The sequence below is a fragment of the Anomaloglossus baeobatrachus genome, chromosome 6 (assembly GCF_048569485.1).
Source record: "Anomaloglossus baeobatrachus isolate aAnoBae1 chromosome 6, aAnoBae1.hap1, whole genome shotgun sequence".
Lineage (NCBI taxonomy): Eukaryota > Metazoa > Chordata > Amphibia > Anura > Aromobatidae > Anomaloglossus > Anomaloglossus baeobatrachus.
In genome coordinates, this window is record NC_134358.1 from 156,442,620 (window position 1) to 157,019,335 (window position 576,716).

Genomic DNA, 576,716 nt, shown 5'->3' on the forward strand with positions numbered 1-576,716 from the left:
AACCAATGATACATCATCTTCTGGAAAGAGAAAGTCTACAAATGTCTTCAAAATCATTGCGGAGATAACTCCCTACTAAAAATCAATACATTCATATGAAAACTGCAGTCACTCATCACTGATGTCTTTAAATGATGCCTATTATATGTGTATTGAGAACAACGCTAATTAAAGGGAATATGTCATCAGCAGGAAATACCAGCAAAGGGGAAGTATTTAGAGCTGCACCAAAAAGGTGATTGGGCAGAAAACCAGTAAATGAAAACACCTGTTACCCAACTCGAACTAAAGCAAGAATAACAGAAACTAAACACCCGAAGAAAAGTGTATCCACTGTGGCTCGGTGGACAGAGAAGCTGACCACAAGCTCAAGGATTGGAATCCAGATGCATGACATTTGCACACTGGTCCCTGGGTTTTTTTTAGATTCTAACTTGCTTTTGATTTAGAAACACCTACACATGTACATCAACTGCAATGAACAGACTTGGAATCTAGCTTTTGTATTGCGTTATCTAATGAGTTCAAAAGTGATTATGAAAAGAGGGGAATCAAGGTCAGCTGTATCATCACCTATTGTGAATGGTGGACCCTGTGTTATCAGCTTTGTATAGAGGTAAAATCAGTCATTGTAATCCTGCCTCTACTGAATAGGAAACTTTTGTAAATTTTTCATGACTAGACAGGAATTTGGGGTCTAAAATACTCCCAGTGATCAGTGTGAATATTGCAAGATTACTAATTTTATTTTTCAGCAAAGATCAGGATATCAAAAAAAAAATAGACAATTTGTTTTTTTAAATAATACATGTAACACAAAAACCTGATTTAAATAATATTGAAATGAGTGTTTTCAAGTTTGAATGTTTTCTCCTTTCCAAAGAATATACGATATCTTTCCGTTTGTTTGGAGAACTATTCGCCATGGACCTCACTGATCCCGAGGCTTTGAAGAACCCTGGCTGAATGGAGCATAAGTTGATCATGTGAAACGCCTCCCAATTCATTCTAATAGGAGGACTGAAGATCAGCCTAGCACTGCACTCAGCAGTCTCTGGAACTGTCATTATGAATTAATGGATTAGTGTGCTCTCCATTCAGACGGGGCTCTTCAGTGCTTACAAGCTCTTTTCAATATAGTTTGTAAACACTGCAGTGAAGCTAGCCAAGTCTCTGATGCACATTGTAAGCTCATGTACTCACCAGCTTCATAAATAGCATCATCAGAGATTGGTTTGAATTGTTACTCCTCCTTGGGTTGTCTCATCTCAGGCATGTGGGTGACTCAGAACCGGGCCGGACTAGTCCAGGGACGTCAGCGGTGGTGGAATTCCGGCTCCATGACCCTGGCGGTGTCTTTTTAATAAAGGGGATGATGATTATTTACAGTGGAATAAAGTTCATGACGCCACCTGTGGTTTTTGCAGCTATGTGGGCCTCTGCTGTGTTGTGGGTTCACGGGGCTGGTGATGATGTCGCAGCTGACGTGTTCTTGCTCCCCACGGGTGGAGCGGGACCCCGGGGCGACTGTTGGGATTTGAAAAGTCTGTCAGGGCAGGCTGTGATGCAGGAGAAATGGACACCGGGGCTTTGCAATACAGTCTTTTACTCACTGAACCAGTTCTTCAGGTTGATAGCCAATTTATTCCATCACGGTATGCTGGGATCACTGGTGATCCCGAGTAAGTCTGGGGACCGGTACCGGTTCTCCCTTTTGTTTGCCTTTCATGGCTGTCTCTCTGTGCTGACTTTGTCCCTTCCTGTCCTGCGCCTCCACACACAGTGCCCTGAGCCAGGGTCCGCGGACCAGAAATGGGACTTCTACCTGCCTGGCTGCCTCTGGGGACCTTCAAAGGGATTTCTGCCTGCCTGGCTCCCTGGTCTTCTGTAGTCCCCTTCCAGTGGATTTGTGTGCTGCTTGTGGCCCAAAGGTGCATACAGCCACCCTGGCCTCCGGTGTTACTAGGAAGTCCTGAAGTATCGTCCTAGCCTAATGTGATGCCCTGGACTAGTCAGGTCATCCCAGGTAGTCACACACAACACCACACCCCCTCCCGGTTAGGTGACATCAGTCAAACTAAAAACCTTGTCACCACCCTCCAGGTTTGATGTCCACATCAGGGGGGCGGAGCCAGGCAGTTGGCTCCGCACACCGACGAGTTCACAGGTCTGGAGGCGGGAAAACACAGAGTCAGGTTCAAGTTGAGTAAGAGAGTAGTCTAGAGGAGGTGGAGTGCAGTCAAGTTCACGGGCAGTCCTGTGTCCAGGCCTGGCAAGAGACTACCAGGTGGCTGGGTCGGAGCCCAGTCACCATTGACAAGGAGGCAGACGGTGGTGGCCGCCTGCAGGAGCTGGGATTACAGCCGGTGGAACCGTAGGGACCGGGGTCGGGCGGTGGCCCGCTGGTACCGAACCGGGGAACCGATTGGAAACCAGAGCACCAGGAGGGGTACTCAGACCCAGTACAAAGCCCTGAACCGACAGGGCCGAGTCAAATCAACTGATTGCAGACTGGACTTAATGACCTATCCCACACAAGCCCCGTTAGAAGACAACAGCCCAACCAACAGGGTGAAGCCACTGCCAAGGCATAGAGACCCAAAGGGCCAGCGTCTGTGGGCAAACGGGATCCTACGGCATATGCAAGTCGGGGAGCGTACTACCGGTGTCTAGGCATAGGAGTCAAACATTTACACACAGAGGTGCAGGAGAAAGGCGGAAACCACCAACCTATTCTGGGAAAAGCTGCAGCTGGCTGCGGGCCCCGTTCATCACTCCGTTTGGTTTACCATAGACTCCGGTGTCTTGTATCATAGTGAGTACACCAGTGCCTTCGGGCCTCACACCGCACCGCACCGCAACAGTTCACCCTGCACCCCGGCCCTCGCCAACCGGGGGCCCTGGGACCCACACCCCCTACCCACGAGGGGTCAACACCTAGCTGCGCCATTACACCGCTCCCGGGAGCCCCCATACCTTCACCGCAGCAGTGGTGTCTACAATCACCATAACCCGTGGGTGACGTCACGAACTTACATCTCAAGCCAAACCACCGCAGCCCCGGCCGTGGAACTCCTCACCCAAGTCCCCGCGTGTAGCGCCAACTCCCTTGTAGAGCGACGTGACCCCCGGGTCCATGAGAGGCTCGAGCCACCACCCGCATTACGAGCACGGACCCAAGCGGCTCGGTGGTCACAGCTGAGCCCCGGGGCGGTACACTAGGGACCGGGACCCCGTTTGCAACCAATCCCTTCACTTTGCACTACTGTCTGTGAAACGTGACTATAGGGGTATGTGACACATTTCCCCTAAGTCACTGGGATGCTTTCTTCTTTCTCCTCAGAGTTGAACAGAACCCCTGGGGTCTTCACCCCTATTTGGTCTCCTCCCTCATCCTGACTGACTGACACTGTCAACGGTCAACTGTCCACTTTCAAACTTAGCTCTGCCCATTTTACCTCAGACAGCTCACCCACGAAGCTCCACCCCCTGGATGGTTCTAGAGACAGTGCACGGGGCTTAAGTGCCATAACCAGACTACTGGTCACTTAGCATTAATGGGACCTGCCCAGGCCATGATCTAATGTGTGAGCTAATAATTGGGTGTCTGCAGATTTTTGGTGCGTGAACTGGTAAATGGCCTCTTTCTTACCCAGGATGAGGCACCACACCTCTCACTGAAGTGCAGTAACTCTGTAGTGCTGGTAGCCAAAGGGGCACCACACAGGAATCCCAGGTGGCTGGGGAGAGCTGTGCTACTGCAGAAAAAAAAGCCCCTGAAGGTGAGTTGCCATATTATCTCTATGAATATCACACTGTGCCCTATAAGCCTCTCTTGCTGATTAGCCTCATATTGGCATTGCTATTGTGTTCTTGGGAAATTTGCACTGTTTTTGTTTTCCTATTGTGTTGTCCACATGCCCTATTATTGGCATCTCTAATACTTCAATTTCCTTATTGGTGTAATCAGCTAAAGATGTTTAGTTTTGTCAGCAAACAATCATTCATCAAGAAAATGTTCATTCAACCACCTTCTCTCTAATGTGTATGGCATCTTATAGCCTAGCTTTAGATGCAATACAAGAGGCTAGAGCCAGTGTTACACATTAAAGGGAAATATATGTACATAGGTTCTGGTCAACCATGGTGGGGTCCGAGTCTTGTGACCACAATGTGAAGGCTTAAAAGTGGAAAGTTGCCTTGCTATAGAGTGAGTGGGCTAGTGTCACGACTTATGATTTTAGGTCTTCACTCTTCTCCAGTAAAACAGAAAATATTGGTGGGTTATCTTCACAAAGTGATGAGACTGGAACAGTGGGAAATCACGTTACATTTGAGGCAATTTATTACTGGGTTAAAAAGGGGCTTCTGATAAGTCATTGGCTTTACCCAGAAAAAAATGAGATCGGATAATAAAACTTTACATTTATTCCACATACTCTCCACTCATGTCAACACACTTCTTTCATCGGGATTTCAAGTTCTGTAAGCCTAGCAAAAAGAAGGATTTTGGTTGTGCCTCGACCAGGCATCAGTAGCAGCCATGGTATCAGAAATGGTGTGAAATTTGGTACCCTTGAGATATTTCATCAGGTTTGTAAACAGATGATAGTTGGAGGGAGCTAGATCTGGTGAATAAGGTGGGTGGTCAACCACCTTCCAGCTTTTCCAGTTTTGCCATAGTCGCTTGTGCAGTGTGAAAGGAGGCATTGTCTTGCAGGAACAAGATTCTTTTGGACAGCTTGCCGCGCCTTTTGACCTTCAGAGCTGTCTTTATTTGGTCCATAAGTTCATTGTAATACCTTGCATTGATGGTGGAACACGTTTGAAGGTAGTCCACTAGCAGCACGCCCTCCTTATTCCAGAAAACAGATGCCATCACCTTAGTGGCTGATTTTTCCTTAACCAAAGAAGGTCAGGGTTATGAACTTCTTTGTTTGAGGAGAACCACTGTGCCTCCACTCTTTTGACTGCTCCTTATTTTCAGGGTCATACAATTAAATCCAGGTCTCATCCATAGTGACCTGTCAGTTGTTATCAATCCAGAAACGCTGACAAATAGACTGAGAAGTTTTCACTTGCATGCTTCTCTGATTTGTTGTCAAACATTTGGGGACCCACTTTGCAGATAGCTTCCTCATGTCGAAATCTTTATGGATAATGACACAAACAGATTCACAGGAAATCCCGATGATGTCTGCTATTGCTTTAGCTGAAATTTGCCGATTCTCTGTTATGAGGTTGTGCACAGCATTGACGACCTCTGGCACAACAACCACTCTTGCTCATCCAGGACGTTCCTCATCATTGGTGCTGAAGTGGCCCGTTTTAAGTTTGGCAACCCAGTTCTTATCTGTGGAATATGAAGGGCATTTAGCCCCCAATGTTTGTAACATATCACCATGAATATCTTTCACAGACTTTCCTTGCAGAAACAAGAATTTTATCACTCCTTTGCTTTCAGTTGCTGTGAATATCGCATTAGACTTCGCCATTTTGTTTTCCCGCATGCGTAGAACACAGTTGCCATAAGCACTAAACACAATTTTGAAATTTTATATTAGACACATAAGGCTTTCATGTGATGTAACATTTGTTACCATAGAAACAAATAAAATCACAAAGCCAAAGACTTATCAGCTTCCCCATGTAACATCCCCTTTTTGTTGTAGCACCAGTTGTCATTTGCATCAGTCGTCGGAGGAATGTTCTTTAGATGAAGTTCCCTGTAAATTTTGACTGCAGTGCTCGTGGGTTTAATTCTGGTGGTTAAATCTGTCCCATAATAATTAAACAATGCAGAATAAAGGCCCATTTGGAATAAAAAAGACAACTGTAGTGAGGGCGACATTGCATGGACAGCTTTGAATTTGTAAGAAAAAAACATAAAATGCAAGAATCATCGCTTTGGGACACAACCGTTTCTTTATTTTATATGATAAGTATCGATATTGGGATTTTTTTATCAGGTATGTTTTTTATCAGGGATGTTTATCAGAGGAAAAATATATGCCCAGACCGTCCTCCTCTAAACGGTCTGGGGAGTCAGTAACCGTACACCCAGGTAGCACCAGGAGAGAGGGAAAGGAATCCCCTCTAGATCCCAGAGAATCCTGGGCTAGTGGAGAGGGGATAATAGAGTAAAAATTCATGCTCTGGTTGCCTACCTCTATATGAACAGGGGTGTGTGGCTTAAGGGCAGATGACGTACCATTGGAGCCAGATGAAAATGCCCCCACCTAATAGCCCTTATGACCACAGAAAAAGACCAAGGCCGAAAAAAACCTCATCTACTGACCGAAAGAAAACAGGATTGGCCGGCAGTGAAAAGGCCCAGGCCAGGAGATCTCCCAGCAGCTGGGAGACCACCAACCCCACCTGCTGTTCCTCACTACTGAAAGAAAAAGGGCAGAGCTCATAATACTGCCTGCATGCGCCTTCAAAGATATCAAACCCATCGCGCTCACCAGAAAACCTATCTGGAAGGGCAATTCTAGATTGAGGCAGCGTCTGACTCACCACCAACTGACTTACCACTTACTGCAGATGCTGCACCCCCTGTGCACGCATCTCTGCCCCTTCTAGTGACCAAGTCAGCAAAGCAGTTGCCTGAGCCATGAGGGCGCTACAGGAAAAGTTTTGGTCGGTAATTATGTCACGGGTATCTTAAGTGAACCCAGGGAAGCCTATACTGGCCCTAAGGCTGGGACCCCTGCACTCACCCTAACATCCAGAAGAGAAGCCCGGACCTCCCTACCCTTAATAGTAGGGAGGTCCGGGCCTCCAACCTAGGCCTTATTTCCTGTCCTTATCTCTGATGTTATGACCCCCCTCCACAACCCACCACCTAGGGGGAATGGGCACGAACAGGAGACTACACCCCACCAACAAAAAAAGACAAACCATGGTAACAACTACAATAACTTGTATACATGGCAACCACACACAAAGGAGACCCTAAAAGTGCACAAGGGAAAACAACATAAAAAGGGGGGGGATAACATTCTACTGGGTAGCTTCCAAACCTAAACAAACATACCTGAAAATGCTGCAGCAAAAACCAATGCTGCAGCCAAAACCACAACTGACAGAGAGTAACAACAGCTCATTCCACCTCCTGGCTCAGCTTCCAAATGATAGGAAATAACAAGCGCCCTCTAGTGGACGTTGAGGGTATATATATATGACCTGGGCATGGTCCGAACTGAAAATACCTGACCAGGAGTCGGGAGCTATTGGAAGGAAACCTGGCATTAACCTTTTCCTCCCTAAAGGAAAGGGAAACCATTTAATAAGCTGAGTCCCACAAAAGAAAGTAAGTCTCAGACTCAGAAACAATCACCAAAACCTGCAATCGAGGAAAGTCTGTGACAGTGTCATGACATACTGCACCAGACTGCCACAGTCGCTGCAACATGTGCAGAGTGGAATTTCACCATGTCGGCACATCCCATATCAGCCCCTTAACCGGTAGGCTGAAAGACCTCTGTAGCAATGCAAGTCGATGAGCTGCCGGGTGCGAATGATGGAAGTGAGCACATAGCGATTGTGCCTTTTGCAGCAGTGCATTCAGTCTGGGGATAATAGCCATGAAATTGTTGTACAACCAAGTTGAGGACATGTGTAGCGCCCCTGAAGCCATCAGGAGCTACAGGGAACTGCATCCTGTCAAAGATGCAGGGCCTACCTCCAGGGACCCAGAAGACCAGTGCCGATAACACACAAAACATTTATTACAATCCTTGTTTATCCTGTTTCCAAGGACTGGTGACAGGCTAGGTTTGGACCCAATGGATGGCCACCTAGGGGTGGAACCGATCCAGTCCACTAGACGACAACCAGGGGGGAGGGGTCGGGCAGTCAGTAAGTGGAAGTGAAAGGAGACGGATGACACGGTACGGACGGGAGAGTGTAGCAGTGACCTATCAGGCTCAGGCGTGTGGTTGCAGAAGGAGTACGGTGGAGTACTTTCAGAGCCACATCACCGACGGGGTGCAGAGCCCTAGGTCAGGAAAACTCTCCAGGCAGACCTGATAAAATCTGCACGTCGAGGACCATCCAGGACCTCACCGACCTAAAAGTTCGGGGCACAGTAATGATGGGAGAACCTGGGAATGAGACAGACATCTGGTCCAACAGGGTGCAAGTTGCCAGCCGTACGGACTAAGACTGAAAGACAACCAGAAGGGAACCCCCAGACGCTCCAAGCCACAGGGACCCACCAACCAGAGACAGGTGCAGAGGAAGACAGCCACCAGGTCACGACACCGGCACTGGAACTAAGGGGACCAGTGGTGAGAACCAGTCGTCATCGGGTTGCCAGCTTATCAACGCTGTGAGTAAAGAAACCAGTTACACTGCAATCCCTTGTGTGGCCTACCTTCTTTCCGCGTCCAACGCCATCATCTATCCCCTGGGGCCTGGCCCTACTTGCGGAGGGCCCAACATCCAGGCAGCCATTAACATCAGCCCCAGTAGTGAGAAACTGTTCAGCGGCGGCTCCATCTATATAGCCGCAACCCGCAAGTGACGTCACGACAAAAACTTTATTATTATTTTCATATACATAACCCCTTTTAAACGACCCCCAGGGTCACAGAACCGGGAAAAGGCCACCCAGTGAACTGTCCCAGTAAATATACTGCCCGGGACCGAGTACCCCAAATCCCTGGGGTGCGTCACATGATCCATGTAAGGCACCTGTGTGGACCGCTACCAGGTTTGCACTGTTAACACACACAGCCTTCCCTGGCTCTAGGTTCAGTAGAGACAGTCATTTCTGAAACTCAGCTTGGATAGCGCTCCACAACTCTGCAGCTGTGTGACTGCGTTCTCCAATGCATATTAATTTCAGCACTGCCTGATTGCAGTGAGCACTGGCTGTGCAGTACAGAGATGTGGGGGGATTCTCTCTGCATTGTTGGAATGCATGTCATATTAAGGGAGAAGTTGAGGGCACAGGTGGAGGTCCTAGTTGAGGTGGAGGAGGCAGAAGCAGTGCTAGATACAGAGGTTTGTCCCACAAACCTTGGGGATTTCAAGACTTATTGAGCAGCCCCTTCCTTACCTGCCTCCGCAGCCACCAGAGTCACCCAGTGCCCAGTCAGCGATATGTAATGCCCTTGGCCATGCTTGCTCGTCCAGGTGTCAGTGGTGAAATGTACCCTGTCAGGCCTCCAACACACATCCGAGCCGCCGGTGTGTTTTTGCTCCTTTTTTCCATGTACCGGTGGCACGGAGACACGTACACCAATGTTACCCTATGGCAGTGATGGCGAACCTATGGCACGCGTGCCACCAGGGGCACGTTGAGCCCATTCTGGTGGCACGCGTACTGTCGCCCGATTCTGCAGTTTTGATCTGCTAGTGCAGTGGCGCCGGCAGATCAAATCTGTGTTGGAGCGGAGGAACCATTTCTCCTCCGCTCTGACACTCCTCCTCTCCCAGGCTGCAGGTGTGTTGCCTAGGAGACGGAGGAGCGGCGCCGTCTGCTGGCCGCGTGGGAACTGAGGACCCAGCAGCGCGCAGCGGGGGAGCGTGTGCAGGTAAGTTGTGTGTTGCGCTTTTTTTTTTTTTTTTTTTTTATAACTCGTGTGCGGCTGTGCCAAAGTGGGGATGGGGGGGCAGCGCCAGCATGGGGTGGGGGAACACACATGGCAGCGTGGGGTGGGGGGGAACGCACTTGGCAGTGTGGGGTGGCGGTGGGGGAACGCACATGCCAGCTTGGGGTGGGGGAGAGGGGAACGCACATGCCAGCATGGGGTGGGGGAGGGGGAACGCACATGCCAGCATGGGGTGGGGGAACGCACATGCCAGCATAGGGTGGGGGTGGGGGAACGCACATGCCAGCATGGGGTGGGGGAGGGGGAATGAACGTGCCCACATGGGGTGGGGGTGGGGGAACGTGTTACGAGGGGGACCCGGGGAAGCGTGCCAAGATGGGGAATGGACAGCTTCCGCCGGTCAAGGTCCACTGTGCGGTGTAAGGGACCGCTGCTATGGTTGGTGAAGAGTGAGCGGGTTGCTGCTAGCGATCGTCTGGAATGTCACAGACGATCTATGTACACCGGTCTGCTCTAACCCGTGTGGGTTGTATGGCAGGGATCACACGGCTCGGTGTACCTGTTGCACGGGGAAGCACAGAGGTGCCCACGCACGTGTGCCAGTGGAAGTCACGAGAATATGGCACGAGGGTAGCACAGAGGTGCCCACGCACGTGTGCTTTCAATAACCAGGTGAGTCCAGTGGAGACTCGAGGAACTCACCTGGGACAGGAATACGGCCTGTAGAAGGAGCTACTGCCGGAGCAGCAAGGCAGGGACACGGCCTGCAAACCAGGGGCTGCCTAAGCAGCAAGGGCCAAGCCCACAGAGGAAGATAATGCCTGAGCAGTGGCGTGGCAGCACGCTGCCAGACATCCAAACATAGAAGGACGGTCGCGCGCCGCCATGATGGCAGGAGGAGCTTTTAAGGAGGTGTAGCTCCAGCCAAGGGCGGGCGCGAGGCGGAGATGACGGACTTGACCCAATCAGGATCCACGACATCCCAGCCTGGCCAGTCAGGATTCACCACGTCACCAGCCTTGTCATCAAGCCGTGTGACGTCAGTGGGCGAATCAGGATCCACCAAGCATAGCACATGCTCACCCTCCTGCCTCTGGGAAATAGAGGCGGGATCCTCGGTCTCACAATGTGTAGAGATAACGGGAGTCTCACTGCTTCCCTGAGCAGCAAACCTCTGCACATTGCGCAACCTCACAGACCTTCGAGGCTGCTGAGCAGGAGGAGCTGCGGCAGGAAAGGAATGGGAGACCGTCTCATTTCTTGCAACAGGAGTACCACTAGGTGTCACCCTTGTGCTGCCTCTCTGAGGAGGTTTCTCCTGCACTCTGCGCAGTCTGGCAGACCTTCGGCGCTGCTGAGGAGGAGCACTTGTGGCAGGCAAGGAGACTGTCTCATTCCTTGCCACAGGAGAGCCACGAGGTGTAACAGGAACGCACATGCCAGCTTGGGGTGGGGGAGGGGGAACGCACATGCCAGCATGGGGTGGGGGATCGCACATGCCAGCATGGGGTGGGGGAACGCACATGCCAGCATGGGGAGGGGGAACGCACATGCCAGCATGGGGTGGGGACATGCATGCCAGGATGGGGGGGAAACATGCTTGCCAGCATGGGGGGGGGACATGCATGCCAGGTTGGGGAACAATGCATGCCAGGATGGCGGAAACATGTATGTGAGGATGGAGGAAACATGCATGTGAGGATGGAGGAAACATGCATGTGAGGATGGAGGAAACATGCATACCAGGATGGAGGAAACATGCATGCCAGGATGGGGAAAACATGCATGCCAGGATGGAGGAAACATGCATGTGAGGATGGAGGAAACATGCGTGCCAGGATGGAGGAAACATGCCTGTCAGGATGGAGGAAACATGCGTGCTAGGATGGAGGAAACATGCGTGCCAGGATGGAGGAAACATGCATGCCAGGATGGAGGAAACATGCCTGTCAGGATGGAGGAAACATACATGCCAGGATGGAGGAAACATGCATGCCAGGATGGAGGAAACATGCATGCCAGGATGGAGGAAACATGCCTGTCAGGATGGAGGAAACATGCCTGTCAGGATGGAGGAAACATGCATGTCAGGATGGAGGAAACATGCTACGATAGGGTACATTTACCAGGAAGGGGTACATTTACCTGGATGGGGGTAAATTAACCAGGATTGGGAACATTTACCAGGATGGAGGACATTTACCAGGAATGGGGTACATGCCATGATGGGGGAACATTTACAAGGATGGGCAATATGTCAGGATGGGGAGGGGAGCCACTCGTACGTCTGTATGGGATTTCAAGATGTTCAGACTTTGAAATGTAGATGTGGATTACAGGGTGACATCTGATTGCATTCCAGGCTAAAATCTCTGTCTAATATGCTGCAATTTTTTCCAGAAAGATCAATCCAACTGCTGTGTCTGGAAAGGGCAGGGGCTCAGCTTCAATGTGTGGTAAGCATGAGCGTGATGCCCCTGCTGAAGAGAAGAGAAGATGGCAAAGGTAAGGTTACAATTAATTATTTACATACTAGGATTGGTTGGCACTTCGGAAAAAAAATTTTGCTTAGGGCTACAGTTTGGGCACTCGGCCTGTAAAAGGTTCGCCATGACTGCCCTATGGTAACAGGCACACACACGTAAAACCACACGGAACGTGTGTCTGTGTCGTTTGTAAGTGTGTGCATTTTTCCTCACCTATAACATGTCCGTGTTTCTCCGGCATCACGCAGGCACGGACCCGCTAAAGTCAATGGTCTGGGACACGTGCAATGCGTGTCCCTGATGGCTGTGTCAGCCAACCTGGTGCCACTCGACCTCCTGTGCACTCTGGTGTATGTGGGTCCTCCCTGGTGTGGAGCACTTGGAGGTCCTCCTGGTGTCTGGGTCCTGCCGCAAGCAGCTTGGACTATTTAAGGGAATATGTCCCAGTCCTCTCTTTGCTGCTGATGCCTCGGACGTTAGTGGTGGCAGATGAGTCCTGACAACCCACCCGCCTGGTAGCGTTAACAGATGGCTTGAAGTCCTGGTCTGTTCTAGGATCTACAACCCATGCGTGCAAAGTACTGTGAGCCCTGGATGTCCTCCCCACAGGATCCCTCTGTACTTGGAGCTTGCTCTCTCGCTCTGCAGCTACTTTCCTCCTCTGAGTGGCTGATCTTTACTACCACTCCGCCGACTTTCTTACTCCTCACTTTCCTTTCTGGTTCCTTCCACTTTCTCTGTGTCTCAAGAGTCTCTGGTCTATCTTGACAACTTTCCTGTTACTCCTCTTCTCAACTCACAACTCCTTCCTCTTTCACTTCCTTTCTCCTCAACTCAACTGACTGTCTCACTGTCTACCCACACTCCCCAGGTCACTTTCTCATCCCCCAGGTCTGGTCTCTTCCTCCCAGTTGGCTGCCTGTTATCTAATAGTGCCCAGCCCTGTCATCTGGCTAGGTGAGTCTCCCAGTCAGGTACAGTGAGTGTAAATGTCCTGGTGTGCTAGTGTGTGTGTAGTGACTGGCACAGTCATGTTGGACCCGAGATGTTACCTTGTTGTTACCTAGTTTTTGTGACACCTGGTTACCGCAGGAGCATCACACATACACTCACACATCCGATCGCATACACTTACACACACTCACGATATCGCACATACCAGTACAATCACGCGCACACACTCACAACATTCGGAGATACCATGTGCTTCAGGCCATGTGATCCTCTCGCAGGTCCTGTAAGATCCACTGCACAGCGTCGCAAGTCCTAAAGCACGCCGAGAAGAAAGCGATATTGCTGGATGTGGTGAGTTTGTGGATGCGATATGTAGTGTGTGTGTGTGCGTTCTCACGTGTGTGTGTGTGTATATACAGTACAGACCAAAAGTTGGGTCACAGCTTCTCATTCAAAGAGTTTTCTTTATTTTCAGGACTCTCAAAATTGTAGATTCCCATTGAAGGCATCAAAACTATGAATTAAAACATGTGGAATGAAATACTTAAAAAAAAGTGAAACAACTGAAAATATGTCTTATATTCTTGGTTCTTCAAAGTAGCCACCTTTTGCTTTGATTACTGCTTTGCACACTCTTCGCATTCTCTTGATGAGCTTCAAGAGGTATACACCGGAAATGGTTTTCCAACAGTCTTGAAGGAGTTCCCAGAGATGCTTAGCACTTGTTGGCCCTTTTGCCTTCACTCTGCGGTCCAGCTCACCCCAAGCCATCTCGATTGGGTTCAGGTCTGGTGACTGTGGAGACCAGGTCATCTGGCATAGCACCCCATCACTCTCCTTTTTAGTCAAATAGCCCTTACACAGCTTGGAGGTGTGTTTGGGGGTCATTGTCCTGTTGAAAAATAAATGATGGTCCAACTAAACACAAACCGGGTGGAATAGCATGCCGCTGCCAGATGCTGTGGTAGCCATGCTGGTTCTGTGTGCCTTCAATTTTGAATAAATCCCCAACAGTGTCACCAGCAAACATCCATGCTTGACGGTGGGAACCAGCCATGTAGAGTCCATCCGTTCACCTCTTCTACAATGACATGGTGGTTGGATCCAAGGATCTCAAATTTGGACTCATCAGACCACAGCACAGATTTCCACTGGTCTAATGTCCATTCCTTGTGTTCTTTAGCCCAAACAAGTCTCTTCTGCTTGTTGCCTGTCCTTAGCAGTGGTTTCCTAGCAGCTATTTTACCAAAAAAGCCTACTGCACAAAGTCTCCTCTTATCAGTTGTTCTAGAGATGAGAAGGTGTGTCCAAACTTTTGGTCTGGACTGTATGTGATCTAATTTGTGTGTATGTATTTCGCCGCAGGACCTTGCTGCGCTCCCCTGCTCCCGGTCGGCGTCTGGTGAGTATGATCGGGGGTCTTCTCTCTTCTGAGGGGTGCCCGCTGTCTATATTGAAGTGTCCTGCAGTGTCTTTAACTGTTTTACCGCTGCACGTACACTTCATTATTGACCACAGCTAGATCTTATTTTCGGGGGATGTCTTATTTTCGGGGAAACACGGTAACAAGTGCAAAGGCAGCATTTCCATCAACAGTTTAGATATGGTGAACTTCAATCTCTTAGCTCTGGCATGTATAGGAGGAAATAATCTTTTACATAGCCAAAACTGTGGGACTGAGGGCTGGCTGGTGTGCTGAGAGAGGGTGGGGTGTACACGACAAACTGGTGGACTGTGGGGGAGATGCAGGCAGAGATGTTATTGTGGATTGAGAAAGATGTGGTGTGCTCATTGTCTGAGATCGGTCAAAAATAGCAGGCATGTCCACTTCCGTAACAGTCTATCATTCACCCCGACTACAGCAGGTAAACAAGTGGAGGTCCTGCGGCTGGAGACCTGTGTGAGAATACTTGCCACTATGACAGAAGAGGAAAAAGCAGCAGATGAGGTTGATGGGGTGGCCGGTGGTCGACGAGGCCCGCTAGGCAGCGTTTTAGCTCAGTAAAATTCCCAGACTTTCTGCCACATGTTGCATGCGTATGTGCTGGTTCATGCATGTAGTAGCCAAATTATTTGAATTTCTGCCTCAACTGAGTTGTTGTTGTTGTTTACAAAGTTGGCAGATAACATGAGTTGGGTCATCTTTTGTGGTCTCAAAAAATGCCCAGGCTAGGCAACCCTTGCAACAAATGCAAACTAAAGCCCGCAAAAACTGCTGGCCACAGCCCAGAGTTGGGACTGAGGATGCAGTGCTTGTTGTGGTTGCATCACTCCGTGTCTCTGCGTGAAGCTGCAATTTTACCTCCTCCTCTTCTGCTGAACTAGTCAGATGCGTGCCTCTGGGTTCTCACCAAGTTTGATCTAGAATGTCATCCTCTCTGTTGTCCCACTCCTCACCCTGAGAGACACCCTTTTCCTCTTCCTGCTCTGACAGTACAGTACACAAGCACCTCAGGTATCTGAGTCATAACACGATCACCTCCATCTCCGTCTAGTGACGAAGGTCTGGATTATGCTCGTACCCTACTTCGTTCGTCCCGGATCCAACTGACAAAGATTTTGGGCATTGGTGCAGATGCTTATCTCCTCTTGAGTCTGTGAATCTTTTGAGCAGACCTCTAATGCCCATAGAATAGAATGTGTGATAAGCTCTGCAGATTCGCCCATGTGTGGTTTCTCACAGTCAGTTCGGTGGTTGGAGAGTTGTGATGTGGGGAGAAACAGGAAATTGGGATGCTGTGGAGACACGGGGGTCAGTAGGTGCTCTCGTCCACTGATCCGGCCGCCTTTAGAAAGACAGCATGGCCCAGGGCTCATCTCAACTGAACGCCCGACCTCCTTAATCGTGGGCGGAACACTACTCAGACAACACAGGGGGAGGGAATCACAATATTAAGACTTTATTGGATCCCCAAACAATTACCGGCACATAACACATAACCAGCAAAACACACAAATGTAACAGGCAACAGAGTCTCACCCTTCTGCTGGCTCACCAGGGATTTAGAATGTCCGTGCCTCAGAGCTTCCAGGGCTACTTACTTCAATCCAGCAGCACCCCGCTTTCGGCGGGCACCCACCGAGAATGGAATAACGCCAGATTTAGGAAGCTGACTGAGGACTGCAAAGTCTGTAGTCCGGTGACTGTATTGTCTTAAGCTGGATTCCTTCCTTACGTAGTCCTTGGTATCACAGCCGAATCTTTGCATTCTATGCTAAAGTCCATGTTTTGTTATAATCCAGGTTCAGCTATGGCTTGCCAATCGGATTCGCAGGTCCTAGATTGGTATCATGTAGCAAGAGTCTTCTTGGGCAATGGACAGTCCTCCTTCTTATACCCCTGAGCTCTTCATTCAGACCATTGGGGTCTTCACGATTGGTGGAAAAGACTGGGCTCTTATTGGCTAGATTTCAAGCCATATTCAAATATCCAGAGACAAGGGTGAGACAGGTAAGTTACATCACATCTATCAATTCACTTAGTAATACAATGGGAAGTTCGCATAATTGATTTATCTGTGTGTCTGGCCTTCATTAGCCAAGGCAATTACATGAGTCAACAAGAGACTTGTAAAAATAATGAGGGCTTATCCCCAATCTATAAACAAACTATCTTCATGTCTGGCTGAATTTTAAGAAATGTAACAAATGCTAAGCACTGACAGAGTCCAGATCGTCACATTCCTCCCCTTTCTTAATATTAGCTAGACAGGATAGGCTTCCGATCATCCTTCTCCACCTGTCGGGAAAGCCCATCCGCATTTCCATGGTTCTTGCCTTGTTTATGGGAGATGGAAAAATTGTAAGATTGTAAGGCCAGACTCCACCTGAGCAAGCGTCCGTTGTCCCCGGCAGTGCGATTTAGCCAACTCAATGGATTGTGGTCAGTGAGGAATTTGAACTCATTGACATAGAGGTAGGGCTGCAATTCTTTCAGGGCCCAAACTATGGCCAGGCATTTTTTTCTATGGTGGCGTAAGCCCTCTCTTGGTCCAACAGTTTCCGGGAATGGTAAGCTATCAGATGTTCCTCACCGTTGCCCCCCACTTGGCTAAGTACAGCTCCTAGTCCTGTGTCCGATGCGTCTGTTTGGACGATGAACCTGTGACGGAAGTCAGGAGCAGTCAGGACTGGGTTCTGGGCCAGCCGGTCTTTCAATTGGAGGAACGCAGTTTCACATTCTGGGGTCCAGATAAGGTTACGAGCATATCGTTTGGTTGTGAGGTCAGTGAGCGGTTTTGCTACGGTACTGTAATTGGGGATAAACTTTCAATAATAGTTTGCGGTTCCTATGAACGCGCGGACCTGTTTTTGGTTGACCGGGCGTGGCCACTGGGTAACGGCTTCTACCTTTGCAGGTTCGGGACGAATGCACCCACTTCCCACTCGATGTCCCAGGTATAGCACTTCGGCCATCCCCATTTGGCATTTGTCAGGTCGGATGGTGAGCTGGGCTTTGGCTACCCTGTGCAGCACCTGGGACACGTGCTGAAGATGCTCTTCCCAAGTATCGCTGGAGATAGCGATGTCATCCAAATAGGCCTGGGCATACCCCTGACATCTGACATCACTCTAGTAAATGGTCTACCATCCTGTGGAAGGTGGCCGGGGCATTTTTCATACCAAAAGGCATGCTGGTAAACTCAAATAGGCCAAAGGGGGTTATGAAGGCCGATTTCTCTGGAGCGTCTTTTGTGAGTGGGATCTGCCATTATCCCTTGCTCAAATCGAGGGTAGATATAAACCGAGATCCCCCTAACCTATCTAGTAGTTCATCCACCCGGGGCATGGGGTAGGCATCTGTAACCGTGACCTCATTGAGCTGTCTATAGTCCACACAGAAACGAGTACTCTTGTCCTTTTTTGGCACCAACACAATACTGGCAGCCCATGGGCTATGGGAGGGAACTATGACTCCCATATTTAACATGTCATCCACTTCGGCCTTCATCATTGCCAACACAGGAGGTGTCACCTGGTAGGCGGGTTGTCTTAGTGGGGTGGCTGCCCCTGTATTGACATGTTGCTGGACCAGGGGGGTTCTTCCAGGCTGACTTGTGAACAGGGATTCATACGTTCCGAGTATGTCTGATATCTGTCGCTTCTGTGATGGACAAAGCTGTTCCCCCAGTGATACATCTTTTACCCCCATTTCCCTTTTGGAGTCCACTAATAGGTCTGGGATCTGGTCCAACTCTGGGTCATCTAACTCTGGACAACAAACTGCTAAATTGGTGACCTCTCGTTCCTCATAAGCTTTTAGCCTGTTGATGTGGTAGGTACGCTCACGAACACCTGCTCGACCCAGGGCCACGGTGTAGTCAGTATTGCCACATTTCTTGGTAATGGTGAATGGACCCACCCACATGGCTTGCAGCTTGTTTTTCCATACCGGTACTAGTACTAGGACCTTCTGTCCACAGGCAAATTCTTGGGGTCAGGCAGTGCGGTCGTAACATCGTTTTTGCCTTTCCTGAGCCACTTCTAAATTCCCGTGGGCTAACGGCATGAGGTGCCTCATCCTTTCCCTAAACTTTTGAACATAGTCCAGTATGGGAACCTCTTCTGTGGGGAAGGTGCCCTCCCAACTCTCTAATACCAGCTCTAGGGGCCCTTGTACCTTTCGGCCGTACAGCAATTTGAAGGGGGAGAGCCCAGTGGAGTCTTGCGGCACCTCCCGGTAAGCAAAAAGGAGATGCTGCAGGTTTTTCTCCCAGTCTCCCCCTCAGACTCCACATAACGGCTAATGAGCTGCTTGAGTGTTCTGTTGAAGCGCTCACACAATCCATTTGTTTCAGGATGGTATGGGGTGGTACGCATGGGGAGGACTCCATGTTTCTCCTACAGGGTCTGAATCAGTTCACTCTGGAACTGTGCTCCCTGGTCATTCAATACTTCCTGTGGGAACCCTACCTGGCTAAAGATGTCCAGTAGAGCTTGAGCCACGTGCTCTGCATCTATGGAGGATAAGGCAACGGCTTCTGGGTAGCAGGAGGCAAAGTCTACTAGGGTGAGGATGAATCTTTTTCCACTGCGGCTGGGGATGGCTAAGGAGCCTACTACATCAATGGCAACTCTCTGGAACGGTTCTCCTATCAAGGGCATGGGTTGGAGTGGGGCACGACATGGGGCTCCCCCCATACGTTGACACACTGGGCAAGAGGCTCTGTATTTTTGCACTTCTTGAGTGACCTTTGGCCAGAAAAAACTGCGCAACAGGCGGACCCGGGTCATTTTGGCCCCCATGTGACCAACTGCAGGAACATCATGAGCTAATCGCAATAGTTGGGGTCGGTATTGCTGGGGTACCACAAGCTGATGTACACGGGTCCAGGGTTTTTCTGGGCAGGATGCAGGCTTTTCCCGATATAAGAGGCCCATTTCCCATCTTTATACCTCCCCCTGATTTCCTCCCCCAGGTTGTACGGCCGCACTACAGATAAGCTCCTGGGTGAGGTCTGTCAGTTGGGCTTCCCTGAATTCCTTACGATCTATCTCCCCCCAGTCAATGGCCACAGTTGGGTCTGAGGTACTTACATTCGTTGGCTCTGAGGAGGAGGCTGAAGATTGAGGAGGAGAGTTCCCCTCGGATGGGTTGGTAGAAACACCTGCACCAGGATGGTGTTTAGCTTGGCTGCGGTGATGGCGGTAACAAACTGGCTGGATAGTCCTTGTCCTAGGTCATTTCCCAAAATAACAGGGGTGGGGAGGCCGTCCATGAGCCCACTTCAACCTCTCCTTGGTCAGTTCCCCAGTCCAACTGCTCTCGTGCCAGAGGGATGTTCGAGCGCTGGCCCCCAGCAAGGGAGATGGTCACTTGGTGGCCAGGTAAATGATGTTCTGTGGGAACGATATCTGGGCTGACCAGGGTGATGGAAGATCCAGTGTCTCGAAGTCCCTGAGCCTGTATATTACCGACCTTGACTGTCTGGATGTGGCGATGGAGGTTGGCTGGTGTACGGTGTCCGGCTTGCCGTAGGGTGTGAACTGGGTAAACCACTTCCTCAGCTATTGGTGTTTCTCGGGAGTAGCATTCCTCAGGTCTCATTGGTTCATCTCGGCATATGTTGACTGCTTGGACTGGCAGACGGGCTCCAGGCATAGGGCCCCGACTTTGAGGACACTCTTTGGCCATGTGTCAAAGGCGCCCACACGTATAACAGCGCCGCAGGTTAGACAAGTCACCGGCCCTGTTGGTAAACCTTTGTCTGGTTGGGGCTTCTGTGGTGTAATGAGGTAGTCCAGCACGGGAGTCTGGAGGTCGCTGGGATCCATGGGTGAGGAACCTCCTGGGATCGGTGGACCTAGCGGGCCTCCAGCTGGGTCGGTTGGCTGTAAATTCGTCAGCCAATCGCGCTGCTTGCACTGGGGTATCAGACTTCCTGTCTGCTACCCATTCTCAAATTTCCGGGTCCATCTTCTCCAGTAGCTGTTTGAGAACCATCACATCCCGGAGGGCAGCAGTGGAGTGGGCAGCCTGACCATGGAGCCAGCAGTTACAGAGTCGTCGGAGTTGACTGCCAAATTCAACGTACGAGACACCCTGGGCAGACATAGTCCGAAACTTAGTGCAATGTCTCTCGGGGGTTATGGTAAAAAGGGCCAACAAAGTATCTTTAATAATTCCGTAGTCCAGGCAGTCCTGAGACCCAAGTGATCGTACAACCTCCTGGGCCCAGACAGGCCAGCTTGTCCACAGGTATTTGGACCACTCAGCTGTGGACACCTGGTGCATACGCATTAGCACCTCAAAGGTTTGCAAGCGTTCATCTATCTCAGTGCTGGAATCATTAAACACTGGCACGTCCCTGTAACGAAGATGACTTCCTGGTGGTGGTCTATCCTGGAGGTAGGTGCTGGTGGTAAGGAAATTGGAAATCCCAACACGAATTGCAGAACACCAGTCCTCTCTTCCCTTGAAGCTTCAGGCCCCAATGCAGTCAACAATTCCTTGACTCGGTCTGCTTGGGCTTTGTTTATTTCCAGACTGTCACTGGATCTAGGATGAGATACAGGGTTTACCTCCTCTGATACCACATCGGCGGTGTCCTCATCATCCTCTGTATCATTCTGGGCATCCCAATGGACCAATTTCCAGATCAAGTCTGACCGAGTGTCAGTGTTCCTGTATTCAATCTTTTGCACCTGGCACAGATCCTGTAGCATCCATTAACTGCTGCGGTCGTAACTCCTCTCCGGTCATTGTCCCATGGCTGAGCTGGTGGGGTTGGACATGGCAGCGTCCAAAACCTGAATGCCTCCCCTTTGGCCTGCTGGGTATGCTTATGTGCCTCCCAGGTTGTTGATCCCTGGACGGTGTCCGCGAACACCAGTCCTCTGCAGCTCTCCTGGATACACCAGGCTGAGTAGTATCCCACCGCTGCCACCAATTGTGGAGACACAGGAGTCAGTGGGTGCTCTCGTCCGCTGATCCGGCCGCCTTTAGAAAGACAGCATGGCCCAGGGCTCATCCCAACTGAACACCTGACCTCCTTAACCGTGGGCGGAACACTAGTCAGACAACACAGGGGGTGGGAATCACAATATTAAGACTTTATTGGATCCCCAAACAATTAATGGCACATAACACATAACCAGCAAAACACACAAATGTAACAGCAACAGAGTCTCACCCTTCCGCTGGCTCACCAGGGATTTAGAATGTCCGTGTCTCAGAGCTTCCAGGGCTATTTACTCCAATCCAGCAGCACCCCGCTTTCGGCAGGCACCCACCAAGAATGGAATAATGCCAGATTTAGGAAGCTGACTGAGGACTGCAAAGTCTGTATTCCGGTGACTGTATTGTCCCAAGCTGGATTCCTTCCTTACGTAGTAATTATAATAATAATAATCTTTATTTCTATAGCGCCAACATATTCCGCAGCGCTTTACAATTCAGGAGGATAATATACAAACAAGCAACAGCTACAGAAAATACAATATTTAGAGGGGGAAAAAAAAGAAAAGAAAAACAACCCTGCTCATGAGAGCTTACAATCTACAATGAGATATGGGGGGGGGGGGGTAAGGTACAAGTGCTTATTTACAATGACAATCCATCCATCTCACGGAAATGTAGTCCTTGGTATCACAGCCGAATCCTTGCATTCTATGCTGAAGTCCATGTAGCATTATAATCCAGGTTCAGCTATGGCTTGCCAATCGGATCCGCAGGTCCTAGATTGGTATCATGTAGCAAGAGTCTTCCTGGGCAATGGACAGTCCTCCTTCTTATACCCCTGAGCTCTTCATTCAGACCATTGGGGTCTTCATGATTGGTGGAAAAGACTGGGCTCTTATTGGCTAGATTTCAAGCCATATTCAAATATCCAGAGACAAGGGTGAGACAGGTAAGTTGCATCACATCTAGCAATTCACTTAGTAATACAATGGGAAGTTCCCATAATTGATTTATCTGTGTGTCTGGCCTTCATTAGCCAAGGCAATTACATGAGTCAACAAGAGTCTTGTAAAAACAATGAGGGCTTATCCCCAGTCTATAAACAAACTATCTTCATGTCTGGCTGAATTTTAAGAAATGTAACCCATGCTAAGCACTGACAGAGTCCAGATTGTCACAGATGCCACCTCTGAGAACTGTGCTGTGTGTGCTATTGAGGTGGAGGACAAGAAGGAGAGGCCACTTGATGCAGCGCTTGCCATCCACAAGAGAACATGCGCTTTCTTGGCTTCAACTAAAAGTCGTACCGCTGTGTGGCTGCTAAAGAAAAAGAGTTGAGTAGCCCATCCAGTAACAGAAGTTGTCAGTTGTCTTTGGATAGGACGAGTGTGTGTTTGTTCAGTAGAGCTTTCTGTAACATTAGCACCTACCCCACGTACACATTGAACACTACACCTATTCCCACTTCTACCACAACCTATTTCCCACTCATGTTTGATGTGCCCTTCTCCTCTTTTAACCAGCTGATTCACAATCCTAGGCCCACACCTGTCAGTCACCAATCACTAAATTATCAATATTTATATGCTGAAATGTTTATTTGTGCCATGAGCACAGACTTATCAATTAGTATTTATCTCCAGTGATACATATGTGTTGGAGGCCCACACAAGTATCAAAATCTTTTAATCTCTGCTGAGATAATGTGGCAGGAGCACAAATTGATCAATCAGTATTCATATGCTGAAATTTCTACACCATGTTCCAAATTATTATGCAAATGATATTTTTCTCTGATTTTCCTAAATGGTCGGTGCAAATGACAGTCAGTGTAATAAAAGTTATCACCCGTTTGAGTATACATCGAATTTTATTGAAGAAACCTCCCAATGATAACAGTATAATCTTCAAAATGTAAAAAAACTCAAAATGCCCTGTTCCAAATTATTAGGCACAGTAGAGTTTCTAAACATTTTATATGTTTTAAAGAACTGAAAATGCTCATTTGTGCAATTTGCAGCATTAGGAGGTCACATTCACTGAAATAAAAAGCTATTTAAATCCAAAACATCCTAACAGGCCAAGTTTCATGTTAACATAGGAACCCTTCTTTGATATCACCTTCACAATTCTTGCATCTATTGAACTTGTGAGTTTTTGGAGAGTTTCTCCTTGAATTTCTTTGCATGATGTCAGAATAGCCTACCAGTGCTGTTTTGATGTAAACTGCCTCCCAAGCTCATAGATCATTTGCTTGATGATACTCCAAGGTTTTCTATGGGGTTGAGGTCAGGGGAAGATGGTGGCCACACCATGAGTTTATCTCCTTTTATGCCCATAGCAGCCAATGACACAGAGGAATTCTTTGCAGCATGAGATGGTGCATTGTCATGCATGAAGATGATTTTGCTTTTTCTGCTTTTTGTACCATGGAAGAAAGTTGTCAGTCAGAAACTGTATATACTTTGCAGAGGTCATTTTCACACCTTCAGGAACCCTAAAGGGGCCTACCAGATGTCTCCCCATGATTCCGGCCCAAAACTTGACTCCTCCACCTCCTTGCTGATGTTGCAGCCTTGTTGAGATATGGTGGCCATTCACCAACCATCCACTACTCCATCCATCTGGACCATCCAGGGTTGCTCGACACTCATCAGTAAACAAGACTGTTTGAAAATTAGTCTTCATGTATGTCTGGGGCCACTGCGACTATTTCTGCTTGTGAGCACTGGTTATGGGTGGCCGAACAGTAGGTTTATACACCACAGCAAGCCTTTGAAGGATCCTACACCTTGAGGTTTGAGGGACTCCAAAGGCACCAACAGCTTCAAGTATCTGTTTGCTGGTTTGTAATGGCTTCTTAGCAGCTGCTCTCATAATCCAATGGACTAGCTTAGCAGACACCTTCCTCATTCTGCCTTTATCAGCATGAATGTAGAGCGCTGCCACACCCCAGGCCCTTGGGATACTCAGTTCCGGGTGGTGGATAATGGGGATCACTGTCACAGGTGGCCGTGCACGGTTCCGTTACCTGGGGGCGCTTGGTAACAGGGTTATTTTGTATGTCACTTGTGATGCCACTGGCGGGTTGCGGTAATAAGATGTCCCGCCACTGCTGTGGTTTTAGGGACAGATGGTATAGCAGCAAGTGTGTTTGCACCCTCCGCCAGTAGGGGCTTAAGTCCCATGTAGGTGTGCTGCGCCTTGTGGTGCACCATTAATAGACACAACACAGTTCTTGCAGATTAACTGGTAATTTACTCACTAGATGTTGCAAGTGCAGTTTGGCACGGCTGGTCAACCAACTTTCCTTTGTCCCAGTGCTGACGTGAATCCCAGTTGAGCCCTCCGTGCACATGCAGAGCTGATGGTCCCCTTGCCTGAAGCTGTTGGTGACCTGCGGCGCTCCGCCCCTTTGTCTTTCCGGGCCCAGTATGACAGGCCTCGCGGTCCCTTGTGGGGTAGGCTACTTCTCTGTGCCCTCTCCCGGGTCCTATATATGAGGCTGTGTCCCTGAGCCTATGGGTGGTGTGGTACCCTGGAAGTCACCACACATGGCTGGATCAGCAGACCGCCTGCAGCTGCGTCTACTCTGGGGTCCAGTATCCCCTCGTGTGTAGTGCCTGGGATCTGTCTACCCTCAGGCTACTACCTCCTAGTCGCCTTTTGGGGGTCTCCTCACAATCCTCACACCCCTCTCACTCTCTGCCTCCTTTCAACTGTCGTTTTTCCTCTCTGCCAACTCTGCCTAGCAACACCTGTTGCTTCCCACAAGCCACACCCCTTTCCCAGGCTAACAGCTAAGGGATTGGTTCTCACATCTGATCACTGTTAACCCTCTACATGCTGCGCCCAGGTCTCAGGGAATGTGCCCCTACCTGTGTGTGAGGTGTGGGTTGTCAGCATAGGGTGTTCCAGAAAGCCTTAGGATCCTGCAGATCACTGGGGAAGCATATCCCAGGGTGCTGCATTCCCCCTTGGTTAAGACCAGCACGTCCGCGGGCTGCAAAACAAGAAAATCTGCAAAATATATATTATTTTTAAAACAGCAATAAATAACAAATATACATTTGTAACAGGTTAGTACTCCGTACACTTTTCTTCCCACCACCCACAGTCTCTGAGGTGGACCTCTCCTAACGTCCTGGTGACTGTTCCCTGTGGAGACTGTCCTAGGGAGCACATCACCGGTTATGATGGTGATGGGGGTCTCAGCCTGCTCCGCTGCAGACCCTCCCTGCGACTTTCAGCTCTCCTTTTAGGGTGTTGGGAACAAAAGTTCAGTTCCTGGGTAATCCCAATGAAAAGCACCAAGTGTGCAAGTATATACAAATGTTTTTGTGCCACGCCAGTCCTGTGGCTTAGGTCCATAAAAACAAAGGATGGGGAAAAACCTGGATTCTTCCCAAAGGGAGGCACAGTTCTTAAACAAACATTACGAACAGTTGTTAGTGACCCATAAGTCGATACAGGTCAGTCTCTGTAGGGTCAACATTCTTAATATACATTATTTACATATTACATACAGTTAATATGTATTTAATGACCATCTTTAGTAGTATTCCCACTCACGTAGTCTGGATGCCGGATGACCAATGTTGCTTCTGTTTGACCTACGCAACTCTGGTGTGTCAATGTTGTCTGTGTTTTGTACTACACTTGGTACAGTAGGTTGACTTGGTAAGTATCTACGTGTTCTTACCCTTACTGTAGGATTGACAAGGTCAATGTTTGCAGAACGTTCTGGTTCAACTTCCCCTGAGATTTCTTCTGGTTCTTGTACTGGTACAAGTTCTTCTTGTCTTGGTACAGGTTCTTCTGGTACTTGTGGAAAGGTGATACAAGGTATGACTATGGCTCCATTGTATTGCGGCCAATCTTCTGGGAAATCTCCTAATACAGTATGGATCATTTTCTTCTTTGGCTCAGGTTGAGGTAGATTTACAATTCTTTCTGTATTTTCTTTTGGTGCTAACTGTTCTGGGCATTTCTTTAAATGGTCTCTAGAAACAGCTGTTGATGTTTTTCCTTCATCTTTGCTAATAATACAGACTTTTTTGTTGTCAAAGTTAGATGTTTGGACAATGTAAGGTTCTTCTTCCCATTGATCATCAAGTTTGTGAAGTCTTCTTTTTCTTTTTAGTACCCTTTCTCCAGGTATCAATGGTACAGCTTTTGCGTTTTTGTTGTAATCTCTTTCTTGTTTTTCCCTACTTTGGTCTAAATTCCTTTCAACACATTCTTGAACCTTCTTGTATTGAGCTTGATGAGCTGTATTCCAATCACTTTGTGGATGGTCTTCAGGGTTTAGGACTCCCAGGTCTAAGTCAACGGGTAATCTTCCTGGTCTTGCTCGCATAAGATAAGCTGGGGTGAAGTTTGTAGACCCTACGGGGATGTTGTTATACATATCCACTAGGTCAGGCAATTTTTCTGGCCATTTGTTCCTATCTTCCAGTGGTAGGGTCTTTAGCATATCAATGGCGATCTGATTCATTTTCTCACACATTCCATTTCCTTGAGGGTGATAGGATGTTGTACAAATCTTTTTACAACCATACATATTACAGAACTCTTGAAAAACTTCATCTTCAAACGCTGGTCCTTGATCTGCAATTACTTGCTCTGGATAACCATGAGGTCTGCAAAAGTAGGCTTGAAACGCTTTTGCTGCTGTTTGTGCTGTTAGGTCCTTGACTGGTACTACTACAAGGAATCTTGAATAGTGGTCTACAATAGTAAGGGCATAAGTATAACCTTTGGTACTCGGAGTTAACTTCACATGGTCTAAGGCGACTAGTTCTAGAGGTTGTTTGGTAACAATAGGTTGCAGTGGTGCTCTTTGACTATCTCTGTATTTTCTTCTTAAAGCACATGGACCACAATTTCTACACCAGTTTTCGATAGAAGATCTCATTCCAACCCAGTAGAATCTTTCACGGAGTAATATCTCAAGTTTCTTCCAACCGAAGTGTCCGGCGTCATTGTGGTACGCTTCTAACACTATTGGGATGTCTCTTTTTGGTATTATCACTTGCCACCTCATCTCGTGAGTTTTTGGATTGATCAATCGTCTACAGAGTGTTCCGCGGTGGATAAACAACTTATTTCTGTTCTTCCACAGATGTTGGGCTTCTTGTGGAGCCTCTGGTGCAAGACGAGAATCGGTTTGGCTTACCAGTCTCTTGATTAAGCTGACAGCAGGATCACTGTCCTGTGTCTCTTTCCAACTAAACTGTGATAAGGGTTTCAAGTTTGCCTCTTTTGGTCTAGAACCAGTTTGTTGACATTGGCATGTTCTCTTGCGATGGAAGGCAGGTAACTCTATCTCTTCTAGCTCATCTATGTCTTCTCCCTCTTCTTGCAAATGGGGCATTCTTGACAGCGCATCTGCATTTGCGTTTTTACGTCCAGCGCTGTACTTGATGGTAAAGTCATAGTTGGATAACCGAGCTGCCCAGCGTTGTTCTAATGCACCAAACTTTGCTGTGTCTAGATGGGTAAGAGGATTGTTGTCAGTGAAGACTGTGAACTTAGTGGCTGCTAGATAGTGCTTGAACCTCTCAGTGATAGCCCAGACCATGGCCAGCAACTCCAACTTGAAAGAGCTGTAATTTTCTGGATTTCTCTCAGTAGGCCGAAGCTTCCTGCTAGTGTAGGAAATTACTCGCTCTCTCCCATTCTGGGCCTGTGACAACACTGCTCCCAATCCCACGTTGCTGGCGTCTGTGTACAGCACAAAGGGTAAGTTGTAGTCTGGATAAGCAAGAATTTCTTCCCCCGTCAGAGCCCACTTCATTTGTTTGAAGGAACTTTCTTCTTTTTCGCCCCATTCGAATGGAGGATCAGACTTCTTGCCTTTCTTGGGTTGACCAACCAGGAAGTCTTGCAAAGGGGCAGCCATCTTGGTGTAACCTATGATGAATCTTCGGTAGCATCCTACCAGGCCCAGGAACTGACGTACCTCTTTGATAGTAGCTGGTCTTGGCCAGCTCTTGATGACTGTTATCTTGTCTGGATATGGCGCGACTCCCTCAGCACTGACTACGTGTCCCAGATTCTGAACCTTGGGTTTAAGGAGATGGCACTTGGATGGTTTCAGCTTCATGCCGTACTTGGATAGTGCTTCAAACACCGCTGCCAGATGTTCCAGATGGTCTTCATAGGACTTGGAGAACACAATGACATCATCTAAATAGAGTAGTACAGTTTCAAAGTTCAGATGCCCCAGACAACAGTCCATCAGGCGCTGGAAGGTTCCAGGTGCGTTACAGAGTCCAAACGGCATTCTATTGAACTCGCACAGGCCCATCGGGGTGGCAAACGCAGTCTTCTCCCGATCTTCCTCTGCTACAGAGACCTGCCAATACCCACTAGTAAGGTCTAAGGTGGAAAAGTAGTTGGCAGTCTTGAGTGTAGCTAATGACTCTTCTATGCGGGGTAATGGGTAAGCATCCTTATGTGTAATGCGATTTATCTGCCTGTAATCTACACACATCCGCATGGTGCCATCTTTTTTTCTCACTAAGACTAGTGGAGCTGCCCAAGGGCTACAACTATCTCGGATAACCCCAGCCTCCTTCATGTCATGTAGCATTTCTTTGGCCCTCTGATAGTGTTTTGGTGGTACAGGTCTGTATCGCTCTCTGATGGGAGGATGGTTCCCAGTGTTGTACCCCTTTAATTCTCCCAAAATCCAATGGATGCTTACTGAAGACTGGTTCATATTCCTGCACAACCCGGTATACTCCTTGCTTCTGGTAAGAAGGCGTGGAGTCGGTACCAACATGGAGTTCCTGGCACCAGTTTGCTAATTACTCATCTGCCAGGTCTGTTGGGGCAAGTGGTTCTGCTGCTTGAATGGCATTTTCAGTGAGGGTAAACAATTTACCAATGGTAGCGTACCTGGGTAATTTGGCTTCCTTGTCCCCACAATTTAATATACGTACAGGAACTCTCCCTTTGTGTACATTGACTACCCCCCTGGCTGTCAGGATTGTGGACCAGTCCCCTGAGTACACGGGTTCTACCACTGCCTGGTAATCTCCCCTTCTAGGACCTATGGATGCCCGACACCACACCATCATTTCACTTCTTGGAGGTAACACAATGGGGTTAGAATCCATTACCCGCACACTACCCAGTTCTCCACCAGACTGGTTTACCTGTTGTTTTAGCAAGAGGACTTTAATCTCCTTCTGCAGGATCCTCTGCTGCCTGGCATCAGCAGTCTTGGCGATCTGTTGGAGCAAGAACAATACTTCTCCCAAACAATTTTCAATGACATTGGTACCTAGGATCACATGGGGATTTCTATCATTTGCATCAGTTTTAAAAACAATCAATCCCTGACCCCTAAGCTCCACCCTCCCCACCTTTATGGTTACTTCTTTAAATCCTATCTGCTCTAACGGTAACCCGTTTACAGCATATATGGTGAGGCTTGGATCAGGTCGGGTGAGTTCTTCATCACACCAGAATCGGCAGTACAGCTCATAGGGAATGGTGGTTACCTGTGAACCGGTGTCCAACAATGCAGAAGTGGGGATCCCGTCCAAGGTAATGGACAGAATCGGACGTCCTCCCACATACCGGTCACGCCATTCCATTGGGCCTTGTCGACTTACACCTGGGGATTGGCCCTTCGCCCCAGGGGTTGCATATTTAAAGGACACCTTCTTGCAAGATGGCCTGTTTTACCGCAATGCCGGCAGATGGGTTGTCCTGAAGAACAATAGCGATCGGTAGGTCTTCCTCGCAGTGGGGGACTCCTCCGGTTCCTCATCCACGGGACGTCCTCAGGGCAGTCAGCAAGCAGGATACGGTCTGGTGGCTTGGGCTCTGGACCAAGCTGCATGGCTTTGAGGATCTTTGCTACGTCCTCGCTGAGTCGCTGCACTTGGTAACGCAGGTCCTCTGGTGCACTAGGGGTCGCAACCTGCCCATTGGCCTTTGCTAGAATAGAGGAGGCAGGTTCCCATTCCAAGGAAGGGACACTGACAGGTAGCACCGTCAGGATAGAGTCTGAGGTTGCCGGGGGTTGCAACGCCTTGATAGCCCGATCTTTTAGAGTTGCAAAGTCCGCATCAGCATGTTCAAGGGACCACAGGCGCAGTTGCTTGCGGTCCTCTGATGACAACAGGCCCTGTATGAACTGCTCCGTTAGCATCCGGTTTTCCTCTCTGGCACTGAGAGGATCGACATGTTTTAATGTCCTTATTGCTGCTTGGAGTCTCAGGGCATAGTCCCTGATGTTATCCTGCGGTTTCTGCCTGCAGTTGTAGAACTCCATCCGCAGTTCCGCCTCAGTGCGGGTCTCAAATGCAAGTTTCAATTTGTCAAAGATGGTGGTTACTGACTCGCGTTCAGCGTCTGACCAAGTTTCTGCTTCTAGCTCCGCTGCCCCTTTAAGCTGACCCAGTATAATGGACGCCCTTTGCTTGCCGGTTAAGGGATACATGTCCATTGAAGTAGTTATTTTCTTTTTGAACCCGGCTAAGGTATCCGATTTGCCATTGTACTGGGGCATCCAGGTCGCGCCTGGGAGGTAGGGTAGCATGAGCGGCAGGATCGGTGCCACCGCCGCAGCGTTTGCGCTCCGACTCGGTCCGGCAGCGTCACCATTCTCTTGCGCTTCCATTTTACTCCCCCTTGGTTAATTTCAGCAACCTTCTCTATGGGGATCCCGAGCGGCTCAGGAGCTCCTGAAGTCAGGCTACTGTTCGGTGTTTGGCTTCTCTGCAGATTCCCTGTGGGGGGGGCGGAGCCAGGTTTCCTGCACACTTTTTCAAACTTTGCTGGTGCAGTAGTTTTTACTGAGGCAAAATGGCGACAAAAGTCTATATACAATTTTAAAGGGTTTAAGGCACACTGCACCCAAGGTTGCTGGGCCTAGTTTGCATCCTGTTCGTGACGCCACTTTGTAGAGCGCTGCCACACCCCAGGCCCTTGGGATACTCGGTTCCGGGTGGTGGATAATGGGGATCACTGTCACAGGTGGCCGTGCCTGGTTCCGTTACCTGGGGGCGCTCGGTAACAGGGTTATTTTGTATGTCACTTGTGACGCCACTGGCGGGTTGCGGTTGCGGTAATAAGATGTCCTGCCGCTGCTGTGGTTTTAGGGACAGATGGTATAGCAGCAAGTGTGTTTGCACCCTCCGCCAGTAGGGGCGTAAGTCCCATGTAGGTGTGCTGCGCCTTGTGGTGCACCAGTAATAGACACAACACAGTTCTTGCAGATTAACTGGTAATTTACTCACTAGATGTTGCAAGTGCAGCTTGGTACGGCTGGTCAACCGACTTTCCTTTGTCCCAGTGCTGACGTGAATCCCAGTTGAGCCCTCCGTGCACATGCAGAGCTGATGGTCCCCTTGCCTGAAGCTGTTGGTGACCTGCAGCGCTCCCGCTCCTTTGTTTTCCGGGCCCAGTATGACAGGCCTCGCGGTCCCTTGTGGGGTAGGCTACTTCTCTGTGCCCTCTCCCGGGTCCTATATATGAGGCTGTGTCCCTGAGCCTATGGGTGGTGTGGTACCCTGGAAGTCACCACACATGGCTGGATCAGCAGACCGCCTGCAGCTGTCGTCTACTCTGGGGTCCAGTACCACCTCGTGCGTAGTGCCTGGGATCCGTCTACCCTCAGGCTACTACCTCCTAGTCGCCTTTTGGGGGTCTCCTCACAATCCTCACACCCGTCTCACTCTCTGCCTCCTTTCAACTGTGGTTTTTCCTCTCTGCCAACTCTGCCTAGCAACACCTGTTGCTTCCCACAAGCCACACGCCTTTCCCAGGCTAACAGCTAAGGGATTGGTTCTCACATCTGATCACTGTTAACCCTCTACATGCTGCGCCCAGGTCTCAGGGAATGTGCCCCTACCTGTGTGTGAGGTGTGGGTTGTCAGCAGAGGGTGTTCCAGAAAGCCTTAGGATCCTGCAGATCACTGGGGAAGCATATCCCAGGGTGCTGCATGAACACGTATGTGCTTTGAATCAGCCACAAATCTCTTCACAATACGATGATTACACTTAAGTTTTCGTGAAATATCTAATGTTTTCATCCCTTGTCCAAGGTATTGCACTCTTTGATGGTTTTCAGCAGCAGAGAGATCCTTTTTTTCCCAATGTTACTTGAAAACTGTGGCCTGCTTAATATTGTGGAAAATCCAGTTTTCCATTTATTGGGCTCACCTGGCAAACTAATCATCACAGGAATCTGAGAATGATTTCAGTGATCCAAAGAACCCTGAGAGACACAATACCATCAATGAGTTTCATTGAAAAAAAATAAATAAATAATCGCTAAGACACTTAAATCCAATTTGCATAATAATTTGGAACATGGTGTATTTGTCGCAGGAGCAATTATCAATCAGTATTTATATGCTGATATTTCTATCTATGCCATGAGCACAGAGTTATCAATTAGTATTTATCTCTAGGTATATAGTGATATATAGGCAGCAGCACTGTCTCTAAGCTGTAGCACTCTCAAAACGGCCTTGTTATATGCAGGGAGTCATGTGTCTGAGGCTAGTTTCACACTTGCGTTGGACGGGATCCGTAGCATTGCGTTGTGTGACGGATGCAACAGATGCATTGCATATAGTGGCACAACGGATACTACGGATCGTACAAAATAACGCAATCCGTTATAGGTTTTTTTTCCTTGACTTTACACATCTGAGCATGCGCAGTTGGGTAAAGACTGATGATTTAACGAAATCCGTCAAATGACGGATTCTAACGGAATCCGCCACCATAGGCGTCCATTATAAAAACAACGGACGCCGACGGAATCCTGCAGGTTGCGTTTTTTTGAAGTGCAGAAAAATGCTACATGCAGCGTTCCATCCGCCTGACGGTCACTGACGGTCAGCGTCAAAACAACTGATGCGCCGCGGGGCGGATGCAATGCAAGACCATCCGTTGCTATCCGTAGCTAATAGAAGTCTATGAGGCATATAACGGTTTCCTGCAACGGTTACCGTAATTCATCAAGGCTGCGCATAGCAACGGAAGCCGTCCAACGCAAGTGTGAAAGTAGCCTTAGGCAGCCAGTGACACAAGCCGTTGTGTCTGAGCGTTGTGGATGGCTTCTATGCCGTTGTTGGCTGCTGAAATCCACATATTAAGTTAAGAAACAAAAAAGCAGTCTACCGCTCCTCTAACCTCTCCTCATCTCCTCCCCTCATCAAGGGCCCCCCACTCATCATACAGCACCACTATCCTCCCCAAAGTCATAATAAGGTAGAAGGAGAGCAGAGTTACCAAACAAAGGCCAAATTTTGCCGATTTTGAGAAAAGTGTTTGGTAATCCGAATATGAATGGGTAAGGCTCATGCTAAATTTGAGATTTGTGAACTTTTTGAAGTTTGCTCATCTGTAGTGAAGAGGACAATTACTATGTGAGGAGGACAAATAGACAAATATCATGTGAGGAGGGCCAATATCATGTGAGGACCAATATCATGTGAGGAGGGCCAATATCATGTGAGGAGGGCCAATATCATGTGAGGAGGGCCAATATCATGTGAGGACCAATATCATGTGAGGAGGGCCAATATCATGTGAGGAGGGCCAATATCATGTGAGGAGGACAAATATCATGTGAGGACCAATATCATGTGAGGAGGGCCAATATCATGTGAGGAGGACAAATATCATGTGAGGAGGGCCAATATCATGTGAGGAGGACAAATATCATGTGAGGACCAATATCATGTGAGGAGGGCCAATATCATGTGAGGAGGACAAATATCATGTGAGGAGGGCCAATATCATGTGAAAAGGACCAATATCGTGAGGAGGACCAATATCGTGTGAGGAGGACAAATATCATGTGAGGAGGACCAATATCATGTGAAGAGGACCAATATCATGTGAAGAGGACCAATATCATGTGACTATTAATTTCATATGAATAGAATATCATGTGAGAACAATTTTTTTGTGAGAAGGACCAATATCATGTTAGTAGGACAAATATCATGTGAGGAGGACCAATATCATGTGAGGAGGACAAATATCATGTGAGGAGGACTAATATCATGTGAGGAGGACCAATATCATGTGAGGAGGACCATTACTATGTGAGGAGGACCAATATCATGTGTGGAGGATGAATATCATGTGAGGACTGGAGGACCATAACTATGTGATGACCAATATCATGTGAGGAGGACCAATATCATTTGAGGAGAACCATTACTATGTGAGGAGGGCCAATATCATTTGAGGAGGACCATTACTATATGAGGAGGACCAATATCATGTGAGGAGGACCATTACTATGTGAGGAGGACCATTACTATGTGAGGAGGACCAATATCATTTGAGGAGAACCATTACTATGTGAGGAGGACCAATATCACGTGAGGAGGACCATTACTATGTGAGGAGGACCATTACTATGTGAGGAGGACCATTACTATGTGAGGAGGACCATTACTATGTGAGGAGGACCGTACTTGTGTGAGGAGACGGTGACAGGGAGGAGGAGCCGCCAGCAGCAGCAGCAGCAGCCGCCCGGGACTCCTGCAGCCAGCGCCTTGTATTGTTATCAGTGTGTGAGGAGCAGGAGGCGGAGGAGACTGAGGGGAGCTGCTCCGTGTGATGCTCTAGCGGGAGAGCCACCTCGGCCGTGCACTGAGGACTGAGCCCGGGCTGCCATCACAGCACAAGTGCAGCCTCTGCCGGATCCTGCCGCCCTGCTGTCCGTTATCTGCCGTGGACAATCGGAGGAGCATCTCCAGTGTAGAGCGGACGGCGGCTGCTATCACCGTAGTGCAGCCCGGGGACTCCTCCCGGGGGGAGGGTGGCAACTGCAGGATTCTCTGGAAATCACCCAGTGTGTGTGCTGGGCACGGGGTGCACGGATCAGCCCCGCCGCCATCGCTTCCCTGTGCCAGGCATAGATCTGGGACACTTGTATTATTGTGCATCTGTAGCCATCATCACCCCTGTGCTCACTACACCATGTGCCGGAGACAGCCCGGAGTGCGCGTCCTGCTGCCGACCCTGCGCATCCTGGCGGCCCTGCTGCTGCACCAGGTAAGGCGGGCTGCCCATCCTCAGCACTGGTGGACTGGGGCATACTGTACATGCTGTCTGTATACTGTGTGTATACTCTGTGTATACTGGGTGTATACTGTATAAACTGTATACTTTGTGTATATTGGGTGTATTCTGAATATACTGGGTGTATACTCTGTGTATAGTGGGTGTATACTGTGCATACTGGGTGTATACTGTCTTTATACTGTGTGAATACTGGCTGTATACTGAGTGTATACTGTGTGTAGATTGTATATACTGCATGTATACTGTGTGTACGCTGTATACTGTGTGTATACTGTTTATACTGTCTGTATACTGTGTATACTATATATACTGTATGCAGATTGTGTGTAAAATGTGTGTATACTGTATGTATACTGTGTGTATACTGTATGTATACTGTATGTATACTGTGTGTATACTGTATGTATAGTGTGTGTATACTGTATGTATACTGTGTATACTGTACATACTGTCGGTATACTGTGTGTATACTGGCTGTATACTCTGTATACTATCTGTATATTGTCTGTATACAGTATGTATACTTTCTATACTGTGTGTATACTGTGTGTATATGGGGTGTATACCATGTACTGCGGATGCATACATCACTACATAAAAATGATATACACTATATACAGGTTACTGCTACATGATATACACTGTGTGCTATATACAGATCACTAAATGCCACTATTACTTGCTGTATACATGTCACTTGGACTTGCTGTATATATGTCACTATTACATGCTGTATACACGTCCCTCGGAGTTGCTGTATACATGTTCTTCGGACTAGTTGTATACATGTCCCTGTGTACTCCATACCCACCAGCACATCTCCCCATACATTCTCTATTGCTCCCCCTGGCTCTGTGCATTGCTGTGAAGGGCACTGTGGTCCCAGCCTGTTTCTGGGTGATGCCCCTGCCCTGGTTGGTGCTTCCATTACTGCTCGGTCCTGTAGGCCTCTTGGGGTCTGTGTCCCCTTGCTGCTGGCTTGCGCCCCCCATGCACCTGCCTGCAGTCAGTGGTTGGGTCGTGGTGCAGGGCCAGCACTTGTCACCCTATTATCTGGTGAATGGCTGTGGATCAGCCGGGGCTGTCCATTCTTATTTCCCATGTGGAGGGCGCTGGATAATAGGACATGTACTATATACAGCACAGAGGAAGTCTGGGGTGAATATGACACCGGGTATTATGTTTCCTGCCAGTCTCAGCCTGCTTTACTTATTCCACACAAGATTTACATCCATCCCTGTACTGCCCTCACAATTTACATGACACTTGTACACTTCACTGTGCCCACCACATGTGTGCCCCCCATGTATAAGGCTACCACCTGTAAACCCATGGGGTAACCAAACACCAGAAGTGTCTGTGTGTCACCATGGCGATTGAAAGGATTACAACACAATCTGTTTTAGCTGCCCCCCGGGGATACATGTGCCTGCAGCTACTTTATTAGCATCCTTGATGGGCACCTACCGAGTGTAGAAAAGAAGGTCAAGCTGGTACCTTTCCTTAAACGCATGAAAAAAGGGGTTAAAACGAGGGCTGTTGGCAACTGCAGCACAGATGGTGCAGATCATCATTGCTTAATACTATTTACAATGAGCAGGAGACAGCCCCAGTCCCTATGTGACTCCTCGCCGCCTTCCTTGCCTATGTTCCTCTGTACATAAGGTGTATTATGCAGAGAAGTTCCCATGATGGAGGTGGCCTTTCCCATTTCTCTGGGGCGGAGGTCTTGGGGCTAAGTGACTGGCTCTTTGTGTGGCGGGCATGTTTAGCATTTCTTTGTGTGATTTTACATGGTGACAATAAGATGGTGGGAGTGGTGTCTACGTCCCCCCCCCTCCCATCTCCGGCTCGATTATTTAGTAATGCCTATAATAAGCCTTATTTATGTTAGCGCCATATATCTGCCGCAGACATTTTCCCGTCTTCTGGTTTTATTCTGTAGTCATTCCTTTCCATCTGTCCTGCCTTCATCTTCCCTTCTGCTCCTGTCACTCCTCTGCCTCATTTTGCTTTTGTTTTCAGCGCTCAGTTGAGCTCTGGCTTCTGTGCTGAGTACTGTCCATGGTGTTTAAACTGGAGCCAACCGAGCCGTGGGGATTACTTACAGTCTGCCTCCAGGTTTTACAGTCTATAAGCCATAATGTGCTGACTGGCTTCCTGCTTTTATGCTCTCTCCTCGCTGGGTTTCTGCAAAATGAGAATGATAGGAAAAGTCACTAAAGTCGCCGCCGTCTCTCCAAGGAGAAGACCATAATTCAGCGGCCAGCCCTGTTCTTCTCATTGGAGGTGCACACTGGTCCCCAAACGAGAAGTGAATTAAACCAGCCACTCCAACCACATATTCCTCACCGAGAAGTCATTCTGCAAACCCACTAACCCCAGCGATTCCCACATGAGAAGGAAAGAAACTTCTTTACTCCTGACTGCAGCAGCAGCATGATGAATGTGTTCAGCGTCCTGTGCTCTACAATCTGCTCCATGAATTGTTCCTTGGTTTATGGAACATTACATCCCCAAAAGCCACATTAGCCCCATCCATATTCTCAGTAATTATCCGAAATCACTCGGGAGCTATCGTCCAGGTCCCCAAAGACTAGACAAGTGTTGATTTTTCACCCCACACCCTGCCCCCTGGTCTGAGGCTGGCCACGTTCCTAGGCCTCAGGCCTCACTGTGGCTAAATGTGGACATCTGGCTAATTCAATCCTTCTTAGTTGGGTTTTTTCTTTCTCGTACACTCCAAATAATTGTCCTTTCCCCTATCGAGTGACATATTCAGCAGAGACGTAAAAAGGCTTAGACTTCAATAACCAACATTCACCATTTTTTACTTTAATTACATTTTCCTGCCCAAGAATTAGTTTGTGTCCGATAAGGAATACTGTCTGTTTGTCTTCAATAAGAAAGGACGTGCACTCCTGAGCATGTGACATTTTATTTCTGGGGATTTAATGTGAGAAGGTGACAGCTTGTGGGGAGATTTTAGATAAGCTCTTATGCTGGGAAGTTTAACATTTGTAGACGGCAAACAGGAAATAGACTTGTGTTTCATCAGTATCGGGGGCATCAGTAATGTTACAGCCCTGGAATCTCATTTCCCCTTAGTGGTTTTGCTCCAGTTCATATTGGCATGTGTCATGTAACTCTTTGCTTTCAGGTATATACTATACATTTTTATTAAGGTTTTTTATTACAGCGCATTTCCTAAATAAATGCTGTAAATCTCGTTTTATCGTCAGGGACCCAATAAATCATACAGCGTTTGCTCTTAAAGTTATATATTTTACTATTTGACTTGGATCAGTCTCTATATTAGCCTGAGGTTAATGAAAATATATTGTGGACTTTTTTTTTGTGTTCAAATTTTATTATTATGTCTAATTTCTCTTTTTGTGATGAATAAATAAAAAATAAATGTACAGTAAATAAATAAATATATAAAAAGAAAATAAATAACAAATATAAAAAGTATATAAGTACACTCGGTATGAGGCAGTAAAGCATAATGCAGCAGTGGCAAACAAATATATATATGTATTTATCTATCGATCCATCTATCATTGGATGTACATACACACATATACTGTATATTTTTTTTTATATATATATATATATATATATGTATATATATATATATATATATATACGTATATATTTGTGTGTGTGTGCAGAATAGAATATGTATACATGTATATATATATATATATATATATATATATATATATATATATAGGTGAGTGTAGAATAGAATATGTATATATGAATAGAATATGAATGTGTGTATATATATATATATATATATATATATATATGTATATGTACACATATATATATATAATATATATTATATATATATGTTTGTGTAGAATATGTATATATATATATATACATATATATATATATATATATATATGTGTGTGTGTGTAGCATATGTAAATACACACAAACACACACACACACATTATATATATATATATATATATATATGTGTGTGTGTGTAGTATAGAAGTGAAGCAGTACCTTATTATGAAGAATAAACAGGGCAAGCAGTGCAGAATGAGTCCTATTTAGGAGTCAATATGACTCCCCTGATATGAACAGACTTGGTTCCTGGCTCAGATAAGCTACGAGCCATCAGGCATCTCTCTGCCTGATCTGGAGGGAGAGAATATAATGGATAATACTTATATTATGTGCTCATTTTTTGACCAAATCATAAGGGCAGTATTATACTGCTACTTCAGACCATAGGCCATATTGATTAAACCACTGCAGTAAAACGGAGACCTAACCCTCCAGTGCCATAAGTATCAGGTAAATCATCATCTTTTCCAATTTGCCGGTTGTACTTTTGTAAAGGAAGGAGGTATCTTACTTTGCTTAACGGAGAAGATAGGATTTGGGGAGACAAGCATTTCTTTCCTCAGTAGCAGATGGCAGAGACGAAAGCGGCAGCACAGAATGGGATTATTGATCCATATGGAGTATTGGTCATTCTGTGCACAGAGGTTTCTTGGCAGTTATCATTACTAACAAAAACACACACAAAAAATAAAACCTATAATTTCTTGTATTGAGGTCTTTACAGTGAAGTTTATTAGGGATAATTTTTCTATATAAATCAGTGGTTTCTCCTGTACCTGCCAAAGGGACACAATGCATGTTGGATACTCCAGCGCTCAGAGCCCAATCATTTTAAGTAAAGCCTCGTTGTGCCATATTTCATGCATCTGTCAGGGGTAACAACTTCTGCCTTATAGATGTCGGCGTACCCCGCCAGCACTGGTGCTGATCCGCAGACAACACTGCAGGATCTTTCGGTACCCACATACCATGTGCTAACATCATACGTAATTGGTTTATAGCATCCGTCTTTTGATACTCCATTTCCAGGCAGGACAGAGCAATATTTAAAGAGAAGTTGCTCTCCCCGGACAGATTCTCTTCTCATCGCCTTAGGCTTTGTTCACTTGTTATTTTTTTGCAAAACATCTGAGTGCATTTGAAGATGGATGCAGCAATGTATCTCTTTTTGTTGTCTAAATTCATTTTATTAAATATGTATACTGTCTTGTAACATTTAGAAATGTTCTAAATACTTTTGTAATCTCCTTTTCCACTTTCGAGATTGTCCAACTTTGTAGTCTATCCGCTGATCAATGCGGATACGTCAGCAATCAACCATTATTCCCTCCTAGGAGGAAGGTATTATATGCCGACCATTCATGACTGGATATGTGACAGATCAAATCAACTAAATTGAGAGCTGTGTTAGCTGTCTATCCATCTAGATGGCTAACACATAGAGATAAGGGAAATAAGTCTATAATATTGAGTACATCAGTGAGCAGAGCTGACTGGCTGCTAATGGCTTGTGTGCTTGTGGGTAGTATAGGAAAACCGCCTCTAAAACCTTATTTTTCTCTGTTGGGTTGCAATAATAAGTCACTTTTAACCAAAACCTGCGTGCACCCTTTCCTTTCAATCCAATTAAGGGCCTTGTTCACACGGTCAGGATTTGGTCAGTATTTGTAAGCCGGAGTGGAACAGAGGAATAGTATAATAGAAATGTGACGCCCTGGCCTATCAGGTCGTCACAGGGTATTGTGTAATCTGCCCTTCTGTGCAATACCCACCTCCTCCTTGGTTAGGGGTCCCCAACCAATGGTGTTGCCAAAACCAGCTAATCAAAATCCTAGGAAAATTCTACACCACACCCACCAGACACACCAGTGGACGGCCTGAGTGGAATAGGGTCGCCCACTTGGGGGGTTGGTAAAGGGGAGGTCAGGAGTGTCAGGAGTAGGCCAGTGTAGTGTTGGAAGTGAAGGAGAGAGGAGGTCAGGAGCTGGGTTCATTGGAAGTACTAGGTAGCAGATGATGGTCTGGGCCTAGTAGGAGCAGGACCCCCGGTCGCATGGGATCATGACAAGGGGCACGGTATTGTTGTGGAGGACAGCCGGCGGTTTGTACCATCACCGAGCTGGGACCAAGGCACAACGGGGTACGTGGATCCTAGGTCAGGGAGTAGCTTCAGGCAACCTGACAATTCACCCGATGAGAACGGAGCCTTCAAGATCCGCTCTCCACCCGCTCCAAAATCGGGGTACTAGCGCAACGAGAGGGATAGGACTTTCCACTAAAACGGTCAAGGAAATCCCAAGCGTGAACCCTGAGAGCAAGCTCCCTCAGTTAGCCACACTGGGGAGCGGGACCCGACTAGTTTCAAGCTATAGGGGACAACTAAGAAGAGAACAAGGTGCCAAGGGAAAGGTCACAGATCATCAGGCAACACCAGCAGGAGCAGGACCCAAACGTGTTCCCCTCAGCGGCAGCGGTGTCCAGAACTTTGGTTTACTAAGTTGTCGGTGTCAGCTTTATGGACTGTGAGTACGCAAGTGACCCTTACGGCACATCCCTGTCACTATCACCGAGTCCCGGGGCATTCCGCCCTACCCATGGAGGGGTTAAACACCTAGCTGCTCACTCCATCGCCTCCGGGTACTCCCAACTGCAGCGGTAGTACTCCACCTTACCACACACCACGGGTGGCGTCACGAACTGTAGAAACATCATCCCCTGTAAATATCCCCTTCATTTGAGTGGCCGCACGATCCTTGGGTCCGGACGCCCCTCGAGTCACTGCTGCTGACGTGGGGGCGGCACAGAAACATGGAACCACTTCTGCATTTTTCACTCACTCCTGGCTTTGGCTTATAAGTACTGATGTAAAATACTGACCAAATACTGAACATGTGAATGTGGCCTAAAAATGAGAAGTGATTAGATGTGACATTATTAGTGGCACAGAAGCCCAGCCTTGTTCTTGTGGTCAGATCACACAAAAGTTGGTCACCTGCAGCTACATCTGGCTAACTTATTGACATAAGAACTAGAAGATCAAGAATTAGTGAATGCCTTAAGCCAATCCTTATTAGAGAGGGAAAAAAGTGCACGGAAATTCACAATATCTTTCGAAACAGAACGATATTTGCAGTGTGTGATATTGTTTAATTCCCAAGAAACCAGATCTTCCAACTTGCTTAAAAGTATCACTAGAGATGAGTGAACCTGAAGTTCGGTGTTCGGTACGAACCCAGATTTTTTCAAGAAAACAAAGATCGGGTGCCTTATGAATGCAAACCGCTCCTGCGAGCATCGCTGTGCTCGGGTAAGCTTGGAGCTCGGCCCAGTGTGAGCTGCTTGTAGTGGTTGATCGGCTCATACTAGGTGTAACAACAGCAACATCGGATGTAGTGTGCACCCCAAAAATGGAAAAAAATCCGTCCTCCCATCCCTGGAAGTGATCTATTTATGGCTGGCTGTATGTGGGCGGAGACCCGAACTGCCCAATTAGTGGCTTCAAATGAAGATCAGCTCAAGTCCAGGTCCAAAACCGAACTTTCAAAAAGTTCATCTGGACTAGCAGAACCCGAACTTCCACAGGTCTGCTCATCTCCAGTTATATGTCAGCATAACATTTCACTGGGTAATAAGTTGCTACCACCATTACAATACACTTACCCACAATTCACATAAAAACCACCCAAAGGGCTAAGATTTTGATCCGATCTTCAATGTGTAACACATGCTTTTATGAATGACTAGTGACTTTCCACCGACCGGAACAACAATCTTTCGAGTGAACATTTGCTTGTGTAATAATGAGGTTGTATGCACAATAACAACTCATCGTCATTCGACATCGTTAAGATTTTTCCTGTCTAATAGGGCCTTCAGCCGCCCCTACTCCAAGCTGGTTTTTGGAGGCAGGAATGGAATTAGGTGTTTTCCAAAAGCAGGAACATCTTCTAGACTTCAACAATAAGCTTGGGTATCACTCCGTCTCAGGCAGGACAATGTGTAGCTACATTTATGCCTGAGATTTTACTAGAGTATAAAGAGCTTTTTTCAGGTGGGTGGTTCCCTTTTTCCATCAGTGTAAAATATTTTGTCATTTCGTGAAATATTATATTAAGCTTTCAACTATATTTCATTTTTTAACATTTGTAAGAGAAAAGACTTTCACCGTTTTTTCTACTGAAAGGATTCGAGGCATGGAGGGTGAAATGCAAGAATTCCTTTGTCATCCTAAATACTTGGGGGAAAGTAAATGTAAGTGAAAGGGCATTGTAAGGTTGCCTGCTTTCTGGATTAAGGTCTTGCTCTGGAGATTTCCATGGTGATGTTAGCCGGGGAGGAGAATTGCACCTTTTACTTTCTGTGGCATAAAGAACAATGCATTCCAGCAGCTAAGCTGTATGACTCCTTTATACTTTGTGCCATCATCTACATTGCTTTGTATTTGCTTTCACTGGAAACTGAGGCTGGGACAACTTTTTCTGTACATTGGTGCAGACAGGTTTTCATTTCTGTCTGCAATGTCTTGGCTCTTATTATACCAGTGACCATGGAATGATACAACTATGATTTGCTGTATTATAAGCTTTGGTTACTTCTCATACTGTTTATACGCTTTTGTTATAACCTTTTACATAAAAATGCCTAAAATAGCAAATATCACTTCTCTTTTTGTCCAGGGCTAATATTTAGCTTGAGTAGCTTTTTACCCACAGCCCGTGGTCAAAAATAGTACTGTCATTAGTTATTCCATCTTTTATGAATGTTGATAACAGCTTTTTATTGGGCAAAGTTTAACTTAGGCAGCTTTCACACATCAGTTTTTTGCCATCATGCATGATCCGGCGAAAAAAGTGATGCGACGGATCCGTCAAAAAAACAGATCAGTCGCATCAGTTTTTTCATCTGTTTCTTCCGTTTTTTGAAGGATCCCTTTTGATACTGAGCATGATCAGTTAAAATAAACGGATCCGGCAGCTGTAATACGGTTTTTGCCGTGTTACGCCAGATCCGGCGTCCATAGGCTTCCATTATAAAACATGTCGTATGGCGCCGGATCAGGCGCGATACGGTTTTTCGCCGGAGACAAAAAACGTTCACCTCAACGTTCAATTCGGCCGCCGGACAAGCAAATTTTGACGGATCCGGCGAAAGGCGGATGGAACGCAAGACAATCCGGTGCTAATAGAAGTCTATGGGGGAAAAAACACATCCGGCGTCAACAGATGCCGGATGCATTTTTTCATGTTTCTGCCGGATTGTGTCTGATGGCAAAAAACTGATGTGTGAAAGCAGCCTTAATGCTTAAAGAGAAAACACTAGATTTGGATATCACCTTTACAGCCAAATTCCTGTAATTCAGCACATATTTATCCACAAATTCTTAATCTCTGACACTTGTTTCTGTAATAACCTAAATTGAGTTTAACCCTTTATATTAACACAAAATTTATAGCAGATTTTTTTCTGGGTTATTTTCATGGAGGTCTTCTATCTATAAACGTAAGCTTCATAAAATCCATTTTGACCGTCTCATGGTACAGATAGTCCTTTTTTATATGCATTTATTATTTTCTATGTAAAATTTTAAAGGGATTTTCTACTTACGGCAAACTTTCTACAAAGAGTGCATCTTGCTGAATATTAAAGAGTGTGTGCTACACTGTGTGCAGAATTATTAGGCAAATGAATATTTTGATCACATGATAATTTTTATACATGTTGTCCTACTCCAAGCTGTATAGGCTTGAGAGACAACTACCAATTAAGTAAATCAGCTGATGTGAATCTCTGTAACGAGGAGGGGTGCGGTGTAATGACATCAACAACCTACATAAGGTGTGCTTAATTATTAGGCAACTTCCTTTCCTTTGGCAAAATGGGTTTGAAGAAAGATTTGACGGGCTCTGAAAAGTCCAAAATTGTGAAATGTCTTGCAGAGGGATGCAGCAGTCTTGAAATTGTCAAACCTTTGAAGCGTGATCACCGAACAATCAAGCGTTTCATGGCAAATAGCCAACAGGGTCACCAGAAGCGTGTTGGGCAGAAAACTGATGGACTGATGAAATGAGAGTGACTCTTGATGGGCCAGATAGATGGACCAGAGGCTGGATCAGTAAAGGGCAGAGAGCTCCACTCCGACTCAGACGCCAGCAAGGTGGAGGTGGGGTACTGGTATGGGCTGGTATCATCAAAGATGAACTTGTGGGACCTTTGCGGGTTGAGGATGGAGTGAAGCTCAACTCCCAGACCTACTGCCAGTTTCTGGAAGACAACGTCTTCAAGCAGTGGTACAGGAAGAAGTTGGTATCGTTCAAGAAAAACATGATTTTCATGCAGGACAATGCTCCATCACATGCATCCAATTACTCCACAGCTTGGCTGGCCAGTAAGTCTAAAAGATGAAAAAGTCTAAAAGATGAAAAAATAATGACATGACCCCGTGTTCACCCGATCTGAACCCTATAGAGAACCTGTGGTCCCTCATAAAATGTGAGATCTGCAGGGAGGGAAAACAGTACACCTCTCGGAGCAGTGTCTGGGAGGCTGTGGTGGCTGCTGCACGCAATGTTGATCGTAAACAGATCATGGTAGGCTGTTGAGTGTCATCATAAAGAAAGGTGGCTATATTGGTCATTTTTTTGGGTTTTGTTTTTGCATGTCAGAAATGTTTATTTCTAAATTTTGTGCAGTTATATTGGATTACCTGGTGAAAATAAACAAGTGAGATGGAAATATATTTGGTTTTTATTAAGTTGCCTAATAATTCTGCACAGTAATAGTTACCTGCACAAACAGATATCCTCCTAAGATAGCCAAATGTAAAAAAAAACCCCACTCCAACTTCCAAAAATATTAAGCTTTGATATTTATGAGTCTTTTGGGTTGATTGAGAACATAGTTGTTGGTCAATAAAAAAAATCCTCTAAAATACAACTTGCCTAATAATTCCGCACACAGTGTATACACAATGTTAGGATTTGGATTCTCTAGACGTTTTATTCAGTGGACACTGGACACCTGCCCGCCAGTATGCAATTTGTATACTTGCAGTCATGTGCCAGTTAGATTCTCATTCACTTCTTTCAATATTTTATAAAGAAAAGTGGCTGAGAAATTAGTCGGTATGAGACTACAAGTATGCAAATCGCATTCTAGCAATCACGTGTCCACCACTCGCAATGTCTAGCAGACCCAAATCTTAACACTGTGTACATTACATAATGTTAGAATGAATTTGCTTGTAGAAAGGTGGAAACCCCTTAAAACAATGTTTAAATGTTGTGATGTCAAACACTGAGACATCTTTTTGGGCATTTCAGCAAATTTATTGAATTTAATTCTTGCTTAAAAGAAAGAATCGGATTTTCAAGCAAAAAGTCGGCTCTGCGGAGCAGGATCCCACAACTCTGTGGCGCTCCTCGCCATGAAAGAGTAAGTTTTTACTCTTTGCAGAAACCCAGTGCTGCCATATACTATATTACAGTGTTATCCAATGGTAACCTTATTATAATGGGTTAGGGCTTGGTTTTTGGCTGTTAGTTGATGGTTTTACTAATACTATTGCTGGCTATGAATGACATTTTGATCTGTTTTTATCTTTTTCTATTGATAGATCTTTTATGAATGAGGTGATACCAAATATGTTTAGTTTTTTTACTATTTTAATTTCTTTATTTTGAATGGGTGAAAAAAGTGGTGATGGAAACTTTTGGATTTTTTATTATTTTTATATTAGGGTATTTGAACCTATGATTGTTTAATTGCTTAAACTATATGCTGAGTTAGCATGATATTGTAATATATAGTGTAAATCTCGGTCTCCTTTGTATGTTAGCATATAGCTGAGCTTCATAGGTGGATCAAGATGCCATAACGGGGGCCTTCAGCAGGCCAATGGCTGCCATAGAGACCCATTTAGTTTTTCACCTGGTGTAACTTCTGTTGTGTAAATTCTGGCATTTTTCTTTAGTCTCTGCATCTCTCTATTTTTGACTCATCACCTTCTCTTCCCTTTATGTAAATCTTGTTTTGTCAGCCAAAGGGGCTGGGTCCTCAACTTTTCCCTATGGGAGTCCTCCAGAGAATGTTGTCCAGTTTGCTAAATAGAATAGATTTACGTAGAGGAAAGAGGGGGCCATATGTCAAGAATAGAGAGATGCAGGAACGAAAGAAAAACAACACCAGCTTCAGAACAGTATCAGTTACACCAGGTAAAAAAATGACATTTATGGCACACACAAAGTTCTCTTTAACACAAGTCAAATCTTAACAATTCTATAAAAACTTCAGTCTAACTCTGTCCTAATATAGCATTCAAGGCCTGGATGTGAGCACGACCAAGGAGAATATCTGAAGTGTTGAATATTCTCCTTTGGCTCCAGTGGTAGGTTAGCACTACACTATTAGTTTGCGATAGGTAGGGAAATAGGCATGTGTTCTCCTCCTGGGATAGAGCTGTTGTGAACTATAATATGATATCCACAGAGCCATGAAATGTGGGCACCATAGAAGACATCAGATGAAAACACTATAAAATATATGCACCAGAAGTAATGAGTGAGCACTACCATGTTCAGATGCTCGGTACTTGAAATGACTAGTGATGAGCGAGCACTACCATGCTCGTGTGCTCGGTACTCATAATGACCAATGATGAGTGAGCACTACCATGCTCGGGTGCTCGTTACTTGTACTGGCTAGTGATGAGCGAGCACTACCATGCTTGGATGCTCAGTACTTGTAACGACTAATATGTTATCCACAGAGCCATGAAATGTGGGCACCATAAAAGACATCAGATGAAAACACTATAAAATATATGCACCAGAAGTAGTGATGAGTGAGCACTACCATGCTCAGATGCTCGGAACTTGTAACAACTAGTGATGAGCGAGCACTGCCATGCTCAGATGCTCGGTACTCGTAATTAATGGTGATGAGCGAGCACTACCATGCCCGTATGCTCGGTACTCGTAACGTTTAGTGATGAGCGAGTACTACCATGGTTGAGTGCTCGGCACTCATAACAAGCAGTTGGACGCTTGGACAGGCTTCACTAAGTATAATGGAAATCAATGGGAAACAAGCATTGTTCAAGCTTTTTCGGAAAAATACTCAAGTTCCCCATAGACCCATTTTACTCTGTAAACGAGTCGAGTCCATCTAAGTATCAAACTGCTCGTTACAAGTACCGAGCACCTGAGCATGGTAGTGCTCGCTCATTACTAGTCATTACGAGTACTGAGCATACGAGCATGGTAGTTAACCTTTACTCTCCTTGTCTCTTTGCTGCCTGAGATTTTAAATGAATTATGTTCAATAATAATAGGAAGAAGAAAATGATAATCATTTTATACTTTACAGTTTCTCTCCCGTTACTCCTTGAACACTTGAATTATAAATGAGGAATTGAATTTACTTTAGGGATTCCTAGGAACCAAATTGGTGTAAACCATATGTATTAATTGTAGGTAGAGCACCGAGTGAATCAATCCCAAGTGATCAATGCTTTCCTTACTTTGCATTCATTCTGTGCCGGAGCGAGATGGTAGGGTAAAGGCTGGCTCGTATTTCTCACACTATCTGCGCAGGACCATCTTTCATCCACACATGAATTTAATAAGTGATTGCTTTTGCAGTTTTCACAAGATTATATGACAGAAGGGAAAAGCAGAGGCAACCTTAGTGCGAGAACGCGGCTTATACTATTCAGCAACAGTTGTCAGCATTTCATAGAGAAGTCTCAGGAACCCTTTCTTATTTTTAGGTCCTTTAGGCTTTTTCTACACGGCGACATTTGTCGAGCGACACTGAAGTCACAGTGTGGCGTTGCCACATTTCATCTAATGATTTCCTAAGGTGTTACATAGTGTTGAGCGAGTAGTTAACTATTCATACTCGCTATGCTCTTAGCGAGTACTGTCCGCTACTGGCATATTAGTTCTGAGTAGCGGGCCCAATGTAAGTCAATGGGAAATACTCGCTAAGTAGCAAGTAACCTGATAGCCGTACTATTCGCTACTCGCATGAAAAGTACGGCTCTCGGGTTACTCGCTACTTAGCGAGTATTTCCCATTGACTTACACTGCGCCCACTACTGGTAACGAATATGCGAGTAGCGGACAGTTCTCGCTAAGAGCATAGCGAGTACAAATAGTCAACTACTCGCTCAACAGTACTCTAACATTGTGACCTCCAGCATCCTGCATCTACGACGCAGAGTTGAAGTGGCTTCTAAATGAGTTGGATTTTCTGTCATGAGTTGCAAGCGAATCACTTGCCATAGACTTCAATGCAAGTTACAACTTGCCTGTTTTATTCTACAGCAAAAACTCGAATAATCTGAGATTTGCTATCAACCAACAAATATCGATGTGCTACCCAAGCCTCATACAACGTTGCAGTAATCTTCTAGAAATATAGCTTAATTTCTTCAAATTTCAAGCCTGTAATCATATTTCTACCTCTGAACACTATTATCCAGTATGCATATGTAATAAATCTGCGTAAAAAATTAATTACATTGCATTACTTATCTCGTACTGGTTGTGAGACAGGCAATAAGATAAGTCCGGAGCTGTACGTTTTATTCACTGTTCTGCAGGTTTCCTTGGTAGCTCCAAGGCTGCACAGAGCTTGCTGTGATAATTTGCATTGTGAAAAGTATAGTATATACACTATATAGTAATTTGTGGGTAAACCGGTCACCCTGCATTATAGAAGCTAAGCTGAAAGTAGTGTGTCTGTCAGCTAGCTGCAAGTCTCTGTTACACATGTAAAGTATATAGTCTTCACCAACAAACAGCGAGTGAAATAAGTATCGAACACGTCACCAATTTTCAAAGTAAATATATTTTTAAAGACATCTATTGACATGAATTTCTCACGAGATGTCCATAACAACCCATTCAATCCAGCAACACAGGTAAATAAATCAAGCCATAAATCTAGAAATTTATTGATGTGGAATAGAGAAATTACACAGGAAAAACGTATTGAACACGCTTACTGATATTTATTTTATACTTTGTTCAAAATCCTTTTTGGTGATGACAGCTTCAAGGTGAATCCTGCATCGAGAACCTACTTGCATGCATTGCTCAGGTGTGATTTTGGGCCATTCTTCCACATAAACACTCTTTTGGCCTCCAAACATGGTATGTTTGATGGCATCAAAAGAGTTCAATTTTTATCTCATCTAAACAATCTTTATTCTCCCTCTTTTTCAAAGGCTTGTCTAAATGTTCGTGAGCAAACTTTAATCACCCTTGAACATGCCTTTTGTTCAGCAAAGGAGGCTTGCATGGTGAGCGTGCATACAGATAATGGAGGTTGAGTGCATTGCTTATTTTCTTCTTTGTTAAATTTGTACCTGCTGATTTTAGGTCTTTCTGTAGCTCTCCACATGTTGAGGCCCAGTCACACACAACGACTTACCAGCGATCCCGACAATGATATGTCCTGATAAGGATCGCTGGTAAGTCGCTGGGAGGTCGCTGGTGAGATGTCACACAGTCAGGCCTTACCAACGACACGGTAACAATACAGGTCGCAGTAGCAACCTGTTTAACGATCTCAGCGGTCACTGGGACCCTGTCACACAGTGTCAAACACAGCGATGCGTCCTGCCCAACAGGACATCGCCTTTGAAGAAAATGATCCGGACCATTCTGCAACGACTAATGATCTCACAGCAGGGGCCTGATCGCTGGTAGGTGTCACACATAACGAGATCGATGGCGAGATCGTTGCTGCGTCACAGAAACGGTGACTCAGCAACGATCTCGTTAGCGATCTCGTTGTGTGTGACGGGGCCTTTGTTCTTGGATCTTGAACAACTCTTCTAATAATTCTTTTAACTCCTTTGTCTAAAATCTTCTGGGGATCACCATATCATGGCTGGTTAATTGTGAAATTATGTCCACTGCCAGATCATGGCCCCAACAATGCTCACTGGAATCTTCTATAATTTAAAAATTCTTTACCAATGCCATCAGTATGTTTTGCAACAATAAGGTGGGAATGTCTTTAGAAGGCTCACTGGTTATACCAATTATAGATGTTTCTTGTGTGGCACCTTGGTAATGAGACACCATTTTTTAGGCCATCAGTTGAACCAACTGATAATATTTTTCACTTGCGTGGCAGGATTGCTTTCTATTTACTGATAGATTTCAGCTGGTGTCATGACTTTCCATGGCTTTTTTCACCTCTCTTTCTGCATGCATTCCGTACTTTTTCCCTGTGTCATTTCTCATTACGACACATTATTGAATGTATGGCCATCTATGGTTTGATTTCTTTGCCTGTGTGGATTGGATGGGTTCTTGTCAACATCTGATGAGAATTTCATGTCAATAGCACCTTTAGAAATATATTTACTTAGAAAATTGGTGACTTGTTCGATACTTATTTCACCCGCTGTATATCTCTGACGTGTTCATAGGCTTCCATGAAACTTAGTATTTTTTTTGCTGTAATGCAAAGCATTGTCTGCTATGTAGCCCTCTACACAATAAAGTAAGTAATTTATTTTTTTACAATGTCATCCTAGTGTGTATTATATGACTATACAATGGAGTACTTAGCAGCAACTTTTCGAGGTATGTACTGTATGTATGTACATCGGTCAAGGATGGCTTCACAGTGATAAAGGAGACTTTTTACTAGATTTCTTTCACTTAAAGTGAATTCTTTCCCCAATTACCGCTGCTGCACTAATTCTAAAACAGATATTTTTTTTTTCTGTGCCGTCCGTCCATTTCAAAGTTATGCCTTCCCAGTAATAAAGATGCAAATTTTCACTCCATCCTATGGGCATATACCACAGAGCTTTTGTTAAAGGAGGAAAATCAAACGCCCTCTTAGAAGTTCTGTAGTTTACACCAAGTTGGTTAGAGGGAAAAATATGAAAATACTCAGTCTAAATGAAAAAAATCCAATGAGAGGTCATCTTTAAGTCCAAGTAGAAAGAAGGTTCCCTTTACACACATAATGTACATGACCATTCAGTTTGTTGTGGGAGTGTAAGTTGGAGATTATATATGTTAATAGTCTGTACTATTCTGTCCGTGGTAAAATTTGACATTTTGCACATAATTCTGTAGAGACTTCCAAGGCTTTGTGAAATGGCCGAGTTTCTGAATTATCTATTTATACACAACAGTTCAAAAGTTTAGGGTCACTTAGATATTTTCTTATTTTTGAAAGAAAAGCACTTTTTTTTCAATGAAGCTAACATTAAATTAAACAGAAATCCCCTCTATACATTGTTAATGTGGTAAATGACTATTGTAGCTGCATGTGGATGGATGTTTAGAAATCCCTTGAAAACCCTTGTTCAAGTATGTTAGCACAGCTGAAAACAGGTTTGCTGATTAGAGAAGCTATAAAACTGACCTTCCTTTGAGCTAGTTGAGAATCTGGAGCATTACATTTGTTTGTTCCATTAAACTCTCAAAATGACCAGAAAAAGAGAACTTTCATGTGAAACTCGACAGTCTATTCTTGTTCTTAGAAATGAAGGACATTCCATGCGAGAAATTGTCAAGAAACTGAATATTTCCTACGATGGTGTGTACTACTCCCTTCAGAGGAGAGCACAAACAGGCGCTAACCAAAGTAGGAAGAGAAGTGGGATGCAAATGAGCAACAAGAGAAGTACATTAGAGTCTCTAGTTTGAGAAATTAACGCCTGATAGGTCCTCAACTGGCAGCTTCATTATATAGTACCCGCAAAACGCCAGTGTCAATGTCTACAGTGAAGAGGCGACTCTGGGATGCTGGCCTTCAGGGCAGAGTGGCAAAGAAAAATCCATATTTGAGACTGGCTGATAAAAGGAAAAGATTATTATGGGCAGAAGAACACTGACATTGGACAGAGGAAGATTGGAAAAAAGTGTTATGGACAGACGAATCAAAGTTTGAGGTGTTTGGATCACACAAAAGAACATTTGTGAGCCGCAGAACAACTGAAAATATGCTAAAGAGTGCTTGACGCCATATGTCAAGCATGGTGGAGGTAATGTGATGGTCTGGGGTTGCTTTGGTGCTGGTAAAGTGGGAGATTTGTACAAGGTAAGAGTGATTTTGAATAAGGAAAGCTATCACACAATTTTGCAACGCCATACCATACCCTGTGGACAGCGCTTGATTGCAGCCAATTTCATCCTACAACAGGACAATGACCCAAAGCACACCTCAAAATTATGCATTAACTATTTAGGGAAGAAGCATGCAGCGGGTATTCTATCTATAATGAAGTGGCCAGCCCAGTCACCAGATCTCAACCCTACTGAGCTGTTGTGGGAGCAGCTTGACCGTATGGTATGCAAAAACTGCCCATCAAGCCAATCCAACTTGTGGGAGGGGCTTCTGGAAGCATGGGGTGAAATATCTCCAGATTATCTCATCAAATTAACAGCTAGAATGCCAAAGGTCTGCAAAGCTGTAATTGCTGCAAAGGAGCATTCTGTGACGAAAGCAAAGTGTGAAGGAGAAAATTAGTATTTCAAGTAAAAAAATCATTATTCCTAACCTCGTCAATGTCTGGACTATATTTACTATCCATTATGCAACTCATTTGATAAATAAAAGTAAAATTTTTCATGGAAAAGACAAAATTGTCTGGGTGACCCCAAACTTTTGAACTGTAGTGTGTACAGTGGTCGAATTTTGAATCTGGGATTTTCATAGTTTGTTTTTTTTTAAAAAAAACTCCACTGCAGCCACTTTTTTAATGTTGGAGTGGATCTCTCATAACAAGTCTATGAGACCCAGAACAAGGCTCTCATAGAGTCATATTGAAGAATGGCCTCTGGTGATCTATGAAACAGTGGAGCAGCTGGCTGGTCACAATTACTTCAGAAGCAGAGGATATAAACAATGTAGTAGTGCCGAATACTGTGGTTTACCTCCCTTCCAAGTGAATGGGAGAAAGAATTCAGTACTTAACAAATGCCACTAAGCAATAGAGGGGGCTGCTGGGTTCTGCCCACATGTCACTTATATATGGTTTCTACTGTAGCACATATCATCTGATTGATGGGGATACATGGTGTTGGTGTTGGACCCCACCGGTCTGATAATGACCAATTCCTAGGAGGAGTCATCAATTACTGTGTCTCGGATAGCCGCTTTATAAAACTGCCTTTAGCATAAATGCAGATGCCCCATAGCATTCATATTTAGCAGTGCAAACTTTAATTGGATTTTTGGGCTTTTTAAGTAGATTGGTTTTAAAATGTGAGAATCTGAAGTTAATGTGCTAAGAAGTAGTATGTGTGTGCCTGAAAATCTTTCACAGCTCTGACATTGTTCCCTCTATTACTAGGGCAGGGGCTGAAGTTGTCACAAGATTAGAACTTGCTATTAATTACATAGTTCCTAACGTTTCTATGGATGTTCTCTAGTATAGAAAGTTCTGTATCTTCCTATCACTATTTTGTGTTAATTGGATCCGTAGGGAGGTTTGGCTTCCTATTCCATATGCTGGCTATTTTGGATTTCACGTGAAAATTTCCATAGAAAACTGTTATTTGCTTTATTTAAAATCTGTATCTTATTTTATTCGTTATATTTTTTAAACTACTTCCATAGATTTATATAAAATATATGTTAACGTATTTTATGAACTTTGGGAGAAAAGTAGGGTGTGCTTAATAGTCTGAATGTAACTGATCCCCTTTGGTGGAGGTGCAGCGGGTCACAGGAGGTAGGAGCAAGGTTTCGCTGCAGGAAGTTGGCGGCTGGGGCAAATTCGTGTGTTTGCTATTAGGGAAAATGAATAACCATTGCTCCCCACACCTACATTCCCACCCATTTCATGGCACCGAAGCCAGCGCTTAGACGTGAGCGGAATTATGAACATGGGGAGCAGTGAATATTAATTTTGGATTAGCAGGATTAGCTGACATTGGTGTGTGACTGGGAGCACATGGCAGAGATTTCATGCCTTGCCTATCGCTTACACATCAAAGTCAGTTTTCGGCATCAAAAGAGGATGGTGTGCATCGGGGGAGCGGAGGGAAGGTGAGTACAATTGTTTATTTCTTTTTGTGTGTGTTAAAAAAGTGGCATAACAGGAGGTGTATATACCAGGAGCGGCCCATGATGGGGCACATATATACCATTATCAGGGACATATATACCAGGATGTGGGACATATATGGAGGATATATATACCAGAATGGGGGACATTAGTACAGAATTGGGGGACATTACCTCCATAACAGTGTCATCAGCAGATGCCTCCCATAACAGTATGTCATGACCACATTGTCTTATGGTCTGATACGTCTTATAGTCCAAAAAATACAGTATGTCCTTAACAGAATAAAAGGTTGACAGTTTAGGCAAAAATGGAAAAATGTAATTTTGTCTGAAGTTTAGGATCTAAAGCCAACCCCTGCTTAGTCGTTCTTATGTGGTCAGTGTCCCTGCACTTTCACATTTTTACTGTGACTTCTTAAAAAAAAGATGTAAGTGATTAGTTGGACTAAGGGGATATTTACGCTGCAAGATATCAGTGATAGAGCATGTTTCAGAATTATCTTGCAGGATAAACAGGCTGCCGATCAAACAATTAACGTGCAAAATGCTCGTTCATCAGGTGAAATGATCTTTTGTATAGCGTAAAATTGTTCTCTACGCTTCATCATACTGTGTAAACAGAAGTGCACTGCCAAGAACAGTGACAGCCTAGGCGCACTGGGCCATTTACTATAAAGCGTATATAGATTGTACATATACTTTGTGTATACAGGCATTTAAAAAGTTTACTGAACGACGTTCATATCCCGCTGACAATCAGTCTATGTACAAAGACCACAATACTTTATCATTAGGTGTTCACAAGTTGCTGTTGTATAGACAATTTCCTGTAAATTTTCCATGTCTCCTAAATTCATTTTTTGAGGCCCTATTAAAATGAATTTGTCAGCCGGGTTTGCCACTGTAATCTGAAGACTGCAGGAGATAGGAGCTGAAACACAGATTTCAGTGATGTGTCATTTATTAAGCTTTGTGCTGTTGTTTACGTACAATTTTATCATTAGGACATTATCATTGCTGTGACTAACTGCCCTTGCCAAATTCATCCTATCACACCCCTTCCTTTTATAAGCGGCTCACTGTGGATATACAATGTAGACAGAGAGGTGCGGGCGGGGTTAGCTTTCTGAGCTCTACTCCATGCTACCTTTAAGAACTCTGATTGTGTCACAGCTACTGTACCCAGTAAACTATGTGATACATTGTTGGAATCGGGGTCTCTTTTCCTACATCATGTTGATCTTAGATGAGAGAGCAAATCCCGAGGACAGATTCCCTTTAAGACATGACAGATAAGACTCCAAAAAAGTTACTGCTAGTAGTACATCTTATGTAAAGGAGTCTTCTAAGAAGTAATTCTCACTCCACTTTAGGTGGCCATAATATATTAGACGTTCATTATATCTTTCATCTTCATAAATGGGTGATATATCCATTCTGATATCTCAGCAGTTCCACTCTCATTTTGTATGTAGGACTATAGGTGGTACAGTAGTGTTACTTGCCTGTAGCTGTTGGTTCCTTGTCTATCTCTTGTGGATTATTCATGTATTTATTTATGTCTTTGCAGTGGCATTGCAGTGACCCACTGGTGTGTATTACATCTGTCTGTGTAATATGTTTTCCTTCTACTCACCATCCTTATAAATAATACATTATAGAGAGCACTAGTGGTGTCCACCGCTAGTTCTAATGAGGTCTCTCTGGCTCCTTGAAAGATCCTAGTGGCGCAGTTTCTTGACTGTCTCCTTAATTTACCATGGCCTTTTCTCCATGTGCACTGGGGCATGCAAGAAGGCGAACACAAAGTTGTCACTGGTTTGTAATAAATTCATTACTTTAGTAATGGTTCAGCCCACCTAATGGCTTCTGCTCAGTAATGAAGACCCTTAACTTGCATCTGAATGAGCCTTGGATATTGAAAACCAAGAAAAGACTAAAATAACATTATCCAGAATTCTAACTTTTCACCGGTCTTGTTTATGTGAAGGAAAACAGACGTTTGTTCTTTATTTCGCTGGGCACTTTCACATAAAGCATTGTTACTATCGGTGGGACCTGTTCTAAAAATTCCTTATGAGACGCGTTATGATCACTCGGAGAAGATGTTTTTTCACGTGATGTAACGAACAGGGCAATAGACCGACATCTCCGAGATCTGCCATCACAAGTTTCTGGAAGGCTGTTATCAACAAGCATGACCGGATTATAGTCTACAACCTTTGATGCTTGAAAACTTGAACATAGTCATCTGGTCATTGTGTAACATTGTTATTTAGATGGTTTACATTGTCAGGCCTTATAATTTAGGCTTTGCATAGCTTTCGTATATGGCCATTGAGGTGGCATTACTATTTATATAGCTAGTCATTTGCTGCGCAGTATAGGCTGCTGTTATTTATGTACTTTTTGGTAGTTTTGTTGTAATTGCGCTGCTGTTAGTAACCTTCTAATACATTTTCATCTTTCACTTTTTAATACCGTAGTAATTACTTTTAGGCTACGTGCGCACGTTGCTTTTTTCCCGCGTTAACGCTGCGTTTTGAACTGCAGCGTTTCTGTGCCAAATTGCATGCGTTCTGCTTCCCAAGCAAAGTCTATGGGAAGTCCAAAAATTCAAAGCGAAAAATAAAAGTGGCCTGCACATCTTTTGTTTTAAATCAATATACAGGTGAAAATATTCTGAGACCAATGTCCAACCATATATACACCGTGTGCAGAATTATTAGGCAAGTTGTATTTTAGAGGGTTTTTTTATTATTGATCAACAACTATGTTCTCAATCAACCCAAAAGCTTAATATTTTTGGAAGTTGGAGTGTTTTTTTTTTAGATTTGGCTATCTTAGGAGGATATCTGTTTGTGCAGGTAACTATTACTGTGCAGAATTATTAGGCAACTTAATAAAAACCAAATATATTCCCATCTCACTTATTTATTTTCACCAGGTAAACCAATATAAGTGCACAAAATTTAGAAATAAACATTTCTGACATGCAAAAACAAAACCCCAAAAAATTAGTGACCAATATAGCCACCTTTCTTTATGATGACCCTTAACAACAGCCTACCATCCATAGATTCTGTCAGTTGCTTGATCTATTTACGATCAACATTGCATGCAGCAGCCACCACAGCCTCCCAGACACTGTTCCGAGAGGTGTACTGTTTTCCCTCCCTGTAGATCTTACATTTTATGGGGACCACAGTTTCTCTATGGGGTTCAGATCAGGTGAACAAGGGCCATGTCATTATTTTTTTCATCTTTTAAACCTTTACTGGCCAGCCACACTGTGGAGTAGTTGGATGCATGTGATGGAGCATTGCCCTGCATGAAAATTATGTTTTCTTGAATGATACCGACTTGTTCCTGCACCACTGCCTGGCAGTAGGTCTGGGAGTTGAGCTTCACTCCATCCTCAACCCGAAAAGGTCCCACAAGTTCATCTTTGATGATACCAGCCCATACCAGTACCACAACTCCACCTTGCTGGCGTCTGAGTCGGAGTGGAGCTCTCTGCCCTTTACTGATGCAGCCTCTAGCCCATCCATCTGGCCCATGAAGAGTCACTCTCATTTCATCAGTCCATAAAACCTTTCAAAAATCAGTCTTAAGATATTTCTTGGCCCAGTCTTGAGATTTTATCTTATGTTTCTTGTTCAAAGGTGGTCATTTTCAGCCTTCCTTACCTTGGCCATGTCCTTGAGTATAGCACACCTTGTGCTTTTTGATACTCCACTAACGTTGTAGTTCTGAAATATGGCCAAACTGGTGGCAAATGGCATCTTGGCAGCTTCCCGCTTGATTTTCCTCAATTCGTGGGCAGTTATTTTGCGCCTCTTTTGCCCAACACGCTTCTGGCGACCCTGTTGACTATTTGCCATGAGACGCTTGATTGTTCAGTGATCACGATTCAAAAGTTTGGCAATTTCAAGACTACTGCATCCCTCTGCAAGACATCTCACAATTTGACTTTTCAGAGCCCGTCAAATCTCTCTTCTGACCCGTTTTGCCAAAGGAAAGGAAGTTGCCTAATAATTAAGCACACCTTATATAGGGTGTTGATGTCATTACACCACACCCCTCCTCATTACAGAGGCACATCACCTGATTTACTTAATTGGTAGTTGGCTCTCAAGCCTATACAGCTTGGAGTAGGACAACATGTATATAAATTGTCATGTGATCAAAATACTCATTTGCCTAATAATTCTGCACACAGTGTACACACAATGTGCGTCAGCACACTCTCATGGATGGATTCCACTAATCGTAACAAAACCATTCTGGAAATGATGCACAATTTTTCACCAATCGTTTTCCAAAAGGTTTCATTACAAGATAACCCGAGTTTGTAACTCGTCTCTATTTATTAGAGGCCTACCTGGTCACATGGAGGAGCGAGGCATTACATTTAGGGACCATCCACATCAGATCACCTTAAATTGGCTAGATGACTTCTACACATTTAAAAAATAAAATAAAAAAACATACAGTATATAGCAGTAGTGGAGTTCATATGTTCATTAGTCGCAGTGTGGAGACTCACGGTGTATCTGTGTATTTGTATATTGATCACAGTATATTGTGCACCTGCATACTCATGTATTATTATAGGTGTATAAGTTCCCCTTTTTTCTGTACCTAGACATGTTAGATGGGTCGGTGAACCAAAGCTTGTGAGGTATTAAGACAGCAAGATGACTATTTTTTTTTTCATGGGTGTATAAAAGTATTGATATCCTTTAATCCAATTTTCCTAATGAAAAGTAACCCACGATATTATATACAATATTTTCCACTGAACTTGATTTGAACCTTGTCATTGACCATTTTTTAGTGACATACAAAAATATGTTAACGGTTTGGTTAACCCCTTCATGATATATGATGTACCCATATGTCTTGATTGGGAAGGGGTTCCGACCTATGACGTATGGGTTCATCATGCGACTATGCAGGGTACTTTGGCTGTTCCCACACAATCGCCGCCAAGAGCTCGGCTTGTGCCTCAGGCTGTTTAACCCCGAAATGCCGCAGTTGATACAGTTAGTCTACAGTTAGGAGGCTTGGAAAGGGAGGTTTCCCCCTTTCCCTTCCAATTGGCACCACCACAACATGATTACAAGCGCCCGATCGTTACCATGGCAACCCAAATTCGTCACGACAAATGCCAGGTGAGCCAGCTATAGCAGGCCTGGTAGACCATGCCAGGAGCCTGATCTAAAAGGCTTCTGTCACAGCATAACTGACTGGTGCAATGCATTATAACAGCTATCAAAGTAATGAAAGTTTAAGTAAAAAGTAAAAAAAAGTTATAAAAAAAAAAATCACAAACCTAATTAAAAAAAACCAAAAACATATCAATAAATTTGTATATTTATGTAAATACACAATTAAATAAAAAAATAAACATTTTTGGTATCGCCTCGTCCGGAACAAGCCAATTTATAAAACTGTCTCACTATTTAACCCGTTCAGTGAACACCGTAAAAAATGTGGTATAAAACTTTGCTTTTTCATAAAACCACTGAACAAAAAGTGGAATAAAACATGATCAAAGAGACGAATGTAAATAAATATAATATCGCTGGAAACGTCATCTTGTCTCCCAAAAAACAAGCCACCAAACAGCTCCATCAGCAGAAAAATAAAAAGTTAGAGCTCTCAGAATACAGCAATGCAAAAGCAATTATTTTTTCTATAAAATAGTTTTTATTGTGCAAAAACAGAAAAAAAAACAATATAAATATGGTATCCTGGTAATCATACTGACCCGAAAAATAAAGCTCTCATTACTTTTACCACATGTGGAACGGCATAACAAAAACAATTCCTGAGTTGCTGTTTTTTGTTCATTCTTCCTATGCCTACTAAAAATCGAAATAGAAATTGATATAAAAATGATGTGTGCCTTAAAATGTTACCAATAAAAACGTCAACTCGTCCGGACAAGAAAACGAGCTCTCAGAAGACTCTTTCTGCAGAAATACTGAAAAATTATAGTTCTCAAAATATGTCCATGCAAAAACATTTTTTTAAGTATTTCTAAAGCGGGATTTACACGCTACGAGATCGCTACAGCGATCTCATTGGGGTCACGGATTTTGTGACGCACATCCGGCCGCTGTAGCGATCTCGTTGTGTGTGACTCCTAGGAGCGATTTTGGATCGTTGCAAAAACGTCCAAAATCGCTCCTCGTTGACATGGGGGTCCATTCTCAAATATCGCAGCTGTCGCATGGGCGAAGTTGATCCTCGTCCCTGCGGCAGTACACATCGCTACGTGTGACGCCGCATGAACGAGGAATCTCTCCTTACCTGCCACACGCCAGCAATGAGGAAGGAAGGAGGTGGGCGGGATGTTCGTCCTGCTCATCTCTGCCCCTCCGCTTTGATTGGCCGGCCGCTTAGTGACGTCGCGGTGACGTCGCTGTGATACCGAACGTCCCTCCCCCTTGAGGGAGCAATTGTTCGGCAGTCACAGCGACGCCGCCGACCAGGTATGTGCGTGTGACGCTGCCGTAGCGATAATGTTCGCTGCGGCAGTGATCACCAAATATCGCCATAACGATAGGGGCGGGTGCTATCATGCACGCCAGCGCTAGCATCGGCTAGCGATGTCGCAGCGTGTAAAGCCCGCTTTAGTGTGTGATAGCAGCCGAACTAAAAAAGTATATAAATTTTGTATCATTGTAATTGCACCAACCTGAAGGCTAAAGCTGTTTAATCACTTATACCGCAGGGTGAACTGCGTAAAAAATAAATAAAACCAATTCTTGACCTGCTATTCAGTTGTTTGTCCTTCCTCCCACAGATCGCAGTGAGGCTCGGCTCACATTTATCCTGCACTCTACGCTGAGCGCCTATGTCAGGTATTCCATTTAAATCCTTGAAATTGAAGCCCCGACGGAAGATTCCCTATAATGAGCCAGAAGGAGTCACTCTGGACTGGTCTGGTGTATGATCCAGCGGTATCCCTCTTTGTCTTGTTAGGTGTGCACAAAAGCGCGGTTGGCCACAGATTTGTGCACCTCTGAAAAGCTGGACACTCCTAAACAGAGCCCAAACGGAGTCTTTTGGAACTAACCCTGCTTCATTAGTGAATTAATCCATTTAGGGCTTCATCTGAATCACGTGTTTCAGATATTTGGATGGAAATCCCAATGTAAGGCGGGCTTTGCATGTTGCGACATCGCAAGCCGATGATGTGATGTCGCACGCGATAGCCCCCGCCCCTGTCGCAGCTGCGATATCCTCGTGATAGCTGCCGTAGCGAACATTATCGCTATGGCAGCTTCACATGGACTCACCTGCCCTGCGATCGTCGCTCTGGCCGGCGACCCGCCTCCTTATTAAGGGGGCGGGTCGTGCGGCGTCACAGCGACATCACACGGCAGGCGGCCAATAGGAGCGGAGGGGTGGAGATGAGCGGGATGTAAACATCCCGCCCACCTCCTTCCTTCCGCATATCCTACGGAAGCCGCGGTGACGCCGGTAGGAGATGTTCCTCGCTCCTGCGACTTCACACACAGCGATGTGTGCTGCCGCAGGAGCGAGGAACAACATCGGACCGTCGCGTCAGCGTAATTATGGATTACGCCGACGCTGCACCGATGATACGATTACGACGCTTTTGCGCTCGTTAATCGTATCATCGAACCTTTACACACTACGATGTCGCATGCGATGCCGGAAGTACGTCATTTTCAATTTGACCCCACCGACATCGCACCTGCGATGTCGTAGTGTGCAAAGCCCGCCTGAGTGCTCAGCATAGAGCACTGGATACTTATGAACTGATCCAAAATGTTCTGCACTTCAAAATGCCACCAATAAAAGTTTGAACTCAACCCATAAAAAAACAAGTCCCCACTCAGGTCTGTCATCTGTTAACAAAAATATAGGGGGTATCCATGTTACAGGAAGCACAAAGTCCCTGAAATCTGCGCTCCTTAATCCAAATCTTCCCCTCGCTTCTGAGCCCAACAATGTGCAGCAGTTAGCATCCAAATGTTTGACATTAACGTAGTCATGAGCGCACACTTATTTTATGGGTAGGTGGCTCCAAAAACACAATATGGGTATAATGTATTGGGCACTACAGTGTATTGAGCACTACAATGACAGATTTGCAATTTTCACTCTGAAATTTCCATTTTGTATTTGTTTCTGGAAAATGCCCATAGTGTAAAAATAGTCATTGCACCCATAGATGAATTCCCAGAGGAGTGTACATTTTGAAAAGCAGTTACTTGAGGGGGGTATCCACTGTTTAGTCACGTCGGGGCTTTGCAAATGGAGTCCGCAAATTATTCTAGAATATTCTTCTCCATAAAAGTCATATAAAGCTCCTTCCCTCTCAAGCCTTGTCATATAGCCAAAATGTATGCTACAGTCATATATAGGGTATTGCCACATTCAGCAGAAATTGTATAGTGAATTATGAGTCAATTTTTAGCCATATTTCCCTTGTGAAAATAAAAAAACTGGGCTAAAACAGGATATTAGTGATAAAAATGAAATTATTAGCTCTTCACCACTGAATGATATAAAATGATTTGACACATCTGTGGTGTCAATATCCTCAGCATCTTTAGATGTATTCACTGAGGGGTGCAGTTTGTTAAATGTAGTCACTTATAAAGGGTTCTGATGTTCTGGCTCCTCAGGAGCTCTGCCAATGTGACATGACCATTTCAGCATTATCTGTGTTTTAATATGATGCTCCTTCCCTTCTGAACTTTGCACTGTAGCTGAAAGGTAGTATCTAACCACATACAGGATATTGGCGAACCCGGAAGAAATTGCATAACAAATTATGCGGTCCATTTCCTCCTAACAGCCCTTTTGAAAATTAAAAACTTGGGGCTGAAACAACATTTTAGTGGGAAAAATTTAATTTTTAATTTCCGCTGCCCAATGTTACACAATTCATGTGAATCATCTGTGGGTTTAAAATGCTCACTAGACGAATTTCACAACAGGTATACTTTCCAAAAAAGAGTCACATGTGGGTGCCTTATGCGCTTTTGGCTCTATAGCGGCTCTTCAATTTTGACATGATGCCTGCAGAAGTTTATTGCTGCCAAATCTGCACTTAAATAGTGCTCCTTCCCATCCAAGTCTTGCCATGCGCCCAAACAATAGTTTTCCACCACATATGGGGTATTGTTGTACTCAGGAGAAATTGCACAACAAATTGTATGATCAATTTTCTCTTGTTAATCTTTGGAAAATGGAAAATTTGGGGCAAAATCAACACGTTTGAGGAAAATGTAGTTTTTAATTCTCATGGCTCAAGGTTCTAAAATTCTGAAGCACCTGCGGGCTTAAGGTGCTCCACACATCTCGATATATTCCTTCATGGTTCTATTTTCAAAATGGGGTCACTTGTGGGGGGTTTCCACTATTTAAGCACATCAGGGGCCCTGCAAATGCAACATGGTGTTTGTTATGTATTTCAACCAATTTTGCACAAGTCAAAAAGCATTTTTTCCCTTTTAAGCCCTCTCGTGCACCCAAACAGTAGTTTTCCTCCACATATGAAGGAACAGAGTAAATTGCACAACAAATTATATTGTGCATTTTTTCCTGTTACCCTTGTAAAAATGCAAAATTTGGGACTAAAACACCATTTTTGTTTGAAAAAGTAATATTTTTATTTTTGCCTTCCACATTGCATTAATTCTTGTGAAGTATCGAAAGGGTTAATACACTTCTTGGATGTGGTTTTGAGTAGTTTGCGAGTGGCAGTTTTTAAAATGGTGTCCCTTTTACTTATTGAAACTTTTAACCCTTCTAACTTCCTAAAAAAAATGTTGTAAAGAAGACATGGAAAATGATATTTATTAATAATGATTTTGTGGGACACAACTCTCTGGATTAAGATCATAAACCTGAAAAGTTTGAAAATTCCAAAATTTTCAACATTTTAGCCAAAATGGTGATATTTTCACAAATAAATGCAAGAAATATCTACCTAGATCTACTATAGGTAAAATATATCTTTGTACCGTGTTAGCCAGTAGAGATAAAAAATTGTTTAAAAGAACTGAAGTCCTAAAGGTCCTACCAAAAGGTATCAACCACTGAGGACCTCAGTTCTTTTAAACAATTTTAGATCTACTATCTCAGATTCACTTGATATGTTGAAGCATTCCAGCATTATTACCACATAACGTGACACTGGTCAGAATTGTAAAATTTGGCCTGGTCAGGAAGGTGAAAACAGGCGTGTGGTTGAAGGGGTTAAGCTTGGACACAAATTCCCAAAAATATCATTAATATTCCTTTTGATACATAAAGGGGTTGTCCACTACTTTTATATTGATGCCTATCCTTAGTATAGGACATCATGTCGGATCACCCAGGATTTGATACCCAACCCCCTGCCATCCAACTAGCTGTTTGCAGTACCGGTGGCAGCAGGCAGACGGAAATGCTCAGTTCTGGAGCTGCCCCGTCATCGGATCGTGGCCGGGTACTACACATCCGCTTCCTATTGATTTGAATGGGATGCAGATGTGCAGTACCCGGCCGCGGCCACTATCAGTTGACGGGGCAGCTCTGGAACTGAGAATTTTCAGCTGCCTGCTGCCGCCAACGCTGTAAGCAGCTAATGGGTGCGGGTGTCGGACCCCTGACTATCAGATAATGATAACCTATCCCAAGGATAGGCAATCAATGTAGCAGTAGTGGACAACCTCTTTGAAGTGTTGTGATCACGCTGTCCGGGGCAGTTATGGGCTTTCGTAAAGCCCTGTATTGCCTGGTCCTACAGCGACACGACTGCTAAGAGGACAGATACATCTTATTACCTGTAATTACATGTTACTCTGGGCACTTTATTATTACATATTTTGGTGAAATAATTTTGATTTAGAGAAAAATATGGAAATAAAGGCTGAGACCTTTTGGAGCCTGGTACTAAGGTATAACAGGATTTATCCATAAATTAGTGTTAAATAGCACAGTAGGATTTGCTGCTGGATAAAATGAAAAGCAGCCTTACACCTACATATTAGTTTCTACAAAACGCTCTTAATGAACGTACTGCACAAATTATTAAAGATAAGGGGCATTTGCTGCTCTGATTTAAAACCCCTTTGATTTATTTTAAATCTGTTTTCATTTCACTTATTTAGATAATGAATGAACAGCGGGAGCGGAGGTCTACAGCCAGCGACTTTAATTATATCAAATCCTACTGCTGCCTCAGCCTCATGAATGGTACAAACACATCCCTTTATATATTTATTTCACATGGATGTGTTTTCTTTTGGGTGCATAGATTTCTTTTTCGTAGTGCTGCTAAATCAGACAGAAAATATAACTGAACTCTGAATCTCCAGTGTCTCTGGCAGAGCCCGGTGCGGTAATTGTAAAGATTCTGATGGCCACCACTAGATGTGTCCACACCGATTCCATTGGGTTTGATACATGGCACAACATTTAGCTCCAAGGAAAGAAGATGAATGCTTAAAATGGAAGGTGGAAATTCCAGAAGAGTTTATATTGATTCCATGGAGTTTAATATAAGCAAGAAAATCTGTGTTTAACATGTGGCCTTTAATGATTGCCCACGGCCACTGCAATTAAATATAGCATGGCTCTGCCCTTTGTAGCTCCAAATCACCTGTGTCCCTGGAGCCTCGTCCACTTATACTAAATAAAGGATTTATTGATTTAATATGTATTATCTCATATTATAAGGGTATGATAATGAATAATTTCTATGGGACTGGTAAGGTTCTTCTTGTTACATGGTTAAAGCGTAACCGTTGTTTTAATTTTTATTTCATTAATCAATAGTACACATGAAAATAAGCAATTTTGTAATATATCTTATCAGACAAATCTACTTCTCTCTGCCAGAATTGATCAGTCATTATTACTTTCCCATTACTGAGAAAGGAGATAGCAGTTGCAACTGATGATATTCTTTGTAGATTGAAGGGGGAGGGAGCAGAGCTCTGCTTCTAGCTCCTCACTTTGTATCTGGCTCCTCCCTCTGCATCTGCTTCTCCCTCTGCATATAGCTCCTCCGTCTACATCTAGCTCCTCCCTCTTCCTCTAGCTTCTTCCTTTACCTTTAGCTCATTCGTCTGCGCGTAGCTCCTCCTTCTGCCTCTAGCTCCTCCATGTACATCTAGCTCTTCCTTTTGTATCTAGCTCCTACATCTGCTTTTAGCGCCTTCATCTGCTTCTAGCTCCTCTCTCTAACTCTAGCTTCTCCATTGCATCTAGCTCTTCCATGTGCATCTAGCTCCTGTCTCTGATTAGAAATCCTTCCTCTAACTCTAGCTCCTCCCTCTAGCGCCTCCCTTTTGTCTCTAGCTCCTCCCTTTGCCTCTAGTTTCTCTCTCTGCCTCCAGCGCCTCCTTTTTCATGTAGCTCCTCCCTCTGCATCTAGCTTTTCCCTTTGCATCTATCTCCTCCATCTGCTTCTAGCTCCTCCCTTTGCCTCTAGCTTCTCCATTTACATCTAGCTCTTCCGTTTGTATCTAGCTCCTTCATCTGCTTCTAGCGCCTTCATCTGCTTCTAGCTCCTGCCTCTAACTCTAGCTCCTCCATTGCATCTAGCTCTTCCATGTGCATCTAGCTCTTCCCTCTGATTCTAAATCCTTCCTCTAACTAGCTCCTCCCTCTGCATATAGCTCCTCCCTTTTTCTTTGGCCCCTCCCTTTGCCTCTAGTTTCTCCCTTTGCCTCAAGCGCCACCTTTTTCATGTAGCTCCTCCCTATGCATCTAGCTCCTCCCTTTGCATCTATCTCCTTTCTCTGCTTCTAGCTCTTCCCTTTGCCTATAGCTCCTCCCTCTGCCTCTAGTTTCTCCATTTGCATCCAGCTCCTCCCTCTGACTCTAGCTCCTCTGTTGTGATCCAGTGATCGAGGAGGATCAGAAAAAGAGCAATAACTCAGAAAACCAGAAAATAACTAGAGTGGCTGGATCCTTAACGAACTGCAGACCTAATACTGACACACAACTAGAAGTAACCGTGGGACGAGCCTACGATGACCTAGTCGTCTCGACACAGCCGGAGAACTAAATACTCAAATAGAGAGAACTTTAGAAAAGCTAATCTGCCTCGGAGTAGTCTCCAAAGATATAGATAGTCCCCCACATGTAAAGATTACAGTGATATAGGAAAACACAATACGTAGCTAGAGAACAGAGTCAGCAAAGATGATGCCCAAAACTATCTGCATAGGAAAGAATAGGAAAGAGCACTGACTGCAGCTGTAAAAACCCTAATAAGTACCAGCATGCGTGACATGGAAAAATACTGAGCCTGAACAGGCTCTCCCCCGCTATATCAGTACTCTGGTGTTACTGGGATCCAAGAAAAACATTGATATAGAGAGGGGACTGAATATTGTACCAAGCATGACAAAACACAATACATGACAGAACATGAAGCAAGGTACAGTAGGGAATAATCCAATTCCACCAGAAACTCCACACAGGCAAAATCACAAGAAAGTGAAAAACCATAAGCAAAGGTACAAGACCAACTTATCTGAGAGGAGTTCTGGTAGACACAGAGAACAGGGCTGGTTTAAGGAAGTCCTTAGAACACAGGAAATACAATTGAGCACCGTCAAGGAACAAAAGGAAGCTACATAGTTATATAGGCCAAAACTAAATGGCCTGATTGCAAATCCTACTCAGCTGTCCAGTTCCCACTCAGCAAATCAGCTGCATTACTAGCACTGACCACAAGAGGAAGCCCCAAATTGGAATCTAATTCAAATGTATTCACAACACTCCTCCCTCTGCCTCTATCTCCTCCCTCTCCTGCTAGCTCCTTCCTCTCCTGCTAGCGCCTCCTTCTTCTCATCTTCATAGAATCTCATCAGTAACAACTGCCACTTTATAGTAAAGAAATGTAATCCCATATTGACTTGTGTGTGAGTTTCTTAGAAAGTTAGAAAGGAGAACAAAAAAATTATGTTCAAACCATTTTTCCCGTCTTTATCTTTTTCTGAACTTTTAAAACTAGCCAAAGACTTGTAAGTCATGGTCGTGTGGTGCTTAGTCCACTTATCTCCACAGTGCTGCTTCCATCCATTCCACAAAGTGCACTTCTAGCTCTGTATGTTCCTGCCCACTAATGCAAAGATGCTGTAGTTGCGGTGATTTCTGTACACTTCTCCCAGATGTCTTGCAGAGTCTTACAATGCTATCATCTATTCATAAAATTTCAAGTACAAAAGAAAAGAAAAGAAAACAAGGAAGGAAGATGGTTACATTGATTTATGTGTGGTCACACTCTATGTTGGACTCAACTGGGGCACAATGTAAGAGCAGCTGCCGGTGGAGATTATTGGACACTTCTTTACATGCAGATTATTCTGTATCCAGACTTTCTCATTTTCACTATAACCTTCTTTATCACATGGGGTGAATGCCAAAAGCAACCTGAAAAACATTCAAGGAATTGGGAGTTTTCAGTTTTTTTGCCTTCCAAAAAGTAAGAGGAATCAAAAAGTGATGTGAACCTCAATATGTTTAAAGATTTAGCAGAAAATTGCAGCATGCGAAATCTGGATGCGAGAAAAGCTGACCAACTGCTCTCCCTCATTGACTAACATTAGTCAGAGTGCAATGCGAGATTTTCTCGCATTGCACTCGTCCGATTTTCACGCTCGTGTGAGCGTACCCTTAGGCAGGAAATTTAGGTTAGTGCCATACAGAGATCTATCTGCGCAAAAATAAAGGGAATAATGCATGAACGACCATATGGTTCCTAGCACTCGAGGACGTCAGCTTCCATGTAGAGCATAGACCTGGGACTAAATGGGCACGACCTTGCTCAATACGCTTGCATTGAGCGAGGCCGCATATATCCAGTCTGAATCTTGCCGGGAGTACGCTAATCTCATATTCGCGGCCATGTGACCTCCGTTCCCGGCTCTGACCCCAGAGAATAATCACAGCACAGTGCGTACGTTATGAGGATTCACAAGTCTGTAGTGATATAGACAGACTGCAGACTTGGTAGTTTAGAAAGGACATCCCCTTTAATTCATAACCTTGTGTTGTTTGATTTGATTGTTCAGTTTTCCATTTTTTTCTAGAACTTTACAATATGTCTGTAGTGTGTTAATGAAGCGTAATAACACTTTACATTCCTGGAAGGTATTGGACTGTTCTGAGTAGGGTGGACACTTCATTTTGTTCTGATTCCAAATTTTTAGAGCGCACTCTAAAAAGGATTTGGGACAAATATAGTGATTTCAGGCTTTTTTTGCGCATTATATTCATATATAAATGTACATGAAGGGACAATTTCTGTGGCTTTGACATTTGGAGCTGAGTTTGCCCTGTGCACACTTCTCTTAGGCCCCTTTCACACTGCGTTTTTACTTACGTTCAGTAGTCACGTCGGGGCATCCGTCCGAACTGCCTGTCCCCCACCCCGCAAAATGTTTTTCAGGCGCATGCGCTGACAGGGCCATTGACTATAACGGAGCAGGCTCCGTTAGCGTGTGCTCTGTCTTGCACCATTTTTGCACATATACGTTTTCTGCAGACAGACACCCGAATGTAGTCGACTACGTTCGGGTTTCCGTCTGCAGAAAACGTATATGGCCCTGTCGGCGCATGCGACTGAAACACGTTTTGTGGGGTGAGGGAGAGCCGGTTCGGACGGATGCCCCGACGGGACCACTGAACATAAGTAAAAATGCACTGTGGAATTAATAGCGCTATATAAGAGAGTAAAATAAAAATAAATAAATCCTCACACCGTGAGTGCTCATCACTTACCTTGGAATGACACGCTTAGTAATTGTATACATTAATGCTATGTTTATTTCATATTTACATGGAATTTTGAAGAGTACTGTCCTTGCATTATAGTCAGTATTGCAGATGTAACTTCTTCAAAAAGAAAAATTCTTCCATTTAAAGAGCTTTTTTATATTGAATTCTTTTTATTGTTGACCCTTCTTGAACAACAGAAGAACCAGGACACTTAATATTCATTATCTGAAGAAAATCGAAAACACATTTTTTTTTAAACCTACTTGTTTGAATGAATAGACACAATTTGTATTGTTGTTCTGTCTTTGGCAGTCCTGGTATCTGTCAATTTCCTTTTAGCCTCTGACTGTATGGGTAAATGTCAAATCTATTTTCCCTTTATTTGTGTTTATTAAATTTGCTTTGCTGTTTTGTAACCTTCAAATAAAGCCTGTCTTATTGCACTTGTTTACCTTAATTTCCTCTCGTTTTCTAAGACTCTCAGCCAGGAAATGGGAAATTCTTTCAGGACTCTTGTCTTATCTTTTGAAAGTTTTTTTTTCTTCCCCCTCTGTGGAGTCTTAAGATTGTTTGAGGACATAGTGAAGTCTTTTGTTTTCTGAAAACTGGAAGCAGAACTAGTGAATGGAATTGAGTGAGATTTTTATTTATGCCCATGAGCCTTTGTTTTCTGACCATTGTGTGAATTCATAATGGTATTGGTTAGTCATTTGCAAATTCTGTAATAAAAAAAACTGAATAAAGAAAATGGCTGTACACCAAAAATTGCCTACCGTATATATGAGCCAGAAATGTGTCTATTATGTAACAAAAAGTGGTCCCTATTCAGGAAATATGTTTTAGAGAACATCTAAAAGAACAACTGTTCACTTTCAGTATAAAGCCCCATTCAGAAATGGAAGAGTTTTTTCAAAAGTTTTTTCAAGCTAAATTTGTCCCCCCACAACAACTACAGCCCCCCAACGTTACTAGTTAGGCATCTGTCGTGGGCGGAGGTGGGGACGCTGCGCTCTCCCACTGCTCGGGACCGGCTGCCGCTGCTGCTGCGGCCTGCTGCTGCTGCTCGGTGGCTCGAGCGATGGGCCGGATCCCGGGGACTCGAGCGGCGCTCCTCGCCCGTGAGTGAAAGGGGTTTGGTTTTTGGGATAGTTTATTGTCCGTGACGCCACCCACCGTTGTGGTGATTGTATGGACACCACCGCTGCTCTGTATGGGGATCCCGGGAGCGGTGACAGGGAGCAGCAAAGTTGTTAGTTCTCCCCTCCGTGGTAGGGGGTGGTTGTCCCGGGGCCCAGTGATGAGGTGGGGGATGCTGGATGGCAGGGCCGGTACAGGGCTTGGTGGGGTGCAGGGACTGAGGGGCAGCGCTGTGCCTCACAGCACTGTGGTACTCACTCAGCCTGAGACGGTGACACAGTTCTCGGTAAAACACACGGCTGGAAAGACGGTTCCCACGGACGGCAGCAGTTGCTTTTCCCCAGTAGTTGACGGTGACGGTCCCTTTTCCTGCACCTGAGATGATGATGGTAGTGATGGGTTCCCACCGGTAACCCGCTCCCCGACTTGGTTATGGGCCGGAGGAGCCCTACTTTGCCCGCAGGCGCTGGCCCTGAGAAACTGGTGCCCTGGCGGTGGCGGTGTCTCTCTCTAACGGTCGGACTGTTGCCTTCAATCGGGACTTGGTTGTTGGGAGACCCAGAGGTCCCCTTCACTGACGGATTTGGTAAATTCACGGCGACTCCTAGCCTTGCCGGGATCCGAAAGGCCCCTGCCAATGGTGCTGACTGCTCTTCGTATACCGCTCCGGTACCGCCGGGCCACCACCTGTCCACGGTCCTTCCGGCAACCTCCAAGCAGCCTCTCCTGCAGACAGTCACCGCCGTCTGCTAACCTTGCTGTTCTCAGTCCGGGGCACACACCCGGACCAACTTCAGGCTTTCTTAACTGTTACTTTTTCTGTCACTACTCTCACTGTCCTCCTCTACCACTTCCTTCTACTTCACTCCCTAGACTGAATTGCCTGGTTTTCCCGCCTCCAGGGCTGTGAACTCCTCGGTGGTCGGAGCCAACCGCCTGGCCCACCCCCTGGTGTGGACATCAGCCCCTGGAGGAAGGCAACAAGGATTTTTAGTGTAGCTTTGGTGTACCTATCTGGGGTGTAGGGTGTGGTGGTGTCATGACCTGTGACTCCTGGCTTGCCCAGGGCGTCACATTCCCCCTTAGCAAAATGCAGACCGTCCGCGGGCTGCCCGTCCAACACCGGTTTTATTTTCTGAAAAGATATAAAAGGTAAACATACACATAAAATAACTTCATCCCACATCGGGAGGTTCATTTCCTAAACGTTACTAACATGTTAAACGGTTGCGGCTGCCGCTCTCTCCCACCCAAGTAACCTGGTCCTGATGCTGCCCCTAAAACCCAGGCAGCACCCCTTGACCCTAGTCCTGAACCAGTTACCCGAGCGGGATCTGTCCTTCCCCTCCAGAGGGTAGCCACCGGTTCCTGTGGTGGCTGGGCCCCAGCCTGCTCCACTGCGGGCCCTCCCTCCAACCTGCCTCACCGGAGGCGGTAACGGTTAGCTGCAACAACAGATTTTATTTACAAGCCACTAATGTTTGTGGTTGCCCTGCAAGTTCTCGGGCTTGTCCATAGAGAGTTCCCTATGCAGCTAGATGGTCCCCACGGGGACAACAATGCCGGCAACGGCCGGTTCCAAATCACGGTTAATCAGGTTACTGTTCGGTAATCATTTACTTTTATTTTTCAAAACTTGTCAAACTCAAAACACATACTTTGGTGGTCCCAACGGGGACGGTGCAACGGTGCTCCGCTGCCATTACTGTGCACTTTCGTCCTCCTCACCCGGCTCTGGGTGGAAGAACACGGGCACCAGCCCCTCCAGCGCATAGCAAGCACGGCGAGGAAGGGCCGCCCGATACCCGTGGTTCCCACTCCGGGGGATGCAAGTAGCCTCCGTGCCCTGCAGAGTGACGACTCCTTCATCTTCCTCCGAAACGGGCTCGGTGTCAGGCCCGGAATCACTATCGTCCGTCTCTGCGCCAGGCGGGTTGCCGCCAGCTGCCACAGCTTCCAGGCCTGCCACTCTCTCCGCCCCCGTCACGGGGGAATATACGCCCGACGGGCCAGGCGCAGTGCGGTGCACGGGCAAGGAGGACAGAGGTGGCATGGGGGCCAGGGGTAGACCGGGTCCCTCAGCCACAGCGGCCGGTCCCTCGGGGACATAGGGGCGTGGGTCACTCTCCAGCTCCTCCATCATGGCCTCCATTCCATACACTCGTGCAACTGCAGCTGCATCCTCCACCTCCGCGGTCCACTGTTCCATCAGCCAGCAGATCTGGCTCCTGTAGTGTCGGCAGATCCCTGCCGTCCGGGCCCTCAGCCATGCTGCTGTCTCGGGCACCGGTTCGGTAGCTTCCGCATAGCTAGGGGAGCGGACATTCTTTGCAGGGGTCAGCGGATCGTGGGGTCCCAGCGTCCTTATCTGTATAGCCGCGGCTACATGCAACCAGTCGCCATTTCGTCCCCCTTAGCCTCTTTCCGGCCCCTCTTCTATCGGGGCGGGGTTTTGGCCTTCGCGCCTCCGATACTCGAGAAGACGCTCGAGCGGGAACTCTTCGCGCCAAAGATGGCGACTTCTGAAATTTTCTGTCCGGACACCTCCGGCGGTCGCAAGGCACACCTCTATTCAACGGCAGAGCGGTAAGATCCTGTTCGTGACGCCAAGTTGTCGCGGGCGGAGGAGGGGACGCTGCGCTCTCCCACTGCTCGGGACCGGCTGCCGCTGCTGCGGCCTGCTGCTCCTCGGTGGCTCGAGCGATGGGCCGGATCCCGGGGACTCGAGCGGCGCTCCTCGAGCGTGAGTGAAAGGGGTTTGGTTTTTGGGTTAGTTTATTGTCCGTGACGCCATCCACGGTTGTGGTGATTGTATGGACACCACCGCTGCTCTGTATGGGGATCCCGGGAGCGGTGACAGGGAGCAGCAAAGTTGTTAGTTCTCCCCTCCGTGGGTAGGGGGTGGTTGTCCCGGGGCCCAGTGATGAGGTGGGGGATGCTGGATGGCAGGGCCGGTGCAGGTCTTGGTGGGGTGCAGGGACGCGGGGGCAGCGCTGTGCCTCACGGCACTGTGGTACTCACTCAGCCTGAGACGGTGACACAGTTCTCGGTAAAACACACGGCTGGAAAGACGGTTCCCACGGACGGCTGCAGTTGCTTTTCCCCAGTAGTTGACGGTGACGGTCCCTTTTCCTGCACCTGAGATGATGATGGTAGCGATGGGTTCCCACCGGTAACCCGCTCCCCGACTTGGTTATGGGCCGGAGGAGCCCTACTTTGCCCGCAGGCGCTGGCCCTGAGAAACTGGTGCCCTGGCGGTGGCGGTGTCTCTCTCTAACGGTCGGACTGTTGCCTTCAATCGGGACTTGGTTGTTGGGAGACCCAGAGGTCCCCTTCACTGACGGATTTGGCAAATTCACGGCGACTCCTAGCCTTGCCGGGATCCGAAAGGCCCCTGCCAATGGTGCTGACTGCTCTTCGTATACCGCTCCGGTACCACCGGGCCACCACCCGTCCACGGTCCTTCCGGCAACCTCCAAGCAGCCTCTCCTGCAGACAGTCACCGCCGTGTGCTAACCTTGCTGTTCTCAGTCCGGGGCACACACCCGGACCAACTTCAGGCTTTCTTAACTGTTACTTTTTCTGTCACTACTCTCACTGTCCTCCTCTACCACTTCCTTCTACTTCACTCCCTAGACTGAACTGCCTGGTTTTCCCGCCTCCAGGGCTGTGAACTCCTCGGTGGTCGGAGCCAACCGCCTGGCCCACCCCCTGGTGTGGACATCAGCCCCTGGAGGAAGGCAACAAGGATTTTTAGTGTAGCTTTGGTGTACCTATCTGGGGTGTAGGGTGTGGTGGTGTCATGACCTGTGACCCCTGGCTTGCCCAGGGCGTCACACATCTCTTAGGCTATGTGCCCACAGAACAATGTACCCGCGGACTTTGCCGCAGGTTTGTCTGCAACTTTCCCGCAGCTGCTCCCCGGAATCCGCACCTATTGATTGCTGCAGGATTCGAGCATTTTTTTTGCGGTAAACCTGCAGAACAAGTGCAGAAATACCTGCGGACGTCCCGGCCTTTATCTCCATAGTGGAAAGGCTTGACATCCACAGATATTTCCGCAGGATTAATTGACATGCAGTTACGCGCGGCTGCGGGACATCCACAGCTTATACCACAGCCATTCATACCGCAGCATTGATACAGTACTCCCCAAATACCATAGGATAACATGGGGAGTGTCTGTACTTGCGAAAACCCGCGGATTTATCTGGAAAATCCAGATAACTCCGCTGGTTTTCCGCGGGTACATTGTCCAGTGGGCACATAGCCTAAGGCGGGCTTTACACGTTGCGACATCGGTAACAATATATCATCGAGGTCACGTCGTTAGTGACGCACATCGGCGCCGTTACCGACATCGCAGCGTGTAAACCCTAGGAGCGACGATCACCGATCACAAAAACGTCAAAAATCGTTGATCGGTGACACGTCGCTCCTTTTCATAATATCGCTGCTGGTGCTGGTACGATGTTGTTTGTCGTTCCTGCAGCACCACACATCGCTGTGTGTGACACCGCAGGAACGACAAACATCTCCTTACCTTCAGTCACCGACAATGCGGAAGGAAGGAGGTGGGCGGGATGTTATGTCCCGCTCATCTTCGCCCCTCCGCTTCTATTGGCCGGCCGCTTAGTCACGTCGCGGTGACGTTGCTGTGACACCGAACGCACCTCCCCCTTGAGGGGGATATTGTTCGGCGGTCACAGCTACGTCACCGACTAGGTATGTGCGTGTGAAGCTGCCGTAGCGATAATGTTCGCTACAACAGCAATCACCACATATCGCATGTGCAACGGGGGCGGGTGCTATCGTGCTCGACATCGCTAGCAATTGCTAGCGATGTCGCAGCGTGTAAAGCCCGCCTTACTGTGAAAATGAAGGCCTGACATCAGACAACCCCCTTACTTGTTTCTTCTAATCATTCAGTAAGGATAGCGACCTGAGGGACACTTTGTGGAGAAGTTATGCATAGTTACACATGGACGCCTAAAAAAAATGCATATGAAACTTTCTACACAAGCTGAAAAGGCCTTGTCAGATCAATAGTTTCAAATTGTTACGTGTTCTTGTATATTGCCGAAAAAAGGGTAATGCAAAAAGGATTGGGAATTTTCTATATTTCTTTTCTAACAATTTCCCTTTAATGAGTCACTAGGGCATTTTGCTCTTTATAGCTATATAAAAAAGAATCATCCAAAGTAAAGAAAAGAAGAAAAAAGTAATAAAATGTCTTTCCATTTATCTTGTTCTCAATTCCTGATTCAGTTTTATTAATGGTCTAAACACGTCCTGGTGAGAATGCAACCTAAATCTAGCCAAAGACATATTATTTTGGTTGGTGGATGTCTGTTGGCCGTTTTATGACTATGGCAACTGCCTGAATGTTCCCCTGTGTTTCATGGCAGATGAAGCAAGAAAGGGTAGATACAAGGGTGGACAGTAGAGATTCGGTGTTTGGATTTTTATAAACAGAGTTCGGGTTCGGAGTTCGGGTGCTTTATGTACGAACACTACTCTCGCGAGCGTGCTCGGGTACACCTGGTACTCAGCCCAGTGTGAGCTGCTTGCAGTGTTTGATTGGCTCGCACTGGGGGTAACAACAGCGTGATCAGATATACTCTGCACCAAAAAATGGAAAAACCTCTTCCACTCGCCCCAAGAAGTGATCTGTTTATGCCTGACTGCATGTGGGTGGAGATACGAACTGCCCAATTAGTGATTTCCATTGAGGTTCAGGTCAAGCTTAGGTCCCAAACCATACTCAATGTAAAGTTCGGCAGACCCCGCCTAGTCAATTTTACACAGGTCTGCTCATCTCTAATGGACATATCATTGGTACAGCCTCTAGAGCCGCAAAGGGGCCCAAGTGGTCAGGGGGCCACTACCACCTCCAAAGCATGAGGAATTGTGCATTATGATGGCTATTAGACTGCCAAGGGCCCATATATTGTTCTTGCACAGAGGCCCTTTTCTGTCTATGGCCGTCAGTGAGTGGATATCTGTCTGTCCAGCCCTTACGTATTCTGACAGGTAATATTTTTGGATAACAATGTAATAGGAAACTTTGGGTTCAAGTGATTTCACATTGTATTGTCTATATTTTTTTTAAGCCCCAGAACATCTCCCAGTTTATATGTCAGATGTACAGTGCCTACAAGTAGTATTCAACCCCCTGCAGATTTAGCAGGTTCACACATTCGGAATTAACTTGGCATTGTGACATTTGGACTGTAGATCAGCCTGGAAGTGTGAAATGCAATGCAGCAAAAAAGAATGTTATTTCTTTTTTTATTTTTTTTTTAAAATTGTGAAAAGTTTATTCAGAGGGTCATTTATTATTCAACCCCTCAAACCACAAGAATTCTGTTTGGTTCCCCTAAAGTATTAAGAAGTATTTCAGGCACAAAGAACAATGAGCTTCACATGTTTGGATTAATTATCTCTTTTTCCAGCCTTTTCTGACTAATTAAGACCCTCCCCAAACTTGTGAACAGCACTCATACTTGGTCAACATGGGAAAGACAAAGGAGCATTCCAAGGCCATCAGAGACAAGATCGTGGAGGGTCACAAGGCTGGCAAGGGGTACAAAACCCTTTCCAAGGAGTTGGGCCTAACTGTCTCCACTGTTGGGAGCATCATCCGGAAGTGGAAGGCTTATGGAACTACTGTTAGCCTTCCACGGCCTGGACAGCCTTTGAAAGTTTCCACCCGTGCCAAGGCCAGGCTTGTCCGAAGAGTCAAGGCTAACCCAAGGACAACAAGGAAGGAGCTCCGGGAAGATCTCATGGCAGTGGGGACATTGGTTTCAGTCAATACCATAAGTAACGTACTCCACCGCAATGGTCTCCGTTCCAGACGAGCCCGTAAGGTACCTTTACTTTCAAAGCGTCATGTCAAGGCTCATCTACAGTTTGCTCATGATCACTTGGAGGACTCTGAGACAGACTGGTTCAAGGTTCTCTGGTCTGATGAGACCAAGATCGAGATCTTTGGTGCCAACCACACACGTGACGTTTGGAGACTGGATGGCACTGCATACGACCCCAAGAATACCATCCCTACAGTCAAGCATAGTGGTGGCAGCATCATGCTGTGGGGCTGTTTCTCAGCCAAGGGGCCTGGCCATCTGGTCCGCATCCATGGGAAGATGGATAGCACGGCCTACCTGGAGATTTTGGCCAAGAACCTCCACTCCTCCATCAAGGATCTTAAGATGGGTCGTCATTTCATCTTCCAACAAGACAATGACCCAAAGCACACAGCCAAGAAAACCAAGGCCTGGTTCAAGAGGGAAAAAATCAAGGTGTTGCAGTGGCCTAGTCAGTCTCCTGACCTTAACCCAATTGAAAACTTGTGGAAGGAGCTCAAGATTAAAGTCCACATGAGACACCCAAAGAACCTAGATAACTTGGAGAAAATCTGCATGGAGGAGTGGGCCAAGATAACTGCAGAGACCTGTGCCGGCCTGATCAGGTCTTATAAAAGACGATTATTAGCTGTAATTGCAAACAAGGGTTATTCCACAAAATATTAAACCTAGGGGTTGAATAATAATTGACCCACACTTTTATGTTGAAAATTTATTAAAATTTAACTGAGCAACATAACTTGTTGGTTTGTAAGATTTAGGCATCTGTTAATAAATCCTGCTCTTGTTTGAAATTTGCAGGCTCTAACTTATTTGCATCTTATCAAACCTGCTAAATCTGCAGGGGGTTGAAGACTACTTGTAGCCACTGTATCTATAGGTTCATATTCATCTTTTGGAGGCCAAAATGAGGACCTCTTGGTCCACATTGGGTTGGTGTCCACGAGACTACAAGTGCATCTCGATAAATTAGAATATTATCAAAAAGTTCATTTATTTCAGTAATTCAGTACAAAAAGGGAAACACGTATATTATCTAGAGTCATTACACAGAGTGATCTATTTAAATTGTTTATTTCTGTTCATGATTATGGCTTACAGCCAATGAAAACTCAAAAGTCAATATCTCATTGTTGGGTCTGGTGTCTCTCATTTTCCTTTTGACAATACCCCATAGATTCTCTATGGGATTTAGATCAGGCGAGTTTGCTGGCCAATCAAGCACAGTGATACTGTGGTTTTTAAACCGGGTATTGGTACTTTTGGCAGTGTGGACAGGTGCCAAGTTCTGCTGGAAAATTAAACTTCCATCTCCAAAAATCTTGTTAGCAGGGGGAAGCATGAAGTGCTTTAAAATCTCCTGGTAGACGGCTGCGCTGACTCTGGTCTTGATAACACACAGTGGTCCTACACCAGCAGATGATATGGCTCCCCAAATCATCACTGATTGTGGAAACTTCACACGAGACCTTAAGCAGCTTGGATTAGGTGCCTCTCCACTTTTTCTCCAGACCCAACAATGCAGACGAGCTGAAGCTGCTATCAAAGCAACCCGGGCTTCCATAACTCTTCAGCAGTGCCACAGGCTGATCGCTTCCATGTCATACCGCATTAATGCAGTAATTCATGCAAAAGGAGCCCCGACCAAGTATTGAGGCATTTACTGTACAGACTTTTCAGTAGGCGCCAACATTTCTGAATTTAAAATAATTTTTCAGTTGGTCTTATATAATATTCTAATTTTCTGAGATAATGACTTTTTGTTTTTTATTGGTTGTAAGCCATAATCATCAACATTAAATGCATACAGTTGCACACTGAAAAAGCCAAAAATGTGCAAGGGAAAATATGGCACTGCATTACTGAAAAAGAGAGATATTTAGTTTATGTATTGGCCAATGCATGTAAGCCCGGAAACCAACGGCAAGGTATAATAATCAACATCAACAGAAGTAAACACTTGAAATAGATCACTATATTTGACTCTATATAGTGGCATGATGGCTCAGTGGTTAGCACTGCAGTCTTGCAGCGCTGGGGTCCTGGGTTCAAATCCCACCAAGGTCAACATCTGCAAGCAGTCTGTATGTTCTCCCCGTATTTGCGTGGATTTCCTCAGGTTTCCTCCCACACTCCAAAAACATGCAAGTAGGACCTTAGATTGTGAGCCCGAATGGGGACAGTGTTGCCAATGTATGTAAAGGCTGTATGTAGAGGCTCATGTACAAAAACTACAACACTTGGTATATGTTATCCTTACTATAGCAACTTGCATGCGACAGTGACATAATATAAGGCTTATTTGGGATAATCCTGATTATACATATCTCGAAGGACCCTACAAAATGCAATATGAACCCCCTAATGCTCCATAGTTTTATTTTCTTTCTGTTACGCCTAAAGTCAGCAATAACATGAGTCTTGGAAATTGTTACAATGTTCCATATATATCCTAAAGTAGTGAATTAGGTCCTAAAGTATACGTTCCCTCTATATTCGTTTTTTATAATGCATTATTGTTTTCCGCGGAGCCTGACATAGCCTTCTGTACATAATATAACTGGTGGGGAAGATCTTAACATCAGAAATATAAACCCGCTGTAGATGTTGCTGACAAAATGTATTAGAAAAGTAATTACTTTTTAGAAGTATTTACTTATTGGAGAATGTATTTTTTAATCATCCTGATCGGGCTCGTCTGTGCTTTTCCAAGCTATTCTTATTGTTCATGAAAATTGCTTTCACATTAATTTAATATCATCATTGGCCCGGCCAGCTCCTGTCTAGATGTGGACATCTCGCAATCTTTTGTCCTGTTGTTAGCATTTGCTCTCTGTAGTAGAAGGGCCTCAAATTCCTCTCAGGTGGAATTTAATCACCATGATCCCAGTTCTTTGATGCATTCCCAGTGGGGAAGCTAACCACTAGAGCTTCTCAAATCCACTTTGGCAGTGAGACGGCAAAGCCAGTCTGCATTAAGCTCAGCTTGCTCCCACTAACTAATTCTTTGGCTTTTTTTTATACTTTAACCTGTTATATGAGGAGCAAATACAGGTTTGTTTTTTTCCTCCAAACTTCTTTTGTAAAGAGCCTTCTTTCTGTGTTGTGAAGCCACGAGTATCTAGTAACGAGCACTATGTCTCCTGCTTTCCAGCTTTATAAGAAACTAGCTGTAGTACCCGGCGTTGCCCGGGATAGTAACTGTCTCTCTGTCTCTCTCCCAGTCTCTGTCTGTGTGTCGCTGTATGTCTGTCTCTCTGTCTGTGTCTATGTCTCTGTCTGACTATTTCTATCTCTGTCTGTATTTGTATCAGTCTATCGGTCTCCATCTCTGTGTCTGTCTGTCTCTATCTCTGTGTCTGTCTCTATGTGTGTGTCTGTCTGTCTTGGTCTGTCTCTTTCCAGGTCTGTCTCTTTCCAGGTCTGTCTCTTTCCCCGTCTGTCTCTTTCCCCGTCTGTCTCTTTCCCTGTCTGTCTCTTTCCCCGTCTGTCTCTTTCCTTGGCTGACTCTTTCCAGGACTGTCTCTTTTCAGGGCTGTCTCTTTCCCCGTCTGTCTCTGTCTCCCTCTGTCTCTTTCCAGGTCTGTCTCTTTCCCCGTCTGTCTCTTTCCAGGTCTGTCTCTTTCCAGGTCTGTCTCTTTCTCGGTCTGTCTCTTTCCAGGTCTGTTTCTTTCCAGGTCTGTCTCTTTCCCCATCTGTCTCTTTCCCCGGCTGTCTCTTTCCCTGGCTATTTCTTTCCCAGGCTGTCTCTTTACAGGGCTGTCTCTTTGCCCGTCTGTGTCTTTGCCCGTCTGTCTCTTTGCCCGTCTGTCTTTTTCCAGAGCTGTCTCTTTCCCCATCGGTCTGTTTTTTTCTGTCTCTCTCTGTCCATCTCTCCACCGACATCATATAACCTCCTCACACATAAGCTTCAACTAACAGTTTATTTTGTTCCTATAGCAACCACTGACAGTTGTTATTAATAACCTATAGCTCCCACCTCCATTCAGTTTAATGGCGGCAGGATTTTAAAGACTAACTGTAAAGCACAGGGTTAAATTTTTCTGTCAAAACATAGTCTACAACGCTCCCTGGGTCACATGAGGTGTCTGCAAAATTTCGTGATTGTAAATGCGAAGGTGCGGATTCTTTTAGCGGACATACACACCTACACACACACACACACACACTCGGCTTTATATATTAGATGTACTCTTCATTATGATTTTGATGCCTTAGCCATATTCCTTGGTTTGTAGAAAGGGAAGAAACTTTATTAATAACCCTATTATGAAGTTGTTGGCTCCGAGTAGCTGTAGTAAAGTGATTTGTGTTGCAGAGAGAAGAGTAGTTGCTGGAGGCTCATGAGTGTGCTCTATTATGTTGCTTTGTACTAAATGAAGGAATACACAAGGCTTTAGAAGCATCAATGTTCGCTCCTCTAATAGTGGCCCCGGGGCATTAGTTTACAGAATAGGTATAATGGTGGTTTCTTTGGTGATTCTAATGCACAGTGAGATGCATGGGAGTCTGTCATGTATTAGCTAAAGTCACTTTCCCCATTAAAGGCAACAAAAAATAATATAACTGGGTTATGTTGGGATTAAAATGGTTCTTCTGCCATTAGTCTTTTTTTTCTTCCCATCAAAGTGACAAATACCTGATTTCCTTTCCTTACCCAACATGTCTTTTCAAGTGCTTCATTTTGTTATTGGGAGTTGTGCTGATTTCTGCAGATGTATCTAGCTGTTGCCCTTCCAGGCCTTCCTTCTCATTTTCTGCAGTTCTGCTGTAGCCATTACTTGTAGGTTCTCCTTGTCACTTTTTTTCCGAACAAGCGTCAACTGTCTTGATGGATTTAATAGGAAGCAGTAGAGATGAGAGGAGAGAGACCAGAGCATTGATGTAACTGCATTCTTGTAGCCTGAGAATAGAGTCCGGTCTCCAGCCCTAAATTAGTCTTCAATCATTATGCAATTTTAATTGGGGTATATGCTATAAGGTCAGATTAGCTGAATTAACTATATATTTTCACCTCATACTATATAATGGAGGGATATCACGGAATCAGAACTTCACTGTATCACATTACTTTCACCTTAAAGTAGTTGTCAAAAATAATCTCTAGAGTTCGATCTTTTCTTACCTTTGACGCTTTAAAAACTCTTATTGTTCATTCTTGCCTGGACTCCTGCAATTCTCTACTAATCTGTCTCCCTCATACTATACCCTCCCCTCTCCATTCTCCCCTGAATGCAGCAGCCAAGATCCTTTCTTAGTCCAACCACTACACTGATGCCGCCACACTGTGCCAGCCTTTGCACTTGTTGCCCATCTGCTTCAGAGTACAATATAAGTTTATCACTTTTACCCACAAAACTCTCCACAGTACTGCAACGCCTTACATCTCCTCCCTCATCTCTGTCTACCACCCTAATGTCCTCTCCTCTAATGACCTAAGACTAACATCCTCTATAATAGAAATCTCACACTCCCGTCTCCAGGACTTCTCTCATGCTGAACCAGTTTTCTGGAATGCATAACCCTTGACAATCAAGTTAATTCCAGTATCCACAGTTTTAAGGGTACCCTAAAAACAATTTTTTTTAGACTGACCTATTCATTTGACTAATCTAATTAACAATTCCCTGTTCTCCCTTCCATGCACTCAGTAGCATTATGTATCTGTACCTGTATGAATGCTGGCTGATGACCACTGATGACCCTACTTATTATATTGATAGCTGAACCTCACACAACATTAACTATTATTTTTATGTTTCATGTCACCCTATTTCCCCATGTATTGTAAGCTTATGATCAGTGCCTTCACTCCTCTTGCTATCTGTTGAACTATGTGTTACTCTGTAATGTCTTTATTGTCTGGTCAAGAACCCTTTGAATTGCTGTGGAATATGTTGGTGCTATAGAAATAAAAAATATTAAGAAAATTATTATATTAATGTTCTCCACTACTTTGATATTCATGAATTTTCCTTAGAATATGTCATCAGTATGAGATCAATAGGGATCTGACACCCAGCACCTCCACCTATTAGTTTTACCTGCTTTGGTGAAAGCATTGCTAGATACATTGGTTTATGGCCACTCCCATATACTGCAGGTTAGCTCCTAGTGAAGTGAATGTATTACCCATGAAGTCCAAAAAGAAGAAAATAAAAATTCAGCTCACCATCTTGCCGCAATCCCTCTCCAATTCCAGGATACGGTGCATGGAAAGGTTGAGGTAGCCCGTAACATCAAGTCCAAGTCCAAAAAAGATAATCCAGCATGCTCTGCGGGGAGTAGTTAATAAAATTGTTTATTCACAAAATTTAAAAATTAGAGATAAGCAGCAGAAAGTTATTTATATAAAACTCAGAACAACGCGTTTCTACGGATCGTCTTAATCATGATTAAGACCATCCATCGAAACTACTCCCCGTGAACCATGCTGGATTATCATTTTTGGACTTGGACTTGATATTACGGGCTACCTCAACCTTTCCGTGCACCGTACCCTGGAATTGGAAAGCGACTGCGGCAAGTCGGTGAGCTGATTTTTTCTTTTCTTCTTTTTGGACTTCATGGGTAATACATTCATAGCAACTGATCGTGATGTTGGACTCCTTCGGACTGGTGGTGATGACCTGTTCATCACTATCGTAGTGGACAACCACTGCTGTAGGAAAATGTTGCATTTTTTGAAGTCTATTTGAGTGAATCAAACGATCATGTAGCGTTTTGCTCTCAGCTCTGACAAATAATAATAATACGTTTTATTTCTATAGTGTCAACATATTCCGCAGCGCTTTACAATTCAGAGGGGACATGTACAGACAATATGAGACAATACAAAATAACAAAATTAAGATACCAGGAGGATACCAAGCTCGTAAGCTTACAGTCTATGAGGGAATAGGGGAGGCACAAAAGGTGAATGGGGGGAGAAAAGCTTGTCATATATGGCACAGCCATTGATTTAATAGGGGATTCAAAAACAGCTGCGTGGACCGGTCACCAGCCAGACTTTATACAGGTACAGACAGAGTGTAAAAAAAGTACATGAAGATAAAGGAACCAGAAGATACAGGGGACAAGAATTGGAAGTAAATTTTATGAAGGGCAGAAAGGGACTAGATTAGATCAGGGCGGTGAGGTGATAGGCTAGTCTAAAGAAATGCGTTTTTAGTGCCTGCTTAAAGGTGTGGATGTTGGGAATTAATCTGATTGTTCTTGGTAGTGTGTTCCAGAGCATAGGCACAGCTCGTGAGGAATTTTGAAGACGGGAGTGGGAGGTTCGAATTGTTGAGCATGTCAGTCTTAGGTCATTAGCAGAGCGGAGGCACGGGTGGGGTGATAGAGGCTCACCATAATAAATAGGCGCCATATTACGGTACACGGAAAGCAGTTATTGTGTGTGTTTTAGCAGTGTTCATGTATTATATTATTTGTGGCAAGGAAGAAAATGGATCATTATTAATTTTAACATTTCATGTTCAATGTCTGCAGCAAGATGCAGGGAATCTACACCGGTTCACATCCGCCCCAACATAGAGATCTCTCCAGAGCGCAGGAACTCAGTATGGGTTATTGACACCTGAATATATTCCGTTGGTTCATTCAGGTTCCCTGCAGCTTTAGGCCCCCTTCACACGCCCGTGAAAAACACGCACGTGTGTTACGGGCCGTTATTCGGGTCCGTGTCCCGTTTTTGTGTCCGTTTTTATGGTCCGTGTGGCACCTGTGTGAATTGCGTATGCTAGCCGTGTTTGTGTGCAGAACGTCCGTGTGTGCGTGTGGAATTAACGTGTATGTGTACGTGGAATGTCCGTGTGGAATGTCCGTGTGTGTGATGCACAATGTCGTTTATAAATGTCGGCTGACAGCAGACAGAGTTGCGCGATGAGAATGAACTCGGGTGAACTTCACCCGACTTCATCCTCATACCGCGGCTCTGTCTGTGTCGAGTACTGATTAGCGGTCACCTGTGAAGGATTCACCGGTGACCACTAATCCCCCGAGTGACTGAAGTGTCCCCCCCTCTCTCATATACTCACCGATCCCCGATCCCCGGCGCTGCACGGCATTCACACTGCTGCGGCGGCTTTTACTATTTTGAAAAAGCCGGCCGCTCATTAAACAATCTCCTATTCCCTGCTTTCCCCGCCCACCGGCGCCTATGATTGGTTGCAGTGAGACACGCCCCCACGCTGAGTGACAGGTGTCACACTGCACCCAATCACAGCAGCCGGTGGGCGTGTCTATACTGTGCAGTAAAATAAATAAATAAATAATTAAAAAAAAACGGCGTGCGGTCCCCCCCAATTTTAATGCCAGCCAGATAAAGCCATACGGCTGAAGGCTGGTATTCTCAGGATGGGGAGCTCCACGTTATGGGGAGCCCCCCACCCTAACAATATCAGTCAGCAGCCGCCCAGAATTGCCGCATACATTAGATGCGACAGTTCTGGGGCTGTACCCGGCTCTTCCCGATTTGCCCTGGTGCGTTGGCAAATCGGGGTAATAAGGAATTATTGGCAGCCCATAGCTGCCAATAAGTCCTAGATTAATCATGTCAGGCGTCTATGAGACACCCTCCATGATTAATCTGTAAATTACAGTAAATAAACACACACACCAGAAAAAATCCTTTATTAGAAATAAAACACACACATATACCCTGGTTCACCACTTTAATCAGCCCCAAAAAGCCCTCCATGTCCGGCGTACTCCACAGTCCTCCAGCGTCGCATCCAGCGCTGCTGCATGGAGGTGACAGGAGCTGCAGCAGACACAGCCGCTCCGGTCACCTCCCCGCAGCTAATGAAGACAGCCGGCGATCAGCTGAGCTGTCACTGAGGTTACCCGCTGTCACTGCGGTGGCCGCGGGTAACCTCAGTGACAGCTCAGCTGATCGCCGGCTGTCTTCATTAGCTGCGTGGAGGTGACCGGAGCGGCGGTGTCTTCTGCAGCTCCTGTCACCTCCATGCAGCAGCGCTGGATGCGACGCTGGAGCATCCTGGAGTACGCCGGACATGGAGGGCTTTTTCGGGCTGATTAAAGTGGTGAACCAGGGTATATGTGTGTGTTTTTTATTTCTAATAAAGGATTTTTTTCTGGTGTGTGTGTTTATTTACTGTAATTTACAGATTAATCATGGAGGGTGTCTCATAGACGCCTGACATGATTAATCTAGGACTTATTGGCAGCTATGGGCTGCCAATAATTCCTTATTACCCCGATTTGCCAACGCACCAGGGCAAATCGGGAAGAGCCGGGTACAGCCCCAGAACTGTCGCATCTAATGTATGCGGCAATTCTGGGCGGCTGCTGACTGATATTGTTAGGGTGGGGGGCTCCCCATAACGTGGAGCTCCCCATCCTGAGAATACCAGCCTTCAGCCGTATGGCTTTATCTGGCTGGCATTAAAATTGGGGGGGACCGCACGCCGTTTTTTTATAATTATTTATTTATTTATTTTACTGCACAGTATAGACACGCCCACCGGCTGCTGTGATTGGGTGCAGTGTGACACCTGTCACTCAGCGTGGGGGCGTGTCTCACTGCAACCAATCATAGGCGCCGGTGGGCGGGGAAAGCAGGGAATAGGAGATTGTTTAATGAGCGGCCGGCTTTTTCAAAATAGTAAAAGCCGCCGCAGCAGTGTGAATGCCGTGCAGCGCTGCGCCGGAGATCGGGGAACGGTAAGTATGAGAGAGGGGGGGAAACTGACCGACAGACTGTGAGAGAGGGACAGACAGACAGAGAGACCGACAGAGAGACAGAGAGACCGACCGACGGACTCAGGGAGATTGACCGACATACACAGAAATAGAAAGAATAGCCGACATCACTAGAAATAAAAACACCAAACGGACACGGACTATAGGTAGATGCATACGTGTTTACTAACGTGTGTGCACATACCCATAGACTTTCATTGTGTCCACGTGTGCGTGCTCCGTGCAGATAACGGACATGCATCCGTGCCAAACGCACACACATACGGATCACGGACACGCACACACGGACATAATGAAATAACGGACGTGTGACCACAATCATAGATTAACATTGGTGCACGTTTGGCCGTGTCTCCGGCATATACGGAAACGGACCAAACACGCACGTGTTTCACGGACGTGTGAAGGGGGCCTTAGGGAAATTCTTAAGTGCTCGCTTTACACATTTTTTCTTCTTTTTATTGCGTTTTTCCTTTTGTTAAGTTTTATTCATTCGTGTTTCATATATCATTGATTTTAGCTCTCACCTCACTTTTTCTCTGCCATGTGTTAATACTATCTGTCTAAGCCTACTGATAAAAAATGTCATTTGATGTAAAAGCCAGAGCTCTGGCATATAAATACTGACTGGAAGTAATAAGGGCGTTGCGCTGTTCTCTACATTCTAAAGGTTGGTCACCGTCATCTCCGCCAGTTCTAGAATAATGGTGCCCTTCCACGTAAATAGAAAAAATGCTTACGGGGTAGAAAGAGAGTAGTCTGTGATATGACAACAAAATCTTGCTTTTTATGCTTCGCCATTATGGAATATTCTTAAAATGTAGCATTATTTGCCTAAAAAAGAATTTGTTCTTAGCATTATTTAGGCTTTTATTGTAGCTTAACCCCTTCCTGACTGGGCAAGATATTGTTTTTAACTTTCATTTTTTCCTCTTCTTCTTCTAAGAGCCATAGCTTTTTTTTTGTATGAGTGCATGTTTTTTTGCGGGACTAGTTGTACTTTTCAATTGCACCATATATATATTAAACTGGAAAGATGTAAAGAAAAATTGAAGTGCGTTGCAATTGTGATAAAAGGATGAGTACACCATTGTTATAAGCGTTTTGTTTTTACAACCTTCATTATATGTAAAAATGACCCAGCATTAATATTCTCCGTTTCAGTATAATTACACTTATACCATATGTATAGTTGTATACATTTACAGTAGTGACATTTTATTGGGGAAAATCAAAAAATTTGCTTGTGTCGATATTTTATGAGATCCGTTACTTTTTATATTTTTGGTGAATGGGGCTGTGTGAACGCTTGTTTTTCGCGCCTTGATCTAATGTTTTCAATAGATAGATACAATGGTTTGAGCACTTTTTATTTCATTGTTGTTCTGGTGTTTCCAGTAACCGAAACCCACAAGTTTTATCTTTTAGATTTTTTTCATATCTCGTCGTTTACTTTTTACTGTATTTTGTAGTCCCCTAAGGGAACTTGAACCTGTGATTGTCTAACCTCTTGTTCAATATACAGCAATACCTTAGTATTGCTGTATATAACAAAAGTCATGGTTGGCTTTAATAGGAGCACCATAATGACAAGGATGGGGGACTTCAGTCGTAATGGCAACGCATTGCGTCGTTGGGGCTCTGATGGTTAGAACAGACCCTCGAGCTGTAAATGTCACTGTCATAAATTTCTAGCGGCATTTAACAGGCTTAAGGGTGCTTTACATGCTGCGACATCGCTAGCGATAGCACCCGCCCCCGTCGTTCGTGCGACATTTGTTGATTGCTGCCGCAGCGAACATTATCGCTACAGCTGCATCACACGCACATACCTTTTCAGCGACGTCGCTGTGACCGCCGAGCAATCTTTCCTTCAAGGGGGAGGTGCGTTCGGAGTCACAGCGACGTCACTGCGACGTCACTAAGCGGCCGCCCAATAGCAGAGGAGGGGCGGAGATGAGCGGCCGGAACATGCCGCCCACCTCCTTCCTTGCTCATTGCCGGTGGACGCAGGTAAGGAAATGTTCGTTGTTCCTGTGGCATCACACATTGCGATATGTGACGCCGCAGGAACGACGAACAATCAGCGGCATGCATCACCAACGATATTATGAAAAGTCATATACGTGTCAACGATCAACGGTTTTTGACGTTTTTGCGATCGTTGATTGTCGCTCCTTGGTGTCACACGCTGCGATGTCGCTAACGGCGCCGGATGTGCGTCACTAACGACGTGACCCTGACGATATATTGTTAGCGATGTCGCAGCGTGTAAAGCACACTTAACTTGTCATCAGAGCTCTGCTCCACTCATAGCTGTTAGAGGCAGGTAATAGCTGAATAACACAGCTTTCATCTATTGGCAAAGATGTGGGCTCAGCTCCTGAGCCTGCATCAAAGACAGTGAGTCATATAACGTACCATTACATCATATCTCCGTAAGGTGTGAAGGGAATCTGGTGCCAAGTTTTATTTAATGTTTTCCAAGAGCAGCATGATGTAGGGGAAGAGACCCTAATTCGAGAAATGTATCAATTGCTGGGCTGCTTTATGGAGTTTTGATAAAATCAGTGTTTTATCTGTTACAGATCTATAAGTACTCTGAAAGCTCAGCCCTATATAACCCAACCCACACCACTGATTGGCTGCTTTCGGTGTACATTGTGCATGGGCATAATGCTGTCAATCAGTGGTGGGGGCAGATTTATACAGAGCTCATGAATATGGACACCAGATGAAAACAGTATTTTTTTTAATCAAAACTACAACAAGCAGCCCAGAAAGTGACAAATCTCTGGAATCAGGATCTCTGCCCCTGCTGTCTGATTAGGTAGCAAAAACCCAGTGACCGATTTGATATAGAGCTTCTGGAACTTAGCTATTCTTGGGCCAATTAAAAAGTTGTCCAGTCGTATGACATTTTTTACAATAGCTTACAAGGGTGTATAATGACCAAAGGATTAATACTCATCTTCCCAATTCCCTGCTGGTCCATGATATATGTCCAGCCTCATGACATTTTTTACAATAGGTTACAAGGGTGTAAAATGACCAAAGAAGTAATATTCATCTTACCAATTCCCTGCTGGCCCATAATATAGTCACTCAGTGCTAGTGATGACCTGTTGACGGGACTTGTCACCACCGGAGCCTCTTACGCACTGTCTGTAGAGAGAACCTCAGTGATGTCAACATGCCATAACATTACCAGGGCTGGGTACACAGCTCAGGGAGGGACCTGGGGGGGTGGCATGAGATTGGCATGAGATTGGAAAGGTGGGTGTTTCTTCTATGGTTATTTTAGACCAATATTAGCTGTGTCTAAATATAACCCTCCAACATGTTAGCGTGATAACTTATCGCCATTCTGTACTATTCACTAATGTTTTATTATGAGTTAAAGGGTTTGTGATATCTAAATTCATAAAAATTGTCTCTCCAGGAAAGGAGACAAACTCTAGCGCCACCTATTGGAAGTAGCGATCCTAAAAGTCAAAATTGGCCTTTTAACAAGCCTTTTCATATATTCCAGATCAGAATCCCAATTTGCAGACACGGTGTTTCGGGGTGATTGCCCCTCGTCAGTGCAAAGTGTGGGTATCTGATCTGGCTTAAGAGAAGCTATGTGGGGGGACCACAGGGGAAGACTATTCTCCTTACGGAGACCTGACAAACCAGTCTGGCTGTCAGAGGTAAGGGGATTTATAGCTGCAATGCCCCTCTGGGAATTATTCAAATTGTCTCTCCAGGAAAGGAGACAAACTCCAGCGCCACCTATTGGAAGTAGCAATCCTAAAAGTCAAAATTGGCCTTTTAACAAGCCTTTTTGCAAAGCCCCTCTCAATTCATAGGGATTCATAAAATTCAGATGCAGAAAGTCTAAAGCCCCAAAAAAAAAAATCTAAAGTCATGAATAGTTCGAAAGTTGATATGTTTTTTTTTTAAAAAAAGAAGCTAATCGCGTGTGCAGGAAACTCATAGGAAGTTTTTCTTTAGGGTCGTTGGGCAGGTTCCAGTTCTTTGTTTGTCATGGTGGAAATTAGCTGACAGTGTGCAGTGATTAGAGTCACTGTCAAAACAGACTTATCCATGCGAGCTTCCTGCCGCTCCGTCCCTGGACAGTCTCAGGCCCATCACCTGCATTCCTCCAGTGAGAAACCGCAGGAGGACTCTTTGGTCTCCTCCAGATTTAGAGACAGAAAGTGGAGCTGTCACTTCTCCATCTCTTCTCCCTGACAAATTGCACGGGATTCCTTAAATATTCAGCATTTTGTTCCTCAATAAGCGGAGAACATACTGATTTATTTTTTTCTATACATCAAATCTTCTCCAGTAAATTGCCGCTGTGGTGCTGTATGGGTGTCATCTACTGAATTACATTTTTATTGACAAAGCCTGAAGCTCGGTTTTGTATAGATTTTAAGCTCTTTTCGTGCCACACGTAACCTTTTTCTGCTTTATTGTTTATCCAATGACAAAATAACCATTAAAAGCTTTTTGCTTTCTTAGCTGTTTTCAAAACCCCTATTCCAAGGCCAATCTTCTTTCTGATGTTTTCTTGTGTATTCGCGCTTTTGAAAGGTATGAGTGACAAAGGCAAAGATTTCTGATTATTAACAACACAAAAGCACCCAAATTACTCTTTTTTTCACTGTGTGGGAAAAACATTGTTGGAGATGCCCTCAAAAGAGTTAAATGCCATTTTGCCTTGAAATTCAATTGAAATGAACTAAAGTGGTCAAATGTTAGACGTCGTCTACAACCGGCTTCCAGATGATATTGGCTGCGGTAACAGGTTTCAGACAATTATCAGTTTTCCTTCTGTCTCTAGTTCATTGCCTCTTCTCGAGAACGTTTTAGGATGCTTGTCCAGATTCTCTGGCTCAGGTTTGACATTTTGAGCATCATTGTCTGAAAATAAGTTTGCAGCGGTGAAATGGTTTCTGCCAGCGATATCTCTTCTGGAAGAATGTTTTTGCTCTCCCCTATGATTCCACTTAAGGCTCAACGACTGCTAAGTTCAATTGTTAAAAGAAGCAAGATTGTTTAGAGTTTAGATCTTACCAGACAAGTGGGATTTGTTTCTTCCATTTCAGTTATCAAAAAAGTTTAACCCTTTGCCCCTACATTTCTAATTGTAAACCTTTTAAAACCTAAACGAGCCGTTTAGATGGAGCCAGAGCGAAAAAAGGTTTTATGTCGAGCGAAATGTCTGCTGATAATGGTGCGAGTGTGTATAACAGACATATTCTGTTACATTTCAGGGACCAGCAGAAGCACTCGGGGGATCCAGATTATGCAAGACAGGATTTCTTGAGGATGTTTATCACGCTAGTGTGTACAGAAGCGTACGTGAAGGGCAGCCTCTCCTAAATGGTAAGGTCACCAATAAGAATTCATTTTTTCCCTAGCTCTACATCTTGTTACATTACTGATTTGTCTTTGATGAAAGGTTAAAGTAATTCACAAACACGAATTACTATTAGAAATGAGCGGATCCAAGGTTCAGTGTTCATAGCAAACACAGACTTTACAAAAAACCCCAGAGTTTGGTGCTTTAGGTATGCGAACCACTCACGCAAGTATTGTTGTGCTCGGGTATGCTCGGTGCTCGGCCCAGTGTGAGCCGCTTGTGGTGTTTGAGCTGCTCACACTGGGGGTAACAACAGCCTGATCGGATGTAGTGTGTACCAAACAAAAAAAAATGGAAAACGCTGCCCACCCCTGGACATGATCTGCTTATGGCTGGATGCATCTGGGCGCAGACCCCCGAACTGCCCAATTAGCGACTTCCATTAGGATTCAGGTCAAGTCCAGGTCCCAAACTGAACTTTATCTAAAGTCTGGCTGAGCCCACCAAACCGATCTTCAACGGGTCCGCTCATCTCTAATTACTATATATTCAGTGGATATACATTGTGGGTAAATTGAAGGGATGGAGTGACAAGCATATTGCTTATAACATAAAAACTATGTATTCATCTTTAACTGTTCTATTAATTTGCACTTTATGTAATCATTCATTTGTTAATTATTAGGGATGATCGAATACAACAAATATTCAGCTTCGCGAATATTCGCCGAATAGATCGCCGCTATTCGACTATTTGCGAATATTTGATGCGCAATGTAAGTGTATGGAAACCCGAATAACAACTATTCGGGCTTCCCATAGACTTACTTTGCGCATCAAATATTCGCATAGCGGTGACCTATTCGTCGGATATTCGCGAAGCCAAATATTTGTGGTATTTGATCATCCCTATTAATTATCATTAGGTTTCCAAACAAAAGAAAGGCAAGAGCGGTCTTTTCACTGGGTGGCTATTGATCACTGATCCATCCATATATTCAAATAAATGTGGCTTATTAGTGCCATCGTACAACCCTAAAGGCCGCTTTACATGCTGTGATATCGTTACCGATATTGCTAGCGTGCGTACCCACCCCCATCGGTTGTGCGACACTGGCAAATCGCTGCCTGTGGCGCACAACATCGCTCAGACTTGTCACACATACTCACCTGCCTAGCGATCTCGCTGTGACCGTTGAACTGCCTCCTTTCTAAGGGGGCAGTTCGTTCGGCGTCACAGCGACGTCACTAAGTGGCCGCCCAATAGAAACGGAGGGGCGGAGATGAGCAGGACGAACATCCCACCCACCTTCTTCCTTCCTCATTGCCGGCGGCCGCAGGTAAGGTGAGGTTCCTCGTTCCTGCGGTGTCACACATAGCGATGTGTGCTGCCGCAGGAACGACGAACTACATCGTACACGCAGCAGCAACGATAATTGGGAAGAGGGGGTGATGTCACCGATTAGCGATTTTGAACGTTTTTGCAACGATTCAAAATTGCTCATAGGTGTCACACGCAATGACATCGCTAAAGCGGCCAGATGTGCGTCACAAATTCCGTGACCCCAACGAGATCGCTTGAGCGATGTTGTAGCGTGAAAAGCGGCCTTAAGGCACATACTCCGCTACTTCTCCTCAGCCCTATCCTATGACTAGCGCTCAGCTGCCATGATGTTCATTTTCTAAGCTTACTTTAAACCTCTGGATTAGGAAGGTTCTCCACTTTGCAGAAATCTTACTTATTAGAAAGGGCCAATAAACTAATCACAGAGTATTCCCATTCTAGAACGCCCTCCAATTGCAAAATAATCTGTAAGAAAATCTGTTGATAAGTGTTCAGCTTTTCTGCAGCACCCCCACTGGAGAAGTGAGGTATTACCCCATTCTTATTCACATGGATAGGTAATGGAGGTAAGGACAGGTCCTCCACAGCAAGAGATGCTCTCTGTAACTTAACTTGTGCAAAGAGGTTACTAATTTCCTAAATGCTTATATAAAATGTGAGATTTTTTTTTAAATCCAACAAGGAACAGCCACCGTATTCCCAATGGTTGGCTGCAAGCAGTACACATGAAGCGTAAGCTAACATGACCAATCATCATGTCGCTAACTAAGAGTTGTTGGACATCTCAAAAAACCTTAACACTTCTAAAGCTAATTTGTCTACAGATTTTTGCTATGTAATCTGACAGCAACATGGTGTAGGGATAGAGACCCTGATTCCAGGGATGTATCGCTTAGCTTGCTGGGTGCAGTGGTTGTGATAGAGTCACAGTTTTATCTGCTTCAGATCTAGCAGATCTCAAACACTGAGCTCTTTATAACTCCACCCACACCACTGATTGACAGCTTTCTTTGTACATTATATATTGACAGTGGTAAGAGTGCAGTTGACTAGGAGGCCCAAGACACTTAGCCCTCTAGTGATAATCTCCTGATGATAAAACGCTGATTTTATTGGAACAGCAAAACACAGGCCAATAAGTGACATATTGCTTGAATGATGTAGAGGTCTTTGCCTCCCCATCATTCTGTTCTTACGTAGAAAAAACCTGATGACAGATTCCCTTTAAAATGATTGGTTGAAATGGTCTAAAATAGGCAGTTTTGGATACCTTTCATCTTCAGTGTTTACTGGTTTAAAACCGCCAGTGGGCAGAGCTATGGTATGCGGCTCCAGCTCTTCTGTGCATCTATTGGACCTGAAGCTGTCATAGATGAACCTTCTTTGTTGCTTATGATTATTTCAGATCATTCTGCTTGTAACCATTCCACGTGCTTTACACCACAGGTCTCCTTGCTCAGGCTGATTACATTGAACTACACTCTCCCCCCCAAACCCAGGGGTTTATATAGAGCGGACATATACCGCAAAATGGTTATAAACTAAAAAACGGCTGCACTGCCAACGTGAAAAAGATTATCAGGCAGTTGCTACACGCCTGCTCTTTAATAAGGCTGGAGATCCTTGGACAAGTGGAAAATAAATATTTCAATAGTTTAAAACAAAAATGAATAATGAAATAACCAAGGGAAGTGCACTGATTGTTCCATCTCCTCAAGTGCACCCTTAATTGAATCTACTGAGTATTTCAGAATTACAGATACACAATTATATGCGGTGCCGTAAATATGAGCACCTCTAAATGCATCCAGGGCCCCTCTTGTTTGTGGAGTTCTCTGTGACAGAGGTACATTGACCTTTGGTAGCTTTGCATATTATTTTCTTGTCATTACCATTTACTCTCTTATTCTGTACGTCTACTTTGTCAGCGCAGATTAGTTAGTCATTTTCTATTATCATTTACTTAGAAAAATAAAATTAGGTTGGATGTGAGCATGAAAAAAAGTCTGTAGCATGGAAATAAGACTTGTAACATCTGCTGCTACTGTGCTATGGTGATCCGGAGTGTATTATAGTTACACAAATCAACAGTTAATATCCACAACATCCCCTGTTTGTATAGACCCTCCACCTATGGCAAACTCTGGCCCGCAGGCTGATTATATTTGGCCCACGATGCCAAGCACCCATTATTTTGTATGGGGGACTATGTGGGGCCATTACTCTGTATGGAGGACTATTTGAGGCCCATTACTCTGTATGGAGGACTATGTGGGTTCATTATTCTGCATGGAGGGCTATGTGGGGCCCATTTTACTGTATGGGGGATATGTGGGGCCCGTTATTCTGTATGGAGAGCTAAGTGGGGACCATTATTCTGTTTGGAGGGCTATGTGGAGCCCATTATTCTGTTTGGAGGGCTATGTGGGGACCATTATTCTGTTTGGAGGGCTATGTGGGGCCCATTATACTGCATAGAGGGCTATGTGGGGACCATTATTCTGTTTGGAGGGCTATGTGGGGCCCATTATACTGCATAGAGGGCTATGTGCTTCTTTTCAACATATTTATAAATGACCTTGTTGGGGGCATGTGGAGTAGAATTTCAATATTTGCAGATGATACTAAACTCTGCAGGGTAATCAATACAGAGGAGGATAATTTTATATTACAGGGAGATTTATGTAAATTGGAGGATTGGGCTGAGAAGTGGCAATTGAAGTTTAATGTAGATAAATGTAAGGTCATGCACTTGGGTAGAGGAAATAACATTTATGATTACGTACTTAATTGTAGAACACTGGGTAAAACAGACACAGAAAAAGACTTGGGTGTATGGGTGGATGGTAAACTTCACTTTAGTGGACAGTGTCAGGCAGCTGCTGCCAGGGCTAATAAAATAATGGGATGTATTAAAAGAGGTATAAGTGTTCATGAAAAAAATATCGTTCTACCTCTGTACAAGTCACTAGTGCGACCGCACTTAGAATACTGTGTACAATTCTGGTCACCGATATATAAGAAGGACATAGCTGAACTGGAGAGGGTGCAGAGAAGAGCGACCAAGATTATTAGAGGAATGGGTGGGCTGCAATACCAAGACAGGTTATTAAACTTGGGGTTATTTAGTTTGGAAAAACGAAAGCTTAGGGGGGATCTAATCACAATGTATAAATATATGAGGGGACAGTACAGAGACCTTTCCAAAGATCTTTTTACACCTAGGCCTGCGACTGGAACACGGGGGCATCCGCTACGTCTTGAGGAAAGAAGGTTTAATCATAATCACAGACGAGGATTCTTTACTGTACGAGCAGTGAGACTATGGAACTCTCTGCCGCATGATGTTGTAATGAGTGATTCACTACTAACATTTAAGCAGAGCCTGGACGCCTTTCTTGAAAAATTTAATATTACCAGTTATGTATATTAGATTTTATGACAGGGTATTGATCCAGGGAACTAGTCTGATTGCCGGATGTGGAGTCAGGAAGGAAATTTTTTCCCCATTGGAACTTGTTTGCCACATTGGGTTTTTTTTGCCTTCCTCTGGATCAACATGTTAGGCTACGGGTTGAACTAGATGGACTTAGAGTCTCCCTTCAACCTTAAAAACTATGATACTATGATACTATGATACTATGTGGGGCCCATTTTACTGTATGTCGGCTATGTGGGGCACATTATTCTGTATGGAGGACTATGTGGTGCACATTTTTCTGTTTGGAGGGCTAAGTGGGGTCCATTATTATGTACGGAGGGCTATGTGTGGTCCATTATTCTGTACGGAGGGCTAAGTGGGGCCCATTATTCTGTATGGAGGGCTATGTGGGGCCCATTATGCTGTATGGGGGCTAAGTGGGGCCCATTATTCTGTATGGAGGGCTATGTGGGGCCCATTTTACTGTATGGGGGCTATGTGGGGCACATTATTCTGTATGGAGGGCTATGTGGAGTCCATTATTTTGTACGGAGGGCTATGTGGGGCCCATTATTCTGTATGTAGGGTTATGTGGGGCCCATTATTCTGTATGTAGGGTTATGTGGGGTCCATTATTCTGTACGGAGGTTTATGTGGGGTCCATTATTCTGTACGGAGGGCTATGTGGGGCCCATTATTCTGTATGTAGGGTTATGTGGGGTCCATTATTCTGTACGGAGGGCTATGTGGGGTTCATTATTCTGTACGGAGGGCTATGTGGGGTCCATTATTCTGTACGGAGGGTTAAGTGGGGCCCATTATTCTGTATGGAGGGCTATGTGGGGTCCATTATTCTGTACGGAGGGCTATGTGGGGCCCATTATTCTGTATGTAGGGTTATGTGGGGTCCATTATTCTGTACGGAGGGCTATATGGGGTCTATTATTCTGTATGAAGGGCTATGTGGGGTCCATTATTCTGTACGGAGGGTTAAGTGGGGCCCATTATTCTGTATGGAGGGCTATTTGTAGCTCATTATTCTGTATGGAGGAATATGTGATGCACATTATTCTGTATGGAGGGCTATGTGGCGCCAATTATTCTCTATGGAGGACTATTTGTGGTTCATTAATTTGTATGGCGGACTATGTGGGGGCCATTATTGTATTAAGGACTATATGGTGCACATTATTCTTTGTGGAGGAATATATGGGGCCCATTATTCTGTATGAATCACTATGTGGGGCCCATCAGTCTGTATGGAGGGCTATGTGGCACATCATTGTTCTGCATGGAGGGCTATGTGAGGCCCATTATTCTGTATGGAGGACTATGTGGGGCCAGTGACTAGGTTGGCCCGCTACTTTGTTTTTAACTTTGGCCTTCTGTGTATTTTAGAAGGACAGGCAGGCAGACAGGGGCGGGAATATCTAGCAAAATCCAACCCACCTATTAGATATTCCGTTGCACCTGTCAATTTAATAACAGTGTATTTCACAAGCTTTACTTGCCTATATTTCAGAAAGTATATATCCGCTCTCACAACTAAAGGAATGTTTAGAAACAGCATGATAGTGCCAGTATAGCACTGGCTTTAGTTTATATAGGGAAATCCTGGTGGTTGGTCCTCTTTAAGCATGAGTGGTGCTCGTTCGTTGGGTCATTGGCAGCCTGTTAAAGGGAACCTGTCATCAGAAATTTTGCACTAAACCTAAAAGATTCCCCCTCTGCAGCTCCTGGGCTGCATTCTAGCAATGTTCCTGTTGTTTATGTGCCCCCTTTCTGACCAAAATAAAGACTTTGTAAAGTGGTACCTTTTTGTATTCAGATCTTGATAATGGTACACGGGGACGGGCTCTCTGGTGTCCGTTAGTCTGCCTCCTGCCACTTTAGGCCGTCCCCTATCGTGCAGTTTCAAAGAGGTGACGTGAGGTAAGCTGGCCAGCGCTTGTGCAGAACGGTGGAGGCGGCGGTGAAAGTGTGACCACGAGATTATGGGCGGGTACTTGCTGATGAAAGTCACAGCGCCGCCCATAATCTCGCGCATGCGCCGTGCCACTCTCGCGGCACTGCAATGTGCAGTGTGACCGCTGGTGACGTGTTGCGCATGCGCGAGATTATGGGCGGCGCTGTGATTTTCATCAGCAAGTACCCGCCCATAATCTCGTGCTCGCGCCTCCACCTCCACCGTTCTGCGCAAACGCTGGCCAGCTTACCCACGTCACCTCTTTGAAATTGGGCGATGGGGGACGGCCTAAAGCGACAGGGAGGCCAACTAACGGACACCAGAGAGCCCGTCCCCGTGTACCATTATCAAGATCTGAATACAAAAAGGTACCACTTTACAAAGTCTTTATTTTGGTCAGAAAGGGGGCACAAGAACAACAGGAACATTGCTAGAATGCAGCCCAGGAGCTGCAGAGGGGGAATCTTTTAGGTTTAGTGCAAAATTTCTGATGACAGGTTCCCTTTAAGGCCAACTGGTAATGGAAAAGGGCGTTCATAGGAACAGCCAGTGTATACGCACCATTAGTTTCATCTTTCGATTTTTGAAACAACAGTCATTTTTGGCGGTCCAGTCCCCGGTTTGATTATGCACACACATATTACGGTTATTGTGTCTGTGAGATTGTTGCTGCTTAGTTAATTTAGATGTGGTCGAGCTGATAAAAAGGTTCAATTTCCAGTGCTTTGAAGTAGATTATAAGGACCAATCTCTCTTCCTTTAGTTTCCTATCTCGCCTATAAATCTTGCTAGATGGATTGAGAAGGTGCCAGAGGAATGGATTCTTGAAACAAAAAGCTATAGACTTGATTTACCTTGACTGTGTATAGCTATAGCTCACAGTAATGATATTTTCACATAGCATTTTGCATTTTTCAACTGTAATTGAAACTTAAATGTAGGAGGAAATGATGAACGGAGATGTTTTCTGAATTAAGGTACTCAGTTCCTCTACTGCTTTAATCGCTTAATGCATGCATTTATAAAGGTGATCTGTTTAGGAAAAGAAGCGAATTTCAAATTAGACCGGATGTGTCAGGTTTTTAGAGAATTAAGGATAGATAATTCTATCCTAATGCAACAGTCTATCCTAATTTGGTTTTTACTTTGTCCATATTAGTAGATGGAGCTCAGGTCTTTTTTGTCAATTACCAATTCTTTTTAATTAGGCAATAGCATGCAAGTGCACTTCTTTGTAATAAGCTCTATTAATGGCCCAGAAAAGCATTTTGTTTCATGACCACAAGTGACATAGTGCTCGATTAGAAGACTTGCATTAATGAAACTTAACTTTCATTTAAAGCAGAAGAATCTCACCACCACGCTAAAGAGATATGCTGTGAGAATTGGCTTGTACTTTGCCTTTAAGAGAACTTACCGTATTTTTCGGACTATAAGACATACCAGACCGTAAGACGCACCCTGGTTTTAGAGGATGAAAATAGGAAAATAAAATTTTAAGCAAAAAATGTGGTCATGACATACTGTTATGGGGCGAAGATCTACTGCTGACACTGTTATCGGGGTAATGTCCCCAAATTCTCTACTAAGGTACCCCATCCTGGTAATGATCCTCCTGCCTTGTATATTATCCCCATCCTTGTATATATGTCTCTAATTTTGGTATAGCTCTCGTCCTGGTATATGGCCTGCATCCTGTGGCACACAAAAACATAAAGTTTATACTCACCTTTCCTTACTCCATGCAGCATCATTCATCTTCCTGTCTGTGCCAGCAGCAGCGCCGCTGACCTGTGTGGAGCCGTGCGCACAGTGATGACATCATCGCTGTGCGCACCACTCTCCACACACATCAGCAGTCCGGCAGACAGTAGGACATTGCGTTGCTGCAGGGAACGGTGACCGGTGAGTATACCGTACTTATTCACTGCTCCCCGCACTGATGATGCGCGTGGGGCAGTGAATACAGCCACACATGATCACTCCAGGCTCTAGTTGCCACAGATGGATGTTAATTATGCGCGCATCCCCCGCTCATCATCCCACCCACCTGTCAGCACCGGCTTCAGCGCTGAGAGATAATAGAAGGGAGGATGCAGTGCATATGAAAAGAGGCTAATGAGCGGGCCCACGTGGTCACGGTAGGCACTGCTACAGCCTGCTCATGCCGCTGAGGACCCGCTCCACCGCAGCACCCTCAATCCCGTAGCATACATTCGGACTATAAGAAGCAGCCCCCACTTTCCCTCAACATTTGGGGGAAAAATAGTGCCTTATCGTACGAAAAATACGATAACAATGGAAACAGTTTTGGGGTCCGGGCCAATAGTGATAATATCGCAAAAATGAAACAAAATTGAGGGAATAATTAAAGATAAAAGTATTGTGTTTGTATTCTTGGGGAATAACATAATTTAAGTTTTTAATAGGAAAGTTCTAAATACATTAGACATAGTGGTGGGTCTCCCGTGTTTGATAAAGTCTCAGGTGCTGAGCCTACAACATCTCTGGCAGATTAGGGCTGTGACACACAGCCAGCATCTTCCTTTTATAGCAGCAATTTTCAACAAAAAAAATAATCCTCACCTTTTCTGGTGTAAATAAAAAGGGAATAAACATAGACAGAGGCATTGTGTTTTCTAGTATGAAATAAAATAATTTAAGTGTTTTATTGGAAGACAACTGAATAGTTCTAAGCACATTAGACTTAGTGGTGCGTCCCCATGTTTGATGCAGTCTCAGGAGCTAAGCCTACGTCAACCGCGGCACATGCTGGCTGTGACTCACAGCCAACATCTGCCTTTTATAGCAGCAATTAAAAAAAAATGAATTCTCACCTTATTTGGTGTAAATAAAGAGGGAATAAATATAGATAGAGGCATTGTGTTTCTATTATAGGGTATAAAGTAATATAAGTATTCAATTGGAGCACAAACAGTTTTATATGTATTAGTTATAGGGGTGGGTCCCCGTGTTTGATGCAGTCTCAGGAGCTGAGCCTACGCCATACCCGGCAGATGCTGGCTGTGACACACAGCCAGCGGCTGCTTATAGCAGCAATTTAAAAGAAATGAATCCGCACCTTATTTGTTGTAAATAAAAAGAGAGGTATTGTGTTTCTAGTATGAAATAAAATAATTTAAGTATTTCATTGGCGTACAATTTAAGTATTTCTTTGGCGTACAACTGAATCTAAATAGTTTTACATACCGTAGACATATTGATATTGTGGTGTCTGTAAAAGTCCAATCTATTAAAATGAAAAACCTGATTACCTGTATGGTACAGGGTGTGAAGAGAAGAAAAACATTTTGGTTGCCATAATTCTATGAAAAAAAATACATTAACAAGCAATTAAAATGTTATACGGTATCTACCCCAAAATGTGGTCAATAAAAATGGCATCTCGCCATGCAAAAAAACAGTCATCAATGTAAAAATGGAAATGTTACCAGTCTCGGAAAGTGGTGACATAAACCACTTTTTTTTAACAATTTTCCAATATTATAAGTTTAGTATCACCGCAATCGCACTGACCCATAGAATCATATTGCTAAGTAATTTTTATCTCACAATAAATGCCATAAAAACTACCCACAAAAAAACAATGACGAACTACAGTTGAGGGAAGGGTGTGCGCAATTGGATCTTTTTCCTGCAATAAAGTCATGGTCCTGGGAAAAGGAGGAGGAAATGATGAAAATCTTCCTGGTAAAGGGGTTGTTTCATGAGACCAGCTTTTTTTTCGCATAGTAGCGGACAACACCCGGTGATCAGCTGGTCATAGGGAGCACAGCTTGGCCATACCTTTCTCCTGCCATGGTTGCTGTATGGAAAATGTAACACCTACTAGGCATTTAAATGACTGGCCTCGTCTGTAAGACTTGAACTGTCGGGGTGTAAGGAACCGCAGCTCCTCCAAGAGAGGGGATCTCAATTCTAAATCAGAAGGGCAGAGGAGGTTCCCCATTCTCTGACATCAGACAGGTGAGACAACTTCTTTAAATGTCTAATTTTTGGAAGATACGTATAATAAAAAGGTGCCATTGCATTGGAGAATGTGTGGTCTGTACTAACGTCACATAATTATGTCTGATAGTTTCATTATACACTGGAGGTGGTAAATCAGCCGAAATTATAGCAAAGTAGCCCTTCTGCAAGAACGGTCAGACAAGTCCAGGAACACAAATATTCTGCTCATTTGTTGGAGCGGCAAGTCGACTTTAATCCCATCCTGCCTCACTGAATTGTCAGTAATCTTCATTGGTGCTTGGAAACAGCGCCGGGCAGCAGATAACCAACTAATTAATTCATATTTAAAATAGAATTGCCATCAGCAACTGAATTTAAATGACGAAAGAACGGCTTTAAGTTTTTTACCGGCAAAACATACCTTATATAAGTGTGTCGGCATTATATATATATATATGCACGGAAGAACATCACTTCCATTTAAAGAAAGAAAATGGCTTTTTTAACACAATGTCTTAGACTAGCAGAATATTGAAAGAACTCATCAGTTTCCACCTTAAGGGATATTTGATAGTTTAGCTCTTTATGAAAATTATTACTCAGTATTTATGCTGAGAATATCAAAGAAACTCACCTGTTGAGTTCTTTTTAAAAGATAATCATCTACAAGTCTTTTATCACAAAACTTGCTTTAGATTTTCACCACTGGGAAGCTTCCATAACGGTACATTATTAAGGGTCTATGGAGATTCTGGGGAAATTCAGAGCGGATCTGTGAGTAACAAGTCATCTAATCACTAGACCGTCCTCCTCCTCCTCACCAATTTTGCCTCTTCACCGTTATTTTATGAAGTATTCAAGTCTTCATTGGTCTTTGTTTAGCCACAGCCATGGATTGTATCGGACAGGGCTAGATCTCATGTTTGTGTAGAAGCCATTATCACATAAAAAGCTCCAGAAATAAAGAAGGACCAGTATTGTTGACCCTCCATCAAGAATTCATCATTCCATTAACAATATTGGCTACCTGTTCACTGGACATTACTTACAGCAAAGATGGAACTGCAGCTGTACATTACCTAGGCCAAAAACTACTACTTTTATATATTAAAAAACAGGAGAACAAAAGTGGCTAATATGCAAAGAATTACAAGTATTTATTCAAAAGTATACAATACATTACAAAAATAACGTGGAGAAGAGATAGAAGACATGACAGAAAACTGGCATAATAGGTGGTAGAACAATTAGTACAAAAAGCTGCACTGAAGGCTGAAAAGGTACAATACTATGCATACACAATGTAAGTATATAATCAATCACAAAGACATACCCAGAGCAGCCAAAATGAAAAGGTATTAAAGTGCCAGTTGTGCAGAGGATGGAGGTCTGGATACCCCCCTAGGAAGGGTAACGCGCGTTTCGCGTGAGCAGAGTAGCACGCTTCATCAGACCGTGAGGGATACAATTTTCTCCGTTACCGGAAGTACTAAATGGGCCAGGTGACCCGTCACATGACCGTCGTTAACCAATGAATGGTGAGAAAGTCGGCGCATGCGCGGTCGGCGCAGGCGGCCGGGGATGCGCGCACAGCGTCAGGCAGGGCGTGCACGAGAGGGGGCGTAGCCCCCAGTCCTGCACGCCGCTGCCAAGGAGACGCCGTCGGGCAAGCCGGGACGCCAAGCGCGGGCCACGCATGCGCACAGATACACCATCCACCTTGGGAAGACAACAACTAAAGATAATTCTTACTCAGTACGTAAACATAGATAGGGTCCGCCGGATGCCCAAAAGTAGGTCATATCGAAACATATAAAAGTAAGTCCAGAGAATAAGATAGAATAATTGGCAGATGTTAGATATCCATGGCGAGCACACATGCAGACGTAAAAACTCCGAAGTGGATTCTTCAAAACGACAGTGGTGGTTAAATGCTGGTCACATGAAACGGAGAAAAGGAACTATGAAAAAAATGTGAAAATAAGAAAAAAATATATTAAGAACAATATAAAAACATATAAAAATCTGGGACAAATGCCGAGGAATGAAAAGCAGGCAAATGCTCCAGAACTGAAGGGGGGGAGGAGGGAGGGACTACAAGAAAGGGGCAAAGCTAAGGGACTCATTCAGGCCAGCTGGGGTCATAGAGCCCAAGATGGTAATCCACTTAGTTTCCTTTTGGGCAAGGATTTTCCTAACATTCCCACCCCTGCTGCCGACATGAATTACATCTATACCCTTAATCCTAAGGGACTTGCTATTACAGTCATGATGACTCCGGAAATGTCGGGGCAGGGTTTTAAGGGTGGAAATATCCACCACCGTCTTGGCCGCACCAATGTCCCTCACATGTTCACGGACCCTGATTCGGAGTTCCCGTGAAGTCAGACCAATGTAGACCTTCGGACAGCCGCAAGTGGCATAATAAACCACATTCGAGGTTGCACAGGAAACGTAACACCTGATGTCAAAGGTGCGGCTGCCATCTACAGTTGTAAAGGTCTTGCTGCGGGGGACATTGGTGCAGGCAAGACAGTGGCCACACGGAAAACAACCGTGTATAGGGGCAATATGGCCAAAAGGATGGGACACCGCTGGAACGTAATGGCTACGCACAAGATAGTCCTTAAGGTTCTTAGAGCGTCGTGCCGTCATAAGTGGGTGGTCAGGCAGATGGGAACTCAGACTCGGGTCGCTCTTCAGGATTGGCCAGTGTTTATTAAGAATACCGCGCATAGTTTGCCACTCATGATTAAATGTCGAGATGAAACGAACCTCTCCGAACCCCCTACTCCCTCGACCAGAAGACTGTAGGAGCTCCTGCCTCTGGGTATTCCGAGCCCGATTGTAACCCTTCTTGATGGAGCGATGACTATATCCCCTAGCAACTAATCTAGACTTAAGATCTTCAGCCTGGGTCTTAAAATTATCAGAGGTAGAGCAGATCCGCTTCATTCTGAGAAACTGACCAACCGGGATGGCTTGAATGGTACTAAAAGTGTGGGAGGATGAAGCGTGTAAAAGGGAGTTGACCGATGTCGGTTTCCTAAAGACATCGGTCTGTAGTTGCCGACACGGGTCAACTCCAATAGAAATATCTAAGAAATCAATCTGCTGTAAATCAAATTTGTATGTGAGTTTGAGATTAATGGAATTATGATTCAATGTATCCATAAATAAAGTAAGCTGCTCCGCTGTGCCCTGCCAAAGAATAAACACATCATCGATGTATCTAATCCAGCACTGCGCATGGGCCGCCGCCTGGACGCCCTCGTCGCCAAAAATGCCCCTCTCCCAATAGCCGAGGAACAGATTGGCGTACGAAGGCGCACAGGCCGCGCCCATCGCAGTGCCGCGTGTCTGTAAATAAAAACGATCTTTGAATAAGAAAAAATTATGTGTAAGAATGAAACGGAGCAGCTCAAGTATAAGTTCACAAAAATGGCCATCCCGGTTGGTGTTGCCCAGAAAGAAGCGGACCGCCTCCAAACCATCCTCATGATTGATGCTCGTATATAAGGCCTCAATGTCTGCTGTCACCAAGAGGGTATCAGTATCCACAAAAATCCCATCAACCCGATTCAGGACGTCCGTCGTGTCTTTGGCGTACGATGGTAAGGTCTCAACGAGTGGCTTAAGATAGTAATCTATAAATCGGCACACTGGATCGCAAAGACTATCAATGCCAGACACGATCGGACGCCCCGGCGGGTTTTCGGGATTTTTGTGGATTTTGGGCAGAAGGTAAAATGTCGGAATCTTAGGAAAAGTTACAACTAAGCCATCAAAGACTTTTTTCGTAATGATGCCATCCTCAAAAGCTCCAAACAGTATCCGGTGGAGTAGGTCGGAATAGGGGACCAGAGGGCTCGAATCCAATCTTGAGTAGGTTTGTCTGTCGCGTAACTGGCGATATGCCTCTTTTTCATATAAACTATTGGGCCAGACCACAATGTTGCCTCCCTTGTCCGCCGGTTTTATCTGGACATCATCAAGATTTTGTAAATCACGAAGTGCCCTCCTCTGTGCATGGTTAAGATTATCAAATCTACGTCTTGTAGATAAAAGTTTAAATTCGTCAGAGACAAGTCTAGTGAAAATCTCTACAGAGGAGCAGAGGGACAAGGGAGGGAACCGTGTGGAACGTGGTAAGATGGAAGGTGGAAAGACGCCTTGTTGATCTACCTGTTGTTCACTCAGTAGGTCTTCCAAAGCCTGAAGAGCTTCTTGTTCTGCCCGGTCGGTAGAGTTAAAAGACAGAGGATTTTTGGAATGTAACTTTTTCAACAGGACCTTGCGAGAGAAAATATGGAGGTCCTTCAAGGCTGTAAAAAAATTAAATGAATTAGTGGGAGAAAAACTAAGACCTTTAGATAATAAATCAATCTGGGTTTGAGAAAGTGCATGTGAAGACAGGTTAATTACCTGTAGAGCATTTTTGTGTTGTTGTCTAGTCATGGGGGGATCAGTTAGAGGTCTAGGCGTATCCACCTGTTTCTTCTTATATTTCCTTTGGGGTATAAGCATCCTATTACCGGATGTGGAAGGATCGTACGCCTCTATGGAAGATTCCTCACCTGAGGTATAGGACCGTGTTGAGGTAGATCTGGAGCGTGATCGATTCTGATGAAATCGTCTAAATGGTCTAGATCGGTCAGATGACATTCTCCATTTATAAACCCTATTGGATTGCAGATCCAATTCATCTCGGTGGAATTTTTTGATTTTGCTGTCCTTAACTTCCTTCTCCCATCTGGACATATCATTCTCAATATCAGTCTCAAAAATTTTGAAGGCCTCCGTACTGAGTCCCGCAATGATCCTGTTTTGTAAATCAGCTGTCTCTGTTTCAATTGCCCGAAGTTGTGAGCTGTTAAGGTCACATAGTAGTTGAATGAAACCCTTCGAACAATTATTAGCAAAATCTTCCCATTTGTCTTTAAAGGTATTATCATCTATATCGAATGATGGGAACACCTGGACCCTCAGTCCTCGTGGTATGAGTCCCTGTTGTAGATACCGTTCCAAAAAGGCACGGTTCCACCATATTTTGGTGCGTTTATGAATGAGCCCCTTATACTTGGCCACCTCATCCCGCAGGCTCACCTCACCCGACCTGGCATCTGCACCACTGTCATGTCTGAAAAAATCATTGAGCTGAGACCGCCATGTCTCTTCTCGCACATGGAAATCCATAGCCATCAATGGAGACACTGTGCAAAACACAGAAAGCAGAGTTAGAATACCATAAAAATCCATTAGGCATCACACATGATCTCAAAATGTGAGAAAACCACGGGAAAAACAACAACGGGGTTTAAAACCGTGGAGAAAGGTGCACACCACAGGCAGCAATCAAAAAACAGGAGAACAAAAGTGGCTAATATGCAAAGAATTACAAGTATTTATTCAAAAGTATACAATACATTACAAAAATAACGTGGAGAAGAGATAGAAGACATGACAGAAAACTGGCATAATAGGTGGTAGAACAATTAGTACAAAAAGCTGCACTGAAGGCTGAAAAGGTACAATACTATGCATACACAATGTAAGTATATAATCAATCACAAAGACATACCCAGAGCAGCCAAAATGAAAAGGTATTAAAGTGCCAGTTGTGCAGAGGATGGAGGTCTGGATACCCCCCTAGGAAGGGTAACGCGCGTTTCGCGTGAGCAGAGTAGCACGCTTCATCAGACCGTGCTACTCTGCACAACTGGCACTTTAATACCTTTTCATTTTCATTTTGGCTGCTCTGGGTATGTCTTTGTGATTGATTATATACTTACATTGTGTATGCATAGTATTGTACCTTTTCAGCCTTCAGTGCAGCTTTTTGTACTAATTGTTCTACCACCTATTATGCCAGTTTTCTGTCATGTCTTCTATCTCTTCTCCACGTTATTTTTGTAATGTATTGTATACTTTTGAATAAATACTTGTAATTCTTTGCATATTAGCCACTTTTGTTCTCCTGTTTTTTGATTGCTGCCTGTGGTGTGCACCTTTCTCCACGGTTTTAAACCCCGTTGTTGTTTTTCCCGTGGTTTTCTCACATTTTGAGATCATGTGTGATGCCTAATGGATTTTTATGGTATTCTAACTCTGCTTTCTGTGTTTTGCACAGTGTCTCCATTGATGGCTATGGATTTCCATGTGCGAGAAGAGACATGGCGGTCTCAGCTCAATGATTTTTTCAGACATGACAGTGGTGCAGATGCCAGGTCGGGTGAGGTGAGCCTGCGGGATGAGGTGGCCAAGTATAAGGGGCTCATTCATAAACGCACCAAAATATGGTGGAACCGTGCCTTTTTGGAACGGTATCTACAACAGGGACTCATACCACGAGGACTGAGGGTCCAGGTGTTCCCATCATTCGATATAGATGATAATACCTTTAAAGACAAATGGGAAGATTTTGCTAATAATTGTTCGAAGGGTTTCATTCAACTACTATGTGACCTTAACAGCTCACAACTTCGGGCAATTGAAACAGAGACAGCTGATTTACAAAACAGGATCATTGCGGGACTCAGTACGGAGGCCTTCAAAATTTTTGAGACTGATATTGAGAATGATATGTCCAGATGGGAGAAGGAAGTTAAGGACAGCAAAATCAAAAAATTCCACCGAGATGAATTGGATCTGCAATCCAATAGGGTTTATAAATGGAGAATGTCATCTGACCGATCTAGACCATTTAGACGATTTCATCAGAATCGATCACGCTCCAGATCTACCTCAACACGGTCCTATACCTCAGGTGAGGAATCTTCCATAGAGGCGTACGATCCTTCCACATCCGGTAATAGGATGCTTATACCCCAAAGGAAATATAAGAAGAAACAGGTGGATACGCCTAGACCTCTAACTGATCCCCCCATGACTAGACAACAACACAAAAATGCTCTACAGGTAATTAACCTGTCTTCACATGCACTTTCTCAAACCCAGATTGATTTATTATCTAAAGGTCTTAGTTTTTCTCCCACTAATTCATTTAATTTTTTTACAGCCTTGAAGGACCTCCATATTTTCTCTCGCAAGGTCCTGTTGAAAAAGTTACATTCCAAAAATCCTCTGTCTTTTAACTCTACCGACCGGGCAGAACAAGAAGCTCTTCAGGCTTTGGAAGACCTACTGAGTGAACAACAGGTAGATCAACAAGGCGTCTTTCCACCTTCCATCTTACCACGTTCCACACGGTTCCCTCCCTTGTCCCTCTGCTCCTCTGTAGAGATTTTCACTAGACTTGTCTCTGACGAATTTAAACTTTTATCTACAAGACGTAGATTTGATAATCTTAACCATGCACAGAGGAGGGCACTTCGTGATTTACAAAATCTTGATGATGTCCAGATAAAACCGGCGGACAAGGGAGGCAACATTGTGGTCTGGCCCAATAGTTTATATGAAAAAGAGGCATATCGCCAGTTACGCGACAGACAAACCTACTCAAGATTGGATTCGAGCCCTCTGGTCCCCTATTCCGACCTACTCCACCGGATACTGTTTGGAGCTTTTGAGGATGGCATCATTACGAAAAAAGTCTTTGATGGCTTAGTTGTAACTTTTCCTAAGATTCCGACATTTTACCTTCTGCCCAAAATCCACAAAAATCCCGAAAACCCGCCGGGGCGTCCGATCGTGTCTGGCATTGATAGTCTTTGCGATCCAGTGTGCCGATTTATAGATTACTATCTTAAGCCACTCGTTGAGACCTTACCATCGTACGCCAAAGACACGACGGACGTCCTGAATCGGGTTGATGGGATTTTTGTGGATGCTGATACCCTCTTGGTGACAGCAGACATTGAGGCCTTATATACGAGCATCAATCATGAGGATGGTTTGGAGGCGGTCCGCTTCTTTCTGGGCAACACCAACCGGGATGGCCATTTTTGTGAACTTATACTTGAGCTGCTCCGTTTCATTCTTACACATAATTTTTTCTTATTCAAAGATCGTTTTTATTTACAGACACGCGGCACTGCGATGGGCGCGGCCTGTGCGCCTTCGTACGCCAATCTGTTCCTCGGCTATTGGGAGAGGGGCATTTTTGGCGACGAGGGCGTCCAGGCGGCGGCCCATGCGCAGTGCTGGATTAGATACATCGATGATGTGTTTATTCTTTGGCAGGGCACAGCGGAGCAGCTTACTTTATTTATGGATACATTGAATCATAATTCCATTAATCTCAAACTCACATACAAATTTGATTTACAGCAGATTGATTTCTTAGATATTTCTATTGGAGTTGACCCGTGTCGGCAACTACAGACCGATGTCTTTAGGAAACCGACATCGGTCAACTCCCTTTTACACGCTTCATCCTCCCACACTTTTAGTACCATTCAAGCCATCCCGGTTGGTCAGTTTCTCAGAATGAAGCGGATCTGCTCTACCTCTGATAATTTTAAGACCCAGGCTGAAGATCTTAAGTCTAGATTAGTTGCTAGGGGATATAGTCATCGCTCCATCAAGAAGGGTTACAATCGGGCTCGGAATACCCAGAGGCAGGAGCTCCTACAGTCTTCTGGTCGAGGGAGTAGGGGGTTCGGAGAGGTTCGTTTCATCTCGACATTTAATCATGAGTGGCAAACTATGCGCGGTATTCTTAATAAACACTGGCCAATCCTGAAGAGCGACCCGAGTCTGAGTTCCCATCTGCCTGACCACCCACTTATGACGGCACGACGCTCTAAGAACCTTAAGGACTATCTTGTGCGTAGCCATTACGTTCCAGCGGTGTCCCATCCTTTTGGCCATATTGCCCCTATACACGGTTGTTTTCCGTGTGGCCACTGTCTTGCCTGCACCAATGTCCCCCGCAGCAAGACCTTTACAACTGTAGATGGCAGCCGCACCTTTGACATCAGGTGTTACGTTTCCTGTGCAACCTCGAATGTGGTTTATTATGCCACTTGCGGCTGTCCGAAGGTCTACATTGGTCTGACTTCACGGGAACTCCGAATCAGGGTCCGTGAACATGTGAGGGACATTGGTGCGGCCAAGACGGTGGTGGATATTTCCACCCTTAAAACCCTGCCCCGACATTTCCGGAGTCATCATGACTGTAATAGCAAGTCCCTTAGGATTAAGGGTATAGATGTAATTCATGTCGGCAGCAGGGGTGGCAATGTTAGGAAAATCCTTGCCCAAAAGGAAACTAAGTGGATTACCATCTTGGGCTCTATGACCCCAGCTGGCCTGAATGAGTCCCTTAGCTTTGCCCCTTTCTTGTAGTCCCTCCCTCCTCCCCCCCTTCAGTTCTGGAGCATTTGCCTGCTTTTCATTCCTCGGCATTTGTCCCAGATTTTTATATGTTTTTATATTGTTCTTAATATATTTTTTTCTTATTTTCACATTTTTTTCATAGTTCCTTTTCTCCGTTTCATGTGACCAGCATTTAACCACCACTGTCGTTTTGAAGAATCCACTTCGGAGTTTTTACGTCTGCATGTGTGCTCGCCATGGATATCTAACATCTGCCAATTATTCTATCTTATTCTCTGGACTTACTTTTATATGTTTCGATATGACCTACTTTTGGGCATCCGGCGGACCCTATCTATGTTTACGTACTGAGTAAGAATTATCTTTAGTTGTTGTCTTCCCAAGGTGGATGGTGTATCTGTGCGCATGCGTGGCCCGCGCTTGGCGTCCCGGCTTGCCCGACGGCGTCTCCTTGGCAGCGGCGTGCAGGACTGGGGGCTACGCCCCCTCTCGTGCACGCCCTGCCTGACGCTGTGCGCGCATCCCCGGCCGCCTGCGCCGACCGCGCATGCGCCGACTTTCTCACCATTCATTGGTTAACGACGGTCATGTGACGGGTCACCTGGCCCATTTAGTACTTCCGGTAACGGAGAAAATTGTATCCCTCACGGTCTGATGAAGCGTGCTACTCTGCTCACGCGAAACGCGCGTTACCCTTCCTAGGGGGGTATCCAGACCTCCATCCTCTGCACAACTGGCACTTTAATACCTTTTCATTTTGGCTGCTCTGGGTATGTCTTTGTGATTGATTATATACTTACATTGTGTATGCATAGTATTGTACCTTTTCAGCCTTCAGTGCAGCTTTTTGTACTAATTGTTCTACCACCTATTATGCCAGTTTTCTGTCATGTCTTCTATCTCTTCTCCACGTTATTTTTGTAATGTATTGTATACTTTTGAATAAATACTTGTAATTCTTTGCATATTAGCCACTTTTGTTCTCCTGTTTTTTGATTGCTGCCTGTGGTGTGCACCTTTCTCCACGGTTTTAAACCCCGTTGTTGTTTTTCCCGTGGTTTTCTCACATTTTGAGATCATGTGTGATGCCTAATGGATTTTTATGGTATCCTACTTTTATATATTATATATAGTTTAGCGACCTACAAACATGAGGCTCCCATGACAAGGGTTGTAGGCTATCGTCTTATGGCCATAACACCAACTAAAAACCTCATATTTTTTTGTACAGGATGAAGCCTGGCCCCTTTCTGTTAGGCCTTGCATATTAGAGTTCCTGTCCCTGTATGATGCACAGTTGGGGTACGGCTTGGCAGCCTGCCTGATCTAATAGTATGGGCGTCACCTAATAGGCTGCAGGATTGTGACTGTGCTTCTGCAAGTGTGAACAGCGCTCTATGCAAGCCATCAGTGTGCAGTTTTACCATCCAGCAATCGCCCCCTCCATGTTTTAGAAGCGTGTGTGTGATTTGCTCCTCCTTCACCTGTGATGCCTCCACCTCATGGGGGCTTAGCTGTATCCTACTGGAGTAGTTGTTTTTGGCCTAGGTAATGTACAGCTGCAGTTCCAACTTAGGTGTAAGTAATGATATTTATTCCTCCTTTTGTTGCTTTTTATACCTGTTCACTGGACAGAAGAAAACAAATCACAAGTAACTTTTGCTGCCAGTGGGTTCCATTCTTTGAAGTGGATTTAAGCAATCAGTTAATAGGAATCTGTCAGCAGGTTTTTGCTATGTAATCTAAGAGCAGCATGATGTAGGGCTTGAGACCCTGATTCCACTGATGTATCACTTACTATGCTGTAAAATCAGTGTTTTATTACCTGGATATTGTCACTACAAGGCTTGGTGTCTCTTGCATCCTAGTGCAACCCTGCCTCCACCACTGATTAGCAGGCTTCGATTAGTGTACCTACAGAAAGCTGACATTCAGTGGTGTGGATTATATACAGCTCAGCATTATGAGATCTACTGCAGAGAAAGCAGTGATTGTATCAAAATGACTGCAAGTGACACATTGCTGGAATCAATCTCTCAGCTCCTACATTCCTCTCTCAGATTACATATCAAAAACCTGGTGACAGATTCCCTTTAAGCAAACTAGGGTGATTTTCAAATTGCTCATTTAACTCATGCTGCTTTCATACCCAGACGTGAATTCATGGGGTCTTAGACTAATTAGAATATATGAGGTAACTAACTAGGAACCGAGTAATTACCTTCCTAAAGACATAGTGCTTAGTTAGGCATGAGGAATCATTCAGGGGTTTCATTCTTTATAGAATAGAATGGAGAGCCTCTCTGTCAAAGCAGACACTTTCTTGTGGAGAATTTTACCTCTCCATAAATTGCAAGGCTAGACAGGCATTTGAAAGACCCCCATTTGATGCCACATTTTGCATACTGCAGAGTTGTTTTGGAAAAATATCTGGCAAATTGCTACTTCCTGTGATGCTAGTCACTACTTTTGGATAGTATAGATGGAAGGGTAGTCAGACAAGTCGGGGTCAGGAAACAGGAAGACACGACAGGACACAGGGAGTAAGCAGAAATGCAGTCAAGTCATAGGCCGAGGGTCAGAATTCCAGGAGAGTACGTATTAAATTCAGGGAGCAGGCAGAGAAGTGGTCAGATTACTGTCCGAGGTCAGAAGCCAAGAGGTAACAACAAGAGCAGGGAGCGGACAGAGAGGAGTCAAACAACGGTTCGGGGTCAAGAAACTTTGATCAGAACACAAGCACAAACCCGAGCCAAGAGCACAACTGCAGAACCAGAGAGTACGACTGACGAGGTTCTGGGAGAGCATGCTCAGTAATGAAATAGAACAATTACCAGAAAGGTGGAACACCTGAGTAAAAGCACGTCCCAGAACCTTCATGGAATCTTGTGCTGTCAAACAACCTGTCAGCCAGTGTTAGGCTATGTGCGCACTAGAAAGTTCCTTTTTCTCAAGAAAAAAACGGACCCTCTGAAAGAATCCCGCACCCGCGTTTTTGCCTCGAATTTGCCACGGATTTACCGCGGATTTACCGTGAATTTACCGCGGATTTTCCGCATGTTGGTCCCCGCGGTTTTTACCATTATCTATGACAAAAACCGCAGGTACCTGCAGAAAAGAAGTGACATGCACATTTTCTCAAGAAATTTTCAGCGTGCGCACAGCTATTTTTTGTTTTCCCATAGGTTTTGCTGGGAAATGTGTGCAGAAAGGTTACAAACATTTCTCAAGAAATTTCTGCAGCAAAACCGCGGGTAAAAACGCAGTGTGCGCACAAGGCCTTAAAAGAAAAACAGCAGAACGTGTCTAAATGCAAAATTCTCTGCACAAAGGAAACATGTCACTGCTGGCTTCAAGAAGACATGGCAGAGCATCACCTGTGTGCAAGATACTCTGCACAGAGGAATCGCGACACTTCCCCCATTGATAAAAGCTGATTGCTATGGACCAAGAAAGCTCAGTAAAAGATGTCTAAGAACATTTATGGCATACACACAAGATGCGTCATAAATATTTGATAGATATGGAAGACAAAATTCATACCTGAATTTATCAACATTAATAGAGAGGTGGCCATGTATGTGCTGCTGTCCACTCACTTATTGGAGCGCCAACACTTTTCAGGACGCCCCTACAAAGAAATATGGTTGCGCTGTCACCTCTTCTCTCACAGTGATACGCAACCGGGTTCTGTTCTCGCATTGCCCCACATGGGACACCCCATTTATGTTGTTATGAGGCTGAAATCCTGCCATATTAGCTGGTATTGTATATTCACGAGCCTATAATCTGACATCCCTGCGGCTGTAACTAGGAATAACACTGCTACTAGTAAGTCTGAAGGAGATCTGAAGTAGTTACAAAGATAATTATTATGTATGGTGTATGCAGATGAGCAATCCATCACTGAGCAGTTCTTCCAACATATATTTAATTAAACCATCATTATGGAAGATTATCTTTGCCAGCAAAATATTTTCTGCTTATTCATCATGAGAATACCAATGACACACGACAATGGCAGATTCTTTCTTGGCACTTGCGTCTCTGGCATGGAAAAAAATGAAGGGCAAAGCTTTCCCTTGAACTTCCTGTAGTAAAGATGTATGATTTCTGTGTGAGGAAATTCTTGTGAGAACGTAGTGTGCTGTGCACTGCTGCCGGACTAATTGCTTAGTAGCCTTTCCTTTACAAAGCGCTCTTCAGTCCTGATTTGCATTCCTTAGGCTAAAAGTGAAATGAATGAGCTTTATGTGAAACGTGCAGGTCAGAATTCAGTGACCTCCGAATATTATGGCTCAATATGTATGTTTCAGTTATCTGCAGGAGCATCAGGCCTCAGGGGTGCAACTATAGTGGGTGTAGGGGCTGCAGTCGCCCCTGGGCCCTATTATACCACTATCAGGGCTCTATTCATAACACATCCATGTCAGATCTACTCTCAAATAGTTCCCGACAAATGTAGATGGTTCCAGTTGAGGTCATATATGGTCCTTCAGGTATTTTTAAATGGACACTATCCTTACCATCAAAAACACCATACACTCTATTGAAAAGCATGAACCACAAGTATACATCCCTCCATTTTGCATTGATGGCGTCTTCCCAACTTGTATGCTAAGATATGCCATTGTATTATGGGGATCCTAAATATAATGGGTTGTCTCATCATATAAAAACGTGCAACTTTGCAATTTACTTGTTGCTAAAGATCAACATTTTGAAAAATGGAGGGATTTTTAAGTATATTGTTGCTTTGGGTACCACTGATAGACAGCAGTGTTAGCTGATCTACAAGGCAAGGGGTGCAACGGTTACAATATTTTTTTCTCTAGAGCCTGCAAGTACTGTTCTGAAGTCAGCCAAATGCAGCTACATTTCTCCAATGCTATGGAGGTAAAGTCTCTCCATTTCCAGTAATGATGACCTCTGAGTCCCCCATGTACAGATCCTCTATACACAAGATAATGGGCAAAAAGCTCCTCTACAGACAGTATAAAGGCTCCCATCTCCTCTACACACAGTATGATGGGCTCACAGCTCTTCTATACAGAGTATGATGGCTCTACAGCACCCCTATACACAGTGTGATGGGCTTACATTTCCCCTATACATAGTATGATAGATCCACAGCTCCCCTATACACATTATGATGGGTCCACAGCTCCCTTATATGCAGTTTGATGGGTCTACAGTTCCCCTATACACAGTATAATGGACTCACAGCTCCCGTATACACAGTATGGTGGGCCCACAGCTTACCTATTCACAGTATGGTGGGCCCACAGCTCCCTTATACACAGTATGGGGTGCTCAAAGCTCCCTTAAACACAGTATGGTGGACCGCCAGCTCACCTATACACAGTATGGTGGGCCCACAGCTCCCATATACACAGTATAGTGGTCCCAGAGCTTGCCTATTCACAGTATGGTGGGCCCACAGCTCCCTTTTACACAGTATTTGGTGCCCACAGCTCCCTTAAACACAGCATGGTGGACCCACAGCTCACCTATACACAGTACGGTGGGCCCACAGCTCCCGTATACACAGTATGGTGGTCCCACAGCTTACCTATTCACAGTATGGTAGGCCCACAGCTCCCTTATACACAGTATGGGATACCCACAGCTCCCTTAAACACAGTATGGTGGACCCACAGCTCACCTATACACAGTATGGTGGGCCCATAGCTCCCATATACACAGTATGGTGGTCCCACAGCTTACCTATTCACAGTATGGTGGGCCCACAGCTCTCTTATACACAGTATGGTGGGCCCACAGCTCACTTATACACAGTATTGTGTTGTCTACAGCTCACTTATAAACAGTATGGTGGGCCCACAGCTCACTTATACACAATAAGGTAAGCCCACAACTCTCTTGTACACAGTATGGTTGACTCTGTAGCTCTCTTATGCACAGTATGGTGGATTAACAGCTCCCCTATAAAAGAAAATGATCCCCACAATATTCTTCACACTGTATAATGGCCTTCACATTAACTGCAACACTATGAAATGGCTCCCATAGTAGCACGTATAATGTACGATGTACCCCTCAGTAGCCCCCAAACTGTATAACAATCCCCACATTAGCTGCCACAATATTGCCCGAACAGTATAATAACCCCACACTTTGAGGGCCATCCACTGTAACCTGTGCAATGTTTGAGGGGGCCCCTCCCCCATTGTCCATAATAACCCCACCTCACATCACAAGTTTTAGTAAAGATAAGAATAAAAATCATATACTCACCTAAACCAGGATCCTGTCGAGTCTTCCTGCAAAGCAACGATATACACATAGGATGTCACAGGCCCAACATGGCATCATGATGTCTGTGTTCTTGGATTCAGACGACCTACATGTCCGCCGTTTCTCCCGGCACTGCATCATCCTACCGTTCTGTAGACTGGAGGCTTAAAGTGACCTGCGGTCCTCGGAACGGAGAGCGGTCCTGCAGTGAGACCGTGTCCTCCTGCTCTACTGCAGGTCTTATATATTGAGGGCAGCAAAGCTCCTTATGGGGCCCTCTGACCTTGGGGCCCGGCGCGACCACACCCTCTGTCCCCCGGTAGCTGCTAGTAGCAGTGGGGTTACGACCAACCAGAGCTGGGCCCGTCCACATGGACCCATTGAAGGTGCATGATGTGTTCTAAGTGATTGTTACCTGTAAACACATAGTTAATGCAGCATATCCCTAAATATTCAGTAAAACCGTTCTCTAATATCTGACATTTCCTTAGCCACATATTTTGAGCACAGATATCTCCCATAAATAAAACATTTTTGAGCTATTTTACCTCTACCCTCTGCAGCCTGCAGGCTCTGTCTGACTTTTAAAGTGCTACAGGAGTGAAGATAGAATTCAGTGGAATTGATTTGTTTCCCCATTTTGTTTATTATCACTAATTAATATATCATATTTATTAATTACAGAACTCCCAGTCATGGCTTCCAGTCGTTTCCTAACCTTTTGTTATAGTGACTTGACTTTTCTGTAGAAAGTAAAACCCGTGGGATTTATTCCTTTACTTCTGGCTTGCACTATAGTTGCATCAATTCACACAAAAAACTGCTCCATCATTACATTTCAGACAATATCCTTCTTGTGAAATCTGTTGATTGTCCAAAATGATTAGTCATTTCCTGTATCTTTACCCCACAGCCGTGATTTGTCTATTTTAACTACAGAACTAGAAGTTCCAGAAATAGACGCTTCCTTTTTTTTTCGATGACTAATATTTACCCAGTGAATATGCTGACTTATGATACGTACATATGATGCTGACATATGATGCTTATTCAGTTAAAACCAGAAGTTTACATACACTATCTAAAAAAGACACATCTGCATGTTTTTCTCACTATCTGACAGGAAATCAGACTAACCCTTTTCCGTTTAGCTCAATTAGGATTACTGAAATTATTTATATTTCCCAAATGCCAGAATAATGACAGAGAATGTTTTAAGGAATTTTTATTAATTTCTGCAAAGTCAAAAGTTTACATACATTTCATTAGTATTTGGTACCATTGCTCTTAAACTGTAGGATTTGGGTGAAATGTTTTGGATATACTTCCACAAGCTTCTCACAATAGTTGGTATGAATTTGGACCCATTTCTATTGACAGAACTGGTGTAACTGAGCCATGTATGTAGGTTGCCTTGCTCGCACCTGCCTTTTCAGCCTTACCCATACATTTTCAATAGGACTGAGAGCAGGGTTTTGTGATGGCCACTCCAAAACATTAACTTTGTTATGCTTAACCCACTTTGTAACCAGTTTGTCAGTATGTTTGGAGTCATTGTCTATTTGGAAGACCCATTTCCGCCCAAGCTTTAAGTTCCTGGCTGATATCTTGAGATGTTGCTTCAATATTGCCACATAATCTTCTTTCCTTATGATGCCATCTATTTTGTGAAGTCCACCAATCCCTCCTGCAGCAAAACAACCCCACATCATGATGCTGCCACCCCTGTGTTTCACAGTTGGGATTGTGTTTTTAGGTTTCAAAACTTCTCCCTTTTTCCTCCAAATGTAACGATAGTCATTATGGCCAAACAGTTAGATTTTAGTTTCGTAGCCATAGGATATGTCTCCAAAAATGAAGGTGTCTATTCCTGTGTGCATTGGCCAACATTTATCTGGCTTTTTTATGTTTCCTTTGGAGTAATGGCTTCTTCCTGGCAGAGTGGCTATTCAGTCCATGTTGATACAGTACTTGTTTCACTATGGATAATGATACAATCTTACCAGCTTCCACCAGCATCTTCACAGGGTCTTTTGCTTTTGTTCTTGGGTTGATATGCACATATCTGACCAAAGCACATTCATCTCTGGTACACAGAATCTGTCTCCTTCCTGAGTGGTATTATGGCTGGACATTCCCATCTTATTTTTATTTGCTTTCAATTGTTTGTACAGATGAACCAGGCATATTCAGGTATCTGGAAATTACACCCAAGGATGAACCAGACTTGTGCAAGTCCACAATTTTCTTCCTGAGATCTTGGCTGTTTTCTATTGACTTTCCCATGATGCTGCACAAAGAAGTAGTGTGTTTCAGGTGTGCAGTAAAATACATCCACAGGTGTGTCTATAATTAAATCAGATGTTACCAATAAACCTATCAGAAGCTTCCAAAGACATGACATCATCATATGGGCTGTCCCATATTGTTTAAAATCATAGTACTCTTAGTTTATGTAAACTTTTGACTTTGCAGTAAGTAATACAAATGCTTTAAAACATTATCTCTCTCATTATTCTGACATTTGGCAACTATAAATAATTTTGGTTGCTAATTGACCTAAAATAGGAAAGGTTTATTCTGATTTCATGTCAGATAGTGAGAAAAACATGCATCTGTGTCTTTTTAGTTAGTGTATGTAAACTTCTGATTTCAACTGTGTATGATCCTTACTTATGATGCTTATATATGATGGTTGCACTTTATTAATACTTCTCTATGCCATACTTTTTCAGAAAAGTGTTTGGAACACATTTTCTCATGAAACCGATATAGTTTGTGAATAAGTGCCGCTGAATGGCAGCACACCCACTTCCCTACAGTATATTCACATTAACCAAAGTATATTCACATAGCGTAAAGAGAGGCAACAACAGAGTATTCACTGGGAATATTGTGACAAGACAACAATTACAGCCAATTATCATACTTAATTGCTGTAATTAAAAAATCATTATATTTTATAATAAATTGTGCTTACAGATACAAATAACTATAGCGAGTGCTACCTGACAGATTTTGTAGAAAAACACTATAAAGTCATGTAGCTACTTGTAAAAACACAGCACAGCAGTATATTTGATTTCATCCCTTCCTTGGCTATAAGTTGACTGCTAAAATGTATATATTTTTTCCAGTGTTAGGTTATTTCAAGATTATGTGCACATCACCTTTAAATTGTCATTGTTGTTCTACAAATTTTGCGTTAATCAGTAGTACAAGAGAAAATAAGAAACTTTGTAATATATTTTATCAGATGAATTTGCTTCTTTCTCCACTTATGAGCCTCTTCTCCTCAGGAGGAATGAGCATACCCGAGGTTTGGTGTTGAGCATACCCGAGGTTTAGTGTTGAGCGTAGCTGAGGTTTGGTGTTGAGTATACCCGAGGTTTGGTGTTCAGACCGAAAACAGACTTTACAAAGAAAACAGAATTTGCATTCGGAGTTCGGGTGCTTTATGTATGCAAATCACTTGTACGGGAATCGCTGTGCCCGGGTACATTCAGCCCAGTGCGAACTGCTCGCAGTTTCTGAATGGCTCGCACCGGGAGTAACAGCAGTGTGATCGGATGTAGTGTTTACCCCCCCAAAAATTGGAAAAACGCCATCCCGGGAAGTGATCTGTTTATAGCTGGCACAGACCCGAACTGCCCAATTAGTGACTTCCATTGGGGTTCAGGTCAAGTCCGGGTCCCAAAGCAAACTTTTTCAAAAGTCCCGCACCTGACGAACTTCCATGGGTCTGCTCATCTCCACTGCTTGGTTCTGCCTTCTGACCTAATCACTCAGTTTAAATACATCTTACTCAAGATTAGATCACAAAAGGTATCAGAATGCAGCTACTGGAGTCTATGGAGAATGGAGGAGGAGGGAACAGCAGAGTTGGAGTCACTGCTATCTTGTTAGTGTTTTCTCTCACCCCAGTGCTGGATTCACAGCTATGCTGCTCAGTATTGGAGTATGTGCTCTTACATGCTGCTGCTTTGAGAGGTGTGGTACAGAAAGAAAGAAGAGCAAGGTTACCACATGCTGTCATAGGGGGACATCTTAGCAGTTAGGCCTAAGACACACAGTGTGAAAATCCGAGTGAGTGGAATGTGATAAAACATCGCATTCTACTTAGACCAATTTTACTCTGTGCCAGCACCCATGAGCGATTATTTTCTTAGCCCTAATCGGACCAAGAAAACAGTCACAGCATGCTGTGGATGCAATGTGATCCTTGTTTCTCTTGCACCCATTCAAGTCTATGGGGCGAGAAAAAAATCGCACTGCACTCGCAGTACACCGTGTAATGCGAGTGCAGAGCAAGAATGGCAATAGCTGGCAACGGAGGAGAGCGGGAGATTAATCCCTCCCTCTCCTCCTCAGTGCTGGCCGGCCCCTCCTCAGCAATGGTTCTCCCCTCCTCAGTGCCGACCCGCCCCCTACAGCTGTGGTCCGATCGCCCGATCAGACCTCAGTCGCAATGACACTTGGATGACACTCGGCTCCCGCTGTGCTGCCAGTGTGAGCCGAGTCTCATGTGAGGATCGCAGTGGTCCCCAATTAGTCACCAACTGACTCGGAGACAACTGAAAATTGGTGATAGAGCCTGCAGGGAGAAAACTGGTAAAACACGGAGCATGCAAGGCATATATTGTCTGGAGTCGGCACATGAAACAATGTAATGTGGGCCATTTTGGTACATTGTACTCTACATTCTGTTCTTTAGCTCCAGAGATTGAATAGTTATGTTTGCGAGCAGACAATGCACAAGGCAATCTTTAGGCCAACCAGAATGGCCGTACACTTAGCATTGCCTTGTACATTGGGTTCTATATACTCGGCGTGTAGACACAGCCTATATAAAGCCTCTTTAAAACCTATCAGCTGTGATTTTGTAAACTGTACAGTCGGATCCCAGATTTCTCTCACCAGAATGGATATTTGCAGAGCTAAATGCAAATCCTGCATCATTGAAATGTTAATTTCAGCCAGGTCTTTCCCAATCCTTAGAAGACTCCGGCGTAATTCGAGTGCTTTCATTTCTTCTCCAATCTGTCAGTGCGGTATTTGCATACAGCCTGTCAGGTGAATTTTGTTTGCATGTATAATCAATAGACATTGAAAATCTGGTGTCAAGGAATGTTAGGAAAGAGACGCAAATCAAATGAAGTGCTAGGGCTAAATATAGAGCTGCTATCTAGTCATAATGGTAGGAAATCCATGTTCAGCCATTGTTGTGAACACATCGTAGAAAATAGGACATACTTTTAGCTACTGGTACATTTGTATGGAGCAGAAAGGAATAAATCTATGCTTAAAGCGTAAAAGGAGAATTTAGCTGTAACCACGTATAACAAGAGATGTCTGCCGGTGGGGAGCCCTGCCACCCGCCTTTACCTGACTCTTCTTTTGACTAGCCAGTCTGGCGCCATGTCACATGTGTCCGGGTAATCAAAACAGGAGTCAGCGATGCCACCCAGCAGCCACAGATTACTGTCATAGCCACTGGCCCCCGTCCTGCACATCGATTCGCACCATCTCTACTTAGAATGAATGGGGTGCTGCGAGATTGGGATCAAGCAGCTCGTGTCCCGCTAACAGCTTTATATCTTCTCTTAAAAATATAAAAAGCTTATTCTTCCATAAGATTTGGGGTGTTCCCAACACAGATTTATCCCTTCATTAATAAGTGCTCGGAAATAAAACCAAAAATGTACCCCGTTGTTCTTAAAGGGAATCTGTCAGCAGGTTTTTGCTATGTAAGTTGAAGCCAGCATGCTGCAAGGGTAACACAGAAAGTTCAGGCCTGTTTTGTCATAGTCCGATCTTTTGTTTATTTGCTATGTTTGTTTAAGCAGCAGGAGCCTTATCATTGCAGGACTAGAAAATCATATGCAGAGATGTCCGACACGCTCCCTCCTGTGACTGACACATCACAGTCAATACACAGTCTCTATTGAGAGCCAGGTGTTGGGTGGGGTGGGGAAAGATCGCTGGGCTGAGTTACATGACTGAACCTAAAAATTTAAATTGTGTCAGAATGGCTGCACCCAGTAATCTAAGTGATACACGTTTGGATTCAGGATCTCTTTGTCTACATCATGCTGCTCTCAGATGAGGTAGCAAAAATCTGCAAACAGATTCCCTTTAGCAAAGGATCCAGCTTAAAGGGGTTAGCTACTTCATCTTTTTTTTTACCAGATGTGTTGGCGACATGATTTTGTGGCCCTCCCTCCTATATAAGTGTTACAGATATCCCTTCTTTGTGACCCACCACCCTATAGTGCCGCCTTCCTCCAGACTGCGCAGGGCTCTTGTTCTCAAAATGACAGTTGATAGAGGGACATGTGCAGCCAATCAGTGTCCACATATGGAAAAGCTGTTTTTCAATTGGAAGAGACTAATGTAAATCTCTGGTCACATGTTCCTCTATCAGCTGCTATTTGAGAATAGAGGTCCTGCGCAGTCGGGGATGAAGGCGGCACTATCGGGTGTTGTCTCACAAACAAGGAATATCTATAACATTTATATATGAGTGAGGGCCACAAAATCATGTTACCAACACATCTGGTAAAAAAAGATGAAGTAGCTAACCCTTTTAAAGGGAACCTGTCACCACTTTGTTGGCGTATAAGCTGCGGTCACCACCACCGGGCTCTTATATACAACATTCTAACATGCTGTATATAAGAGCCCAGGCCGCTGTGAGAACATAAAAACACTTTACAATACTTAATGGCCGAAAGAGGCTGCGTCGGCATCAAAGAACGGAGACGCCCATATGGCCCACCGCACGACCGTTAGGTAAGTATTATAAAGTGATTTTTATGTTCTCTCAGCGGCCTGGGCTCTTATATACAGCATTTTAGAATGTTGTATATAAGAGCCCGGTGGTGGTGGCCGCAGCTTATACGCCAAAAAAGTGGTGACAGTTTCCCTTTAAGCTGGGTCCTTTTTTAAGAACAATGGGTACATTTCTGGTTTTTTTCCAGAGCACTTATTAATGAAAGGAGAAATCTGTATCGGGAAAACCCCAAAATGTATGGAAGATTAAGCTTTTTTATTTTTAAGAGAAGATATAAAGCTGTTAGGAGAACATGAGCTGCTGAATCCCAATCATCCAGCATCCCATTCACTCTTATCCCCCAAAATCAGGTCACAAACAAGGAATAACATAACCTACATATTAGTAAGTGCCACAAAAGCATGTTAAAATAAAGATGAAGTGAACCCCTTTAAAAGTGCATTTCCTGATTAGATGTGGGACACGGGTTTGCTCGTGGTGCTTTATAAGGCTTGCACATTAGGGAAATGTGCTGTGCGTATATCAGGACGAGTACCTCTGTGATGAAAGGCTGCTGGAGGTAAACAGGTTGTGTGTGCACCTTGAGTATTTGGTGCAGAAATTTTCCGCACCAAATCTGCATCTTCTGGTAGAAAAACGCGTTGCGTTTTTGGTGAATTTGTTCCATGCATCTTTCATAAGGAAGTCAATGGGTGGATGGGTTAAAAAACACAGGCAAAAACGCAACAAGAATTGGCATGCTGCAGACTATTTTCTGCACCAAATCTGCAAGAAAAAAAATAAGCAACATGTGAACTACACTTCAGAATTCTCATTGTCTTTGCCGGTATAAGGATAGGCATGCAGATGGGACAAATCTACACAAAAAACAGATACGCATCAAGAATGCACCAAGAACGCAGTGTGTGCACATGGCTTTACAAGGACAATATCATGCCATGAGAATTGGCTTTTGCTGAGTGTGAGGATGTCTTTGAAGCAGAAAGTTTATGGCAGGTGATCGGCTTTTAAGACTCCAATAAAATTCATCTGTCACAGGCATCTCCCGCAACAGAGACCGGCAGAGGTGAACATGATGCATTGCCGGCTCCGGCACACTGATCCATAGGTGGTGATCAGCTGTGGTCTCTGGTGGCAGGAGATGGCAGATGCCACAGAAATCAGTGATCCTTGTAAAATTGACATTATTTTCATGTGACTCAGAGGAGAGCACAGGACTAAGCTGTACGAGAAGCTGTGGATTTCTGTACATAGAGCTTGTGACGTGCTCGACCAACACTGTCCTAAGCATTCTCCAGTCTGAAGCTACTTCTATTAGTGAACTAGTAAATCCCTGATATAGCGTTATCCTCAGAGTCTGTGCCGGGTGTATGTGCTGTTTATAGCAGTCCACCGGTGGACAGATACAGACAAGGACCCCTGTGTAAGAACAGTATATGGGCCCTTTGTAACCAAATAGCTCATCATAATGCACTGTTCCTACTGCTTTGGAGGTGTTAGTGGCCCCCATACCATTTGGACCCTGTGTGGCTGCCCCAGTTGCACAGATGATATGTCCACCCGTGTAGCAGTCTGCATTCTTCATATAGGCTGGTTTCACGTTTGAAGATCAGTCTAACATTGCAAATCAGCATTTCCCAACTCCAGTCATCACATTCCCCCAACATATCGAGTTTTTGGGACTTCCTTATCATTGCATGGGTGAGGGAATTATTATCAAGACCTCAGAACCTGCAGCAAGCTCTCTCACCTGTGCAATACTGAGATCCTGAGAGCTGGATTTGGAAAACACAGCTGTAAACTTTGACTATATTGAAGGACTTGTCCGGCCAGTAAATATTTAAAAAAAAACCTCTCAGAATGCTGTAGAACAATGGAATAGGTCATCGTCACCTCACCGACCCTCCACAACTCCATTATCAGGAATCCTGTGGTCGCCGCCAATCACATGCCGAGGTGCAGACATGTCACCACTGCGGCCCATGATTGGCTGCAGAGGTCACATGTCTAGTGGGGGGTCCTGGGGAGGATTGGAGCAGAGTAGTGTAGATGAATATGAATAGAAGGTATATTTTGATTATTGCACTATTTAACAGCATTCCCAGAGAAATGGCAATGGTAGGACAATTATTGTAGGACTTAGATAAAGGCCGGGTCATTCTTCTGTGTAAAGATATTGACAGTATTTCATGAAGAGATAGGTAAGAAGGCTTTATTCAATGGCTGAGCTCATACCGACCCGCAATAAAGCTCAGTCTTGGAAGTGAGAAATAAGACGACCTGAAGTAACACTACCTTTTTAAGGACTGAGCTCTTATTGTATTTTGCCATTAATGTAATTGTGTCAGCTGGAGGTGAACACAAGCATGTGAAAATCCAGACAGACGAGGCATCCATTTACAGGCGCTGTATACGGGAGTCACGGCCTCTGAAGGAACACTTAGCTTTCCGCGTATGTTTAGCTGCACTATAAGCCAAATCATAGCCTCCATTTAGGTGGTTATTAGGCCCAGAACTGCTGTGGTGTGCGGATGAACACAGCCCTCTTTGGTGTAAAATCCTGTTGAAGTTTGCATTTTATAGCGGCTCAAAGTGTTATTTCAACCTCTTTATTTTGTTTCTGTGCAGCTGACTCCGCTATAAAAGCAATTTACAAGGTAAACAGGTCAGAAGGGGAACACGTCTCACATTAGTTATCTGATAGGGAAGGATGCAGACGACTCAAGATGTTACTTGTGTTGGCTGATATTTTTAGTACTCAAAAACGCAAATGTGTCCAGTCAGTTACCCAGATTTATCAATAGTGTTAGTATGGAAAAATGCAGTAGCTTCCAATGATTTCAGCAACATATTTCTTATACTGCTGCACACGCTATACTGTGGGCACAAACATCAGGCCAACCTATGGAGCTACTGCGTGTACAGTCCGATAAAGGGGTCTCCTACCCAATGCTTATGTGGATGTTCAGCCTCCAAAAAACTACTGTTTGGAATGAAATATTACAAGCCCCAATGGTGACAGGGTCGTAAGCGTGAAGAGACTCTCTGCATAGTGCCTCAGCCTATGCGGGTGCTATGTAACTGAATAAATTCAATAATATCTAAAGATACGAGCCTTAGGTGATCTTTACATCTCTTACTTGTTTCTTAACATGGTGTATAAGACACCAGAAAATAAGGGAATACAGATTGCAGGAATCAAAATAGGACAGCCATTCCTTTTCTCACTCTTAATGCCACATATCATGAAAGGGTTAACACTTGTTTTCTCCCAGTAGTTTCCTATCCCATTGAAAGGATAGGAGTCAGCCTTGGGTGGGGATCCCCTTCCCCCTGGACTACAGCACCATCCTACCATGTGATAGGTATGGGGGGGCCTCTTGACTCTCCCCCGGGTTGATCTTTCTCAGGGAAGATGAGCAGAGCAGTGTCCAGATGTGGGTTTCTCTCCTCTGCTCATTGATAAGCAATGAATCTAGAGATAACTGTCTACCGAACACAACTTTGTGCAATTCTCTGGGATTTATGGAATTGTCTGGTTAAGACACGTTTTCAGTTCCTGGCCGGTGGGTGCATGGCTGTATGGTGGGGATAGGGAGCAGCGGTCAAGCATGTGCACTGATGCAACATTTTAATGGGGATAAAAGTCCCAGTTCTGTGTATTGGTGCAGGTCTTCGCCTTCAGACCCCCATCTACCAACAATTTATCACTGATCCTACAATAGGTAATGTACATTTTTCGATATTTTGCAAGACATTTCACTTTCTGCATAGCGGTACTTGTATGAAGAGTGAGTTTCTGCTGAACATCAGAGGTTCTGGATAATCCATGGCGGTTCCTCTAACATCTCACTGTAGGAAGATTAATTGGTATATGACCCCTATAGGGGGATGCTGATGGCCAGGTGGTCATTCTTTGTCTTTTTGTCTTTCAAATTCCAAAAAGTTAAACTGTACAGAAAGTCTTGGTCTCGGATATCACGATCCCGCCTGCATTGTACGTTCCCTAGGAGTTGTTCAGTGCTATAATAAAGGCTTCTCTTCTGCTATTATGAAGCAGACGCCCGCTGACTAGGAAATGAGTGTCTTCAGTCTTTCAAAACAATAGCATCGAAAGGGGATAGATCACAAAAAAGAGGTGGGGAGCAGAAGCCATAGGGGGTGCATAATGCCTGCATATACTTCCCATTAGCCGGTTTACATGGAAACCAGCTCTGCAGTGTCCTTGCCCTGCGGATTTGGTACTTTATTTTACCTGGTGCTAGGACATTCCTGATTATTTCTGTATAAACAAACACTAATCTGCTCACGTCAAGATCGTCTTGCACAAAGTACACAGTTTTTGGGCTTTTGTTTAATGAAACATTTTATTTCCAGATTTGTGCTCATAGATACTTTAATAATGCCTGACAGTATAAAAGTTCACATGTCAAAATAGTATAACTCCGTGCAAAATGATACTGCCATAGACTCAATGAACTTTCTTTTCAGGGTTCTCACACGTACACATGCCATCTTGTAAGGGTCTATAAAGACCTTATCTCAAGACATAATACGTTTCCTATCAGATGTGCCGTTCTATAGCTCGGCTGCCAATTATCAGTCTGCCTACTAATATTATTTATACCAAAGTTCCCTGAGTTTTAGGTCTCTACACATATGAGAATGGTGAAAACTGATTTTCAGTAGATAACATATGTATAACATAATACGTAACATAACATTCAGTAAAAACTAGTAGGAAAAACATTAAGTGACAACTAATGCCAGAGAGGCTTGCAACCTGCAAGGGCTCACTCACATGAGCTTATAACTCGGAGGATATTTTGCCGGATAGTGCTCAGTCTAATGTTATACTATGGCAGTGCCAGACAGCATTTTTTTTTTCTCCTTCCGATTCAGTATGAGAAAAAAAATGCAGCGTGCTGCAAGTGGCAGTGCAAATCAGACAGCACGCACCCATTCAAGTCTATAGGTGCATGGAAATCATCGGACTGAACTCGAATTTCCATGGACTGGAGTGACTGGAGAAGATGGAGAAACCTTGTTCTGCATCTTCTGATAGTGTGCTCCAATTCTATCAGGTAGGAGAATCAGATCACACTAAGCTGACACTCAGATCAGAGTTCGATCAGATTGTCATTTGTATAATTGATCTGATTCTCTTGCCTGAGAGAATCTACAATCATGTGACCACAACCTTAAAGAGATTGTCCACTCCTTTTACATTGATGGTCTTTCCTTAGGGGCACTTTGCACACAACGACATCGCAAGCCGATGCTTGCGATGCCGAGCACGATAGTCCCTGCCCCCGTCGCAGCAGGGATATCTTGTGATAGCAGCCGTAGAGAACATTATCGCTACGGAAGCTTCACATGGACTCACCTGCCCTGCGACGTCGATCTGGCCGGCGACCCGCCTCCTTATTAAGGGGGCGGGTCATGCGGCGTCATAGCGACATCACACGGCAGGCGGCCAATAGAAGCGGAGGGGCGGAGATGAGCGAGACGTAAACATCCCGCCCACCTCTGTTCTTCCGCATAGCCGGCGTGAGCCGCAGGACGCAGGTAGGAGATGTTCCTCGCTCCTGCGGCTTCACACACAGCGATGTGTGCTGCCGCAGGAACAAGGAACAACATCGTACCTGTCGCAGTCGCGTAATTATGGAATTCCCAGACACTACACCGATGATACGATTACGACGATTTTGCACTCGTTAATCGTATCGTCTAGGATTTACACACTACGATGTCGAGTGCGATGCCAGAAGTGCGTCACTTTCGACATGACCCCTCCGATATCGCACCTGCGATGTCGTAGTGTGCAAAGTGCCCCTTAGGCTAGGTCATCAATGTCTAATCGCCCGGGGTCAGACACCCGACAGCTCCTCTGATCAGCTGTTCTTGGTGCTGATGGCAGTAGGTGGCCAGAAATGCTCAGTTCTGGGGCTGCCCCATCTTCTGATAGCGGCTGTGAGCGGGTACTGCATATCCACCCCCTATTAACTTGAATAGGAGGCAGATGTGCAGTATCCGGCCACGGCTGCTGTCAGATGATGAGGCAGCTGCAGAACTGAGCATTTCTGACCACCTGCTGCCGTCGCCGGCCCTGTGAGCAGCCGATAAGCAGGGATGCCTGGTGTGGACCCAGGCCGAACAGACATTGATGACCTATCCTAAGGCGGGCTTTGCACACTGCGACATCACAAGCCGATGCTGCAATGCCGAGCGCGACGGCAGCTTCACATGGACTCACCTGTCCTGCGACCGTCGCTCTGGCCGGCGACCCGCCTTCTTATTAAGGGGACGGGTCGTGCGGCGTCACAGCGACATCACACGGCAGGCGGCCAATAGGAGCGGAGGGGCAGAGATAAGCGGGATGTAAACATCCCGCCCACCTCCTTCCTTCCGCATATCCTACGGAAGCCGCGGTGACGCCGGTAGGAGATGTTCCTCGCTCCTGCGACTTCACACACAGCGATGTGTGCTGCCGCAGGAGCGAGGAACAACATCGGACCGTCGCGTCAGCGTAATTATGGATTACGCCGACGCTGCACCGATGATACCATTACGACGCTTTTGCACTCGTTAATCGTATCATCGAACCTTTACACACTACGATGTCACATGCGATGCCGGAAGTGCGTCATTTTCAATTTGACCCCACCGACATCGCACCTGCGATGTCGTAGTGGGCAAAGCACCCCTAAGGAAAGACCATCAATGTAAAAGGAGTGGACAACCTCTTTAAGATGAGGACCTCAGGGAATGATCTTTCAGCTGTGTTCACACATTGCTAACGTTTTTTGCGATATGACCACAATGTGTAAACCAGTCTCAGTCGCTCTGTGTTCATGTGTTTAGGTAGACTGGGAAATGTGCTTTCTTACCAGTTTTCCTTCAGCTGGTAACCGATTGAACCTGTTTTCACAGCAAATAAGGGGATGTTATATATGAAAATACCTTTCGGGCAATATGTCTTGTAATATGTTCTCACTGCAGTTGAAATGCCTTCACATATACAGCGTGTTGTCAGGAATCCTGTTTGCATGTCTTTTAATATTATTTTTGACTTAAAAATATAAAGCAGGAAAATATGTTACACTTTAAATCCTCCGGGGAGAATCGTTTTCTCGCCCTTTCTGACTGTTGGCATCGTATCCCTTCTATGGCTGTTTTATCTGTTGTGTAATATGATCGTTCCTGCAACGAATTACAATGGAAGTGGCTTTTATACGCTGTTACCTAATAGCTGCCCATCACAGACAGTGTTTTACTCAGTGAATAGTACGGGCTTTTAGCCATTGTTTTAATTTGAGACATTGAGAATTGAGGTAGAATATCTGAGATAGCCGTAGATGGACGACAGTCGTAGATGGACTGGAAGAGATATGAAGTGGCGCTTACATTGTGGAAGTTCACAAATCATCCAAACAAGCCCAAATATCCATGATTCAGGGGTTCATTCCCCCATATTATTACCCAGCTATACACTTACCCTGAAGCAGAAATGTCCAGTCTATCAGAGCTTGTTAGCAGCCCTCTGCTGTGGCTCATGGGGGGGCCCATGTGGTGACCCCCTCTGTGATGCCATACGTTCTATTAGGACAGCGCCTTATATTTGTAATTCTCAATAGTGAACAAATCTTATGTAAAGTGCCAGCTTTAAACTTTTTTTGTTAACTTTACCTATATTATTAAAGAACAGATTATTATATAAACTCCTACCTAGTAAACTAATAAGCCAGAGATTAAAAAAAAGGATAAATATAATCAATGGTGTTGCCCACTAATGGACAACTCCTTATCAATGGCATTAGGATGCCAAGTGGAAGTACAAAGCAGTGGCACAGAGGTGAGTGTACATTGTTTTTAAGCGAGCTTTACACGCTACGAGATCACTACAGCGATCTCGTTGGGGGTCACGGATTTTGTGACGCACATCCGGCCGCTGTAGCGATCTCGTTGTGTGTGACTCCTAGGAGCAATTTTGGATCGTTGCAAAAACGTCCAAAATCGCTCCTCGTTGACATGGGGGTCTGCTCCCAATTATCACTGCTGTCGCAAAGTTGTTCCTCGTCCCTGCGGCAGCACACATCGCTACATGTGACGCCGCAGGAACGAGGAACCTCTCCTTAACTGCCACACGCCAGCAATGAGGAAGGAAGGAGGTGGGCGGGATGTTCGTCCCACTCATCTCTGCCCCTCCGCTTTGATTGGGCGGCCGCTTAGTGACGTCGCTGTGACGCCAAGCGAACCGCCCCTTAGAAAGGAGGTGGTTCGCCGGTCACAGCGACATCGCCGAGCAGGTAAGTACGTGTGACGCTGCCGTAGCGATAATGTTCGCTACGGCAGCGATCACCAAATATCGCCATAACGATAGGGGCGGGTGCTATCACGCTCCACATCGCTAGCATCGACTAGCGATGTCGCAGCGTGTAAAGCCACCCTTACTTTATGCAGCTCCTTTGGCCAGTACTGGAAACCCCTTTAAATTGAAGTAAACTAGGGTCTTTAGAAACAATAAATTTGTAGTAACAGTTAAATGTGCTTTAAATGGGTTGTTCAGCTTTGAGATACAAGTCTGTAGTCTCTCTATGTGAATTTGACAGATCGCAGTGCGCTGGCAGGATTCAATGGTGTCAGCACCAGGAGCCAGCGAGTGACTGCATGTATGTACTATAATTTACAGTCATATGCCCACTAGACATGTCCAGACCCCTCTGGTCACTTATATTGATACATCTAGTCAGAATGTGGCCAGAAGTATGCAAATCCAATGCTCAAGGTCATATGAACGCCTGACCCCAGCACCAGAGAATCCTGCGATCTGAGCGGATTCACATACGGTGACTGCAGACTTGTACCCCATGGCTGGATAACCCCTTTAATGTAGACTGTGAGCCCCTCAGTGGTGATGATGATGATAGCATCTGTGAAGTGCTATGGAATATGATGGCGCTATATAAGTGAGCCAATAATAATCTAAGGTGAGGGTCACATGTGCGTTTGTTTGCATTTCCAGTTTTTTATTCCATAAGACGCTAACTTTTCCCGGCAAACCCCATTGACTGTCCTTGCTTCCATCGCGGTGTCTGTCCATTTACCAGCAAAGTAAGAGTTGACAGTTTTCTTCAGTGTCTGACACGGATGGTAACTTAGTCTTCACATGGGGTTTTCATGCTCGGAACATTTTTCCTTTGTCTTCTCTCCTGATGGGTGAAGCTAAGCAGGATGGCATCAAACATGACTGCTTTCTGTAATGCACTCCTTATCAGCACATATGTTTCTTTGTAGTCCATTACCTCCTCTGGACAATTTCGTGTGATAGCAGAGCTCATTTTCCAGGCACCACTGTTTTCACTCATCCACGTCATTTTTTTTCTCTTTTTACAAATTGGAGCTCATTGACCCAGCCTTGGGGGCCTCGTGGAGATCAGCGCTTGTTGTATCAGTCTCGGCCTTGTTCCGGCTTTAGCTCCTTACTATACTTGCTTTATTTTTTAGAGGTCACTATGTTCATGTAAATCATGAGAAATGCCTCCTACCCAAAACCCTTGCTCGGTGAAATCTGAAATTGCTGCATTTTTTTTTTTCAACCGCACAGTCTCACATGGGAATTACTTGTTCCACTGAGGAATGTTTATTCTCTATTGATATGAAGGATACAATATGTTTTCCTAACCCTTTGCGTTTCATAGACTGCTTGAAAGCGAAGCCGTGGAGGCAACCATTGTACGCGCCGAGCTGTAATTACAGGAATGTAGACAAGGTGGACGAGAGCTCCGGTGTAATGTGTGACACGGACCGATATATAAATTACTTCAACGGTCATTTCCCATTGACACGTATATGGGCAGCACGGTGGCTCAGTGGTTAGCACTACAGTCTTGCAGCGCTGGGGTCATGGGTTCAAATCCCACCAAGGACACCATCTGCAACGAGTTTGTATGTTCTCCCCGTGTTTGCGTGGGTTTCCTCCCATACTCCCAAAACATACAGTTAGGGACCTTAGATTGTGAGCCCCAATGGGGACAGTGCTGCCAATGTATGTAAAGTGCTATGGAATTCATAGCACTATATAAATGATTAAATTATTATTATTATTATATGATAAATATCAGAATGTGGAGCGGCTTCTCATGTCAGCAATAGTGAACCCTCAACTTCAGGGCCAATAGTGATCTTATATATAGTGTCAATAATTACCCTATACAACGTGGACCCTGCCCATATGGCTCCAGTAGACACCACTGCAGCCTCCCTCCTCCTTAGCGCCTATCTTCTCCCTATATGCTGAGTCAGCTTTCTTCTGCAAAGTATTTCTCTTCTCTGATCACTTTTTTCTCTGATAAAACTTCTTGACATCCAATAGTAATTGTAACGAAGCTCTTCTCCTTCCTTCCTAGTGCTTTAGAAACTAGATACCATATGCTGCAGAACCTCTTATTGAGCACTAGCTTTAATAGCTAAAGTGCTATGAGTACAGTTGCTCCAGAATTTATTTTAGCAGACTAAAATGAAAGATAATTGTTTTTTAATCCCAAGTCTAAATCAAACATCAGAGATGTAGGGGCAAAGACCCTGATTCCAGCGATGTGTCACTTGACGGGCTACTTGTTGCAATTTTGATAAAATCACAGTTTTATCTTAAGTAGATCTATGAGTTCTCTAAATGCTGAGCACATTATAACCCCGCCCACACCACTGATTGGTAGCTTTTTGTGTGCACTGAGGATAGGCAGAAATCTGTCAATGGTGGAGGTGGAGTTATATAGGGCTTATGAATATGGAGTACTACATAGCAGAAGGTTTACTGGCCTTCTACTGATAATCTTCAAATAAAACAGTGATTTTATCAAAACTACATCAAGTAAGTGACACATCGCTAGAATCAGTCTTTGTCTTTTGTTGCTCTCAGATTAGGTGGCAAATACAAATTCCCTTTAAAGGGGTATTTTCATCTCATAATATTATGCCCCATCACTAGGATATGCCATTACTCTTTGATTTTTTGGGGCTTTGACCATTGGGACTCTTTATGCACAGGATATCTATATCCTGTTCTAATTATTTCTTGAACAGTTGTGCTTCCTTGAATGGGGTTGCACTAGTTGTTTGGGGGCTTCCATTACTTGAAAAATAGTCAATGGAAATGGAGAGCTAAATCACTATGGCAGCCCCTTTCCTTGTCAAAATCAGAGGAGGTTTGAAGGTCAAACTACCACATATGGAAAAAGAGCCAGAAAAATCCTTAAACAGATTGCACAATAGCACACAATTTCTGTAAACAGTGCAGCTTGCCAAATGCTAATATCATGTAATATGCACACTGTTGGGATTCAGCTCTGCTATCCAGGGTTCAAACAATTGTCACGTGACCACAAGGATGTAATCTGCATATTTGAGGTCACATGCCAACTATATTCTCATCCTCTTCTTGCAGGTTTCCCTGCTAGTACTGCCTATCAGTGTTAAATTCTAACAGTGTGTATATTACACATTGTTATACTTCAGTAAGCTGCATTGCTTGGCTGTAGTTTGCACTGGTGTAGAAAATGTCAACAGGATTTCACTCCCCTATTAATATGCGTATACAATATAGCTCTTCCAGAGACAAGTCCAGCAATGCAACTATCTAGCAAATCTATTCCTCCCTTTCTGAGAAGGCATAGTTTGATTGATGTGTAAATGATGTGTGACCTGAAACCTCTGTCACTCCAGCTCTATTCCTCACCCAGTGATGCCTCCTCTTGCATGACCGGCAGCCTCTATGCCCTGTGACTTGAGGCAAAGGAGCTGTCAGTCAGGCACGAGGAGGCTGAACTCATTGGGGAATAGAGCTGGAGTGACAAAGGCTTCTTTAGGCTAATTTGCATATCAATTCATATGTTGATTTCTTAGTAACATAGAAGTGGACTGGCCATGTAAAGATATTGCTGGAATATTCTTTGAAAAGCTACATTATATAAGTAGTTCTGGGAAGGAGGGGTGAAGTCCTGGCAACAGATTCCCATTTATAAAAATCATGTACAGCACTACTGAATTTGTTGGTGCTATATATGTAATTGGAAATGTATATGTTCTCCATTTGTGCCTAAAGAGCTGGATACACGTGCAGTCACTCCAGGCAGATACGCACGCTGGCTCAGGTCCCGATCGTATGACTTCCCATATCCATGTTGTGCTCTAGAAATAGAACAGATCCGTCAGCATTCCTGTAAATTAAGTTACAATTGAAAATTACACTCCAAACGACTGCAGATATTGTTTTAATTGTTTGTGTGGTGCAATAATAATATCTGTAAATTTGATGCAAATACCTAATTATCTATCTAAAATAAGGATGCAAGCCATTAGCATCGCGCTACGTTTACAAAGCATTATCATACTTTGATTTCCCACCGGCAAACGTTCAGAGGACGGGCGCATTACCTAGAAACACAAAGATAATTATTTAAGAGATTGAGAGATGTCCAAGCTAAGTGCTATAATCTAGGTATTTTGATAAGGGTTTAACATAGTTGTCATGATTACAAGGTCTGTTGTATTAATATTGTGTCGCTTTAAGTTCTCGCTCAACCTCCCCAGCCAGCTGCTGTACTCCCCCTCACTACGGATCGCTCTCCAATGACAGGATGTGGAAATGTGGTTTGGTCACACACTGTACACACTGGCATTTGCACTCATGTTATCTTGCTGACTTTCTTCCAGAATGTGTTTATCACACTGACTAGAAGCAGCACTCACAGCACTGAATCAGTCACATTCCAAGGCTTCTGAGAAGGAGTCTTTGGACTTCCATTTCTCATTCCTTGTTCATGATGGTATATAAACATGGGATGAGCAATAAGAGGTGATGATAGATAGATAGACGAATTTAGATAGCTACATATTTAAAGGAGTTGTGTCACAGGGAATGTACGGACGGCCAGGGGTTCCTAAACTGGCCCTTAGACTTGAGACCCTACACTGTCCCTCTACTCGGAGGTAAGCTTGATGGTAGCCATTTCCGAGCCTCCAACGTGACCCAATCTCCTGTCCAAGCACTGATCTTACTTCCTCCACCCTGGGAGCGGGCCTGAGACCCAGAAACAAATCCCCACAGAAAAGACACAGACAAGGGAGAACGAAACCTTGTACACTGTGCACTCAAACACAAAGGAGAGACAATATGTGTACAGGGGAATAAAGAAAGTAGTGAGGAATAAACCACAAGAGAGGAACATTCACACCATACAGAAAAGCAACTGTTGTTCATTATGAACCAACAACCACTGAGACCAGGATTGCTGATGCTATCTTCAGCAGTCTCCTACCACACTCCCCAGCCTTAAATAGGAAGAGACCAGCTGCGGATGGCAATCAGCAACCTGGCTCTCAGAAGAGTTGCACACTGCTCCAAAAAGGATTAACTCCTCTATGGCTGGGAGCAGTGAAACAACTCAGCCAACGCCCAGCCGACCTGAGCACTTAAGAGTGACCAGGTTGCCTGTTGGACTCTGCAATGTGAATAGAGTCCAACACCGTAGTAGTAATCCGCGAATGTGGCTCCGGACAACGCATGACAAGTTGTCCAGGTTTGGGATAAAAGTCTGCAGTCACTGTTTGTGATGTAAGACCTATGAATCTTCCCAGCGGGTGCACCATACGCTGGCAGGACATTTTGGTTCTGGTGGTGAGAGCAAGTAATAATGTGACTGCAAACATGCGATTTACATACTTTTGCCACTTTCCAACTAGACATCCGCATCCTTGCTCTATACAAATGACTTGAGTGAGGCTAAAGCAGGACTAGTCAGCATGTGACTTCAAGTATGCAAATCACATACTTGCGGTCATGTGACCACTTGCTCTCACCGCCGGCACTGGAGGATCTTGACAGCATGCGGTGTGCATGCTGTGAGGATCCAGAAATCTGAAGTCACACAGAGTGGCTGTAGACTGTCATCTCAAACCTGTACAACCCACTAGAGATGCAAATTACATAGAAACATAAATTTAGATACAAGTGTAGATAAAAAGAAATGTAGCAAGCCCAGAATGAATTTTTAGCATGTTACATTAGTTGCATAGCGCACAACTAGGCCCGTATATTATTTTGAAGCCATCTGACAAAGGGGGAATTACTCTTAAGGCCCTGTCACACACACAGATAAATCTGCGGCAGATCTGTGGTTGCAGTAAAATTGTGGACAATCAGTGCCAGGTTTGTGGCTGTGTACAAATGGAACAATATGTCCATGATTTCACTGCAACCACAGATCTGCCAAAGATTTATCTCTGTGTGTGATGGGGCCTTTATCCTCAGTCTCGAAAAATGTCACAATAATGTGTATGTCCATTCCTTACAGACATGGACATACTGTATATGGATTTTTACACTCAGATCCCAACAAGCGTTATTCTGAAACCTTAACAGAAATTCTCGTGGTGGGGCTGGACAATAGATAGCTCTAATTATGAATTAAAATTATGCTGCCACGATCTCCTATGATCCCAGTGTTTTATGCGCTGTCAAAGATTCACTTGGGGATGGACAATGTTGGCATGACCACTTGTACCTGGTACAAATGCTATAATTCAAAATGTAGGAATATATATTGATAATATCTTGCGTTCCTTCATTCTAGCACTACCCTTGTACATCAGGGATACCTCAGATTTAGTTTCCAAGTTGGATGGGATTATGGTGGATGAAAACACTTTCCAGGCTTCAATAGATGTATAAGCTATTTATAGCAGCATCCCGCACAATGGAGGTCTGGAGACCATGAAATATTTTTTGAGTACTGGAGCTAATCGTTACAGAAGACATAATTTCTTTGTTATGGAGCTCAAGAGTGTTATGCTACCCCACAACTGCTTTATCTTTAACAATAAATACTTCCACCAGCGCAGAGGGACCGCAATGGGTAATCCCTGTGCACCATCTCCTGGGCTGATCTCCTGGGCATATACACCTTTATGGAATGCAGCAATGGCGCTGCTGAAAGTGCCAGTATTAGTTCACACATGAAAAATCTGCTGACATGTTCCCTTTAATGCAATTGGCCTGTGTATGGCTAACCATCAGCAGCACATCTCATGTTTACACAAGATGATGTGCTGACGATAATGATGACTTTGATGCCGGAGTGAACAATCTAGTCACTCAATGAACATTGTTTTGCTTACTCGTCAGTTGATTGCTGGATACCATAATCGGCAAACAAGCGTTCTAATGAGTGTTTTATCCTGATTATCGTTTTCTGGTTGACCGCGCTGCTGCTGGAAAAAGTAGTCGTTCTTCCAACAGCTGTGTGGTCAACCAGAAAATGTTCATCACCTTTAACTCCTCAATATTTTTGGAGATGAAGATTTTCTTCTATCTGTGGGCGTGACTGCAGCAGCTATATTCTCTATGAGCATACATGCACAACCTGGTCAGGTGAGCACTTCCTTCACCTCCCCGTAAATTCCTCTACCCTATACTGTATCACCCTATGTGCCATGTCTCTCTTTTTTCTTTTTCTGATCCTGATTATCGACACATCTAAATGGGCCTTTACGTCTGCTCTTAGCACAATAAATCTTGAGAAATGTGGCAAGAGAAACAAGATTCTTTAGATTAAACGTGATTTAGTGATGGCAAGAGTGAATAACATTCTTTAAAATAAATGTGATTTTGTAATACTCTTTCAGATGTCTCCGCTTTATGTATGTGTGTGACAATCAAATGGTTGTGATGGGGATTCCAGCTTGTCATGGGTTTTCCTAGCATGAAACAAAAAATAGTCCACAGAACTCTTTATGAAATAGGAGCGACAAAGTTAAAGGGGTGGTTCACCCATATTTTTTATTGTCTAGATCGATATTATATTGAGAAACAATGTTTCTCTCAAATACCTTGTGTTGTCAATAGTGCCTGTGAGAGGCGCTATTGCAGACCGCTGCTCCCCGTCCAGTGACGTACCCGTCCAATGCTGCCTCGTCACATCCGTGCAGCCGGCTACAGTCTTCCAGACTCTGAGCTGTGAGCGGTGTTTCACTGCTGTCACAGCCCATTTGCTCCCCCCTCCTCCTCCCTCCTAGCACGGCACGTCTCCTGCTCCCCCCTCCCTCCTCCCTCCTCGCAGAACGCTGCAAGCAAGAGACATGCTGTGAGGGAGGAGGGAGGGGGAAGCAGGGAGCAGATGGGCTCAGAATGTAGCCGACTGCACGGATGTGACGAGGCAGCATTGGACGGGTACGTCACTGGACGGGGAGCAGCGGTCTGCAATAGCGCCTCTCACAGGCACTATTGACAACACAAGGTATTTGAGAGAAACATTGTTTCTCAATATAATATCGATCTAGACAATAAAAAATATGGGTGAACCACCCCTTTAATACATTACTAAGGATTTTATATTGTGCAAATATCCTACGTCCATGCCAAGTAATGACACTGATCACCAGGGGCTTACAGAAAGTATCAAGATGCTTTATTCCTCTGTGCACATAAAAAGACAGTAACGTTTCAACTGTTATGGTCTCTGTCACCTTGATAAAAACCATGGTGACCAAAACGTTGATGTCTTTGACAAATACCAGACTGATCGGAACATTGCTGTCTTTGACCACGATCACACTGGTCGAAACGTTGCTGTCTTTGACCATGATCACACTGATCGAAATGTTGCTGTCTTTGACAAATACCACACTGACTGAAATGGTGCTGCCTTTGAAAATGACCATACTGATCGATACATTACTGTCTTTGACAATGACTACACTGATCAAAACGTTTCTGCCTTTGACAATGACCATCTGATCAAAACATTGCTGTCTTTGACAATGATCACACTGATCAAAACGTTGCTGTCTTCAATAATGACCACACCCATCGAAACATTGGTGTCTTTGACAATGATCACACTGATCGAAACGTTGCTGTCTTTGACAATAACCACACTGATCAAATTGAAACGTTGCTGTCTTTGACAATGATCACACTGATCAAATTGAAACGTTGCTGTCTTTGACAATGACCACACTGATCAAATTGAAACGTTGCTGTCTTTGACAATGACCACACTGATCAAAATGTTGCTGTCTTCAACAATGACCACACTGATCGAAACGTTGCTGTCTTTGAAAAACACCACACTGAGTGAAACATTGCTGTCTTTTACAATGACCACACTGGTCGAAAAGTTGGTGTCTTTGACAATGGCCACACTGATTGAAACGTTGCTGACTTTTTATGTGCAATGTCTTTTTACAACCCCTCGTGAGCAGTCGGTGCTTGGAATGGACGCAAGCATGTTGCAAAATTATATTGAATTTGGCATGAGATTTTAGAAATTGGACAGCTTACCTGAATTCAAGCCAAGTAAAGGGTCCACAAATTTGTAGATAGATAGCTGCTATTATCCAACAGTTGCTTGATGTGTATTGCCAACTTCGACCGTCCCATAGCTAACATCACAATTGCATCTGTAGTGGATTGGGCTACAACAGATGTCGGTCAAGAGATCTTTCCACCAGTAAGCGCCACTCCGGAAAGAACGCCACTACATGAAGGTCATGTCACAACACACCAGGGGTCTGTTAATGGGGTATGAATTTACCTGTTTAGCTGTTTTAGGACACATTATACAAGCCGCTGCTTTGACACTTTCCGTACACACAGTAGTGACAGTGCAGAGATGTTTTTGTAATAGTTAAAGGAGTATTTATGGATCCTGATATTGCTTATAGCTGATGACATAAGTGTCTAACTCTTCAAATGTGAAGAGAACATAAAAAAAACCTGTTATCACATGTAACACTTATCAGCATATCTGAAAGTCTAAAGTTAAACCTCAAAACACTGTGTGAGGTGATAATTGGCTGAGTTAGTACACTGAATACTGTGACATCTCCTATAAGAGAAACGTGTATTAATTTGCTGTGCCAAGTGTCATGAACCCTCTCTTCAGGGAAAGCATTGAGGTGAGCACAACAGTTGGTCTCGTCTTCAAGAAAATCTAACTGTGTACAGAAAAATAGTCTATAATTTGCAGTTTCCGTCTCAGAATTTCTAAGTAATGATATAATGTTCTGTCAAAGACGAGCACTGTCCCCAAAGAGACAGTGATCTTCATTAGGGAGGGTCAGTGAGGGGGAATCACGCCTAGTTTTCTCTGTCTTGACAGCTAAATTAAGAGAATAAAACATTTTTGGACAATGTTGTAAAGTAGTCTTTGTATTCTGGATTCCTTAGAGGGGTTCTGTCACCAGGTCTGTACTGCCCCTTCCCTGAGGAGCATAATGGAGGGGCACACACCGTGATTCCAGCGGTGGGTCACTTACGGGTACAGGATTTCTAGCTGCAATTTTCCTAAAATGATTTATCTGCTACAGCTCTGCTAGTCCTCTCAATGATGAGCTGTGTATAACCCTGCCCACATCATTGACAACTTTCTGTCTACACTGTACATAGGAACAAATCTGCCAATGATGGTCGGGAGACGGAGATGACCAGAGCTCATGAGCATTGAGGACTACTTTGCTGCAGCTCTGCTAGTCCTCTTAACAATGAGCTGTGTAATACCCCGCCTACAGCATTGATTGTCATATTTCTCTCTACACTGTACAATAGGAAGAAATATGCCCATGAGTGTAGAGATCTTGAGATGACCAAAGCTCATGAGCATTGAGGACTACTTTGCTGCAGCTCTGCTAGTCTTCTCAATAATGAGCTGTGTATAACCTCGCCTACAGCATTGATTGACATCTTTCTGTCTACACTGTACATAGGAACAAAACCAATCTGCCCATGATTGTCAGGAGCTGGAGCTGGCCAGACCTAATGAGCATTGATGACTACATTGCTGCAGCTCTGCTAGTCCTCTCAATAATGAGCTGTGTATAACTCCACCCACAGCATTGAGTGATATCTTTCTGTCTACACTCTACATGGGAAGAAATCTGCCCCTGAGTGTCGGGGCCTGGAGATGACCAGATCTCATGAGTATTGAGGACTACATTGCTGCAGGTTTGCTAGTCTTCTCAGTGATCCTTTCCAGCTCACAAACACTGTTGTATCAAAACTGAATAAAGCACCTCAGTAAGTGACCTCAGTGCTGGAATCAGGGTCTCTGCACATACATTATGTTGCTCTCAGATAGGGCAGAAAAAACTTGGTGATAGAATTTTTTAAAGAGGTTGTTCAGCTGCTAGCCACATCAGCAGTGGTCTGATGTAAAGTGTGACGATGCCGAACACCACTGCCCTATAAATTATTTTTGGTCTCTCTTGGGTACTGCAGATCAGCTCCTGTTAAAATGAATAGAGCTGTTGTATAGTACCCAGAAGTGGACTAAATAGTGTGATGGAGAGGTGGTGTTCCACTGTCACACTGTACATACCTGCCCATTGCTGGAGGGGCTAGGAGCTGACCCGTAGGGGGGAACCCTTAACCTCTTCTGACGTAGAATCAGAGGAGCCTCCTTATTGGTATTGCATGATTACTTAATAGGGTACATCGTCTTACCTGTTTTCAGTTGTACTTTGCCAATCCTTTATGGAAAATGGATCTACATAGATGTTACTGCTCTCTATCTCTATGGTAGATGCAATAAAAGCCCTTCTGAAATACTGAGACTAAATGGATGGGAGCTGCAGTTAGTGAATATTCACTTGTGCCCTGCTTGTTGTAGGAGTGTTCATCTGGATGGGGCTGGCAGATATCTGAGTGCTCGCCATCAGAACAATCCGCGGACATGAAACTGATTCTCAAGCACAGCAGATCTGCAGTGTATGAATATGCCCCTAGGCGTTCAGTCAGTTCTGTAGATTAGCAGATCCAATACTTTAGCTTTATTAGGATATCTCATGGCTGCTGTAGACAGACTCTGTTATTACTCTGTACATACAGCTCTGGATTCCTTATCTAATTTCTCCTGTGACATGTTTGTGTATGAAGAAACATACAAACACTACGTGTTCCCCCGCTGTACATATCAACTAGAGAACATCATGATCACGTACATACTAACTGCTTTTACTTATTGGTATATTGATAACGAATGTATTATATTGGTCAGCAGGAATTGTTACTCCATCTTCCGTATACAGACCCCAGCCCGACTATATCTGCCGCCATTCTTCATTATTTAGTGACTATATTGTGTTTGTGAAATTCCCCCGCGGACATTGTCCTTGATAAACTGTTATGTGATATAATCGGGATTTTTGTAATATACTGCTTTCTTCAGCTGTTGACATTTCTGTTCTGTCCCTGCAAATACTAACAAATACTGCTACTAATACTAGTAATGACCTATAGCACAGTAAGTTACCATCTGACATTTATCTGCGGCGCATCCACAATCACAGAGAATTATGCCTGACCTGGCAAAAAGGGCATTTGTGTGAAGTGATCAATAAAATGGAAGCCCTTTGTTTGTGAGATCAATACTTTGTAATGAAGTATGCGCTCTATTTCTCTGGTGTGGATCACTGTAAGAGACAATTGTATATCCACTGTCCCTTGGATCATATAAGCAATGGATATTTGCTGTATCCCCCTGTAATCTTGTAATCTTTCACTTTACAGATGTGAGCTTATAAGGTCACTACTGTATATATATATATATATATATATATATATATATATATATATATACTGTATATACATGTGTATATATATACATATATATATAATTAATATCTTTTTTCATTTATATAGCGCTATTAATTCCACAGCGCTTTACATACATTGGCAACACTGTCCCCATTGGGGCTCACAATCTAAAGTCCCTATCTGTATGTCTTTCGAGTGTGGGATATGTATATATATATATATATATATTTTGTATCAACGTCTCATATTTGCAGTGCTGTCCCATGAAAAGATATAATAAAATATTTATAAAAATGCTAGGAGTGTGTTCAGTTTTGTGATATATATATATATATATATATATATATATATATATATATATATATATATATATATATATATATATATATATATATTTATTTATTTACATATTCCTAACATTTTTGTAAATAGTTTATTATATCTTTTCATGGGACAACACTACAAATATGAGACTTTGATACAACATAAAGCAGTCCCTGTACAGCTTGCATAACAATGTAAATTTGGTGCCCTCTAAATAACTCAACACACAGTCATTAATGTCTAAAAGCTGGCAACAAAGGTGAGTACACTCATAAATGAAAATGGCTAAATTGTCCTCAAAGTGTCAATATTTTGTGCAGACACCAATATTTTCAAGCATTGCCTTAACTCTCTTGGGCATAGTGTTTACTAGAGCTTCACAGGAGCCGCTGGATCCTCTTCCCTCCTCCATGATGACATCACGGAGCTGGAGGATATTAGAGACATTGTGTTCCTCACCTCCCACTTGAGGATGTCCCACAGATGCTCAATAGGGTTAGGTTCAGAGACATGTTTGATGCAGTGTACGGCGTATGGTCTGATCACTGACAGGCTGCCCCCCACCCCTTTTATCTCTGCAGCAATGCTGACAGCACTTATACGTCTATTTTGAAAAGACAACCTCTGGACATGACACTGAGCATGTGCGCTCAACTTCTTTGGTCAACCATGAAATGGCCTGTTCTGAGTGTAACCTGTCTTGTAAAACCGCTGTATGGTCTTGGCCACCATGCTGCAGCTCAGTGTCAGGGTGTTGGCAATCTTCTTAAAGCCTAGGACATCTTTATGTAGAGCAGCAATTCTTTTTTTCAGATCCTCAGAGAATCCTTTGCCATGAAAAGCTATGTTGAACTTCCAGTGACCAGTATGAGAGTGTGTGAGCGATAACACCAAATGTAAAGCTGGGTTCACACATAGCGACAGCGACAACGACATCGCTGTTACGTCACCATTTTCTGTGACATAACAGCGACCTTGTAAGTCGCTGTTATGATCGCTGCTTAGCTGTCAAACAGCAGACGCGGCAGCGATCATAACGTCGCTACATGTGCAGAGAGCAGGGAGCCGCGCACACTGCTTAGCGCTGGCTCCTTGCTCTCCTAGCTACAGTACACATCGGGTTAATTAACCCGATGTGTACTGCAGCTACATGTCACAGTGCAGAGAGCAGTAAAAAACGGGGATGAAAGAAGACGGGTTTTTCAGCCGCGCTATGAACCACACCGTTGAAGATTCCTTAGGATATTTTTATTGAGCCATTCCAACGCGTTTCAAAGGCATGACCGCCTTCTTCCTCAGGGAATAGAAATATACCAATACAGAAAAAAACAGGGTTTAAATAGAAATTTCACAGAGAGGCCATATTGCTGAAAATGACCTCATTGCCCCATGACTCATAGACACGAGGAGTGAATCTACGTCATGATCAGAAAAAAAGGGGGGGAGGAGAAGGGGAGGAGAAGGGGAGGAGGGATGAAAGAAAAATAGAGAAAATTTTTTTTTTTATTTAATGCATACAAGTCTTGCATGCTTTAATGAATTGAATAAAAGAAGATTCATGTCAAGCATGGTGATACAATAAGATAATTATATGGTGTATGGGAAAATATATATATATGGTGGAAACTATAATAGAAAAGATGAAATGAAAAATAAAATTTGTTCTATCAAAAATTGTGTGTTCATTTATGTGTGCTTTATAATTGTATTTCTTTGGAAAATAAAAATGAAAAATAAATGAGGGGGAGGGGGTTTTTTGGGGGAGAGAAAAAGGAGGACTTGAACCTACAGGAGAGGCAGCGGAACGAACAGAGAGAGGCTGCCTCATTCACCATTACTCTGCCCTAGGAGTATACTAAAAAACAGAGGCTCAAATGGGATGTCATCAGAAAATCCTCATCTACCTGGTTTTACAGTAATATATATATATGTATGTATGTGAACGTTCTAAAATTTTATCCCCATTTTATTTGGGGATAATGTGAGGAACGTGAATAAACTGGTTGAATCTCTACAAGGGCAGTGCACCCGCAGTGTAGGCAAAAACAACAGGGAGCGCTTACACAGAGAGCGGATTCTTTGTAGTGAAAGGTGAAATGGGTTCAGACCGTGGGAAAAAAATATAAAGCGCATGCGCGGTGTGAGAGGAGTCAGCGATTTCTCATAATGGAAGGTGATGTGAGCTCAAAAGGGATGTGAAATACGAAAAAAAGGCATGCTTAAGTGGAACAGTAATGTGAAAACCCCGATATTTCACAGGAGTGAAGTGTAGAGAGGGCATCCCTGCTTTGTTATAGAGAGGAATTTCTTATACTGGAGTCAAACATGCTACGATCTGTGGCTCATGAGCCACAGATCGTAGCATGTTTGACTCCAGTATAAGAAATTCCTCTCTATAACAAAGCAGGGATGCCCTCTCTACACTTCACTCCTGTGAAATATCGGGGTTTTCACATTACTGTTCCACTTAAGCATGCCTTTTTTTCGTATTTCACATCCCTTTTGAGCTCACATCACCTTCCATTATGAGAAATCGCTGACTCCTCTCACACCGCGCATGCGCTTTATATTTTTTTCCCACGGTCTGAACCCATTTCACCTTTCACTACAAAGAATCCGCTCTCTGTGTAAGCGCTCCCTGTTGTTTTTGCCTACACTGCGGGTGCACTGCCCTTGTAGAGATTCAACCAGTTTATTCACGTTCCTCACATTATCCCCAAATAAAATGGGGATAAAATTTTAGAACGTTCACATACATACATATATATATATTACTGTAAAACCAGGTAGATGAGGATTTTCTGATGACATCCCATTTGAGCCTCTGTTTTTCAGTATACTCCTAGGGCAGAGTAATGGTGAATGAGGCAGCCTCTCTCTGTTCGTTCCGCTGCCTCTCCTGTAGGTTCAAGTCCTCCTTTTTCTCTCCCCCAAAAAACCCCCTCCCCCTCATTTATTTTTCATTTTTATTTTCCAAAGAAATACAATTATAAAGCACACATAAATGAACACACAATTTTTGATAGAACAAATTTTATTTTTCATTTCATCTTTTCTATTATAGTTTCCACCATATATATATATTTTCCCATACACCATATAATTATCTTATTGTATCACCATGCTTGACATGAATCTTCTTTTATTCAATTCATTAAAGCATGCAAGACTTGTATGCATTAAATAAAAAAAAAAAATTTCTCTTTTTTTCTTTCATCCCTCCTCCCCTTCTCCTCCCCTTCTCCTCCCCCCCTTTTTTTCTGATCATGACGTAGATTCACTCCTCGTGTCTATGAGTCATGGGGCAATGAGGTCATTTTCAGCAATATGGCCTCTCTGTGAAATTTCTATTTAAACCCTGTTTTTTTCTGTATTGGTATATTTCTATTCCCTGAGGAAGAAGGCGGTCATGCCTTTGAAACGCGTTGGAATGGCTCAATAAAAATATCCTAAGGAATCTTCAACGGTGTGGTTCATAGCGCGGCTGAAAAACCCGTCTTCTTTCATCCCCGTTTTTTACAGTAACCACTTCTGACGGGGCCGCTGCTGAACCAGCTCAGCACTCCCATACGCTGTTATAGGGGTTGTGACTATCACAACCAGACCAGGTGAGTGCATCTCTTCACTTTCTTATACCCAAATATCGGGTAAGACCCTATTGCGCCCTTGTTTTTCCCTACCACAGATTCAGTGCAGAGAGCAGGGAGCCGCGCACACTGCTTAGCGCTGGCTCCTGGCTCTCCTAGCTACAGTACACATAGGGTTAATTACCCGATGTGTACTGCAGCTACATGTGCACAGAGCAGGAGCCGGCGCTGGCAGCGTGAGAGCGGCGGAGGCTGGTAACGAAGGTAAATATCGGGTAACCAGGGAAAGGTCTTCCCTTGGTTACCCGATGTTTACAGTGGTTACAGCTTTCCGCAGCTGCCAGACGCCGGCTCCTGCTCCCTGCTCGCTTCATTTCGTCGCTCTCTCGCTGTCACACACAGCGATGTGTGCTTCACAGCGGGAGAGCGACGACGAAAAAATGAAGCAGGACATTCAGCAACGAGCGGCGACCTCACAGCAGGGGCCAGCTCGTTGCTGGATGTCACACACAGCGACAACGACGGGACGTCGCTGCAACGTCACAGAAAATGGTGACATAGCAGCGACGTCGTTGTCGTCGTCGCTGTGTGTGACACCACCTTAACACACATTCACACCTAAGACCTTGTAACACTAATTAGTCATATGACACCGGGGGAGGGAAGATGGCTAATTGGACACAATTTGGCCCTTTTCTCTTATGGGTGTACTCACTTTTGTTGCCAGCGGTTTTGACATTAATGACTTGTGCGTTGAGTAATTTACAAGCTGTAAACTGATATCTTCAGTCTTTTCCCAAGAAAAGATATTCATAATATGTTTATAAAAATGTGCGGGGTGTATTCACTGTTGTGATATACTGTACACACACACACACACATATATATATATATATATATATATATATATATATATATATTCGTGTGCAGCTTCATTACTAGCATGTCACCAATAAGTATAATGAGTAATTCACACATTGCCTGCTAGATGTCTCTTGGCTTCTGCCATCCCTAGCTACCTTATTTTAATTGTGGCAGGTCATTCATCTTAAATCAAGTTAATTGCATAAATTCTCCAGTTTAGTCTTAAAGCAGGTCCTAATCTGTGAGACGTCTATGAATATAGCAGTTGTGAAGCATAATGAATCCTGATGCAGATATATAGCATACTTCATTTTCAGACACAGCGATAAAGCATTCTGCTTCTATGGTCATGTCAGCCTGAAGAAATTCCCATCACAGGTGACTATTAAACGAACAATTGTTATTTTTATATATATATATATATATATATATATATATATATATATATATAATTGCCTTATTCTGTCTGTCTGTCTATCTATCTGTCTGTCTGTCATGCTCCAAAATTGTGTCCTTACGGTGACACAAAGCTGATTGGCCGCTGGGCTCGCCATGGCCCCGCCCCCCCACACCGATTGGCCGCTCGCCCAGGCTGCGCCCCGACACGGATTGGCCAGCTGCTCGCCCAGGCTCCGCCCCCCCACAGATTGGCCTCTCGCCCCGGCACCCTGCAGGCATTGGCAATTCGGCCCCGCCACGCCCCGCCCCCCTCACGCAATGCACGCTAGCTCTGGCCCCGCCCCTTCCCTCCCCCCGCGCATTCCCCGAACTGACACGGATGTCACCGAGGTGAGTACTGTACTTCCCCCCCCCTCCCCCCCCCGCGCATTCCCCGAACTGACACGGCTGTCACGGAGGTGAGTACTGTACTGATCATCAGGCTGATGCTGAGGGAGGCTGGGAGGGGGAGGCTGGGAGGAAGGAGGCTGGGAGGAGAGAGGCTGATCCTGGGGAAGGCTGGGAAGGGGAGGCTGATGCTGAGGGAGGCTGGAAGGAGAGAGGCTGATGCTGGGGGAGGCTGGAAGGAGAGAGGCTGAGGCTGGGAGGAGAGAGGCTGATGCTGGGGAAGGCTGATGCTGAGGGAGGCTGGGAGGGGAAAGCTGATGCTGGGGAAGGCTGGGAGGACGGAGGCTGGGAGGAGAGAGGCTGATCCTGGGGAAGGCTGGGAGAAGGAGGCTGATGCTGGAGGAGGCTGGAAGGAGAGAGGATGATGCTGGCGGAGGCTGATGCTGGGGGAGGCTGGAAGGAGAGAGGCTGATGCTGGTGGAGGCTGATGCTTGGGGAGGCTGGGAGAGGGAGGCTGATGCTGAGGGAGGCTGGGAGGAGGGAGGCTGGGAGAGGTAGGCTGAGAGAAGAGAGGCTGATGCACACACACACACACACACACACACACACGCGCGCGCACTGCACAACACACCACACACACACACACACTGGGAACCACAAACAACTGCCCTACACAGACACCCACACACACAGACAACGCTGCACACACACAACACCCAACACACAAACACCGTGGCACACACAAATATACGCACATACCGCACAACACACACATTGCACAAAACATACCTCCCCCCAAAACACACCACACACACACAAACCGCGCAACACACACACAACGCTACAGACACACAGCGCTCCACAAACAACGCAACACACGCAACACACATACAACACCGCTCTCACCCCCCGCCACACCCAGACAACACCCAGAACATGTACAGCGCCTACACAAACACTTGGTAACTACACACAACAACATCTATATATATATATATATATATATATATATATATATAACAAAAATCATACATGAACTACACAATACGTAAATTCTAGAATACCCGATGCGTAGAATCGGGCCACCTTCTAGTATATATATATATATATATACATTATATTTCACAGGTGCCATAAACGCATTCTCACTTATTTTACAGTTTCCATAGCAGCGATGTTTTGCTCCGTTAGGCTATTTTCACATTAAGATTTTCACCTCCTTTTGATGTCTGCATTGGGAAAAACTCCAAAAGTTTCAATGAAATACATGCCTGTGATGGCAGCCATGCAGTGCATATCCATTCAGACATTGATCTTTCAGTTTCGTTGGAACGGACCGACCATCTAAAGGTATTGCTGGACTGGTCTTTGAAAGAGCTATATGCTGTTTCAAAGATTCCCTTTCACATAAACTTTTTAGTTTATAGCATCCTGTCTATGGATATAGTCCACTATACTATTGCTTACGTCTTCTATAGTGGTGTACTGATATCCTGTCCACCGCCATTAACTTGAGAACGGCGGCAGTTATAGTATAGGCATAGAAATGGTGTCTAGGTATAGTAAAGTAGCCATGCGCTACGCAATGAAACCACCTATAGCGTCACCTGGTGGAAAACAACGGAGTTAGCATTCTTATCTCGAAAACGGAACGAGATAGAGAAAAAAAGTGAATTAAGCCTGCTTTACACCTTACAATTAGGTGTGCGATCTCGTATGCGATGTGCCACGCCCAGGTCGCATATATGATCTGCCGAGATCGTACATAGGTCATATATTTGCTGTCACACGTGAGTTATGAAATCTATGCAAAATTGATGAATATGTTGTACGATCTTTTAGATCATGTGTGCTATGACATCAGCATAGCCCACCCCTTTTTTCCAGAATGGACGAGGCATATTTTTTTTCCTCTTTTTTAAACCTTTTTTTTTTTTTCTCTTTATCACGCAAATACAATATGAAAAAGAAGTGAAGCAAACTTAGCCCAAAAAAACAGAATCAAAAAGAAAAATATTAAAGAATTTAATACCTACCGTCAAAAACAAAACAAAATCAAATCACAATGTGTGACACACCAAAAAAATGCACAAAGGACACAGAAGCGCACGCAAAAGAGTCTACCACAGGACCAGATACATACATAAATGCAGTATTTTACCGCAGTAGTGAAAGCCTATTAAAGACAGAACAAGCCGTAACGCAGGTGCGAACAATTAGCTTAGGGGGAGCCTGAGTCATGTCGTGTCACGACACACCCCCATAGCATATGACGTTGATAATTTCAATTAGACAGATCTTTAGTAGGGTGCCACACGTTACAATATACTCGTTTCGTACAACAAAACGTACAATATTTAGGAACTGAGCGACGTGTATGCGATCAACGTTTTTGCGTTTAATCTTGATCGCACGTAGGTGTCACACACAACTACGTCACTAACAATGCCTGATGCGCGTCATTTACGACGTGACCCCGCCGACACATTGTAAGATCTATTGATGCGTGTAAATCCTGCTTTACAAAGTTGTAGGGATCATCAATTCAATAGGAATCGACACCTTGCATACAGAAATGCTATGATATGAAACCCATGACCCCCCAAAACATTGAATGCTGGTCACGCATATGGCGCTCATTTAAGTTTGATGCTCAAAGTGGCCACCGTCAGCTGCAGTGCACATCTGGACTCTGGACAGCATATTGTATCTTGCTGCACGTTGTGCAATATGGTAGGGGACACGTTTGCACAAGCATTTGTGATACGTCGTCGTAGGTCCTGCAATGTTGGTGGAGGGGTTGCATACACCTGCTGTTTGATGTGACCTCACAGAAAGAAGTCCAATGGGGTCAGGTCAGGTGAGCGTGGAGGCCACTCCACACAGCCACCATACCCAATGACTTGTAGGAAGGTCTCCATGAGGTATCGCTTCACGTCCGCAGCCTTGTGAGTTTTACACGTTCTAATCATAGCATTTCTGTATGCAAGGTGTCGATTCGTATTATCTCGTTCCGTTTTCAAGATAAAAAAGCTAACTCCATTGTTTTCCAACAGGTGGCGCTATAGGTGGTTTCATTGCGTAGAGCATGGCTACTTTACTATACCTAGACACCATTTCTATGCCTATAGCTGCCGCCATTCTCAGGTTAATGGCGGTGGACAGGATATTGGTGGACACACTGTATTCCAGTCCAACAAAGCTCAGAAGGACTCTTTTGGCTTCAATGAAGCCTTGCAGATGTGTGTAGTGTGTTTAGCTGGAGCTTTCCAGGCATACACACCAGCTATATGGAAAATCAGACATCAGTAGATAGCCCCAGACTGAAGACGATGCGGTAAAATGGCTTTTGGAATTAAGTTGTTGGGGATTGGGTTATTATTGTTCTATTGCAGAATTATACTGAAATGATACACTGCTCAATGGACCAAAATCTATAGATTGCTAGCCAAGTACTAGAGACCTTGAACAGATGACGAGACCCCCTTTAGACCACTTTTTACTGAACCAAGCACCTGTTTGTCACAAATGGCCAAAATCTTTAGAAAATTTAGATTTTTTTTTTTGGTCATTGTGAAATTCTGTAGATAGAAGCCTGGCAAAATGTCAACTTTTACAGAACAAATATGAACAAAGCCATTAAGAAAAAGGTTGCATGAAATCCATAGTGTATGACCAGGTCCAGCCTCGATGAGCTGCTGTAAATAAAGCTGCTTTGTATTCTCTAGTTGATTTTTGAACGCTTTTTTTATAATTCAAAGTTTTTATTGAAACATTATGGAAAAGTAGATTAAAAAAATGGAGAAAGGACAAAAATCCTCAAGTTGCAGCAAACAATACTGTAAGAAAATAAGAAAAAATAAATTACAATATATAACAGCGTTATGTAACAAGAACTCTGATCTCTGTATGTAAATTGTTTTGTTACCCACCGATTAACGTCAACCCTTTTTTTTTCCCTACTGTTACCCTGTGTAATGTTACCATGCTATCCCAACTGAGACCTCCCCATTTTAACTTGCAAAATCAATAAAAACAATTGAATCACAAAGTGATAGGAGAGGCATGATGCCTTACCCCCTTATTGTACCTTTGACCACCTGGGTAACATGCAAGTTTGAGCTCTCTAGTCGGATGGGCGTCTCCGTTCTCTGGGTCCCGCGCCTCCTCTTTCGGCCATGTTTGTCCTCCTTCCAAAGCTAGCGTGGATGACGCGTTCTACGTCATCTACACTAGCCAACAGTGAGGTCCTGCGCAGGCACACTTTGATCTGCCCTGCTTAGGGTAAAGATGGCCGAAAGAGGAGGCACGGGACCCGGAGAACGGAGACACCCATCCGACTAGAAAGGTCCGCACCGATCATTAGGTAAGTATTATAAGCTTCCGGTGACAGGTTCCCTTTAAAGAAGCCCATGAAATTCGCCCTCTTAGCACCAGTCCCCTTCTCGTGCAGCTCCTCTACTTCTATTAGCTAGAGAACAAAAACAAACAAAAGAAATTAAGGGTGGAAAAGGGAGATCAGGAAGACAAAGAAGTGAAAGAGAAGGAAATGGGGAGATGCAGCATGGTGGCTCAGTGGTTAGCACTGCAGTCCTGTAGCGCTACCAGCGCTACAGTCCTGGGTTCAAATCCCACCAAGGACAATGGCAAAGAGTTTGACTGTTCTCCCTGTGTTTACATGAGCTTCCTCCAGGTAGTCCAGTTTTCTCCTACACACTAAAGACTAAGGGGTACTTTGCATGTTACGACATCGCTACCGAAATATCGTCGGGGTCACAATTGTTGTGACGCACATCTGGCACTACAATGTGTAAATCCTACGAGCGACAATGAACGAGCGTGAAACAGTCAAAAATCGCTGATCTGTGTCACGTCGTTCTTTTTCATAATGTCGCTCCTGCTGCAGGTACGATGTTGTTTGTCACTCCAGCGGCGTCACACATCGCTGTGCGTGAAGCCGCTGGAACGACAAACATCTCCTTACCTGCGTCCCGACGGCAATGCGGAAGGAAGAAGGTGGGCGTGATGTTATGTCTCGCTTATCTCCGCCCCTCCGCTTCTATTGGCTGGCCGCTTAGTGATGTCGCAGTGACGCCGAACGCACCTCCCCCTTGAAGGAGGGATTGTTCGGCGGTCACCGCGACGTTGCCGACCAGATATGTGCGTGTGAAACTGCGGTTGCGATAATGTTCGCTACGGCAGCAATCACAAGATATCGCATGTGCGACGGGGGCGGGTGCTATCGCGCTGGACATCGCTAGCTGATGCTAGCGATGTCGCAACGTGCAAAGTACCCCTTACTGATAGGAAACCTAGATTGTGAACCCGATGGAGACAGTGGTGGTCATGTCTGTAATAGTGCTATATAAATGAGTAAAATAAATAAGTAAGAAGAAAAAACGAGAGAATGCCTCTGATCTATCCAGTAAGGAGGAGCCCGTCACTATCTGTTTTAGTTTTATTCTATCATGGCTAATCAAAGGATTCCTCCAGTTGTGACTGCAATTCTTGCGGCCATTAAACACTTTTTTTGTATTACGTTTTCAATTGATTGCAAAAGAAAAGTTTCAAACTACGATGAGAATCATATAACACCGAAAAAGTTTAGTTTTCGAGTCGAAAGCAGTTGACGTACCTTCACAATATCCCAGAGAACCCCCCTAAGTCAGAAACAATGAGCAATTACAGGACCACGGTATTTTTTTTCTCCATATAACAAGATCCTCGGGTTTTGCTAGGTCTAGCATTTAATAGCATGGGGCGGGAAAGCAGGGAAGCATTTGGTAGCGTGAGATTGTTAAATGCTAACCAGAATGCTGGTGTGAATGATGTGGAGGTGCTGGGAATGTATAGGACTCTTGTCTGATCTGCCTTGTTTCCCACTGTAATTTCAGTGTGAAACAAAATGCACCAGAGCTTTCCTGGCTTGTCTGCTCCGCTCAAAGATGATCCGTTACGAGTCAGCTATTGTTTCTAAATCTCCTGATGAATGGTCTGTGCCTGCTTTTTAGCATTATGCCTGGAATGCTCTGATTTGCCTCAGCTCTTTGTAAAAACCAGGTCATGTGAAAAATAAGAAGAATGACAAATCTGAGTGAATTCTGTATGTTGTTTCGGCATTAATGACGTCATGGAACTTTGTGTTGAGCAGATCTGATGTTTTGCTGAATGTCCAAAGTAATTGGCAAAAGAGAAATATGTTGTTCTCGATGCAGAAATGGTCACCGTTTCCGAAAAGGGATTTTTTTTTCCTTTTGTGGCACTGAAAAATAGCAGTAATGCTAACATCTAATTAAATCCTTCTCACAAATACATAGAAATGTACCAGGACATTAATATATATGAGCAATGATCATGGGACTGTTACTCATCCTATTGGATTAACTGGCTGATTACAGGGAACAATAGATTGAATTTAACTGTCAGCAAATGTATTTATGATTAGACTGTAGGTTTAGTGTCTTGTAAATAATTAGGACTATAGCCGAGAGAAATGGGTTAGCAATTATTATGTTTCCTCAACTTACACGAAATAGGTGGCACATTATAAATTGCCTTACCTTAGCTTTTTTTTTTCCTTTGATGTGGATGTTTTTTGCATTGTTTGTTTTCTAATATTTTCACTTTTTACATGTGCAATGTAGTTTGTTTGTTACGTACATTGGTTGCTACTGTGCTCCTAAACAGTATTAAGTAACTCATGAAGTATATATATATATATACTAACTGTAGCACCCGACGTTGCCCTGGATAGTAACTGCCTCTCTGTTTCTCTCCCAGTCTCTGTCTTTCTCTCTCTGTCTGTGTCTCTCTCTATCTCTTTGTCTGTCTGTCTGTCTCTTTCCTTATTTGTCTCTCTTTCCCTGTCCATCTCTCTATCTCTTTCCCTGTCTGTCTCTCTATCTCTTTCCCTGTCTGTCTCTGTGTCTTTTTCCCTGTCTGTCTCTTTCCTGTCTTTCACTGTCTGTCTCTTTCCCTGTCTGTCTCTTTGTCTGTGTCTGTCTCTTTCACTGTCTGTCTCTTTCCCTGTCAGTCTGTCTCTTTCCCTGTCTGTCTCTTTCCCTGTCTGTCTTTCTCTTTGCTTGTCTGTCTCTTTCCCTGTCTCTCTGTCTGTGATGCAACGGTGCGAATTCATTTAGCGGACATACATACATACATACGTACATACATACAGACACTCAGCTTTATATATTAGATAACTAATTGAGTTCTTAGGGGGTCATGCCTTTTGATTGGTCACTCCCACTCATCATCCTTCATTTTAATTCTATATTATCATGTTCCTATCTCACCATAAATTGGAAGGTTTTTTTTACCCCAAAGAGAAGCACTAGAGTAGATAGGGACCCAACATGAAGGGTATATACGCATGCTGAGTTTTTGGTGCAGAAATTTTCTACACCAAAAAACTCACCTTATGGCAAAAAAATGCACAAGGTTGCGTTATTGGTACGTTTTTATGGTGCGTGTTTGTGGCATGCATTTTTTTTGTCAAAACAATGGCTGAAAGGGCTAAAATAATGCCGTAAAAAAACGCACCAACAATTGACATGCTGCACATTTTTTCAGCACCCAAAACTGCAAGGAAAAAAGAAGCAATGTGTGCATAGCACTTAAGAATTCCCATTGACTTTGCTGGCATAAGGATAGATATACAGATTTGGGCAACAATCTACACGATAAATTCTGCATAAAAAAGCTCAGCGTGCACACACAGCCTTGACAAACACGCACGTTGTGCATGGACATGTAAAAGGTGTGTAATACCCTCCGTGTGCTGTATACCATGATAACACACGGACAACAGGAATTTTATGCTCACCTGTCCGTGGTGCTGATGTCTGCCGCTCTGCGGTCTCCGGCCCTGCTGACTCCCCGCTGCTGCTTCTGGTCCTCGGTGCAGTTAATATGCGATGAGCATAATGAGCGGGGGTCGGAAACAAGTGAGAGCAGCGCTGAAAACAGCGGCTCTGGAGAAGGTGAGTGTAGAAATTAAATTTATATCACAGAAACATGGTTTTCTCCGATACTTGTCACACTGATGTCACATGGATCATATCCGTGCGGTCCGTGTGACACCTGTGCTGCCGGATAAAAACAGACATGTCTACGTTTTTAGCACACGGACACATGTATGCGCCACATGAACACACGGTCCATGTGAAAACACGCACCCATTGATTTTAATGGGTCTACGTGTGTCAGTGTCTCTGGTACGTGTGAAAACGGACATCACACGTACCGGAGACATGGATGTGTGAAGGGCGCTTTAGAGATGGTGGGCTCAAATAAAACTGGCATTTTTTTTATATACTAAGTATCTCAATTTTTATGTGTATTTTCTTAGCAGTAATGCATGTTCATATTCCCATATCCATTGTTAACATATCTTAGCCTTTCAGAGTGCATCTGTCTCTTTATTTCTTATAATTAAGGGCTTGTTCACACATTGCATTTTGCCTCATTTTTCCATGAATTTTGCCCTTCTCACAACACAGTACCAGCAAAGTGAATGAGATTTCTGAAATCTTATGCACGTTACTTGTTTTTTCCTTTGAAAGAGATTCAGATTGCAGCTTGTCAATTCTTTAAAGTGAATGGAAAAAAAAAGATACAAAAAAAACCTGTAAAAAGTGTTTATTTTACTCATCGTTTTTCCTGCCAAAAGATATTTTTCATGCAGAAATATCTGAAATGTATTAACTTGTGCAGATACCATAAGGTCAGGGCCCCACATAGCATAAATGCTGTTTTTTTCCTCTTTTTTTGTGCAAAAAAACTGTGATTTAACAGCTAAACAAAGTGAATGTGATTTCATGGAAGCGTACGCCCACTGTGCTCTCGCTGCTGAACTGTGCATTCTTTGTTGTGCTTCATCTAATCCACAACAAAACTGCATCAAAAGAAAAAAGAGAAAATGCATAAAAAAGCAACAAAAACGCAATAAGCGGAGCAGATTGCTGTTGCATATTTTTTTGTGGGGAAAATGCAGTGTGTGAACATGACTTAAAGGGAACCTGTCAGGTGCAATATGCACCCGGACCACAAGCAGTTTTGGGTGTATATTGCCAATCCCTGCATAACCGTCCCTGTAAACACCAGTACAGAAAAAGGGATCTTTAGAAAAAAGTATTTCTAAAGATCTTTTACCGTATGCTAATGAGCGAGGGGATTAGTCCGAAGGGTGTTAGTTCCCCTGGCCAGTCGCCCCCAATAATAATAATAATAATATGCCTCTGTAGGCGTTCTATCATGTTAATTAATGAGCAGCGTCACAGGATGATCTCACTCACCTCTCCGCTGCTATCGCCGCCTGACGCTGGATTTCAGCTCAGTGCACATGACCCCGGAGTTCCGTCATGCGCACTATGAAGCGTCCTGACTTCAAACTGAATAGTGCACATGGCCATAACTCTGGGGTCATGCACACTGAGCTGAAATCCCCCATCGGACGCGATGGTGGCGGAGAGGTGTGTGAGATCATCCTGTGAGGCTGCGTATTCATTAGCACAGGGGCGTACTAACATGCTAATGGGCCGACTAGCCAGGGAACTAACACCCATGGGACTAGTGCCCTTGCTAATTAGGATATTACGATAAAAGACCTTTAGAAATATATTTTCTAATGATCCCTTTATCTATGCTAGTGTATACAGTGACGGTTAGGCAGGGATTAGCAATATGTACCCAGAACTGCTTGTGGTTCTGGGTGCATATTGGACCTGACAGGTTCCCTTTAAGGATTATGGGAAGCAGTTAGCAGGTATAGAGGTAATATCCGTCAGATCCGATGCCCAGTAAACCTCGCCTTGCTCCTTCAATAATATCCTCAGATTTTAGTATCACGTTTTATAGCACAAGGCGTCAGCATTGTTAAACATACAACGAAATATATAAAACTGAGATATATCTTTCTTATAAACTAAGAGAAAGGGAATATTCATGGCGCTAATAATACCATTAAGTAGCTTCAGAATTGTAACATTGTAACAAATTACCGATAAAAGCAGCAAATGAATTCCACAGGGGCCGCACCTTTATAAACCGCAGCACTAAAACTGTATTTATTAACTTTCACGGGAGAACCGAAATGTAACTAATATGCATTGTAAAGTACTCGCAGCAAAACCCTACTTATGCAATCAATAAAGCATTTTACACAGACATGGACAGTACAAAATGCTGGAGAAGAAATGTACAAATTACTTTCCATCATGTTCAATGATATTGACGGAAAACAAACACTGATCACTGATGAAGGAGAAGGGTTTTCAGAATACTCGTGTTTGAACTTTACGAGACGTAACATTCTGTTTTATTGATCATCTCAACCCAGTTTGATCCCCTGAAGGTCAATGTTAATTGCATGTTGCAGTCATTGGAAATGTTAATATGGTCACTGAGTTTCTAATCATAAACACATTTGATAGTCGCTTTTTCTCCAGGTTTATTCTAGATAATTTGTGTGAGCTGCATCTGTAAATATTCTATAGAAATGTATTTATGATTAATTCCTTAGAACCCAACTATTACCGTATAGGCAAAGTAGAGCGCTGCTGCACTGCTGTCTGTCTGGAGAACCCACAGATTTACTCTTAAAGGGGTCATTTCTTATGCAGGTAGTCCTCGACTTACGACATTGATCCGTTCTTACGCGGCGGCGTAAACCGAATTTCGACATAAGTCGGACCATACGCTCATACAGTACTGTACCATAATAACAGTACAGTACTGCAAACACTTAGCCTACCCCTACACCTATTCTAACCTTTTCTTTGATGCACTAGTATCAGATGAGTCTGGCTTACGTTTGGGAGCCATAATGAAGGGTGTTATGGCGTGCAGAAGACTCGTTTTCCTCTGTACAGCACTGGAATCTATTCTTCCGCTGCTGCACGTAGTTACACGTAGAGCGTCATATAAAGCATCGTAACCACAAAATGACATAACGAGACCGTCGTAACCCGAGGAATACCTGTATTTTTTATTCTATTGAATGTTTGTACACATGGGCATACCACCCATAGGGGTAGACCACGCAGCCACTCTGATTCTGGGAAGCCCATTGTAATATCAATGGTATCTGCATCCTATTGCTGCAGGGGGCTGTACTGTGTAAAGGGGTCCCCATACTGTCTTGGGTGCTGTTCGGGCCCTAATACTGAGTGGATGGCTGCGGGGGTCATCATATTGTATGTGGTGGTCCTTTTACTGTGTGGGTGTACTCAAACGGCATATTTAGGCTGTAGAGCACATCATATTCTATATTGGGCAGTGGGGGCCCTTATACTTTGTGGGGGGCTGTGGGTAACGTATAGTGTGTATGGTGGCCGTCACTCTATCTTTGGGATCTGTGGGGAACATCGTATTGCGTGTATAGGTCCTCCTACTATGTAGTGGGTTGGGGGGTCCTTATGCTTGTGGGCCCTCACACTGTGTATAGGGGCTATGGTGCTTCAATGGTATATATAGGGGAGCTGTGGGGGCATCATATTGTGTGGGGGGCACTTTAGAGGCATCATGCTTTGGGAGGAATTACACTGCATTGGGGTTACTTTGCTAGTATCATACTTTCCTGCAGACAATGGTGTCATCATGATGTGTGTGAGGGGAGGCTGTGGGGGGAAATCACTGTGGAGGGATAACACAGTATGGACTGCATTTATTAGGGCATTATAGTCTATAAGAATGAGGAAAGGGGTATATGTCACGCTCCCCGGGTCCTCGGTTCCGCTCCCCGGGTCCTCACCCTCGCTCCCTGGCTCACCTGCCACGCTCCCCGCTCTCCAGCCTCCGGTGCCCGTCCTTCCCAGGCCCCCTGGTCTCCGATCCCGGCGCCCGACGGCTTCCCAGGCCCTGGCCGGCTCCCCTGCGTCCTCCTCTCAGCTTCCTTCCCTGGCTTCTGGCACCCGGGCGGCGCGCATGCGCATTAGGGCGCGCGCGCGGTCACTGACCCTTTCTTAAAGGGCCAGCGTCCATTAACAGGAAATGAGGCTAAACAGGTACAGGGTATAAAGGGGGTTATTGTCCAAGGGGGCGGGGCCTGATCTTCGTGTTTCCTAAGCTAGGAGTCAGGTCTCCTGGTGTATATGTGTATATACTCACCTATCTCTCTTGTAGAGCCGTGCCTGCCTCGCCATCCAGTCCTGCCGTATCCTGAACCCCGAACGCTGTCCATCTGCCATCCTGACAGTCCGCACCATCTCGGATCCCTGCGGTGACCCGTCATCTCGCTCCAAAGGTTCCGGACCCCGCCTGACATCATCTCGGCTTCCGAACCTGAGCTGCGTCACCCGGACTACCACCCGTGACTCCGTGGTCCCAGGGACTTCTCCGCTATCCTCGTGTGCACGGACTGTTCTGCTGTTTATAGTGTTCCAGCTACCGGACTCTCTACTACCATCTAGGAGTTCGGCCCAGTGGATCCACCTCCTGGGTCTGCCCGTCCACCTGGCCGTGACAGTAAGATCAGGCCATGGATCCCGCTGCAGCACTAGCAGCCGTACAGGAGGAACTCCAACGCCAGCGTGAAGTCCAGACCCGCATGCTGCAATTCATGTCTTCTGTGGACGCCCGCCTGAACACGCTACAAACGGCAGTGACGACTTCAACATCCCGGGCTTCCACTAGTCAATCCACGGATCCAGCTCCTGTGGCGACTTCTTCAGATACCACCAGACTTCGGTTGGCTTCACCACCCCGGTACGCCGGAGACCCCAAGACCTGCAGGGGATTCTTAAACCAATGCTCCCTCCATTTCACGCAGCTGCCGCATTTGTTTGCCTCCGACCAAGCCAAGGTCGCCTTCATCATGTCCCATCTAGAGGGTGAGGCACTGGCGTGGATGAACCCCTTGTGGGAGAAGGGGGATCCTGTGACCACGAACATCCAGGACTTCCTGCAGGCATTCCGTGGTACTTTTGATGAGCCCGGACGCGCCTCCGCGTCTGCTTCGTCTCTTCTCCGGTTACGTCAGGGGACTCTGACGGTGGGTCAATACGCGATCCGGTTTCGCACCCTGGCCTCAGAACTCGGGTGGAACAACGAGGCTCTAACCGCCGCCTTCTGGGAAGGACTCTCAGGGCGAATTAAAGACGAGCTGGCGGGTCGTGACGTACCGACCACCCTGGATGCCCTGATTGCCCTAGCGACTCGAGTGGACATTCGCTTTCAGGAGCGATGCAAGGAAGTGTCCCGTGAGAGACGTCCAGTACGGCATTCCTCTCCTCCGCAGAAACCCTCCGTACTTCAGTCATCGACAGCTGGGGCTCCCGTCCACGAGCCCATGCAGATCGACCGAGTGCGTCAGTCTGAACAACGTCGAGCAGAGCGGCTCGCCAAGGGTCTCTGCTTTTACTGCGGTGAGGGCACACACCTGCTACGCTCCTGTCCAGAGAGGCCGGGAAACTCCAAAGCCTAGGGTTGGTAGGAGAGGCCACCCTAGGTGCTGGGACTCTCTCTGACCCGGTTACATGGACAGTGCAAGTGACAACGGGAGAGACGCGGTTCACGGCTGATGCCTACCTCGATTCCGGGGCAGCAGGCAATTTCATCCAGCAGGCCACGGTGGACAAGTACCGGGTGCCTGTTATTCCACTCGACAAGCCCCTAGTGATTGCCTCGGTGGATGGGAGACCCCTCTCTGACACCATCTCCTGGATCACCAGGCCGGTCGAACTGCGTATCGGTGCCCTTCACACCGAGAACATCGCTTTCTACGTTCTCCCACACATGTCCCACCAGATCCTGCTGGGACTGCCATGGTTGCGGACACACGAACCATCAGTTAGCTGGGGCACTGGCGAAATCACCCGATGGGGCTCTTCGTGTCATGAGAGGTGCCTAAAGTCCATACAACCCATCCGACGACCTCCGGTTCCAGAGAACCTACCGGGGCTGCCCTCGGCCTATTGGTCCTTTGCAGATGTCTTTGATAAAAAGGAATCCGAGGTACTGCCGCCACATCGTCCATACGATTGTGCCATCGACCTGCTCCCAGGAACAACACCACCACGAGGACGCATATATCCTTTATCTCCAGCCGAAACAAGGGCCATGTCTGCTTACATCTCAGAGAGCCTGGCAAGGGGGTTCATTCGGAGATCCTCCTCTCCTGCTGGAGCAGGTTTCTTCTTTGTCAAGAAGAAAGAGGGCGACTTACGCCCATGCATAGACTACCGGGGTCTGAATCAAATCACCGTAAAAAACAAGTACCCTCTGCCGCTCATTCCCGAATTGTTTGACCGGCTTAGAGGAGCTCGTGTGTTCACCAAGCTGGATCTTCGGGGTGCTTACAATCTGGTACGCATCCGCTCTGGTGACGAATGGAAAACCGCGTTCAATACGCGCGATGGACATTATGAATACTGCGTGATGCCCTTCGGCCTGTGTAACGCTCCTGCCGTCTTTCAAGAACTGGTGAACGACGTGTTCCGGGACCTTCTCTACATCTGTGTGGTAGTGTATCTAGATGACATCCTTGTCTTCTCTCCGGACCTCCAAACCCACAGAGAAAACGTACAGCTGGTTCTACAAAGACTGAGAGAGAATCGTCTGTACGCAAAGTATGAGAAGTGTGTCTTTGAGCAGTCTTCTCTCCCCTTTCTGGGGTACATCATCTCTGATACTGGACTGCAGATGGATCCCAAGAAGGTCTCCGCCATTCTCAACTGGCCTCCTCCTTCTGGACTGAAGGCAATCCAACGCTTCCTGGGATTCGCCAACTACTACCGCCAGTTTATCCCTCACTTCTCTGCCTTGACTGCTCCTCTCTCCGCTTTGACTAAGAAGGAGGCTAATCCAAAGGACTGGTCACCTGCGGCTGACGCCGCGTTTGGCTCTCTGAAGCGGGCTTTTGCTTCCTCTCCTGTACTCCACCGTCCGGAGTTAAACCGCCAGTTCACCTTGGAGGTGGATGCCTCCTCCTCAGGAGCCGGAGCAGTGCTCATGCAAAAGTCCTCCTCCGGGAAGATGGTGACTTGCGGATTCTTCTCCAAGGGCTTCTCAGCGCCTGAACGCAACTACACCATCGGTGACCGAGAGCTCTTGGCAGTCAAACTGGCTTTGGAGGAATGGCGCTACCTCCTGGAAGGTGCAGTGTACCCCGTGATTATTTACACGGACCACAAGAACTTGGAATACCTACGGTCCGCTCAGCGTCTGAACCCACGGCAAGCCAGGTGGTCCCTATTCTTTGCCAGGTTTGATTTCCAGCTTCACTTCCGACCCGCGGACAAGAATGTACGCGCTGATGCCTTGTCCAGGTCTTTCATGCCCATGGAGCAGGAGGAAGAGACTACCCAACCCATCATTTGTCCTAGTAAAATCATTCCGGTGGCCCCTGTCACCCTGGCCCAGATACCGCCCGGGAAGACCTATGTCTCCGAGGTAGACAGGGAAAAAGTGTTACACTGGGGTCATGCCTCGAAAACAGCCGGTCATGCTGGTCAGAAGAGAACATGGGGTGCGATTGTACGTCATTATTGGTGGCCATCCCTTCGCACGGACGTCGCTGCTTTTGTATCCGCCTGTTCCTCTTGTGCCAGGAACAAGACGCCCAAACACCTCCCATATGGCCGTCTTCTGCCTCTGCCGATACCCTCAGTTCCGTGGCAACACATAGCAATGGACTTTATTACGGACTTGCCATTGTCCTCCGGACACACAGTCATATGGGTCGTGGTGGACCGGTTCTCTAAAATGGCCCATTTCGTCCCTATGGCTGGACTGCCCTCTGCTCAGGAACTCGCGGACGCCTATATACAACAAATCTTCCGCTTGCATGGCTTTCCATTACACATCGTATCCGACAGAGGAACTCAGTTCACCTCCCGCTTCTGGAGGGCTCTCTGTAAACATCTGGGAGTGACTCTGGACTTTTCATCTGCATACCATCCTCAGTCTAATGGCCAGGTAGAGAGGGTCAATCAAATCTTGACCTCTTTCTTACGTCACTATGTTAACGCCCATCACGACGACTGGTCCGCTCTTCTTCCTTGGGCTGAATTCTCCCACAACCACCACATCAGTGAGTCGTCCTCCAGCTCTCCCTTCCATGTCGTTTACGGACTTCAGCCTTCCATCCCATTGCCTGTATCCCCTTCTTCGGATGTCCCTGCTGCAGATACAGTAGCCCGTGACTTTGCAACCATTTGGGACTCTGTCAAAGCGTCCCTTGGGCGTGCTTCCCTGCGGATGAAAAGACACGCAGACAAGAAACGTCTGGACCCTCCGTGTTTCTCTCCTGGAGATCTCGTCTGGCTTGCTTCCCAGTACGTCCGCCTGAAGATACCATCATACAAGCTGGGTCCTCGCTACATTGGGCCGTTTAAAGTCCTCAACAAGATCAATGAGGTCTCCTACAAGCTACAGCTCCCGGCCACGATGAGGATACCCAACTCATTCCACGTCTCCCTGCTCAAGCCGGTTGTCCTTGGTCCCTTCTCCGCTGCTGCCAGTCCGGCTCCTCCACCTATTGCCGATGACGACATCTATGCGGTAAGGGATATCGTGGCCATGAAGACCGTACGAGGTCGACAGTTCTTCCTGGTGGACTGGGAAGGGTATGGTCCTGAGGATAGGTCCTGGGAGCCCAGGGAGAACGTGGGCACTCCTCTGATCCGTGCCTTCATGTCCCGGTTGCGGGGAGGGGGGCGTGGGGGGGGGGTACTGTCACGCTCCCCGGGTCCTCGGTTCCGCTCCCCGGGTCCTCACCCTCGCTCCCCGGCTCACCTGCCACGCTCCCTGCTCTCCAGCCTCCGGTGCCCGTCCTTCCCAGGCCCCCTGGTCTCCGATCCCGGCGCCCGACGGCTTCCCAGGCCCTGGCCGGCTCCCCTGCGTCCTCCTCTCAGCTTCCTTCCCTGGCTTCTGGCACCCGGGCGGCGCGCATGCGCATTAGGGCGCGCGCGCGGTCACTGACCCTTTCTTAAAGGGCCAGCGTCCATTAACAGGAAATGAGGCTAAACAGGTACAGGGTATAAAGGGGGTTATTGTCCAAGGGGGCGGGGCCTGATCTTCGTGTTTCCTAAGCTAGGAGTCAGGTCTCCTGGTGTATATGTGTATATACTCACCTATCTCTCTTGTAGAGCCGTGCCTGCCTCGCCATCCAGTCCTGCCGTATCCTGAACCCCGAACGCTGTCCATCTGCCATCCTGACAGTCCGCACCATCTCGGATCCCTGCGGTGACCCGTCATCTCGCTCCAAAGGTTCCGGACCCCGCCTGACATCATCTCGGCTTCCGAACCTGAGCTGCGTCACCCGGACTACCACCCGTGACTCCGTGGTCCCAGGGACTTCTCCGCTATCCTCGTGTGCACGGACTGTTCTGCTGTTTATAGTGTTCCAGCTACCGGACTCTCTACTACCATCTAGGAGTTCGGCCCAGTGGATCCACCTCCTGGGTCTGCCCGTCCACCTGGCCGTGACAGTATAGTAGTGTGTGAGTACAATAACGGGCTTCAGTATTGGCATAATTGCTGTGCTATTATTATTTAGTGGTAATCAGCTTGATCTCAAGCCATGGCGACTTGATGGATGAACGCTCAGTAGGAAGATCGATTTTGTACAAGCCTAGATAGGTCCACCAGGGTCTTCTCTGCAGTTTTCTTGATTGTATCAAGGCATCGGGCTACTGGTCTTCCGCTTCACCTTCTTACTTCTATTTTTCCGTCCATGATGTCCTACTAAAGGGATTTGCTCTCTTCGTATGATGTATCCGAAATAGGCAAATTGTAGCTTGGTGATCCTTGCTTCGAGTAGCGTCTTGCTTGATTTGTTTCAAAATTGGTTTGTTTGTTATTCTTGCCATCCTTGGTATTGATAACATCCTTCTCTAGCACCGAAAAAGGATGAAATGTTGAAGATTAGTATATGACCGGGGTCAGGGGGCGTAGATTTAAAGTGCCACTCCAGCACTGAAAGAAAAAACACTGGAGTGGTGCATTAATGTGATCATTTGGTCCCAGTACAGTTTGCACACTGTCTGCAGCACTTCTCCTGTTTATGCAGGACCACGTGCTGCTGGAAACTATGAACTTTAGGCCTATATAAACTATCTGATCAACTGAAGGAGTGTTTTGCTTGTATCCGATTATACGCCAAGTTTTCACAGGGTACAATCACCCTTACGAACACGCCTGTTTATAGGATTAGGACCTTTAAATCCCTATGGCCATAAAGCAAAAGCTTTAATTTCATGCAATAATAAAGACTAATAATCGAGAATTAGGTGTATACATAGAGTTGAGCGAGTACCTAATTATTCGTACTCACTATACTTATAAGGAATACTGTCTAATACTCACGTATTCGTTCAAAATAGCGTGTGCAATGCAAGTCCATGGGGATAACTCGCAAAGTAGCGAGTAACCCGAATTCCACACTATTCGCTACTCACTCGAATAGTACAGCATTTGGGTTACTCGTTACTTTGCGAGTTTTCCCCATTGACTTGCATTGCACACGCTATTCGGAATGAATACGCGAGTATTAGACAGTATTTGTTATCAGTATAGCGAGTACAAATACTTACTCGCTCAACTCTATGTATACACCAACCATTCTAAATTATACATGGTTGGCCACATTAGGTGGAAAATGTGCAAGTTTCTCCCCATTATCCTCTATTAGTGATTTCTTATTTGAATATGTGATGAAAGTGAACATGTCTTTTTAGTTTAGGAAAATTGATATGGATTTACATTGATTAAATGAAGGGGCATTTAGTTTATTTTTAACCCTATACGTGCTTCCTCGGAATTAGACACTTGGGCCTCTCTCCAGTTATTTAGTTATTAGGGAATCTATTGAAGTAGGAAAATGCTCATCCAAGTCACGTATACCCTTCCTCATTTACCTAACACAGTTTCACATTTCTGTGAAGATAAGATGAGCAAATGGATTACATTCTGCTGCTGCGTATGCTGGTGCGTAAATGGGGAACATATACATTAACATATAGCAATTTCGCACTGATCAGGATTAACCCTGCGGGACATCCATAAAACATAACTTTTTACAAGTCCTCCGTGGACAAGTTTGAAAACTAATGATGTAAAGTACATCTCCGCTAGAACTATACACTAGAGCTCATCTGCTCCGAATTGTATTCTGTTGATTAGGTAAATAATTTCCGAGCGCCAGAGGGTATTTCTCGATTCCTACTGAACAAGCTAACTGTTGGAGCCGCCGGGCCCTTTAAAAGGCACACTGTTGCCAATAAATGTAATTACTAGAAACAGCACAATATTACTGTTCTGAGAATAGCCAAAAAGAAAGTTACATTTTGGTTTAGTTTTTCTTATTTGAAGTACATCTATTCATGTATTTGAATTGATAGAAATCTACTAGGCCTGCCAGCCTCTCAGTAATAAATTAACTGGTACACGGAAAATAAAAAGATTTCTAGTTCTGTTCATTTCCATGAATTCAGAAACGATGGCAGCCTCAGGATTTATTTTTCCCCAAAGAATTTCTTTGTTCATGACACTCATAATGGTTTGAGAGGCGAGGCCCATGTTCAGCAATACACCAATTCATGGCAAACTTACATCGGCTACAGATGCCCCATTATTTAGCAACTGTTTCCAGTTGTTGTACGTGAAGATCTGGGAGCTCTATAGATGTGCCAGAGATGCATCATCATTGAGCGACAGTGCCCAATTGTTGTACATGAAGATCTGGCAGCTCTACAGATGTGCCAGATATGCCCCATCATAGTGCGACAGTGCCCAATTGTACATGAAGATGTGGCAGCTCTATTGAAGTCATGTTCAAATATGTCATCAGTCTTCATTCTGTAACAGTCCGACCATACTGATCTGCAAATGCTAGATAAGGCAAAGTCCCCACATGTCCTTTGTCTCTTGTCTACTTTTGTTGACCTTTTTGTAGTCAACGACAAATCCAGTAGTCCTCAAAAAGATAGTTGAGGAGAGGCAACTTGAGGAAAGGTGGCAAGGAAATGGTGGTGGCCTGTGCTGATCAAACATTAATGGCATATCCTAACATTATAAAATCTATCACTGTGAGGAGACAAACCCTCTCCAATATCAGTGACTTTTGGCTTCAGGCACAAAGAGGTAATACCTATAATTTTCATGTTAAAGGGGATTGATGAAGAATGACCAATATGTCATCTGTTACATTTTTGCATCCGTACATGTAGACTAAACTTTAGTAAATTAGAGTATAATCCAAAACACTATACCTTTAACCCCTTCACGACTTATGACGTACATTGACATCATATGATGTGTCCCTGCCTTTGATGCGGGCTCATACGCTGATACCGCACCTTTCTCTGCTGATCTGATCAGCCGACATGTGGCTCCGATCCGCCCGCTATTGTTAAACAGTTAAATTTCGCTGTCAGTCTCTGACTGCACTTTCACCGCCCTTGGAATTTTCCCACTTTCAGTACACTATGTAGTAAAATTATTGGTGTATTTCAAAAGTATTCATCCCCCCAAAAAATAATAGGGGTGTGTTGACACAAAAATTAAAAGTTATGTCACTTGGAAGAAAGGGAGGAAAGAACGAAAGCTCAAAAAAGGAAAAGGGGCATGGCGTGAAGGGGTTAAAGGGGATCAGACACATTGAACATGCAGTCCAGTTTGTATTGAGCAAGTGATTAAGTGGGGGCCAGCTTAACAGATTGATATGATTGATATTGATATGGTGTGGCATATTGATCTCTGCCCAACTGAGTCAAGGAGTCCAGTGGCTGTCTCACCATTGATTGACAGCTACCAATCCATGCGCATTACCATGAAGGCCGCCCACTGGACTCCTAATCCTAGAATGAGGAGGAATTAAAGTCAACAAATTCTAAGTCACATTGAAACCTTTCTCATTAAATTACACATCAGTGTACTCGACTCCTCCTGCTCCATAACACACCGCCCACAAATCAGACGGCACATCCTACAGGACCGGTGCCATTTATAGACATGGACAGACTTACGCAGCCAATGTCAACTGTCTCTGGATATTGTACTTAAATTGTTGACGAGAGTCCATTATGGATTGTGTTGCCTGCAAAAAAATAAAAGGGAAGGAAAGATTAAAGAGTAAATTAGTAAAAAGGTTAGCCTTTGTGGATGTAGTGGTTAGGATGATGTATGGGTAGCTTTTATGCCTTGGTAAATCTTAAAGCATAAATCTTAGCTGACACTTCCATATTAAATAATATGCTTAAAAATAGCTGTAGCCTTCCCGGTACGCGGTGTCCATCAGACGTCTCTCTATTTACTTTACATATAGATGGTGGCCTTTCTCCTAAGTCAGCAATTACGCCGGTATTCCAGAAGCCGGCCTCGCGTATGCCGCGGATCCTAGGGATGGAATTAGCGGCTGAAAGCTTTCTCTCTTGTGCTTCTCAAACGGTAAATGACTCAGTTCAGCCTGTATGAAAGTGACGTTAGGAGTGACTACTTTCACTTGCTATGTCTAATTTAGGTTTATAAAATGTATCTTTGGTCCAGCAGTTAAATGCATTTTATGGCAAATGTTAAGAGTTAGTGAGCTCTGACCTAAGTGATCGTTGTCGTGGAAACAGAATAAGTTCTGGAGACGCCATAATAGCGGGTTTTCAGTTTATCGTAGCGCATTAAACAACTATATTAACCATGTGTTAAAAGTAATTATGCGCCGTTAAAGAGACATTTTCTGGCTTGCACGTAACCTTTTTAGTTTTAAGTCATTGCAGGCCATATAGGCCATCTTATTAAAGATCATCATGTTTATACAGCGGGTGAAATAATTACGGTATTAAGCCCCCCATTTTTCTAAGTAAATATATTTCTAAAAGCGCTATGGACATGAATTTCTCATCGGATGTCTGTAACAACCCATCCAATACACAGAGGAAAATAAAATAAATCAAACCATAGCGATCCATAAATAAAGTTATGTGTAATAATGAGAAAGGACAGAGGCAAAAAGTATTAAACACGCTTACTGAAATTTAAGGCTGTGTGTATACATTGCGTTTTTAATGCGTTAATTTCTTCAATTATATGACGTTTTCCAGTGCTGTCTGCTGAAAAATAGCCCTACACCATGATGTCCCCACTTCCAATCCACACCTTATTGGTATGGAGTTAAAGGCCTCGAAACATGGTGTGTATTTATGGAATCCAAAGAGTTAAATTTGGTCTCATCTAACCAGACTTTATTCTCCCAGGATTTCATAGGCTTGTCTAAATGTTGTTGAGCAAACTTTAAGCGCTTTTGAACATCATTTTTCTTCAGCAGGAGTCTTGCATGGTGAGCTTGTTTACAGGCCAAAGAGGTTGAGTGCATTATTTATTGTTTTCTTTGATACAATTGTACCTGCTGATTCAATGTCTTTCTGTAGTTCTCCACCTGGCTCTGGTTATGAGTTAGGGGCATGTACCTCAAAACATCTAAACGATTATGATCTTTTTAGGGACATTATTGGCACAGTGCAGTTGATCTATCTCAAATTGTGATAATATCTCTTTATGATATTGAAGCGTTGGGTGACTAGTTGTTTCTCAGTCAATAGACATTCAGGTCTTGTATCCATCCATAGTTTCCTCATACGCTTTATATATTGTCTCTCATTTGGTCTGCTGTTGTAGTAGCATTTTATTAGATCCAGGTTCTCTTGCCTTGTCCATGTATGGTTTGTTCCAGTAGCCTATTTATCATCAGGTTGTCCTGGTTCCTCAACATCTGACGCGGGCTTGTTAATCCAGGTCACATCCGAGCCAGCATGACTCTTTGTTCATGACACTCTCATGTTTATTGAAGTAGACATTATAGTGTTGGGGGTTTTGCCTAAGGACCTCTACTGGTATACTGGTGGATGTGCAATCAACCACTATGCTATAGCAGCCACCGTTATACGTAGGTATTATAGTGTTAGGTGGCTTTTTCCCAAGGTATGTGGTAATATTTTTCCATATGGCAGGGCCAAGATTTGAACCCCAGGCTCCTATGTTGGAGGCAGTGCCCTTAACCACTACACTATACCAGCTATATATATGTGTATATATATGCACCCGGACTGCATACCCTCCTACATATATTCACCAAAAATGTCAGTACTCCAAAATTTGGTGTTCGAAAACAGCAATGGTTTATTGACCCATGTGAAATGTAATGCTTCGACTCAATGTCCAATGTTCAATGTTTAACAGTAAGGGAAATCCAAATTTTAAAAAAGGGAAATATGTCTTATTAGCTTACTCACATTTGCATTTATAACCTTTTTGGTCATCTGCATAAAAATCTTAGAATTCTAATAGTTTTCACTAATGCCAAGAGGTCTCATCAGAATTTGGTAGTATACGTTTCAGAATGGATCTGGATGGTTGTGTTTGTAAATGTACAGTATGCCATGGTGTCCGTGGGACGGAGCCTATCAAGCATGCAACATTATCTTACTATTTAGTGCAGGAATATTTAGAATTGCTGAGAATGCAAAGTTTTGAGCAGATTGTCAGTAAGCTCCAAATGGCCCAGGATTTTAAGAACTTTCCAAGTGACGAAATAGATATTGATTGCCATCATAGCATCTATTATTTCTCTGACTGCTTATAATTGGATGAAACATTGCTGCTTGTACGACCACCAGATGGTAGATTGAAAAATATACTAAATATTTGTATGATAGCAATTGCTTGTTGGCTAGCACAAGTCCAGCTATTTGTTGCCAAAGGACCCTGATTGGAAGAGAAACCACATTTCCAGTTTATCCAGGTACTGTAATTTCTGTACTCCATGTTCTGTATTGTTTTTCACAATTGATGTTTGGAGAGGATTATTCTGTAAAGCTTTAAATCACAAATATACAAATTCATTACAAGCTTCTTGGTACAGTTCAATTTCTTCAATCTGGTAACATAGATTATGCCTTGAAACTGCAGGGTGACCTTAAATCGCATGAAACCACTAACAAAAGACTTAGCAGGGATGAGTTATAAGAAGTCGTCCTTTGTTAGAAACAAAGACAATAAAACATAGTATGTATACTTGAATTTTATCAGTTGTGCTTAGGAATATGTTGTATATACTGGTTGATATTCAACCGGAAATCCAAAACTGAAATAATCAGCACCTGTGAGGTCTGGGAAATGCCGGAGTAGGGATTGTCAGATGCCAGGACACATGTTGCCACCGCCGTGCTGGCATCTGCTCATGTTTATGGGATATCTTGTCCCTCCTTTCTACATGTGATGAGGGTTCAAGCCTTCTGATACTTTTACATCTAATTACAAACGTTTCACTTTATTCATTCTTTCGTGTCTCACTAGTGTTCAAATCACAAGTCCACAATCATCTTCTTCTGATATCACTGATTTTACTGGAAAATGTATTGGCTGATTAATAAATTACTATGTATCTCTTCATGTCTAGTTTTTATCAAGACTGCTGGTATTGTGTTACACCTCAAATATACATGGATATAGTTTCATCAGGGGTCCCTGTTCTTATTTTTTAACCAGGTGGACGTTTTCTATGAAGTATTGGCAAAAAGGATCCAATAAAATCTGAGTTGGATTGCGACACCTAGCACAATACATCAGTATCCATTAGATTATGTGGCGCTCAGATTTCATTAGGTACACTGTTTAGGTTTCCATTTTTCAAATTCTAGACACAGCAGAAATTGGCAGGAGATCATTACTTCAGCCAACCTGAAGTCAGCACAAAAACATATTACCAAAGCTATGGAATATATTCCTAGAGAAGGAGATATATTGTAATAATGAAGATAAGCTGCAACACGGCGAAGGAACAGGAAGAGTCTGGATACAGTCAAAGGCTCTATGACAAGGCTCAAAAAAACACATCGTTATGACCTTCTTATAATTAACGTTGACAGGAGAGTTGTCTGTCCCTAATCACACATCACTCAATTCAAACAGTCGCTGAAAACAATGGCCATGTGATGATAATGGAAACCACTTGCAATTATGTTATCTTTCCTTTGCCTTTCTCCAAACCTGGTCATGCAATACATAATCATTTATATTTGCAGCAATAGTACACTATTCTCAGAGATCGGAGCTTCTGCTTGCACACAAATCTTCCTTTTGTACTGTAGTAAGTACAATGCGCTGTCAGTGCCATTCAGATTGTCACACTTAATTTCCTTTGCTTGCAAAGAACTTCAAGGAGTTGAGAAAATTTCTTGGTAAATTATACTCAGAAAAATACATGTGCACAGCTTTATGTACATGTTGCAGATATCAATATATTAAGGAATGATCTGTTAAAAGGCTATAACTACCGTATTTCTCCAAAAATAAGCCCTACTCCGGAAATAAGTTATAGCAGGAATTTTTGGCCTTTTCAGAGTAAGTATAAGCCTTACCCCAAAAAAAGCCCTAGTTGTGGTTCAATAATTAAGTATCCATGCAGCTAAAAAAGTTAAAGGATACTACACCAAACTTCATTAAAAAAAAAAGCAGACACCCCCAAAAGAGAGAAGATAGATGGCGCAATTATACTCACCAGACCGGGACGCTGTGGAACACAAGTTCCTGTGATGGAACACATAGAGGACTTGAGGTGGATCACACACATCCGGTGATACTGTACTGCACCGGGGACCTGGGACGCAGTGGAACGCGAGGATCTGCTGTGGAATGCATCAAGGACCTGCAGTGGAATGCATGGATGCATAAAGGCCACGTCACACTAAGCAACATCGCTAGCAACATCGCTGCTAAGGAACAACTTTTGTGACGTAGCAGCGATGTTGCTAGCGATGTTGCTGTGACATCCAGCAACAACCTGGCCCCTGCTGTGAGGTCGTTGGTTGTTGCTGAATGTCCTGGACCATATTTTAGTTGTTGCTCTCCCGCTGTGAAGCGCACATCGCTGTGTGTGACAGCGACAGAGCAACAACTAAATGTGCAGGCAGCAGGAGCCGGCTTCTGCGGACGCTGGTAACCACGGTAAACATCAGGTAACCAAGAAGCCCTTACCTTGGTTACCCGATATTTACCTTCGTTACCAGCGTCCGATGCTCTCAGCTGTCAGTGCCGGCTCCTGTTCTCTGCACACGTAGATGGAGTACACATCGGGTAATTAACCCGATGTGTACTGTGGCTAGGAGTGCAGAGAACAGGAGCCGGCACTGACAGCTGAGAGCGGCGGACGCTGGTAACAAAGGTAAATATCGGGTAACCAAGTTAAGGGCTTCTTGGTTACCCGATGTTTACAGTGGTTACCAGCATCCGCAGAAGCCGGCTCCTGCTGCCTGCACACGTAGCAGAGTACACATCGGGTAATTAACCCGATGTGTACTGTGGCTAGGTGTGCAGGGAGCCAGCGCTAAGCGGTGTGCGCTGGTAACCAAGGTAAATATCGGGTTGGTTACCCGATATTTACCTTAGTTACCAAGCGCAGCATCGCTTCCACGCGGCGCTGGGGGCTGGTCACGGGTTGCTGGTGAGATCTGCCTGTGTGACAGCTCACCAGCAACCCGTGTAGCGATGCTCCAGCGATCCCTGCCAGGTCAGGTTGCTGGTGGGATCGCTGGAGCGTCGCTTAGTGTGACATCTCACCAGCGACCTCCTAGCAACTTACCAGCGATCCCTATCAGGTTGTATCATTGTTGTGATCGCTGGTAAGTTGTTTAGTGTGACTGGGCCTTTAAACTGCAGGTCCTCCATGCATCCCACCGCAGGTTCTCCCGTGTCGCAGCTCTGCCAAGGAGATGTAGCATGTGAACTGATGATCCTTTTGTTCTCTAAGGGCGGCTTTGCACGTTGCGACATTGCACGTGCGATGTCGTTGGGGTCAAATCGAAAGTGACGCACATCCGGCGTCGCAGTCGATATCGCAACATGTAAAACCTTTTTTATACGATGAACGAGCGCAAAAGCGTCGTTATCGTATCATCGCTGCAGCCTCCGACATTTCCATAATGCCGATGCAGCGACAGGTGCGATGTTGTTCCTCGCTCCTGCGGCAGCACACATCACTGTGTATGAAGCCGCAGGAGCGAGGAACTTCACCTTACCTGCTGCTGGCTGCAATGAGAAGGACGGAGGTGGGCGGTATGTTTACATCCTGCTCATCTCCGCCCCTCCACTTCAATTGGCTGCCTGCCGTGTGACATCGCTGTGACGCCACACGACCCGCCCCCGTAGGAAGGAGGCGGGTCGCCGGCCAGAGGGACATCGCACGGCAGGTATGTGCGTGTAAAGCTGCCGTAGCGATAATAATCGCTACAGCAGCTTTCACTAGATATTGCACGTGCGACGGGGGCGGGACTATCGCTGCAGCATTGGTAACACATTGTTACTGATGTCGCAGCGTGCAAAGCCCGCCTAAGAGATAAGTGGCCACAAAAGATGTCCGACTGTGGCTTTCTCATAAAGAACACAGGATTGCTAGGCCTAGTGAGCAATACTGTGTATGGGAAAGCTGGTGAGATATATCCAGATCGGCTGAATCATGGGGGCTTATGTCTCTGTCCAACACTGAATTCATGATCCTTGCCTTTCTCAGTTGTAACACAATCAGCGATCAGAATATCACATGATCTGCAGTATTAGAAGGGGTTGATTGTTTTCTTTTTGTTTATTTTTTTTATTATTAAAAATTTTTATAATCCTGTTTGTTGGCAACAGTAACAAAAAAAGCAGCCATTGCTTATCATGTCTTTCCCACATTCCCAGATTAAGTTCTCTATGTACCACAGTTGAGCTTTTTTTATTCATGTATCATTTTAAGAAAGTACTTTCACAAAATGGACATTTATGTCTAATCAATGGGGCCCTGCCATTAGTATGACTAGAACAGGAGCCCTGACTCATAGCTCCCCTCCCCACACGTCTGCAGGAAGTGGTGTGAATAACGCAGCGGTGGAGCTTGTGTGGTGACTCTCAGTGGGTTGCCACTGCTTTGACAAAGGGTTTTTCTGAGTGCCACAAAGCAAGGGGTACAATAACAAAATTCAATGGCTCTATGAATAATAATGAGAGCAAAAGCAATTGGAAATCAATACAAACATGCAAATTATAGTTTTGATCACATTGATTATATTTAGAAAATACATGTTACAGGCATTTCCATACTAACAAGTTATCGATCAAGTATATCTTGGTAATTGACAAGTTGTTGATCGCTCAGAATCCATTTGTACTTCTAGTATCCAAAAATTGAGCTTTGTACCCCACAGGATGGAGATAGTTAGCCCTGACTTGAGTCAAGTGGAAGTGTGCATGCTTAAACTCCATTTCAATGTGTACGGGATGGCAAGAAGTAGGTGCGCGCTGTTGTTGGCTTTCTCCAGCAGTCCTATAGACAGTGAAGGGAGTGAAGGTTGAGCATGCGCACTTCCGCTCCATGCAGAGAACTCGGAATCATTGGGGTCCCACCTATCTGACCCCATAGAGATCAGTGATTCATGTTCCATTCTATAAAGAGGAGATAACTTGTTATTTTGGTAATAACTCCTTTAAGACTCTTTTGTAAAGTACTTGTTTTACTATTCCTTAAATTCGACCTGGGTCCTGGCTGTTACTTTTCTTTCTTGGTTACCTGGGACAAAGTCACTTGGAGGTGAACGTGAAGTTGCTGCAGCTTTTTTCTCTCCGTAATCTTAATAGGTGCACTTGTTTTATTCTGTCTAGTATTCCTGTAGTAGGCTATTTCCAAGGGTGAACAGAGGAAAACTATCAAACTGCTGTAGGCATCTTGTCAGGAAAAGTTATCTGTATCCATTATCTTTAGTGGCTGATGGAATCGGCATTTGCAATCAATGTCCACAAGTTTTGTAATGTTAGGCTCTGTACACACATCCATTGTAATGGATCCGGCGCAAACAAAAAAGCTGAATATGTTACAAATTTAGAAAAAACTGATTTCTATTTTGAAGCATTTGTTGTCCCTTTTTAACAGCTCTGTCCCCATTAGAGTAGTCACTTGACACCTCTAGCGCTCTGAGCATGTGCCGGGCTTAAAACATAGACTCTGTGACCTGATGACTTAGCAATTCACCAACCGTTATGATCTGTTTCTCAAAGACTTAAATTGTTAGAAAAATAAATAAAGGATCCTGTTTCAGGTTTTTTGGGGAAAAAGTTGGGCAGATCATGCCTGGAGGAGATTTATAAAAATGTCTGTACAAAACACTTTGAAAAGACAGAAACTTTAGCTGAGTTACAAAAATGTTGGGAGTTTTGGTGTTTCCACGCTAGTTTTAATGAGCTCCACTAAAATGGAGGGAGATGGGGAGGGGCGGGATGGGACGAGGCTACACCCGCCTGTCAGATTCTACAATAGTGACAACTGCTCGTGGTTCTGGGTGCATATTGCACCTGACAGGTTCTCTTTAAAGGGAACCTGTCACCACTTTTTTGGCCTATAAGCTGCAGCCACCACCACCAGGCTCTTATATACAGCATTCTAACATGTTGTATATAAGAGCCCAGGCCACTGTGAGAACATAAAAAACACTTTATAATACTTATCTAACGGTTGCGCGGTGTGCCATATGGGCGTCTCCGGTGCCGGCGCCGCCTCTTTTGGCCATCTTTGTTCTCCTTCTTATCTAGCCGCGGTGCATGATGCGTCCGACGTCATACACACTCGCCGGCATTGAGGTCCTGAGCAGGCACACTTTGATCTGCTCTGAGCAGGGCAGATCAAAGTATTGTAGTGTGCCTGCACAGGACCGGCGAGTGTGTATGATGTAGACGTGTCATGCACTCAGGCTTCAGAAAGAGGACGAAGATGGTCGAAAGAGGCGGCGCCGGCACCGGAGGACGGAGACACCCATATGGCCACACCACACGACCATTAGGTAAGTATTATAAAGTGTTTTTTATGTTCTCACAGCGGCCTGGGCTCTTACATACAGCATGTTAGAATGCTGTATATAAGAGCCCGTGGTGGTGGCTGCAGCTTATATACCAAAAAAGTGGTGACAGGTTTCCTTTAATGATGAGCTGCTAGATTCAGTGGCGAGCGCATCCGTTGCATCACGCCATAAACAATACTCTAGTCAGTCACTGGAATAGCATTTCTGACGTAAAAAAAAACATTGGCACTTTTGTAGAATCTGACAGGCGGACATAACCTCGTCCTTTAAGAGTAGAGCATAAGATCACAGTCTTCATGAATCCGACCTTATCATTTTTTATCCAATCATAACATGGATTGCAGTCAAATGGAAGATATTTTAGGAGACTTCCATCCCCATTTAGATGAAGGGACCTGTACTGGATCATTTCATTTCCATTTTTGTCAACGTTTTTAAAATGGAAGTAACTACTAGACATGGGAACAGAGCCTGAGACACAAGGAAATTAGGAATGAACTCAAAGATCACAGAAAGAAGATGGAAAAAAAAACATCAGAAAAGGACCCTATGTTAATCTGTGCTGAGGACCCCGACCTCCATCTACATCCCGGAGTATTTCTCCTTTAATAAAGCATCTCCTTCCAGTGACATTGAGGAAAATAACAGACAATCTTGAGGTAGATTGTAACTGTGCATCATTTTGGTGTTTTGACATTACGAATGTAAATTACAAAGTTACTTTAGATTTTACTAGAATATTCATCCACTTAACCGATTTGTTTAGCCGTGCCGGAGTGTCATATAAATATATCTCTTGTAAAATAACTTATGGAAAACTGGAACAGCTGTCTATTTATCAGGAAAATGATTTACTTGCCTCCAGTCTTCAGAAGGAAACACTTCAAATTAGAGAACTTGAAGGTCGAGCAATGCTTGCATCTACCGGGGAGTGGGAAGACGCCAGCTTCAGTAAACAATGGCTGTTTCCATGGCAACCGGGGATGATAGATTAGCAAATCCTACATTACAAATAGTCACATTTGCTGCACAGTATTCTGGAACATTTACTCATAATTTATGACGATAGAGTTTTTCAGATTTGTCTGGTATATACATATCAAGGTGAATTGTTTTTTTGTGGATGCTTTTTATACCGAAGCTGCTTCTACGTAGTATTTAAATAGATTGTACTAGTTAATATGACAGTGATGTAGATGAAAAACACCTACAACATTGTGTTTGCTACAATATTAGTTACAATGTGCATTTTTTTCATGTATACTGAAATTGGTTGATAAATCAAGTAAAAAGAAAGGTAATGATGTTTAATCCGATAACACTTGACATATGATCTATTGGTGGGACAGATTCTGCAATCGGTGCATTGCCCTAAGATGGCCGCCTCGCTTTGATCAAATTGTAACTTGAGGCAGGTTCACAAATTGGGTTTAGTGACAATCTGATTAATTGTTACCAGACCCAGCAATATGCTATGGGTAAATGACTTAAAGTAACAATCAATAAAAATGCCTATCTAGGGCAATTCACCTCAACACAGGTGACTAGACCGAACTGCACAAGCCCTGGCTGCATGGAGACATATGTGGACCGTTGCTTGGTCATCAGCACAGTATATTTTCCCAGATTATGACTTGCAGTCAGAATTTTTAGTTTGCAGTTTTAGTTTATTAGGGTAAACATTTTCTTGCTTCCATTGTACTGAGGCAGGTTGATGCATCTTGTATGTTGTGCACGTCATCCATTGGGATTGTGTACTAACCCTTTAAAGGGAATTTGTCAGATTGCCTATAAACTCCAACCCAGCAGCATTCATGGCTGTATATCCAAATGCCCTTCTTAACCAGCCTTGAATAATGCTATTCACTAATATGAATGTTTAAGGCCCTGTGCACACGCTGCGGGTTTTTCTGCATGAATTGCTGCAGAAAATGTTCATAACCTTTCTACAGTCATTCCCCAGTAAAACCTATGGCAAAAAAAAAGTGTGCGCACACTGCCTTTTTTTTCTTCTTCAGGTTTTGCTGCAGAATTTCTGCAGCAAAAAGAATGTGCATGTCACTTCTTTTCCGCAGGTACCTGCGGTTTTTGCCATAGAAAATGGTAAAAATTTGCAGGGACCAACCCGCGGAAAAACTGTGGCAATACCGCAGCAAAACCGCAACAAACCGCTGTAAAATTCCATGCGGATTTCGGGTGCGTTTTGCTGCGTTTTTTGCCGCAGGTGGGGAATTCTTTCAGAGGGTTCAGATTTTTCTTAAGAAAAGTCCATTTTCTAGAGCACACATAGCCTAAAAAACGACTTATAACCCTCGCTGTCCCTATGATAATCAGGGCCTTGACTAGGTTTAGGAGCATTACTTACCGTGACTAGTCAGCCCTTTTTCCATATTATCCCGCCCCTGTGGATAACACAATTTCCAAGAGCCGGCATCACCGCCAGATCTTGAAAATCTTGTACATGTATGTGGCTCATTTCAACCGCGTCAATGCACCTTTAGAGCAGGGTGTACGCTTTCTGGCTTCAATAGGTGCACTACGCATGACTGGAAGTTCAAATGGCTCACGTCCACTTCTTCTGAACATCGGTCAGATGGCTCACGTACACTTCTTCTGAACTTCCAGTCATGCACAGTGCGTCTACTGAAGCCGGGAATCGTACACCGTTTCTGAGGCGCACTGACGCTGCTGAAATGAACCACGCACATGCGCAAGAGTTCCAGAAGCTGTGATGATGCTCTGTTGTGGAAATCATATTATCATGCCCACAGCAGTGTGATAATATGGATAAAGGGCTGACTAGTCAGGGGAACTAACGCCTCTGCAACTATTCAAGGCCCTAATCAGCATAGACACAGCAAGTTTTATACTTTTTTTGTTTTTTTTTTAAACATTCATATCAGTGAATAACATTATACAGGGCTGGTTAGGGAGGGAATTTTGGCATACAGGGATCAATGCTGCTAAATGGAGGGCATAGGGGACCTGACAGGTTCCTTCAATAGAGACGTATACTACTACTTTTATAGTGAAGTCATATTTGCGTTTATAGGAGCTGAGTGGCATAACCCAGTAGCACCTTCTAAGCATTGTATGGTGATCTGTTCTTTATGTACATCCTGCCATTGCCAGAGGTGGTAATAGCTGATCCGTTGGGGTTCCGGGTGTCAGGCCCCAGCAACTTTTTACATTTTACATAAATATCATCTGAAAGCCAAATATCCCTATCTTTTTGTGAGTAGTGTATATCATTGCTTGACTGTATTTTTGCAATTTATTGGATATTGGGTAAAAATATTTCTATTGGACCAATACATTAGCTGTTTCAATTTATAAGAGATTTTATAGTGTGAAACCACTCTTGACATCCCGAATTGGACTTGCGGTGCTGGTTGCTGATTTTTTTAATTCGTCCTTCTCCCTCACAAAATTAAACTACTGTCCAGATAAGAATTAGTGATGAGCGAATACTAAAATATTAGTGGCTGGATTATTTGGACTGAATATCTAGTACTATTCCAGTATTTGTCACAAATAATAAACCTAATGCAAGTCAATGGGGAACCCGAACATTTTTTTTTCAAGTTTTCCCAGAAAATGCTCAGGTTCTCCATTGATTTGCATTAAGTTCGTTATTCGTGACGAATACTGGAATAGTACTAACTAGATATTCGGTATGAATATCCCAACCCCAAATATTTTAGTATTCACTGATCAACTAATATATGTTGCCATGTGCTCAACTTTTACTTTCATTGGCATTTACATGTAGTGATTAATTTCTGCATATGTGGTGGTGAAGATGACAAAACTTATTTTTTAGGTATACCTCCAATTAAAAAAAAACAAGCAGACTTTAAAGTAAATAAATAGTACAATAAAGATGATAAGTTTTATAAGTCTTATTACAAAAAATGCTTCTTGCTCCACTTATCAGACTACTGATGTCCTTCTTCTGAATTACAGACTAATTATATACTCTGTTACTCTAAATTATTAAAATCATTCTCTGTGAAGGCAGACAGGAGACAAATTATTAGCTTACTGAGAGATCAGGTTACTGCTGCTGCCCATAGAAGTTTATGGAGAGTTGAGGGTGAGAAGGAAGATGCTACAAAATGAACAGTAGGGTGAAACAGCCACCTACTGCAGCTTCCAGTAAGTGTTCTGCTATCTCACCATAGTGCTGAAATTACTGCTTCTGTTGTAGGATGTGTATGATACAGAAGGAGAGCAGGATCTTCTCTTCTCCGTGTGTTCAGTGTATAGGACAAACAGCTAGTCTGAGAAATTAATTCTGGAAGAAAAGAAGACTGCTAGAGAAAAAGGAATTTTTCCTAAGATATGTTATATATATATTTTATTATATTACTATATAATATTGTCTTATAGTCTTGTTTTATAAAAGGTTGCTTTAGCGGTACACTTCAAAAATCTATACTGAATGATCATTGTCCTTTTGAAAAAGGAGTACATTGCGCAGATGAAGAAGGGGAAAGCCAGGTGTACTGTCCTTAGTTTCAGCATACTACTGGACAAATCCTCATAATGTTCACCTATTTTTACTATATAATAGTCCATTTTTCTACATAATGCTTATCCGGTGGGTTGGACATTATTGCAACATATCGTTCTTTTCAACTTGAGGGTCATGCATCGAGCATTACTAGTGAAGAGCGAGTATGCTTGGCACTGCTCGTTACTCGATCGAGCATTAGGGAGATCGGATACTCGTGCAGCTCGGCTACTGAGGGTGCTTGGATATTTTGTCTGTAAAACAACAACCACAAAGTACTGGTCCGCTTCACTGGATGATGTGTGCAGGCACCCCAGGGAAAGCCAGTCGTAGTCTCTGAATGGGGATATCCCTGGGGATAAAACAAAGTTCTCAATGTAGAAAAATGATCAATGACCAAAAAAACCCAAACCCCATTCTCCCTCCTGCCGGAAATGCTCTTTTTATGTCTGGCTGTATATTGTCAAAGACCAGATCTGCCCTATCATTGACTTTCCATATTGGAAATTATTCGCGTCAAGCTCGTCCAGGCGTCCGATCATCCCAAATCGAGTAGTGAGCATTCGAGCATTTTAGTGCTCGCCCATCACTCGTTTTCCCAAGCATTTCCATACTTTTCCACCCCAGGAATGGCAATTATGTCTGAGAGACAGTCTCTCCTCCCTGTCTCTAGCATAATCTAATGGGCGTGTTAATTAGAGGAATCAAATAGTTAATGGACTGGAAAGTAACATTTTTCTTAGAAGTTGACTTACATTCGTCAGCTCTAGAATAAGCTCATTTTTCTATACTAGGGCAACAATGCAGAAGAAAATGTGAAGTTGCCGTACCCTAGGGACGCATCAGATTTGTTCTATTGTTCTCCCTTATCTTTTTTTTTTACGCAGGGACATTTAATTCCAAAGACTTTTAGAATCTATTATAACTATATGGACCTGAAAAACAAATGTTAGATGTAATAAAGAGGCTGTTGTGTAATGAAGAGCTTTCACTTTCGCTCAGGTTTAGCATGTTGTTAAGTAGCGCCCTTAATGATAATTGTTTTGTGGGCTGCTAAGTGGCACTTGTGCTGGAAATGAACGCCATACTTTATACTTATGTTAGTGAGCCATGTAGAAGGGAAGGTCAGTGAACCATAATCAATTGATCCGGCAAACTTCCGAGACCCACAATGCGGTTTTATTCTGTTATTTAACAGATATATTTTCAGATTTGTGGCTGGGGTCATGGAGATAAATAGGATGAAGTTAGCAGCAACGTCATTTTATTACTTCACACACATGACTAAAATATCCGAGGGCAAACACAATTATGCCAAGGAGCGGGCGAAGAAAACCACACAACTAAACTATTGCTTTAATATTAACATTCTGTCTTGGCAAATTGGAAAGCCGTCTCCTCGCAGATGCTCGCAGGAAAGATTATTGCCAGTGCAGATTCTGGGTAACACTATGCAGATCAACCCTCGCAGCGTATTACTTTATTTCTCTTCGTCACCATTAATCTCCTACTTTTATGCATGCCATGCTGATACAGCTTAGAATACTGCTGAAGAAAATTTGCATTTGCTAGAAAGCTTAATATACATTTGTAATCATTACTTCTGCCAGACGTGAGCGACCTGTGGGTCCTGACGACGCCAAGAACTCGCTCAGATTTTCTAATTCCTGTGTAACGCATAGAATCAATTTAAAGGGTAACCGTCCTTTTCATTTTTATGTCATAAATCAATAGTACACCTGAAAATAAGAAACTTAGTAATATATCATATCAGAGAGATCTGCTTCTTTCTCATCCAGGACCGATCATTGTCAAAATGATCAATCCCAAAATCTAGAAAGCCATATGTACAAGACACCTCCTGGTCAGTGAAACCACTCTAAGGTCATCTTCACACAGGGCTTTTTTGGTATTTTTTTTTTGTCCTGACCAAAACCTGATCTTGAGGCCAAGAAATCTCCTTTGAGTCATCTGCATTTTTGGTGCGTTATTTAGTAGCGTTTTTAGTGCGTTTTTTTCTACAAAATTGTTTTATCAATGAAAAAACGTTGCAAAAACGCTGCAAGGAATTGACATACTCATTCTTTGAAATCTGCAGCAAAAACGCAGGTATTTGACAAAACAGTCAGGAAAAAATCTGCAGGTGTTTGTGTGTGTGTACATGAGATTTCAGAAATCTCATAGACTTTTCTGGGACTGTTAAAAGCATCTTTTTATTAGCATGGATTTGCATAAAACCAAGGCAAATCTGCAGATAAAAAACGCAGCAAAAACGCAGCAAAAACTTACCAAAAAAGCCCTTTGTGAACATACCCTTAGGGTATGTTCACACTTTGGTTTCTTGCTGCTCTTGGCAGTAAAAAAAAACTGCTCCAGAAAAGCAGGTTTAGTTGCGGTGTTGCTGCTTTATTTGCTGCGTTTTTACTTTGTTGTTGGTGTGTCATTTGTCTACAGGACATATTTAAATAAAGTTGGTTTCATTCACCACAAAAGCAACAAAAACGCAGCTTCTGATCAACAGAAATGAACGAGCGATCAGACTGCTGATCCTTATAGTCCCCTAGAGGGACTAGTAAAATAAAAGAAAAAGTTGAAAAAAAAGTTTAAAAAAAACCCCAAAAACTAAAAGTTCAAATCACCCCCCATTTGCTCCATTGAAAATTAAACAATAAAAAAAAATTAAAAATGTACACATATTTGGTATTGCATTCAGAAATGCCTGATCTATCAAAATATATAATCAATTAACATGATCGGTAAACGGCGTAGCATAAAAAAATTTGAAACGCCAAAATTACATTTGTATTTGGTCGTTGCAAATTTTATGCAAAGTGCAATAACAGGCGATCAAAATGTAGCATCTGCACAAAAATGCTACAGTTAATAACTTCAGCTCGAGATACAAAAAATAAGCCATCACTGAGCCCCATGTTTCGAAAAATGTGAACGCTATGGGTTGTGAAAAATGGCCAAAAAGTGCACCACTTGTTTTGGACATATTTCTGATTTTTTTTAACCCCTTAGATAAAAGTAAACCTATACATGTTTGGTGTCTACAAACTGCTGCCGACCTGAGGCATCATACCAACACATCAGTTTTACCATATAGTGAACACAGTGTATAAAATACCCCCAAAACAATCACGCAATCGTTCTTTTTTTGCAATTTTTCCGCACTTGGAATTTTCTTGCTGTTTTCCAGTACACTATATGGAAAAACTCATTATTTTGTTTAAAAGTACAACTCGTCCTGCAAAAAACAAGTCTTCATATGGCAAGATTGATGGAAAAATAAAAAGTTACGGCTCTCGAAAGAAGGGGAGCAAAAAACGGAACAATCACCTGGTCATGAAAGGGTTAATTTGCATAACACTCATGAAAAAAATATGCAGAACATAATGCAACGTGTGAACATAGCCTTAAACTAAAAGCCTTTAGGCATAAAGCGGGCTTTACACACAGCGACATCGCTAGCGATGTCGCTGGTGAAAACACCCGCCCCCGCCGGTTGTGCGTCATGGGCAAATCGCTGTCCGTGGCGCACAACATCGCTTACACCCGTCACACGCACTTACCTGCCTAGCAACGTCGCTGTGGCCAGCGAACCATCTCCTTTCTAAGGGGGCGGTTTGTTCGGCGTCACAGCGGCGTCACTAAGCGGCGTCCCAATAGAAGTGGAGGGGCGGAGATGAGTGGGCCGAACATCCCGCCCACCTCCTTCCTTCCTCATTGCAGGCGGCCGCAGGTAAGGTGATGTTCCTCGCTCCTGAGGTGTCACACATAGTGATGTGTGCTGCCGCAGGAACGACGAACAACCTGCGTAATGCAAGAGCAACGATAATTGGGATTAGAACGACTGGACAACGATCAACGATATGGTGAGTATTTTTGATCGTGAACGGTCGTTCGTACATTTCACACGCAACGACGTTGCTAACGGGGCCGGATGTGCGTCACAAATTCCGTGACCCCAACGACATCTCGTTAGCGATGTCCTTGAGTGTAAAGCCCGCTTAAGGCTGAGTTCATATGTCCTGTAATCATCCATTAGAACGGATCCTGCAGCGATTCATTGGCAAATATGTTCTGCAAACACACATTTTTTTGTCCGTTGATAAATAACTGATGTTCTAACGGATGATTACAGGACGCGTGCAGTCAGCCTCAGATGTGCCTCGATTTCTGACATTGATTAATTTTGTTGCATGGTGGTTGGATAAACCTCAAAAACGTTTTAGAAAAACGACAGGGCAGGCAAAAATCTACATATTTTTTGTACAAATACGCCTCGCAACAAATTAGGTAACTTTTTGACTCCAGAAACTAAACATACAGGAGTTTATGAATTCCCCTAATAGATTGCAGAGAGGGCAAACACTTGCCATTGACTATTCTTAGTATGTTACCAAATGATATACATATGTAATAATAATAATGAAAATTCTCAAGTTGTGTCACAATGTCAGGTTCAGTAGATCTTTCTTCTAGACGTTCTTAAAACTGCTAGAAGTCTGGCAGGGAAAGTCTTGGCATTTCAGGTGGTGAATTAGACCTGAATTCTTCACAGTGGGGGGTGTAGGAGTGAGTACATGGCGGAGCACATGCTGGCACCACGTACTCCTCCTTATTAAGTATAGGCTTTTGTTTTCTTAGTGATGAATGGAGGTGCAGGAAATACTTTTTAAGGACAGACAATGCAGCATTGTGAGCTTACTGCGTCCATCCTAATATGACCTGGAGGCATTTACACATATCTGTTTCTGGAGTGTACTCAGCGCTTTATGGCTACAGCTGTGGTCATTGTACAGACTGAGCTGCCTATATAGCGGCTATAAAACTTGATTTTACTTACTTGTTGGCTTTTTGCACCTATGTGATATCCCCATTTTACTGTAAAGCTTGAACACAACCATAATCTACTTTAAAAGCCGTGGAGGGTCAGTGCGATCATTAGAATGGACTTTTCTTGCACTGATGAGTTTCTATTGTAATGTTTCCTATGAGTCAATACCGAAGAGACCTCAATTTTGTTGCAGTTGATACTTTTTTTCAATGTATATACATTTATTAAAAAAAAACTACAGAATCTTATAGTAAAAATTAGAGACAACAAGTACAAACCCCCTTATAGTCAGGGAAACATAATATTCATAATATTAATGATTTTCTTTTTATTAAATGTCACTTTTTCCATTATGTGCAAACCATTAATTTCATACTATAAGTTTTTGCTTTAAAAATCAGGACGGTCCCCGTGGTACCATTAGCGTCATCCTTTGTAGGCACATTCATTTACATGCAATATCACGTGCCCACAGTATATGATCACAGCAAATATGACTGTTTCAGAGTTTTTGCAAGCGTGGAATTACATGAAACCACATGCACCGTTGACATTGTATCTACCTTTAAGAGTACGCTCACACGAGCATATGACTCGGACAAGGGCAATGCAAGAAAATCTCACATTGCACTCAGACCAAGGTTATTCAATGAGGGAGAGCAGATGGTCAGCTTTTTTCTCATACAGATTCTGGAATAGCGAAAAGTCGCAGCATGTTGTGATTGTCAGCAAGAGACGTGTTACTCACACCCATACAAATCTATGGGTGTGAGTGAAACATTGGACTGCACTCGGATGACATCGGAGTGCAGTGCGATAATCGCATCAGCTGACAATAAAGGAGATGGGGAAATTAATACCTCCCTCTCCTCTGCAGCTGTGATTCGATCTCAGGATTAGATCAGAGTTGCATAACACTCGGATCATGCTGGCAGCACAGCGGGAGCTGAGGGTCATTAGCATATCGCATACGATGCACTTGCATCGGATGCCATATGATCGTGTGAATCCAGCCTCATACACATAGTGGTGGTATTGGGCTGGTACTGTCCACAATGGTTTATCAACTTTTTATCATAAGATTATCGAAAACATGTGTATTTCAATGTATTGGTCGGAAGCGGTGCACACTACTGCAGACCATAGCATCCTGTACATTTCCGGTATATACACATGGAACATGCACACATGTTACAACATATTTCCAGTGTATACACATGGACACACACAGATCTTACTGTAGATTTCCGGTGTATACACAGGCACACGCACGCATATTACTGCAGATTTCTGGTGTATACATATAGGCAGGCACGCATATCACTGCAGATTTCCGGTGTATACAGATGGACACGCACGCATGTTACTGCAGGTTTACTGTGTATACACATGGACATGAACACATGCAGATTTTTGCTGTATACACATGGACATGCACCCATATAACTGAAGATTTCTGGTGTATATACATGGACATGCACCCATATTACTACAGATTTCCAGTGCATACACATGGACTTGCACACTTGTTACTACAGGTTTCCGATGTATACACATGGACACACATGCATGTCACTGCAGATATACTGTGTATACACATGGACACACATGCATGTCACTGCAGATATACTGTGTATACACATGGACACGCAAGCATGTTACTGCAGATATACTGTGTATACACATGGACATGCACGCATGTTACTGCAGGTTTACTGTGTACACACATGGACACGCACGCATGTTACTGCAGATTTCCAGTGTAAACACATGGACATGCACGCATGTTACTGCAGATATACTGTGTATACACATGGACATGCACGCATGTTACTGCAGATTTCCTGTGTATACACATGGACATGCACGCATGTTACTGCAGATATACTGTGTATACACATGGACATGCACGCATGTTACTGCAGATATACTGTGTATACACATGGACATGCACGCATGTTACAGCAGATATACTGTGTACACACATGGACACGCACGCATGTTACTGCAGATTTCCAGTGTAAACACATGGACATGCACGCATGTTACTGCAGATATACTGTGTATACACATGGACATGCACGCATGTTACTGCAGATTTCATGTGTATACACATGGACATGCACGCATGTTACTGCAGATTTCTGGTGTATATACATGGACATGCAACCATATTACTACAGATTTCCAGTGCATACACATGGACTTGCACACTTGTTACTACAGGTTTCCGATGTATACACATGGACACACATGCATGTCACTGCAGATATACTGTGTATACACATGGACACGCAAGCATGCTACTGCAGATATACTGTGTATACACATGGACATGCACGCATGTTACTGCAGATTTCCTGTGTAAACACATGGACATGCACGCATGTTACTGCAGATATACTGTGTATACACATGGACATGCACGCATGTTACTGCAGATATACTGTGTATACACATGGACATGCACGCATGTTACTGCAGATATACTGTGTATACACATGGACATGCACACATGTTACTGCAGATATACTGTGTATCCACATGGACATGCACGCATGTTACTGCAGATATACTGTGTACACACATGGACACGCACGCATGTTACTGCAGATTTCCAGTGTAAACACATGGACATGCACGCATGTTACTGCAGATATACTGTGTATACACATGGACATGCACGCATGTTACTGCAGATTTCCTGTGTATACACATGGACATGCACGCATGTTACTGCAGATATACTGTGTATACACATGGACATGCACGCATGTTACTGCAGATATACTGTGTATACACATGGACATGCACGCATGTTACTGCAGATTTCCTGTGTATACACATGGACATGCACGCATGTTACTGCAGATATACTGTGTATACACATGGACATGCACACATGTTACTGCAGATTTCCTGTGTATATACATGGACATGCACGCATGTTACTGCAGATATACTGTGTATACACATGGACATGCATGCATGTTACTGCAGATATACTGTGTATACACATGGACACGCACGCATGTTACTGCAGATATACTGTGTATACACATGGACACGCACGCATGTTACTGCAGATTTCCGGTGTATACACATGGAAATGCACGCATGTTACTGCAGATATACTGTGTATACACATGGGCATGCATGCATGTTACTGCAGATATACTGTGTATACACATGGACACGCACGCATGTTACTGCAGATATACTGTGTATACACATGGACACGCACGCATGTTACTGCAGATTTCCAGTGTAAACACATGGACATGCACGCATGTTACTGCAGATATACTGTGTATACACATGGACACGCACGCATGTTACTGCAGATTTCCGGTGTATACACATGGAAATGCACGCATGTTACTGCAGATATACTGTGTATACACATGGGCATGCATGCATGTTACTGCAGATTTCCTGTGTATACACATGGACATTCACGCATGTTACTGCAGATATACTGTGTATACACATGGACATGCACACATGTTACTGCAGATTTCCAGTGTAAACACATGGACATGCACGCATGTTACTGCAGATATACTGTGTATACACATGGACATGCACGCATGTTACTGCAGATTTCCTGTGTATACACATGGACATGCACGCATGTTACTGCAGGTATACTGTGTATACACATGGACACGCACGCATGTTACTGCAGATATACTGTGTATACACATGGACACGCACGCATGTTACTGCAGATATACTGTGTATACACATGGACACGCACGCATGTTACTGCAGATATACTGTGTAAACACATGGACATGCACGCATGTTACTGCAGATATACTGTGTATACACATGGACATGCACGCATGTTACTGCAGATTTCCTGTGTATACACATGGACATGCACGCATGTTACTGCAGATTTCTGGTGTATATACATGGACATGCAACCATATTACTACAGATTTCCAGTGCATACACATGGACTTGCACACTTGTTACTACAGGTTTCCGATGTATACACATGGACACACATGCATGTCACTGCAGATATACTGTGTATACACATGGACACGCAAGCATGTTACTGCAGATATACTGTGTATACACATGGACATGCACGCATGTTACTGCAGATTTCCTGTGTAAACACATGGACATGCACGCATGTTACTGCAGATATACTGTGTATACACATGGACATGCACGCATGTTACTGCAGATATACTGTGTACACACATGGACACGCACGCATGTTACTGCAGATTTCCAGTGTAAACACATGGACATGCACGCATGTTACTGCAGATATACTGTGTATACACATGGACATGCACGCATGTTACTGCAGATTTCCTGTGTATACACATGGACATGCACGCATGTTACTGCAGATATACTGTGTATACACATGGACATGCACGCATGTTACTGCAGATATACTGTGTATACACATGGACATGCACGCATGTTACTGCAGATTTCCTGTGTATACACATGGACATGCACGCATGTTACTGCAGATATACTGTGTATACACATGGACATGCACACATGTTACTGCAGATTTCCTGTGTATATACATGGACATGCACGCATGTTACTGCAGATATACTGTGTATACACATGGACACGCACGCATGTTACTGCAGATATACTGTGTATACACATGGACACGCACGCATGTTACTGCAGATTTCCGGTGTATACACATGGACATGCACGCATGTTACTGCAGATATACTGTGTATACACATGGACATGCATGCATGTTACTGCAGATATACTGTGTATACACATGGACACACACGCATGTTACTGCAGATATACTGTGTATACACATGGACACGCACGCATGTTACTGCAGATTTCCAGTGTAAACACATGGACATGCACGCATGTTACTGCAGATATACTGTGTATACACATGGACATGCACGCATGTTACTGCAGATTTCCTGTGTATACACATGGACATGCACGCATGTTACTGCAGATATACTGTGTATACACATGGACATGCACACATGTTACTGCAGATTTCCAGTGTAAACACATGGACATGCACGCATGTTACTGCAGATATACTGTGTATACACATGGACATGCACGCATGTTACTGCAGATTTCCTGTGTATACACATGGACATGCACGCATGTTACTGCAGGTATACTGTGTATACACATGGACACGCACGCATGTTACTGCAGATATACTGTGTATACACATGGACACGCACGCATGTTACTGCAGATATACTGTGTATACACATGGACACGCACGCATGTTACTGCAGATATACTGTGTATACACATGGACATGCACGCATGGTACTGCAGGTTTACTGTGTATACACATGGACACGCACGCATGTTACTGCAGATATACTGTGTATACACATGGACACGCACGCATGTTACTGCAGATATAGTGTGTATACACATGGACACGCACGCATGTTACTGCAGATATACTGTGTATACACATGGACACGCACGCATGTTACTGCAGATATACTGTGTATACACATGGACACGCACGCATGTTACTGCAGATATACTGTGTATACACATGGACACGCACGCATGTTACTGCAGATATACTGTGTATACACATGGACACGCACGCATGTTACTGCAGATATACTGTGTATACACATGGACACGCACGCATGTTACTGCAGATATACTGTGTATACACATGGACATGCACGCATGTTACTGCAGATATAGTGTGTATACACATGGACACGCACGCATGTTACTGCAGATATACTGTGTATACACATGGACACGCACGCATGTTACTGCAGATATACTGTGTATACACATGGACATGCACGCATGTTACTGCAGATATAGTGTGTATACACATGGACACGCACGCATGTTACTGCAGATTTCCGGTGTATACACATGGACATGGACGCATGTTACTGCAGATATACTGTGTATACACATGGACACGCACGCATGTTACTGCAGATATACTGTGTATACACATGGACACGCACGCATGTTACTGCAGATATACTGTGTATACACTTGGACACGCACGCATGTTACTGCAGATATAGTGTGTATACACATGGACACGCACGCATGTTACTGCAGATTTCCAGTGTAAACACATGGACACGCACGCATGTTACTGCAGATATACTGTGTATACACATGGACACGCACGCATGTTACTGCAGATATACTGTGTATACACATGGACACGCACGCATGTTACTGCAGATTTCCCTCTTGATGCCTTGTGTGCACACGTGCCATTTTTGCTCTGTGAAGAGCCTGGCTGCTTACATTTTGCTCCAGGCCTATAAAAGCCATCACTATTATTTTACATTTCATACTCCGGATTCCTGCTTTTTCATAAATATGTATTAGTGAGTGTATTTGAATGGAACATGATGTTTATGAATATAGTGGTTGCCGCACTTGAGTTTTCCTGCTTGTGACTTTAATCTTTTGCTGCAGAAGCCATGGAAATGTCACATGGTGAATGCTACAAATACTTATTAGGTTGTGCTCTGTGGGTTTTCATCTGCGTTTTTAACTCCTGCCATAGTCGGTTAGTGGAAATCACTAGGTGTTTACTGAATATTTCATATCATGTATATATTATATCAAGTGTATTCAGTAAAATATAGCGTTACTTAAAAATAGTAGAAAATAAACTTGTTGACGCTTCGAACATCATGTAAAAAAGCCCATGTAAAAATAGATTTTCTGTAAATGTCGTTAAAGGTTGTAAATGATGCCGGTCATGACTCCAGACTACACATTCAGCCCCATCTTTAATCTGCATGTCCTTGTGAAATATCCAACAAAACTGTACAAAAATAAACACATACAAAATTCTAAGACACAAAACTTCTCCTGAAAATGGTCCGACACTAACCAGGGATGGAAAAAACGACATTGGAGGATTAGACGTAATGCTTTAGGTATTTAGTATTGTGGAGACAGATTTGTCGCTGAGGTGTTTAAGATGCTGGAGAATGTTCTCGCGGAGCATTGTAATGTGGCCATCATGCTCCAGTGCAGAGGTCAGCGAGGCCGGGCCCCTTCTAAGCTGACTGGTACCTCCATGTGAAATTCCTTGTACTCCCATCATTAGCCCAGGTCCCCAGACAATGGGAGCAGACGGTGAGTGGGCACCTTAATCTTGAGTTTTTCCAGAAACCTCATAGTTGAGCATTGAAATCATCAGCTGCTGGGAACCTGTACCATTGTCCAAGTGGAGCCGCCTGACATCGTTATCGGTGTGACTGGACTTTCCAAATACTTGGATGTATAGAAAGTGAATCACCCTGATACGGCTCTAAGTTTAGCCCTGGGCTTAGAGGTGTCACATATTTCATGTATCCTACACTGTTCTCAGAAGTTCAAGTTGCACTCAGTGCTGTTCCTTTATTTGACTGTATGTCTAATCTGAGGCTTCTTTTAGCCACAGGATAAAATGAATGATAGTGAGAACAGTCACCGTTTGTAATAAATGTGTCTTTTTCCTTCTTACAAGGAACATTCTACATTATCCTGCTAAAACTGAAAGGCTGATTTATAATGACCTTGAAGTAGTGATACTGCCATAATTAATCTGTTGGCTTGGTTGTCGTAGGCTAAGTTGTATTAAAGTATGGCCACGACTTTTTGGCATATCTGATGCAGATTCTGTATAATCCACAGTCTCCGAGATACTCCTTATTGGTTGTATTGGCCAAATTATCTGTTTGCATACAATTATAGTGTATACACACACATATAAATGAATAAATACTGTGTATGTGTGTATGTATATATATATGTATATATAATATATAAAGCTGAGTGTATGTGTATGTATGTATGTATGTTTGTATGTCCACTAAAGGAATCCGCACGTCGCATTTACAATCACGAAATTTTGCACAGACACCTCATGTGACCCAGGGAACGTCATAGACTATGTTTTGACGGGAAAATTTAACCCTGTTACTCTCCAAAATCCTGCCTCCATTAAATGAATGGAGGTGGGAGCTACAGGCTATTAATGGCAACTGCCAGTGGTTGCTATAGGAACAAAATAAACTGTTAGTATAAAAAGCTTATGCGTGAGGTAATATGATGTCAGTGGGGAGACGGATAGAGAGAGACAGAAAAAGACAAACAGACAGATACAGACGGGCAAAGAGACGGGCAAAGGGACAGCCGGGCAAAGAGACAGCCGGGCAAAGAGACAGCCGGGCAAAGAGACAGCCGGGCAAAGAGACAGCCGGGCAAAGAGACAGATGGGGAAAGAGACAGACGGGGAAAGAGAGAGACAGACACATACAGAGACAGACACAGAGGTAGAGAGACAGAAAGACACAGAGATGTAGACAGATAGACTGATACAAATACGAATAGAGAGATAGAAACAGACAGACAGAGATATAGACACAGACAGACAAGGAAAGAGACAGATGGAGAGATAGACAGACAGAGACACACAGACAGAGACTGGGAGAGAGACAGAGAGACAGTTACTATCCCGGGCAATGCCCGGGTACTACAGCTAGTGTATATATATATATATATATATATATATATATACACAGTATGTATATATACAGCATATATATATATATATATATATATATATATTATTTTTTTTTATTTTGACAGCTATTAAGTGAAGGGTATTTAATTTCATTCTGATAATCCTCATGTATATGGTAGTTTACAACACCTATACTTCGTTTTCCGTGTTGCGAAATCCAATGCTATAATCTCTATATAATGTGTTTGTGAGGCACTATATACCCCTATAATGCAGCAGGTATAGATCTGTAGGGACCGTCTGAGAATGAAATGAGATTATATACAAGTTCAGTTTATGCCTGATTTCTATAGGTGCTGTAATGTAAGGCCCTACTCACATTTGGCTAAACTTGGCTGAATCTGGGATGTGGCTGTATTAGCCGACCATCTAATGCAATGTTTTCCAACTGTTACAAAACTGGAGCGTGCACCATTCCTGGTCAGAAGCTGCAATGCCGTGATTGGAGCTGTTATTTTACAACAGTTGTAGGATCAAAAGGATCGACATGGCGACATGGCGGCTCAGTGGTTAGCACTGCAGTCTTGCAGCGTTGGGGTCCTAGGTTCAAATCCCACCAAGGACAACATCTGCAAGGAGTTTGTATGCTCTCCCACACTCCAAATACATACTGATAGGGAATTTAGATTTTGAGCCCCAATGGTGACTGTGTTGCTGATGTATGTAAACCACTGTGGAATATGCTGGCGCTATATAAAAATAAAGATATTATTATTAAGATCACTAACACCATTCTAATATGTAGGGGGCCTTAGCATCACTGTGGCTCAGTGATTAGTGCTTCACTCATTGCTGGGGATCTGAGTTTCAATCTCACCAAGGACAACATCTGCCAGGAGTTTGTATGCTCTCCCTGTGTTTGTGCCTTTTCTCCATATACTCTAATTTCTTCCCATACCCCAAAGACATACAGATAAGCAATTTAGACTGTGATCCTCAATGAGGACAGTGCTGATAATATTTGTAAAGCACTACTGAATATGATGGTGCAAAGAATAATAAACATTTCTCTGTTGGGGGAAAGAAGAACATTGTTCTCAGGATTAATTCTTCTCCAATTCTCGGGGTACATAAGCCCCTACCAGAGGTATGTCGCCATGGTTTTCTCCCCTTACTCCATTGGCTAGGTCAAGTGTTCACGTGTGTGGGGTAGTGGGGAGAGATTGCTGAGGACTGGCATCACATGGATCCACAATCCCGTTCTTTGTGCATGGACCCGAAATGATGCATGTCAATCAATATTCATCAAAAATACTGTCCGACCGCTTCAGGCCAGTATCCGTAAAGTCACCGTTACACCCTGAAGGGTATATGTACAGGTGTCTGCCAGCTTTATGGCCATGGCAATTTTCACCTTTTATCTTTCAATTTCCATAAAGTTGCAAGTTTCCGCTAATGAGCAGCTTTTATTTTTATTCCATTTATTTGTTTCCATGAGCAGTATATACATAAGGCATCTCGCTTTAGGTCTTGCTTAGCATTTTATTTAATGATATGCCTTGGTGATGTAATGTCACATTAGCCAGGACGTTAAAGATTGCTGTTCTCATGGACTGAGCTGATTTTTATCTTTATTTTTCTTGCACTAATTTTAAAAACCAGAACTGGGGATAGATTAAACTACATGTAAAAATATGAGCTGTGGTATCTACATGCGGTGCACCAGCGCTGATCAACCACTTTAGCAGAACCACTTTGGGCACTGAAGGTCTTAAGCGGGCTTTACACACGGCGACATCGCTAGCGATGTCGCTGGTGAAAACACCCGCCCCCGTCGGTTGTGCGTCACGGGCAAATCGCTGCCCGTGGCGTACAACATTGCTTACACCCGTCACACGCACTTACCTGCTTAGCGACATCTCTGTGACCGGTGAACCGCCTCCTTTCTAAGGGGGTGGTTCGTTTGGCGTCACAGCGGCGTCACTAAGCGGCCGCCCAATAGAAGCGGAGGGGTGGAGATGAGCGGGCGGAACATCCCGCCCACCTCCTTGCTTCCTCATTGCCGGCGGCCGCAGGTATGGTGATGTTCGTCGTTCCTGCGGTGTCACACATAGCGATGTGTGCTGCCACAGGAACGACGAACAACCTGCGTCCTGCAACAGTAACGATAATCGAGATTACAATGACTGGACAACGATCAACGATATGGTGAGTATTTTTGATCGTTAACGGTCGTTCGTGCGTTTCACACGCAATGACGTCGCTAACGACGCCGGATGTGCTTCACGATTTTCCGTGACCCCAACGACATCTCTTTAGCAATGTCGTTGCGTGTAAAGCCCGCTTTAGGTTAGATGACGTAACTCTTAACATTTCACTACTTTGTTTATTGAGTTAGTGTTGTGTAAAAGTGACACAACATGTAGTTGAATGTAAATAGGATAATGCATTAATGAATGGCAATTCTAGGTAGCATTGTGACTATGTCGCTGCCGGTAGAATACTTGTACCTGGCACTCGGATAGAAGATGGCAGGATAGGATGTTTGATATGCAGGGTGCTGTTAGCATATCCTTATTTGCCCTTAGGATTGTATGGCTCTTGATAAACAGGCCCCGGCTCAGAGATCTCCCATCCCGTGGATTCTTGCTTGCTCAGCAGTGCAGCTTCATGGCAACATGTGACTCCGTTAGCTGACTGCCTATTAAAGTGATACTGATTGATGTGACATGGCCATCCCTGGGGCTGCAGAGTGCAGCAATGCAGAGACAAAAGGAACAAAATAGTGCCTGTTTTTCTTCTGCTGAACACCACTGTTGGGCAGATTGAAGAAGACAGTGAGAGCTTTGCGTTCAGATAATCTATCTATGATATATGTGCCGAGCTAAGGTGCAGGGCTGCTTTACATCTCCACATCTCATCGATGGTGGAAGGCGGATGCCCTAATTCCTTTCCCGTCAGATAAATCCCACAGATCAGACTGCGCATTGATGGCTGTTCACAATATTAACAAAGTCAAACGCAATGCCAGGGGGGAGAGAGAAAGTTTGACATGGCCGTTACGCATTATCGCTGTGTTGTGAGCGTCTTAGCAATTAGCAACGAAGGATCCTGCTTAGAAGACGCATCAATATTGTCTAGTCAGTATAACAAGTGCCAGTGCCAGGGAATATCTGAAAATACATGATAATGTGTTTAACGGAGGAACCATTGCGAATTAATGTATGAAAGATACATTCCCTGCAATGTTGATGTCTTGTTAGTCTCCATGGCAACGCATTGCACAATTTTGAGTTTGCCTAATCCAATGTAAAGGTTACTCTGTCTGTGATCTTAATCCTTGTGAAATAGAGTTCAGTATTCTGCAGAGAGGAAAATGTTAATGCATGGATGTTATCTACATATAAACGCTGTGATATATATATATGCTGAATGTGGATGTTACGCTTTCCGGTATTTTGCACACTTTGCTCTTTTCTTTGTTACCCCTGCAATTTTATTTTAAAATTCACACAGCAACATCTGACCCTAGCAATGCTCTTTGCTGCAATGCATCATGGCTTTCCTTATACAAGAACATCACATTTAAGGTCTATTTTACCACTATAATAGCAAGGCTTCTGTATTTCTATATATTCTATATATATATATATATCTACACTTCAGTTCAAACGTTTGGGGTCACCCAGACAATTTTGTCTTTTCCATGAAAAATCATACTTTTATTTATCAAATGAGTTGCATAATGAATATAAAATATAGTCCAGACATTGACGAGGTTAGAAATAATGATTTTTACTTGAAATAATAATTTTCTCCTTCATACTTTACTTTCGTCACAGAATGCTCCTTTGAAGCAATTACAGCTTTGCAGACCTTTGGCATTCTAGCTGTTAATTTGCGGAGGTAATCTGGAGATATTTCATCCCATGCGTCCCCCTCCCTCCCACAAGTTGGATTGGCTTGATGGGCACTTTTTGCGAACCATACGGTCAAGCTGCTCCCACAGCAGCTCAATAGGGTTGAGATCTGGTGACTGGGCTGGCCACTCCATTACAGATAGAATACCAGCTGCCTGCTTCTTCCCTAAATATTTCATGTATAATTTGTAGGTATGCTTTGGGTCATAGTCCTGTTGTAGGACGAAATTGGCTCCAATCAATCGTCCACAGGATATGGCATGGCGTTGGAAAATTGAGTGATAGCCTTCCTTATTCAAAATCCCATTTACTTTGTACAAATCTCCCACTTTACAAGCACCAAAGCAACCCCAGACCATCACATTACCTCCACCATGCTTGACAGATGGCGTCAGGCACTCTTCTAGCATCTTTTCAGTTGTTCAGCATCTCACAAATGATCTTCTGTATGATCCAAACACCTCAAACTTCGATTTGTCTGTCCATAACATTTTTTTTTCAATCTTCCTCTGTCCAATGTCTGTGTTCTTTTGCCCATTTTAATCTTTTCCTTTTATTAGCCAGTCTCAGATATGGCGTTTTCTTTACCACTCTGCCCTGAAGGCCAGCATCCCGAAGTCGCCTCTTCACTGTAGATGTTGATACTGGTGTTTAGGAGGTACTATTTAATGAAGCTGCCAGTTGAGGACCTTTGATGCGTCGATTTCTCAAACGAGAGACTCTAATGTACTTGTCTTGTTGCTCAGTTGTGCAGCGCGGCCTCCCACTTCTCTTTCTACTCTGGTTAGAGCCTGTTTTTGTTCTCCTCTGAGGGAAGTAGTGCACACCGTTGTAAGAAATCTTCAGTTCCTTGGCAATTTCTCGCATGGAATATCCTTCATTTCTGAGAACAAGAATAGACTGTTGAGTTTCACATGAAAGTTCTCTTTTTCTCGTCATTTTGAGAGTTTAATGGAACCAACAAATGTAATGCTCCAGATTCTCAACTAGCTTAAAGGAAGGTCAGTTTTATAGCTTCTCTAATCAGCAAAACTGTTTTCAGCTGTGCTAACATACTTGCATAGGGGTTTTCAAGGGATTTCTAAACATCCATTAGCCTTTTAACACAGTTAGCAAACACAATGTACCATTAGATCACTGGAGTGGTGGTTGTTGGAAATGGGCCTCTATACACTTATTTAGATATTGCATTAAAAACCAGATGTTTGAAGCTAGAAGTCATTTACCACATTAACAATCTAGAGAGTGTATTTCTGTTTAATTTAATGTTAGCTTCATTGAAAAAAAATGTGCTTTCTTTCAAAAATAAGGAAATATTTAAGTGACCCTAAACTTTTGAACTGTAGTGTACATACACATATGGACAAAATTGTTGGTAACCTTCTGTTCAAGTAATAAAAACCCATAATAGTCACTGAAATAATTTGAAACTGTTAAAAGTAATTTTTAATTTGATTTTACTGAATTTCAACTAATTAAAATCAGACATTGCATTTGAATTGTGGTTCAACAAAAAAAAGGCTTATGCACAAATTATGGTAGCCCTTTAAAAGTTTGAAAATAATTTGACCATCGAGACTAGTTAAACTTAAGATGTGTCCTGTATTTAGCATTACAGATGTCTACAAACTTGTCATTACTAAGGTGAAAAGTAGTCACTGTGCTATTTGGTATCATGGTGCGTACTAAACTGAATATGGATAAAGAAAGCTGAAAGAGTTATCTCAGGAGATTAGAAAGAAAATTATAGACAACCATGTTAAATGTAAAGGCTATAAGACATCTATAAACAGCTTGATGTTGTTACCACAGTTTCACATATTATTCAAAAGCTTAAAGGGGTATTCCCATCTCAACGATCCTTTCCCAATATGTAGTAGGTGTAGTAATAATAATATTAGCGCACACCTCAACTTAGAAATGTAGTATAGTTCTCCTAATATAGCCATGTCTCTTACCTCATGTGCAGGGTATTGCAGCTTAGGTATCCATGATTTTGTTCACTCATATAGTGACTGTTAGCCAGTTTGTTGCTTGTGGTTGTAACCATGAGTACCTAAGCTAAAATTCCCTGCACATGAGGTAAGAGACATGGCTATGTCAGGAAAACTATAATACATTTCTAATTGTAGGTATTTGCTAATATTATTACACCTACACTACACCTGCATAATGGGATAGGAACTTGGGAATGAGAACACCCCTTTAGGATTTTGGGACTATAGCTAATCTAACTGGACATTTTACAAGAGTAAAATTGAAGACAAATTGAAGAGAAGAATAATATTAATGGTATCCAAAGAAATCAAAACAACTTCCAGAGAGATTAGAGGTGAACTCCAAAAGTCAATGTACATTAGTATCAGATCGCACCACCCATTGCTGTCTTGGCCAACATAGACTTGAAGCCGACTGAAAAGGAAACCAATGTTCAAAGCAATCATAAAAAAGCTAGACTGGATATTGCCAAAATGCATAAAATTGACAAGCCTCAAAGCTTCAGAGAGCATGTCATTTGGACAAAAGCGAAACCTGGAGTTTTGTAGGAAGTTAGTCAGCTCTATGTTCACAGATGCAAAAATGAAGCATATAAAGAAAATAACATTGCACCTTATGTGAAACATGGCAGAGGCTCGGTTAGGTTTCATATCTGCTTTGAGGAGCATTGAAACTGGGACTTTGGGGCACATTTGATCAATGTCTTCTTTTAGTGTAATTATGTCACATTTAGTATACAATAGAACATATTTTTGTGCTTCTGAACAAACACTGTAATGGAGTTTTTTAGGGACTTAGATACTACTGGCCCATTTTTAGAATAGGCATCACTAGCAGATTGATTGAGACCCATTTCCAGGCTTTCATGAATTCCTTGTTCAGTTTCTTGTTTACTAAAGTAAGATATCTTTAGGAAATATCATTCACACTAATTATTTACACGTCGTACTATATGATAGTATGATAGCCATGTGTTTTCAGATCATAATACCCATGAAGCATAATATCAACCAGTGCCAACCCCAAGACTTGTGGTTGGGATTATGTTTTCTGCTTTCCTGGGTAGGACTGTTGGGTGGTGGAGTCGGAGCAGTCTGGCTTGTAAATCTATATCACTAGAATTTGAGGGATGATCCTAAAGATTGCCACGTCTGGAGTGGATCTACGTGAAGAGTTAAGAAACAATATCCAGCGTCTCCAGGAAGATTAGATATAAAATGAAGTCTTTATTTAATATTAAAAGTAGTATCAATCAACACGCAGCAAAATACAGAGGCATGACTAAGACCTGCATAAGTGGAAACGCGTAGGAAAAAGCTCCTCTCTTCCACCTGCCTCTGTATTTTGCTGCGTGTTGATGGATACTACTTTTAATATTAAATAAAGACTTCATTTTATATCTAATCCTCCTGGAGACGCTGGATATTGTTTCTTAACTCTTCATGTGATTTCCCACCCGGGTCAGGGTCAGGGTGTTTCCGTGCGTCGGAGGTGTGACCAAGAGTGAAGAGGGGTCAGCTGAATCTTTCCCATTTATCTACCTTGGAGTGGATCTACCTCATAAATACCATAAACGATATCAATTCCAAGCTATTAACACTTTAGTTGTTTATGGTAAGCCCCATTTTCCAGCACTAGTTGCACATCTTGGATGAAATGCTGGATGAGAACGGTTAGTGCAATGTGTAGGTTTGTAAGTAATAGAAAAAAAATATTGTTTGATGCCTTCTAGATAAAAGAAAGTACAAGGGCTGGAAAATACAGAATTATGCTAAATGTTTACCAGCCGGGGAAATCCGAACATGAACAAACACACATCAAAAGTGTCTAAACTGTGAGATGCACTGTGACTGGCAGCTCTACACACAGGGCAACTTGTTAAAATGCTTTTACACACAGCCATTTCTGCCTACAACAGCCTTTTACTGGTATATAGCAATTCAGAACCTGGGGAATGATTTGTAAAAAACGGTGAATTTTGCAAGCCTGTTAAGCCTGTGCTTCCTCCTGCTTTTCATCATTATGTGGTGGTAGCTATAAAGGACCATGAATAAACTGTTGGAAGGTTCAGTCGAGTGGTGGGAAAGTTGCTCTATATCATAATAAAATTATATTCCATAATTGCAGGAATTTTACACAGTAGTGGGCAGCAGATTTCAATGTGCCACGTTCCTGAGTTTAGCTGCATTACTAGCAGATGCATTAAGGAGGTTGTCCACTACGTTTACATTGATGGTCTATCCTTAGGATAGGTCATCAATGTCTGCTTGGCCGGGGTCCAACACCAATCAGCCATTCTCGATGCTGGCGACGGCAGGCAGCCAGAAATTCTCAGTTCCGGGGCTGCCCTGTCAACTGATAGCAGCCGCAGCCGGGTACTGCATATCCGCCTCCCATTCAAATCAATAAAAGGCAGATGTGCAGTAGCGGAACTGAGCATTTCCAGCTGCCTGCTGCCGTCGCCGACACCTAGACCAGCTGATTGGCAGGTGTGGGGCGGAGTGTTGGACCGCGGCCAATCAGACATTGATGAGCATCCACAATTGGCATTGTAAACTCTGTTGTTACTAAATAGGTACTTTATATAAAGGCTACAATGAGCAATTTTTCGTTTTACTTCCTTCCTGTAACTGACACACTTATGAATATATATTAATATATACATTCACACCAATATATCGACCGTGCTCCCCAGCCTCAGATGGCATGTAGTTATCGGCCAGTGGATGGGCACTATCGAGGTCAAGCTTAGATTGCTCATTCACCGCTCAGGTAGATCTGTTGCGTTGCACGTTACAAGTCTAATCCTGATTCCAATACCTGGCCATACTGCTCCAATTAATGAGCTTTGGGCATGTCCTGAAGCAGCTGTGCTCAGAAATAAATAAATAAAGCGCCAGTCTATCAGGAGGCTCCATGTTGGCACAGCACCAAATGTGTGTAATTGCATTTCGTCTGTTCCTTACCTCGACAGCTGGACCTGTTAAGTTGGACACTTGCACAGTTCGTCCTTCAGCAGCGGCTGGAAATTCCAGTGGCTTAGATTGCAATTAGTGGATACAGTTAATGAGGACATATGTTGTGAACAAATAAACACCCAGAAAGGAGTTAATATTTACAGACCTGAAGAGCCTCTGTTTGCCTGCTCTGACTTCATCGGTGGGAATTTAAGCATTGTGTCAATCCTTACAGCTCTGGTGCCGAAGAAAGTTACCTACGTGTTAACCTGCTAGATTGCCATCCACATTGAGCTTTTAGCCGAAAATAGTCTTTTTCTCAAACAGCTTTCCAGGAGGCTACAAAGCTTAGTACATCAAGCTGAGCTATTCCATGCTGCTTTTCTGCTAATTCTTGACGTTTCAGAAGATATTCAACTGGAGAAGTAACTTTCTTGGAAGACAAATGGAATACACTGGAAAGTGAATGAAAGGTGCTATTTTTACTTCCCTGGTGTAAGAAAGCGTCTTCTGTTAACCGAAGAATCGTTCTTTAGTGAGGGTGTTAATTGCCATCTATCTCCTGCCTCCTTCTCAGAAGAAAGCCTTCTTGGGATATTTTTTTTCCCCTGACGTTAAATTAATGTGGATATGTCACCACATATAAATGGCAGACATTAATAATTGTCTTCGAGCTGATGAGGCTGGAGTACTTATTTTGAAAATACATATCAGAATAATTTTATTAACCTGATATTAATGAACATTTTAGCGAGCTAAAGAATGACAGCGTTTATGAGCCCCAGTATATTCTCCAGGTGTAGTGGTATCTGCCCATCAAGCCTAACTGACAGCTGCAGCTTATACTGAGCAGTGTGAGAGTGTCGCAGGAGCAGGGGAGGGACACTGAGGAGCTGTCAATCAGGCCGGGTTAATGCAGATTGATTTACAACTTTCATAAAGGATTATTTAACGATTCTGACATGGATTTTCACAATAAGTACACAAGGCTCCAAATCTAAAGGGTGCTTTACACGCTGAGATATCGCTAACAATTTATCGTCTGGGTCACGGTGTTTGTGACACACATCCGGCGCCGTTAGCAACATCGCAGCGTGTGACACGTACGAACGATCTTAAACGATCGCAAAAGTGGTAAAAATCGTTTGAAACGGAGAGGTCGTTCTGAAACAAAAAATCTTTGTCTGCTTAGTAGCGATGTTGTTCCTCGTTCCTGCGGCATCACACATTGCTATGTTTGACACCGCAGGAGCGACGAACATCTCCTTACCTGTGTCCACCGGCAATGCAGAAGGAAGGAGGTAGGCGGGATGTTTACATCCCGCTCATCTCCGCCCCTCCGCTTCTATTGGCCGATTGCTTAGTGTTGCCTCAGTGATGTCGCTAGGACGCTGAACGCAAGGGATTGTTCGGCGGCCACAGCGATGTCGCTGACCAGGTATGTGCGTGTGACGCTACCGTAGCGATAATGTTCACTATGGCAGCGATCACCAAATGTCGCACGAGCGACGGGGGCGGGTGCTATCGCACTCGACATCTCTAGCTATCGCTAGCGAAGTCGCAGCGTGTAAAGCACACTTAATATCTATTTAATATTGTATAGAGTTTGTGAAACCTAAATATTGTGATACCCAATAAGTGCACAGTGGTGGCAAAGAAAGAATGGAACACACTTTGCCCATAAACACACAAGATACCAAAGACCGCCTCAAGATGGCAGTACAACCTGCTGTAAAGGTATATACACATTATATATATATATATATATATATATATATATATATATATATATATACACATATACAGACAATCGTGGCTGCAGGAAAGAGGGTGCAATAGCAATATCTAAATCACCCTACAGTGCTTCCTCCATGGGCAACCAAAATGAAACAAGTAACACAATACCTTAAATCATAATGAGGGCAACAGGGAAGAGATGAGGTAGACCAGACCTAGGGCAGGGCCTCGACGCGCGTTTCATAAAGGATTATTTCATGATTCTGTCATGAATTTTCACAGTAAGGCTCCAGATCTAAGATCTGTTTAACAAGATATACAGTTTGCAGGGTAAATTCTGGTAACAAATCCACTCTCAACAGCACAACCACTAACTATATTTTCTTTTCTGGCCACACACAGTAAAGGCATTCAGATTTCTATCGCAGCAGTGAGATTTGGAATCCATTTAAATGCAGTGGAGATAAACCTTTTTGAATATTGATCACCCCTACATGACATCCTTACATTGCCTGTGCTTTATGAACATTTCATCTCCTTTACATCTTTTAAACCGTTCTTTGATTCAGAAAGCTCCCCAGTCTCCCAGCAGTATGTGATTTTTTTGTTTAACAAGAATTGTGCTGATATCATTCACATTTGCTTCACATGTTTTCAGAGAAAAAGGCACCCTGATGCCCCATCATCGGATGTTATAGTCTCCGTCATACACAATTTATCATCCCTGATGTATAGAGCAGAACATAATAAGTGAAACCAATTGTATGATTAATATAACATGGATTAATCAATGAATGTATACAACATGGAATTCTTATTAGGTGTTAAATATTCACACTTGGAATTTATTAAAGGACTTGTACAATAAAATGTGCTAATTTTTCCCCACTATCATCCATCATATTATTGACCTGTGTCTTACATAAAAGGCTCTTTGGAACTATTTAGTTAATGTGAATTAATACTACATTTACGGTGGATATAGGGATCATGAGATTATTCTTGGTGAACTTTTGGAACTTACAGCCTTTTTAATATTTATAAATGAAGATTTAGCCTATTCTCCAGAAGGTTCCATTAGTCCTGAGCAGTCACTAATGTATGCTCATTAAACTACATGACGTATGAGTAAAGATAAAGCAAGCAGTATTATAGATAGAGGGATAGATAGAAACAGTGCCTACAAGTAGTACCCCCTGCAGATTTAGCAGGTTTACACATTCTAAATTAACTTGGCATTGTGACATTTGGACTGTAGATCAGCCTGGAAGTGTGAAATGCACTGCAGCAAAAAAGAATGTTATTTCTTTTTTTATTTTTTTTTAAATTGTGAAAAGTTTATTCAGAGGGTCATTTATTATTCAACCCCTGAAACCACAAGAATTCTGTTTGGTTCCCCTAAAGTATTAAGAAGTATTTCAGGCACAAAGAACAATGAGCTTCACATGTTTGGATTAATTATCTCTTTTTCCAGCCTTTTCTGACTAATTAAGACCCTCCCCAAACTTGTGAACAGCACTCATACTTGGTCAACATGGGAAAGACAAAGGAGCATTCCAAGGCCATCAGAGACAAGATTGTGGAGGGTCACAAGGCTGTCAAGGGGTACAAAACCCTTTCCAAGGAGTTGGGCCTACCTGTCTTCACTGTTGGGAGCATCATCCGGAAGTGGAAGGCTTATGGAACTACTGTTAGCCTTCCACGGCCTGGACAGCCTTTGAAAGTTTCCACCCGTGCCGAGGCCAGGCTTGTCCGAAGAGTCAAGGCTAACCCAAGGACAACAAGGAAGGAGCTCCGGGAAGATCTCATGGCAGTGGGGACATTGGTTTCAGTCAATACCATAAGTAACGTACTCCACCGCAATGGTCTCCGTTCCAGACGAGCCCGTAAGGTACCTTTACTTTCAAAGCGTCATGTCAAGGCTCGTCTACAGTTTGCTCATGATCACTTGGAGGACTCTGAGACAGACTGGTTCAAGGTTCTCTGGTCTGATGAGACCAAGATCGAGATCTTTGGTGCCAACCACACACGTGACGTTTTGAGACTGGATGGCACTGCATACGACCCCAAAAATACCATCCCTACAGTCAAGCATGGTGGTGGCAGCATCATGCTGTGGGGCTGTTTCTCAGCCAAGGGGCCTGGCCATCTGGTCCGCATCCATGGGAAGATGGATAGCACGGCCTACCTGCAGATTTTGGCCAAGAACCTCCGCTCCTCCATCAAGGATCTTAAGATGGGTCGTCATTTCATCTTCCAACAAGACAACGACCCAAAGCACACAGCCAAGAAAACCAAGGCCTGGTTCAAGAGTGAAAAAAATCAAGGTGTTGCAGTGGCCTAGTCAGTCTCCTGACCTTAACCCAATTGAAAACTTGTGGAAGGAGCTCAAGATTAAAGTCCACATGAGACACCCAAAGAACCTAGATAACTTGGAGAAGATCTGCATGGAGGAGTGGGCCAAGATAACTCCAGAGACCTGTGCCGGCCTGATCAGGTCTTATAAAAGACGATTATTAGCTGTAATTACAAACAAGGGTTATTCCACAAAATATTAAACCTAGGGGTTGAATAATAATTGACCCACACTTTTATGTTGAAAATGTATTAAAATTTAACTAAGCAACAAAACTTGTTGGTTTGTAAGATTTATGCATCTGTTAATAAATCCTGCTCTTGTTTGAAGTTTGCAGGCTCTAACTTATTTGCATCTTATCAAACCTGCTAAATCTGCAGGGGGCTGAATACTACTTGTAGGCACTGTACATAGATAGATAGATAGATAGATTATATATAGGACGTTGTGTTGCTAATCCTTTCAAAAACTAAAAACCCTTTAAAAAGGCTATTTTCATCAATTAATAAAAAGGAGAGAGAATGGACAAAATAGAAATCTAAATCAAATCAATATTTGGTGTGACCGCCCTTTTCCTTTAAAACAGTATACATTAATTTAGATACACTTACACAAAGTCAATGTTTTTGTGGGATTATAGTCCAGTGTATGAGTAACCAATTATACCAAACCTAAAAATGATTATTATTTTAATACGTAGGTTGAAACACAGTCATTAGCTTAAGCAACTGTGTAGGAGGCTTAGAACTAGGTAAGGAACAACCAAACTCTTCTACAGGGGTGAGGTTGTGGAAGACAGTTTCATGTCCATACATCATGGCAAGACTGAGCACAGAAATAAAACAAAAGGTAGTTATACTGCATTAGCAAGGTGTCGCTTAGGTAAAGTTTTCAAAGCACATTTGATTTTCAAGATGACATTTTTAAGATTTATTAAAGAAGCACTAAGAAAAGGTCCACTTTTAGGATTATAGATGCCGTGGGCTGCCAAGGAAACTTAGTGCAGGAGATGAAAGAGTGCCATCGTGTCAGAGCTGGCAGTAACCAGATGTAACTAAAGCAAGATCTGCTGTTCAAGCTTTATTGATGGCGTACCAAGAAATAGGAAACTTTGTAGTCGGCTAAGAAAATTTAGTGCAACAGATGAGATCCACATTATGTTTACTCCCTTTTGAAATTAGTAGCTGTCCAGCAGTGACATAAGGCTAGAACTTGCAGCAACCAGAAAGACCGGGATATACCCTTTTACTGATTCGAGAATTCTGGCCACAAGTGATCTTTAGGCTATGTGTCCACGTTGCTTTTTACCTGCTTTTTTGCTGCTTTTTCAACTGCAGCGTTTAATGCCAAAATGCATGCGTTCTGCTTTTCAAGCATAGTCTATGGGAATTTGGGTTTCTTGTCCGCACTATGCTGTTCAAAATGCTGCCTTTTTGTGGCAGAAATTTGGGCAAAAACTCTGCTTTTCAAAGATGCACATGTCAATTGTTTTTGCCATTTGCGTTTTGAACTGCAAAGCAGAGTTTTTGCCCAAATTTCTGCCACAAAAAGGCAGCATTTTGAACAGCATAGTGCGCACAAGAAACCCAAATTCCCATAGACTTTGCTTGAAAAGCAGAACACATCCATTTTGGCATTAAACGCTGCAGTTGAAAAAGCAGCAAAAAAGCAGGTAAAAAGCAAAGTACGGACATAGCCTTATGGAAGAATTGCAGCAAAATACAATACCTTCAACATAGAAACAAGGCTAAATGACCACTATGCACAAAAACATAGGCAGAAAAATGGCAGCCTAGTGCTCTGGACTGATGAGTAAATATTTGAAATATTTGGCTGTAAAAGAAGACAGATGAGGCTCTGCAAAAATAGGGAAGCACGATGGAGGTTCCTGGTAAGTTTTGGGTTGTGTTTCACTAAATTGAGTTGTGGATTTGGTCAGCATTAATAGTGTTCTCAATGCTGAGAAACACAGGCAGATGCTTATTCATGCAATACCATCAGTAAGGTGTCTGATTGGCTCCAAATTATTCTGCATCCGGACACTGATCTCAAACATACAACCAATGTAATTAATAACTATCTTCAGTGTAAAGAAGAAATTATCCTAGAAGTGATGATATGGCCCCCACCGAGTCCTGATCTCAACATCTTCTAGTCTGTCCGGGATTACATGAAGAGAAAGGAAGACTTGTGGAAGACTACATCTACCAAGATCTAAGATTAGTTCTTCAAGATGTTTTGAAAAACCTCCCTGCTGAGCTCCTTCAATAACTGTACAAGTTTTGCATTCAAAAAGTAGTCACGCCAAATATTTATTTGACTTATACTTCTCTTTTGCTCATTCATCTTGCTAATTAATGTATGTATAATGCTTATTGATCTCACTTTTATTCCAGTGTTTCATAGACTCTTAGGCGGGCTTTGCACACTACGACATCGCAGGTGCGATGTCGGTGGGGTCAAATTGAAAATGACGTACTTTCGGCATCGCATGCGATGTCGCAGTGTGTAAAGGTTCGATGATACGATTAACGAGCGCAAAAGTGTCGTAATCGTATCATCGGTGCAGCGTCGGCGTAATCCATAATTACGCTGACGCGACGGTCCGATGTTGTTCCTCGCTCCTGCGGCAGCACACATCGCTGTGTGTGAAGTCGCAGGAGCGAGGAACATCCCCTACGGGCGTCACCGCGGCTTCCGTAGGTTATGCGGAAGGAAGGAGGTGGGCGGGATGTTTACATCCTGTTCATCTCCACCCCTCAGCTCCTATTGGCCGCCTGCCGTGTGACGTCGCAGTGATGCCGCAGAGCGACGGTCGCAGGGCAGGTGAGTGCATGTGAAGCCGGCGTAGCGATAATTTTTGCTACACCAGCTTTCACAAGATATTGTACCTGCGACGGGGGCGGGGACTATCGCGTGCGACATCACAGCATCGGCTTGCGATGTCGCAACGTGCAAAGCCCGCCTTATATAACAGAATATATATACATAGTATAGAGAGTGTGTGTGTGTATGTGTATATATATATATATATATATATATATATATGTATATATATATCGAGAGAGAGTAAGAGGTATTTTGCACGCTACGACATCGCTACTGCGATATTGTCGGGGTCAAATCGAAAGTGATGCACATCCGGCGCCGGTAATGACGTTGCAACGTGTAAAGCCTAGATGCGCTGATAAACGATCGCAAAACCATCGAAAATCGGTGATCTGTGTAGCGTTGGTGATTTCCATAATGTCACACCAGTAGGAGATACGATGTTGTTCCTCGTTCCTGCAGCACCACACATCGCTGTGTGTGAAGCCGCAGGAGCGAGGAACATTTCCTTACCTGCCTCAAACGGCAATGCGGAAAGAAGGAGGTGGGCAGGATGTTTACGTCCCGCTCATCTCCTTCCCTTCTCTTCTATTGGCCACCTGATGTGTGACGTCGCTGTGATGCCGCACGACCTGCCTCCTTAGGAAGGAGGCGGGTCGCCGGCCAGAGCGACATCGCAGGGCAGGTGAGTGCGTGTGAAGCTGCCGTAGCGATAATGTTCGCTACGGCAGCTATCACAAGATATCGCATGTGCGACGGGGGCGGGTACTATCGCGCTCGGCATCACTAGCCGATGCTAGCGATGTCGCAACGTGCAAAGTACCCCTAAGAAAGAGCGAGACATATTTATACATTTAAACATATATACAGTAGTTCACAAAAGTGAGTACACCCCTGATATTTTTATTAATATTTTATTATATATTTTCTTGGGACAAGACTAGATATGACACTTTGATACAATGTAAAGTAGTCAGTGTACAGCTTGTATAACAGTGTAGATTTGGTGTGCTCTCTATATAACTTAACACACAGCCATTAATGTCGAAATTGCTGGAAACAAAAGTAAGTACACCACTGTTTGGCCAACATTATTTTCTAGCACTGCCTTAACTTTCTTGGGTATGGAATTGGAGCTTCATAGGTGGCCACTGGAATCCTTTTCTACTCATCATGACATCGCCGAGCTGGTAGATGTTAGAAACCTTACACTCCTTCTCCTGCCTTTTCAGTATTCCCCACAGATGCTCAATAGGGTTTAGGTCTGGAGACATGCTTGGCCAGTCCAGCACCTTTACTCTCAATTTCTTTAGCAAGGCAGTGAACGTCTTGTAGTTGTGTTTGGGGTCGTTATCATGTTGGAATTCTGACCTGCAGTCTTTTTCTTAAGGGAGGGGATCATGCTCTGCTTCAGTATGTCACAGTACATATTGGCATTTATGGTTCCCTCAATAAAGTGTAGCTGATCATAGATGGCACCACTCATGCAGCTACAAGCCATGACACTGCCACCATCATGCTTGACTGCAGGCAATACACACTTTTTTTGTAGTCCTCACCTGGTTGCTGCCACAAACGCTTGATACCTTCTGAACCAAATAAGTTTATCTTTGTCTCATGAGAGCACAGGACATGTTTGAGTAATCCATGTCCTTAGTCTGCTTGTCTTCAGCAAACTGTTTGTGGGCTTTCTTGTGCATCATCTTTACAAGAGGCTTCCTCCTGTAATAACAGCCGTAGAGCCGTATTTTTCTCAGATCCTAAGAGAGTTCTTTGCCATGAGGTGCCATGTTGAGCTTTCAGTGACCAGTATGAGAGAATGTGTGAGCAATAACACCGAAGTTAACATACCTTCTCACCATTCACACCTTAGTCCTTGTAGTAAAAATTGCTGGAAAAGACAAAAAGGCACAAATAGGGGTTTATCCTTGTAGTACTAAAATAAAATAATTACAGGGAATCACCCACATGGGTGAGAGTCACAACAACTGAAAGGGCATGAAATCAAAACCAAAATGGCAGCTATAGAACAAGAAGATCAATCAATATACGAAGGGAAGAAGGAAAAGGGTTAACCTGCGCTGCCATGTGGAATGGGAAGATGATTACTCAAGGATAAAATCGTGATTTATTATTCAACGTATTTCAAAGTCTTGAAAACTCCTTCTTCAGGATACAAAATCACTGATGTACATCTGTTATTTTTCTCCTGAAGAAGTTTTCAAGACTCTGAAATGCGTTGAATAATAAATCACGATTCTATCCTTGAGTGATTATCTTCATATTCCACACGTTAACCCTTTTCCTTCTTCATTTAGTATGTTGACCTTAGCCCTTGTAACACTAAGGCCATGTGCCCACAGGGAAAGTATCCTGCGGATATATCTGCAGGACATTCCGCAGTAGCTCCCAGAAATCCGCAGCACAACATTGTCTGAGTTGTGCTGCGTTTTTTGGTGCGAAAGTCCTGCGGATATGCTGTAGGCATTCTGCATTGAGGATACCGTACCATGGCTTTGGCACTGCATCCTCAATGCAGAACATGTGCTGGAGTGATCGGTGAGTTCATACTTACCTGTATCGCACAGCAACTTGGTTTCCGGCCGGCTCCTAGATGAGCTCTGGCTGTCAGATGACTGGAGCTCGGGCAGTCACATGACCGCAGCTCGTGCGGGCCCCACCCACCTCTTGCAGCCTGGGGCTCCGTCTTGCTCTTCTACACCAAAGGAAGAGTCTCCGATGTCTTCAATCAAGGCAGGTAAGTATAGAGATCGCGCGGAACAATCCGCATGAATAATTGACATGCTGTTACATGCGGCTACGGGAAATCCGCAGCATTGATATAGCACTCCCCAAATCCCATAGGATAACATGGGGAGTGTCTGTATTTGCATAAACCTGCAGATTTGTGTGTAAAATCCCGAAAATCCGCAGGTTTTCCGTGGCAATATCCGCAGGTATTTTCTCCCGTGGGAACAGGGCCTAAGAAGTCACATGACATTGGGGAGGGAAAATGGCTAATTGAGTACGATTTGACCATATTTAGCTAGAGGTGTACAAACTTTTGTATGTTATATATATATATATATATATACATATACATATATATATATATGCAAGAAAGAAGGCAGCACATCCAGAATGGTGAAAAAGTAAGGGTCCTGCATTGTCCATCATCAGCTACATTCCAGCTTTCTACACAGAGCCTTTGTACTTTGAGAAAGGCTCCATAGAATGAGCTGAAATGTAACTGGCCTTGGTTGGTCAATAAGGGATCCTTCCTTTTTTACTATTTTGGGTGTGCTGCCTCCTATTTTCAATTTATATATCTGGGATTTGAAGTTCTGCCATTTTCCTTGGGGCAGGGGGCAGTTTTGCACCTATTCAGGCAGTGTTGCTGTTTTCCTGGATGTATATATATATATATATATATATACAGAGAGAGAGAGAGTATGATCCCTTCCACTGGAAAGGAGAGCTAATGTGAACTCCCAGTAACTGACAAATGTACAATGAATACCTCTTTAGCATTAAGATTAATCTTTTGGAGCTGGCACTGATCATCCACTAATCCATTAAGATTGATAACGGTGCTGTAGTTCCCAGAACACATAATAGATAAAGTTTTGAGATAATCTGTAGAGTAATAGCAGTACAAGTAATTGCATCTTATAAATGCAGTGATGTGTAGCAACGTCTGTAGCTGTATTCTATGTAGACTTGCCTGGCCTTTATAATTGTTGCATTATATCCTTTTGCCTTTTCAAACCTTCTGCACAAGACATAGCTTGATATTTTCCTGTATCCTGCTGTATCCAGTTGTACATTTACTTTTGTTATATTATTTAACCCTAATATTTTGCGACGACCTTTGTGAAATCCCATTGACCTTTTGACTAGGTTGAATGGGATTTTCTCAGTTATGATAAAAATGAGAAAAGCCAGAAAAGGTAATTTAATAAAGAAAGAATCAGTAATCATCCAGCTCTGTATCTCTAGCCCTCTGCACATGTTTTCTTGGCTGCAGAGATGACATCACTTATACACCACAATATCCATGTGGCTGATCACTGTTCTCAGTGGTGCACAGCATAAGATGGCCAGTAATTGGCTGCAGCGGTCCCGTGAGGTATAAAGGGCATCATTGCTGCAGCCATGCAAAGAGACGTTTTGGAAGAAGAACGTGAGGCATGGCCATTACCGTTTCCGGCATTAAGTCATTCATATCCTGTTTAACCTTGGACTAAGAAATCTGGGTCTCAACCTGAACTTTGCATTTTTGTTACTGGCGTTGTCCAGGCATAAGCATTTGATAGGTCGTAGGTCATCAATAGCTGATCGGTAGGGGTCCAACTGATTTATGCTGGGGCACAGCTCCATTGAAAGTTTACCGGAAACTGACGGCTTCGCCCATTCTGTTCAAAAGAAAAAGAACTATACTGCAGTAGATGGTAAAAATCAGCTGATCGATGGGGCACCGCATGTCAGACACCCATCGATCTGCTATTGATGACGTGTCTTGTAAGTAGGTCAATAAATATCCATGCTTGGACAACCCCTTTAACTGTTCAGCATATACTGTATACATGCATACGGTCTAGGATAATAAAGTGTTGGTGAGCATACATAGCTGTTTGACAAAGGCCTGTGCTAATTCTAAGATCAATTTTAAACATTTTACAATTACTGATGGTGAGAGAATGGATTGAACATTTTCTTGGACTTGAATTTTTTTATCGTTGATTGCTATTGCATAATATCCCCCATTCTGGAAAATACATGTTTCTGAGGAACCAGGAAAGTAGAACACATCACGTAAGGCAAAAATGAAGTCCTCGATTTAATAAGACTATCATTTTGAATTTTGATGCACCTTACAACGGTTGTACTCCTCCGGCAGAAATATTACTCCAACCACAGGCTGGCATACATTTATGACATAAGCTATGCCACTTTTGTGGAGTAAATGATCATGAATTTGACAGGTGGATGTTGCTGTTGCCCGTCCAGCCCAAGGTCTACTCACTTTTCTAAATGTTGTAACTGGCCGGGACTGGCATAAAAATTCCAATAGTCACAAATATTCAGTGAAACTATAAGTTGCGCAAAAATGTTACAACATTTCAAGGAGTTTTATTCCAGAATTCTATTTAAAATGCTTGATAAATTGAGGCCAAAGTGTTTCTTAAGTTTGGAATAGCGAGCTATAAAAATTCTTATTCCCAGAATATATACCAGAACCCTAAAATAGCTTAAAAGACTTCAGTAATAAAGTACATTGAAGTTTTATAAAAACTCGCCTGTATGTCACGTACGCCAAAAAGTGCTGTTTACCATGATAAAGTAATAAAAATGAAGTATTTTTCTGACTATAAGATGCACTTTTCCCCCCAAAATATGGGATGCAAATATGAGTGCATTTTATAGTCTGGACGTACCTGGCTCACTCTGGAGAGGGGGGCAGCAAGGGAGCAGGGTCACAAGAGGCAGGAGCTGGGACGCCGAAGCAGGAAGACGGTGAAAGCAGGAGCAATGAATATTCATTTCTCCTTTAAAGGGAATTGAATATTCACTGCTGCCCACAGCCATAATCCTATCCTCTTGGCACTGAGGTCAGTGATAGTAAATGACTGTGAAGGTTTTTACTGTCACTGACGCTGATGCGAAGAGGTGGATGGGATTAGGGGCGTGGGGAGCAGTGAATATTTCCCTTTAAAGGAGAAATGAATATTCACTGCTCCTGTTGTCGCTGACTTCCTGCAGCGGTGCACCTGTGACTAGGGTTGCATACCCATGACTTGCACGTCAAAGTCAGTTGCTGGCTTCAGAAAAAGACATTGCGTGCCGGGAGAGTGGAGGGAAGATGAGTAAAATTGTTTAATATTTTTATGTGTGCGGCATAATAGGAGACATATATATGAGGTTGGGCCCATGATGGGGAACATATATACCAGGATGGGGGCATTTATACCAGGATGAGTGACATATATACCAGGATGGGGGGCTTATATATTAGAAAAAGGACATATATACCAGGATGAGTGACATATATCAGAATGGGGGACACATATATCAGGATGAGGAACATATATACCAGTATGGGGGCATTTATACCAAGGTGCGTGACATATATACCAGGATAGGTGGCTTATATACGAGGATAAGGACATATATACCAGGATGAGTGACATATATCAGGATGTCGGACACATATATCAGGATGAGGAACATATATACCAGTACGGGGGCATTTATACCAGGATGCGTGACATATATACCAGGAAGGGGGGCTTCTATACGAGGATAAGGACATATATACCAGGATGCGTGACATATACAGTATATCAGGATGGGGGACACATATATCAAGACAAGGAACATATATACCAGTATGGGGGCATTGATACGTGTATGAATGACATACATACTAGGATGTGGGACATATATATCGGGGGGGGACATATATACCAGGATGAGGAACATATTCCCAGATGGGAAACATATTTGCCAGGATGGAGGATATATATACCAGGATGGGAGACATATATATCAGGATGGAGAACATACAGTATATATCAGGATGGGGAACATATATATCATGATGAGAGACATATATACCAGGTGTGACGGGGTCCTGCTCCCATATCACACAATCAACAGAGCAAGAGATGGCTGAAGAATCCAAAGAACATTTATTCCAAGCAAATCAAACGGTCCATAACATAATCCACAAAACAGAGGGTAAAATTAGTCCAGCAACACAAATATAGTCCGGTAAACGATAAATGGCCAGGTCTCTCTGAGAAGCCACAGTTTCTCCAAGAGGATCAATCCTTCTCTCTTCAAGTTCTCCAAACAGACTGACTAATCCCCCAGGTAAGCAGAGAGTAGGTGGATCCCAGGCCTCCTCGCCTAGACCTAGGGACAGGAACACTACAGTGGGTAATTACCTACAGACAATACAATGTACACACAAGCAATACAAATAATGGACAGTGAACCAAGCTTAAAATACGAACCTACACAACATGATACACAGTACACCATATCCCACCATCACACCAGGATTGCGAACATATATACCAGAATGGAGGACATATATACCAGGATGGAGGATATATATACCAGGATGGAGGACATATATACCTGGAAGGTGCCCAGGAAGGTACCCCTTAACAGCATCAGCAGCACATCCCCTCCATAACAGTGCGTCATGCACGTTGTTTTTTTTCCCCAAATTTTTAAAACCTGGGTCCGTCTTATGATCCGGTGCATCTTATATTTAGAAAAATATGACAATTGTTTATGTGCAGCAATAAAGAAAATCAGAGTTTGCACTCTTCTAGAGATGGAAGATGGAAACATGCTCTTTTTGTGGGAAAGGAAATGAAAGGTGAAAGTGTCACAAATACACTCTTGGGGTCCAAGTGTTGAATTGCTCCTTTTCCCATCGACATTATGTAATAAATCCCGGGAGAATTCGAGTGGAAGGGAAACTGTTCTTATGTAAATGGCTGCAGAGAGCCTGTATAGCGCAGTGTGACTGCACGGCAATGACCTTTCAGGCTGTAGCTGAGATACATGGTGCATACTGTGAATTTAGAGGATGCCATTTTTTTACATTGATGTTAACAACTGTTATGTTAGAAAACAAGCGGCAATATTTAATATTCTATCTTCAAGAAAAGGTCATGTTATCTTACACACTTACATAGAAGTAAAAAGTTCTCCCAATGCCGAGGAAGATGTGAGGCTGTTTGGAATATAGATGGGGTCAATTATCTGGTATGTTGCGCTCTTTTGAAATAATCCGAGAAAGGGAAGGAAAGTCAGTGGGGGTTTCCTCTAACTCCACAGAAAGTGTATATTACATATTATGTTTTCAAGTTTAGGCGAATAAAATGTAACAGCTTTTATGTTTTTTATTTGTTTTCTTTTTAGAAGGCTTGGTATCACACGCCTTGTATAACTTTCAACACGCAGCAGGTCTTATTGTTTATATCGATCGTCCATATCCTTATCAGAGAGGTGAAACACATAGGACCGTTCTTTACATTTCCTCGTTTAGACACAAGATGTAGGTTATAAATGTTGTTTTACTCATTCTCTCCTTTTGCACAAAAGTTTTAATGTAGCTTAGACAACCCATCAAGTTTTTTCCCCCACAAATGTAAAGGGAATCTGTCACCAGGTTTTTGCCACCTAATCTGAGAGTAGCATAATGTAGGGGCAGAGATCCTGATTCCAGGGATGTGTCACTTACTGGGCTGCTTAGTGTAGTTTTCATAAAATCACTGATTAATTAGCAGTAGATTATCATTAGAGGACTACTTGGCGTGCTGCAGATAGTCCAGCATATTCATGAGCTTTTTATAACTGCTATATCTGCAGCAGAGAAAACATTGGTTTTATCAAAATGACAGGAACAGCTCAATAAGTGACACATCGCTGGAATCAGGGTCCCTGTCTCTACATTAAGCTGCTCTCAGATAAGGTAGCAGAAACCTGGTGACAGATTCCCTTTAAGTTCCTGACAATATATGACTGCACTACTGAATGGACCCAGGTGTTGTATTTAAGGATAAATGTATGACTTTATTTCCTGGTTATAAGTATTTTGTTTTACGTTTTGTGACATAAAACCTTTCTAAAATGTTAGTTGAAATGATGTTACCATGCTGTACAATGTGCATTTTCTGCCAACTTCCAGGAAGACATGGATACCATTTGTGCAAAATTGATCCAACAGAGAAGTTTTGCAATGAGCTCAGCAGTGCCTGTATAGTAATTTAATAGGTTTACCTGGGCTCTGTCCCTATCAGGCAATGACTTTATGTTCTATATGTAAATTAAATGTATTTTTGTAATACCTTGTTGTAGTATGATTAGCAGAAATGGCACACTCTCTATCCCCATATAGTGGGATCTCTTGACACACGGAGTTTTGCACAAACTTTATCGACTGTCATGACGGCGTCAGGCTCTCTTCAGATTGAAGATTCTGACACTCCGCCCGATGGTTTCTCCGGCATCCGGAATTAACACTGGCAGACTCAGGTGTTGACCTACTGTATGCTCATTCATAGGCAGGCTAGAAAGAGTTAATCTCTGCTAGTCTGCTTGGTCCTTTAATCACATGTTGTGGGGAGACCAATCACATCTGCTCCACTCCTATTTATGCTGGTTGAATCCTTCCACTCATGCCAGCTATAGCTTATTCTATGTTGGTCTGTGAGGTGTTGTGTCCCAGACTCTCTGTTGAAAGTTGTGCTTATTGCCTGGTGCGGTTGTGGAGTTTACTCTTGTTATTTTGTAGCTTCCTTCCTGCTCTTGTTTTTCTTCTTGAATTTCTTATTGTCTTATCCTGTGTGTGCGAGCGGTGTGACTGAGTTTTGGTTTTCCCTTGTCTGTCTTTATCTGTGGATTTCATCACATTCCTGTCCCGTCCCTCCCTAAGGGGAGGGGGATAGGTAATCAGATCAAGACTGGTCAGGAGCAGGGCCAGGAAGGAGACTAAGGCATCTGCACCATCAGGAGTATCCCTGAGGTTAGGGATAGCATAGGACCCCCTAGCTTGATTGACAGCTTAGGAGCACCAGTTTCCTGCTATCCCATAAAAAATCTTGACATTATAGGCTGGCCCTACGTTATATTCTAATATGGAACCAGTTGATGCGCTATCGAGGCAATTGCAGACCTTGTCTCTCCAGGTTCCTCAATTAAAGGGGCGGTACAGCATCAAGCACAGTCCACACAATCTGTTCTGGTTGCTGAATCATCTGAATACAAACTTCTCCTCACATGGTGTCCTTTAACCTCTTCACGACACATAAAGTACTGGGTACGTCATGGATCGTGTAAGGTTAATCCTCGTGGGCTGCCATGGGCAGTCCACGGCGATCCGCACACATCTCAGCTGATTTCAACAGCTGACATGTGTGCCTGCCAGGTGTGAGTGGAATCGCGTTCCACCTGTGTCTATTAACTCCTTACATCTCGCTGCCAAAATCTGACAGTGAGATATATCAGCTCGCCGCCATTAGCATAACTTACCCACCCCCATCGGAAGTCACGTGTTGTGATCACGTGACTTCTGGTGGTTGCCGTGGTAGCACAGGGTCATGTGATGACTCCTGTAGCTATCATGAGTCACTTTCTCTCACTGCCGGCAGAGGGCAGTGTGTGAGAGTAAAGCCACTTTTCTCCAGATCTCAGCTGTGTAGCTGTGATCTGGATAAATGGAAGAGCGATCACACTGCTGATGGTTATAGTCCCCTAGGGAACCTAGTAAATTAAAAAAAATGTAAAAAAAATGTTAGAAAAAAAACCTAAAAGTTCAAATTACCCCCCATTCGACCCATTGAAAATTAAAGAGTTAAAAAAATAAAAAATATACACATTTTTGGTATCGCCGCATTCAGAAACGCCCAATTTATCAAAATATAAAATTAATTAATCTGATCAGTAAATGGCGTAGTGGCAAAAATTCCAAATGCCAAAATTATGTTTTTTGGTCGCCACAAATTTTGCACAAAATGCAATAACAGGCAATGAAAATGTAGCATCTGCGCAAAAATGGTAGAGTAAAAAATGTCAACTGAGCCATAGATCCCGAAAAATGAGAACGCTATGGGTTTCGGAAAATAGCGCTAAAAGTGCACCACTTTTTTTGGACAAACTTGTGATTTTTTTTAACCCCTTAGATAACAGTAAGCCTATGCATGTTTGGTGTCTACAAACTCATACCGACCTGAGCCATCACACCAACTATCAGTTTTATCATATAGTGAACACGGTGAATAAAATATCCCAAAAACTATTGTGTGATCACACTTTTTTTTGCAGTTTTTCCGTACTTGAAATTTGTTTGCTATTTTCCAGTACAGTATATGGTAAAACTCATGGTTTCATTTAAAAGTACAACTCGTCCCACAAAAAACAAGCCCTATATGGCAACATTGACAGAAAAATAAAAAAGTTACGGGGGTGAAGGGATTAAAAATCAATGGATACCACACAGGACAGGACACCTAGAGAAACAGACACTTTTAATAGCCACTTTTAACTTTGGCCAAGAGACAGGAATTCTGTCAAAGAGACCTCCCTCTGGCGACTAAAGCCGGACGTCTACATTAGAGCGCTGTCGGCTGAGCACTCTTGTGTTCTCTATGAGAGAGACTCCAGACTCCTATGTCACTGGTTTATCTCCTCACCAAAAAAAAAAAAGATTGTCCATGGAAATGCCAATGGCCGGATCCTTCCTTCCCTTGACTTCATCTTTTGGGGGAGAGTCAGGAGGCCCCCATACACCTTAGATAGTTGGCTGATCCCACCAAAGTTTTTAGCTTTGACCGACTTATAGTACACAGAGACTTCAAGGTTCCCTAGTAATGTACCGTATATCAAAATGTTTTTACTAAATTTAACTTCCCATTTCAAATTAGATGTCGCTTATAGAGATAGAGGCACTTGAAATAAAATGGATACGTGACCTTCATAGAATCCAATTTATTTATATAGGTTTGTGTCTTATGGCGTACTAGGTAAATGTCATTATTTCAAATGTGAATGGAAAAAATAAGTTTCCTGGTGCATTGTTGTCTTAGACACAGCACAATAGATACTGTAATGTGGATGTGTGGCAGGTAGAAAGCTAACCATATATATGATAAAGTGTTTCTTAGAAGCTAGGAAAGCATCTTAATCCTGGCACAGTAAAGTTTAAAGGAGTTGTCCGATATAAACTTCAACATTTTTTAAACTAATCTATACTCTATTGTCATCTAAACCATCCATATTTATTTATTTTTTTATTTCAGACTTTTGTTCCTCTTGAATTATCACCTTATTGCAGACACTTTATTTTCCTGCAGCTCAACCAAACTTGACGTTTTCCTGTCCTTGGTTGCCAAACCTCACATTTAGAGCTGGCACCGCCCGGCCTCACTGTCCAGCACCGTCCTCTGCACACTCATTGGCTGTCAGTATTCTGCCCAGCACTAACCTCTAGGAGAGGACAATATGGGCATATATAATGTAGTAATGCCCACATCCTGTAGTAATGACCCCTTTCCTTGGGGTCCTCTTCTTACAGCAATGCTCCAGTTTGTAGTAGTGTCCCATATTGTGGCAGCCTTCACACACAAAAAAATTAATTAAGAAATAACGTCTGGGACACCAATTCTGAGTCTGAACTGGGTGCAAAAACCTAAAAAATATACACTATATGGAGAGAAGGTATGCACACCAGTGACTATGTAAGGGAAATACATGAAATAGCAGAAACTGCTGTGTGAATACTGACTTGAAAAATCCAATAGCTATATGTAAGAGTGAAAATATGAAAATGGAATCTGCATTACTGCCATGAATATATGAATAAAGAGAAATTTAGCTACTGAATTGATCAATGCAACAGAGCCCCAACACTACGCCACAGTATTTCTCTACGTTGGGGTCCCTAGCTTGTGTGTGTCCTCTCATGCAGTTAAAAAACTTACCGTGTATGGGAAGCTGAGACCCAAGCTATTTATGCGTATAATGTGGACTAGCAATATTCACACACAAAAAAGCCCCCTTGCTGAATGATGTCGGTGCAGGGGCCGCCGCTGACAGCGCTTTATATCAGAGGACAGATTACCAGGCACTGCGCAGGGACAAGCTCTCTGTACAGCTTCTATAGTGATCCACTGCTGGCCTCTGATTGGCCGGCGGGTGATCATTGTAGTTGCTGTCTAGGGAGCGCACATCTGCGCAGTGCCTGGAAATCATTCATCTGATATAACACACTGACTGCATGGGCCCCCAGTACCGGCAGCGATCATCAAAGGGGCAACAGGCATTGCACACTACAAGCAGAATCAGAGACCAGAAAACCACATAAACTATACCTCAAAGAAAATATCTTTAATAATATTAATTTAAAATATAGACACCATATGTCTTCCAGACAACAATAAACAAATACTAAGTGAGTGAAAGCTTAGTTGAAAAATAGAAAGATGTGAGAAAATGAGTAATTAGATCAGTGATAGGTATCGGGTTTCATAGAACCTAAACTAGATCCTTAAATGACCCTTCCTACCAGCGGAGGGTGTCGTAATGTTTAGGACCCCCCCCGCTCCAGATGGCTGGCCCTCACTGTCCCTATTTTCTACTAGCTTGTGTCCACCACCAACAACCAGGTGCAAAGTGTATTAAAGACAAACTACATGTAATACACAATAGCGTTAAATGTAGGTTTTTTCACTGAATAAATATTCAATCTGAAAACTTGATATTTGTTAGAAGGGAGCGACAGGGTCTGCCACGCAGGCTCCTGCAGCTCCTCCCGACGCGTTTCCCCCCCTTCTAACGCAATGAAAGGGGGTTCATCAGGGGTACTAGGTAGAAGACACCTGTAAGAAAGACAGACATGTGTCACTATTCAAATTCAGGAATATACACGCTTCCTTGAACCAATGTGTGCAATGAAGATGACTTACTTAAAAAATGGTTAAAGCCAGTGACTCGATAAGTCTTCTGACCAGGATAAGTGCGACCAGTATTACTGTATCCTTTTTCACAAAATCCCCTATTGTTCCATCAAGATAAATGGACTTATAGGAGGGGTTATGTCTTTGGACTTACTACAAAACAAAAAGAGTGAAGAGGAAAAAGTCTCTTAGGACAACATACAGATGGCACAGAGTCACTATGACAGGGATCATGGTAATAGACAAATAGAAAGAACCTGATTCCTCCTCAATGAACCATGGCCCAACGGATGTATATTAGTCTCCAATTTACGTGGAAAGAGAATCTGCGATGTGTCATCAAAATTTCACCGCTAGAGCCATGATGGGGTAGGGGGCCAATTATATCCACCCTTTGCAACCAATGAGTCAAGGTAGGGGTTGTTCCAGCCTAAATCCTGGAGAATTTTCACCACAAGGTTCCTATATGTAAAATAAAGGAGTATACATCATACCCCCATTTAGTATATCAACATGCGTAAATTCTTGAATAACACACATGGCGTAGGATCACTATAATATAGATGGTAATAAAAAAATAAATGCAGAAAGAACCTGATTGTTCCTTAGTGAGCAGGGGTCCAGCAGATGTATTTTACTTTCCAATTTAAATGAAGAGAGAATCTGTAATGTACAATCAACATTTCCCTGTTAGAGCCATGATGGAGCCGAGGGCCATACCCCAAAAGGCAATTATATCTACCCTTTGATACCAATATGTCAGGGTCGGGGTAATTCCAGCCTGATTCCTGGAGAATTTTCACCACACGGCTCCTATATATGAAATAAAGGAGTCTCCATTATACCCCCATTTATATATCAACATGCATAAATCCTCAAATAGCGAAAGATATACCTGCAAGAGAAAAGATACCATCCAAGGAACATCTATGTAGTAACCTGCTGCAATCAGCAATAAATGATAGGCCACCGATAGAAGGGAGAAAAGATAATGAATGGCCTGTAATGAAAGGACTTCCTTATTAGTCCCAGATATTACAAGGTACTGAGGTCCCACCTATTATAGGTCAGACCTACAAAAGCAGACTAAATCAGTATCAATGGGGAGCCCCCTTGAACATACAAAACATTCACCCCTCCTGGTTTGGGGGGAGGTACATACCCAAAGAAGTCCTCTAGACCACTCCACCTGCAAAGACCCTGTCCGGGTCCCGAGTGCCGATACACATCTAAAACGCAGGGAGTGAGGTTGGAAATCCAGTATATTGCCTGTATGCTGTGTGATGTCGGTGTCCTGCACATGGATCCATTATGAAGAGGTATTTAAACTCGCCGCGTCCCGGAAGTTGGGGGCGGAGTCATCTTCCCTTCCCTGCTCGTTTTAAGAGTGACAGGAAAAGGGACCTATGGAGATACAGGATCTCCTGATGTCATGAACGATCACGCCCACTTCCTGTTTGCGTGATTGAAAGGAGAATGATCCTATCAGGACCAAGAGTCTGACTCTTGGCATGATGGTAACACCCACCTCTTGTTCCCAATCAGTTTTAGCAGGGAAGATGCTAATCGTCCTATGCAAGAAAGACCTGCCCAGAGGTATGCGTCATATGATTGACGCTGTAACGAATGACACTGCATTTAACGCCCACCTCTTGTTCCCAGTCAGATTTAGCAGGGAAAATGCTAATCGTCCTATGTAAATAAAGACATGCCCGGAAGCATGCGTCATATGCGTGACGCTGCGTTTAGACCAAACTGCTTATTTTGCTGGAGTGACTGGAAAATATGAAATCACCCCATATGTCTCACATTATGGAATGCCTATTATAATGTATACATAATATGACGAACGGAGATAAACGTCATCCCTAATCAGATTAAGCATTCCACGCTCAATAAGGACCAAGGAGTGAAGCGGGTAATAGCAGTGATAGATTATACGTACTGAGGGGAGCACAACAGTGTTAGGGATTATTTTCCTGTTGGTACCAATTCTTGTCATTTATCCCCCATTTCATATCTCAAGTACTTATAAGAGAGACCCTTGATCTTGCCCTTTGGTGACCTATCGCTTATTGAGGACCCCCCCCTTCCTATATTTGTCAATAAATTTGATATATGTATATAGAAGCACTAATCCCTCAAAACACTACATATGGTCCAAGGAAATTAAAATATAGCATATAAAATAGAAAAGAAAAAAAGGAAACAAGGTGGGTATGGATGACCCACAAAGAATTTATATCACAGCTTTCTATCAGTTATAGCAACCCTTTCAAACGATTAGATGAAGCTGACATAACTAATGTTCTCGTTCAGACCCCCCGGGGAGACTACACCCAGCAAAAAAATCCATCTTGCTTCACGTTGCAAGATGGTTCTGTCCCAGTCTCCTCCACGTACCGGTTTTTTGACCACCTCTATGACCTGAAAAGAGATGGTTCTAGTGTCGCCATCATGGTACTCATTCACATGCCGTGAGATGGCCGTATCCCTTTTGTGGCTAATGTCACCTAGGTGTTCTCCAATCCTCACTCGCAGCTGCCTCCTGGTTTTGCCAACATATCCCAGGGGGCAGCTGCAGGTACAGAGATAGACCACCCCCTGGGTCCTGCAATTAGCAAAGTCTCTGATCTTAAAAACCCTGCCAGTCCCCAGATTGGAAAATTCTTTGGTCTGATTTATAAAGATGCAGTAGCTGCATCTACCACATCTAAAAGTCCCCTGTGGTTTTCGGTCCAGCCAGGTCCCCTCCCCTCTTGGGGGTATGAAGTGGCTGTGTGTGAGGTGATCCCTAATGGATTTCCCCCTCCTGAAGGTAACACTTGGATGTGGAGAGATGTATTTACCTATATCCGGGTCTGATCTTAAAATGGGCCAGTACTGTCTGAGTATCTCCATAACCCTAGGGTTTTGGTCGTCGAATGTAGCCACTAATCTTGTGATCTCATTGTCACCCAGTTTGTCTTTTGGCCTGAGTAATTCCCTCCTTGACTGAGACTGCGCATATTTATACGCAGGTTCAATAACCCTTGGTGGGTAGCCTCTCTGCTGGAATCGTCTTTTCATCTCTTGTGCCTGACCTTCAAAATCACTAAGGGAGGAACAGTTTCTTCTTAATCGAAGAAACTGTCCCTTAGGGATACCTCTCCTGAGGGGTGCTGGGTGGTAGCTCTCCCACCTCAGGAGACTATTTGTGGCTGTAGGCTTTCTATAAATGGTTGTAGTCAAATTCCCTTCCGAATCCCTATTGATTTTCAAATCTAGGAATGCCAAGGAGCTAAAGCTCATCTCGTAGGTGAATCTCAGACCGATATTGTTTAGGTTCAATTTGTCCAAGAATTGCACAAACAATGATTCGCCCCCTGTCCAGAGGACGAGGATGTCATCTATATAGCGCCCCCAAAATTGTATATGGGGGGAAAAGATGACATCCCCGTCCACGAACACGTGGGTATCCTCCCACCAGCCCAGGAACATGTTGGCATATGTGGGAGCACAAGGGCTCCCCATTGCCGTGCCCCTGAGCTGGTGGTATATCTTGCCGTCAAATGAGAAGTAGTTATGTGTCAAAATGAAACGTAGCAAGTTGGTAATAAATCTGCTGTGCTCACGGCATTGGTTTCTGCGCGTAGAGAGGAAGAATTGCACCGCCTCCAACCCTTTGTCGTGAGGAATACTACTGTAGAGCTGCTCTACATCAATAGATGCTAGTATGGTATCTGGTTCTAATATAATGCCCTCTAGCTTGGATATAAGATCACTGGTGTCCCTTATGTATGAAGGCAAGCTAGTAACAAAGGGGCGCAGGATCGTGTCCAAGTATATGCTGGAATTCTGGGCGATGGCGTCAATTCCTGAAACAATAGGGCGACCCCTCAGTGGGTGCAACCCCTTATGGATCTTAGGGATCGCATAAAAAGTGGCGGAAACAGGGAATTTCTGGTACAGAAATTCAAATTCTTTCTCAGAGATAAGTCTTGATTCCAGGGCTTCATTTAGGAGGGCTAGAAGTTCTCCCAGATATTCCCCTGTGGGGTCCCTGGCGAGAATTTCATATGTGGTTTTATCCGCTAAAATTCTCTTACACATACCTGGATAATCCACAGTATTCATTACCACCAGGTTCCCACCTTTATCAGATGGCTTGATGGTAATCTGTGTGTTTTTCTCCAAATCCGATAAAGCCCGCCATTCCTCCATAGTAAGATTGGACTTAACCGGTCTTAATTTAGGTTGAATGGCACGGAGATCATTTTCCACCAATTTGGAAAATATATCAAGGCTGCTAAAGTCCATATTAGGTGGCATCTTTTTATTTTTGGGCTTAAGATTGGTAAAGGGTCCTGATCCTAGGTTCTCCCCGCTCAATTCACTCAAGCTAGACAGTAAACGAACATCTTCTAGCATCTCTAGGGGGATGCCTAGACGGGCACATTCAGCCTCATCATTGTGTGCGAAGAATTTTTTCCATTTTAGCTTTCTAAGAAACAGTTCAATGTCTTTCACCCAGGTGAAGGGGTCAAACCTGACAGTTGGAACGAAGGAAAGTCCATAACCCAGGACTCGTCTCTCAATATTAGACAGATGGTAACTAGACAGATTGATAATCTGATTCTCTACATCGGAATGGAGATCTACTTTCTCCGGGTAGTTCCCTGATTTTGATGTCGTAGATTGTAGGGATCTCGTCCCCCTAAAAAATGAGTTGATGCCCCTTGTTGTGGGCCTAAAGGGGTAGATTGTCCAGGAGGAGATACCATAGGGGGGGTTACCCGGACAGGGTCTTTGCAGGTGGAGTGGTCTAGAGGACTTCTTTGGGTATGTACCTCCCCCCAAACCAGGAGGGGTGAATGTTTTGTATGTTCAAGGGGGCTCCCCATTGATACTGATTTAGTCTGCTTTTGTAGGTCTGACCTATAATAGGTGGGACCTCAGTACCTTGTAATATCTGGGACTAATAAGGAAGTCCTTTCATTACAGGCCATTCATTATCTTTTCTCCCTTCTATCGGTGGCCTATCATTTATTGCTGATTGCAGCAGGTTACTACATAGATGTTCCTTGGATGGTATCTTTTCTCTTGCAGGTATATCTTTCGCTATTTGAGGATTTATGCATGTTGATATATAAATGGGGGTATAATGGAGACTCCTTTATTTCATATATAGGAGCCGTGTGGTGAAAATTCTCCAGGAATCAGGCTGGAATTACCCCGACCCTGACATATTGGTATCAAAGGGTAGATATAATTGCCTTTTGGGGTATGGCCCTCGGCTCCATCATGGCTCTAACAGGGAAATGTTGATTGTACATTACAGATTCTCTCTTCATTTAAATTGGAAAGTAAAATACATCTGCTGGACCCCTGCTCACTAAGGAACAATCAGGTTCTTTCTGCATTTATTTTTTTATTACCATCTATATTATAGTGATCCTACGCCATGTGTGTTATTCAAGAATTTACGCATGTTGATATACTAAATGGGGGTATGATGTATACTCCTTTATTTTACATATAGGAACCTTGTGGTGAAAATTCTCCAGGATTTAGGCTGGAACAACCCCTACCTTGACTCATTGGTTGCAAAGGGTGGATATAATTGGCCCCCTACCCCATCATGGCTCTAGCGGTGAAATTTTGATGACACATCGCAGATTCTCTTTCCACGTAAATTGGAGACTAATATACATCCGTTGGGCCATGGTTCATTGAGGAGGAATCAGGTTCTTTCTATTTGTCTATTACCATGATCCCTGTCATAGTGACTCTGTGCCATCTGTATGTTGTCCTAAGAGACTTTTTCCTCTTCACTCTTTTTGTTTTGTAGTAAGTCCAAAGACATAACCCCTCCTATAAGTCCATTTATCTTGATGGAACAATAGGGGATTTTGTGAAAAAGGATACAGTAATACTGGTCGCACTTATCCTGGTCAGAAGACTTATCGAGTCACTGGCTTTAACCATTTTTTAAGTAAGTCATCTTCATTGCACACATTGGTTCAAGGAAGCGTGTATATTCCTGAATTTGAATAGTGACACATGTCTGTCTTTCTTACAGGTGTCTTCTACCTAGTACCCCTGATGAACCCCCTTTCATTGCGTTAGAAGGGGGGGAAACGCGTCGGGAGGAGCTGCAGGAGCCTGCGTGGCAGACCCTGTCGCTCCCTTCTAACAAATATCAAGTTTTCAGATTGAATATTTATTCAGTGAAAAAACCTACATTTAACGCTATTGTGTATTACATGTAGTTTGTCTTTAATACACTTTGCACCTGGTTGTTGGTGGTGGACACAAGCTAGTAGAAAATAGGGACAGTGAGGGCCAGCCATCTGGAGCGGGGGGGGTCCTAAACATTACGACACCCTCCGCTGGTAGGAAGGGTCATTTAAGGATCTAGTTTAGGTTCTATGAAACCCGATACCTATCACTGATCTAATTACTCATTTTCTCACATCTTTCTATTTTTCAACTAAGCTTTCACTCACTTAGTATTTGTTTATTGTTGTCTGGAAGACATATGGTGTCTATATTTTAAATTAATATTATTAAAGATATTTTCTTTGAGGTATAGTTTATGTGGTTTTCTGGTCATTCTACCTCGAACTTCTATTATATTGTGGTTTTACAGAATCAGAGACCGCCTGTGGCCTAAGGGCAGAGTCTATGGAATGTGTGGGGGGGTGGGGAAGGGTGGCGGGAACTCTGATGCACAGTACCCGCCCAGCAGGTCTGTGATGCCCGATAACAAGGTCCTGCCCCTGTCGACTTGGCGTCACAGGAAGCAGCAAAATCACGGCAGGAGTGGTCACATAACCGCTCTGATCCAGGGGAGAGGGACTGACAAATAAGCCGGATAACCCCTTTAAACCCTTCTCATTTCAGCATAAAAAAGGATAAAATAAGGGAGATGTTTGTTTGGGATTGGGGCGATTTCTATAAGTGCAACTAATACGGTCTTATTGTTATCCTAACGAAACACTAAGGAAGTTTATGGCCATATTTAAGTGAATTTCTCTCTTAACAGCTCATCATCCTGGGCTGAATAAATTCATACATATCTTTAAAGGGGTCAGAACTCTTATTTTTCAGTACAATGTTCCAAATCCTCTGCATAGACAGGGACTAAAATGAGTTGTCTGGTTAAAACAAGTTACCGACTACCCACTTGCTTGATTATGTTCCCTGGCACATCACAGAATTGTTATTTTAAGTTACAAGAATATGGCAGGTCGGACGATTGGCCCCGCTGTACACATTTCCTATGGGGGTGCTGGAAAAAAACAAGTGCAGTGAGTGGCTACCCCATAAAGAATGAATGGAGCATGGGTCGAGCATGCATTGTTACCGGGGGGGGGAGTAAATTCTCAATTTTAACAACTAAGGCCGGTCACAGCCGTCAAATGTCCACTGATCAACAAATTATCACCTATCCTGCTTGATTGATTGATAATAATATGTTTTAATTGAACAATCCCTTTAAATTCTATAATTTTAGCTCATGGCCATCACCACTAGAGGGGTTTACAGCACACTGATCTTACAATGAAAAAAAATAGTAAACTCCTAAGCTCCCCCTAGTGGCTGCTAAACATAGTCAGACTTTTATCATTTATCTATTTCTATTTGTTGGGTATTTAACCTATGCATCAGAAAGTTGGTGGAGATTCACTTAAAAGCAAATTTTGTCACATTGTGATACTTAACAATATGCATTGAAGGTAAACACATAATGGCCTTCAGGAATCAAGTAAATCTCAAGGGATGGCATTGTGAGCGACAGGAGCGTCAGGCTGATTACAGAGCAAGGATGGCTAATTATTGTGGATTTAACCCAGCAGTAATCATTTGACCTTCACAAGTAAATAAAAAGAATAAACACATTAGCAATGTTTATTCTAATGATATAAGCCTAATGTTCATTCCAATTCTGGAAATCAGAAAGCAAAAGAGAAGTGTCTGGCATGTTATGTTTTCCACACGCAAGGTTACATAAACATAGTTATTTCTCTGCTGCGGCTTCAATTAAACCTCTCCTATTCAGTTCTTCACATTAGGAGCAGTGTGGGGTCTGGGGACGTGATCTGCTTAATGTACGCAACCATGCTGGCCAGCTACGCCGTGGAAACAAAACCTTGTCATTTTCTATGTAGTTTGGTCCAGTTGAAACATTTATTTTTAAGCTGATTGTTTACATGATTTTTTATTATGAGAAATGGGGAAAACCAAGTATTTCTTGTTTACTGGAGCCTCTCACTCAAGATGACCCTCTATTAGCCAGAGCTATGAAATAATGCAGCCTGACATGCTATTCCCTACAGAGATAGCCCACAAGTAAAAGAATTCTGCAGTGTACAGTACATTGTTTTACATGGCAGCTGTATACTGTAGGCATCTATCGGAGGTATTCATCTATATTCATATCTTATGAGCACAGTGTGACAGGCTATAAACATGATCATATTGAAAAATTCCCTTAGTAGATGGTCAATTAATCTCATGACAGAATCATTCTAAATTGTATGCTTCTACTCAACTTAATAAGGTAGCCCAACTAAAGATTACTTTGTCCATCTACTATGACAGCATACGATAGCAAGGGACAGGGTCTCCTATACTGTCCCTCATGCTAGCAGACCCTAGTCTATCCCTGACTGCCGAATTACCCCTAATGGTGGAGGTGTGCAAGTCCCATGCCTGTTCTCCTGACCAAAAATAACCTGTTTGCCCCCCCTCCCCCCAGGGAAGGAAGGGGCAGGCGTGAGATGGTAACACTAGTAAAGACAGGAAAAAATCAAAACTCAGACAACTGCAAATTCACAGGAATAAACAGTAAGAGACTAAGTAGAAAAGCAAGAGAAGGAAGGCAGCAACAAAAAAACAACAAAAGCTAAAACCACAACCGCTCACAGCAATAATGCACAACAACCACCAGTAAGTCTGGATCACAACACGTAACCAGACCAGTATAGATAAATAATAGCTGGCATTAAAGGAAGGGTCCAGCCAGCATAAATAGGTGGAGAGTGAATGTGACTTGCTCTGCCATCGCATGTGATCAAAGGAGACTAACATGCCGCCCAGCAGATATCAACTCTTGCTAGCCTCCCTATGAACTATCAATCTGAAGGTCGACGGCTATGTCTGGCAAAAATTTTTATGAACAGCAACCATCATCTTTTGTATCAGCAAATTTAAAAATCTGACTGTATTGTAAATAGATTTTGCTCATCAATTAAGAATGAATGTTCAGTATGAAGAGAAAAGCAGATTTCACTGATAAGATATTTTATAAAGTTCAATAGATTATCACTACGGGACTGGGTGTCTTGTGCCTCCTAGTCAATGGCGCTATGTAACCCACCACCGATTAGCAACTTTCTGTCATTGCACAGAATACACAGAAATCTGCCAACCGGTAATATGGGCAGGGTTATACACAGCTCAGCACTCTGAGCACTGCTACATCTGCAGCATAGAAGATAGTGATTGTATCAAAATGACAGCATGCAGCTCAGAAAGTGACACATCACTGAAATCAGGGTCTCAGCCCCTACGTCATTCTGCTCCCAGATGGCAATAGAAAAACCTGGTGACAGATTCCCTTTAAAATAAATGTGAACGATAGTTATCTTTATGTTTGCAGGAGAATTTCCTTAGCACACCTAGGCATGTTTTTATTCTTAATGACTTGGTAATTAATATTTCTAAATGAGCTGTGAACGCTTTGTTTAATACAACCTTTAATAAATGATCATTACAGTGAAACACTATTATGTTATATTATACACTATTTATGGTGCAATATTAAATACACAGATGAAGCGGGGCTGAATGTGTCATATAGGATTTTGTTGAAGTTTATATTTTCTGGGGATTTAACATAGGACCACAGATAAACTAAATATATTATCTTAAAGGGGTTTTCCCACTAACAAAGTTCATTTTAATCACTGGATCTTTGAACAATAATAAACTCCACAATTGGATGTGTTTAAAAAAAATGTTTCTGTGCTGAGATAATCTCATACAACATGTGCCTCTGCTGTGTACTGTGTAATGGCTGTGTCTGACCGTACAGGGACATGGTCTGATCACACCACATCTCCTGGGCCAGGGAGGAAATAATAAAGTATACAGACATTACACCACGGGATAACAAACAATTCTCTCTTTGAGGTAAAACATTTTTTAAAAATTGGCAGGGAAATGTTTTACCTAACAAAAAAATAATCAGATGCGATCTCATGCTGTATTCTGGTTATTTTCTTTTGTGTCCTCCCCTGCCCAGGAGCTGTGGTATGATCAGACCATGTCCCAGTATGGTCAGACACGGCCATTACACAGTACACATCAGGGGCACATATATAACATTATCTCAGCACAGGAACATTTTTTTTAAACACATCCAATTGTGGAAATTATTATTATTCCAAGATCTATTGATTGACATTAACTTTGTTGGTGGGAAAATCCCTTTAACTGAAGGCAGTTACTACAGAGTAAATGGCACATTGAGCGCCGATCCATCTGTATGGGGTACTTTGCATGTTGCGACATCGCTAGCATCAGCTTGCGATGCCGAGCGCGATAGTCCCTGCCCCCGTCACACATGCGATATCTTGTATCACACAGGTAGAAGAAAAGACCGGGTTTATGCCGCGCTGAAAACCACTGATGCGTGTAAATTAAAAGATTTCCTTTTTATTGGATAGTTCCTACGCGTTTCAGAGACATCCGTCTCCTTCCTCAGGAAAAGAAATCAACTGATGATTTCTTTTCCTGAGGAAGGAGACGGATGTCTCTGAAACGCGTAGGAACTATCCAATAAAAAGGAAATCTTTTAATTTACACGCATCAGTGGTTTTCAGCGCGGCATAAACCCGGTCTTTTCTTCTACCTGTGTGATACAAAATTCCTCTCCCGGGGCTGCAGCTAAACCACCAGGCACTCACAGGCTATCATAAGGGGTTGTGACTGGCACAACCTCACCAGGTGAGTGCTTCTTTGTCTTGTTTGTCCACCCTCATACCGGGTAAGACCCTATTGCGCTTTTTTCCCCTTTACAGTTTTACATGCGATATCTTGTGATAGCTGCCGTAGCGAACATTATCGCTACGGCAGCTTCACACGCACTTACCTGCCCTGCGACGTCGCTCTGGCCGGCGACCCGCCTCCTTCCTAAGGGGGCGGGTCGTGCGGTGTCACAGCGACGTCACACGGCAGGCGGCCAATAGAAGCGGAGGGGCGGAGATGAGCGGGACGTAAACATCCCCCCCACCTCCTTCCTTCCGCATAGCTGGTGGAGGCAGGTAAGGAGATGTTCCTCGCTCCTGCGGCTTCACACACAGCGATGTGTGCTGCCGCAGGAACGAGGAATAACATCGTATTTCCTATTGGTGCGACATTATGAAAATGACCGACGCTACACAGATCACCGATTTATGACGCTTTTGCGATCGTTTATCGGCGCTTCTAGGCTTTACACGTTGCGACGTCGTTACCGGCGCCGGATGTGCGTCACTTTCGATTTGACCCCGACGATATTACTGCGATGTCGCAACGTGCAAAATACCCCTAAGTGTAACCATGAACCAGACATTGTACACATTACTGTATAGTGCATGTTGCTGAGTCTAGAGAGTCTTGTGACCTGGAGCCCAAATATCTGGAATTAAGTGGAAATATAGGAAAAAAAGAACTATTTCACCATAAATAATACTCCGAGGCAAGCAATTTACAGCATTGCCACACAGCACAGCCTAAATGAATTAGACAGTTGTGTTCAGTCGATTACTCGGCAGGGTAATAGTTGGTTGTTGCAGTAGTCATTTTCATAACTACATTATATATGGCTAATTTGATTTTAGTCAAAATGTGAGAGCGGAGTCTGGCTCTCGCCTTCATACAGTCGCAGCTCGGCTGTAGCTTTGAACTTGAAAGCTGAAAATACAACTTTACCATCATAAGACTCAAGGGCAACTATCCAAGGAAGAATGCTCAGTCCCAGTCAAGGACACGTCCGTAAGAAGGACTCGCACCCCTATAATCATAAATAGAAACAAAGGCCAGGAATGGATGTCACCACATACGAGGGATAAGGAACTCCCATACACAGGCAGGCAATCTCACCTCTCCGGACGGCTGCCTGCCTCGTATTCTCTAGCCCTAATTCTAGAATAATAATGAAGATGTCAGATGCTGAAATCACGTTGACCAATGTGTCATGTTTATGAGGTCCGGGCTGCAGATCAGTACTGGCTCCCGTACAAATCGCCAGCAATGCGAGGGCGGGTCTCTGTTTTGTTGCAGTAATTTATCGTTCTATATTCCAGCAAGACAGAAATAGTGATTCATAGAACAATGCTCCTGTTTTATGAAATGTAAATGCTGCTAAGACACAGTTATCTTTAGTTACAAGCATGGGATGGGCAGTTTACACGGCCATTTGTTATGCTGATACAACACACGCAATTAGAGAGGGGCTTGGAGGGGCTTTATATTTCACAATACACAAGTATAGATAATTAGTTTGTTTTTCCTCTGAGACGGCTAGTGATGCTCTTGTGTCTCCTGACACAAAGATCGAGGAAGGCATCGCTAGTAAGGAAAAAGAATACAGTAGTTTAAAAAATTACTCATTGTGAACATACCAATTCTTAATGGCAAACCTGAAGACATCATGCTTTCCTGTGAACATCTGTGTTAAGAATCCCTTGTCTGACAGGTCCCTAATGGATCCGTTTATAACAGATCAAAATAACAGTAATGTGATACACATCAGATGGGAGTCACCAGAATATTCTGCAGCCAAGGGATTTTATTTTAAAGAAACCTGTCACCACTTTTTTGCCCTATAAGCTGCGGCCAGCACCAGTGGGCTCTTATATACAGCATTCTAACATGCTGTATATAATAGCCCAGACCGCTGTGATAACATAAGAAACACTTTATAATACTCAACCAAAACGGTCGCTGCGGTGGATGTGGCTCAAATGGGCGTCTTCGTCCTCCGGTGCCGGGGCCTCCTCTTTTGGCCATCTATGTCCTCCATCTTGTGAAGCCGTGGTGCATGACGCGTCTATGTCAAACACCCCCCCCAGTCCCGCGCATGCGCACTACAATACTTTGATCTGCCCTGCTCAGGGCAGATCAAAGTGCGCCTGCTCAGGAACTGAATGCCGGCAAGTGTGTATGACGTCGGATGCGTCATGCACCACGGCTTCAGAAGATGGAGACAAAGATGGCTGAAAGAGTAGGCGCCGGCACCGGAGGACGAAGACGCCCATTTGACCCACTTGCACCGCAGCGACCGGTTTAGGTGAGTATTATAAAGTGTTTTTGATGTTCTACACAGCGGTCTGGGCTCTTATATACAGCATGTTAGAATGCTGTATATAAGAGCCCACTGGTGCTGGCCACAGCTTATAGGGCAAAAAAGTGGTGACAGGTTACCTTTAAACTTTTGGCTGCTTTACATGTCAGTGATTTTTTTCTTATGCAGAAAAACGATCCGAGCTTCATCAGTGGTTCTGATCAGTTCCATAAGAGATTGGTCAGAGTTCCCATTTTTACCATCCGAGAACTGATAACAAGTGGATGGCATCTAAGTTCTGTCCTATTTTATCACGGATCCAAAGAATTGCATTTGCAAGTTTGATCCAACATTCGGATCAGTTTCTCCTTGTTTTTGTAGTGACCGACTTAAAAAAATTGGACATGTGAACTACCCCATAATCTATCATAAATACGAGATTTTTTTCCCTGAAAAACACAAATAGTGCTCATATGAGGAAAACTGACATCTGAATGAGACCCTAGTGCTAAACTCGGAGAGGTGCCCCAGTGGCTTATCTTCCTTAGCAATGCATTATCAGGCATTTTAAAATCCAATATGCCAGATTCTTCTTTCTCCAGACATCTGCCATCAGGCTGGAATTGCACACAATTGTCAAATCAGGTTTATCCAATGTGTATGGGCATCAATACTCTGACCAAAATCGACTGGATCTATTAAAAATGTATAATAGATTTAGGTAATCTTCATTCTTTACAATAACCACAAACCTAAACCACAGTATATGTCTATTCGTTAATCAGAGAGAATGCTCCCCCTAATACCACTTGTGAGGTTGTGATCAGACGGCCGTAGAGTCTCTCAGGTGAGAGAATTGGACCGATTATGGCAATGCACTCTGACCAAACACTGATCAGAGCTTGATCCGAGTATCAGCTTAATGTGATCCATCTCTCTCGCAAGATAGAATTGTAGCACAGGTGAGAAGAAGATGGAGAACAAAATATCTACATCTCTTCAATTCTATGTGTCCATCCACAGACATCATGCTACACTCGAATGTCATCCGAGTGCAGTCTGATGATTTCCAAGCACCCAATGGCTTGAAAGGGTATGCATCATACCATTTGCACTGACTCTCACAGCATACTGCGATTTTTATCTCATACTGAGAAAAACATGAGAAAAAAAGGGCTGATCGGCACTTTCCCATAGTATAACACTGGACCAATTGCCATTCAACACATCATCAGATAGCACTGGTTCAAGCCCTAAAGGTCCAGTCACACATAACGAGATCATTACTATGTCATTCCGGATCATTGTTAAGTCATTGGTGAGATCGTTGGTGAGATGTCACACAGTCATTTTCCCAACGACTTTAGTAATGATGCAGCGGGGGGGGGGCACGGAGAAGGTGATGCAATTACATGCCAACGTATCACACTTTAAGTTCTCATCTAGGTCGCTAACGAGATCATTGGTAGGTGTCAAACAGACAGATCCATCCTGCCCAGCAGGACTCCAACGAGCCAAAAATGGCCCAGGACATTCAGCAACGACCAACCATCTCACAGCAGGGGGCGGATCGTTGGTAGGTGTCAAACATAATGAGATCGCTGGTGAAGTCGTCGTTTCGTCACAGAAACTGTGACGTAGCAACAATGTCGTTAGCGATCTCGTTATGTGTGAAGTGGCCTTAACACTGATTTCACTACTTTCACATTTGTTTGTAGTATGCACTGGCAAAGCTTCTGGCTCTCCAGCCATTCTGGATCTCCTCGATCTACAGACATTTTGCAAAGAAGAATGTGAGAAAAAATTTCAGCCTCTAGATATGCTAAATTGGTATACTCCAAAAGACTTGCAGCAAAAGTTTTCCTTCAAAGTGCGGAGTGATAGGGTATCAATAGAAGTGCATGTCACAATTGTCAGATGTATATTATTTAAACATTTAGAAACTATGTATCATTTCTTGTCCTTGTCACAAATATTTTCGACTTATTGTTGCTATATCACATAAAATCCCAATAAAAACATTTAAATTTGCTGGTGTAACGTGAGAAAATGTGGAAAAGTTCACAGGGTAGGAATACTTTTTCAAGGCACTGCATATCTTACAGATTTAATGAAATTATGCTACATACAGTGGCATGCAAACGTTTGGGCAAAATTACTGTTTTTGTGAACAGTTAAGCAAGTTCCAATAATCTCTACAATGCATAAAGTTTACCGTGGCACATTTCCTCTACATTTTAGGCCCATAATATATATATATATATATATATATATATATATATATATATATATATATATATATATATATATATATATATATATTCATCCTTTACATTTTAAAACTTAGAAAAAAGAAAAGTGGGTCGATGCAAAGGTTTGGGCACTCTGCATGGTTAGTACCTAGTAGCTCCCCCTTTGGCAAGTATATCAGCTTGTAAACTCTTTTTTGTAGCCAGCCCAGGGTTTTTCAATTCTTGTTTGAGGGATTTTCATCCATTCTTCCTTGGGAAAGTCTTCCAGTTCTGTGCGATTCCTGGCTCTTCTTGCATGCACTGCTCTTTTGACATCTAGCCACAGATTTTTTATGATGTTCAGATCAGGGGACTGAGGGCCATTGTAAACCTTTCATATTGCGCCTTTTGGTGTGTGTTTAGGATATTATCCATTTGTAGAATCCTTTCTCTTTTCATCTTCAACTTTTTTACCGATGGTGTTATGTTTGCATCAAGAATTTGTTGAAATTTCATTGAGTCCATTCTTCCCTTTACCCGTGAAATGTTTTCCATGCCATTGGCTGCAACACAACGCCAATCCACCTCCATGCTTAATGGTTGGCAATATATTCTTTTCCTGAAATGCTGTGCCCTTTTTCTCAGACATACCTTTGGTCACTGTAGGCAAAGAGTTCTATTTTAACCTCATTAGTCCACAGGACTTGTTTCCAAAATGCATCAGGCTTGTTTAGAGGTTCTTTTTAATACTTTTGATGCTGAGTTTCATGGTGAGGACGCAGCAAAGGTTTTCTTTTTATGACTCTTTCACGAAGGCCATATTCAGAGTCTGCTAAATCTTCCTGAAGGTCTTTTGCCATCATGGGGGGGGGGTACTGATTTGCCTCTCTAGCAATCCAAGAGCAGATTCCACAGAAACATTGCTTGGTATTCCAAACCTTGACTTGACTGCCACTGTTCCTGTTAACTGCCATTACTTAATTGCATTTCAAACTGAGGAAAGTGCAATTGAAAACGCTTTGCTATCCTCTCATAGCCTTCTCCTGTTTTGAGGGCTTGCACCATTATCATTTTCAGAGTGCAAGGCAGCTGCTTAGCAGAACTCATGGCTGGTGTTTTTGGCACCAGATTAGAGGAGGATGGATTTTTATAAAGCTGTGAAATGTGCATCACCTGGCACTTCCTAATAATGATAGTGAAAAAGTCATAACCCTAATAGGCTAATTAAGGTCTGAAACCTTGGTCAAAGTTATTTGAGCACACAAATCTCCAAGGGTGTCCAAACTTTTGCATCAGCTCATTTTTGTAATTTTTAAAATGTAAAAGATGAAAATATATATTTTTTTCCACCTAAAATGCAAAGGAAATGTGTCATCATAACTTTATGCCTTTTAGAGATCATTTCATCTTCAACTTACTCATCTGTTCACAATGACAGTACTTTTAACCAGGGGCACCCAAACTTTTGTATGCCACTGTATGTGTAAATCTTGTTCTAGTGTATGGTACTTTATGTGCTTTTTACTCTAAGAATAGGTTCCTACTTGTGTCTTTTTATACCATTTCATAGTTCTGTACCATGAGAAATATATCATCTTAGTCTGTATTGTATTTCTCTACTCTCCCAATTTCATTGTACTCAGGTGCAGGCATGCAAGGCCTTTCTCTGTTTTCCTCGCTAGATATGGAGAAAAAAGGAACAAGGTTTTCAAGGTCAGAATGATCTTTGGAAGCTTTCCAAAGTGGAAAATGTATGGAGAAGTAATAGGACAGAGAGCAAGACATTCCCATTTAGTGTTATTGAGGGCGCAGGGCAATTTACAACTAAAAGAACATGGTTTAATCTTACAAGAGATTCCTGTTATCTTTTTTATGTCTGGTAATGTGGAATTCCTGTGCCTATACAGTTTACATAGTGTGATGAGCCGACATTGGAGAATAGAGCTGCCATCCCGGCCTCTGATACAGCCACTGCAGTGAGCCGCCAATCTGTACTGTAGGGAATAGCAAAGAGGCCAGAACCTCCATGTAAAAGATGGAGTTATCCTTTAAGGTAATTAAACCAGGGCCTTTATATAGTCTTTATATTATAAGACATCTGTTTATTATGTAGATGAAGCTGAATATTTGATAGAAAAACTATCGGATTAGAACTTGAAGCATCACGCCAAAACAGAAGTGCCGCTGTAAAGGCCAGCAAAATCAATTTGTCCATAGTGACAGAGTCATGCATCAGACAACTAATTTCCAATACCAGAGATCACAAATTGCTCGGTTTAGGCTGCTTAAAGTTACATAAAAATCCGTTTTATCTCATTCACCCCATTCCGAAACTAGATTTGTCATGTCACTCTGACAGTAGGCACTTGGCATTTCCCCATTAATTAGGGCATAAAGGGGAGCATGGGAAAAAAGAATTACATTGGATAAAGTGAAGTAATAAATTTCATTATTGCTATTGACTTATTCTACTCAAGCTCTCCAGTATGTATCTAAACTTTATTGCACCAATCACAAAAAGTCAGGGATATTTGGCTTTCTGGTGAAATTTATGGGAAACGTAAAACGTTCACGCTACGGTGATATTTTATCATGAAAGTAGGACATTTAAGTAGAAGCAGCAATGGTGATTTCCTCATCTCAAACAAAATTGATACAAAATCCAACAGTGGTGGATATACCCCCAACAAGAAATGGCAGTGTCTCAATAACTTGTCATGTGGCCTTGACCATCAATTACAGCTTCACAATGACATCTCCTGCTGTTCACAGGTGAAGTACTCTTTAGACTATCGGACAGTCCCCTCAGTATGACGACTTCAGCCAACTTTAATCTAATGAGTATGGGGGCCTTTACTGACTGTAGCTTTTTTGTCCCCCTTAATGGGCATTTTGAATGCAAGATAACCTTGAAAATGTTTTGCTAAAACTGCTTGTTTCATGATTACCTTGCTGCATAAACAGCTACTGACCACCAAGTGAATGCGAAAAACACTCTTTCATCAGGTGAAAAGATCTTTTATGCAGCATAAAAGATCATCATTCTCGGCGGGGCGGTAGCCTATGAATTCTGAGTGATCTAGTATTTTTTGCTCAGTGCATATCGTTTGCTTTGTTCTGCATGTGTAAATAGGCAAATAACCACTGGTTGGTAAAAGTGCCACTTGTCGGTCTGTGTAAATGGACCCTTAGGGCAGGAGTCACTATCCTCTGATTGTCTGATGCTAATAGTGTTTAAGTAACAATTTGATCACTGCATTGTGTGCTAAAAATGTGTGTGTGTGTGTGTGTGTGTGCTATGGGTGTGTGCTATGAATTTGTGTATGTGCATGCACTATGAATGTGTATGTATGTGTGTGATATGAATGTGCGTGTGTGTGTGTGTGTGTGCTATGAATTTTTGTATGTGTGTGTGCTATGAATGTGTGTATGCTATGAATGTGTGTTTGTGTGCTATGAATGTGTGTGTGTGCTATAAATGTGTTTTTGTTATGAATATGTGTGTTTGTGTGTGCTATGAATCTGTGCATGTGTTATGATTGTGTGTGCTATGAATGTGTGGGCTATGAATGTATGTGCTATTAATGTGTGCCTTTGTGTGTGCTATGAATGTGTGTGCTATGAATGTGTGTGCTATTAATGTGTGCCTTTGTGTGTGCTATGAATGTGTGTGCTATGAATGTGTGTGCTATGATTATGTGTGCTATGAATGTGTGTGCTATGAATGTGTGTGCTATGAATGTGTGTGCTATGAATGTGTGTACTATGATTATGTCTGCTATGAATGTGTGTGCTATGATTATGTGTGCTATGAATGTATGTGCTATGAATGTGTGTGCTATGAATGTGTGTGCTATGAATGTGTGTGCTATGATTATGTGTGCTATGAATGTGTGTGCTATGAATGTGTGTGCTATGAATGTGTGTGCTATGAATGTGTGTGCTATGAATGTGTGTACTATGATTATGTCTGCTATGAATGTGTGTGCTATGATTATGTGTGCTATGAATGTATGTGCTATGAATGTGTGTGCTATGAATGTGTGTGCTATGAATGTGTGTGCTATGAATGTGTGTGCTATGATTATGTGTGCTATGAATGTGTGTGCTATGAATGTGTGTGCTATGAATGTGTGTGCTATGATTATGTGTGCTATGAATGTGTGTGCTATGAATGTGTGTGCTATGATTATGTGTGCTATGAATGTATGTGCTATGAATGTGTGTGCTATGAATGTGTGTGCTATGATTATTTGTGTGCTATGAATGTATGTGCTATTAATGTGTGCTTGTGTGTGCTATGATTATGTGTGCTTTGAATGTGTGTGCTATGAATGTGTGTGCTATGAATGTGTGTGCTATGATTATGTGTGCTATGAATGTGTGTGCTATGAATGTGTGTGCTATGATTATGTGTGCTATGAATGTATGTGCTATGAATGTGTGTGCTATGATTATTTGTGTGCTATGAATGTATGTGCTATTAATGTGTGCTTGTGTGTGCTATGATTATGTGTGCTATGAATGTGTGTGCTATGATTATGTGTGCTATGAATGTGTGTGCTATGATTATGTGTGCTATGAATGTGTGTGCTATGATTATGTGTGTGCTATGAATGTGTGTGCTATGAATGTGTGTGCTATGATTATGTGTGCTATGAATGTGTGTGCTATGATTATGTGTGTGCTATGAATGTGTGTACTATGAATGTGTGTGCTATGATTATGTGTGTGCTATGAATGTGTGTGCTATGATTATGTGTGTTCGTGTATGCTATGAATGTGTGTGTTCGTGTGTGCTATGAATGTGTGCGTGTGTTATGATTATGTATGTGCAATGAATGTGTGAGCTATGATTGTGTGTGCTATGAATTTGTGTGCTATGAATGTGTTTGTGTGTGTGCTATGAATGTGTGTGTGTGTGTTTGTGTGTGTGCTATGAGTGTGTTTGTGTATGTGTGCTATGAATGTGTGAGTGTGTGTGAGTGTGTTTGTGTGTGTGTGTGTATGCGCTATGAATGTGTTTGTGTATGTGTGCTATGAATGTGTGAGTGTGTGTGAGTGTGTTTGTGTGTGTGTGCGCTATGAATGTGTTTGTGTGTGTATGTGTGTGTGTGTGTGTGTGTGTATGTGTGTGTGTGTGTGTTTGTGCGTGTGTGCTATGAATGTGTTTGTGTGTGTATGTGTGTGTGTGTGTGCGTGTGCGTGTGAGTGTGTGCTATGAATGTGTTTGTGTGTGTGTGTGTGTGTGTGTTTGTGTGTGTGTGCTATGAATGTGTTTGTGTGTGTGCTTGTAACCTTTCCTCGCCAGGATTATTGATTGATAGTTTGTGCTATAATTTGCATGTTTCCCTTCACTATGGCCGTTCTCTTGATCTCTCCAGCACATATATACTAGCGGAAATTTATAGAAAAGGGTTATTATGATTAAACAGAATACTTTGTGAAAGGATGTAATTTAATACCGGTGTGCCACGTTTAATGAGAAAAAAAACCCTCTCTCCTATATAAAGAAATTGTATCCTGCTGAATCCGGAGGTCTGCCCACCTCCACGACCTCTCGCACGAGGCGGTGTGAGCCGAGCCGCCATACAATGAGAGGCACATTTTACCAACCTGCTAATTTGAATAATGTGTAGTTTCACCTTTCTGACTACTGACTTGTAAGTGCCATGTACCCGAATGGTGAGAAAACGTCCTCGTCACCAGTGCCTCCGATGTGATTTACTTAGCACAATGTTTCTATCAGCAGTTGCAAATCTCGAGCTTTTGTTGTTTGCTGATTTGGATTTTTTTGCTTGGGGATTCAGGAAATGCTTGAAATTTGGATGTGCGTTTCATCCTTTTCAGAAACAGGTTCCTTTCTGCCCGCTGGTGCAACTAAGCTCAAATTATGCAAGCTGGCTAGCACTGATCGATTTGACACAGTTTAAGGGCTTGATGATTAAAGTACGGGGGATGGGCACAGCTTTGTTGAAACTCATGGGACGTCATGCTGCAGAATCTCACCTTAAGTGTACTTTATTGGACAAGATTGTCTTACAGCAATTTCTTTCCTGGAGAACGTTAAAGAAAACGTGTCCTGTAATAAGATGGTATTCCGGTGGCGGCGTTTGCGGAATGTAAAGGACGGTAGTGTTGATTTAGGCACGGTGGGGATTGTTTTAGCTTTATGCTGGTGTTAACATAGTGGCAGTAAGCTTTTACTGTCAGCTATTAATGATTTGTAAATGAATGTCTTTGTTTATGTGGGGAATTTATTATACCGTCATTTCATCTGTAGAATGGAGACCTGCCTTGGCAGCCTTCACAACACACAAATGGAAAGTGCCAACACTTCTTGTAAGAGTTTATTTTCCTGTTAGCACATATTACCATATTGATAAGTCATGAATATTTAGTGGGGATAGATTGCCCTCAAATTCTTAGTCATTCTCACAATTAGAGGTCAGGGGAGTACGGATAGAAGAGGGCAGAGAGACAATTACATTATGGGTCACATTATTATACAGCCACGGCACAGTGAGGGTGGAACTGCGCTCACGGCACATCTACTAAGTGTAGCATCTAACATCTGCCACCGGCGTAGCCTTATTGGTTATGGCATGACACAACCGGTGTGGCTGGGACAGACAGGTTATATAGTAGGGTTCTCTTCTTCAGTCATCAATGACTATTGTAATAAGAACTGCATAGGAATGATAGGGAAGAAGATAGACAAGAAGAAAGGGGCAAGTAGGAAGCTTCTGCGTTCACTTCCATTCCACATTTATAGGATAATGTGCAGGAACCAACACAGACAGAAGAGGGCCCAGTGCACAAGCAATATATGGGCCCAGTGCAGGAGCAATATATTTGCCCAGTACAACAGCAATATATGGCCCAGTGCAGGAGAAATATATGGCCCAGTGCAGGAGAAATATATGGCCCAGTGCAGGAGAAATATATGGCCCAGTGCAGGAGAAATATATGGGCCCAGTGCAGGAGCAATATATTTGCCCAGTGCAGCAGCAATATATGGCCCAGTGCAGGAGAAATATATGGCCCAGTGCAGGAGAAATATATGGCCCAGTGCAAGAGCAATATATGGCCCAGTGCAGGAGAAATATATGGGCCCAGTGCAGGAGAAATATATGGGCCCAGTGCAGGAGCAATATATGGCCCAGTGCAAGAGCAATATATGGGCCTAATGCAGGAACAATATATGGGCCCAGTGCAAGAGTAATATATGGCCCAGTGCAAGAGCAATATATGGGCCCAGTGCAAGAGCAATATATGGGCCTAATGCAGGAACAATATGTGGGCCCAGTGCAAGAGTAATATATGGCCCAGTGCAAGAACAATATATGGGCCCACTGCATGAGCAATATATGGGCCCAGTGCAGGAGCAATATATGGGCCCAGTGCAGGAGCAATATATGGGCCCAGTGCAGGAGCAATATATGGGCCCAGTGCAGGAGCAATATATGGGCCAGTGCAGGAACAATATATGGGCCAGTGCAGGAACAATATATGGGCCAGTGCAGGAACAATATATGGGCCAGTGCAGGAACAATATATGGGCCAGTGCAGGAGCAATATATGGGCCCAGTACAGGAGCAATATATGGGCCAGTGCAAGAGCAATATATTGGCCCAGTGCAGGAGCAATATATATGCCCAGTGCAGGAGAAATATATGGGCCCAGTGCAGGAGCAATATATGGGCCCAGTGCAGGAGCAATATTTGGCCCAGTGTAAGAGCAATATATGGACTTAGTGCAGGAGCAATATATGGCCCAGTGCAAGAGCAATATATGGGTCCAGTGCAGGAGCAATATATATGCCCAGTGCAGGAACAATATATGGGCCCAGTGCAAGAGCAATATAAGGACTTAGTGCAGGAACAATATATGGGCTTAGTGCAGGAGCAATATATGGGCTTAGTGCAGGAGCAATATATGGGCTTAGTGCCGGAACAATATATGGGCCCAGTGCAGGAGCAATATATGGGCCCAGTGCAGGAGAAATATATGGGCCCAGTGCAGGAGCAATATATGGGCCCAGTGCAGGAGAAATATATGGGCCCAGTACAGGAGCAATATATGGGCCCAGTGCAGGAGCAATATATGGGCCCAGTGCAGGAGAAATATATGGGCCCAGTGCAGGAGCAATATATGGGCCCAGTGCAGGAGAAATATATGGGCTTAGTCCAAGAGCAATATATGGGTCCAGTGCAGGAGCAATATATATGCCCAGTGCAGGAACAATATATGGGCCCAGTGCAGGAGCAATATATGGGCCCAGTGCAGGAGCAATATATGGGCCCAGTGGCGGCACAGTATATGGGTCCAGTGCAGGATCACTATATGGGCCCATTGTGGGAACAATATATGGACACTTTGTGGTCCAATAGCTCATCAACCATCCACAACCTGTCCCCTTCCATACATCTGTGACCTAGTCTTTTGGTACTTACCTGCACGCAACCTCAGATCCTCACAATATCTCCTTCTCTTATCCCCTCTTATCTCTTCTTCCCACAATCACATACAAGATTTCTCCCGTGCCTCCCCCATACTCTGGAACGCTCTACCCCAGCAAACTGCACTTTTCTTCTTAGGCTCGGACCACACGGGGATCTACTGTGATCCCCTTGCATGACACTCAGCTCACGCTGGCAGTACAGCAGAGCCGAGTGTCATGCGAGTGTCCCTGCGACTGAGGTCCGACTGTGGAAGCGGACCTCAGCGACGGGGGGCAGGTCGGTTCTGCGGAGGGGCGGGCCGGCATGGAGGAGGGGAGGGGTTTATCTCCCTCTCTCCTCCGTAGCCGGCTATTGCCATTCTCGCTCTGCACTCGCATTACACCGGTGTACTGCGAGTGCAGTGCGATTTTTCTCTCGCCCCATAGACTTGAATGGGTGCGAGAGAAAGCAGGATCGCATTACAGTTGCAGCATACTGCGATTGTTTTCTTGGTCCGATTGGGGCTGAGAAAATTATCGCTCATGTGCGCTGACACACAGGCTAATATTGGTCCGAGTGGAATGCGATTTTTTATCGCACTCCACTCGCACCGATTTTCATACCATGTGGCTTAGGCCTTAGTGCTGTAGTTCGAGAGGCTTCTCAAAGTTATAACATAATCTCACCACATTAAAGGATATGCAAAGTGTTCAGACCAAATTGATTCTCCGATTCATGCTGATCATTTTTCAGTACTTTGAGTAACTTAAAGGCATTGATGTTTACTGTGTTATTCCTCTGGCGTAATGATATCTGACTTACTACTGTCACCCTTCTTGTTTTTGTAGCAGTAACCAATTTCCTTAATTATATGTCAGGTTCACTTTGCATTTTGACAGATCCTTACATCTCCTTCTCAGCGCCATTGTCTGTATGTAGCCAATCCGTCCTCTCGGAGAGGCCCGCGGATTGTCCTGGCTGTATGTGTTCCTTTGTCTCGCACCTTCCCAGCTGTCACTCTGTCCTCTGCTGACTCCACGGCTCGGGAAGCTTAATTCAAGTGTCTCAAGTTAACAAGTGAGCGTGCCAATAACTGAGCTCCGCGCTAAGGACACAGATTTAACTTTTGTAAATACTCTAAATTAAGCAAACGGGAAAAGTGAAACCTCTCACCGGTCCCCTCACCTTCCTCATTCATTATATGTCCCTTATTGACGGCAACTTACTAGAAGTACAAACTCAACTTTTCTGTGAATACTAGGGTTTATTACATTGTTCTTACAACTATAAAGCAAAATAAATTTAAAGAGGTATTTCCACCTTAGACAGCTTATGTTATACATTTTTAACATAGGAATATCCCTTTATTTCATTACTGCAATGAAAAGTTTATTACAACCCACATCTCACAATCTGAAATCCAGGAGATTATAATAAAATTCCTAAATGCTACTTGGTTCCACGCTGAGAAAATGAAAGGATCGCTAGGAATCCTGAAACAACCAGATTGATGAACGGGGAGATTTTACAGAACATATGATAAAAGAAGCATAATTGCTTATTCATAGATACGTACATGTTACACTTATCCTAAGTCTTAGGAGAGCCTATTATCTGTGCTACATATTGTGTTCTTTTGTTTACCTTCTGCTATATTCTGCAAAATGTTGCATTATAAAGATATGCCATGATCGTATTCTTTCGACTTGATAAAAAACCACACCTGTTGCGTTTTCACGTGCTCATGTTCTTTGTTTTTTGGGTTCTAACTCTCATTTTGTTAAAGCTCCATTGGATACTATGCAAAGTAGCGCTCTCCCAGAGGGAAGAAAACTTGCTAATGCCACCAGTTTGAGATAGATGAGGTAATATCTGGTTCTTTATTGCAGGTATTATCCGATACTTGACAAATCTAGCCCAATGAATTCAGGATCTGAATTAAAGTAAAAACAGCTTATTCTCACCTCCGGCAGCATCACTATTGCAGCGATGTTAGTGCCGCTGTTACCAGAGAGTGACATGACTTGTTGTGTCACACATAAGCTGTAGGCAATGAGTATCCGCTCTTCAGCTGCAGCCTGTCATGGGTGTGACCCGCTTGGGGGGGACATCTGGTGAGTCTGGGACCAGATGCGCTGGTCTGCAGCTTGTGCTTAAATATAACTGCTTTCTTTTGGTGTTGTAGGGGTTAATAACTCATTCCTTGCTGGCTATCCTTGTAGCCTTGACCTCAGGTGCAGCTCCTTGTGATCACTTCCCTTCGCTATACAGAGACAAATGTCTTACCATCTGATGCCTGTTATAGAGTCATTTCACAGCAGTCCACTTTGGAGGGAGCCAGTCTTTGTAAGAAGCTGAGGTGTCGTTACAGTTGCAGCCATGGTTCTTAGGTGCATTGGAAGAGTTTGAAATGTTGTCCTTATTGTGTCTGTTTTTCCCCTGGCTGCCTCCCTTCCCTTGTGTTGTATTATTGTAGTTGGTAAGACTAGTGCTCTCGCCTGCCTTCTCACTAGCCAGGGTGAGTCCAGGGCAAGCCAGGGCCTAATTATTTAATTGGTGATGAGGGGAAGAACTGCAGGGAACAGCCTCAGTTGAGTGCAGGTGGTGACCCTGCTCCAATCGCCTTAGTACCCACCATTGTATCATGTCCCCGGTGTACCCTGTGGGTTGCGGCGCTCGCAAACTTCCCTTGTACCTGGCAGAACCCCGGTAGTCACTGTGTGACTTCACGTGGCCCAACTTAAATCCCTGTGAACATCGGCACCAACATTGCTGGAATGGCACCGCTGGTCAATGTGAAAATAAGCTGTTTTTAGCTTAATTCAGATCCTGAATTGATTAAGCTGTGGTTGTCTAGAAGTGGGCAAGCCCTTTAAGGCTTTCCACATGACCTGTCACATGGCCAATATTCCTGGACAGCAAGGCTCATTATGTGTTGACTTAGGGTAGCTACCTCTATAAATGGCACCGACAAATTTTCTTACTTCTAGGAAAGGAAGTTAAAATAAGACTTTCTGTTGATTGTAGAGTAATCCAATCCTATGGGGCTTTACTTTCCCAGTTCACACAAAGCCGAAGAAACCCCTTATTATAAGCACCATTAAAGTAATATTGGTGTGGTCAACATTTCTTCTTGGCGCTGGTTACTGGAACAACAGCATTGTTTGTACAAAAGTAGCTAAATGCCCTAATTTCAGGTATATTCAATCAGGGGTTAACCAAGGCAACTTATCTTCATAGCCTTAAGGCCCATTTACGCTAAGCAATAGTTGTGGATAAGCAAAATGGTCGCTTGTCTGGTAACTGATTTTTATACACACTCAGAAAATCATCTTTCTTGGCAGCACACCATCCTGTGTAAACAGGACCTGTGCTGCCGAGAATGATATTCTATGTGCACAAAAGAATTGTATTAATCATTTTTTTACGTGAAAGTGCGGTCTGCTTGTCTAAACAGGCTATTAAACTATCACTCATCGGCTTACATGTAGCCAATCAGCGGGGGGTTACGGCTGCCCTCGGCCAGTGTAAGTGCCACCTTAACAGTACGGGCATTATACCTTTTCTGCCCATTGAAATTCTCCGACTTGTGATTCTCACTTGCATGTAACAAACCTTTCAGGTACTGGAGTGATTTATGGAGAGATAAGACCACCAGGCAGCCGCAGCCTCACACATGTAATCATTTAGTTTGACATTTTCCTGTAATGGCGAAATTAACTGATATCCATCATGAAATGGGCTGTTTGCTAGATATTACAGATAAGGCAAGGCTTGATATAGTGTTTGTTTGACCACATCTGAGTTCGGTGCTGCTTATTAAAAACTCTTTGAGCTTTACAGTGTTGCTGTACTGAAGAACCTTCTGTAAAACTGAAGCATAAATGTTGTACGTCGGTATGGTGCACAGTGTGAACCTGTATCTTTTGGCTTTACATCAAGTCTGTGGTTTGGGGAAATATGTAGAAATCATTTGTAATTTGCTGCCTTTATCTTTCAGTATGAAGGGCTCTAGCTGACTTCTTTTCAAGAGAAATTTCACGTTGGGATCTTTGAATCCATACAGCCTAAATTAGTCACTTAAAACATTTTACCCCCTGTTATGAGTATATATTGCAGTATATTAAAGCCACATGTCTAATGTCAATCCAAGGCCATGGAATAAAAATGCTTCAGAATATTCAAATTGCATTATGCTAACGAAGATACATTTTTATTGCTAATAAATGAGTTATCTCACCATTATAATCATTGTCCATGGCACTAATGAAAATAGCCAAGTGCTGTGTCTTTGTAAGTCTCATAGTCAGACCTCTAGCGGACAGACTATTGGCCCCCTCATACCCGGAAGTTCCCCAAACCTGACGATGTTTGTGCGATCAGCTGACAGTAATGTGTATGGGTCCTCCCAACTCTTCCCCAACAGATAATGTCCGATTTCCAATGACCGGTCTTTTTGTTCTTCAGTGAATAAGCTAAGCCTGACAATGTCAGTGTGATCAGCTGACAGTAACATGTATGGGTCCTTCCAACCTTTCCCCAACAGATAATATTGTCTTATTCCCAATGGCCGATCTTTTTGTTCTCTGGTGAATAGGCTAAACCTGACGATATCAGTGTGATCAACTAGCAGTAATGTGTATGGGTCCTCCAAACTCTTCCCCAACAGATAATGTCCGATTTCCAATGGTCATTTTTATTTTTGTTTTCTGGTGAATAAGCTAAACCTGACGATATCTGTGTGATCAACTAGCAGTAATGTGTATGAGTCCTCCCAACTCTTCCCCAACAGATAATGTCTGATTTCCAATGGCCGGTCTTTTTGTTTTCCGGTGAATAGGCTACAGGCAGAGGAGGTTAGCAGTGGGTCTCTTACAGAGAACGTAGGGTTGCTCAAACAATTCTTTCTGTGTATGGTAGAGTCAGGAAAGATAGTTGCCAACCAAAAGATTGCTATCTAACATATATGGAGGCCTATCTTGATGATAAGCTGTAATAGTGTGACAACTCTCCAAATTCAAAAGTAGGAAGTTTTTATTATTTGTGTTTCTAACTTGAACTTCACATTTTTGAATTCCTTATGACTTATAATCCAAGAATTGTGTCCTTTGATTATTCTAATAAGCAGCTTGGCGGTACTTGCCCACAATCTGCACATTTGGACACAGATCTTGTCTTTAGTGGGCAGCCTGGACTGTACTTTTCCTTTGATCTTATAAATCCCTCTAAATGAAATTCTTGGAAATAAGCATCCTCCGTTCTGGAAACATATTCAGGAAGCTAAAAGATGCTCTCTATATTCTTCATGATACAGCCAACGTTCCCCTGAGGGATCAATTTCAAGAACGTCAAAGTAGAACTGTGTTTCATTGGTACACATGGCACCAGACACACTTAAAATGTCTAGGATCTCTTGACTCCAGTGTCATCATGCCACAGTTACTACATTAAAATGAAATACATGTTCATGAACAACAGCACAAACAGTTGGTAGTGTTATATGCCCCAATTGTAGACTGTATTTGGCAATTTAGGTTGTTCATGGTGGAAAAATAATCTATCCCATTCCTTAAGCTGGGTTCACACATAGCGACAGCGACAACGACATCGCTGTTACGTCACCATTTTCTGTGACGTAACAGCGACCTTGTAAGTCGCTGTTATGATCGCTGCTTAGCTGTCAAACACAGCGACGCAGCAGCGATCATAACGTTGCTACATGTGCAGAGAGCAGGGAGCCGCGCACACTGCTTAGCGCTGGCTCCTTGCTCTCCTAGCTACAGTACACATAGGGTTAATTACCCGATGCGTACTGCAGCTATATGTGCACAGAGCAGGAGCCGGCACTAGCAGCAAGATCGGCGGAGGCTGGTAACGAAGGTAAATATCGGGTAAAAGGTCTTCCCTTGGTTACCCGATGTTTACAGTGGTTACAGCTTTCCGCAGCTGCCAGACGCCGGCTCCTGCTCCCTGCTCGCTTCATTTCGTCGCTCTCTCGCTGTCACACACAGTGGTGTGTGCTTCACAGCGGGAGACCGACGACGAAAAAATGAAGCAGGACATTCAGCAACGAGCAACGACCTCACAGCAGGGGCCAGCTCGTTGCTGGATGTCACACACAGCGACAGCGACGGGACGTCGCTGCAACGTCACAGAAAATGGTGACGTAGCAGCGACGTCATTGTCGTCGTCGCTGTGTGTGACACCACCTTTAGGCTTGTAGGCTTAGAGCTGGCTTTTCAAAGAGTAGCATTATCAAGGTTTTATTCCGAGTTTGTTGACTTTACTTGTTGAATGCATCGAATCACAAATCACATGATAAAATCATTTTTTACTCATTACCATGCATTTTCTATGTACATGAAAGTGTATTTCCATCTACATTTATCAAATCCACGTTATTAGTGTATCGTAGATGTGGGATCTATCTACAGGGAGAATGTGGCTCTCACAGCTTCTACTGTCAGTGGAGAGGTTGTCAGGATTCCTATAGAAATGAATGGCTGTTCCTACCATCTCACCACTGACCTGGGCACGTGTCAGGGCCACTTTATTGAAGCAAAGCAAGTTTATGTTAGTGGGGCTCACGTCTACTATATATTTATGACGTATCTACTGGATATGCCATAATTGTACGCAATGGAATCACACAAAAATTATAAGATTGCTATTAAAATACAATAAAAAATACCAGTGAAAATCCATCCTAACTAGGCTCGTAGCAATGAAACTATATATCATCAAGTTTTTGACAAATAGATCTTTTTTGTCAATTTCAAACCCGAAAATAAACATTAGTATGTTGCAGCTTTTTGCCACATGACGCATTGCATTTCATTATGCTAACAGCCATAGACTTTGCTTTGCAATAACCTATTCAGTAATTCCATTTCCCAAAAAAAGTTTGTCCGCTCTGTAAAATGGAAAGATAACAAGAATGCAATGATTGGGAAATCTCTTGCATCCATATTTTATTCACAACAGGACATAGAATACAAATCAGAGGTGGAAATTTAGATGTTTCTCCATTTAATTTAAAAAAATAACTAATTAAGAAGTCCATGGCAGCAATAAATCTCAAAAAAGTTGGCATTTGTCTTGCTGAAATATACACGGCCTTCACTGAAATAGACATTGTCTGGATAGGGGTTCATGTTGTTCTAAAACCCCTATATAGATGGTGCATTACAAGCTGTGTAAGCTGCCCATGCCATAAGCAGCCCTATTCCATCAGATACAAGCTTTTGAACTGTGCGCTAACAAGCTGCATGGTCCTATCCTCTTGAGTCCACAGGACACAGGATCTATGGTTTCCATAAAGATTTACGAATTTTGATTCTTCTAACCACTGAACAGTTTTCCATTTATGGCAGTGGATTATGTTAATATATGGCTTCTTTGCATGATAGAGCTTTAACTTGCATTTGTGGATTGCACAGTGATTAATGTTCTGGAAGTATTGATTTCTGGATGTATTCCTGAGTTCATGCAGTGATTTGCACAACCAAATCATGCCTGTTTATAATGCATTACCACCTGAGGGCCCATAGATCACATTTGTAAAGCACTGTGAAATTAATAGTGCTATATAAGTGAGTAAAATAAATAAATAGATCAGGAACATCCAATATTGACTGTTGACCTTGTCCCTTGTGCACATGAATTTCTCTAGAAACTCCTAATCATTTGATGATATTATGTACTGTAGATGGTGGCATACTCAAAGTGTTTGCAAATTTACATTGAGGAACATTTTTCTGAAATTATTCTACAGTTTTTAGACATTGTTCACAGATTGGTGAACCTCTGACCATCTTTGCTTCTGAGAGACTCTGCCTTTCTAACATGCTCTTCTATACATAGCCATGCGATTTAAATGAAAATTGACCCTGAAGTTGATTTTCATTAGTACCACTTACTTTCCTAGCCATTTAAAAACCATGAACTTTTTGAGTTATGTTGCTTTCAGCAATTTCTAGATAAGTTAATCTATTCTAATTAAATGAAAAAATGTCCAACTTTCATCTTCTGATCTGTGTTACTGTCAATAAATTATTGCTGAACAATAAGGATAAAAAAGAATTAGGTTCAATGCTGCGCTAGAAACCACATGAATCCAAGGATGTGTATTAAAAACCTTTTCTTTATTTCTGCAGGTCAACGCATTTCAAAGACATATCTGTCTTCTTCATCAGGACACAAGAAGTCCTGATGAAGATGACGGCTATGTCTTTGAAACGTGTTGACCTGCAGAAATAAAGAAAAGGTTTTTAATACACATCCTTGGATTCATGAGGTTTCTAGCGCAGCATTGAACCTGATTATTTTTTATCTTTATTGTTCACCATTTTTTTCGGGACTGCTGCTGACCACTTTTGATATATGTGCTTCAAGGAGTTGTGCCTGTCACAACTTCAGCAGGTGAGTGTGCCTTTGGCACCTTATTTGTAAAATCTCATACCTGGTAAGACCCTATGCTCGCTTTCTTTTCCACAGACAAATAAATTATTGCTATATTAGATTTCAAAACCATTGCATTCTTTATTTCTTTACATTTTAAACAATGTTCCAATTTTTGGAAAATATGGTGTTTTTGTATCTGGTGCTAGAGGATTGTATCTGGATCTTCTCTATTCGATGGGACAAGACTTCTGGAGGGGCTTTCAGTAATGTATGCTTTCATGATGCGATGATATGGAAACCTATAGGGTCAGCGGTCAAAGGGGATGTTCACTACTAGGACAATCCCTTGCAATTCCACATATTTCCCCCAGGTAGAATAATAAAGCCTATACTCTTTTCCCGTACACATGCACTTCCAGCGGTGCCGTGGCGCACGGTGCCAGGACTCACTTGACGTTGTGACGTCATACGAGCCCCGCAGCCAATCAATGCCAGTTTTGGACAAAACAAGTTAATCAACAGAAAGTGAGCGCTGCGGCTACACTTACTTCCTGTTGCTTGCTCGTTTGGTCCAAAGGCGGGGAGGCAGGAGCCAACGCTAATTGGACCTGGTGCTCGCTTGACTTGATAACGTCACATGAGCCCTGGCACTGTTGGGAGGGTGCTGTTACGGGAGGTGAGAATTAGACTTACCTGGGGGAAACATTTGGAATCTAGAAGGGGTTGTCCAAGTAGTGGACATTTCCTTTAAGTTATATTAATAATTCCTAATGTCTTATAGCTTAAAAATTAATTAGAAGCCTAATCATGTTTTTTTTCATGAATTGTGCTTTTTGTTCTGATCCTTTCTTGTTCCTACCTTTCTGGTCTGCACATTTCTGTATATCTGAGGCAAGCAGAGCTTCACACCGCTCTGAGGAATGGTATGCTTATCATGCATGCTTTTCAGATGCTTGTATCCTCATTTCCTTTCTTATTGAAATGGAGTAAGACATTCAGCGACACAATCATTTTTTCTTTCGTCTATATATTTGAATCCTTTCTACTTATCTGATCCTTGTGCGTTTTATCATTACATGCTCATTCTCCACATCACATCAGCAGCAGATCTGCTTCATCATGCTTTTCCTTCCGTGGCTGCGCAGCCTTTGTATGCACTGCCTTGCCTCGCCTTTCATCCTGGTCTTTGTCTCTGCTGCATGGAAATTGATCCCTCATAAAGCATGATATCAAATTCAGCAACTGGCAAAAGGATAACATTTCAAAGGTACGGTGCGGACTGGGGAGAAGGCTGCAGGATGAGAAACTTGTCTTGCTGACTTAAACATGGATGTTTAGCTAATATATGAAAGCTGACGACATGCTGTTAAATCCTATTGTTCATCCCATCTGAAAAATTTCACATTGTGGATAACCTCCAGACCTCTGACTGTATGCAAAGCAGGAGGCTTCAATAACGGCATTGTGCTGCCAAAGTCTGGGATGAACAAGAGCAAAGGCCCAATCTTACTGGTTGTTTCAGACATTTAAATGGAGTCTGGGAGAGAAAAGCTCTTTGTGACTCAGTTCCGTTAATTAGACCTAAATTACCATCCTTAGTGGATAAATACAAAAGATAGTAACTGGACCTCTGCAAGGCCACCGAAATTAAGAATTCTGATGTGATGAGAACATGTGCTGAGGAACTGAAACGAAATACTGCTAACACTGCCAAAATGCCAGCGCTGGAGATTTTTTTCTTTCTTGCTAAGTGCTATACTATTTCTTTTTGTCTTAGGAAAAAGTCAAAGACTTTGCTTCTTTTTTTAGAGCCGCGGTGTTCGGCAGAAGTGAGCATGCTCATTTTTCATTGAGCGCTACACTTACTGCATTTTTTACTTTAATTACAATCACGAGGGTATTAACTGTCGTGGAGTGGGTGACAAATGTGCAACTTTGCTTTTTATAAGAGCACGCGTTTTGTCGGCAGCGCACACCGCGGTGGACCTTTTTTTTCTTCTGCGGTTTGCAGAGGACATAAAACTCAGATGTCTATGTTTGCGTAAAGTAAGAAAAGTACTATTAGCTATTTTTAGGTATTATAAAGTTCATTTTCAATACTTACTAATGGAGTTAGACAATCTACTGAATAGTTTTTTCAAAATGTACGGAAATTTGTCCGGCTCACAGTTCCAAATTCTCATGCCCCCATAAATATTAGGTTAAAGCAACCCCCCCAATGTGTTTTGTAAAGATACTTGCCAAATATTTAATGATGCATGGGGCCCTCCCCACTACCCAAAAAAGAATTGGAAAGTGTAAATTACACAATTATTTTGTTTTAAGGGAAGATAAGCCACTGATAGAGGAGTCTGGCAGCAACTTTCTCCTTTTTAGGCTATGTGTGCACGTTGCGTAGTGTCTATGCTGAAAAATCTGCAGCGATTTGGCAGTGCATGTGCGCTTCAAATCGCTGCAGAAACACTGCGTAATGGATATCTGCAGAAAAGATGCAGATTTCATGCACTCTGGATGCTGCCTCTCCCATAGACAGAGTGGGAGCAGCATCCAAAGCGCACCAAATAAGTGGCATGTTGCTTTTTTGAGCACAGTGATTTGGATCAAAATTTCAGCATGCAAATCGCTGCACTCTCAAACGCAATGTGCGGATGGATTATGCACAATCTTCATAGATTGTGCTGGGGACGCAGGACGCATGCGTTTACGTTGCAGTGCAATATGCAGCGTAAACGCATGAAATTACGCAAGGTGCGCACAAAGCCTTACCCAGTGAAAACACATGGGTGCTCCACAAAGCCAAGCATGGAGTCATCCGACTTCTAGCTCCTATATATGGGTTCCTTAAAACATTAGTTAAAATTTTTTCAGCTACTAAGATATTTATTCTCATTCTTTCCTTAAAGAGGTGGTTCACCCCTTTCATTACTGGCCACATCGCTATTATGTTGAGAAACAAGGTTTCTCTCAAATACCTTGTGTTGCCAATAGTACCTATGAGCGGCGCTATTGCGATCTGCTCATCTCCATCACATGACCCCCGGGTTCTGTGACCTCTGATGTCCTGTGATGTCACATCAGCTGAGGCGGGCTGCAGTCTTCCTGAGTGACTGGGCTGTGGGCGGAGTTTCACTGCTCGTCACAGCCCAGCTTCTCTCACGCTCCCTCCTTCACTGCAGAATGCCGCAAGCAGGAGCGATGCTGGGCTGTGATGAGCGGTGAAATGCTGCCCATAGCCCAGTGACTCACAGAGACTGAGGCCGGCAGCGGTGATGTCATGTCAACGGGAAGTTGATGTGACCTAACCGGACATCAGAGGTCAAGCAAAGAGTGTTAGCGGGCCGCAATAACGGCGCAGACAGGCACTATTGGCAACACAAGGTATTTGAGAGAAACGTTTCTCAGCATAATATTGCTGTCTGACTGTAACCACAGCCACCGGTGGGTTTATATCATACAGTACAATAAATAACTAAATAAATAATTAAAAAACAACGTGCGGTACCCCCAATTTTGATATCTAGCCAAGATAAAGCCTCACAGCTGAGGGCTAGTAATCTCAGACTGGGGAGACCCACGTTACTAGGAGCCCCCCAACCTAAAAGTATCATCCAGCAGCCACCTGGAATTGCTGCATCCATTAGATTCAACAGTCCCAGGATTTAAACTCGGCTCATCTCGATTACCCTGGCAATCAGGATAATAAGGAGTTATTGGCAGCCAATAGCTGCCCCTAAGTCCTAGGTTAGTAATGGCAGACATCTATGAGACACCCCCTCATCATTAATCTGTAAGTGAAAGCAAATATACACATACACCGAAAAATCCTTTATTTGAAATAAAGGACAAAAAAGCCACCCTTTTTCACCACTTTATTAACGCCCCCAAACACCCCTTCAGGTCCAACGTAATCCACACGAGATCCCACGACGCTTCCAGCACTGCTCCATGTGACACTCACAGCGAGAGACATAGAACAAGACAGCCCACTGTGAGCTCCATGCAGCAACTGAAGTGAGTTGCACTAGCAGTGGTGACATCACTTAGGTTAGCCACTGCCACAGCTGGAGTTCTCCACCTGTGACACCAAATCACCCGAGTGACTGAAGTGAGGCACATGATCAGCGGTGCCATCACTCAGGTGATTTCCGGTCACAGCTGGAGTCATTCACCTGTTACCGCAAATCAGGCCATGACACAGAGACAGAGCTTCGCAAGTAGAATAAACTCAGGTGAACCTCTCACGTCACAGCTGAGGGCCCTGCACTTCTGCCTTTGTCATGGCACTAACATCAGAGGTTCACCAGAGTTCATTCTCATCGCGCGGCTGTCTGCTGTCAGCGGCCAGTCATGCTCTACAGTGCTGCTGTGACAGGACAGGGTTATAGCAGACCTGAATCACTGTGGGACCTACTGTGGATTACTTTGAATCTGCAGGGGTGTTTAGGGGTTAATAAAGTGGTGAAAGAGGGTGTTTTTGTATTTTATTCCAAATAAAGGATTTTGGGGGTGTATGTGTTTATTTACTTTAACTTACAGATTTGTGATGGGGGCAGAGTGTCATAGACGACTGCCATCACTAATTTAGGATTTAGTGGCTGCTGTGGGCTGCTATTAACTCCTTATTACCCCAATTGTCCACCACACCATGGCAATGGGAAGAGCCGGGTCCAGCGCCAGAATTGGCACATCTTATGGATGCTCCACTTCTGGGACGGTGTGGGCAGCTATTGTTAGGCTGGAAAGGGCCGAATAACGATAGACCTTCCAACCCTAATAATATTAGCCCCCAGTTGTCTGCTGTACCTTGGCTGGTTTTAAAAAAATGGGGGACCCCATGTCATTTTTTTTTTTTTTAAATAAATCAAATAATTAAAAAAAAATTAAATGTGGAATCCTCTCTATTTTTCATATTTTTCATAACAAGTCAAGGTACAGCAGACAGGGAGGGTTGCTGCACAAAGCTGCTGCTGTTCCTGTGCTGGATATGAAAAATGTGAGGGACCCCACATCATTTTTTTACCAAGAAAAAAATAAAAAACATCTGTCCAAGATAGCTATCCCTCTATCAAGCTATTCTGTTATTTCTTTCTATCTATTCTATCTGTTATTTCTTATTATCTATTCTGTATGTTATTTCTGTTCTATATATTCTTTCAATCTATTCTCTCTATATTCTCTATCTAATTTTTTTTATCTATCTATCTATCTATCTATCTATCCTAGCTAGCTATCAATTATCCTACCTCATCATATTTTATTTCTCCTTTAAAAAACGCACTAAAAACGCATGCATTTTTACTGCGTTTCTTTTGTCAAACCCAGTGTTTACAGTTTACAGTTGTCAAGTTTACCAGAGGGTGCATTTTTTTGTCAAATCAAAAACGCAACATGCGGACCTACCCTTAAGGGGGCTTTACACGCAACAACATATCCAACGATATGTCATCAGAGTCATGGAATTCATGACTCACATCCGGCCTCGTTAGCGACGTCGTTGCGTGTAACAGCTCCGAGCGAGTGTTAACGATCAAAAATACTCACCTATTCGTTGATCGTTGACATGTCGTTCATTTTCAAAATCTCGTTGGTCATTGTGGATGCAGGTTGTTCGTCGTTCCTGAGGCAGCACACATCGCTACGTGTGACACCCCGGGAACGACGAACAACACAGTACCTGCATCCTCCGGCAATGAGTTGGGCATGTCGATAATGCGGCTGGTCTCCGCCCCTCCGCTTCTATTGGTCGGCCGCTGTGTGATGTCACTGTGACAGCGCACGAACCTCCCCCTTAACAAAGAGGTTGTTCACCGCCCACAGCAACATCGCTAGGAAGGTAAGTACATGTGATGGGTGTTAGCGATATTGTGTGCCACGGGCAGCGATTTGCCTGTGATGCACAAACGACGGGGGCAATATCGTAGCGTGTAAAGCCCACTTTTGACTCTGTCTCGGCACATTTACATTGGCTGTTCTGTATAGACAGAAGCCCAGCATAAGCTCAGTAAGGAGTCAGGGCAGTTTGAAAAGATTTATATGACAGCAAGGATATAGTAATGCTAAACTAAAATTAACAAAATCATCAGTGAGAAAACACTTATTATGTAATTGCCAAATCCATCCAGGCCAAATGAGCTCCGGTAAGGCCTGCGCCACACATCCGTGCCTCCGGCACGTGTTTGTCATTTTTTACACGTACCGGCGGCACGGAGACACTTTAACCAATGCTACCCTATTGTAGCAGGCACACACACGTAAAACCACACGGAACGTGTGTCCGTGTGCGTTTGTACGTGTGTGCATTTTTGAAAGCGCTGACATGTCCGTTTTTTCACCGGCAGCACGGGTGTCACACGGCCCGCACCCGCACCACACGGGTGTAGTGTGGATGCGGTCCCGTGTGACACGCGCCGGAGAAAACACACATGTCAGGGAAAAAAAACCAAAACATTAACTCACCTTCTCCAGCCCTCCTGTCTCTGCCGCTGCTGCCTCTTGCTGCCGACCGCCGCTCATTATTCTCATTGAATATTCACTTCACTGCCTGGCAGCAGCAGCAGTGGGAGACGGGAGGGCTGGAGACCGAGGATCAGCACCATGGACAGCACCGCAGACGTCAGGAAGGACCAGGTGAGTATAATAATTACCGATTCTACGTGTGCTATCGCGGATAGCACACGTAGAACACACGTGGCACGCACGTACCAGAGACACGTACTTACCTGCACGCAACACGCAGGGAAAATACGTGTCTCTCGGCACGTGCGTGAAATTCACGTGAGTTTGGCAGAGGCCTAAGAGAGATGCCCGGGGAATGGTTTCAGTGCATCAGGTTAATTTCGTATAAAGAGTTAAATTTGGAAGGGTTTTTTGCACTATATTGAACGTAACTTAAAATGTATTTTACATTATTCATTCAATTTGGAGACTATACCCTTTTCTATATATTTGTCTCTTTCATGTATGAGCCTTTGGCTGTGACGTTATTTTATTCTGCTTTCTAGTCAGGCTATAGCTAAACATTAGGACAAAAGTGTTTTATACTGGCGAGGGTGCGTACACTGGCGGTGCCCATCTTTCTTTGTCTCCCCTGTCTTCTGGCAGGAAGCACACCCTGCTATCATATTTCTTACAAGCTTGTCATTGACAGAAAGCAGTGATTAGTATTTAATGCCAGACGACTTTGCTACCCTAATAAGAATTTTTTAGCGCAAGACATAATATAAGCCAAGTTAATATTGATGAATGAGCCCTTTTGATGTAACGTTTTCATATATCTCTTAATAACCTCACTTAACAGACCTTTTGATTAAGCATTAGTAGAGTCACGCTGTTACATTACGCCTTGATATTCTCTGAAGCCATTCACTCTTCCTTATCTACAACATCTTCGGTGTGTACATAGTGATGGGAGGAATATGTGTCTTTCAGTTGTGGCCAGTGTAGCGAGTAGAGCCTCAATTGTTGCGGGAATCTCTTTGGAGGCTGGCTGTCACTTACCACTTGGCTTCCAGCAGGCAATCCAAATTATGGGGTGTGAGCTAATGAAGTAGAACAGCGATTTGTAGCTTTGCTTCCCAAGAGGCTCTGCTGGAGAAACATTCCTTTTACTGCACGACCTCCCATGGTGGTCCAGCTTATTACAATCTCTCCAGGTCATTCCGGCCTGGCTGCTAAACTGCTTAAACAGAAGAAGATAGGAAAGCAGCTGTCTGTCTCATAGGAGAAATTGTCATGTACAAGTTACTGATAAACATGTAGTTCGCAGTCTGTGAAGTGCGTGTAAATGTGTGCAAATATATATATATATATATATATATACATAGATATATATCTCCCTATATACAGAATTATATATATAGAGATCTATCTATCTATCTATCCACCCGCTGTGTACATACCTATATTTATGTAGATGTGGGATATATATATAATATATATATTATTATTATTATTTATTATTATAGCGCCATTTATTCCATGGCGCTTTACAAGTGAAAGAGGGTATACGTACAACAATCATTAACAGTACAAGACAGACTGGTATAGGAGGAGAGAGGACCCTGCCCGCGAGGGCTCACAGTCTACAGGGAATGGGTGATGGTACAATAGGTGAGGACAGAGCTGGTTGCGCAGTACTGTACTGGACTGAGGGCTATTGTAGGTTGTAGGCTTGTTGGAAGAGGTGGGTCTTGAGGTTCCTCTTGAAGCTTTCCGTGGTAGGGGAGAGTCTGATGTGCTGAGGTAGAGCGTTCCAGAGTATGGGGGAGGCACGGGAGAAATCTTGTACGTGATTGTGGGAAGAGGATAAGAGAGGAGCAGAGAAGGGGATCTTGTGAGGATCTGAGGTTGCGTGCAGGTAGGTACCGGGAGACTAGGTGTATATATATGTATACATATATATATATACATATATGCCTATATACAGAACTATACATATAGATCTATCTATGTATCTATCTATCTATCTATCTACTCACTGTATTCATACCTATGTTTTTATAAATGTATATATATAGAGAGAGAGAGAGAGAGAAAGACACTGTACATGTATATACAGTATTCAGCTTTGGCAAAAATTAAGAGACCACTGCAGAATTCTCAGGGGGTTTTTTATTTTTCTCTTTATAGGTATATTTTTGAGTAAAATGTAAATTGTTCTTTTATTCTATAAGCTGCAGACATCATGTTTTCCAAATTTCCATGCGATAAATTTTGTATTTATTTTCTGAAAATGAGAAATGATCAAAGTAACAAAAAAATGCATTGCTTCCAGACCTCAAATAATGCAAAGAAAACAAGTTCATAATCATTTAGAAACAACAATACTAATAATAACTCAGAAAGAGTTCAAAAATCAATATTTTATCCAGATAGTAGATATGCAGCTCCAATCAAGTTCCAAAGAAATTCAAGCTGTCCTGCGGGCTCAGGGTGCATCAGTATTACGCTGGTTTCACATCAGCGGTATTCTGCCGCACTGCCGGGATCCAGCACAAGTGCAGTACAGTTCAATACAGTTCACAGGCATCGCGGCAAGCTCCGGTCACATGCTGTCAGATGCTCCGGTCACATGACCACATGCTTGCCAGTGAACTGTATTGAACTGTACTGCACTTGTGCCGGATCCAGCAGTGCGGCAGAATACCGCTGATGTGAAACCAGTGTTAGTGCAAACTATCTGTCGACGTTTGAATGAAATAAAACACTATAGGACCCCACTGCTGACACAGACATAAAAAAGGCTGCAGTTTGCCAAACTGTATGTGAATAAACCAAAATCCTTCTGGGAAAACATCTTGTGGACAGAGGAGACCAAGATAGAACCTTTTGGCAAAGCACATCATTCTACTGTTTACCAAAAATGGAATGAGGTCCACAAAAAAAAGAACACAGAAATCTAAAGTCAGATATGGTGGAGGTTCAAAGATGTTTTGGGGATGTTTCGCTGCCTGACCTCAGTTGCAGGGACACTCACATGACACTCGGCTCTGCTGTACTGCCAGCCTGAGCCGAGTGTCATGCGAGGGCATCACAGTAATCTCCGTGTGGCCCCAGCCTAAGATGAGCTGCGGTGCGTGTATCAAATCTGCAACATGTCAGTTACTCTTGTGTGTACGCTGAGTTTCTGTGCAGATTTTCCCCTTAAAATTGCATTAGATGCGCAAAATCCGCAGGTAAAAAACGCACATGCGATTTTTGGCCATTCTCGCAGTGGAAATGCATAAAAATTCAAGTAATTCACACCTATGTATGACAAAAACATTTTGCCTAAGCCAAATACCAGAAGATATAAAAAACAATGTAAAAACTCTCTAAAAGTTTGAACACAACCTTATTCAGTGTTTTTCTTTCCAATATACATATTTTTGATGCAGAAATATCTGCATCAAATACAGAAAGGGAATCTGTCACCAGGTTTTTGCTACCTCATCTAAGATCAGCATAATGTATGGAAAAAAAACCTGATTTCAGCGATGTGTCACTTAGGTTACTGGAAATAGCTGTTGTGACACAATCAAGAGTACTTAGATGTAGCATGTAGCAGTGTTCAGAAAGCTAACCCCACCCGCACCACAGCTGTCTGTGTACATTCTTTATTGACAGTGAGCTGCTTATCAGAGGAGGGGCGTGGTTGGTGTAGCAGGCCCATGAGTTGTAGTCTGGACAGTGATAATCTGGTGATAAAACAATCATTATATGAAAACATCAGCACACAGCCTAATAAATGATACATTCCCTAAATCTGTGTTTCAGCTCGTATCTCCAGCTGTCTGTATTTTACGTAGCAAAAACCTGCTGACATATTCCCTTTAACGTGTGCACATATAGTTATTGTGTACAAAGTTAGATATTTCAACTATATCCATTTATAGGCAAATTGAATTCAGCAAATTGACTAGGGCAGGGGTGGGCAATTAATTTTCCCATGGGGCCGCATGAGAAATTGGGATGGTTTTAGAGGGCCGGACTAATATAATTAACTCAGTTTTACCCAATACTGTATATAGCATATATACTATCCCTTCATATACAAACAGTAAGTTATGGACTGTGTGACCCCTCGTGGCCCTGCACGCACACATGTCCTTTTTTTCTCTGGCAGCACGGGTGTCACACGGACCGCACACTGATGTGATCTGCGTGACATCAGTGTGACAAATACCAGAGAAAATCCGGGTCTTTTTAATAAAAAGATTTTCTATATTTACCTCTTTCCAGCGCTGCTGTCTCTGGCTCTGCTGCCTCCCGCTCCTTATCGCTGGTAATTATACTCACTGAATATTCACTGCAGTGAGCAGCTGGAAGCAGGGACAGCGCTGGGGACCGCATCGCTGGGTGAGTATACAGGTGTGTGTGCATGTTGAGAACCTGGAAGCCGGAGCATCTCAGGGACTCGTCACAGTTCCCAATGAACTCTGATGAACCCATGAAGCTGTAGCGTGGGTGTCGCAGGATGGTCATCAAAGTTCATTGGAAACTCTGATGACCTCCTGGAGGTCACTGTGCTTGCAGAATACTCACCTGTCCCTGCGGTGATGTCCTCAACGGTGCTGTGCCCGGTGCTCTCATCGCGATGCTCCGGCTTCCAGGTCCTGAGTGTGGTGAATAATCAATGAATGAGCAGTGGTCAGGAGCGGGAGGCATCAGAGCTGAAGAAAGCAGGTAAATATGGAAAATCTTTTTATTTCACAGACTCGTGTTTTCTCCGGTACCTGTCACATGTATGCAAACAGGTACCGGAGAAACGCAATCAGGCCCTGTAATGGCAATACGGCGCTGCAGGGGGCGGGGAGAGAGTGCGTGGTACCCAATGTAACTCCAGTACCACTCGCAGTTATGGGCTTTTCTCTCTGCACGCACGCACACATACATACACACACGCACACGCTATATACATATATACACAAACAATCCCCATATACTACATCACTACACCCCCATATACACCTGTAATATACATCACTACACCCCCATATACACCTGTAATATACATCACTACACCCCCATATACATCTGTAATATACATCACTACACCCCCATATACACCTGTAATATACATCACTTCACCCCCATATATACCTGTAATATACATCACTACACCACCATATACACCTGTAATATACATCACTGCACCCCCATATACACCTGTAATATACATCACTACACCCCCATATACACCTGTAATATACATCACTACACCCCTATATACACCTGTAATATACATCACTTCACCCCCATATATACCTGTAATATACATCACTACACCCCCATATACACCTGTAATATACATCACTGCACCCCCATATACACCTGTAATATACATCACTACACCCCCATATACACCTGTAATATACATCACTACACCCCCATATACACCTGTATTATACATCACTGCACCCCCATATACACCTGTAATATACATCACTACACCCCCATATACACCTGTAATATACATCACTACACCCCTATATACACCTGTAATATACATCACTACACCCCCATATACACCTGTAATATACATCACTGCACCCCCATATACACCTGTAATATACATCACTACACCCCTATATACACCTGTAATATACATCACTTCACCCCCATATACACCTGTAATATACATCACTGAACCCCCATATACACCTGTAATATACATCACTACACCCCTATATACACCTGTAATATACACCACTGCACCCCCATATACACCTGTAATATACATCACTACACCCCCATATACACCTGTAATATACATCACTGCACCCCCATATACACCTGTAATATACATCACTACACCCCTATATACACCTGTAATATACACCACTGCACCCCCATATACACCTGTAATATACATCACTACACCCCTATATACACCTGTAATATACATCACTACACCCCTATATACACTTGTAATATACATCACTGCACCCCTATATACACTGTTAATATACATCACTACATCCACATATACATCACTAGACCCCTATATACTACACCTGTAAAACTACATTGCCATATACTACATCACTACACCCAAATATTACTCACCAGTTACCCCCCCTCCCCTCCACTCCCCCCATTGTCCCCTCAGGTTACTAGTCACCACTCACCTTTCCCTCCTCAGGCACCTCCGTACGGGCTCCCGCTGACATCCTTCTTCTCTTGTACGGCTCCCCGCTGAGCTGCTTCCTCTCTCCGTACGGGCTCCGGCTGCTGCATCTTCTTCTCCTGCCGGGGCGGGAACTTTTCAAATGACACACACGCGCGCCGTACTGATGACATCAGGGCGCGCGCGTGTGTGTCACAGAGAAAGTGCCGGCAGGAAACAGAGGACAGATTCTTGCGTTCCGCTGCTGCACTGTGCGGTGCTGCAGTATCTGTCCTCTGTTCCCTGCCGGCACGCAGCGTGTGATGAGGGCAATCTGACCACGGGCCGCCCGGAGCCTGGAGCTCCGGACAACAGGTTAGATTGCCCTCATCAGTGACCGGCCAGCAAGGACGCCCGGAGCCAGGCGGGCCGGTCACTGAGAGTAGGCGGGCCGGATGTGGCCCGCGGGCCGCCCCTTGCCCAGGTCTGAACTAGGGATTAATTAGGTTTCTTCATGTTCCATAAATGAGGCTAGTTTTATACCAACATTTCATACCGCATTTTATTGTATACTCTACTGAGTATAAAAAGATAACATGGAACTCCTTGATACAAATCATTGTGCTCTATATGGATATCCTGTGTCAGCTAAAGGGAACATGTTGGTAGCTTTTATGCCCCTAAAGCTCCACCACGGCCTCAGTGCTCATTCACACATCAGTTGTATTTTTTACATGTTCTGTATAGACACATTCATTTTCATTTATATTGTCACATAAAAATGGAGACATGTCCTATTTTGATCCATTCCTGGGTTTTGATGTGGTGGTCCTTCATCCACATATTGATTGACCTAGCTGTGTGGCATCGCACATTGTCCTGCTAGAAAAAACAGTCCTTCAGAGTTGGGGAACATTGCCTGAGCAGAAGGAAGCAACTGTTTTTCCAGGATAACCTTGTATGCGGCTTGATTCATACGTCCTTCGCAAAGTTTAATCTGCCCAATTCCTGCCCAATTTCTAGAGTAAAGCGGGCTTTACACGCTGCGACATCGCTAATGCGGAGTCGTTGGGGTCACGGATTTTGTGACGCACATCCGGCCGCATTAGCGATGCCGTTGCGTGTGACACCGATAAGCGATTTTGCATCGTTGCAAAACAGTGCAAAATCGCTAATCGGCGACACGGGGGTCCATTCCCAATTATCGTTACTTCAGCAGTAACGAGTTTGTTCGTCGTTCCTGCGGCAGCACACATCGCTGCGTGTGACGCCGCAGGAGCGAGGAAGCTCTCCCTACCTGCCTCCCGGCCGCTATGCGGAAGGAAGGAGGTGGGCGGGATGTTACGTCCCGCTCATCTCCGCCCCTCCGCTGCGATTGGGCGGCGGTTCAGTGACGTTTCAGTGACGTCGCTGTGACGCCGCACGGACCGCCCCCTTAGAAAGGAGGCGGTTCGCCGGTCACAGCGTCGTCGCCGGACAGGTAAGTATGTGTGACGGCTCTGGGCGATGTTGTGCGGCACGGGCAGCGATATGCCCGTGTCGCGCAACAGATGGGGGCGGGTACCCATACTAGCGATATCGGGACCGATATCGCAGTGTGTAAAGTAGCCTTAAGGTAATCATCTCTGATGAGTCTAATTTTCAGCTTTGCCCAACACCTGGTTGTCTAATGGTTAGACGGAGACCTGGAGAGGCGTAGAAGCCACAGTATCTTGCACCCACTGTGAAATTTCGTAGAGGATCGTTGGTGATCTGGAGATGCTTCAGCAAGACTGGAATTGGGCAGATTCAACTTTGTGAAGGACGTATGATCACGCCACATACAATGTTATCCTGGAAAAAAAGTTGCTTCCTTCTGCTCAGGCAATGTTCCTCAACTCTGAGGACTGTTTTTTCCAGCAGGACCAATGCACCATACCACATAGCTAGGTCAATCAATGTGTGGATGAAGGACCACCACATCAAAACCCTGTCATGGCCAGCCCAGTCTCCAGACCTGAATCCCATTGAAAACCTCTGGAATGTAACCAAGAGGAAGATTGATAGTCACAAGCCATCAAACATAGAATTGCTTAAATTTTTGCACCAGGAGTGGCACAAAGTCACCCAAAAGCAGTGTGAAAGACTGGTGGAAAGCATGCCAAGACGCCTGAAAGCTGTGATTAAAAATCATGGTTATTCCACAAAATATTGATTTCTGAACTCTCCCTGAGTTAAATCATTAGTATTGTAGTTTCTAAAGGATTCTGAACTTGTTTTCTTTGTATTGTTTGAGGTCTGAAAGCAATGCATTTTAGGCTTCTGCCACACTCACGTGAAATTCACGCACGTGCCGAGAGACACGTATTTTCCCTGCGTGTTGCGTGCAGGTAAGTACGTGTCTCTGGTACGTGCGTGACACGTGTGTTCTACGTGTGCTATCCGCGATAGCACACGTAGAACCGGTAATTATTATACTCACCTGGTCCTTCCTGATGTCCGCGCTGCTGTCCGTGGTGCTGATCCTCGGTCTCCGGTCCTCCCGTCTCCCCGCTGCTGCTGCTGCCAGGCAGTGAAGTGAATATTCAATGAGAATAATGAGCGGCGGTCGGCAGCAAGAGGCAGCAGCGGCAGAGACAGGAGGGCTGGAGAAGGTGAGTTAATGTTTTTTTTTTTTTCACTGACATGTGTGTTTTCTCCGGCGCGTGTCACACGGGACCGCATCCACACTACACCCGTGTGGTACGGGTGCGGGCCGTGTGACACCCGTGCTGCCGGAGAAAACACTGACATGTCAGCGCTTTGAAAATCGCTCACACGTACAAATGCACACGGACACACGTTCCGTGTGGTTTTACGTGTGTGTGCCTGCTACCATAGGGTAGCATTGCTGTACGTGTCTCCGTGCCGCCGGTACGTGTAAAAAATGACAAACACGTACCAGAGGCACGGATGTGTGGCGCTAGCCTTATTTGTTATTTTGACTATTTCTCATTTTTGGAAAATAAATACAAAATGTATTGTATTGTATGTGTTGCCAGGGATGATCACAGGGGCGGCTGCTAATTATGAGCACATCCCCGCCTACCATCCAGCCCACCTGTCAGCACTGGCTTCAGTGCTGAGAGATGATGGTCAGGAGGATGCAGTGCATATGAAAAGAGGCTAATGAGCGGGACCACGCTGTCACGGCTGGCGCTGCTACAGCCTGCTCATGCCGCCGATGACCCGCTCCACTACAGCACCCTCACTCCCAAGACTATATATACAATCCCCGGACTATATATAGATTCGGAACATTTGGAGGAAAAATAGTGGGTCTGATAGTCCGAAAAATATATTTATGCAGCGTCGGACTGGCTACCGGAGGAAGCTCCAGTAATACCAAGCCTGGATTCAGGTACCGGCACTACACTTCAGAGCTCTCACCTGAGCTCCAGAGTGCAGCCTAGACTGTACCAGGAGCGCCGAGTGATTGATGCCCTGGCGCTTGTGGTTCAGTTAATAACAGCTGCAGACAGGCTGGGCTGAACCCCGGAGCTCAGGTGAGAGCATCGGAGATCAGCCCGGCCTGTCTGCAGCTGACATGAACTGAACCACAAGCGCAAGGAAATCAATCACTCGGCACTCCCGGTACACTCTAGGCTGCACTCTGGAGCTCAGGTGAGAGCTCTGAAGTGTAGTGCCGGTACCTGAATCCAGGCTTGGCATTACTGGAGTTTCCTCCAGTAGCCAGTCCGACGCTGTACATATGTGTGTCAGAAATGAAAAGAAAAAAAAAAAAAGAGTGTCACAGTCTAGTCAGTGGTGCAGTCCCTTCCAGGCATTTAGCAAGAAATTCCTCTGAATGCATAAAAAAAACAAAAGTGTAGGCAACTTTCAAGGAGTCTAAGAGAAAAAAGTGTATGTTTTTTGACCCAACTAAGTAAAACGTTTCAGCTCCCCAAGTGAAGCCATCTCTATGTCATGGCCTGCATAGTTTCCAATCTCTACCTTTCATTCTGTCCAAGAAAAAACAAGAAAAAAGATGGGACTCATTGGTGAAGTATACATATACGCACAGTGCACAATGTCAGGATTCACGAGTCTGCAGTCATATACAGAGAGCACAAACTTTCATGGTAAATCTGGACAACCCCTTTAAGTGAGTTAGATTTATGGCACATCAGAGAGCCTCTTTAATGTGTCCTAGAAATAGTTTTCATTTCAGAATTTCTGTAAATTTTCTAACTTTCTAATTTGAATGAAGTAGACAATGTTCCTTATGTTTGATGCTGTAAGCCCAATATATTCTTCTTTATTTTCCCTTGTAGTGTGTAATTAGAATATTTACTTAGTAAATGATCCTTGCTGTGATGAAGCCACGCCGTACTGTATAATCTCCCCACATGCTGGTAGTCACACCTTAATTATGGGGTGAAAGGCAGCCGTTGTTGTGTCTCGGTGTTTCTTCTTTTCTTAGCCCCACATGTACTTAGCGGTGAAGTGTTTCCGCTTGGAATCTGTTGGATTGTGCTTTGTGTAGACACGTGAACTATCCGTCTTTTCTAATGAATAATTAAATTTCCATATGGCGCGTCCAGCATTGCAGCAGATGCAGCAGTTGCCGAGTGCATCGCTCATTACACTGGAACCGTATTTCTTTCCCTCAGACCTAACCATTAAAGGAAATCCAACACCAAGCAATTGTAACAGGAGATGAGCGATTATTTATCCTCTGAGACCCCGCTGCCACCATGTCTTACTATACTAAGATCAGCGGCAGCCACCCTACCTGTTCTCCTAAGCTCTCCTGACATTACTCAGGGAAATCAGGCAGTAATAAGCAAACATACAAGTCATCAGACCAACAGCACCCATCCATCTATGAATCTAGTGGAAAAGGCCAGTCCCCACCAGCATACACTGAGCGGGAACTGTTCAGACACTATTTAATTCTTCATTAAAGGGGTCTATAAAGATATATATTGGTCAGACCTGACACCTGTTACCCCAACCAATTTGCTGTTTGGTCTTCCCGCTGTAGGTGGACATGCAGAACTTCCATCTCACGCAGCCAGACTGCAGTACCCAAGAACGGCCACTACGCAGTGTAAGGTGCTGTTCTGTTTACTTTGTAGATCCTTTCATGGGGCTGTCGGCTGGTTGACCATCATCAGTCTTTAATATATAGGGTCATCCCTCTATAAGTCATTGACTAAAGGGATAATACAGCAGATTAATGTTATTTTTCAAAATGCCAAGACTAGTGTAAAATAAGCAGTAATCAACCTAACCTATCCCCTGCAGCTCCTGTTGTAATGCTTACCGCTAATCTCTAAACCCACAATTGCAAACTTAGGCACCATAGTTTTGTCTGTGGATTTATTTTGTGAAGATCGTCACAATTCAGTCAAGCTCGAGGTCCAAGGGACCCAGTAAGTCACAGCTCAGCCGCCCTATACAATGCAGGGGCGTGCTGAGATATCAGTATTGTGAGTGGCAACCCAGTCACCCAGTCAGTGGCAGGGGCATGCTCAGCTGTCAGTTGTTATGAGTGACAGCTCAGTCGCCCAATCATTGGCAGGTGTATGCTGAGCTATCAGTATTGTGAGTGACAGCTGAGTCGCCCAATCAGTTGTAGGAGCGTTCTGGGCTGTCAGAATTGTGAGTGACAGCCAAGTCACCAATCAGTGGTAGGGGCGTGCTGGGCTGTCGGTTTTTGTGAGTGACAGCCCAGTTACCCAATCAATGGCAGGGGCATGCTGAGCTGTCAGTTTTTGTGAATGACATCTCAGTCGCTCAATCAGTGGTAGGGGCATGCTGGGCTGTCAGCTTTTGTGAGTGACAGCTCAGTCACCCAATCAGTGTCAGGGGCGTGCTGAGCTTTCAGTATTGTGAGTGACAGTCCAGCCATCATTTACGCCTACTGTGTTTCTTCCAGGTGTCTCTAGTTTTGGATGATTTTCTGGCTGTTTAGCTGGCTGACAGTGGTCTAATGATTGTAAGTCTTAGCTTTTGCCTGGTGGTCTGTGTGCCTCACTCTCCTATAATCTGCTATTCCGTTCTATTGCCGCCTGTCCTTAGATTTTTCTTTTGACCATCCGTTTGCCTAGTCCCTTTGTCTTGATCTGCTACAGTCCTGGAATTGTGACCTTGGACTGTGAACTGTTTGCACCTTTGTCTTGCTCCTCTTTTTATAATGAGCCCTCCTTGTATTTGACCCCAGACTCCTGTCCATTCGAAGTAATGCCAGCAAACACTACACAGATGTTTCATGTAGCCAGAAAATGAAATCTTGTGAAATCTCAGCTAGACTGAATCAGACCCTTTCTTTTTTACTGAAGCATTTCACGATTGTGTGCAAAAGTAATTGTTATGGGAGGGGGAGCAGGGTCAGCTGTGAGATTGCCAATTGTGAATAGTGGACCTTGTTTTATCATGTGTATAGCAACAACACTTTTCATTGTAACCCTGCCTTTCATGATAATGAGACTACTGAAAACTCTTCCTGAAAAGACAGAAAATATGAGTCTAATATAATCTCAGGGGCCAGTGTGAAAAACGCAAGATTTATAATGTATTTATTTTATTTTTTTTTAATATTGTGTTATTTAAAAAGATAAAATTGCCAAAAATAATACAACAAAACAAACAGGATTTAAAAAAATAAATCATTACTGATTATAAAATCCCTTTAAATTGCCATCTGTATATGGTTAATTAAAAGACCTATGGAAATTGTGAGATGCATTTCTCTCTAATTTGGTGTCAGAATGTAGACTTGCGGGCAATCAGCTGATTGACTATAAAACAGGTGAATTCTGCCCCTGATTTAGCATTTTTCAAATTAGGCAATAAATCCCCTTTAAGTGTCCTACTAAAGGCAATGCAATAAGGACCTGTATGTGTAGATTCACCGTAGGAACTTCTGCTCCAAACTAGAGCAGCACATGATATAATCTGAGGTTACTGCATGATGAATAATGCAATGTATTTTGCACAAGACATTAATATATTTGCTGCAGAACAATGTGGAAGGGGAATCTAGGATTTAATAGATGGGGATTGGTTTTATACTAATGATATATGGACATTCAGAAAACGATTGTGTTGTAGGTTGTAATTAGTGTAGGCATAAAGGAAATATATGACCATGTTACAGAAATCGCCAAATATCAGGAAAACTTTTAGAAAGTTCGGACCGTCTCATTTCTTCTTCTTGTCATTTCACGTTAGGTTGCCATTTCCTCTGATTATTCACCCGAATCTCTCCAATACGAGGAAAGGGTCAGCTCATTTTCTATTAAAGTCAGGTAGATATCTGTATTAGTTTTCTAACATAATAAATTATTAAATATAGGTTACACAGGGCAGCCCGGGGGTATCGCACTCTACACATGAACTTTTCTGTTACTTAAGTAAGAGAAGTAGAAAGTAGCAGCAAGAAAGTGAGACCGGGTCCTGAACTGTGTCAGATATTGTTTGCGTTGCTTTTTAATGAACTCTTCTGTGGTGGATGATCTTACAAAATTCAATATGTTATTCTCACATTTTCTCATTCATGGAACATTTTAGTATACATTTTCTACAAATTAATCATCCAGACTGAAAGATCTCTGCTACAAATTTATCAGTAATATATCTTTATTACGATTTTACTAGATCTGACCATTTTCCTCACTGGCCTCCTCGATATCACAGCATGGCGGATCATCCTTTTGCTTTTTAAAGGGAACCTGTCATCAGGTTTCTGCAAAGTAATCTGAAGACAGCATGCTGCAACAGTTAAAACAGAGAATTAAGCCCTGCGTCTCTTATCTCACAGTCTTTTTTTGTTTACTGGCAATGTTAGTGTAAGCCTCTTATCTTTATCATTAGTGGGTCTCAGCAGCACATGAGCTGTAGTCTGACTCCTCCCCCTTCTGTGATTAGCAGCTTCAGTCTATGGAAATGTATATGAAAGCCTGAGGTGAGCAGGTACAGCTCTCCCAGCACTGCTACATTAAAAATCTAAAATCTTTCACTGTGTCAGAATGGCTGCACCCAGTAATCTAAGTGATACATTATTGAACTCAGGGCCTCTTTGCCTACATCATGCTGCTCTGAGATGAGGTAGCAAAAACCTGCTGACAGATTCCCTTTAATCTCAATGTTGCTTATATATATTATTGCATGTTTTATTGTTGGGGGCATTTTATTAATATGCCATATACATTGTATAACTTGCGATTTTTTTAAACTTTCTCTGACTCTCAATATTTTTCAAAAAAGTGGCCATAGATGACCCGCCACATTTACTATAGTTAATGCACAAACTATAGTGCAAATCTACTCCAGCCCATGGATTTCTGGAGCATGCTCTGCCTGTTATGCACCCAATTAAGAGCTGTGCACTTCTTAATAAAGCAGGATCATCTTACACTAGAACACTACACCACAAAGATCGCCCATAATCTCCCCCAGTATGTTTGGTTATTTCCAGTGTCATAGTGCAGGTACATTACATCTTGGGGGACAGCCATGGCAGTTTATAATGTCTGGTCTGGGATATAAAGATTATGCAATGAGCTAGTTTTTTTTTTTTTTTTTAATCACAGCAGTCCCTCGAAAAATTACTTTTTTAGGTGTTGGTCCAGGTCCTGAGATACCCATTTATTGAACAAAATACTGTGCAGAAGTGCTCATCTTCTGTATGGGCTCTGTATACAGCTGATTACAGGTTGCAGAGAAGTCTGAAGGGGATCCTGTGCACAGCTGTTTTGGGTGATTAGAAATCTGTGGATCCTGTGCACAGCTGTTTTGGGTGATTAGAAATCTGTGGATCCTGTGCACAGCTGTTTTGGGTGATTAGAAGTCTGTGGATCCTGTGCACAGCTGTTTTGGGTGATTAGAAATCTGTGGATCCTGTGCACAGCTGTTTTGGGTGATTAGAAGTCTGTGGATCCTGTGCACAGCTGTTTTGGGTGATTAGAAGTCTGTGGATCCTGTGCACAGCTGTTTTGGGTGATTAGAAGTCTGTGGATCCTGTGCACAGCTGTTTTGGGTGATTAGAAGTCTGTGGATCCTGTACACAGCTGTTTTGGGTGATTAGAAGTTTGTGGATCCTGTGCACAGCTGTTTTGGGTGATTAGAAGTCTGTGGATCCTGTACACAGCTGTTTTGGGTGATTAGAAGTTTGTGGATCCTGTGCACAGCTGTTTTGGGTGATTAGAAGTCTGTGGATCCTGTACACAGCTGTTTTGGGTGATTAGAAGTTTGTGGATCCTGTGCACAGCTGTTGTGGGTGATTAGAAGTTTGTGGATCCTGTGCACAGCTGTTTTGGGTGATTAGAAGTCTGTGGATCCTGTGCACAGCTGTTTTGGGTGATTAGAAGTCTGTGGATCCTGTGCACAGCTGTTTTGGGTGATCGGTGGGGTCTCTGGACGCAGACCACCATCAATCTAAAGCACTTCTTGAGGATCATTGTGATTTCACATGAAACAAAAAATGAAAGTTACTTTAAAGCCCAATAATGGTGCCTGAAGTACTTACTAATGTTTCCTAATTTAGAACAAGTTCACGTGACGACAGAAAATGTATATTGCATCGCACAGTAAAACCTTCAACACTTATTAAATAACTGCTGTTATTTTAACATGGTTTTTTTTTTGCGATAGGATAAGACGCGGGCGTGAGAGATGTCCTTTTCTAACAACCACACTTACACTCTTAGAAAATGACATCTTCCGAAACCTGTGACCTTTCTTGTCCCATCTCTCCTCCTCTCTCCTTATGATTTCTGACCTGGCTGCCTGTGCCTCAGCAGAGATGTTACCTCAGCTTTGATGCACACATTCCCTACTGTCATTCCTCATAGCTAATGGCCGAGAAGGCAGGAGAGCGTTCTCCACTTACCCAACCCATCCAGCTGTGTGGTCAGGGTGGGTTTTGTGTTGAATGATGGGAGGGAATTATAATTGCCCCCTTGACAAGACAAGCTTAAATAAATAATTAAAAGTATTTATCGACTTATATATGATAGTACAGTTTTGTATTTTTTCTTTTTTACCTGGAGAACCCATTAGACTGTTCCCAAAAACCACATCCCCCTCTGTTCAGCTTCTCCGTACCAGGCTGCATAAGATTGAACTGTATTTCCAGTGTGATAGGTTCCCTTTAATAAAAATGCACACATAAATACATAAATGCATCTGTGACACCACATTTTGTATTGTAATCTCCGAATCTACAGGTGAGTGACAACTTAATAAGCACTGGTTATCCTGTAGATATTTTGTCAAAGCAAATTACATCATATTCTCATTCTTTGTCTGGATCATCAGAGACAAAAATGCACCCAAACAGTTGTATAAAATGTCATTTATTAAATATCAGCCTCTGCAAAACATTAACCTAAACCTCACAACTGCCAACCGGTGTAACGTTCCGACTGTCAATCACTGCCCTGGTGGTCAACGTGTCTTGAGGACCCCATGAGCTGCATCGCGGCGTTCTCGTCGGATGTACAAATCATATTACAGAGCGATTACTATGTCTGACCACCCCAGAAATGTATACAGCTATACTGTATGTAATATATGGCTTCATCCGACAACGCCTCAGGCCCCATAGTGATTTATTGTAATGAATATCTTGGATCATAAAGCCTTTAATCCTTGTGGATTTGTGCAGATACAGTAAATGTTGCCCTCAGTCAAATGGTCAGGTTCTGTGACATTGATTTTGTTAATGAATATTGCAATGGTGATAGAATATTGATAGTGAAAACCCGTGGACTACTCCATGGAGGATAATACGGGCGGCGGAAGGAAGATTGCTTGAATACAAGCCTTTTCTGGAAGAAGATTGTATAAAGATAGTATAGAGACTCCAGGAATTGTTTTGGCACATTTCACTTTGTAACATTTCTATGATTTTATACATAAAAAATGGAAAAGTAATTGTACAGCAGGTAGATCCATTGTAGGACAATGGGCCTCATGCATATAAATAGAAAGATACATTGTAGCAAACTGCGAGACATAATCCCCCCATGTCTGAGCCGTCGTGCTGCTCATCTTATTTAATAAGGCTATGTGCACACGGTTAGTATTTACAGCAGGTTCTTTTCATACACAAACCACAGCGTTGGAGGAAAAAAAGCGAAAAATAAGCATGTTTTTGTTGCATTTTTTGTGTCTGATTTTCATATATATATATATATGCATGTATATACATGCATATATATGCATGTATATATATATATATATACACAGTGCATTGCAAAAGCATTTGGCCCCCTTGAATTTTTCAACCTTTTCCCACATTTCAGGCTTCAAACATAAAGATAAAAATGATATAGTGAAGAATCAACACCAAGTGGGACACAATTGTGAAGTTGAACGAAATTTATTGCACCTCAAAATTGTGCAAAAGTGTTGTGTCTCATGCCATTTTCACACTAGTTTCTCCCAAAAAGGAATGCAGCTGGGGTGTGACAGGTGTCTCAGCTTATCTAATTCATGCCGAGTTGTGACGTTACTTACTTCATAGATCTTATTCCAATCAAAGACTGGAGTAAGATTGGTAGTGAGGCGCTTTAAGGTGCACACCACTCACCAAAGGCTCCAGATCCAGAATCTGGAGCTAGTGATGAGCAAGTACTAAGATGTTCGAGTGCTCAGTACTTGAAACAAGCAGGAAAGACGTTCGGATGGGCTTCAATCAATTACAGAGTATCATGGAAGTCAATGGGAAACTCGAGCATTTTTCCAGAAGAATCTGCCAGAAAAATACTCGAGTTTCCCATTAACGTCCATTATACTCAGTAATCAAGATGAGTCTATAAAATCGTCTGACCTACTCATTTACATTACCGAGCATTCGAGCTTCTTAGTGCTCTCTCATCACTAGCTCCAGATTTTAACCCATCAGTTTTTTGCCATCAGTCACAATCCGTCGAATTTTGAAATTTTTTTTTCTCTCATTGACTTGTATTAGGCTACTTTCACACATCAGCTTTTTTCCATCAGGCACAATCCGGAAAAAAACAGATAAGACGGATCCGGCGACGGATCCGTTTTATCCCCTTTGATTTGTATTAGCACCGGATTGTGCTGGATGGCATTGCGCTGCATCCGACTTTTGCTGGATCCGGCGTAATTAGCTAATGCAGCGGCCATAGGGAACGTCTCTTGTAACATTTTTTGTCTCTGACAAAAAACGCATCGTGCCGGATCCAGCGCGATACGGCGTGATTTACAATGGAAGCCTATGGATGCCGGATCTGGTAGAATGCGGCAAAAAATTGACGTTTTTTAAACTGTGCATTCTCCAATTTATTGCAAAAAAACGGATCCAGAAAAAAAAAAAAAAAACTGTCGAAACGGATGCAAAAACGGAGGCGCCTGACCCGTTTTTTGATGGATCTGGTATACCGGATCCGTCAAAAAATAAAAGGATCCAGCACATCCGTTTTTGAATATTCTGATCCGGATCCAGTGCATCAGGCACACGCCAGATTGTGCCTGTTGCCAAAAAACTGATGTGTGAAAGTAGCCTTAGCGACGGATTGCGATAGATGGCTTCACGTTTCATCCATCGTTCAATGGATCTGTCGCAAAATGTTTGTCCGGCGGACGGAGACGTCAACAGTAACTTTTTTTCTGTATGTTGTCGCTGTTCGTCGTTTAGTAGAGTGGAAGCCTATGGGCGCAGGATCCGTCGTCATCTGTCAAATGACGGAATCTGGCGACGGAGTCCGTTTTTTCTAGCTGAGCATGCTCCAACTATTATTTAGCCCCCAGCTAGTCGGATCCGTCAAAAGACGGATCCGTGGCATCAGTTTTGTAGCCACAATTTGTGACGGATCTGTGGGTCCGTCGAGAAAACGGATTGTGACTGATGTCAAAAAACGGATGTGTGAAAAGGGCCTTAATGGATCAGGAGCGTCTGATTCTTACACATCCCCTCAGTAAGACCAGTGAGAATATGTCCAGTTTTGATGAATGGGCCCCATAACTGCCCATATTATATGCGGCTCACATAGCGGAGGCGCTGTACAGCTGATTAGGCAGGATACAGTCAGATCTCTGACAACAAACTGAGAGGAATTGAAACAAAATATATTAAAAAGTTGCAGAAGTTTTCTTTACGTTGCAAAGTTTCTTTATTTGATGTAGATTCAACAGAGGCAGAAAATTGAAGGATTTGAGATTTTATTGTTTCATTACAGCAGGAATTGCTCCCTCTATATCCCATCTGAGATTTGGTTTATAGTTTAATTCATTTTCAGGCATGTTGGAAATGATTCCTCACTCCTTGTAAGTTAGCATATCATTATCATATATTTAGTAATGACTGAAGCAGAGGGTTTCCCATCTTCACTTTCAGTAGTCAAATGGGAACCAAGACATAAAATGAATAAATCTTGGCATAGTTAATTCAGCCGAGGTGTAGCTCCATCCCCAGCCGTGAGCGCCGAACATCCTACATCCGAGCGAGTGAAAGGTCTACATGGAAAGTTGCTGTTTTTCCTTAATTACAGAATATCGACTTCAGTCAAGCGCTTTGTGTTTCTGACAGCATTTTAATTGTGCTAGCATTTAGGTGGCCTCAACTGGTAGCAATACACGAAGATAAAAAGGTGATGTGTGTGTCAGGATTGGCGCCTTTGTTTCAGCTCTTCCGTGGTGCACACTCAGCATGACAGAGCCACATTGATTTTACAGCTGGATAGCTTCCTCCAAAGCCGCTCTAGAAAGGATGGCAATTTTTCATTATTACTAAAGCTGAAATCATTGAAAGCCGATGCTGAATGTCAATGTGTGAATATGCTGTGCTAATGGTAGATATCGGAAATTGCCCCTCCTAATATGTTAGGTTGCCAGGTAACTGCCGACCCCCTATTAAGCGCTGCCTAGCAAGCTCAGTACTTAATCTAGTTGGTCATTAGGGGGTCTTAAAGGTTTTTTCATGGATAAAACATATTTTGTTTACTAGGAAACGTAAAATAATTGTTAAAATCTGAAGTGATGTCCTGAATTCAGCACCTTCTTTGGTACCAGATTCTCATCCTAAATGTCTGTCCTGACAGCCGGCTAGTAGATAGTTAGCCAGCCAGAGAAGGGGGCTGGCTTAGGTTATTAACAGAGTCATCCTCCAGCAGGTATGTCACTAGTCATCTACCAACAGAAACGTGAAGGAGAATCTGTGTTCCTGTGACTGGACAGATTCAGGAAATGGGGATCAGAATAGAGGAAAAACCAGGACAGGTGAGTGGCTCTGAAACTGGGCTAGCTCCTTAGATTTCAATGATGAAGTGGAATTATTATTAAAATCAATTTAAGGGGTTGTCTGGTGAAGAAAACTTTTCAGCTTTCCATAAGATAGATGATTATTTCTATGCATTAGTGGGGGTCTGATTCATGGGACCCTAACTGATTAGGAGGTTGGGCACTTTTATCCCTGTTAAATCGGAATGGCAGTGAGTAAACCCACCAGCTTCCGAGCACTGATCCCTATAGAAGATGAATGTGGCGACTACTGACCATTCTCATCGCCGCTCCATTTTGACTCAGATAAGAGCATCTCGTTCCGCTGATACGGTGGAGGTTCCAGTCAGTAGAGTGATAACATCTCTTCACCGGAAAACCTCTAAAGGCTACTTTACACACTGCGATATCGGTCCCGATATCGCTAATGTGCGTACCCGCCCCCATCTGTTGCGCGACACGGGCATATCGCTGCCCGTGGCGCACAACATCGCCCAGAGCCGTCACACATACTTACCTGTCCGGCGACGTCGCTGTGACCGGCGAACCGCCTCCTTTCTAAGGGGGCGGTCCGTGCGGCGTCACAGCGACGTCACTGAACCGCCGCCCAATCGCAGCGGAGGGGCGGAGATGAGCGGGACGTAACATCCCGCCCACCTCCTTCCTTCCTCATAGCGGCCGGGAGGCAGGTAGGGAGACGTTCCTCGCTCCTGCGGCGTCACACGCAGCGATGTGTGATGCCGCAGGAACGAGGAACAACCTCGTTACTGCTGAAGTAACGATAATTGGGAATGGACCCCCGTGTCGCCGATTAGCGATTTTTCACTGTTTTGCAACGATGCAAAATCGCTAATCGATGTCACACGCAACGGCATCGCTAATGCGGCCGGATGTGCGTCACGAATTCCGTGACCCCAACGACTCCGCATTAGCGATGTCGTAGCGTGTAAAGCCCGCTTTAGTTACATTTCATTCACAATAAAACATATTCTACTTCTATTGGACAAGCCCTTTAAAGGTAACCTGTGAAATTGTACATGCACATGTAGTCTGAACCATGGAAGTCTTGTATAGAGAAGAAGAAGTGGAGTAGAATGATATATTGGGTTATTCGGAAAACATTCAGCAAAACCTGAAATCCCTAGAGTTTGTATGCATATGAGTCTAGTGGGCAGTGCTATCAGTGATTGACGGTAGTGATGGGTGAGCACTACCGTGCTTAGGTGCGCAGTACTCATCACCAGCAGTCAGACGCTCGTACAGGCTCGACTCATGTACCAAGTGTAATGGAAATCAATGTGGGACTCAAGCGTTAATCCGGAAGATGTTGATCGGCACTGCCCCATAGTATAATATTGGAGCGAGTGCTATTCAATAAAACATTGGATAGCACTCGTCCAATGTTTATGCACTTGTGATCTAGCACTTACAGGTTCACTTTTAGGGTTCCATATTTTAGACTTTAACTTTAAAGGTAAGATACACTTAAAGGAAACCTGTCACCTAGAAAATGTGTTCTGACCTAACAGCAGACACATGTGTGCCCTAATAGCAGCTCCCTACCCATCCCTGTGCTGTAAAATTGTATAATTTGAGACTAATAAAAAACGTTTTATTACCTTCATATTTTGTATGTAAATAGCAGGGAATATGGTCACAGGGGCAGTGCCTTGCTCTATTGACGTCTGCATATTTCCATGGTATCATGCTCCTGTGGGCATGATACCATGGAGGGACGTCCCCGTCGCTCATTCTATCCTGCGCGCTTTGCAGCAGGCTTCTTTTCCGGGTGTTCAATCGCCGGTTTCAGACGCACACTGCTGAAACTGACAAGGAGAACCCAGAAGAGAAGCCTGCTGCAATGCACGCAGGATAGAATCAGCGACGGGAACGTCCCTCCATGGTATCCTGCCCACAGGGGCGTGATACCACGGAAATATGCAGACGTCCATAGGGCAAGGCGCCGCCCCTGTGACCACATTCCCTGCTATTTACATACGAAATATGAAGGTAATAAAACATTTCTTATTACTTTCATATTATACAATTTTACAGCACAGGGATGGGTAGGGAGGTGTAATTAGGGCACATATGCGTCTGCTGATAGGTCAGACCGCATATTCTAGGTGACAGGTTCCCTTTAATACCTCTCCAGCTCCAGAGTCTGCTACATGGTATGTTCTAACCGATCACAGAGAACAACTGCTTGATACGCACAGCCTATTTCAGAGTCACAATCTGATCACACAGCCTATTTCAGAGTCACAATCTGATCAGATGAAAATCAGCCTTTAAAATTAGAATTTCCCAAGGTTCAGATGACAGTATGCAACATTTTCTTTTTTTTTCATCCAGAAAAAGACTGAATTTTCATCCATATTATCTTCCATAAGTAATTGGTATGTCATCCATATTTCCATTTTTCTTACATCTATAAGACATCTAGGTTTTAATGAAAAAGTTAATAAATAATTAAATGGCAAATATAGTTTTCTATGCTAATAATTGCAATCACTGATATGTGATCGCTTTTGGAACACCCGTTGACAAATAATGAGCAAATTTCATCCAAAATATGAATTCCAGTAGTGCATGCTGCGTTTCTTTTACATGCAGACCATTGGTCACGTGAACTATTACATTGCTTTGCCCAGTGTGCTATCCATTTTGCATACGGACAGCACACGGGCTGATTATACTCTCGTCTGAACGAGACCCAATCAAGAGACCCTTCTAAATTCCAAAAAATATAGCAGAAATAAGGCAGCCATATTTACCAACACAGGTCCGAAAACGATTGCACTTACAGGGTGCGGTAGCTTGTTGATTAAGGTGGAGGCAACACAGGTGAAAAATACTGATGAGACGACCACTCACAACCTCATGAAGGAGGTCGCCTAGTATTAGAATTGCACACAGATGAGCCTGGTATAGGGCCCCAGTCACACCGATGTAATGATTCACAAACAAGGACTATATTCTTCCAGGTAACGTCTCATATCGGCTTCCTATTCGGCACAATTAAGGCAGGGAAATGACACTTCATTAGATACTAGATCACTTGACCTTGAGATTCAGTTTGCTGATTGTGGCTTTTCTGCGTTTGGCTGCAGTTAGTTACATTGTACAGTATCCCAGCTGAATCAGTGAAGGTTAACTCCGAGCAATGTCGAAAACTACAAAAATGGACTTTTGAGCCGTACCTTACCTTACTTAGTCATGAGCTGATATCCACCCTGTCACCATGCCAAAAGAAGTGAGGTTGAGTTCAGCACATAAAAGATTTGCCATAGCAACGGCTGGAGTTTCTAATCCTTTTTAAAATACTTTATGTGATTAAGAGATTTATAAGAAGACATAAAACACAAATCTGTTTGTTTTTGTCATTTCACGTCACCTGCTTTCTGATAAAGGTTAGAAGAATTTACTGGTAATGTTCTTTTCTGAAGTGTCTCAGCCTGTTTTTCAGAAATGTATTAAAGGGGTTTTCCAACAAAGAAAGTTCATTTTAGTCAATAGATCTTGGAATAATAATAAGTTCCACAATTGAATGTGTTTAAAAAAACTGTTCCCATGCTGAGATACTCTTATATATGTGCCCCTGCTATATACTGTGTAATGGATGTGTCTGACTGTACAGGGATATGGTCTGATCATACCACAGCTCCTGGGCTGGGAAGGATATAATAGTATAAAGACAATACAGCACGGAATCACAAATATTTTTTTTTTGAGGTAAGATATTTTTAAAAAACATTCAGGCAGGGAAATGTTTTACCTCACAGAGAGAACACATCCGATTGTGAAACATTATTATTCCAAGATATATTTATTAAAATGCTCTTTAAAATTAACTTGCTTTGTTGGGAAAACCCCTTTAATTCATTTCAAGAGTGTAAAAACGATACAGCAATACAGCACGAGATCGCAAATAATTCTTTCTTTGAGATAAAACATTTTTTAAGACAGGCTGGAAAATGTTTTACCTCACAGAGCAAACACATCCAATTGTGGAATATATTATTATTCCAAGATCTGTTGATTAAAATGCACTTTAAAATTAACTTTGTTCAAGGGGAAAATCCCTTTAATGCATTTTATTGTTCCAGCAAATCCTTGACACTTCTGCTCGTATTGAGAATATCCCTAGTAACGCGACGCTGTGAAGGTTCACTCGCTGTATAATGCTTTTTTGGCTAGCACGTTCATTAGTGATTTGGTGCGTCAAATATATTTTTGATGCATGATTGATGACTTCATAGACTCAATTTCAGGCTCTGCTAAATGAACAGATGTAAGGAATATAAAAATGGTCTAGCGTTTGGAAGTCAGCATGTTTATGGATATTCCTTGATAAATGATATCGCTGCTTTAATAAGAGGCTAGCCTCTCTCTGTACACCGGGATTGCTGGATTGATGCTTCAGCTATGGAGGCAGCTACCAAATTGGTTTGACTGTATGTATTCTGATTGATTTATTGTAAAACCTACGTAGAAAGTAGGATGAATGTAGCTGCGTCCTAAACACGCAGTATACTGAGGTGAGGATTTAATCATTCTGGCACAGAAACATTGAGGTATGAGGTCTCTTCTCTGCCAGTAGAAGATATTAATGCAGCTATTTTGTGGTTGACAAATCAATAAATGTATGATCGTGTCTCGATGCTTGCAAAAAAAAAAAAAAAGAAACAACTTTAAAGGGGTCTAACTATTTAAGAAATGATAACCAAAATATGCCATAGTATTAATGACAGCTGGGATATGCCGTAAGCTGAGAAGAAGGTGCAGAAGCCCATTCAATACTTTCTTTTTGTAGTCTTGTTCTTCTGCTGTACATAAACTGCAAATACTGTAGACCCATTTACATAGATGGCTATGTGGGACCTGCACTGAGCAGAATCTAGTCCTTAAAGGGAATATGTTAGTAGGATTTGGCTATATAAGCTGAAGCCAGCATGATGTAAGGGTTAAGACAGAATGTTGAGGCATGCCTGTGTTGTCACAGTCCAATCCTTTGTTTATTTTCTATGTTTGTTTTAGCAGCCAGACCCTTATCATTGCTGTGGTCCCTGGTGGCATGTTGTCCAGCATGCCCTCTACTCTGATTGATACCTCACTGTCAATATACAATCTCTATAGAAAGCGTAGTGTGGGTGGGGACAGCCCTCTGGACTCTGCTACATCACTAAAGCTAAAAATGCACATTGTGTCAGAACGGCTGCACCCATTAATCTAAGTGATAGATCGTCGGATTCAGAATCTCTTTGCCTATATCATGCTACTCTGAGATGAGGCCCAAAAACCTGCACATTCCGTGTAAAAGGAAAACTAAACCTAGAAACGAATGATGGAACAAGAAATATGGTCCCCCTCTATGTTTCTCCATGGCAGTTTTTGCATGATCTAGAAACAAGTCTTATTGTTATCAAAGGTCTTCAGATGATCAGTTACATTTTTGATACTTTACCTCCTGAAGCCTCGCCCCCTTGGCTAATGGACTTGGCTTTGCAATTATTTGTCCTACATGACAAAAAGATCAGGGAGGCTCCTGCTTTGGCTACATATCCTACAGCCATAGACAGGACAGCAAGAAGAGAGACATAGAAGAGCTCATGAGACACACAGAGGAGACTTATTAATATATTTAGACATTTTAGAGGGAATCTCTCAGAGTGAACATACGGTCCTGTCTGTGAAGAAGAGGAGCAGAATATTATCTAGGCTAATTGGAAAAGATTCATTGTGAGGGTGCGATCACACATCCTCCTGCTATCCGATTGTTATTGGACCATAGAGTTTCAAAGATCTACGAATCCAAAAAGGAGAAAATGAAATTAATGTGGTTTCATGTTGAGGTTCAGAGTAGGGCATACTTAGTAAGTCTGTGTTAGGTCCTATAAAAATCATCACACAGACATCCCCATGACTGTGAATGCTTCCTAACTTGTATTTTATTCATTAATATCGCTGGTGTTTGTATGCCTATCAGTCCAGTGGGCGGCCCTACAAGTGATAGGTATGTGAGCATGCACAGCCATACAGGGAAGACTCAGTCACTGAACGGGACATGGACTCATCTGCATACAAACACCGGGGAGTTCAATAAAGTGCAAGGTTTACTGAAACTTTTCCCACAAAAATGTAAATCAATCTTATGTACTCTTCCTGCTTCATAACACCCTGCTGCAGATCAGACACCAAAACCCCCTCTAGATGAGCGAGGTGACATTAACAGGGTGCATGTCGGGTGTTTGCACTGTAGAAAAGTCCTCGTTCTGGTGATTCATGGATTATGAAACAATAATCTACAATATTATATTCACAGATGTGATAAAACATAATACAGGCATGCAAAGGAGCAAAAAAAAGGCGAAAAAATGGGAAAAAAATCACCCCAATTTATTGAGCTGTACAGTAAATGTAATATGGGACAAAATATTAAGGCTTAAGGGGCATTTAAACTATAAGATATTTGTAAGGAGAGTGGGTGTTTTGCACCATTTTTCCCACTTTCTGTGGGTGAAAAACTCTGCAAAAACAGAATTTTCATTCTGCAGATTTTAGAAACCCAACAGTTCTCAAATTCAGTCAGTAAATAAAACCAAAATGTTTGTGCATGAAGTTTCTAAAAGTTCATAGCTTTTGCTGGTACTGTAAAAATCAGCTCTCTATTTGCATAAAAACACTGCAAAAAATGCTGCATGTGTGCATAGCCTTAAACATGCAGGTGTCCAAAGTGTTGCTGCAGGGAATTAAGTTCTATTCCAGTCATAGGGGCAGTGACCCTAGCACAGTGATCGCTCTGTAACCACTCCCCCAGCTCTTCAATGACAGCCTGCTCTGCAGTGTCAGTGCACAGTGATCAACCTGTAACCACTCCCCTGACTCTTGAGTGACAGCCTGCTCTGCAGCATCAGAGCACAGTGCACAGTGATCGCTGTGTAGCCAATCCCCGGCTCTTGAGTGACAGCCTTCTCTGCAGCATCAGGGCCATGAACAGTGCATAGAAATTACTCTGTAACCACTCCCCCGGCTCTTGAATGACAGCCTGCTCTGTAGCGTCATGGCACAGTGCATAGTGATCACTCTGTAACCACTCCCCCGACTCCTGAGTGACAGCCTGCTCTGCAGCATCAGGGCACAGTGATCGCTGTGTAACCACTCCCCGTCTCCTGAGTGACAGCCTGCTCTGCAGTGTCAGTGCACAGTGATCGCTGTGTAACCACTCCCCGGCTCCTGAGTGCCAGCCTGCTCTGCAGCGTCAGTGCACAGGGATCGCTGTGTAACCACTCCCCGTCCCCTGAGTGACCGCCTGCTCTGCAGCGTCAGTGCACAGTGATCGCTGTGTAACCACTCCCCGGCTCCTGAGTGCCAGCCTGCTCTGCAGCGTCAGTGCACAGGGATCGCTGTGTAACCACTCCCCGTCTCCTGAGTGACAGCCTGCTCTGCAGCGTCAGTGCACAGTGATCGCTGTGTAACCACTCCCCGTCTCCTGAGTGACAGCCTGCTCTGCAGCATCAGGGCACAGTGCACAGTGATCGCTCTGTAACCACTCCCCGACTCCTGAGTGACAGCCTGCTCTGCAGCGTCAGTGCACAGTGATCGCTGTGTAACCACTCCCCGTCTCCTGAGTGACAGCCTGCTCTGCAGCGTCAGTGCACAGTGATCGCTGTGTAACCACTCCCCGTCTCCTGAGTGACAGCCTGCTCTGCAGCGTCAGTCCACAGTGATCGCTGTGTAACCACTCCCCGGCTCCTGAGTGCCAGCCTGCTCTGCAGCGTCAGTGCACAGTGATCGCTGTGTAACCACTCCTCGACTCCTGAGTGACAGCCTGCTCTGCAGTGTCAGTGCACAGTGATCGCTGTGTAACCACTCCCCGGCTCCTGAGTGACACCCTGCTCTGCAGCGTTAGGGCACAGTGCACAGTGATCGCTGTGTAACCACTCCCCGACTCCTGAGTGACAGCCTGCTCTGCAGCGTTAGGGCACACTGCACAGTGATCGCTGTGTAACCACTCCCCGGCTCCTGAGTGACAGCCTGCTCTGCAGAGTCAGGACACACTGCACAGTGATCGCTGTATAGGTACTCTGCGAGTCCTGAGTGACAGCCTGCTCTGCAGCATCAGGGCACAGTGCACAGTGATCGCTGTGTAACCACTCCCCGGCTCCTGAGTGACAGCCTGCTCTGCAGCATCAGAGCACACTGCACAGTAATCACCCTGTCACCACTCCCTGGCTCCTGAGTGACAGCCTGCTCTGCAGCGTTAGGGCACACTGCACAGTGATCGCTGTGTAACCACTCCCCGGCTCCTGAGTGACAGCCTGCTCTGCAGCGTCAGTGCACAGTGATCGCTGTGTAACCACTCCCCGGCTCCTGAGTGACAGCCTGCTCTGCAGCGTCAGTGCACAGTGATCGCTGTGTAACCACTCCCCTGGCTCCTGAGTGACAGCCTGCTCTGCAGCGTCAGTGCACAGTGATCGCTGTGTAACCACTCCCCGGCTCCTGAGTGACAGCCTGCTCTGCAGTGTCAGTGCACAGTGATCGCTGTGTAACCACTCCCCGGCTCCTGAGTGACAGCCTGCTCTGCAGCGTTAGGGCACACTGCACAGTGATCGCTGTGTAACCACTCCCCGGCTCCTGAGTGACAGCCTTCTCTGCAGTGTCAGTGCACAGTGATCGCTGTATAACCACTCCCCGGCTCCTGAGTGACAGCCTGCTCTGCAGCGTCATGAGAAGATAGAACAGGAAGAAAAACTAAGTAACAAAAGAAATTCCCGCTGTGTGTGGAGGGCTCAGCTCTGCAAAAGTTGACTTTGTAATTCATACAGTATCTTAGCTACTTTATGTCAATGCAGATCAGCCCCGTATGCTCTATGTATAAAATAGTCCAGAGCCCTTGCCTCAGCATCGCTCCGAGCAAAATGACAGTTCAGCACATCATTGCTTTAAGTAGCGGGAGCAGCTTCTTTACCCGCAGCCTTGGTCAGGGTCTCGCCAAGTTTGTCATGTGGCTTGCTTGATAAGCTAGCCTGAAAATGAATGCATCAGTGCATCGTGTCTCATAGACTAGCTGTGCTTTTAAGAGTTTTTAATTGTTTGCTGATGACATCCACTTTTATTCATTTTATGTCTGATTTTTGCACTTGGCATAGATACTGCTTAGGTTTAAAAGTGAAAAAAGCTGAATTTCTCAAATAAAATGCTTTTTCCATCACTTATTATCAGGAACTATTTCTATCATTAGCCGTTTTCTATCATAGCATTTGATAGTAATGTTGGACATATTGTAATACCTACACAGATCTGATGGGCTGTTAGTAATAATTACAGCTTGTGTTTATTGGAAATCTCATTATAATTGCTGGATCTCAGACCCGGCTTATTGGGGGTAGCTGCCCATTCAGGCCTTTGCGGATGAGCCCATAGCTTTCATGTTCTTCCAAGAGGCTGCTCATTGTTCTGTACAAATTCTGTAATGAGCAGAACAGAATCCAAATAGCTGCTTAAAAATAAGACAAAGCATGTTGTTTTGTTAGTCACCCCTTCATCATTTCAGAGAAATCCAATCATTTTTATATTCTGAGGAGCCACAATAAAGCAAAATCATATCTATATTAAAGGCAATAAAAAAGAACTATAAAGTGACACACAAAGTTCCACATTGTAGATTAACTATATAAAAACGTCAGATAAATAGGATGGAATCATTTCTGTAATGAATGGAATTAATAATAATAATTTAGGATTCTGTCTCCACAGTTTATTTCCCTCATTATTCTTGTATCATTCTTCGGTAGAGACTACAGTAGACGTCCTCAACCGGCAACTCTCAGGCTTTTCACATGACCAAATAAAAAATGGTACAATTTTCATTCAGAAAAAGATGATTTTTCATCAGTATTACGGTAACCACCGGTACGGCACTCATTTTTATAAATCAACATTATATAAAACTTATCCAAAAGGAAGAGCACAAAAGGCAGCACTCACCGATATTTCCATGCAGTTTTTTATTCCCTGTGAGGAGGAGGTACAAGTGGATGGGGAGGGTGAGGAGAGGCAAACAATGTCGGACAATGGCAGGCCGTTTCCATAGGACCCATTGAAGCGCACTTAGCACGAAACGGCCTACCGTTGTCCGGCGTTGTTTGCCTGTCCTCACCCTCCCCATCTACTTGTACCTCCTCCTCACAAGGAATAAAAAACTGCATGGAAGTGTCAGCGAGTGCTGCCTTTTCTGCTCTTCCTTTTGGATATTACCTATGATCTTCTGTTTCGTGTGGATTGTGCACCCGATACATGCTTATCCGGCTCTTCTTTTTTGCTCAATATTGAATAAAACTTACTAAACCAAAATTAAGAATTGCAATGTGTTGAATAAGTTGGATACGGTACGGGATCCAATACATTTTGGGAACCCATAGACTTGAATAAGTGAGTCTCATTTAAAATATAGAAGTATAGATATAGAGTCCAGCATACACTATATTTTTTTTCACATGAGCATTCGGCGTGTGTGACAACATTGTCATCTGAACAGCTGCATTGATTAACATTGGTCCTGATTCTGTGATGCATGTGATGTTTTTCAACGGACAGCACTAAAAATACATTCATGTGAACGTAGACTTAAAGGATGCCTGTCACCAGGATTTTCCCTTAGAACCTGCGGCCCCCAGTAAGTTATTATATACAGATTTCTATAATACTGTATATAAATGCCCAGGCCGCTCTATATAACATAAAAAACTGCTTTTATTATACTCACCTGTGGAGCAGTCCAGTCTTTTGAGTATCATACGTCTTGGGTCCGGCGCCTCCTCTCTTCTTTCCATAGTTGTCCTCCTCATAGCTTAGTGTAGAAGACGCATCTCATGTCATCCACACAGAGGCCTCCATTGCAATCCTGCGCATGCGCATTCTAATCTCCTCCTCTTCGCTTTAGTATGTGCCTGTGATGTCAGGAGTGAGGCCAGAAATCCCACGCGTGCACATTCTGCATGCTGTAATGCTATACCTTTTCGCCCTTTTTTGGGGGGCACAGTCTTCAATTTTCATGAGCGCAGGCGCCGTAGAGTCACTCTGAAGTAGCAGGACAAAACAAGTACAGGGGGACAGACAGCTCGCAGAATGCACAGGTGCGGGATTTCCGGCCATGCTTCTGACATCGCAGGCACATACAAAAGAGAAGAGGAGGAGAAATTGGGGATAGTGAAGACTTTAGGAAACATGCCCCATAGCCCGGAAGATAGAAGATATAAAGGAGGATTTTTCCAAAACAGTCCATCATCCAGAAGACATACAGGTATAGCTAATTTTACCTCTGTGCCACCTGTATACCCATATTAATAACTAAAAAGGGTGACAGATTCCCTTTAAAGGGTCACCTTCCTATCAGTTTCCTACCTTCTCCTGATGATTGACAGCTCCTAACGACAGCATCAAAGCAGTAATATAGGCAATGAACAGGGAACAAAGTTGCTTGTTTTTACCTTGTAGAGTTCTCCTTGCCAGAACCTATTAGGTAAACCAATATGATGTGTATGGGATCTCCCAACTGGTCCCCAGCAGATGATGTTGGGGGAGATCGTACACTTATATTTAATTTCCAGATCCTTTTGTCCTCAGGTATGATAAGCCGCTGCCAGAGGTGCGTGCAGAGGGCCAAGCTGTAGGGTAGCAGCTTTCTTCCAACCCCCCACTGAAGACACACAAACTCTTGGTGAGAAGTTGGGAGAGATACAGTAGCTATGGCATGTGTGTGGTGGGCGCCATTACTCCATCACATTGCACTCTTATTTGAGGTTACATGACTGTTATGTTTGTCATCCACCTATATTAGTACAACGTTGGCACATTCGCCACATAGGAGTGACCGTGTCGCTCCACGTCGAGTCACCCAATCACACATACCTGGGGTTGTCATCGAGCCCTGAGAATTTAGCAGTTTAGCTTTTTATTTATCAGTGCCCAAAGCCTTTATATATCAGTATATTCCCAGCTAGAAGAAAGTTCCTACTCTTTCTTCATCTTTAAAGGACTTTTCTTTTTTTTCCAATTTAAATGTCAGTTGTTTGTATTAAAATTCATTTTCTATTGATTTCCGACAGTCTGCTAATTGCATTATTTAATGCAGACTGGGTTTTAATAGCTTCTGTTGGTTGCCTATCCTGAAACATAAACCCTGCTTTAAATGAATATGCATAGCTTAACATTAATAATGTCATGTCACACATTACCAGTTCACATCCACAATAAATCACTTGCTCTATGTGCATGTACGGCTTCAGTTATCAGCCGGTGTGGTGAGCATACCGGCCTGTAATTAGCAAGACCTTAAGACAGTAATTTCTTTCCTGATGCAGCAGGTCGCAGGACACCAATCAGAAACTAAAAAGGTTACTTTTCCGAAATGCTTAAAATGGTTACCGCATTGGGAAATTTACAATGAAATCTTAAAGGGAATCTGTCAGCAAGTTTTTGCTATGTAAGCTGACACCAGCATACTGTAGAGGTTATAAATAAGGAATCGAATAACTCAAATATTCGGCTTCGCGAATATTTTCCGAATACCTCGCCGCTATTCGACTATTCGATGCGCAATGTTAAGGGGGCTTTACACGCTGCGACATCGCTAATGCGAACTCGTTGGGGTCACGGAATTGGTGACGCACACCCAGCCGCATTAGCGATGCCGTTGCGTATGACACCTATGAGCGATTTTGCATCATCGCAAAAACGTGCAAAATCGCTCATCGGTGACATGGGGGTCCATTCTCAAAAATCATTACTGCAGAAGTAACGAAGTTGTTCCTCATTCCTGCGGCAGCACACATCGCTCCGTGTGACACCGCAGGAACGAGGAACCTAACCTTACCTGCCTCCCGGCCGCTATGCGGAAGGAAGGAGGTGGGCGGGATTTTACGTCCCGCTCATCTCTGCCCCTCCGCTTCTATTGGGCGGCGGTTCAGTGACGCAGCTGTGACGTCGCTGTGACGCTGAACGAACCGCCCCCTTAGAAAGAAGGAGGTTCGCCGGTCACAGCGACGTCGCCGGGCAGGTAAGTAGTGTGACAGGTCTGGGCGATGTTGTGCGGCATGGGCAGCGATTTGCCCGTGTCGCACAACAGATGGGGGCGGGTACCCACGCTAGCGATATCGGTACCGATATCGCAGCGTGTAAAGCGGCCTTTAGTCTATGGGAAACCCGAATAGTACCGAATAGTTGTTATTCGGGTTTCCCATAGACTTACATTGCACATCAAATATTCGCAAATAGTCGAATAGCGGCGAGGTATTCGGAAAATATTTGCGAAGCCGAATAATCAAAGTATTCGATCATCCCTAGTTATAAAACAAAAATCAACTATGCCTAGGCTTCGTGTTATTTATTTAAACCAATGGCTTCATTACACTGTGATTAACATTACTAGGTCTAGCTGGCTTGTGCACGGCAGTCTGGCACGCCCCGTCCTGTGATTGGCACCTCACTGCCGATGTACAATCTGTATAGAGAGCCTGGTGTGGGCGGGGACAGCCCTCTGGACTCTGCTACATGACTAAATCTAAAAATTCAGATTGTGTCAGAACGGCTGCACCCAGTAATCTAAGTGATACATCATTGGATTCAGAATCTCTTTACTTTCGCTATGCTGCTCTCAGATGAGGCAGCAAAAGTCTTCTGACAGATTCCCTTTAAAGAAGAATGTCAATGACATTAAATGATTCTAAATAATTAACTATCACAGACTTTATTAAACTTTCAGTTATAAGTTGTTTAACCCTAGAACGCATACCTGGGGCCTCGCAGACCTGCTAGGTTACTTGTTTTCTATGGTAGATTTCTATGGTTGCATGTTCTAGGGTTAATAACTGCACGGCCCTGTCTGCTCTATAATTTGCGCCATGTTACACTTCATTTTTAAAAATTTGCCAAGGTTATAGAAAAATGCAACAGTACAAGTATAGTAAAAGGTGATTGGGTGACTAGACTTGCATATGCCCATTTCTAACTTTCTCTAATAAACCTCCCTAAGTTCTGCCAGCTATGCTATCAATCACTATTGATACTATCTGAAAATGTATCTGGTCCAAGGCTGAAAGATAGAAGATATTGCCCCTTCCCCATTTGCAGGTGCGTGGAGGAGACATAGAGAAAATGAGCAGATGAAAACATAAGCAATGAAAAATATGTTTCTGTGTCATTCTTAATTCTTTCTTCCCCAAAAAACAAACTATAAAGATATGTTGACAAGTTACGTTTTTGCAGCAATTTTTTTTCTTTATTTAACAACTAGAGTGCGTACAATGGACGCTTTTTTGTTACGTTGTAATGTGCATTTTTTTTTCCAGTGATTTTTTTCACGATTACTTGAGAAGCGCTGTAAAAACAGTGACAAAATTGACAAGCTGCGTCTTGGCAAAAATATGTGCAGAAAAAAAAACAGCATGTATATGAGTTTTTAGAAATCTCATTGATTGTGCTGGAACCTAAATATGTTGCACTGAAAAGGGCCCCTGTGCAAAAATAATATATGGGCCCTTCTCAGTCTAATAACTCATCAAAATAAAGAATCCCACCTGCTTTGGAAGTAGAAATGAGCTTGGACCTTGTACGACCGCCCAGGCTCCACCAATGATATGTCCCCCCATGATGTGACCTACCTACTGCGTGTCCGCCCTTCTAGCTGATGGTATTGTAGACCGCCTATTAAAGACTGAGGGGTACTTTGCACGCTGCGACATCGCTAGCCGATGATAGCGATGCCGAGCGCGATAGTACCCGCTCCCATCGTACATGCAATATCTTGTGATAGTTGCCGTAGCGAACATTATCGCTACGGCAGCTTCACGCGCATTTACCTGCCCTGCGACGTCGCTCTGGCCGGCGACCCGCCTCCTTCCTAAGGGGGCGGGTCGTGCGGTGTCATAGCGACGTCACACGGCAGGCGACCAATAGAAGCGGAGGGGCGGAGATGAGCGGGACGTAAACATCCCGCCCACCTCCTTCCTTCTGCATAGCCTGTGGACGCAGGTAGGAGATGTTCCTCGCTCCTGCGGCTTCACACACAGCGATGTGTGCTGCCGCAAGAACGAAGAACAACATCGTATCTCCTATTGGGTGCGACATTATGGAAATGTCAAACACTGCACAGATCACCGATTTACGACGCTTTTGTGATCGTTTATAGGTGCATCTAGGCTTTACACGTTGCGACGTCGTTACTGGCACCGGATGTGCGTCACTTTCGATTTGACCCCGACGATATCGCAGTAGTGATGTTGCAACGTGCAAAGTACCCCTAAAGCTGACCATTCACTTGAGATAGCTGCCAGCCGAACATGTGCTCATACGACAACTGTTGTTTCTGACTCCTTTATGCACCTGAGTGTTGATCTCAGCCAAGAGTTGATATGTGTTCAATGGGGAGAGAAGAGAAACCCTTTGCCAGACCCATGTCTGTCTGCAAGATCTCAATGAAGCAATTGGGGGCTGAAATTCCAAATAGCTGATCTAATAGCTGAGCAAGAGGATCAACCTTTGAGATTCAGCCAACTAGATCCTTGTCTGAACTGACATCATCATCTACCCAAGGAGGATGGGGAAGCCACTACATGCATTGGCTGGTCTTGCCAAGACACTTTGACCTTCTCTAATGTCTATGGGGTTTTAAGGCCACATTTAATGTCCTCATGGTGCATGAGGATAACCATGGTGTATGTTGTGGAGTAGGTATGGTTGGTTATTAGGTCTTGCGTAGATGAATGCACAGATAGTCTAGTAAACAGCAAGATATAGCACTTTATTGTCCTTCACCTTCAAGGATGCTTACTTGAAAAACATAGTCGGTGTTATCTTCATTTAAGAAGGTTCTTCACAATATTTTGAATGTATCATGAAGCTGGATTTTTTCACCTCTTTGGGGATTATATATACACATGGATTTTCGGTGGGAGGTTGTGTGTACAATACCGCTAAGATAAGACAAAGCAGATATGCACACTGGAAAGCAAAATAAATAGACGATTAGAACTGGCAAACATCATATGGATTAGATACAGCCCTTTTGAACCTGTATTTCATTCTGTTGTTTAATCCTAAAATGAGGGTTAAATCATTGCTCAGTAGAAGCAATATGGACCGCGGGACCATTAAAATGCAGAGCAGGGAAGAGGACGATGAGGTCTACCCGGGAAGATAGGCATGTCATTTTCTCGTTTCTGATCCGCTATGTGCTTCTTTCCAGGAGGAAGCCTTTCCTTTTCCAGATTGTTTTTGCTCACATTTCTCTTGCCCTTTATCACAATATTGTCCCTGAGACACTGTTTATCCTGTCAGTAGTATAAACTGTGCGCGGTTTAAAAATAATACTATTTGCAACATTTTTTTTTTTTTTTTAAGTCTTTGTGTAGAACTGTTAAAAAAACATTAATATTTATATTCGGTAGGAAAGTTTCCAAAAAAGCGACGTGATAGATGTGAGTGGAGGAGTTTGTTTTCAGAAGGTAACATTACAGGATTACATTTAATGTTTTTGGCATTTCCTGAAGTGACAGCGTGAAAGTGTCTGTAATTGTCCTGTGCAATGTCCTGAATGATGATGGACCTATTAAGGCTCCGCTATTAGGGCTGTGTCAGTCTGTTCCTGCACTTCTCATTTATAAAGTATCCGCACTGAATATATTATTCCAATTTAGACGTGATTAATCCTGAAATCTGTCTGCTTGGGTTGCAGATTTGTGGTGACTAGCAATGTAAGGTCTCCTTATCGTGTGCGCCTTGATTATTTTTGTTAAATGTATACGAGCTGGATTTTATGAGATTCAATCAGATATAGACTAACTAACAATTGTTCTTTTATATTCTGTGAATTAGGTGACTTGTTGTGTTAGTGGAGCTTTTTAGTATTGAATAGGAATTTATAATGACTTGTAATTTTTTTTGCCTCCTGCAGCTGTGACCTATAGAAAAACGCAGGTAAAAGCTGCATGTTGCCGTTTTAGGCTATGTACCCGCGGATTTTGTCGCGGAAAACCTGCAGATTTATCTGGATCTTCTAGATAAATCCGCAGGTTTTAGCAAGTACAGACACTCCCTATGTTATCCTATGGGACATGGGAGTGTCTGTTTCCATGCTGCGGAATGTGCGGCTGCGGTATATGCTGTGGATGTCCCACAGCCGCACGTAACTGCATGTCAATTATTCCTGCGGAAATCCCAGCCCTCCACTATGGAGATAGAGGCCGGAACTTCCGCAGGTAAGTTACATGAGTGTCCGCAGGTTTTCTGCAGATATTTTGCTGGAATCCCACAGCTATGGATAGCTGCGGATTCTGGGGAGCTGCTGCGGGAAACCTGCGGACGTACCTGCGGATATATCTACAGTTGGCACATAGCCTTAGGGGTACTTTGCACGCTGCGACATTGCTAGCCGATGCTTGCGATGCCGAGCGCGATAGCACCCTCCCCCGTCGCACATGCGATATCTTGTGATAGCTGCCGTAGTGAACATTATCGCTACGGCAGCTTCACATGCACTTACCTGCCCTGCGACATCGCTCTTCCAAAGGGGGCGGGTCGTGCGGTGTCACAGCGACGTCACACGGCAGGCGGCCAATAGAAGCGGAGAGGCGGAGATGAGCGGGACGTAAACATCCCGCCCACCTCCTTCCTTCCGCATAGCCGGTGGAGGCAGGTAAGGAGATGTTCCTCGCTCCTGCGGCTTCACACACAGCGATGTGTGCTGTCGCAGGAACGACAAACAACATCGTATCTCCTATTGGTGCGACATTATGAAAATGTCCGACGGTACACAGATCAACGATTTACGACGCTTTTGCGATTGTTTATCGGTGCTTCTAGGCTTTACACGTTGCTACATCGTTACCGGCGCCGGATGTGCGTCACTTTTGATTTGACCCCGACGATATCGCAGTAGCGATGTCGCAACGTGCAAAGTATCCCTTAAGCTACATTCAGACAAGCATGTAAAAAAATTGTCCAATTTTCATTGTAAAAAAAAAAAGAGACGCCTTTTCATCAGTATTGATATCTGTATGCAGACCATATGGCATCTGCATTGCATTTGGTTTTTTTTACATCAGCAATGTGTAAAATGTTCAATATAATAATACATTTCTTTTTTTTATGTTAAAGGGTTGGTCCAAAATACAAATTAATTTTCATCCTAAATCCCTATCTATCTAATACCACAATCAAAACTATTTTTTTATATAGTTGAATAAAAAAGTTCCTGCTCCTTCCCAAACTATATTATCTAACTGCTTTTATTTTTTTCACGACTTTCTTTTTAAAGGCACGTCACTTGAGAATCCCAGTGCATGCTGGGATATTCAAACAAAGCATCATCAGGGGGCAGTCTGCTGTTACTGTCACAGCCACTGCCCTCTTCCTGAAACAAAGCGTCATAAGGGGGTAGAGGCTGCGGTCACTGAAACAGCCTCTCCCCCTCCTTGAAGCAAAGCATCATCAGGGGGCAGCGGCTGCGGTCAATGTCACAACCACTGCCCTCTCCGTGAAACAAAGCATCATCAGGAGGCAGAGGCTGCAGTCACTGTCACAGCTCCTCCCTGAATTAAAGCATCATCAGGGGGCAGAGGCTGCAGTCACTGACACAGCTAGTTCCTCGTCCCTTAAACAAACTTCATCGGGGGCGGAGGATGCGGTCTCTGTCACAGCTCCTCCTCCCTCCCAGAAACAAAGCGCCTTCAGTGACCTCCATTTCGGGGGCTGGGCTGGACTAGTCCCTGTGCAATGTGCACAGTGACAGTGCTCTGTTGGCAACGAGCTGGCAACAGAGCACTCTTGATGTGCATTGTCAGAATACCCGGCGTGCAGACTCCAACACTGCCCCTGTCACTTGCAAGGCATGTTGCACACAATTACTTTATGGGTAATCTGAGAACCATGGAACAATTTTATTACAAAGCACCATAGCATTAAGGTATATTTTGACATTTTGATTTCATTAGGGTTAATTGTACATTTGTAGCAATGATCCTTGTTATCCCACTAAATTAATAATGCAATGCACCCAAATTCTGCTCTGCTGCATTCATACAATTACACCGGTGACTGGATGGCATATAGTAGTCACTGCGAGGCATGTTTATGTAAAATACAGATCATTCCTTTATCAGCGGCACCAGTTCAGTCCATTTTTATTTAACACAGTACTTTCTCTGTTGGATAAATGAGAGTGTATTGAAACATGGTGAAAGCTGAAACAAAAGACTGTGGGTGATTTATGAATGGCTGAACATGAACCTGTAATGGTTTCCATGTAGACACGAAGGACATTTATGAAAAGCAAATTATCGGAAACTGTATAGACGCACAGAGTGAACTGCTTGATCCTTTTAGTAGAATATTAGAAATGTAATCAAATATGGGGGTAGTAGTTATTATATAGATTGCTATTCCTCCTAAGTGTTGACAGCACTTGTGATGTCTCATATACGATGAACTGGACCATGAGATCGGTCAGAGATATCTGCTGCCTGTCCAGAGATCTCCAAATTAGAAGCCATTCCTGACCCGTAGGAGAAAAGGATATCCAATCCATAGAACAATCTTCTCTAATAAATAAAGAAATATTAGATGAGAAGATTTCATGATAAGATTGATAGTGTCCTGACCTAAGTTTGTATTTTGCTGCCCCCAAAAAAGGGCAGTGTGGGCACCAATGTGGCACCCCTGAGGCTTCAGTTGCCACAGGGTACTGCACCTCACTTAAGGTGCGGTACTTATCCTAGGTCCAGAGGAGGTCGGTACCGGTTTCACAACACACAAACTCATACACAAAGTCTGGTTGCCCTCCTCATTGGGGACTGGGTTAGGATCGGGTCTTAAGGTAGTCACCAAACATAGGGGGTTGTCACCCACTAGTGACAGGGAACTGGGGGAGGAGCGGACACCAGGGGGAGTCAGGAGGTCACGCCACAGTAGGGGTACTCCAGGAGGAGAGGAAAGGAGCGGACGGGTTTCTCGGTAGCTTCAGTGGGACACAGGAGACAATACAGTAGCCGAGGGGAGAGCTTCATTGCTCACTCGGGACCGACGCTGCTCAGGGTGCAGAGCCCTAGGGTGGAACAGAACTAGGGGGGATCACCAGAATCTGCTGAACAGGGGGATTATATGTCCCTCTGGTCACCACAAGATCACAGAGCACAATGGCACACCCGTGACATCCCAGACCCGACATCACCAGCCCGGCCTGGAGTATTTAACCCTCCTGCCCCGTGGGTGCTACACCAAAATGGCCATTCACTTTGTCTGAAAAGTCACCTCTCCAAAACAGAAGAGGGCAACCTTACTGGTAAATTGTTACTTTACACTGCCCCAGATACAGGACAGTGCAGGAACCCAGAATGTCCCGTTCATGGCAGTCAGCGAGTCTTCACAGCAGGCGATAAGTTATTAGATGGCAGTATGTCTTGGCTGCTGTCTGTCCGTGCCCAGTGTCGGGACAGAGAAGAGGCAGCAGCTATCCCCCTATACTAGAGCTCACGTCTCCTATTCTGCTTTGTTAGTGCAATGATTAATGGATGAGGGGCTTGGCTTTCCATGTCTGTAACAGCGACTATTAAATCTCTCCTTGTACAGTACTTCTGAAGTTGTTTGTAAACTGCTTCATAATATATGGAGGGAACATTAGCCTCAATCCTTGTTTTTTAATACACACATAAAACCAGAAAATGCCATATTGAATTATCGGCTACAAGTGAATGTTCTGTTTTTGTTCTGTTTAGATAATAAGGTTTTATAACAACCTTCATCCAGTGCTGCTTGTATTTGATTCCAGCTATATAATCCTGACATACTTGCGGGTTGTAATTACCAATTAACGCACTGCGTCTTGCCAATCTTTAACTTGAATTATTGCTTTACATATACAAAGAAAACTATTGTCACATTACACCGGTATACAACATGTCCAATTAATGTCTCATGTTATATGCCTTCTGCAGCAATGACTATGCATGAGTTCAGGTCAATGTCTCACAGACTTTCAAGCTTCGGCTGATAATGGCTGTAGAGTTTTTATATTCTGCGTCTCTGCTTTCATCTTTAATAATTATGTGCCTACCAGAGATTTTGATATGTAAGGATATCATGAACTATATAAGTCATCTTCCTCGCCCAGCCTGGCTGTGATCTCATGAAGTGGTGGCTAATGATAAGGCCCGTTCTGCACTATTTTATATTCTTGTAACACAGGAACAGGATGCGTCATTAGGAGTTTTGCACAAAACTCACCAGTTGTTATCAGACACTGTTCACATTAGAGATCCTGACGCTTCACCCTATGGTTTCTCTGCTGCTTCTGAGCTACACAGGCAGATTCAGGCATCGACCAGCTGTGTGCTCATTCTTGATCAGGCTAGCAAGCGTTTACCTCTACTAGCCTGCTTGTTACTTCTGGCATCACATCTTGTTAGAAGCCTATCACATTGTGAGTGGAAGAAAAGAGATTCCGGCAGCTAAATAGGAAAGGGTTCTTTACAGTTAGAGCAGTCAGACTGTGGGATACCCTACCACAAGAGGTAGTAATGGCAGATACTATAACAGCTTTTAAAAAAGGGCTGGATGATTTCCTCAATGCACAACATTGTTGGTTATAAATGACTTAGTGACCAAATGTAGAACTGGTGGAGGAAGGTTGAACTAGATGGACCTAGGTCTTTTTTCAACCTTAGTAACTATGTAACTATGTAACATTGGGTCCCTTTCTATTTAAGATGGGGGAATCTGTCGTCTAATGCCAACCATAGTTTATTGCTCTGTTGGTCTGTGTGCTGTTGTGTCCCAGTCCTGCTGGTGATTGTGTTGCTTTGTGCTCGGAGTTGTTGTGGAAGTTCTACCGTTCTCTTGCTTCCTTCCTGCTCTTTTTTTCTCCTAAGCTCTTATTGTCTTATACCTCTGTGTGTCTGACGAGAGATAGAGTTTTATTTTACCCTATTTGTCTATTTTTGTTGGCTTTATCACTCCTGCCCCGGCCCTCCCCAGGGGTTAGGGGCAGGGGTATAACATCAGGATTGGTCAGGAGCAGGGCCAGGAAGGGTGCCTCAGACATCCTCACCTTCAGAGGTGACTCTGAAATGAGGGATAGCTATGGTCCTCTAGCCTGAGGTTCAGTTTAAGAGCCCCTGTCCCCTGCTTTCTTCCCATTCAGTATAACAGGATGGCTTCATGCAATACAAGTAGACACAATACATCAGATTGGCATACCAACCATCTTGTCATATTGCATATTTGCTGATTGATAACTGGACCACACTCCATGTGACAGGTGCTCATATATAGGTGAATCTACTTAAACTGATATTGTTTTTTAGGATCTATAGTACCATAGCTGCTTCTTATCTTTACTTGTGAAACTGTACGAGATTTATGGTGATACATTATAATATAGGTGTCTTGTATACTTTTTGCCAAGCTACATTGTGTCTAAAGGCCCTATACACATGAGATAGCCGTCATCCACATAATTGTTTGTCTAACAACTATCTTTCCTGACTCCTCAATGCACAGGAACACTTGACCGATTACTCCGGTGGATTGTATTAGAGAGCTGCTGGAAGACTCAGCTGCAGCCGCTTGTCTCCACCCTAAAGTGTTGGTCGATGAAAGTTAGTAGGTTGGATTCTTCTCTTCCCCAACCTCATCTGTTAGAGGAGAGTTGACAGGCCCACATACAGCCTATATTGGGGGATATCAATAAAGGGAGCCTTTATACAAATTGTGATGTCGAAGTTGAATAGTTGAAGCTTTATTCGAAAATGTTCTATGTTCCGTGCATTGAAATATATTACATGGTGACGTTTCTGGTATAAAATCATTTAGTGATGACCGAAAAAAAGTGTTTCATTGTTTAATTGTTTTGCAAATGTAAAAAAAGTAAAGTTATTACCATACTTTGATTTACAAAACTGCAAAGATCACCTGATTTTATGCCCTGCTGCTTGGGTCTGAGTGTCTTGTGGAACCTGTGAAGTTCCAACCCAGGTTCTGGTGGCAGGGACCTACTGCTGCTTTCCTTTTTGGTGATGTCCATGAAGGGGATGAAGGTCTTAACTAACCATTAGCTAAAATTGGCCTCTTCTTTGCCAGAAAATAATAAACAGCTTTTTTGAGGTGTCTAACAACCCCTTTAGCGCTACATCTCCTGCTTAGCCTCCCAGCATAATACTCTCTGTATTGACTCTGACACATGGCATATGCAACACCAAATCTTTTCCTTCTTGTCAGACTGAGATTAGATATGAAACTAAAAGCCACCATAAACATTAAAGTCATCTGAACCTGCTAATTTCAGCCAACCATCTAATGTGTATGGTGGCCTCCTGACGCTACTCTGAATCTCAAAGGCTGATTTTGTTCAGTGGTGAGATAAACTGCCACTAGATGATTCTGGTAGGAGCTGTCTCATAGAGAGACATAGAATCCAGAGCACTCAGCTGAGCGTTGCTGTGTATGGCCTCTGCCACACTCACGTGAAAATCACGCACATGCCGCGAGACACGCATTTTCCTTGCGTGTTGCGTGTAAGTAAGTACGTGTCTCCGGTACGTGCGGGCCATGTGTGTTCTCCGTGTACTATCCGCGATAACACATGGAGAACTGGTAATTTGCATACTCACGTGGTCCTTCCTGCTGTCCAGGGTACTGATCTTCGGTCTCCAGCCCTGCCGACTCCCCGCTGCTGCTGCTGCTGCCGGCCGCAGTGAAGTGAATATTAAATGAGCATAATGAGCGGCGGTCGGCAGCAAGTGACAGCAGCGGCAGAGACAGGAGGGCTGGAGAAGGTAAAGATTTGTTATTTTTTTCTCTGACTTGTGAGTTTTCTCCGGCGCGTGTCACACGGGACCGCATCTACACTACATTCGTGTGGTACGGGTGCGGGCCGTTTGGCACCTGTGATGTCGGAGAAAAACGGACATGTCAGCGTGTTGGTAAACACACACACACACATGTACAAACGGACACGGACACACGTTCCGTGTAGTTTTACGTGTGTGTGCCTGCTTCCATAGGGTAGCATTGGTGTACGTGTCTCCATGCCGCCGGTATGTGCAAAAACGTACCAAACATGTACTGGCAGCACGGATGTGTGTCGGAGGCCTATGGGAGAGTTTGGAGGGCTACCTGTCAGATGAACAATTGACCGATAGCCATCAAATGTATGTAGCCAGCTTTATATTATTTTTTTACTTGACTTTTATCCATTGTAATGAACATATCAACACAAATATAGAGTATACGTATAGTAAATGAAAGCAGTCAATAAGTAAAATGCCAAATGAGACGAACCACTCAGTCAATCTTTAGTCATTATTCCAGATTTTAAGAAACTTGATAGCAAATGTGTCTTGCCGTTAGATTGGCTTTGCACTCAATTACCAGTCTCAAAAAGCCAAAATACAAAACTTTTATAGCTTGTTAGTAACAAACGTCCTAGTAAATTCAGTTTAGGATTTCATTGCGCCCTTAATTAGTGCCAGGACGTCCTGGACATAGTTAAATATGAGAAAGACGGGATTTAAAAATTCTTGTGGCCGGGAATGACTTCCACTTTGGGTAAGAAATACAGATTTTTGTGTGAATATGTGATACTTAACAGTTTTGGCATTGTGCTAGGCTCACTACATCCAATCCAGCATAGACAGCTGGCAGTCAGCCATTTATAAAGAGCTTAAGCTATGTCTTACACCCGCCGTCCATTGTACAGCTATTGTAACGCAACAGGAAGTGGCTGCGAGGTCTTGAGGAGCTGGCATGGAAAGAAAAGCAGAACTGCTCCGAAATACTTAGAAAAAGATAACAAAATGGCCAACGTGCAATTATCTGCTATATGCTATGATTTGCATTCATATAGATTCATTGTCCTGAAAATTCCTCTTTTTTTTGTTTGCCCGTTCTTTTTTTTTATGAGTCGTTGAGTGGAATAATTTTAGCGACTGGAGTGATTTTCTTTGGATGCTCAGTAGTTAGATACTGCGGCTAAATGGAGACTTCCTTTGCTGACAGCAAGTATCCCATGTTAACAGCTGCTTATGACTTACAAAGTGTGCCCTCGATTTAGTGCAAACGTCGCAGCGGAGTGACTGGTCTTGTGATCTGCGCCGCGCACTTACTGATCACGTCCTATCATCTTTGTCACTTCCTTGCCCTAGCGTCTAGGAGAAGGCATCCTTGTTGGCAGGCCGCTCTCACCAAGTTATTAATGAAGACTTGTTCATTTTTCGTGGAAGAATTATGTGTCGGCCCCCGGCAATTTGCTTTATTGTTCTTATATAAATTTCTTAAAAAGAGAAATTATTTGCTGCTGTTTAGACAGAAGTTTCCTCGCGGGCAATTATTCTGCTGTGGCACGCAAAGCTTGTTCCCTGACATGCACTCGGGTGAGCAGGTGAGGGCTCTAAATTATATCTATTTCTGTGCCATTAAATAAAAACAAATCTGTTCATTGGATGCACAGAGGACGGCTTTATTGGTTTATGTTGTTGGCCATACCGTCTCGAAGCAATTTCTTTCGAGAGAATTGTGTGAGTATGTGTGTTTTATTTTCTTTGGAAAGTGCAGTGCAAGGCTTTTCAGGAGTAAATTGGCTGGAAGTGCTGAAGCAATATTATAAGCTGGTAATTTGGAAAAAATATATATATATAAATATATTTTTAGAAAGAGACATTATTGGATATCTCAGGTATTGGTTTTCAGAGTTTGATGATGTTGATTTTTCTTTAAACGTGAAACGGTCTTTTATTATACTTTTATTAGGTTTTCTTTTCCCTTGTGTAAATATTGGACATATGGAGCCATTACAACCATGTTTGATTCTAAGGCATTTACTTAGAACCTGTCAGATGATTGGTTCTGCCCAAATCTCCGGTAGCATGAATCAGGGACAGGCTCCCTTAATGCAGGCTTTTATGTTTTACCCATAAATGTTTTAAAGGGAATCTGTCACCAGGTTTGTAACACCTAATCTGAAAGCAGAATAGTGTAGGGGCACAGATCCTGATTCCAGTGATGTGTCACTTACTGGGCTGCTTAGTGTAGTGTTGATAAAATTTCTGGTTAATCAGCAGTAGATTATCATTAGAGGACTACTTGGTGTGCTTTCACATAATCCAACATATTCATGAGCTCTGTATAACTGCTAGGCCTGCAGCAGAGAAAACATTGATTTTATCAGAATGACAGTAAACAGCTCAGTAAGTGACACATCGCTGGAATCAGGGTCTCTGTCTCTGCATTATGCTGCTCTCAGATGGGGAGCAAACACCTGGTGACAGATTCCCTTTAAACTGAGAATAAGGATAAAGTCTTCTGTGTGGGTATAACAGTGCGATTATAGCCATATTTTTTTATTTTTTAAAGGCATAATCCTGATGACAGGTTCTTTTTAAAGGGGTTGTCCACTACTTGGACAATCCCTTCTCATTCCTCATGTGTGCCCCTATAAAAATAACAAAGCCTACACTCACCTCTGATGTCGGTGCGGTTCCAGCAATGTTAGAATTCGCGTTTCCGGGTCCCAATTGACATTATGACATGCAAGCCTCGTGACCAATCAACGCCGGCCTCCCTCTCCCCACCTTTGGATGCTTAAGTAATTAACAGGAAGTGAACTACAGACATAGCGCTCACTTCCTGTTAAAATTACTTACCCATTTGAAGTCTGAGAGAAGAAAGCGAGCCCTGATCAGACTCAGGGCTTGAATGTCATAACAATGTCACGTGGGCTATGGGAATGTAGTTCCAAAATCGCTGGAAGCGCATCGGCACCAGAAGTGAGTATAAGCTTTCTTTTTTTATGGAGGGACACATGAGGAATGAGAAGTTATTGCCCAAGTAGTGATAAAATTGCCATGATGGACCCATAGAAGCACTAGCAGGCGCGAAACGGCCGTCGTCCGCAGAGGGCCTGCACCCATCTCCTCTCCCCCAATTTTATTGCATACTTTGGAATAAATAAGAATTTCTGGTTACATCGTGGGTCGTGCCGCTTCTTCTGATCTTGTGGATTATTCATTGGACACTTACCTTTGTAGCAAGACGAGCATCCCCTACCAGAGTTTCACTTGGAGTACCTGAGCGGACTCTGTCCTAAGCAGCACCTGTTAAGGGATTGTGCGGTGGTGCATGACCATATTCTCTTTTCCTTATTTACTGTAAGTAATACATAACGTATATTTTAAAATTGTAAAGTGTTTTCTAAACTTTATTTGCTTAAACCAGAAAAAATGCAACCCAAAGTTAGTTTTCAGTAATAAAATTGTGCATCCATGTCTGTCCCATATAGAGGATGAGATAAGAATTGTTATAGGCTGCATCCTCTGATCTCGTGTTCTGCAGTGGGACATTCAGACTTTGTCTCCACTTCTGACAATCCGTATAGCAGCGTGCTCCACATCTCGTCATCAATTCCTAGCCCTTACCATCTACTTGCATCCTGCTGGAAATATCTACCGATGGAGCAGAAGCCTCTGGTCCTTCTAGGGAAGACTATACATTCAATTGCCAGAGAGGAGAGCTAAGGACAATGACTCAGAACTCAGTGACAGTTGACACATTAAAAATGAGAAGTAGAAAAGGACGAGGAGGAAGATGCAGATCTGCAGGAAAGCGGATACTGTACATTATTCAACCCTGATATATAAACACTGTATAAATGATTCTTTAAGGACGACTTACTCCGTGTTTGTCACTTCCTCTTGTTAAATTATATTATTAAACTATATCCACCTCCCATTAATGTCTCATTCTCACTTTTCTTCATTTTTTCCCATAGCTGTGGTGGTGTGGTAGCACATGCACCTTTCTCGATACAAGAACATATGACAGTGGTAATATTAGAGCTTGGTACAATACAGGCATAATTAGAGGACAATCTGTCCTGATTTTTTCAGCAGTCCTCCAGGTTCCTAATTAGCACATCACCAAGACTTTGATTCACACTTGCATTTTTTGACTACGTCTCCCTGCCTGTCCTGTGTTGTGCCCTTGCTTTTCCTTCCTCTTGGTTTGAGATATCCTGAAATCAGTGGTAATGGATGATCAGCTATGAAAAATATTTTTTCCAATCCAATTTATGTATATCAGCTCATCGTGTACACGCGCACTCCTGGCCTCTCCCTGGAGCACGGACAGGCACTGCCACAGGCCGATATTGCAAATAAAAGAAAAGAAGAACATTCAGCTCTTCAGGAGAGGAAAGCCATGGTCTTTATTTCAGCATGCAGACAACGGCGGATGACATGACCAGCACAGCACTACGCGTTTCAGGTGAAAAAATCACCCTTAATCATGATTAAAGGGAACCAAACATCAGGATTTTCATGTATAAGGTACAGCCAGTGCAGTACTGGCACTGTCAGGCACAGTATGTACATACCATTAGTGGGCAGCTCGGGTGTTTAGGCAGTGAAATCCAACTTTATAAAGTTTGAAAATTCGTGCACTTTTTGATTGACGTGTGCACCACTCTCCTAATGTCCGGGCGAGTTATGCACGTGTATCCCCGCCCCCCCCGCCGCCTGTTCCTCCCTCCCTCTGGTTGTTTGCAAATTTCTCTCTTCAGAAACACGGCGCCAGAGTTGGCACCTGCGCATAGCGCTTATCTCCGGCGCCATGTTTCTGAAGCCCGCAGTACTTAGTATATTGCAGGAGAGGGCGGCACATGCGCCCTCACTTCTTCAGATCCCGTTGTGACCGCGGAAGCGCGCGTGGTCACAACAGAACTGCAGAACAGCTGATGGGAGGACGCGATTACCTGCAGCTACGACACCGTGCCAGCACAGCAGCCGCCTAGGACACCGGGACACCACAGGAAAAAGCCGACAGCATGATTCTTCTCACTGTCCCGCAGGTATGTTTGGAGGAGGATAATGATGATGGAGGAGGTAATCGCGTCCTCCCATCAGCTGTTCTGCAGTCCTGTTGTGACCATGCGAGCTCCCGCGGTCACAACGGGATCTGAAGAAGCGAGGGCACATGCGCCGCCCTCTCCTGCAAAATGCTAAGTACAGCAGGCTTCAGAAACATGGCGCCGGAGATAAGCGCTATGCGCAGGTGCCAACTCCAGCGCCATGTTTCTGAAGAGAGAAATTTGCAAACAACCAGAGAGAGGGAGGAACAGGCGGCGGGAGGGCGGGGATACAAGTGCATAACCCGCCCGGACATTAGGAGAGTGGTGCACACGTCAATCAAAAAGTGCACGAATTTTCAAACTTTATAAAGTTGGATTTCACAGCCTAAACACCCGAGCTGCCCCCTGATGGTATGTACACACTGTGCCTGATAGTGCCGGTACTGCACTGGCTGTACCTTATACATGAAAATCCTGATGCTTGGTTCCCTTTAATCATGATTAAGGGTGATTGTTTCACCTGAAACGCGTAGTGCTGTGCTGGTCATGTCATCCGTTGTCTGCATGCTGAAATAAAGACCATGGCTTTCCTCTCCTGAAGAGCTGGATGTTTCTCCTTTCTTTTATTTTTTACAATGCCCCGCAGAATAGCAATTTTATTTTATATATTTTTTAATATCTGGTCATTTTAAGCCACTAATATGGGGATAGCTGAAGCCTAGAGGAATGGTGGAAAAGGACTGGCACCTAGTGGTGAGTAGAGCCATCAGTGAATTCTAGACTATGTTCTCATGGTATCTGCCTGAATCCTACGACAGTCACTAAACGTGACATTTGTATAAAAAGATCTGCTGCAGCCTTGGGAAGTGATTTTTGAACACTGGATATCCGTTTGTCCTTTTCTCCAAAGTAAAATCCTCTGTTGATCTGCTGGCTATCGGAGAATGGACTGAGGAACATTGCACAAGAAGATGATTGATATGAAGGCTCCTGCATTATCATTGTAAAAAGTCCAGTCTTGGGAAGTGAAATGTTCCATTGATTTTGGCCCACTGCCTAGTGGCTGAAAAATGAACCGCTACACTTTCACATCCAATTTCAGTAGTAGAGAATATAGCATTGACTGAAGAGACAAACCTGAGTCATTGATCAATTGAGTAGTTAACATTTCATGATGAATATGTATTTACACATAATGAGAGAACTGGATGAGCATAGATAGAAAAGGGAATGGCCGGTGGATGGATGCTGGCCGTATTTATGCATCGTAGTCATCATCAATGACAAGTGGATTATTATTAGTGATCATCAGTGGGCAAAATTTCTTGTATTATTCCCATTATTAAATGGTATAAAGTTTGGTTATTGGCACTAGCTATAAGTGAGCACCAAGCTTTAGATGCAAATGCCTCTTTTAATTTGGGGGTCTAAAAGAGGAACATTTCTCCTTGTGGAAAGTGACATGCCAGTATAAGCAGGTTAAGCAATGTTCTTCTCAAAAATTAGGAGCATTGCATTATTAGTCTCCTTACACTGGCATGTCAGGCATATCACTTTCCACAAGGAGAACTATTCCTCCTTAGACCTCCAGTCACAGGCCTCTTATCTAGCCAAATCAGATCTCCTGCTTTGCACTGAAGAATAGAGAGGAGCAAACCCAAGGTTTAGTGTTCATACCTGTGACGCCTCTGGACTAGTCAGGGTGTCACAGGGAACTGTACTTTTCTTATGGTGCAGAACCTACCCTCCATGGTTCTGGGATCCTAACCTTTGGTATTGCTTCCATCAGCATTCAAATGCTAGTCACCTTACACCACACCCTGTCAGGCACATCAGTGGGTGGTCTAGCTGGAATAGGGCCACCCGCGTAGGGGTCAGACCGACTGGTGGGAGGGACTTAGTCAGTTGAGTGGTTGCCCTCAGAGAGTGAGGAACGAGGGGAGTTGTAGCTCCCACGGGAGAGTTTGGCTGAGGTTGCAGACAGTGGTCTGGGACCGGAGGAGTCGGAGACCCAGTCGCAGGGTATTGGAGAAAGGGGCCAGACTTAGTTTTGGAGAACAGTCGGCACAAGAATATCTAGTAACCAGACTGGTACCGAGCACGGTGGGGTACTGGACCCTAGATCAGGGAGTAGCTTCACGCAACCTGATAATTAACCGGTGGAGGATAGTCTCTTTATGAACTTTCCCCAAGAGCTCAGAGATCGAAGGCACCAACACAACGAGGGGGATAGGGCTTTCCAACCCACGTGGCCCAATGAAATCCCAAGTGTCAGCCATCGAGAGCACAGCTCCTCTATCAAGATATAGGGAGCTCGACTCCAAAAGCTTAAGGCCGAGGGGTCACTCAGAAACGTCTAACATCAGTGCATGAAGGCAGGTCAAGACCACCAGCAATACCAACGGGAGCGGATTCCCGGACGAGCTCCCTCTGAGAGGCAGCGGCACCCAGAGACTTGGTTTATTCATGTGTCAGTGTCTATTTTATGGTTGCACCAACAAACACACGGCCTGAGTGAGTACACTGCTGCCCCCCCTGCGTCCTTCCTGCTGCGCGGTCTGCACCACGCTTCCCTTCTCCTCCACCATACAGAGTCCCGGGGCCATCCCCTACTCGTGGAGGGAACGTCATCTGGCTGCTCCACTCCAGCTCCTCCAGGTACTCCCTTCAGCAGCGGCAGTACTTCCCTTTACCGCAGACCCTGGGTGGTGTCACGAACACTAACCCCCCTGTACATAGCCCCCCCTCTTTATTTTCGAGTGGCCGCAAGCCCCTGGGTCCGGAGACCCTCGAGCCACAGCAAAACCTCGGATCCAAGCAGTCTCACTGCTGCAGCAGTGATACATACCAAGCGCAGACTTTGCAAAAAAAAAAAACAGAGTTCGCGTTCAGAGATTGGGTACTTTACGTATGCAAAACACTCATGCCAGCATGGCTGTGCTCAGAAACGCTTGGTGCTCAGCCCAGTGCGACTCGCTTGCAGTGTTTGATCGGCTCACTCTAGGGGTAATAACAGCATGAATAGTGATCAGATGTAGTGTGCACCCCCCAAAAAAGTGTGAAAACCCAACCCATCAGCCCCCAGAAAAGTCCTGTATATGGCTGGCTGCATATGGGATACATGAACTGCCCAATTAGTGACTTCTCTTGGGATTCATATCAAGTCTGGGTCCCAAATCGAACATTATCTAAAGTCAGGCTGCCTCTCCTGTACCGAAGTTCTATGGGTCCGCTCATCTCTATTGAGGAGTGGTAACATCCCAAAACAGATATATGCAAATGGATCTTCTGGCTTGGCTTCTTTTCCTAAGTCATGTGATAAGGCTCGTTAAAGGGAATCTGTCACCACTTTGACCCTTTTACACTGTTAGTATGGGCATACAGGTTATAGAATGCTGACAATAGTCTTACCTTTATGTCTCATATAAGATGTCTTATGGAAGAATCATCTTTTATCACTTTATGTAAATGAGCTTTTACAGGATATGGGACACATGCTGCCTGGAAGATAACTCCATCAAATAGGTACAAGGCACTCTCAACGGTTAATTTTCATATAATTTATTCCAAAATAGTCTTAAACATGTGACGTTTCAGCCACTAGGTGGCCTTCATCAGACAACTGGTATCACAAACTGGCCAAAATTGGAGTGTCAAGGCAACGGTGTCCACTGCTAAGCTAGGCACGCAGCATAGCGGTGGACACTGTTGCCTTGACACTCCAATTTTGGCCAGTTTATGATACCAGTTGTCTGATGAAGGCCACCTAGTGGCTGAAACGTCACATGTTTAAGACTATTTTGGAATAAATTATATGAAAATTAACCCTTGAGAGTGCCTTGTACCTATTTGATTGACTTACGGTTTGGAAACCAACAAGTGCACCTCGATATACCTCCACCATATTGGCTGTGCCTTATCCTTTTACATGGAAGATAACTCCACCTCCAGATATTTTTTCAAATAAAAGGGGCGTTATTGGTGTGAGACAAGTAGCTGACACAGAACAGGAGAAATGAAATTTGTCTTCTTTCAAACACATTTTTTGCGGCTCCCTGAGATCTGCTTCATTGCAGCAATATTCCAACACTGTCTGCCTGCAAACTGGAGGCTCAAGCTGAGAGGCACCTGCAGAAGTGTGAGGGTCAGCACACACAGTGATTAATAAAAAAATCGCATTCCACTCGGACCAATATTAGCCTGGGTGTCAGCACACATGAGTGATTATTTTCTCAGCCCTAATCGGACCGAGAAAACAATCGCAGCATGCTGCGGGTGCAATGCGAGCTTGTTTCACTTTCTCTCATTCAAGTCTATGGGGCGAGAGAAACATATCACTGCACTCACAGTACACCAGTGTAACGCGAGAACAGTGTGATTCTCGCATCAGCCGGCAATGGAGGAGATAGGGAGATAAATCCCTCTTTTCTGCAGCGCCGAACTTTCCCTCCGCAACTGTGGTCTGATCGCACGATCGGACCACAGTCGCATGACACTCGCATGACACTTAGCTCCCGCTGTGCTGCGAACGTGAGCCGAGTGTCATGCGAGCACTCGCAGTAATCCCCCTGTGGCCTCAGCCTTATAATGACACACAGCTCTGCAATGAGAGCAGAGAGCGACCATCACACATCACACTGGTAATGCCCCTTCTATATAAAATAATCTCTGGAGTCAGAGTTATCTTCCAGGCAGCATCCGCCCCATAGCCTGGAAGAGCTCATATTAACAGTTTAAAAAGGTCAAAGTGGTGACAGATTCCCTTTAAAGGGTCAATCTTGACTTTTAGGATTGTTACATCTGATAGCTGGCACCAGAGATCATATCCTCTTTCTTCTTTAAATTTTTTAATCAAGTATTTAGCTGCATATTTGTGAGAAGTGAGGGGAATTATATGTGGTGCAATTTTGGGAATAAAGAGTGCATTACTTAGAAACATTTCTTATTAAAAGAGCCATCTGTATTCATGACAACACTGACTTGAAAACTCTCGGTCATCACTCCAGTTAGAATTTTGCTGTACAACTGAACTTTTGTTGCTTTTCTCTTTTCTTGTGTTCCATGAAAATTATTACTTCAGTGTTAATAAAAAAAAAGACAAAACGTTCCTAGAACTGTTCTGATTGGTCCGTAACAACTATAGTATTTGTCCGGTCCTGATATGTGAAATGTTGTGAATCGGAACCAATAAGATTGTTATACACTAGTCAGTCCCATAAATGAAACCTTACAGAATCTGGGGACAACCCCCCCTTGCCCCCCACGCCCACCCTCTCCTCCCAAAGATTCTAAAACATTTATAAATGGAGACTGAAGTGACCAAGTAAAACTGCTAAATGAATGTTTGCTGAGTGGCACGAAAATAACAATAAAGTACAACAGTTGCATTGCCAAGAACCTGTCAAATCTTGTTTTGCGAACCGACAAATTTTATAACATCAAAAAGCGAGAGGAGTACAGAGGACAGACAAGATGACTAACACACTGACTACGACAGGGAAAACAATGAGGAAGCAGCGGCGGCAGAATAATGTGTTTAATAAATGTGTGTGCCACCCATCCTGTGTGTAATCTGCTGCTTCTCTCCGAAGCTTCAGTCACTCATTTCATAATTACATCCTCCTACATACGGCTCTGTGCATTATCTTCTGAAGGCGGCATCATATTGTACATAGCACGCTAAAGATGTGTTACCACGAAGCGTTAATGGCTGCTGCATTTATATATAGAGGACAATGGTACAATGCAAGTTGTATTGTCAAGGAATTTTTGACACATGCTCATCAAACTATACACAGACCAACTGTTTTAGAAGAATATGGGGACTTCAATATTGAGGACCTACTGTATCTAGGTCGCCAACTGCCTAGAAATTCCAGAACAGTCTGTAAAAATTGGGCACTTTTTTCCTGTCCGAAAAAAATATTAAGGAGTTTGCAATTTTTTAAAAAAAAAAAAAGATAGGAGACATTGGATGTAGTCCGTGCTGCCGGCGAGTCAATGGTGTTCATTCAAGAGAGTGAAGAACATACGGTATATTAAAGTCTACGCGTTTCAAAACCGACTGGTTTATTCAGCAGGACAAACCATCATCTTCTGGTTTGTCCTGATGAAGAAACCAGTGGGTTTTGAAACGGGTAGACTTTAATTAACCGCATGTTCTTCACTCCCTGGTCTATACTCCATTGACTCACCGGCAGCACGGACTACATCCAATGTCTCCTATCCTTTGATCTGTGAAAACAAGATCACAGTGTGAGGCTATTCTTACAATAGCGCTATTGAGGTCATTTTGATATTTTTGACAGCTCGATGGCGGTGTCTGCAGTACAATTCTTAGAATCCAGATGAAGCCCATCATACGATAACATCACCAGTGTGAACAGAGCATAAAGTACACTGCTTTACTTTATGCATAAATGAAAATACAAAGTTGTCAGACGACGCTCAGCTCAGTGCGTTTGTCACGTTTTCCCCATGTTGATATTATATAGATGACAACATAAATGAGAGTGGATGCTAAAGACGTGGTGGATCACATCGAGGCGCAGTGACTGGTATTAGCCTCTGATTAAATAACATAAACCCTGGCTGCCTCCTTTCTGGTGTCAGATGCCAGGTAGTCGCGAGCTACACCCTTCTGATTGATGATAACATGGCTCACTTAATTACATTTCCAAGGTTTTTCTGGTGCAGGTACATGTGAGGCGCAGACAGCTGTCTGCCTGGAGTCTTGCAGAGCATTGTTAGCACCGCTACATAAATTCATGTGTTGGAACACTATAATGAGATTACCATGAATTCTGGATTCCTGAAATAATAGTCGTTTGGCACTGACCTATATTGTGAGTTCTTATAGGACCATATGTTAACTCTTCACGGGCCACAATGTGTACCGTCACTTTCTATCTAATTTCCAGGGCTGTGTAAGAATAGGATCACTTTACTTCCCTTCATCCGATAAATAAATGTGAGTTTTCTCCAGCATTTTATACAATATGGGGACAGAATGTCAGTGTCAAGGAGATTGTGCGGCGGTGAGTGGCAGGATCCCCATTTCAAAGGGATCACTGAATCACATGTAATGTAGGCTTTGTTTGAGTCACCAAATCTATGTTTTGCTGACGGCCAGTATTTCTATATAAAAAGCTGCATAGGCATTTCCATTAAACTGAAGCAACAAAAAGCAGCATCTCCATTTTCATCCTGGCTCGCCTTTGTTGTGACTTTGCTCAAAAGGGAAAGGGTTATTGTAGGAAGAATACAAATAAAGACAACCACTCCTCAAAAGAATGATGTTCCTACGTAATAACATTTTTTATTATTATTTATTCATTTTTATTTTTCCTTTAGGGCAAATTTATGTTCTAGATTTTTCTTCCGATTATACAGATGTGTCCTTTCCTACCTCTTCTCTTGGCTCAGTAAATCCCAGATCAGTGACATATGGAAACTGGCTTTTAGGCCGGGGCCACACGGGGCACTAGAGCGATCCTCGCATAACACTCGGCTCACGCTGGCAGTACAGCAGAGCTGAGTGCCATGCTAGTATCTCTGCGACTGAGATCCGACTGTGCAAGTGGACCTCAGCTGTGGAGGGGCAGGCCGGCGCTGCGGAGGGGAGGGAGGGATTAATCTCCCTCTCTCCTCCAAGGCCGCCTATTGCAATTCTCGCCCTACACTCGCGGTACACCAGAGTGCAGTGCGATCTTTCTCTTGCCCCATTGACTTGAATGGGTGCGAGAGAAAGAGTCTCGCATTGCACTCACAGCATGCTGCGATTGTTTTCTCGGTCCGATTAGGGCTGGGAAAATAATCGCTCATGGGCTGACACACTGGCTAAAATTGGTCTGAGTGGAATGCGATGTTTTATCGCACTCCACTCGCACTGATTTTTTCGCCGTGTGTCTTAGGCCTTAGAAGCAAAGATAATTTTGTGATACTCTGTCAGGAGACGTTTATAGTTTATGTGTTTGTGGTCACACAATGGTTGTGATGTAAATTGGTGCATGTCATTGCTTTTGGTAGCATGCCACAATATTTTATTCAGTTTCTATGGTAAAATAAAAGCCTCCAGTTGATGATACTAGCAGTGCTTTTATTGTACTTGCCCTCTACGTTTGACCCCTGTCTGTTTTCACCAACAGCTCCCTCCTTCCATTCCTACGCCTAGACAGGTGACAACCTCATTACACACAAGCACACGGACAGCGGCCGTGCTCGCCTCCTTATTACGTAGTGCTGTTGCCAAGCAAAAAATTCCAACGCTAAAAGCACAATTTGTCATTAAGAAAAAAAAAATGCTTTCAAACATGTCATTGAGGACAAAGATAGTTTAGAAAAAGGAGAAAAATTGTCCAGAATCGTCATTTAAGCGCTAATAAAGTAGAAATGTTGTCTGAAGAACTTTTTCCGCATTGTGATCTGCAGAGTTTATTAATCATTGTAGCAGTAGTTTATTTTACCCGTAGCATGTCATTTCTGCATTATGGGATTGTAGCACATAATGATAATGTGCCATCTGGTGGAAGAACCATCTAACCTGCGCTACGTGCAGCGCCGTGACATACACTCACATCTGACGGATTTGTGGGAACACTTTGCAAATACTGGAGAAGTGCTAATATTTTCAGGCCTAATATATTGCAGATATTACTGACCGTGGTATTTAGCGAGTGGGATCTGATTCCCATAATGTCCATAGATATCAAGCAGTGAGTTAGAGGTAGGGTGCGTGATACCATGGATGCACAGTATAATCAGCGCCAATGGACCATGTGACCAAGGCGCTCATTACTCTCTTTTACATGGACGGATGCAAACTATACACAGATAATCATTAATGTTTGTTCAGTCCCCATACACTTTCCATATTGTCAGCAGCATCCGATTGCACTAAGTGATATCCTACAACAATATTAGGTCTGAGTAAGCAATTCCAATCGGCTAATAAAGCATTTTACTAATTTGTCAGCTGATTGCTACAATGTTTACATGACACAAGGATCGTCACAAGCTCTCCTCAGATTATATGTGGTATGGTGGTAGATTATCTGTATTTGTGATAGCCGAATACCTGCCAGTGTGGTGGTAGATTGTAATTATGATGGCAGATTATCTACCTGTGTGGTGGTAGATTATCTATACTTGTGACGGCAGATTATCTTCCGCTGTGGTGGTAGATTATCTGTACTTGTGATGGCAGATTATCTGTGCTGTAGGAGTAGATTATCTATATTTATGACGGCAGACTATCTGTGGTGTAGGGGTAGATTATCTGCCTGTGTGGTGGTAGATTATCTGTACTTGTGATGGCAGATTATCTGTGGTGTGGTGATAGATTATCTGTACTTGTGATGGCAGATTATCTGTGCTGTGCTGTAGGAGTAGATTATCTATATTTATGACGGCAGACTATCTGTGGTGTAGGGGTAGATTATCTGCCTGTGTGGTGGGAGATTATCTGTATATGTGATGGCAGATCGTTCTGCATGCTGTCTGTGTGATATCAGATTATTATCAGTGTTATTCCAGATTATCTGCCTGTGTGATGACAGGTTGGTCTGCATGCTGTCTATGTGATAGCAGATCATTGTTATTCCAGATTATCTGTCTGCCTGTGTGATGCATTAACACTAGTTTACCTATTAGAATTAGTGGCCCCTGATTTTCCCACACAGAGGGGTTGCTGTCCAGGGTACTATCCTGTGTAACTTCCATATGATCTGGGTGTATGGGATGACCCCTTTAATATACGGTGTCCATGTAAATGTCATTTCCAGTCGTTGTATCTGTACTTGAGTAGCAAGTATTGCTCCTGTATTGCTCCTGTATTGCTCCTGTATTGCTCCCGTATTGCTCCTGTATTGCTCCTGTATTGCTCCTGTATTGCTCCCGTATTGCTCCCGTATTGCTCCTGTATTGCTCCCGTATTGCTCCCGTATTGCTCCTGTATTGCTCCTGTATTGCTCCCGTATTGCTCCTGTATTGCTCCTGTATTGCTCACGTATTGCTCCTGTATTGCTCCTGTATTGCTCCTGTATTGCTCCTGTATTGCTCCCGTATTGCTCCTGTATTGCTCCTGTATTGCTCCCGTATTGCTCCTGTATTGACAAGCATTGCTCCTGTATTGCTCCTGTATTGCTCCTGTATTGACAAGCATTGCTCCTGTATTGCTCCTGTATTGCTCCTGTATTGACAAGTATTGCTCCTGTATTGCTCCCGCATTGCTCCTGTATTGCTCCTGTATTGCTCCTGTATTGCTCCTGTATTGCTCCCGTATTTCTCCCATATTGCTCCTGTATTGCTCCTGTATTGACAAGCATTGCTCCTGTATTGCTCCTGTATTGCTCCTGTATTGCTCCTGTATTGCTCCTGTATTGACAAGCATTGCAGACAACATTTTGCCAACATTTGGACAATAGACTGGCATAAATAGGAGCAGCTTTTGCACTGGGTTTTAGGTAACTGATTCCTCCATGACCCCTTGTGCCTTGATTTTGCCAATTATCCTTTAGCGCCAACTCTTGTTTAATGGTTTTCTCACATTCAAAAAATGGAAGAAACTGCAATTTGCTCAGAGAAAGGAGCAAAACAAAACCATTTGGGAGAATGTGTAGAGACTTTATGATGTGTATTTTTAAAAAGCGCCGTCCTGCATGGCCGCACCGACATAAAGTGCTGTAATTAAACACTGCACAGTCACAGCAGATTTGGGGATCATAGATTTTACTATGGCTTCCAATATATAATCTGCATGCTGCGGTATCGCTAACAACATGCTCGTTCTAAGTTATGTTACTATTATGGCTTGTTGTGGCCTCAGCTAATTACAGATTCCAGCAACATTTTAATGACCTCCATTTCGACACAGAACATTGTGCTTAACATCTTGTGTTTTTTACCCACAGGCAAATTATGATATTTTTTTTCCTTTCGAATTAACAGTCAGTGGTTCCTAAATGAGATTGAAGAAAATAATGGTAATATTGTTTATTTGTTAAGGAGTTTAGCTGGTCCTGGGTGCTTGTGTAATGGAGCCATATGGGTGTAGCAGCTGCGGCTCGGAGGACGGGTATGATGGCTCGCTCCTTCCGTCACATGCGCTGCAGATCTGTTATTGAGCACCTGTAATCTACGTCCTAGAAACACATTGTTCTGGAGACTTTGAACTTATATGAGGTATTGATTTGTATTGTTTTTTTTCACATTTCTTGTGTCCCTCATTAGTTCCGGAAAAAGCAAGACCTTTAGAATTCATGGAAAATACTGAGCTGTGTCATTAATATAAATAAGTACAGAGATACAAGCCTGAGATTGCAAAATTCCTGCCGGTATTCTCCATCCGCCAGACCATGTTTATTGCTGGTCTAATCTGCAGAGCTTCTCCATCTGGACTTCCATCTTGAGTGCTGTGGGCCAGCACCTTGGTGGAAATACAGGTGGCACTATACACTGCCAGCACACAGTGCCCTTCTCAATATGCCAGAATGTCACCCAAACTGGACACAAATCAATAGTGCTCATAAAAATAAGCCTCTTAATATATCTAGTTTTGAGCGAGTAGTTAGCTATTCATACTCGCTATGCTCTTAGCGAGTACTGTCCGCTATTCGCATATTCGATACAACTAGCGGGCACAATGTAAGTCAGTGGGAAATACTCGCTAAGTAGCGAGTAACCCAAAAGCTGTACTATTCACTACTAGCACGAGAAGTACGGCTTTCGGATTACTTGATACTTAGCGAGTATTTGACTTACATTGCACCCGTAAGGACAGTACTCACTAACACCATAGCGAGTACGAATAGTTAACCACTCGCTCAACACTAAATATATCTTATCAGAGACGTTTGCTTCTTTCACCTCCTTGACTGATTTTTCACTATCAATTCATGGGTAGTGTTGATCGAGTGTGCACGCCACTGTTCGGTACTTGATAGTGCATCAGGGTTCTCAGGTATCGCAGGTACTCGGATGTTTCATCCATGAAACAAAGACCCTTGACAAGAAGCTAGTTATAGAGTGTTGTCCTAGTGTTGTCCTGCACAATGACTGGCAAACCAAGAAGTGTTAAGTTTCCCTGCAGCACCACCACAGGTTGAATACAGTATTGTACGCCGCTTATACAAACTAATGGGGTGTCTGTGTAATGCAGGTCCTCCAGAGAAGGAGACGCTCTGCATCTACTCTACACCTACCCACCAGGTACTGAGCAGGCGACCCACATTCAGCTATTTGAGCAGGGCATTAGAGCAGCTCGATCTACTCTGAATATATCAACCCCACTCCCCCAAATGCACGTCCAGCCTAATTTGCATGTAACTTCAAATCTTGGTTTCGCAGATCAGATTACTACAGAACAGGTGCAATCTTTATTGCTGTGCTACGAGCTATACAGCCATAGCATTAACATTATTAATGAAATCCTCCTGATGGTAATTTTAAAGATCTTTTACTAAGATGAGAAGTTAAAGCGTAACTATCGTTTACATTTTAATTTCATAAATCAATAGTGCATATGAAAATAAGTAACTTTATAATATATTTTATCAGAGAAATCTGCTTCTCTCTGCCAGAATTGATCAGTTATTATCAGAATTCCCAATTCTGAGGTAAAAACTGTCTCTACCTCCTCCCTCTGCCTCTAGCTCCTCCCTCTGCCTCGAGCTCCTCCCACTGCCTCAAGCTCCTCCCACTGCCTCTAGCTGCTCCTTCTTCATTTAGCTTCTCTGTTTGCTTCTAGCTCTTCCCTCTGTCTCTAGCTCATCCCTCTGCCTTTAGCTCCTTCCTCTGCATCTACCGTGTTTTTCCAAAAATAAGACACTGTCTTATATTTTTTTTGCCCCCCAAAAAAGCACTAGGGCTTATTTTTGGAGGAGGTCTTATTCTTGGAGAAACTGGTTGGGGGTAAGTTTACCCCCCAAAAAAGCAGACACCCCCCCACTTCCCAGGAGACTCATACTCACCAGACCAGGACGTCTGCGTGGTTCCCAGGTCCTCCTGTGATCTCCGCTGCATGCCGTCCTAACCTGCTGCTAGCTGACACACACAGAAGATCCCAGACACACACAGCAGATCACACACACAGCAGATCTCACACTCACACACACACACACAGCAGATCACACACATAGCAGATCTCACACTCACACTCACACACACACACACACACACACACACAGCAGATCACACACACACACACACACAGCAGATCACAGATATACACAGCAGATCACACACAGTAGATCGCAGGCACACACAGCCGATCACAGATACACACACACAGCAGACCGCAGATATACACAGCAGATCACACACAGCAGATCGCAGGCACACACAGCCGATCACAGATACACGCAGCCGATCGCAGGCACACACAGCCGATCACAGATACACACCTCAGATCGCAGGCACACACAGCCGATCACAGATACACACATCCGAACGCAGACACACACAGCCGATCGCAGACACACACAAAGCCAATTGCAGACACACACAGCAGATCACACACACACACACACATCACATCACATCCAGCACTTACGGCAGCAGGGAATGAGAGCAAGTTACGTGTCCGGCCGCAGGTCCTGTTCGTCGCGCTGCACCGCACTGCCTCTCAGGATTCTCCCGGCGAGAAGAGATCGGTGTCGCTGGATGAGGTGAGTGTGTATGCGATCCGATGTGTGTGCGATCTGATGTTTGTGTGTGTGTGTGATTTGATGTTTGCGTGTGATCCGATGTTTGTGTGTGCGATCTGATTATGTGTGCGATCTGACTGTGTGTGCGATCCGATGTTTGTGTGTGAGATCTGGTGTGTGTGTGAGATCTGATTTTGTGTGTGTGTGTGAGAGCTGATGTGTGCGGGTGTGTGATCACTGCAGGTCCTGCTGCTCGGCGTCTGGTCAGTGTGATTGCCGGGTGCCGCTGTCAATAATGAAGTGTCCTGCAGTATCTGTATCTTTTTTAGCTGCACGGACACTTCATTATTGATCCGGGACTAGGGCTTATTTTCGGGGGAGGGCTTATATTTAAGCCTTGCTCCGAAAATGCTGAAAATCCCTGCTAGGGCTTATTTTTGGGGGAGGTCTTATTTTTGGAAAAACACGGTAGCGTTTCCCTCTGCCTCTAGCTCCTCCCACTTTTCTAGCTCCTCTCTATACCTCTAGCGTCTGCCTTTACGTCTTCCCTGTGCCTCTAGCTCCTCCCACTGCCTCTAGTTCCTCCCTCTGCCTCTAGCTCCTCCCTCTGCCTCTAGCTCATCCCTGTGCCTCTAGCTCCTCTGTGTCTAGCTCCTCCTTCTGCCTTTAGCTCCTCCCCCCTTCCTTTGGATAGAATCTCAGATAAATAAGCACTGTACTTGGTTCTATCTGGCAGTCCCACAGATAATGAATGGAGCAGGGGTGCATATGCTTATCCATGTTCATCAGCCCTACTACACTCCTAGCAGTCAAACCGCACGGTTTTACCCCCCATTGGGAAGCATAGGGTTTGCTTCCTTGTACAAGAGGAGGGCACGAGTTTACAGGCTCCGTCATCCTGGCTGGTTTGGTTATGGAGTGGGAGCTCGTTGCAGTCTGATACCCCCCCAATACCTGATATAGCCACAGAGGCTGCCCCTATGGTAGATACACCAGTGTACTTCACAATGTGAGAGCTGTGACATTGCTTGTAATGACGTTCGTCAGCCTCTTACTCTGATATCTACGCTTAGTGATTGTACTTTTGGATCTAGAAGCGCTCAGCCTGGCTATCGTGCATTTGGTACATGACGTGTGATATGTTGCTTCCTCGCACTATGGAAAGTATGGGAAATTACAGCCTAAATGGGATAATTACTGTGTATCTATTCTGCTGTTTACACTGGAAGTGATGATAGCGGCGGTCTCCATTTCTGTTTGTTGCTGCTTTCTCCTCTATACTGGGCACACGGCAGACTCTGGTGTGCTGATGTCTAGGAACAATTCAGATTGATTTAAAATATCAAAAACCTAAAATGCTATAAAACGCTATTACAAGTGCAGGTGATTGCAGACACTCTTCTCCCTGCAGATGGAGGTTTATTTATCTGAGTTTTTCACTGTTTGCAAGAAAAAGAAAACCAAGGTCAGTTTACATGATTTCACTCAATAAATTATAGAAAAAGTCATTGCTGAAAATATGAAGCCATTTATCAAAATTCAACAACTGCTGCACACTCCCCCCGAGCACAAATAGGAGCATTTATTACAGAGCGTAATAAGTGACAGTCTACACACTGCGCCCCGGTGCTGTACAGAACTGCTATCTATCTATCTATCTATCTATCTATCTATCTATCTATCTATCTATCTATCTATCTATCTATCTATCTTTCTATCTATCTATCTATCTATCTATCTATCTATCTATCTATCTCTACCTATCTATCATCGATCTATCTCTCTATCTAGCTATCTACACCGTGTGCAGAATTATTAGGCAAGTTGTATTTTAGAAGATTTTTTTATTATTGATCAACAACTATGTTCCCAATCAACCCAAAAAACTCATAAATATCAAAGTTTAATATTTTTGGAAGTTGGAGTGTTTTTTTTTTTAGATTTGGCTATCTTAGGAAGATACCTGTTTGTGCAGGTAACTATTACTGTGCAGAATTATTAGGCAACTTCATAAAAACCAAATATATTCCCATCTCACTTATTTATTTTCACCAGGTAAACCAATATAACTGCACAAAATTTAGAAATAAACATTCCTGACATGCAAAAACAACCCCCCCCAAAAATAGTGACCAATATAGCCACCTTTCTTTATGATGACAATCAACAGCCTACCATCCATAGATTCTGTCAGTTGCTTGATTTGTTTACAATCAACATTGCGTGCAGCAGTCTCCACAGCCTCCCAGACACTGTTCTGAGAGGTGTACTGTTTTTCCTCCCTGTAGATCTTACATTTTATGAGGGTTCTCTATAGGGTTCAGATCAGGAGAACAAGGGGGCCATGTCATTATTGTTTCATCTTTTAGACCTTTACTGACCAGCCATGCTGTGGAGTAGTTGGATGCATGTGATGGAGCATTGTCCTGCATGAAAATCATGTTTTTCTTGAACGATACCGACTTCTTGCTGTACCACTGTTTGAAGAAGTTGTCTCCCAGAAACTGGCAGTAGGTCTGGGAGTTGAGTTTCACTCCATCCTCAACCCGAAAAGGTCCCACAAGTTCATCTTTGATGATACCAGCCCATACCAGTACCCCACCTCCATCTTGCTGTCGTCTGAGTCGGAGTGGAGCTCTCTGCCCTTTACTGAGCCAGCCTCTGGCCCATCCATCTGGCCCATCAAGAGTCACTCTCATTTCATCAGTCCATAAAACCTTTTAAAAATCAGTCATAAGATATTTCTTGGCCCAGTCTTGACGTTTTATCTTATGTTTCTTGTTCAAAGGTGGTCGTTTTTCAGCGTTCCTTACCTTGGCCATGTCCCTGAGTATGGCACACCTTGTACTTTTTGATACTCCAGTAACGTTGCAGCTCTGAAATATGGCCAAACTGGTGGCAAATGGCATCTTGGCAGCTTCACACTTGATTTTCCTCAATTCATGGGGAGTTATTTTGCGCCATGAAACGCTTGATTGTTCGGTGATCACACTTCAAAAGTTTGGCAATTTCAAGACTGCTGCATCCCTCTCTAAGACATCTCACAATTTTGGACTTTTTAGAGCTCGTCAAATCTCTCTTCTGACCCATTTTGCCAAAGGAAAGGAAGTTGCCTAATAATTAAGCACACATTATATAGGGTGTTGATGTCATTACACCACACCCCTCCTCATTACAGAGATGCACATCACCTGATTTACTTAATTGGTAGTTGGCTCTCAAGCCTATACAGCTTGGAGTAGGATAACATGTATAAAAATCCAGCATTGCCTCGAGCTACGACCACAGGCTCGAGGGCACCACTGTCTCCAGAAAACATTACCAACATCACTGACTCCCAGGGACATCACCCTTAAGAGCCCCAAATTCGCCAGGCAATGTAACCAAAATCTGATCCAAATTGGGAGGTTACATCCACCAGATGTACCACCCCCAACCACATTTTTTGCCACCAACTTCAAAAGCCCCCTCTCCCCTGCCACGCTGAAATGATCCCGTAACACTTTGCCCCTCCCCCCTTTCTTTTGTTAAATTACCTTCACCCCTGTTCCTTAGTGAGGGAGGGCCGGACTTTCAGCAATCGTGTCTACATGCCGATTACAGGCTTCCCCTTCTCCCTCACCTTTATTCCCCTATAAACTCCTAACCACTCTCCTCTAAATTACCTCCCCTTAAAGTTCTGACCCCAAACACTTGAGAAGCTTGCTTCGCTTTTAACCCATAGTTTACCCTCCAAAGCGGAGTCATGGGTCACTTCGCTCATGGCTCTCCTTAGGGCTCTATTATACCTTTCTTTCTATTTTCCTCTTTGATTGAAATGGGTTTTTTTTAGTCTCATGAAGTGATAACAAACTTCAAAAAGTATGGCCTCACCTTTATATTTTCCTGCACATGGCACGCCTGACACGGTGGCCGTTTGGTGGACCCCCCCCCCACGGCAGAGGTTTGATTCTTGCACTTAAAGCTCCTTAGCATCGTCTGTATTCCTGAACTGGCAGCACCCTTCTCTGATTGACTGACAGATTGGTGTCCAGTGTACAAGAGAAAGGAACCCATCAGTCAGCCAGGAGAGGGTGCCGTAAGTTCAGTCATACAGTGGAGGCCACGGAGCTGTAAGTGGATTGTCATGTCCTAGTGCACTTCCAAACATGAAGCAAACACGATTTCTCTATACTAAAGCATTACCAGAGGGTCATAAAGGAATCAAATGGTGTATCTTTTAACACTAGAAGTCCCAAACAGGGGTCATTTAACATTTCTACCATTGGAACCTTATGAAGCTCAAAAATTCCTGGGACTTCTAGTGTTAAAGGCTACACAATCATATTAATGGTTTTGGCGGTAAAAGTTGGGACATGTTCCCTTCACGTTCCCCAATGTATGGAATGATTGGAGGTGCTGTCAGGGCCAGGTGTACGGGCAGGCCCAGGAGGTGGATCCACTGGACCGAACTCTCTGAGATGGTGGTAGGGAGTCCGGCAGCTGAAGCACTGATGGGCAGTAGAACAGTCCGTGCAAGTGAAGGCAGCGGAGGAGTCCCAGGGACCACGGAGTCACAGAAGGTGGTCTTGGTGACGTAGCTCAGGTTCGGAGGCCGAGGTGATATCAGGCGGGGTCCGGAACCTCTGGAGCAAGATGACGGGTCACCGCAGGGATCCGGGATGGTACGGACTGTCAGATGGCAGACGGACAGCGTGCGGGGATCAGGACACGGCAGACTGGATGGCGAAGCAGGCACGGCTCTACAAAGAGAGATAGGTGAGTACGAGCACAGTAACACCAGGAGACCTGACTCCTAGCTCAGGGAACACGAAGATCAGGCCCCGCCCCCTTGGACAATGACCCCTTATATACCCTGTACCTGTGCAACCTCATTTCCTGTTAATGGACGCTGGCCCTTTAAGAAAGGGTCAGTGACCGCGCGCGCGCCCTAATGCGCATGCGCGCCGCCCGGGTGCCAGAAGCCAGGGAAGGAGGCTGCGAGGAGGACGCAGGGGAGCCGGCCAGGTCCAGGGAAGCTGTCGGGCGCCGGGATCGGGGGCCCGGAGCCCTGGGACGGACGGAATCCGGTGACTGGGGAGCGGAGAGCGTGGCAGGTGAGCCGGGGAACGGGGGTGAGGACCCGGGGAGCGTGACAGTACCCCCCCCCCCACGCCCCCCCTCCCCGCAACCGGGACATGAAGGCACGGATAAGAGGAGTGCCCACGTTCTCCCTGGGCTCCCAAGACCTATCCTCAGGACCATACCCTTCCCAGTCCACCAGGAAGAACTGTCGACCTCGTACGGTCTTCATGGCCACGATATCCCTTACCGCATAGATGTCATCATCGGCAATAGGAGGAGGGGCCGGACTGGCAGCAGCGGAGAAGGGACCAAGGACAACCGGCTTGAGCAGAGAGACGTGGAAGGAGTTGGGTATCCTCATCGTGGCCGGGAGCTGTAGCTTGTAGGATACCTCATTGATCTTGCTGAGGACCTTAAACGGCCCGATGTAGCGAGGACCCAGCTTGTAGGAAGGTATCTTCAATCGGATGTACTGGGAAGCAAGCCAGACCAGGTCACCAGGAGAGAAACACGGAGGATCCAGACGTCTCTTGTCAGCGTGTTTCTTCATCCGCTGGGAAGCGCGCCCAAGGGACGCTTTGACAGAGTCCCAAATGGTAGCAAAGTCACGAACTGCAGAATCAGCAGCCGGAACATCCGATGAAGGGGATATAGGCAACGGGACGGAGGGTTGAAGTCCGTAAACTACATGGAAGGGAGATTTGGAGGACGACTCACTGATGTGGTGGTTATGTGAGAATTCAGCCCAAGGTAGAAGCGTGGACCAGTCGTCGTGATGGGCGTTGACGTAGTGACGTAAGAAGGAGGTCAAGATTTGATTGACCCTCTCCACTTGGCCATTAGACTGAGGATGGTAAGCAGAAGAAAAGTCCAGAGTCACACCCAGATGTTTGCAGAGCGCCCTCCAGAAGCGGGAGGTAAACTGAGTTCCTCGGTCGGACACGATGTGGGATGGGAAACCATGCAAGCGGAAGATGTGATGTATATAGGCTTCCGCGAGTTCCTGAGCAGAGGGCAGTCCAGCCATAGGGACGAAGTGAGCCATTTTGGAGAACCGGTCCACCACGACCCATATGACTGTGTGTCCAGAGGATAATGGCAAGTCCGTAATAAAATCCATCGCTATGTGTTGCCACGGAATTGTGGGTATCGGCAGAGGCAGAAGACGGCCATAGGGCAGGTGTTTGGGCGTCTTGTTCCTGGCACAAGAGGAGCAGGCAGAGACAAAAGCAGCGACGTCCGTGCGAAGGGATGGCCACCAATAATGGCGTACAATCGCACCCCATGTTCTCTTCTGGCCTGCATGACCGGCTGTTTTCGAGGCATGACCCCAGTGTAACACCTTTTGCCTGTCAGTCTCAGAGACATAGGTCTTTCCGGGCGGTATCTGGGCCAGGGTGACAGGGGCCACCGGAATAATCTTGCTAGGAGGGATGATAGGCTGGGTAGTCTCTTCCTCCTGCTCCATGGGCATGAAAGACCTAGACAAGGCATCCGCACGTACATTCTTGTCTGCGGGTCGGAAATGGAGCTGGAAGTCGAACCTGGCAAAGAATAAGGACCACCTGGCTTGCCGTGGGTTCAGTCGCTGAGCGGACCGTAGGTATTCCAGGTTCTTGTGGTCCGTGTAGATAATCACGGGGTACACTGCTCCTTCCAGGAGGTAGCGCCATTCCTCCAGAGCCAGTTTGACCGCCAATAGTTCTCGGTCACCGATGGTGTAATTACGTTCAGGTGCAGAGAAGCTCTTGGAGAAGAAACCGCATGTAACCATCTTCCCGGAGGAGGACTTTTGCATGAGCACTGCTCCGGCTCCCGAGGAGGAGGCATCCACCTCCAAGGTGAACTGGCGGTTTAACTCCGGACGGTGGAGTACAGGAGCGGAGGCAAATGCTCGCTTCAGTGAGCAAAACGCGGCGTCGGCCGCAGGTGACCAGTCCTTTGGATTAGCCTCCTTTTTGGTCAAAGCGGAGAGAGGAGCAGTCAGGGCAGAGAAGTGAGGGATGAACTGGCGGTAGTAGTTGGCAAATCCCAGGAACCGTTGGATTGCCTTTAGTCCAGAAGGGGGAGGCCAGTTGAGTATGGAGGACACCTTCTTAGGATCCATTTGCAGTCCAGTACCCGAGATGATGTATCCCAGGAAAGGGAGAGAAGACTGCTCAAAGACACACTTCTCATATTTGGCGTATAGACGATTCTCTCTCAGTCGTTGTAGGACCAGCTGGACGTTCTCTCTGTGGGTCTGGAGGTCCGGAGAGTAGATAAGGATGTCATCCAGATACACTACTACACAGACGTAGAGGAGGTCCCGGAAGATGTCGTTCACCAATTCTTGGAAGACTGCTGGTGCATTACATAGGCCGAAGGGCATCACGCAGTATTCATAGTGCCCATCGCGAGTATTAAACGCGGTCTTCCATTCGTCCCCAGAGCGGATACGAACTAGGTTGTAAGCACCCCGAAGATCCAGTTTGGTGAACACACGGGCTCCTCTGAGCCGGTCGAACAATTCGGGGATGAGCGGCAGAGGGTACTTGTTCTTTACGGTGATCTGATTCAGACCCCGGTAGTCGATGCAGGGGCGTAGGTCACCCTCTTTCTTCTTAACGAAGAAGAAGCCCGCTCCCGCAGGAGAGGAGGATCTCCGGATGAATCCCTTAGCCAGGCTCTCTGTGATGTAGGTAGACATGGCCCTGGTTTCGGCTGGGGACAACGGATATATCCGTCCTCGAGGTGGTGTTGTTCCTGGGAGCAGGTCGATGGCACAATCGTAGGGACGGTGTGGCGGAAGTACCTCAGACTCCTTCTTGTCGAAAACGTCTGCGAAGGACCAATAGGCCGAGGGCAGTTCCGGTAGGTTCTCTGGAACCGGAGGTCGTCGGATGTGTGGTATGGACTTCAGACACTTCTCATGACAAGAAGGGCCCCATCGGGTGATTTCGCCAGTACCCCAGCTGACTGAGGGTTCGTGTGTCCGCAACCAGGGAAGTCCCAGCAGGATTTGATGGGACATGTGTGGAAGGACATAGAGAGAGATGTTCTCGGTGTGCAGGGCACCGATACGTAGTTCGACCGGTCTGGTGACCCAGGAGATGGTATCAGAGAGGGGTCTCCCATCCACAGAGGCTATCACGAGGGGTTTGTCAAGTGGAGTAACAGGCAGCTGGTACTTGTCCACCGTGGCCTGCTGAATGAAATTGCCTGCTGCCCCGGAATCGAGGTATGCCTCAGCCGTGAACCGTGTCTCTCCCGTTGACACTTGCACAGTCCACATAACCGGGTCTGAGAGAGTCCCAGCACCTAGGGTGGCCTCTCCTACCAACCCTAGGCTTTGGAGTTTCCCGGCCTCTCTGGACAGGCGCGTAGCAGGTGTGTGCCCTCTCCGCAGTAAAAGCAGAGGCCCTTGGCGAGCCGCTCTGCTCGACGCTGTTCAGACTGTCGTACTCGGTCAATCTGCATGGGCTCGTGGACGGGAATCCCAGCTGTTGATGACTGAGGTGCGGAGGGCTTCTGGGGAGGTGAGGAATGCCGTACCGGTCGTCTCTCACGAGACAGCTCTTTAGAGCGCTCCTGAAAACGAATGTCCACTCGAGTAGCCAGGGCAATCAGGGCATCTAGGGTGGAGGGCAAGTCACGACCCGCCAACTCATCTTTGATGCGACTCGAGAGTCCCTCCCAGAAGGCGGCTGTCAGGGCCTCATTATTCCACCCGAGTTCAGAAGCCAAAGTGCGGAAACGGATGGCGTATTGGCCCACCGTCAGTGTTCCTTGACGTAGGCGGAGAAGTGATGAAGCAGACGCAGAGGCGCGTCCCGGCTCGTCAAAGGTACTGCGAAAGGCCTGCAGGAACTCTCGAAGGTTCTTGGTCACAGGGTCCTCCTTCTCCCACAAGGGGTTCATCCACGCCAGTGCCTCGCCCTCTAGGTGGGACATTATAAAGGCGACCTTGGCTTGGTCGGAGGCGAATAGATGTGGCAGCTGCGTGAAATGAAGGGAACATTGGTTGATGAAGCCCCTGCAGGTCTTGGGATCTCCAGAATAACGAGGTGGTGAAGCCAACCGGAGTTGGGAAGCACCCGACGAGGCTGCCACTGGTGCGGGAGCCGTGGGTTGTCCATTGGAGGACCTGGGTGCCGCAGGCGTCATGGATGCTTGTAACGTGTACAGGCGGGTGTCCACGGAGGTCATAAATTGCAGCATGCGGGTCTGGACTTCACGCTGGCGTTGGAGTTCCTCTTGCAGGGCCAATAGTGCTGCAGCGGGATCCATGGCCTGATCTTACTGTCAGGGCCAGGTGTACGGGCAGGCCCAGGAGGTGGATCCACTGGACCGAACTCTCTGAGATGGTGGTAGGGAGTCCGGCAGCTGAAGCACTGATGGGCAGTAGAACAGTCCGTGCAAGTGAAGGCAGCGGAGGAGTCCCAGGGACCACGGAGTCACAGAAGGTGGTCTTGGTGACGTAGCTCAGGTTCGGAGGCCGAGGTGATATCAGGCGGGGTCCGGAACCTCTGGAGCAAGATGACGGGTCACCGCAGGGATCCGGGATGGTACGGACTGTCAGATGGCAGACGGACAGCGTGCGGGGATCAGGACACGGCAGACTGGATGGCGAAGCAGGCACGGCTCTACAAAGAGAGATAGGTGAGTACGAGCACAGTAACACCAGGAGACCTGACTCCTAGCTCAGGGAACACGAAGATCAGGCCCCGCCCCCTTGGACAATGACCCCTTATATACCCTGTACCTGTGCAACCTCATTTCCTGTTAATGGACGCTGGCCCTTTAAGAAAGGGTCAGTGACCGCGCGCGCGCCCTAATGCGCATGCGCGCCGCCCGGGTGCCAGAAGCCAGGGAAGGAGGCTGCGAGGAGGACGCAGGGGAGCCGGCCAGGTCCAGGGAAGCTGTCGGGCGCCGGGATCGGGGGCCCGGAGCCCTGGGACGGACGGAATCCGGTGACTGGGGAGCGGAGAGCGTGGCAGGTGAGCCGGGGAACGGGGGTGAGGACCCGGGGAGCGTGACAGGTGCATACATTCTTGGCTACTATAAATCATGCAGGCATTGAACGGAGGACCATATTAACAGTCAATTGATAGTTGATGCCAATAATTTGTCCACCTAGACTTAGCCTTAGTATACTGTACATCAATGCTTAATGCACTCAACTCGTTGCCCCATTGAGTAGTTTTACACAAAGGTCTTTCTAGATGCGACCTTCTAAATAGCCGGTCACATTAAGCCTGTGATGGAGTATCATCACTGTAGAGGGGAGTGATGGCGCGGCCTCTGGATGGTAACGGGTTAATCCATAATTCTTCCGGATGCTTGGGGAGGATAGGAGAGCAGTGGTTGCTGCACAACCTGCACTCTGTCAGAGTAATTTAATTATGGGTAGTTAGACTTCTGTGTAATTTGTTAATGGCCATTCCTTGCACAAAGAGCATAATTTTGCCAGGGCACCGGCAATTTGATGCATTTTTCGCAGGGTGCTGTCAAATGAAAGAGAGTTTTCATTGAATTTCATATTGTGCTTTCGCCTAGAGGGAGAATATCAATGAAGCAGCGAGCAGCCCTCGTTTTTTGGACTTATTAGAATGCATGCAAAAGCGAATGGCAGTAATCCTCTCTGTTTTGAGAAAAGCCTGGTATGAAATTGGACATCTCACATCGCAACATGCCTAGGTTTTTTTTTTAAACACTGATAAAAATGTTTTGACGGCTTATTACTTTTTCTTCTATATCTATATATATATATATATGTGTGTGTGTTTTCACTTCTTTGCTTTAAAACTGAACAGTTTCATTGTCGCATTTCTCCACTTCATTAGCTGCTGGCATTTCTGGTCTAAGCTGCTTCTTCAGTTCTACATTATGCCTAACGGGCTTTATGTATTCCAAGCTTAATGAACTGTTGTCTAAGGATTCTGAAGGGAAACATTCCAGGAAGCAAATAAAAAGCAAACCCTTTGTAAAATCTTTTAGCTTCTTGATCTACAAACATTGCATTTGCTTAGCTGTTTGCGTTCAGTATTTTATCTTTACTTTCCAGCTTTTGTAATTGTGTCTTGCTGTGTTGCTTGTTTGTTTTTTATTTGGTATATTCTATATGTGCTCGTTTTATGCGTTCCTTAGACGGTTCTGTCCGTGCGTGGCTCCACCAAACTGACAACAAACAGGGTTCCTTTATACATGCAAATCAAATGCTTCCCGAATGGACTACAAAGATGAGGTTCAAGGAAACTTAATTAAGTTTCAGTATAATGCGAGAAGCTATAAGGTTGGAATAATTTTATACATTTTGTGGAAACATATCAAAAATATTCACTGGCGAGTGACCCACAGAGTCAGTGAAACTCATTAATTAAGTTGTCTTGGTAACTATATTACAATATCATTTGGTAAATCGTTATCCACAGCATAGTCGCATTGTTTTTATACTTTGGAATTAGTCTTCATGCTCATATTCTTATACCTCTAAAGGGTCGGCTGATGTATGGCCCCAAGACAAAAGGCACAAGAGGAATCTGGCAGCTGATTTCAGTGCATTCAACATGCGGCTCCGCTTCATTTTGTATGGAACCACATCTTTAATAATATATCTACAATACACAATGGTGCTCATCCAGGCAGTTACATAGAATTAAGGTCAGCCAACAGCTCTTCTTCCCGACTTTTCTATATACTCCACATGTCTTGGCCGAACATGTCTGTGTAGTCAAAAGCAAAAGAGGGCATTTATTTATTTATTTTACTTGCTTATGTAGCGCTATTAATTTCACAGGCATGATCATGACTATCCCCATTGGGGCTTACACTCTATATATTCCCTATCACTAGGTCTTTGGAGTGTGCGAGAAAACCGGAGAACCCAGAGGAAATCCACGCAAACATGGGGAGAACCTGCACACTCCTTGCAGATGTTGTCTTTGACTGCAGTGCTAACCACTGAGCTAACCATTACCATAACTCTGCAAGCACCTTATTCCCTTCTGAGAGGTGTCACATGGAGTTTTACACAAAGTTCGCTGACTGTCATGACAGCACTGGATTTCAGATTCTGACACCGCTCTATGGTTTCTCTCATTTCTCTGGTGTCTGGGATCAACACAGCAGACTCGGGCATTGACCTTCTGTGTGCTGACTCATAGGCAGGCTAGCAAGAGTTAATTTCTACTAGAGTACTTGCACCTTTAATCACATGTTGTGAGAAGACCTATTACATCTGCTCCCCTCCTATTAATGCTGGTGGAATCTTGCTATCCTTGCCAGCTATAGTTTATTGTATGTTGGTCTGTGAGGTGTGGTGTCCCAGACTCTCTGGTGAAAGTTGTGCCTGTTGCTTAAAGTGGTTGTGGAGTTTACCCCTGTTGTTTTGTACTTTCATCCTGCTCTTGTTTTTCCTCCTGAATCTCTTATTGTCTTTACCTTTGTATGCGTGCTGTGTGAAAGAGTTTTGTTTTTTTCCTTGTCTGTCTTTATCTGTGGTTTTCAACCCACTCCTGTCCCATCACCCCATGGGGGGAGGGGGAAATCAGATCAGGACTGATCATAAGTAGGGCCAGAAAGGAGACTCAGGCCTCTGCACCATCAGTAGTATCTCAGAGATTAGAAATAGCATAGGCTCCCCTAGCTTGAGGGACAGCTTGGGAGCTCCGGTTCCACGCTATCCTAAAGTCATCCTGACAAAAGGTTTGAGCAAGTTGAAGTTCGGAAGTCAGGACACCCCAGTATATATTAGATTATATACTTTAGTGTGCAAGGCCACCTACACGCTTCTTTTGTGATTAAGTGGTCTGATGTTCAGTGCAATATGGCGATGCATAAACACACTTGCAGCAGCAATATCAGAAGCAAAATTATACTGTGCCAGTGGCTTCCCCTGCCTGTGCACCTTAAAGAAACCCTTTTGTTTAGCAGTTCAATAGCCATGTCTATATTTTGCCCCCAAAAGGTAGGATCTGTGGATGCAGCAGTGATGCAGTCCTGCAGGGGACTACACGCCACCTCTCGGTGCCAACTGCAGTACTTGTAAAGGAAGAACAATGACAGAATACAGAAAAATAGCTCATCACAGTTTTCCTATTGCCATACTTTATGAAGAAGGTCAGAACACAGGTTATGGTGCTAATAGATATAGATATTCCATTTGTCGGAGCTGCTTGTATGTGGCCATTGTTGTATGGCCTTTACATGTTTCCTGATATCTGCTCCTCATTGCTGTAACAGCGCACAAAGAAAGATGCTTCCAGCTCGTAACTGAACCCCACACATGGCACTTTGCCACCTGCCTTTGACTTTGGACAATATTCTGTTGTTAGGCGGTTTTCTTAGCCTTGGGCATTTTTCTATGAGTCCTTACACTGTATGCTCTTTGTTCATTCAGTACATTTGCTAATAAAAAAGTCATTTTGCTAAAAATACTTGGAAATTAGAGAATCCTTTTATTTACATACAATTATTTTGATTTATTATGAAGGAACTTTTTTGTTAACTGAATTCTCACAATCTGCTCTTTAAAAAAAAAAAAAAAATAGGACAAGTAACGAAAGAGTCATGGCTTGGGCTTGGGCTGTTTATTTCTTGCTTTGATGGCTTTAATTTAAATGAACGTCATAGAGGAATTCTCCTACTTAGAAAACCTATTAGCCAGAGTAAAGGGTGCTTTACACACTGCGACATCGCTAGCGATCTCATTAGGGATGTGACACGCTAGATCGCAGATGCGATCTGCCGAGATTGCACATAGGTCGCTTTTGTAGCGCCGGTCACATGTGCGATCTCGGCAGATCGCATCTGCGATCTAACGTGTCACATCCCTAATGAGATCGCTAGCGATGTCGCAGCGTGTAAAGCACCCTTAAATCTGGACATAGTGTTTCCTTCTGTGGAGTGCTTAGCCGTACTATGTTTTATGTGGGATCTTGTTTATTTCACGGCAGAAAGAACTCAAATAATGCACAAAAAAATGTAAAAAGTATCTCACGATTCCTTCATTAATTTCCTCATTTACATTGGTCCTATTTTATCGTATAATTCAGTAATGTTCTCCCGTGCTTGATTGGGGTTTCTTCCGTGTTCTCCAGTTTCCTCCCAATTGGGACAGTGATGATCACATCTGTGGAAGTAATGGCGCTATATAAGTGAGTAAAATAAATCTGTGAAATATATCAAGAAACGTTCTCAGTGTAATTTAAGATCACAGCCATGTCCTCCTCGTCACTGTCCTATGTCTTAGGCTGCTTTCAGTCTTTTTCCATCAGTTGCAATCCATCGCCTTGAGAAAATACGGTATCCTGCAAAATAATTTGCAGGATTCAGTTTTTTCCCCATAGACTTCTATTAACGACAGATTGCGACTGAAGGGCTTGCGCTGCATTTGTTCCGCGACGGATCAGTCGTGGAATGACTGACCATCGGGCGCAAGCAACGCACAATGCAACATTTTTTGTGTGCATAGAAAAAGCTGACAGCGACGGATTCGTCGGCATCCGTCGTTAGTTATAATGGAAGCCTATGGGCGCAAGAATCCGTCGTCATTCGTGAAATGACGGAATCAGGCAACGGATCCGTTTTTTTACCCTGGGCATGCCCAGATCGACTGTAAATTCAATTCTGGTCACAAAAATCTCTCTCTCTCTCTCTCTCTCTCCAATATAGCTTTTCATTAGCAAGTAATGTTTGGTAAAAAAAAAAATCCGATGGATTCTGTTTTTTTTTATACTCTTCGTCACATCAGTTTCGACCCAATCTGTACCGGATCCGTCTCATCAGTCACAAAACGGATTGCGACTGATGTAAAAAGACGGACGTGTGAAAGTAGCCTTACTGATGAGAAGCAGAGGCCTCCCTGTTGGGCCCTTTCTGCTGTAGGCCAAAAAATTAAACCCTCATTTTTTTTATACTGTATAACTTTGTTATAAGAAAAAATATAATAAAACAATTATTGATAAAACAAAGATTGTTCAGCCCTGTCCTTTAGCCAATGGGGTGTGGCTTCAGGGGGCCACCAGCTGAAGATGGAGCTGTGTTCTTCGCAGGATTTATACAAGCCTGAATTTTTTCAGGATCATACAGAAAATGCTGCGGACTGACACACAGTGAGGATAACTATCTTTTGTTCAAGTTAAACATTTATTTCCAGGTTTAGTTTTCCTATAAATGGGCACCATGTAGTGCTACATTTCCCCCCGAGCGTACACCATGGTGAAACATTTTTAAATCATTTTTCAACTCATAAGAACAAACAAATGACTACATTTTGAATTTAGCTTTGGAGCAGGACGGTGGCTCAGCGGCTGACATTGTGGTTGCATCCCCGGGGTGATGTCTGCATGGAGTACGAACGCTTCACTGCGCTGTGTAATATGTTGAACCTTTACTTTTTTAAGTTATGCTTCATGCAATTAATAAATTGAATGTCAGTTGTGTCAGTACTATCTACATTAATGATGGTTTAATCGTAGATTAACGAGGTTGGTAACTACTTTTACATTGATGGCCTATCCTTAGGATAGGTCATAAATGTCTGATCGGTCAGGGTCCGACACCCTGCACCGCCACCGATCAGCTGTTCTCGGTGTTGGAGGTAGTAGCAGGCACCCAGAAATGCTCAGTTCCGGTGCAGTCTGTCAACTGATAGCGCCCCGGCTTGGTAATGCACATCTACCTCTCATTCAAATCAATAGAAGGTAGATGAACAGTATCTGGACGCGGCCGCTGTGAGAAGACAGGGCAGCTCAGGAACTGAACATTTCCGGCTGCCTGCTGCTGCTGCCGGCACAGAGAGCAGCTGATCGATGGAGGTGCCGGGTGTCAGATTCTGGTCGATCAGACATTGATGACCTATCCTAAGGATAACCTATCATTGTTAAACTAGTTGCCACCCTCTTTAAAAATCCTTACATATACAGCACTGATACTTTGTGTTCTGGTGTAATTATGATCCAGGATTCAGAGAACACGCACTGTGTAAACCTTATTCCTGCAGTAAAATATCACAGGACGTGTTTCCCCGCTGCATCGGGTGGTTAGTTTATCCGTGTCTACATTTCTTTTTCTGTATCATTTGAAAGAGCCTTGCATATCCCTTCTGGCTTTAGACATTAAAGGTTAATTCATGGTATTCCATATGTTTCCTCACCCAGCTGCTGAATTTCAAAACATGCCCTTGACAAATGGGGTCAGCATGTAGGGTCACATTGTTAAGGGAATGGAAGTCGCTAACTGCAGTATGACACTTCTAACTGTCTATTCCATTTTAATGTTTCCTTATGAGAATGCATTGTACATTAAGTACTGGATACAACATTCATTTTTTCCAGCTGGGAACAGATAAAGGCAGTCACTTAGGCTCCATATATGAGAGGAACTCTTGTTACTATTAGAAATGCTTCTTTCAGAGCCATCCTCCGTAAGTGGCTGTCTGAACGGTACAATAGTTTAGCTTTTCTATTAAGTGATAAGTTGTGGTAATATGTTGGAGTAGGCTATTTGGGTAAGTATCCCTCCGCTCATAAAATCTCACAATTGTTTATATCGAAGTCATTTTTGTGGGAAGTTTCGACTTTTGCTGTTCTCACGACGTTTCCTAATTCGATTACAATGTCTTTTTCCTGTGACAAACGATCCGCGGTTCTATAATACTGCCGACTTCAGCATTTCTATATAATACTTCTGTTTATTAAAGTTTTAACAACGCGCCGGCGCTCATTTTACATTTCAACCAACAAACATAAACTGTTATGAATGTTTTAAAGTGGATTTAAGTGTAAGTGCAATATCAGAGTAAATGCCCTTTACAATGTACATAAAGTCAAATTGACTATCCAAAGATAGAAGGGCTCTTGAGGTTCATCCGTCCTCGAATTAAACCAATTCTCTAGTCAAGAGTATTGGACCAGGACCCGTTTTTGCACTTTTGGAGGTGGAGCGGCACCTGATATTGGGTCATGCTTTTTCACTTGTGCGCTCATTGTATGCGGATGATGAATACTGTTTGCACAAATGTGATTATATTAAATATGTATGCTTGTATAACTTCAAGAACTTGAGGAAGAATTATATATACGCACTGCAGTACCACAACGCTTGATGTCCCCATGTAACTACAGATATCGGCTCAGACTAATAGGTCCCAGACGTTTCCTTACTAACTAACATTTAAGGGAGCTTTACACGCAATGACATCGCTAACGAGATGTCGCTGGGGTCACGGAATTCGTGACGCACATCCGGCCTCGTTAGCGACGTCGTTGCGTGTGAAACGCACGAACGACCGCTAACGATCAATATTACTCACCTAATCGTTGATCGGTGACATGTCGTTCTAATCCCAAATATCATTGCTGTTGCAGGACGCAAGTTGTTCGTCGTTCCTGAGGCAACACACATCGCTACCGTGTGACATCCGAGGAACGACGAACAACACCGTACCTGCGTCCTCCGGCAACGAGGTGGGCGTCACTTTCTTTCGGCTGTTCTCCGCCCCTCCGCTTCTATTGGACGGCTGCCGTGTGACGTCGCTGAGACGCCGCACAAACCGCCCCCTTAGAAAGGAGGCAGTTCGCCGGCCACAGCGACGTTGCTAGGCAGGTAAGTATGTGTGACGGGGACTAACGATATTGTGCGCCACTGGCAGCGATTTGCCCGTGACGCACAACCGACGGGGGCGGGTGCGATCGGCAGCGACATCCTTAGCTGCGTGTAAAGTGGCCTTTAGGAAAAAAGGGTACAACCTAGGTACATTGCAAGAAACTCAAATAAAAATTAAAGAAATCCCACAGGAGAAAGTGTTCTACAGCAATAAAAGGAGAAATAAAAAAATATAATGGGTAATGAGTTATATGTACCCATCATCACCCAGAATAATGATCAGACTAGAATATTGAAAAATATTGTTTTTTCTGGATTTCTTGTAGTTATACGGACCTGCATATTTAACATCACATTTGTGTAAGCAAACAATATATTTGGATTTTTTAGCATTTGATGGTTGTCCACTACTTTTGCATTGATGAGCTATCCTTATGATAGGTCATCAATTTCTGATCAGCTGGGGTCCGACACCCCTCTACCCCACCGATCAGCTATTCTCGGTGATGGCAGAGGCAGCTGGGAGCCAGAAATGCTCAGTTCTGGAGCTGCCCCATCGTTTGATAGCTCCTGCAGCCAGGTATTGCACATCTGCCTCCTATTTATTTGAATGGGATGTAGATGTGCAGTACCCAGCCACAAAAGCTATCAGTTGACGGAGCATCTCCGGAACTGAGCATTTCCAGCCTCCTGCTGCCGCGCCCAGTATTGAGAACAGCTGATCGGCAGAGTTGCCGGGTGTCAGACTGATGAGACATTGATGACCTAGCGTAGGATAGGCAATCAGTGCAAAAGTAGTGGTGAAAATCTGTAATCCATTCTATTTTTGCTGCCTGTGTGATTAGTTAGAAGTGCCCATGTGGGTTTATTTTTACTTATATTATTGGATATTGCTTGTAGGTGATTTGTGGTTTATTTAAAAAAGTTAGAAAGCTATTGACAGGGGCACAAACAAGTGGGGTGTGATGGGCAGCAGCATAAGAGTTACAGCCAACATTTCTGTTCTAAAGATGGCTTTTTGCAAAAACCTTCTTATGCAGAAAGAATCAACTGACCTTCAAACCGGTTCTGAGGAACTATAAAGTAGAATGGTATTAAATATACAGAAAAAAAGTTTGCTTGTCTTTACACTAAGGTTACCTGGCATAATTCACTGTACTATATCCTGTGTGCCATGTTAAAGACCCTCTTAGGACTGCCTATGTGAGTGATAAATAGATAACGTTTATAGATAGTTGTTAGATTTTAATTAAAGGAGTTGTCTATTACTTTTATGATGATCATGACCTAATTTAGGATTTTCAATACGGAACATCCCCATCGATCTGTTACAGAGCTGCATGTGGCTTCATGTGAACAGTGTAGGAGGTGGATAACAACTCTACACACTGTTTCCAGCTATTCTCAGGTACTTCAGATCAGCTCCTATTCACTTTAGTGGAAGTTGATCCACAATTAACAAGAGCGGCCACTAAACAGTGAATGGAGCTGTCCTGTTCCGGCTCCTTAAAGGGGTTGTCCGCTACTTGGACGACCTTATTAAATAATGACCCCAACACTCACCTCTGGTGCCAGCACCATTCCAGTGGAGACGGCACTGCCTCTCCCGGGATTGTGTATCAATGTGATGTCACACAATCCCGGGGGCCAATCAGCAGCTTCGTCAGTGTCCCCACCTTCGGATGTATCACATACATCTGGATAAAAAAAGAGAGCAGCAGCGATCACTTCCTCTGCATGTAAGTGATTTTTACGAAGGTGGAGAGAGTGATCAGCTGCTGATTGGGCCCCGGGATTGCGTGATATCATACTGATACACGATCCCATGAGAGCCAGTGCCAACTCCACTGGGATAGCGCCGGCATCGGAGGTGAGTAAAAGTTTTAATATTTTCAAAGAGGAAACATACGGATTGAGAAGGGGTTGTCCGAGTAGTGGACAGTTCCTTTAAACAGTTTCCATTTGGCAGATGACAAAGCTGATAGCAGCTGACCAATTCAAAGGAGTAGTAGAGAAGCCCTTTAATGATATTATATTAAATAATAACAGAAATATTTCTTTATTAGTTTTAATTCTTTATCTAACTTCAGAGCAGTTCTATGGAGAAGTGATATAAGAATAGAGTAGCTAGCAGTATGTAAGGATATTCATTGAGGAATAGTTTAGAAACCATCAGTTAACGATCTTCAAATCCACTTGTGGTTCTAAATGCTCCATCTCAGGCAATGATTCTGTCGATAAACACGTCATCTCCCAGCCAGTATTAGCTCATTTTTTTGGTTTCCCCTGAACAGATTGTATTTTCTGCATTCTTGTAGAGTATTCCCCCTCTGCTTTTGCCATTGATTAAGTGATTGTTTTACTGCTATCTGTAAATGCCTCTGGTTCTGACTCCTATTGTCTGCTCTTTTTTTTTCTAGTGATGTTTACAGATTGCGGTGCACAAAGACGGATAAAGTATGAAACCAGTAACCCAACAGATTTTCGAATCGATGACAAGGGGGTGATTTTTGCTGCAAGAACCTTCGACTTCTCACCTCCTAAACAGACACAGTTTTTGGTGTATGCCCAAGATGAAGAGACCCAAGAGATTTGGCATGTTACAGTGAAAATCATTTCACGACCGCAGCGCGTTCAAGACTCAGTACCGGTAGGCACACATAGCTTATACCAATCAGGGAGATGATTCTACACTGAGAATTAGACTTCTTTGTTTAAGGTCATATCCTATCTAAAAAAGAGTTCATATAAAACACACAGTGTTTGTAAGCGCTCAGCAATATAAGGGAGAGGGCAGAAGCCTTCTTTATAATTATGTGTCCTTAGAAATTAAGAAAGCAGCTCTTAACGATCTCTGAGAAGGCCACATATATTAGTGAGTGTGAGAGATCAGTTCTACCCGCAAAAGAGACATTTAATATCCCAATTTAGCAGATTCATCTTAATATGGTTTATCTATATAAGAAATGTTTTTTTCAGCTTATCAACTAGTATGTACACTGTGTGTCCAAAACACAATTGCCTCTTTGAAGTTGCGTTCCTCAGTTTGTGGGCACTAGTACCAGTAGGATCAGTTGCTCACAGGCTTCCAGTAAGTGGAGTTGTTGGGACCACATTTCCTCATAGTGTTTACGTCATTACATAGTTACATAGGTTGAAAAAAGACCAGGTCCATCAGGTTCAGCCTTGATGTTACTTGTATTTAGTTAGGTCCTCTTGGTTTTGTCACAACAGACATGTTTTTCTTTCTATTGACTTGTTCTTGGGTGTCATTGGCCTATCACATAGCGGATTCCTGGAAGCAAAAATATTTTTTCTGTTGGCTGAGGCCCTGCCCCTTCTGGTCACATGGGTATGACATCGGTAAGGTTCTTCTAGCCATTTTAATTTAGCCACAGCCATTAGTAAAACACTTCTATAATTGAATTAGCATAAATAAAAGATAGGAGGTGGAACAACAGGGAAGTGGGCGGGAATCACTATCAAAACCCATCCCAGTCAGATCGGCAGCTGCTGCAAATCAATAAACTGTTCATTTTACAAACTTTACTTGCTTGTGTTTCAAAACCTATACATCCTAGATGACAACTAAAGGTATGTAGAGAATCAGCCTGATAACGCCAGTATAGCACTGGCTTTAGGTTATATACAAAAATCCTGGTGATTGGTGTGCTTTAAGTCCTTTCTTTATAACCTGGAAATCTTAATTTGATGAAAATTCAGTTTCCTACAAAGTCTCCTTCATCTTCTAACCTAATTTTGCTCTGCCTCTGTTCTCCTCTGTATGTGAATTGAGCTCTTTATTTGCACATAGTCGTGTCTGCGGATCGATGCCGTTGTTGTTTATTGATTTTCGTTTTAATTGGCTTGTGATTTAAGATGCCGTGTGTCACATGTAAGTAAGAAAAAGCAATTTTTGCAGCATTTACTGTATTTGAACTTCTTAGTTATATATGCCCTTATGTGCTAGGGAAGTACATACACAGCAAATCCTTAATAGAAATATGTTATCAGAATTGGCCCAATCTGTTATTGGAATTCATGTTTACCTGATTAAAGGAATTTAGATTACGGCCACTTGCACACAGCACTGAGCTCCTAATGTGGAGCATCCAGACAGGTGAAATTGACGAAAATCTTGTATAAACCTATTTATCAAACTGGACACATACAAAGTACAGGAGAGGGCAAGACGTAAAGTGCCCCTCTACCCCTAGTAATAGCATGTTTTCATTATCATGTCATAACATGCCAAAATACTTAAATTATAGTTAACCTGTATAATAACACCATATAGTGCCCAAAATTAATGGTGTGTCCAGCTAACACTCTATTACATAATTTGCTACTATGTGCCAGCCCTAATGGCCCACTAGGAAATAGAGAACTGGTAATTTGCCAAGTTTGCCACCCTCTAAAACTAAAAAATGTCAAAGACTTTGCGATTGCAACTAAAGGCCCCGTTACACACAATGACATCGCTAACGAGATGTCGCTGGGGTCATGGAATTCGTGACGCACATCAGGCCTTGTTAGCGACGTCGTTGCCTGTGACACTTACGAGCAACCGCTAACGATCCCAAATACTCACCAAATCGTTGATCGTTGACACGTTCATTTTCAAAATATCGTTGCTCGTTTTGGACGCAGGTTGTTCATCGTTCTTGAGGCAGCACACATCGCTATGTGTGACACCCCAGGAACGACGAACAACAGCGTTCCTGCGTTCTCCGGCAACGAGGTGGGAGTGACTTTCATGCAGCTGCTCTCCGCCCCTCCGCTTCTATTGGTAGCCTGCTGTGTGACGTCGCTGTGATGCCGCACGAACCGCCCCCTTAAAAAAGAGGTTGTTCGCCGGCAACAGCGACCTTGTTAGGAAGGTAAGTTTGTGGGACGCATACCGGCGATATTGTTTGCCACGGGCAGCGATTTACCCGTGACGCACAAACGATGGGTGTGGGGGCTATCACTAGCAACATCGCTAGCAATGTCGCCGCGTATAAAGCAGCCTTAACAATTAAAGGGGTTGTCTGGTTCTTTAATATTGATGGCCTCTCCTTAGTAGGAGTCACTGGTATCAGAACGGTGATAGTGTGCACCCGGCATTACCACTGATCAGCTGTTCCTGGTGCCAGTGGCTGCCAGATGTAAAACAGAGCCTTCATAGTGGCAATGGGCAGGTACTGCACATCCACCCTATTGAAATGTAAAGCAACGGAAAACCCTTTAATGATTAAATGTTTTTTGCTTTTCAAAGAGAATCTGTCACCAATCATGAATCACAGTGTAGTTAAAATGTAACAATCATTTCAATTTTTATTTCATAAATCTATAGTACACATGAAAATAAGCAACTTTGTAATATCTTATCAGACAAATCTGCTTCTTTCTCTGCCAGAATTGATCAGAATTAGCAAAATGCTCAATTCTTAGGTAAAATATATATTCAGTGAAGACTTTCCCATTACTGAGATAGGAGATGGCAGCTGTTACTGAGGAGATTGTATGTAGATAGAAGAGGAAGATGGAGGGGGGCAAAGATCTGCCTTTAGCTCCTCCGCTCTCACAACATTTTAGGAGGCTGAAAGAGAGAGCTCCCTCTCCCGTCCAATTAGCCCTTCTGTAACAATATTGCAAGGGCCCAATTGCTGCCATGGCAACCTGAGGTAGTCATGATGACCTCTGGATTAGCCAACTACAGCAAGCCTATTAGACCATGATAGGAGCATGGTCTAAGAGGCTTCTGTTAGTGCAGCACTGGGAGGTATAATGCACTGCAATGCATTATATCAGCAATCACAGAAATGAAAGTTAAAGTGCCATAGAATAAAAAAAAACACAAAATAAATAAAATATATATATATATTATACCAATAAATATGCATCTTTATGGTAAAATAAAACAAAAAGATACTAGATATTGCCACATCTGGAACAACCAAATATATAAACCTGTCACACTATTTAACCCCTTCAGTGACCACCGTAAAGAAAAAAAGTAGCACAGAAACTATGCTTCTTCATAAAACTGGCCAACAAAAAGTGGAATAAATAAAGATGAATATAAATAAAAATTGTATAGCTGAAAACATCATCTTGTTCTGCAAAAAATGACACTGAACAGCTCCTTCAGCAGAAAAAAAAGTTATAGTTCTCAGAATATAGCTATGCAAAAACAATACTTTTTTTCTGTAAACTAGTTTTTATTGTGCAAAACTAGCAAAAAATAAAAAAGGAACTATATAAGTATGGTATTGTAGGGGGTAAGGGCTATGCCCACCCGTACAGAAGTAGCTGGCACATGGGTATTCTGTGTCTGATGTGTAAATATGAATGTGTATCGTGTATATAGCCACTAGGTGGCAGTGTTATAGCATGGCTGTCCTGGCACCTGGGTGAGCAGGTAGAGAGTTAATAAAGAGGAGGAGAGTAGTATGTATAAAAGGTAGAGATGGGGAATAGGGATGAGGAGAGTCCCCCTTAGGGTCACCCCTGTGGCCGTGACGTGGGATCCGCTATATGATTGGTGAACTGCGTCCCCAGAAGCGAGGTATAGTCCTGACGGTCGGGGGTCTTGCGTCTGTTTCTGTCTGGTTCGGAATACTCCAATATTCCCTCACTTTAACTGAAGGTCAGTGCACCCTCAAGGAGAGGGGTATGGCTGGATGCTGGTGTGGGCACGGGCGGGGGAGTGCCGTCGTGTGTGGTACTTCATGTGCGCAAGCATCCCTTGTGGGTGGGGTGAAGTGGCCTAACAGACTTTATGAACCGGTCGGTGCCAGCGTGAAGTTAAGTGGAGGGATGACAGGCGTACAGGTGTCAGATAAAACCCAGTTGCCAGACGGACGGACAGCTGCTAAATTTAATAGCAAAACAGAGTGTAGGAGGAACCTTAATGGGATATGTAACGGTGCCGGTGTGATGCGGACCAAAGCAGTGCAGGAGTGGAAGAGAAATAAAGACTGTTTGTTTAAAAGAAAAAGTCATGTCTCGGCTTTCTTGTCTGTGAACAAGAATGCAGTGTTGCCTGTACTGGTGCGGACTTCTCCTGTGAGTGGTGCGGTGACGGGGAGGCATGGGGTGAACGAGCGGCTGCACTGCGGCCTGTTGATCCCTGCAGCCACGTGCCCTCCACCTACATTATCACTGTAATCGAAGTGATCCAAAGTGTTTTATCACTTTAACCACACATGGAAAGGCTAAAAACAAAGAAAAAACACAATTCTTCAATTCATTGTTAATTTTTCCTACTAAAAATCGGTATAGAAAATGGTAAAATGAATATTATGTCCCTGAAAATTGTACAAGTAAAAACGTCATCTTGTCCTGCAAAAAACATGCCCTCACATGACTCTTCAGCAAAAACACTGAAAAATTATAGCTCAAAATATGGCAATGAAAAAATGTTAATATTTATTTAATTTTTTTTAAAAAACTTTTTCATAGTGTGTGATAGTAACCAAACATAAAAAAAATGTAAATCTGATATCACATTAATGGCACCGATAAGTGATTAATAAGTCATCCAATCACTTATTCTGCATGAGAAATGGTGTAAAAAAGAAATAATACCAAATCTTGACCTACTGTTGATTTGTTCATTCTTCGTCCCAAAGCTCACAGTAAGGCTCGGGTAACATTTGTCCTGCTCTCTACCCTGAGAGCTTACACCGGTTATCCATGTAAATCTATGAAATACGTGATTCATACCATGGCCCAACTGAAGATTCCCTATAATGAGGCAGAGGGAGACACTGTGAGTGTTGTCTGGCTTATGGTCAGGAGCAGTGTCCCTCTTTTGAGTTGTCTTTCTAGGAGTGCACAAATGCACAGTCGGTCACAGGTTTGTGCACCTCTGAAAAACCTGAGACCATTTAAAGGAGATCAAACGGCGTGTGGAGTAACTCAACCTGCCTCATTAGTGAATTAATCCATTAAGGGCTTCATCTAAAAGACCTGTACAGCATCAGATACATGTGAACTGATCCAAAATATTCTGAATCCCAAAATGCTATCAATGAAAGCTTCAACTCAACCCACAAAAAACAAGTCCCCACTCGGGTCTGTCATCTGTTAACAGAAATGTAGGGGGTGTCCAAGTTTCTGGTAGAACAAAGGCTCTTGAAATGTGACATGGCTCTCACCAAAAGATAGCTAACAAAATCTGCCCTCCTAAATCCAAATGCCCCCTTTCCTTCTGAGTCTCACAATGAGTCTAAACCACAGATAGCATCCACATGTTTGACATTAACATAGTGAGGAGAGCACACTTATTTTAAGGTTACATGGCTCCTGAAGCACAAGCTGGGCACCATGTATTGGGCGCTACAATGTATTGGGCACTACAATGGCATATTGGCAATTTTCACTCTGCAACTTCCAATGCGTGTTTGTTTCTGGAAAATACCTATAGCGTAAAAATAGTCACTACACCAATAGATGAATTCCCAAAGGGCTGTAATTACTAATAAAGGATCACTTGAGGGGGGTTTCACTCTTTAGGCACATCAGGGATCCGGCAAATGGAGTCCACAAACTATGCTAGAAAAATCTGAGAAAGTCAAATAGCTCTCCTTCCCTCTCAAGCCCTGCCATGTGGTCAGAAAGTACTGTACAGACTTCACTGGGGTATTGCCACATTCAGCAGAAATTGCGTAACATATTATGCAGTCTTTTTAGCCATTTACCCTGTTAAATAAAAAAATATGGCGCTAGAACACTGTTAGTGATAAAATGCAATAATTAGTTCTTCACCACAGAATGGAATAAAATTCTGTTTTCTGTGGCACACCTGTGGTATCAATATGCTCACTGCACCCCTAGTTTAATTAATTGAGGGGTGTACTTTGTAAGATGGGGTCTGTCATGGGGGGGTTTGCTTTTCTGACATGTCAGGGTCTCTGCCAATATGACATGGCAACCCCCAAACCATTTAAACTAAATCTGAACTCGAAAATAAAACTCCTTCCCTTCTGAGCTTAGCACTGTACCCCAAAAGTACTTTTTGACCACATATGGGGTATTGGAGAACTCTGGAGAAATTGTGTAACAAATGTTATGGTCCATTTTGTCCTATTAACTTTTTTAAAATTAAAACTTTGGGGCCAAAGCAACATTTTAGTGTAAAAAATGGAAAAAAAATATTTTCACATCTCAATGTTATACAAGGGTTAAAAATGTTCACTAAACCCCAAGATGAATTCCGTGAGAGGTGTAGTTTCAAAATGTGTTCACTTGTGGGGCGTTTTGTTTTACATTTTATTGCAGCCAAAATGGTTTTCTACCACATATGAGGTATCTTTGTACTTAAGGCTACTTTACACACTGCGATATCGGTCCCGGTATTGCTAGTGTGGGTACCCGCCCCCATCTGTTGCGCGACACGGGCAAATCGCTGCCCGTGCCGCACAACATCGCCCAGAGCCGTCACACATACTTACCTGTCCGGCGACGTCGCTGTGACCGGCGAACCGCCTCCTTTCTAAGGGGGCAGTCCGTGCGGCGTCACAGCGACGTCACTGAAGCGTCACTGAACCGCCGCCCAATAGCAGCGGAGGTGCGGAGATGAGCGGGACGTAACATCCCGCCCACCTCCTTCCTTCTGCATAGCAGCCGGGAGGCAGGTAAGGGGAGCTTCCTCGTTCCTGAGGCGTCACATGCAGCGATGTGTGCTGCCGCAGGAATGAGGAACAACTTCATTACTGCTGCAGTAACGATTTTTAAGAATGGACCCCCATGTCGCCGATTAGCGATTTTGCACGTTTTTGCAACGATGCAAAATCGCTTATCGGTGTCACACGCAACGGCATCGCTAATGCGGCCGGATGTGCGTCACGAATTCCGTGACCCCAACGACTCCACATTAGCGATGTCGCAGCGTGTAAAGCCCCCTTTAGGAGAGATTGCACAATACATTGTGTGGTCAATTTTGTAATATTACCGTTATGAAAATTAAAATAATTGGATTGAAAGGAAACCTGTCATCAAATTTGGCACCTATAATCTATAGCCAGTAAGCTGTTATACACAGCATTCCAGAATACTGTATATAAGTCCCCAGGCTGATCTGTATAACGTAAAAAGCAGCTTTTATATACTCACCTGCAACACGGTCCAGTGCAATGGGCATTGCTGATCTCAGTCCGGCGATTGCTATCTTCTTGCGATCGTTGTCTTCCTTTTTGCTTCATGTTAATGACGCATCCCATGTCATCCACAGAGTCCACCATTGTGTTCTTTCACACACGCAATTCTCTCTGCTCTATTGTAGGCAGAGCAAAGTACTGTAATGCACAGGCATGGGGAAAGGTCAAACAATGCCCACTCATGCGCACTACAATACTTTGATCTGCCCTCAGCAGAGCAAGGAGAAGTGCGCATACGCAGGAGCGCAATAGAGGACTCTGCGTGGATGACATAGGACTTGTCATCCATATAGAGCAGGGAAGGAGGACAGCGATCACAAAAATAATAGGAAGTGCCGGACCAAGACCAGCAACACCCATCACACCCGATAACCTCACAGGTGAGTGTAATAAAAAGTGTTTTGTTTTTTGTTATACAGAGCGTTCTGGACACTTATATACAGCATTCTAGAATGCTCTATAGAAGAGGTTACTAGTGTTGGCCGTAGCTTACAGGGGGAAAAATCTGGTGACAGGTTTCTTTTAAAGCAACATTTTTCTGGTAAAAATTTATTTTTACGTTTCCACTGATAAACATTATAAAATTGTGTGAGGGACCTGTGGGTTCAAGGTGATCATCGCACATTTAGGTAAATTCCCCATGGGGGTGTAGTTTTCACAATCGGGTCACTTGTGGGGGCTTCCACCATTTAGACACATCAAGGGCTCTGCAAATGGAGACTGCTATCTATTCCAACCACTTTTGCACTCCAAAACTCCCTTCTGGGCTCTGCTGTGTGCCCACACAGTAGTTTTCCAACACATATGAGCTATCAGTGTACCCTGTGAAGAAATAGCACAACAAATTGTATGGTGTATTTTCTTCTATTACTCTTGTGAAAATGAAAAATTTGGAGCTAAAGCAATATTTTTGTGAGAAAAAGTAAAATTTTCATTTTTTTCCTTCCACGTTGCTTTAGTTCCTGTTAAGCACCTTAAGAGTTTTTAAACTTACTGATTGTTTTTTGAGCACTTTTAGGGGTGCACTTTTGAAAATGGTATGTTTTCGGTATTTTCTGTCATCTAGACCCCTTAAAGTTACTTCAAATGTGATGTAATCCCTAAAAAAATTATATTATAAATTATGTCGGAAAAATGAAAAATTGCTGATAAAAGTTTTAACTGGTATAACTTCCTAACAAAAAATATGTTTCATAATTGGTTCTTTGTACACATGTGGCAGATGTAATGTATTAATGATTTTGTGTGATAGAATTCTGTGGTTTAAAGGCATAAAATTCAAAGTTCGAAAATCGCTAAATGTTCACTTTTTTTGTAACATGTTTGATATTTTAATAAATGAACGGAAATCACATCGACCAAAGTTTGCCACTAAGATTAAGTACAATGTGGCTCAGAAAACGATGTTGAAGCTTTCTAGAGTTATTTCCACATAAAGTGGTAGTGGTCAGAATTGTAAAATTTGACCTGGTCTTGAAGGTTGAAAACAAGCTTGGGGTGAAGGGGTTAATAATCCTCAGGTAGCTACATATACAGAAATCAAAATGTGGCAGCAGGCCGCATCATAGATGTGACGTGTACAGCTGTTAAATTTCGTTACTAAAACAGACATACAGTTAGGTCCAGAAATATTTGGACAGTGACACAATTTTCGCGAGTTGGGCTCTGCATGCCACCACATTGGATTTGAAATGAAACCTCTACAACAGAATTCAAGTGCAGATTGTAACGTTTAATTTGAAGGTTTGAACAAAAATATCTGATAGAAATTGTAGGAATTATACACATTTCTTTACAAACACTCCACATTTTAGGAGGTCAAAAGTAATTGGATAAATAAACCAAACCCAAACAAAATATTTTTATTTTCAATATTTTGTTGCGCATCCTTTGGAGGCAATCACTGCCTTAAGTCTGGAACCCATGGACATCACCAAACGCTGGGTTTCCTCCTTCTTAATGCTTTGCCAGGCCTTTACAGCCGCAGCCTTCAGGTCTTGCTTGTTTGTGGGTCTTTCCGTCTTAAGTCTGGATTTGAGCAAGTGAAATGCATGCTCAATTGGGTTAAGATCTTGTGATTGACTTGGCCATTGCAGAATGTTCCACTTTTTTGCACTCATGAACTCCTGGGTAGCTTTGGCTGTATGCTTGGGGTCATTGTCCATCTGTACTATGAAGCGCCGTCCGATCAACTTTGCGGCATTTGGCTGAATCTGGGCTGAAAGTATATCCCGGTACACTTCAGAATTCATCCGGCTACTCTTGTCTGCTGTTATGTCATCAATAAACACAAGTGACCCAGTGCCATTGAAAGCCATGCATGCCCATGCCATCACGTTGCCTCCACCATGTTTTACAGAGGATGTGGTGTGCCTTGGATCATGTGCCGTTCCCTTTCTTCTCCAAACTTTTTTCTTCCCATCATTCTGGTACAGGTTGATCTTTGTCTCATCTGTTCATAGAATACTTTTCCAGAACTGAGCTGGCTTCATGAGGTGTTTTTCAGCAAATTTAACTCTGGCCTGTCTATTTTTGGAATTGATGAATGGTTTGCATCTAGATGTGAACCCTTTGTATTTACTTTCATGGAGTCTTCTCTTTACTGTTGACTTAGAGACAGATACACCTACTTCACTGAGAGTGTTCTGGACTTCAGTTGATGTTGTGAACGGGTTCTTCTTCACCAAAGAAAGTATGCGGCGATCATCCACCACTGTTGTCATCCGTGGACGCCCAGGCCTTTTTGAGTTCCCAAGCTCACCAATCAATTCCTTTTTTCTCAGAATGTACCCGACTGTTGATTTTGCTACTCCAAGCATGTCTGCTATCTCTCTGATGGATTTTTTCTTTTTTTTCAGCCTCAGGATGTTCTGCTTCACCTCAATTGAGAGTTCCTTAGACCGCATGTTGTCTGGTCACAGCAACAGCTTCCAAATGCAAAACCACACACCTGTAATCAACCCCAGACCTTTTAACTACTTCATTGATTACAGGTTAGCAAGGGAGATGCCTTCAGAGTTAATTGCAGCCCTTAGAGTCCCTTGTCCAATTACTTTTGGTCCCTTGAAAAAGAGGAGGCTATGCATTACAGAGCTATGATTCCTAAACCCTTTCTCCGATTTGGATGTGAAAACTCTCATATTGCAGCTGGGAGTGTGCACTTTCAGCCCATATTATATATATAATTGTATTTCTGAACATGTTTTTGTAAACAGCTAAAATAACAAAACTTGTGTCACTGTCCAATTATTTCTGGCCCTGACTGTATACTGTACAATGGGGAAAAAAAGTATTTAGTTAGCCACCAATTGCACAAGTTCTCCCACTTAAAAAGATGAGAGAGGCCTGTTATTGAGATCATAGGTAGACCACAACTATGAGAGACAAAATGAGAAAACAAATCCAAAAGATCATCTTGTCTGATTTGGCAAGATTTTTTTTTTCAAATTCTGGTGGAAAATAAGTATTTGGTCAACAACAAAAGTTCATCTCAATATTTTGTTATATATCCTTTGTTGGCAATGACAGAGGTCAAAAGTTTTCTGTAAGTCTTCACAAGGTTGGCACACACTATTGGTGGTATGTTGGCCCATCCTCCATGCAGATCTCTAAAGCAGTAATTTTTGTGCCTGTCGCTGGGCAACATGGACTTTCAACTCCCTCAAAAGGTTTTCTATGGGGTTGAGATCTGGAGACTGGTTAGACCACTCCAGGACATTCATAAGCTTCTTATGAAGCCGCTCCTTCGTTACCCTGGCAGTGTGCTTGGGATCATTAACATGCTAAAAGACCCAGCCACGTTTTATCTTCAATGCCCTTGCTGATGGAATTAGGTTTGCACTCAAAATCTCATGATACATGGTCCCATTCATTCTTCCATGTACATGTATCAGTCGTCCTGGTCCCTTTGCAGAGAAACAGCTCCAAAGCATGTTGTTGCCACCCCCATGCTTCACAGTGGGTATGGTGTTCTATGGATGCAACTCAGCATTCTGTCTCCTCCAAACACAACGAGTTGTGTTTCTACCAAACAGTTCTACTTTGGTTTTATCAGACCATATGACCATATGACATTCTCCCAATACTTTTCTGGATAATGTAAAAATGCTCTGTAGCAAACTTCAAACAGGCCATGACATGCACTTGGTTAAGCAAGGTAAGACGTCTGGAACTGCAGAATCTGAGTCCTTGGTGGCGTAGTGTGTTACTGATGGTAGCCTTAGTTACGGTGGTCCTAGTTCTGTGCAGGTCGTTCATTAGGTCCCCCATGTGGTTCTGGGATTTTTGCTCACCGTTCTTGTGAACATTTTGACCCCAGGGGGTGAGATCTTGCATAGAGCCCCAGAAAAAGGGAGATTATCAGTGGTCTTGTATGTCTTCCATTTTCTTATTATTGCTCCCACAGTTGATTTCATCACACCAAGCTGCTTGCCTATTGCAGATTCAGTCTTCCTAGCCTGGTGCAGGGCTGCAATTTTGTTTCTGGTGTCCTTCGACAGCTGTTTGGCCTTCACCATAGTGGAGTTTGGAGTGTAACTATTTGAGGTTGTGGACAGGTGTCTTTTATACTGATAACAAGTCAAACAGGTGCCATTACTATAGGTAGTGAGTGGAGGACAGAGGAGCCTCTTAAAGAAGAAGTTACAGATCTGTGAGAGCCAGAAATCTTGCATGCTTTTAGATGACTAAATACTTATTGTCCACTATAATTTTCAAAAAAATCTTGCCAAATCAGACAAGGTGATTTTCTGGAGTTGTTTTCTCATTTTGTCTCTCATAGTTGTGGTCTATGATGTCAATTACAGGCCTCTCTCATCTTAAGTGGGAGAATTTGCATAGCTGGTGGCTGACTAAATACTTTTTTCCCCACTGTATAATAAAATATATAATCATTTTACAGTTTGTAGTTAATGTAGCTGGGGTCTCTATATCAGAATTATGGGCAGCATAAAATGTACTTGTAAAAAAATATTGTCTATTTCTGAATTTTCGATAAGCTTTCCAGAAAAAAAGAGTGAAGTTATCAAACCCTGCATGGAGCTTGGTACGTTGCTGAACTTGATTCATCTGCGTACATGGAAATATCTGTTGCGATGCGGGTGGTGGAAATGACCGTCGGGCTAGGAGTTTACTGGAATCGGACACAGCACATTTTCCCACTTTTTTCCACTTTCCTTCACAAGATTTATAAATCTTTTTCAAGGAGATATGGGAAAACCCTCCTGTCACTTACCTAAGAACAATCTCAGCTCTTACATTACACATTCCATTTCTGAAGGCTTTTTTCTTGTAGGAGACACCCACTCCTTATAAAAGAGAGCTGTGTGACGCATAATCCATGAGTGGAAACAGAGAGGACTGTTGACACCTACATAAGATTAATGTTCGATGTGCAAAGTGGGTCATCCGGAGCATCCATCCTGTCTGACATAGGTTTAAAATAATTACAGAATTAATTCTGTGCGATTTAATAGGGTCATAAATATTTGAGACATTTCTTTACCAGTACATATTTAATGTGGCTTTGGAACTTGCATGACAGTTTGCCATACCAACGTCTGATTTAAGCTTTCTGCCTGGATTGTGGCAGATTTCATGATAGCTATAATATAAATCCTGCTAATCTGTTCATTTTTTTCGTAGTCAGGGTGAGGGGCTGTGCGCTGTATGCCTTCATAGGTTCACACTTAGATTTCTATTACAGGACGTTGTATATTTGGATTTTTGTTTTAGTTTAGTAGCAGGGCTGAAATTAATAACACTGGATAATGATCATCCTAAAGGGAACCTGTCACCACTTTTTTGGCGTATAAGCTGCGACCACCACCACCGGGCTCTTATATACAGCATTCTAACATGCTGTATATAAGTGCCCAGGCCGCTGTGAGAACATTAAAAACACTTTATAATTCTTACCTGATGATCGCGCGGTTCGCAATATGGGCGTCTCTTTTGCCCATCTTCGTTCTCCTTCTGAAGCCTGTGCGCATAATGTGTCCTACGTCATACACACTTAGTCCCGCGCAAGCACACTACAATACTTTGATCTGCTCTGCTCAGGGCAGATCAAAGGGCACCTGCGCAGGACCTCAATGCCGGCGAGAGTGGATGAAGTAGGACGCGTCATGCACCCCGACTTAAAAAAAAATGACAACAAAGATGGCTGAAAGAGGAAGCGCCGGCACCGGAGAACGGAGATGCCCATATGACCCAACTCCACCGCAGCGACCGTTTAGGTGAGTATTATAAAGTGATTTTTACATTTTACACAGCAGCCTGGGCTCTTATATACAGCATGTTAGAATGCTATATATAAGATCCCACTGGTGGTGGCCGCAGCTTATAGGCCCAAAAACTGGTGACAAATTCCCTTTAAGTCATAGAATAAAAATATAATATACTAGCTGTACTACCCGGCTTTGCCTGGGTTAATAACTGCTGTCAACAAAATAGAATGTATTAACAAAAATTTATTCTGCACTCAAAAACCTCAAAACAAATAGATAGAAATGTAATTTCCTTTCTCGCCTTTTCATTGGGGGACACAGACAGTGGGTTATATGTTGTCTCCAGGGGAGGCTTGACACTAGGTTTAAAAAAGAGTTAGCTCCTCCTCCCACAGCATATAACCCCAGCTAGGCGGGAACTAGCTCAGTTTGGTGTAAAAGCAGTAGGAAAAGGATAACCAAAACCACAAGGGTGGGAGCTGTGTCCCCCAATGAAAGGCTCCAAAAAAGACATTTTACGGTGAGTACACAAAAATATCCTTTCCTATCTCGCCTTTTCATTGGGGGACACAGACAGTGGGACGTCTCAAAGCAGTCCCTGGGTGGGAACTGATCTATTAACAGTGTATAACATCAGACTAAGAGCTGACTAACAACTGCAACTGCAGTGAACATATATCAAAACACTGTCAAGAACCGAGCAGTGGCTACTTATAAATGGGCCACTGCCGCCTGAAGGACTTGTCTTCCAAGAGCAGCATCCGCGGAGGCATGCGTATACACTCTGTAGAATTTTGTGAACGTGTGCACACTGGAACAGGTAGCGGCCTTGCAAAGTTGGGCCGCCGAAGCCTGATGGCGGATAGCCCAGGAGGCACCCACTGCTTGTGTAGAGTGGGCCCGCACAGATTGAGGGAGAATGGCACCTCGTGCTTTGTATGCCTCACAGATGGCAGTCCTGATCCATCGAGAAATCGTGGATTTAGACGCCGGGTTGCCCTTTTTGTGTCCTACTGGGAGGACGAAGAGGGCATCGGACTTGCGCAACGGCGCTGTTCTGGAAATGTAGGTCCGCAGAGCCCTGACAAGATCGAGAGTGTGAAGGGCTTTCTCAGAGGAGTGGACCGGGGCCGGGCAGTATGACGGCAACACAATGTCCTCGTTCAGGTGGAAAGAGGATACGACCTTCGGAAGGAAGGCGGGGGAAGGCCGAAGGACCACCTTATCATGATGGAATATCAGATAAGGTGAGCGACAGGAAAGAGCTGCCAGATCGGACACTCGCCTGTTAGAGGTAATAGCGATTAAAAAGGCCACTTTCCAAGATAGTCGTTGAAGAGAGATTTCTCTCAGAGGTTCGAAAGGAGGAAGCTGAAGAGCTCCCAGAACCATATTCAGATCCCAGGGATCTAAGGGGTGGCGATAAGGAGGGACCAAATGCGCTACCCCTTGAAGAAAGGTACGGACCTGAGGGCGAGAAGCCAGCTGCTTCTGGAAAAAAATCGACAAGGCAGAAACTTGTCCTTTAAGGGTATTGAGAGCAAGACCCGAGTCCAGACCGTCTTGCAGAAAAGCAAGATTAGTAGGGATTGAAAAGGTCAGGGGCGACCGATTATGACGGTCACACCAGGAAAGATAGGTCTTTCAGGTCCTGTGGTAAATGCTGGCGGAGGAAGGCTTCCGAGCATTAAGCATGGTATGAACTACCCTGGAAGAAATACCCGATTTGGCTAGAATCAGGGACTCAAGCGCCACGCCGTCAAATGCAGCTGGGCTGTATTCTGGTGGAATATTGGACCTTGCGACAGAAGATGAAAGGCTCCAAGAAAGACATTTTACGGTGAGTACACAAAAATATCCTTATTAAAAGGCAAAAACTAACCTAATAGAAGCATTTCACAACATATATATCAACACCACAGATATTCCACACAGATTTAACTAAATTGGCCAAGTAATGTGCTCCGTCTGTCTCTTTCCAGATCTGTCTCTTTCCCCGTCTGCCTGTCTCTGTCTCTTTCTTTCTTTGCCTGTCTCTATCTCTCTGTTTCTTTCCCCATCTGTCTCTTTCCAGGTCTGTCTCTTTCCTTGTCTGTCTCTTTCCAGGTCTGTCTCTTTCCCTGTCTGTCTCTTTCCAGGTCTCCCTCTTTCCTCGTCTGCCTGTCTCTGTCTCTTTCCTTGTCTGTCTCTATCTCTCTGTTTCTTTCCCCATCTGCCTCTTTCCAGGTCTGTCTCTTTCCCAGGTCTGTCTCTTTCCCCGTCTATCTCCCCGCCTCTTTGTCTGTGTCTTTTCCTGTCTGTCTCTTTCCCTGTCTACCTGTCTTTGTCTGTCTCTATTTCTCTGTCTCTTTCCCCGTCTGTCTCTATCAAAGTCTGTGTCTTTCCCCATCTATCTTTGCCTGTCTCTCTGGCTGTCTCCTCCTTCCCTGTCTGCCTGTCTCTGTCCCTGTCTGCATGTCTGTCTGTGTCTTTCCCCATTTGTCTCTTTCCAGGTCTGTCTCTTTCCAGGTCTGGCTCTCTTTTTCACCGTCTGTCTCTGTCTGTCTCTTTCACAGATTGTCTCTGTCTGTATCTTTCCCTGTCTGTCTCTATCTCTCTGTCTCTTTCCCTGTCTGTCTCTCTATCTGTCTCCCCACCGACATCTTATTACCTCACATATAAGCTTCTTATACTATGAATGTCCTTTGTTGCTATAGCAACCACTCACAGCTCCTACTAATAACCTGTAGTTCCAGGCTCCATTTACTTTAATGAAGGCATGTTTTTTGAAGAGAAACTCTAAAGCGCCGGGTTAAATTTTCCTGTCAAAACATAGTCTACGATGTTCCCTGGGTCACATGAGGTGTGTGTGCAAAATTTCGTGATTGTTAATGCAACGGTGCGGATACACTTTTCGTTTCACTTTTTCCCCATTATGTAGATAGGGGCAAAATTGATTGGTAAATTGGAACGCACGGGGTTAAAATTTCACCTCACAACATAGCCTATGACGCTCTCGGGGTCCAGACGTGTGAGTGTGCAAAATTTTGTGGCTGTAGCTGCGACAGTGCAGATGCCAATCCCGGACATACACACATACATAGATACATACATACATACATACATACATACACACATTCAGCTTTATATATTAGATATGTGTAAGCAGAAACATTGTAAAATACAGAAATGTAAGACAAATGCTTTAAAGGTATTGTCCAGTACTTTTATATTTATGTCCTGTCCTTAGGATAGGTCACCAAATCAGTTGGGGTGCGAAAAGTACAGCCCATGCCGGCGGCAGTCGACTTTGATCAGTTATGTTACTGCACAGCTCCATCATCTGCATGGTGGTCACAGCAGGGTACTGCAGACTCACCTATATTAGAATTAGGGCAGATTTTCAGTATTCGGGTGTGACCACTTCGCAGTTGTTAGAGATGTGCTGTGCAGCTCTAAAAGTGATCACATCCGGCCAACAGAGTCAGCACCTGGGAATAGCTGATTAGCGAGGGTGCTAGGTGCCATACCCCCACTAATCTGGCATTGATTTGGTGACCTAACTTAAAGGGGTCCAAATCCTCAAGTCTTCACTCTCTATATGACTGCAGACTTGCTAATCCAAACATTGTGTGCACTCCATTCTCCAGTGTCAGAGCTGGGAATGGAGGTCACGTGGCCGCGAATATGAGATATTCAGACTCGTGGCCAGAATCCGACTAGATGGGTGCGGCCTCGCTCAATGCCAGGAGTCTGGCTAGGAGTCTGAATATCTTACACTTGCTCCCAAGCAAGGGGCCGCCGTTTCCAGCTCTGACATTGGCAAATTGTCAGAGCGCACAGTGCAGTTGTGAGGATTCACAAGTCTGCAGTCACATAGAGAGTGTAGACTTGTGGATTTGGACCCCTGCAAGAGTAGGCTATCAATATTAAATGGACGGTTCGAAGGCTAAACAAATTTTAAACCAAATCACTATTTATTGGGGTAATCTAAACTAATTTTTAATATGGTTGCGTTAAAAATCTCCTACTGTTCACTAATTACAATATCTCCTTTTGATTATTTTTCTTACTTCCTTAATATGACGCTTTGTTTGAAAATCCTTGTGCATGCTTGGATTCTCAAAGAAGCATTGTTAGGGGACAGAGGCTGCAGTCAGTGCCACCGCCCCTGCCTCCTCCCTCCCTAGTGATGTCATTGCCGCTGGGTACTCTTACAGCGCTGACTTTCTGTTTTTAGCCAGCAACACAGAGCATGCTGTCATTCTGCATATCGCATAAGGACAGGGCAAAAGAACACATCACGGACTAGCCCAACCCTTGAAACCAGCATCACTGATGATGCTTTCTTTTAGGTATTATTCCATTAATGCTAGTTATAGCTTTCCTATACTGGACTGGTGGCATGTTGTAATCTAGACTTACTGGTGGTTGTTGTACATTATTGGTGTGAGCAGTTATGGTGCTAACCCTTGTTGTCTTTTTGTTGCTGCCTTTCTGCTCTTGCTTTTCTCCTTAGTGTTTTACTGTTTATTCCTGTGAGTTTGCAGTGTGTCTGAGTTTTGGTTTTCACCTGTCTGTCTTTTTCTGTGTTTCAGTCGCACTCCTGCCGCATCCTTCCCTGGGGGGGGGGGTAACAGATTTGATCTGGTCAGGAGAATAGTAAGGCATGGGACTTCAGCATCTCCACCTTCATGAGTAATCCAGAGGTCAGGGATAGCATAGGGTCCCCTAGTGTGAGGGACAGTATAGGAGTCCCCTGTCCATTGTTATCCTGCAGTCACATTGTGACATTATTGAACAGTACAGAATTTTTAGGCAACTGTTACCATTATCAGTATCCGTTAAGTTTTTCACACTGCAGAATTTCAGCACCATCTCCGCACCTTCGTTTACTTGCGGTCTTTTTCACTGTGTTTTTGATGCTGCATTTTTTGTCTCTTGTTTGGTGAGTCATTATTTAAACAAACCTGTTTTGTTTTTCAAACTTCCTGGTACTGATATGTTAGGTGTGGATTACATATGTTTTTGAAGCATTTCCACCGTGTAGTTGCACCAAAAATGCATGTGCATTTTGTGCCTGCAGAATTTCAGCATCTACTGCAAGTCTATGGGAAAATTCTGCTCAGAAAACTCAGTGTACCTGCAAGAGAAACTGACACACTGTGGCTTGGAAAATGCAGCGCAGGTCAACAGTGGGCAGGAGATTTCTATTAATCCCATCCACTTTGCTTGTACTATAAAATGCTGCATTTCTGACTCAGTGAAAATACGCAGCATCAGAAACGCAAGTAAAACTCATCGTGGGCACGAACCCTTAATGCAGCCATGTTAGGAATTAGTTTATATTACCCCATATATAACATTTCCAATCAAACTTTACATTATATGAAGATGTGGTTACTGGTGGCATCTGTGGTGTGTGCCTGGACCGTACTAATGTTTTCACCATGTGGAGCTTACAGAACTTGGCTCTTTTATCAGTATCGCTCGTCTGAGCTCTGACTGTGCCTAAGGGGTACTTTGCACACTACGACATCGCAAGCCGATTGTTGCGATGCCGAGCGCGATAGTACCCGCCCCCGTCGCACATGCGATATCCTGTGATAGCTGCCGTAGCGAATTTTATCGCTACAGCAGCTTCACACGCACTTACCTGCCCTGCGACGTCACTCTGGCCAGCGAACCGCCTCCTTCCTAAGGGGGGCAGGTTGTGTGGCGTCACAGCGACGTCACACGGCAGGCGGCCAATAGAAGCGGAGGGGCGGAGATGAGTGGGACGTAAACATCCCGCCCACCTCCTTTCTTCCGCATTGCAGGCGGGAGGCAGGTAAGGAGATGTTCCTCGCTCCTGCGGCTTCATACACAGCGATGTGTGCTGCCGCAGGAACGAGGAACAACATCGTAACCTGTCGCTGCAGTGACATTATGGAAATGCCCGACGCTGCACCGATCATACAATTTCGACACTTTTGTGCTCGTTAATCGTAGTAAAAAGGATTCACATACTCCGATGTCGACAACGGCGCCGGATGTGCGTCACTTTCGATTTGACCCCAACGATATCGCAGCTGCGATGTTGTAGTGTGCAAAGTGCCCCTTAGTGTTCAGGCTGTGTGGAATTATGGATATTGTGTTAGGGGGTTGCCTTTGCTATACAATCCCTTTAAGGGTATGTGCATATGATGAGGACCCGCTGTGGGGCCGTGAGTCTCCTCCGCAGGAGGCCGCAGCTGCTCGTGCCCACGATCTGGGTACAGGGCACTGCAGTCTCTCGCATTGTTCTCCCAGTGTATAACATTTGCATCTCCGCAGTAAAGGATTGACATGCTGACGGCTCAGAAAGCCGCACCGCAGGTCAGTTTACGCTGTGGGCTGTACATACACAGTGTGCATGAGATTTCTAGAAATCCCATCCACTATGCTTGTTCTGTATATTGCAGCGTTTTTGACGCAGCTGAAACATGCTGCATCCAAAACGCTGTGAACCCTGATTGTGAGCACCTACAGTACCCTAAAAGAGTTCCTAATTAATTCCTTAATTATAGCATATCACATTTGTTTGTGCAGGGAACGCCGTCCACCTTTTCTTTCTTTTTCCTGCTGAGTGGCTCCTGTGACCTGGTTGCAGGTCACAGCAGCAGGGCTTCTTTATCACAAATGTTCATAGTCAACTATCCTATTAAAGGGGTTGTCCCACAAACACAGTACTGTTATTATTACTCCAACATCAATAGATCAATAAACCAATCAAGAGATCAATAGATCTTGGAACAATAATAACGGATGTGTTAAAAAAAATTGTTCCTGTGCTGATGAGATAATCTTATATATCTGTCCCTGCTGGGTACTGTGTAATGGCTGTGTCTAATCATACCACAACTCCTGGGCCGGGGAGGAAGCAAAAGAGTATAAAGACATTACAGCACAGGATCACAGTTGATTCTTTCTATGAGGTAAAACATTTCCCTGCCTGTTTGTAAAGCGTAACTACCGTTTTTATTTTTATTTCATAAATGAATAGTGCACATGAAAATAAGCAACTTTCTAATATATCTTATCAGACAAATCTGCTTCTTTCTAAAGTAAAATCTGTATTCAGTGAAGACTTTCCCATTATGGAGATAGGAGATGGCAGCTGTTACTGATGAGAATCTATGATAATGAGTAGAGGGAGGAGCTACAGGCAGAGCTCCGCCCCCTGCTTCCTCTTTAATCTACATTGAATCTCATCAGTAACAGCTCTCATCTCCGAACTCAGAAATGGGAAAGACTTCACTGAATACAGATTTTACCTCAGGATTGAGAATATTGATAATGACTGATGAATTCTGGCAGAGAAAGAAGCAGATTACTCTGATCAGATATATTACAAAGTTGCTTATTTTCATGTGCACTATAGATTTATGAAATAAAAATGTAAGCGACGGTTACGCTTTAAACATGTTTTACTTCACAGAAAGTGTTGGCTATAACCCCATGGTGTAATGTCTGTATTCTCTTCTTTTACTTCCCGACCCAGGAGATGTGGTATGATCAGGCCATGTCCCTCTATGGTCAGACACAGCCATTACACAGTACACAGCAGGGGCACATATATAACATTATCTCAGCATGGGAACATTGTGTTTTTAACACAACCAATGTTGGAACACATTATTCCAAGATCTATTCATTAACATGTGCTCTCTGGGACGGGTTTCTCAGTGTCCAGGTGAAAAGACCGCGATCATTTCTATGCACTACAGTGATTACCTTCATAGACAAAACAGCTACAAATTGTTAATTAAAGATATTCAGGAATGTTTCTAATGACATTTCCTTTAGTAATTTTTTTCTGTTCCAGAAGAAACCCCTATAAAAATATTATATTGTGAAATACCATTTTCTAAATTGCTGTAAATGACTCTGCGTGGTGACAATATGCTTTGTGACAATCGTTATTACCCAGGGATATTGTTGGTATCAGCGCCGTTATCCATCCTCTATTGTGACCATGCAGCCTGACTCTGGTTAGCACTGCTGCCCTCTAGTGGTGGGACCTCGATTAGCAGTCATTTGTATTTATGACCTTTGGAGATGTACGTTTTAGAATTGTTTTTTTTGTGTATGAACATGATTCTGCACTGGTATGACTGCAGCTTTGTGCCCATTTACATGGGTCTCAATCATTACTACTATTATATTTATGTTCACATTTTGAGGTTTCATTATACCTGGAAAACTTAATTGTTTGCCAAAGACCAGCATGATAAATCCTTTTTATTCTTTTCAGTTGTTACTTTATATATATTTATTTATTTTTGCTTTTTTAGAGTATTTAGTGCAGTCCAGTTGAGCATGCTTCATGGGGTCAGTGTATGGATGGGCCTGCACCATAATAATGAGCAGATTACTGAGTATAAACTCACCTACTGTATCCTCACCTATCCCCTGTAGCCTGTGAGCCCTCACGGGCAGGGACCTCTATCCTCCTGTACCTGTCTGTATCTTGTATTGTTTATGATTATTGTACTTGTCCCTATTATGTATACCCCTATCACATGTAAAGCGCCATGGAATAAATGGCGCTATAATAAAAAATAATAATAATAATACATTTCATAAATCTTTAACTTCAGTCATTTCATTCTGTATAGAAATGATGTAAAGTCAAAATCATGATATTTTTCTTCCTTTTTCTGCCTCTTCATTTTGAGAAGACTCACCATATCGCAGCAGAAAATATCGCTGATTTCTATACCTGTGGCTTTTCCAGACATTACAGCATTAGCCCTATCACATTCATAATACATATAAGCTGTGAATGCACTGAGCACTGAAATTCTGGAAAACAAGAGAAATATCCTAGGAATTCATCATATTTGTACAGTAAGACATCTAGCGTCACATGGCAGTGCTCTATATAAGATGGGTTTTGCACAAGATGTAAAAAAATAGCATGCTGTAGACAGGGAGAGTAAAAAAAAAAGCATGCTGAAGACAGGGATCGTAAAAAAAATGCATGCTAAAGACAGGAGCGTAAAAAAAACCATGCTGTAGACAGGGAGCGTAAAGTAAAAAGCATGCTGTAGACAGGGAGAGTAAAAAAAAAAGCATGCTGAAGACAGGGAGCGTAAAAAAATGCATGCTAAAGACAGGAGCGTAAAAAAAAACATGCTGTAGACAGGGAGCGTAAAAAAAAACATGCTGTAAACAGGGAGCATAAAATAAAAAGCATGCTGTAGACAGGGAGCGTAAAAAAAAGCATGCTGTAGACAGGGAGCGTAAAAAAAAAAGCATGCTAAAGACAGGGAGCGTAAAACAAAAAGCATGCTAAAGACAGGGAGCGTAAAACAAAAAGCATGCTAAAGACAGGGAGCATAAAAAAGCATGCTAAAGACAGGGAGCATAAAAAAAAAGCATGCTGTAGACAGGGAGCGTAAAAAAAAAGCATGCTGTAGACAGGGAGCGTAAAAAAAAAAGCATGCTAAAGACAGGGAGCGTAAAAAAAAAGCATGCTAAAGACAGAGAGTGTAAAAAAAAAAGCATGCTAAAGACAGGGAGTGTAAAAAAAAAGCATGCTGTAGACAGGGAGCGTAAAAAAAATCATGCTATAGACAGGGAGCGTAAAAAATAGCATGCTAAAGACAGGGATCGTAAAAAAAAAGCATGCTAAAGACAGGGAGTGTAAAAAAAAAGGCATGCTAAAGACAGACAGCGTAAAAAAAAAGCATGCTAAAGACAGGGAGCGTAAAAAAAAGCATGCTAAAGACAGGGAGCGTAAAAAAAAGCATGCTAAAGACAGGGAGCGTAAAAAAAAGCATGCTGAAGACAGGGAGCGTAAAAAAGCATGCTGAAGACAGGGAGCGTAAAAAAGCATGCTGTAGACAGGGAGCGTAAAAAAAGCATGCTGAAGACAGGGAGCGTAAAAAAGCATGCTGTAGACAGGGAGCGTAAAAAAAGCATGCTAAAGACAGGGAGCGTAAAAAAAAAAGCATGCTGTAGACAGGGAGCGTAATAAAAAAGCGTGCTGTAGACAGGGAGCGTAAAAAAAAAAAGCATGCTGTAGACAGGGAGCGTAAAAAAAAGCATGCTAAAGACAGGGAGTGTAAAAAAAAAGCATGCTGAAGACAGGGAGCGTAAAAAAAAAAGCATGCTCAGGGAGCGTCATATACTTAAAAATATATTAATTATTCATATTACTTATGCCCATCTGGTAATTTGCCTGTGTGCCTCTGATCCTGTAGTCCAATCATTCTTGTTAACGTATTCTTGTTCATACGAGTGTGACCCCAGTAGCCTGTCTCTGGCCTCAATCATCTCTTCCCAAACATGCAGGTATCACTGTTGAATCTAGTGATTGGCTGCAGTGGTCAGCAAGACCAAATGGACGATCTGAGCAGTGGCACGCATGCATTGCAGGATTTACTGGGTGAGGTGGTGGGGAATCTACCAATTGGGTGTTATGTTTTTTCTCAATTTTAGCAAATTGTGTGTTTTTATTTTTTTTTATCCTGGACAATCCCTTTAAAAGGAATCTGTCACCCTTTTAAGGTTTTTTTTAGTTATTAATATGGGTATACAGATAGCATAGGGGAGAAATTAACCATACCTGTATGCCTCCTGGATGAGGGGTCATTTGTCATAAATCCTCTTTTATATCTTCTATCTTCTGGGCTATGGGGCGTGTGCTGCCCGTCCCGAAAGATAAGCCTGCCTCCGGTCTTCATTATACAGGATTCTTCCTCCCTTTCTCTTCAGAGTCCCTGTGACATTAGGTGCACGGCCGGAAATCCTGCGCATTATGCCTGCCATTCCTCTCCTGCACTGTGAAGCAGCAGGGACTCCCCGGTTCCAACGCACATCAAAATTGAAGCCTGTGCCCACAGAAGGGCAGCAAAGTGCAGGGAGGGACAGCAGGCATACTGCGTAGGCGCGAGATTTCCGGACGCGTACCTAATGTCACAGGGACATGAGAGGAGGGGAGGAGGAGTCCTGTATAATGAAGACCGGAGGAGGCTTATCCTCAAGGGCATCACACGCCCTATAGCCTGGAAGATAGGAGAAATAACAAAGGATTTTTCCAGGAGGCATACAGGTATGGCTAATATCACCTTTATGCCACCTGTATGCCCCATATTAATAATTAAAAAAAATGCAAAAGGGTGACAGATTACCTTTAAGTAACTATTTAGTGCTTATATCCAGTATCACAGGTACATATATATACAGAATATGGGTCATTGAGTCAAATAATTTCATACCTATCCCCCATGATAACCCATTAAGTCACTCCAAAATATATGATCAATATAAGGAAAATAGCAAAGGAGTTTATTGGCTAAAAATTAATTAATTTTTATTGAAATTACATTTACTGTATATAAAAATTAAACCATACATAAAACATATAAGATGACAATTACCAGTACAAAAGTGACCCGATAGGACATAGCGAAAGACTCAAAGCAGATATATAAAAAATAAATAACTAGTAGACAGAATAGTCAGATAAGGGTGCGAAAATAAATCTCCATCAATTAAAGATATAGATAGTGAAAAATGGCCATAATAGACGGCATACTTTTGTAGGTCATATATGCGCAAAAAAAAGTGGGGAGGGTGCTAGACATAAGAGAAATGAACACTGCTAGGATTAATGGACACACTGGTCACATCACAGCACATTACACAAAAGTAGCCTAAACCTATATATTACGATGAAAATCCCTCTTACCCTTAATGTACTGCACTGGACCCAGTCACGTCACTAAAGATACAAAGCCCCCAACCTGTGTTTCACGTGTAGTCGTGTTTCTTCTCTTAGACGTACATACAAAAATAACAATTTGTTTTGTTGTAAAAAATAAATAACATCTGTATATGTGATAATGTGCCAGAGCCCAGCATTGTTATCTGACGTGAATCTCCAGTATTGGAAATCATTACTAGGTATGAAAAGAGCTGTGGGTTGGATTGATAAGGATTCTTCAAAGAGTTTGAGATGCATATGTAGAGTATATATAGCCTAAAGGATGAAGAGAGGCTGCCGTATGAAAACAGCACTGTTATCATGTTAGCCAGAAGGACACCTGCGCAGGATGAATGTTTTCTATCTAGAAAATTAGAATTTTCACTTTTGAGCTATGAATAACATTGGCCAGTAGTGGAAACACCAATGACTTGTATCATGATTCTCATTAATTGCATTAGGTTGATTGCACCTCTGTAAGTACTTGTCATTGCAATGCACAGCACTGTCCTCTGCGCCCCAAAGTGAAATCGCCTTACAGGCTATAGCAGGGAAATTGCATCTCCCCACACTCCACTTAGGTGATATTGTTAACATGTACACATACACACAAGGGTGATGCGATGGACTTATATATGACGCATTCATTACATCCTAGGGCTAGGAGAAAAACAATTCCAACAGCAAAGTAGCCAAGGATTCTTATGGTTAGAGTAGTCAAAGTCTGAAACTTCATGGCATATATTTTACATTTATGAGTTATCATTAATAGACTCTTGATGTTTGATTGACCAGCAAAATCTGACTGCCATGTGGTATCAGGAAGAAATTTCTTCATTCATTAGACAGAATTGGCTATCATTGATGCTTGTTTCGCTTTTTTCTGGATCAAGCAGTGTGAAAGTTCAACTCGATAAACATGTTGTGTTTTTATAAACCTAAGTTACTAAGTAATGTTATTATTGCTGACAGTGTACTATGCGATTACCCATCATTTATTCTACATCTGTAAACACCAAGTTACTTTTTTTCATACACCTATATATTACATACATCCTTTGTTTTACACTTTTATCATTCTTTGCTTGAGTTAGTTCAAGCATTTGCAACTCAATGATCTTAGCCATAGGTATAATGTAAACGTGTTATATAGTTGTGTTTTTAGCACATGCTTAGTCTTGATATCCGTATATGAAGCCATTATTTTTACTTATTTACTTAAATTTGGGAAAAAATAAAATAAATAGTACATATATACAATATATACAGTGGATGAAATAAGCATTGAAAAACGTCACAAATTTTCTAAGTAAATATATTTCTAAAGATGCTATTGACATGAATTTCTCCCCAGAAGTCGTTGTTTCATTATCAATGTAGCACACAAGAAACATCTCATAATGGATAAAACCAGTGAGCTGTCTCATGACATTCACAACCTTATTGTTGCAATTTACTGATGGCATTGGATACAGAAGAATTTCTAAACTACTGAAAGGCTCCAGTGAGCACTGTTGAGACAAAAAATTAACTCTTTGGATGCCATAATACATACCAAGCTTGGATGCCATAAGGCACTGCATATTACCCCCAAAACACCAAAGTTACAAAACACTAAAACAAACTAAAACACTAAAGTTTGGAAGTGGGAACATCATGGTGTAGGGCTGTTTTTCAGCATACGCCACTGGCATACTTCTTATGATTAAAAAAAAGGATGAATGGACAACTGTACCGAGACATTCTTGTTAAAAATTTGTTGCCATCTAGCAGGATGATGGAGGTGGAGGATGGAGATGAAATGAAGGTGGACATTTCAGCAAAATGTTCTCAAATACACAACCAAGGAAACACTCAATTGGTGTCAGAAAAAAATAAAGTTGCTAGAATGGCAGAGCCAATCATCTGATCTGATCTGAATTCAATAGAAAATTTATGGAAGGAACTAAAGCTCAGAGTTCATAGAAGGAGCACACGGAACCTTCACAATTGTTAAGTGTTTGTGTGAAATAATGAACCAAAATCACACCTGAGCAATGTATGCGACTAGTTCTCTATACAGGAGACATCTTGAAGCTCTCACCACCAACAAAGGCTTTTGAATGAAGTATTAAAGAGGTGGCCATTGCTCTCAGATGCACAGCAGTGAGCAATGACCAGCGGCGCACCGTAGTTACCTCAATTATGGGGCAGCGCTGGTCTCCAAACTCCCCCGGATATTCTGACACCGCTTACTTATAGGGTGCGCTGCTCTTGCCATCTCCTCTGATCTGAGCTTTCAACTGAGCGGACGTTGTCTCTGTGAAGATCGCACAGTACACAGCAAGCATGGATGGGCAGAGCAGCCTTTCAAACAATGATGCTTAGTTTTAGGCAGGAGGTAGAGGCTGCGACAGTAACTGCAGCCTTTGCCCCTGCTCTAATGACACCGGGAATCTCAAACAAAATGTCATCAAAAGGGAAATAGGGCAAAACACATTCAAAGGTAGTTAGTGTAGCCAGGGAAAGGCAGGACATTTTTAATACAGCCATATTACAAATTAGTTTAGTTTTGTACAGTCCAATATCATATAGCGGTGTGTGACGCCCCGGCAAAACCAGGTAATCACAGTTAGGCCCCTGTACAAAACCGTTCCCTCACTAGGAAACATCCAGCCAACCAGAAAACCTAGTCACCCCCCCTTAGGGAAAGATAGACACACCAGTGGGCTTGACCAGGCGGTTGGGACGCGCCCAGCCAGGGGTCCAGACAGCCCGGGGCGGGAAAAACAGTTAGTTCAGTCTGAAGCTCAGTTTGGAGTGGAGTGTGGGTTGGAGCTAAGTGTAGCTCCAGCAGTAGATTTCAAGTTGAACGGTGCCAGGGTAGGAGCCCTGGTGCCACTGGCTAGGAGGCAGACGGTGGTCTCTGTCAGCAGGAGACGGGAAGACGGCTCGGCAGAACCGAGGTGGACTGGGACAGGGTTGTAGCCCGCCGGTACCGACACGGGGAACCGACCCGGAAGCCGTAGCACAAAGGGGGGTACTCAGACCCTGAAGCCAGGACCAGAAACAATTGGAACTGGTTAGTTAACCGATTGAGGCCAGGACTAGAGGTCCTGTCCCACCCAAAGTCCCTCATAGAAGACAACAGCCCACCGATTAGGGATAAGAGGTCACCGCCAGGGCCCATAGATCCTACGGGCCAGCGTCTGCGGGCACGGCTCCTTAGGCCACATCCAGCCGGGAGCAGACTCCTGAGTTTCACACCAGGGAAGTCCACCTTAGGCCTAAAACACACTTCCGTTAAAAACACGCATGTGCCGCGAGACACGTATTTACCCTGCGTGTTGCGTGTGGTAAGTACGTGTCTCGGGTACGTGCGGTCCACGTGTGTTCTACGTGTGCTATCCGCGATAGCACACGTAGAACCGGTAATTTGCATACTCACGTGGTCCGCGCTGCTGTTCGTGGTGCTGATCTTCGGTCTCCAGCCCTGCCGTCTCCCCGCTGCTGCTGCTGGCGGCCGTAGTGAAGTGAATATTAAATGAGCATAATGAGCGACGGTCAGCAGCAAGTGGCAGCAGCGGCAGAGACAGGAGGGCTGGAGAAGGTGAGTAAATGTTTTGGTTTTTTTCACTGACACGTGTGTTTTCTCCGGCTCGTGTCACATGGGACCGCATCCACATTACATCTGTGTGGTACGGGTGCGGGCCGTGTGACACCCGTGCTGCCGGAGAAAACGTGGACATGTCAGCATGTAGAAAAACGCACACACGTACAAACGCACACGGACACACGTTCCGTGTAGTTTTACGTGTGTGTGCCTGCTACAATAGGGTAGCATTGCTGAAAGTGTCTCCGTGCTGCCGGTACGTGCAAAAAATGGCAAACACGTACCGGCGGCACGGATGTGTGTCGGAGGCCTTACACAAAGCAGTGCAGGAAAAGGATAGAGACCACCAGCCGGGGGCTGGGGACTCGAACGCAACTGGCCGCGGCACCGGCCACCATCACCTTGGTTTACCAGAGACTTGTGTGTTTTACTAACAGTGAGTACACCAGCACCCCCTGCGGTCGCCATCCCCTGCACCGAGCCATCGGGTCCTGGGGCCACCATCCCTACCCATGGAGGGGTTAACAACTTGCTGCGCAACATCTCCCCCGGGTGCCCCGTAACAGCAGTGGTGGTGTCCCACCTCCCCATACACCGTGGGTGGCGTCACAAACTTACTACGGCCTAGCCCATACATCTACGCCCCCCCCTTTATTCGGCGTGTCCGCGAGACCCCCGGGTCCGGAGACCCTCGAGCCACCGCCCCTGAAGGCCCGGACCCGAGCAGCGCTGGATGCTGGCACCGGGGCGGCACAGGTGCTCTGCTGAATCGATCCAAGAGAAAGGGAAGACTGTAGTTCCAGATATGAAGATAAACAGCATCACTCACATCATAGAGTAAAATATCCGATTTATTGAAAACTTCTTAAAAAATGTCCCTCCATGGAATCAGAATCAGAGCCGTGGAAGCGCACATCTGCACGAAACGGCCATCATCTGAACTCTTGCACTGGATACCTCCTCCTCTCGCCCTGTGACTGCAGTCTCCATGGAAATATGTGTTTTAAAAAAGTTTTCATTAAATTAGAAATTATTTTTGTTTGGGGAAATAAATTGAGAGGGGTTTAAATTGGATTTTTTCACCCTTCGGACCACCCCTTTAAATAGATTTCAGTAAACGTGTTCAAACCATTTTCCCTGTGTTATTTCTCATTTCACATCACTAAATTTATGGACCTCTATGGTTTGATCTCTTTGCCTGTGGGGATTGGATGGGTTGTTACTGACATCTGATGAGAAATTCATCTTAATAACACTTTTATAAATATATTTACTTTGATAATTGGGGATGTTTTCATTACTTATTTCACTCGCTGTATATACACATAGGTGCAACAGTTGTGCAGGTTTGTAAAGAAAATTCTGCAGTGTAAGAGTGCTTTCTAAAACTATTAATACATTATTTTTATCAGAAAAATGGAAAGTGAATGAGAAAAAGAGGAATCTAAATCAAATCATTATTTGGTGTGACTGTCATTTGTCTTGAAAACAGCGTCATTCATTCTAGACACTAGCACATGGTTTTTGAAGGAACTTGGCAGAAAGGAGGTACCAAGCATTTTGAGAACCAACCATAAATCTTCTGTGGATGTGGACTTGTGAAAAGCCTTCTGTCTCTTCATATGATCCCAGACAGATTCCAAGATGTTAAGATCAGGGCTCTGTGGGGGAAACATAGTTTAGGTCTTCTTTATGCTGAAGATAATTCTTAATGATATTGGCAGTATGTTTGGGGTTATTGTCTTGCTGCAGAATAATTTGGGGTCAACCAGACGCCTCCCTAATGGTATTTCATAATGGATAACTATCTACCTGAATTTCTCAGCATTGAGGACACAATTAATCCTGGCCAAATCCCCAATTTATTTTACTAATAAACAGCCCCAAACTTGCTAGGAACCTCCATCATGCTTCAATGTTGCCTGCAGGCCCTCATTATTGTACCACTCTTCCGTCCTTTGGCAATAAACTGTTTGCTGTTACAGTCAAATATTTCACATTTCAACTTATCAGTCCAGAGCACCATCTGCTATTTCTCTACACTTTGGTTATTATGTTATTGTGCCTATTTGAGTCGTTTGGACTTGTTTTCTTGTCGAAGATATGGCATTTGAAGACAACTTCTTGAGACTTCTCTGACAATAGATGGGTGTAGCTGTATCTCACTGCTGCTAGTTCTGAGGTGATGACACTGCTGGACTCCATCCGATTTTGAAGGAAATTAAACATATTATGTCTATGGTCTGCTACTCTGAGATTCTTTGACCGACTACATACAATATCTGAGGTTCTTAATTTTACCCTTTTCTCAGTTCTTCTTCAAAAGTGGTTGAACAGCACATCTTTGGACATCTTGATGGCTCATAGTAACAAAAAGGAGACAGTTGCACTCTGTAGTGCTAAGATATGTAGGACAATGAATATGGGAATGTAGACATGCACTACTGCTATGAAAAACATGTAAAAATGTAGATACTTAGCAAACAATTTTTAATGTAAGCCCAACAACCAGCGGCAAGGCGACCTCATTTTTGTTGGGTGCCTATCACACTAATGTCTCTCTTTGGGTTAAAAGAAACCTACAATTTATGGGCGGACAGGAACCTGCAAATTTAGAATTAAAATCGTCTGAGGCTGAAGAGCAGGAGTTCTTGGTTAGCACTGTAACTTTCTAGCGCTGGGGTCCTGGGTTCAATTCTCAAGAATGACAACATCTGCAAGGTGTTACAGTGGGTTTCCTCTGGATTCCTCCCACACTCCAAAGACATGCTTCTTGGGATTTTAGATTGTGAGCCCCAAGGGGTGCAGTGATGATAATGTCTGTAAGCCATTGTGGAATATGATGGTGATATACAGTTACGTCCAGAAATATTTGGACAGTGACACAATTTTCGCGAGTTGGGCTCTGCATGCCACCACATTGGATTTGAAATGAAATCTCGACAACAGAATTCAAGTGCAGATTGTAACGTTTAATTTGAAGGTTTGAACAAAAATATCTGATAGAAATTGTAGGAATTGTACACATTTCTTTACAAACACTCCACATTTTAGGAGGTCAAAAGTAATTGGACAAATAAACCAAACCCAAACAAAATATTTTTATTTTCAATATTTTGTTGCGAATCCTTTGAAGGCAATCACTGCCTTAAGTCTGGAACCCATGGACATCACCAAACGCTGGGTTTCCTCCTTCTTAATGCTTTGCCAGGCCTTTACAGCCGCAGCCTTCAGGTGTTGCTTGTTTGTGGGTCTTTCCGTCTTAAGTCTGGATTTGAGCAAGTGAAATGCATGCTCAATTGGGTTAAGATCTGGTGATTGACTTGGCCATTGCAGAAGGTTCCACTTTTTTGCACTCATGAACTCCTGGGTAGCTTTGGCTGTATGCTTGGGGTCATTGTCCATCTGTACTATGAAGCGCCGTCCGATCAACTTTGCGGCATTTGGCTGAATCTGGGCTGAAAGTATATCCCGGTACACTTCAGAATTCATCCGGCTACTCTTGTCTGCTGTTATGTCATCAATAAACACAAGTGACCCAGTGCCATTGAAAGCCATGCATGCCTATGCCATCACGTTGCCTCCACCATGTTTTAAAGAGGATGTGGTGTGCCTTGGATCATGTGCCGTTCCCTTTCTTCTCCAAACTTTTTTCTTCCCATCATTCTGGTACAGGTTGATCTTTGTCTCATCTGTCCATAGAATACTTTTCCAGAACTGAGCTGAGGTGTTTTTCAGCAATTTTAACTCTGGCCTGTCTATTTTTGGAATTGATGAATGGTTTGCATCTAGATGTGAACCCTTTGTATTTACTTTCATGGAGTCTTCTCTTTACTGTTGACTTAGAGACAGATACACCTACTTCACTGAGATTGTTCTGGACTTCAGTTGATGTTGTGAACGGGTTCTTCTTCACCACAGAAAGTATGCGGCGATCATCCACCACTGTTGTCATCCGTGGACACCCAGGCCTTTTTGAGTTCCCAAGCTCCCCAGTCAATTCCTTTTTTCTCAGAATGTACCCGACTGTTGATTTTGCTACTCCAAGCATGTCTGCTATCTCTCTGATGGATTTTTTCTTTTTTTTTCAGCCTCAGGATGTTCTGCTTCACCTCAATTAAGAGTTCCTTAGACCACATGTTGTCTGGTCACAGCAACAGCTTCCAAATGCAAAACCACACACCTGTAATCAACCCCAGACCTTTTAACTACTTCATTGATTACAGGTTAACGAGGGAGACGCCTTCAGAGTTAATTGCAGCCCTTAGAGTCCCTTGTCCAATTACTTTTGGTCCCTTGAAAAAGAGGAGGCTATGCATTACAGAGCTATGATTCCTAAACCCTTTCTCCGATTTGGATGTGAAAACTCTCATATTGCAGCTGGGAGTGTGCACTTTCACCCCATATTATATACTTATATAATTTTATTTCTGAACATGTTTTTGTAAACAGCTAAAATAACAAAACTTGTGTCACTGTCCAAATATTTCTGGACCTAACTGTATATGGCAACCATAATAAATAATTTTGAAAACTCAATCTTCTTTTAAAGTTTTGCAGTGTACCTTATGTCTTATTGCTGTGCTCAATCATGCCATGCTATGTATGTGATGTGAAGCTGTCTTTCACAGTCTCACCTTTGTAGAAGCATTTGGCTGCTCCTCACCCAGTTGTTAGCTCTCTACCCTGCTGTTTTAATGTCAGTTAATGACTATGTTACCACCTACATATGAAAGTGATGATCACTTCCACCGGTTTGGTATAATTTGAATTAATTTGGTATAATTTCTTCACTTTTAATTTAATTAATTGATAAAATAAAGTATTATCACTTCTTGTGAAAGCATCCTTCCATAGATGAGTATTTCATCCTGCACTCTGAACTCCGGTTTTGTCTTGTTCTCCTGCACTCCCCCCATCCTCATACATTTACTTACCCAGCTATTCCCTGGATAGTCACAATATTGATCCCTTTACTGTGGCCTCCACACATCAATCTAACCTCCTCTCCCTCACCTCTGTCTCTTAGCATGACACTCTCATCAAGATCTATGTTTTCTTCTACTCCTGAGAGCTTCCCTCAAGCACTTTTTTCATGAGCTGCTCAAAACACCAGTGAAGGCAAGCTCGTACCTATGGGGATCTTGGACAAAGTGTTCAGATAGGTTCACTGTTATTGCATGCTGTATCGCATCAATCTAGCTTGGGTTACCTTATTTTATCGGGTTATTTTAATTTAACTTCCTTGGATGCAGCCTCAGGTACTGTACAAAATAATGCAGTTTCACAGATGAGATAACACAGTGACTCAGGCTATTATTTTATAACACAGATCTCATTGACGGAGGTGTTGACCCATTGCTTTTCTAGAAAGCTAGTACGTGGGTTTTCAGAAAGATGTGATCCACGATATGTGAGTGTAAATATGCCCAATAATTAACAAACCAGTCATTTAGAAGTTATTAATCTTGACAGGTATTGGAATAGCAAAGTATTTAGCCAAGAAAGCAATTTAGATGTAAATTGTTTAAATCTTATACTCAAGTATTTGCTAAAATAGACATAGCTGGAAATCTAATATGTCCTCTAGGCTTTGTTCACATGATGGACAGCGCCCTATGGACCTTATTGACTTATAATGTGATTGGTATGGATTCCATCATTGTGTTGGTCATTTTACTGAGAGAAATACTGCTGTTCTTCTGGTAGATATTAAAGAATCTGTGACAGGGGTTTAATTCACACTTTAAAGGGAGCATATCATCACAAAATTATCTATAAATTAAAGCAGGTATTCTTATACAATCACAGACGAAAGTGTTGGCACCCTTGAAATGATTCCAGAAAATGAACTATTTCTCCCAGAAAAATATTGCAATTACCCATGTTTTGTTATACACATGTTTACTTTCCTTGTGTGTACTGGAAAAACACAAAAAAAAGACAAATGGACAGAATTTCATACAAAATCCCTAAAATGGGACCGACAAAATTGTTGGCACCTTTCCAAAATTGTAAGAATACTACTTTGTTTCAAGCATGTGATGCTCGTTCAAAGTCACCTGTGGTAAGTAGCAGGTGTGGGCAATAAGAAAATCACACCTGAATCTAGATAAAAAGAGAAGTTGACTCAATCTTTGCATTGTGTGTCTGTGAGTGCCACACTAAGCATGGAGAACAGAAAGTGAAGAGAACTGTCTGAGGACTTGAGAACCCAAATTGTTGAAAAATATCAACAATCTAAAGGTTACAAGTTCATTTCCAGAGATCTTTTTGTTCCTTTGTCCATGTTGCGCAATATAAGAAGTTTTCAACTCATGGCACTGTAACTAATCTCTTTGGACAGCAGAGAAACATTGATGAAAGGTTGCAACGCAGGATAGCAAGGATGGTGGATAAACAGGCCCAAACAACGTCCAAAGAAATTCATGTTTTTCTGCAAGCTCAGGGTACATCAGCGTAAGTGCGAAATATCTGTCGACATTTGAATGAAATCAAACACTATGGCAGGGGACATAGGAGGACCCTGCTGCTGACATACAGACGTAAAATAGCTAGACTGCAGTTTCCCAAAATGTAGTTGAGTAAGCCAAAATCTTTCTGGGAAATTGTTTTGTTGACAAATGAGACCAAGATAGAACTTTTTGGTAAAGCACATCATTTTACTGTTTACCAAACATGGAATGAAGTTTTCAAAGAAAAGAACACAGTACCTACAGTCAATTATGGTGAAAGTTCAAAGATGTTATGGGGTTGTTTTGCTACATCTAGTGCTGGGTGCCTTGATTGTGTGCAAGCCATCATGAAATCTGAAGATTACCAAAAAATTTTGGGTCGCAATGTAGTGCCTAGTGGTAGAAAGCTGGGTTTGTGTACCTGGGTCATGGGTCTTTCAGCAGGAAAATGACCCTAAACATACTTCAAGAAGTCCCCAGAAATGGATGGAAATAAAGTGCTGTAGAGTTCTGAAGTGGCCAGCAATGAGTCCAGATCTAAATCCCTTGAAACACCTGTGGAGAGCTCTTAAAATTGCTGTTGGGAGAAGGTGCCTTCAAATATATGAGACCTGGAGTAGTTTGCAAAATAAGAGTCGTCCAAAATTACAGCTGAGAAGTGTAATAAGAAGCTTACTGATGGCTTATAGGAAGCGATTGATTGTAGTTATTTAATCCAAAGGGAGTGCAACCAAATATTAAGTTGAGGGAGCCAACAATTTTGTCCAACCCATTTTTGGGATTTTGAATGAAATTATATCCAATTTTCATCTTTTTTCTCACTTTTTTTGTGTTGTTCCAAACACACAAAAGAAATAAACCTATATAAAACTATATACTCATACAAAACTCGGTTTCGTATTACAATGTCACTACCTTTTCTAGAATAGATAACCTCTTCAAGACACATGACGTACTGGGTACGTCATGGATCATGTGAGGGTAATCCCCACCACCTGCCGTAGGCAGTCCGTGGTGATCCGTGCACATGTCAGCTGATTTCAACAGCTAACATGTGTGCCTGCGAGGCGCGAGTGAAATTGCATCCAACCGCACCTATTAACCCCTTATATCTCACTGTCAAATTCTGACAGTGAGATGTAGCAGTGTGCCGCCGTAAGCATTAACTTACCAAGCGCCATCGGAAGTCACGTGATGTGATTACATGACTTTCGGTGATTGCCATGGTAGCACAGGGTCATGTGATGACCCCTGTAGCTATCATGAGTCACTTTCTCAGATTTCCGTGTGTAGGAGTAAAGCAGCTTTTCTCCAGATCTCACTTGTGTAGCTGTGATCTGGAGAAATGGAAGAGCAATCAGACTGCTGATCGTTATAGCCCCCTAGAGGACCTAGTGAAATAAAAAAAAAAGTAAAAAAAAAAAACTTAAAGAATAGAAAACCCCTAAAAGTTCAAATCACTCAAAAAATTAAAAAAACATATACATATTTGGTATCACCGCGTTCAGAAATGCCCGATCTATCAAAATATAAAATCAAATAATCTGATCAGTAAACAGCGTAGCGGCAAAAAAATTCCACATGCCAAAATTATGGGTTTTTTGCCGCTGAAAATTTTGCACAAAATGCAATAACAGGCAATCAAAACATAGCATCTGCGTAAAAATGCTATCATTAAAAACAACAGCTCAAGACGCAAAAAATAAGCTGTCACTGAGGCATAGATCCCAAAAAATGAGAACGCTATGGGTTTCGGAAAATGGCGCAAAATGTGCGCCACTCTTTTTGGACAGCGTTGTGAATTTTCTTAACACCATAGATAAAAGTAAACCTATACATGTTTGGTGTCTACAAACTCGTACTGAAGAAATGGAATACACGGCACTTCTGTAGCTGCTGCACAAGTAGGAAACAATCCCATAAGCAATGACTAAAACAACGGCACTATATTTAGTCCCAAACACTGAGTAGCACAAACGTTTCGGTCATTAACAGACCTTCCTCAGTGTGCAGAGGTGATTCAGTGAGAGGTATTCTGGGAGAGGCTGGGGCTTATCTTAACCTTGCGGTGTCCACCGAGGAAGTGAGCAAGCGCTGCACCTCTGCACACTGAGGAAGGTCTGTTAATGACCGAAACGTTTGTGTTATTCAATATTTGGGAATAAATATACACCTTCCTTGCATCAAGATTTGAGTGTCAAGTTGTTTTTGTCATTACAAATTTAAAAGAACAGCTTGTCTCGCAAAAAACAAGCCTTTATATGGCAAGATTGACGGAAAAATAAAAAAGTTACGGCTCTTTTAAGAAGAGGAACAAAAAAATAAACGGAAAAATTGAAAATCACCCGAGGGCAAAGAGGTTAAAGGCAATTTGTCAGAAGCTTTTTGCAATGTTATCTGAGTGCAGGATGATGGCGGGGCTAACAACCTAATTTTAGTGAGGTGTCCATTATTAGGTTGTGTGTTGGTATTTCAATAAAATCAGTGTTTTTTTTAAAAAAGGAGATTAGCACTACAGGACTAGATGTCGGGTGCCTCCTGGTCCAGCTGCTGTGTGTAACCTCGCTTCCGCCACTGATTTGCATCTTTTTGTCCTTATATAGTGTACATGGAAATCTGCCAATCAGTAGAGGGGGTGGGGTTATACAGGGTTCAGAATTCTGAGCACTGCTAGATCTGCAGCCGAGATTTTATCAAAATGACAGCAGACAGACCAGTAAGTGACACATTGCTGGAATCACGGTCTCAGCTCCTATATCATGCTGCTCTCAGATTACATATCAAAAACTGGGTGACAGATTCCTTTTAATAAAATAGATCTCTGATGATCTAGTGTTCCTATAATGCCAATGGGATGCAACAGGGACACCAGCAGAGAACAGGCAAACTACTACAGGGAGGCCTTATTACAGACCATCTGGAAGTCATCCTTGCATGGTAATATTCTGTACTGTATAGTCATATGTGAATGGTTCAGTATATTATGGAATATCTCCTTTATTCCATGATCGTGCCCCTATAGGTACTAGGTTATGAAACATTCTGGCTAGAATCACTCAGCTACAGCATTCACTGTATAATAAAATACTGTGAAGGAAGTGCCTAAATTTCATGTTACGAGATGACAGCTTGTCAGCTATTCTTTGCCTGATAAAAGAATTTTCTATGTGTTCAGATGGCGGTGCAGTAAGGTATTGTTCTGAGATTTAAGGAGTAAATATACTATAGAGCGTACAGTACAAGGGTATATACAGATATATACATGCATGGGGTAATATCAAGCACTGTAGGCTTCTCAACTATAGTTCTGTGTTATTATGGCGGAGAACAATTATTCATATTTAGTAATAATTAAGTAACAATTATTTATATAAAGTAATAATGAAGTAACATTTATTCATAGGAAGTGATAATAAAGTAATTATTCATATAACATAATAATAAAGTAACAATTATTTATGTACAGTAATAATAAAGCAACAGTTATTCATATAAAGTAATAAGAAAGTAACAATTATCCATATACATTAATAATAAAGCAACAATTTTTATATAAAGTAACAATTATCCCTCTACAGTAATAATACCGTAACAATTATTCATATACAGTAATAATAAAGGAACAATTATCCATATACAGTAATAATAAAGGAACAATTATTCATATACAGTAAAAATGAAGTAACAATTATTCATATATAGTAATAATAGAGTAACAATCATACATATACAGTAATAATAAAGTAACAATTATCCATATACAGTAATAATAAAGGAACAATTATCCATATACAGTAATAATAAAGTAACAATTATTCATATAAAGTATTAAAGAAAAAAATATCTATATAAAGTAACAATTATCTATATACAGTAATAATAATAAAGTAACAATTATTTATGTAAAGTAATAATAAAGTAACTCATATTCATATAATGTAATAATAAAGTAACAATTGTTCATATGAAGTAATACTAAAGAACAAAATATCTATATAAAGTAATAAAGTAACAATTAGCTATATACAGTAACAATAAAGTAACAATTAGCTATATACAGTAATAATAAAGTAACAATTATTTATGTAAAGTAATAATAAAGTAACACTTATTCATATAATGTAATAATAAAGTAACAATCATTCATGTAAATAATAAAATAATTATGTGTATAAGTAATAATAAAGTAACAATTGTTCATATAAAGTAATGCTAAAGAAAAAAATATCTATATAAAGTAACAATTATCTATATACAGTAATAATAAAGTAACAATTATTTATGTAAAGTAATAATAAAGTAACACTTATTCATATAAATAATAAAATAATTATGTGTATAAAGTAATAATAAAGTAACAATTGTTCATATGAAGTAATACTAAAGACAAAATATCTATATAAAGTAACAATTATCTATATACAGTAATAATAAAGTAACAATCATTCATATACTGTAATAATAGAGTAACACTTCTACACATACAGCAATAAATGCTGCTGCCCGCGCGTCCCCTTCTCCCGTCCTGCCGGCAGGGGTCTGGCTACCTGGGCTTCCTTGGCAGCAGACATCAGAGAGGTAGATGAGCGGCCTGGCCCAGTTATCTGCACTGTGCGACCTATTGTACCAGAGGTAGAATCACAATGATGCATGGCCGTTATAAGCAGATGTTTTATTGTGCAATGAACATCTTTTATGGACGCAGGTTGTATTGCATGCATGTATCAAACAGTGAAGGGAGCGCTGAGCAGAGACTGAACTAGAGATCATTTATTTGGAAAATGGAACCACTAGGCACACAAGCGTTATCAGAAAATCAATAACGGCTCTTATATGGAACAAGCTCCAGCTTTCTCTGATCCATCTGTTTTCTGAAAATTCAGCGTGAATATAAATTGGATTAAGCCTTTAACCGGCCGATTTTCACGTATATTTAAACTCCAGCTACTTTAGAAATTCACATTTTTACCCTTATGTTTTATCCTGGCCTTTCCAATTACACAAAATATTAACTCGTACTTCTCAATTCCTTGTTGCAGGGTTCTTTTGAAGTCAAAGAAATTACTTTTCCTCCACAACGTAAGCACAATGGCTTTCTACAACGGCAGAAGAGAGACTGGGTTATTCCACCAATTAACGTTCCGGAGAACTCAAGGGGATCATTTCCTCAGGAATTAGTACGAGTGAGTATTAAAATGAAGAACTTTATTTCCGGCATTTCCCCAGTAACCATCAACAGCGTGCATTAATAGCGTATAGCAAATTCCCATAACACCTAAACATCCGCATAGACCGCACCGATTCCTTGGCTGTTCCAATAATAGCTAATGACACTCTATGGATAGTTTGTGGGAGGGGGTGTCATGGATGTAATAATAGGGAAAGGAGAGTATAATAAAATGATAATTTCTTATTAATTATTGTCAAGGAATGACTCTGAAATGTTCTGCAGCGAAAGCAATTGTGTCACAATCATTAACCCCGGCTAATCAGTATTCTGTTTTAATGAATTCAGTAAAAAATGCGTGACGACGCAGTAAAAAAATAAATAAAACATAAAAGTGTTCTGCATACTGCCTTTATTCTTTTATTTCCTAGGCAACTAAAATACCAAATAAATAGGAAAACATGTATTACTTGTGTTTATTGCTGCAGATCCACGGCATAGTAACAGCCGCTTCTACCTAGCGATCCAATCAATGCCGCCACTTATCTTCCCTATAATGGAGGGTTTTGGTCTGGGAGACCCTATTTGAATAAGGACCTATTATGCAATAATATCAATATTAAGATGCGAGCCTGACCCCATTGTTTAGGGGTTTTCATTTCTTTAATTCATAAACTGTTTAGTAAATAACTGGAAAACAAAGCAACTCTGTAAGATTGAAAATAATGGTAGAGCCAGATCTGATATGTGACAACCACCAACTGTGCCCAATGGGCCCCATCGACTGTAATAGGGTTCATTGGTTTCTATCATGGTGGCCGCCATTTTACCATCCTCCAATGCCGATAAAAACAGCTAAATATAATATCTTATAGTAATGAACTCTTTTGTTCTCGTTATCGGTGTATCTGAACACACACATACATTTTGGGTTCTTTGTTGTTGTTTTGTTTAAAATTAATGCGGGCGTCACACAGGGCGATAAATCGTGCGATCGCATGAGCGATCGCACCCTCCCCCGTCGTCTGTGCGTCACGGGCAATTAGTTGCCCGTGTCGCACAAAGTCGTTAACCCCCTGTCACACGCACTAAGCTCCCGGGCGACGTCGCTGTGGGCGGCGAACATCCTCTTCCTGAATGGGGAGGGACGATCGGCGTCACAGCGATATCACATGGCAGCCGGCCAATAGCAGAGGAGGGGCGGAGATGAGTGGGACGTAAACATCCTGCCCACCTCCTTCCTTCCACATTGCCGGTGGGACGCAGGTAAGCTGTGTTCGTCACTTCCGGGGTGTCACACGGAGCAATGTGTGCTGCCACGGGAACGACGAACAACCGGAGCACAGAAGGAGGGAGGATATTATGAAAATGAACAACGTGTCAACGATGAACGAGAAGGTATTTCTGCTCGTTCATAGGTGTCACACGGTACGATATCACTAACGATGCCGAATGTGCATCACTAACGTCATGACCCCGACGACATATCACCAGATATATCGTACCATGTGACGCCCGCATAAGCCAGTATACAATAAACAATGCAAAGTTAGTGAAATCAAATAACATGTTTTTGCCACCTAAAACTGAGCATATTGTAGAGATAGGAGACCCTGATTCCAGCATGTGTCACTTACTGGTCTGCTTGCTGTAGTTTTGTTAAAATCACCGTTTTATGAGTAGGATATTATCACTTAAGGACTAGTAAATCTGCTGCCAGGTAGTCCATCATATTCATGAGTTTTATATAACCCGCCCCCACCACTGATCTGAGTGGCAGGTTTCTGCCTATGCACAGTGTGCACACAAAGTAGCCAATCAGTGGTGTGCGAAGAGTTATACAGAGCTCAGTATTCAGGGAACTGGTAGATCTGCAGCATAGAAATCAGTGATTCTATCAAAACTGCACCAAAGAGCCATATCCCTGGAATAAGGGTTTCTGCCAATATCATGACTATAATCTGTCAGCAGGTTTTTGCTACCTCATCTGTGAGCAGCATGATGGAGGCAATTATATTCTGAATCTAATGATGTATCACGTAGATTAGTGGCTGCAGCTATTCTGACACAGTAAAAGATATTATTTTTAACATGTAGCAGAACTCTGGGATCTACCCCCGCCCACACCAGGCTTTCAGTGTACATTTCCATAGACAAGCTGCTAATCACAGAAAGAGGTGAAGTCAGACTACAGCTCACTGCTGCTCAGACCCACTAATGATAAAGATAAGATGCTTAAACTAACATTGCAGGTAAACAAAAGCACGATTTGAAATAAGAGATGGCTGGCTGTAAACCTTATGTGAACTCAAACAGCATACTGGCTTCAGATTACATAGCAAAAACGCCCTGGCAGAGTCCTTTTAAATATCCATTCCATACTTTCCTGTTTGAATTGAGTTGTGAAACTGAAATGACACAGAAGGGGGGCGCAAATGGTGTCTTATCCAGGGGTACCAGAAAGAATTTAATTAGGTGCACTAATCTGTTGCGGTTGTGGTATAGACACAACCACTATAACCATGTGTTGAAGAAGGCTGCTGCAGAACCCAGGAGGATAGCGTTGGATGAGATGGAAAAAAAAGGGTTAATCCGCGTTGCCAGAAGAAGACCACTGAAGATCAATGGGGATTAAGACATCGGATTTTATTGGTCTACACGTTTCTGAGCTGTATAACCCCTTCTTCAGGAACAAAAATCAATAATGTACATTCAATGAAGAAGGGGTTATACAGCTCCAAAACGTGTAGACCAATAAAATCCAATGTCTTAATCCCCATTGATCTTCAGTGGTCTTGTTCTGGCATCACGGATTAACCCTTTTCTTCCATCTCCTACAACACTGGTTGAATTGAGGACACTAAAGAGCATACATTGTAAAGGAACAAGTTTCCATTACAAGGTGTTTTAAAAGGTGTGTTTCCAGGGCTTTTCAAAAGCTAAGAGATTTTTAAAGACAAAAAAATGGTTACTCACCATTCAGGTGCGGAAGTATTGACTATTAATATTTTATATATATTTCTCTCCCACCCTCAGCTGAAATATAAAACATTATCGATCATGTTCTCGACTTTTGGTGCAGTAGGAATGTTTCTCTTTATTTTTGTCTCTCATCTGCTCTCCTGAATATTCTCACTCTCTTTTGATCCATAGATCAGGTCTGACCGTGATAAAAGCCTATCCCTGCGATACAGTGTGACGGGTCCAGGTGCTGACCAGCCCCCCATCGGCGTGTTCATTATCAGTCCCATTTCTGGACATCTTTCTGTAACAAAGCCTTTGGATCGGGAGCAGATTGCAGTTTTTCATGTAAGAACTCACTAAATGTCAGCTGTATTAATATTGCTGTTTGATTCTTGATAAAGTACCGTGGGTTGGATTTATAATTAGCGTCCTTCTCTCACAACCCCCATATTCCTTTCATTAAATACAGATCAATATTTTCATTTTTCTTCATGTAGATCGGATTTTCAGGTTTTAACAAATTAATATATTACAATAGAATTTAAGGCATCACGAGACATTGACAAAGATGTGCCATCAAGCAGTGTATGTATTATCATAGCAAACATTTGCTTTTCGCCTATTAAACCCTTCTCCTTAGGTGCCGCCATTACTTATTTAAAGGGGAAATCCAATCTTGAACCATTTGTTTGACATGTCATATAAACATGACAGACAATTATAGTAGGATCGGTCAGTGGAAATCTCCGATATAACGTTTGGAGCTAAGTGCCATTGATTTTCTGGAGCCAGGAAATCTTTCACATCTGTATGACAAGTCAGGAAAGGCATGCAGGCTGTATTTTTCTAAGTATGTAGCACAGAATTGTGAAAATTGGAAATACTTCCAATACAATTTCCTCAAAAATTAGGCTAGTGGGTAAAGCCATGCAAATGATCCCCAGGCTTACTGTACCTACAGAAACATTGGTGTTTAGCACAGATGTATTCTATAGTAATAGAGCCACTTGTATACAGCTGCCACCGCCATCAATACAAAATATAGAAATAGTCTCTCTGTAATGTAGAAATTGGAGCTTAAAGGGAACTTATCATGTACATGCAGTCTGATCTGTGGACAGCACTGTATAGAGAAGGAGAAGCCGACCAGAATGATGTGTAGGCTTGTTGGAGAAGATTGAGTATAACTTATATTTTATTCATTGAAATCCCTGGTGTTTACCCCCTTATGTGTCCAGTGGGTGGACCTTCTAATGATTGACAGTTATCTCTGCATGCACGCATACAAATACCCGTCAACAATCACTGGACAGGACCACCCACTGGACTCATATGCACTCAAACCCGGGGATTTCTATGAATAAAATGCAAGTTTTACAGAAACCTTTCCCCCTAAAATTAAAATCAACCTGATCAGCTCTTTCTGCTTTATAACATCCTCCCTGTAGATCAGATACCATTTTTAGCATGATAGGATCTCCATAAGCCAGGTAGAGTGTGCTGCTAATGATGAGTACTACCATGCTTGGGTGCCCGGAACTTGTTAGGAGCAGTCAGGCATTCAGATGGGCACCACTTGAGCACCCAAGGATAAGACAAGTCAGTGGGGGACAGAGATTTCCTGGAAAAATGCTCGAGTCCCGCATTGATTTCCATTATACTCAGTACAAGAGTCAAACCCATCCTGTGGTCCGACTGCTTGTTACGAGTACCCAAGCACGGTAGTGTTTGCGCATCACTAGTTGTCATCACGAGTACCGAACACAAGAGCATGATAGTACTTGCACTCGGTATTCTTTATGAATACCGAGCAGCCAAACATGGTAGTGCTCGCTCATTACTAGTCATTACGAGTACTGAGCAGCTGGACATGGTAGTGCTCGCTCATCACTAGTCTTTACGAATACCGAGCATCCAAACATGGTAGTGCTCGCACATCACTAGTCATTACATATACCAAGCAGCTGAACATAATAGTGCTCGCTCATCACTAGTCATTACGAGTACCGAGCATCCAAACTTGGTAGTGCTTGTTAATCACTATTTTGTATGAGTACTGAGCACCACGCAAGCATAGTAGTGCTCACTCATTACTAGTTGTTACAAGTACCAAGCACCGAGCATGGTAGTGCTCGCGCATCACTATGTGTTACACCTTTTTGCCTAGTGGGTGGTGCTATACCATTTATTCGATTTTACCCAATGGCTGACGGTGCCTACAGAACTGCCGGTGTATAGCACAGATGTATCCTAAAATATGATTGACCACTGATGTCCCTTGTATACAGCTGTTCCAGGCTTCTTAGTCCTCATCAGTAGATGTCCTAGCAATCATGGCTCTGTGGAGTGGGGCTTGGGGGTTAAACCAGACAAACAACATTCACAATTCACCCCAAGTCCCTTATATCAGGACGCTGTTATCAGAAGACATGCCAAAAATTGTTCCCATATAAACAGTAGCAAAAAAGCAGCAGCTGGCAATTTTGTTTCCCCAGAACAAAACCGTCTAGAAAACAATTGGAATTTAACCAAGCCCTTGAAAAAGGAATTTTCTTGTGTCAGAAAGGCAGCGTTAATACAGAGTTCACATTACCCACTTTTTTCCATTGCTTCCAATCATATGTCATTTACTTTAAATTGACACTGGATCTACTATTGATTATATTCTTGAGCACCAAGTGTGAAAAATGAAGCATCGACCACGGTTCCTTCATATCTCGGAGAGCAGGCAGTCGTCAGAGCCAGTGTATTATACATTGCATACATGTTTCTGCTTTCCCTTCCAGTTTCTCATCTCGCCCTTTTGTTTCAGCGCGTTGTTTTCTTTATCATAAAATCCGCTCTTGTAGTGATCACACCGAGCACAAGATGACAATGCAATAGAATACGGCATAAAAGAGGAGATTTGTTCGGAGCATCTATTATCCAGTTCTGTAGTTACTGTGCTTGAATTGACAGCAGATTCACTGATATTTCTAAATAACTCATCTGGGACGGGATATAGCAGTGTATCACTGGGACGGCCATACGCACAGTGTAATCTTCTGCATCATATTTCTACCGAGAACTGCCATATAAAATTGTTTTTGCAGCTGAGGGCACACGCAGTAGATGTAAATGGAAACCAGGTGGAAAATCCCATAGACATAGTGATCAATGTAATAGATATGAATGACAACAGACCGGAATTCCTGCACCAAATTTGGAATGGAAGCATTTCAGAAGGATCCAAGCCAGGTAACGAAATCACATATTAGTAATTCCTACAATAAAAACTAAAATGATGCCTTCTGCAAAATAAACATTTACTATATATTACCAAATGTTACTGTTCTATGGGACCTTGGATCATAATTTTTATAACTAAGAAGGTCTTTGGAAAGTAAGTCAAGGAGAGGATCAATAAATAGATAGATAGAGCGATAGATAGAGGGATAGATAGATAGATAGATAGATAGAGAGATAGATAGATAGATAGATAGATACATAGAGGGATAGGTAATAGTGGATGGATAGATAGATAATAGATAAATACATAGATCTATAGATAATGGATAGATAGATAGATAGATAGATAATAGAAAGATTAGAGCTAGCTAGATACATTAATATACAGTATAGATAGATAATATAGATAATATATGGAGAGATAGATAATAGAGATAGATGATACTTGTTAGATAGATAGTATAGATAATAAATGATTATAGATAGTAAAGATGATAGATAATGTATAAAGAGATAGATTATAGATAAGAGATAGATACATCAATATATAGATAGTATAGATAATAGCTAGATAGAGAGATATTAGATGATAATAGATATATAGATGATAGATAGATAGATAGATAGATTGATCGATAGATACATGATAGATATCTGATTAGATGGGTAGATAATAGATAGACATACAGCCAGACACATATATAGTTTGATAGATAATTAGACACCTTAAAGTGATAGATACAGGTATAGACAGATATGAGATTGGATATTTGTATATTTTGTCTTGCTTTTATATTGGATCTACATTTGTAATGGTTCCCTATTTTGTCTTTTATGAGGTTCAGCATAGATCAGAGCCTACCAGTATGCATGCAGTCAGGTTTATCTTTCAGAGAGAACATAACTTGAAAAGCCGGCCAGGGACCTGACTAGTCCAGTGCGGCCCCCGGCGGCTCCTCCCTGCACCACTATAGTTGACTATCATCGGAGACCCCATACATACCGGAGTATTTCCGATAAAGACATATCTTTCTGCAATTGCACAGCCAGGCTCTGATTCATGTTCCCATAGTTCGGGCAGCATACATTTAATGACAGGTTCCCTTTTAAATTATTTTCTATAGGAATCTGTTACCCCACAGTATTTTCCGGTCACATTGACTAACTAGGCCCATGTTGCAGCATATACAGATACAAAAAGGAAAGAGTTGTGCACAAGCAATATATCGCTACATGCATTTTGTTTGGTTTAGACGTGACTTCTCTGGGGTCTATAATTTTCATCTAGAGTCATTTGATGAACCGGAATTATCAATTATGAGAATATCACAATTTCTGCTCGCACACTCTTCAGTGTGTTGGCAGGTGATAACATAAGTGCCACATGCTAATTATATTCTTCAGAAGTAATGACACCTTTCTCTAGTTAACATGTAAGTTATCATTTTGTAGTGAATTTTATAAATGCCAGGGTTATATTTAGTGGATAAAACATATGTTAGTATAAAAAAGTCACCTATCCTCAGGTAGGAAGTGTCTGACAGCTGCAGGTCCAGCATGTGTCTCCAGAACGGGAGCTTCTGTCCCCCAACGTGTCTGGGGTATCCAGCTGTTTATTTAACCCCCCATTTATTGCTGCTGCCGTCCCAGGCAGGATCAGAGTCAGGAGACCTCCTTTCTAGAGATAGGTACACATCCCAAAAGTGCCTTTCCTAGCACTCTACTGACGTAATGTCAGCAACATTAGTAGTCACCGATGCTACCACAAATTGATAAAGCTTTGGAACAATCAAATATCATTTTTAGTTAAATCTTTATTTTGTTGTGACTTTTTAAAGGAGTTTTTTTGAGAGCCTTAATCTAAAAATCTCCAAAATATATAAAATATTCATAATCAGTTAAGAATTACCCATAATAGCCAGAAAATCAATTTATGCAGGTAAAGCCAGCTCTCTCCTTTGTTTTTGTTTACATTCTAATAAAAGTAGTTCCTTTATCCTCACAAACTACACTCCCCATCCCATGACTGTGTTCTGTCCCCTCGCCCCTGTAACGCCTCCTCTGTGTGCCCTGTATCAGAGCCAGCACAGCCCTGGCATCTCCATACCTTCTCTGTGAGAATCTGCAACAGTGCAGCTGTCTCATATTGTGGGTCCAATACAGCCATTGCCTCCCTTACTCAGTTCCCTGTTACTTGCCAGTTCTGTCCACCTATAGGCTATGTTCTCACACTGCATCTTTTCTTAACCATAAAGATGCAGCGTTTTTGGCCCCAAAAAACGCACCCACGGCAAAAATGCATCAAAGAACGCATGTGTTTTTTTTACACGTTTTTACTGCATTTTGCCCAATGTGTCAAATCTATTCACTGGAAGCGCTCAAAAATGCTGGCAAATATGCAAAAAGAATTGACATGCTGCATCTTTAAAAACGCAGCCAAAACGCAGCCAAAAAAAGATGCTTAGTGTAGAGTGTAGGCAGCAAAATAGAAATCTCATAGACTTTGCTGGTAGAAGGAAATGCATGCATATAGGTGCATCTTTGTGACATAAACATTGACCTAAAATTGCAATAAAAGATGCAGTGTGTGAACGTAGTCTTAGAAGTCAGAATCATCCTGCATTACATCACTACTTTCAGATCCATCCTGTATGAAATTGCTCTTCTCAGCTCCTCCATATATACTAAGATTCTGCCATACATTGCTCCTCTCAGCCCCTCTATATATGCAGTACATCGCTCATCTCAGCCCCTCTAAATATGGTAACGTTCTTCAGTACATCGCTCATCTCAGCCCCTCTAAATATGGTAACATTCTGCAGTACATCTCTCATCTCAGTCCCTCTATATCTTGTAACATTCTGCAGTACATCTCTCATCTCAGCCCCTATATACATAATAACATTCTGCAGTACATTGATTGTCTCAGCCCCTCTATATATGGTAGCATTCAGCAGTACATCTCTCATCTCATCTCAGCCCCTCTATATATAGTAACATTTAGCAGCACATCACTCGTCTCAGCCCCTCTATATATGGTAACATTCAGCAGTACATCTCTCAATTCAGCCCCTCTATATATGGTAACATTCCGCAGTACATCGCTCATCTTAGTCCCTCTATATATGGTAGCATCATCTCAGCCCCACTATATATAGTAACATTCTGCAGTACATCTCTCCTCTCAGCCCCACTATATATAGTAACATTCTGCAGTACATCTCTCCTCTCAGCCCCTCTATATATGGTAACATTCTGCAGTACATTGCTCATCCTGGCCCCACTATTTATGGTAATATTCTGCAGTACATCACTCCTTTTAGCCCTTCTATATATGGTAACATTCTGCAGTAGATTTCTCATCTCAGCCTCTCTGTATGTGGCAACATTCTGCAGTATATCGCTCGTCTCAGCCCTTGTATATATGGTAATTCTATATATGGTAATATTCTGCATTCTGCAGCACATCGCTTGTCTCAGCCCCTCTATATATGGTAACATTCTGCAGTACATGACTCCTCTCAGCTTTTTATATAAAGTACTTATCTGCAGTGCATTGATACCTTTAGCTCTATCCTGCAGTACATCACTCCAATCAAACCCATGATACAGCACAGCAGTCTTCTCAACCCCTCTATATACATTATCATCCTGCTGGACATTGTTCCTCTCAGCCCCTGTATATACAATACCATCCTGTAATACATCACTTTCTCAGCATTATCCTGTAGCACATCACTTCCTTGGGCACTCTATGTATAACTTCATCATGAAGCATATCCCTCCTCTCTATCCTATCCTGAAGCACATTTTCTAAGCCCCACCCTACTGTGCATTGCTTCACTCAGCCCCATCGTACAGCACATCACTCTTCTCACAAACATGAATGAGTGTGGAGTGCGATGCTCTTTTCTACTATACCTCACTCCCTCTTCTACTGTACCTTTTCCTGATAGGAAGAGATAATCAAGAATCCTGTGCAAATCAGGAAGGGGAGCCGAGATCATGTCCTCACTCATTCATGTGCGATCCCCAACAAGAGCTGTCAGAGACAGCAGGGTACATACATGTGCATTAAAGCTTCTTTTGCCCCACGGAGAATATAGGAAAGGAATCAGTGATCGTCCATGTGAGATCCTCGAACTTCAGCTCTGCCCATATACTCTATATGTCAGCAGTGACATTACCTACACTGGGCAGTGAGGTTGGGACTGAGAACCCTGTGGGCTTTATACTGAAAATCACCAGAGTAACGTCACATTTTCTGCACACATAAGATTAAGCAGGACCATAATTTTTAATTTAAGTCTATTAAGTCTGCCTTTATTGCAGTTGGAATGCTTAGGGACAAATACATGATTATCTTGGACAATCCAATAATAAAAGTGACTACATTATTTGCTTTAAATTATTTTTAGGCTCATATGTTATGACTCTTACTGCTATTGATGGAGATGATGCTAAACAACCAAATGGCATGCTAAGATATAAGATCCTCTCCCAGACTCCAGATACCCCTTCCCCCAACATGTTTACAATCAACAACGAGACGGGAGATATTATCACTTTGGCAGCAGGACTCGATCGGGAGGTAAGAAATGTGTTTATGCATTATATGTATTCTCAATAAGATGATCATGCTTGTGGAAATGGAGAAAAGAAGTTTTCAAAATGTGTAATCCATAGAATATAGCATGGTGTATATCAATGATGCAGGAAAGTAAAGGCCTTTCCAGAGGCTCTGAAGTCTCCTTATTGACAGATGAAGATCCCGGATATGACCCAACCCCATATGAGACACTTATGGCATCTTCCGGAATACCCTCTTAAGTTACAGAAATCAATTGTATTGTTTGTCATTCACATTTGTTTTAGTGTAGATGACCACATTAATGTCACTATTATAGAAAAGTATTTATGGTAGTTTGGGCCTCTTTCACATCCATTTACACACTATATAGTACCCAACAATTCTCTGTAAACATGTTCGTTCAGAAGCTATCATTTAATGATTTGTAAGCCATTTCCTTCATTTTGAAAACCTTGGGATTGTTTACATCTGAAATGGATCCCACCCAGTCTCCTGTCCAATTCTGTGGAAGACGAAGTTCCCATGTTCCAGATTCTACATAACGCCTTCAGATACTTCAGGAATATAGATGTGGCGTAATGAATCTGCTTCCGGTTTGACATCCATGTCCATACATGTGATTCCATTAAGAAGCTTCCTGTCTTATAATTGTTGTAAGAAAAATTGAAATATTTCTAACAGAAATGGGGAAAGAGATTTGCAGTAGCCAGTATTGGACTTCACTTCTGCGATAGACATCCTTGGCCTGGCATCTCCTGGGTGTCTTTGTCTTTTCCAAGACTTTGCAATATGATAACGTTACATTAGGTCTAGTGACTTGGGGCCTAGGAAACCACAGATGTCTCCTGGACTTGCCAGGCCAAGGATGCCGGGTACAGAAGGGAAGTGCAGCTTCATCAAAAAACTGGACCCAAGGTTGGACCTGGGTACTGTAAAACATTTTACTCACCTTTCTTAAAAATATTTACATTCTTCTGGAATCTGTCACTGTTTTGAGTTTTTCTAGTTACTAATATGGGCATACAGGTGGCATAGAGGTGAAATTAGCCATACCTGTATGCCTCCTGCATGAGAGATCATTTGGCAAAAATCCTCTTTTATATCTTTTATCTTCCAGGCTATGGGACGTCTGCTGTCCGGAAGATAAGCCTGCCTTCGGTCTTCGTTATACAAGATTCTTCCTCCCTTTTTTTTCAGAGTTCCTGTGTGTGACGTCAGGTGCGCGGCCAGAAATCCTGCCCTTGTGCATTCTGCCTGCCATCTCTCCCCTGCACTGTGAAGCAGCAGTGACTCCCTGCGCCTGCGCACATCAAAATTAAAACCTGTGCCCACAGAAGGGTGGAACGGTGCAGTGAGGGTCATCAGGCATACTGAGCACGTGCAAGATATCTGGCTGCTCACCTGACGTCACAGGGACTCTGAAGAGTAGGGGAAGAAGAATCCTGTATAATGAAGACCGGAGGCAGGCTTATCTTCAGGACTGCACACGCCCCATAGTCCGGAAGATAGAAGATATAACAGAGTATTTTTCCAAAACAACCCCTCATCCAGGAGGCATACAGGTACGGCTAATTTCATCTCTATGCCACCGGTATGCCATTATTAATTACTAAAAAAAACCTCACAAAGATGACAGATTCCCTTTAAAAGCATTACAAAACAGGAATCACTCATACCTTCTCACGTGTCTCATACAGCATCATTGTTAGTAATAAATGAATGACGTGTAATCACTGCGCTATGAAAGCTTTCCTATGTTGTAATAGACTATGTGTTTCAATGCGCTGTCATTTTCAAGTTCTGTGCTTGTTGCCACTGAATGCAAACAATCTGGCCTTAGTCCTGCTTTTTCAGATGATTGATGGCGTCCTCTGGGAAACCACAGTCATCCCGGAGCGGACTAGACTCATAATCAAGAAAATGTTCAGTCAGTGTAAATTGAAGTGTTTCCATTCACTGGCAATAGTCTGAGATGTTAAAGAGCAAATATAATTGAATTCTATTGGAAAGTTGAGTAATTAGGCTTTATTCATGTCTCTACATTTCACGTTCTTACGCCTGAATCATCAGGAGAAGGTGCTGTTCTGGTTCCGCGTATGTTTATGTTGTGTAGTCATTCACCAGGATGTTAGGAAATTGACTTTTATGCTGTGTTTTTCTGCCCCTGTGTTCTTTATCTAATCTTTTTGCCTTTAGTAAGAGTACATAGCTCATCTCTTTTGAGGAGAATAACACAAGTGACGTAAAGGTGATATCAACAGTAATAATTGTGTAATTGAATAGAAAAATAACAAGGCTTCGGGGCTCAGAGGTCCTTCCTTCAAAAGCATGTTTACCGCTTTACATGTGGTTGAAAGCCAAATTGTTTCAACAGAATTTATTCTAGCAAATATTTTCACAAGGTTATGGCTGCGTTGTATACGTTCTCCATGAAAGCAGAAAGCCTAGCAGGTATCATCATGGCGCAGTGATTAAACGTGTTAAGGCAGCTGGTACTTCTGGCATTAAACGTCATAACTCAGCATGGTAATGATACACAGTTTAAGCAGGATTGCACTGTTCTTTAAAACGCCAACAAGATCTTAACACAATTACCAATGCTATTTTATGTCTTGTAGAAAGTGCAACGATATACATTAATAATTCAAGCCACAGACATGGAAGGAAATCCAACATATGGTCTCTCAAACACAGCAACTGCTGTCATTTCTGTGACAGATGTCAATGACAACCCTCCAGAGTTCACGTCAATGACTGTAAGTATAGATTAGTGGTACTCGAGAAATACTGATGTCAGGCCAGGACAGAAGTTACCTGCTTATCTGCCTGGAAACTAGGCACAAAGTTTGTTGTGTTCTGTGCTATTTATGAGTGAAAGTCTTATATGTGACTCCTACAAAGAAGATAATTGAATGCAAAGATTTTTTCATGCTTTGTATAATCATGTTAGGATGAAAATATTTAAAGGGAATCTCTCAGTAGGTGTTGGCTATGTAAGCTAAGGACAGCATGCTGTAAGGGTTAAAGACTAAAAAGCAATTGTGCTTCACTTATCAGTGTGTTCAATTGTTTACTAAAGAGTTTACTACCCTGCGACTCATCTGCAGGCCAGTCTGACACCCCCCTTACTGTGACTGACACCTTACAGTCAGTGCACAATATCTATTGAGAGCCTAGTGGGGGAGGGGAAGCTCACTCAGCTCTGCTGTGTTCCTGAATCTAAATTCTTTGTTTCAGAACGGCTGCACCCAGTAATCTGTGTGATACAGCGTTGGATTCAGAATCTCCTTACCTACATTATGTTGCTGTCAGATGAGGTAGCAAAAACCTGCTGACAGATACCCTTTAATTATATAAAGATACAATATTTGTTAATTATATTTTTTATTCATTGTTTTCAATTAGAATGTGCAGCTCATGACATGCTGATATATTTCTTGTTTTATGGGTCAGAAACCTGGTTATGTTCACATTGTATTTGGGAATTTAAGAAATTATGCCTTTTTGGTAAAACTTGGTCCGATGTATCTTTTTCCAATTATAATGAAAAGCATACCCAACTGTGTGTTTTTTTCAATATAACAACAGAAGATCATCTGAAAGTACAGTTTTTTACAGTGAATGTCAGTGGCTGATAAGTTCATCTGTTTAGCTATAAGTAAATCTAGACTCACAAGATGCTTATCATTATTTGTATGGCTAGAGATAATGTAACTAGTATGGAGACCTAAAGGGGTTGTCTGGTCTAAAGTGATAAATCTGCAGGCACTCTATGTGTCACTCTATGTAACTGCAGACTTATGAATCCTCCCAGGGCATACACTGTGAGGATTTGTCGGTTTCTGAGCCAGAAATGGCGGTCATGTGACCACAGATGTGTGATATGCTCGTTCCCGGCTAGAACCCGTTTAGTGGGCCCAGCCTTACTCAATACAATTGTATGGAATAAACGTGGAAGCTAGTAGGCGCGTCCGTCTAATGGACATGGCCTTGCTTAATACAGTTGTATGGAGTGAGGCCTCACCCACTAATCGGGTTCTGGCCCGGAACAAGTATATTGCACAACTGCGGTCACATGACTGCCGTTCCCGGCAGAGTAACTGATGAATCCTCCCAGTGCACAGTGTAGTGTTTGTACTGGGAGGATTCATAAGTCTGCAGTCGTATAGAGTGACTGCAGTATTATCTTTTTAGACTGGACAACCCCTTTAAGCTGCATTTACACTGAAATAATCGTACACGTGCATCCTTAAAAACACTTGTTTCACCATTATCTTGCAGGGTAAACAGGCTGCCGATCACCCAATGAACAAGCAAAACGCTTGTTCATAGGATAAAGGGATCTTTTGTGCAGCACAAAAAAATCATTCTTTTCAGAGGTTTAGAGGTGAATCGTCTTATGTGAGTTAAACTCGCACTGCTGAGAACAATGTCAGACTATGCACACAGATCCATTTATTACAGATCATGCAGTGCTCATCATTTGCTTTGGTCTGCCAATGGTTCACCTATCGGCGATCGCTTTGTATGCCGGTTGGTAATTGTAAAGGCCGCTTTACACGCTACGATTTATCTGACGATATGTCGTCGGGGTCACGGTTTTTGTGACGCACTTCCGTCATTGTTAGCGACACCTACATGCAACTCCGAACGATCGCAAATAGGGTGAAAATCGTAGATCGTTGACACATCGTTCAGATTCAAAATATTGTTCGTCGTTTGGAACGCAGCAGACATATTGCTACGTTTGACACCCTGCCAACGACGAACAACATTCACACGACCGCCTTGGTCAAACAATATATCGCTGAACGATGTAGCGTTGTTTGTGAGATGTGTACGTGTGACCGCTACAAAACGACCTATGAGCGATCTCGGCAAATCGTAACAACGATCTGGGCGTGTCACATCGCTAACGAGATCGCTAGCAATATCGTTGTGTGTAAAGCGGCCTTAAACTGATCCTTTTATTTGAGAGACCTTATTCCTTCTCTGTTAAACCTTAAATGGGTTGTCAAACGGAAATTCATTTTTTACCTAGATCTATGGAGCTGATTGAAAAATGGCAGAGTACTGCACTCAACTGTTTCCATTAGCCTTGTAGAAATTGTCTCATGGGGCACATACATGGTCATCGCTTCATTCAAACTCATTCTTCCTGTCATCGTGTAGTAACGAAGAACAGGGGGCTCAGGATCCTGCTCTAGTTATCATTGATGGCCCAAAGGGTGGAGCCCCAATGATCTTACCTTTATAATGTTTTATATATTTTTATGTGATGATACTAAGTAATTGTCTCATCATCTTAATTTTCTAAGACTGCAAAGTGCTTTTAAATGCAAGCAGCTTACCTCTTGTTGAAATTCCTGTCCACTCTCAAAAACTTGTCCATTTGTAATTTTATTGTTTAGTACTCATTTTCAAGATTACCAGCCAGCTCTGCAGTTACCAGCCCCCTCTGCAGTTACCAGCCCACTCTGCAGTTACCAGCCCCCTCTGCAGCACTGGTTAGGTCTATTAGGCAACGATCGATGGATTCATCTGAATCATGTCTTCAGGTATAAAAATGGAAACCCCGATGTAAGTGCTCAGCATAGAGCACCAGATACATGTGAATTGATCCAAAATGTTTTGTACCCCAATATGCCACCAATAAAAGCTTCAACTCATCTCACAAACAAACAAGACCCCACTTGGGTCTGTCATCTGATGACAGAAATGTAGAGGATGTCCCAATTTCTAATAGGACCAAAAGAAATCTAGGGAAATCTACACTCCTACATTCAAATGTCCCTCTCCTTTCTGAGCCCCACAATCTGCCTAAACCACAGTTAGCATCCACATGTTTGACATTAATGTAGTGAGGAGTGCCCACTTATTTAACGGTTGTGTACAGACCTAACTGTATGGTCCATTTTTTCTTGTTACCCTTGTGAAAATGCAAAATTTGCAGCTTAAGCAAAATTGGGGGGTGGGGAAGGGAAGTAAAATTTAGATTTTTTTTTTTCCTTCCACATTGCTTTAATTCCTGTGAAGTACCTGAAGGGTTAATAAACTTCTTGAATGTGGTTTTAGCACTTTGAGGGGTGCAGTTTTAAATAGGGGTGTCACTTCTGGATATTTTCTGTCACATATGCCTCTCAAAGTCACTTCAAATGTGGTGTGGTCCCTGGAAAAAAAAATTGTAAATTTTGTTAGAAAAATGAGAAATTGCTGATGAAATTTTATCCCTTATAACTTCCTTAAAAAAAGATATATTTAAAAAATGATGGTGATGTAAAGTAGACATGTGTTAAATGTTATTTATTAACTATTTTGTGTACTATAACAATCTAGTTTAAGGGAATAAACCCTTAAAAGTTTTAAAATTGCAAAAATGTCAACTTTTTTGCCAAATTTCCTACATTTTCACAAATAAACATCAAAAATATCGACCTAAATTTACCATTATCATAAAGTACAATGTGTCACGAAAAAAACATTCCCAGAACCACTGGGATCCGTTCAAGTGTTCCAGAGAATTTTTCCTCTTCAGAATTGTAAAATTTGGACTGATCAGGAAGGTGAACACATGCTTGGGGATGAAGGGGTTAAAATGTTATACATGGACATTCAATTCATTGATACACTGTCAAAACTAAAATGGTTTATACATTATAAAGCGGCTCACTTAGCCTTGTTCTTCGAGTGTCTGGTCCCTGTTTGATTCCAGTTATTACTTCCAAAAGAAATATATCTTAGAAGACGTTTCTTTCACACCTATTTAAAAATACCTAGGTTTATTTCTTAGCAACAGCCTTGGCATTGCTTCTGCATTACTAATTGCTCAGAAAACCATAATAAATCTCCGAGAAGGAAATCCTCCTGATGGCGCCGATTTCCTTTAATGCAATCATAAGGATATGGGCATGAAGAGGAGGATTTCGTGTTACATGGGTTTTTCACACTTTGTCAAGTTACATTCTAGATTTTTTTGGCTGTGATATTTAGTATACTGTAAACTTGACCTTCCCCATAACCGCACATCTGTGCTTCTTACTGTAGACATGCTAGACTACACTACTAATTTGACGAACACTCGAGAATGAAATCACTGTCCTAAATAGCTCACTGCATTGAGAGATATATTTGGATATTGAAGAGACTACGATATGAAGCGAGAGTCCTCGGTGTGTAGTGCTGGGTAAGAGGATAAGTGCATCTACAGTAAGGAGCACAAGGTGCCATTGACATCTTACATGCACCTAATGCCATCATTACACAACTCATGCAGATGCAGAGATGGTGGTATCTTTTTCTTGTGCTTCTAACATGCCCCCTTTTCATAGACAACATTGTCTTTATTTAGACTTGGAGTGAACTTTAATTGACCTTCATCTACTCGTTGCGGTTATCACACTATTAAGAATTCTGGATTTTTCATATAAAGGTACCGTCACACTAAGCAACATCGCTAGCAACATCGCTGCTGAGGCACAACTTGCTAGCGATGTTGCTGTGTGTAACATCCAGCAACAACCCGGCCCCTGCTGTGAGGTCGTTGGTTGTTGCTGAATATCCTGGACCATTTTTTAGTTGTTGCTCTCCCGCTGTGAAGCACACATCGCTGTGTGTGACAGCGAGAGAGCAACAACTGAATGTGCAGGGAGCCGGCTTCTGCGGACACTGGTAACCACGGTAAACATCGGGTAACCAAGAAGCCCTTTCCTTGGTTACCCAATATTTACCTTCGTTACCAGCGTCCGCCGCTCTCACGCTGTCAGTGCCGGCTCCCTGCTCTCTGCATACATAGCCAGACTACACATCGGGTAATTAACCCGATGTGTACTCTGGCTAGGAGTGCAGGGAGCCAGCGCTAAGCGGTGTTTGCTGGTAACCAAGGTAAATATCGGGTTGGTTACCCGATATTTACCTTAGTTACCAAGCGCAGCATCGCTTCCATGCGTCGCTGCTGGCTGGGGGCTGGTTGCTGGTGAGATCTGCCTGTGTGACAGCTCACCAGCAACCCGTGTAGCGATGCTCCAGCAATCCCTGCCAGGTCAGGTTGCTGGTGGGATCGCTGGAGCATCGCTTAGTGTGACGGTACCTTTAGTCTCTGAATTAGTCATCAGTATTAAGTGAACATTCTCAGCTCTTCTGGAATTTATTCTTTATAACGGAATGCAAAGCTGTGACACTGTTTTCCCCTAAATGTCTTATGGAGAAAGAAATCTGACTTTTAAGGTTTCAGAAACGCGTTGTCCTGTAGTGACTTAGTGTTTGACTCAGAAACGCGTTGACAAAAAAAATCATTCATATATTATGTCCTGGAGGTTTTCCCTCATTCTGCAGCCCAGATTTCATATATATATATATATATATATATATATATATATATATATATATATATATATATATATACTGTATATGCTCACTAGTGATTGTGATTTACATAACCCCATCAGCTGAGCACACCTTTAGCACCTTCCCCCTTCCCGCTGTTTTACCCTGATAAGACCCTATTGCACTTTACATTATTTCCACAATTATTAAGTGAATATTGACAGGTCTTCTGGAATTTGTTAATTATAATGGAATAAAAAGCTGTGAAGCCATTTTCTTCTAAATGCCTTATGGATAGATAAATCTAACTTTTAAGATATCAGCAACATAATCACAGTAATGTATATTCATATCAGCTAGTTATCAAGTCCCCGAACTTGATTTCTTCCCCTTCCCGCTCACTTTTAATAATCGGAGCAGTGTAGAGGGTTGTAACAGTCACTGCCCCCAGCGCTGTAATTACTCCCTACACCCAGTAATGAGCTATTCATCTCTCCCTCCATCCTCCCCACCCATCTCACCCTCTCAACATATCTGTTCCTCCACTTTACACCCAGTGTCTCCAGACACACACGGCCACCTCATGGCCTCTCCTGCTCCCACCTACTAACACTCTCTCTGCTTCTCCTCACTGCTGGGGATATCTCCCCAAATCCCGGCCCTCCTCACCACATCCCCATTGTCACATCTAACTGCCATCCACACTCCAACACCAATTTCCGCAACCTCTCTAACCTTATACCCATTCACCCAGCCCCGGCTCCCCCAGTCCCACTAACAGGAGCTCTATGGAACGCTCGCTCTGTGTGCAATACTCTCCCCTCTTTTGAGGTGCACTCCGTACGCATCTACTCCCCTTCCAACCTCCAACTGGCTGTCATTTACCGCCCTCCAGGGCCAGCCACTGCCTTTTTTGCCCATTTCACCACCTGGCTACTACATTTCCTTTCCACCGACATCCCCACCATCATCATGAGTGACGTTAACATCCCCATTGACACTTCTCACTCATCTGTCGCTAAACTTCTAACACTCGCTTCCTCCTTCGGCCTCACTCAATGGTCCTCTGCAGCTACTCACAAAGATGGCCACACGCTGGACCTAATCTTCACTCGCCTCTGTTCCCTATCTAACAACCTCTCTAACTCACCCCTACCCCTGTCTGACCACAACCTACTCACATTCTCTTCCCTTTCTTCTCCAAGTACACAACCCCCCCTCCACAAACCTTCACACCCCCGCTGAAATCTCAATCACACTCACTTTCTCAGTCTCTTTTCCCTCTTGCAGACATTGCTTCTTCAAACAATGCAGATGCTGCTGCCACTTCATACAACACCACTATCTCTGCAGCCCTCGAATCAGCTGCCCCCCTCACACACACCAAAACCCGCACAATCAACAGGCAACCCTGGCACTCGAGTCAGACTAAAGAATTGAGACGGGCTTCCAGAACTGCTGAGCGCAGATGGAAGAGGTCTCATTCCACTGAGCACTTCGTTACATACAAACAAGCTCTCACCACTTTCAAGTCTGCACTCACCGCTGCAAAACAAACCTACTTCTCATCCCTCATATCCTCTCTATCCCACAACCCTAAACAGCTATTCAACACTTTCAACTCTCTCCTCCGTCCTCCAGCACCACCTCCCTCTCCTCTCATCTCAGCTGAAGACTTTGCCTCTTTCTTCAAGCAGAAGATTGACAACATCAGAGCAAGTTTTGGCCCACAATCCCCACAGCCACTCCTCACAACTACTCAGCCTTCTTCCTCAAAATCCAGCTTCTCCACCATCACAGAAGAACATCTTTCCACTCTACTCTCAAGATCACATCTAACCACCTGTGCACTTGACCCGCTCCCATCGCATCTCACCCCCAACATCACCGCAGTCCTCATCCCAGCCCTAACCCATCTCTTCAACCTATCACTAAGAACTGGTGTATTCCCTTCATGCTTTAAACATGCCTCAATCACACCCATCCTCAAAAAGCCCTCCCTTGACCGATCCTCTGTGTCAAACTATCGCCCCATATCACTTCTCCCCTATGCCTCAAAACTACTGGAACAGCATGTCCATCTTGAACTGTCCTCATACCTCTCTTCCTGCTCTCTCTTTGATCGGTTACAATCTGGCTTCCGACCCCATCATTCCACTGAAACTGCCCTGACCAAAGTCAATAACGACCTACTAACCGCAAAAGCCAAGCAACACTACTCTGTTCTCCTCCTCCTGGACCTGTCCTCGGCCTTTGACACCGTAGACCACTGCCTTCTATTACAAATTCTCTCACCTCTGGGCATCACAGACTTGGCGCTATCTTGGATCTCCTCATAGTTATCCAACCGAACTTTCAACGTCTCGCACTCTCACACCACTTCCTCATCTCGCCCCCTATCTGTCGGGGTCCCCCAAGGTTCAGTTCTTGGACCCCTGCTGTTCTCCATTTACACCTTCGGCATGGGACAGCTCATAGAGTCCCATGGCTTTCAGTATCATCTCTATGCTGATGATACGCAGATCTATCTCTCTGGACCTGACATCACCTCCCTACTAACCAGAATCCCACAATGTCTGTCTGCTATTTCATCCTTTTTCTCTGCTCAATTCCTAAAACTGAACATGGACAAAACAGAATTCATTGTCTTTCCTCCTCCTCACTCAACTCCCCCACCTGACATATCCATCAATGTCAATGGCTGCTCACCTTTCCCAGTGCCACGCGCTCGCTGCCTGGGAGTAATCCTAGACTCTGATCTCTCTTTCAAGCCACGCATCCAAGCCCTTTTCACCTCCTGCAGCCTCCAACTCAAAAATATTTCCCAGATCCGTACATTCCTTTCCCAAGAAGCTGCAAAAACCCTAATACATGCCCTTATTATCTCCCGTCTGGATTATTGCAACCTCCTGCTCTGTGGCCTCCCTTCTAACAGTCTCGCACCCCTACAATCTATTTTAAACTATGCTGCCCGGCTAATCCACCTGTCCCCCCGCTACTCCCCTACCTCTCCTCTCTGCCAATCCCTTCACTGGCTTCCCATTGCCCAACGACTCCAGTTCAAAACACTAACCATGACATACAAAGCCATCCACAACCTGTCTCCTCCCTACATCTGTGACCTAGTCTCCCGGTACTTACCTACACGTAACCTCCGATCCTCACAAGACCTCCTTCTCTACTCCCCTCTCATCTCCTCTTCCCACCATCGCATCCAAGATTTCGCCCGTGCCTTCCCCATACTCTGGAATGCTCTGCGACAACACATCAGACTCTCGCCTACCTTGCCAAGCTTCAAAAGGAACTTGAAGACCCACCTCTTCCGACAAGCCTACAACCTGCCGTAACCCTCAGTCTGATACAGCGCCGCACAATCAGCTCTACCCTAACCTACTGTATCCTCATCTATCCCTTGTAAACTGTGAGCCCTCGTGGGCAGGGACCTCTCTCCTCATGTACCTGTCTGTGTCTGGTACTGTTTATGATTATTGTACTTGTCCCTATTATGTATACCCCTTTCACATGTAAAGCGCCATGGAATTGATGGCGCTATAATAATAAATAATAATAATAATAATACTCCCTGTGCACACTGATTGACGGCTTTCTCTGCAGCATGTGTGCAGAGAATGTGGCTGGCTATCAATCAAAGTGCTTGGCAGTGAGTACATCCATACTCACAGTGTAGTAAGCCGTGATTGTAATACACCCTCTGCTCTGCCCTGATGACTTGAAGTGAGCAGCTGCATGGAGAATAAAATTTCATTTTCTCCCTGTAGCTAGTGCTCCAGTAAGGAAGCCAGAAATGTTTTACATGCTATTTACTGCAGATAAATTGCATGTTAGGAGGTGACCGTTTTTCTTTATATTACTCAGGGTGTTTAAAGGGAGTTACTTCACAATATATTGTTTTTGGCAGAAGCCCAATACTTTGGTAACTTGGTAAAAGAGAGTGCCACATCCCCATATAAAGTTACCATGATTACTTTTATATAAATGAACTATGTTTCCACTATTGTTCCAGATTTCTTAAGTGGGCAAAAAGGAGGCTCTACTGCTCAGCCTTGGTAACCGCTACTTATGACTGGAAATCATACAGCATTGGGGCATTTATCTCTTGTTCGCTGGCATATGCACGGCTGATTATTCGTCACCATACACAGATCCCCTTTCTATTTCTGTACATTTCATTGATGGTTCAGGAGTCTTCTGCACACTCTTGGCTGTTACTGGGACTGCTGGGGAAGAGTAACTAGCACAGGGACTTTTACTTTATCAGTTCTGCTAGGAGGGGGAAATGGTGCATACATGGAATTCCTGCACGGGGAGAACTAATCATGCAGCATTTGCAGCAGAAATTAAGTGTGCATCCTGGACTTTAACAGCACTGAACTGCTGGAAAACCGAACCAGTAGGATCAGGTGACAACTGCATATTTTGGAGGTTGTTTCTCAAAAACTGCTGACTGTAGAAGATTAAATAAAAATTATTAATTTTACATATAGAGAACAATAAGACATCATCATATCTTAGAGTTCTCTGGGATCCAAATTCACTGCTTGTGATGAAACCTGCATACAGTGGCATGCAAAAGTTTGGGCACCCCTGGTCAAAATTACTGTTATTGTGAACAGTTAAGTAACTTGAAGATAAAATAATCTCTAAAAGGCATAACAATAAAGATGCCACATTTCCTTTGTATTTTAGGCAAAAAAATATATATTTTCATCTTTTACATTTTAAAAAAATTCAAAAAGGAAAATGGGCTGATGCAAAACTTTGAACACTATTGGAGATTTGAGTGCTCAAATAACTTTGACTAAGATTTCAGACCCTACTTAGCTTGTTAGATTTAAGGCTTGTTTGTCATGGTTTCGTCTCCCCTGCCGCATGGCTAGGAGGTGGAGCCTTTCCCTGGGCCTCATTTCCAGTGCCTGAACCCTTTAAATGGGATCATCTCTGGTGACCCGACGCCGGCTATAAGCTAAGCTCTGTTCTGCTGTGATTGCTGGTCCCTGTAAGTGTTTGATAGTGAACCGTTTCACCTGTGCTCCCGTCCTCTGTCTGTGTCTCGTCCCCTTGATCTCTGTCTGTCTCCCCTGACATATCTTCATTCCTTCCTGCCTGCTGCTTGTCCTCTCCCCCTCCTACCTTACCTCCTCTGTTGCTTTCTCTGGTAATGACCTCGGCCTTACCCCAACCTTTCTCCTGCGCGTCCCTCTGGTCTGTTACTGCTTTTCCTGTGTTTGACTCGGCCTGTCTGACCATCCTCCACACACCTCGTGGCATCTGCTCCCCCTGCTGGTGCTGTAAGGTATATAATGAGCCCACACTGAGCTTCAGCTCCCCAGCTGATTTTTGCACAGTACTGTTTCTATCCATCAGGACTCCAGCTCCCCTGCTGGTGTCCTGACATTGTTCACTATCATTGTTAGGAAAGGTCAGATGATGCAAATTTCACTTTATAATTACCCAAAAGTTCAAGCAAAATTTCTGTGAGAGCTGCTCGTAGGATTGCTAGAGAGGCAAATTAGAATCCCTGCCTAACTGCAAAAGATCTTCAGGAAGATTTAGCAGACTCTGGAGTTGTGGTATATCATTCTACTGTTGAGAGACACACGCACAAATATGGCCTTCATGGAAGAGTCATCAGGAGAAAACCTCTCCTGCGTCCTCACCATAAAACTCAGCATCAGAAGTATGCAAAAGAAAATCTAAAGAAGCCTGATGCATTTTGAAATCAAGTCCTGTGGACCAATGAGGTTAAAATAAAACTATTTGGCCACAATGATCCAAGGTATGTGTGGAGATAAATGGGCACAAAATTCCAGAAAAAGAAGATATAGATAACCATAAAGCATGGGAGTGGATCAATGATGCTTTGGGGTCGTGTTGCAGCCAATGACACAGGGATCATTTCACGGCTAGAGGGAAGCATGGATTCAGTGAAATTTCAACAAATTCTTGATGCAAACATAACACCATCTGTTAAAAAGCTGAAGTTGAAAAGAGGATGGCTTTTACACTTCTACAATTGAATAATGATTCTAAACATATGTCAAGATTCAAAAATAGACAAACTCAAAAGTTGCGAGATGAACGTTTACATTGGCCCTCACAGTCCCCTGATTTGAACATCATTGAAAATCTGTAGCTAGACCTCAAATAAGCAGTGCATTCAAGAAGAACCCAGGAATCTCACAGACCTGGAAGATTTTTCCAAAGAAAAATAGATGAAAGTCCCTCAAACAAGATGTGAAAAACTCTTGGCTGGCTACAAAACACATTTACAAGCTGTGAAACTTGCCAAAGAGGGTGCTGTTTCCCCGAAAATAAGACCCACCCCTAAAGTAAGCCATCGTAGGGTTTGGGGGGCATTTTTGAATATGCTTAAAATATATGCCCTACTTCAAAAATAAGCCCTACTTGCTCTTCCATAAGGAACTGTTCAAGCAGCTATAAAAGTTAAAGAATAAAGCAGGATTTCATCAAAGAAAGTATACATCCCCAAAAGAAAGCAGACACCCCCAAAAAAAAGCGGACAACCTCCCCCCCAAAATAATCTAACTCACCAGACCCTAATCAATTGCAGTTGGCAAGTTCCGATGGTGGATGGGCTATCAGACAGAGATCTGCGTCGCTGTCAGGCCCCTCGCCATGCCAGCTGCATTGCACTGCAGCTCTCAAACAGATCGGGTACCAGTATCACTTAGCATGAGTGATACTACTTCCAAACACCAGGGGGAGCCAAATACTGTAGCGCATGTGGGGGGGGGGGGACCTGACAGCAGCGCAGATTTGTATGTGAGAGCCCATTCACTTGCCAACTCTAATTATTTGGGGTCTGGTAAGTGCAATTCTTTTAGAGGTGTCTGCTTTCTTTTGGGGGTAAACTCGGCAGAAAATAGAGAATAATGAATTTAAGCAGGTAATTTAAACCACGAGTACAATATTCGTGACCTATTGTGCAGGGTGGGTCATCCATAATAAATCAGGGGGTCTGACATCTGTAAGCAGGTTCTGCGGAACTGGGAGTAGACAGTTTACAGAGCCAGGACCGAACAGCTCCGTACTCTGTGTAGTGGCCGTTCTTGCGTACTGCAGTGCATCTCCCATTCACTTCCACTTTTTATGTTAGTGCCATGGGTTCTCATATTCAGAAGCTATATGGTGTGGAGGATTATGGGAACATGTCAGGGGTTTAAAAAGAAGTTCAGACCATAATGTCAAGGTGTTGTTGTTATTTATATACTGTGCTTACTCCTATATATTACTTTGGTTAAAGCATTATTTACACTGTTAATTTAGCTATACTTTTTATTTTCTATAGGGTTAATGATTTTTTTTTAACCAAAACATATAGGTTTTTCCAGGTGATACAAAAAAATAGTGAAGTTTGGTTATCATCATTGTAACCTTCAGAGAAGAAAATGTGAACTTCTGCTTGTTTAAAAGTTTTCAGTCCAGAAGTTTAGAAAGCAGAAAGCAGCTCTGTCCCTGAAGATCACTTCTAAAGGGAAACTTTGACAAGAAAGATCTTTAAGAGAGATCTTTAAGACATTGTTTCTGAAATTTTGTGGCCCGTTGTGTCATGGGCTTCAATGCAGACACTGCCTCCTTTACTTTTTCCCATGATCAGCAGCCATTAGGAAGTTGCAACATGCTGTGTTTCTTGGCAACAGTGACAGTAATAGCCCTTCCTAAAAGACGGCACCATAGGGCTTCATTCAATCTTTAGTGCAGCTTGTCCTCGTCATTGTGAAGCATGAGTGATCTATAAGACTTTCTGTAATGTCACATACATCTGTCTGACCTCTGCCACGCTGGTGCTGCACACGAGAAGAAAATGGAGGCTTTATACCACGGCATAGCATAGGAATGACATAAATACGATGGCTAATAAGCTTAGCTGGGATTTTTCTACATAAAATGAACCTGAGATGCTTTACAGATGCCTTAAATAATTTCGGAGATAGTGCATCAATCTTTGAAGAAAGGCCTATATTTCCTTATTATATGGTCCTAAAGTGTGTTTATTATTTTGTCATTCATTTTATAGCACGTTGGAATGAAATGTGTTAAGATGCCATCACGGCCACCACATGAAATTTTCCAGCTTGCTCATTCCTATGCTTTGAATCTAAAAAGGATTTCTATAATAAGGAAAACAACTTCAAGATTTGGTTATAAACCTACAAAAGTCATTCTCCTGAAAGTGATGGACCTACGTCTCTAGCAATGCGCATATCAATAATGAAATAGGGATTTTAAATCTTTATTTTCTAAAGAACATTTTACATTTAAAAACTGCAAATCAGTTTATTTAAAAATTCTATCGCTGTCTGATCTCAAGATCAGTCCAAAGTGGGGGCCACTCGGTGTCCTACTTCGGTCTAACGTTCTGTCTGCTGTCAAATGTAATCTCTGTTTATCTGCAGAAACATTGAGGCAGGAGGCATGGACATGTTTACTTTTACTCCTATCAAGCTGCATATAGCAAAGACATAGCAAAGTGGGCTCTCAGATCATGGCAAGTAGACCATTAGACAATGGCAGGCAGTAAATTCTGAGAAGCCAGGGAGTTCCAGCACCTCTATTGCTGGTAGAATGATGGTGAAGAAGATCCATCCTAGTGGATGTCACGTTACAGAGCAGCAGAATAAGGACAGTTCTTGGCATTTTAGACAGGTATGTACACAAAACGTAGTTTTACAGTGTTGTGAAGGATGACTATGTTTTTCTATAGTTTTTCTGAATTCACAAAATGGTAGTGTTAGAAGGGACTTCAAAGGCCATCAGGTCTAATACCCTGTGAGTGCAGGTTTTCCTAAAACATCCCAGCAATATGTTTATCCAGCTTCTGCTTTAAGATTTCTATTAATGGAGAGCTTGCTACCTCCCGTGGTAGCTTGTTCCACTCTGACTGCCCTCACTACCTTCCGTAGTAGCTTGTTCCACTCTCTGACTACCCTCACTAGATCCCGTGGCAGCTTGTTCTACTCTCTGACTGTCCTCACTACCTTCCATGGTAGCCTCTTCTACTCTCTGACTGCCCTCACTACTTCTTGTTGTAGCCTGTTCCAATTTCTGACTGCCCTCACTACCTCCCGTGGTAGCCTGTTCCACTCTCTGAATGCCTTCACTACTCACTACCTCCAGTGGTAGCCTGTTCCACTCTCTGAATGCCTTCACTACTCACTACCTCCCGTGGTAGCCTGTTCCATTCTCTGACTGCCCTCACAGTCAGAAAGTTTTTTCTAGTGTCTAATCAGTATTGTAATTCGAACATATATGTCTGTCCTCAGCTTTGCATATTGTTTGCAGTGATCCCCAGCGTAATTAGAGATTTAGCTTTATAATTGAACTCCTTCCCATTGTAATAATATTTCCTATGTTGGATGTCGAAGTATGGAGAAATTTCGTGACCTCAGCACTGTTTCAGCTGTTTTTTTCTTTTGCCACTAGTCCCTAAAAATAATTATTAAAAAGTGATTAAAACGTATGTATCCAGAATAAAGAAAGTAATTGGGTTTATGTATAACTTTCTGTGAGATTATTTGCAAAATAAGGTTCAAAAGTAGATAGACAGTTTGTATTTAGTGAGGAGCAAATAGTAACTATTCGTGTTCGGATTATTTGTAACGACTTCCAAAGTACTATTCCGTTATTCGTGACGACAAGAAGAATACTCTTTTTCCCCATTGACACGCATTAGTTTTTTTATTCGTGATGGGATTAGTTATGAATAAACCGAACATGAATAGTTACTATTCGTCCATCACTATTCGTAACACATTGAAAAACAAGATAATCAATTTTCTTATATATGTAAGCGTAACCATAGAATGAATCTTTATACCAAACTAGGGAAGGTGCTCACTCAGTTACGTGTGCCAAAGCCTCTTCACCGGCTGTGCTCTCATAATGGGGCCCTTATGGGGCACAATCTGAAATCTCTAGACTCTATACATTATATATGGCCTCATGGGGAGAGCTACTCTACCAAATGAAAGTCCTGATCAATATGCTCATAGTGCTTAGCATCCTTTCATATTAGATGCCTCTCCAGTAAGGAATTATTGAGTCATAAAACATAAGGACAAACAATAGCAAAGACAACGAGTGGGGACCTGGAGACCCAAGAAAAAGAAGAAACACAATATGGGCAGCCAAGAAGGGAAGAAGGAAAGTGATGGAGAAAACAAGGAATAGCAACTCATTTAATTACATGTTTCATAAGCAAAGCAAAATGTAAAAAAACCCCGAAATACTGAAGCAGTTGCCCGAATTAACCAGTACGTTTTGAAATACATTCTTCTAAGGAATCTATGAAGAATGTTACTAGTTGCTATAGGAAAAATATAAGTTTTTTCTATATTTTGTGCAACAAGTCATATTAAGCCCCATGAACATTGCTGTATTATAAATCCTTGCGATCCAGAATACAGAGATGTGTCCTTCCTTAATTGTTCTCGTAGCTCAAGTACACCGAGATAAAATAACTGGCTTTGAAGAAAAAAAAACAAGCAAAAAATATGATTTCCTGATAGTCCGCTGTGATGCGATTTGCAATAGTTTTTACTAGCATGTTGTAACAATGTATTGAATTTGTATTGTAAGAACTTAGCGTGTAGGTAATAGTGGATACATCCGTAGCTTTCTGTGTTACCATGCTGTCCTGAAAATCTCTATGGCTCTGTAAGAAAACTGTAGGCCTTTATAGGATGCTTTATGGCAGCACCATATGTTGGGACATTACAGAGCCATAGAGACTTTCAGCAGTTTTCTCCAGAACTTTGGTATAAAACTATTTGAAATTATACACATATTTTGCAGCTATTAGACTTTAGTAAATTTGGTGACGTTTGGGGATTTTTATATCAGCTTGCCTACCTTTTGAAATGTGGACATAGTTTCACTGGGAATGGACATAGACAAGTGCCCAATTTATCAAGAAGTGCACATATTAAAGGGGTTTCCCAATTCCTTTTCACCCCCTATCATAGTCCTTCTAAACAATACCTTTTGTAATATACGAGGGGCGATCCAAAAGTAATGATAATCAATAATAAACAATGAATATATTAAAAAAAAATTTAATTTTTCTACATAGTCTCCTAACAAGTCTATACATTTAGTCCATCTCTTTTCTAAACTTAGAATTCCCTTAGAAAAAAATTCTTGATCTTGACCCTCAAAAAAATCCCCAACAGCGGTTATCACGTCGCTATTGTCGTCAAATTTCTTGCCCCGGAGGTGTCCCTTGAGGCGAGGAAAGAGAAAGAAGTCACTGGGGGCTAGATCTGGCGAATAGGGGGGGTGTTCCACCAGTTCAAAGCCCGCTTCTTGAATGGTTGCCATGTCAACTGCAGCTTTGTGAGCCGGCGCGTTATCTTGGTGAAACAGCACTCCAGCCCGCAGTTTGCCGCGCCTTTTCTCCTTGATAGCCTCCCGCAATCTTCTGATTTGTTCTGCGTAGTAGGAGCCCGTAATAGTGGCTCCCTTCTCCAAATAGTCCACCCTAATAATTCCTTCAATGTCCCAAAAAAACGGACGCCATAACCTTCCCTGCTGAGCTTGACGCTTTGAATTTCTTCGGCGTCGGTTCGTCGGCTCGTTTCCATGTCATCGATTGTTGTTTAGTTTCGGGATCAAAGTGGTGGATCCAGGTCTCGTCCATGGTCAAAACACGTGACAAAAAATTCTCCTTGTCTGCTTGGAACTTTTCGAGATTTGATATTGAAATGTCAACTCGTTTCTTCTTTTGCTCATCTGTTAACATTTTTGGCACCCAACACGCGGAGACCTTTCTCATATGCAATTCTTTTGCAAGGATTCTTTGAATACTGCCATATGAGATCCCTGTGACCTCAGCTACATGCCTGATAGTCACTCTTCGATCTGCCAATACAACTTCTTCAACTTTTTTCACGTTTTCTTCATTAAGGGATGGGCGTCCTTCACGATGTTCATCTTCCGCCGATGTTCTTCCCAGCGTAAATTACTTGGCCCAGCGTGCAACTGTGGAATATGGAGGAGAAGAGTCCCCCAATGTTTCCACCAAGTCGCTGTGTATGTTTTTGGTAGTCATTTTTTTCAAGCAGAGGTACCGTATTTTTCGGACTATAAGACGCACCGGACTATAAGACGCACCCTGGTTTTAGAGGAGGAAAATGGGAAAATAAAACTTTAAGCAAAACATGGGGTCATGACACACTGTTATGGGGCGAGGATCTGCTGCTGACACTGTTATGGGGGTAATGTCCCCAAATTCTCTACTAAGGTACCCCATCCTGGTAATGATCCTCCTGCCTTGTATATGATCCTGCTATAAACCCCCATCCTGCTCCTATACCAGCATCCTGCTCATATTCCCCCATCCTGCTCATATACTCCCATCCTGTTCATATACCCCATCCTGTTCATATACCCCGATCCTATTGATATACCCCCATCCTATTGGTATACCCCCATCCATCCTGCTCATATTCCCCCATCCATCCTGTTCATATACTCCCATCCTGTTCATATACCCCCATCCTGTTCATATACCCCATCCTGCCTGCTCATATACTCCCATCCTGTTCAAATACCCCCATCCTGTTCATATACCCCCATCCTGCCTGCTCATATACTCCCATCCTGTTCATATACCCCCATCCTGTTCATATACCCCCACCCTGTTCATATACCTCCATCCTGTTCATATACCCCCATCCTGTTCATATACTCCCATCCTGTTCATATACCCCCATCCTGTTCATATACCCCCCATCCTGTTCATATACCCCCCATCTTGTTCACATACCCCCCATCCTGTTCATATACCCCCATCCTGCCTGCTCATATACTCCCATCCTGTTCAAATACCCCCATCCTGTTCATATACCCCCATCCTGCCTGCTCATATACTCCCATCCTGTTCATATACCCCCATCCTGTTCATATACCCCCATCCTGTTCATATACCCCCATCCTGTTCATATACTCCCATCCTGTTCATATACCCCCCATCCTGTTCATATACCCCCCATCCTGTTCATATACCCCCCATCCTGTTCACATACCCCCCATCCTGTTCATATACCCCCATCCTGCCTGCTCATATACTCCCATCCTGCTATATGCCCCCATCGTGCTCATATACCATCCTGGTATATGGCCTGTATCCTATAGCACAGAGAAAAAAATAAACGTTTATACTCACCTTTTCCTCACTCCCTCCAGCACCGATCATCTTCCTCTCTGCGCCACTGACCTGTGTGTGTGGAGCCGTTCCCCTGCTGCATCGCGATGTCTTCCTGTCTGTGCCGATCAGCTGACCAGCTCAGCACAGATCAGCTGACCGGCACAGACAGGAAGACATTGCGTGCAGCAGGGGGGTGGCTCCACACACGGGGACGGGTGAGTGTACTGATTCACTGCACCCCGCGCTGGTAATGACGCGCGGGGGGCAGTGAATACAGCCGCACATGATCACTCCAGGCTGTAATTGCCAGGGGTGATCATGCGGCCGGCTCTTTGCTATGCGCGCGTCCCCGCTCGTCCTCCCGCCCACCTGTCAGTGCCGGCTTCAGCGCTGAGAGATGGGCGGGAGGATGGGCGTGCATATGTAATGAGCGGGCCCACGTGGTCACGGCAGGCGCTACTGCTGCCTGCTCGTGCCCCCGATGACCCGCAGCACCCTCATTCCCAGCCGCAGCCCTATAGTCAGACCATAAGACGCACCCCCAACTTTCCCCCAACATTTGGGGGAAAAAAAGTGCGTCTTATGGTCTGAAAAATACGGTATTTGATGACAGCTCTGAGCTCGTTTTTTTCCATTTTGATGTTCACTCCTCGGCAGTTCATATTCAAATGAATGTAGCTCCCGGGAATCATGGCCTATTTAAGTGATTTTTTTTCCTGGACTAGTGGGTACCTAAGAGAGAAGAAAACATTTTATTTTAATTTCTGTGTGCAATAGAAATAACCGATTATCATTACTATTGGATCGCCCCTCGTACTTGTATAGGATGTATAGCTTTTATGAGTACATCTCAGCAGGGATTACATATTACTGGATTGCTATGCAGATTCTTTTTCCTCCTCTGTTATGTCTGGTACTTCCTTTTTCAGCACAGAAATCAGATAAAATGAAAAGAAGTTGTCACTCGGCTCCTGATGGTGTGTGGGGATGATTTAGAGTGAATCACAATAAGTCTGCAAAGGGTTTATGCAATCTGATCACTGACATTGACAGGTGAAAAGTGCTTAAATTTGCAGAACAAACACAGTGACAGGGCTGTAGTGGCCATCTGGCAATTGCCGGATGGCTGGTACTTACCCTGTGCTGCTCTGAAACTTGGTATCTCCCAATATCTTTAGCAGCACAGGGTGGAAAATGGATTGGGTGTGCTAAGTGCTGTTTCATAAGCTGCAGGATTACACAATGGACTTTGTAGTATTAGCCAATGTAAGCCTGGGGAGGGGAAGAAATGGATTGATGATTAAAAAATGAAATGAGTTAGACTAGTGGATAACTTCTTTAGTGAATTTAGTGCACCTTCCTCCAGACTTTATGATTTGTGCACCTTACACCAGTCATTATGAATTACGGCATTCATGTGTTGGTGGAAAGTGTTTGTTCTTCTGCTTTCACCTTATTTCTGCATAGTTGGAGGCTGGAGATTTGCAGGACATCACTAACTATAGATTAGAAATAAATAATTAGATATTTTTACCATTTGAATAAGTATCTGAGCTCATGTGCTGTATTCATTACTATTTTATAAAGGTTGGGATGTTTTTATCTTTACCTTATGCTTATTATTAATGTGATTTTATCTTTGATTTGATTTAGAACTAAAGTTGAATTTGCCTAAAGAAATCCTTCAGAGTGTATTGATTAGAGAATGAAACAGACCTTATCAAAGACAGCCCCTCACACTTGTGAATCTCATTTGCAGCTGAAACCCATTGAATCATATTCGGACGGTGGCTCCTCAAGATGGCATTACAGTGAATTGAATTAGATGCTAGCTTCAGGATGTCTCCCCATTTGTTAGCACTCTCCTCTTTCAACCATATTAAGTGCAACCATAACTAATGTTTTACAGACTAGAACAGACATTGAGGGCCGGTGTGAGGCTTGCTTTTCGTCTTTAATAAAATAAGAAGCCCTCAATCAATAAACCACATCTAATCTGTCTGATCTCCGAGACAGCCAAACAGAAGGAGATGGACTTCATTCTTCCTCTTCTGTCCTTCATTTTTTTACTTATTTGCTGCACTCCCTCCGTCAAATCCATTCCACAGCTGGTCTTTTGAAGGGTCACCCAGTTTAAACCACTAAGCTGCTGATTTCAGGGTTTGGAACAAAATCTGCTTTCAAGTTTCAACCCCTTGAGTGCCATGGGGATTATTATTATCCTTGTAAAGCTGTAATATCTTAGGCATAGACTTATGACATTGCATTAATGTAAGTTGAAGTAGAATGATTTGAATGTTCTTCGTAGTAAGATTTCATATTACATACGTACGTATATAGAGACTTAATTTTGTACTCTTTCTTTTGCAGCTAGGTAGATTTCCTTCTAGCCCTAGGGAAAACAATTGCTATTTTGCCATCAATATATTATAATGAACTGTGTCAGATCATGTATACCTCTCTAATACTTATGTATATATTTTGAACAGATATATTTTAACCCTAGAACGTGCAACCATAGAAATCAGCCATAGAAAACAAGTAACCTACCAGGCCTGCGAGGCCCCAGGTATGCGTTCTAGGGTTAAACACCTAGTATAGGTAATACGTATAAGTAATGTTTCATAGAAAATTAGTAGCATAACACAAGGCATCTATGAAGTCTGTGAGTCATAGGGGTCGGTGCCTCACTATCCCTCCCAGCATCACAGTTTCACTGGTATTTGCATCCTCAGGTTACAGATACCATTGAATAGATGCTGCACTATGGAACTGTTGGCTCTTTGCTTCACAATTCAGTCTTTGCATCTAAGTCTTAGTTCAGCAGGCACAATGTCATCACATTACACATTACACCTGCTGCACAGGGCCTCTGTCCACACACTACACAGACCATAACATCAAGGGAACAGGGAGGGGTGAATAGTTTATTTATTTTTTTATTCGTACTTGTAGGCGGTGTTGGGTGACATCAGATTGTGTTGGGTTCTGTGGGGTATGGGGACATCATACTCTGAGTGGGCCGTCACAATGTGTGGGAAACGGTAGGTGCATCATATTGTCTGAAATAACTGTGTGAACCATCATACTGCTTGAGGGGCCATCATACAGTTGGGGGAGCCAAGCCAATCATACTTTGTGGGGAGCTGTGGAGGCCTCTTTACTGTGGGAGAACTATGGTGGCCATCATACTGTGTGGAGAGCTGTGGGGGCCATCTTACTGTATGGGAACTATGGTACCTATCATAATATGTGGGGACTATCATATTGTGTGAAGGAATTGTGGAGGTTTTGTACAGGCCATCAAATGCTGTGGCGGTTGCATACTGTTTGTGTGAGCTATCATACTTTGTTAGTTGCTATCATATTGTGTAGGGAAATCATACAATGTGCTTTGGGGACATCATACAGTGTGTGTGGTCTTGTGATACTGTCGAGGGGGTCACTGGGTGCCTCATAATCTGTGTGGGGAACTGTAGTGACATTATACTATGTTGGTGATTGCAGGGGCATCCTCCTCTGTTGGGTGCACTGTGGGGCGTCATATTTCGCTAGGAAGACTAGACTGTGGGCTAAAAAAAAATTTCTAGGGCCAAAGTATGGTCTTCACACTGCTTGTGGGGGTAGTTTGAGAAAATTCATATATGGAGGTATGGTACAGTGTGTTCAATGGATTTTTGTTGGCATCATACTCTATTGGGCCATAGATATCATACGCGAGAACACGAAGAGGCTTCAATATGGGCAAAATGACTATGTAAGTGTTGCAATACATATCCCTCTCTCTGTTTCTATAAGTTGGGACGTATGCCCTTTTACTGTATCTACTCCAAAAAGTATTTTTTTTTGTAAAAGTGACTGGGCCACAATTTAGACTTTTGCTATGGTGCCCCATGATTTCTATGTACGCCCCTAAAAATCGCCCTTTATTTATTGGATCCACTTATTACACCTACTAGCTGAAATCTAAAAATATAACCATTATTTTTTTTTATTAAAGATCCATGTCTTAGATTATGTTCCTTATCTCTCTTAATGTGCAGGTTACAATATTCCAATTATAGCCTGTCGCTTATGCTGTTCTTTTAGTGATTGAATCACATTACGGCGGTATATCCTTTGTTGTATTAGTAGTCTGCATATATCACCACATATCCACTATTTTGACATCCTGTATGTTTTATTAAATCTGGGTAGAATGTCATCCTCCGAACATGTTTCAGCAGTTAAGTGTAGGGCCATGACGTCATTGCCATATTTTTCCCTTATGAAGCTGACTATCCTCATAACTTATTTAGGAAAAAAGACATCTTTGTTTTTAGGCTAATATATTGGTTAGGTACAAAATATAGTAATATTCCAATATTAAATAAATCATTGGCCTTGCCGGCTGCACTTATTCTCATTCAAGCCTTATTATACCTTTGTTTCAGATTGGAACGTTTGTAATGATTTATTCATTACATGACAAACGTTACTTCTTTCCCCTTGGAACCTGTTTCTTACCCTGCACCACTGCTATACACAATAATCAGCTTCTTCTCTATTTACCTTGGCTTTGCATGTGTTTAGAATATTAAACCCGTAGATCTGTCTCGTTTTTGACACACATCGGCATCACTGCTTTCAGCTTTAAAGTTTCATCCATTCTCAGAATAGCAGTAGAGAATATAAAAGGAAATCTATCCTTTATAACAAAGTACAACAGAAAGCTGGTGAATCACTCTTCCTCTCGGCACAATGATTATTATCAATATTATTAGAATAATTATCTCCGGTAATCATGGAGCATCAGTAATTTCCTTACTTCTAATGTAGAGAACATTTTAGCCACACATAGTGATGTATTTGCGTTCATCATAAGTAGTTAGTTGAGTAACATTACATTACCTTTCTTGCAATATTCATATACTAGCAAATCCAATGCTATTGCCTAAATTGGAATTTACCATTCTGCGGCTTTCAGAGCTGTACTCTTGCAGAATTCCTTGCTGTGACATATTCTGCTGATTCTCCTTTCAATAAGTGCACTCTTTACACCTGACCCTAAACACTATAAAAATCTCTTTTTTTTTCTCCACATTTTGGGAACTCTGCTAAACTTGTAAGATTGTGTCTGTCAAACTTCTCAATAGCTTTCTATAACAGTCAATAGAACTATTAATTATTATATAACTATCACAATGTATTTTTATTGTTTCTGTATAGAAAATTAAAATGGTTAGTAAAGGGAACCTGTCATTAAAGAGAACCTGTCAGCAAGTTTCTGCAATATAATCTGAAGACAGCATGCTGTAAGAGTTAAAACAGAGAATTCAGCCATGCATCTCTTATCTCACTGTATGTTTTTGTTTACCTCCAATATTAGTGTAAGCCTCTTAGTTTTATCATTAGTGGGTCTGCGGAGCGGGAGAGCTGTAGTTCAACTCTGCCCTCTCTGTGATTAGCAACTTTTGTCTATGGAAATGTCCACTGAAAGCCTGGTGTGGGCGGGACAGTTTTCCCAGCGCTGCTACTGTACATGCAAAATCTCAAATCTTGCCTTGTGTCAAACCAGCTGCACCCAGTAATCTAAGTGATATATTGTTGAACTCAGGGCATCTTTGCCTACATCATGCTGCTCTCAGATGAGGTAGCAAAAACTTGATGACAGATTCCCTTTAATTCATATTTCCTGGGCTAATATGACTTAGAGCCCAGCGACTGCATTGCAACCATGTGTCTGAAAACTCATGGCCTGCCCATGTGTATATATAAGAGAGTTCTGCCACTAAATCCTAGATTAATCATGTCAGGCGTCTCCCCGAGATACCTTTCATGATTAATCTGTAAATTACAGTAAATAAACACACACACCAGAAAAAAATCCTTTATTAGAAATAAAAAACACAAACATATACCCTGGTTCAACAATTTAATCAGTCCGAAAAAGCCCTCCATGTCCGGCGTAATCCAGGATGGTCCAGCGTCGCATCCAGCTCCACACCATGGAGGTGACAGGAGCTGCAGCACACACAGCCGCTCCTGTCAGCTCCATGCAGCAACTGAAGTGAGTATCGCAATCAGCTGAGCTGTCACTGAGGTTACCCGCTGTCAACACTGGATCCAGCGGTGGCCGCGGGTAACCTCAGTGACAGCTCAGCTGATCGCGCGGCACTCTTCATTTGCTGCGTGGAGGTGACAGGAGCGGCGGTGTGTGCTGCAGCTCCTGTCACCTCCATGCAGCAGAGCTGGATGCGACGCTGGACCATCCTGGATTCCGCCGGACATGGAGGGCTTTTTCGGGCTGATTAAATTGTTGAACCAGGGTATATGTTTGTGTTTTTTATTTCTAATAAAGGATTTTTTCGGGTGTGTGTGTTTATTTACTGTAATTTACAGATTAATCATGGAAGGAATCTCGGGGAGACGCCTGACATGATTAATCTAGGATTTAGTGGCAGCTATGGGCTGCCATTAACTCCTTATTACCCCGATTTGCCAAAGCACCAGGGCAAATCGGGAAGAGCCGGGTACTGTCCCAGAACTGTCGCATCTAATGTATGCGGCAATTCTGGGCGGCTGCTGACTGATATTGTTAGGGTGGGGGGCTCCCCATAACGGGGAGCTCCCCATCCTGAGAATACCAGCCTTCAGCCGTATGGCTTTATCTGGCTGGTATTGAAATTGGGGGGGACCGCACACCAGTTTTTTTAATTATTTATTTATTTATTTTACTGCACAGTATAGACACGCCCACCTGCTGCTGTGATTGGGTGCAGTGAGACACCTGTCACTCAGCGTGGGGGCGTGTCTCACTGCAACCAATCATAGGCGCCGGTGGTCGGGGAAAGCAGGGAATACGAGATTGTTTAATGAGCGGCCGGCTTTTTCAAAATAGTAAAAGCCGCCGCAGCAGTGTGAATGCCGTGCAGCGCCGAGCCGGTGATCGGGGAACGGTAAGTATGAGAGAGAGGGGGAAACTTACCGACAGACTGTGAGAGAGGGACAGACAGACAGAGAGACCGACCGACGGACTCAGGGAGATTGCCGACATACACAGAAATAGAAAGAATGGCCGACATCACTAGAAATAAAAACACCAAACGGACACGGACTATAGGTAGATGCATACGTGTTTACTAACGTGTGTGCACATACCCATAGACTTTCATTGTGTCCACGTGTGCGTGCTCCGTGCAGATAACGGACATGCATCCGTGCAAAACGCAAACACATACGGATCACGGACACGCACACACGGACATAATGAAATAACGCACGTGTGACCACAATCATAGATTAACATTGGTGCATGTTTGTCCGTGTCTCCGGTATATACGGAAACGGAACAAACACGCACGTGTTTCACGGACGTGTGAAGGGGGCCTGAGACAGTACAAAGTGAAGAAGGGAAGGAGCGCCATATTGAACTGCAGATTTTTGTTGGAATGCTTTGCGGGTGCCATGTCACATTGGCAGAGCTCCTGACATGCCAAAAAAAGCAGAATACCCATAAGTAACCCAATTTAACAAAGTACACCCCACATTGAATTGAATTCATAAAGGAGAGAAGAGAATGAATTAATTGACACAACAGGTGTGAAACAAAATATTACACAATAGGGTGGGTAAGAAAAAATAGTAACATTTAAACCACTAAAATGTTGTTTTAACACCAAATGTCAAATAGTCACAAGGGGAATAGTAAAAATAGGCCCCATAATGTGATACATAATTTCTCCTGAACGTGGCAATACCCCACATGTGACTGTGCAGTACTGTTTGGCCTCACAGCAGGGCTCGGGAGAAAAGGAGCACCGTTTGACTTTTGGAGCACAGATTTTCCTAGAATAGTTTGCGGACTCCATTTGTAGAACCTATAATGCCAGAAAAGCAGAAGCCCTCTCAAGTGACTGCATTTTGGAAATTACACCCGTCTGGGAATTCATCTACTGGTGTAGTGACGATTTTGTCTTTAGAAAACACACATGAAGTCAAATGTAGTGAGTATTGCAAAATTAAAAATTGCAAAAAAAAAACCCTTGTATTACCCAGTACATTGTAGTGCCCATACATTATGCGTATCTCGTGCTTCTGGAGGCACACATCCCATATTTTAAGCGGGCTCTCCTCAATACAACAATGCCAAACATGTGGATGTTAATTGTGGTTTAGGCGCATTGTGGTGCTCAGAAGAAAAGGGGGCATTTGGATCGAAAAGCACAGATTTTGCTGAATTTCCTTTTTTTGTGGGGGAAGCATATTGCTTTTCCAGAACTTTTATGCTACCAGTAACATGAAAGCCCCCTATATTTATATTAACAGATGACAGACCTGAGTGGGGACTTCTTTTTTTGTGGATTACGTTGAATGCTGTTCTGTGGCAATTAGGGTACTGAACATTTTGGATCAGTTAACATTTATCCAGTGCTTTATGCTGAGCGCTTACACTAGGGTTTCCATCTACATCAGCTTGGGCCACATAAAATTTTTGATTGTTTTGTATTCTGCTTTTGGTGACGCAGAATGAAGAAGAAACAGCAATTCAGGAATTGCTATTTGTGTCTTTTTTTTACAACGTTTAACATGTCCTAAATGTGGTAAGGCTACTTTATTCTTCGGGTCAGTACGTTTACAGCGATACCACTTTTATGTTTCTTTTTTTATGTTTTGCTACTTTTCCACTATAAAACATTTTTATAGAGAAAATAGTTTTTTACATTGCTGTATTCCTAGAGCTTTAGCTTTTTTATTTTTTTGCTGATGGAGCCATGTGGTGGCTTGTTTTTTTTACAGGACAGGATGAGGTTTACAGCGATATCCTTTTTATTTACATTACTTATTGATCACACTTTATTCCACTTTTTTGTCAGCTAAATGATGAAAAGAAATAGATTTTTTTTACAGTGTTCGCTAAAGGGGTTAACTAGTGCGAGAGTTCTATAGATCTGGTTGTTCTGGACACGATGATACCAAATTTGTGTACATTTATTTGTATATTTTTGTTTTTTACATAAATAAATATATATTTGTTGGTATAATGTTTAGATTTTTTTTGTTCCATATCTTTTGATTTTTTTTTTTCAATATTTTTTTATAATTATTACTTTGATCACTGGTATAATGTATTGCAGTGCATCAGTGTTGCAATACATTACCCCTGTCAGTGAGACACTGACAGAAGCCTCTCCGGCCATGCTCCTAGAATGGTCTCACAAGCTTGGCGTAGCTGGCTGACTCGGAGATCGTCATCACGACCTTGGGTTGCTGTGATCACGTTGCTGGGGTTCCGAATGGACAGGAGAGAGAGCACACTCCCTCTCCTAGCCCCCTAAATTCTGCCACCGATATCAATAGTAGCATTTAGGGGGTTAAAGAGCCCGGACCGGTGCTGGCACTGCTTGTGGCTGTGAGAGCCGTGTCTTGGCTGTCACGTGAGCCGAGCTTCCAGCGGCGATCCCGCAGACACAGCTCTTGTGCACTGCGCAATCACCATGATGTACCTATACGTCATTGCTTGCGATCCCTTATTAGGTACGTCAAATGTTGTGAAGGAGTTAAAGAGGTTTTCCAGCCTTTACCTCAATTTGAATGTACGAAAATTAACAGTGGGCAATATATTTCCGTTGCAAAGCTTGAGTGATTGTCACATGACCACAATCATGTGATTTGCATAGTTGTGGTCATGAACATTGAGAGAAGCAAAAAAAATAGATGGCTAAAAAGTGACTGCTCAAACATACTCCAGAGTGGAATCCTGACAGTGTGCATATTTTAGGTAGGAACAGCAGAGTGTAAAAATGATGGTCTAGAATTTATATTTCCTGAAGAATGCAAATATTTACTAAAATAGACATGTCAGGGCTGTGACAGGTCCTGTATAAATCTTTCAGCACCATGAACAGTAGGCAATGACTGCTCTTTGCTGCACTGAGAAGCTTGAGTCAGGGTGTGAGGAGGAAACAGTAACAGATCTCCACAGTTGTCTCTTCCAGCCCCATCAATAACTGTTGAACAATAGTGTCTTAGCTTTGGCACATAAGCTGCTCATCACACACAGCCCTGTGTATCATCCCCCTAATAAGTCACGGACACCAAGAACTTGTATTCTCATCAGCGGTCCATTGTATGAAGAAAGTCAGCCATCAGAATGAAATAACACTTAAATGTTAAACATGCTATTATTACAAGGTTCAGCGTTTTACTAATCCATGGATTTATTTAATGCTATTCAGTCCAGCTAGTCCATGAGAGAAAAATCCATTTAGGACAGATTTCAGTCTTATTTATTGTAATTTGGCTTCTCATCAAGTATTGGTGATTTACTGTTAGTTTTAATGAGAGTCACCCATCATTGTCCAGACGGTTCACCCATGGTTGTCCTGGGTGAATAAGAAAGCCAAATGTGTCATTTCACTCAACTCCGAATAATGTCACAAAAGTGTCACTGTACATACATATTATCCTGGATGGGGTCGCCAGTCTTATGTTAAATGTTCTCATTATGGATTGAACAGTGTTTCCTCCTCCTACACACACATACATGTATATATACAGTCATATGGAAAAGTTTGGGCACCCCTATTAATGTTAACCTTTTTTCTTTATAACAATTTGGGTTTTTGCAGCAGCTATTTCAGTTTCATATATCTAATAACTGATGGACTGAGTAATATTTCTGGATTGAAATGAGGTTTATTGTACTAACAGAAAATGTACAATCTGCATTTAAATAAAATTTGACCGGTGCAAAAGTATGGGCACCCTTATCAATTTCTTGATTTGAACACTCCTAACTACTTTTTACTGACTTACTAAAGCACTAAATTGGTTTTGTAACCTCATTGAGCTTTGAACTTCATAGGCAAGTGTATCCAATCATGAGAAAAGGTATTTAAGGTGGCCACTTGCAAGTTGTTCTCCTATTTGAATCTCTTATGAAGAGTGGCATCATGGGCTCCTCAAAACAACTCTCAAATGATCTGAAAACAAAGATTATTCAACATAGTTGTTCAGGGGAAGGATACAAAAAGTTGTCTCAGAGATTTAAACTGTCAGTTTCCACTGTGAGGAACATAGTAAGGAAATGGAAGAACACAGGTACAGTTCTTGTTAAGCCCAGAAGTGGCAGGCCAAGAAAAATATCAGAAAGGCAGAGAAGAAGAATGGTGAGAACAGTCAAGGACAATCCACAGACCACCTCCAAAGACCTGCAGCTTCATCTTGCTGCAGATGGTGTCAATGTGCATCGGTCAACAATACAGCGCACGTTGCACAAGGAGAAGCTGTATGGGAGAGTGATGCAAAAGAAGCCGTTTCTGCAAGCACGCCACAAACAGAGTCGCCTGAGGTATGCAAAAGCACATTTGGACAAGCCAGTAACATTTTGGAAGAAGGTCCTGTGGACTGATGAAACAAAGATTGAGTTGTTTGGTCATACAAAAAGGCGTTATGCATGGAGGCAAAAAAACACGGCATTCCAAGAAAAGCACTTGCTACCCACAGTAACATTTGGTGGAGGTTCCATCATGCTTTGGGGCTGTGTGGCCAATGCCGGCACTGGGAATCTTGTTAAAGTTGAGGGTCGCATGGATTCAACTCAGTATCAGCAAATTCTTGACAATAATGTGCAAGAATCAGTGACGAAGTTGAAGTTACGCAGGGGATGGATATTTCAGCAAGACAATGATCCAAGACACCGCTCCAAATCTACTCAGGCATTCATGCAGAGGAACAATTACAATGTTCTGGAATGGCCATCCCAGTCCCCAGACCTGAATATCATTGAACATCTGTGGGATGATTTGAAGCGGCTGTCCATGCTCGGCGACCATCAAACTTAACTGAACTGGAATTGTTTTGTAAACAGGAATGGTCAAATATACCTTCATCCAGGATCCAGGAACTCATTAAAAGCTACAGGACGCGACTAGAGGCTGTTATTTTCGCAAAAGGAGGATCTACAAAATATTAATGTCACTTTTATGTTGAGGTGCCCATACTTTTGCACCGGTCAAATTTTGGTTAAATGCGGATTGCACATTTTCTGTTAGTACAATAAACCTCATTTTAATCCAGAAATATTACTCAGTGCATCAGTTATTAGGTATATGAAACTGAAATAGCTGCTGCAAAAACCCAAATTGTTATAAAGAAAAAAGGTTAACATTGATAGGGGTGTCCAAACTTTTTCATATGACTGTATATATATATATATATATATATATATTTATAACTAGTGACATGATTAGTTATATTAGCAAAAAATGTTTGGATATATTAAGTTTTTCCTGTTTTCAAAAACATTGTTAAAGGGGTGGTTCACTACCCAGCATACTGGCCACACATTGTTGAAAAGCTCATAAAGAAGACTTTTCTTAGATCTCTTGTGTAGTCAATTGTGCCTCTGAGCGGTGTCATTGCGGTCCGCTCATCCCCATCACATGTCCCCCGGGCTCCGTGACCTCTGAGATCTGGTGATGTCAGGTCAACTTCTAGTTCACACGACATCACAGAGGCGGCCCCAGTCTCCGTGAGCGGCTGGGCTGTGGGCAGAGTTACCCCGCACATCGCAGCCTAGCATCGCTCCTGCTTGCGGCACGCTGTTACATAGTTACATAGTTACTTAGGTTGAAAAAAGACCTAAGTCCATCTAGTTCAACCTTCCTCCACCAGTTCTACATTTCGTCACTAAGTCATTTATAATCAACAATGTTTTGTGTACTGAGGAAATCATCCAGCCCTTTTTTAAAAGCTGTTATAGTATCTGCCATTACTACCTCTTGTGGTAGGGAATTCCTCAGTCTGACTGCTCTAACTGTAAAGAACCCTTTCCTATTTAGCTGTCTGAATCACTTTTCTTTCACTCGCAGTGTATGCCCCCTGGTCCTTACTATTGTCTTTGGAAGAAATAAGTCATGTGCCAGTCCTTTATATTGACCACACATGTATTTATACATATAAATGAGATCTCCTCTGAGACGTCTTTTTTCTAAGCTAAACATATCTAACTTTTTCAACCTCTCATCATATGGGAGGCCTTCCAGTCCTTGTAATAGTCTAGTTGCCCACCTTTGAACTGACTCTAACTTCTGAATGTCTTTTATAAAATGTGGAGCCCAAAACTGGATCCCATATTCCAGATGCGGCCTTACAAGTGATTTGTGATGAATGTTGTGAAGGAGAGCGCGCATGATTTGCTGGGCTGTGACGAGTGGTGAAACTCCGCTCACAGCCCAGTCACTCACGAAGACTGGGGCCAGCCTCGGTGATGTCGACATCACTGGATCTCAGAGATCATGGAGCCCGGGGGTCATGTGATGGGGATCAGCGAACCGCAATAGTGCCGCTCAGAGGCACAATTGACTGCACAAGGTATTTGAGAAAAGCCTTCTTCATTAGCTTTACATTGATGTGTGGTCACTATGCTGTGTAGTGGACTACCCCTTTAAAAAAAACAACCTTTTTTTTTAAATTCTAGGATGAAAAGCATTCTAACCTAGTTCTGCTCTCTAAAGGGAGAATTTGTTACAATGCACTAGTCTAGTCGTTATGCAGCATCATCTGAACTCCAGGATGTTACCTTCTACTAAACTGCAGCTGTGTGAGGCTGGAGCTGCTAAGACTTTATTGGTTTTCAGCCTCTGGATATAAATTAAAATGTTTCTTTTCACTAACAGCATGACGAAATATTAAAAATAGTAAGTAGAACGCAAAACTATATTAAAAAGCTATAAATAACTATATATGAAGCTAACACTGCACAACTGCTCTAATTTACCTCCTCCAAGTAACCTACTTATTAACTTACCTACTAAATAACTTACCACATCCCATCACCTTATCGGCTTTTCATGTCTTAATGAACGCTACATTTTCTATTAGGACATTAAAAGCCAATGACTCTTCTGCTGCCCAACAGATTCAATTCCCACTGATAGCAAAAATATAGCAGAGGGAATTGACCGGTATCAGTGTTTCCAATGGCTCAATAAAATTTTTACATGCTGCGGTCAATAGGAAAAGCTGCATAGATGGGATGTGACAGAGGGCGATCAATCCCTCCGTTATTCCATCTGCTCCCCGCAGCACAATCACAGGTTCCAGTGGTTAATATTGCATTCAGAGGCCTAACAATGGTAAGGGTAAGCCATATATCAAAACCAAATGGACCGTGCTTGAAGCTACCTGTCAAGCTTGGCAATGCTCTGCACTACATAAGTAATACAGAATATTATGTATGGGATCAAAAGAACACGTGTTCAATTTTCCCTTGTAGGACTAATATATATTGTAAAATTTTAAGTGTTTTAGAAAAATGTAAAGAAGCAAAATACACTACAAATAAAAATCTTTTAATCTAATAAAAAATGCCCCCTCCCCTCAAAAATAGACTCACACCTGACATCACTAGTACAATAAAAAAATGATTATTTATCCCAAACAGCGAGCACTGCTGAAAACCTTCACAAAAAACTACAACAGCATGATGCACAATAACAAGTGCTCACAAAGCTACATATATATATATATATATATATATATATATATATATATATATATATATTTAATAATATTTTTCAAAAAGTAATCTTCTTGTGCAAAAGAAGTTTTGAGACCTTTGCCAGTTTACTTAAGTTTCTCTTCTCTCAGCCCTGCGAAAATGGACGCAGCTTGGTCGTGACATCAACAGGAGGCCCCAGCTTATATACAGTTGTGCTCAAAAGTTTACATACCCTGGCAGATTTTTTTCTTTCTTGGCCTTTTTTCAGAGAATTTGTATGATAACACAAAAACTTTTTTTTCCACTCATGGTTAGTGGTTGGGTGAAGCCATTTATTGTCAAAGTACTGTGTTTTCCCTTTGGAAATCATAATGACAACCAAAAACATCCAAATGACCCTTGTCAAAAGTTCACATACCCTGGTGATTTTGGCCTGAGAACATGCACAGAAGTGGACACAAATGGGTTTGAATAGCTAATAAAGATAACATCCTCACCTGTTACCTGTTTGCTTGTAACCATTGTGTTTGCATAAAAGCTGAGTGAGTTTCTGGGATCCAGACAGACTCTTGCATCCTTCATCCAGCCACTGATGTTTCTGGATTGTGAATCGTGGGAAAGCAAAATAATTGTCAATGGATCTATGGGAAAAGATAGTTGAACTGTATAAAACAGGAAAGGGATATAAAAAGATATCCAAGGAATTGATAATGCCAGTCAGCAGTGTCCAAACTGTGATTAACAAATGGAAAATCAGGGGCTCTGTAAAAACCAAACCACAATCCGCTAGACGAAAAAAAATGTTGGCCCAAACTGTCAGGAAAATTGTTCGGGATGCAAAGAAAATCCCACAAATAAATTTATCTAAATTACAGGACTCACTGAAAACTAGCGGTGTGGCTGTTTCAAGATGCACAATAAGAAAGCACTTGAAGAAAATTGGGCTGCATGGTTGAGTTGCCAGAAGAAAGCCATTACTGTGCAAATGCCACAAAGTATATCGCCTACAATACGCCAAACAGCATAGAAACAAGCCTCCAAACTTCTGGAACATTGTAATTTGGAGTGATGAGACCAAAATCGATATTTTTGGCCACAACCATAAACGTTACATTTGGAGTGGTGTCAACAAGGCCTATAATGAAAGGAACACCATTCCTACTGTAAAGCATGGAGGTGGATCGCTGATGATGTGGGGATGTGTGAGCTACAAAGGCACCAGAAACTTGGTCAAGGCTGAAGGAAAGATGAATACACCACATTATCAGCAAATACTGGAGGCAAATTTGCACTCATCAGCTCGGACGCTGCACATGGGACGTACTTGGACATTCCAACATGACAACAATTCAAAACACAAGGCCAAGTCGACCTGTCATTGGCTACAGCAGAACAAAGTGAAAGTACTAGAGTGGCCATCTCAGTCTCCTGTCCTCAATATCATTGAGCCACTCTGGGGAGTACTCAAGCGCCCAGTTCATGCAAGAAAGCCCAAGAATTTCTAGAAACTGGAGGCTTTTTACGAAGAAGAATGGGCAGCTTTACCATCTGAGAAAATAAAGAGCCTCATCCACAACTACCACAAAAGATTTCAAGCTGTCATTGATGTTAGATGGGGCAATACACGGTATTAAGGGGTATGTGAACTTTTGATCTGTGTCATTTGGATGTTTTTGGTTGTCATTATGATTTAAAAAGAGTAAACACAGTAGTTTGACAATAAATGGCTTCACCCAACCACTAACCATGAGTGGAAAAAAAGATTTTGTGTTATCATTCAAATTCACTGAAGGAAGGCCAAGAAAGCAAAAAATCTGCCGGGTATGTAAAGTTTTGAGCACAACTGTAATTTGTGACAAACTGTGGTGTTCCTTACAACAGAAATCTTACTCACAAAATGTTACTTAACTGTATTAAAGTGAATCTGTTACCAGGTTTGTGCTCCCAAACCTGAGAGCAGCATAATGTTAGGGCAGAGATCCTGATTGTAGCAGTGTGACACTTACTGAGCTGCTTAGTGTAGTTTTGATAAAATTACTGATTGATCAGCAGTAGATTATCATTTGAGGACTACTTGGCGTGTTGCAGGTAGTCCAGCATATTCTTGAACTCTGTATAACTGCTAGATCTGCAGCAGAGAAAACATTGATTTTATCATAATGACGGCAAAGAGCTCAATAAGTGACACATCGCTGGAATCAAGGTCTCTGTCTCTACATTACACTGCTCTCAAAAGATGGGGGAGCAAAAAACTGGTGACAGCTTCCCTTTAAATTATAACCAATACACAGTATAGGTGATGACTTTCTGATTAGTTGAGACAACCAATGGGACCCTGGCCACTACTCCATTCCAACACAGCTTTATTGATGCCCATTCTTAGGACCTGTTAACGTCCTTGTAGATGGACACCCCTGAATTAGCAAATTCCAATGTTAGGAATAACCAGCTGATGTCATCTGAGCTCTTCAGCTTGTTATACCCTTAGATGAATAGTGGCCAAGCGTTCTTACGGCTGATCATATGACCGACAGCCAACTCAGCCGGCATCATTCTGCCAAAGCACTTTTGTGTTCTCTTTAGCAAAGCCACCAATAGATATCTAAGCTAGCAGCTCATCTCTGGGTATGTTCTCCCAGACTGACAATCCAAAATCAGACATGCACGATTGACTACTCCCCCAACCATCAGTTGCACAGCACCCCCATACACATTGGACTGTCAGCCGAGCCCATCAATATCAGCGGCTTTTGCTGACATTAATATGACAATAATATGCATGGGGGCATTTAGGTACACTGCTTTCTGGGGTAAGATGATGTAGGCTCTAGTAGCAGAAATTTAGCCCTGGCGGGGTGTAATCCTACATTTGACCAGTAGAGGACGCGGCAGGTAATATGTATCACTGTGTGTAGCTATTTTTGCTCACGTGCAGTTGCATTGTAACAGCGTGTCGTCTAGATCAGACAATGCCTTGCAGTTTTATCCGGTGGAATAATATCGTTGATAATAAAATTGAAAGAATCATTATTATATTCCTTGAAATACCAATAATTTTTCCATTTTTTCCTTCATGTCTGTGTTTCTGGAAAGAATGTAAATAATGTTGGACTTTGGTCTGTTATGGATGGCAGATCTGATCTGCGTAGGATGATGTTGGCTTGCTTGTAATTGCATTAGTTTATAAAGGACTGAGCTGTAATGGCCTTCATTTTGTTTTCAATGCATCGCGATGCTCCGCCGTCCTTTGATCTCGCACTGCCTCAGATATTTGTGTTCTCTGAAAAGCATTAAATGCCTAGGAATGACGGTTCATTTCATGACTTATTTATACATTTGTGATGCTCAGCCTGTCTGTTAACTTAATATTATTACTCCGAATAATCTTTCCACAGCTGAGCTTTACCTGCAAGTCAATGCCATGCAGAAGGAGATAAGTAAGGCATTAGTTCGGAGACAATGCCCTGCTCGGAGGAGATAAGGGTCCATGACAATACCATGCAATGACAGGCAATTAATACTTACTGCTAAAGCCATAATCACTAGGAATTTTCTGTTTGTTTTCTGATTATGTAAAATATGTAAATATTTCTGTAGCTCTTCAGAGTCTTTCCATCTTATATGACATTTCTTTCTTTCTTTTTTTCTGATATAGTTCTATGGAGAAGTGCCTGAAAACCGAATTGATTATGTAGTAGCCAACCTTACAGTCACCGACAAGGATCAGCCCCACACAAATGCCTGGAATACGGTGTACAGGATCGTCAGCGGAGACGCCACCGGACGCTTCACCATCAGAACCGATCCAAACAGTAATGATGGCTTGGTCACTGTGGTCAAGGTGAGTTATGTGTCACCCCGGATCATTAAATCTGGATATACTTAGGTTGCACATGATGCCACATTGGGTATATCTGTATAATTACATTTTAATTATTTTATTTTGAAATAATATTTTCTAACCAATCTATTTTTTTTTCTACTTCTAGCCAATTGATTTTGAGACCAATAGGATGTTTGTTCTGACAGTAGCTGCAGAAAACCAAGTGCCTTTAATTAAAGGCATCCATCATCCTCCACAGTCAACAGCCACAGTTTCCATTACTATCATTGATGTCAACGAGAGTCCTTATTTCAGTCCAAATCCTAAGCTGATACGTCAGGAAGAAGGTCTGATGCCTGGAAATGTACTGGTGACATTCAATGCCCAGGACCCAGATCGCTACATGCAGCAAACAGTTAGGTAACTGCACTGCTCCAGCATTACTCTGCGCGTGACCTCTCCAGCCGCATGGAGACTTGTAATATTGCTTTCTTTCTTTCTCGCATGGAGATTTGTAAGATTGCTTTCTTTCTTTCTTTCTCCTCTCCTTCCTTTCTCCCTCCTTCCTTCTCTCCCTCTCTCCTGTCTTTCCTTCTTTCTTTCTTTCTTTCTTTCTTTATTTCATTCTTTCTTTCTCTTTCTTTCCTTCTTTCTTTCTCTTTCTTTCCCTCTTTCTTTTTCTTTTTTTCCTCTTTTTCTTTCTCTTTATTTCTCTCTTTCTTCCTGTCTTTCTTACCGCCCTTCCTTCCTCTCTCCTTCCTTCCTTTCATCCTTCCTTCTTTCCTTTCTTTCTCCTCTCCTTCCCCCCTTTTTTACTTCCTTCCTTCTTTGTTTCTTTCCTCCCTTTCTCCTTTCTTTCTTACTTCTTTCCTTTCTTCTCTTCATCCCCTCTTTCTTCCTTTCTTTCTTTTTCTTTCTTTCTTTTCTTTCTTTCTCTTTCTTTCTGTCTTTCTTTCTCTTTCTTTCTTTTTCTCTTTCTTTTTCTCTTTTTTTTTCTTTCTTTCTTTCTTTCTTCCCTCCTTTCCTTCCTTTCTTTCATCCTTTCTTCTTTCCTTTCTTTCTCCTCTCCCTCCCCCCCTTTTTCCTTCCTTCTTTGTTTCTTTCCTCCCTTTCTCCTTTCTTTCTTACTTCCTTCCTTTCTTCTCTTCATTCCTCCTTTCTTTCTCTTTTTCTCTTTATTTCTTTCCTTCCTTCCCATCTTCCTTTCTTTCATTTTTTTTTATGTTTCTCTCTTTTTATATGTTTCTTCCTCTCTTTTTTTTCCTTTCTTATTTTTATATATTTTATTAATATTACTATTATTTTTTTAGATATTCAAAACTTTCCGACCCTGGAAACTGGCTTAAAATTGACACCATGAGTGGACAAATTACAACTATAGCAGTTCTGGACAGGGAATCCATGTATGTGAAGAACAATATGTACAATGCAACTTTTCTAGCCACAGATAGCGGTATGTATTAATGTTCATTGTATTTATTGCCTTTTTTTATATGTTTTTTATATGTTTTTATTAGACTGTAATGAGATTAATTTCTTTAGTAGCTGGAAAGGATATAAAACATCTCTTTTTGTGTTTTTGGCACAAAAATTTATTACATGTAGGCCCGGATTCATCAAAGCCATAGTGCCAGAATTCTGTTTTAAATCACTATGAAAATTCACATAGCTTTTTTCGGGAGTGCAATGCCCCCGTCATGATGACTTAAGGCGTGCCTTATGCCATAAATGTGACTCCAGTCTCTGACGAGAGTAAGAGCAGTGAGGCGCACGGTGGTGCATGGAGACACACCGCTCTATTCAGACTCAGGCGTGCACCTCTGACTCCAGCATGTCCTCACATCAAACCAACGTGAATGTGCCAGTGTTGATGGTTCTAGGTCTTAGCCTTTCTCAAAAAGTGTTAATTATTATTATGTTAATGTATATTGTCCGCTGCCTTTTTAGAGTAAAAAGAAGTATAAATATTTTTCAATCATGTTTAACTGTTTCCATGGAAACAGGAAGAGGACTTGACACATTATTATCCATCTAGAAGGATATTTGGTTTTAAAATGTTTGCTAATTTATATTGCCCATTCTTCATAATACATTTATGACAAATCAGTCGTAAATGAATATATTATACTGCAGCTTTGTTGAAGTGGCAATGGATAGTTTATGAGAACGCTTGAGAATATATTGCCTCATCATAACCGTAATTAAAATAAAACCAACTAGAATCATATTGTTTCAGAGCTATAGGCTGACGTGTGCCAAAAAGCAGAAAGGTTGATCATTGCTGATACCCATTATCTCGATTTTTTTCCACCCCATTATGTGCACACATCCACGTAATCTCGTAAAATAGCTTTTTACATTGACACCATCTTATTAGATATGCACTGATCAGGGGATAATCGCTATGATGGTTCATGAAATTGTAATGTTTTCCAAATATTACATTTCGACTAATGCAAAACACAAGCTGCTAATAAATGCTGAGGTTTAATGAAAAGATTGAAATGTTTTATAAATGTTGATATTACAAATAAAAATTCAATTCTAGTAAATGAATAAAAGTCAACTGCTACATAATGAAGCGTGAGCGCTACTGTGTGCCTTAGGGCCCCTTCACACGTCCTTGATAAAAATGCATATTTTTCACAGGCCGTGGTCTGGGTGCGCATGTGTGTGCGTGTTCCGTGTGAGTGTTCAGCGTGTGCTGTCAGCTCTCTGTGTGCTATCACAGATAGCACACGGATAGCAGGAACTTCTATACTCACCTGTCCCCGGCGCTGCTTTCACCGGTGCTGCTGTTACTTCTGAGTTTATGGTGCATTGATTATGCAATAAGCATAATGAGCGGGCACAGAAACAAGTGACAGCAGCGCCGAAGATAGCAGCATGGACACAGGTGAGTATAGAAAATCACTTTATTTCAAAGACACGTGTTTTCTACGGTACGTGGCACACTGATGTCACACGAATCACATCTATGTCTAGTCTGTGTGACATCAGTGCTACCAGAGAAAAACAGACTTGTCTCCGTGTGGAGCACACAGACACGCATCTGTGAGAAAACAGGGATGAGTGAGCAGATCCACTGATGTCCATGTCTCCGGTACGTATTAAAACGGACGTTATACTTACCGGAACCATGAAGAAGAAAAAGACCATACAAATAGGAAGCGCACATCCCAACAATAATAAGAGTGATTTGTAATTTTTATTAATTCCATGAACAACCACATATAATAAAAACACTTAAAAACAGTGTTTTTATTTTGTGTGGTTGTTCATGGAATTAATAAAAATTACAAATCACTCTTATTATTGTTGGGATGTGCGCTTTCTATTTGTGAGGTCTTTTTCTTCTTTATTAACCTTGTTTTTCACACAAGAGGCTGCACTCCGTATATATTGGATTGGCTGTGCAGTGTACCCTGCTCTTTTGTATACTTACCGGAACCTTGGACTTGTGAAGGGGGCTTTACATAGCCCTATGACATCAAGTAGTCATATTTATGGTTCTCCTCTTATACTGTTGTCTTTTATGCAGTCTTTGTAGTGTAACTCATGATGATGTGAAAAAATGACCGAAGTGACAGGTATAACATGGCATACGATTCCTCAAGCCATGTCCAATCTCTGAGATCATCCAAGTGGAATACCATGGGTGACACAGACAGCCGGATGTCAAATGTTGAATACTTAATTCTTCACCAATGACCGAAAGCTATTGTAATTACATCATTATTTCTATTACACTCAGATAGGCACGTACAGGCTATTTTGGGCCAACAGATGACAACAGTGCCTTAGCCACAGTCGGAATAATCCAGCTTTGTCAAGCCATAAAGATGGTTTATTATTTTGTTAATGATTGACCTATTGGCTTTTTCTAGGTATTCCCCCAATGAGTGGCACGGGAACATTACAGATCTTTCTGCTGGATATAAATGATAACGCTCCACAAGTCTTCCCAAGAGAAGTAGAAATTTGTGAAAGACCAGATCCAAATGCAATTAACATTACAGCAGTGGATGCTGACATAAACCCTAATGCAGGACCGTTTATCTTTGAACTCCCATTCAGCCCAATGGATATTAAGAAAAATTGGACGATAACGCGGATCAACGGTATGTGTTTATGATAGCAGTTGTCCATGAGTAAGAGTTTTAGCTCATATTAACACAGATTGTGAGGTTCCAACACAGGTTGCATCATCTTTTTTTGTCAGTTTTAAGCCTCATATAAGCAACACTCCAGTAGAAATTGTCAATTCTATTTGCGCTGCCCTGGTTTGGCATTTAATCTGGTTCTTCAGCGTCACTTCTGATCCTAAAAGAGGCAGCGAGGATGTCAGGCGAAGGGTGCCATATGCCAAAGTAAAGACCAACTAGTGTCACAGAGGGTCATACTGAGCAATGGACCAGGGCATAGTGATTGAATTTATCATATCTACTCTTCTGAATCTATCAATAGCAACTAAACTCACATACGTTTCACAGTTTAAGGTATGATCCCATCACAGAGATCCACCCAGATGATTGGTGCCACCTTTGCAGCCACAAAGGGGCCCAAGAGGTAAGGGGCCCATTTCCACCTCCAAAGCAGGCGGATTTGTGCATGATGACAGCTATTGGACTGTAAAGGGTCCATATATTGTTCTTGCACAGGGGTTTCTTCTGTCCATGTCCACTCCTGATTTCAGATATAAGCAACCAAAAGTATCATTGAGAGTATCTAAGTGTTAAAGTCCACAAGAAGCACTAAAATAACCAGAAAAAAACTATTAGAAAAATGTGCCTGAACATAATTAGCAATGCAATTTACTGAAAAAATAGGTCAACTATATTGAGTACATTTTATAAAAACAATAGGTAAAAGGAAATTTCAGCAAAACAGAAAAGGACTAAAAATTGGTGGGTGAGCAACAGTGGAAGCCCCAATGGTAGAGAACATGGATGACCAAGTACCTTATATGTTATGCAAAAATAGAAAAGATACACATAAATGAGTATGCAATGGTATTCATACACATGGGTATATATATATATATATATATATATATATATATATATATATATATATACTGTATATATGACATGATACATAGATAAGTGCCCATGCAATGATATACAGAAGTATACATCCTAAGTAAATATCACTGACAATACATAGGGGTATAAAAGAGTAAGGGTGCTCACCCAGCGTCCTACGGATCAATCAGTTTTTTGTATTTTGTATAACCCCGTCCACACCACTGATTAGCAGCTTTCTGCCCATGTACAGTGTATGCTTATGTATTAGTGGTATGGGGAGGCTATACAGAGCTCAGAAATATGCTGAGACTACCTGGCAACAGGTCAACTAGTGTGGTAATTTCCTGCTGATAAAACAATAGTTTATCAAAACTACAGTTAGCAGCCCAGTAAGTACAAAATGGATACAGCTGCACACTAAATGCCATCAATGTATAAGGGAACTCTGGTACTGCATTACTGCTATGTGAAAAAATTAGATTTTTAGTTTATGAATTGGCCAATGCATGTAAGCCCGGAAACCAACGGCAAGATAAATCTCAATATTCCGGGTATCTAACTAAAATGCCACTATCTAGGTTAAAAACATCCATGTCTGGGCAGCTAGACTAAAAAATGTAACTTGAAATGCCACTATGTGGACTAACCTCCATGTGTGGGCAGCTAGGACTCCTGGTATAAGGATCATGAACACAGCCTGGTTTATAGGGCGGAGTGCTCAGTCATAAAGAAACTCACTACAAATATTTAACACTAGAACTACTGGACTCGTGACACCTATATAGAAATACATAGTGCAAAGTAGTCAAAAATAACTACCTCAATAGTTCTAGTGTTAAAAAACTGACCCGCACATCCTACAAGTGTGTGAGATTTACCTTGCCGTTGGTTTCCGGGCTTACATGCATTGGCCAATTCATAAACTAAAAATCAAATTTTTTCATATAGCAGTAATGCAGTGCCAGAGTTCCCTTATACATTGATGGCATTTAGTATGCAGCTGTATCCATTTTGTATTTGCTATGTTTTTTCAGCTGGCACCTATACACACTTGTAGGATGTGCGGGTCAGTTTTTTTAAATATTAGCAGCCCAGTAAGTCACACATCACTGGAATTAGGGTTCTCTGTCCCTACTTTATGATGGTGTCAGATTATGTGGCAAAAACCTGGTGATAGATTCCCTTTAAAGAGGTGGTCCAATTGTAGTAGACATTTTTTTCTGAAATGCATGTGTTTTTGGCAAATAATATCTTTCTTATCATTGGTGTTCAATAAAAATGTCCTATTATTTGTCCTATATAGCCTCTGATAAGAACCTGTCAGTGAGCTTAAGGTACCGTCACACATAACGAGATCGCTAGCGAGATCGCAGCTGAGTCACAGTTTCTGTGACACAGTAGCGATCCCGTTAGCGATCTTGTTATGTGTGACACTTACCAGCAATCAGGCCCCTGCTGTGAGATCTCTAGTCGTTGCAGAATGGTCCAGGCCATTTTCTTCAAAGGCGATGTCCTGCTGGGCAAGACGCATCGCTGTGTTTGACACTGTGTAACAGGGTCCCAGTGACTGCTGAGATCGTTATACAGGTCGCTACTGCGACCTGTATTGTTCCTGCATCGCTGGTAAGATCTGACTGTGTGACATCTCACCTGCGACCTCCCAGCGACTTACCTGCGATCCCTATCAGGTCGCATCGTTTTTGGGATCGCTGGTAAGTTGTTGTGTGTGACTGGGCCTTTAATCTGACAGTTCAATGGGAGTGCTTCTTTTGTTTGTCTTTTCCAGCTTTTCTCAGCTGATTTATGACCACAGAGCACATTAACGTTCAATGTGCAGAGAAACAAAAAGCCTGAAAAAAAACAAATGGTGTAAAACTTGAAATGAGACATAATTGCAAAAATTATTTTAGGCTCCAAATACATACACTTAAGAAAAAAAATACTCCTATGGCAGACAACCTCTTTAAACAGCTCCAAAACAAACGCAAAGGATATCGTCCATTGGGAAAACAGTACATTTAGGGGCTCCAGAGAGAGTAAGTGCCCCTAGGCCTCATTCACACATCAGGTTTAGACATACAAGTGCTATTGTTTTTTTTTATGGGTAGCACTCCTACCTGTAATACTCTGTAGGGCTGTTCATATGTCAGATTTTTTTCTAAGGAAAATATTGGACATGTGCGTGCCCCCATAGAATATCATTGGTCCAAGTGCGATCCCATGTTTTGTCGGATCACACTCTGATGTATTATTAGGATAACCCCTTTTGATTCCACATTTTTCCTCCAGGTGAAATAATAGAGTCTATGCTCACTTCCCGTACCTGTTAAAGTGGTTCACATGGGGGTTGTGACGTCACGCAAGACCCATGTCCAATCAGCGCCAGCTTCTGTCTCCCCACCTTTGGACCAAATGAGTTAATCAACAGGAAGTGAGCGCAATCGGTGCACTCACTTCCTGTTGATTGCTCATTGGTCTTTAGGCGGGGAGAAAGAAGCTGGCACTGTTTGGACGGAGGGCTTGCCTGACATCACAACCCCACATGAGCCGCAGCATCGCAAGCGCGGACACTGCTGGAATGGCGCCGATACGGGAGGTGAGTATAGTTTTTATTATTTTACCTAGGGGAAACATGTGGCATCAGAATGGGTTGTCCTAGTAGTGGACAACCCCTTTAAGGAGATTAGGTATCTGGCAGTGGCTTTCTCTCTTTTTCCTTTGAAAACACATGAGCGTTCAGCAAAACAGAATATATTCATGACTATGAGGAAATCACTGTAATTTTACCAGCAAAATGTGTGAAAAGAGGTTATGTATGTTTCTCAAACAAACCTGTGGCATTTGTGATTCAGGTGATTATTTTTCTTCCTCTGGCTTTGTCTATTAGACTTATTTTAGCTTTGTCTATTGCTTGAATTCAGTTACATTCAACCTGCTGCTACTATTGTGTTTCTTCCCATTACTATTAATGCTATGAACAGTGATATTTCTGATTGTTTTGTTTCCTCGTCTTTTTAATACAACATTGTGTACATAGCTGTGAAAAATGATCTGCTATTGCTACTTTTATAGAAAAAGACTTTAAGTGCAACCCAATGCCTTTACTTTGTTTTGTTATCTGCAAAATATATAGCTGAGGTTTATAGAAGAATGTACTTTCCATTTTGTAAGGGAATATCATAGCTGGTAAATAGTTGTTCTTTTTCAAAAGAACTTTGTAAAATCTTTTATGTGCTAAAACTTCATTTAAGATCCGTGCAGTATAACTTGCTTCTCGCAAAGAGAATGGATGTCGCCTTCCCGTATAAAACTCCTTACCAAAAACCCATTTTCTTTTAAGTTCTAAAATGGAAAACATTAAAGTCTTGTTGCTGCATTGTCGGGTTTGGATACACATGAGGCAGAAGTGCCCTGTAGACCGAGGGCAGGTCAGTGTGGACTGATATAAGCTTCTGACCCAAAAACATGTGCACCTTGGTTCTTAACTGCTTTTCTTATGGCATCTGAAAGACCATTAATCCTGATACTGCAGCAGTTGTTTCCAAAACAGGAATGGACAAAATAAGAATACACGGCAGCGTAGGAATGCTCCATTTATCTTATCTTGGACGGTACGCAAGTTTTACTTGTCGTAGAAAAATTCACTTTTTTATTTTAATGTTAAGTAGCTTAATCCAGACTGTGTTATAATAGACCCCCTGTGCCGTCATAATGCGGATGAATAGAACTAAATGTACAAATTGCTGCTATAATTACTATGCGACTCCGGTAAATGCCCCCCTTTCCTTTGACGTTTAATTAGAATGAATTAATAGTTTTCTGATGACTTGTTACGTGTAATCTTCTTCTGATAATGCTGTAATGACAATTTAGGATACAATAATGCAAGGATAGAATCCATGTTGGAAAATAGGTTTAGAATTTCTGTTCAAATAGAAAAGCCTCTTTTTTCAATTGTCTGGTAAGATGTTTAGATTCCTTTATTAATTTTACTTAAAGTTTAACACTTTTCTAATTGAATCTATGCATCTAATTAATCATTACAAGTTAATTTGCCGCAAGTATACAATTAATATAATTGTTTTTAAGGTGATCATGCCCAGCTCAGTCTGAAGATTGCCTCCCTCGATGATGGAATCTATAACATACCAATTCAGATCACGGATTCAGGAAACCCTTCTTTGTCGAACACTTCATATCTCCGTGTTAAAGTCTGCTCCTGTGACATGAATGGATACTGTAGTGGGGTGGCCCCCTTCATTGGCACCGGTCTGGGCACAGGGGCCATCATCGCAATTCTTTTGTGCATCATCATTTTACTAAGTAAGTGCACCTACATCATCATTAATTTGTACATGTTAGTGCTGATAAAACTGTTAGGCTGGGTTCTGACTGTCTTACTGAAACCTGGGCTAGTCAAGTCCACAAATTGCTGATGCGACTCTCTTCATGGGCCATATGCATGCTGTAGCCTAATTCATAAAATGGACCAAACCAGTGCCTGGTGCGTTTTTTTTCACACAGAGCATTGTTCCTTGGGAAAAGCTGCTTGTCTGCACTAGCTTACATGATATTATTAGGTCAGTGTGCTGTCCACGAACACACAGACAATATACTAACCGATGACGTCACATTGACAGCTCACATCACCGCTGTAGCCAATCACTGAGCTCAGTTCCTCAAGCCGTCTACCTCAACATAGTCACTGAGTTCAATGATTAGCTATTTTTGTTATTTTAGGTATTTTGTCCTCTCTCATGAAAGGGAAAACCCCATTACGTTTTCTATTCTGCCCTACCTGATTGCTGATAGGGGTGGACTTTTTATTGGCATTCATAGTTATCTTCATTTCCATAATTTCACTAAATTCATAGTGTTGCTTTGTGCAGTTTTTTTTTCCCTTATGAATTTTTGTAAATAAATGAACAAGTAGGTGATACCATTCCCCTTGTTAGTGGGTGCGTCCCAACAGAGTCAGATACTAGCATTGTGCCGTTCAATTGTTATCCCTCATAGACATTTATGACAGAACTGACAATTAGGTGTTACCCTCTATAGTCTCACACTGTTCAATCAGTGCTGTTAGTATCTGACTCTGTAGGGACACACGCATTGACTAGTGAAATCCAGTTGTCAGTTTTCTTTTGCAAAATTTAAATGATAAGAAAAGATTATGTAGAATTGTTTTATTATTTAAGGGGTTGTCCACTACTTGGACAACTCTCTCACATTCACATGTTTTCCCCTGTTAAAGAGGACCAACCACCAGGATTTTCCTATATAAATTAAAGCCAGTGCTATACTGGCGCTATCATGCTGATTCTATACATACCTTTAGTTGTGAGATCGGATGCATACTTTCTGAAATATAGGCAAGTAAAGTTTGTGACATGTACTGTTATTTGATGAGAGGTGCAACAGAATATCAAATAGGTGGGTCAGGTTTTGCTAGTTATTCCTGCCCTTTTCTGCCTGCCTGTCCTTCCTCCCCCTGTCTCTGTTATTTCAGGGGGAGGAAGGAGAGAGGAAGGACAGGGGGAGAAAGGACAGGCAGGCAGAGAGGGTGAGGAATAACTAGCAAAACCCGACCCACCTATTAGATATTACGTTGCACCTCTCATTAAATAACAGCGGGTTTCACAAACTTTAGTTGCCTATATTTTAGAAAGTATACATCCTATCTCATAAAGGTAAGTTTAGAATCAGCATGATAGCACCAGCGCTGGCTTTAGTTTATATAGGAAAATCCTGGTGATTAGTCCTCTTTAAAATAAAAACACTTATATTCACCACTAGTGCTGGCGTCATTCCAGTGGTGTCAGCACTCGTTCTTCCAGGACTCACTTGACATTCACTGTCCCTGCCTTCAAACAAATTTAACATCAACAGATAGTTCGGGCTGCTGCTGGCTGCTCACTTCTTAATGATGTTTGATACATCTGAAAGCTGGAGAGTGAAACCAGCGTTGCGTGTGCTCTCCTGGGGCTCATGGGAGGTTGTCATGTGAGCCCCGGGAGAGGAAGTGCTGACACCACAGGAACTGCGCTGCCACGGATGGGGAGTATAAGTTATTTTATTTTCATGGGGGCTAAAATGGGAATGAAAAGGGGTTGTTCAAGTAGTGGACATCCCCTATAAAGGTACGGGAATTTGTTAAAATAGACCCATCAGGGTTGGTGAGAGCTACTTTTGCCTCCTTCTCAGAATGTAAGTCAAAGAAATTAGAAGTTTCACACCTAATAAATAAATAATTATTCTACAAAGTTTTGAATTCCCTACATTATACAAGTTACTTAGTGAATACGATTACTTTATAATGCACACATATTCCAAGAAAAAGCATGAGACTTGCCGCAATGATCAAATAGGAAAAGAACAGCAATGCTGCCAGCACGCTGAGGAAGGCACAGGTAGCACAGCTAAAAAGAGCAATCCACAAACCACATAAATAATTCCAGCAGTACAGTATTTTCCCCCAGTACTCCAAAGATTGCTGCAGTGGTGATGGATCTTATCATCATCTGAATTCATGTCATGTATAATGGGAGAAACAGGCTGCGATTCGGAATCTGTCTCTGCTTATTGTTTACACGTAATGTTGGGTTAAGGAGTAATACTAATGATACCAGTGTCAAGCACAAAATATTTAATAAATGGTCTTTGCAAATCATAGACAGATTACACTGAGCATGTTACAGCTTGTGGAGCCGACAGTATCTGTATACGCTCAGTACATCTTCTCCAGTATGAACCCATTACAGCAGTGTATGTGGTGGGGATACACAACAAGTATGACTGCTAATGAATTTATCACTCAGCTTTTTCACTGTCCTGAAGGAAAGTCAGTCTAGTTAGTGTAGAAGGAAGCCTGACAACTCGGGTCACGATATCAGCTGTAGCCAAGTTGTCAGTATCTTATGAAGGGACACATATTGGAGCAGAATCATTATCACAGGAACACGTAAGGACAACGCCGGCATTTTATGGCGATCTGGGGGGGAAACGTTCTGTAAGCAGAACATCTTTAAAAATGATGCATATTTTAAACATTACCATAGCAATAAAATCCAAGGGAACAGACAAGAGCTTGTAATCTCTCCAAATCAAATAACAAGATCAGAATGGGTATTGTTCGGAACATCTGCAGCGCAAATGATTTACAGGCTTTCAGCTTGTTTTTATGTTACACAGATTTGTTTTACAGTTGTTAAAACTGATGTCGAAGGCAAATTGATTTACTTGTTCAAGTTAAAGTGTATTAATATTTAAAAGCCTTAGTTAAACTAATTGCCTTACTTAATTTGTCTACAAGAGAAATCAGATATGTTTAAAGCAAGATTTGGAAATAATTGGGTGAAAATTCCATTATGGGCTCAAGCCAAATATCACATTACTATTAGTCTTCCTTTGTACCGTGCAAATTAATGAATCTGCTGGTGCCTTAGTCACAAATTGCAATCATTAAATGTCCGTCTGTAACTACAGTACTTTCTGTATTTAACTCATTATTATTATTTGTATACAACAGCTCTGGTATTAATGTTTGTGGTGTGGATGAAGCGCCGCGATAAGGAAAGGCAAGCCAAACAGCTTCTCATTGACCCCGAGGATGATGTCAGAGACAACATCTTGAAGTATGATGAAGAAGGTGGAGGAGAGGAGGATCAGGTAATAATTCTTAATATGCAAGAAATTCAAGCTTTAATAATAGTGCGATCATTTCTAACCATCCTTTCTGTAGTATGTAAAATTTGCCTCTGGACTGCACAGGAATCACTATGTGATGGAACCTAACCATTCCACAAGCACACAAGGGAGGTCCAGTTTAGAAATTTTAATCTTAGTCGAGACCGGTTGCCTGACATCTCAGCTACGGCTCAACGCTGTTCTAGGCTTGAGTTGATATATGAATTTGTCTACATTTGGAAATATATGTGCTCTCGAATAACCTTTGCCATGACACAAATAGACACTATGTTTAATACCAGCGTACAGCTAAATATTACAAATAGATTTCATTACTTCAGATATACTAGAAAATGTTAAGATAACTGCCTTTGTAAAATGTATTATATAAGCTGATATTATTACTAACCTTGCAGAAAGAGTCAGAAGAAAATGCTCTTTGTGTGTAGAAAACAGTTGAATAGATATTACTGTGGACTTAATAGAGAAATTAAAGTATAAGTAGAACTGCTAATATATTGGATTCTCCAGGGACTGAAGAGGTTATAAAGTTGTGTCCACAATTCCTTGCACAGCTATGGCCACAATTACTTATATAGATGTTCTCTTTTACTTATTACAATTACTTAATTACAATTACTTATATAGATTCCCTCTACAGGTATGCCCTCAATTACCCATACAGATGTGCTCTTTCTTGCCTATGTAGATGTGCTCAACTTTACTATTCCAGTATGCCCACTCTTACAGAAACATATATGTCGACTATAAAGATGGGCCTATTCTTACCTATATATATGTGCTCAACTTTACTGTTCCACTGTGCCTACTCTTACCAAAACAGATATGTCCACCCTTACCTATGCAGCTGCATCCACTCTTACCTATGTAGATGTGCCCACAATTACCTATACAGATGTGCCCACTCTTACCTATGTAGACATGCTCAACTTTACTTATACAGATGTGTCCCCAACCTTGCCTAAACAGATACCGTATGTCTTGCCTTACTTATATAGTTGTGTCCCCAATTCCCTATTCAGATGTGCTCACAATTACCTATACAGGAGTCCATACTTATGTATAAAGATATACCCACTCTTACCTACATAGTTGTACCCATCATTACCTATCCAGATGTACCCATTGTTACCCATACAGATGTGTCCTTTGTTACCTATACAGATTTGTCCACCCTTACATGGATGCGCCCAACTTTTCCTATTCCTAATTTGGTTAACATCTGCAATTTCTCAGAAAAGAAATTAAATACAATATCCCAACATATTGTCATAACTCCTGACAGACAGTAATATGTGGCTACACATGGATGCATAAAAGCAAATAATCCCTCTACAATCTTCTCAGAACATATTGAGCCAAAAGGAAAAGTAAGGAAGCACACGTGCAGTTTATGCTGTAGAATAGGTCATAAACTTTTGGTCTTCATGCTAATTACCCCTGATAACCATTGTTTATGTTTTTTTGTAGAATAGGTCACCATTTTTTCTGGACATCCATAATGACAATACAGCCACTTCTCTAACTGTGATATTTCCTAACAGAGGACAACCAACAACTTATATCTGTACAACAAATAGAAAGTAGAACTCAGGTTTGGTGTATTGTATATGACAGAAATACCAAGAAATTTGTTAAGGCTCTTTCAGATGTCCGTGATCATCGGTCCAATCTTGGATGGCCATGCACAGACTCACTGCTTATCTCCCAAAATAAGCTTGACAGTTTTGTATACCGTATGTCTATGAGGCTTTCATGCTTGGTTCAGTAGACATGCGGTTAGCCCGGGCATGGCCATTTAAGATTGGATCGATCATCATGGACGTCTGAAGAGCCCTACTTATACAAAAACAGAGTGTAAAAAATATTCTAACCAAATCATTCTCATAATCTCCTCCTTCAATTTACTTTTTTGGTCTCTAAAACAGACTGCACTGTAAAGTCTAAATATTGCATGATGTGGAGGCATGTAGGGAATGGCAGGCCAGAATATCGATAAGGATTATATCACCTGAACCTAGGACAGTGTCTGTGTATCCAGTACAGCTGTGTACTCTGCAGAGCACAATATTACATCTTGGAAAATGAAACAACTTCCTTTTTCACACATAATAAATTAACATTTTTTTTCTTAAGGTGTTGATTGCATCAGAAAGTACTGAGGTGTTTTGTCACCTAAATCAAACACCTCCCGTGAACGGTGCATATTATCATTTCCATTATTACTCATAACGAAAGCGTGGGAGATTAGTCTGCACATGGCAATATTTACGCAAGGATGAAATGTAAAAATAGCCTAATTGTTGCTTTGTTTGTTTTTCATTTTTATAACCATGCTTGTTTTATATTTTAGGATTATGATTTAAGCCAATTGCAACAGCCAGACACCGTAGAAACAGATACAATTAAGCCTGTGGGGATACGGCGTATGGATGAAAGACCAATTCACGCAGAGCCTCAGTATCCTGTCCGCTCAGCCGCTCCACATCCTGGGGATATTGGAGACTTCATCAATGAGGTGAGCTGTAATATTTTCCCACTGATTCTTCACAATTATTGGAAAATCTTTCAAAATATTTATTTCAGCTAATCCTAGAAAGGGGAATGTAATCAATTTAATAAATGGGATTTAGAATTCTGCAACTTTGAGAGCCAGAAGTTCTGACTGACAGGTTACAGGGACAGGAGGCTGTCAGCGGGCGTTCAGTAGAGAGGGCAGGAGAGCACCAGGTGCAATGACCAACCCACTCCACTTGCAGCTCATTAGCATAGACTTTCAACTTAACAACTATTTCCCTGAACATTAAAGGGAACCTGTCACCACGTTTTTGCCCTATAAGCTGCGCCCAGCACCAGTGGGCTCTTATATACAGCATGTTAGAATACTGTATATAAGAGCCCAGGCTGCTGTGTAGAACATAAGAAACACTTGATAATACTCACCTAAACCGGTCGCTGTGGTGGATGTGGCTCAAATGGCCGTCTTCGTCCTCCGGTGCTGGTGCCTCCACTTTCTGCCATCTTCGTCCTCCATCTTGTTAAGCCACGGTGCATGATGCGTCCTACGTGATACACACTCGCACTACAATATTTGATCTGCCCTGCTCAGGGCAGATCAAAGTGTGCCTGCTCAGGACCTGAATGCCGGCAAGTGTGTATAACGTAGACGCGTCATGCACCGTGGCTTCACAAGATGGAGGACGAAGAGCAGTTTGGGCTCTTATATACAGCATGTTAGAATGCTATATATAAGAGCCCACTGGTGCTGCCCGCAGCTTATAGGGCAAAAAAATGGTGACAGGTTTCCTCTAAAGAGGTTGTCCCCCACTTTTACATTGATGGCCTATCCCTTGATTAGGTCATCAATGTCAGATTGGCCAGATGTAATCTGAATAGGAGGCAGATGTGCAGTACTTGGCCGCGGCCACTATCAGAAGATGGAGCAGCTCCGGAACTGAGCATTTCCGGCTGCCGCTGCTGACACTGGGAGTAGAGGATCGGCAGGAGCTGCAGGGTGTCGGACCCCGGCAGATCTGACATTGATGGTCTATCCTAAGGATAGGCCATCAATGTAAAGGTAGTGGACAACCTCTTTAAAACACATTTCTAGCATGTTTTTACATAGCAGATGGGCCTTCTGCACCTCCCTTTGTTCCATTTCAGAATACATCTTTTGTTTATAGCCAGATAGTAACATTTTAATCTTCTCTGCAGCCTTAATGCCTAACAGCTTCACCTCATCGCATATTGTGAAGCGTGTATAGCTCATTGACATGCCTCGGGTTATCTCCCATTGACGCCATTTTTTGCTCATTTCCTCTTGGTTCCATCAGCTCTATACGACTATGCTACTAAAGGAACTGGCTACAGTATTCACAGGAAGAATTAATTTGGCCGGAAAATAATAGCCTACCACTGCTGCATTGTCTTTTAAATTCAATTATCAACCAAATTTAATAATAGTTAATTTTTATTTCCCTCACGTATCCCCCTTTCAGTTGGTGAGAATGGTTGAAATTCAATACCTTCATAATTACCAAGAGTTGTTTCAAATAGGATTAGTGTATAGAGCAGCCAAATTAAATCAATTATGTAAGTGCTTTATGCACTTGTCTTGTGAAGCATTTTAACAGCCCTGTGAGTTGGTTTTTAAGTTATTCAAGCAAAGCAGGCCGTGTACATTATTATAGTGAAGGACAAAATGTCTTCCTTGATTTACTTGGTTAACATTTTACTCTGAGTAGCTAAATAAATGGGACACAATGTGGTCAATGTCATATCTCTATAATAGCTATGCCTTTTGAACATTTATCCATTCATTAGTAGGACTGTGGTAATAGACATTTATTCCATTTCTAAGAGCTTTTATGATCTTTCACCTAAAAGGGAACCTGACAGCTGACACATGATGCCCGAACCACAAGTTCAGGCACTGGCTGTATCATTTTAGCCATTTATGCTTGACTCTGAGACGCTGCAGTGTTTTGGCAAAAAAGATCATTTCATAGCCGGCCAGGTGCCAAGCTGCATGGTTGACTTGTTGAAAAGGTTGGTCCCTGGCGGCTTCTCCCCACTCACTTTCCTAAACTGATGAGTCTCTCTGCGTAAGTGTATAGGAAGAGATGTTTCAGTCATTGGCACAAGCGCGGAGAAGCCACCAGAGATTGGCATTTTCGACTAGTCATCCATTTGGCTGTTAGTTACTAAGGTTGAAAAAAGACCTAGGTCCTTCTAGTTCAACCTTCCTCCACCAGTTCTACATTTGGTCACTAAGTCATTTATAACCAACAATATTTTGTGTACTGAGGAAATCATCCAGCCCTTTTTTAAAAGCTGTTATAGTACCTGCCATTACTACCTCTTGTGGTAGGGCATTCCACAGTCTGACTGCTCTAACTGTAAAGAACCCTTTCCTATTTAGCTGTCGGAATCGCTTTTCTTCCACTCGCAGTGAGTGCCCCCTGGTCCTTAGTATTGTCTTTGGAAGAAATAACTCATGTGCCAGTCCTTTATATTGACCACACATGTATTTATACATAGAAATGAGATCTCCTCTGAGACGTCTTTTTTCTAAGCTAAACATATCTAACTTTTTCAACCTGTCATCATATGGGAAGCCTTCCATCCCTTGTAGTAGTCTAGTTGCCTGCCTTTGAACTGACTCTAACTTCTGAATGTCCTTTTTAAAATGTGGAGCCCAAAACTGGATCCCATATTCCAGATGTGGCCTTACAAGTGATTTATAGAGGGGTAACAATACGTTGGGATGTTCTTCATCCAGCCTTTACAATTTGCTTTTTTTCTGACATGTGCTGCCAGATCACTATCAGTTTCCCTGTAGTTAACGGATCTGAGACTTTGGTACAATCAGTATTTTTATTTACGGTAAAAAACAGCCTAAGCCTCTTCGGGAACTCTGCTCTCTGTACTGTGTAGGATCTATAGTGTGTTCTGAGCAAAATCAGAGACATGTTTTACTGTGGATACTGTTTCTTTGGTTCTACAACCATTTATAGTGCTATATTTTTCAGATGGATTAGAGGTTGTCTGTTTTAAACTTTTTCTTCGCTGCCAATTCAGCGTCGTATCCCTGCTGTTCACTACGGTGGCTACATCTCTGTCATTATTTCTACAGTTTGGACTGCTGCAGCCAATCACTAGGCTCAGCGGTCTTGTGCTGTGCATCTCAGCATCACCGCTGAGCCCAGTGATTGGCTACAACAGTCATTTTGTGCATTTGATGCCATCACTGCAACCATTTCAACAACAGTGTTGCCAAGCAGCAGAGAGGTGGGTGAGTAATAATGCTTTTGTTGATTTAAGGAGAGTAAGCCTTTTTAAAACAACCTGTTGATTCACTAAAAAAGTTCAAGGAGGGATGGGATAACTTTTGTGAGAAATATAATATTATGGGTTATGGCACTAGATTCTATTATGGGATGTCAATCCAGGGAACTAGTCAGCTTGCCATATGTGGAGCCGAAAGTTTTTTTTCACTAATATGGGCCAGTTAGCATAGGTCTCATGGGGATTTGGGGTCACTTAGCATTTTTTCATGGGGATTTGACCTTACTTTGGATTAACATAGTAGGTTATAGATATAACTCAATGAACTTATGTCTTCTTTCAACCTTAAAACTATGAAGCTACGAAACCCATTTAAGCTCTCATGAATTAAAATACTGAGTCTCCTACAGCAACAGATCAGATTTTTTTTTCCATGCAGATTTCAAAGTAGAGAAAATAGGGACTAGAGATGAGCGAACCTTGTGTTCAGTTTTTGGGCCGAACACCGACTTTACAAAAAAACAGAGTTCAGAGTTTGGATGCTTTACATATGCTGACCACTCACACGAGCATCACTGTGCTTGACTACGCTCGGTGCTCAGCCCAATGCGAGCCACTTGCAGTATTTGAATGGCTCACACTGGAGGTAACAACAGCATGATCAGATGTTGTGTGTACCCCCAAAAAAATGGAAAACCCCTGCTTACCCTAACCCAGAACTGTTCTGCTTATGGCTGGCTGCATGTGGGCAGAGATCCGAACTGCCAATCAATAACTTTCATTCGGGTTTGGGTCAAGTCCGAACCCGTGGCGGGTCGGTTCGGTGGGTTCCCTCATCTCTATTCTTGACTAGTACTATGCACAGCACTGTCCTTTTTTTGCATGAGAAACATTATTCATAAGGCTGATAACATAATGAAAAAAAGCTCAACCCCTCCTTCTCCAAGTGTCTGATTTAGTCTTTCTTCGTTAGCCACCGGACTTGTTTTTCTTTAATAATGCCTGGTTCTGCCCGTGCTTTCGGTCATTAGTCTGAATGGTTTGCTAAGTTCAGGAACATTCCTCTGTTAAATATCTCTAAGATTCATTCCTTCTCACTTAATTCTACCAACAGTGTAATCCACTTATAAATTATATCTCACTTTGACAGCTGTGCTCATTTCAGTCCATGCAAAACTCTTTATTTACACATTTCTCCATCTATAAAAAAAAAAAAGAACCTCTCCCGAACAGCCACTAATCTTCACCCGGCCCTCCTATCTCCATGAAATTAAGAATTATAGCCCTTCATTGGAAATGCTGTAATCATTTTGTCTTGCTATGTCATCAATCCTGTCAGTAATAAAATATTTCCTTTTTTCCCTTCTTATTTAACTGGTGGTGTTCAAAGATTTCTAGATTACTAGAATGTGTGTTTTTATTTTACAAGTATTTTTTAATATGAATTTTTTAATTATATTCATATAAAATGACTAGAAATTATTAATGCTTTTACATTATTAATGAAATTAAATATTTTTTTTCCGCCCTTTATACAGTGTGCATATTTTAGCGCGTACTGCTGCTTTAAAATAACAAATAAATAGCCCTGACTCACATTGCTTGTTAATTATTCAGTGTGCATCATCACCAGCCTCTGCTTAGTTTTTAAGATATTATTGCCGTGCAAAAACTATATACTTAAGAAAACGTAAGTTCTTATGCAAATTGCAAAGCCTGGTGTAGTACATGGTGTCACCACGGTTCTTTGTTGTGAAGCAGGCGGCACTCGCACTCTGTTCTCCTCTAGAAGTAATATTTTTAGAGGAGAATGCCATGAATATGTATGAAATCAGAAATACGTAAGTGCAGTATGGACCCAGAGACATTTTCTGGTACTTTTAAATGGTTTTATACAGCACAGGAATATATGTACGGCAGCTGCCTGTTTTGAATACTGGAGCCAAATAAAGCAGTATACAGGTTAACCTATTGATTGCTGGGAGTCTGACCGCTTCTGTGACCCCCAGAAATCCCATGAATAGGGCGATATTTTGTCGAGCCTCGTCTCGAATGGAACGGTGTTGCACATGCTTGACCTCTGCTATATACGTTTTTTATGGAACTGCAACTGCAAGAGAAAGCTGAACACATTTCTCCACTATTTCTGACAGTCCTTAAGACAACGAATGGAGCAGAGGTAGAGAATTCACACCTCTTCCATTCAAGATGAGGCTCTGCAGAGCCAGTGTTATTCTAGGTAAGGGGAAATACCAAGCGACCAGCAAAAGAGATGGGAAACCCTGTATCTGGGGAAGGGGGAGATTGTGACCCCCTGATCAACCCTACCACTGGGCCCTGTGTTCCCTCGCCGCCCTAGATAGGTTCTGCACCTATGTGCTGAGCTGGATACCTGACCGTAGGCTGACCCTGATCTGGGCCCTAGGTAGGGAGTGATTGGGATGAGCTCTTCATCAACCCAACTAGGCACTAAAAGACACACAGTGATAACACACAAGGGAAAACAACAAACAACTTATCTCCAATTGACTCAGGGACAGGAATTGAAACAACCACCAAGTTTCTCCAGATGTATGCATACTGACTGCTAGCACTGTAGACTTGATGAAGGCACATGAAATATCACCAACACCAAGTAATCGGACGTAAAGGTATATAAAGACATGAGACATACTGATGAACAGCAGCTGACAGGCTGAAGAATGCCACAGGGCCCTAAAGGGAAAGGGATGAAAACCAAACAGAAATGATAGAAGGTCAGGGAGCAGTTTGCCAAACACTGTGACCTGCTATAGCCAGACACCATAGGACTGTCTGTCACCTGTGACACACCCGTGACAGTCAGGGCCCTGGTTTCCACAGCCCTATTCTCTGGATTTGGTGGGTTTCATTGGTCAGGTTCCTGGTGATCAATAAGTTATCACCTATTCAGTTGATTAGTGAATATCGCATTTCCCCTAAAAAAAAGACAGGGTCTTATATTAATTTCTGTTTCAAAAGATGCATTAGGACTTATGTCTATTGAATGTCTTCTTTTTCCATGAGCAAGGGGGAACAATATACAGTGCAGCAGGACAGATAGACCCTTCACCAAAGAAAGCGACACCGTCAAAAAAATCACTCTCAAGACCACATGAGACCAAAACAATAAGGGTTGGCATGTGTCGGGCAACCGTCACACACAGATCAGGTAGTCCTGCTGGCTTCACGTCTGTCACAGACGCGTTACATGCTGTCAGGTCCCATGATGTACCAGCTGCTGTGTTTCACATTCCGTTTCTGATATCATTATATGGTAGTAGAGCGTTGTGGCTCCTTCCGGTCACTATGGAGCCAACTGCTACACTTAGCTGCAGTGGAACACAGAAGAGTGAAGCTGGAACGCAATGGGACCTGACAGCACGTAACACACCTCTGACAGGAATGACTACAGAAGGACTACATGATCTGTGTGTGAGACCACTACACTTGCCAAACCTTGTTTGCGTTTTGGTTCTTTTTTCTGAGTGACGACAGCAGGAGTACACAATTTGTTTGTGGGAGCCCGGAACTTGCCAACCCTTTTGGGTCTTTTGGATTTTTTTGGAGGTGTCTTCTATTTTTGTTGAAAGGTCTATCTGGATCTTTCTGTCCTGCTGCTTTCTTTTTTACATGTAAAGCTGCCTGGACACTATTTAAATTTACTTTTTAATGAATTGTAACAAGAGCTTTTTTTGGTGCAGGGCTTATATTTCAAGCTTCCTCAAAATCCCTGAAAAATCATGCTAGGGCTTATTTTCTGGGTAGTTCTTATTTTCAAGGTAAAATGGTATATTGGAAATAATCCTTTATCTGAAGAGGCTAGCTGGCATGAGGTATGAGCTTTTATAAAAAAAAAAAGACAAAATGAAGAAGTATGACGCAAATGTGGAAGATTTATCAATTATGTCATATTGGCACAGAGCAACTAATCAGAGCTCAGCTTTCAGTTTTTTTAAGCTTCTCTTTGAAAATGAAAGCTGCACTGTGATTGGTTACTGTGCACAACAAGGCTAATTTTGCATTTACAAGATTGATATATGAGGGCCTGTTGGGCATAGGAAATGACCCCGAGACCCACTTATAATTTAGTAAGTGAGGCTTCTGTTAGGTGGGTCAAAAATGCTACATAGACAATGGCAATTCAGCAATAATCTTTTATGGAAAGCCAAAGTATTTTTGAGATTTTTTTTAATGTAGGTAAATGATATTTAAAAGAACTCTGCTGACTTGTATTATTTTTCTTTTTGTTAGCAGTAATGTGTGTATGTGTAATGAGGGCAGTAATATATTCACTGGTCGCTATCTTCTACCATTTTCAGCAGCACTCTAGTTCGTTCCGGTTGCACATCACCGCATTTGTAACCTACCAGATAACACGGGGTCTTCTGTGTGGAGCAGTGGTTATTGCCACAATGTTGTCTAGCCTTGCTCTGAGCCTCATAGTCTTACATTTAGAAAATTTTTATTCGACAGGTTAAAAATGCGGTCACGTGGTGCCAGGATGCCATTGAAAATGGCAGAAGATGGTGATAGCTGGGTTTTTTTTTATAATATACTCATAATAGCTTACAGAGACAGGAAAGAAAAAAGTGCAGTTATGAGACCCTCGTCCATGTGATTAAAATAAAAAATTAAACTATACATTTTTCTCTTTTCTAGGGGCTGAAGGCAGCAGACAATGACCCCACAGCTCCACCTTATGACTCGCTCTTAGTGTTTGACTATGAAGGTAGTGGTTCTACTGCTGGCTCTCTAAGCTCCCTGAACTCATCAAGTAGTGGTGGCGAGCAAGATTACGATTACCTAAATGACTGGGGCCCTCGTTTCAAGAAACTTGCTGACATGTACGGAGGAGGAGATGATTGAACTTTGGAGTGAACGTTCGGTTCGTTTTTGTGGACAAGAACAAACATTTGAACTGATATTCCCAAAAAGCGTAAAGAAGCTTGGCTTTAACTTTGTAGTCTACTAGCACAAGTGCTTGTTTGAAGGCTTTGGCATAGGCTGCAAACCAATTTGGGCTCAGTGGGAATATCAGTCATCCAATACTGTTTGGAAAAAAAAATGATTGAGCTCAGTTACACTTGAATTTTACAGTACAGAAGCACTGGGATTTTATGTGCCTTTTTGTACCTTTTTCAGATCGGATTTAGTTTTATGTTCAACGCTTTAATGGTACTGATTTCTGAAAGGGTGAAAAGACAAGGTATGTCGTGGGTGGGGTGGCGTAAGTAATTACAAGGATTTTCTTCATCACGCCTTTTTTCTTTTTCATTTTTTTTACGTTGTGTTGCTTTTGTTATAATCTGAAGAAAAAGAACAAATTTCATTAGAATAACTTTATTAGCTGCAAACAAAATCATGTGATTGACATGTACAGTGCATTATACTTAGGTGTAGGTATTAGGGTTATTTCATCGGAAGTCTACTGGATTTTGCAGTTGGTTGCAGGAAAAGGGAGTTGTCATATCACCAGTTTTTAGCATAATTGACTCTTTTTTTTTCGTAGCAGGATAGGTTTTTTTTTCACGAGATAGGCACATTTTGGTCTTAATCATTGTACACTCTTTTCATTTTGGGTATTTTTTTTTCACTTCACTGTAAAAATGGTATGTGTACATAATGTTTTATCAACATAGTCTATAAAGAGGTTTCCAAACTTCCGAACATGTGTATGTATTATTTGGACTATGGATTCAGGTTTTTGCATGTTTATATCTTTTTTTCTTTATGAATAAAGTATTTACAAAACAGGTGACAAACATAATTATGTTAAAGCTGACAAACTGTAGAATCCGTACGCCATTTTTTTTTTCTTTTCTATTCTTATTGATTTGGGAGGGCAAAAAACAGAAAAAAGTTCTTAGCACAAATGTTTTACATAATTTGTACCAAAAAAAATAAAAAATAAACAAATCAGATAGGGGCAAACTGACGTTGGTGGCACCTACTAATACATGTTTAAAGGGGTGGGAAGCTTTTAAACTGGAGAGACTTTGACAACGGCTTTGCCTCTGTATTGTGTACCAGAATATAAATGATGCACCTCTGACCCCACGTTCTGAATAAAATGCTAATTTTGGATCTGGTGACTGGTTTGAATTTTTTTTCCTTTCCACTTCAACAATTTTGAATGCTGAGAAAAATCCCAAGATGCCTTGAATTCAATGAGAAAAAAAATAAATAAATGGAAAAGTATATTACCGGAGCTGGCAATAGCTGTTACGTACTTCTTATGTGTTCTGCTGAAAAGAAATCTGATTTCCCTTTTGAATATTGAAGCACAAAAGTAAATGGTGAATTTGAGCGGTTGAGGTGTTGCTTGGGAATCCATGTCTTCGACGTGTGGCAGTTGAAGGAAACAGTGCTCATTCATTCATGTCTCGAAGAGAAGGAACATTTAATGAAGCCACAAGTGGAACCTGTATTTTACATTACGCTGAACAGTGTTGTTTATTACTAGTAACAAATGAGAACAAACCTAACACAATAATTTAAAATAATTAAAACTTGCCCTTTCATTGAGCCAGGCGGCATGAAAACATAATACATTAGCCTGGTCTGTTCTCTTTGGTTCTTGCAGACAGAGCTCTTTTTCCTAATGATTGGATTTCTGGTCATTAAGTGGTGCAGCGTACCTGGGGATTTCTGTAATGGAGCCTTACATTTGCCCTTTTGTGTCCTAAAGCTCAGGCAATAACAATAAATCTGTGTGATAGTAAACATAAAAAAAAATCATTCTTTCAGGTTAATTGTAAAAACACAATTTTGTACGTTGCCTTTTTGTTTATTGTTATATTTTAGTTTTTTGGGGTATTTTTTTTGTTGGAAATCACTGCCTATACAGGCTGCTAAAACACAATATCTAACTATACTGTCATAAAAGATATCATAGATATATGCACTAAAACGAGTATTTTCATTGTTACGTGTGTGAGTTATCTGTATAGATATAAACAAGAACACAACAGATGGCATATTTTGGGCCATAAACTTTCCAGTGATACACAAGATACATTTTTTACTGTACATGTACTTGCTTTATATGTCTCTGCATTCTCCGTCTCCACTTCATTCTTAAAGAGAAACTGTCAGCAGGTTTTTGCTTGTTCATCTGATAACAGCATAATGTAGGCAAAGAGACTCTGAACCAACAATGTATCACTTAGTTTACTCGATGCATGAGTTGTGACACAATCAGAGTTTTTAGATTTAACAAAGTTGCCCTTGCCCACACCAGGCTCTCAATGTGCAATGTCTGTAGACAGTGAGGTGCTAATCAGAGGGGTGGGTCAGGCTGAAGTAGTCCAGCCATGTTAATCCCAGTTGATAAAACCTTCAGTATAAGTGAACAACACAGGATAATAAATGACATTTGGTTTAACTATGTGTGTCTGAGTCTATATCCTGTTGTCTTCAGATTACTTAGCAAATACCTGCTGACAGATTCCCATTAAAGGGTAGTCCAGGACTTTAACCTTGATGACCTATTCACAGGAGATGGAGTTGTGAGATGCGACTGCATGATTGTTTCAAAATTATCTACTCATATAAACTAATCCTTAGCCTTAGAAAAATGCATAGAACAAGTCTTGAGATTGGGATAGCCCTTCTTCGAGCCACCTACACCCATAACTGCCTGCATTAAAGTGATTGTTTGTCTTTAACACTGTTGACCTATCCACAGAATAGATCATCAATGTCTGATTGGTGGAGGTGCATCACCCAGTACCCCTGCCGATCAGCTGAACTACTCAGTGGTGGAGCTGCACAGCTCTGTCAAAGAAATAGTAGTGGCAGCCAGGTTACTGCACATCCACCCCCTAATGATTTGAATAAGGGTTGAATGTGCAGTACTCAACTGTGGTCACTATACAGTTGACGGAGCAGTAATGTGCAGCTCCGTAACTAAATAGTTACGGACAGCGGCAGTACCAGGAACAGTGGATCAGGGACGCTACTGGGTGTCGCACCCCCACCAATCAGACATTGAAGACCTACTCTATGGATAGGTCATCAGTGTTAAAGTACAGACAACCACTTTAACACTAGAAGTCCCAGAGAGGGGTCATTTAACATTTCTACCATTGAAACCTTATGGAGCTCGAAATTCCTGGGACTTCTAGTGTTAATGCAGGCAGTTATGGGTGCAGGTGGCTCTAAGAAGGGCTACCCCAATCTCAAGACTTGTTCTATGCCTTGTTCTGAGGGTAAGGATTAGTTTATATAAGTAGATAATTGTGAAGCAGTGAATCATGCAGTCGCATCTCACAACTAGCAAACAAGGTTAGGACAAGTGTTTATATAGGACGACAATTAAATTATCGAAAAGTGATTGTTAAATCTAGTCAAATTTATTCAAGTGGAATTCAATTCTACTCAAATTTTAAAAAATTTGTTTTCTGCAGAAATCCATTCTCCAAATTCAGCAAAATAGGGGCTTTTCGACATTATGCTGAACCATAGAGGGTCAGCAAAAGGGTAAAAGAAAAAATGAATACTCACTTTATCGCTCACTTCTCCAGCCACCTCCGCTGCTTGCTCTCCCCCTTCCTTGTCCTCAGTGCCTCTTCTTACCACCACCTCGACACACTAGGTTGATAATTGCACCAAGACTGTACGACGTACACTCTATTCTGGGAATTCTGGATGTCCAGGCCTAGTCGTCTTACGATATCGTGGGTTTCAGCATGCAGAGTTGGTAAGATGTGCTGAGGACCAGTGAGCAGTACAGGGGCCATGGCGCTAAGGACCAGGGACCAGTACATGCTGACAATGAGCAGCAGAGTGAGCAGTGAGGTATTCGTTGCTTTTTATTTCTACATTTTATATTTATTATGCTCTGGGGCATAGAGCCCAGAGTATAATAAGGGACGTTCAATTTGTGGAGAATAAATTAGCTGCAAATTGTAAAATTTTGATGAATTCAACTTTTGTCAGTCCTTCTCATCTCTAGTTACATCGTCACATTGAACATCATGTTCTGTGTTCAAACAAACTAATAATCTGGTGTATTTGTGTTCAATTTTCAAATTCAATCACAAGTGATACTAATTATTTCACATACATGATTTCATAAAGTATTGTTCAAACATTTCTGTTGATACTATACAAAGAATATGTAATCTAATTAACAATAAAAATTAATCAATCTCATGGTTTTATATGAACAGTAGCATTTGGAGTAATAATGATGAATACAATGACGTGAATATGTAACTCGTTCCAGTGCTCCGACTTCTTCTGAACAATTCCCTCAGAACACAATCTTTACCCAATCACTGAAAGCTGTGCCTTCTTAAGAATTACATTCACAGTCCTACTATTTGCGAGTTTAATCATTGAACGAGTGAAAAATCTCATTTACATCACACAATTTCCGTAAGACAATGTAGAAAGGAGCAATCAGCTCACCTGTGCCGGAGCACGGCAAAATACTCCAGTAGCAGCAACTGTCCAAACGATAGCTGGCACTGACATCATATAAGAAATACTTTATTGATCCAGAAATAGAAAAAACACCAAAATGATTTAACACAGCAAAAAAGTTAAAAACACAGGAAAGAAATATGCACTGTGCTCCCAGACAACATGTTTCAGACCTGCACAGTCCTTTGTCCAGCCTTTTTTCATGTGGTCGTCATATTGTGAAAGCCATAACTTTTTCATTTTTTTTTTTTAATACAAAGCTGTATGGAGCTTGCTTTTTGCACAGCTAATCATTTTGTTGTAAGCATAACTTGACAAAGTTTTATTAACTGATTGTTGGAAAAAATATAAGTAAAACAATTTTGCCACTTTTTTGCACTTTAAATTTTACACTATTCACTATGTTGTATAAATAATGTAGAATGGGGACCCTGTCAGCAGGTTTCTGCAATGTAATAATAATAATAATAATAATAATAATAATAACAATAATAAACCTTTATTTCTATAGCGCCAACATATTCCACAGCGCTTTACAATTCAGGAGGTTCATATACCAACAAATAACAGTTATAGAAAATACAATAATTGGAGTAAGGAAAAAAGACAACCCTGCTTGTAAGAGCTTACAATCTACAACATATTAATAATAATAATATGTTGTATAAATAATGTAGAATGGGGACCCTGTCAGCAGGTTTCTGCAATGTAATAATAATAATAATAATAATAATAATAATAACAATAATAAACCTTTATTTCTATAGCGCCAACATATTCCACAGCGCTTTACAATTCAGGAGGTTCATATACCAACAAATAACAGTTATAGAAAATACAATAATTGGAGTAAGGAAAAAAGACAACCCTGCTTGTAAGAGCTTACAATCTACAATGTGATGGGGGAGGAACAAGGTACAAGTGCTTATTTACAATGACAGTCCAGCCATCTCAAGGAAATGGGGGATAGATAAAGGCTTCCTGGCCCAGTTGGCCAGAACCTTGAGATGCATTTGGGTGCCATTGAGTTTGACATGGGGTTATGTTCTGGGAAGGCTTGGAGGTACTATGTGAATTTAGTTCAGTTAGGGAGTGTGATAGGCCACCCTAAAAAGATGCGTTTTTAGGGAGCGTTTGAAGCTGAGTAAGTTGTGATTTGTCCTAGCTTCTTGGGGTAGAGCGTTCCAGAGGATTGGTACAGCTAGGGAGAAGTCTTAGATCCGGGAGTGGGAGGTTTGGATTAGTGGGGGTGTTAGTCGAAAGTCTTTGTAATCTGAAGACAGCATGCTGCAAGTGTTAAAACAGAATTCAGCCCTGCAACTGTTATCACACTGTCTTTTTTTGTTTACCTGCAATGTTAGTTTAAGCCACTTATCTTTATCATTAGTGGGTCTGAGCAGCAGTGAACTATAGTCTGACCGCCCCCTCTGTGATTAGCAGTTTCTATGGAAATGTACACTGAAAGCCTGGTGTGGGCAAGGACAGCTCTGAAAGCTCTGCTACATGTTAAAGATAATATATTTCACTGTGTCAGAATGGCTGCAGCCAGTAATCTGAGTGATACATTTTTGGATTCAGAATCTATTTGCCTAAATCATGCTGCTCTCAGATGAGGTAGCAAAAACCTGCTGACAGATTCCCTTTAACTTTATTCTGTAGGTCAGTGCATATCTGGCTGTATCAAATGTATATAGTTTTAGATACATAATATTTATTATTTTGTACAATACACATTTTGAAAATAACCTACTTGTTTTTGTGTCACCATTTTGTGAGTGCCCTTCGTTTTCCAAGTTTCATCAGCAGAGTTGTATGAGAGCTTCATCTTTGCGATGCAAACTAGTTTTCATCGGTGCCATTTTTTGGAAGATGCATTTTTTTTTATTAAGCTAGTTCACCGTTAGCTGTAGTTGAATTGCTGTTTAGTCCTTGGGTTGATACAATCATAAAATTACCAAATTTATGTAGGGTTTTTTTTTAAGTTTTTGTATTTTGTGCAAGACACTTTTTTTAAAGAAAAACTTTTTTTTCCATCATATTTTGATACCCATGATATTAGTTTTCTTTTAGATTAAATTGTTTGAGGGCTTGTTTTCTCCAGGACAAGCTGAAGATTTTACTGATATCATTTATGGGACAATATGACTTTTTAATTCATTTTTTGGTAAGAAGCATGAACAATAAAATGACACATCTTAAAATTTTATTTATTGTTTTATAGTGTACACCATGCGTATAATTGACATGTTAACTTTATTCTGTGAGTCCATATGATTGATGCTAAAATTCTATATATATATATTTTTGTGTTTTACTATATAAAATCAATTTTAAAACAAATCCTTTTTTTTAAGTTATCATATTGTGAGAGCTATAATTTTTTCATTTTTCTTAATATCCTAATTTTGAGCTGCATGGGGCTTGTTTTCTGCCATTCATTGTGCTGTATACATAATAATAGCATTATAGTATGCATCATTATGAATGCAGCACTACCAATTACCTGTTGTTTTTGCAAGTTTTTGTTCTTACTAAAATTGTAATTTGTGGCTTATATATTTTTTTAAACTTCTTTTGTTAATTGCAATACTATTTTAAAAAAACAGGGCTTGAACATGCAATTCTTTGATCACATTGATAATACCCTGTACTACATCTTTAGTACACTGTATTTTCTAATCCAAGGCTGGGCATAGTGCGGGCCTTGGAGCACATCCGGCCCTCTGTATGTACCAGTCCGATCCGTAGACCAAGACAGGCAACAGGTTTAAATCACTGGACCGAAGGCTGCACAATGCCTTCCCCTGCTGCCACATGAGTTCCAATATTCGTGCTTTCTGCATCCTCAGGTTGGAGACAGTGCTGAATACATTGGTGAATGATGGTACCGCTGGCTCCATTTTCCACCAATCAGCATAAGGCAAAACAGATGCAATGACATTATATCATTGCATGTGCTGTGTGGAGAGTCAGTGCATTAGAGGCTGGAGCAGAGCAGCAGGGGAACAGGAGCGAGGTGAGTATCTAGTGTTTTTCTTGTATGTATGAAGAAAGCTGTGTGGGGTCTCATAATGAATATAGGAGGCTATGTGGGAGTTTAGAAATGTATATAGGAGACTAAATGGGGGTTCAAAGTATATAGAAGGGTATGTGGTGGCTCATAATGTATATAGGATGCTGTCTTTTGGCTCATAATGTTTATAGGAGTCTATGTTAGGGCGCATAATGTATATAGGAGGCTATGTTGGGGCTCCTAATGTACGTTGGAGGCAATGTGGGGTGCATAATGTGTATAGGTGCCTATGTGGATGCTCATACTGTATATTGGAGGCAATGTGGTGGCTCATATTGTATATGGAGAGGCTAGGTTGTGGGCTCATACGGTATACAGGGATCTTTGTGGGGGCTCATACTGTATATGGAGAGGCTATGTTTTGTGCTCATACTGTATATAGGGGGATGTCAGCATGCTGCTCAATATTATGTTAATATTAATATTGAGCAGAATTATTTTCAGCCTATTGGTTTGTCCCTCCATACCAGTCACAATTTCTTATAAGGCCCCTCAGGAAAATTAATTACCCACCCATGATCTAATCTGTCAGTGTTTGCGGCACCACCTCCATCTGGATTTTATAAGCTGATGTTTATGGCAGACATAGAGGCCATTGTTCGACCTCCTTGTTACCATATTAAACATCACTACCATTCCACAATCGCGCTGAGGGGGTACCGATTGGTTGACATAGAGTGTGATCTTCCTATGTGAAACTCCTCACAAGCTGCTGTCACTGTTGACCGCCGTATCTGAGGAATAAATCGCTGGTATCCGGTCCCAGCACCTGTCGCAGCAGTTTAGCTGTGAACAGCTGACCTGTTGCAGATAGCACAAGCACAACTCCTGCCCTTTCCCTGCGGAGTAACTGTACATTGGACTGAATTTTACAAGAATGGGTTAAAAGATTCTATACCTCTACTACTAAAAAAAAACCTGTAACATAATATAATTTTTTCTCTAAATTTCCATGGTTATTTCCTTGTAAATTCTGTTCTGTTTCACTAGGGGGAGCACATTGCCCTCTCATTTATTACGTATTATTAGTTTTTTGGGGCCCTGTATAAATTCCTATGCAGTAGCCCCATCTAGTGGTGGGTTTAGTGACAAAAAATGCAATTATTTACCAATGCGATTTTGTAAAAAGAATCATCAGATCCAATTAGAGAACAGAAAACCCAATCTCAGAATTATTCACCTATCTAGATGAAGTAAAAGGAAATAACAGATATGTTCTGCTGCCCCAGATAACAACAATTGACCCCTTAACTATTCTATATAGTTATTTTATTGTATATCAAGTGTTATCAATTAGGCCACTCTAGACCTCCAGGGATATTAGATATAAACGCATAACAACCTTAGAGCAATATGGATAATTGATAACGATATCTGCACATACATCACACAAGAGATACTAAGTATTAACAGTTATTGACCGGTATTAAACCACTGTTGACCACAGGGAATATTACAGGAATACTATCACTAATCCCTTATCCACTCTATATGTAAATGTGTAAGTGGAAGATGTAATGCATGGAAGAAGTTGGCAGAGTATGATTAAGAAAAGTTGGTGTCTTCGTTGTAGAAGCAAATGGCGCAGACTCCTCAATCCTTCTCCAAATTGTGGATTTTATCCTGTTTGTGCCAGTGTGATATTTGTTAGAAATGTTCATTGCATTGTATCATAAAAGTGATAATACAACATGCCAACAAACGTCATTCAGTGGCAAACTAATATATAAAGCTGAGTGTGTGTATGTATGTATGTGTATATGTCGGCTAACGGAATCCGCACTGTCACATTTACAATCACAACATTTTGCACAGCTGCCTCATTTAACTCAGGGAGTATCATAGACTATGTTTTGAGGGGAAATTTTAACCTTGCACTTTAGCGTTATTCACCCAAAGAAACCCACTTACTTACTATTTGGATATGTGAGGTAATATATTGTCTGTGTTAAAAAACCTTGATATTTATCAGACGGCCTATAGCAACAAATCACAGATCTGCTTCTATTTTGCTACAGGTCATTTATAAGAGCTCTGATTGGTTGCTGTAAGCGACAAAGGAGATTCTTAGTGTAAGACAGCTTATGTGTCAGTTAATATTATTTTGGTGGTGAGAGGGAGATTGGGAGACAGGGAGAGAGGGAGAAGTAGGAAAGAGAGAGTCGGAGGAAGGGTTAGGCACAATGGGAGAGAGGGAGAGGGAGAGAGGGAGATTGGGAGAGAGAGAGTGGGGGAGAGGAAGATTGGTAGAGAGGGAGAGTGGGAGAGAGAGTGGAAGAGAGGGAGCGTGGGAGAGAGGCACAGTGGGAGAGAGGGAGAGGGAGAGAGGGAGATTGGGAGAGAGAGTGGGGGAGAGGAAGATTGGTAGAGAGGGAGAGTGGGAGAGAGGTAGAGTGGAAGAGAGGGAGCGTGGGAGAGAGGCACAGTGGAAGAGAGGGAGAGTGGGAGAGAGACAGAGAGAGACTTAGTTACTATCCCGGGCATCGGCGGTTACTACAGCTAGTAAAAAATATAACTCAATGTATTTTTCTGCCTTGAGAAAATTGCTTGGAATAGACTTTTTAATATTCTCTATATGGTTTTGTTTTATATGACTGTGGATGACATGTTTAACATATGTTGTCCTTCATGAATATACATCATCTTTCCTTTGGGCTACTTTGTGCATTGAATGTGCCATAATTGAATACTATTTACAAGGCAACCATTTCATGAATTTAATTTAATTACAGGAAGGCTATATAACATCCTTACAAGGGCCATCAAACAGAAGTCAATTCTTGGTTGGCTTTACAAGGGAAAAACATTTGTTTATGTAGATTATGAAGTAATCAGAAGCACTCAGTGCTTTTACTGTGAAAGTGTATAAAATTATATGGAGCGATGGTAAAAGCTTACAATAAATATTGATGGACTCTTTGGATTGATAGCTTATTCTATTTTAAGTTAGAGAATATATCAATTCGGTGCATTGCCAAATTCTATGCTGTAATTGTCAGAATGGGCAGCTATCTCCTAGGCCAGAGAGTGTTGCGGTACAGTCAGGGAGCTGCAGTAAAAAGTGCATTAAACAAAATAAATAGCAATACATTACTCCCAGGCAGAGATTTATAAAGCAGCTAGGAAACTGCAATTAGTAAAATTTGCTCGAATTCCCTCAGGTTTCCGTGAAGACTATAAAAGGGTTTTAAAAACGTCTTTCATTTATATTGTCATTCCTTCTAAAGCCAAGTCATTTTGCTTCATTTCTAAAGTTCACCTGTCATCAAAACATTTTGCCAATCTATGAACTTGATGATGCCCACATCATTTACCTAGGAAATATTGCACCTTTTATATTACAGCCTCCATAACTTTGCAGATCTGTACAAATGCCAGTGACACAAGGAACAAATCATCGCTCAGCTCCAGGAAACGCTTCAATCCCTTAAAAGTAACTTGTCATATTGAACATGCTGTCCTAGCTCTGTGCAGCATATAAGGGAGCGGAAGTGGAGCAGATTAATATACACCAGAAATCTTTGGACAGTGACCGAATCTTCGTGATTTCAGCTCTGCATGCCACTATTTTTTATTTAAATGAAATAACTGAGATGCAATTAATATATAGACTTTCAGGTTTAATTAAAAAGGTTGAACAAAAACATCCTGCGAAGCATTTAGGAATTGCAACCATTTTTTTACAAAACCTCCTCATTTCAGGGGTTGAAAAATAATTGGGAAAATTTACTTTGATTTACTTAAATAAATTGTTAATTTTTAATACTTTGTAGAGAATCCTTTGCAGGCAATGACTGCCTGAAGTGAGGCAGCAATGGACGTCACCAAATGCTGGGTTTCCTCCTTGGTGATGCATTGCCGGCCTTTGCTACAGCTGACTTTATTTTTTACTTGTTTGTATGTCTTTCTGCCTATGTTGTGTCTTAAAGGGAGTTTGTCAGCACATTTTTGCTACCTCATCTGAGAGCAGCATAATGTAGAGAGAGAGTCACTGAGTTCAACCATGCATCACTTATATTACTGTGTGCAGCTGTTCTGACACAGTGAAAGATTTTATATGTAGTACTGCTAGGAGAGCTGCAACCGCTCACCTCAGGCTTTTAGTGTACTTTTCCATAGAGAGAAGTTGCTAATCACTGTGGGGGCGGAGTCAGACTGCACCTCACAGCTGCTCAGATCCACTAATGATAAAGATAAGAAGCTTATACTATCATTACAGGTAAAAAAAAAAAGACTGTGAGATAAGAGATGCAGGGTTGAAGTCTCTGTTTTAACTCTTGCAGCATGCTGTCTTCAGATTACATTGCAGAAACCTGCTCACAGAGTCCCTTTAAGTATGTAAAATGCATGCCCCATGTTGTGAGCACCAGTGTTTGACTAGGCCATTGCAGAATATTCCACTTCTTTGTTTGTAAAACTCCTGTGTTGCTTTCGCTTTTCTTGTAGCTCGTTTTCCATCTGTATTCTGAAGCGCTATTCAATCAACCTTCCAGCATTGGATTGAATCTGAGCAGAAAGTATAGCACTGTACACTTCAAAATTCATCTGGCTGTTTCTGTCTTCAGTCACATCAATAAACACTTGTGACACAGGCCCATTAGAAGCCATACATGTTCAGCCATCACACTGCCTTCACCATGTGTTACATAGGATGTTTTGTGCTTTGGATCATGAGCCGTTCTAGGACCTCTCCATACTTTCTTTTTCCCATCATTCTGGTATAAGTTGATCTTTGTTTCATCTCTCCAAAGAATGCTTTTTCTAGAACTGAGCTGGTGTCTTTAGATTTTTTTTGGTCAAAGCCTAATCTGGCCTTTCTATTTTTAAGGCTGATTACTGGTTTGCACTTTGGTGCTGGAGCCTCTGTATTTCTTCTTAAAAAGTTTTTTTTTATTGTTGACTTAGATACTAAAACACCTAGTTTCTGAAGAGTGGTTTTCATTTGGGCAGATGTTGTGATGGAGTTTTTCTTCACCATGAAAAAGATTCTGTGATCATCCATCACTGTTGTCTTCTGTGGACGTCCAGGCCTGTTTGAGTTCCCAAACTCACCAATGAGCAGAATTGTTTTGCAGAATGTATCAAACTGTTGGCTTTGTCACTCCTAACATTTCTTTTATCTCTCTGGTGCATTTCTTATTGTTTTTAAGCCTAATAATGCTTTCTCTTCCACTGAGAGCTCCTTTGACCACATGTTGTGGTTTTATAGCAACAGCTTCCAAATGCAAATGCAACACCTGGAATCAGCTCCATACCTTTTATCTGCTTAATTGATGATGGATTAACAGGGGGAAGCTATGTAGCCCATTAAAGAGCTATTGAGATAATTGTCTAATTACTTTTGGTGCCTTGAAAATGAGGCAGCTACATATTAAATAGTTGTCATTTCTAAACCCTTACTAGGATGTGAATACCCTCATAATAAAGTGGAGAGTCTGCACTTTAAGCCCATATTGATTATTTAACTGTATCTTGAATATATTTTGGTAAACAGCTAAAATGACAAAACTTATGTCACTGTCCAAACATTTCCGGTCCTAACTGTATAATTTGGTTAGAAAAGATTTAATGTAACTTATAATTTATTGGTTTGAATTTGTGTTAATTTTAAGTTAAGAAGGACATTCATACTCAGTACGTGGAGCCTTCATATATTAGTATACATGCAATGATACCTGTTAAGCGGGCTTTACACGCTACAATATATCTTACGATGTGTCGGCGGGGTCACGTCGTAAATGACGCACATCCGGCATCGTAAGTTATATTGTAATGTGTGACAGCTACGTGCGATTGCGATTGAAGTTAAAACGTTCATCGCACGCACGTTGTTCAATTCCTAAAAATTGAACGTGAGGTTGTTCAATGTTCCCGAGGTAGCACACATCGCAGTGTGTTCACCCCGGGAATGATGAACAGATCTGACCTGCGCCTGCAATGCGGAAGGAAGGAGATGGGCAGGATGTTTACATCACGCTCATCTCCGCCCCTCCGCTTCTATTGGCCGGCTGCCGCGTGACAACGATGTGACGCCGAACGTCCCTCCCACTCCAGGAAGTGGACGTTCGCCGCCCACATCGAGATCGTATGGAAGGGTAAGTATGCGTGACAGCAAATAATCGTTTGTGCAACACGTTCAACAAATTGAACGTGTCGCACATACGATGGGGCGGTTACGATCGCATACGATATCGTATGCTTAATCGTAACGTGTAAAACAGGCTTTAGTCATTGGACAGGACTTCCCACATGACTCCTAAGCCCAGAATGAGAAAAGATTTACAATACTAAAAAACAAGCTAGTTTTAATTTTTCCCCCACAAAATACATATAAATTTATTCTGCTTACTACACCGTGTGCAGAATTATTAGGCAAGTTGTATTTTAGAGGATTTTTTTTTATTATTGATCAACAACTATGTTCTCAATCAACCCAAAAGAATCATAAATATCAAAGCTTAATATTTTTGGAAGTTGGAGTGGGGCTTTTTTTTAGATTTGGCTATCTTAGGAGGATAGCTGTTTTTGCAGGTAACTATTACTGTGCAGAATTATTAGGAAACTTAATCAAAACCAAATATATTCCCATCTCACTTGTTTATTTTCACCAGGTAAACCAATATTGCTGCACAAAATTTAGAAATAAATATTTCTGACATGCTAAAACAAAATCCCAATAAATTAGTGCCCAATATAGCCACCTTTCTTTATGATGACACTCAACAGCCTACCATCCAAACATTCTGTCAGTTGCTTGATCTGTTTATCAATATTGTGTGCAGCAGCCACCACAGCCTCCCAGACACTGTTCCGAGAGGTGTAGTTTTCCCTCCTTGTAGATCTCACATTTTATGAGGGACCACAGGTTCTCTATGGGGTTCATATCAGGTGAACAAGGGGACCATGTCATTATTTTTTCACCTTTTAGACCTTTACTGGCCAGCCACGCTGTGGAGTAGTTGGATGCATGTGATGGAGCATTATCTTGCATGAAAATCATGTTTTTCTTGAACGATACCGACTTCTTCCTGTACCACTGCTTGAAGAAGTTGGCTATTTGTCATGAAACTCTTGATTGTTTGGTGATCACGCTTCAAAAGTTTGGCAATTTCCAGACTGCTGCATCCCTCTGCAAGACATCTCACAATTTTGGACTTTTCAGAGCCCGTCAAATCTCTCTTCTGACCCATTTTGCCAAAGGAAAGGAAGTTGCCTAATAATTAAGCACACCTTATATAGGGTGTTGATGTCATTACACAACACTCCTCCTTATTACAGAGATGCACATCGCCTGATTTACTTAATTGGTAGTTGCCTCTCAAGCCTATACAGCTTGGAGTAGGACAACATGTATAAAAAGTATCTTGTGATCAAAATACTCATTTGCCTAATGATTCTGCACACAGTGTAGCGTGTGATCGGTTTTGGTTATGTAATGGCTTGGCTGACATAATTTTTATTATTTTTGTGTTATTGCTTTCCATACCATTTGAATTGAAAAGTTTTTGGGTTGTTTGTTTGTTTTTTAAGGTATTAGACTGTGTGATGTAATTTAAATGCAATCAGTGTTTTATCAGCAGGAGATTTTCACTATGGGACTAGGGGTCACATGCATGCCAGACTAGCTTATCTGTGTAACCCCACCACTGATTGGCAGCTTGCTCCCAATGCACAGTGTACACATGAAGCTGACAATCAGGGATGTGGGCAGGGTTATATCCACTTCAGTTATTTGAATGCTGCTACATCTGCAACAGAGAAAACACAGATTTTAGAAAAAAAAATGCATCAAGCAGTCCAGCAAATGATATATTGCTGGAATCAGACTCTCAGTCTCTACATATTTTTTGCTCTCAGATTCCATAGCAAACACCTGCTGACAAATTTTCTTTAAAATTTTGAAAAAAAAAAACCTACCCCAAAATGTATTTTTTTACATCATTTCACAAATTCCCACTTGAAAGGGTGTTACAGATATTAAAATGAATTTCCCATTTTATTTTTGCTCTGATTGAATTGTAAAGATTTGGGTGATCACGGCGTTTTATATAGAAAAAAACCTCAACAGGATATTAGTACATCATTTGTGCTAGATCAGTAAGGCTCAGTGGGAACGGCTCTGTGTTCTGGTAACAAAAGGGAGATTTCAAAAATGGGACACCTCCGTGATGTCCTTATGTCCTACAGGGAGATAATTGGTCCGTCCTGAACAACCCTGCTAACTGTATTTCACTGGGCTTCTGTGAATGAGATTTTGGATAAACCTAAAGGCCAAGTCACACTAAACAACTTACCAGCGATCCCAACAACGATCCAACCTGATAGGGATCGCTGGTAAGTTGCTAGGTGGTCGCTGGTGAGATGTCACACTATCCCACCAGCAACCTGACCTGGCAGGGATCGCTGGAGCATCGCTACACGTGGAAGTATGCTGCGCTTGGTAACTAAGGTAAATATCGGGTAACCAACCCAATATTTACCTTGCTTACCAGTGCACACCGCTGGCTCCCTTCACACCTAGCCACAGTACACATCGGGTTAATTACCCGATGTGTACTCTGCTACGTGTGCAGGTAGCAGGGAGCCGGCTTCTGCGCTGGTAACCATGGTAAACATTGGGTAACCAAGAAGCCCTTCCCTTGGTTACCCGATATTTACCTTCGTTACCAGCGTCCGCCGCTCTCACACTGCCAGTGCCGGCTCCCTGTTCCCTGCACTCATAGCCACAGTACACATCAGGTTAATTACCCGATGTGTACTCCGGCTACATGAGCAGGGAGCCGGCACTGACAGCTGAGAGCGGTGGACGCTGGTAACGAATGTAAATATCGGGTAACCAATGAAAGGGCTTCTTGGTTACCCGCTGTTTACCGTGGTTACCAGTGTCCACAGAAGCCGGCTCCTGCTGCCTGCACATTTAATTGTTGCTCTGTCGCTGTCACACACAGCGATGTGCGCTTCACAGCAGGACAGCAACAACTAAAAAATGGTCCAGGACATTCAGCAACAACCAGCGACCTCACAGCAGGGGCCAGGTTGTTGCTGGATGTCACACACAACAACATCGCTAGCAAGTTGTGCCTCAGCAGCGATGTTGCTAGCGCTGTTGCTAAGTGTGACGGTACCTTAATGATGACTATTAACACAGCCAAATTCTACCATTAATTTTTGAAAAGGGAAGGTATCGTAATTCTTATACGCAAAAATCATTACCCAAAATGCTGATTGGAATTGCCATCCGTCAATCTTGGACAGTCCATAAAAATGGTGGATTTGTTTTCAGTTATCTGTAATTGTATCACAAATGCCATTGTCATTTTTTTTTATAAACTGGAAAATCTTGAGCATCCTTGACATTTCAGGTCTCTTTTTTGAAAATAAACATCCATGTGTTTGTACAGGAGAAAAAAACACTCCTTCTGGCCAACATATGCTTTTCGTCCTGCATTTCCCCCTCTGTATGCTTTCTTTCTAATTTTTTTATCTATTGGGTAAAGACTGGCTTTTATGATATCTACAATGCACAGCACAATGAAAAAGAGGGATTCAAGTCTTCTTTCTCTGTAGTACTGAGCCAGGAGAAGGGACATGGGGGACATTATCCCGCAGTACTGACCTTTGTGGCTGTAAATCCAGCTCTGCCATGAAATCAAACAGTTGCTTGAAGCAGCAACTAGAGTTGAGCGAGTACCTAACTATTCATACTCGCTATACTCATAACTAGTACTTTCTAATACTCACGTATTAATTCCGAATAGCGTGTGCAATGCAAGTCAATGGGGAATACTTGCAATGTAACAAGTAACCCGAAATCCGCGCTATTCACTACTCGCACGAATAGTTCAACATTCAAGTTACTCATTACTTTGTGTTTATTTCACCATTAACTTGCATTGCACATGCTATTCGGATTGAATACACAAGTATTAGACAGTATTCATTATGAGTATAGTGAGTACAAATAGTTAGGTACTCGCTCAACTCTAGCACCAGCACATTCTCAATCTTTGGTATGTGCTACTCGCCTTCCCCTCTATAGAGTATACTTGAGGGCTAGGACACAAGGTGAGTAAAACGGCTCGAGTGGAATGCGATAAAAAAATGTACACTTCACTCAGGCCCATGTTACTCTATGGGGCCGTTCTCATCTGCGATTATTTTCTCAGCCCTAGTCAGACAGAGAAAACAGTCGCAGCATGCTGCGGGTGGAATCCAATCCATATTCACTTGCACCCATACAAATCTATGGGTGCGAGTGAAACATTGCACTGCACTCGGATGACACCGGAGTACAGTGCGATAATCGCATCAGCTGGCAATGGAGGAGATAGGGAGAATAATCCCTCCCACTGCTCTGCAGTGCCCACGCTCTCCTCCCGCAGCTGGGATCCGATCACAGGATCGCATCACAGTATAATGACACTTGGCTCACACTCGCAGCACAGCGAGAGCTGAGGCTCATTAGCATATTGCATCAGATGCACTCGCATGGGATGCCATAAGCTCATGTGGCCCCAGCCTGAATGTGTAACCTGATACCTCAGTGAGTTATTAATCCATCTTGCTTTGACCAAGATGGATTTAAGCAGTTTCTTCATATTAAAAGCGGTAGAATAAAGTGGCTCAAAATAAGTGCAGAAAATAATAGTTTTTCTTGATGTTGCAAACTTTCTTATATTCACTTATGCATTAATTTCCTGAAATAACAGCGCCCATTTAACATGTAAATATCATTTTAAAGTTCATAGTTAATGTATTCATAATGTATTCATATTTGTATCTGAGCTGCAGACATGTATAGCCTTTGGATTTCCAGTATGTCTGTAAAATATTGTCTGTTCCTCATTTCATGATAAATACTCTAGAAAAAAAACAGAAAAAGAATCAAGCCGACGACCCATGACAGCAAAGAAAAGTTCGGATTTATAAACATTTCCTCAAGCTTGTAAAACGTGTGACATTAAAAGGGAAAGAATACATAATCAGTCATTATTACCATATAACAAAGAGCTATACACTAGATAGACAACTATGCATTTAGAAGAATAAATCAACAACGTCCTACCGGGTTTATTTTCTTCGTTCTTTTAAATGCTTTAGGATAGCATCTTATTTATTTCACATTACAAGACGGCCAATAATCTTATGCAGGCGTACAGTATGTCATAGAGTGTGACACCTTTCACAGACGATAAAAGGGCTCTCTGTGCAGATCAGATTGCTGCTGACTGAGCTTATAGAAACTCGTGTCTCTTGATGTGTATTATGAAAAACCTAACCTGCGAGAGATCTTCAGTGTATATTCTGTTTCCTGAGGTCCAAGCTTTTCGACAAAAGCTCACTATTCAATAATGAACAGTGCCGGTTGGTCATTGAAGTGCGTGCATGTGTCTTTTATAGAGATCATAGGAGCTTACAGAATAATACAGCGATTTAATAAAAAATGATATGTTCCAGAAAAAACCTCAGTCGCTGATGGAAGGACAGTAAGCGGGAGGAAAGAAGAAAAGTACGTTACCCTTCACCTCTTTCTCGGCGTGGATCCAATTATTACTGTATATATTTTTCATGCTTTGATTTTCTGGAATTATATTTAAATTGATAAATATATTGTAAGATTAAGATATACGCCTCTCTTCAAAATGGTTTTTCTGTATTATGTTTTTTTACAATGATATTATATGCATTGTACTGTGCGAGGAATATTTTAATTAATTTGTGAGCCTTCAGAAATTCACCTTCGTTCCCTGATAGAATAGCCGCTTTTGAATATTCATTAGGAGCTTTTTCCTGTTCAGACGTCTTATAATAAATAATTTAATGTCTTTTGCAACAGCTAACTGACCTCACTGATAAACTACAGTGAATGGGATGAGTTACAGCCTCGAAAGAACGAGTCTACCTGCTTTAACCCCTCTAGCTTGTAGGTGGTTCGTTGCTTGTCTTCAGCAATACAGTACAAAATTTTGTCACAATATGTTGTGAATTATTGTGATGCTCAAATTTTGATGGAAGCATTAGGACCAGACTCCTAATCTATGGATGTGAACATGTCTCAATGGCTAAGACAGCTCACAGCGTATGGCCTTCTATTTAAGACATGAAATCAATTTTGAAATTACATATCAGTGGCGTGATTATCAATGTATACATTCATGAAGGTGACTCTTGGTTAAATAAACATGTCATCTGAATTAGAGCCGGGCTGTACGATTGTATCCACATATATCTTTCTCTCAAACGTTCCGGTGTTTCAGAGAAAGAAAGTTTTAAAAGGTCTGGCTAAAGACCACAGTTGGAGACAAGACTAATCTGGCGCTGCCCCCTTATGGCTTTTCCAAGCTCTGCTGTAGATGTTGACAGGTCTCAGCTTATGTAAATATACAAGTACTATATTAACCCCTTAACGACCAGCGATACGCCATTAATGGCGGTCGTTGAGGGGTCTTATTCCCCAGAGCTGCTTTTTAGTGGCGCTGAGGAATAAGCGTGTAGCGTGGCGGGTGGCAACTGTACATGACAGCTGACACTCTTGTCCATTGGCCCTGACCAGTTTTGCAACTAATTAACCCCTTAAATACTGCCGTAAATTGCAATAGCGGTATTTAAGAGGAAATGGGGGTTAAAAAAAAACCCTGAGCCCTTCAACACACATCAGTGCCGCCAGTATGTTTTTGGTACGTTTTCACACATACCGGCGGCACATGCACCAATGTTACCCTATGGTAAAAGTTACACACACGTAAAGCCACATGGAACGTGTGTCCATGTGGTTTGTATGTGTGTGCGTTTTTTTAGATGGATGACATGTCCGTGTTTCGCCGGCATCACGCAGACATGGACCTGCTAAATTCAATGGGTCCATGTCTGCATGTACGTGACACGGACCATATACGTGCGCTTTCCGTATGGTCCGTGTGCATTATTTTTTTTTTTAATGGTGAAATGGCTCAATACACACGGACTGCACACGGACTGCACACGGACATGACATGTATGTATCTCACGCATACACGGACATTTAACACACACGCACAGCAAGCATACGCCATCACACTACTGATATAACACATACCGGAGAAACGGACATCAAAAACGGAATACGGACCCAAAAAACGGAACGCAACACACGCACGTGTTTTTTACGGAAGTGTGTTTCAGGCCTAAGGCGGGCTTTGCACGTTGCGACATCGCAAGCCGATGCTGCAATGTCGCACGCGATAGTCCCCGCCCCCGTCGCAGGTACAATATCTTGTGAAAGCTGGCGTAGCAAAAATTATCGCTACGCCGGCCTCACGTGCACTCACCTGCCCTGCGACCATCGCTCTGGCCGGTGACCCACCTCCTTATTAAGGGGGCGGGTCGTGCGGCGTCACTGCGACGTCACACGGCAGGCGGCCAATAGGAGCGGGGGGGCGGAGATGAGCAGGATGTAAACATCCCGCCCACATCCTTCCTTCCGCATAACCTACGGAAGCCGCGGTGACGCCGGTAGGAGATGTTCCTCGCTCCTGCGACTTCACACACAGCGATGTGTGCTGCCGCAGGAGCGAGGAACATCATCGGACCGTCGTGTCAGCGTAATTATGGATTACGCCGACGCTGCACCGATGATATGATTACGACGCTTTTGCGCTCGTTAATCGTATCATCTAGGCTTTACACACTGCGATGTCGCCTGCGATGCCGGATGTGCATCACTTTGTGTGTGTAGTGTGCAAAGCCCGCCTAAGGCAGGATTGGCTACATGCATTTATTTTCACGGGTGCCAATCGTTGCCATGGTACCATCATCTGGTGACCCCATTGTATGGTGGTCTGTGAGATCCAGCTATAAGCTTTGTCACTGACACAGATATCATATGCTGCTGTTTACGAGTACAGCAGTACATGAGACCAGGGATCAGAGTGAAAAAAATCATGTCCAAAAGCGGAACTAAGTGAAAACTTTTAAAAAATGTAAATCAAATATGTAATAAAAAGTAAAAAAAACACAAAAAAGCGACAACAAATAAACAGTTTCACCACTAAATACTCAGCTTTTATGTTTAAACAAAAATAAACAAAGAAATGTACACATGATTGGTATCGCCACATCCAGAATGACCCGATCTATAAAAATGTTGTGTTATTTATTCCATATGGCGAATACTGTAAAAAAGAAATAAATATAAAAAACACCAAAAATGGCATTTTTTTGGGAGTACTGAGACAGAAGAAAGTGAATAAAAGCAAACAAAAAGTCATATGCAAAAAAATGATAGAAATGAAAACGCCAAATGGTTCCGCAAAAAACAAGCCTTTATATGGGTCATTCAGAAAAAAAGTAAAAATTTTACAGCTCTCAGAATATGGAGAGGTAAAAAAAAATACATTTTTGTAAAATATAGCTTTCAGTGTGTAAAAATGACAAAGCATAAAAAAGCGATATAAATATGGTATCGCTGTAAGCGCACTAACCCGGACAATAAATCAGTCTTATCACTTTAACCACACAGTGAACCAAGCAAAAACAAAATAACAAAAAATACAGTAAGTGAATAACTATTTTTATTCATTTTTCATCTGAAAAATCTGAATAAACAGCAATCAAAAAATGTTATGTTCCCCAATATGGTACCAAAAAAATGTTCAACTCATCATGCAAAAAAAAAGCCCTTGTAAAGCCATTTTGCCCAAAAAATAAAAAAAGTTACAGCTCTCAGAGTATTGTGACGGACAAGCTATATATTTTAAAGAAAGCATTTTTACTATGTGATTAGAAGTAGAACATAAAAATACAATATAAATCTGGTATTACTGTAATTGCACCAACCCGAAAAATAAATCCATCCTATCACTAATACTGAATGGTGAACGTCACATAAATAAAAAATAACTATTCCTGTACTGCTGTCTATTTCTTCATTCTGCCTCTCAAAAATCGGAATAAGGCTCGGCTGATATTTATCCTGTGCTCTCCGTTGGGGTTTCTTTGTAAATCCCAAAAACGAGATTCAGACAAAACCCCCGTTGGAACCACTCACTCTAATGAGGCAGATGGAGACACTTTGGTCTCTGTCTGGTCTCTGCTCTGGCCCTGCAATGTCCCATCATTTTAGGCATCCTTTGATTGCACAAATGTGGACGACCACAGCTCTGTGCACACCTAAAAAGATGGACACCAGTGAAACAGATGCTGAACCGAGTCCAAAGTGCCTCATTAGAGTTAGTGGTTCCACCAAGGATGCTGTTTTTTTTGTTTTTTTTAAACATCTTTTTTATTCAAATTTTTAACATAACAAAAAAATTAAACAGTCAATTCCATGGTCAAATAGTAAACATCAGCATACACGAGATTGATTTGTTCGTCAATGCAACTGTAACTGTAAACCTTGCATAGGAAGAAAAAATAAAAGGTAGTATCACAAAAGAATAAGAATGTGAGTGTGAACCCTTCCACAATTATGTTCTTGCTATGGTGTCGACTACCATCTCCATATGGTACATGCTAAGTGTCTAATGATGGTCCCAAAACCCCCAACGTCCCTCCCAGGGCTTCCAGACAATACCATTCTGTATGGCGGAAAGGGCTAATTATTTTCAGGATTTCCTGAGGACTATAATGAAAACCAATGAATTTTTGTCCACAGCGGAAAAACTTTTCCTGCTGACTTTTCTTTACTCCTTTCTGTTTCTATCAGTTCCAGTCCCTAGAGATGTTTCATTTGAGATATTATTGCTCCCTTTGATGGAGTGTTTGGTTTAAGCCACTCACTAAACAAAGCCCGAAGAACCACCACTAAAAATGTGTGGATGTTTCTAGGAATCTTTACTTTGTCTACCATACTCTGATATTCAGATTCAGGGGGGCGTAATTGGTGGAAGAGCAGAGCCTGTGGTGTTTGTGGAAGTTTCGTTCCCCAACATGCTTGAATCTGGTCCCTTACTCGCTTCCAATTTGTTGTTACTTCTGTGCATTCCCACACCCCATGCCACAGATTTGTAAAGGGCACCCCACACTTAGGACACGCTGTAATCCGGCCAGGGCAGCTATGTGAAGGCGGGATGTTAAAGCCATACAGCGCTGTGTGCATGAGCTTGAAATAAGTCTCCCTCCATCTCTCACACAAGATGGATTTTCTCACCCGTTCCCACCCTTGTAATATTGTCTTCGCTATCTCCTCATCTTCTGTCCACTTCTCCCATGTTCTGAACATTTTGCTCTGTTTTAATTTAACAAATTTGTGCCTCATGGTGCTGTACAATGAGGTGATACTCGCCATTTGGGTGCGCGGGCCTATATTGTCATCTAAGGCATGAGAGCCAGATTCCCTCTCCAACTTTCTGAGTCTGGACTGACAAAAATGAATGAAGCTGCTGGACCTGTATGAAATGTTTCCCGTGTATCTTGAATTTGTCCCTAATTTCTTGTGAAGACATCCACCGTTTTTCTTCCCGGCACATAATGGACCCTGCTGTTTGCAACTGATCACAGCTCTGATCAATGGCCCTCTTAATTTTAGCTCCCTGGGGGAACTCGGGGTGACCAAATATTGGCATATGTTTGGAAACCAGAAAGGGAAGCTGATAGGCCTTCCTCACTATCTTCCAACATACTATGGTGTCCCTTAGTAAAAAGGAGGATCTCACTATCTGTGGCAGTTTAGCTTGTCTTGTGTGGATAAGAGCGGTGAGATCCCAAGGGGCGGCTAACTGTCGTTCTAGATGGGTGTTTGAGTAGCAACTAGTGTCGTGTATCCAGTCCACTACATGTCTAAATAAAGAGGCGATATTATAAGCACGTATATTTGGAAAATTAACCCCGCCTTCACTTCTCAGTAGCATCAGTTTTTCTAGTGCAATTCTGGGTCTTTTACATGTCCAAATAAAATGTGTAAAGGCCTTCTTCAGTTTTTTATGTCTAAATGTTTTAAAATCAAGGGCAGGGTTTGCAAGGGGTATAGGAGCCTGGCAAAGCTAACCATTTTAACCAGGTGACATCTACCCAAAAGAGATATTGGTAACTGATGCCACCGCTGCAGTTCCCCCAATATTTTACCTATAAGGGGGGTGTAGTTAAGGGAATAGAGTTGATCTGGTCTCCTCCCTATCTTTATCCCCAAATACGTTACGAATGACTTTGAGACACATAGGTCCAGACCTAGCTTGACCCATTGCTCCTGAGGTATTTTGTCTCCTAATTCTAGAAGTTCCCTTTTGTTGATGTTAATCCTGTACCCCGAATATTCACTGAATTTCTGAATAAAGTCAAAGATCTTCCTCAGCTGCTCAAGTGGTCTTGACAAAAAAAGTATGACGTCATCCGCAAATAGAGCAATCTTAACTTTATCTTTGCCTACTCTGATTCCGTCAAATAGATCTGACTCCTCCATAAATCTAGCAAAGGGTTCCATGGCCAGGTTGAACAGCATTGGTGACATTGGACATCCCTGTCTGGTCCCCTTGCGCAAGTGAAAAGAATCAGAGAGGAATCCTGGTGTGTGTACTCTAGCTGTAGGGCTATTGTAGACCCCATCCAAAAATGTTCTAAATTTGCCTTTTAAATTGAACGAGTCCAACGTTGCCCCCAGCCACTCCCAACTAACGTTATCAAATGCTTTCTCTGCATCAAGAGTTAGGAGGGCTGGTCTGTCTCCTAAATGCTGCTGTCGTCCTACCTCGTCCAGCACTAAGGATGTTATTTTAATCACATTTTGAGGGAATTTACATGGAAACCCTGAAGTAAGCGCTCAGCGCAGAACACAAGAATATGATCCCAGCTTTATATTGAAAGTGATCAAAAAATATTTTATGTCCCAAAATGTTACCAATAAAACTCCTAGCTTATCTCGCACAAGCCCAGCCCCAACTCAGGTCCATCATTTGTCCCTGGAAATTTTGGAGGGTCCCACATTACTGGTGGTACAAAGATTCTGGAAAAACAATATGACTTCAACTCCCCAAGCAAAATTCTGTGATATCTGTGCTCCCAAATCAAAATGCCTCCCGTCTACACTGCAGTAAGTGACCACGTGTGTGGCTTTATTGTAGTGGGTAGAGCGCACTTAACAATTTACACGGTGCATGTCTCCAGAAGCACAAGCTATGCACAATGGATGGGGGTGCTACAATATATGGGGGCACAATGTATGGGCATTAAACTAGCATATTTGTAATTCTCCAGAAATATCAGATGGATGCTGCTAAATAGTCACTGCAGCCAAAGGTAAAGTATTTGGCAAGTGCAATTTCTATAATGGGGTCACTTTTGTGGGTTATCTGCTGTTCTAGCACCTTAAGGTCTCTGAAAATGTTGAACGCATACTATTTTTGCAACATCTGTACTCCAAAATCCAAATAGTGCTCCTTCCTGCTCAGCCCTGCCGTGTGGCTAACAGTAGTTTCTTATGACAGATGGGGCTTCAACCCTTCAGGAAAAATTGCTCAAAAAAGTGTGGGGTCCATTTTCACCTTCTAACCCTTGTGTAACTGACAAATTTGGAGCTAATAAAAAAATTATGTTTTTACCACTATGTTAAATGTCCATATCCAAGTATTATAAAATTCTTTGAGGTTTCTGTTGGTTTAAAATACTCACTACACCCCTAGATGAATTCCTTACACAGTGATGTTTCCAATATGGGGTCACTTGTGGGGTTTCTGCTGATCTGGCACCTCAGGGGCTCGGCTAATGGAGGTCACAATCTCTTAAAATGGAAATTTTAAATCTTAAGTTGTGCTGCTTCCCATCTGATCCCCACTGTGTACTCACATAGTAGTGTACCTCCACTTATAGGGTAGTGCCATATTTGGTAAAAATTGCATAGCAAATTGTCCTGCCCATTTTCTCCTGTTACCCTTTGTGAGAATTAAAATTTTGAGACTTAAAGGGAAGGTATCGCCAAAAAAAAAAAATAATAACTGAAAAAATGTAAAGTAATAATGTTTAAATGTTTTGTTTAAATAATATTTTTTTTTTTAATTGTGCAAAATATAAAAAAAAAAAATGAAAACGTTTGATAGTTTCCACTGTTAAACACTAGGGGGAGCAGCTTCTGAAATCCTACTGAATTTCCACTGTATAAAAAGCTCAGATAACAGCCTGCCGTAAAGTGGACGGAGTCTGCTCTCCTGTGTGTGATGGCACGCCTCCCCCCTCCTAATCTGAGTGTTTACAACAGATAACAGAGAATGACATGTAAGGACAAAATGCACAGCCATTTTCCTGGTGACCAGAAATGTCTAAAGTGTCACCAAGGACAGCAGGAGTATCACACAGGATAGGATTAGATACACGGCTCTGCAGACAGTATCACACAGGATAGGATTAGATACACAGCTGTGCAGACAGTTTCACACAGGAGAGGATTAGATACACAGCTCAGCAGACAGAATCACACAGGATAGGATTAGATACACAGCTCAGCAGACAGTATGACACGATAGGATTGGATACACGGCTCTGCAGACAGTACCACACAGGATAGTATTAGATACACAGCCGTGCAGACCATATAACACAGGATAGGATTAGATACACAGCCGTGCAGACCATATCACACAGCAGAGGATTAGATACACAGCTTTGCAGACATCACACAGTATCACAGGATAGGATTAGATACACAGCTGAGCAGACAGTATCACTCGATAGGATTAGATACACAGCCCTGCAGACAGTAATACACGATAGGATTAGATACACAGCCCTGCAGACAGTATTACACGATAGGATTAGATACACAGCCCTGCAGACAGTATTACACAGGAGAGGATTAGATACACAGCCCTGCAGACAGTATCACACAGGAGAGGATTAGATAAACAGCCGTGCAGACAGTATCAGACAACATAGGATTAGATACACGGCTCAGCAGACAGTATCACATGACAGGATTAGATACACAGCTCAGCAGACAGTATCACATGACAGGATTAGATACACAGCCGTACAGACAGTATCACACAGGAGAGGATTAGATACACGGCTCAGCAGACAGTATCACACAGGAGAGGATTAGATACACCGCTCAGCAGACAGTATCACACAGGATAGGATTAGATACACAATCCTGCAGACAGTATCACCGGTACACACACAGGTACTCACATGCAGTGGCGCGCGCGTACACACACACACACACACACACACACACACAATCACCCCTGATGGGAACCTTGTGCCCCACACACACACACACACACACACAATCACCCCTGATGGGGACCTTGTGCCCCCCCCACACACATACACACACAATCACCCCTGATGGGGACCTTGTGCCCCCCCCCCCCACACACACACACACACACACACACACACAATCACCCCTGATGGGGACCTTGTGCCACACACACACACACAATCACCCCTGATGGGGACCTTGTGCCATACACACACACAATCACCCCTGATGGGGACCTTGTGCCACACACACACACACACACACACAATCACCCCTGATGGGGACCTTGTGCCATACACACACACAATCACCCCTGATGGGGACCTTGTGCCACACACACACAATCACCCCTGATGTGGACCTTGTGCCACACACACACACAATCACCCCTGATGGGGACCTTGTGCTACACACACACACACACACACACACACACACATACAATCACCCCTGATGGGGACCTTGTGCCACACACACACAATCACCCCTGATGGGGACCTTGTGCCACACACACACATAATCACCCTGATGGGGACCTTGTGCCATACACACACACACACAATCACTCCTGATGGGGACCTTGTGCTACACACACACACACAAAATCACCCCTGATGGGGACCTTGTGCCCCCCCCCCACACACACACACAATCACCCCTGATGGGGACCTTGTGCCACACACACACACACACAATCACCCCTGATGGGGACCTTGTGCCACACACACACACAATCAACCCTGATGGGGACCTTGTGCCACACACACACAATCACCCCTGATGGGGACCTTGTGCCACACACACACAATCACCCCTGATGGGGACCTTGTGCCACACACACACCTTTCACATCATAACTCCCTGTGACCTCTGGTGGGCGCTCCAGGCAGCTGTGCTGCATGCCATCCTCCCCTGTGTCCGGCCGACATTTCACACATCCGATCGCTTACACTCACACATCCGATCGCATGCACTCACACATCCGATCGCATACACTCACACACATTCACGATATCGCACATACCTGCACAATCGCGCGCACACACTCACAACATCTGGAGATGTCACATGCTTCCCATGTGATTCTCTCGCAGGTCCTGGAAGCTCACTGCACAGCATCGCAAGCGCCGACACACACTCACAATCACCCCTGATGAGGACCTTGTGACACACACACACACACACACACAGCAGTGGCAGGCAGAGCTGGGGGAGCTTCGGCAGCGGGCAGAGTGGGGACTTGGGAGAACAGGGGGAGGGGGGTGTCATTGGAGACGGTAACGGCGGGGGGGGCGGCGTCAGTAGCTGGGGCAGAGCAGGGGCTGGGGAGAACGGAGGGATGGGATGTCATCAGAGACAGTAACGAGGGGAGGGGAGGCGGCCCGTACTCACACATCCCGGCGGGTGACAGGGGTAAAGTGGAGCAAACAGCACACGCTGTGAGCTCCACAATAATGGCGCTGAACTCCTCCCTCTGTTGTGTTCTGGACAGCCCAGGGGGCGCGTCCAGGTCACAGCAGACGCCCACTGTAACGTATGGCATGGGGTCGGAGCCCGACTATCAGAGTCTATGCACAGGGGCTGCCATAAAGGAAGGAGTTACTGTCGTTACACACACGGCAAATCCAGCATGGCAGCCCCCAGTGCCTCCAGTAAAATAAGAAATAAAAACTAAATAAGCTGCGATTTTCATTTTGTATTAGAAATACTTGATTTCATAATCACTATTTTTAATACAAAAATAAAAAACCGCGATACCTTCCCTTTAAGTAAAATTTTAGAGGGAAAACCCTATGATTTTCATTTTCATGGCCCAATCTAATAAAATTCTGTGTAATTTGTGATTTTAAAATACTCACAACACCAATAGATTAATTCCTTATATTGTTTAGTTTGTCAAATGGGGTCACATGTGGGTGTTTCTACATTTTTGGCATCTCAGAAGCTAAGCAAATATAACACGTTGTCCAAATTTACATTTAAAAAATGAAATAGCACTGTTTGCTTTCCGAGCCCTGCCAGATCCTCAAATATTTGTTTTTGACCATGCATGTATCACTTTGTTTGGGAGAAATTGCATAAAATTATGATAAAAATAATACATTATGGGGGCCTTTTTTTCCTATTATACATTGTCAAAATTACAACTCTTGGGCTAAAATGACATCTTAGCTGAGAAAAACATAACAATTCATATCCACATTTTAAAAAGTTCTGTATTGCACCTATGGGTTCCAAATACTCAACACACCCCTACATAATTTCCTTGATGGATCTGGTTTCAAAAATAGGGTCACTTGTGGAGGGTTTTGATATTTTGGTACCTTAGGAGCCCTACAAATGTGACAATCTATTTCAGCCAAATTTGCTTTTCAAAGCTTGAATTTTGCTTCTTCCATTCCAAGCACTCCCGTTTGTCCAAACAAAACTTTCTGACTACATGTTGGGTATCACCGCACTTATAAGAAAGTGGGTAGCAAACATTCGGGTCCACTTTTTGGTGGTACCTCTTGTAAAAGTGGGAAATTAGCAACATTTTAGTGAAAAAAAAAATCAATATGACAACATAATGTTATGATGTACCTGTTTGTTCAAAATGCTCACCAATAGCCCTGGATAAAATCCTTGATGCATTTAGCTTCCAAAATGTATATAGTTGTGGCAGATTTCTGCTGTTTAGGAACCATGTGGGTCCTGCAATGCGGCATGGTATCCGCAATCTATTTCAGCTCAATTTGCTTTCCAAAATTCAAATGGCACTCTTTCCTTTCCGAGCTCAGCCGTGTGTTCAAACAGAGGTTTCTGACCACATGTGGGGTATCAGTGCGCTCAGAACTACCCAGATAAAAAATTCTGGATTCCATTTTGTTGTACTATTTTTTGTAAAAGTGAATTAATTAGTTCTAAAGCAACATTTTTTTATAAAATGTAAATCATTTTTTTTTCATTACACTTTCCCTTCATTCCTGTGAAGCACCTGAAGGCTTAATATACTTCTTGGATGTGGTTTTGAGAAGCTTGAGGGGTGCAGGTTTTAGAATGGTGTCGCTTTGGGGTATTTTCTGTCACCTAAGTCTGTCACTTCTAATGTGATGTGGTCCCTAAAACATGGTTTTGAAAATTTTGTGGTAAATGAGAAATTGCTGATAAACTTTGAACCCTTCTAACATCCTAAGAAAAAAAATTGTTTGAAAAATTGCGCTGATGTAAAGTAGATATGTGGGAAATGTTATTATTAAATATTTTGTGTGTCATAACTCTGGTTTAAGGGCATAAAAATAAAAAACTTGAGAACTGTAAAATTTGCAAAAGTTTTTCCAAATTTCAGATTTTTTCATAAATAAACAAAAAATATTGTCCTAAATGTACTAATTTCATGAAGTACAATATGTCATAAAGAAAAAACAATTTCAGAATCACTGAGATCCGTTGAAGCGTTCCAGAGTTATTACATCCTATAGAGACACTGGTCAGATTTCGAAAATGTGGCCTGGTCACTCCGGTCAATATTGGTTCCCTCTTTTTGTGCACGTGTGTGCGGTATTCTTCACTTACCCTATTTTGGAGGTGTTTCTCTCTTGTAAGGTTCTTCTCCTTATAAGTCACCATGTGTAATTTATTCGGGAATAGTGCAATTTATGTTATCCCCTTATGGTGAAATGGTCTGCACCATCAATCCTTCATTAAAAATTTAATTTATGAGGGTATTGTTGTCTTAATGAATCATTATTCTCTCTGTATTGTATATGTATTTGCTCTACATTGTGGGTGCTCTCCCTAAATGTGTCTGTTTTTTGTGGAGGGGATTATTTACCAATTGATTAAATCCCCCCCTTGCTTGTATATAACCCATTGGTGTAGCCTTTTGTACTAATACCATTATGAGTAGCTACTGTATACTAATTTTTGTTTTAACTAGGTATGGATTATCATTTATGTTTTTGGTGTTTTAATAACGAACTTTAATAAAGGTTATGTTTTAGTAATCACATTGGGGATATTTAAGACACCTTCCTCTTCCACCATCGAGTCTGTGAGTCTGAAAGCACAGCATGCGTTACAATATTACTACATCATGTCAACTCTGCCTCAGTAAATTTTTATACCATACTGTGCATTTGGGCGACATACTGCGCATGGAGGTTGTGTGGAGACATCATACTGCATATATGGGCTATGTGTGGGACATCGTAGTGAGCATAATGGCTTTGTGGGAAAATCATACTATGCATGGGGACTTTATGGAAACCTCATGCTGCATGTGGGCAGTGTGGGGACATTGTTCTGAATGGGGGCAGTGAGGGGACATCATTCTGCATGGGTGAAGTTTGAGGATATAATAATTTATAAGGGAGCTGTGTGGGGATATAATACTTTTTAATAGGACTGTAGGTAGACATTATTCTACATGGGGGCTATTTAAGGACATAATACTATGTAATGGAGCTGTGTAGGGACATAATTCTGAATGGGAGCTCTGTAAGGACATAATACTGTTTCAGGGGGCTGGCTGTGTGGGGACATCATTCTGCATGGGGCCTATGTGAGGATATAATATTGTTTAAGGGTGCTGTGTGAGGACATCATTCTGCATTGGGGCTGTATGGGGGCATCACTCTGCATGAGAGCTATTTAGTGACAATACTGTGCGAGGGGGCTGTGTGGTGACATCATACTGCACGTGGGGGCTGTGTGGGGACATCTTTCTGCATGGGGTGGTGTGGGCAGACCATACTGCACAGGGGCTCTGTAAGTACGTAATACTGTGTAAGGGGGCTGTGTGAGGACAATACTGTGTAAGGGGGCTATATGGGAACATCATTCTAAATGTGGGCTGTATAAGGACATAATACTGTTTAAGGGGGTTATGTGGGGTCATAATTTTATGTGGAGGCTGTGTGAAGACATAATGCTGTATAAGAGACTGTGTCGTGACATCATTCTGCATGTGGGCTGTGTGGGGACATCATTCTGCATGTGGGCTGTTTCGTGACATAATACTGTGTAAGGAAGCTTTGTGTAGACATACTGCACTTGGGAGGCTGTGTAGGGACATCATACTGCACATAGGGGCTGTGTGGGGGACATCATACTGTACATGGGGGCTATGTGGTGAAATCATACTGCACATGGGGGCTTTGTGGGGACATCATTCTGCATGGGGACAGTGTGGGTACATCATTCAGCATGGGGCATGTGAGAAGATCCTGTGTAAGGTATCTGTGTGAGGACACAATACGGTGTAAGGGGGCTGGGTGGGCTGTATAAGGACATAATAGTGTGTAGGGGTTTTGTCTGGGGAAATCATTTTGCATTGGGACTGTGTGGGTACATTATTCTGCATGGGGGCTGTGTGGAGACATAATTCTATGTGAAGGTGCTGCGGGGACATAGTACTTTGTGAAGGAGCTGTGTGGGAACATAATACTGTGTGAGGAGGCTTTGTGAGAACATCATAATGTATATGGAGCTGTTTTAGGTGGCAAAAATCAGGGATTCTCATTTTGTTCGCTACTCTCTCCAATATTTGGTACATTGGAAGGGTTATGGTCTGAAAGAAAAGGTGTGGGTACCAGCATCAGAGGTAAATGCCAATAGGTTGGTGCATCCCTTCCATGCATCTGTTCTGGACAAACCTAGTCCTGAGTGTCCAGAGTCCCCTCATAGAAGAATAGGATACGGTGATTACTATTTCACGGCTTGATGTGATCTTGGGGGGGATCTGGGATCAGAAGGTCACAGCATATTTTTGATCGCTGATCTGCTTTAGTGCCTGCTTATCACTTAGTCTGAGTTAGATCATATTTATTCCATCTGGTACTGAAGAGGTTAAGGTTCATTTCTTTCCTGCAGTGATCTAACAGATAGTTGTAACCTAGCTGCAGCTACTGCCTTCTGCTATAAACTTCGACTCCTCACTCCTCCCTATGCTGGCTAATGCTCATACCTATGCTGCCGACTTTGAAGGAGCTAGTCTCTGGATAACGTAAGGTGTTGCCTCTGTTACAGCTGAGACGTTCCTGCTGGAGAAGCGGTGGAGTGTTATTTGTTGTGTCTTTCCCCACCTGCTTGTATTTCCTTCTTCATGTTGTCATTGCAGTGGCGAGACTAGCGTCTCATTGGCCATCACTAGTCAGGGTGAGTTCAGAGCCAGGGAGGGCCTAGGCATGTGAGAACGCACAGGGGCAAGAATCCATCTAGGGATGTTAGGGAGTGCAGGCATCAGCCTCAGGTGAGTGTTAGGAGGTGACCCATCTCCCCTCTCCCTAGCGCCAAGGCCTTTTTTTGTATTAGTACCCTGGTATTTCTTCTGTGTGGCACTCACCAGAAGCCCTCTCATACCTGTCATGACACCTGCAGTCACATCGTGACAGATATAATAATTGGGAGTTTAGATTATAAGCCTCAATGGTGAATTAATGGCTCTAGGTAAGTGAGTAAAATAAAAAACAAAAAATTTTCAATTTTTATTTGAAGAACATATTTCTGAATAAATGACGATGTTTACATATTGGTGAACCTCTAACCATCTTTGCTTCAGAGAGACTCAGCCTCTACCTCTCTAATATGCTCTTTTTATACACTTACCTGTGACTAAGTTAAAAATTGATCCTCCAGCTGTTTTTAATCATTACAATTTTCTTTTTCAACCCTTTGTTATTTGATCAGTGGTGCTGGCATCAATTTCTAAAATAGTTTATTTTTTTTTTTTTTTTAAATTAAAGGAAAAAAACTTAAACTCATCTTCTTATATGTATTTCATCTTCTGTTGTGAGTAAAATATGGCTATAATAGATCTATAAGTCATCACATTCTTGTTTTCTTTACTTTTTGCACAGCGTCCCAAATTTCTTGTAATTGGGGTGTATAAAGAACTAGGCACTAGAGATGAGCGAACCGGTCGCGGTTCGGCTCGAGGTCGGTTCGCCGAACGGGGGTCCCGTTCGAGTTCGGTTCGTCGAACGGTCGACGAACCGAACTCGAACCAATAGGCTAGAATGGGAGGCAATCACAAACTCATAAAAATGCATTATAAATGTACACAAACAGTTAATAAACATTGCCATAACACTTACCGGTCCTCGTGATCCTTTCTGCACTCTGTCTCCTGCCGCTATTCCATCCGATGATCGCTGAATCCACCCGGTGACGGCACTGCCAGCAGAGATGCAGGACCTATCGTGACGTCAAAATAGCCATGTGACCAGTCACGTGGCTATTATGTCATTGGCTACAGACTGGTCACATGACTATGACACGTCATGTAGGACCTGCGAGTGCATCTCTCCGGTACACGGTGCACATATGTGTATCGCCGTGTACCGGCGGCATGCTCTAGCACACGGTCGACTCCGCTGTTACCGCTGACAGCCAGCACTGATCACTCACGGAGTGAAGGCTGCACGCTGCTTCCCGATTGTAGTGAGGATTGTAGTGAGGATGAGGTTCCCCAGCCCATGATGGGCTGGTGCACCTCATCCTCACTACAATCGTCACTACTACTACACTAGTGAGGATTGTAGTGAGGATGAGATGCCCCAGCCCATGATGGGCTGGGGCATCTCATCCTCACTACAATCGTCACTACTACTACACTAGAAAGAAAGAAGACAGAAGAGCAGGATCGTGGAGGGCTGACAGGGGGTAATAAAGATGGAGTCTCTAATGTGTCTGTGTATTTATTTCTATTAAAGTATTTTTTCTCTGTGTGGTGTTTTTTTTAACCCTTTATTGGAGATTCTTAATGGCCGGGTCAAACGTGCCTGATATTAAGAATCTCTGGCTTAATACTGGCTAGTAAAACAAAGCCAGTATTAACTCATGATTACCCAACAAGCCACCCGGCTCCAGGGCTGTTGGAAGAGTTGGATACAGCGCCAGATGATGGCGCTTCTATGAGAGCGCCATTTTCTGGGACGGCTGCGGACTGAAATCCGCAGCAGAGGCGCCCAGAAACCTCGGGCTAACCTGTGCTGCGGATTCCAATCCCCAGCTGCCTAGTTGTACCCGGCTGGACACAAAAATGGGGCGAAGCCCACGTCATTTGTTTTTTAATTATTTCATGAAATAAGTGAAATAATTAAAAAAAAACGGGCTTCCCTATATTTTTGGTTTCCAGCCGGGTACAAATAGGCAACTGGGGGTTGGAGGCAGCCCGTGGCTGCCTGCTGTACCTGGCTAGCATACAAAAATATGGCGAAGCCCACGTAATTTTTTTGGTGGGCAAAAAAATTCTGCATACAGCCCTGGATGGAGTATGCTGAGCCTTGTAGTTCTGCAGCTGCTGTTTGCTCTTCTCCATACAGACAGACAGCAGCTGCAGAACTACAAGGCTCAGCATACTCCATCCAGGACTGTATGCAGAAGTTTTTTGCCCCCTGAAAAAATTATGTGGGCTTCGCCATATTTTTGTATGCTAGGCAGGTACGGCTGCCCCCAACCCCCAGTTGCCTATTTGTACCCGGCTGGGAACCAAAAATAAAGGGAAGCCCTTTTTTTATTATTTCATGAATTTCATGAAATAATTAGAAAACAAATGACGTAGGCTTCGCCCCATTTTTGTGTCCAGCCAGGTACAACTAGGCAGCTGGGGATTGGAATCCGCAGCACAGGTTGGCCTGAGCTTTCTGGGCCCCACTGCTGCGAATTGCAGTCTGCAGCCGCCTCAGAAAATGGCATTTTCATAGAAGCGCCATCTTCTGGCGCTGTATCCAACTCTTCCAGCACCTGCCTGCTATACCTGGCTAGCATACAAAAATATGGCGAAGCTCACGTCCTTTTTTTGGAGTTTTTTGGCAAAAAAAACAAAAAATGCTTCCCTGGATTTTCCATTGCCAGTGAAGGTAACACCAAGCAGTGGGGGTTAGCAGCCAGTAGCTGCTTGGATTACCCTTAGCTAGCAATACAAAAAATGCAGCGGGAGCCCATATATATTTTTTTTAATTATTTATTTAAATAACTAAAAATAAAATGGGCTTCCCTGTATTTTGATTGCTGGACATCACAGTGCTGTAAAAATAAATCTTTAAAAAAATGACGTAGCGCTCCGCGGTATTTTTGATTCTCAGCGCAGATAAAGCAGACAGCTATGGGTTGCCACCCCCATCTGCCTGCCGTTACCTTGGTTGGCAATCAAAATACAGGGAAGCCCATTAATTTTTTCTATTTAAAAAATAGTTAAAAAAAAAAATGACGTTGGGTCCCCCCATTTTTGATAGCCAGCTAGGGTAAAGCAGACGGCTGTAGCCTGAAAACCACAGCTGGCAGCTTTACCGTGGTTGGGGATCCAATGTGGAGGTCCCCTCAGGCTCTTTTTTATAATTATTTTATAAATATTAATAATTACACAATAAAAGTAGGGTCCCCCCCAAATTGGATCACCAGCCAAGGTAAAGCGGACAGCTGTGGTCTGGTATTCTCAGGGTGGGAAGGTCCATAGTTATTGGGCCTTCACAGCCTAAAAATAGCAGGCCGCAGGCACCCCAGACGTGGCGCATACACTAGAGGCGCCAATCCTGGCGCTTCACCCCAGCTCATCCCGTGCCCTGGTGCAGTGGCAAACGGGGTAATAAATCGGGTTGATACTAGCTGTAAAGTCACCTGAGATCAAGCACAGCAATTTGTGATGTCATGGCGTCTATTAGATACCCAACATCATAAACTGTCAGAACTAACAAAAAAAAAAATCGACAAAAGAAATTTATTTGAAAAAACAGTCCCCAAAACATTTCCTCTTTCACCAATTTATTGTAAGAAAAAAAATAAAGGGGTCCCACGACGACTCTGGACCGTCTAGAATATGGGGGGGAGACACTCAGGGAACGTATCCCCCATTTTCTAGGAGTGCGGACCCTTCATGTGAGGAGTGTGGGTGCAATGAATCTGCACTCACTCTTCTCGGGTCCACAGCAGCAGAGTCCATGTCGTAATGGTTGCTACCAAAGCTGCAATGCCCTGCTCATGAGGTAAGGGCATGCCTAATCAGTAGAACTACTGTAGAGGAAGCTCTGCTCACTGGTATATAGGTGCTCAGAGGTAATAATAGATAAAATTAGTGAGTAACCTCGGCACTCTAAATCTCCCAGACTAAGTCAGTAAGTCACAACGGATAGTAATGCAAAATCACTCTTTATTGGTCCGTATTAAGAAAAAAAAAATTTTCATAAGCATATATGTTTTTGTCCAAAACAAGTTACAAATGACGTTTCGGCCTGAGCCTTCGTCAGATTGGACTTATCTGCATGTAATCATGAAAAATGACAATAATCAGTATCACATAAGAGTGAGAGAACAATAACATAAACTCGAACAATGTAGAGGTACAATTGGGATGCAGCAAAAAAATTGCAACACAGCAAGAAATGAAACACATGATACAAATGTCATAATACAGTACAAGGACAATATAGTAATGACAAATATGGGGTCAGAGTAGGCTTAGATAGCTCTGGTACGAAAGAGATGTCAATCATAAAGTAACATGTGCAGTAGGTGTAGAGCTACAGTATGCATGGCAGAGCTAATGGGTAGACCGACCATAGAAAAAGAACGGAGAAAAAGTGGAGAAAAAGTGGAGAAAAAATGGAGAAAAAGTGGAGAAAAAAAATGGATAAAAAATGGATAAAAAAACGGAGAAAAAAGTGGAGAAAAAGTGGAGAGAAAGTGGAGAAAAAGTGGAGAAAAAGTGGAGAAAAAGTGGAAAAAAAGTGGAGAAAAAATGGAGAAAAAGTGGAGCACCCTTTGGTGCCTTTCATGTGGCACTAAGGGGTGCTTAGCTTTGTATTTAGCCAAAAAAATGAAAAAAAAAATGACGTAGGGTTCCCCCTAGTTTTGTAGCCAGCTAGGGTAAAGCAGACGGCTGCAGCCTACAGACCACAGCTGGCAACCTCACCTTGGCTGGTAATCCAAAACTGAGGGCACCCCACGCTGTTATTTTAAATTAAATAAATAATATAAAAAAAAAAAACACGTAGGGGTCCCCCAAAATTGGATCACCAGCCAAGGTAAAGCAGACAGCTGGGGCCTGATATTCTCAGACTAGGGAGGTCCATGGTTATTGGACTCTCCCCAGCCTAAAAATAGCAGCCCGCAGCCGCCCCAGAAGTGGCGCATCCATTAGATGCGCCAATCCTGGTGCTTCGCCCCAGCTCATCCCGCGCCCTGGTGCGGTGGCAAATGGGGTAATATATGGGGTTAATACCAGATGTGTAATGTCACCTGGCATCAAGCCCTGGGGTTGGTGAGGTCAGGCGTCTATCAGATACCCGACATCACCAACCCAGTCAGTAATAAAAAAAAATAGACGACAAACACATTTTTATTTGAAAAAACACTCCCCAAAACATTCCCTCTTTAACCAATTTATTAGAATGAAAAACAAATCCAGGTCTGGTGTAATCCAAGGGGTTGCCATGACGATCCACACTGTCCCAGTCAATGAAGAGCAGGATGTTCCCCATTGGCTGGGAGAGCAGTGCAGTGACCTGAGCTAACATCAATGGGTCAGCCCAGGTCACTGCAGGGGATGACAAGTGCTGCTGTCAGCGAGGTACATTACCTGCGCTGATCTCCAGCACACTGACAGCTCCTGTCACTGAGTTCAATGATCGGCGCCTTCACACCAAGTATCGCGAGAGGTCCGTGACGTCACCGCTAGTCAGTCTCGGGTCGGAAGCGAGAGGTGATGTGACAAGCGGCGGCCATGGAGGACAGTGACAGCGCTGAGGTCGGGATGGCGGGACTTCATCACCGCAGGTAAGCCGAGCGGGACCATGTGTGTGTGTGTGTGTGTGTGTGTATATGTGTACATGCCGCGGGCAGGAGGGGGCGGAGTGAGCTGAGCGGGGAAGTGTCGGCTTCCTGCACGTAACTAAGATAAACATCGGGTTACTAACCAAAGCGCTTTGCTTAGATACCCGATGTTTATCTTGGTTACCAGCTTGTGGCAGGCTGCCAGCGATGGCTCCTGCACACTGTAGCTGTAAAAAGCCCTGCTTTTTGCTGCTAGAACCGTTCTCGAACGTATCTAGAACTATCGAGCTTTTGCAAAAAGCTCGAGTTCTAGTTCGATCTCGAACAGCCCCCAAAATCACTCGAGCCTAGAACTGGAGAACCACGAACCGCGAACCGCGCTCAACTCTACTAGGCACCTCTTAATGACTTAAGTGCATCTTAAACTAATGGTACAAGGCAACCCCTCCCCCACTAAGCAGTACAAGATAGTGTGTAATTTATGAACATCTTTCATAGACTGCACTGTATTAAATATCGTAGCAAAAATAGAAACTGTCATTAGGTTTTTAAAACAAATTTCGGACCATATAAATTAGAAACTCCTGGAACTTATTTTAACCCATTAGGTGTATATGAGAGTAAATGTCAAAGGCCTTTGGAAAGTCTTAAAACAAATTTCATAGCCTTCTGTCGAGGCCTTCACTCCCCTCTTAAAAAAAGAATGCTGCCATTTGGTTTATTCACAATTTCTTTCACAGAAACCAACTGAGCTATTTTACCTGTTTCCAATATTCCCTTAGGGAACAATTTGTTATTGTGTTGTGAGGTTCCCCAGGTGATAATTGTGCTTTGGTCACATTGTGTTGCTTCATGGTGTGATGTATTGCTTTTCAATGAGCTGCCACATAGCACCTTGACAAGTGTCACATAAAGTTGTGTAAAAAAAAATCCAATGTAGTCTTAAACTTAGCACAGCTCAATCACCATGTGTTGCCTTTTATTCATTCATTTAAGCTGATACATTTCTTCAAAAAGTTTGAATTTCGAACTATGTGCATATTCTTTTTAGCAGCATAATTTAAAGATATCAAAGAAAATAAAATATACCAAATTCTGCTGCAAGGATTGTTTTGCTACTCAATTTAACAATTTAAGGAGTTAAGAAAAATGAATGCATATATTGATTTATAAGCTTTATATACTACAGCTTGCACATAAAAATGTTCAGATTTGAATAAAAAGTTCAAATAGTTAATATCATTGACATGCAATTTTATTATTGAATTGAGTATTAATCTGTAATGTCTGATCAGATATTCAGTGTGTATATTGCTAAACTTCTTGCAGACCCTTTGAAAGTAGACAGAAATAATAATACAGTTCCATAAATTTTATGTCAGTGTAATGTACATAAAATTATAGTATAGAGAAAATAGAGGAAAATATCTGTAAGTGGGTTAATAATTGGCTCCCTGATAGGAAACAGAAAGATTATTAATGGAACACCACCTGAATCAGTATTGGGCCCTCTTCTTTTTGGCATATTTATTAATCACCTTGTAGAGGGCATATAGAGTAAAATTTCAATATTTGAACTTATGGCTAAACTCTGCAAGGTAATTAACACAGAGGAGAATAATTTAATATTACTATTTATGTAAGCTCCATGATTCTGCTGAAAAATGGTAATTGAAGTATAATGTACATAAATGTATGGTCATACTCTTGGGCCAAGTAAATAAAATGTACAGTTATATACTAAATGGTAAAACAATGGGCAAAACGGCTGTCACTTAATGGGTGTATGGGTGGACAGCAAACTGCAATTTAGTGACTCGTGCCAGGCAGTTTTTGCAAAGGCAAATAAAGTAATGGGATGCACTAAAAGAGTCATAGATGCTAATGACAAGAATAATTTTGTCTTTATACAGGCCACTAGTCAGACTACTAGAATACTATGTACACGTTTAGGCTCCAGTATATAAGAAACACATAGCTGAACTAGGGCGAATGTAGAGAAGAGTGATGAAGGTTATTAAGGAAATGGATAAACTGCAGTACCAATAAAATCATACTACATATTCAGTTTTGGGAAAGGAAGGCTTAGGTACAGTTTTATTAAAATGTACAAATATATGGAGAAATTATACAGAGATATTTCTAGTGATCTTTTACACCTAACCCTGCAAGGGGAGCAAGGGAGTGTGCTCTACATCTAAAGAAATGGAGGTTTATCCTCATCACAGACAGCAGTGATTCTGAGAGTATTTTTTTGTGACATATTGTACTTCATGTTAGTGGCAAATTTAGGACTATATTCTTTGCATTTTTTTGTGAAAAAAATCTGAAAATGTTGCAATTTTCTTTTTTATTAATTTTTATTCCCTTAAACCAGAGAGCTATGTCAGAGAAAATAGTTAATAAATAACATTTACCCCATTTACTTTACATCAGCACCATTTTTTAAACATATTTTTTTTTTAGGAATTTAGAAGAGTTAAAAGGGTTGAAAGTTTATCAGCAATTTCTCATTTTTCAAACACAATTTATAAAACCATTTTTTTAAGGACCACATCACAATTGAAGTGATTATAAGGGGCCCATATGACAGAAAATACCCAAAAGTGACACCATTCTAAAAAACTGCACCCCTCAAAGAGCTCAAAAACACATCAAAGTAGTTTATTAACCCTTCAGGTGCTTCCCAGGAATTAATGCAACGTGGAAGGGTAATGAGAAATTGCACCATACAATTTGTTGGGTAATTCCTCCTGAATACATTGATACACCATATGTGGTAGAAAACTACTGTTTGGCTGCACCACGGGGCTTGGAAGGGAAGGAACACCATTTGAATTTTTGAATGCAAAATTGGCTGGAATCGTTATCGGAAGTCATGTCGCGTTTGGAGAGCCCCTCATCTGCTTAAACAGTGGAAACATTGAAACAAGTGACCCCATTCAAATTACATCTCTCTGGAAATGTATCATTGTGTTGAGGACCCTGCGTCCCCAGGTGCTTCACAGAATTTTATAACGTTGCACCGTGAAAATGAATAAATGAATTTTTAACACAAAAATCTTGCTTTGACCCCAAATGTTTTCAATTTTGCAATGGTAGCAATAGAAATTGTACTATGCAATTTCTCCTGAGCGCAGAGGTACACCATATGTGGTGGAAAACTACTGTATGGGTGTTCAGCTGGGCTCAAAAGTCAATGAGTGCTATTTGAATTTTGGAGCAAAAAAATATCTGGAATAGATAGCGGACACAATATCGCATTTGCAGAGCTCCTAAATGTGCCTAAGCAGTGGAAACCCCAAAGAAGAGACCCAATTTTTGAAACTACACCCCTAAAGAATTTTTCTGGATGTGTAGTAAGCACCTTGAATCCACAGATGCTTCACAGAATGTTATAAGAGACAAGAAAATAAAAAAAACACATTTTACCACTAAGGTGTTTTGGCCTCAATTTTTTATTTTCATAAGGGTAAAAGGTGAAATTCTACAATACAGTTTATTGTGCAATTTCTCCTAAGTATGCTGATATGTGGTAGAATACTACTGTTTGCGCGCACAGTAGGGCTGTTCATGGAAGGGACGCCATTTGACTTTTTGAATGAAAAACTTTCTGTAATTGTTAGTGGATGCCATGTCATGATTTCCCTGAGTGCCTGATATGGTTATAAAGTGACCCAATTTTAGAAACTAGACTCCTCAATGAATTTATCTAAATGTGGTGTGAGGCCTTCAGGTGCTTCATAAAATTTTATAACTTTGAGCCATGAAAATAAAAAATCATATTATTCCCATAGAAATATTGCTTTAACCCCAATTTTATCATTTTCACAAGACCAATGGGAGAACATAGGCCCTACAATTTGTTGTGCAATTTCTCCTGAATACAGGGATACCCCAAATGTGGTGGAAAACTATTGTTTTGGAAAGGAAGGAGCGCTATTTGAATTTTGGAACGCAAAATTGACTGGAAACAGATAGTGGACACCCTGTTGTGTTTGCAAAGCTCCTGAGGTGACTAAATAGTGGAAACACCCCACAAGTGATCCCATTTTGGAAACTACACCCCTCAAGGAATTTATCTAAATGTGCAGTAAGCACCTTCAACCCATAAGTCCTTCATAAAGAATTTTAACGTTAAGCCATAAAAATAAAACAAAAACATTTTTTCCACATAAATGTTGCTTTAATCCCAATTTTTTCAATTTCACAAGAATAGCAAGAGAAAGTGGACCATACAATATCTCCTGAGTACAGAGATACCCCATATGTGGTGAAAAACTACTGCTTGGGACACAGTAGAGCTTTAAAGGGAAGGAGCACTATTTTCGCTGAACAAATTGTGAATAGAGATAAGTGATCCGAAGGTTCAGTGTTGGTTGTTCTTACTGAACACAAACTTTACAAAAAATAGAGTTCAAGTTCGGAGATCGGGAGCTTTTCTTATGCAAATCACTCATGCAAGCATCACTGTGCTCAGGTTCGCTCAGTGTTCAGCCTAGTGCAAGCAGCTTGCACTGTGTGATCGGCTTGCGCTGGGCATGATCAAATGAAGTGTGGACCCAAAAAAAGAAAGGAAAAACCACGCCCACCCATCAATGGAAGTGATATGTCTATGGTTGGCTGCATGTGGATGGAGACCCAAACTGCCCAATTTAGTGACTTCTATTGGGGTTCAGGTCAAGTCCGAGTCCCAAACTGAACCCATGTCCCATTTGAAGATCCCCTGACATGCCAAATCATCCAAAAAAAACTCAGAAGTGAATCCATTTGGGAAACTACACCTCTTGCGGTACTTGTCTAGGGGTGAAGTGAACAATTTTAACCCTCAGGGGATTCATGGAATGGTATAACATTGGGCTGTGAATATAAAAAAAATACCATTTTATCCACTAAATAGTTATTTTGGCCCTAAGTTTTCACTTTCAAAAAGGGTAAAAGGAGAAAATGGACCTGTCGCAGGAAGGAGTGAAGGTACTGGGGATAAGAGCTCCTGGACTGACCCTCAGGCTAGGGGACCCTAGCTATCCCTGATCCCAGAATGACCTCTGAAGGTGAGGATGTCTGGTTCACCACCCTGGCCCTGCTCCTAACCAGCCCTGATCTAGAACCCCCCTCTCCCACCATGCAAAACGTGGTATCGTCAGGTTGGGGAGGTTGGGTTGGGGTTTCTGGGTCCGTATTGTGTGGCTGAGGTGTTGTGCCCCTCAACGTTCCGGTTGGAGTTGCCCCCCATGCTTGGTTCCAGTGCCGTTTTTCCGGTGTCCCAACTCCCAAGGTTTGTTGTCTCTTTGGGGTCTCCGTTTTCTTCCGGTCCTCTCTAGTCCTCCCCTTCTCGGTTGGGTGGTTGTGCCTAATCGTTAGCATCCGGTGACTCGTCCTCATTTAATTGGACATTTTTTCCTTTTAGCACCTGAGGGTTTAATGCTTTTTTTGCAAGTCTGCTTAGAGGCATTCCCTAAGGTGCTCTAAGTTATTCATTAGGCTGGACCTTTAAAAGGTTGCAGCATCCTTCACACAGTGCTGGTTATTTTCTTTCCACAGTTGATAGAGACAGGCTGTGTGTTTGGTCGTGTTACACCCTAGTTTCGGTAGCCTTCTGCAAACAAAGTGTAGTTTGCAGAAGTGACTTTATTTTGTTGTATTTCTTTATTTAATTTTTTTTTGTGCTGTTCCCTGGAGCTATCCCGTTGAGCAGGTAGGGGGTCTCTAGACCAGGGTCCGTGTAGGAGACAAGGACAGGTCGGAGGGTCACGCCTTTCTACCTTCAAGTGTACCCGTGGCTTGAGGGCAAGTCAGGGTTCTCTAGCTTACAGGGTTAGAGAAGCCCCTGTTCCTGGGTAGCGGTCGATACGCGTGACAACCCACCCCTCTTGAAAAGGGGACTTCATTTGACATTAATGGACTATCTCTGGCAGTTAATAGAGAATTAAAAGAGCGATAGTGCACATGTACCGCTACCACTTCATTCAGATTTGACATATCATAGTCCTTTTCCCTGGATCAGTAGACGTCCCAGCAGTCGGACCCCCACCAGTCAGTAAGGTATCAACTAAGCTTAAAAATAGGTGATAACAGAAATGAGAATAACTTTATTCAAAACCTAATTTTACCTGTTTGCGAATGATGTTCAATCCCATGAATACTAATGGAAACCATACAGATGATAGTATACAGTGTACTTAAATGTTATTACAGCATTCTCAAATAAACAAAGTAATATTCTCATAATTATACATAGAAACATAAACAATCTTAACCTTAACATGACTGATTTAGGATAAATATTAGTGGTAAATCATTATATAGGTGATTTTGCAAAATGTCATCAACAACATTGTGCCACCTTGTAATCTCTATAGTGGAGCTAATCAGAAATTGATAGCATATCTTAGTGATATGCCATCAATGTTTATCCTAATGCCACATTTGTAAAGGAACTAAGGGTACCGTCACACTTTAGCGATGCTCCAGCGATCCCACCAGCGATCTGACCTGGTCAGGATCGCTGGTGGGTCGCTACATGGTCGCTGGTGAGCTGTCAATCAGGCAGATCTCACCAGCGACCAGTGACCAGCCCCCAGCCGCCAGCGACGCGTGGAAGCGATGCTGCGCTTGGTAACTAAGGTAAATATCGGGTAACAAAGTGCTTGGTTACCCGATATTTACCTTGGTTACCAGCGCACACCGCTTAGTGCTGGCTCCCTGCACTCCTAGCCAGAGTACACATTGGGTTAATAAGCAAACCGCTTTGCTTATAGTTAACTGATGTGTACTCCAGCTACGTGTGCAGGGAGCCGGCACTGGCAGCCTGAGAGCGACGGACGCTAGTAACCAAGGTAAATATCGGGTAACCAAGCAAAGCACTTCCCTTGGTTACCCAATATTTACCTTGGTTACAGCTTACCGCAGGCTACCAGAAGTTGGCCCCCTGCACATTCAGATCATTGCTCTCTCGCTGTCACACACAGCGATGTGTGCTTCACAGCAGGGGAGCAATGTCCAAAAAATGAACCAGCACTGTGTGTAATGATCAGCGATTTCACAGCAGGGGCCAGATCGCTGCTCAGTGTCACACACAGCGAGATCGCTAATGAGGTCACTGGTGCGTCACAAAAACATGACTCAGCAGCGATCTCGCTAGCGATCTCGCTATGTGAGAAGTACCCCTAAGCTTTTTGAAAAATCTTAATCACAATACTGTGTTTATTTGGTAATGGTTAACAAGAGGTGTACAAACACATTGCAGTTTGGTTCAGTGGGTTCGGTTTGGGAGTGGTTTGCATACGAAAAGCATCCAAACTCCAAACCTGAACTCTGTTTTTTTTTTAAAGTCTGTGTATTCACAGTATGTATTCAGAATGAACATCAAGCCTTGGGTTCACTCATCTCTGGTTACAACCTATGTTAAATGTAGTGGATCTTTAAAAACTTGTTACAACTAACATCACAATGGAAATAAGTTATTGGGTTGGATATAATTCTCATTACAATAAAATGTAGTTCCTGGTATCAAAGGGAGTGCCAGCACAGATTTGAATACCTACCTCTTGAATTTTAATAAGCTAAGAGAATTTATACATGGACCTTCTCACTATGCCAACAAAGCATTGCACTGATTTCAAATGCCACCATTAAGGGGGAAACATAACCCTCCGATATGGTGAAATGATGGTTCACAGAAAGTTTTAAAAATCCTTGGATTATGGTCTATATTTCTCAGCTTTCATGTCTTTTTCTGCTTTGCATTTCACATTGTTTTGCTCTAGATGATTCTGCTTGCACATAGACACTCTCACTTTCTTAATTCTAGCAAAGAGAAGAACCCTTCAAAAAGTCATACAACCTTGTTATTCTAGAAGATGTGGCAGCAAGATTCTTATCCTTAATACGTTACTACAATGGTGTCACACTGGGTTGAGGGAAAACCTGGCATGCGTCACAACAGGAGTGGTACACCAGGAAGATGTAAAGGAAGGCTCTGGTGATAAGGAGAGGGGTCACAAACTCACACTGACCTGTGGCTGCTACCTAAGCTCCCTAATGTTCCTAAACCTTGCGCAATCACATGCCTAGGCCCTGGCTGACCGTGGACTCATCCTAACTAGTGAGCAGGTCAGCAAGACACCAGTTTTCCTACTAATGTAAAGACAAAACAAGGGTGGTGAGACAAAGAAGAGACAGACACAACAATAGAACTCAAATTTTTTTCCAGCGAGGGAACTTCACCACATCCACTAGAAAGATAATCACAGCTTTCCCCAAAGACAACATTTTCCCAAATAAGCATAGAATGTACTATCACTGGCATATGGGAGAGCCAGGACTGAGTTCATATAATGAAGGGGAGTATCATTAAGGTGGAGCAGCTGAGATTATAGCTAAATGGAATCTCAGCAGAATCAACAAGGAACCCTTAACCCCTTCCGCACCAAATTAAGTTAAATCCATTCATGTTAAATAGAACCTGTGATCTGCAAATCGCCATGACCTTTAAATCACAGATACTGCAACGGTCTCAGATGAATGTGACAGACTCGTGACAATGGGGCTCCATTTACGTACTTGCATTCGTTGCTCTCTTGATTGTGTAAATTTTCTATTATATAAATCTAATTTTGATATAAATTTAGCAGGAGATCAAAGGATTGGTTTTAGTTTTGCATCTGTGAATAAATGTAATCCACTGTGCCAATGACAAAGCATTCAAAGGTAATCCGCATTACTTAATGAAAATACCGATTAAATACAACGATCATAAAAGTTATGAGAGAAAAGTTATTTTCTAAAGGGTGAAAACTTCTATGTAATATACTACATTTTACTGTTACAAATAGTATCAGCATCTTGCTCCTTGGTGCATAGCATGAAATGTAGCCTAAAGCGTAACATTAAAGATGATCTGTCAGCAATTTTACCAGTATTGTGAGTATTGCCAAGAGCATATGTATGTTCAGGGTATAGCAAGAGAAGACTCTTACTGTGCGCCCTCTGCTTTAGTGACTACACAGGGATACAGAATTCTGTTTGCCTAGTAAGACTGCTGTGTATTTTCAAACTTTCGCAATGTTTCACACCTTACTGACCAGATACTTTATTTTCATCTAATAGTACATTAGTCAGGGAAGTGGAATAGATCATATTTGAACTATTACACTAGAATTCAGGAATCACCATGCACAATAACAAACCTCTATGCCTCATGCAAAACTGCATGTAGCAAAGCAATGTTTTGTGATATTAAAAAAGGAATAATGTAAGACTTTTTTCCTGCTTCTTCTTTTGAAATGTGATGAGAAATGGGAGTAGGTGGTTGGCCGAGGGAATAGTTTCATTCAGGCAAAAAAAGGTACTATTATTTACTCCTGAAATTTGTTCAAATTATAGTGCAAATTTACACCTATGTGACTGTGACATTTTAATTTCTGAGTTAATGACATAAAAAAACCCACAATTTATGGTGTATTACATGTACACAATTTTTGTTATCCATGTTACAAGTTAAAATTCACACCCGATACACACATATACTGTACTTAATTAAATATCAATGGTAATCTGAAAAAAACCCCACAATATTAATGCACTGCAGGATTCAAGTCATTACACATTTTTTCTTGTATAGTGACTTGTATATAATGCAAAATTAAAAAGAGAAAAGAAAAAAAAACGCCTCCTCCACTCTTTGATAGCCATGCCATCTCTCACCGTATTTCCCAGGTGCCTAGTCACTGGTAAATTTAATTTTAACATTTTACTACCTTATCTTGGCAGGTGGTTTGTGAGACATTGTCAGACACATCCATTCAGGAAGCTCAATTCCTCAGTCAGAAGTGTCACTTTCTTCAGTGTCCTCATATAAGATATCATCTTCGATGCCATCTAAAGCATTGCTAATCCCGCATTTTTTGAATGACCTTATAACCGTTTCATCCTTCACGGACTGCCATGAAGTTTTCACCCACTCACACACTTGAGTAATAGTGGGTCTCTTCATTCGTCCAGAAGGTGTCAGATCGTGATTACCAGCAGCCATCCACTTATTCCACTCTTCTCGCATGAACACTTTAAATGGCTTATTGATGGACACATCAAGGGGTTGCAGCTGGCTGGTAAGCCCCCCTGGAATCACAGCGAGGTGGGTATTCACTTCTTTAAAAACCTTTTTTGTGGTTTCAGTAATGTGAGCTCGAAACTGGTCCAGCACTAATAGGGCAGGTTTTTTTAGAAGCCCTCCAGGACGTTTGGACCAGACTTTGTTGATCCACACTTTCATTCCATTTTCATCCATCCATCCTTTTTCGTGAACATGCACGACAACTCCTCGTGGTATTGCTTCTTTGGGCATATTCTTTCTTTTGAAAATGAGCATTGGTGGCAGTTTCGTGCCATCGGCACAGCAGGACAGCACAACGGTGTAATGGGTTTTTTCGTGTCCTGAGGTCTTTACTGTTACAGTTTTTGCCCCCTTTTCATTAACAGTCCTGTTAGATGGCACATCAAAGGTTAGAGGCACTTCATCCATATTCCCAATCTGGCCTATTTCAAAACCATTTTTCTTTCTGCTGTCAAGCACAAACTTGTGGAAAGACAGGATCTTGGACTCATATTCTCGGGGCATTTTTTGCGCAATTCTAGTTTTTGTGCGCATTGCAAGACCACATCTCTTCATAAATCTGAAGCACCATGATGGTGATCCTGTAAAGTCAGTAATGCCTTTCTCCGCAGCAATACGCTTTGCTTCGCATAGGATCATTTTAGTGGACACGGATAGGCCATTATTTCTGTGGCGTGTTATCCATTCTTTCATGTCCACGTCTAAGTCTGGCCACTTAGCACGACGTCCACGAAGACCACATTTGCTTTTTTGTGCTTTTTCCAGCTCATCCTCCTGTTTCCTCCACTCCCTTATCATTTTTTCAGTTGGAGGCGGTCCGAAATGTCTCTCCGCTGCTCTATTCCCATGTTCTTTAGCATATTTTATTACCTCCAATTTAAAGGGAATTTTATACGCTAGCCTTTTCTGCTTTGACATCCTTGAGCAAGGCACAATATGTGGCAGCAGCCTACAGGACGGTATTTTTCTGCAACAAAATACAGTATTGAATCAACTGTCAGCACTGTGTCCTTCATGGGTATGCTGGCATTGCAGGTGAGAACATGAATGAATAACATACAGTAGCTGCAGAAAAGGACATGGACTGCGTTTCCAAAAATCATTACGGTAGTTGATCTAGTGCAGCTAGGAAAAAGTTACCGGTACCAGTATACAACTGAACATGAGGTTCTTAGTTTAACATTCTGATCAGACTGTATGAAGCCACTGCCACGTCACGGCAAACCTATCAGTGAGCAAAAATAGGCAGAACCCCTCTTGCAGTCTCCAGCCTTGGAGCATGGGTGCTGTGGTGCACCAGGTTACCTGCCCTGCTGGTGCATGGTCACCTGTGTGGTGATTGATGCACTGCACTGCACCTTAAAGGCTATTATAGTACCGTAAGTTAAAAACCAACTCAGAGGTGATACGGCAGTTGGCTTTATACAGCCTGATCATAATGTTACACCAAGAACCTCATATTCAGTTTTATAAATTTTTGCCTAGTGGCACTAGATCAGCTGATGATTTTGCATGTCCATGTCTTTTTCTACAACTACAATGAATGAATAACATTGTTATGAGGGATCTGCGGATAATGCCCTCTTTACGGGGGACCTGAGTATTACGCACTATTATGGGGGACCTGTGGATGAGGGTCTGTTATGGGGGACCTGTGGATGACACACTGCTGTCGGGAACCTGTGGATGACACTGCTGTGGGGGACATGTGGATGACGCAGTATTATGGGGGGCCTGTGGATGACGCACTATTATGGGGGACCTGTGGATGACGCACTATTATGGGGGACCTGTGAATGACGCACTGCTATGGGGGACCTGTGGATGACGCACTGCTATGGGGGACCTGTGGATGACGCACTGCTATGGGGGACCTGTGGATGACGCACTATTATGGGGGACATGTGGATGACTCACTATTATGGGGGACATGTGGATGACGCACTATTATGGGGGACATGTGGATGATGCACTATTATGGGGGACCTGTGGATGACACTGCTGTGGGGGATCTGTGGATAACGCACTGCTATGGGGGACCTGTGGATGGCGCACTATTATGGGGGACCTGTGGATGACACTGCTGTGGGGGATCTGTGGATAACGCACTGCTATGGGGGACCTGTGGATGACGCACTATTATGGGGGACCTGTGGATGACGCACTATTATGGGGGACCTGTGAATGACGCACTGCTATGGGGGACCTGTGGATGACGCACTGCTATGGGGGACCTGTGGATGACGCACTGCTATGGGGGACCTGTGGATGACGCACTATTATGGGGGACCTGTGGATGACGCACTATTATGGGGGACCTGTGAATGACGCACTGCTATGGGGGACCTGTGGATGACACACTGCTATGGGGGACCTGTGGATGACGCACTATTATGGAGGACCTGTGGATGACGCACTATTATGGGGATCTGTGGATGATGCACTGTTAGGTGGGATCCGTGGATGACACGGCTATGGGGGACCTGCATGATGCACTTTTATGGGGATCTGGGACTACCACCCCCCTCATCCTTAGGAATACACCCATGTACTGTATACCATATATGGCTGTATTCTGAAAGATGAGGGGGGTTGTAGTTACATTTACACTTTGGCCACTACATTAGTCACTCCCTGGAGTGTTTACAATAAAGGACTACAGCCCCCATCATCCTTCAGAATACACCAATTGATACAGTATATTCTGAAGGCTGATGATGGGGGTTGTGTTCCCCTTCAGTGTTTTTTGCTCACCTATTAGGACCCTTCGTTCAACTGACAACACTTTGTCAGGCTCAGATCACTGATTGGTGGAGGCAGCTCTGCAGAAGTTGTCTCCACCAATCAGCATCCAGCCCTAGCGAGGAGGAGAAGAATCGTTCTTCTCTCTCTCCTCTTTCTTATGATAGTCTCCGTCTGCTGCGGAGATCTAAAATGGAGCCCGCGCATGCGCAGATCGCGATCTTCGAGAGCCGCGATCTCTATCTGCGCCTGCGTAGCCTCCAACGCGATGGACTTCAGGAAAATGGCTACGGAAGGCAGCGCATGCGCAGATGGACATCTCGCTTCTCTGAGATCTCCATCTGCGCCTGCGTCACCTCCGCCATTTTCCAGAAGTCGCGTTGGAGGCAGCGCAGGCGCAGATAAAGATTTCGGCTATGGTGACCGCGACCGCAGCGATTGCCGGGGGATCCATGGCGGCCGCCACCGCAGCCGATTGCCACGGGATCCATGGCGGCCGCCACCACAGCGATTGCCGGGGGATCCATGGCGGCCGCCACCGCAGCGATTGCCGGGGGATCCATGGCGGCCGCCACCGCAGCCGATTGCCACGGGATCCATGGCGGCCGCCTCCGCTCCAGCGGCAGCACCAGCCTCCTGTGACTCACTCCACCGCCGCATTACTGCTGCCCGGTAAGTTACATTCACCTTGTAAGACGCACCCCTATTCTCCCCACAATTTTGGGGTAAAAAAAGTGCATCTTATAAAGCGAAAAATACGGTATATATATATATATATATATATATATATATATATATATATATATATATATATATATATATTCATACAGTGCCTTGCGAAAGTATTCAGCCTCCTTGAAATTTTCACCCTTTTCCCATATTTCAGGCTTCAAACATAAAGATAAAATATGTTAATGTTATGGTGAAGAATCAACAACAAGTGGAACACAATTGTGAAGTTGAACGAAATGTATTGCTTATTTTACACTTTTAGAAAAAATAATAAAATGAAAATTGGGGACTGCAATATTATTCTGCCCCTTTAAGTTAATACTTTGTAGGGCCACCTTTTGCTGCGATTACAGCTGTAAGTCGCTTGGGGTATGTGTCTATCAGCTTTTCACATCGAGAGACTGAAATTCTTGCCCATTCTTCCTTTCCAAACAGCTGGAGCTGAGTGAGGTTGGATGGAGAGCATTTGTGAACAGCAGTTTTCAGCTCTTTCCATAGATTCTCAATTGGATTCAGGTCTAGACTTTGACTTTGCCATTCTAACACCTGGAAACATTTATTTGTGAACCATTCCATTGTAGATTTTGCTTTATGTTTTGGGTCATTGTCTTGTTGAAAGACAAATCTCCGTCCCAGTCACAGGTTTTTTGCAGACTCCAACAGGTTTTCTTCAAGAATCGTCCTGTATTTGGCTCCATCCATCTTCCCATCAATTTTAATCATTTTACCTGTCCCTCCTGAAGCAAAGCAGGCCCAAACCATGATACTGCCACCACCATGTTTGACAGTGGGGATGGTGTGTTCAAAGTGATGAGCTGTTTTGCTTTTACGCCAAATATATGGTTTGCATTGTGCCCCAAAAGTTCGATTTTGGTTTCATCTGACCAGAGCACGTTCTTCCACATGCTTGGTGTGTCTCCCAGGTGGCTTGTGGCAAACTTTAAATGACACTTTTATGGATATCTTTGAGAAATGGATTTCTTCCTGCCACTCTTCCATAAAGGCCAGATTTGTTCAGTGTATGACTGATTGTTGTCCTATGGACAGATTCTCCCACCTCAGCTGTAGATCTCTGCAGTTCATCCAGAGTGATCATGGGCCTCTTTGCTGCATCTATGATGAGTCTTCTCCTTGTTTGAGATGAAATTTTTGAGGGACTCCGGGTCTTGGTAGATTTGCAGTGGTATGATTCTCCTTCCATTTCAATATGATCGCTTGCACAGTGCTTCTTGGGATGTTAAAGTTGTGTAAATCTTTTTGTAACCAAATCCGGCTTTAAATTTCTCCACAACAGTATCAAGGACCTGCCTGTTGTGTTCCTTGGGTTTCAGGATGCTCTCTGTGCTTTAAACAGAATACTGAGACTATCACAGAGCAGGTGCATTTATACGGAGACTAGATTACACACAGGTGGATAATATTTATCATCATCAGTCATCTAGGACAACATTGGATCATTCAGAGATCCTCAATGAACTTCTGGGGTGAGTTTTCTGCACTGAAAGTAAAGGGACCGAATAATATTGCACGCCCCAATTTTAAGTTTATTATTTTTTTCAAAAGTTTAAAATAAGCAATAAATATCATTCAACTTCACAATTGTGACCTACTTGTTGATTCTTCACCATAACATTGAAATTTTTTATCTTTATGCTTGAAGCCTGAAATGTGGGAAAAGGTTTAAAAATTCAAGATATATATATATATATATATATATATATATATATATTTTTATATATATATATATATATATATATATATATATATATATATATATATATATATATATACACATACATATACACATACATATACAATACAAACCCTGGAAAAATTATGGAATCACCTGGCTGTGAGGATGGTCACTCAGTTGTTTACTTTTGTTTAAAAAAAGCAGATCACAGACATGGCACCAATATAAAGTCATTTCAAATGGCAACTTTCTGGCTTTAAGAAACACTAAAAAAAAATCATGAAAACATAATGTGCTAGCTAGTAAAGGTTAATTTTCAAGACAAAACAGGGGGTAAAATTATAGAATCTCTCAATTATGAAGAAGAAATGTTGGAATCATCCTGTAAATTTTCATTCCCAAAACTAGCATCTGCATCAAATACGATCTGCTCGTTAGTCTTCATCTAAAAAGGAGTGATCACATCTTGGAGAGCTGTTGCACCCAGTGGACTGACATGAATCATGGCTCCAACACGAAAGATGTCAATTGAAACAATGGAGAGGATTATCAAACTCTTAAAAGAGGGTAAATCATCACGCAATGTTGCAAAAGATGTTGGTTGTTCATAGTTATCTGTGTCTAAAATCTGGCAAATACAAACAACATGGGAAGGTTGTTAGAGGCAAACATACTGGTAGACCAAGGAAGACATCAACGCGTCAAGGCAGGAAACTTAAAGCAATATGTCTTCAAAACCGGAAATGCACAACAAAACAAATGAGGAACAAATGGGAGGAAACTGCAGTCAATGTCTGTGACCGAACTGTAAGAAACCACCTAAAGGAAATGGGATTTACATATAGAAAAGCTAAACAGTAAAAAGATGACTGCCTGAAGAGAACATGTAAATTTCCACAGTCATTTATGATATGGGTCTGCATTACAGGTAAAGGCACAGGGGAGTTGCCTGTCATTACATCTTCAATAAATGCCCATTTACATTAAAATTTTGGACACTTTTCTTATCAAGATGATAATGCATCCTGCCATAGAGCAAATTCTGTGAAAATATTCCTTGAAAGAAGACACATAATGTCAATGACATGGCCTGAAAATAGTCCACATCTCAATCCAATTGAAAATCTTTGGTGGAAGTTGAAGAAAATGGTCCATGACAAGGCTCCAACCTGCAAAGCTGATCTGGCAATAGCAAACAGAGAAAGTTGGAGCCAGATTGATGAAGAGTACTGTTTGTCACTCATTAAGTCCATGCCTCAGAGACTGCAAGCTGTTATTGAAGCCAGTGGTAGTGCAACAAAATACACTATTAGTGATGTATTGGAGTGTTCTTTTGTTTGTTTGTTCTTCATGATTCCGTAATTTTTTCCTCATAATTGAGTGATTCTATACTTTTTAAACCCCCTGTTTGGTATTAAAAAGGAACCGTTACTGGCTTGCACATTATGTTTTCATGATTTTTTTTTAGTGTTTCTTAAAGCCAGAAAGTTGACGTTTTGTGCCATGTCTGTGATCTGCTTTTTTTAAACAAAAGTAAACAATTGAATGAACATCCTTAGAGCCAGGTGAGTCCATATTTTTTGTCAGGGGTTGTATATATATATATATATATATATATATATATATATAGTACAGACCAAAAGTTTGGACACACCCTCTAATTCAAACAGTTTTCTTTAATTTCGGGACTCTGAAAAATGTAGATTCACATTGAAGGCATCAAAACTATGAAGTAAACCATGTGGAATGAAATACTTGAAGTGTGAAACAACTGAAAATACAGTCATATGAAAAAGTTTGGGCACCCCTATTAATGTTAACCTTTTTTCTTTATAACAATTTGGGTTTTTGCAACAGCTATTTCTGTTTCAGATATCTAATAACTGATGGACTGAGTAATATTTCTGGTTTGAAATGAGGTTTATTGTACTAACAGAAAATGTGCAATCTGCATTGAAACGAAATTTGACAGGTGCAAAAGTATGGGCACCCTTATCAATTTCTTGATTTGAACACTCCTAACTACTTTTTACTGACTTACTGAAGCACTAAATTGGTTTTGTAACCTCATTGAGCTTTGATCTTCATAGGCAGGTGTATCTAATCATATGAAAAGGTATTTAAGGTGGCCACTTGCAAGTTGTTCTCCTATTTGAATCTCCTACGAAGAGTGGCATCATGGGCTCCTCAAAACAACTCTCAAATCATCTGAAAACAAAGATTATTCAACATAGTTGTTTAGGGGAAGGATACAAAAAGTTTTCTCAGATTTAAATTGTCAGTTTCTACTGTGAGGAACATAGTAAGGAAAAGGAAGACCACAGGTATAGTTCTTGTTAAGCCCAGAAGTGGCAGGCCAAGAAAAATATCAGAAAGGCAGAGAAGAAGAATGGTGAGAACAGTCAAGGACAATCCACAGACCACAGATTTTTTTTGTCTGTTATCTTGCTTTAATGCAAGTTGGGGGTGCAGCCCTCCTGATACTGAGGCTGAACAATTACCTGCTTCTCACTTTTTGCTGTGTATTTAATCTGGGACCCAGCTAACCACTTTACCATCCATATTGAAGTTTTGACATGACACTAGTCAGGTACAGAATATGTTTTTAACTTTAGTAGGTTAGGGACTGTCTCAGATGGGTACACCGTGACGAGGTGAGACAGCTTCTTACCTTTTTGCAAAAATGTATATACTAAGTACCCTGTTTATTAAGCACTTGCAATTTATTTATTTATAGTCAGGGTATTTTTTCTACAATTTTCTCCTTGGTTTTTTTCTAGTCTTGAGGCTGCAATTCACATGCTTGTAATGTTGCATGTTTATTGAACATTTGTCACAGCTCAGTTTTTTGTTTTTTTTGTCTGTTATCTTGCTTTAATGCAAGTTGGGGATGCAGCCCTCCTGATACTGAGGCTGAACAATTACCTGCTTCTCACTTTTTGCTGTGTATTTAATCTGGGACCCAGCTAACCACTTTACCATCCATATTGAAGTTTTGACATGACACTAGTCAGGTACAGAATATGTTTTTAACTTTAGTAGGTTAGGGACTGTCTCAGATGGGTACACCGTGACGAGGTGAGACAGCTTCTTACCTTTTTGCAAAAATGTATATACTAAGTACCCTGTTTATTAAGCACTTGCAATTTATTTATTTATAGTCAGGGTATTTTTTCTACAATTTTCTCCTTGGTTTTTTTCACCTCCAAAGACCTGCAGCATCATCTTGCTGCAGATGGTGTCAATGTGCATCGGTCAACAATACAGGGCACTTTGCACAAGGAGAAGCTGTATGGGAGAGTGATGCAAAAGAATCCATTTCTCCAAGCATGCCACAAGCAGAGTCGCCTGAGGTATGCAAAAGCACATTTGGACACGCCAGTTACATTTTGGAAGAAGGTCCTGTGGACTGATGAAACAAAGATTGAATTGTTTGGTCATACAAAAAGGCGTTATGCATGGAGGCAAAAAAACACGGCATTCCAAGAAAAGCACTTGCTACCCACAGTAAAATTTGGGGGAGGTTCCATCATGCTTTGGGGCTGTGTGGCCAATGCCCGCACCAGGAATCTTGTTAAAGTTGAGGGTCGCATGGATTCAACTCAGTATCAGCAGATTCTTGACAATAGTGTGCAAGAATCAGTGACGAAGTTGAAGTTATGCAAGGGATGGATATTTCAGCAAGACAATGATCAAAAACACCGCTCCAAATCTACGCAGGCATTCATGCAGAGGAACAATTACAATGTTCTGGAATGGCCATCCCAGTCCCCAGACCTGAATATCATTGAACATCTGTGGAATGATTTGAAGCGTGCTGCCCATGCTCGGCGACCATCAAAGTTAACTGAACTGGAATTGTTTTGTAAACAGGAATGGTCAAATATACCTTCATCCAGGATCCAGGAACTCATTAAAAGCTACAAGAAGCGACTAGAGGCTGGTATTTTTGCAAAAGGAGGATCTACAAAATATTAATGTCACTTTTATGTTGAGGTGCCCATACTTTTGCACCTGTCAAATTTTGTTTCAATGCAGATTGCACATTTTCTGTTAGTACAATAAACCTCATTTCAAACCAGAAATATTACTCAGTCTATTATTTATTAGATATATGAAACTGAAATAGCTGTTGCAAAAAGCAAAATTGTTATAAAGGAAAAAGGTTAACATTAATAGGGGTGCCCAAACTTTTTCATATGACTGTATGTCTTATATTCTAGGTTCTTCAAAGTAGCCACCTTTTGCTTTCATTACTACTTTGCACACTATTGGCATTCTCTTGATGAGCTTCAAGAGGTAGTCACCGGAAATGGTTTTCCAACAGTCTTGAAGGAGTTCCCAGAGATGCTTAGCACTTGTTGGCCCTTTTGCCTTCACTCTGCGGTCCAGCTCACCCCAAATTAATTGGGTTCAGGTCTGAGACTGTGGAGACCAGGTCATCTGGAGTAGCACCCCATCACTCTCCTTCTTGGTCAAATAGCCCTTACACAGCCTGGAGGTGTGTTTGGGGTCATTGTCCTGTTGAAAAATAAATGATGGTCCAACTAAACGCAAATCGGATGGAATAGCACACCGCTGCAAGATGCTGTGGTAGGCATGCTGGTTCTGTATATCTTCAGTTTTGAATAAATCCCCAACAGTGTCACCAGCAAAGCACCCCCACATCATCACACCTCCTCCTCCATGCTTCACGGTGGGAACCAGTCATGTAGAGTCCATCTCAAATTTGGACTCATCAGACCAAAGCACAGATTTCCACTGGTCTAATGTCCATTCCTTGTGATCTTTAGCCCAAACAAGTCTCTTCTGCTTGTTGCCTGTCCTTAGCAGTGGTTTCCTAGTAGTTATTTTACCATGAAGGCCTGCTGCACAAAGTCTCCTCTTAACAGTTGTTCTAGAGATGAGGTGTGTCCAAACTTTTTGTCTGTACTGTACATATATATACACTGGAAAAATTGAGAGACCATTGCAATACTTTCAGCTTTTCTGATTTTTTCTCTTTATAGATACATTTTTTGAGTACAATCTAAATTGTTTTTTTACTCTATAAACTTCTGACAACATGTCTCCGAATTTCCAAGCAATAAATTTTGTATTTATTTTCTGAAAATACTAGTTTATAGAATAAAACAACAATTTACACTTTACTAAAAAATATACTTATAAAGAGGAAAATCAGAAAAAACATTTTATATATATATATATATATATATATATTTTATATATATATATATATATATATATATATATATATATATATATATATAAAATGTACACAATATGTAGTGGTATAAAATAGTAAAAAAAAATGACATAGCGCTCCGCTGTATTTTTGATTCTCAGCGCAGATACAGCGGACTTTACGGGCTGCCGCCCCCATCTGTGTTACGATTCATGGTTCGGTTGTGCCTCGAACCGGTCTGGTCCCATCATTAATTCCCACATTGAGGTCGGTTAACTCTGTGACGCCTCCTGGCTGTCGCTTGAGGCATCAAGTGGCTAAAGTTTTGTACCATCCTTAGCCTAAGTGCTCATGCAACCATACTGAGCATGTGCGTGATGTCATGGATGACAAAGCGGCCACTGATTGGTCATCAGTGACATCAGCGATGAAGTTGCAGCCGCTGATTGGTCATCATTATGTCAGCAATGATGTGGCAGCTCCTGTATGGTTGCAGCCGACGCCATTACCACATGCCATGCGGCCTGGTCCATGGTGTCGGTTATAAAAGATCTGTAGCTCCGCCCATCGGGGTGCGAGCATCATTATACATGCTGACAGCATCAGCTGTATTCTCGGCTGTCAGAGTGAGTGGGTTCCAGCGCCATTGTAGTCTGCAGTGCTTGTGGCAGACTTGTGTTTGTATGTAGGAGTGATTCTGAATTTAGGGCAGGCGCCGGTACCAGGTATTCATCTCTGGGTACAAGCTGTGTCTCGGCACGGTGAGGGTTTAGGGTCCTTCCGGACAAGACGTGTCCCCTACGCACACGCCCCATCTGCAGTGGCAGACTTGTGTGTATGTGTGTGCCAGCTTTGGGTACCCAGTGACGCTAATTGGGTGACCTTCACGATCTGACGTGCCCCTGTACGCATGTGACCGACTCAGTGGTTACGTTCCAGGTTTCCCAGTGACGCTAACTGGGTTACCTTTCGGTTTTGTCATGTTCCTACACATGTGACCATTATATGTTGCATTCTCATTTGGTTTTGTTGTGTTCCTACACACGTGATTATTACTGGTGCCCCTGTGAGGTTAACAGGGACACGCTACACGTATGAGTGTGCCTTACAAACATCTCCTTCGTTTCTGTTGTGGTTTCCTGAGTTGCTGTAATTGTCCGCCTGTCCTTTGTGGCTTTAACACCTGCCTGGCGGACGTGGGTCAACAATAGATTCCCTATTTTTAAAATCAAATCGGCCCCTCCGTAACAATCTGCCTATCTTTACCTTGGCTGGCAATCAAAATACAGGGAAACCCATTAATTTTTTTTAATTATTTAAAAAGATAATTTAAAAAAATACGTCTGCTCTCTCCGTATTTTGATCACCAGTCATGTAAAGCCAGGCAGCTGGGGGCTGGGATTCTCAGCAGCTCGCAGCCTTCCTGGAAATGGTGCATTGTTTCTTAGCGCCATTTCCAGGCACTTTACCCGACTTCTCCAGTGGCCCTGGTGGCAGGTTAGGTAATAAAGGGATTAATACCAGCTTTGCATTCTCAGCTGGTACTAAGCCTGAAATTCATGATGTCACGCCAAATTAGACATGGCCTCCATGAATGTCTAATAAACAGTAAAAGAAAACCTACAACACAGAGCTTTTTTTTTTATTAGAAATAAAACAAAAACACATTTAGAAACTCCATTTTTATTATACAAAACTCCTTAGTCCAACATAGTTCACAGGGACAGCAATGTCAGCTCTGCTTCATCACTCTGTAAAGACAAGTGGCTCTAAAGAGAGAAGCAGAGAGAGCATTGTTAGCTCTGCTAAATCGCTCTGTACAGAGCGAGAAGCAGGCTGACAGGGAGGAGATGATTCCACTTGCATCTCGCATTGTATCACCCGCACTGCCTGACACTCTACGGACAGGAGCGCCTCAGCTGCATGGAAATACATGCAGCTGACCTACTCCTGTCAGGAGATTGTGTGCCATGATGCGATGCGACACTCGCACAGTGACAGTCAAAGTTCAGTTAACAGGACCTTTGATGATGTCATAGTCATGTGACCAGTCTGTATTCCAATGCCTGTACAACATTCACACCAGACTGGTCACATGGCTATGACGTCATGCAAGGTCCTTTAGGCAGTGGTGCTTACCGGGGGGCACAGCAATGATCGGATACGAAAGCAGAAGCGGCCGGGAGACAGAGTGTGCAGGAAGTGTCGCTGGATCTGTAAATATGATCAGAATGTTTTTTAATAATCTTGTTTTTTCACAGCCCTTGGACCCGAACTGGACCCGATCTGTATCACGAGCTTCACAGGAAAGCTCGTGATCGGGATCATGTACATGATCACTTTGTGATCGCTACAATACCTGATCTTTATAGTTCGGGATCGCCCATCAGTACTCATAAAGCCTATGCACTAAGTACAAGGGGTGGCAAAAAATAGAAGGAGGGACTGCAATACACCCTGAAAGAAACATAGAGGAGGGCTTCAGAATTTTTTTTTCACCCATTTTAGAGCAGTGGGACTCTTAGACTGCAAAAGCCTATGCATTTATTTATATGGCTGGAGGATGAAGCTGCTGTAGTGACACACGTTGGCTGGGAGTTTTGTTTGCATCATGCTCTGTGGCTGCACATTTTCCTAGGCATTATGTATTTGCTGGGACCTATACACCTTATCTTGGATCTTGTGTGTTCTCTCTTCTGGGAATTTCATTTGACTTGGTAATTTATGCAATCCTTCTTGACTTATTTTCTTGGAATCTATTCTAGTTTTGCATATTGTTGCACAATTTATGGACACAAGTATTGATCAATTTTGCTTTATTTATATATTTATAATTGTAATGCTATCTTGATGATTATATATGGTTTGCTGTCTTGCTATTGATCCTGTTGTTAGGTCCCAAACACCTGCTGGTGTTTAAATATTGGTTTTTAATGGTTTTAATAATTTGCACAAATCAATAAAGTATATTCTTTGTATTTGGTGAGTTGAGTGCTCTTTTACCTACTTCTTTTTTTTCAGGTTACTCTGATTATGGCATCATTGCCTCTCATCATCTTGGTTGATTCTTCAAAGTTTTGTAGAACCTCACAGATGTCAGACATCCATGGCCACTCATTGATTCTTATGTGCATAGGCTGCGTGGAATACTGACATTCATATTGTGGCTGGCATTAAATTCTGCTGATTACAAAGTCTTGCAAACATTTGTAATGTGGAGTTCCAGTGTGTGAGCACTTTGCACAACAGTCAGTGAGCTGGCACTTTTGTTTTTAGATTGCAGCAGCAGTATAAGTATAGAAGGACTGTAAGGCAATAAACCCTGCCTATATGCCTCTAATCTTAAACTATCCCTCCTGCATCAGATATGTCTACGCTGAATGTTGGAACCAGTGGTTTTACTAAATAAACAATAGAATTTAGCCCTGAAAAGGACTTTTGTTTTAATGTTGTAGCAGCAGTATACAATTATTGCATTACCAATTCAACACTGCCTATATACCTGCTGTAAAGTCAGATTTTCATCTTACAACTCTCCCTGAAGTCATTCCAGAGGACAGTGGGATGAGGATCAGGTGATCAGGTCTCATATAAGAACCAATGACGCGATGTGGCTGGTCAATCACAGAATGCCAGTAGCAAACATGTCATATCATGTATGGCAATCCTGCATGTTGATTGGCTGTCTAAAAGCTGCAATACCTGCAAGGCTGGGACTCAAACATGGTGCTCGAGCACCAGCGATGTTCAATTGAATAATGAGCATCTTGAGCACTCCAATGCTCGGTCAAGTATCGAGCGGTGGTGAGCATGCTCTCTCATCACTAATGCGGTAAATATGGCTTCTTTTCTCTGTGATATTTATTTAATTACATGTTCTTTTTGGTGAGTTGCTTTGAATTTTAGAGTAGATACTTACAATCCAATAAAGACTCTTGATGTGAATTGTGCGCTTGTGTATTTTGGTCAAAATATCGACAGATATTTCATGAATTTTATACATTTTTTTCATTTTTTGTTTACAAATTTTTCATCTTTTGCAGGGTGCAACCAGACCTTTTATTGTTGACATTGGGAATTGGAGCACTTTGTGTGGAGTGCATTTACATTCATGGCCAAAAGTTTTTGCACATTTATGAAATTGTTCCAGAAAATGAAGAGTTTCTCACAGAAAATTATTGTGATTACAAATGTTTTGCGCTACACATTTATTTCCTTTGTAGGTATTGGCACAACACAAAAAAAAACAAACAAAGAAGAAAAGGTAAATTGGACATAACTTCTCACAAAACTGCAGAAAATGTGTTGAACAAAATTGTTGTCACCCTCAACTTTATATGTGGTTGCACACCCTTATGAATAAATAACTGAAATCACTCATTTAACCATCAACAAGCTTCTTACAACTCTTAACTGAAATTTTGGACCACTCTTCTTTTGTATACTGCTCCAGGTCTCTCATATTTGAAGGATGCCTTCTCTCAAAAGCAATTTTAAAATTTTTACAAATGTGTTTAATGGAATTTAGATATGGACTGATTGCTGGCCAGTGGCCACTTCAAAAATCTCCAGCGCTATGTTTCCATCCATTTCTGGGTGCTTCCTGAAAAATGATTGGGGTCATTTTCTCAAGTCATTAGACAATTCTCTTCTCCTCTTTCAGTTCTCCATGCTTAATGTGACACAGAAAGACACAATGTAAAGTTAAGTCAACTTCTCCCACTTTTGTCTGCTTTCAGTTGGGATTTTCCTATTGCCCACACTTGCTACTTGCCAAATGTGAGTTTGAACGAGCATCACATGCTTCAAAGCAAGTTGTTTACCCACAAATTTGGAAAGGTGACAACATTTTGTCCAGATCATTTTTGTGGTTTTGTGTGAAATTGTGTCCACTTTGCCTCTATTTCTGTTTTTTTTTGTGTTGTTCTATACACACAAATGTAAATAAACACGTGTATAACAAATCATGTATAATTGCATAATTGTATAATTTTCTGGGAGAAATATTTTATTTTCTGGAACAATTTCAAGGGTGCCAACACTTTTTGCCATGACTGTATATAGTGTTGGACAACTCACCAGATCTATTACTATGGGCATCATGAATAGGCTGTAAGCCAGACACTGTCCATTTCACTTAGTGACTAGCACCCTGTACAATCCTTATCCATGTACATTTGTTATACTAGGAAAACACCTCCCTCCATGAGTGGTAGGCGTGTGAGTGGTTGTTTCATCAGTATTTTGTACCTGTGCTGCCTCTTCCTTTATCATGACACCTGATGTATCCTGCAATGCATTAATATTGTGTGTTGGTGTTGGTAAATACAGATGTCTTTTTTCTGTGATTTTTTTAAAATTTTATTTTCTTTTCAGTGAGTTGTTCTTAATAAATCTCCCCAAAAGTGTACAAAACGAGAACTATGACCTCATTAAAATTACTGGCAATATATTTGTAATTAGGCCATTGCCCTGAAATATGTGTTTTATCTAGTTAATATGCATATACACTGATGAACAAAAGGGTAAAAATGTTTTAAACTTTTGAGTTTCAGGCTCGATATCTCACCATCTAATACTGCTTCAAACATAATTAATCAAATGCTAAATAGTAGCAAGTCAAATTTTTGTATGAGATAGCCAAGATGATTGTCTATAAAATAATAATTCTAAAGGTTCCATTAACATGAATTTTTCACTGGATGTTGGTAACAATCTATCCAATTCATACTGGTAATGAAATCAAACCAAATATGTCCATAAATTTAGTGATATGTGATAATGAGAAATAACAAGGAAAAAGTATTGAACAAGCTGAAATGTATTAAACACTGTACAAAAGCCTTTGTTTGTGATGACAACTTCAAGACGCCTCTTTAGAGGAGAAACTAATTGCATGCATTGCTCAAGTGTGATCTTGGTCCATTGATCCACCCTAACACTAGTCAAATCCTTCAGGTTTGATTGGCTCCTTCTATGAGCTTTAGTACCTTCCAGGTGGTAGGCTGAGCGATTATAGCAGCTTTATTTTCTTTCTCTGAAACCCATTGATAGTTTCAGAGAAACAATAGCCCCATACTATGATATTCTCACCTCCAAACTTCTTTGTTAGTATGGGGTTTTGGGGGTAATATGCAGTTCCTTTTGGCCTCCAAACATGGAGTGTATTATGGCATTCAAAGAGTTCAGTTTTGGTCTCATCTGACCAGACTATATTCTCATAGTATTTCACGGGCTTGTCTATATGTTGTTGAACAAACTTCAAATGTGCTTGAACATGCTTTTTGTTCAGCAATGGTGTCTTGTGTGGTGAGCGTGCATACAGGCCATGGAGGTTGAGTGTATTATTTATTGTTTTCTGTGAAACAATTGCACCTGCTGATTCCAGGTCTTTCTGTAACTCTCCACAGGTGGTTCTTGGCCAAATAGTATTATTAAAAAATACCAATTTCTTTTTAAAACATAAACAGTTTTATCCAACTGTCTAGACCCAAGTTGGTGCAAATCCATTCATACATCTCACTTCATTGCCCACGACAGTGGTCTGGGGCCGCCAGAAGGATGTGAGAATGTGAGAAGGAGTATCACCTCTTACCTGGCTAATCACTTTATCACCTCTAAGCTGCCTAATTGGAATAAGAGCAGCGCATGTTTGCAAGTAAGAGTCAGTACCCTGTCTCCCATGTAGCATCCACAGACCACGGTTGTGGCCGATTGAGCGGCATGTGCGAAAATACTTGCACCAACTCTAGGCTCAACTCTAAACTACTCCTGTTTGCAAACATTAATAGAGCCATAGCATTTTCCTGCAGCTGCCCATAAATTGAACTCATGGAGATTTTTATGGTTCAATAATAGTTATACAAACTCTCGTACATTGATCTCCCCATGGTGGCTGCCAGAAGCAGATTTTAGAAACTAGGTGAAGGAAAGCAGGGGATTTAGAGATGTACAAAGCAAAATCATCCATGTATTTATGACAGTTGTCTGATGTATTATCACTGAAAAATATAGGAGGTGATTCATCAAAGCATCAAAGTGTTTTCGTTTTTTTTTTAGAAAACTGTCATAATACACTTAAAAAAGTTGTAATAATTTTGCACAACACAGTTGCATAAACATTTTGTGACTTTTAGTGCTTTCAAGCAAGTTTGAAGCAGTTCTTAGAAGTTGAAGCTGGGAGGGAGCTAGTCTGAGGTTACACCTGCCCATCAAATTCAGCAAAACTGCTGGACATCTGGCATCTCTTGTGCTAGAAGTGATACGCCAGTCTCTAAGTAAAGTAGCATTTCTGGCAAGAAACAGTTGGGACATACAGTATATAAAGTAAGGATCAGTGTATGTCACTTCTGAGGAAGCCTAAAGATACATGTGGATTCTTCTAGTTATGTCTCACGTCTACCAGTATTCTCCTTTGTGACCATGATTCTGGACAGTGATATGCCTTGCTTGGGAACTAGACTACTTCTGTCACATACTTTATTTGGTTTCTTGCCTAAATTTCTCAGCAGAAGTAGTTCTAGCTGTTATACCTATTTTTTATTGTGGCTATTCCTCTAGCTCTGTGTAGATGGGTTATTATGGGACATCTAAATTAAATACTAGTGCATTTTTTTATGCTTGAAATATTCCATACCTGTATTTAGAATTGTCCATATATTTCATTTTGAGAGAGAAGTAGTTTTGGCATAGCATGGGGTTTATCTTATGAATTTCCCTTGTTTTTATCTCTTGTTTTCTCATGTTTTTAAATGTTTTTGTTTGGTAATTTATGTCATTTTATATAAATAAAAGTATTTAGGCGCTGCTTACCTTTTATATGCTCCAACTGTTTCTTCCTTGAACCTTAGTGAATTAGGTTCATTGTAATCCAGCAATCTCTTCAATAAGGCTCGAGTCACACTGGCATATGACTTGCACGAGTGCAATGTGAGAAAATCTTCCATAGCGTTCGGCTCCATTTAAAACAATGCTGAAGCTAACATCTGTGAGTTTTTCCTCAGTCCGATTAGGGCTGCTGCGATTGTCTGCGAGCTTCTCATCACTCGCACCCATACAAGTCTATGGGTGCGAGTGAAACATTGAACTGCACTCGGATGACATCTGAGTGCAGTGCAATATACACATCAGCTGACAATGGAGGGGATGGAGAGGTTAATCCCTTCCTTTCCTATGCAGCTGTGATCCCATTGCAAGATTGGATCAGTTGCATAACACCCGACTCACACTTGCAGCAGAGCAGGCGTCAGGGGTCATTAGCATATAACATGCTATGCACTTGCATCAGATGCAATATGCTAATGTGACTACAGCGTAAGACTGGCATACAGAACACCAATCTTAATGAATCAGCCCCATAGTTTTCAGCTGAAGGAACATATTTATGAAACACCTTTTCCACATTTTCCAGACCAGTTAGGTAAGCTAGATTAAGATAGATCTACACATTTCTACTTATATGAATGACTCATCCCAGGGCTGTGGGGTACTTGGTCCCGAGCTGTATATTACTGGGATATTTCACTGGGTGGCCGTTGCCTGTTTCCGTGACCCTGGGGGTTGCTTAAAAGGGGATTTTGTACAAGTGAAAAATTGAAATTAAGTGTTTTTCGTGACGCCACTTGCGGTATGCGGTTATATGGATAAAGCCGTCACTGCAAAGTCTCTCTCTGCTGGAGCTGGTGGTATTAGGCAGCTTGGATGTTATGGTTCTCCGAAAGTAGAGCTGGGCCCCAGGGGAGGATGATCGTGGTTGTAGTGTGATGATACAGATGTATAGGAAGAATTTCAGACAACACAGGGGCTGAGATTTAACTTGTACTTTACTCACTGGTTTGGAGTTGCTGCAACCTGGCTGATGCTGGTCTTTACTAGAGTTGAGCGCGATTCGCGGTTCGAGGTTCTCCAGTTCGCGGCTCGAGTGATTTTGGGGGCTGTTCTAGATCGAACTAGAACTCGAGCTTTTTGCTAAAGCTCGATAGTTCTAGATACGTTCGAGAACGGTTCTAGCAGCAAAAAGACAAGCTAATTACCAGCTGGCTTTCCGCTGTAATAGTGTAAGTCACTCTGTGACTCACACTATTATGAAATTTCAGCGTATAGTGTGTGGGAACAGCGCATTCAGATCACTGCTGTTTGGATAATGGCGATCGCCATTTTGTTTTTTTCCTTGGTCTTCCTTCCCTAAGCGCGCGCGTGTAGTGGGGCGGGCCAGCATGTCAGCCAATCCCAGACACACACACAGCTAAGTGGACTTTTAGCCAGAGAAGCAACGGCATGTGTGATAGGATGTCCATGTCACATATCCATGCATCATAAAAACGGACATTTTCCTCCAGCACGCCATTATCTGCCTTCTGCGTCTTGGTGTCAGTCACCACTGGCGTAGCTCCTGTCTGAGATACTGCTGTGTACGCTCTATACACAGCGCTATACAGAATAGGGATAGAAGTTTCTATTAGTCCTTGTAAGGGCTAATACCGGCAGAGTCAGAGCCATAGGTGACAGTCAGGTCGTGAAAACAGATTTTAACAGCTACACAAGATGACAGCGTCTGCGTAGCTTAGGTCAGAGATTTCCTCGCTGCATTTCCCCATTAGGAGGGATAGAAAGGGAGGCTTCCTTTCCTCTACCCAGACCCACAACCCTGCCACTGTACCCTCCTGCCCTTTGCACACTCAAACTCATTGTTACTAAGCCATTATACTAGCAAACACTGAGGAAACTTAGTGGCATCCTAAAAGTGGCTGTTGGACTTCCATTAGTGTCCCACTGGTGCAAATCTATGTGCAGCACCTCTGCATTGCACACTCAAACTCATTGTTACTAAGCCATTATACTAGCAAACACTGAGTAAACTTAGTGGCATCCTAAAAGTGGCTTTTGGACTTCCATTAGTGTCCCACTGGTGGAAACCTATGTGCAGCACCTCTGCATTGCACACTCAAACTCATTGTTACTAAGCCATTATACTAGCAAACACTGAGTAAACTTAGTGGCATCCTAAAAGTGGCTGTTGGACTTCTCTTAGTGTCCCACTGGTGCAAATCTATGTGCAGCACCTCTGCATTGCACACTCAAACTCATTGTTACTAAGCCATTGCTGTGTTTTTGAAATGGAGCCAAGATGAACAAGTCATGGTTCAGCAAAGACTTTGCTACCTACCCCGGTGTCATCCTGGGAACGGTTAAGTATGGCGTATTTTTGAATGTGCTTGATGCAAATCTAGCTGTGAAGTGTACAACTGGGGCACAAGTGCTGCCACTGAAGGGGTGGGTGTGTGTGTGTGTGGCCCAATTTTTGGAAAAAAGGGAGACTCCGCTTGGAGTAACCCTTGCTTACATTGTTTTTAAAAATGATCCAAGATGCACAGAGCTGGGATCAGGAAAGACTTTGCTATCTACCCCGGTGTCATCCTGGGGACGGTTAAGTATGGCGTATTTTTGAATGTGCTTGATGCAAATCTAGCTGTGAAGTGTACAACTGGGGCACAAGTGCTGCCACTGAAGGTGTGGGTGTGTGTGGGCCCCAATTTTTGGAAAAAAGGGAGACTCCACTTGGAGTAACCCTTGCTTGCTGTGTTTTTTAAAAGGAGCCAAGATGAACAAGTCATGATTCAGCAAAGACTTTGCTACCTACCCCGGGGTCATCCTGGGAACGGTTAAGTATGGCGTATTTTTGAATGTGCTTGATGCAAATCTAGCTGTGAAGTGTACAACTGGGGCACAAGTGCTGCCACTGAAGGGGTGGGTGTGTGTTTGGTCCAATTTTTGGAAAAAAGAGAGACTCCACTTGGAGTAACCCTTGCTTACATTGTTTTTAAAAATGATCCAAGATGCACAGAGCTGGGATCAGGAAAGACTTTGCTACCTACCCCGATGTCATCCTGGGGACGGTTAAGTATGGCGTATTTTTGAATGTGCTTGATGCAAATCTAGCTGTGAAGTGTACAACTGGGGCACAAGTGATTCCACTGTAGGGGTGTGTGTGTGGCCCAATTTTTGGAAAAAAGGGAGACTCCGCTTGGAGTAACCCTTGCTTACATTGTTTTTAAAAATGATCCAAGATGCACAGAGCTGGGATCAGGAAAGACTTTGCTATCTACCCCGGTGTCATCCTGGGGACGGTTAAGTATGGCGTATTTTTGAATATGCTTGATGCAAATCTAGCTGTGAAGTGTACAACTGGGGCACAAGTGCTGCCACTGAAGGGGTGGGTGTGTGTGTGTGGCCCAATTTTTGGAAAAAAGGGAGACTCCGCTTGGAGTAACCCTTGCATACATTGTTTTTAAAAATGATCCAAGATGCACAGAGCTGGGATCAGGAAAGACTTTGCTACCTACCCCGGTGTCATCCTGGGGACGGTTAAGTATGGCGTATTTTTGAATGTGCTTGATGCAAATCTACCTGTGAAGTGTACAACTGGGGCACAAGTGCTGCCACTGAAGGGGTGGGTGTGTGTGTGCCCAATTTTTGGAAAAAAGAGAGACTCCGCTTGGAGTCACCTTGCGGTGTTTTACATGATTTTAGAAGGGCGTGCCATGCCTATATCTGTGTCTCCTCCTCTTTTTCCTTGTCCAGCTCTTTTGTTTTCGCATGAGTTTATGTCCTTGTCACTTTCCCATGTGTTTGTGTTGTGTTGTGAGTTGTTTGTCACCTTTTGAACACCTTTGAGGGTGTTTTCTAGGTGTTTTTATGTGTTTGTGATTGCCTCCCATTGTTTCTTATGCGGTTCGAGTGGTTCGGCGAACTGGTTCGCCGAACCGAACTCGAACGAGACTTCCGTTCGGCGAACCGAACTCGAGCCGAACCGCGACCGGTTCGCTCATCTCCTCCATCTTCCTTTTTTACCAGTGCTGGTGTACTGACCTGGTGAGCTTTACTTCCTTGAACCCATCTGTAGTTGGTGGGTCCCCATGGCCTGGAGTGTTTTGGGAGTCCCCTCCTGTTGTCACTGACTTGGCCCGTATGGCAGGCAGCTTGTACCTCTCTTGGGTCAGACCACTGTCCCTTTTCCCAGGTTCCCTCTTTGCTGCTGTGCCCTGGACACTAACGTATGTAAGGTCCTTGATGGTCCCCTCACTGGGCAGATTGTTATCAGGTGAGCCTGAAGTGTTTCCCTGAACTTGGGCTCTGTATCCCGTCGGTGCTTGGTCCATTGATTACTCTCCGTACTCTCCATGGCAACTGTACTCCTTTTCACTCAGTAAGTCACTTCACACTTTCTGACAGTACGTCAACTTCTGAATGACTGTTTGTTTGACTTTTTACTACCTCACAAGATGTCCGTTCTCCGTCCACACCACTGACTAGCCCCTCCTTCTCCCAGATTTCTAATTAGTGGATTGGATGAGTCCCCGCCAATAAGTGGCCCTCCATCAGTTCCATCGCTAGCCTGCTACCCAGTCTGGGGAAAAGGGCGTGGATTTGTGTGTGTTGTGGTGTTTTATCAGCACTGGTCTTACAGGAATCCGGGGTTGGATGTAGTACCCTGTGACACCTGACACTCAGGGGGCGCCACATGAAAGCAAGAGCTAAGTGTAAAGAAAGCATACAGATAAGATCTAATATACACCGTGTGCAGAATTATTAGGCAAATTAATATTTTGATCACATGATAATTTTTATACATGTTGCCCTACTCCAAGCTGTATAGGCTTGAGAGCCAACTACCAATTAAGTAAATCAGGTGATGTGCATCTCTGTATTGAGGAGGGGTGTGGTGTAATGACATCAACACCCTATATAAGGTGTGCTTAATTATTAGGTAACTTACTTTCCTTTGACAAAATGGGTCAGAAAAGAGATTTGACGGGCTCTGAAAAGTCCAAAATGCTGAGATGTCTTGCAGAGGGATGCAGCAGTCTTGAAATTGCCGAACTTTTGAAGCGTGATCACTGAACAATCAAGCGTTTTATGGCAAATAGCCAACAGGGTCGCAAGAAGCGTGGTGGGGAAAAAAAGGCGCAAAATAACTGCCCATGAATTGAGGAAAATCAAGCGTGAAGTTGCCAAGATGCCATTTGCCACCAGTTTGGCCATATTTCAGAGCTGCAACGTTACTGGAGTATCAAAAAGCACAAGGTGCGCCATACTCAGGGACATGGCCAAGGTAAGGAAGGCTGAAAAACGACCACCTTTGAACAAGAAACATGAGATAAAAAATCAAGACTGGGACAAGAAATATCTTAAGACTGATTTTTCAAAGGTTTTATGGACTGATGAAATGAGAGTGACGCTTGATGGGCCAGATAGATGGGCCAGAGGCTGGATCAGTAAAGGGCAGAGAGCTCCATTCCAACTCAGATGCCAGCAAGGTGGAGGTGGGGTACTGGTATGGGCTGGTATCATCAAAGATGAACTTGTTCCCTTTCGGTTGAGGATGGAGTGAAGCTCAACTCCCAGGCCTTCTGCCAGTTTGTGGAGGACAACTTCTTCAAGCAGTGATACAGGAAGAAGTCAGTATCATTCAAGAAAAACATTATTTTCATGCAGGACAATGCTCCATCACATGCATCCAACTACTCCACAGCGTGGCTGGCCAGTAAAGGTCTAAAAGATGAAAAAATAATGACATGGCCCCCTTGTTCACCTGATCTGAACCCCATAGAGAACCTGTGGGCCCTCATAAAATGTAAGATCTACAGGGAGGGAAAACAGTACACCTCTCGGAACAGTGTCTGGGAGGCTGTGGTGGCTGCTGCACGCAATGTTGATCGTAAACAGATCAAGCAACTGACAAAATATATATATGGTAGGCTGTTGAGTGTCATCATAAAGAAAGGTGGTTATATTGGTCTCTAATTTTTTGGGGTTTTGTTTTTGCATTTCAGAAATGTTTATTTCTAAATTTTGTGCAGTTATATTGGTTTACCTGGTGAAAATAAACACGTGAGATGGGAATTTATTTGGTTTTTATTAAGTTGCCTAATCATTCTTCACAGTAATAGTTACCCACAAAAACAGATATCCTCCTAAGATAGCCAAATCTAAAAATTCCCTCCTCCAACTTCCAAAAATATTAAGCTTTGATATTTATGAGTCTTTTGGGTTGATTGAGAACACAGTTGTTGATCAATAATAAAAATAATCCTCTAAAATACAACTTGCCTAGTAATTCGGTATATTATTATTGATTATCAATCGCCAAAATGTAGGACAATATAAAAAAATTAAATGATTCAATTTGGCCTACATACTGTTTATATTTTACCAGTAAATACCTTACCTAAACCATCCATCTAGCTCAGCAGCTGGTATTAGCCAGTAGGATTAATGTAAGCAGAATGATTCACCATCATCTAAGTTTCTATCCATTTATCTTTTCCATTTGTCTGTTCCGTTTAGAACAGACAAACAGAATAGTTAAATGGAATTATCATCATGTGCATTACTGCTTCAAATGGAAATAGAGAGGCCCCATTGATTTATACTGGGTCAATTTGGTTTCTTTTTGTTGTATATTTGTTCTTTATTTTTAGAATTAATTGTTTTAGTCCTGAATGCAGAATCCCAGGGTTGGAAAACTTAGTCTACAACAGAGTTATATAAACCTACAAGCTGGTTCAAAACACATGAATTAAAGTAAAATTCTCAAAATAGATTATTTATTACTACAGAAATGCAGGGTAATTATTGTCAATGGACAAAATGAACTGCACAAGACAGACAGAGTCATATATGATTATAAAGCATGGGAAATGCAAAGAAGGCATATACTTGCTCAAAGTTACTGCAGTCCACGTCCCGTCACCCCAACATGTTTCGCCACTGCTTCTTCGGGAGGCGTGTCTCCCGAAGAAGCAGTGGCGAAACATGTTGGGGTGACGGGACGTGGACTGCAGTAACTTTGAGCAGGTATATGCCTTCTTTGCATTTCCCATGCTTTATGATCATATATGACTGGGGTTTTTAACTCAAGCAGGGCTGAGCATGAATATCGGCATACCTTGCCATTGAATACGGGGTGGTTGTATTTCAGTGATTCACACACGGCACTTAGCACTTTTGTTGAAGCACATCTGACAATACATGCTGCTGACATCTACAAGCACTATTCACTTTATAAAACTGTTACTGATTATGCTGGCAGCTATTAGCTTTATACACTTTATAACTTGCATACAGTCATATGAAAAAGTTTGGGCACCCCTATTAATGTTAAACTTTTTTCTTTATAACAATTTGGGTTTTTGCAACAGCTATTTCAGTTTCATATATCTAATAACTGATGGACTGAGTAATATTTCTGGATTGAAATGAGGTTTATTGTACTAAAAGAAAATGTGCAATCCACATTTAAACAAAATTTGACCGGTGCAAAAGTATGGGCACCCTTATCAATTTCTTGATTTGAACACTCCTTACTACTTTTTACTGACTTACTAAATCACTAAATTGGTTTTGTAACCTCATTGAGCTTTGAACTTCATAGGCAGGTGTATCCAATCATGAGAAAAGGTATTTAAGGTGGCCATTTGCACGTTGTTCTCCTATTTGAATCTCCTATGAAGAGTGGCATCATGGGCTCCTCAAAACAACTCTCAAATGATCTGAAAACAAAGATTATTCAACATAGTTGTTCAGGGGAAGGATACAAAAAGTTGTCTCAGAGATTTAAACTGTTAGTTTCCACCGTGAGGAACATAGTAAGGAAATGGAAGAACACAGGTACAGTTCTTGTTAAGCCCAGAAGTGGCAGGCCAAGAAAAATATCAGAAAGGCAGAGAAGAAGAATTGTGAGAACAGTCAAGGACAATCCACAGACCACCTCCAAAGACCTGCAGCTTCATCTTGCTGCAGATGGTGTCAATGTGCATCAGTCAACAATACAGCGCACGTTGCACAAGGAGAAGCTGTATGGGAGAGTGATGCGAAAGAAGCCGTTTCTGCAAGCACACCACAAACAGAGTCACCTGAGGTATGCAAAAGCACATTTGGACAAGCCAGTTACATTTTGGAAGAAGGTCCTGTGGACTGATGAAACAAAGATTGAGTTGTTTGGTCATACAAAAAGGCGTTATGCATGGAGGCAAAAAAACACGGCATTCCAAGAAAAGCACTTGCTACCCACAGTAAAAGTTGGTGGAGGTTCCATCATGCTTTGGGGCTGTGTGGCCAATGCCGGCACCGGGAATCTTGTTCAAGTTGAGGGTCGCATGGATTCAACTCAGTATCAGCAGATTCTTGACAATAATGTGCAAGAATCAGTGACGAAGTTGAAGTTACGCAGGGGATGGATATTTCAGCAAGACAATGATCCAAAACACCGCTCCAAATCTACTCATGCATTCATGCAGAGGAACAATTACAATGTTCTGGAATCGCCATCCAAGTCCCCAGACCTGAATATCATTGAAAATCTGTGGGATGATTTGAAGCGTGCTGTACATGCTCGGCGACCATCAAACTTAACTGAACTGGAATTGTTTTGTAAACAGGAATGGTCAAATATGCTTTCATCCAGGATCCAGGAACTCATTAAAAGCTACAGAAAGCGACTTGAGGCTGTTTTTTTTGCAAAAGGTGGATCTACAAAATATTAATGTCACTTTTATGTTGAGGTCCCCATACTTTTGCACCGGTCAAATTTTGTTTAAATGCGGATTGCACATTATCTGTTAGTACAATAAATATCATTTCAATCCAGAAATATTACTCAGTCCATCAGTTATTAGATATATGAAACTGAAATAGCTGTTGCAAAACCCCAAATTGTTATAAAGAAAAAAGATTATCATTAATAGGGGTGCCCAAACTTTTTTATATGACTGTATATACAGTATGATAGTTTGCTATTTATTGCTATAAATATTACACTTTGCAAGTTTTGATAATTGTATATCTTATAATTTTGCACATATATGCTACTTTTGCTTTTTATTATTATAGGCATAAAGCATTTTTGCAAGTTGTTATAATTATTTTTTTATTTATCCAAACCTTGTATATTGCTGTATATTACGGATTATTATTATTCTAAACCATCGTTTTTTACAATCTGTCTACAATCCTGGTTGTTATAATGTGGCATTTCCTGATATGAATTTTTATATATTTTTTAATATAAATTTTGTTGAATAAAAATTGATATTTTTAATATACTTATTTATTTCTATAGCTTTATTGGTTTGATGTACCTTACTCAAACCTGGTGTTAAATGATTATTTCGAAGCTCTACCACAGATGTGGAGAAATATTACTGATTGGGCAATTTTTTTGTGTATAAATGCTCCTTCAGATGACAGATACCATGACTGCAATGCGAGTATGCAGCTGCGGCCGGCAACAATGCCTCATCCGCTCATCCTAGATACCCCAAGTCGCCCTCCAGATTCGAGTCTGGCCCCTGGGAAGCACCATTGCTCCACCTGCGGTTGTTAACAGATTAAATGCCACTGTCAATCTCTCACAGTGGTATTTATGTTCTTCCACGCAACTATAAACATGCCAGTGATGTGATCACGGGGCACTGATAGGTTGCCATAACAGCCAGGGGTCTGCTGAAGATCTCCATGCTTGTCATGATGGATTTCCTGTGAGAGCCAATGTTTAGCTGTCATTAATAGGGGACCATGATTTTAGCTATACATATCATTGCTGATGCACTGCTATTCATAGTACAAGTGATTTGATGAATGCAACTTCAAGCTCCCTAAGGGTACTAACAAATACAGTTTAAAATGAAAAAATAGTATTTTAAAACTATGAAAAAAATACTAGAATTCACCCTTATTTTCCTTTATTAAAAATAAAGCCATTAAAAATATACACATTCTCAGTATGGCTACATTCGGAAAAGTCCAATCTATCAAAATATAAAATAAATTATCTGAGCAGTAAACAGCATAACAAGAAAACAAATTGAACACTAGATTTATGTTTGTGTGGCTGCAGCAACATTGCAATAAAATGCAATAAGAAGCAATCAAAACCTTATATCGACACCAAAATGATGACATCAGTGAAAACATCAGGGTGCAACAAAATAAACCCTCACACAGCCCCTTATCCTAAAAATGTAAATCATTACGGGTCATAGTGTAAGGGCCCAGATGTTCCCTGCTATCCACCCCCACACAGTATCCACAGCTGATGGACAGTCCACAGACACGGTCTTGGGGATAACAGTTGCTTTAATATAGCAGGAATAAAGCAAATCAATACGGAATATATGTTTCACAGTCTCTCGTGGGTAGGCCACGGCAAATACAGCTTGGAGTTGAATGCTGAAGTGCAATTAGGGTACTGGAGCTTTAAGTGCACGATTTGTTTCAGAATTAATACTGGTATGCTTTAGGTTCAGAGTCTCTTGAGTTTAGAGGGTAGATATGATAAGATTCTACAGACCTGGAGTCCTGGGGTTAATTTCACTGCTAGTTCAGACACGTGCAGTACTTGTAAGCAAATGAAGACAGTTGCCCAGCGTGCTACGGGGAGCGGACGGCTGGTGCGTGGACAATGGCATGAAAGCCACTAATATTGCAGTGGGGCGGGAGACCCTCAAACTTCCCCAATCTGCGTGCAGTAGGGTCTGGTATATAGTCAGTATGCCCTACTGTCTGAAGAGATGCACAATGTCAGGATAGGAAGCCTTCAGCATATTGGCTGTAAAAATCAGGAAACGATGAAATTCTAGGCCTCGGGCCTAGGAGGAGTCTTGTGGTGAAGAGATTCTCCACATAATGTCTTCCCTCAGAGGAGATTCAGCCAGAACCAGCTCATTCCAATTGTTTCTAGACAGAGGCTGGAGAATAGCTCCACCTATTGAGCCATGTGACCAAGAACTAGCCAATAGGATAACACCCAATGAACACTTCAGATTCTTACAGTTTTCCCCAGTAGATGGTGCTAGAACACAACAAATGAAAAATGCTTTACTTATAACATATAGCATAATATTACATATAAGTAAATGTACTTAAAGAAACAGACACAATCTGGAACGGGCCACTACATACTCCCCCTCTGAAGGTGAGCCGTCCTCGGCGATTGTGCGAGTGGAGGACTGCTAAGAAAGGAATGAAATATATATTTAAGGCACAGTAACAATAAGGCAATGAACAAATGCAAAACATGAATGTGATAGTGCCAATATGAGATAGAGTTTCTTTCCGCAATAAACTATCGTCCATATGAAAGGTTCTGGAAAGGCACTTTAGTGGTCCAGTCTATAAGTCCATGGCTGTATACAGAAAATTGTGCAAATAATAAACAAGGTGCTTGGTATTACTCAGGTGCAGAGGCTTAAGCTGGTGTCACACACAGCGACAACGACAACGACGTCGCTGCTACGTCACCATTTTCTGTGACGTTGCAGCGACGTCCCGTCGCTGTCGCTGTGTGTGACATCCAGCAACGACCTGGCCCCTGCTGTGAGGTCGCCGGTCGTTGCTGAATGTCCAGCTTCATTTTTTGGTCGTCACTCTCCCGCTGTGACACACACATCGCTGTGTGTGACAGCGAGAGAGCGACGAAATGAAGCGAGCAGAGAGCAGGAGACGTTGTCTGGCAGCTGCGGTAAGCTGTAACCAGCGTAAACATCGGGAAACCAAGGGAAGACCTTTCCCTGGTTACCCGATATTTACCTTTGTTACCAGCCTCCCCTCTTGCTGCCAGTGCCGGCTCCTGCTCTGTGCACATGTGGCTGCAGTACACATCGGGTAATTAACCCGATGTATACTGTAGCAAGTAGAGCAAGGAGCCAGCGCTAAGCAGTGTGCGCGGCTCCCTGCTCTCTGCACTGTGACATGTAGCTGCAGCACACATCGGGTTAATTAACCCGATGTGTACTGTACCTAGGAGAGCAAGGAGCCAGCGCTAAGCGCGGCTCCCTGCTCTCTGCACTGTGACATGTAGCTGCAGCACACATCGGGTTAATTAACCCGATGTGTACTGTACCTAGGAGAGCAAGGAGCCAGCGCTAAGCGCGGCTCCCTGCTCTCTGCACATGTAGCACAGCGACGTTATGATCGCTGCTTCTGCTGTGTTTGACAGCTAAGCAGCGATCATAACAGCGACTTACAAGGTCGCTGTTACGTCACCGAAAATGGTGACGTAACAGCGACGTCGTTGTCGCTGTCGCTTAGTGTGAACCCAGCTTTAAACATTACTAAACTGACCATCCAGCTAAATAAATAAACACAAGATTATATACTCATGGAAAAAGATATGACCTTTTGGTCTCTGTAGCGGGCTGAAAGTGTTCCTTTTGTGCTTCGCTCTGAACGCCTCAACACTTGATCTTCCTCTTGAGCAGGAAAGATATTGTTTGCTGGCTCAGGTGAAGTTGGCAGAGGAGCAGCAACTGGAGCAGGAACCGAGACGGGGACATATTGATAGCATGGAAGGATAAATTGAGTGTTGTAGAGGGACTCTTCCACAGTAGGTTGTCTGGCTGGTGCTTCCATTGCAGGAATTGGTGTGTAGACCGGCACGACTTGTGGAGGAGGTGATGACATCACCAGTAGATCCTCTTTGGTGCATAGCTTCATGCGGTTCCTGTGCACTGTCTGTGGGGCCATTCCGGGTTTATTCACTTCATAGACATCTGACTCAGGATATGGGATAACAGTTGCTTTAATATAGCAGGAATAAAGCAAATCAATACGGAATATATGTTTCACAGTCTCTCGTGGGTAGGCCACGGCAAATACAGCTTGGAGTTGAATGCTGAAGTGCAATTAGGGTACTGGAGCTTTAAGTGCACGATTTGTTTCAGAATTAATACTGGTATGCTTTAGGTTCAGAGTCTCTTGAGTTTAGAGGGTAGATATGATAAGATTCTACAGACCTGGAGTCCTGGGGTTAATTTCACTGCTAGTTCAGACACGTGCAGTACTTGTAAGCAAATGAAGACAGTTGCCCAGCGTGCTACGGGGAGCGGACGGCTGGTGCGTGGACAATGGCATGAAAGCCACTAATATTGCTTCCATAGGGCATCAGGGCATCCCCTGAAGAAAGCACGCTGAAACGCGCGTCGGGATATATTGCGGCATACCTAACAACCCTGACCATCTCCAAGGTATTTTGTATTTAGCAATATTTATTGCGGTCTATTGGCACTTGCTTCATAATGGTTTTTTACTTAAATGCCTTTCATTTCCACAATTGTTTGGTGTTTTCTATAATGAAAAAGCACTTTGCACTTTATGCTTTATTTTTTGAATAACATCAAAATTACATTACATACTGGTCAGTTTAATAATTAAAAGGTTGTAATTTATGGTTTAACCGCTGCTGTATTATGGGCATTTGATCCAGTCCTTTTATTAGTATTTATAAATATGTATTTGATGTAATTTTAACTAAAATTCCTGAATAAAAAATTATTTTTAAATGTGAAAAAGAGACACCTATTCCTTTTTGAGGTATTTTTTGATTAATATTACAATTTAAGGTGTTTTACACGAAATTTTTGATTATTTATCCTTATTCATAATGTTGCTTATGAATAAGAAGTCTACTTTCTCCGAAACGCGTCAAGCGTTAATATATTCTGCACTTGGTTGGAATTACCTTTTTTATAAATTTTGAATAAAGAATTTTTTTATTACATTGGTTGCTGGATCTTCTCTCTTCCCCTCCTCCTCTTGATGTGAATGACAAGATATGGCCAAAAGAGTAGGCGGCATGGTGGCTCAGTGATTAGCACTGCAGTCTTGCAGCGCTGGGGTGCTGGGTTCAATTACCACCAAGGACAACATCTGCAAATAATTTGTATGTTCTTCCTGTGTTTGCGTGGGTTTCCTCCCACACTCCAAAAACATACTGATAGGGAATTTAGATTGTGTGCCCCAATGGGGACAGTGTTCCTGATGTACAGTATGCAAAGTGCTGTGGAATTAACAGTGCTATATAAATGAATAAAAATTATTATTATTATTATAATTTGTAGCCATAGTCTTCCTGAATGGTAAATAAAATAGTATATTGCAAAGTTCTGCTCAAGGAGACATCTAGGTCCTCAATAGTATCCTTCTGTACATTATGGGTAAACCGAAGATTCATTCCATTATTGTTAATGTATTTAACAAAATCCGAAATTTGATCAATTGCATCTTTCCATATAAATAATAAATCATCTAAAAAACGTCCAATGTTTGAAAAAAATTGATTCAAAGTAGAAAAAATAAAAGACTCTTCCAAGTCAAACATGAATAGATTGGCAAGGGAGGGGGAACAACTGCCCCCCATTACCACTCCCCTAGTCTGCAAAAAAATAATCTTTTATTAAACGAAAACTAATTCCTAGTAAGAAAAAATTGCACTGCCAATAATAAAAATTCCTGTATTTCCACCAAATAAGTAAGATATTTCTCCAGATGTCTCCTTAAAGCAGAAATAATTAAATCATGTGCCATAGAGGGGTACAACCCCACCACATCACAGTTCAGCCACACAGTATGTTTAGAAAGACATTTTTTATCCAAAGAGGCAATGATGTGCTTCGTATCATGAATATATCCAGGTGTATTGCCTGCCAGAGGCTGCAGATAAAGATCCACCCAGGAGCTATGCCTCTCTCCCAAACTGCCTATACCAGCCACAATGGGCCTAAGTGGTGTAGAGAAAAATTCTTCATGCATTTTAACCCCTTCAGCCCCAGAGCCTTTTCCGTTTTTCCATTTTTGTTTTTTACTCTCCTTCTTCCAAGAGCCGTAACTTTTTTATTTTTCCGTCAATCTTGCCACATGAGGGTTTGTTTTTTGCGGGGCGAGTTGTACTTTTAAATGAAACCATAAGTTTCACCATATGGTGTACTGAAAAACAGCAAAAAAATTCCAAGTGTGGAAAAACGTGAAAAAAAGTGTGATCGCACAATAGTTTTTGGGATATTTTATTCACCGTGTTCACTATATAGTAAAACAGATGTATCATTATGATGCCTGAGGTCAGTGTGAGTTTGTAGACACCAAACATGTGTAGGTTTACTTGTATCTAAGGGGTTAAAAAAATTCACAAGTTTGTCCAATAAAAGTGGCGCACGTTTTGCGCCATTTTCCGAAACCCTTAGCGTTCTCATTTTTTAGGATCTATGGCTCAGTGCAGGCTTATTTTTTGCATCTCAAGCTGACATTTCTAATGGTACCATTTGTGCGCAGATGCTACGTTTTAATCGCCTGTTATTGCATTTTGCGCTTTTTTTGCCGCTACGCTGTTTACTGATCAGATTAATTAATTTTGTATTTTTATAGATCGGGCATTTCTGAACGTGGTGATACCAAATATGTGTATGTTTTTTTAATTTTTTAACCCTTTAATTTTCAATGGGGCAAAAGGGGGGTGATTTGAACTTTTATTTTTTTATTTTTTTTATTTTTTAAAACTTTTTTTTAACTTTTTTTTTATTTTACAAGACCCCCTAGGGGGCTATAGTAATCAGCAATCCGATCGCTCTGCCCTATCTGTAGATCTCAGCTACAGAGCTGAGAACTGCAGATATGGTGCTTTACTCTCCGTGCTGGCACTATGCCGGCATTGAGAGGAAGCGACTCATGTTAGCTACAGGCGTCATCACATGACCTTGTGCTACCATGCCAACCACTGAAAGTCTCGTGATCACGCATGTGACTTCCGGTGGGGGCGGCGGTAAGTAAATGTAATGGCTGCGCGCATATACATCTCGCTGCCAGACTTTGGCAGCAAGATGTAAAGGGTTAAATGTTGCGAGTGGAAGTGATTCCACTCGTAACATGCAGGCACACATATCAGCTGATGAAAACAGCTGATATGTGCGTGGATCGCCGCAACTTGCCCACGGCAGGGGGCGGGGCTTAACCTCACATGCTCCATAACGGATAGATCCGTCATTGGTTGTGAAGAGGTTAAGGAGAGAGTGGAAAATGGGAATAAATGCATGTTCAACATATAAATTTGTTAAATTTTTCATTTTTCTTGATTTATAGCTCCCATTTCCTCTCCCTCCTGTAACAATTGATGTAATTCTTCCTGAAATTTTTTCATAGGGTCAAGACTCAGCTCCCAATATGTATCTACATCCTCCAAAATCTGATAATTAAATTTGCAATATAATCCATCATTCATCAAAACAATTGCTCACCTTTAGTCAGCCTTTCAAATAATCAAATCATTATTATTCCTCAAGGCTGACAAAGCTAATGTTATGAACATTGTTATGGACTGTTATGAAGAGTATTCAGAATTATATGGAGATATCCAAAAACAGGACTCAAAATGGCGTTTGAACTGTACTCAGATACGGGACTTTCTGGTCATAAGTGATTCATGCTGACTTAGCTTAATATAAAATGATGAAGCACATACAAATATATTTCAGAATAGGCTCTTTTTCTTGTTTACTCGTTTACCCAATAGAAGACGTGTTACGTATTCTTGGCTCCTATCCAACTGACTTCTATATTATTCTGTGCTTTCGTAAAATAAAGCAGCCATCTCTTCTACCCAGACCCGTGATCATCACTGGTCTGTGTGGATGAATAGCATGCATGCAACTGACAAATGACTCTTTTTTGGAATGCAGATGTGTTTAAAAACATGGATGCATAACTTGAATTGAATATCCCTAAATTATGCCCCCCTTATCGCTACCTCCTCCTCCTTAGTAATATTTTTACATTTTTTTTCAGATTTGTTATATATATATATATATTTAGACAGGGATATATACTATATTCTGTCCACAATATCAATAGTGGGTCATGCAGGGGTTAATGAGTTATGAAGTATAGTTATGTTATGTTGGCTTTTGTCCCACCTGAAGACCTGACGTCACATAGTGTACACAACTCTTCTTTTTTTTCAGTTATTTATTTGATTTAATAGAAAAGGGGAGATATGGTCCATATTTTTAGAGAAACATGATGGAGAAGATCTCAAGATAAGGATAATTGGCAATGGTGATTTTAGAGAAACATAATGGAGAAGACCTCAAGAGAAGGATAATTGACAATGGTGATTTTAGAGAAACATGATGGAGAAGACCTCAAGAGAAGGATAATTGACAATGGTGATTTTAGAGAAACAGGATGGAGAAGACCTCAAGAGAAGGATTATTGGCAATGGTGATTTTAGAGAAACATGATGGAGAAGACCTCAAGAGAAGGATAATTGGCAATGATGATTTTAGAGAAACATGATGGAGAAGACCTCAAGAGAAGGATAATTGGCAATGGTCATTTTAGAGAAGCATGATGGAGAAGACCTCAAGAGAAGGATAATTGGCAATTGTCATTTTAGAGAAGCATGATGGAGAAGACCTCAAGAGAAGGATAATTGGCAATGGTGATTTTAGAGAAACATGATGGAGAAGACCTCAAGAGAAGGATAAATGCCAATGGTGATTTTAGAGAAACGTGATGGAGAAGACCTCAAGAGAAGGATAATTGGCAATGGTCATTGTTGATGCAGAATCACTTTATTGTAATATAATGAAGACTTTTTTCTTATTCTTATCAAGTGTTAAATAACACTAACACTCATTTTGTTTTTGTTGTTAGATGTAGCCTATGTATTGGGAATGGGGAGGACAGACAATTGAAATAATCCATGTTATTGTATACTGTATGATATTTATCATTTTTCATGCATGTTTTTATCTTTCAAGATGCCGATACTGACATTCCTTGTATTTATACTGGAGGAAAAAAAGACAAACCTTCCCAGAACTATTTTATTTAATGCACCTAGAGCAGATAGAGGAAAACAAACCAAACACCACTTCTGACATTGCAATACACAGTTAATTGCTTTCCAGGGATCACACGTAAAATTACTCATAAGTGTCAGTTTGGATAATTTTGACCAATGCGCTGTTATTAATATTTATCTAATAACTCTGTTACTACTGTTAACTACTGCAGTGTTCTTATAAAACACTTACCAATTGCATAAATATTTGAAGATGGAAGAAATAAATGAGTATCATCAAAAAGTAATAACACAAACTAAAACTTCCAGAAAGCAAATAAAAAGAAAACAGTACAGATGAGTACGTGGAGGAATATGATTCCCCTAGCCATGTCCATAAATGTAAAAAAAATCATGTAGGCAATGCCTTGCTTAGTTTTCCCAAGATGGCTGGCTTTATTTCTCTATTTACTATAATGATCTTTGAGGCCTAGAGAAAAACACTATATTGAATTACCTTTTTTATTAATGTTTATAAGTTTGATAGGGGTTTGGGGAGTGTTTCTATGTTTCCTTTAGCAATAGACATTCAATTGGTTTTTAACTGAATCAAAAGTCTATAGGAAGAAAGTTTCCGGAGTCCAGACTCCATGATTTGGCATTTAGTGAGAAATCTCTATGCAATGGTACTCTCCAGTCTCGGAGACAAATTTTCAGTAACGTTTTGGCTGGAGGAAATGCTTTGTGATAAAGCAAACCTTTAGGAATTTACAAGCTTTTCTGTTACGGCTTCTAGTGCCCTGAAAAGACGTTTGCAATACTCGTGGGTTTACCAGGGCTGCACTAAACTCATTTGAAGATCTTTAATGCAAACACAGCTGTAGTAATCTCAAAGTGACTTGAATATATCTAGTTGTGGGTCAAAAGATATTAATCAGTGGTAATCTAGAGCATGCTCAATAATACATTGCACTGAGAATTTTTATGCTACTAGAATATATCCTTTTTGGGGGCAGATTTCTGCCTTGCTTGTGTTTACACTTAGGGGTACTTCTCACATAGCGAGATCGCAAACGAGATCGCTGCTGAGTCACAAGTTTTGTGACGCACCTGTGACCTCATTAGCGATCTCGCTGTATGTGACACTAAGCAGTGACCTGGACCCTGCTGTGAAATCGCTGATCGTTACACACTACTCTGGTTCATTTTTTGCTTGTTGCTCTCCCGCTGTGAAACACACATTGCTGTGTTTGACAGCGAGAGAGCAACGATCTGAATGTGCAGGGAGCTGGGAGCCAGCTTATGACAGCTGCGGACGCTGGTAACCAAGGTACACATCAGGTAACTAAGCAGTGAAGCGCTTTGCTTGGTTACCCGATATTTACCTTGGTTACTAGCGTACACCGCTCTCAGGCTGCCAGTACTGGCTCCCTGCACACATAGCCAGAGTACAAATCGGGTAAATAAGCGAAGCGCTTTGCTTAGTAACCCAATGTGTACCCTGGCTACGAGTGCAAGGAGCCAGCGTTAAGCGCTGTGCGGAACCAGTGTAATTATTGGGTAACCAAGCAATGCATTTTGCTTAGTTATCCGATATTTACCTTGGTTACCAAGCGCAGCATGGTTTCCACGAGTCGCTGCTGGCTGGTGGCTGGTCACTGGTCGCTGGTGAGATCTGCCTGATTTACAGCTCACCAGCGACCATGTAGCGATGCACCAGCGATCCTGACCAGGTCATATCGGGGTCGGAATCGCTGGTAAGTCGTTTAGTGAGACGGTACCCTTAGGTAGTATGCAGAGAACAATCCTTATCTTTTTGACAAGGTATTTTTCCTGTTAGGTAGTAGCAACAGGTTTGTTTTTTGGAAAATGAAGAAGCAATGTAATTTTAATAAGTAGTGATGAGTGAGCACTACCATGCTCTGGAGCTCGGTATTTGTATTAAGCAGTCGATGCTTGGATGACCATGAGTTGTGCACCAAGTTTAATGAAGTTCAATGGGGAACTGGATCATTTTTCTGTAACATGTTACAAATAAAGGTCTAGTTTCTCATTGACCTCCACTATACTTGGCACACGAGTTGAGCTTGTCCAAGCGTCTGACTACTAATTACGAGTATTGAGCTCCCAAGCATGGTAGTGCTCGCTCATCACTACTTTAAAGCCTTCTAACAATTAACCTTTGTGTTGGAGCAACTGTTTGAAAAGTGGTTTTGCTGTTTCAAAAATGAGGAAGCAATGTTTTTCTACCAGCTGTCCAAAAATTATTCCTTTCTTGGAAGCTGCATTAGGTTTACTGTTTGGAAAGTTAAGAAGCAATAGCCTTTTAAAAAGCTCTGGCACAGGTGAGAGTTGGCTTTTCTTAGAGTAGAAAGGGGTTTTCTGGTTCACTGTTGCCGCATGTTCATTTCCAGCTGAAAACCTACGTGTAGCAACTTTGCAACGTAACGTTTTCAGTTTCCTTAAATTATGTTTCACTTTGGTTGAAAGGAAATATCTTCAATGTTTAAAAAATACAATAAAAAAATAAAAATGTAAAAAAATAAAATAGAAAGTTTTGCAATTTGTTTGACTAGCAGCATTCAACAATTGTAGGTGGCACAACAATACTGCTGGTTGTTGTCAGGAGGGGGTGGTTGCTGGCATTAAAACTGCACACTATTGACACTATTGATGCCCTATATTAGATCCTATTAGTGTGCAATTTTAATGCCAGCAACCGCCTCCTCCTGACATATTAGGCTGTGGGTGGTTGTTTTATTGGTATTCTGCACCTGTGCAATTCCATACTTTATCATGGGGGGCCATCTGAATTTTGCGTGTGCATTTGCCATTATTTGACCATTTTGTTTGGCTGATGGCTTTATTTCTGAGGAGTTTTTTTCTATGAGTTTATTTTGATTATGTCTTTGGTGAGCTTTTTTATAGTAGCTGAGGCAGCAGCAACACCTATAATTAACATGATGGATAAGAGATTTTATCTACCACTGTGAAATGGTGATGCACTTCAGCAAGCACAGTCACACTCAGTTGTATATAGACTTTGTCTTTCTAAGGCAGGTACCCTGAGTCCCGATACCATGAAATCTCAGTTGTAATAACTGGCCCAGTTTGCTATAGGCTTACTGTTGTGTCCAGCCCATATAAAAATATGACATATAGTCAAGAGAATATATTATAACCAATTATTCAAAGAGAAATATTCCCAAAGTGCAAAATGTATTAAATAGCAAAAAGTGCTATACCCAGCAATAAACATACATGAATCCATAGAATATTTTTAATTTTAGGACATTTGTGATTTTTCAAAGTTTACATATTTATTGTGTAAAGTATAAGTGATATACCTCTTAGACCTCTTAGATCTTGTGCATATAGGATAAGCTTTCCACCTGCCCCTGGATACCAGGGGCAGACTGGAGAGTCCTACTCCTAAGCAAGATCTATGACATATAAAAATCACACAGGTTCCGGTTTGATACCAACAATAATAATAAACATGGACTCCAAAATTAGCGAATACTCAGCAGTATTCAGATGAATAATAGAAGTCCTTCACAGACATTCCACTTCAGTGGAAAAATGGAACTGCTGTTGGCAGTGATATAGTAGTCCTCAGTATGTTGAATACACCGTTGTATATTGATGGTGGGCCTGGTGATTTTGCCTTGACGCGTTTCCCCATAAACAATGGTTCTTCAGGAGGCTAAGAATAGAAATATGGTCCATCAGAGATTCCTCCATGATAAACATACAAATACAATACATATAATATAATACAGAGCCACATTAAGTAGATACAATTGCAAATAATTGCCCTAAACGAAAGATAAGTATTAGATGATCCAAGTCAGAGATGCAAGTCCATGGTAAACCGATCCTAGATGATCCTGCATTAGGCACAGTCAATGCTGTAAAGATTCCACCTTCTGCATTCAGGGAAGCACCATGGACATGCATGTCCGAGTGGGGTTTAAATATCATCACCCAGTTCCACCTGCATCGATTTAGAAATCAATGAGCAATTAAGCAGTGATATATTGCGCCATGGTGATATACACTGCACATGCACAGAACGCTTTTGGGCCATCACAGCACCCATAGCGTCATTAGTAACGGTGTATATACGTGCCATGCGCATGCGCAATATGTGTATGTGCCGCGCGCATGCGCATGCCTACTACGGGGCGTCACAGCAACCAAACAATGAGCCGTTCAATGCCTGATCCCACGCATGCGCACAGCCGATAATGACGTCCTATACTACTGCTCACATGACCTGACTCATTCAGCGCTGAGCTGGCAGCCTCGCCCCACATCGACCTCTCAGGTCATATGACCAAGGAGGGCGTCCAGCGGGCGATAAATATGTCACTGCTAATTTATAGAGTGGTGTAATCTCCATACTTGCATTTCGAACAGAATGCAAGTATTAGAGACAGAGAGTTAAATACACGGGTGGATATGGACATTTTTTATATACCAATGAGCATAACAGAAGCACGATATATATCTTAACAGCCCAGATGACTTAGCAAATACATATAAAATTGAATTATACCATACATGTTATCATAGCATTAAGGCAATATATTAAAATAAGTAGATATAATCTGACAATGCAGATAATACCCATATAAGGAATTTTTTAGCTCACTCGAGTATGGTTAATAGGATAACCGAATGAAATATGGACAATAATACGTACCATCTCTGAATTTGTCTGTAAAGACTTTTGGGTCATAAGGGAGTGTCTATTTATATTTTTAACAAATCCCAGTGATTGATCTAAAACTTGTTTGGGGTACCCGCGATCCAAAAATCTACCGTAGAGATCACCTGATTGGGCCCTGAAGTCACTGTCCCTTGGGAATCCCCCTCCTAAGTGGATAAGGATGTGATTATCCCATCTTAGGAGGGAGTTTATAGCCGTAGGTTTGCGATAGGTTGCAGTATGTAATTTGCCATTAGCATCCTTACAAATAGTTAAGTCCAAAAAATTAATAGCATGGGGATCACAAACTGATGTAAAATGTAAACCGAGGTCATTTAAATTTAGAGAGTCCACAAATAACTGAAAATCTGCAACAGAACCAGTCCAGAGGATGAAGATGTCATCAATGTATCGGACCCAAAGTCCGATACATTGATGAGAGTCCCCATCCTCCCCCCCAAAAAACACCGTTTCCTCCCACCAGCCGAGGAATAAGTTAGCATAGCTGGGGGCACACGGGCTCCCCATTGCTGTACCCCTAAGCTGATGGAAGTACTTGGTGTTAAAAAGAAAATAATTGTGGGTTAGTGTAAAGGACAATAATTCCTCTATCAAGGCACTATGTCTGCCACATTCAATAGCTCTTGATCTAAGGAAATGATTAACCTCCACAATGCACAGATGATGGGGTATAGAACTGTAGAGTGCCTCTAGATCTATAGAGGCTAGGATAGTGTTGGGTCCTACATTCATGTCCTCAAGGAGTTGGAGAAGATGGGGTGTGTCACGGACATATGAGGGTAAAGAAATAACGTAGGGGCGTAAAACCCTATATATATATAAATACCCACATTTTGTGACAAAGAATCAATACCCGCAACAATGGGCCTTCCTTTGAGTGGACGAAGGCCCTTATGGACCTTTGGGAGTGCATAAAACACGGGAACCACGGGTGAGTGAGGTGTCAGAATATCGTATTCACTCTGCGAAATGACACTATCATATTTGGCTTTATCCAAAATGGAGAAGATGGCAACCGTATATGATTTTGTAGGGTCAGCTGTCAAAGGGCCATACGTGCTTCGATCTTTAAGTATGTCATTACACATTTTCAAACACAAAGGGTGACTCCATATAACCAAATTTCCTCCTTTGTCCGATGCTTTAAAAATAAGACTATTATCCGTTATCAGGCCATTTAGAGCTACTCTCTCTCTCTCAGAAAAATTGAACATGTGAGGAGAGCGAAATTGGGGGATCTTCGCTAAATTGTCCTGAACCAGTTTTAAGAAGATATCAACACTCGTACAGTTTTGACCAGGGGGGATTTTTTTGCTTGGCCTTTTTAGGTTTGTAAACGGTCCATCTCCCCTACTTTTTGCATTCTCCCCAAGTAGATCTGTAAGAGTACACTAACAATCATAGTTAGCTATAGGCTTACTGTTGTGTCAAGCCCCCAGTATAATGTCAATGTGTGTGGTGGATTTGTCACACCAAAGCAGACCAGGTTGTCTGTCACAAGTGTGGAAAACCTAACATTTGTCAAAATGAATCAGAAAAGAATCTGTGCATACTTTCAGTGCAGACATTCATGATTTAACCCCTTCACGACCGGCCGATTTTTCGCTTTCCGTTTTTTTTTTCCGCCATTCTTTTTCTGAGACGTAACTTTTTTATTTTTCAGTCAATATTGTCATGTGAGGGCTCATTTTTTGTGGAATGAGCTGTACTTTTAAATGAAACCATCAGTTTTACCATATAGTGTACTAGAAAATGGCAAAACAATTCCAAATGCAGAAAAATTGCAAAAAAAGTGCGCTAGCACTATGGTTTTTGAGATATTTTATTCACTGTGTTCACTATATGGTAAAACTGGTGTGTGGGTGTGATGCCTCAGCTAAGTGCGAGTTCGTAGACACCAAACATGTATAGGTTTACTTTTATATAAAGGGTTAAAAAAAAATCGGAAGTTTGTCAGAAAAAAGTGTCGCGCGTTTTACGCCATATTCCATGACCCGTAGCGTTCTCATTTTTTAGGATCTATGGCTCAATGACAGCTTATTTTTTGCATCTCAAGCTGACGTTTTTAACAGTACCATATTTGCGCAGATGCTATATTTTGATCGCCTCTTATTGCATTTTGCGCAAAAGTTGTGGTAACAAAAAAACATCGTTTTGGCGTTTGGAATTTTTTTACCGCTACGCCGTATACTGATCAGATTAATTGATTTTATATTTTGATAGATCGGGTGTTTCTGAACGCGGCGATACCAAATGTGTGTATATTTTTTATTTTTTTAACCCTTTAATTTTCAATGGGGCGAATAGGGGGTGATTTGAACTTTTAGGTTATTTTTGTTTTTTTTTTTAATTTTTTAAAACTTTTTCTTAAACTTTTTTTTTTTATTTTACTAGTCTCCCTAGGGGGCTATTGCGATCAGCATTCTGATCGCTCTGCAGTATCTGCTGATCACAGCTACAAGGCTGTAAACAGCAGATACGTTCTCTTTCTCTTTTGCTGTGCCGCTGGCACAGCGAAAGTGAAAGCAAGTCAGGTGTAGTACAGGAGTCATCACATGACCCTGTGCTACCATGACAACTATCGGAAGTCACGTGATCGCGTCACGTGACTTCCGGTATCAGGCGGTAAGTAAATGTTTACCGCGATCGCGCTTATAATGGCGCTGTCACATATTGACAGTGCCATATAAGGGGTTAAACGGCACGAGCAGATAACGATTCTGCTCGTGCTTAGCAGGCACACATCTCAGCTGTGAAAATCAGCTGAGATGTGTGCCGATCGCAGCCTGATGCTGCCGGCAGACCGCGGGCAGTAACATTATGACCGCAAGGACGTAATTTTACAGCCCGCGGTCGTTAAGGGGTTAATCAGCTAAACCATCTGTCTACCTGCCTGACTATGGGTTGAGAATCTTCTATACTGTTCTGCTGCTGCCAGGGCCAATGAAGTACAGTGACCCAGGCATCAATGCCTTAGCCATCATGTCATCTGTACTGTATTATGCTGCTGTCGAGGCTGTAATTGCTGATCCTAAACTACCACACATCTCCTTGCCTGCGTCATTATAACTGTACCCTGCAACTCTGCTGAAGCCCTTGCACTGCCTTGCCAGCCAGCCATTTCTTGCCTGCCCACTGTGTTTCATAGTGCTAAATTGTACTGCTGATGGTGGGTCTGCCATTGTTTGCACTATACTGCCACACCGCTCCTAGTCTGCCCCGTCCTAACTCTCTACCATGCTGCTCATGTCGCAGCCACTTCATAGCCAAGCCAGCCACACATCATCTCACTGCCCACTGAGTTTCATAGTACTAGATGGTACTACTGATCGTGAGAGATCTACTGTTTTGATAGTACACAATCATGCTTGCAAAATAGGGTTAATTTTTTAAAAGGCTTGGTGACAAGAAACCATAGTTTCTTCACTTGCAAAACAGTATTTCTGTTTTGTCTCCTTAAAAAAGTGTATAATTTGTGGACAGCATGATAAAAAGTCTTTGTGATTGCCTAATAATTTTGTGATTGCCTAACCATCTGCAAATCCTAGAAAGGGGAGCATTTTTCAATCTTGGTTGAGAAAGAATAACTTCTTTATTTTAAAACAGTATACCTGCTTTGTGCTCTTAACTAAACAGATCATTTTTGGATGGCTTGTGAAAACGCTATGACATCCTTATTTAGCAAAGTGCTAAGCTCATGATACTCCCCAAACAGTAATCATTTTTGCAACCAACTGTGTGAAAATGTCACATCTCCTTCAATCTTTTTTCCACCTGTGTATAAACAATAAAAGAGTATGGATCTGTCCCCAAAAAGTGATATTTGTTTAGACTGTTTATACAATAAAAGTAGTCTACAAAGACTGAAACTGCTTTGTGTAGTTAAATAGTTTCCTGGCTAAAGGCCACGTCTCACTAAGCAACATCGCTAACAATATCGCTGCTGAGGCACGACTTTTGTGACGCAACAGCGATGTTGCTGTGTGTGACATCAGCAACAACCTGGCCCATGCTGTGAGGTCGCTGGTTGTTGCTGAATGTCCTGGACCATTTTTTAGTTGTTGCTCTCCCGCTGTGAAGCACACATCGCTGTGTGTGACAGCGAGAGAGCAACAACTGAATGAGCAGTGAGCAGGGAGCCGTCTTCTGCGGACGTTGGTAACCAATGTAAATATCGGGTAACCAAGAAGCCCTTTCCTTGGTTACCCGATATTTACCTTCGTTACCAGCGTCTGCCGCTCTCATGCTGTCAGTGCCGGCTCCCTGCTCCCTGCACACATAGCCAGACTACACATCAGGTAATTAACCCGATGTGTACTCTGGCTAGGAGTGCAGGAGCCAGCGCTAAGCAGTGTGCACTGGTAACCAAGGTAAATATCGGGTTGGTTACCCGATATTTACCTTAGTTACCAAGCGCAGCATCACTTCCAAGCGTCGCTGCTGGCTGTGGGCTGTTCACTGGTTGCTGGTGAGATCTGCCTGTTTGACAGCTCACCAGCCACCCGTGTAGCGACGCTCCAGCGATCCCTGCCAGGTCAGGTTGCTGGTGGGATCGCTGGAGCATCGCTTAGTGTGACGGTACCTTAAGACCGCTTCCATCCGCTTGCCTCTAGCCAAATAGGTTGAGATCAATTGGACAATAAAAAGGCTGTGTTTGCATTACAAAACTCAAAATGGGTTCTATAGAATCCAAGGGGACTTCATAGAGTTAATCCCATCATGACATATGACATACAGTTAAGTCATATGTCATGTGTCTGTCTTTGATATGGGCTCGCTGAACCTGCGTTTTTCCTGACATTATTCAGCCATCATCTGCCTCTAAGAGCCACAGGTTGAGGGATGCTCTGCCTGTGGCTGTTAACATGTTAAATGCTACTGTCATTCTCTGACAGTTGCATTAAACATGTACCAGAAGGGGGGTGCACCATTCTATGCACCCATTGGTGCACCCGTGGGTCACTGATGGGTTGCCATGATAGCCAGGAGTCAAGAGCCCCATGCTTGTCATGCCGAGTCTCCTGTGTACACCAGCGTTTACCTGGCATTCATAGAAGGCTGTGATTTTGCACTGATACGGATGCATAGCTATGTATATCACAAACAATCAGATAATTGCAGGTTCAAGTCCTCTAAGAGGACTAACAAAAACAGTGAAAAGTGAAAAAAATGTTTTTAAAAATTGAAAAAATAAAATATATAAATTCAAAGCCCCTCCCTTTTCCCCCATTAAAAATAAAGCAATTAAAATAAAAATAAAAAATATATATAATGATATCACTGCCTTAAAGTCGGATCTATTAAAATATAAAATAATCTTTACAAATGTCCAAATTTTTTTAACACAAATTAAAAAAATAACTATACATGTATGGATTTGACGTAATCATACTGATCTGGAGAATTATATTGCCAGTTCAGTATTATTATATAGTCAACATGGTAAGCAAAAATATTGCGAAATTGCACATTTTGTTTGGTATTTCAATGCACTTGGAGTTTCTCTGTCTTTCAATTGCATCATATGATAAAATGGATGATGTAATAAAACATAAAACATGGTCCACAAAAACAAGCCCTAATACAATTATATGGCTGGAAATATAAAAAAAGTTATCTTTTGGAAAATTAGGAAGAAAAAATGAAAACCAAAAAAATGGAAAATAGCTTGGTCATGAAGGGGTTAAATTCATATATTTCAGGCTAATTTAGGCTTCTCAGCTATGCGAATCCATTTGGGGAGAATTCAGCCAAGCTTGCAAAGTTGATAATTTAAGAGATCCACTCATCTCTAGTAATAGTAGTAAATATGTTCCTATTAGGTTCACCGTTCTCAGAGTATACTGTATACTGTATAGCAGTGTGGCCTAATTTCCTTAATAATGGCTTGTATTCCTTAGCTCTACATTCTGATTAAATGAAGATGAAATAGGGCCGAATAGAAGGACACAGAAACGTCAGCAATTCATAAATATGTATTAAAGTAAAACAATCATAAAATGAATATGAATCATCCCGTGCAGTTGTTCTGCTGCCCAGATGCTATGAGGTTGCCAGGTTTTATCGTCCTGTAGTTTATACTGTAGAATTATCAGCTCATATAAAAAATAAGATTACATAAGAAGAGGATATATTTATGAAAGCTGTTCAAATAAGGAAATTGCTAATGTTACCCATAATAACACAGGTATGAAAAATTTGGTCTTATGAATTTTTTTTCAAATCCAATAACTGATTCTTAAGTTTTCTTTTATGTTTACTTAGGCCCGATTTAAAAAAAATAAAATAAATAATATATATATATATATATATATATATATATATATATATATATACATATATATAGACATATATAGATTTTTTAACCCTAGAATGCGTAACCTAGGCCTTTTAGGCCCAGTAGGTTACTTTTTTTGCTATTTTCTGCAAAATTACTTTTGTTAGAATTTTGAAACTCTAGGTATTCTTTAAGTATGTCGTTGTTGGTAATATCCAGTTGATCATAAAATTTTATGTGATAGGTATTTTGGTATAACAATGATTTTTGGGGAAACCCCATATTTACGGAACCCGGTCCTTGTAGACCCGTACTATGTTTATCATGTACTCATCAGTGTTTGTGTCTCAAGTTACTGTGCTATTGTAGTCCGAGTTGCTAGGGAACGGGGTGGATCATGCCTGTGTGTTGAAAGACCTGTGATTATGTAATGGCCATGTGATCTTGGGAGGGAAACTGACAGTGGATAGATATGAGAAAATTTGGAGAAGCCTTTGATTTGATGATAAGCAAACCTGTCCGGTGAGGTTGGAAACGGATCATTTAGCACCTATCAGATACATCTGGAATATTTTTATCAAGAATTGTACCAAGCTCTACAATCCTAGTGCTAATGTAACAGTGGAAGAGTAACTTGTAGCCCTTGAAAAAAACACTTGCTGCATCAATTTACAATTTTGTTAGAAGCAATACAATGGACAATTACTTTACTAATGTTCAACTGGGCAATTTTTTTGCTTGAAAAAGATCTTACAGTTGTTAGTACTATGAAGCAAAATCGATGAGATATTCCTCTGGTGATGAAGCACATTCCACAGCCAGCACTTTATGATAGTGTTTTTGGTTTCAGCAGCAAAGCAACAATGATTACTTACTAGTAAAGAATGAAAACATCTGTTATATTACTCAGTACCATGCATCGTGATTCCAGTATTGACAGCAATGATAGGAAACAGAAACCAGAAATCATCCTGCACTATTATAAAACTAAAGGAGGTGTTGACAAGATGGATAAAATGGTTGGTGAATATTCATGCAAGAGGCAAACAAATTATTGGCCTGTAGTCACTTTTTTTTCAAATATGCTTGACATATCAGCCTTTAATTCCTACAGTATTTATACTGAAACTCATCCTGATTTCCATGCTAGGAGGAAGGACAGGAGATGCCTATTCTTGAAGGACCTTTGCCATGAACTTATAATGCCTCACATGATGCAGCAGAGCAACATAAAATGCTTTCCAAAGCAAACTAGAAAAGCTATGAAACGGTGTGGCGCATATTTTCAGGCAATTCCAGAGCTAGGAGAAAGAAAACTAAAGCATTGTTTTATTTGTCAAACAAACAAAGACAGGAAAACTGAGCAGTACAGTACCATTTGTAGAGAAAATGTCTGCTTCAGAAAAGATAACGTGAATTGTGTGGAAAATCATTAAAATTGAAAATGTAAAGTTGGAAAAGAAATGTAGCTGCAGCTAGTTTAATCAACATATATACCTTTGTGTGTTTTCATATCTTTGATTGAAATTTGAAAAAATAAATTGTTAAATGACAAAAAGGATTCATTACATATAATGCATAATGTGGGCCTTTTAGACCCATTTACTTACTTTTTTGGTGTTTTCTGTAAACAAATATGATTACAATTTTGTGCATTTCTCATATCTTACTTTGCAATTTTGAAATAAACATGTAAAAGTTATTTATTTGAGTTCTTACATATGAATTGCACAAGGGCCTAAAAAGCCCAGGTTACGTGAAAGTATATATTTCAGACATCACGCATTCTAGGGTTAACCATGCAGTATGGATTTTGCACAAAACGATAGTGAAATTATGTACAAGCGAGTTGAATAAGAAAAATCTTTATTGTAGCCAATAATGGGCATAATATTATACATGGAAAATGTATTGATCATTAAGCAACTTTATTGGAGATTAAATCTGGTGCCTTCTACTTTTCTCTTTAAAGCTTCTCTTGATACCTTTTCTCTTATAGAAGGAATGCAAAACTTGTTTACGAAGCATCCAGCAGTCATCCACGGTCATGTTCCCATTTCTTCTACTTTGGTTACGTCATTCCATCTCCTTGATATCCTGATTAAATATTTCTCCTTGCTCTTTGCTAACAGTAAAAAAGTTTACAAGAACAAGGCAATGTAAAAAATATAACTTCAAATTTGCTCCAACAACCCAAGACTTTGAAACTTTTCAACGTGTTCACCATGGACTTAAAGTTTGGATCTTTGTTGTTACTTGTAAATTTCTTCAGTCTTCACGATTTCTTAAAAAGAATCCCAAGCCCTTTACACAACAGGTTTCATTGTTGCTTGGAGCGTGTTGTGCTTAATGAGTTTCTTAATATCTGAACCCACAAAAATGCCTTCCTTTTGCCACATTGAAAATAAAACAATAATAATAGAAAATACACATATTTGTTATCGCCGCGTTCAGGAATGCCCGATCTATAAAAATATAAAATCAATTAATCTGATTGATAAAGGAAAAAAAATAATTAAAATGCCAGAATTATTTTTTTGGGTTGCATTAATATTGCTTACATTGCAACATTAAAATGCAATAACAGGGGATAAAAACACTGCATGTACCCCAAAATTGTATAATTAAAAATGTCAGCTGGAGGCACAAAATGTAAGCACTCACCTAACCCCAGATAACGAAAAGTGAAAAAAAAATAAAATCGCTTCAAAAATGGCAGCAGAAGCACAATTCTTCTTTTTTTTTTCTTGCAAATTTCTGAATTCTATTCACTACTTAGATAAAAGTAAAACTATACATGTTTGGTGTCTATGAACTCGCACTGACCTGGGGAATCATATTGTCAGGTCATTTATACCATATAGTAAACATGGTAAGTAAAGAACCCAAAATACAATCGTGCCATTTCACTTTTTTTGCACTCTTACCGCACTTGGAATTTTTGCACAGTTTCTATACAATATGGGGCAAAATTAATGGTGTCATTCAAAAGAACAACTCGTCCTGCAAAAAAAAAAACAGCTCTCATATGGCTATATTGAAAAATAAAAAAGTTATGACTCTTGGGAGAAGGGGAGGAAAAATTAAAACAAAAAATGTAAAATCGCCCAGGGGTGAAAGGGTTAACTGTATTACAAATGCAATGTCTTATAGTTGCAGCAAATTTTATACAGCGTAAACTGACCTGCGATACAAGTATCATATCTGCCACATGTCAATTTCTCTTGCGGGTATGCTGAGTTTTACATATACATTTTCCCAATAGAATTGCATTAGATGTGGAAAATCCGCAAGTAAAAAACACATTTGCATTTTTTGTAAGATTCTGCTGGGGAAAAGCACTAAAAATGCATGTAATCTTCACAGGAATGTATTATTACCAATATCAGGAAGTATCAAAAACAAGGTCGCCTTATTTAGTGTATGACATACTAAGGGGTACTTTGCACGCTGCGACATCGCAAGCCGATGCTGCGATGCCAAGCGCGATAGTCCCCACCCCTGTCGCAGCTGCAATATCATTGTGATATCTGCCGTAGCGAATATTATTGCTACGGCAGCTTCACATGTACTCACCTGGCGTGCGACGTCGCTCTGGCCGGCGAATCGCCTCCTTGTTAAGGGGGCGGGTCGTGCGACGTCACTGCAATGTCACGCGGCAGGCGGCCAATAGGAGTGGAGGGGCGGAGATGAGCGGGATGTAAACATCCCACCCACCTCCTTCCTTCCGCATATCCTACAGGAGCCGCGGTGACGCAGGTAGGAGATGTTCCTCGCTCCTGCGACTTCACACACAGCGATGTGTGCTGCCGCAGGAACGAGGAACAACATTGGACCATCGCGTCAGCGTAATTATGGAATTCGCCGACGCTACACTGATGATACGATTACGACGCTTTTGTGCTCGTTAATCGTATCATCTAGGATTAACACACTATGATATCGCCTGCGATGCCGGAAGTGCGTCACTTTCAATTTGACCCCACCGTCATCGCATCTGCGATGTCTTAGTGTGCAAAATACCCCTTAGAAGAGACAAAAACGCAATAAAAACAAATGTGAAAAATCACAATAAAAATTGCAAGTAAGCTAATTTACATAATTTGTACAAAAAACTGCATAAATTCTGCAACAGTCAAAACTGAAATACTCATTGTGGGAATGTAGCGTAAGATGCTGTGTTTTTGATGCAATGAAAATACGCAGCTTCAAAAACTCATCAAAACTCATCTTATTCACACAGCCTGAATATTTCCAAAAGTCATATAACTCCTGTTTACATATAACCAATTTTCTCTTTTGTTTATAATGGCCAATTTTCTTAGTATATTTCTGGCAACGCAATGAAAAGGATAATTTGTCCGTGATTACTAAGCAATGCTAAGATGGAAAATTCTATCAAAAATACAATGCTCAGGAAATGTCATGTAGTGCCAATTATAATGATTTAGATAAAATCTGAAAATAAAGTTTGGGAAATAATATGAGCAGACGCAAAAAGATATTATGAATTGTGTTCAGGACATGTCAGGTTAAATTTCTACCATGAGTTTGTGGTGAATTTTTAATGCTGTGAATTTTCACTGAGCAAAAATTGCAGCGTCTTACATTTCCAGCAAAGTGGATGGGATTTATACAAATCTCATGGTCAATGTGCTTTTATTTTTGGGGGGCTATGTTACCCTGGATGAGATTTTGCAGGATTTCTGCACTTATTATGTAAGTATGCAGGTTACTTCCCATTTTTTACCTGCATTTTTGACCATGCATATTTTTGTCTCTTGTCGGTCTGTCATGTTATAAATAAAGCTGCTTTGTTTTTGATACTTCCTAGTATTTGTACTTGACAAAACTTTATTAATATACTTATGAGTGGATTACACGCATTTTTTATACATTTATGAAACAGAAATGCACTAAAAATACATGTGCATTTTTTATTTGATAATTTTCTGCATCTAATTTAAGTCTATAGATAAAATCTGAGCATAAGGCCTCCTTCACATGTCCATGCATTGCATGGTACTTGGTGAAAATATGTATGTGTGTGCGTGTGTGTTCTGTGTGCTGTCACTGTACTTTCCGTGTGATATCCAGATAGAACACGGACAGCATGAGCTGGCATACTTACCTGTCTGCATTGCTGATGTCTGTGGTGCTGCTGTTACTTCCGGGTCCACGTTGAGTGCAGTGAATATGCAATGAAGATAATGAGCGGGACCCGGAAGCAACAACAGAGGCAAAGACAGCAGCGCCAGAGACAGGTAAGCATAAAAATTCTTTATTCTTGTATCACCTCTGTTTCCTCCAGTATGTGTCACACTGATGTCACACGAATCACATCAGTGTGCGGTCCGTGTAACACTTGTGCTGCTGGTTAATATGGACATGTCGCCATATGGAGCACACGGACATGCATGTGTTCCACACAGGCACACAGTCTGTCATAACACAGTATAAATGGACACAGCACTTTTGGTGAGAAATGGGTGCTCTATAGGATCCAACTCCATAGAACAATATAATCAGGCTGGGCACTCCAAGATGATGCAAAGTGATGATTTTTATTAACAACAACCAGCAGTTTGGACATCAGACATTTCGGTCACAATATCGACCTTCATCAATAGGAACTGGTATAAATCTTCACACTCAGACTCATACAGCTAAGTAAGCCTTATTCAGTTTTCTTTTCTCATAATAATAATAATAATAATAATCTTTATTTCTATAGCGCCATCATATACAAACAAGTAACAGTTATAGAAATACAATATTTAGAGGAAAAAAAAAAGAAAAAACACAACCCTGCTTGTGAGAGCTTACAATCTACAATCTACAATGAGATGGGGGGGGAGAGGCAAGGTTCAAGTGTTTATTTACAATGACAATCCAGCCATCTCACGGAAATGGGGGATAGATAATGGTTTCCTCGACCAGTGGGCCAGAGCCTTGAGATACCTTTGTGTGCCATGGAGTTTGATGTGGAGTTATGTTGTGAGAAGTTGTAGAGGGACTATGTGAATCGAATCTGATTAGGGAGTGTGATAGGCCGCCCTAAAAAGATGCATCTTTAGGGTGCGTCTGAAGCTGAGTAAGTTGGGATTTGTCCTAACTTCTTGGGGTAGAGCGTTCCAGAGGGTTGGTGCAGCTCGGAAGAAGTCTTGGATCCGGGAGTGGGAGGTTCGAATTAGTGTGGATGTTAATCGAAAGTCGCTTGCAGAGCGTAGAGAACGGGTGGGGTGATAGACAGAGAGGAGGGTGGAGATGTAGTGGGGTGCCGCACTGTGGAGAGCTTTGTGGGTGAGAACAAGCAGTTTGAAATGGATCCTGTGATATATGGGCAGCCAGTGCAATGACTGGCACAGAGCAGAGGCATCCGAGTAGCGGTTAGCCAGATAGGTGACCCTGGCTGCTGCATTAAGGATGGACTGTAGAGGAGAGAGTCTAGTTAGGGGGAGACCAATTAATAGAGAGTTACAGTAGTCAAGGCGAGAGTGGATCAGGGCCACGGTGAGAGTTTTTGTTGTTTCCATAATGAGAAAGGGGCGGATTCTAGAGATGTTCTTGAGGTGCAAGCGGCAGGAGCGGGCAAGAGATTGTATGTGGGAGGTGAAGGAGAGATCAGTGTCAAGTATAACACCCAGACAGCGGGCCTGCTGCCTAGGACTTATCGTTGTGCCACACACAGAGAGGGAGATGTCAGGTTTAGGAAGGTTGGAGGATGGAGGAAAAAGAAGAAGCTCAGTTTTGGAAAGGTTAAGTTTCAGATAGAGAGCAGACATGATGTTGCAAACTGCAGTCAGGCAGTCACTTGTGTTCTGTAGTACAGCGGGGGTGAGCTCAGGGGATGAGGTGTATAGCTGTGTGTCATCAGCATAAAGATGGTACTGAAAGCCAAATCTGCTGATGGCAAATCTGCTGATGGTGTGTCCAATTGGGGCAGTGTAGAGGGAGAAAAGAAGAGGGCCAAGGACTGAACCTTGAGGGACCCCAACAGTGAGAGGGGGAGGAGAAGATGTGGAGCCAGCAAATGATACACTGAATGAACGGCCAGAAAGATAGGAAGAGAACCAGGAAAGAATAGTGTCCTTTAGGCTGATAGAATGGAGCATAGAGAGGAGACTGTGGTCAACAGTGTCGAAGGCGGCAGAAAGGTCAAGAAGAATAAGCAGAGAGTGGTCACCGTTACAGTTTGCTGTCAATAGGTCATTGGTCACTTTGACAAGGGCAGTTTCTGTTGAGTGTAAAGGGCGGAAGCCAGACTGAAAAGGATCTAGAAGAGAGTGAGTGGAAAGGTAGCGGGTGAGGCGATAGTAGACCACGCGCTCCAAGAGTTTGGAGATGAAGGGGAGATTGGAGACTGGTCTGTAGTTGCTTGTGCAGGATGGATCGAGAGAAGGTTTTTTAATAATGGAGTAATGATAGAGTGTTTGAGGGAGCAGGGGAAGATACCAGAAGAGAGAGAGAGATTGAAGATTTTAGTTAGGTGAGTGGTGACAACCGGAGAGAGGGATTGGAGTAGAGGTGTGGGTAAGGGATCAGTAGGGCAAGTGGTAGGACGAGAGGAGGATAGGAGCCTGGAGACTTCCTCCTCTGTGACTGGGTCAAATGTGGAAAGTGAGCTGGATGGGATGTGGGGAGGGATGGGATTCACAGCGCTTGGTGGCTGGGAGCTGATCTCTCATCTACTTCTTCCTCTAAGGTTTCCGTGGCTCATTCACCATGCACATCCCTCTGTTCCTTTTTTTTCTTCTCTCATCCCTCCTTACCCCTCCCAACTTTATATGTATTTGTTTGTAGTTGTAAGTAATATATTTTTTCTTTATTCACTGCTCACTCATTTCAGTGTGTACATATATGGGTCTCCATGTTATGTATATTAGGACTAGACATTATTGCTTATGTTAATGCTTTCTGTACATATCTTTATTCCATTTCCTATTGATGAAGATCGATATTGTGACCAAAATGTCTGATGTCCGAACTGCTGGTTGTTATTAATAAAAATCATCACTTTGCATCATTTTGGAGTGCCTAGCCTGATTATATTATGTCATAACACAGACGTGTGACCAAGCCCATTGATTTTAATGGATCTACGTGTGTCCATGTATCCATTACTTATGAAAACGGACATCACACATACCAGAGACACAGATGTGTAAAGGAGGTCTAAAACTCAGCGCTTCAGCAGGAAAAATTGTCATGTTGCTCAGTTTATTCTGAGTAAAGAAAAAGGAGCATGAGATTTCTATAAATCCAATCCACTTTGCTTGAAACATAAGACTGTGTGTCCATGATAAGATTGTGGTAAGTTTTTGATGCTTCATATACACGTTGCATCCAACACACAGCAGCTTAGGCTACATTCTCACAATGAGCTTTTTGTGACTTTTTGACTCTGCATATTTTTGCTGTGTCAAAACCGCAGCTGCTTACAGTTCCATAAAAGAAGAAAATGTTCTGCCCACTATGCTTATTTTTTACTCATCTGACCTGGGGTGCGTGTTCTGCTGCGGAAAAGCTCCAAAAATGCACATAATCCACACAATAAACTTTTCTCAAAACCAAATACCAGGAAGTATCAAAAACAGAGCAGCTTTGTCAAAAACATGACATCCCAACAGCAATGAATATGTATGTAAAAAAGCACAAGTAACATAATTTACATAATAGGTGCAGACATTTTTTAACATCAAAAAGCCACCATACTCATCTTGGGAACATAGCCTAACAGTTCCAGAAAAGTGGATGGGATTTATAGAACTGTCCTGCACCCTGTGCTACTTTTTTAATAAGTGTAAGTTGACCTGTGTGGCGTGTTTCAAAATGTTAGCTTTTCTTGTGGGTATGCTGAGTTTTCTGTACAGATTTTCCCATAGACTTGCATTTGATGCAGAAAATCCACAGGTAAAAAACGCACGTGTCTTTGCTGCACTTCCGCAGTGGAAACACAGTACACGCAGTAAAAATGCCTGTAATCCCCAAATAAGTATATCAAAGTATTGTTGAAGCCACATAGTAGGAGGTATCAAAAACAAAGCAGCTTTGGTTAAAACATGACAGACTAACAAAAAACAAAAACTGCAGCATCACAAATGCAATAAAAACGTAAAAAACACAAGTAATCTAATTTTCATTATACTTGCAGATTTTGTTCAGTGTTTCTGCAACATAAAAAACTCACCAAACGCTCATCAATGGAACATAGCCTAGGATACTATGCTTTTAACACAGTAAAATTAAGCAGCATCAAAAGCTCAACCAAAAAAAAATATAGTGGGCACATGCTCCCAGGATGAGCTTTTGGTGAGTTTTTGATGTTGTAGAATTTCTGCACCATTTCTTCACCTGTAAAGGGGGCTTTACTCGCAGCGATATCGCTAGCAATATCGCTAGCGAGCATACCCGTCCCCCTTTGCCCCCTGCCCCTCCTTTCTAAGGGGGCGGTTCGTGCGGCGTCACAGCAGCATCACTAAGCGGCCGCCCAATAGAAGCGGAGGGGCGGAGATGAGCGGCCGTAACATCTCGCCCACCTCCTTCCTTCCTCATTGCCGGCGACCGCAGGTAAGCTGTAGTTTCTTTTCCTGAGGTATCACACATAGCGATGTGTGCTGCCTCGGAAACGTTGAACAACCTGCGTCCTCAACAATCAACGATTTTTTGAAAATGAACAACGTGTCAACGATGGACGATATGGTGAGCATTTTCCATCGTTAACGGCCGCTCGTTGGTGTCACATGCAATGATGTCGCTAACGATGCTGGATGTGCGTTACGGAATCCGTGACCCCGGCGATGTATCGTTAGATACGTTGCTGCGTGTAACGGGGCCTTAAGGCAACTTGAACATGCTGAGTATTTGGTTAGTATTTTACCTCAGCATTTGTAAGTCAAAACCAAGAGAGGAAAAATCAGAGGAAAAGTATAATAGAAAAACGGACACCACTTCTGTATTTTTTGCCCACTCCTAGTTTTGGTTTACAAACACTGAGGTAAACCCACCGAATAACCAATTATGTGGCCTCATGTAATTTAGTTTACTTGTGTTTTTTGATATGTTAGCTCACTAAAACTGCGTGTGCGGATTTTACCTGCAGACTTTACGCATCTAATGCAATTGGGGAAAATCTGCATATCAACTCAGCGTATCCGCAAGAGAAATTGACATGTTGTGGATTTGAACTTGCACTGCAGGTCAGATTACTTTAAGGCCGGTTTCACATTTGCGTCGTTTTGACGGAAACGGAATCCAGCACAGATGCAGTACAGTTCATTTATTTATTTAAGCGCAACACCATGTGGTGGTATGCTTCATACACAACCGCATGTGTCCACATGGTGTCGCGCTTCCACCGGAAATAAATGAACTGTACTGCATCTGTGCTGGATTCCGTTTCCGTCAAAACGACGCAAATTTAAACCGGCCTAAAAAGGAAGAGCAGGGGCAGGAGATTTCTGTAAATCCCGTCCACTTGGCTGGAAGTATAAGAGGCTGTGCTTTTGATGCAGCAAAAATACAAAGCGTCAAAAGCTCACCATAAACTCATGGTGTACACACAGCCTTACACTGCATAAACAGAACCCAGGGGCATTTTTGAAACCCGCAACATGTCAATTCCCTTTGCTGGTACAGTGTTTTTCTATAAATGCCATCTACTTTGCTGCTTTTATAAGATGCTGTGTATTTTGCACAGCTAAAATATGTAGTGTCATAATATAAACATATACATAACTACATAAAAAACCATGGTGTTCATGCTGAATGGCATATCACAAAGCACTTGAAGTGAATCATTTTCCAGTATATTTTCTGTAATATCTTCTATCAGTTTTCAAAATCCATGCTTGCTGTCATTCAGTAGGAATCATTGCTTACTTTTAGTGGATATACAGTAAATATAAGAAGTCTGTTAAATCCCATGGGGTTGTCACGTAAAAAAATCATACCAAGAAAAATTATTTTAGAGCTTTTACAATTTTTTAATGTCACCTATAATCGGTAAAATTCAATTGAAAAAATACTTTGAAATCTTTTAGGATGAATAAGAAAAATAACTAAAATAATGTGATTGCATAAATATCAACACCCGTAGGCCTCGGTTCTAATTGCATTTTGAACATCGGACTACACTCGCACCAGTGTAAAACCTTGGGGTAGTGTCCATCTGCGATTGATTTCCCATGCCATATTGGCATAAGAAATGAATCGCAGCATGCTGCGTTTGGCAGTGAGTGAGTCTCGGATCACATGTACCCCCATACAAGTCTACGGGTGTGTGTGAAACTTTGCACTGCACTCGCGAGTAATCCAATCGCAGTGCGATGTACTCAGAGGCAGTCCGTGGAGGAGAGGGAGAAAGTGTTCCCTTCCTCTCTTCCACAGCTGTGATCCGAAAGCAAGATCGGGACACAGTCACATGATCCACGGCTTACACATGCAGTAGAGGGTCATTAGTATATCGCTTCTGATGCTCTTGTGTTGAAAGCTATGGCATGGCACATCCAGAATTGTCAAACTGTGCTCACTCTTCCACAGCTCTACAAATCTGTCAGATTGCAAAGATAACTGTTGGGTACAGCTACCTCTTCAGGTAACCCACAGATTTTCAATTGGATTCAGGTCTGGCTGGGCTATTCGATAAGATTTATTTCCAATTGTTCACTATGCTTCACTGCAGGTAGGGTATTCTTATGGTGATGCGCAGTGTTTGCTTTGCTTAAAACACACGTTTTAGATGTACCCTCTTCCCGACTGTTAACTTTTAGCATTGAGATCCTTTTGCTGTGTTGTATGATGTTTACGGATCATGGCTTTTGATGTAACATTGAAAAGAAAATATCAAGAAAATTTAACTAGGACAGCAAAACTTTATATGGGGTTAATTAATATCACTTTAAATTATGGCAGCTGTGTTCTGACTATTTGAAGGGAACCTGTCATGTCAAAAATGCTATTAACCTGCAGACACAGACACACATTTCTACTATTTCTGACTGAGTTTTATCTGATGAGGTAATTGAATTTTATAGTAGACATTAGAAGAAGAGAAAAAAACTGGGCAAATCATTAAGTTGAAAGATAACTTTTCAAGAAATTATTTATTGATCATTAAATATATTCTTTTCTAATTAGTGACTTTTAATAATTTCCAAGCCCTGGGTCATTGTTAAGTCTTACTGTAATGTGTTTGGAAATTTTCAGAGAAAATAGTATTGTGAGAGGATAACTCTTTATATGAAAATGTTATTGATATAATTTGAACATGTATTTTCATCTTCAACTAAATTTTACTTGCTTCGGGTACATACCGTATATATATATTTTTTTATATTTATACACTATATATATATATATATATATATATATATATATATATATATCTTTTCTTAGCTCTTAAAAGCCACCATAAAAAATTGATTAATGTGAGTTGAACCGTGGATTTTTTCAGCACTGACCAACCATCTAGTGTCTATTGGGGAATCTTGACTCCTAACAGATGATCATGATGGGCATTTTGAATTTTATTGCCTGATATTTTAATTTTGGTAGTAAGTAAGCCATCAGCAAAGATGTCTGGCATTAGCTTACTCCACTTTCCTAATGGAAAGCAGATGCATGCTCAGCATGGCTAGCTGTCCATGTACTTCTTAGGAAGGGGTTATACAGCTAAGAAATGAGTAGTAAAATAAAATCCGATGTCTTAATCCCCATTGATCTTCAGTGATCTTCTTCTGGCATTGCGGATAGATCCTTTTCTTCTATCTGATCCAATGACAAATCGTCGATATGGAGCAAAGGCTTTGGTAATTGTTGCTCCTGCAATTATCGTGACTGGTCTCTGCATGCAGACTATTCTGATATCGGTCTGTTGCTGACTCATTACTGCTGATCTGAGTTGACAACAGAAAGCGCTGCCATCGCACAGTGCACATTGCATAAAATATGCTCCAAAAGCAAATAGTGTTTCTATTTTCTCAGTCCTCAGTGGGCCAAACAGTAGTTTCTGATGACATATAGGGA

General features: G+C 42.7%; 1 protein-coding gene across 1 annotated transcript; it reads left to right on the plus strand.

Moving 5' to 3' along the window:
* The first annotated feature begins 34,854 nt into the window (after positions 1-34,854).
* On the plus strand, positions 34,855-468,264 carry CDH2 (cadherin 2). The gene is made up of 16 exons (XM_075353329.1): positions 34,855-35,450; positions 94,168-94,279; positions 352,158-352,387; positions 392,909-393,052; positions 396,190-396,345; positions 399,093-399,237; positions 403,647-403,819; positions 406,438-406,575; positions 443,471-443,656; positions 443,805-444,058; positions 444,949-445,091; positions 447,526-447,759; positions 452,755-452,988; positions 456,194-456,333; positions 458,726-458,890; positions 466,840-468,264. Exons 1-16 carry the CDS (start codon positions 35,376-35,378, stop codon positions 467,044-467,046), a joined length of 2,736 nt encoding a protein of 911 aa, XP_075209444.1. The 5' UTR covers positions 34,855-35,375; the 3' UTR covers positions 467,047-468,264.
* The last annotated feature ends 108,452 nt before the right edge of the window (positions 468,265-576,716 follow it).

Excerpts from the sequence above, each read along its gene's own strand:
- CDH2 (XM_075353329.1), top strand. The coding sequence starts at position 35,376 with ATGTGCCGGAGACAGCCCGGAGTGCGCGTCCTGCTGCCGACCCTGCGC. Across the intron at positions 35,451-94,167 it reads CGGCCCTGCTGCTGCACCAG|GGACCAGCAGAAGCACTCGG; the intron begins GTAAGGCGGGCT and ends GTTACATTTCAG. Across the intron at positions 393,053-396,189 it reads TTCCTCAGGAATTAGTACGA|ATCAGGTCTGACCGTGATAA; the intron begins GTGAGTATTAAA and ends TTTGATCCATAG.